This window comes from Tamandua tetradactyla, chromosome 8, assembly GCF_023851605.1.
Source record: "Tamandua tetradactyla isolate mTamTet1 chromosome 8, mTamTet1.pri, whole genome shotgun sequence".
Taxonomy (NCBI): Eukaryota; Metazoa; Chordata; class Mammalia; order Pilosa; family Myrmecophagidae; genus Tamandua; species Tamandua tetradactyla.
In genome coordinates this window covers 45711664-46288379 of record NC_135334.1, presented here as the reverse complement: position 1 = coordinate 46288379, position 576716 = coordinate 45711664, and the positions used below count along the sequence as shown (strand labels likewise).

Below are 576716 nucleotides of genomic sequence, written 5' to 3'. Positions count from 1 at the left end.
AATCAGCAAGGGAGAGTAGAGTGCCCTAGGCTAATTAACTATAGCTGTTACTGAGGAGAAGAAATGGTGACCAGAATCCAGAGAGCAGTGCAAGAAGACCTGTGGGCTTTGGTGGCATCTCAGTCAACCCATGGCTATCTGGTAGGCAGTGAGTCAAGAAGAAAGTATCTTGTTATAATTTCCTCCTGCTCTCTGATCTCCTGATAGTACCCACCATTCATTGAAACCCAAATGAAAGCCAGAAGTAGCTTTCCAGGTCACAGAATGAAATGGCAGAAGGCAGAGGGCAAATATAAGATAGTCAGCATGACACTGATTCTGGCATTCAGATTCTAGGAGAGCGTCCCTCTGCTGTATGTGTTCCCTTGTCTCACAATAAGGACAGGTGTTTGAGAAAGAAGTTAGGATAGGTGTTTGAGAAAGAAGTTAGGATAGCATTTTCCTTGGAAGACTCAGGTACTAATTATCAAAAGATTTTCTTCGATTTTAGTCTCTTAATAAGTCATAGCTGGATTTGAGTTAATTCCCTATTAAAAATTTCTAAGGAGACCCATTGTAGAAATGCAGACTTATAATCCTTAAATCATCATCTTACACACCAATTAATCAGAGTTAGCTCATATAATGCAACCAATTTGCCATTTCTGATTTATTTTATACGTTCTGTGAGGAATCAGGAAAGCGCTAAAGCAACCAAGAATTGGCACTAGAGATAGACCTAAAAGAACTCTTCTATTATTTGTAGCTCAGAAGTGTGCATGCTTGCTTTTTCTCTGAAGTTTTCCAATTCTACTAACTTGGATTTGTATGAGAGTTTATAGAATTAGACCAGCTATACCACATCTTTGCTTTCTTTTTTTTTAAGTCCAACTTCTGGAACATTTTCTGAAATAATTTATTTTCTAAACCTTTGATCATTTTGCCTGTTCTTCTTTGGACCATTTCCAGTTTCTCCACTTTCTTTTAAATAAAGCTTAACTATTATAAAGGGCTATTCTGGGAAATCATTACTTAGTAAAAAATTGTTAAAGCATTTAAATGTTTAATGATAGCTACATAAATGTTAAAAAATGGAATGTTTCTGTCTAATAATACGGATAGTAAATGAAATTATATCAGGTCAGAGCACAAAAACTTGAATGAGAGTCAAGCGTATCAAGACCCAAGAAAGAGATGCTTTGTTAAGAGGAACAGCCAAAAATAAGATTCTAAGGCAAGAGAATTTTCCTTGTAGCATCAATGATTTCTCTTCTAGGATGAGGACCTGAGTCCTTGGTTTAGGAAGTTAAGATACCAAAGTGGACAAAAATCTCAAAGGAGCCCAGATACTTCATTATTTTACAAAAAAAGAAGGAGAATTTCTGAGTCCACCTGAAAAAGTTTGTTACTGTTCATTGGGAGAAAGAAAGCTAACAAGTGAACAATGTATTTTATATGCAAGCACTGTTCTACCTGCCTTATATACTTATTCCATTTATTTTTAATCAATCATGAAAAGTAGAGTATTATTATCCCTTTTTCATTGACTAAGAGACTGACATAGATTTGAACCCGTCTTCTTCCTTGTAAAGCATAACTATTTTCCATTATAAGTTGCTAGGTAATTTTCTAATAAAAATTAATGTGGCTGGAAAGTCTTACCTGTTAGCCTACAGAATATTTTTGTTTGTTTTATAAGTGTACATTTTTGACAATCTGTTTGTGAATTTGTGAGTTAAAGATGCTCCATAGCTATAGAAAATAATATTCAAGGGTCATTATTTACTTGATTTATTGATTTTATGGCATTAAATACATCTCTTTGCAGATAAACAGAGGAGTAAGGATGTTTTTTAGTGAGAAGGGTTTGGGGAATTTCTGATACATGAGAATAAGAAGTTATGGAAAGAGGATTGAAAATGTTTAATTTCATTTATTTTAATAAGATTTATCTAATGATCAACATATGGTTAACTGTGTTTTATTCTAATTTTCTCCTCAAATGAAATGAAGACTGTTTGTACTATCGTTAACACAGATGACCTGAGAAGAAGATCATCTAATTTTTGGGTTTGAGCAAGCTGAATTTTAATTGGATAATGCCTTCTGACCTTCTAGTAATGGAGAGGCATAAGACTTATAGTGTGTTTCTTTGCTTTTGCATGTTTACTTCATATTTTCCTGAATTTTTAATATTCTATATAAGTTCCTTGTTTTATTACATGTTGTTGGTAGACCTGCTTAAAAAAGTCTTCTTCTACTTGTCATTCTGATGTCAACAACAGTAGAAGTTCCAACAATTTGTATTTATTGAGTGCATATGATATACCTGATTTCCTGCTAACCCTTAATTTTTAAAGTATCTCAATGATAAACTCAAGGGCACTTTATATACAAACATTAGTAAGAAGTAAAGTCTGGCAGCAAAAACCCAATTGTATAATGTAAGAGAAACATATACACATTTGATCTCATAGAAGTATATGGAAAACATGAAAAGAAAACACTAAAGGGATCTTGGCGTAACTATGTGAGTCAATTTGAATTTGTGGTGTATCCCAGAAAAAACATGTCCTTTGATCCTCATTCAATATCGTTGGGTGGGAGCTTTTTGATTGTTCCCATGGAGAGGTGACCCACCCAACTATGAGTGGTACCTTTTGATTAGATGGGTTCCATGGAGCTTTGTCTCTACCTATTCAAGGTGAGGTTGCTTACTGGAGCCCTTTAAGAGGGAAACATTCTGGAAAAAAATTTTAGAGTAAAGAGAGGCAAGAGGCACGAGAGCCCACAAAGCTAGAGACCTTTGGAGATGAGAAAAAAAAATGTGCCTGGGGGAGCTTCATGATACAGAAAGGGGGAGAGAAAACTAGCAGAGCTCGCCATGTGCCCTTCCAGCTGAGAAACCCTGAACTTCTTTGGCCTTTCTTGAGTGAAGGTAATTTCTTGTTGGTACTTTAACTTGGACATTTTCATAGCCTTGCTTTAATTTGGACATTTTTACAGCCTTAGAACTATAAACTTGCAACTTACTAAATTCCCTTTTTAAAAAGCCATTCTGTTTCTGGTATATCACATTCTGGCAGCTTGCAAACTAGAACACTGTGCTAGGGTTGGGTTAAATCTGTAGTTGTAAAACTGATGGTTGAGTTATGAGATTTCTGTCTGAGAAAATATGGGAATTTGTTGAACATGCGTTTATATGCAAGATTTTGAAAAACGTAAATTTTATTATTATTGTATTATAATGTGATTTGTGTGCAAGTTTTCTTACCCATTTACCCCTGTGTCCTGCGCTATGCATGCTTTGTCAATTTGTTGCCTTGGGCAGCAATCCCAAGATGTAATTTGAAGAAGCATCAGTGTAACACATTTGAATATCTCTGTGGCTGGGAAATACATACCTCTGCTGTAGCTTTGAACTTTTCTTGCGGCACTATGTGATCCTTAATAATCTGGTCTTCATATTTCTTTCCCACTTCTCCTGACTTGTATATTTTTATGATAAATAATTTTATAGCAACTTTGTCATAACTGGCTAGACATATTAAATTTTAAAAATTAAAAATATTTTCTGCCATTATTTTGTCATGGAAGAAATCTGAAATTATTGGAAGAAATAATAGTAAGTTATTTCTACAGACATTCAAACAAAGTTTAGTTAAATATCTAATTATGCTATATAATATTTTCATTATTCTTTGACCTATGTATTGTTTAGAAACGTGTTTAAAATTTCCAAAAGTGTGAACCTTTCTAGTTATATTTTTGTAATTGATTTTTAAATTATATGAAATATGATATATGATGTATTTATTCTTTGAAAATTTTGTGGCCAGATTTATGGTCTAGCACATAGTCTCTATCATAAATCTTCCAGATGTGCTTGAAAAAAAGGTGTACTTTCCAAATTTATTTTCTGTTGTTGCATATGATATTCTATATAAGTCTGTTAAATCAAACTTTTTGATTTGTTTAAAACTATATTTTTAGTGTTTTTGTCTGCTTCATCTATCATTTACTGAGGAATTTTCAGTTATTTCTCATATTTCTATCAATTTTTGCTTCATGTACATTAATTTCTTTTTATTATAGAAGTTTTGGGCTTACAGAATAAACACACATAAAATATGGATTCCCATACACCACCACACCATCAACACCTTACACTGGTGTGGAGCATTTGTTAAAATTGAACATAGCACTTTAAAAATAATTGTATTTTTTTTAAACAGTAGTTACTTTTATTACAATTGAGGAAAGATTATTAAAACTACTATTAACTATCATCCACAGTTTGCACTAGGTCTGTTTTTCTCCCATACACTGCCCTATTATTAAAACCTTATATTAATGCCATACATTTGTTATAATTCATGAAAGAACATTCTTGTACTAATAACTCTATTCCATAGTCTACTATAGGGTTTACTGTGTTTACGGCCCTATGCTTTAACTTTTTTTTTTTTTCCTCCTATTATTTGTTTATTTTTAATCCATATGTTTTACTCATCCATCCATAAGGTAGATGAAAGAAGCGTCAGACACAAGGTTTTCACGATGGCACAGTCACGTTGTGAAAGCTGTATCATTATACAGTCATGTTCAAGCAACATGGCTACTGGAACACAGCTCTGCATTTTTAGGCAGTTCCCTCCAGCCTCTCTGTTCAAGGTGTTAGCTGTTCAATGTGTAAGAATAACCTCCAGGATAACCTTTCGAGTCTGTTTGGAATCTCTCAGCCGTTGATACTTTGTCTCATTTCTCTCTTTCCCCTCTCGGTTGAGAAGTTTTTCAATCCCTTGGTGCCAAGTCCCAGCTCATTCTAGGATTTCTGTCCCACATTGCCACAAAGGTTCATACCCCTGGGAGTCATGTCCCACGTAGAGAGGGGGAGGGCAGTGAGTTTGCTTGTCGTGTTGATTGAGGGAGAGATGGCCCGACGCGTCTTGCCTACGTATCCTCAGCCTCCATGGCTTTACCTCTGAAGTTATTTTTCCTCCAGTGTGTCCGTTCTCTTAGCCCCCCAGTCCAAACTGGCAGGGGCTCTGTCTATACAGGTCCCACAGCACTGTCGTTGGCTTTCGATGCCGTAGCCTTGGATCATGCCCATCAGACATAAGGAATTTCCACAAATCCTTCCTGGAGAACTCCGTGTCCGGTCTTGGCTTTCTCTGAGATGATGGCTGACTGGTTCCATGTTTGGTTAAAACCTCATGTGGGGCACTGTTCTCTGGGTTCTCCCCTCCTGGAAGCCCAGAATTTTCCAGAGCCTCAGTTTCTGGTTTCTTTGTACCCAATAGTTCAGTTCTCATCTGATCTCTTTCCTGTCACATTCCCTGTAAGCTGCGAGGAGAAACCAGACTGCACTTTCCACATTGAATTTGCAGACCTCTTCTGCTAAATTTCCAAGTTCAATACTTTGAAAATCTGCCTTCCAGCCAAAGCCACTGGTCAATTTTACCAGATTATCTGCTGTTTTAAAACAAGGATTGCCTCCTTTGCAGTTTGCGGTAACACACATGCCTCCTTTCTGTCTAAGGCCTCATCACCGGTTTCTTCGGAGTCCACATTTCTACCAACAGTCTCTTCAAACATTCTAGGCCTTCTCTCTCAAGCGCTTCTGTTCTAGTTTGCTAGCTGCTGGAATGCAATATACCAGAAACAGAATGGCTTTTCAAAGGGGAATTGAATAAGTTGCTAGTTCACAGTTTGAAGGCCAAGAAAATGTTCCAGTTAAAACCAGTCAGTACACATGTCCAATCTAAGGCATCCAGGGAAAGATACCTTGGTTCAAGAAGGCTGATAGGTTCAGGATTTCTCTGTCAAGTAGGAAGGCACGTGGTGAACAGAGGCAAGGTTTCTCTCTCATCTGGAAAGGCACGTGGCAAACACAGCGTTAACTGTGAGCTTTGTCTCCTGGCCTCCTATTTGATGAAGCTCCCTGGGAGGCGTTTTCCTTCTTCATCTCCAAAGGTCGCTGGCTGGTGGACTCTCTGATTCTCCTAGCTATGTCATTCTCTGCTCTCAGGATCTCATGAGTTTCTCGCTTTATCTTTTAATTTTTGTTTGAGCAACATATGCAACCTAAAGTTTCCCCATATAACCACATTCACCTATGTAATTCAGCACTCTTAATTACACTCATAATAATATGCTACCATCACCACCATCTGTTTCCAAACTATTGCAATTAACCTAAATAGAAATTCTGTACTAATTAAGCATCAACTCACCATTCTGTGACCCCAATTTGTCCCCTGGTAACCAATATTCTAGATTCTAATTCTACAAGTTTGCTTATAATAATTAGGTCATATCAGTGAGATTATATAATATTTATCTTTTTGCATTGGGTTTATCACACTCAGCATAATATCATCAAGGGTCATCCATGTTGTCACGTGCATCACGACTTCATTCCTTTTTATGGCTGAATAATATTTCATTGTGTGTATATACCACATATATTTTGTTTATCCATTCATTAGCTGAAGGACACTTGGGTTGCTTCCATGTTTTGGCAATTGTGAATAATGCTGCTTTGAACATCAGTGTGCAAATATCTGTTCCAGTCTCTGCTTTCAGTTCTTCTGGGTCTATACCTAGTATGAAGGTTACTGGCTCATCTAGTGATTCTATGCTTAGCTTCCTGAGGAACTGCCAAAGTGTTTTCCATAGCCGCAACACCATATTACAATCCCACCAACAGTGAATGAGCTTATTTCTCCACATCCTCTCTAATACTTGTAGTTCTCTGTTTTTTTTTTTTTTGGTAGTAGCCATTCAACTGGGTGTGAAATGGTATCTCCTTGTGGTTTTGATTTCTCTAATAGCTAGTGATGTTGAGCATCTTTTTTTAGTCATTTGCATATCCTCCCTGGAGAAATGTCTATTCATGTCTTTTTACTCATTTTTAATAGGGTTATTTGTCTTTTTGTTGTTGCATTGTATATTTAATATATTTTGAAGCTGAATTTTCTGGTGTATCCATGTTTAGGATTGCTATATTTTTTTGTGGATCAAATCATTAACTTATGTATTGGCTTTTTATTCTTTGGACATGGTTTTGTATTATATCTGATAATACAAACCTTTTTTTGGTTAAAATTGAACAGGTATGTATTTCCAGCCTTATCACTTAAAATTTTTCTGCCTCTGTTAAGTTTTCAAAGTATGAATTAGAATATAACTAAAATATCTTAGTTATATGTATATGTGTATTTATATGTATAATATATTTGAATATAGTCTAAGTCTTGTTTTATGCATTTTCCCCTCCCCTTCTTAAAATTCTTTCTTTCTTTCTCTTTTCTTCTTTCTCTCCCCCCCCCCCATGTTTTATTTATTTATTTTTTGTTTTGGAGGCTCAGTTTTTCTTCTCTCTTTTCTTTCATCACATTACAACACTTTGCACACATATTTGGAAGTTATGCTCCTTTATTTACTTATTTAGCCTTTGGTAAATTCTGGAGTGAACCAATACTTTTACCCTCATCACAAGCAAAGCTTTGAAACACTTAGAACACTTGAACTCAGATCACTAGCATCCCAATATGTATGTTAAGTCCGTTACGTTTATTCTGTTCCCCCTTCACATATTAGACATTATTAATATTGTTTTATAATGGTTCAAGTTAGTTTGGATTTACTCCCATATTTATCAAGTCATTGCACTTTATTTCTTCTTGTATTCCAGACCTCATAAAGATTATTTGCTTTCTACTTGAATAACATCTTTTAGAATTTCTTTTAATGAATTCCTGTTGCTGACAAATTCCTTTAGTTTTTGTTTGTGTAAAAACGTCTTAGTTTTTCTTCATTCTTTAAATATAGTTTTACTTGGCATACATAGAATTCTTGCTGCAGATACATTTTCACTTAGCACATCAAAGGCATTTTTCATTGTCTTCTAGCTTTCATTGCTGATGTTGAAAAGTCAAGATACCTGCTGTGGATGATGTAATGCAGTGGTCACTGCTCACCCAGACTGGGGGGATAGCACCAGGTGGATAGTAGGTTATCAGTTTCCTCTGACTGGGACGCACTAGGAAAAGCCCTTCTGTGATCCTGTTTCCTTGGACTTTGATAGTGTTAGAGGACTCCATTCATCTAGTCAGCTTTTCTTTTACTCCATCAAGATCAGAGAGATAGGGCATGCTCACTAGTCAATAATCTTGCTTTGGGCCTCTGTTTTAGTTTCCCAGATGTGAAAATAAATATCATAAAATGATTTTTCTTAAACATGGGAATTTACTGGTTCATGGTGTTAAGGCTAGGAGAAATCTGAAATTAAGGCAAAGAGCAAGGGGATGCTTTCTTCCCAAAGACTGTCATTCTGGGGCTGGTTGCTGGGGATTCTTGGTCCTTGGCTTTCTGTCTCACGGCAGTGCATATGGTAGTGTCTGCTCCTTTTCTTCTGGCTTCTGTTGACTTACAGTTTCTGGTGGTTCCCTGTGGCTTTTCTCTCTTTGGCCTTCTCCATAAGGCCTCCAATAATAATATTAAGATCAATCTTGATTCATTTGGGCCAAATACTTTAACTGAATTAGCCCCACCAAAAGGCTCCATTTACAATAGGTTCATCCCACAGGAATGGGTTAAGATTAAGAACATGATTTTCTAGGGCACATAACTCCAAACCCACATACTTCTGTAATGTTAGCTCCCAGGGTCTCATCTTGCCCAGAGAAGAGAAAATGCCATTTCATGCCTTTCTACAGGAATGCCCAAAGAGCCTGAGATCTCACTTCCCTTTCCATAAGCAACTCATCTATTGGCCCAGAAACTCTTTGATTCTAGAGAGTTTGATGTTTCTGGAAGGCTGTCCCAAATTCAAACTGCCAGTTTTCTCGAATTCAGTACAATTTGAAGGATTGAAGGAGGATTTTAGAAGGGACTTATGATTTGTAGAGCTGCTTTTGAGCAAACAGAACTTAATTTAGGTAAAATAAAATAATAAATTCCTCTAGGCTGCTACTGCCTGTGAGCACAAGCAGAGCTTCCATAACTTCCAACTGGGATCCAGATTTTTTTTAACATATATTTTTGTGTGTTTCTTTATTCTGTAGGAGAATCTTCTCTGTGTTTCTGAAGTTTGAATTGGCACATAAAACCTATCAATAATCCTATATAAGATAATATAAGGATTATTTTAATGTCTGCAAAGTATTTGCTGAGGGGTGGTATAAATTATGGGTTTTGTTTGATTACTCAGAACTAGTTCCTTATGTATGACTCTGTTTCTTACTAGTTGAGTGATGTTATGCAAGTTTCCTTTAGCACAATGTTTTCATTTGTAAAGTGGAAATGATAATAATCTACCTCCCAGTGTCTTTATGAAGATTAAAAGAATAATAGTGCAGAATACACTATTCTTTTCCAGTAGATTGAAGTTATTTCTTTAAGGACACTGATATTTATGTAGCTCAAGCTCTCAGCATAGGCCTGGCACTAGTTAATGCTCAATGAATAAATGAGTGAATGAAAAAGTGTGCATATAACAATTGAGTAACAATATAAGCAGTATGTTTGCATCAAAAGAATGATATAGCTATTACTGTAACTGGTGTTAAAAGAAATGGGAGATTAGTGATGATTGGAATAGGTGGGAAATCTTGTGAAGAGATGAAATATGACAGGTTTTAAGGATTAATGAGGTCAGATAAGAACAGGGCATGAACTGAAGAACAGCATGTAAAAAATGAAGGCTTTGGAAATCACTGTGGTTGAACATAATGAAACATGATCTTGGAGGTGTTGGATTTTATTTTATATTCAGGAAAATGAAGGTTTTGAATGAAATGCTAACATATACTGTAAGAAAATCAATTTGAAGATATCTGTGGAATTTACTGGAAAAAGAATGGAAGTAGGGAGAAAATGAGGGTATTGGTGTAGTCTAGTAATCAGGTGGTAGAGCTTGGGCTAAGGTGGTTGTAGGTAGCATAAATTACTTCCGTGCTTCTTAAGGATTAATTATCTTCAAGAGTAGGGAGTTCTAAAAGAACACTGGGAATTGCTCAACATATATTTTAGACTGGGTTATTTCTAGCATTCCCTCTTATAGATATGATCAAACAAACATTCACAAACTTGGAGTTAATTCATCATCAAATATTTATTTCACATCTACTATGTTTCAAAGTTTTCTAGGCATCAGGAATGAAAACATGAATCAGATACATGAGTCCAGCTGTCATGGATATTATATTCTTCTGGAAAATGCAGAAGTAAACAGTAAATCCAAAAGCCAAAACATTAAAAACATAAAAACCATGACGTTAAGAAGGGTAATGTGATAGAACATGCCGGGAGATGGTGATATTTGGTAAGGTGTTCTTGGAAGGCTTCTTTGAGAATGTGACGTATTATTAACTGAGAGCTAAGTGAGTAGAAGTGGCTACCAAGCAGATATCTGGGGAAACAGAATTCTAGGTAGAGGGAAAAACAAATGGCCATATTCTGAGGTATAAATAAACTTGATATGTTTGAGGAGCTGAAAGAAGATTGGCAAAACTGGAGAAGAGTGAGAAAGGAAGATAGTGGTAGGAAATGAAGTTGGCGAGTTAGTGATTTTGCTGATTTGAGGCTGCTGTGTACCCCAGAAAAACCATTTCTTTTTCCTAATCCAGTCTTGTGAGGGCAGTCTTATTGTAGGGTGGGATCTTGTTGATTGTTTCCAAAGAGATGTGACCCACCCAACTGTGGGCGATGTGTCATCACCCATTCAAGGTGGGTTGCTTATTGAGGTCCTTTAAGAGGCAACCATTTTGAAAAAGGCTTCATTGCTTACACAGACAGACATTTGGAGATGCAGAAAAGAAAACGCCCTGAGGAAGCTATTTGAAATGAGAAGCTGGGAGTGAAAGCTAGCAGACATTACCATGTGGCTTCCCAGCTGATAGAGAAATACTGAATGTCATTTGCCCTGTCTTGAGTCAAGGTATCTTTCTTTGGTTGCCTTAGTTTGAATATTTTTATGGCCTTAGAATTGCAAGCTTGTACTTTAATAAATTTTCTTTATAATGGCCAACCATTTCTGGTATAATGCATTTCTGGCACCATTAACAAACATATTGTATAGGGTTTTATAACGCAGGGTAAAAAGTTTGGATTTTTTTTTTTGACACAATAAGAAAAAGTCTAAGTTTTAAGTTTGAGGTGTGCTGGGGAAGTCGCAGACACACCTGAAGGAAATCTTCCAGTCACTCCTCCCCCTCCCCTTTTTCTATTGTGTACAGATGTTTCACTGTTTCCATTCCGCAGTCTGGGGAAGACCTAAGTCTAATGGAAAGGCCTGATGTACCTTGAACCCAAAACTGGTAATAAGCAATTCCAACTGCTTATGAGGGTGAGAAATCTCAGTGGTAGGGCCTCTTCTTCCATGGGGTATGACAATAGCTCTCAAGGCAGTACAAGGTCTCTCCTCTTCTGCAGGAGGTGGGGCATGTGGAGCTGCCCTTCACTGATGCTGATCCAGGTAGTGGCCTCTCTGGGGACAGGCCACGATGGAACTCTGCCCCAACTCCTCTGAACCCATGTGCAGTATAAGGGATTTTTGTTGAGAATCTTTGTTGTGCCTGATCCTGTGTTCCCATAACACACTGTATAAGAACTCACACCACAGGTGACATGGTCAGGTTTATCTTATTAAAATTTCACTTTGGCTGGTGTGGGGAAAATGGACTGTAGGAGGAAAGAGAGAAAGCAGGGAGAGCAGTTGTCCTGCAGTTGTTTGGGGGAGAGCAGTGGTGATGTGTGCAGGGATAGTTGGAAAAAAGCAAAAAGTTTGGGATATATTTTGAAGGCAGAGTTTACAGGGCTTGCTGATTGATTGGATTGGTGATTTGAAGAAAAGGGAAGACTCAAGAATGACTATTAGATTTTTTATTTTTTTATTGTGAAAAATAACATATATACAAAAAGTAGTAAATTTCAAAATACACCCAAACACTTAGTTATAGATCATATTTCAGAGTTTGGTATGGGTTACAGCTCCACAATTTTAGGTTTTTACTTCCAGTTGTTCCGACACTGGAGCTAAAAGAAATATCAATATAATGATATTTAATTTAACTCATTTATTAAATCCTATCTACTATGTTATAACTCCACCTTCTCCTTTGATCTTTCTTCCAATCTTTAGGGGTATTTGAGCTATACCCATTTTAATTTTTTTTCATGTTGGAAAGGGATATTGATAATATGGGATGGGGGATGGAACTATCTGATGTTCTGGAGAGGCTGGCCTCTGCGTTTCAGGACTTTTCTGGCCTAGGAACCCATCTGGAGGTTATATGTTTCTGGAATGTTGCCCTAGTGCATGGAACCTCTTATAGAATCTCAGATAGAGCCCTCGGTATTCTTTAGGGTTGACAGGAATGGTTTTGGTTAGGGTTCGGCAAACCATGGTAAATAGCTGTACCTAGCTGAAGCTTGCATACAAATAACTTTAATAGCTTCTAACTTTGTTTGAACTCTTTCAGCCACTGATACTTTATTAGTTACAATTCTTTTCCCTGTTTTGGTCAGGAAGGCACTGTCAGTCCCATGGTGTCAGGGCTAAGGAGTCATATTCCACTTTGCCAGGGAGACTTTCATCCCTGGGTGTCATGTCCCTCCTAGTGGGGAGGGTAATGATTTTATTTGCAGAGTTGGGTTTAGAGAGAGAAAGTCCACATCTGAGCAACAAAAAAGTTCTCTGGAAGTAAATCTTAAGCATAACTATAGGTAGGCTTAGCGTCTCTGCTTCATTAATAAGCTTTACAAGAGCGAGCCTCAAGATTAAGGGCTTGGCCAATTGACTTGGGAGTCCCTAATGTTTGAGACAGAATCAGGGGTTTCCCCGATGGTAAAGTTTAATAGTTCCACATTTTTTCTCCTATTCTTCAAGGGACTTTGCCAATATTTTGAAATTATTTGCTTAACATACTCTAGGATATATCTGGGCATTACATTAAGCTATACAGGAATTAAAAGCCCTTATTCCCATTCTGGGCTCCCTGTGTTTGGGGTATTTAAATGACCTATCCAAACTAGTCGAGTTATGTGCTACAGAAAATTTAGGTTTTTCACACAGAAAACCTCTCTTTCTTTGGTCTTATAGAGTACATAAAGTTCTAAAACATAGACAATGTCTTCCTTACCCCGTATTCTGATTAACCTTAGTCCTGACTCGATTGGCTTCATTCATATATCTAATTGAAGCCTAATTCCTTTCTCTGCTTCTTTAGCAGTTGTTTTATGTGGAAATGCTAACCTTCAGAACTGCAGAACTCCTATTGTTAGCCTTAAGTGACACACAGGTACCCAAAGTTCCAGGGAAATACCAAGTTATACATATATAGCACAGCCTCTCAAAATCTAGACATAATAATTACAGCTCTGGACTAAATGTTACTGCTGTAAGAACTTACAAGCGAGGCCCCAAGTTTCTTCAAGTATTTTCTAAATGAGCCCATACAATATTTGCTCTTTTGTTTCTGGGTTATTTTATATCACGTAATGTCCCACAGGTTCATTTACTATGTTACATGCCTCACGACTTCATTCCTTTGTGTAGTGGCACATTTGATCATATGTATATACCATAGTTCACCATTCTGCTTCTCAGTGTCTCCTTCAGCACCTCCATCCAGTTGGCACCATGTAAAATGTCCACAGTCAACCGTCCATGTCTCACATTATCCTCACTTAGTGGTATAATCAACAACAGTCTCTATTTTAGACAGTTTTCATTGTTTCAAAGAGAAAAATAACCAATAAACACACTCTCACCAAATAGAGAATTCAAACCTCCCCTTAATTCTTGTCCTCACCACTCCCCCACCCCCATTATTTAACCCTGATATTACTGTGGTACTGTTGTCTTCCTGTTAAACATAGCCCATAGCATGCAATAGTAGTTTCCCCCCTATACCCCAATATAAACTCTTTGTACAAGAGTCATTACCTTTGAAGTAGTTCATGCAGGAACTTATTTATATTTGTAGTGTTAATTGTTGGGATACCTGGCTCTATACAACCTCTTTCAATCATGTTCCCCTTCAATATGGCAATATTACTTATAAACCCACTAATGAACTGCCTTCACTTCTATCCATACCCTTACATTCAAGTTCAACCTCATTAGCTAACCATTCCCCCATCTTTAGCTTCCTTGTATTTCTAGGTTCACTATATTATGTATTATAAGCCTCTGACTTTACCTTTACCGTGGTCATAAAAGCAAACTCATACAGGATCTATCTTTTTGTGTCTGGCTTATTTCACTCAGCATTATGGTCTCAAGGTGAAACCATTTTGTCATATGCATCAGAATGTGATTTCATCTTACTGCTACATAATATTCTATCATATATATATATATATATATATATATATATATATATATATATATATAAAACACCACATTTTATTTATCCACTCGTCTATTGATGGGCATTTGGATTGTTTCCATCTTTTGATGGTTGTGAATAATGTTGCTATGAACATTGGTGTAAATATCTGTTTGTGTCACTGCATTCAGCTCTTTTGGGTATATACTGAGTAGTGGTATTGCTGGGTCATAGGCAACTCAATATTTAGTTTTCTAAGAAACTGTTGAACTGTCCTCTATAGCATCTGTACCATTATACATTCCCATCAGCAATGCATAAGTGTCCCAGTTTCTCCACATGCCCTCCAACATTTGTAGTTTCCTGTTTGTTTAATAGCAACCATTCTTATAGTTGTGAGGTGGTATCTCATTGTAGTCTTGATCTGCATTTCCCTTATAACTAGAGAAAATGAGCATCTCTTCATGTGCTTTTTAGCCATCTGTATTTGCTTTACAGAAAAATGTCTAATTCATGTCTTTAGCCCATTTTATAATTGGGTTATTTGTTCTTCTAATGTTGAGTTATATGATTTCTTTATGTATACAAGATATCAAACCTTTATTCGATCCCTGATTTCCAAATATTTTCTCTCGTTGAGTTGACTGCCTCTTCATCTTTTTGACAGTCTTTTCAGGCTCAAAAACATTTGATTTTGAGGAGTTCCCGTTTATCTATTTTATCTTTCATTGATTGTGCTTTGGATATAAAGTTGAGAAAGCTACCTCCTATTACTAGGTCTTAAAGTGCTTCCTTATAGTTTCTTCTAAGAGTTTTATGCTACTGGTTCTTATATTTAGGTTTTTGATCCACTTTGAGTTAATTTTTGTATAGGATGTAAGGTAAGGGTACTCTTTCATTCTTTTGGCTATTGATGTCCAGTTCTCTTATGCCCCTTTATCAAAAAGACTATTTTGTCCCAGTTCAGTGGATTTGGGAGCATTGTTGAAGATCAATTGACCATAGATTTGCAAGTCTATTTCCACACTCTCAATTTGATTCCATTGGTCAATACTTCTATCTTTGTGAGAATACCATGCAGTTTTGACTACCGTGGCTTTATAATAAGCTCCAAAGTCAGGAAGTGTTAATCCTCCCACTTTGTTCTTTTTAAGGATATTTTTAGCTATTCCAGGTCTCTTTCCCTTCAAAATGAATTTGATAACTAGCTTTTCCAAGTCTTCAAACAAGGTTGTTGGAATTTTGATTGTTATTGCATTGAATCTTTAGATCAATTTGGGTAGAATTGACATCTTAACTACATTTAACCTTCCTGTCCATGAGCAGGGAATGCCTTTTCACCTATTTGGATCTTTGATTTCTTTTAGCAGTGTTATGTAGTTTTATTTGTATAGGTCCTTTATATCCATAGTTAAGTTTGTTCCTAAATACATGATTCTTTTAGTTGCTGTTTTGAATGAAATTTCTTCCTTAATTGTTCCCTCAATTAGGTCATTGCTTGTGGATAGAAACATTACTGATTTTTTGCACATTAGTCTTCTGTTCCATCACTTTGCTGAATTTGTTTATTAGCTCAAGATTTGTCACAGATTTCTCAGGATTTTCCAAGTAGAGTAGCATGTCATCTGCACTAATGAAAATTTTACTTCTTCCTTTCTCGTTTGGATGCCTTTAATTTCTTTTTCCTGACTGACTGCTCTAGCTAGAACTTCTAGCACAATGTTGACTAATAGTGTGACAGAGGGTATCCTTGTCTTGTTCCCGATCTTAGGAGAAAGGCTTTCAGTCTCTCTCCATTGAGTATGATGCTGGCTGTATATATTTTTCATATATGCCTTTTATCAGGTTGAGGAGGTTACCTTTGAGTCTTACCTTTTGAAGTGTTTTTATCAGAAAAGGTTGTTGAATTTTCTTGAATTATTTTTCAGCATCAATCGAAATGATCATGTGATTTTTCCCTTTCAATTTGTTAATGTGCTGTATTACATTGATTGATTTTCTTATGTTGAACCATCTTTGCATTCCTGGTATAAACTCCACTTGGTCGTGGTGTATAATTCTTTTAATGTGCTATTGGATTCTATTTCTAGTATTTTGTTGAGAAGTTTTGCATCTATATTCATTAAGGAGATTGGCCTGTAGTTCTCCTTTCCTATAGCGTCTTTACCCAGTTTTGGTATTAGAGTGATGTTGGCTTTATAAAATGAGTTAGGTAGTGTTACTTTGTCCTCAGTTCTTTTGAAGAATTTGAGCAGGAATGCTGCTAGTTCTTTTTGGAATGTTTGTTAAAATTCCCCTGTGAAGCCATCTGGCCCTGGGCTTTTCTTTATAGGAAGATTTTTGGTGACTGAATCTCCTTACTTGAGATGGGTTTGTTAAGATCTTCTCTTTCTTCTCAAGTCTGTGTAGCTTTTTGTGTGTTTCTAGGAATTTGTCCATTTCATCTATGTTGTCTAGTTTGTGGGGAATAGTTGTTCATAATATCTTCTTTTGAGGTTTTTTATTTCTTCAGGGTCCATGGGAATGACCTCCCCTCTCATTTCTGATTGTGTTTATTTGAATCCTCTCTCTCTTTTTTTTTTCTCTTTTTCCTTTGTCAGCCTAGTCAATTGTTTTTTTTCATTTCATTCTTTTTCCTTGTGAGTTTCTCATTATTGCAGCACCATTTGTTTAATTTTTTTGTTTGTTTGTTTTTGTTGGTTTCTTTGTTTGTTTTGGGAAGTGCATGGGCTGGGAGTTGAACCCTGGTCTCCTGCATTGGCAGGTGAGAATTTTACCACTGAACTACCCTCACATCCCTGCCTATTAGGTTTTTGATCTGAGTACGTGGGTAAATGGTTTTGCTACCTACTGAGATTAAAAATATGATGGGGTGAGATGGATTTGGGAAAGACAAGTCAAGAATTTTGTCTTAGAATTTAAGTTGCAGAAGCCTGGTAGAAAGCACATGGAAATGTTAAATGGACATATTTATGTATGAGCTTGAAAAGTAGAGGAGAGGTCACAGTTGCACATATTTGGAATTTTCAGCAAAGAGTTGATAATCAAAGTAATGGGGGTAAAGTGAGATTACCTAGGAAGACACAAAAGGTAGAGAAATGGGACTCTCCAAAGTTTACACATGACATAAGTAGAGGATAAACAAGAAAGTAAAACTGAGAAGTAATGGCCAGGAAAGTAGGAGGGAAATAGAATAGTATAGTGTCAAGAGAAGGCATTTCATGAAAGAATGAATGGTAAATTGTCCAAAAGGCTGCTGAGAGTTTGAGTAAAACTCAATGTTACTATTGGATTGGTAATGAGGAGATTGTATGTGACTTTAGAAGAAATTTTACATATTATAGAAGGGCTGGGATCCTGAGTCATATGTGATGAGAGAAGAATAGATGGTAATAAAGTGGAAATTATGGTAATAGTCACCAGTTTTCACATCTTATTCTAAAGGGAAGGGTTGCAGAAAAATGGGGCTTTTTGAGGTCTCACTTTCCTAGAATTTTCATAACTAAGTATCACAGGCTGGGTGGCCTGAAGCAGTAGAATTCTCTTGTCTTACAGTCCTGGAGGCAAGAAGTCTGAAAACAAGCTATCAGCAGAGCCATGCTTCCTTTAAGGTTTGTGCAGTAGACTCTTTTCCATGCTTCTTCTAGCTTCTGATGATTTGGCCACAATTCATGGTGTTCTCTGCCTTAATCTTCTCATGGCTTTCCTCTCTTTGTATTTAGTTATTTCCTCTCTATGTATTTTCACATGTCCAATTCTCCCTTTCTTATAAGGCCAACAGTCATATTGGACTAGGCCCAACCCTAATCCAATTTGGCTTCATTTTAACTAATATCTTCAAATATCGTATTTCCAAATAGGGTCATGTTCATGGAACTTAGAATTTGGACTTAAGCATATGTTAAAAATTTTTTTTTTATTTTAGTAACGTATATACAATCCAAAATGTATCATTTTAACTACTTTCAAGTATATAATCCAGTGGTATTAATTTATGGGGCAGGGGACACAATACATTCCATAGCAGGAGGTATTTTTTGTTTGTTTGCATTTAAAAAATTTTTTTCAAGTTGAGTGAGAGGGTTAATTGAAGGCAAGTTTTAAGAAAGTGAGAAGACATGGGATCTAAAGGACAACTGAAGGGGTTTTCTTGTGACTAGAGTGGGGCATTGTCTTCCTCTGAAATAGAAGTGACAGCTAAAAAGGAAGGGAACATGAGCAGCAGACTGGTAGATTTGGTGGGGAAAAATGGTGATGTTCTCGTGAGATTGCTTCTATTTCTTTCAGGGAGATGAGAGGCAAGTTGGAAAGGAAGATTGAGGGTAGGGGTGAAAGTTTGGGGATAGAAGAAAAGGAAGAGAAGGTATATATGTTAGAATCCCCTGCCCTTAAAAAGATCTATTTGTCAATAAATTCACAACCATTAACATGGTACTCTGAGGATTTTGGAATCTGAAGACCTGCTTTCCATTCCCTGTTGGACATTAAACTGTGTGACCTTGGAAAAGGGAACTTAATTTGTCTAATTTGTCAATTTTCTTTTCATAAAAAGGGAATAGGATTAAAATCTGACTCATGATATTATGAGAATTAAGTGAAATGGCATATAAGGAAAATGGTTCGTAAATCATATAATCCTATATAAATATACATATTAGTTGTGAAAATTGTTATCAGGATATCAAACATCATTACTGCTAGTTGTAGTATAGTATTATATGAATATTACACTATGTACTTAAAAAGAAGTTGTCCTCTGTTACCCAATGGAATTAATATAATTTTGAAAACCTTAAATAGATTTAATAGAATATTTCTTTCTTTGGTTCCTGTGCTGGTTTGATAGGATTGTGTGCCCTAGAAAAGCCGTGTTTTAATCCTGATCCATCTTGTGGAGGCAGCCACTTCTTTTAATCTCTATTCAGTATTGTAGTTTGGAAATTTGATTAGATTATCTCCACAGAGTTACGACGTACCCAGTTGTGGGTATTAACCTTTGAGAAGTGGGAGATGTGACTCCACCCATTCCAGGTGGGGCTTGATTAGTTTACTGAAATACTTTAAAAGAGGAAACATTTTGGAAAAAGCAAGAGACCCACGAGAACTGTGAGAACTTCGAGAGCCTATGCAGCCAGAGACCTTTTGCTCTGTTTTCTAGCTGCCAGAATGCAATACCAGAAACGGAATGGCTTTTAAAAAGGGGAATTTAATAAGTTGGTAGTTTATAGTTGTAAAGCCGTGGAAATATCCCAATTATAGCAAGTCTATAAAAAATGTCCAAATTAAGGAACCAAGAAGAGTATACCTTCACTCAAGAAAGACTGATGAAGTTCAAAGTTTCTCTCTCAACTGGAAAAGCATATGGTGAACCTGGCATCTGCTAGCTTTCTCTCTAGGCTTCTTGTTTCTTGACGCTTACCCAGGGGCATTTTCCTTCTTCATCTCCAAAGTTCTCTGGCTGTGTGGGGTCTGATAGTTCTAGTGGCTCTCTAGCTTTTTCCAAAATGCTTCCTCTTTTAAAGGATTCTGGTAAACTAATCAAGATCCACTTGGAATGGGTGGAATCACATCACCATCTAATCAAGGTTAATACCCTCAACTGGGTGAGTTCCATCTCTGTGGAGACAATCTGATCAAGTGTCCGACCTATAGTACTGACTAGGGATTAAAAGAAACGGCTGCCTCCACAAGATGGATCAGGATTAAAACGTGGTTTTTCTAGGGTACATATAACTTTCAAACCATCACATCTTTGGAGATGAAGAAGGCATGTGCCCCTGGGGGAATTTCATGAAACAAGAAGCCTGGAGAGAAAGCCAGCAGATGTCCCATATTTGCCATGTGCCTTTCCAGTTGAGAGAGAAACCCTGAATTTCACCGACCTTTCTTGAATGAAGGTAACTTCTTTCTGGTGTCTTAATTTGAACATTTTTATAGACTTGCTTTAATTGTGACATTTTCACAGCCTTAGAACCGTAAACTTGCAACTTTAAAGAAGGTCCCCCCTTTTAAAAGCTGTTCTGTTTCTGGCATATTGCATTCTGGCAGATTACAAACTAGAACAGTTCCCAAAGTGTGTATTGAAGAAAAAATTATTAAATTCTAAGATACCAAAGAATAAAATAAACATTTGTTTGTAATTTGTACATTATTTAAAATTTGGAAAAAACCAGACATCTGTATTATTATATTTAGTTTTACCATATTTAATATATTAATTATAATGATCATAATTACTAAATGTTGCAAAACTGAACTTGAGAGAAAACTATTCTTCTTCTAGTTATATATATTTCATCAAAATGAATCTTTATATTTTAATCCTGCTAACTTTTGTTTGTCTTTATAAAAAAAATAAAATGAATTTTATATTAATCAAATTATTTAAAATCCAACAGTTCATATTATTTAAAAATTGACATAGAATTCACCATGTTCAAAAACAGGTATCTTAAGAAGTCCTATAAAAATCTTTATTTATTTTTCCAACTCTCTCCGTGTGATATAGCCTAGGATTAGGAAGAGTAAAGTCTGGCAGCTCAGCAAAGTGAAATTTTCTTATTTATCTGCTGACTAGCTCCACTGTAGGATTCTTTATGGTACTTGCATTTGCTAAACTAGGACCTGAGGAGACCTCTTAAATAACAAGAAGGAAAAAGGGGTCTAGTGGCTAACGTACAATCCTGGCATTAGCACTTCTGGGATTCTCTCTACCTTTTTTATTGAATTATTTCACTGTCATAATCCCACTCTTTGTGTATAAAAAAGAAAATATGATTTCTTTTTTATACACATGTAATATTACATGCCTTGTAAATGTTCTAGGGCTTAATTATGGCTTGCAAACTTGTCTGAGCTCTCTGAAAAAGCGTGGGCATAATTATTCAAGGTGGGTCTTGATTAGTTTACTAGAGTCCTTTAAAAGGTAAATATTTTGGAGAAACCTCAGATGCAGACATGGATACAGTCATTGGAAATGCAGAAGCCCCAGGAGACATAGTTGCTTCAGAACTGACAGAAATCCTAGACACGGACACTTGGAGATTCAGGCCCAGCAGAGGCATCATGTGCCTTCCCATGAGATAGTAAGCAAGCCATAACCTGGAGAGAGCAAAGGGAAGCCAAAAGATGAAACCCAGCCCTAGAGAAGCAAAGTGAGGAACTCCCACAGGAAACAGAGGCTGAAAGCAATGGAGCCCAGGAGCAAGGGACAAGAAGATGCCAGCCAGGTGCCTTCCCAGCTGGCAGTGGTGTTCTAGATGGCATCAGCCTTTCTTGAGTACGGATAACCTTTTGTTGGTGCTTTAATTTGGACTTTTCATGGCCTTAGAACTGTAAACTTGCAACTTAATAAATTCCCTTTTTTTAAAAAGCCATTCCATTTCTGGTATATTACCTTCCAGCAGCTTTAGCAAACAAAAACCCCAGTTCAGCCATTTACCCTAATTAAGACATAGGATAATGGAATATTATGTAACTATTAAAAAGAATGGAGCGACTCTATACCAACTGAGTAAGAAGGATTTTGTTATACAGGAAAAGTGAAATGGAGAAAATTCCATATAATATGATTCAATTTTGTAAAGTACATGTAGAATCAAATAATCCAGGATACACAGAGGAGACAGAGGGTTGGGCAACAATTAAACAAGCAACCATTACAACAAGTTTAAGTCATTAAAGCAGGAATTGTATAGGTGCTGTATAATCTAGAATCAGAAAACATATTTTTTTCAAATTCTGACTTCAATTCTTACTTGACTTACTTGCCCATTATGATCTTTCATGCTGTTTTCAAATGTGAAGTTAGTATCATCACCTGGATGTCCTACAGGTGTTTCACATGTAAAAATAAGTTTATTTTCTTCTTGGGAAACAACAAACAGTAAACATGTGTTAAGCTAGTATTTCTAAGCACCTTCAAAATATCAGGACTTGTGGTACATGCTGGGTGATAGAAAAATAAAATTAAAAAAAAAAAAACAATGTCTTCTTTCCAGGAGTACATACTTGGATGAAAAAGGAGTGATACAATGCAGAAAATACATTAATATAGGTATGTGCAGAGGAGATCTAAAGAAAGACCCCCTAACTCAATTTCGCAGATTCAGGTGCCAGGCTGGTTTTACAGTATAAGTAGCAATGAGCTTTGTGAATCTTTGTGTTCTGATGGCTCATCAACTTCCTACTTTAAGAGCGTTTATCATGTGGTATTATTGCTAATTTACTTGTAGGAGGTACATATCTGTTATGTTCACAACTGCCTTCCCAGATGAAGTACCAGGGATACACTGTGCTAGGGAATGAGGTAAAGAGATGAAATAAACATGGTTCTTGTCCTCAAGAAAGTCAAAGACTTGTGGGCAACCAAGACATGTAAGGGAAAGATATCATCAAATGTCATAAAAAACTGAGACTCATTGGAGTATTCTTTTTTATTATAACAAATATTTATAAAGACTAAAATACAATTCTCCTGGGTTTTTGTCCACGGCTGCTCTGTAATGTTCCATTAGTGTCACTGGAGCAACACCCTAATACACTGGACTTGAGTGTGTCTTGAGAGCTAATGGGAGCCTCCGGATCCTGAAGGCAGGAACCAGGACCTCGATGACTAATGACTGAGCAATATGGGAAGAATTGACTCTATAGGACACTGGAATTCTTTAAGATGGCCATGGCTCAAACATATGGGGCAAAACCAACCACAAAATTATTATAAAGTCATGAACTTTCTTATTTATACTCTTATTTGTATTTCTCGGGGAATGAGGACAAGAATCACAACTTTTCACTGTCACATGCTTTGGAAACCATTCAAAAGGAGGCAATGCTTGATGGATGGCATCCTTAACTGCTCAGTGAAATCTTCTTAGAACTAATCTACCATCCTTCTCTGCTGAATAATGACCCCAGAGAGAAATAATCTTAACCATAGAGCTATAAACATTCAAAGTTGGTGGTATTTAAAGGTCATCCAGTTTAACCATTTACTTGAAACTTTAGTTCAGGTTTCTTATGATAGCATTTCAGGTCTTCCACAGACTGGCCCCAAAGCTCCATCCATGCACCTCATATCACTCTTCCACAAACCTTCTGCACCAGAAGACAGTCCACTAGACATGGTTCAATGGCTTGATTGGTATAACAGATTATCTTTAAGATGTCTTTCAAAACTTAAGAATGTTTTCAAGAACTGACTATCTCCATAACACACCTTAAAGCTTTCTCTGTTTTTGTTTTATATCTTCCATATTGCTGTACTGTATTGATAGATTTTTCTTCTTCTAATACCACTGCTTGCTACCCTTATCTATGCTAAATGCTTAGGTTGTACTTTGAAGTAAAATTGTTTAGGCAACCTGATTGTGATTCAAAGATCAGATGGAAGATAGGACTTCCTATTTTTAGTCATACCTTCCTTCTTCTGTTCATTGGATAGTTATTGAAACACAACATGCGTACCATTCTCAATGTCGTAGATATTGAGAATGTTGAGATGAACATGTCTGGCCAGTTCATCAACCTCATGGAGCTTAAATCCTAGTGGGGATATGAATGATTCATGAGCTTCTACACTAATTCTTTTGGAATAGTTATTAATAGACTAAAATAAATTTGCCTTGCTTTGGGTGTGTTTGAGTGGCTGAAATATATGTGACCAGGGATCATTCAGAAACACAATTTTTCAGTGGTTAAAAACTCAGATTCAGATATTGATCCCTGATGAGATATTAATTAAATGTATGACTTTGGGTAAATTACTTACCCTTTCTTAACTTTCTTTAGTATTTTATTATTTTTGTTGTGATTTCTTCTTTAACTCATTAGTTATTTAGAAGATTGTCTTTTAGATTTCAAACTAGTGAGGGATGTCCCACAGTTCATTTTCACATCAGTATTCAGCTCTAATCCCTCTTGATCTTAGGAAGACTGTTTATCTGAATGTCCCTGTAAAGTAATTTCTGGCATGTTCATGTGCATATAGAAGTTACCACATAATCTCATCACGTAACCACATCAGTAATGAACAGAGAATGCCATTTGGATTTATATTATCTGAAAATCTCACTTTCAAATATAGATAAGCATGTGTCTGCAATGAAATGCAATGTTTTCCTACATACATTATATGTTGAAATCTCCATCAGTCACTTGGCAGTATAAATGTAAATTTACTACTGCAAGAGAGAAATTGATGGTTGTGAAAGCTGCTAAATTTTTGCATAAACTCTGACTATTAAGGATATTGAAATAATATGAAAATTAGAGAAATGGTTAAATAACTTTAAGAAAAATGTTATACCCTTTTTGTTCACAAAATGTATATTGAATTTAAATTATACAAAACAGAAAAATAGAAAATAGTTTGCAATATCATCCTACTCTCAGTTGAAATATTTGGTGTTTGTGCTGGTTTGAAAGGAAGTATGCCCCTTAAGAAAAGCCATGTTTTACTATAAATCTCATTTCTTAAAGGTAGAATAATCCCTATTCAATACTGTATATTTGAAACTGTAATGAGATCATCTCCCTGGTTGATGTGATTTAGCTAAGAATGGTTGTTAAACTGGATTAGGGGATGACGTGTCTCCACCCATTTGAGTGGGTCTTGATTAGTTTCTGAAGTCCTATAAAAGAGGAAACATTTTGGAGAATGAGAGACTCAGAGAGAGCAGAGAACGCTGCAGCACCACGAAGCAGAGAGTCTACCAGCCAGCAACCTTTGGAGATGAAGAAGGAAAACGCCTCCTGGGGAGCTTCATGAAACAGGAAGCCAGGAGACAAAGCTAGCAGATGACACCATATTCGCCATGTGCCCTTCCAGCCGAGAGAGAAGCCCTGACTGTGTTCGCCATGTGCCATCTCACTTGAGAGAGAGACCCTGAACTTCATCGGCCTTCTTGAACCAAGGTATCTTTCCCTGGATGTCTTTGATTGGACATTTCTATAGACTTGTTATAATTGGGACATTTTCTTGGCCTTAGAACTGTTAACTAGCAACTCATTAAATTCCCCTTGTTAAAAGCCATTCCGTTTTTGGTATATTGCATTCCGGCAGCTAGCAAACTAGAACAGTGTTAAACAACATAACTTTTAAAAATTGCATTTACTTTTTAAGTTATTTGTGCTGGTTTGAAAAGATGTATGTCCCCTAGAAAAGCCATGGTTTTTTTTTTTTTTTTTTTTGATGGCCAGGCACTAGGAATAGAACCCGGGTCCCCGGCATTGGCAGGTAGTAACTCTGCCTGCTGAGCCACAGTGGCCCACCCTGAAAAGCCATGTTTTAATCTAAATCCCATTTTATAAAGGTAGAATAATCCCTATTCAATACCGTATGTTTGAAACTGTAATCAGATCATCTCCCTGGGGATATGATGTAATCAAGGGTAGTTGTTAACATGGATTAGGTGACGGCATGTCTCCACTCATTTGGGTGGGTCTTCATTAGTTTCTGAAGTCCTATAAAAGAGGAAACATTTTGGAGAATAAAAGATTCAGAGACAGCAGAGCAGAACAACATAGCCACAAGAAGCAGAGTCCACCAGCCAGTGACCTTTGGAGATGAAGAAGGAACCTGCCTCCCAGAGAGCTTCATGAAGCAGGAAGTCAGGAGAAGAAGCTACCAGATGATGCCGTGTTCGAAGAGGAGCCCTGACTGTGTTCTCCATGTGCCTTTCCAGATGAAAGAGAAACTCTGACTGTGTTCACCTTGTGCTTTCTCACCTGAGAGAGAAACCCTGAACTTCATCAGCCTTCTTGAACCAAGGCATCTTTCCCTGGATGCCTTTGATTGGACATTTCTATAGAATTGTTTTAATTGGAACATTTTCTTAGCCTTAGAACTGTAAACTAGCAACTCATTAAATTCCCCCTTTTAAAAGCCATTCTGTTTCTGGTATATTGCATTCCAGCAGCTAGCAAACTAGAACATTATTTTATATCAATTTATGTTACAATGATATACCTAAAGTCCAGTGGTCAATTTTCAGTTTTCATATTACACGAAATACTGCCATTTGGTGTGGTTGATTACTACTTCTTCCTTGAAATATTTCTTTGTTTGAATTTCAGAACTCTGCACTCTTGGAAATCCTCCTACTCCACGGTTACTCTTTTTCATTCTTCTTTGTAGATTATTCCTTATCTAATGGACCTTGAAATATTAGCATGCCCTGATTGAGTCTTTCGACCTTAATTTTTACTCTTCATCATGATGATTTCATTTTATCTCATGGTTTTAAGTACAATATAAACACTGATGACTTCCAAATTTATCTGTCTAACCTATAGCTACTTTGAGATCATATTCTATATCTAACTACCTCTTTGATATCTCCACTTGGATGTTTAAAATCCATCTAAAATATAATGTATTCAAAAGTGAGTTCTTAATATACTTCCCCTAAAACCTACTCTTCCTTTCATCTTTCCAATCTGTTTTCCTGATTCCTAGGAAAACGTTGCTCAGGCTGAAACAATTGATGCCAATATTGACTCCTACCTTTCTCTTTATACTCTGCTATTCATTCCATTAGCAAATTCTATAGTCTTTTATCTTCAAAGTATTTCTAGCATCTGATCACTTTTTTGCACCCCCTCCATTGATATCCCCAGGTCCTAAATTCTGGATTATTTCAATAGTTTCCTAACTGGTCTCCTTGTTTTTATCTTTGCCTCCCAAGTATCAATTTTCTTCCACTTCCAGAATGATTACTTGCATACATAAGTCAAGTAATATTACTTTTCTGTTCAGAACTTTCTACTGACTCCCCATTTCACCCATGGTAAAAGCCAAATCTCTTATAATTACCTATAAGGCTGAATGATCACCTCTCCCCACCAACCATTATCTCTCAAATTGAGTATACTGCTACATCTCTTTTTGTCCCAGTCCTATTGGGTTCCTGGATATTCTTGGATCGGAGTGAGCATGCTCCTACCTCAGAGTCTTTGTACTTGCTATTCCCTCCTAACAGAAAACTCTGTCCTTGAATAATGGGGAGACTTATTCCCTGTGGTAGCCAGCTTCTAAGATGGCTCCCAATGATCCCTGATGCTGGTATTCATGACTTTGGTTCAGCTCTCACATGGTATAAATCTGATTTTGGAAATTAATAGGATGCTGCATAAGTGACAAGGAGTGTTTACCCACAATAGACACTAAAGATTTTGCATCTTCTCCCTTGCTGTCTCTTGGATTACTCATCAGTTGTCATGTCATGAGGACACTGAGCAGCCTTATTCGGAAGTTAACATGGAAGGAATTGAGGCCTCTTGACAGCATTCAGCATCAACTCACCAGCTGCGTGAGCAGTCTTTGGAAGTATATTCTGTAGCTTCAGTCCATTGTTCAGATGTTTAAAATGTCCAGAAGGTTACAGTTGAGATGACAATTTGAAGTGCAACCTGAGAGGAGACCTGGTGAAAGAATCATCCCATTAATTTGCTCCCAAATTTCTGACTCTAAAAGTGTGTGAGATAATAAATGCTTATTGTTATTTTAAGTTGCTATTGGGTAACTTGTTATGCAGCAGTAGATAATTAATATATTCCCTCACATCCTTGAAATCTTTGTTCAGATAACTTCTCAGAAAGTCCTTATCTGACTTTTGTATTTAAATAGAAAGCCTCGCTGTGATTATTGTGTTTATTGTCCATTTGCCTACTAGAATATGAGCTCCACGAGAACAGGGATTTTTGTTATTTTTATTCACTTTTGATCACAGTGGGCATGGTGCCTGGAATATAGTAGGCGCTCAAGAAAGGTTTGAGTGACTGAATAAATGATGATGTAAAGAGTCTTTTTTTGAGATTTCTTCACTCTTCTGAGGATGAATTTTTTAATTAATAAATTATGCTAATTTTTTCTGAGAGAAAAAAGTACAAAATCATGCAGAACAAAGTTACAATAAATCATCTATCAAAATCTGGCTTAATAAAGTTTATGGAGATTATAAAACAAAGAAGAAATTGTTGGAGGAAAATGATGCACCCCAAAGTATCTCACTTCTTTACTGACCTCAGTTGAAAGAGAACTTCTATTAAGTATCACAATGTGAAGAACTGTGAAAGCAGAAGCAACCTAGCATCGATAGTGCTGAGAGGTTATTGTTCCTTCACTGTACTGTCAGACTTTTAAACAGTAATATCCAAGATTTTGACTTGTGTTATTAATTAAAATTTTAAAGTATAAATTAAGATTTATTTTTGTATCCAAGAAATCCATCCTCTGACAGTGATTTCTGGTTTCCTCCAACTCATTAAAATTTGTTGAGAATTCCTTTATGACCTAGCGTATAATTAACATTTTTGAATGTTTAAGTGTACTAGTAAAGAATGTGCATCTTTTTCATTATTTAGTGTAGGTTTTTAATCTTTCTCTATCTCAAATTCTACCAGATCCAATTTGTTAAATGTTTAGTGCTGTCTGTTGATTTGACAATGTTTTCTTTATTCCCACTTTTTACTCCTGCTATTTTTGATGTTATAGATATTTATTCCTGTTTCTTTAGCAGTTGGGCTGAACTTTTAAATTAATTTAAAAATGTATATATTTGAAATTAAGGAATCATTACATATTGTAAAATGTGTGATTCAGTTTGATGAGTTTGGGCAAACATATCACGGAAAAAACAATAACCCAATAAAAATTTAGAACATTTCCATCATTTGAGAAAGTTTCCTAATGTGCCTCTTCAGTCAATCACCTTCCACTTATGGAGAAAATTGTCTTTCTAATTTTCATTAATTTGCCCTTTTCTTGAAACTTCATATAAAGAGACTCACAATATGTTCTTCTTTGTGTCTGGTTTCTTTGTGAAACAATGTTTTTGATATTCATCTATATTCTTGTATATTTTGGCACTATGTTCTTTTTCTATTACTGTATATATTCCATTGTATGAATACATCACAATTTATTTATCCTTTTGCCTATTGATAGACATTCCTTTTTTTTCATTACATGAATAAACATTTTTGTACAAATCCTTCATGTACTTACATTTTCAATTTTTTTTGTAAAGACCTGGGAGTGGAATTGCTAGATCATAAAATGTACACATAATTTCATTGAATAAAGAAAAAAAAAACTCTGCTAAAAAGTTTTTCAAAGTGGCTGTACCATTTTATATTCCCACGAACTATAAATAAGACATCTGATTGTTTCACATCCCTTTGGCATTGTTGATCTTTTTAATGTTGGCCATTCTAAGTGGGTATGAAGTTGGTAAATCATGGTTTCAATTTATATCCCACTGCTAATCAATGATAGTAAACATCTTTTCATTTCTGTGTCCTTTTTTTATTTGTATATTTCATTTTTTGAAGTATCTTTCCAGTTATTTTACCAATTTTAAATTGGGTTGCTTTTTTATTGATATATATATTGTTAAATATATATATATATATAGTGAATATTTTTTCCAATCTGGTTTATTTTTTTCTAAACAATGTCTTTTCATGTGGTTATTCACATTTATAATGTATAGTTTATAGTTTTTAAATTTTAAGTTAATATTCTTTGGATTCTAGTTAGGAAATATTTGCCTACTCCCTTTTAGGTATTTTCACATTTTCTTCTAGAAGCTTTAGATTTTAGTTTTCACATTTATATCATAATCCATTTTGAGTTAATTTTTGTATATGGTATAAGGAAAAGAGTGAGGTTCATTTATTCCCATTTGTATAACCATTTGATCCAGTCCAATTACCAATGTTAAAAAGACTTTTCTTTCTTCATTTAATTGCTGTGGACCTCTGTCAAAAATCATTTGACTGTTTACATGGGGTAGGCAGTTAAGATACAGAAAGTCCAATTAAATTAAAGTTTCAGATTTACCACAAATAATTTTTAGTATAGGTAAATCTATTTAGCTTATGTTGCAAATACTGCATGGAGCATACTTATGCTAAATTTTTTCTGTTTATCTGAAATTTTAATTTCACTGGTCATCTGCATTTTTATTAGCTAAATCTGTCAATTATGCCTCTTATAGTGGTGCTATTTCTGGATTCTGTTCTGGTCGACTATCCTATTGTTTCTATACTTAGTACTGTACCATCTTAATTAATATGGCTTTATAGTAATTCTTTGACTCACTTAGTTCTTCTTTTTTCAGGATGCATTGACTATTCCAGGTCCTTTATTTATATTTCCATATAATTCTTTTGGGGGGCATGGGCAGACACTGGAATCGAACCCTGGTTTCCAGCATAGCAGGGGAGAAGTCTGCCACTTCGTCACCATTGCCAGGCCTATTTCCATATAATTTTTTGAAAGCTTTTCTTAATGAAAGAAGTTGTATTATTTACAGAAAAGTCATGCAAAAAATACAGAGTTCCTAAACAACCCCCATAATTAGCATCTTGCATTAGTGTGGTTCCATGTAAATTTTCATATAATCTAGCTGATTTCTATTTAAGAAAAAAGTCTGCTGGGATTTTGATTGGAATTGTGTTAAGTCAACAGTTCAACGTAGGGAAAAATGACATGTTTATAATATTGAGTCTTCTAAACAATGTGTTAAGTTATATCTCTGTATTTATTTAAGGTTTCCACAATTTCTCTCAGCAAATTTCTGTAGTTTTCTGTATAGAGGTCTTCTGTGCCTTTTGTTACATGTATTGCTAGGAGTTTTGTGTTTTTTCATGCTGCTAAAAATGTGTTAATTTAGAAATTTTCAATCTCCAATGCTTGTTGTTAGTATAGAAAAAATACAGTTGATTTTATAAATTGACCCTGTATGCCAAAGACTTGGCTGAATTCACATATTTGATCTAGTAGTTTTCGCTTATCAGAATCCAGTGGATTTTCTACATTTACATTTATTTGATTTGCAAATAAAGCCACTTGTGCTTTTTCTTTCTCAATCTTCATGCTTTTCATTGAAAACTTTTACTGTATTGCATTAGGATAGAACCTCCAATACAATGTTTGAATAGAAGTGCGTTTTTTGTGTGACCTTAGTAGCAATGTGTACAGAGTTTACAACTAAATTTGATGTTTGCTATAGATTTTTGTAATATATGGTCTGTTTCTTCTTGTTTTAGTTTTGGTAAGTTGTTTCAGAGAATTTGTCCATTTAATCAACATTGCAAAACTTATTAGATTTAAGTTGTTAATTGTACTTTATTAGTATCTTTGATAGTTAAGCTTATGTGTCAACTTGGCCAGGTTATGTTATCCAGATGTTTGGTCAAGCAAGCACCAGCCTGATTGTTACTATGAGGATATTTTATGGGTTTAAATCATTAGTAAGTTGATTGCATTTATGGCTGATTATATCTATAATCATCTGAGGAGATTGCCTTCAAACAATGAGAGACATTTCATCCAATCAGTTGAAGGTTTTAAAAGGAGAAGTGATTATTTCCGTAGTCAGAAGAAAGAGTTTCCATCTCTACTTCACCCAGCCAGCTTCTCCTGGGGAATTCATCGAAACCTTCATCAGAGTTGCCAGCTTACGACCTGCATTTCAGAATTTGGACTTGTGCATCCCCACAGTCGCATGAGAAAATTCTTATCAAAATATTTCCTGTCAATTCTGTTTCCCTATCAAACCCTGACTAATAAAGTATCATTTTAGCTGGTAGGATCTGTGTGGATGTCCCTTTTTAAAATTCTTGATATGGCTAATTTGTATTTCTTTTATGAGAATTGCCAGGGTATTTTTGTTTGCAAAAGCTTCTGGAATGTAATATACCAGAAACAGAATAGCTTTTTAAAAAGGGGAATTTATTAAGTCATCAGTTTATAGTTCTGAGGCCATGAAATGTCCAAATTAAGGCAAGGCTATAAAACATGTTCAAATTAAGGCATCTAGGGAAAGATAACTTGTCTCAAGAAGATTGATAATGTTCTGGGTTTCTCTTTCAACTGGAAAAACACATGGTAATGTCTGCTAGCTTTCTCTCCAGCCTTCTTCACTGGCTTCCCTGGGGCTCTGTCCATTCTGTTGGCTCTGTTGATTCTAAAGCTTTTTCCAAAATGGTTCCCCTTAAAGGGCTCCAATAAGCAACCCCAGCTTGAATGAGTGGAGACACATCTCCATGGAAACCATTTATTCAAAAGTTACCACCCACAATTGTGTGGGTCACATCTCCATGGAAATCAATATAAACAATCCCACCTAGCAATAGTGTATGAGGATTAAAGAACATGGCTTCTCTGGGGCATATAATGACTTCAAACCAGCATACAGGGATTTGTCAATTTTATTGATTTTGACAAAAAAGCCAAATTTTGGCTTTGCTGCTTTTTCTTTATGGCTTGTCTATTTTCTGTTTAATTGATATTTATTATGTTATTTGTGATTTTTAAATTTTCTTCTATTTTATTATCTTTAGTATTTTCCTTCTTCTATTTACCTTAGGTTACTTTGTTCTTTTTTCTTTTGTAGAAGCTCAGATAGAGCCCTTGATGATCTTTAAGATTAATAGGAATGGTGCTGATTATGGTTTGGCAAACCCTGGTAATTAGCAATATCTAGCTGAAGCTTGCATAAGATTAGCCTCCAGAATAACCTCTCAATTCTATTTGAACTCTTTTTTTTCCACAAATGCCTTATTTTGTTATATTTCTTTTCCCCTTTTTGGTCAGTAAGGCATTGATGATTCCATTGTAGGGAGCCAGGCTCATCCCTGGGATTCATGTCCCACGTTGACAGGGAGAGTTTCACGCCTTCTCCCTCACTTTTTTTTTTTTGCATGGGCAGGCACTGGGAATCGAACCTAGGTCTCTGGCATGGCAGGTGAGAATTCTGCCTGCTGAGTCACTGTTGCACCACCATCTCCCTCACTTTTGAAGTACAACGGCTGGATAAAGAATTCTTGGCTGAAAGTTTTTCTCTTTCAGAATCTTAAATATATCATACCACTGCCATCTTGCCTCGGTGGTATCTGGTGAGTAGTCTGAACTTAATCTTATATAGCTTCTCTTGTTTGTGGTGAATTGCTTTTCTCTTGTTGCTTTAGGACTTTTTGCTTTTCTTCAGCATTTCACAGTCTGAATAGTATGTGTCTTCAAGTGGGTCTAATTGTATTTATTCTATTTGGAGGTCCTTGGGCTTATTGGATTTGCATATTTATGTCTTTTATAAGGGTTGGGAAGTATTCCCCAACTATGTCCTCAACTAATATTCCTAGTCCTTTACTTTTCTCTTCTCCTTCTAGGATCCATTAATTCTTGTATTTGTGTCCTTCATATTGTTTATCATTTCCCTGAGATCCAATTCAAAATTTTCCATCTTTTTTGCTGTTTGTTATTTTGCACATTCAATTCAGTTGTCCTGACCTCTGATTTGCTTATTCTTTCTTCTGCATCTTCTAATCTGCTGTGTTGTGTATTTAGTGTATCTTTAATTTGATCTACTGTAGTCTTCATCTCCATAAGATCTGCTATTTTGTATTTATTCTTTAAATTCTTTATGTTCTTCTACTGTCTTCTTCTTGACATCCTTTATGTCTTTAGTCAACCCATTGAACTTATTTAGGAGATTTTTATGGACATGTTTGATTAGTTCCAAATTCTGTGTCTTCTCTGGTGTGTTAATTTGGTCATTTGACTGTTCCATATTTTCTTGCATCTTCATTTGCTTTGTAATTTTCTCCTGCCTTTGAGCCATTTGATTATCTTGATAAGGTTATTTTGAAAGTTGATCTCCTTTGCTTATCTAGGATTTTGTTGTTTGAGTTCATGTTGAAGGCCTCCTTTTGCATTTGGCTTGTTAGTAATTCCCCACCAAACCAAGGCCGAGAACTCATGCAGGTGGTGCAACTCCAATTAGAGATTTATTAAAAGCTAGGGAGAAAGGCAATTTCTCAGACTGCACTTTCCATGTCATCCCAGAGGGTACTCTTAAGCCATCTCTTCCCCTCAGACCCATCTCTCCTCTAGTAAGTCAGGGGGCTGGGCTAGGGCCCAACTAGGTGCAAAGCCAGTTAAGGCCTCAGTTCTCCGTGCATACTGAAATCTACCATCCCTAGGGCTGTGGGGTGGGCAAGGTGTACCTTGGTGGAGAATCTGCTTGTGGGCACAATTAGTCTAGTGATCCCCACACTCCTGTGTGGAATGACCTTGGGGCCATGGAACTGAGTTTTTCAACTACCCTCGTCCACATCCAACCTATGAGTGCCTGGCAATGCAGCAGGGCTAATTCCCAGGTCCCTGCCTCTTCCCCCAGGCATATTGTGAGTGCTCTGAGTCTATGAGTGCCTGACGGTGCAGCATGGCTAGCTCCCTTATCCCACCTCTCCACTCATGCTCACTATGAGTGCTCCAGGCCTCTGTGGGAAAGGATAGAAGCAGTGGTACCCTATGAGTTTCTTTCACTGGCCAATTTTCAGATCAACTCAGCTCTATGTCCCAGCGTCCTCCCATGGGGAGGGCCCCCCAGTCTCAGCCACAGTTAGGCTCCCCAAAACCAGCCTCGGCACTGTGCTCCACAAGGTCTCTGTTCGTAGGTATACCAAGTCTGCTGGCTTCTGGGTTCCCCACAAGAGCTCCTGGCTGTGGAGCTGAGAGGGAAGATCTCTCAAGCTGATACGGTGGTGGGAATGTGGGAGCATGGTGCTCCTTCAGCTCCCGCTCCAGCCGGTGTGTTGCATCCCGCCCCAGGTACAGATAAATTCACCCCATCTTCTCAATCATACTTTCTCTGTTTTTTATCCAGGTTCTCCTTATGTAATGTAAAATTACCTCTCTAGTCTCTTGTACCCTGGAACCACTATCTCAGTCATTTTTCCATCAGCCTATCCTATTCCATCTTCCCAGAAGTCCTACTTACTGCTTTTTTTTTGTTACATTTCAGGTCCATAGACATAATAATATTTTTGAGAATGGTTGCAAGTTATAATATTTTCTTTTATATTTGCTCTCTCTTTTTTTGTGGAATGGGCCGAATACTTACATATGTGTCCGTATCTGTATGAGTATATGTGGCTCACAGAATTTACTGTACATTAGTGGCTAGAACTTTTGTTTCTTTATCTATACAATGGGATAATAATGTATCCTTTATTTTATGTCTTAAATTATATAATGCATGCACAGTACTTGCTAAGATGTGTAGCATGTAAAAAGACTCAATAAATACTATGGAGCATCTTACCATGGATTAGAGTCACTCAGTTATTACAAAGTGGTAGATAACCAAGCCATCAGGAGACAGCAAATGCATCAGATCCTTCAAAGTGCATTTTATGCATCTGTTTTTGAGACAGTATCTTTCTGAAGGACGGTGAATATGTAGTGGGATTGGGTTGCTTTGGCCTATGAACATTTTTTTTTCCTGAAGGAATATTCATCGCTTGGACAGCCTTTTGGTGCAAAGAAGTGTTGTGAGACAATCCTTCATGAGTATCTTGAATTTCTGCATGTCTTGTAAAGAGAGCCACAAAATGCCCTTTGTTCTTTTTGGAGATGTCTGTGTAGTAAACAGCCTTGGAAGTTAGTGTCTTCCTCCAGAGCAAAGAGCAGACGTGCCAAGTGCTCATTATAAAAGATCCAAGTTCCTGGAGCTCAAGGTTTCTCTCCTGTAATGCAATCCAATGCATGTGCAGGTGTCATCTGTGTAAGGCATTGTCCATTGGGAATGGGGCTTATAGATCCAGCACAAAATATATGGATGCTCTCATATTTTTTATTGCTGGGAGCTGTAAACTGTCCTTGGTCTATGAATCAGGAGTTTCGTGTTTTCTGCCAGCATCCATGAAACTATGGTAGGTTAAATTGTTAACTTGCAAATAGGTAATAATTTGAGAGCCTTCACAGTCCTAACAGGTGATATTTTCATGGTAGGTGGATTGATCTCAACTGGCTCCTGCAGTTCCTTTTCCTGCTGATCAGTTTTGTATGCATTAAATGTGCTTCTCTGTAGTGTTCTCCACTGATGAAAGATACAGTTATGCTATTACTTCTGTCACTTGGAGGCATTTCAATGTTAGCCCCAGACTTTGGGTGAGTAAAGTCTCTGTTATAATATTGGTCACTGAGATTAGGTCTAGATTTCTCCTATCCCTTTATTTGCCTTGGTCACAGAAAGCATGACCAAATGAATAGCTGTCTGGGACCAGGAATGGCAGGGGAAGCCACCCCCCTCTAAAAGTTGGGGTTGAAGGTCAAGGTTGTTCTGGGGTTTCTCTGAAGAACAAGCACAGAAGCTGGCCTCAGTTTTGGCCTTCTGGGCAGCTTCCCACCAACAACCACCTGGACGTAAAGAGCTTGTTTGTGAACTTTGGCTGTTTTTTTTTCTTTTGTGTGTGGGTGTTTGCTGGTATGGCAGATCACTGAGGCTCCAGCATAGACTCACCCTTTGTTTCAGCCCTCTTGGGGAGCAGTGGCTTCTGGCCTCATATCAGCATCTACCAAGACTTAAAGACCTAATACACTTTTTTAATTGGTGGAGTTTCTTCTTTCTCTTTCTTTTGTTGTTTAGTCCAGTGAATCCCTGATGGTCCAGTGCAGATGCCAGCCTCAGTTTCTTTTAAAAGCAGCTCTTCTGGCCTTACACCAGCATTTACAGGGACATAAAGAGCCAGCACACCTCTCTCCCTCTCTTCATCTTTGTTGTTTTTCTCTCTCTTTATTATTATTATTTTTTGGTTCACTGGTTTTGTTCTTTCTCTGGTATTTTTGGGTTTGGTGAACCCCTGAGGGAGAAGAAGGGATGATGGACTAGGTTATGCCTTGGTTGCAGCAGTTTCTGACTTCCCACCAGCCTGTCACAGGAGACTTGGAGAGGCAATGCACTTCAATTTTTTTTTCTTTCTTTCCCCATGGGTGTTTTGGTTGTTAGTATTTTTTCTTCTTTGATTCCCACCCCCCTCTCTAAACATTTTCTTCTTTTCATTCTTTGTCTGGTTGACTGAAGAATGGCAGAACTAAATTTCCAGAGTAACAACATAGTACCAGTTCTCAACAAAAATTATAAAACATACAGGAGAAAGGAAAGTATGTCCCATTGTCCCAGTCATGGGTAAAAAGGTATTTGATGGAAAATATTCTGGAGGAAGTGCAGTTTCTGGAATTACTATTGAAGTATTTTAGAACATCTCTCATTAATAGGATCAGTGAATTAATCCTATTAAGATTAGTTAGTGGACAAAGAGCTAAAGGAAATCAGGAAAATAATATATGAACAAAATGAGAATTTCAGTAATGAGATAGCAATTATAAAGAAAAACTCAATGGAAACTACGGAACTCAAAAGCACAATAACCAAAGTGAAAAATTGAGTACAAACATTCCAGATCATATTGGAGGATATGGAAAAAAGGATGAAAAAAATGAACAGAGCCTTCACAACCTGTAGGACACCATAAAGGATATCAATATATGCATCATAGGAGTCCTGAAAGAGAAGAGAGATAAAAGTCCAGAAAACAGTATTTGAAGAAATAAAAATGAAATAGTTTTCATCTAAATTTGATGAAAGATATGAATATACAAAATCCAAGGTGCTCAATGAATACCAAGCAGTATGAACTCAAACAGATCTATACTGAAACACATTATAATCAAAATGTCTAATGCCAAGAACAAAGACAAAATTTTCAAAAGCAAGAAAGAAGCAATATGTCATACATAAGATTTACGTACAATATCTCTCTAGGAACCACGGAAGCCAGAAAGCAGTGTTACACATACTTAAAATTTTAAAAGAAAAAATAAATTACTTGGAAATAATATACTCAGCAAATCTGTCCTTCAAAAATTAGGGAAAATTACGATATTTCTTGACAAATGAAAATGGAAGGCATTCATTACATTAGACCTGCTTTACTGGAACTGCTAAAGGGAGTTCCTACAGGAGAAGAAAGTAGATGGTTTATCAGTGCTAAATGAAAAAATAAAGACCTTTGGTATAAGTAACATTGTGTGTCAATATAAATGTCTGTATTATTTATTTTTACATTTGTGATGCTATCCCTCATTTCTTATAAGGCTCAGATTGTGACTGCACAAAAAACCAAACATAAATCTTTGTTTCTGGGCAGACGATGCATAAAAGATGGTAATTTGTGACCAGAATAACATAAAAGGGAAGGACAGAGAGCTATAGATATAGTTTTATGTATGCTAATAAAGCCAAGTTGGAATCAATGAAAACTAAACTGTGATAGCTGTAAGATGTGAAATGTAATTACCTTGGTAATAATACAGAAAACATCTAAAAAGCCTTCACAAAAGTTAAGGATAAGTGATTCAAAATTGTTCATTATAAAAGAGCATATAGGGCGAGAAATGGGGCACACTGGCAAAATTCTCGCCTGCCATGCTGGAGACCAGGTTTCGATTCCCGGTGCCTGACCATGCCAAAAAAAAAAAAAGCATGTAAACAAAATGCAAGGCAGCAATGGAGGAAAAAAGGGCCGAAAAATAAATTTGATATACAAAAAGAATTACAAAAATGGCAGCAGTAAATTTTGCCTTATCAGTAATTCCTTAAATGTAAATGAATTAAACTCTCAAGCAAAAGGCAGGGAATAGTAGACTGGATGAAGAAACATGACCCAATAACATGCTGCTTATAAGATACCCATCTGAGATTTATAGATACAAATAGGTTGAAAGTGAAAGAATGGAAAAATATTTCAAGCTAAATATAGTGACCAAAGAGAGCTGGGGTGGCTATATTGATATAAGCTCACATAGACTTCAAGTCATAAACTGTTACAAGAGACAGTGACATTATATATTGATCAATGAGTCAATTTAACAAGAAGATTTTATAATTATATAATTATAAACTAAAAGCAGAGCACCAAAATATATGAAACAAACATTGACAGAATTGAAGGGACACGTATACAATTGTACAGTAATATTTGGAGATTTCAATACATCACTTTCAGTACTGGATAGATCATTTAAACAGAAGATCAGTAAGGAAGCAGAGGATGTGAACAGTATAAACCAAAAAGATCTAACAAATACATATAGAAAAAGTTTCTCCCAAACAGCAATTTTTTTCAAGTACATATATATGGTCATTTTCTAGGAGAGACCATATGTTAGGGCAAAAGAGAAATTTAAATATATTTAAAAATACTTAAATCATAAAAAGTAACCTCTCTGAACCACAATGGAATGAAACTGGAAATCACTAACAGAAGCAAAATTGGAAAATTTGCAAATATTTGGAAATTAATCAGCCACTCTAAACAACTAATTGGTAAGAAAAAACTAAAAGAGCAATTAGAAAAAAACCTAGACACAAATGAAAACAAAGATACAACATCTAAAAACTTAAGGGATACAGTGAAGGCAGTACTGACAAGAAAATTTATGTGTACCTATATTAAAAAATAATGATCTCAAATTAATATGCTAACTTTCAGGTTGAGAAACTAGGAAAAGATGAGCAAGGTAAACCCAAAGTTAGCTGAAGAAAGGATATATTTAAAATTAGAGCAGAGATCAGTGAAATAGAGAATAGAAAAACAACAGAAAGAATAAACAAAACAAAAATTTGGTTCTTTGAAAAAATGCAATAAAATTCGTACAACTTGAGCTAGACTAATGAAGAGAAGAAAAGATAAAAATAGCTAAACCAGAAGGAAGATGTGATATCACTACTGTTCTTACAGAAATAAAAAGGATTATAGGAGATTATTAGGCTATTATGAACAATTGGATACTAACTAGATAATCTAGAAGAAATGGAAAATTCTTAAAAATTTCTCAACTACCAAAATTGAATGAAAAGAAATAGAAAACATCAACAAACCTATAATAAGTACAGAGATTGAATTAATAATAAACCTTCCACCAAAGAAAAGTCCACCAGATAACTTCACTGATGAATTCTACCGAACATTTTTAAAAAGGAACTAATACCAGTCCTTCACAAACTCTTCCAAAGAATTCAAGAGGAGAGAACACTTCCTAATTCATTCTGTGAGGCGAGGACCTGGGAAAGACATCATGAGAAAAGAAAATTATCCCTTATAAATATAGATGCAAAAATCCTTTAAAATATTAGCAAACAGAATCTAACAGTGTATTAAAAAGATTATACACCAAGATCAAGTGGATTTCCTCCCAGGGATGCAAGAGTAGTTGAGCATACAAAAAACAACCAGTATAACATAGATTTGAGGAAGAGAAAGAAACCACATAATTTTATCAATAGATGCGGAAAAGGCGTTCCTCAATATCTAGCACTCTTTCTTGATAAAAGCATTCAGAAAAGTAGGAACAGAAGGGAACTTTCTCAACTTGATGTAGTCTATTTATGAAAAACCTACAATTAATGTCATAGTTAATGGTGAAAGACTTAAATCTTTCCCCTAAGAGCAGGAACATGTTGCAGATGCCCACTTTTATCACCGCTATTCAATATTATACTGTCAGTCCTTGCCAGATCGATTAGGCAAGAAAAAAATAAAGAAAAAGGTATCCAAATTGGAAAGGAAGAAGCAAAACCATCTCCTTTTGCAGATGACATGATCTTATATATAGAAAACCCCAAAGAATCCACAAGAAAACCATTAGAGTTAATAAGTGAATTCATCAAGGTTACAGGGTACAAGATTAACACACAGAAAACAATCCTGTTCCTATACACTAGCAATGAACGTTCTGAAAAGGAACTTAAAATATTTCTGTTAACAGTATCATCTAAAATAACAAAATATCTGGGGATAAATTCAAGTAAGGATATAAAAAGTGTACACTAAAAACTATAAAATTGCTGGAAGAAATTAAAGAAGAACTAAATAAATGGCATTTATTTTCATTGATTAGAAGAATAATATTATTAATATGTCATTCTTCTCCAAAGTAATATACAAATTAAATGCAATCACTATTAAAATTCTGGCAGAAATTTTTCAGAAATGGAAAAATCAATCTTCAAATTTATGTGAACTGCAAAGGGCCCGAAACAACCAAAACAGTCTTGAAAAAGAAATTTCAAATCATACTACAAAGTGACAGTAATCAAAAATAGTATGGCACTGGTACAAAGATAGATAAATAGATCAGTGCAGTAGAATGGAAAGTCCAGAAACAGACCTAACATCTATGGCCAGTTGATTTTTGACAAGGGTGCTAAGTACATGCATCAGGGAAAGAATGAGTTCTTCAACAAATAATGTTGAAAAACTGAATATCCACATGTAGAAGAATGAAATTTAATGTCTACCTCCTATCATATACAAAAATAAATCAAAATGGATCAAGGACCTGAATATAAGAGATAAAACTATAAGACTCTTAGAAAGAAACTTAGGGGCAAATCTTCATGACCTGGGATTCAGCAATGGATAATTGGATAAGACCCCCAAAGCACAAACAACAAAATAAAAAAAAATAGCTAAATTTGATTTCAACAAAACTAAAACCTTTTGTGCATAGAAGGAAATAGCCAACAATGTGGAAAGATAACCCACAGAATTGGAGAAAATAATTTCAAACCATATATTAGTAAAGGGTTTAAAACCCAGAATGTAAAATTTCTACAACTCAATAGCAAAAAAGACAAACAATCTAGTTTAAAAATGGGCAAAGGACTTGAATAGAGATTTCTCCGAAGACGATATACAAATGGCTAACAAACAAACAAAAAGATGTGCAACATCATTAGCCATTAGGGAAATTCTTATTAAAACTATAAATGATACACCATTTTATACCCACGAGAATGACTACTATTAAAAATGGAAAATAAGAAGTGTTGGAGAAGATGCAGAGAAATGGGGACTCTAGTGCATTGTTGGTGGGGATGCCTCTGTGGAAAGCCATATGATGGTTCTTCAAAAGTTAAATATGGAATTAACATTTGATCTAGCAATCCTACCTCTCTCTCTCTCTCTCTCTCTCTCTCTCATACACACACACATGCACACACACACCCACATACCAAAAAAGAGTAAAAACAGGGTTACAGAGTATTGTACACCAATGTTTAGAGCAGCATTATTCACAATAGCCAAAAGGTGAAACCAACCCAAGTGTACATCAACAAATGAATGGATCAACAAAATGTGGTACCTTCACACAATGGAATATTGTCTGGCTATTAGAAAAAATAAAGTTATGAGACATGCAACAACAAAGAACCTTACTAACATTATGTTTAGTGTAATGAGCAAAACACAGAAAGAGGAAAATTGTATGCTATTACCTATAAGCGGTGACTAGAAGTAGCAAATTCATAGAGAGAGAAAACAGATTAGAGGTTACTAGGGAAAGGGGAAAAGAAGGGAGGGGAGAAGGGGCAGGGTTTGCTATAAAAATAGCAAAACAAAACAACCTTGAGCTATCGTAGCCTGCTTCTGTTTCAGTCACAGCTTACAAAAAATGTTTTTTGGGGGTTTTACAACTCTAGAGGCTTGATATTAAAAAGAAAGACTCCCTCCCTATTTTTCATACTAAAATGTATTTAAAAAATCACAATAAAATTTGTGATGTAAGTTCCCAGATTTCCCTCTTGTGTGCTGCAGTTTCTTATTTGAAATGTTTGGTTGATATTATTTTTCTTCCCATTATTCAGTAATAATTTCACAGGAACATCACTTGTCAGTCCTGAGTGCTCTTTGCCGCCCCTCGGTCCAACACTGGCTCCTTGGTGGGGGTGCTTAGAAGACCCACGGCAGAAGCATGATACAGTGTTTCTTTTTTGTTTTCACTCTATTCACAGGATGATTGAATTTGTTTTACAAGCTGAAAGTGGAGCTGCCTCTGCAAGAAATTGTCTTAACCAAACAAATGTAGTCTGCAGTTTCCACACAACACGTTGTTTCACAATTATTGCATCTGGGGGTTTGAGAAAAATCACACATTCAGGCAGTATGAGATGAGTTTTACCAGACTAGCAGGAATTCAATATTGTGTAGAAAGTTAAGTTGGGCAAAGTACTGAGAAATGAAAAGTAAATAAGTGTAAGAGAAAAGTACATGGTAGAATAGGGAAGGGGAAATAAAAATAAGGGCAAATAAGACCTTGCAGGAAGAATTAAAAAGGATGAAATATCAACATGTCCTAACAATACAGATTCTCCTTAAGTCTGCAATTTTGGACACTGAGCACTGTCAGAATTCTGTATTCCAATGATAAAATGTATTTTAGTTTTGTTTTCCTGGGGTACTTTCTGTTTCTTTACAATAGAACCTTAGAAACATAATTTTAGGAGGAATTTACTTTAAGTTTACGTTTTTGCCTAAGCGGCGAAGGATCTCAAAGATGTTGATGCACTGGTCTGCTTTGCTGGGTCTGAAAGCGTCTCACAAAGCTGATAGGCTACACTTGACAGGAAATTGATGCTACAAAGATGCTGGCCCCCAAGGTAGAAGATAAATCCGCTACCCCTGTACATTTTCTTATCCTCATACTAAATGATAACTGGGGTACTCAGAGACAACTCTCCAGTCATTTTGCAAATTTTCTGAACAATGGCACACATATTTTGTACCTGTTCTTCTTTTTTTTTTTTTTTGATACTGGCAGAAGAATAAATGTTGGTTTGTCAGAAAAAAAAAAAAGTCTAAATAAGCACACTTTTCTGAAGCTCTTGCTGCATAATGATTATAAATATATATTTCAAATTTGATGACCTTGAAGAAATTCTTGGTCAGATTAAAAAAGGGGAGGAAGGTTGTCAAAGAAGAAGGCATTGAGGGAAGACTTACAGGCATCCTGGGAGGGGATTCATGGCCCTTCCTAATAAAGCTGTTATGTGGAGCCAAGAGAGAGCAACACTGCTGCATGTAACATTCCAGAAAGGAGCAAAGGAACGTTAATGTGATAAGAAAGTAGGAGAAAAATTGGAGGAAAATTAAATTATAGTAGAGTGTAAAGAATATATATAGTACATAAGAATCTCCATTCTTATCCAGTGTGGGCATTTTATGGTAATAGAACTACTTTTCCTTTTTGAAAAGGTGCTTTCTCTTTCCTGAAAGTAAATATGCATTTCAGAAACTATTTCAGAAATATTATCAAAATAGCAACAAAATATGACCCTAAACAGAATCCGACTGATGATGTGGAGATCTTGAGTTGACTCTGAGTGAGAGTTCACCTCTGAGAATCAGCAGTAACTGGGAAGGGCAGGTAGCTCTGCAAGTCAGCGCTGAATAGAACTGCAGAGCGATAGGAGATGTGGTAAGGCTAGAGCTGCAATAGGTAGGAGTGATGCTCTGCTGGTTACCCACTGTATAGTTTTAGACAAGCCCATTTACCTCTTTGAATCGCAATTTCAGCGTAAGTAAATGTGATAAGTATATTTCCTTTCCTATCTCTCAGGATTGCTGATCAGATCAATTTTTCATCATCAGGGACCACAGTTCATTGAGCCTAACACCTTTTTATTATCCCTTATCCCCTCCCTTTATCCTTTTTTCCTTCCTTATGCAGCATAATTTCCATGACCTCCCTTTCATATGCTCTCAACTCCTTTCCCCTTTTTGCTTCTTCAGATTTGCTTGGCGAGACCACCACCCTGGTTTACTCTCACTCTACATACTCTACACCTTCACTCATGAACTGAGTGTGGTGGGAAGAGCAATCATGCAGAATGATTTCATCTTAGATTTCTGACCTCTAAATTCAAGTAGGTCGTTAGTGCTTCTGTGATAAACATACTGGATTTTAAAAAGAAAACAAAATTTCTTTTTTCAAGTTGGATTTTGTGACGACTAAGATTATATTAACAGTATAAAATGGGTGGAACAGTGCTCTTACTTATCTACTTTCTACAATTTAGTCTAGGATAAGAATGATCTGTTTTATAATGTTTGGTAGAATTCATCTGTAAAACTCTCTGGGCCTAGTCTGAAGTATGTGTGTAGATTTTGCAATACCAATTCAATTTGAAAAATGATTATAGACTTAGTCATGTTTTTTACCTCTTGAACTCAGCTTTATAAGTGACTTTCTTTTTCAAAGTGATACATTTTCAATTGTATCTTCAATTTTGATGGCATAAAGTTGTGCATAGCATTCTTTTTTAAAAAATCTATTCTAGCTTAGGTGGGTCCCTTATTTCATTTCCAATGTTGTCCACTTTTGCCTGCTTTCTTAGTTTTCCTGGTCAATTTTGCAAGATTCATGTATTTTTTGCATATCTTCAAATATTCAATATTGATATTCCAATCTAATATAACTTTTAAAAGGCTTTTATTGTGAAATATGACATATACACAGAAAAGCAATACATTTCAAAGTACGTTTTAACAAGTAGTCATAGAACAGATTTCAAAGTTTGGTATAGGTTACAATTCTACAGTTTCAGGTTTTTCCTTCTAGCTGCTCCAAGAAACTGAAGACTAAAAGAAGTATCAACATAATGATTCAGCACTCATACGCATTTGTTACCATCTTCTCTGTTATAACTCCTCCTTCTCCTTTGATCCATCTACCAATCTTTAGGGATAATACCAATTCAGTATAACTTTTTTGAAATTAGTTTTTCATTTTATCTCTCTCATTTCATTCTTTATGTTATTCTGTTCTTTTCATAACTTAATATTTGACTCTTTAATTTTCAATCCTTCTTTTCACGTTTTTCTATCAACTGCGGTTCATGTATTCTGGATCTATGTTATTAAATGCATTATCTTTCTTGATAACTGTACTTGTTATCATTATGCTATGCCTTCTTTGTCCTTAAGAATTTGCTTTACAGTCTAGTTTTATCATATTAATATAGATTTCCACCTTTATATTTAAAGCGTTTTACTAGTATATATTTTTTCTATGCTATTAGCTTTTAATTTCTGTGGTCATATGTTTTAGGTTTATCTCATAATGTGGACTTTAAAAAATCTGAGCTAGTTCATTTACTTTCACTCTGCCAATAAATTTTAAAAGTTCTACCATTTTATTTATACTTTTTATTGTAGTTTCTCTGTCCTTTATTTCCTTATTCTTGTTTTTATAATTAATTGAGTTTTTAAATTACATTTTTCTTCATCCACTGATTATAAAGTTTATATTCTTTTTTACGTTTATATTCTTTATGATATATCATTGATTTCTCTAAAAATATGTTACTTAATGAAATCTAAAATTAATTGGCAAATCTACCTTCTTCCTAAATAATACCAGAATCTTATAATATGCCAGTTATATCCTTTCTTCTTACATGTAATTATAAATTCAGTGCATTAGTGCTACTTTATATTTTATTCCTAATTATGTGATCATAATAATTTATAGTTTTTTACACATTTAGTTTCATTTTAGATTTATCTACATATTTACTAATTACTTTATTCTTTTATCTCCTACATTCTCTCTGGCATCATTTTTCTGCTTATTGATATACAATCTTTAGAAATTGCTTTTGTAAGGTTAGGCTGGAAACTTGTTTTGGATTTGCCTTGTCCAAAAGTGCCTGTAGTTTACCTTCCTTCTTGAAAGAGAGCCTTCCTGGATACAACATTTTAGGTCTACCTTATATTCTCTTAGCTTTTTCTCATGGTTTTGTGGATGTCATTGTTTCTTTTGAAAAGACTGCTGTCAGATGAATTGTCATGCCTTTGTAGGAACGCTTTCTTTTTATTTTGGCTATTTTAAAGATCTTCTGTTTGTCTTTTGTGTTCTACATTCTACTACACATGTTTAGTTGTTGTCTTGCTGGTGGGTGGTTAGCTGATGGCTGGGGTTCAGCGGCTGTACTGAGTCACTTACACAGACACAGACACACAGCACATGACTCAGGAGACAACCCTCAGAGGAAAATGGAAGGCGTCTGCTTTATTCAGGAAGCGCACAGGCTTATATAGGCTGGGAAGCATGCAGGGACAAATGTCGGGCTGGGATTGGTGGTCGTTGTTGCTAGGGCAGAGGGCAGATTTCAGGTCAGCCATTTCGTGTTGCCTTGCATCAGGCACGGCAGCCATGTTAGCGACATTATATGATTTCTCCAACATTTAGTAAAATACATTGCTTCTATTTTTATTTATCCTTCTTTGGATCTCTTTCACACCCTGAGTCTGATGATTTTTACCTTTCATTTATTCTTAAAAAAATTCTCTACTATTTTCTTTTTAAATAGTACTTATTTTCAGTCTCTGTAGATAGAATTTACAGTAGAGCTTTTCTTTTCGTCTCTTAACATCTTAACATCTCTTGCATATGTTCCCTCTTTTTCTCTCTTTGCTGCTATATTCAGTAATTTCTTCATATCTGTTTTTCAATTCATTAATTCTTTCTTTAGCCATCTATATGCTGAGTTTAAATTTCAATTATGTTTTTCCATCTTTTAAAAATCTGCCCTAATGTTTATAACATTTGTTCCTTCCTCATGGTTTTAGTACCCTCTTCTATTTCTTTAAAAATAACTTTATGCATAATGATTTTATATTCTGTACCTAATCATTCTATGTGAGGCCAACAAAGGTTTAATTCTGCTGTTTGCTGTTTTCACTACTTTAGAATAAGGTGTGTTGTGTCCTCACGTGTTTTATAATTTTGGATTATGAGCTCTATCTTCCTTGGTTCTATCTGTGGCAATTATATAAAGACTGAATTTAAAGTTAATCTTCCAAAAGAGATTTTCTTTTGACTTTCTGAAGCAAGGATCTTGTTAAGCTAACTTTTCATTGCGGGGCTTCTTGTAACATGAAATTACAACACATGTGAACTCTCATCGCATTTCAGGAAAGGCCTGTGGTCACACCCACATCCAGCTGGGTCAGACAAGATTTCTTTCAACCCCCATTGTTGGAGGAGTATGTATTTTTCAAGGCCATTTTTCCATCGAATATGTATAATTTTGATGTTTTTGCTTGATAAGGGAGATCTAGAATCAAATTTTCCCACTCCACTTAGACCTAATGCCCTTATTTTCTGTCTCCTCCATCCCAGAAGTCAGCCAATGATTTTGAGATAACCACAGCTTTGTAGTAGCTTTAAATCTCTTGCAATTGTTCATTTTTATTATTTACTTAGTGTGGTAGTTAGGTTCAGGTGTCAGCTTGGCCAAATGATTGTGCCCAGTTGTTCTGTTGCCATGGACTTAAATCATCAGCATGTGAAATACATCTATGTCTGATTACATCTGGGGTCAGCTAAGGGGAGTGACTTTAATTTATTTAGTTGGAGGCTTAAAAGAAGGAGTCAGAAGAGAGGAAAGTAGTTTAGCACACCTTATCTCAGCGCTCAGAGCTAACAGAGACCCTGACGTTTGGAGGTGCAGGGAGGAAATTTCCTGGAGTAAACTGTTTGAACCCTGAAGCCAGGAGAGAGGGCCAGCGGATGTCACTGTGTGCCTTCCCATGTGACAGAGAAACCAGATGAAAGCCTTTTCTTTGAGAAATTGTAAATGTGTAACTTAATAAATCCCCTTTATAAATGCCAGTCCATCCAGAATGCAGTCATTCTGGCAGCCTTAGCAAACTAAAACACATATCTATATATATACCTATCTCTGAATGTATCTATTTATCAAATTTCATCTACCTCATCTATTCACTTATTTTGGTGTTTAAGGGTTTTCTTTATTTTTACTAGTTCAGCTTTATATTTAAAAGGATTTCTTACCTGAATTTGTTAAGTTTTTTGTACAGAGATATTTTCTCAGGGAATCTAATCCTCAGTATTACCCCAAATGGAAATATTTCTTAAACAGTTTGTCACATCATTTTTTTCTCTTTTCATACATAGCAATTATTTCTGTTGCATCCCATGATGAATCTTTCATATCTATCATTTATATTTGATTGTTTTTCTTCCCTTCTCCATCACCTTTGCCTTCCGTATGAGTGGCTTAACCTTGTTATCCATCTCAAGGTTAAGTTTCTACAGTGATTTTTCAGATTTCCTTTAGTTTGTTTTCTTAGTATTGCTGTTTGCCTTTTCCTCAAAGTTTGCATGTACTCTCCTCATCCATCTCCTGTTTTATGGAATCTGCATTTTGTTTTATGTTGTGGCTAAAAATATTTGTAGGTTGGCTCTTCTTGGGTCCTGTCATGCTTTACTTGAGCATCTTTTGAACCCTCCCTTTGGAATACAATCTGTAAGACAAGTTTATATTAATCATTTCATCATTGGCATGTGAGGAGGAGGAGGGTAGGAAGCTGGCAATATGAATCATTGCTGCTGCAGAACTCAGTTTTTGCAGGAATGTACTTCTTTTTATTAATTCATTTATTTTATCCTTTCTCTGAGCAAATTCTCTGCCAAAGCGGGCGACCTATACTATACGTTGAGAGGAAGCATTCTCTTTATTGTTCTCCTAAGTCGTAGTGTCCTGGACGTTTGGGAAAAATTCTGTTTAGGAAATACATGTGGTATATAGGTTACTTGTTTGGTGAATGTGAGAGATACTGCTAGTTGCTCACTCAGTAATTATGTAGCCATTCTTTCTTTCTAAAAGAACTTGGGCTCTCTTCGGAGTGGCAGTGGATCCAGACGAAGCACGTGATCTCCCATTCTCTCCTCCGGCTAGTGGTTGCCTAATGACATACTAGATTGAAATATATGCTGTATTGATTTTGTAAATAAAAAGTTGGTTATCAGCAACTTCTTATTGTTGGGCCTAATAGTTTTGGTCAAGAAGATGGAGGTACAAGTAATTAGATGGGAATTTTGTGAAGACTATTTTAAAGAAGCAATATTTTGCTGGTTTGCCTCTTTAACCTTTTGTCTTTTTCCATTTACTCTCATTCCTCCTATAATCTTAGACTGATGCCAGCCATTTTAACAGATCTTAAAATTAAAAAAATTGAAAGATATATCTTAAAGAGAGCAGGGTGGGAGGAATTAAAAAGGTCTAGATAATTCTCTTAAATGATTGTACCATCTCTGCAGAGCACACCCCTGGATAATTTGATACATGATAAACCTAAGTCTTATTTGATTAGGCCACTCCTCCCATGCCTTACTATTTTAATAACTGCTTTTGCTGATAATGGCCCATAGCTGAGTAAATGGCTGCAAATAGATTGAACTTTTCTAATTTATTTCTTGTGTACAGGTCCTCTCCCTTATTCTATTTCTCAGCTCTCCCTATTGAAAATTCTTTCTTGGACAGAAATGAACCCCTGACATTATTAGAAATATACCTGCTGAATGAGAAAGAACAAGGAAAAATTTCTTTTTTTATTCTCCCCTCTCCAGATACACTAAAACTTTTAAATATCTGATTAGTGGTGGGGAAAAGACTACAAGTGTAGCTACCTGTATCTCAAACCACTGCTTATTTAAATGAGAAGATATTTTAAAAGATTTTCAGATTTCCTCCATTTACTTCCAGACCTACTTCACTGCAGTGTTTGGATAGGGAGTTTTATGTTGGGGTCCTTTGCACCAAGCCTAATCTGGAGCCTGGCAGATGTGTTTGGAAATCTGTGGGTTGTGGAGTGCTTATAACTCATTCTGGTCCTGAATTTTAGGGCATGAAAATGGCTAATCTTTATTGCGTTCCTACCATGTGTCAGATACTGTTCTAATCATTGGACATGTATTAACTCATTCTATTCTTATGGAAGTAGGTAAGTTCTGTTATTAACAATCTCATTTTCCAAATGAGGCAACTGAGACAGTGGCAGGCTAAGTAATTTGCAAATATCACTTGGCTGGAATAGGGTAGAGCTGGGATGGAACTCTGGCAGTCAGATTTTAGAGTCTCTGCTCTCACCCATGACATCAGGGCTGCTGTTTCTGCCTCTGATAAATAGTTGTCTCCCTGGAGTATTGAACCATATACCAAAAGAAATAGTGGTGGGAGATAGAGGAGAGAAGCAAAGAGAAAAGTAAACAAATACAAACTATATTGGAGAAGAAAAGCCACTGTTGAAGAGGCTTCCTGAAAACAAATGAGAGGCTTTCCCTACCCTGATGGTTTCATTTTATCCTAATTTGAACTATTCACAGAAGTAAAATTTTCTTTTCTAGTATCTTTTGGTGGTTTCATGTAGGAATATGTGAACATTTTCTCTCCCACTGAGGTCCTTCCATAAAAAATCTGAAGCCCTTCTCCAAGGCTTGGTTTCATTGTTCCATGGAGCAGCTCGGTAAGTAGGAAACGTGATTCTCTGAAGCCAATGAGTCTTGAATATTATCTCTCTTCAGCTCTTTGCTACCTGTGTAATTGTGTGACGTTAAAAGTCACTTACTAATTTTGAGCCCTAGTCTCCTTGTTCATCAAATGGGGATATTAATTGTTAGCACCTTGTCTTATTCAGTCACTCATTTACACATTCAGTCAACAAATATCTATTGATCACTTGTCTTGTGCTGGTCACTGATCGGTAATATTTGGTAATGGGTAGATAATAAATAATATTTGTTTTCACACTCAATGAACTTAATGTCCAGTGGAAAACATAGGCAAGTAAGCAAATAATCACCATACATGTGATATGTGCAAAGATAGGTACAAATGCTGGTTTGTGGTAAGGTTCATAAAGCACCTGGCTCAGTAAAGGCACAAAGGAAATGTTGGTGCTCATTAATTTCTTCCATTCTCTCCCTTATTCTGAAGAAGTACCTATGCCTGTCTATTGCTTCCCTGCATACATGTATGAATTAAATGTGTGAGTAGACTGGGGTAGAGTGAAGGAAATTTTGAGGGCAATATTAAATTTGTAAATAACTTTTTTCAAAATGATTTACTAGTTGATTATCAGGATGACTGGAAAAGCTCTTTATCTCTAAATTGACAGAAACTACTGCTTCTGAGTGGTTCACGTTAGTAATTGCCTATAGAAATCATCTCTGTGAAGGACCATTTAATGAGATACTTATATTTACCTGCCACGCTGGCAGTGCTGAAACCACAGAAGACCAGATGCATCGAGTTTTGTAAGTCAATAGCAGCTCCAAATTTACCAGGGAATCGAGTGGTGGGATTGGGGTGAGTGGTTTGCTTATGTAGGGAAGGGGCCTGAAAAGGGTCTTCAAATTCACTCTACTGAAAATGCAACCTTTCATGACTTGAGGTATTTTTCAATAATTAGCATAGCTTAATATTGAATTTTTAGGATAACTGTCCTATTTAGAAGACAGTATAGGAAGGGTACAAACTATTACCATAGTTCAGTTTGTGCAATATCTTTAAACCAGTATCCTTTTAAAACTCTTTTAGTCAATGACTGCATGTTAGAGAGTTTCACTCTGTAATAAAATCTTTATCAAGATTTAATAATCATGAAGACAGAAATGTAAAGGTAGCTGGGGATTCTTCTATTAAATTGTATCGAAAACCCATGTGTGGTTACTCACAGATTTGGGATTTTATTTTATTGATTTAAGATAAAAATATAACTACTGAGTGACAAAGTTCATTATACAACATCTCAATTACTATTATAGTCTAATGATTGCTCAGAAAATTCAGGAAGCTGTAATCACACAAATATATCTGTTCATATAATTTATATGTCTATATTATTTTGTTTTCTTATTTAAGATATATATATATATATGTATAGCTGTAAGGGTGTGTGTACATCTGTATGTGCCTGTCACATATTACGTTATTTTTTATAGTTAAATTTCCTTTTAGAAAAATAGGAATAATCTTTCAGTGAAGATTCCATTCTCTCTTTTGAAGTTAGCTATGGAATTTCATATTCTGCTTTCCTTTGAGACCCATTTTATCCCTTAGAGCTCAAAAATGGAATTGTAATATAAAAGTATTAAACTTTCTTTGCTGGAGTTAGAAAATTGCACAGTGATATTCCCAGTAAACAGCCCCATAAAGTATGACTTGTTTTATGAGCAGAGATGTTCAAAGAACTTAAAGCCGACTCTTGAATTTTCTGGAAAATTTTTACTACTAAACATGCTTTGCTGCATTATTCTATTCTCAGTTGCAAATACTTGATAGTGAAGTTGGAGAAAAGGAACAAGTATTAACCCAAAGAACACACAAAATAAAGCAAAGTGGTTGGGTGTTCCAAGGCTAAACACTGAAAATGTAATTATAGCAGGTCAGATGGAGGGAGTTAGAGACTGGAGATATCCAAAAAGGAACCTGGCACTCGCCCCAGCCCCAGAGGAGGAGATTTCAGACTCTTTGCTGTTAAGAGTGTGATTGGAAACCTTTTGCTGTGTGAAATGACTTTTTTTCTAAATAGACTGTAGAGCTCATTATTTCTAATGCTGAATCGGAAGCTTGAGTTCAAAAGAGAAGATACAGACTCAACAAATTCAGATGTAATAAACTCAATATAATTACATAAAATCCTGAGAAAAACTCAAAGTAAAGAACAACTACTGTGGACCTAGTTACATGGCTATTAATATGCTTTGCCTATGGTAGCGCCATATGTTTTGTGCTATTGTAATGAATAGACCTGTAAAAGAAAAATAAACTTTTGTGTACCCTCGGTGTCGATTTAAATTTTTATTTTGGTGTTATTTACGTATGTACAAATATAAACTAGCTATAAACTTCTCAAAGATATGGCTCATATTTGACTTTGAAAACTCAAACAATATTACAAATGAAACAAAGCACAATTATAGGACAATTCAGTTGGAATCATATTAATTCAATTTGTCACATGAAGTTGACTTTCTGAATATAAATGGCAACTGAAGTGGGTATATGGGACTATGTGTTCTGTAGTAAGTTTACTAAATTCTGCATGTGTCCTCTTATTCCACTACTTTATTAAAACAGTGTCTCTATAGAGCTCTCAATGCCATTTGTTTATCCACTTGCCGTGGATTTATCTTCTACTCATGAATTTTCTTCAGTTATTTTTTTCATTAGATTGTAGCAATTACAGTAGCACTAAATGATGCTAAGTAAGTACAAGTATAGACATCAAGTTTGTGTGGCTGTGCTTGGTTATTAAAGTGTTGTCTAATGATCTAAAATAGCACCACTGTCCAATAGAACTTTCTTCCAAAATGGAAATGCTCCATATCTGCACTGTCTGTGGGATAGCCTCTAGCCACTACTAGGGGGTGGCTGTTGAGCATTTGAAGTATGGCTGGTGAGGACCTGAATGTTTAATTTAATTTAACTTAATTTGTATTTGGATGTAAATAAGCACGTTTGGCTAGTGGCTATAATATTGAAGTGTGCACGGTTAGAATATGTATATATTAATATTTCTTAGTTATCATCAAAATGAAAAATAAAGTAAGTTAAAATCTTGTAGAGAAACTTCAAATGCCTGAGAATATGTGGATTCTTGTTTGAGAATCAGTGCTGTGGGTCATCACTTGATCAGTTTTGCCCATAAATGTGTCCAGCTGTGTACATTCTTAGCTTAATGAGTACAGTTAGGCTATTTGGAAACTTTGAGAGTTACATGGAATGAATCTAGTGCACTTAAAAGGAATCATGAGAACAATGGTAATTGGAATTTTCAAGGAAAGGAACTTTGAGAGACAGGAAAAGTTGCTGCATCTTTAAACAGCTATGGAAAGCCATGAAGTGATAGACAAGTATAGTTCATCCTAAAGGAACAAAAGAGTTCAATGTCAAATAAGAGGTGTTTGAAAATGACAAAACATTTTGCGAGTCAATCTCTTTTCTGCCATAGAGCTATTTTCAGTCTTTCCCTGTTCTCAGCCCCTGAACTCGTCTGTGAGGTCAGCCTGGCCAGTCCCTATTGGGAGATATTTCAGTGACTCAGATGAAGGCTTAACAAGGCTAATTCCTTATGAGGTAACAAATCACTTCCTCCTTCTTCACTGAGTGCTTAACAGGTACAGGTGTGGCTCAAGGCATTGTAGGGGAGATCCAGAAGTAGATACAGAGTCCTTTCCTAAAAAGATTTATCATTTAGTAGGGAGATAAGATGTAAGCAATCTTTTGCTAGATGAAAACAATCATAGATTCAGGAAATCGTTTGCTGAGATCCAAATGTATTATAGGGTGGCTCGGTAGTTGAGCAGAGGGGAGACCTGGGTGGCAAGGATGCTAGGCTCAGTTACTGAGAAGACATGTATTCAGTGCTCACTATTTCATCATATCGCTCATGGCCCATAACTTTTTAAATTGTGCTTTTGAAGTGGCTGGCCCAGGTTAGGCACTTATGAACAGCAAGCAAATATTCTTTGGTGATAAATTGTGATGTGATAGAATCCAAGATATTTTCAGTTCATGTAAAAGAATTATGAAAAAGCATCAGAAACTAAAGAGAGGTTATAAAATACAAATACAGAAGGCAGAAAGCTGAGAGTTTCTACAAATATATGTGTCACAAGCATGCTTTCAGGTGGTGGAGAAATATTTTGCTATCAATATCAAGGTGGTAATATAAACATACGAGCAGAAAATATCTGGAGGGAACAAAGTATAATAATTATAGAGAGGAAATGAAGAAAGAAAAGGATGTGTTCTCATGGTAAACTAATGGGCTGCAAGTCAACAGTCTAAATGCCCACTCATAGAAAAGAATGTTATCTCCCACTGAATATGATTTTTATTATTATTTTCAGAACCACAGTGTTTATTACTAAATATTTAGAAAATATTTTCAAGGTGGTGGCAGCAAGGAAATTGCCAAGTTTATGATCCATTCTTTCCATCAGTGTTTCTCTGACAGTGGTTCCAAGCTAAGGCCTATGGGAAGGTGAGCTATGCACGCTCCACAGTGTGTCTTTAGCAATGAGCGGACATCCCTGATCCCTGTATATTTTTGACATATCTGAATGTGTTCAGACAGTTAATGACCAGTTCTAATCTCTGGTTTATAAAATCTCTTCAGAATAATGAGAATGGTATGAGAGAAGGCTGTGAAAGCCAAGTGCTGAATTAACACATTCTTCCTATTGAGAAGAATGAAGGGGGAGAAAACCGAGCATCTTATATATTGAATGCTTTGATAATTAGAATCTTGAAAGAAGACAACAGAAGAGAGATTCAAACATTAGTAACAATACTAAAATGCAGACAAATTAATGTATTCAGTTAAAACTGCAAACCCTCTGGGCTGGCACTAGACCTAACTTTATGCTTTTAACATTATCAGATACTTGACAGTTCAAGTTTTCCAAGGGGTAGATACCAAAATAGGAGTAGACATGCTGCTTTGGGGAAGCATGGCCTGGTGTAGATGCTGCTGCTGTGGATCTAAAGTGTGGTTGCTGGAGCCCTAGGTCAACCAGAGGCCTTGCTGCAGCATCTCTTGCAGAAGTTGTGTGTGAGGCACCTCCTTGGTTGATACAGGTAGCTGGCACTGGCTCAAAGCAAAATTGTCTTCTTTTTTTTTAAATAAAAGTTCTGTTTTACATATATAATCGGTAATTCACAATATCATCACATAGTTGAATATTCATCATCATGATAATTTCTTAGAACATTTGCATCAATTCAGAAAAAGAAATAAAAAAACAGAAAAAAATTCAAACATACCATACTCCTTACCCCTCCCTTTCATTGATCACTAGCATTTCAATCTACTAAATTTATTTTAACATTTGTTCCTCCTATTATTTATTTTTATTCCATATGTTTTACTCATCTGCTGATAAGGTAGATAAAAGGAGCATCAGACACAAGGTTTTCACAATCACACATTCACATTGTGAAAGCTATATCATTATACAATCATCTTTAAGAAACATGGCTACTGGAACACAGCTCTACATTTTCAGACAGTTTTCTTCAGTCTTTCCATTATGTCTTGACTAACAAGGTGATATCTATTTAATGCGTAAGAATAACCTCCAAGATAAACTCTCGACTCTGTTTGGAATCTCTCAGCCATTGACACTTTATTTTGTCTCATTTCACTCCTCCCCCTTTTGGTCGAGAGGGTTTTCTCAATCCCTTGATGCTGAGTCTCAGCTCATTCTAAGATTTCTGTCCCACGTTGCCAGGAAGGTCCACACCCCTCCACATAGACAGGGGGAGGGTGGCCAGTTTGCTTGCTGTGCTGGCTAGAGAGAGAGGCCACATCTTTGCAACAAAAGAGGTTCTCTTGGGGGTGACACTAAGGCCTAATTTTAAGTAGGCTTGACCTGTCATTTGTGGGGTTAAGTTTCGTATGAACAAACGCCAAGATTGGGGGCTCAGCCTATTGCTTTGGTTGTCCCCACTGCTTGTGAGAATATCAAGAATTCTCCACTTGGGGAAGCTGAATTTTCCCCCTTTCTTGCCATTCCAAGGGGACATTGCAAATGCTTTTTTACTGACTATTCAAATTACTCTGGGATTTTTAGGGGCATCACTCTGGACAAACCTACAAAATCTTATGCACTACTCAAGGTTCCATGTACTTATGGTGTTCAATTAAGCTGTCCACATAAGTTATATTAGGGACTGCACTAGTCAAAATAAAAATTTTGTACCAAATAAACATTTTTTTTTACTTTAGTCTCACAACTTAAAAATTTAAAATATTAATTACCCTCTATTTTCAACACCCTGCAGTAATAACATTCCTTTGTTCTTCCTCATGCAAAAACATTTTAAAATTTGTACATTTGGTCACTATCATTATACACTCTAGGCATTCCTAGATCATACCATCTCAGTCTTTATCGTCTATATTTCTTTCTGCTTTCATTTGTGCCCCCAGCTCTCCTCCCTCTATCATTCTCACATTCAGCTTCATTCAGTGTTCTAACATAATTGTATAACAGTTAGGTAGTATTGTGCTATCCATTTCTGCATTTTTATACTCAGTCCTGTTGTACCATTTGCATCCCTTCAGCTCCAGTTACCCAATTTCTTACCCTATTTCTATCTTCTGATGGTCTCTGTTGCCAATGAAATTCTCCAACTTTATTCACTAATGTTAGTTCATATCAGTGAGACCATACAGTATTTGTCCTTTTGTTTCTGGTTAATCTCAAATCAGCATATTGTCCTTAAGGTCCATCCATGCTGTTACATACTTTATAACTTTATTCTGTCTTATGGCTGCATAATATTCCATCATATGTATATACCACAGTTTGTTTAGCCACTCACTTTGATGGACGTTTTGGCTGTTTCCATCTCTTTGCAATTGTAAATAATGCTGCTATAAACATTGGTGTGCAAACGTCCATTTGCGCCCTTGCCCTCATGTCCTCTGAGTAGATACCTAACAATGGTATTGCCGGGTCATATGGCACTTCTATATTTAGCTTCCTGAGGAACTGCCAAACTGCCTTCCACAGTGGTTATACCACTTGACATTCCCACCAACAGTGGATAAGTGTGCCTCTTTCTTCGCATCCTCTCCAGCACTTTGTCATTTTCTGTTTTGTTGATAATGGCCATTCTGGTGGGTGTGAGATGATATCTCATTGTGGTTTTGATTTGCATTTCCCTAATAGCCAGGGAAGTTGAGCATCTTTTCATGTACCTTTTGGCCATTTGTATTTCCTTTTCTGAGAAGTGTCTGTTCAAGTCTTTTGCCCATTTTGTAATTGGATTGTCTGTCTTTTTGTTGTTGATTTGAACAATCTCTATATATATTCTGGATACTAGACCTTTATCTGATATATCGTTTCCAAATATTGTCTCCCATTGTGTAGGCTGTCTTTTTTACTTTCTTGATGAAGTTCTTTGATGCACAAAAGTGTTTAATTTTGAGGCGTTCACATTTATTTCTTTCTTCAATGCTCGTACTTTGGTTGTAAGGTCTAGGAAACCACCTCCCATTATAAGACTTATAAGATATTTCCCTACATTTTATTCTAACAGTGTTATGGCCTTAGATCTAATGTTTAGGTCTCTGATCCATTTTGAGTTAATTTTTTGTAGGGTGTGAGATATGGATCCTCTTTCATTCTTTTGCATATGGATATCCAGCTCTCTAGGCACCATTTATTGAAGAGACTGTTCTGTCTCAGGTGAGTTAGTTTGACCGCCTTATCAAAGATCAATTGTCCATAGATGAGAGGGTCTATATCTGAACACTCTATTCAATTCCATTTGTCAGTATTTCTATCTGTATGCCAGTACCAGGCTGTTTTCACCACTCAAAATTTTCTTCTTAATTCTTTGCTCTGAACTAAGAAATGTAATTTCCTTCAGTAAGGATTTGAGAAAATTGATCTCCAAATTTTCTCCATGTCTCATATCCAAACCTAGTCTTTAAAATGCCCCTACCCATTCTTTTCTCCTGGATTTTATGCACAGGTACTACAGACAGTCTCTTGGAGTAGATTTCAATATAAAGAAACATCTTCCCATAACATAATTGCTCTGAAATGGAATTAAGGCCTCTCTGTAGACAATATGATTTAATAAAGGGCCAAAAATACATCTTTCTGAAATAGTCTCACCTGGAAGAATATAATACAGAAAGAATCCCTAGAATCCATGGGGTATAAAGCCATAGGCAGCTGCCAAAAATTTGATCCCTGGGTGGCAAATTCAGGCTTTCGATATTTGGATGATCATTTCTGGTTGAGAATGAGCTACTTATCCATTGCTGCTTTGTGGCTTGTTTGTTATCCTGGGAGATAGCACATGCAGCAACATATCATTGATTTTGGGCAACCGGAGTAGTTGACAAAAGCTATTTGGATTGTAATGGATAAAACTGTTGGCAGGTGTGTGTCCTGAATAAATTAACACATTGATAATTACACACCTGGAACCCACACAGCAAAAATATGATGGTGACCTGCTGGAGTGGAGGCTGATCACTAGGGCTGTTTTGAATGTGTCTACGGATGGTTCCCACTTCCTAGTTCTGAATTCACTGGCAAAAATGTTGCGTCTCACAGACCAAGGCACTGGTCTAAATTGTAATGCTACTAAATTGTAATGCAACTCTTTTCCAACTCTGCATGAAATTGTATCTGAATTATACTTTCTACCACTCTGGATTGTTTGCCTGGTGTCTGCTATTTGGCATAAGAGGAAGCGGCAATGATTCTAACTCAAACTCAGAGGAATGGCTTTAGAAATTACTTCAGTATAATAAAAAAAAGTTTGGATAAAAGATTCTTCTTCATTGCAAAGGTATTCATTCATTGATTACACATTATTGAGGAACTGCTGTGTGCCCGAATCTATGGGAGATGTAGAATCATAGATAAATGTGTCCTCGGGCCTTTGAGAAATGTGGCTTGGGGACAATTATTCAAACAGCTAATTATCAGCTCTGGTAGTAGGTGACATAATCAAATGCTTTCTATTTCTTGGAGTGAATCATGACTAGTATGAGTCCAAGGTGATCATATTATACTTCTGCTTAAAATTCCTCAGTGGTTCATAGTTTTAAGGAAAAGTTGTAAATTTCTTTACCTAAAAACAGTATTAGCTAACATTTATTGTCTTACCAGGTGGAGGGTCCTATTCTATGTTTTGTAGATTAATTCACTTTAACATCACACAAATTTGATGTAGGTATTTGAGAGGCAAAGAATGTGAAGCATAGATTTTTCATATATTATATGAAGGTATTTTGGGTGATGAGGTACAAACATAGGGAGCCAGTCAACTGAGAATGCATGAGCCTGGGTGAGGAGAGCGGAGAATGAGGTCAGCAAAAGGGCCCTCTGTTACTTAACCTAGGCTCCTGCAAGGATCCGTGGAGCACAGGGGAGGGAAGAGCACATGTGGGTCCTGGGGTCTTGCTTTTATTGTGAGCCAGAGCAGGGTGCCTAGGATTTTCCTTCGTATACTAGGGATTGGAAGTTTCAAATTATGCAGCTGGAAAGGTAGAGAGCAAGAGCCATTTGGAGCAGCTGAGGTCAGATTCTTATGATCCAAACCATATGGAATACCTGCCCTGCTAGTAATTTATGTGGCCCAAAAGGGCAGAACTGGCAAGGAGCCAATAGGAGAAAAAGCAGCAGGGGCTTTTTGGAGAAGCTAGGGGCAGCCCTTATCGTCCAAACCAGAGAGAGGTGCAGGCCATGCTAATTGTGATTATGCCCAGGACAGGGCTAACTGGGGTGGTCACTTAGAAGGGAAATTTATGACTAGGCCTGCAGGGATGACGAGGCACAAGATATCATTTATTTTATGCCATTATAATAGAGAGATTACATATCTTTCCCAAGGTCAAACAGCTAGTAAATTATGGAGTTAGGATACAATCCAAACAGTTTAGCTTTACAACTGTAATTGTACCCATTATTCTATGCTGCCATATGATCGCAGTTCTTGTCAAGGATTACAGCTACAATAATTTCTCTCTTATACTTGCCGTACATTCCTCTAGACATACCAATTCCTTATAATGTTGTTTTGCATATTTCTGGGTTTACAAAATAATCTTGCATAAAATACAAGGCTCGCATGTACTACCCTGTGATTAACACCTTGCAGTGGTGCAGAATATTTGCTGAAAAAGATGAAAGCACATTTTTATAATTGTACTATTAATGAAGTCCACCATTTAACTTAGGGTTTACTGTTTGTGTAGTGCAGTTCCATGGATTTTTTTTAAAAAGTTTTGTTCTGTTAACTTATATACATCCCAACATTTCCCCTTTAACCACATTCAGATATATATTTCTGTGCTGTTAATTATGTCCACTAATGTTATGCTACCATTACCACCATCCATTAATCAAAATATTTCTACCATTTCAAATAGGAACGCCATACATTTTAAACCTTAACTTCCCATCCACTATCTCCATACTGTCCCCTGGTAATTTATGTTCCGGATTCTGACTCTATGAGTTTGTTTATTCTAATTATTTCATGTCAATGAGATCATACAAGTTTTGTCCTTTTGTGTCTGGCTTATTTCATTCAACATGATTCCTTCAAGGTTCATCCTTGTTGTATCAGAACTTCATTCCTTTTTAAAGCTGAATAATATCCCATTGTGTGTATTTACTGCATTTTGTTTATCCATACTTGGGTTGATGGACACTTGGGTGGCTTCCATTTTATTGACAATTTGAACATGCCACTACAGCACCAGTGTGCAAAAACCTGTCTGAATCCCTGGCTTTCAATTGTTTGGGGTATATACTTAGCAGTGCAATTGCCAGGTCAGATGGTAGTTCTATATTTTAGTTTTTGAGGAACTACAGAACTGTCCTCCATAGTGGCCGCACCATTTTACATTGCCACCAGAAATGAGTGAGTATTTCTATTTCTCTGCATCCTAACAGTTGTAATTTTCTGTTGCTTTCTTCTTTTTTTTATAGCAGCCATTTTAATTGGTATGAAATATTTCTAATTGTGGCTTTGATTTGCATTTCTTTGATGACTAATAATGATGAACATTTTTTCATGTGCTTTGTGGCAAAAATTTTTAGTTTTGATAACCTCTCACTTACCTATTGTTTCTTTTGTTGTTCTTTCTTTAGATGTAAAGTCTAAGAAACTATTGCCTAACACAAGATCATGAAGTTGCTTCCCTAGGTTTTCTTCTAGGAGTCTGATAGTTTTGGCTCTTATATTTAGGTCTTTGATCCATTTTGAGTTGATTTTTGTATAAAATATGAGGGTCTTTTGCTTAACCTTAATTCGGCAGGAGTTTACTTAGCTCATGTATTATGTCAGGCACTATTCAAGACAGTGGGGATTGTAAAGTTATAAAAATGACAGATGCAGTCATTGCCTTCATAAAAGTTCCAGACTGTTGGAACTTGAAAGCAAACAAAGAGATATTATAGTACAGAACAACCAATGGACATAAATAAAGAAGTTAAAGTATAGTATGATCATGAGAATTAAAAAGTCACAGAAAAGCACACATTGGGACACAATTTGAACTTGGAGGACTAGAGAAGGCTAAGGGTCTAAACAGCTGAATTCATCACATTTTCAACACCTTCCCTACCTGACTACACAGTCATCTATCTAGGTTCATTTTTTCTCTTCTTCTAGAAGCCAACATTTTCCCCAATATGATTAAGATGCCTTTTATTCATGCTTCCTTAAAGTTTGAACGTAAAACACTTTATTATGTTGCACTGCTATTGTTACTTATTGCCTATCTTTTCTTCCCACTAAAGTACAAACCCCTTGAGGAAATTGTTATGTGCTTATTTTTGTACCCATTTTATCTACTATGGTACTGATTTAGCATGCACAGTTCATAAACCTTTGTTAAGTCAACAAGGGAATGATTGAAGATGAGGTGAGAAGTGAAAACACAGCAATTCAAGGTGGGTCTTTTTTATATCTTGCTAATTATTTTAAGTTTTCTGATGATTAGACACCCTTAGAGAATTGGTAATAAAAATGATTTTTTATTCCTTTCCTATTGTGTGTGTGTGTCTGCAACTTTAAATCAAACTGGTTTGCTCGGTGGGCTAAAACATCATGTTGATGAGGCTGAGGAAATAAGTTTGGTCTTTGTATTGGCCAATTTGCTTTGTTCTCCTCTGAAGCCAGAGGTTGCCACATGCACCCTGGCCACCTGCCCTTTAGATGTATATACGTGTATATCTTTGGTTACAAGATGAATCAATGTGAAAGCATGTATGGATCATCCCAAATCCATTTCCATTCATGGGACCACAGCCTTCATGCAAACACTCTAGTGATGAGAAACCAGTAACTTCTTCATATACACTAGGTAGCATATTTCATACATAATGTCAGGTAGCTTTCCTCATACCATTATAATATGCTTAAAAATAAAATGATAGATAAGCCTCCATAGGGTTAACATAATACAATAATCCCATCAATGCCATCATAGCCTTAGAAAAGTTACTTTATTATATTATATACTTCCTGAATTGTTAAAATAATTTTGATTATATTGTTTTAAATAAAATGCTTTTGCTTGGCATTTAATTTTTATTGCCAATTCTCTAAGGATTTCTAATAATCTAGAATAATTTAAAAATAATAAGCAAAAGTGTATACAAGACCCTCTTTGAATTTGGTGCCTTTCCTTGACATATTTAGCTATAGTGAGTTGTAAAAGGCTTCTTTTTTTATTTGTTTCTTCTGTGAGTAACTTAACAGTAGAGCATAGCATTTACTTTCCATAATCTCAGATTAGATCCATAAAGTATTTTTTCTCTGAAAACAATTGATTTTGAAAGATACTCTCTATTTGTTGCAGATATAGCTTTTTTTATTTTTTTGAGGTGAAATTCACATAACATAACAATAACTATTTTACAGCGAATAAAAGTGCATTTTGTGCATTGACAATGTTGTGTAGCCACCACCTCTATCTAGTTCCAAAATATTATCATCATCTCAAAAGGAAAGATAAAGTTTTCAGATCACAAATATGGATACTTTTAATCTGGAAGGAGCAACAAAATTACTTAGGCTTAATACCTTGAAAAAAATATGACTACATTTAAATGACCTTCGTGGTTGCTTTGTAGAAAACTGTGAATTACATTAGGACTGAAAGCTAAAGACTTTCCTTTTGAATAATGCTAAGATTCCGATTTTATTTTATTAGTAACTTCTGGGGAACTAGAACTGTAGAAATATTTTACCTTATATTTTAAGGAACAGAGAGTGTTTTTTCATTGTCAAGTGCTGCTTTATCATTTATCAGACATTCTTAGTTCATTAGGTTGTAGTGATCCTGAGACTATTTTTGGTGACACATATAAAGTGTATGAAGATAAATGTATCCTTGTGCTGTATGTCAGATAAGCAAGTTGAAAAGATTCAATCAGAGATGTGACATGCCGTGATAGGCACAGACAGATCATTGATTTTCACTCACTGTGCATAAAACACAGTTGAATTTCAGGATTCTATTGAGAGGGTGCTTTAAATGGCCCCAATAAGTAGGTTACTCATGGTTCTAAGTATTTGAGCATGCTTATTCAAAAATAAATATCAGTCCTGATTTGAGGGGATATCCACATGGATGGAGAAGAAAAGAAAGGGGAGGAAAACCAATTGGTTTTTACTGAGTGTTCCCATCTCCTTTTTACCATCTTCACTATAAAGAATAACAGAATGGGAAATGTTTTCTGCTCTCCTGAAACTTACAATTTCTCTAACTTATAATAATTACAAAAGCAATAAATGATTAACTCATGCTTGTACTCATCTGCCTTTTCTCCTTAATTGAGTAGATAAAGAATTAGCTGCAAAAAGAAAGAAAAGAAAAAAATCTCCCAAAGGAGATATAGTCAGTGATTGGGATGCTATGTGGAAGTTCTTTGGGTGATGAGATGCAGACACAGATAGCTAGCCAGTATAGAATGCATGGAAGGACAGCTTCTTTGTAGATCAAAGGCTCTGGAATGGGAAAAGGGAGAAAGAGGGCAGCCAAGGGGCCTGGAGATTATTTAACCTAGTCTCTTTCTAAGGTCCTGGAGGGGTGGAGGGAGTAGAGGGAGAAGGAGCACAAAACGGCTCTTGCCTTTTTTGAGACCCATAGTGGCGGGTTAACACTTTCCTGTGGATACTGGGGAGTGTACATTTCAAACTCAACGACAAGAAAAGCAGTAGCAGCAGGAACCATTCAGAGAAACTGAGGGCAGTGCTTACCAGCCAAACCATATGTTGGTGCGTGCAGACTTGCTGGTTGTGGTTATGCCCAGGGCTGGGCTAACCTGGGGTGTCCAGGCAAAAGTGAACCAGGCAAAAATGATGAGGCACCAAATATAATTTCTTTTTTGTCATTAAAGTCAGCCTAAGAATGAAAGGTTTTCAAACTTGTCAAAAAATAGTGGAACTTTTTATTTTCCATTCATACAATGTGTTATGGTGAAGTCCAAAGTCAAACTATAATGACTGTAGTTGAAGCTGAGGTCAACATCCCAGCCTCAAGGCCCTGTGTTCTTGTGCATTTCAGTGGATACTGAGGCTCCTTCCTTCCTTCTTTAAGATCTAGTGCTCAGAGAAGCAACTTGAAGACACCTGTCTTAGATCATCGCTAAGATGCTTTTGTTGTTGTTGTTGTTGTTATTTTGTTTTTGTTCTACTAACATACGAGAAGATATACTTGATGTTAAAAGCACTTAGGGAAGGAAGTGCTGGTTTTTGGGAAGGATTCCGTGATAAATGAGACTGATCGAAAATTTCTATATGGCAGGTGGGAAAGAAAACCTGAATTGTGAGATCCAAAAGTGCTATAAACCTACACTGTATCTCATCTGAACTGTATATCGTTGGATCCATACTGACTCTACCTTCTCAGGTAGAGAAGTGTGCTAAGAAGTAATAAAGTAAAAAAAGAAATATGCTTATTCCCATTAGAGGATTTTAGCTTGGACCACACTAAGTTGTGTACCATGTATACTGAAAAAAATATTTGGAACAAGATCACATTAATGAAAGGATCCTAAGATCTTTTGCAATTATTATTTGATGTTTCCTTTAAAATTATTTTGTTAATGCTTGACAGTAAATTTGTGACATAAAAATTTATTTAAACACCAGCACTTCAGCACTTCTTTTAAATTATAAAAGAGTAAATGAAACATTATGAAAGTATACATTTACCCTCAATAGCTTTAAGTTATACATGTTTACATTTTTTTTTACATACAAATACATTCTTTTTATTTGTTTCTTTCTAGTTAGACGTTCTTGCTACACTGCATTTGACATTTTCTCTTATCTAGTGAATTGAGATGATAGTTTGTTTCCATATACTAAACATTTTTGGAGAATCTGGTAAAACGGAGGGAGAAAAAGGAAACTCAGATTTCCAGTATTAGATGCCTATAACAGAGCAAAAAATTAAAATAACAAAATTAATCATGTCACTTTAAATACCCTTGTTAATTTTTTATCAGGGAAAAATTTAGCTTATGGACTTTGTTTCTGTTTATAAAATATTCATGTGCCCTGACATTGAAAAATGAAATGAGATTAAATAACTGTTGTGTCTGGGGTAACACCACTCGAGAAGTTAAGTCTGAGTTGGGAAGATGATGACTGGGAGATAAGCTCCCCTATAGCATCAAGAAGGCTTTCTCGAATTTCAGAGAGATTTCTCTGCCTAAAAACCTTCCTTAATAATATAATAGAGCCTGTACTAATGGGCTACTTTAGATTTCCTATAATTAAACAAATCAGCTGAGTGCAGGACTAAATTTCCAGCTCTTTGCAGAAAGCTCTCCTTTGTAATTCAATGGATACATAATCCCTTTCATGTACTTGACAAGGTTTGTGCACTAGACCTTTTTTCCTCCTCAGAAATCCCTCACTCCCTAGTGTACACCAGGGATCCTTGCCTTCCAACAGCTCTACATGCCCAGGTTTCAGTCTCCTGGCTGCAGTTCTCACCCTGTGGCTAATTTCTTTTGGCCTTGCTGTGGCTGCCAGGGAAACAGGAGAGGATTGTATTGCTTGGGCAGTGATAGCCTTTTCTCTTTCAGCAACGGTATCTGGTTAGAGGGAGAGACGTCTCAGGGCTGAATGGTGTACAGTGTTAGGGGTAGGGAGAGCCATGTGAATCTATACTGCGAGCCAGTGAATCTACACCATCAAGAATTCCACACAAGTACATTTTAGTTGCAGACTGTACCCTTCTTCTATCCTCTTGATATTAATAGTTAATATGACTCATGAATTAAAGAGAGAATATTTCTTGAAAATTTTTACTTATTAATGCATTCATTTGATATTTTTCAAATGATCAAATATACTTTTGCTAATTTATTCTATCACTTTGAGATGCTGTCTATGTGAGATATAGAAGCAGCCTGGGTCATTGGCTTCCAGATCAGAGATTTGGTTTTCTGTCACTTAATACCCTGCTCACAACATACCCAGACCCACTTTAGACACAATAATCACTGTCCTAGGTGCTTGTTGACTGACTGACCTAGAGAATAGGTGGAGAGTTCTGTGCACATAAAGTTCAGTCCTAAAAACAGCAAATGAAACAGAGGCTCAAACAGCTAAAGAAAGAGGGAAATATCCTCTACTGGCTATTGCTGTCCGGTCATATCTGCCATTTCTTAGCCTCCCTCAATCCATTAAACCATCTTGAATTAGTTCAAAGAAAAATCACTGCTTCTTTGCTTATGTTGAGGCTGAAGCTCCCATTGTTAACTTTGTTCATTCTTCTTTATCCTTTAATCCAAAACATAAACCCATTGGTCTATATATAGTTACATAAAATTATCCACTTGTGGGATCCGTCGTTAACATCAGTAGTTGCAAGCTACTTTTTCAGCTTGCCGAAAAACTTAGTTAATCTCAAATGAAGCTAAAGTCACATTAGTTAACAAAGAACATGGAAACCTTTCTAACTCAAGGCTACATTGATAGTATACTGTTGATAAAGCAACCGCTCAAACCACAGATTTTCCGACTGTTTCTAGAAATTTTGCAAGGTTGGTCAAGCATTGCCTGTAGACTGAAAAGTCTGTAGGTAGACTTCCTAGTAGAAAGCTGATTTCAAGCCCTTAGTAATCCTGCTATACACAAGCTTTAGTTTATCAAAGTCATATCTTATTAAGTGGCTTGTTGATAACTAACCCACTTTTTCTTTTTTTAAAAACTGGAAGTCCATATAGATGTTTTACCATTCACCCAAAAGAACTGCAGTAAGAATGCTCATTTTTGGGGATGCATTTGTGATTCACCAAGACGCCCTCTCATGTGTCACTGGGGACTGTGGATCACTCTTTGAGTATCACTTATATCTATGTCTACTTTATATCCATGTCTTTCTACATTTGTCTCTTAAACAGCATCCAGGAAATACTATGATTATAACGTTTTTAAGAATTCCAGCTTTGGCTCATTATAGTTTAGTATTCGAAAGGAGATCATAAAATACCTAATATAAATGAGAATGTAGGATGTTAGAGTTAGGGAATAACCATGAAGATGAACAGAGAGAAAGGACATATAATTCTTAGCAGGTGAACTTCAAACCTCTGTCGATTAATGGAATAAATATCACAGCACTTTACCCTGATTTCAACTTCTACTTTTATGTCTCCTTAATCTTCTCTCTTTGAGAAGTCTCCCACTCTACTTCATTTCTATTACTGCTGGCATTATTTCTAGATTCTTAGACATGGTTTGTCTCTGAAAAATCTGCAAACTCTTTCTTTTGTCACTTTGCACAATGCTACCTCTGCACCATTATTGTATTAAGTGGCAATAGTGCCTCAGTAATGTTATTACTATTGGGGAAGTCATACTCCTGGAAGCACACATCAAATACGGAAACTTGATGAAAAACTACTGCATGTGTCATTGATTCTCAGCCCATGGAAAAAACTCTGATTTGGCCACAGGTTTAGTTAGCTTCTTTAGGAGCTGCCACTATCTCAGGAGCTAAGACAGTGGATAAGAGATCAGAGTTTCAAGGATTGAGTTAATGGAGGAGATATTGGGATGCCTGAGTGGGTACCAGGCATCTGGTGCTGAGCATTCTAAGGAATGCTACTTTGCTAGTGCTAGGGACTTGTCACGTGGCGTGTTCTGGGAGTGCTGAGAGATACTGAAGTTGCAGTTATCAATTGCTGTTGAAGAAGAATGCTGACAAAACTTGGAAGCAGGACTTGACTTCCTTCTCCTATTAAGCTTCCTTTCAATGTCCTTCCAGAGCCCATTGAAAGGACCTAATGAGAAATGATCTGGCAAGTGAACTGAGAATGGACTTTATTATAAACTCTTAGCCTCATCAAAGTACAGCAGGTTACAGAATGGTATGTATGAAACAGAAGATTATAGACTAATAACTGGCACAATTCACCCCATTTCAGTACTCAGCATCTATCCACACATTTTTAGCCATACTTCTACATACATGTAACAACCATTAGAACTTCTAGCTTCCACTTAATCAGTTGCAACTATTCTTTATGAATACAATGATGGTGCCATCCTTGGCTCAAAACAAAAGTCTCAATAGTCACTATCAATGTTTGATTAATGTTAGTTCCTCTGCTAATTCATGTTTTCACCTAAGTATTCTCTAACCAAAAAACTAAATTATAGTTAACTACCATCAATAGTTCTCATGAATGTATTAAGAAAAAAGAGAAAGAATGGAAAATAATTTAAATATATACTTAATAAGCAAGGACAAAAATATTCCTGTACTTCTCAAGTTCTGATTTATGTAACTGGTAATTGTCCTTCTATTACTATTTTAGAAACTATTTTGTTTCCTTTGACCTCAGGCCTCAGGGCAAAGGAATCCTGAGGTTAAATTTCTTTTCCTAGTAGGGGAAACCTAAAGTTTATTTCTGAAAGTTCTGAGTCCTTTGCAATTCTACCTTTAGGAAGAATATCTCAATTTCCAACAAACTTTACCTTTAGGCTTAGAAGTATTAAGGACCCATTAGAATCCCCTGTGTTCTAGACCTGGTCTTCTGCTTGTCCTTTATTTTGAAGAAATACTAGGGCATTCTCTAAAAGGCTGCATTCCTAGAAAGTGCAACAAAGTGGTGGATATTAGAATTGCCATGGGGTTTGTCTCCCACCCTTTGGAACACTTGTGTTTTGCTACTGCAGCTCTTGTATTTCCTGTTTCCTGCTTAGCAGTCCCAATCAGCATGGCTTTAATGGAGTGGAACAGTATGATGATCTGTGGGATATCAAGACTATCAAAATTCTTACAGATTATAGCAGAGTGTTCTCTGGATTGAATCAGAGAGCATAAAAGCAAAATTTAGCCCTGAGGCAATACAGTGAATATGTACTGCTGTAGCTGCCACATGAAAACAAACACTTTTGGCTTGTCCTGGGAAATTGAGATAAAGAAAAAAACATTTGTCAGGTTAATAGCTGAATATATCAGGGGCTGGGAGCGTTTTTTTTTTTTTTTTTTTTTTTTTTTTTTCCAGGAAATGCCATGTTTGAAAGAGCAGCTGAAATTGAGGTTGCCACCTGATTAAAATTAAAATAATCACAGCAATTCTACAAATTACAGTTATTTTCTGCATAGTCCAAACAGACAAACAAAAATGAGTTAGTGATAGGAATCATTCCTCTTACATATTTTAAGACTTTGATTGCATTTATTGTAACCATTTCTCCAGATATGACATTTTGTTTTTGGCTTGCTATTCCTGGATGGGAGAAATTTCCAAGCTTTTTGCTTGGTTCTTTCCATTATAATAGCCCTCACCCCACTCATCATGGAAATAGAGTAGGGATTCAGCCAGTTGCCAAGTATGTCTATTGAAATAATACATTTAGAAACTGAGAATGTGATGCACAATGGGTTGTAGAATTACTGTTCTCACTGTGAGACTTGAGCCAAAACTGTTTTTAATACCTGACCCCAGTAATTCTTCACTTTGCTGGTGGACCTCTCTTATGCTTCGGGTTCTAACAAATTAGTATGAACTCAGAGCCATGTTTCTTTCTTTTGTGGAAAGTCACTCTGAATAAAAGCTGTAAGTGCCTTCAGAGCAAGCTTGGCATGATATTTACAATATATTCTTGGGTGGCATTGCAGGATCTCCCTTGGAGGTATCCCACTAAGGTTGTGTAACTGGATGAGAAGCCATGGCTTTCCATTATAGTGCCCACCAGAACTAGAGTTTCTCTGACTGTATAACTCATGTAATGCTCTCATAAAATTCCCATCAATTTTCTTTTTGGGGATAATATGATCAATTAGCCACTAAAGGTACCTATAGGTTATAACCTCCTGATTGCCACTCTGACTCTATTTCCTATTGAGTTAATTGTGCCCTCCTTGCCTCTGGAGTTTAATGCTGATCCTGGGCTCTTGCCATTCTGAGATCCAATTATTCTCATTACAGTCAGGAAGCTGATTCAAATGGCTGCATCTCCCACTATCATCCCAATTCTCAAAGAATAGCTCACCACAGAGCTTTCCACTGGGTACAAAGCTTCCCTCAATAATGCGTTTCTCAATGCTTTGTCCTATAGTTCCTTTATAGAGGACAGAGTGGGATGTGAATGTTAAGGTTCGGCATGATAAATAAGCTCCAACATTGTGATCTTCTAAGTTTTTTATTCCATTTACATTAAATCAGAAAATGCTATCTTAACTTCCTCGAAGGTAGGTCACTGCTGAATCCATATTTCGATAAACTAATCAAGTAAACTGTTAAAGCTCAGCTGCTCCAAGGTTTAGAGTAATAGATTAATAGTCTCTGGAAAGTGGAATACACACACACACACACACACACACACACACACACACACATACACATATAGGCATACCTCAGAGATATTGCCAGTTTGGTTCCAAACCACTGAAATAAAGCAAATATCACAATATAGTGAGTCACATGAATTTTTTTTTGTTTCCTAGTGTGTATAAAAATTATGTCTGCACTATAGTCTGTTCAATAGTGTTATGTCTAAAAAACAATGTACATACATACACACGAAGTGAGCAAATACTGTTGGAAAAATGGTGCTGTTAAACTTGCATGATGCAGGGTTGCTACAAACTTTCAGTTTGTAAAATAAAAAACGCAGTATTTGGGACTGTGTGACAGTGTGACAGTGGCTCCTGTCATGTGGGAGACCCAGGTTTGATTCCTGGTGCCTGCCCCTGTAAAAAGAAAAAAAGCAATATCTACAAAGCGTAATAAAGCAAAGCACAATAAAATGAGGTACGCCTGTTGCCCTAATGTTGAACTGCCTTGGTTCAACACTGTTAGAATCCAGTTATACATAGATTTATAAAATATTTCTTCTCGATACACATTTTTAAAATCTTTCAAAGTTTAAGAATACAAGTGTGTTAGTTAGATTCAGTTGTCAACTTGGCCAGGTGAGCATACCTATTTCTGTTGCTGCAGACACAAACCAATGGTACGTGAATCTCATCTATTGCTAATTACATCTGCAGTCAGCTAGGAGGCGTGTCTGCTGCAATGAATGACGTTTGACTTAATTGGCTGGTGCTTAAATGAGAGAACGCAATGTAGCACAGCCTAGCAGCTTGGCATTCCTCATCTCAGCACTTGCAGCTCAGCCCGGGCCCTTGGAGATGGAGAAAGAAATCACCCCGGGGAAAGTTGTTGGAACCCAAGGGCCTGGAGAGAAGACCAGCAGAGACCATCCTGTGCCTTCCACGTAAGAAAGAACCTCAGTGGAAAGTTAGCTGCCTTTCCTCTGAAGAACCAACAAAATAAATCCCCTTTTATTAAAAGCCAATCCGTCTCTGGTGTGTTGCATTCTGGCAGCTAGCAAACCAGAACAGAGTTGGTACCGGAGAGTGGGGTGCTGCTGCAGTTTGCAAATGCCAGATCTGTTGGAACTGTGTTTTGGATGGCTAAGGGGAAGACTTTGGAGGAACTGTGAAGAGATTGATGGAGAAGTCCTGGAGGGCTTGAAGAGACTGTTGGTGTAAATGGAACCACTGCCAATTTTGGCAAAGGAGGACACAAAAGGGAAAGATTGGAGTTTGCAGAGTAAGAACCATGGAAGCTTGGGTCTGAAGCCAAGAAACCTGGGCCAGGAGAGTGGACCCACCCATATACATGGAGAGGGTGAGTTTACCCTGAAGGGCGAGGATGAATCTCCCCTCTCATTGTAGTGGAAGAGTTGCGCAACCTCAGGCCTTGGAGAAGGCAGAGCACGCTCCTTGGGGGACTGGGAGAGCCTGGCTGCCACCATGTGGAGGGGTTGAGCGTGTGCCCCAGAAATGGCAGAGAGCCCAGGGGTGGCCCTGATGCCTGGAGAGAGTGGAGCCCAGAGGTGGTCTCCTCGATGTTCCCCGAGGTTGATTTGGAAAGAGGCTGGCCACTGCATAGGCCCTTAGAAGGGGTGGGACTGCCACTTCCTATAGCTGAAGGATGAATGACTTTCAGACTTTGAAATCCCACGGCGCTTGCCCTGCAGGTTTTACATCTGTGTTTCTTCCAATTTCTCCCTATGGAAATGAAAATCTGTATCCTGTGAATATCCTCCTTTGCTTATTGGCACCAGTCTTGTTTTGAGATTCACAGGTCCACAGCAAGAGAATTTTTTTTTCATCTGTTTAAGGTGATGCTTGAAGTTGCCAAGTTGACAAGGGGTGGACAGTTAGATTCAGTTGTCAACTTGGCCAGGTGAGCATACCTATTTCTGTTGCTGCAGACACAAACCAATGGTACGTGAATCTCATCTATTGCTAATTACATCTGCAGTCGGCTAGGAGGCGTGTCTGCTGCAATGAATGACATTTGACTTAATTGGCTGGTGCTTAAATGAGAGAACGCAATGCAGCACAGCCTAGCAGCTTGGCATTCCTCATCTCAGCACTTGCAGCTCAGCCCAGGCCTTTGGAGATGTAGAAAGTCACCCCGGGGAAAGTTGTTGAAACCCAGGGGCCTGGAGAGAAGACCAGCAGAGACCATCCTGTGCCTTCCACGTAAGAAAGAACCTCAGTGGAAAGTTAGCTGCCTTTCCTCTGAAGAACCAACAAAATAAATCCCCTTTTATTAAAAGCCAATCCGTCTCTGGTGTATTGCATTCCGGCAGCTAGCAAACCAGAACAAGCTATAACTTTTTTTTCAGCTATGACTCTGCACTTATTTTTCTGTGTATGTTGAAGTCTAGTTATAGACTAGAGCATTGAATGAAGGGTAATGAGGTGTGGGCTTGAGAATTCTTTGCAAGCTAATTACCTCAGCTGAGGACATTACAGTATCTTCAAGAAAGGGAAAACCCATCTCCTTGGATTGGGGAAGATGGCCTGCTTACACTGGCAAGGAAGGTCTGGGAAATTTCAGGACCCAAGTATCTTAACTTCGTGTGAGAGCATTTAAATATTGAATATTTTCATATGAGATTCGTAAGGTGTGAATTCAAATTGTCATAATTCTGCAACCTGCACAATTAATTTGGGGTTTGATATTCAACATTATTGTCCTCTACTATAAGAAATAAGAGATTTTGTTACCTTTCCATAATTTGAGATGACTTTTTAAATTACCGAACTTATTTATTTTCTGTAAATTTTCCAGGACTGTCAGAAATAGCCAGAAATACTTGGGGTTCTTGTGGCCATCACTCTTCTGTTATAGTGCTCAAGTACAGTAGTACCCTGGACTCCCAAAGCTTTGCTTTCAGGAGAAACTGCATTGCAGGAACACACATGTGATCATTTAAGTAATCATGATGTCATTGCATGCCACAGATTACTAATGTTCTCTTTTATTTTGACAAGAAAGTCATGACTGCATTCAAGCTCAATAAAGGTAAGCGACCCAGTCTGACATTGCTGCCTTATTATTAAGTGCATATCAAGCAGAGACCAGTAAAGCCTTAAGAAACTACACAATCTGTTTCAGAAAAGGGAATTCAATACAGGGAATTTATTACACAGATATTGGAAGGCTAGGAGAGCAAAAGGAAGAAGACAAAACTAGTAACTGCAGGAACCAGCTATTATCACTTTGAGCTAAAGAAACAAAAGGAGGAGGTGGGGTTACCAGAATGTAGGAGCATGGAGGAGGGACAGTCTTGTGGCAGACTGGGGATTAGAAGTGGTTCCCTTTCCCTCTTTTCCATTCTCCCTCCAGTGCCGCCATTGTAGAACCTAACTCAAGTCAGCAGGGAAGTGTCTCTGTAAAGTGCAATTTGCAGATTCTAAACTCTAGGCCCTCAGGGTGGAATTCAGTAGGATGAACTTAGGGTTGAGAGACAATTGGCAAATAATCAGCAATAAACAAACTATGCTTTCTGAGCCTCCATTTCTTATACAGCCTACTATGATCCAGTCTGTAAGACTCAATTCACTCAAACATTCATTCCTGCTCAATCCCTTTTGCCTGATTCCCCCAGCTGGCACGAAGTGCCCCTCTCTTTTTGCTTCCACTGAAACTGGTACTAACAAACATTTTTCATTTAACTCTGCATGGTCTTTCCTTGTATATTTCTCCCTTTGATGTTGGCCATTCCTCCTCTTTCATCAAATACCCATTATTATGATGATGATGTTATCTTTATTTTTCTTATTAAAAGAGCTACTTCAAAAGAGTACCTAATAAATGTGTGTGCTACTTAATATACATTCTTAGTGATGTTTTATATTGATTATTTACATGTTAATGGGGGACAATGTTAGAATCAGACTAATTCTAAAATGGTAGAATTTTTTACATTCCATTATTTTTGCATGTGTGCTGATCTTTTTTATGTCTCTGATAGTGTGCCAAATAGGTAATATCTCAGTGGGGAAGTTTAGTTTACAGGGCCATAAAACAAATAGTGTAATCATATGAACTATTCAGGGTGATCTGCTAGGGGCTTAAAGTTCGATCTTGTAGCTTTAAATGAGCTATAATTATTGATACATAATCTTGTAGGGCTAAGTGGAAGTTTCTATTGCATTTGGTAGTTGAAACTAAGAGGGCACATGCCTGGTATAGATATTTTGAAACAGAATTAGTAACTCCCTCAGACAAAACCTGATTAGGTTTGATACCATGAAAGTTTAATAATAATCTGCTACAGTAGGCTTCTAAAAATAATGTAGAGTTTTGAAGTATACTGAGGGTGAAGACATTGGGAATTACCGGTGAAGGATTCTTACCGTATGTCTAGTACCAGCTTAACTCTGTGTATGGGGTATGGGTCTTCATTCAGTAAAGTTGTACTTGCTTTGGTGTGTCATCTCTGAATCATTAGTTAGTTCTAGTTTCTGTCTTCCTGTTTCACATCATCAGATCTGAAATCCCAGGGGACATGAATCTTCTCAGCCTAACATCACACACACACACACACACACACACACACACACACACACATTGTCTAAAGCCTGATTATAGGGTGTCTGGAATTGTTCCTGTTTGTTCCCCATCCAAGAGTTTTATCTCTCCAATTTATTTGAAAGCTTCTGAAGAAGAAGATTCTATCTTATACCTTTTTCTTTGTCCTACATCTAATGCAAAGCTGAGGTCACATTTGGTACCAGATATTTGTTGGATAAGTCATTGATAAACATACCTATCTTACTTCGTTACCAGTCTCTGTTTTAAGCACTGTTTAGAATTACTGGGGCTGGGCTGAGCTGGGCTGCAAAATGTTACTCAGTAACTTCCTTGTCCAACCTAAGGCAGAATCAAAATGGAAGTAGGAAGAACTTAATTTTCATATTCTAGATTAAGACAGAAAGCAGGAGATAGACACTAATTTTAGAAAAACTCTGTGGGTATTTGCATTCAGTTTGAGTAAACGTAATTTACGCTCAAACATTTCATTTATGGTATGCTTTGGATACATCAAAAGATGTATATTGAAAGATATTACAACAATATACATTTATTTATAAAGAAATGAGTTTGAATGTAACAGATGGTAAATTAAGTTCTAAAAATAAAGTAGATGGTTGTTAATGTTAGGCATTGTTTTTATTAAGACATTTAGAGTTTCTACACCTCATAAATCTTTGTCGGTGTTAAAATTCAGTGGCAAGGTGCTTATACATAAATATTTTAATTTAATTTTGTATAACCTTTAAAATAACATTACTTAAAAATAATCCATGCTCATCACAAAATAATTCAAAGAGTATAAAGGGCAAAGACTAAAAAAAAATATCCCTAAACTGCATAATTCAGAAAGCATCGCTACAAACATTTTGGTATCTATCCTTCCAGGTGCATCCACTTATGTAAGCATGTATGCAAATTTTACATAACACTTGCTAGATATGATATATTAATCTGCCTTATAAATTCAATAGATTATTATTGACCACTTTCTTTGTCAATAAAGTAGGTGGGTTTCATTGTATCTAATATTGGCATAATTTTTCAGTGTACTGAAGCATATTTGTAGTAATGGATATATAGGTTATTTCAAAAAAAAATTTGCAAGTATGCACTATGCTACAGAGAACACTTCTGTTCTCAAGTAATTTTTTTTCAATTTGTCCCAACATTAGTTGAGTTGCTGGAGTCACTATTTTTATTTGGAATGTCATGGCTTGCTCTTACCATTTAATTATTTGTGATAACTAGGAAGCATTCCTGCTGTCTCCCCACCATGACAACTCAGTTGTCCAAATGACCTTTACTGAATAAGTCACTTTGTAATTCTGCTTGGAATTTGATCTAGATCCCAGAAAAACCAAGGGGAGATTATGTTACAATACCGAGGCTTTCTATTTAAATAAAACATATTTATGTCGATTTATTCAGTGTTTTCCCAGTGTACTTTAACATTTAATGCTTTTCCTTGAGATAGTTCTATTTCTTGCTAAATTATCCCTAAGTATTTAAAATTTGTAGTTGCTATAATGAATAGGATCTTTCCTTTTTCTCTTAAGAACCTTAGATACAAGTAATGGATTAACCATAATCCTTGTTTATGACTCACGGTCCTCTTCAGTTAATACCTAGCCATCTCTTATCATGCTCACTTACTTGTTTAATAATATAGTTCATTTTGAAAATTTAATAGCTCACTATATAACCCTGTAACTCATAATTTATATCTATCTCTATGCCTCTCCCCATTTCATTGTCCTGCCTCCATACCTGCATTTATCATTTCTTTGACATTAAGAATTTTAAATTATATATTTATATATTTAATTGATTTTTTAGTTTTATTACATATCCATATAATATATTGCTTAGATTTTTTTCTCTTGTTGAATTTTTCAATAAAGATAATTATATTACATGTTGTTTTCAGGGATTTTCTCTAACATCAACATTATGTTATAAAAATCTATCCATGAGCCGTGAGATGGTGGCTCAGTGGCAGAATTCTTGCCTGCCATGCTAGAGACCCAGGTTCTCTTTCCAGTGCCCACCCATGTGAAAAAAAAATCTATCCATGTTATTGCATATAGCTGTATATTGTATAATATTCCATTGTGTGATTCTTGATGGACATTTGGTACAGTTAATTTTTGATGATACAAACGTTCTTGTACATGTTCTTTGGTATATATGTTGAAATTTCACTTGGGCATAATCCCAGTTCTCTGATTACTGAACTGTGGATATATGATGGTTCAAATTTATAAGATAATGGCAATTTATTTTCCAAATTACTTGTGTCTTTTTAAAGTTCTGCCAGCCATTTATAAATGATCCCATTGATTAAAGCCTCACTAGCACTTGATATTTTCAGACTTAATTTTTTGGCCAGTTGATCACATAGAATGCTATTTAATTGTGGCTTTTATTTGCATTTTTCTAATTGCTGGGAGGGCTGTGTTTATTATAATGTTTCTTTTTTCTGAAATGCCTATTAATTTTTAATTTTATATTGCATTTTTGAAATTATTCTGTTGACTTACAGAGGTTTCTTTCATGGGTTATTTGTGCTGCATATTTTCTTCCAGTTTGTATCTTGCTGTGATGGTTTAGAGCTGTATGTACCCCAGTAAAACATGTTATTAAACTTAACCCATTCCTGTGGGTGTGAACCAATTCTAAGTAGAACCGTTCGATGAAGTGACTTTAGTTAAGGTGTGTTCCATTTCAGTTAGATTGGGTCTTAGTCCTATTGCTGGAATCCTCTATAAGCAGAATAAAATCCAGACAGAGAGAAAGCCATGGGAAGCAAGTGGCGGAAATTTAGTGGAATCTAGAAACGAAGGGAGAGCCTAGGAGAGGCCACCATGCTCATTGCCATGGGACAGAGGAGCCCAGGACCAAGGACCACCAGCAGTCAGCCCCAGCATGTCGGTCTTTGGGAAGAAAGCATCACCTTGATGATGCTTTGGTTTTGGGTTTTGTCTTAGCCTTAAAATCAGGAGTCATTGCATTCCCATTGTTTAAGCCATTCCTTTGCCTGGTAGTTGCTTAATCAGTCTAGAAAATAAAACACCTGCCTATTTATAGCAAATTTATTGTGATATATTATATATTCACATACCATATAATCATCCAAAGTGTACAACCAGTTGTTCACAGTATTATATAGCTTTACATTCATCATAATAGATTTTTACGTTTTAATTGCTCCAAAAAAATAAAAATAAAAATAAAAGTAAAAATGAATATCCCAATATTCCATACTCTCCATGCCCCCCATATCATGTATTTATTTATTTGTCTTTGTTTTCTTATTCATCTCTCCATACACTGGATAAAGGGAGTGTTCACCACTTGTTTTTCATAATCACACAGTCATACCTAAAAGCCATATAGTGAAGAAATCATCTTCAAGAGTTAAGGCTCCTGGTTTACAGTTCAATAGTTTCAGGTTATTTCTCTCTAGATAGTCTATTACACCACAAACTGAAAAAGGATAGCTATATACTGCATAAGAATAAACTCCAGAATGACATTTTGGCTCTATTTGAAATTTTACAGCCACTTAAATTATATTTTCTTTCATTTCTTTCCCCTGTTTTGGTCAAGAAGGATTTCTCATTCCCTTGATGCCAGGACCAGGCTCATCCCTGGAGTCCTGTCCCACATTGCCAGGGAGATTTACATCCCTGGGTGTCATGTCCCACGTAGCAGGGAGGATAGTGAGGTCACCTGTGGAGTTGGCTTAGCGTGAGAGGCCACATCTGAGCAACAAAAGAAGTTCTCTACAGGTGACTCTTTGCATAATCATAAGTAGGCTTAGCTTCTCCTCTTTAAGAATAAGTTTCATAAGGGCAAGCCACAAGATCTATGGCCTTGCCATCAATCGGGCTGTCCCCGGTGATTGCAAGAATATCAGGTCTTCCCCAGGTGGGGAAGTTTAATATTTCCACATTTTCCCCCTGTCCCTGAAGGGGACTTTGCAAATACTTTTTTATTTTCTACCCAGATTACTCTGGGATATATTGGGGCATCACACTAACCTGTGCAAACCAACAGGATCTCACTCCCTATTCAAGGTTCCATGTAATTATGGTGTTCAAATAAATTAATCAATCAAGTTAAATTAGATAATGTGCTAACCAAAATATAAATTTTGCACCAAATAAACATCTCTCCCTTTGGTTTCACACAGAAGTTGAAGTTTTAAAATATGGACCATATCATCCTTTACCCTGTATTCTGATTTACCTTAGTCCTATCCAGATCAGGTTCATTCATATCTCTAGTCAAAGTCTGATTACTTTTTCAGTTATTTTAAACAATTGCTATATGGATAATACTGACTTTCATACCTTCAATGCTCTAACTCCGAGTCTTATGTGTCACATAAATTCCGAAAGTTTCAGGGAACGACCAGGTTATACACAAATGGCTCAGTATCTCAGAATTTAGAAATAACAGTTACAATTCCTGAATATATGTAATTGCTGTAAGAGCTTGCAATTTAGGACCCTTTACAGTAGGTCCCAACCTGATAACACATGCTCTCGGATTCCATTGTCAGAGTTTGTATATTGTGGTTATTCTGTATTTGTGAAGCTTTGCCATGTTTGTCTTTTCATTTCTGGCTTATTTCATTCAATGTGCTCTCCTCATGGTTCATGCACCTCATTGCATGCCTCATATCTTCATTCCATCTTGCAGCCCCTCAACAGTCCATTAATGTGTACACCAGAGTTCTTCCAGTCCTGAGATGACACATGCCTTTTGCTTTCTCTAAGAAGTCTTTTGATAAAGTAATATTCTCAGTTTTTGTATAGTTTAGTTTACCATTTTTTCTTTTTTGTTTTATTGTTTATTATTATTCACTGGTTTGAGAATAGAAAAATATTCTTGAGAATTTTTCTAGACAGTTTTAATGCTTTGCTTTGGATATTTATGTTCTTATATTATACATCTGAAAATGATAATTTTGTAATGCAAAGTAGAGATCAATTTTATTTTTCTCAATATTGATTAATCTTATGTTCTATTTGTTTGTTATTTCCTTCTCTCCTCGGTGCTATGCATGATGTCAGCACTGTCATATATTAAAAAAAAATGTATGTTTGGATCGGCTATAAGTGACTCTCATTATTTGATGAAGCAATTTTTACCATCTCCTTTTATTTATTAATTTTATTTATGAATTATTAATAATATTAATTTTATTTATGAATTATGAATTATCTTAATCCTTTTGCTATTACATACAATTTGAAATATAAATCTTTCAAGCTCTATAAGAAAATCAACTGGGTTTGCATTGAGTCCTATAGACAAATTTAAGTAAAAATGACATCTTTAAAATACTAAGTCTTTCTATTCATGCTTATCAGATATTTTATTTTTATTATTATCTACTTTTTAAAGTTTTTCTATATAAAGTTTTATAACTTTCTCCATGGAAAGCTTGAGTTTTTTGTTAGACTGTTTAAATTGATTTGTTAGATTTATTCCTAGGCTCTTGATTTTTTGATATAAAAATTTTGATTTAATTCGGCTTATGGATGGAAATATAAACAACATATTAGAAAACAGTTGCAATTATTATTTTTCCTTTCATGTTCTTATGTCTTTAATTTATTTTTCAAGTCCTAACTTCAACTGTCAAGGAACTTCAATATAACGTAGATTGAAAGTGGTAATGAGGGACATTCTTCTCTTGTACTTTATTTTAAAGGAAACGTGGTTTATATATCCCTATGTAAATTATAATTTCTTTGTGGGCATTCTCTAGCAGGGTGAGAATTTCTCCTTCATTCTTGATTTATTGAGTGTGTATATATAAAAAATTGTTTAATTTTTATCAAATGGTTTCTTTGTGTCTGATGATCATTTTTATTTTTACTTTTAATTTGTTAATATAGTAAATGGTGATTACAGATTTTCTAATGGTAAATCACTCATGTCCTCTTGGAATAAAATGAACTAAGCCATGTGCATTTTTCTTCTTATCTACTGCTATATTCCATTTTCTTTTTATATTAGGTTATAAATTTTTTCTTTTGAAATAATTTCAAACTTACAGGATAGTTGCAAAAATAATACAAAATCCATACGGAGAACTCCAACCACCCCCCAGATACCCAGATCCGCCAATGTTAACATTTTGCCATCACTGATGTATCATTCTGACATCTATCTATCTATCTATCATCTATCTATCTATCTATCTATCTATCTATCTATCTATCTATCTATCTATCTATCTATCTTCTGAACATTTGAAAGCAGGTTATACACATAATAATCTTTGAATAATTGTCATATTAATTTCCTAAGAACAAGGATTTTCACTTGTAGTACCTTATGTGCAATTATCAAGTTCAAAGAAATTTAACATTGATATAAAGCTTTCATTCTGGATTCCAGTTTTTCCTTATGTCCCAATAATGTCCTTTAGAGCCTTTTGTCCTCCATTCTTAGACCGCATCCATTATCATGTATTGCATTTAATTGTCATTATCTATGTAGTTTTATTTTGTTTGTGGAAACTTACGTAAAACACATCTTTCCATCCTAACCCTTCCCAAGCATACTCCACAAGTATCCATTGACAGAACTTTACTTTCATGCCAAAAAAAGCTCTACTCTAATTTTGCATAAAATCTGTTTTGTCTCTGCCCCCCACCCCTGGTAACCTGTACTCTACTTCTGTCTTTATGAGTTTGCATATTCTCTAATATTTTCTTCATGGCAACTTAAATTTAATATCTTAAATCTATAATAATCTTGTTGTCTTTGATACCAACTGTTCTGGTTTGAAAGGATATGTGTCCCCTAGAAAAGCCATGTTTTAATCCTAATCCCATTTAGTAAAGGCAGCCATTTCTTCTAATCCCTATTCAGCATTGCATGTTTGAAACTGTAGTTAGATCATCTCCCTGGAGATGTGATGTAATCGAGAGTGGTTGTTAACTGGTTTAGGTGACGACATGTCTCCACCTATTCGGGTGGATTTTGATTAGTTTCTGAAGTCCTATAAAAGAGGAAATATTTTGGAGAATAAGAGATTCACAGAGAGCAGAGAATGCTGCAGCACCACAAAGCAGAGAGTCCATGAGCCAGTGACCTTCGGAGACGAAGAAGGAAAACGCCTCCCGGGGAGCTTCATGAAACCGGAAGCCAGGAGAGAAAGCTAGCAGATAATGCTGTGTTCGCCATGTGCCCTTCCAGCCAAGAGAGAAACCCTGAACTTCATCGGCCTTTTTGAACCAAGGTATCTTTCACTGGATGGATGCCTTTGATTGGACATTTCTATAGACTGCTTTAATTGGGACATTTTCTTGGCCTTAGAACTGTAAACTAGAAACTTATTAAATTCCCCTTTTTAAAACCCATTCTGTTTCTGGTATATTGAATTCTGGCAGCTAGCAAACTAGAACACATGGTATTCCACACAGCATTGCTCCTGATCAAGGAAACCATTTCACAGCAAACGAAGGGTGGGAATGGGCACATGCTCATGGAAATCTCTGATCTTACATGTTCCCCATTATCCTGAAGCAACAGGATTGATAGAATGGTGGAATGGCCTTTTGAAGACTCAATTACAGCACCAACTAGATGGCAATACCATACAGGGCTGGGGCTGTGTTCCCCAGGAGGTTATGTGTGCCCTGAATCAGTGTCCACCCTATGGTGCTGTTTCTCCCATAGCCAGGATTCACAGGGCCAGGAATCAAAGGGTAGATATGGGAGTGCCATTACTCACTTTCACCACTAGTGATCCACTAGAAAAATTTTTGCTTCCTGAATGTGCACTTTAAGCTTTACTGGTCTACAGGTCTTCGTTCCAAAAGGAGGAATGTTCTTACCAGGAGGCACAACAATGATTGCATTGAACTGGAAGTTGAGATTACTACCTGGTCACTTTGGGTTTCTCATGCCTCTGAATCAACAGGCAAAGAAGGGGATGACTGTAGTGGTTGGAGTGATTGATCCTGACTATCAAAAGAAAATAGGACTGCAACTTCACAATGGAAGTAAATAAGAGTTTTCTGGAAATACAGGAGATCCCCCAGGACATCTCTAAGTACTACCTTGCCTTGTAATTAAAGTCAATGGAAAACTGCAACAACCCAACCCAGGCAGGATTACCAAAGGCCCAGAAACCTCAGGAATGAAGGTTTGATTTATCATTACATTTTATGCCTTTGCCCAACCAGGCAAAGAACCACAGCCAGCTGAGGTGCTTGCTGAGGGTAAAGGGAACATGAAATGGGTTGCAGAAGAACACAATGATAAATATTAACTATGACCACATGACCAGTTACAGAAACTAGGGCTACAATGGTATGGATATTTCTTCCTTGTTCTGTTCTGTTATGTTTGTACTTGTACATAAAGTACATATCTTTCTTTTCTTGTCTATCTTATTCCCTTATTATATGATGTAAGTTATATTGTTCATGTCATAGTACTTAAGTAATAGGATAACAAATTTAAGAGTGAATATTACTTAAGGACTTGTATGCTGTTCTGGAGAGATTTAGTGAATTTCCTGTTGTATGCAGGGCAGTTGAGTATTGTTAAGTGAGTGTGGTTTAAGGTGATGTGTATCGATGCCACATTGACAAGGGGGGGACTGTGATGGTTAGATTTATGTGTCAAGTTGGCCAGGTGATGGTGCCCAGCTGTTTAGTCAAGCAAACATTGCCCTGTCAGTGTGAGGACATTTTGTGGACTTAAATAATCAGTAAGTTGATTGTGTCTATGACATCTATAATCAATGGGAGAGCACCATCAGCAATGATAGACATTTAATCCAATCAGTTGAAGGCTTTAAAAGGAGAAGTAAGAAGAGAGAATTTTCATCTCTACTTCAATGAGCAAGACATCTATTGGAGTTGCCAGCCTGCAGCCTACCCTATGGAATTTGGACTCTTGCATCCCCAGGGTTGTATGAGACACTTTTATGCAATCTCATATTTACAGATATCTCCTGTTGGTTCTGCTTCCCTAGAAAACCCTGACTAATGTATCCTGTAATCCAGCTTCTAGGTTTTGCCCCAAAGAACTGAAAACAGGTATTTCACACAGATATTTGCACATTGATGCTTATAGCAGTGTTATCACAATTGCCAATAGTTGGAAACAATTGGAAGATTTTAGATGATAGAGCTCATCTAAATTCTGCTTGTTAAACCAAATAGTTCATTATAGTGACAGTTTCATCTCTTATGCCTGTTTTCTCCAATGAAATATTTACTCTCTAAATCTAGATTTAAACTCCCTCATGATACTTATAAATTAGGAATGCTATGTCTTTTTTTTGTTTGTTTCAGTAATTACTGACAAATGTTTGGAGAGAAGATCACAAGGAGTGAAGGAAAAATGCATAAGCTTAATAATATACTTGAAGTATATTATTGAAGTGAAGGACTATAGCAGCAGAATATTTTACTGCTTGTCATTACCCCTAGTGCCCACTTGGAAAATTTTTTCTTCTTGTAGCACAACTTTAGGCTGTGTGAGTTTAGAGACCTTTGTTCCCATCTGGGTATATATTTCCACTAGAGCACACTTGGTACACAGTAAGAGTCCTAATGAACTTTAAGCTATGGAAAGTTGGACCTGCCTCATCCAAGGCTATGCATCTTCCCACCAAGTATAACAAATATATTCACTTCTAACAGCATCAAATGATTTTGTCTGTTATGGAAGTTAATATAAATGGATTCATGCTATAGGTAATCTTTTCATGTCTGGCTTTTTTTCACTTAACAGTATGTTCATGAGATTCATTTATGTTCTTATGTTTAGTTGTATTTTATTCATTCTTATTGCTGTATACATTTTTGCTGATTTGTGACTATATCAAAATTTATCTACCATTCTATATTTGATATGCATTTCAATTTTTAAAAAAGTTTTGGCTATAGCATATAGTACAATGGTTACAATGGGCTTCTTGTGCCAAGAGATTAGCAGGCAAGGAAATAACTGACAGTTAAAATAGACCCTGATCATAGAAGGATGTGGAACTGATGTTACAAAATGGGCAGAGGGATTTGGGTGATTGAGGGGAGCACATTGGCATATGCTTCACCATTTTCTATTGTAAATGGATAAGTGCAGCAGGCACAGCCTCTAAAAGACAGTGACAAGGATTTAGACCCTAGAGGGTTCTGAGTCATAGTCACCCCATCTGCCATCTAGACTAGCAGAGGTGCCAGCCAAGGGTGAAGACTATCTAGAACTAGTGGTGAAAACAGGGGATGACAAATAGAAGTTCTGGTGATGCAGGCTATGGTTTGTTCCATGAATTGTCGTCCTCTTATACATGTCCCTAGAAAATGAGATGAACCATAATTATGATGGATCCAAGCAACACAAAGGGTGGACTCTAGTTGAATATTACAGTGTGCCACCCTTGATCCCCTACAAGATTTATTCTCCAGCTACTAGGAATGTTGGCTGCAGAGGACTCACAGCTACATCACTCCTCAGGAAGGGCCTTTGCCTAAAAGGACCTGCCTCATCCAAGGCTATGCACCCTCCCACCAAGTATAACAAATATATTCACTTCTAACAGCATCAAATAATTTTGTCTGTTATGGAACTTGATATAAATGGATTCATGCTATAGGTAATCATTTCATGTCTGGCTTTTTTCACTTAACAGTATGTTCATGAGATTCATTTATGTTCTTATGTTTAGTTGTATTTTATTCATTCTCATTGCTGTATACATTATTGATTTGTGACTATACCAAAATTTATCTACCATTCTATATTTGATATGCATTTCAGTTTTTTTTAAGTTTTGGCTATAGCATATAGTATAATTGTTAATATTCTTGTATATGTCTTCTGGTAAGCACAGGTTTACATTTCTATGATGATAGAACTAGGAGTAAATTTACTGTGTTATGAGGGCCTATATGCATTTAGTAGGAAACCCTGCCAAACAGTTTTCTGAGCAGATGTATACCGGTATTGTATTTTGGTATTAATTAATGTTCTCTGATAATTAATGAATTTGAACATCTTTTCTTGTGTTTATTGACTTTGGGAACTTTTCAAAATACAGATATTCAGGTCCCATTATAGACTTACAGCATCAGAATCTCTAGGGATATCACCCAGGAATCTCTATTTTTAAAAACTCTCAGGGTGATTCAGATACCACTAGTTGTCATCATTCAGAGAGTAACTGAGTACAGGTGCAATTTTAACTACCATAGTATGCTGGTTTGAAAGGATGTATGTCCCCTAAAAAGCTATGTTTCGATCTAAATCCCATTTCATAGAGGCAGAATAATCCCTATTCAATACTGTATATTTGAAACTGTAATCAGATCATCTCCCTGGATGATATGATTTAGTCAAGAGTTATTGTTAAACTGGATTAGGTGACGACATGTCTTCACCCATTTGGGTGGGTCTTGATTGGTTTACTGGAGTCCTATAGAAGAGGAAACATTTTGGAGAATGAAGAGATTCAGAGAGAGATTCAGAGAGAGCAGAGAAGAATGACATAGCCGCAAGAAGCAGAGTTCACCAGCCAGCAACCTTTGGAGATGAAGAAGGAAAATGCACCCCAGGGAGCTTCATGGAACTGGAAGCCAAGAGAGAAATTTAGCAGATGATGCCATGTTTGCCATGTGCCCTTCCAACTGAGAGAGAAGTCCTGACTGTGTTTGCCATGTGCCTTCTCACTTGAGAGAGAAACCCTGAACTTCATTGGCCTTCTTGAACCAAGGTATCTTTCCCTGGATGCCTTAGATTGGACATTTCTATAGACTTACTTTAATTGGGACATTTTCTTGGCCTTAGAACTGTAAACTAGCAACTCATTAAATTCCTCTTTTAAAAAGCCATTCTGTTTCTGCCCATTCCAGTAGCTAGCAAACTAGAACATGTAGGTAGACTAGTCAACATGTATGGTAGCTAAAACAAATCAACAGAAATATTCGATATTCCTTATCTGATATAGAAAATAGCTGGGTTTTTTTTTTAATACAATAATTATGTTGAATGCTTCTAACTATTACAATTACTCACATCTACTATGGACTGTAGAGACCCAGTATATTAAAAGCTATTATTGGAACTTTTGATTTGCTTCATGTTGGGAGACAAATCACCATGGGTCTCCCATATTTCTGTTGGTCTTATAAGCATAGGCATTGGCTTACTTTGTTCTGGACTAACTAAGAATGTTTGTATGGTGAATAGCTTTTGAGGGATATTGTCTCTTGCTGGAGCAAAGGGTAGGTTGTTCATTGTCTAGCATAATAAAGACATCTTTCTCTGTGGCAAAGATCAAGCAGGCTCACCCTCTGTCTAAAAGATTCAGGTTTTCTAAGCTTGGGATTCTTTTCCTATAATGCAATCTACTGTGTGTATAAGCATCAACTGTCTTTCTTTGTGTCAATCTATGGGAATGAGGTTCAAAAAACTATTAAATGCCCATATTCTGTCTAGTGCTAATTCTTTCAGTCATTATGTGCTTTGTTTCTGACCCAGGGGGCACTTGTCTTCTGCTACACCATCACTGAACCTCTTGTTAGTTTGCAAGTAAAGTGAGACTTAAGACCTTTCCCATTTATTAACATTGTATATTTCTTCAATTTAATGAAACTGTTAGGCATTTAGTAAATATTGATTGAGTCAATTAACTTTGATGAAACTTATAGATGAGTTTACAAAAATGTGTGAAGATTTTATCTTTTTGTTTTATTTTTAGAAAAAAAAGTACATAAAATGGTAGACTAAGAAATTGACCCAGTACACTTTCTCTATGGTGGAATAAAGGAAAAGACCTCATCATTTCATTTAGTTAACTTCTACTAATGTTTGAAACCCTACATAATTTATTCAATTTTAAATAATCTCCTATAGACAACAAATTTATGAATGCTTTAGAAATAATACACTTTATTTATTCAGTATAAATTCAGACTAAATATTATGAATGGGACTTCTGCATCATGGTGCCAAGGTCTAATGAGCTATAATTACAGGCCCTAAGATTTGTTTGAGGAGAATAGCTTATTGTACACCATTAAAGTGTTTTATATATGATGATGACTGACATAATCCATTATGAAATTTGAATACGCTTAATTGTTCAAGAAAAACTAATTGAAAATAATCCTTTAGATGTCAAAATATAGGAATTTATCATATGATCTGTCAGTTGATTGTACACTCATTGTGGCTCCTTAGTTATGATCAGGAAAATGCTATTTTTAGCATTATTCAAGATTAAGCCTTTATTCTCAATGTGTAGAAATAGAAATTCCATGTGAACTTTGGCATTAAAACAATGTAGAATTATCAGTGTGACCTAAGTGCTTTAGTAATTAAAATTGTGAAGCCAAAAATAGATATGAGGAATGATAACTAGGCTGTATTTCTGAATATTTGCACACAGCTTAATTATGTTTTGGAAAATTTCTTTAATTAATTTTCCATGTGTTATTTAGTAAAGGATATACCAATAATAATAGGTCTACTTTTAAAGAGTTTGTTTTACCTTAAACTACAGGTCATTGAGAGGCATAGGGTCAAAGGGAAAAAATCGGTAGGAAATAATGAACCCTGAGGCTAAATTAGCACAGAGAAATATATGTTTCTGTGCAGGTCCTAAAAGTGAGATGCAAATTTGGTTCTTCGATTTATCAGGCAAAACAAAGATGAGAATAAAATCACCTACAAGATTTAGAATAACCAAAAGTTAAAGCCTGTCAGTTTATTAGAGAAGTCTCACTTTTTTTTGTCTCTGATGTATGTAGAACTATCTCTGACAGAGCTATTTATTTAAATAGTCCAAAAACACACAGAAAAAGCACAACTTCAGTTGCAGAAATTCTTTAAGGGGCAGAAAAATGGTCTTGAACATTAGCATTGGTGTTCAATGTCAATTAGGAATTGATGAGGGAATAGATAGACTGCCTGTCCTTCAGACCATCATCCATAGATGTGTCTGGCAATCAGGCTATTGACATGGGTTAAATAGCAAATAATTCAGAGTTTTATTTTCTGGGAAGGATCTGGGTTCTAACTCTTCTGTATAGTCTTTTTTTAATATACTGTATATTGGGGTCATATTTCATTATTTTTCCATGTGAGTATCCCGTTATTGCAGCACCACTTGTTGAATTTTTGTTTGTTTTATTGATTTGTTTTTTGGGGGAAGTGCATGGACCAGGAATCAAACTTGGGTCTACTACATAGCAGGCGAGAATTCTACCACTAAACTACCCTTGCACCCCCTTGTATAGTCTTTTAAGGGGTTAAATATATGCTTTTGCAATTGGCTGGTAAAAAGTAGATTTAAAGTGTCTTTAAGAAAATGAAGGAGGCTAAAAGATATACTTTCCTGCATAGATGGTACCTCACTTCCTCATGGAGGAGGCATGAAGGTTTATGTATGGGCAGAGTCAAATGTAAACTATGAAGCTAACAAAATAACAGCACCCACAGTATTCTAGGTTATAGTATGTTTCTGAGATGTTATATTAGATGTTCCTTTTAGGGTTGAAAGGCTTCTTTTCCTTAGCATCTGATTCATTTGGATGAAGATATGTGAGTCTTAATAGTTTATTCTAGACTGTTATGGGATCCTGTTTCTCTGCTTTGTATTGAGTGGGGATAAGAACTTTTTTTTAAAAAGATTTTTCCATCTGCACAAGCGGTCATTTTGCTGTTTTTATTTCTGGACATTTTTGCTTTTGCTTTATGACTACCACTTCAAAAGTGATAGATTTATTTCCAAGTCATCCTATTTCATCTGCAAAGAAAAATTTCTTACTGCCTCCAGAGCTCTGTTGCCTTTTTCTTTTTTCCCTTAAATCCTTTTTTTATTCTTTATCATTACATCAACTTTAAAGTCCTGCATTGGACTTTAAACTTGTTTTATTGCTATTCGGATTAGAAACAACCCTTAAGAGCCTACTACTGCCAACTTTCCTGTGAATTCCTCCCCTCCTATAGGGAAGGAAAACTTAGAACAACTTCCTTCTCCAAATTCTGTCCAAGATTGAATGAATAGTAACATTTGCTTTTTCAGGATTTCCAGCGCTGAAAAGATTGCATATGTGATGGTTAGGTTCTGCCCAGTTGTCTGGTCCTGCAAGCACTTGTCTGACCATTGCTGCAAGGATATTTCATGGCTGGTTGATAAACTTGAAGGCTGGTATATTAAGTAATCAGTCAGCTGATTGCATCTGCGACTGATTACATCTGCGATCAACTAAGATGTTCCTCCCACAATGATATCATCCAATCAGCTGAAAGCTTATTTAAGTAGGAGAGAGACTATTTCACTGCTTCTCCAGCCAGCGAGCCTCGTGGAGTTCATCCAGACCCTTCATCGGAGCTGCCAGCTTCACAGCCTGCCCTACAGATTTTGGACTCTTCCATGCCCACAGTTGGGTGAGACACAATTGTGTCTTTATAAATCTCATATTTACAGGTCTCTCCTATTGGTTCTGTTTCTCTAGAGAACCCTCACTAACACAGCAGAGAAAGGTAAATTCAAGCCCCATAATTGTAATTTTTAATATTAATGGCCATATTACAATGAACAAATATATTGAATCAAAATCAACTAATATAAACTTCTAAACAAAATAATGTAGCTTGTAATTAGACTTCAGAATCCTCCACCAAGTTTTAAGACTCTTTAATTTCTCATATGTGTTGAATCTCCTATGACTGTTAACCACTTAGCAGACAAAGGCCATAAGAGCTCAGAAGTCTTTCCTGGTCTATTATTTAGCAAATCTGCTGAATTTGGCATGAGGAAACAAAGGATCCTATTTGCCTTCTTCGCCTTTTTGTCACGCCTCTTTAGGAAGAGTGTTGATCTGGATTTAGTTTGTTTCCAGGGCACTTGTCATGTATTTTTTTAATGGACTGAGGTCTTAAAGTTATATGTAAGTTATTATGAAATAACCATTCTTGATTATTCACTTACTTATGCTTGTCCCATTTGAGTGGGAATTTTTGAGAGAAGGCTCTAGGCTTTGTGGGGGAGGTGGATAACAGGCTTAGGGCTTGCTTTGGTCTGATGCTATTTATACTTAAGGAAAAGACTCTTTCTATATAGTCAGATGAAAGTATTGGCATTTTATAGTACATGGGTTACAATAGGGCAGGAGTTAAAATGATAAAACATTATCAGAAACATGTTATCTGATAAAATGCTTCTCTACCTTGCTTTGCTTCTTTTGTAGAGACTGCAGATTTTGTAAAGGAGAGATCAGATGGTTAAGGGAGAGTTCCAATAGTTCTAGGTACCTGCCCTTGATCATCTTAATAATATTCTTTAACAGTACATTATTATAATAAATTTTATTAGTTAATAATATGGATATGTGCTTCTGAGCAAAGTTCTTACTTATATCTGGATTGAAGTAAGAAAATGATTATTAATAAGATACGATTTCTCACATTGGTTGGTTATATTGGTCAAATTTCTAAGTAATTAATTGTCAAAAACAAAAATTGGACAAGAACTTAGATTGATTTTGTTCAGGTGATTACAATAAGGAGAAAATCCCAGCTCCTAAGATTAGAGTGTCTCAGTAGGGTGGCTTCTCCCTATGCTTTTGTTAGGGAGAAGTAAACAGGTTGCCAATGGTGTAATTTTTTTCTTTTTTTAGGCAAGGAAGGGAAGGAAGAAAAAGAGAAATAGAGAAAGCGAGGTAGAAAAAGGAAAAGAGAGGAAAGGAGAAGAGAGAGAAGAAGGGTGGGCGGAAGGGTGCAGGAGAGCGCTGCAGTCCACATCTGTCCCCCAAATCTTCAACCAGATCACTCTTCAGCACAATATCAGAGGAAGCTGCATTGATTTTCCATCCACAGCTCACCTGCGTCTTGGCTCACCTGTGTCTTGATGCTGTCGTCTTTACCAGATTGACAACATTGACATCATGCAGTATTCTTTTGTGTCTGGCTTATTTCACTGAAGATTATGTCCTCAAGGTTCATCATGTTGTCATATTCCTCAGTACCTCATTTCCTCTTATTGATGCATAATATTCCATGATATGTATGTATGAGTGTATATGACATTTTGTTTATCCCTGTCTGTTGATGGGTGCTTGTATTGCTTCCATCTTTTAGCTATTGTGAATAATGCTGCTATGAACACTGGTGTGCAAATATCTTTTCTTCTCACTTCTTTCAGCTTTTGTGAGTATATACCAAGTAGTAGTGTTGTTGGGCAACTCAATGAATAGTTTTCTGAGGAACCTCCGTATTATCTTTCATTGTTGCATATACAGTCCCATCAGCAGAAAATGTGTCCAAATTTCTCCACGTCCTCTCTAACATTTGTTGTTTTCTGTTTGTTCAATGACAGCCATTCTTACAGATATCTCATTGTAGTTTTAATTTGTATTTCTCTTATACCTAAAAAAGATGACCAACTCTTCATGTGCTTTTTAGCCATTTGTATTTGCTCTTCAGAAAAATGTTTACTCTTTTGTTAAGTTGTATAATTTCTTTATGTACATGGGATATCAAACCTTTATGGTTATGGCTTCCAATATACTTTTTTTCCTGTTGAATTGGCTGGCTCTTCACTTTTTTTGACAAAATCTTTTGAGGCACAGGACTTTTGATTCGAATGCACTCCCATTTATCTATTTTTCCCATCTTGCTTGTGCTTTGGGTATAAAGTTCAGGAAACTACCTCCTATTACTAGGTCTTGAAGATGTTTCTCTATATTTTCTTCCAAGATTTTTATGGTACTGGCTCTTATATTTAGGTCTTTGATCCATTTTGAGCTAATTTTCAAAAGGGGTATAAAATATGGGTCCTCTTTCATGGTTTTGACTATTGTTATCCAGTTTTCCCAAACCCATTTATTGAAAAGACTATTCTGTCCCTATTCAATAGATTTGGGAGTCTTGTTGAAGATCAGCTGACCATAAATTTATTGGTCAATCTCTGCACTCTTGATTTGGTTCCATTGATCATTACTTCTATCTTTGTGACAATAACATGCTGTTTTGACGACTGTGGTTTTGTAGTAAGCTTTAAAGTCAGAAAGTGTTAATCCTCCCACTTTACTTTCCCTTTATAGAATATCTTTAGCTATTCGAGGCTTCTTTCCCTTCCAAATGAATTTGACAACTAGCTTTTCACCAATGGTGTAATTTACATTTGAGCTACTTTTTCAGTAGGAAAAGTTTCTGTCAGGTATCTGAACAAGAAATGTTTTCCCATGTAGGTAGCTAGTTTCAGGGGAACAAGCATTTATAATCTTAGCTAATCCACCAATCATGGAACAAAATATGGGAAGTTGGAGAGTCTATACCTGGCCTCATCAGCAGGTAAGCCTAATGGGAAAAGGTCTCTGTATGCCCCTGTTGTTCAAGACAAACATTATTTCTCTTAGAGAAATCTTAGGGATTTAAAGAATCCTAAAAGGTACTTTCTTTAGGAACGCTGATCAAGTGTGAGAAACTGCTTATGGCACCGGCAGTGTGCTGGCCATCTTGTGGTCTGACGCCATCTTAGGTACTAACTCAAGTTAAGTTTCTGTCTCAAAGTTAAGTTTCTATTTCCTCACTTTTGCTCTGCCCTTCCCCGAAATCAGCTGACCAAACTTGGCTGATCTGCCTTTCCCAGCTTAGTCTCTGCTGATTGGTTGCTTAACTGCAGGGTAATGCCCAACCTCTGTTAGCACCCAATACAAGTCACTTCCCCTTTTTTGCTCTATAAATACCCTGGATTTGCCCTCAATAAACAACTTGATCAGAATCCTGTCTTGTCTCCATTCTCTGTATCTTTTGTCCCCCATTCTACCTCCCTCCCTCAGGTCCAGGTTCATCTGTCCCGCGGGTCGGGTCAGTCAAGGTTTGGTGATGTAATCCATAGAGTTAGCAGTTCCTTATTGGCATTGTTCTTGGGGAGTTACCTGTTGTGTTCTGATAGTTGCTCTGGAACTGATACAGTGTTTTAGAGAAAGTCATTTAATTTTGGCATACCTGTGAACAAGGAGAAAAATGATTATGGGGCACTGGATTAAGGAGTAAAACCCAGACTTCAAGGCAAGCAGCAACCAGTCTGATGGATTCTAAGAAATTGATGAAGACAAGTTGTTTTATCATGGCATGTTAATGTGGCGAGTTTCTTGGTTGGTATCTTTGATGTTCCTGTTTATATTATAGAGGTCAGAATTTTGGGAAACAAATGTGCAGCAGTCACTTCTGACCACAGCACTTATTTTCTCTTTGGATGCCAAGATTATATACAGTGCTGGTTGGTTGTGGAGCACATTATACATCAAGTCTCTTGAAGTTCTTGGGTGAGGAGGTCAATGTTTTTTGTCACACTGTCCGCAGTGATGGTTATCTCCTGTAGTGGAACATGAAAGATGTGAGAGAGTCATCTCACTTCTTTAATGTCTCATAACTGCAGCTGCTCTTGGCACAGCGGTGGTTCAAGTGTGCTTTGATGTAGCCATCAATCCTCCCAACCACTTAGCTTCCTTTGTAAGAATGTCTTCAGATCCCGGAGTGAAAGGAAGACCACAGTCTGTGTTTTGAAGTTAGATGCAGCATTTTGGGGAGAAATGGTAACTAGTTGACATTGAGGCTGATGATGAGGTATTAATGACAGAGAAGAATTTAAATAGCTTACATATATATATATATATATATGTAAGCTATTTATATATATATATGTAAGCTATTTATATATATATGTAAACTATATATATAAAATGAAGTTGAGTTAAAGATCTGATAAGGACTGATAAGATTGGCTAGCTAACATTTACCTATCTCGATTGCTGGGAGATACCAATCGGCTTGGTTTCCACAAATGAAATAGGTATCTTTTGGGAATTACTAAGGGAAATGGAAGTAATTTTTCTTCATAAGGTTGTCTTTTCTACAATATGGATGTAAGAGGAAATCCTGACTGCAACTTTACTATATGCAAAGTTTTATTGCAATCAGAAATCAGTACCCCATGGATAATTTATTTGATATAAGATTGTGTTTTCTATGGGAAACAACAAATAATTACAAGTTCTGTTGTCAGATTTGACAGAGTAAAAGGCATGCCAACAGAAACTGGATCAGAAAAAAGACTGTGAAATTGTGAGTGAAGCACATGTGACCTTTTCTAAAACTGGCCAAGACTGGATTTGGATCTTCATTTAATCCATATCAAAAGTCAGAAGAGTTTCATATTGTGTGTGGGAAAATGCTCAATTCATAGCTTATGGCAATTTTAAGGATGGTAAGAGGAATTTGGGGAAAGAAGGCTGAGCTAAGAGGAAAGAGGAACAAATCCAATGATTGTAAGAAAAAGTAAAAGGTTGAATAATTAGCTCAGTAAATGCTATCCAAAGGTTTTAGTGATCCTGAGAGTTAGTAGGTAGATGAGGAATAAGGAAAAAAGAAATGGAAGGGAGGGCAAAATGAAAGAGAAAGGGAAGGCATGGCTCAAAGAATATTTGAAACTAATGGGCAATAGAAAAATGAAAGGAGTTCCCAAAGAAGATATACAAATAACTGGTAAGCACTTGAAATGATGCTCAGCAAAATTAGCCATTAAGGAAATATAAACTAAGGCCATAATGAAATGCCATTTTACATCCTCTAGGATGGCTATAAAAAAAAAAAAGGATGGACTATAAGTATTGGCAAGAATGTGGAGAAATTGTAACCCTCATGCATTGGTGGTGGGAATATAAAATGGTGCAGCTGCTTTGCAAAACAGTTTGGCAACTTAACTTTTTTCCTCAAAAAGTTAAACATAGAGTCACTATGTCATCCAGCAAATAGCTAAACAAAATATGGTATATCCATGCAATGGAATATCATTCAATCATCAAAATGAATGAAGTACTGATATATCTTATGACATGGATAAACCTTGCAAACGTCATTGTTAATTGGAAACAGCAGACACAAAAGGGCACATATGGCATGATTATTTTTAAATGAAATGTCCATAATAGACAAATTTATAGAGACAGAAAGTACATTAGTGGTTGCTAATGAGAATGGGATTTCTTTTCATGGTGATGAAAATATTTTGGAATTAGATAGTTGTGATTCTTGCACAATCTTGTGAATATACTAGAACCACTGGATTATACCATTTAAATGGGTGAATTTTATGGTATGTGAATTATATCTTAATTAAAAAAAGGAATATGATGCTGTGTTTGGGTTCTCTAAAAAAACAGAACCAACAGGAGAGATCTGTAAATATGAGGTTTATAGAGGTATCTCATGCAACCATGGGAATGGAAGTGTCCAAAATCCATAGGGCAGGCTGTGAAGCTGGCAGCTCCAATGAAAGGTCTGGACGAATTCCACAGGGGAGGCTCGCTGGCTGAAGCAGCAGCGAAAGAGTCTCTCTTCTTTCTTAAAAACCTTCAACTGATTGAATTATATCATTGTGGGAGACATGCCTTGGTTGATCGCAAATGTAATCAGCCATGGATACAATCAGCTGACTGATGATTTAATATAGTAGTCTTCTGATTTATCAACTAGCCACGAAATATCCTTACAGCAACAGTCAGGCCAATGCTTGCCTGACCATACAATGAGGTATAATCACTTGGTCAAATTGACACCAGAACCTATAACCATCACAGATGCAAAAAGACACTAAAGATGTATATGGGGGAAAATAAATAGAGAAAACCTAGAAGATCTTCTTCCAACATCCTGGAGAAAGCTGATCAATTCATAATGTCATGTGCTTGGTCCAAAGCTCTTGAGAAAATGTTCTACCTCCTATTGTCATTTGTTTCTGGGAGCCCTTGAGAGAACTTCAGTTTAAGATGTCCTGTTGAGAAGGATTTTCACTCAGAGTAAAGTTTATATTTTTTCATGTTCAACATTAGTCCAAGGTGGTACTCCTTGTAGGTTTATAGCCAGTATTGATGGTTAGGAGGACCCTTCCACCTGGTCTCAAGATTGATCTTTCAGTGGTATCTGTTCCTGAAGAATGAGTCTCTGACCTTAACATCATGTAAAGTCTGTGATGGTATGTCTGGGAAAGACATTCCTGACCTGTTGGTGAAAAGTTTGAGTGTATTTAATAATATCATGGCAGTGTCTAAGGATATCATTTTGGATCAGAGAGGTCTTCTAAAGTCCAGATAGAGAAAAGGCTCCTCATTGACCTGTGGGTAATTATTTCCCAAGGGGATAATAATGTTGTATCAAGCAGGAGAGCTAAAATATTGTCAGGGCAAAAGGCAAACTTTGGACCAAGGAAGGTGGGGTTCCTCAGAGATTTTGCTAATTTGAGTTTGCGTGTTATTGACTCATTCTATTTTTGCAGAGTGTTGAGGGTGGCAAGGATCATATAGTTTTTATGAGAATGTAAGTACTCACTGAACATCTTGAATAACTTTGCTGCTGATGTGACTTCCTCTATTGTTAGAGAGGAGATAAAGGATTCACCAAGTCAGAAAAACTGTTTCTAGTTGCAGCTTAGCTACATGGGTGGAAGGAAAAAATTGGTGGGAAAGCTATGTTGTATAATCTTATGGAGGCTATGGACTAAATTTTAGGCAAGGGAATAAGGGGAGACCAAGTGGCCATTTGGGTTTCTCTAAAACCCATCTGAGTAGATAAAGCGTTCAACTTGTTTCCAGTTAGCTTTTCAGGTGCTGGCAGGTGTGCCTTAAATTCCTTAAGTAGAGTTTCTGTTGGTAAAGAAGGTTGAGCAGGGGGAAGTATGAGATGGTTGAGGAAGAGTTTTCTTTTGAAGTGGCTATCTTAACACATTTGTCAATCAAGTAGTTCCTTTGAGCTTCAAGGGTCTGGCTATGAGTGTGAGCTTTGATGTTGAGAACAGATAACTCTTTGGGCTGTACTAAGGTTTCTGATAGGTTAGCTACTTGTGGTCCGTTTTTGCTGGGTGCCCCTGCAGCTATCATAACCCTCTTTGTTTCCATAGCTTACCAGAATCATGCACAGCTCCAAAAGCTTATCTACTCTTTGTGGAAATGTTAGCTCTCATCTTGTGCTAGTAAGCAGCCTCTAGAGAGGGCTTCAAATTCAGCAACCTGGCCAATTTAACCTCAGGTAGGGATTTCAACTTAATGGGTTGTTGAAAATCTGTGATAGCATATCCTGCTTGAATTTCCCCGTTGGTATGCCTGAAGCAAGAATCAGGTACAAAGAAGGTGACAATGGGTCCTTTAGAGGAGTTTTGGAAAGGTCTAGGGTGAAGATTATAGACTGTGTCATGGTGATGCAGTCATGAGATTGCCCCTCAGATGGATGAGTGTATTTTAAGGCCTGTAAGTCCATTTGCTGCCTTAACAACTTTCAGCCTTACAGGGCTGCAAAGTAGTGAGTTCTGGTAGTGAGTTCTGCTGCTTTTACCTGATATATACCTCAACCAGCAGGAAAGGCTTTCCATATGCCTAGTTCCTCTCTCAGCTGGACCAGCTGCACTCCACTTGATTCTCAACCTAAAAGGGTTTGCTTTCCGTTAACCCGCAACATTATTCAAACAAGCTAATCATGTTATTTAGTGGAAATTTAGGGTCTCTGCACCTTCTGGACATGACAATCCCATCTCCCACAGGTACTGCTGGTTCCCTGTGCTTCTGAGTGCAATCCTTTTGTGGCTCCGCATGGTACGTGGTATTCTCCTCCCCTTGACTTTAAGTATATTTGATTAATAAACTGTTGTCAAACTCATCTGTTCAGTGTTGGGTGTCGTATGTCTGGCCATCTTCTACTGTTTTGGGGAGCAGATCCCCCCTTTACCAACAGGGTAAAGAGGAGGCAGGACAGTGGGAAGAAGAGCAGCCCGATTATGAGATTTTGTCAGTGATATAAGGATGAAGTAGGATTTCATAGAAACTGAGTTAGGAAGTATTGGGTGTTGGATGTTCTTAATTTGTCCTAGGGCCTGAACTGTGAGGTTCAGGTTGAGTAGATAACTTGGAATGAAGTAAATAATTAAATTATCCTGGACCAATGTGGTGACATCAGGAGCTGTGCACAAGAGAGGAATGCCTGAGCCCCTGGATCTAAGGTGGAGGTAAAATACTCAAATGATATTTGACTTCTGTTATGTTTTATAGTGAGGACAGCTAAAGCATGTCCTTCCATTTTGTGTATAAAAAGAGAAAAGGGTAGTGAGTAATTGGAGAATTCAAGAGTGAGAAAAAAAGGATAAGAGAGGAGTAGAGATTTTATAGGACACACATGAAAGGAAAGTTCTAATTAAGGGATTTGAGCTCAGACTCCTTAATCATAGCATAAAAAGGAAACGCAATAGTGGAAGAGTTGGGAATCCAGTTCTGGCAGTAGTCTGCTAGTCTGGTTAACAGTCTACCCTTGGAATTGTTTTTTTGGGCTCAGGCAGAGGGAAATTGATAATGGTGTTAATTTAACTAGGGGATAAAGTCTTCCCTTCAGGGGAGATATGCTTTAGGTAATGCATTTAAGGATGCATCATTGTATTTTGACTTTTGAGACCTTATGTCCCTTGTGGGCAAGAGCACAGAGTAAATGTATATACAAGTGAGCTGTCAAAACTGGATGAGCAGAGAAGTTTATTTTTGTAATGGATACAGACAGAGTTGCAGGAAAAGGTTAAATTTCTCATGTTTGCATGTTGGGTCCTAGAGAAATAAGTATGGACTTCGTAAATCCCTGAGGCATAACAGTCCATGTGAATTACTGCTTTTTTTCCATATTAAAGCAAAAAGATATTGTGAATTGGGGTATATTGAAAATAAATATATATTTTTAAAAGCAGAGCTTAAGTTGACGACTGTGAAGTGAATGATATTCAGTGGGCTGGAAGCCAGAATGGTGCTGTGGTTAGGAGCTTGGGAAAACCTGGACTTGACTATTTTATTTATTGCTTTCAAGCCTTGGACTAGCAGGTATCTTTTGCCATTAGTCTCCTTTACAGGGAAGATGGTGGTATTATAGGAACCAGGGCTTGGTGGTCTTGAATTATAGGTTGAAGGCCTTGGAGTGCTCCTGATTTAGAGGATATTGTGTTAATCTTGGGAGTGTCTATTTCCTCACTGAATGGTCCAGCCTCCCAGATACAGCCTATGTCAGTGAAGTGAACAACCCAAAGGGAGTCAGGTATCTTACATATTGTGGTTTTAGTTGAGAGTTTAAAGGAAGTTTGGGAGCTTTGACAGGAGCAGGAAAAGTGGGATGGTAAAAAAGAGTCATTAAAGGGCAAAGGTGTAAGGCATAGAGTTAGAGACTTCAAGGGTGAGGCCCTTGGTAGAAGGGGTGTTACTACTATTCCAGTTGGAAAACAAATCTCTTCCAGAAGGTTTACCAGTGTAGTGGAACTCAGTATAAATCTATAGTGGGTAGTGAGGGGTCCTGGTGAGACAGGAAGAAGTTTGGATAAAGGCAAGTCTTGTGATAGATTATCAAGTCCCACACAATATGATTTGTATACTATGAGGGAGGGAAAATAAGAGGCATTAATGGTGGAATATGTTGCTCCCATGTTCACTAGGATGACCTTATGTCCATTGATGGGATGATAATTTCCCCTTAAATATTGAGAGCTACTTGTGTATGCAAGAGGGAGGGTCCCTTAGAGGGAGGTCATAGGGAGACTGATTTTTAGACACATGTCCCCTTTTGCATTTTAAAGCCAAGCAATCCTGAGGTCAATGTCCTTTTCTTTGCAATATGTGCAAGTGTCCCCCCCACCCCCCCAACATTGTAGGGTTTTGGAGGGGGCAGATTGCCTGGGTTGTTTCCTTGGAATTGTTTAATTTGTAAAGCCATGATTTTGTGTTACATTAAACTGACTCTTTCTGAAGTGGAGTCTTTGTAGTGTTGAGTTAGTGTTTGTATTACAGAAAGAGGAACATTTTATCAATTTACACTGTTCTGGGTCATTGAAAATGAGATTGGAATAGTCCTTCCAAACATTTTCTAATATGTGTCTGTATTTAGAATTGGATTCATCCTCTTGTGTGCAATCTTGAATCTTCGGCCAATCAGTTTTTAAAAAAATATTTTTATTGAGAAATATCTACACATGTTATAGTCCAAATATATTATACAATCCATGGCTCACAGTATCATCACATAATTGTGTATTCTTTACCCTGATCATTTTTATAACATTTGCATACTCTAGAAAAAGAAATGAAATAAAGCAGAACTCATACATGCCATACCCCTTACCCCTCCCTCTCATTGATACACATTATTTCAATCAACCCAATTTTTACCCTTTATCTCCCCCTATTTATTTACTTTTTATCCTTCTTTTTTGTTTTACTTTTCTGTCTGCACCCTGAATAAAAGGAGCATCAGACACAAGGTTTTCACAATCATACAGTCACATTGTAAAAGTTATACTGTTACTCAGTCTTCTTAAAGAATCAAGGCTCCTGGAACATGGTTCAGCAGTTTCAGGTACCTCTAGCCACTCCAATATACTGTAACCTAAAAAGGGATATCTATGTAATGCATAAGAATAACCTCCAGTATAACTTCCTGACTCTGTTTGAAATCTCCCAGCCCCTGAGACTTTATTTTGTCTCATTTCTCTCTTCCTTCTTTTGGTCAAGTAGGCTTTCTCATTCCCATGATGCTGGGTCCTGGCTCATCCCCTGGAGTCAAGTCCACATTGCCAGGGAAATTTATACCCCTGGGAGTCATGTCCCAAGTAGGGGGGGAGGGCAGTGAGGTCACCTGCTGAGTTGGCTTAGAGTGAGAGGCTACATCTGAGCCACAAAAGAAGTTCTCTGGAGGTGACTCTTAGCCCTAATTTTAAGTAGACTCAGCCTTTTGCAGGAATAAGTTTCACAGGGGTGAACCTCAAGATAGAGGGCTCGGCCTACTGATTTGGTTGTCTCCATTGCTTTTAAGAATATCACAAATTCTCCAAATGGGGAGGTTGAATATTTCCTCCTTTCTCCTCAGTGCCCCAAGGGGACCTGACAAATACTTCTTTATTCACAGCCCAAATTACTCTGGGCATCACACTAACCTGGGCAAACCAACAAATTCTTACCCACTATTCAAGATTCCTTGTACTTATGGTGTTCAACTAAACTGACCAAACAAGTTAAATTAGGAGATGCACTACCCAAAACATAAATTTTGCACCAAATAAACATCTCTCCCTTTGGTCTCACACAGAAGTTGAAGTTTTAAAATATGGATGATATCATCCTTTACCCTGTATTCTGATCTACTTTTGTCCTGTCCAGATCTGCTTCATTCATATCTCTAGTCCAAGTCTGATCACTTTTTCAACTTTTTAAACAGTTCCTTTATAGGTTAGTGCTGACTTTCATAGATTCAGGGTTCTAACTCTGAGTCTCAGGTGTCATATAAATACCTGAAGTTTTTGGGAATGACCAGGTTATAAACAAACATCTCAAATATTTGAATTTAGAATCAACAGCTATACCTGAATATATGTGACTACTGTAAGAGTTTATAATATAAGACCCTTTACAATAGGCCCCAACCTGATAACCCATGCTCTCAACTTCAGGTCACTGAGTTTTTATATTAGCCCATATGAGTGAGGCATGATAATATTTTCTTTATGTTTCTGACATTTCATTCAACATATCCTCCTTAAGGTTAATTCACCTAGTTGCATACCACACATCTTCATTACTTCTTGCACCCTCTCAGTAGTCCACTGTATGTAAACACCATAATTCCCACCTCCCTTCCCCAGTCCTTGTACCCTTAGGCTGCCTCCATCCATTGTGAATCACATACACTGCTGTCATAAACATCAGGGTGCAAATGTCCAGTCCTGTCCCCACACTCAGTTCCTCCAGGTATATACTGAGCAATGGGGTTTCAGGATCATATGACAACTCCACTCCTAGCCTCCTGTGGAACTAACTCACTGCCCTCCAAGGAGCTGTACCTCTCGGTTTCCCTACCGACAATGAGTAGGCACATCTATTTTTCTGCATTTTCTTTTGCACTTATTTCTCTCTGTTCTTTTTTAAACAGTTTTAGTCACACATCATACAATCCAACCTAAGTGCAGAGACATGCATTCGCCACCATAATCTATTTGAAGACTCTTCCTTTTCTTCCATGAAGAATCCATACCCGCTTCCCATGCCCTCTACCTGTTGACAATTAGTTTTGGCATAATGCCTGTGTTGCATTCAGTGGAAGCATATTACAGTGTTATTGTTGACTGTAGACCCTAGCTTGCATTGACTGTACTTTTTCCCTTATACCATTTATTTTTAACACCCTGCAATACTGACATTCATTTATCTCCCTCATGCAAAAACATTTTTTCTTTGTATATTTAATATCACCATTAATATCCACTCGAGGCATTCCTAAATTATACCATTTCAGTCTTGATCCTCTATCTTCTGATTTCTTATGCCCCCAGCCATTCTTGCTCTATCATATTCATATTCAGCTTCATTCACAACTTATATTATTCTGCTATAACCAGGTAATATTGGGCTATCAATTTCTGAATTTTTACAATCCTTCTTGTTGCCAAATCCGTATTCCTTCAGCACCAGTTACCCAATCTCTACCCAATTTCTGTCTCCTGATAACCTGTGTTCTTCAATTCTCCAAATTTGTCATTAATGTTAGTGCATATTAGTGAGACCATATAGTATTTGTCCTTTTGTTTCTGGCTAATTTCACTCAGTATATTGTCCTTAAGGTCTATCCACATTGTTACATGCTTCATGACTTTATTCTGTCTTACAACTGCATAGTATTCCAATGTGAGTATATAAAACAGCTAGTTTAATCACTCATCCATTGATGGACAGTTGGACTGTTTCTATCTCTTGGCGATCATAGATAATGCTGCACTAAACATTGGTGTGCAAGTGTCTGTTTGTGTCTTTGTCCTCAGGTCTCTGAATATATGACTAGTAATGGGATTGCCAGATCATATGGCAGTTCTATCCTTAGCTTCCTGAGGAACCACCAAACTGCCTTCCAAAGTGGTTGTACCATTTACCATTCCCACCAGCAGTGGATAAGTGTGCTTTTTTTCCCACATCCTCTTTAGCACTTGTCGTTTTCTGTTTTTTTTTTTTTTCAAAATGGCCATTCTAGTGTCAGATGATATCTCATTGTGGTTTTGATTTGCATTTCCCTTATAGCCAGTGTATTAGTTAGGGTTCTCTAGAGAAACAGAATCAACAGGGAACACTTGTAAATATAAAATTTATGAAAGTGTCTCACGTGACCGGAGGAATGCAGAGTCCAAAATCCACAGGGCAGGCTGCGAAGCTGACGACTCCAATGGATGGCCTGGATGAACTCCACAGGAGAGGCTCACCAGCCAAAGCAGGAATGGAACCTGTCTCCTCTGAGTCCTCCTTAAAAGGCTTCCCATGATTGGATTTAGCATCACTAATTGCAGAAGACACTCCCCTTTGGCTGATTACAAATGGAATCAGCTGTGGATGTAGCTGACGTGATCATGACCTAATCCTATGAAATGTCCTCATTGCAACAGACAGGCCAGCGCTTGCCCAATCAGATGAACAGGTACCACAACTTGGCCAAGTTGACACCTGTCCCTAACCATGACAGCCAGTAAAGTTGAACATCTTTTCATATGCCTTATAACCATTTGTATTTCCTCTTTTGAGAGATGTCTGTTTATGTCTTTTGTCCATTTTTTAATTGGGTTGTTGTCTTTTTGTTGTTGAGTTGAAGAATCTCTTTATATATTCTTGATACTGACTCTTATCTGATATGTGGTTCCCAAATATTGTCTCCCATTGCATAGGCTGCCTTTTTACTTTCTTGACAAAGTTCTTTGATGTACAAAAGTGTTTAATTTTGAGGAATTTCCATTTATCTATTTCTTTTGTCAGTGCTTGTGCTTTGGCTGTAAAGTCTAGGAAGCTATCTCCTATTATAAGTTTTATGAGATATTTCCCTATATTTTCTTCTAAAATTTTTTTGATCTTAGTTCAAACATTTAGGCCTTTGATCCATTTTGAGTTAATTTTTGTATAGGGTATTAGATATGGATCCTCTTTCATTCTTTTGCATATGAATATCCAGTTTTCCATTCCCCATTTATTTAAGAAGGTGCTGTGTCCCAGGTGGTTTGACTTGGCTGACTTATCAAAGACCAGTTGTCTATAGATAAGAGGGTCTATATCTGAACACTCTATTCAATTGCATTGGTCAATATATCTATCTTTATGCCAGTACCATGCTGTTTTGACCACTGTAGCTTTGTAATATGCTTTTAAGTCACTTCATTTTTCTTTCTCAGGATATTTTTAGCTATTTGGGGTATGCTTCCCTTCCAAATAAATTTGGTTATTGGTTTTTATATTTATGTAAAGTAAGTTGTTGGGATTTTGATTGGTATGCATTGAATCTATAAATCAATTTGGGTAGAATTGACAACTTAATTATATTTAGTTTCCCAAATCCATGAACATGGTATTTCCTTCCATTTATTTAGGTCTTTCACGATTTCTTTTAGCAAGTTCTTGTAGTTTTCTGGGTATAGGTCTTTTGTATCCTTAGTTAAATTTATTTCTAAATATTTGATTCTTTTGATTGTTATTGTAATGGATTTTTCTTCTTGATTTCTCCCTCAGATTGTTCATTGCTAGTGTATAAAAAAACACTACTGATTTTTAGGAGTTGATCTTGTACCCTGACACTTTTAGATTTTTTTGGATTTTCAACATATAGTATCATATCTGCAAACAGTGAGAGTTTTACTTCGTCCTTTCCATTTTAATGCCTTTTATTTCTTTTTCTTGTGCAATTGCTCTGACTAGAACTGCCAGCACATTACTGAGTAACAATGGTGACAGTGACATCCTTGTCTTTTTCCTCCTCTTAGAAGGAAACTTTCAGTGTTTCCCCATTGAGGATGATGTTAGCAGTGGGTTTTTCATATAGTCCCTTTGTCATGGTGAGGAAGTTCCCTCCTATTCCTATCCTATGAAGTGTTTTCATCAACAAAGGATTTGAATTTTGTTAAATGCCTTTTCTTCATCAATAGAGATGATCATATGTTTTTTCTGTTTTGATTTGTTGATATGGTGTATTACATTAATTGATTTCCTTATGTTGAGCCATCCTTGCATACCTGGAATAAATCTCACTTGGTCATGGTGTATAATTTTTTTAATGTGACGCTGGATTTGATTTAGAAAGTATTTTGTTGAGGATTTTTGGATCTATATTCATTAGAGAGATTGGTCTGTCATTTTCTTTTCTTGTAATATCTTTGTCTGGCTTTGGTATTGGGGTGATGTTGGTTTCATAGAATGAGTTAGGTAGTTTTCCCTCCTCTTCAATTTTTTTTTAAAGAATCTGGGAAGGTTTTATGCTAATTCTTTCTGAATACTTGGTAGAATTCACATGTGAAGCCATCTGGTCCTGAACTTTTCTTTTTTGGGAGCTTCTTGATGACTGATTCAATCTCTTTACTTGTGATTGGTTTGTTGTGATCCTCTATTTTATTTTGAGTCAATGTTCATTGTTCATCCCTTTCTAGGAAGTTGTCCTTTTCATCTAAGTTGTCCAGTTTATAAGAATATAGTTGCTCATAGTAACCTATCATTACCTCCTTTATTTCTGTGGCGTCAGTTGTTGTTTCTCCTCTTCCATTTCTGATTTTATTTATTTGCATTTTCTCTCTCTCTCTCTCTCTCTCTTTTTTTTTTGTCAACCTAGCTAAATTCCCATTGATTTTATTTATTTTTCTAAAAGAACCAGCTTCTGGTTTTGTTGATTTTCTCAATTGTTTTCATGTCCTCAATTTCATTTATTTCTGCTTTAATCATCATTATTTCCTTTCTTTAGTTTGCTTTAGGGTTAGTTTGCTCTTCTTTCTCTAATTCTTCAAAGTGAACAGTTAATTCCTCTATTTTTGCTCTTTCTTCTTTTTTAATATAGGCATTAAGGCAATAAATTTCCCTCTTAGCACTACCTTTGCTACATCCCATAAATTTTGATATGTTGTATTGTCATTTTTATTTACCTCAAGATATTTGCTGATTTCTCTTGTAATTTTTTCCTTGACCCACTGGTTGTTAAAGAGTGTGTTATTTGTGAATTTTCTATCCCTCTGCCTGTTATTGATTTCCAATTTCATTCCATTATAATCTGAGAAAATGCTTTGCATGATTTCTGTCTTTTTAAATGTATTAAGACTTGCTTTGTGGCCCATTGTATGGTCTGTCCTTGAGAATGATCCATAAACACTTGAGTAAAATGTGTATCCTGCTGTTGTGGGGTGTAATGTTCTATAAATGTCCTTTAAGTCTAGTTCATTTATTTTATTATTCAAATTGTTGTTTCTTTATTGATCCTGTGTCTAGATGTTCTAACCATTGATGAGAGCAGGGAATTAAAGTTTCCAACTATTATGGTAGAGGTGTCTATTTCTCCTTTTAGTGTTTGACTCATCCACTTTACAGCACTCTGGCTCAGTGAATACATATCTATGATTGTTATGTCTTCTTGTTGAATTGTTCCTTTTATTAATACATAGTGTCTTTCTTTGTCTCTTTTAATTGTTTTACATTTGAAGTCTAATTTGTTGGATATTAGTATTGCTACTGCTCCTCTTTTCTGATTGTTGTTTGAATGAAATATCTTTTTCTAATCTTTCACTTTCAACCTATGTTTGTCCTTGGGTCTAAAATGAGTCTCCTGTAGACAGCGTATAGATACATATTGTTTTTAAATCCATTCTGCCAGTCTATGTCTTTTGATTGGGGAGTTTAATCCATTAACACTTAGTGTTATTACTGTATAGGCAATACTTTCTTCATCCATTTTGTCTTTTGGATTTTATGTCATATCTATTTTTTTTTCTCTTTTTACCCTTACTGAGTCTTCATTTCTATGCTCTTCTCCAGACCTCTCTCTTCTGCCTTTTCCTATCTTTCTGTAGTGCTCCCTTTTGCATTTCTCACAGTTCTGGTCTCTTGGTCACAAATTCTCTCAATAATTGTTTGTCTGAAAATATTTAAATCTCCCCCTCACTTTCAAGTGCAACATTGCTGGATAAAGAATTCTTGGTTGGCCGTTTTCTCTTTTTTATTTATTTATTTATTTATTTTTATTTATTTATTTATTTATTTATTTTATTAATTAAAAAAAGAATTAACAAAACAATTAGAAATCATTCCATTCTACATGTACAATCACTAATTCTTAATAACATCACATAGTTGCATATTCATCATTTCTTAGTACATTTGCATCGATTTAGAAAAAGAAATAAAAAGACAACAGAATAAGAATTAAAACATTAATAGAAAGAAAAAAAAAAACAAAAAACCTATACCTCACATGCAGCTTCATTCAGTGTTTTAACATAATTGCATTACAATTGGGTAGTATTGTGCTGTCCATTTCTGAGTTTTTATATCCAGTCCCGTTGTACAGTCTGTATCCCTTCAGCTCCAATTACCCCTTCTCTCTTTTTTTTTTTAATTAATGGAAAAAAAGAAATTAACCCAACATTTAGAAATCATACCATTCTACATATGCAATCAGTAATTCTTAACATCATCACATAGATGCATGATCATCATTTCTTAGTACATTTGCATCGGTTTAGAAAAACTAGCAACATATCCGAAAAAGATATAGAATGTTAATATAGAGACAAAAATAAAAGTAATAATAGTAAAGTCAAAACAAAACAAAACAAAACAAAACAAAAACCTATAGCTCAGATGCAGCTTCATTCAGTGTTTTAACAAGATTACTTTACAATTAGGTATTATTGTGTTGTCCATTTTTGAGTTTTTGTATCTAGTCCTGTTGCACAGTCTGTATCCCTTCAACTCCAATTGCCCATTATCTTACCCTGTTTCTACCTCCTGCTGGACTCTGTTACCAATGACATATTCCAAATTTATTCGCGAATGTCTGTTCACATCAGTGAGACCATACAGTATTTGTCCTTTAGTTTTTGGCTAGACTCACTCAGCATAATGTTCTCTAGGTCCATCCATGTTATTACATGCTTCATAAGTTTATCCTGTCTTAAAGCTGCATAGTATTCCATCGTATGTATATACCACAGTTTGTTTAGCCACTCTTCTGTTGATGGAGATTTCGGCTGTTTCCATCTTTTTGCAATTGTAAATAACGCTGCTATAAACATTGGTGTGAAATGTCCGTTTGTGTCTTTGCCCTTAAGTCCTTTGAGTATATTCCCAGCAATGGTATTTCTGGGTCGTATGGCAATTCTATATTCAGCTTTTTGAGGAACCGACAAACTGCCTTCCACAGTGGTTGCACCATTTGACATTCCCACCAACAGTGGATAAGTGTGCCTCTTTCTCCGCATCCTCTCCAGCACTTGTCATTTTCTGTTTTGTTGATAATGGCCATTCTGGTGGGTGTGAGATGATATCTCATTGTGGTTTTGATTTGCATTTCTCTAATGACCAGGGACATTGAGCATCTCTTCATGTGCCTTTTGGCCATTTGTATTTCCTCTTCTGAGAGTTGTCTGTTCAAGTCTTTTTCCCATTTTGTAATTGGGTTGGCTGTCTTTTTGTTGTTGAGATGAACAATCTCTTTATAAATTCTGGATACTAGACCTTTATCTGATATATCATTTCCAAATATTGTCTCCCATTGTGTAGGCTGTCTTTCTACTTTCTTGATGAAGTTCTTTGATGCACAAAAGTGTTTAATTTTGAGGAGCTCCATTTATTTATTTCCTTCTTCAGTGTTCTTGCTTTAGGTTTAAGGTCCATAAAATCACCTCCAGTTTTAAGATCCATAAGATATCTCCCAACATTTTCCTCTAACTGTTTTATGGTCTTAGACCTAATGTTTAGATCTTTGATCCATTTTGAGTTAACTTTTGTATAGGGTGTGAGAGATGGGTCTTCTTTCATTCTTTTGCATATGGATATCCAGTTCTCTAGGCACCATTTATTGAAGAGACTGCTCTGTCCCAGGTGAGTTGGCTTGACTACCTTATCAAAGATCAAATGTCCATAGATGAGAGGGTCTATATCTGAGCACTCTATTCGATTCCATTGGTCGATATATCTATCTTTATGCCAATACCATGCTGTTTTGACCACTGTGGCTTCATAATATGCCTTAAAGTCCGGCATCGCTAGACCTCCAGCTTCGTTTTTTTTCCTCAAGATGTTTTTAGCAATTCGGGACACCCTGCCCTTCCAGATAAATTTGCTTATAGGTTTTTCTATTTCTGAAAAATAAGTTGTCGGGATTTTGATTGGTATTGCATTGAATCTGTAAATCAATTTAGGTAGGATTGACATCTTAACTATATTTAGTCTTCCAATCCATGAACACGGTATGCCCTTCCATCTATTTAGGTCTTCTGTGATTTCTTTTAACAGTTTTTTGTAGTTTTCTTTATATAGGTTTTTTGTCTCTTTAGTTAAATTTATTCCTAGGTATTTTATTCTTTTAGTTGCGATTGTAAATGGGATTCGTTTCTTGATTTCCCCCTTAGCTTGTTCATTGCTAGTGTATAGAAATACTACAGATTTTTGAATGTTGATCTTGTAACCTGCTACTTTGCTGTACTCATTTATTAGCTCTAGTAGTTTCGTTGTGGATTTTTCCGGGTTTTCGACGTATAGTATCATATCGTCTGCAAACAGTGATAGTTTTACTTCTTCCTTTCCAATTTTGATGCCTTGTATTTCTTTTTCTTGTCTAATTGCTCTGGCTAGAACCTCCAACACAATGTTGAATAATAGTGGTGATAGTGGACATCCTTGTCTTGTTCCTGATCTTAGGGAGAAAGTTTTCAATTTTTCCCCATTGAGGATGATATTAGCTGTGGGTTTTTCATATATCCCCTCTATCATTTTAAGGAAGTTCCCTTGTATTCCTATCTTTTGAAGTGTTTTCAACAGGAAAGGATGTTGAATCTTGTCGAATGCCTTCTCTGCATCAATTGAGATGATCATGTGATTTTTCTGCTTTGATTTGTTGATATGGTGTATTACATTAATTGATTTTCTTATGTTGAACCATCCTTGCATACCTGGGATGAATCCTACTTGGTCATGATGTATAATTCTTTTAATGTGTTGTTGGATACGATTTGCTAGAATTTTATTGAGGATTTTTGCATCTATATTCATTAGAGAGATTGGTCTGTAGTTTTCTTTTTTTGTAATATCTTTGCCTGGTTTTGGTATGAGGGTGATGTTGGCTTCATAGAATGAATTAGGTAGTTTTCCCTCCACTTCGATTTTTTTGAAGAGTTTGAGGAGAATTGGTACTAATTCTTTCTGGAACGTTTGGTAGAATTCACATGTGAAGCCATCTGGTCCTGGACTTTTCTTTTTGGGAAGCTTTTGAATGACTAATTCAATTTCTTTACTTGTGATTGGTTTGTTGAGGTCATCTATGTTTTCTTGAGTCAAAGTTGGTTGTTCATGTCTTTCCAGGAACCCGTCCATTTCATCTAAATTGTTGTATTTATTAGCATAAAGTTGTTCATAGTATCCTGTAATTACCTCCTTTATTTCTGTGAGGTCAGTAGTTATGTCTCCTCTTCCATGTCTGATCTTATTTATTTGCATCCTCTCTCTTCTTCTTTTTGTCAATCTTGATAAGGGCCCATCAATCTTATTGATTTTCTCATAGAACCAACTTCTGGTCTTATTGATTTTCTCTATTATTTTCATGTTTTCAATTTCATTTATTTCTGCTCTGATCTTTGTTATTTCTTTCCTTTTGCTTGCTTTGGGATTAGTTTGCTGTTCTTTCTCCAGTTCTTCCAAGTGAACAGTTAATTCCTGCATTTTTGCCTTTTCTTCTTTTCTGATATAGGCATTTAGGGCAATAAATTTCCCTCTTAGCACTGCCTTTGCTGCATCCCATAAGTTTTGATATGTTGTGTTTTCATTTTATTCGCCTCGAGGTATTTACTAATTTCTCTTGCAATTTCTTCTTTGACCCACTCGTTGTTTAAGAGTGTGTTGTTGAGCCTCCACGTATTTGTGAATTTTCTGGCATTCCGCCTATTATTGATTTCCAACTTCATTCCTTTATGATCCGAGAAAGTGTTGTGTATAATTTCAATCTTTTTAAATTTGTTAAGACTTGCTTTGTGACCCAGCATATGGTCTATCTTTGAGAGTGATCCATGAGGACTTGAGAAAAAGGTGTATCCTGCTGTTCTGGGATTTAATGTCCTATAAATGTCTGTTAAGTCTAGCTCCTTTATAGTAATATTCAGATTCTCTATTTCTTTATTGATCCTCTGTCTAGATGTTCTGTCCATTGATGAGAGTGGGGAATTGAAGTCTCCAACTATTATGGTATTTGTGTCTATTTCCTTTTTCAGTGTTTGCAGTGTATTCCTCACGTATTTTGGGGCATTCTGGTTCGGTGTGTAAATATTTATGATTGTTATGTCTTCTTGTTTAATTGTTCCTTTTATTAGTATATAGTATCCTTCTTTGTCTCTTTTAACTGTTTTACATTTGAAGTCTAACTTGTTGGATATTAGTATAGCCACTCCTGCTATTTTCTGGTTGTTATTTGCATGAAATATCTTTTCCCAACCTTTCACTTTCAACCTATGTTTATCTTTGGGTCTAAGATGTGTTTCCTGTAGACAGCATATAGAAGGATCCTGTTTTTTAATCCATTCTGCCATTCTATTTCTTTTGATTGGGGAATTCAGTCCATTAACATTTAGTGTTATTACTGTTTGGGTAGTACTTTCCTCTACCATTTTGCCTTTTGTATTATATATATCATATCTGATTTTCCTTCTTTCTACACTCTTCTCCATACCTCTCTCTTCTGTCTTTTTGTATCTGACTCTAGTACTCCCTTTAGTATTTCTTGCAGAGCTGGTCTCTTGGTCACAAATTCTCTCAGTGAGTTTTTGTCTGAGAATGTTTTAATTTCTCCCTCATTTTTGAAGGATAATTTTGCTGGATATAGGAGTCTTGGTTGGCAGTTTTTCTCTTTTAGTAATTTAAATATATCATCCTACTGTCTTCTAGCCTCCATGGTTTCTGCTGAGAAATCTACACATAGTCTTATTGGGTTTCCCTTGTATGTGATGGATTGTTTTTCTCTTGCTGCTTTCAAGATCCTCTCTTTCTCTTTGACCTCTGACATTCTAACTAGTAAGTGTCTTGGAGAACGCCTATTTGGGTCTAATCTCTTTGGGGTGCGCTGCACTTCTTGGATCTGTAATTTTAGGTCTTTCATAAGAGTTGGGAAATTTTCAGTGATAATTTCTTCCAGTAGTTTTTCTCCTCCTTTTCCCTTCTCTTCTCCTTCTTGGACACCCACAACACGTATATTTGTGCGCTTCATATTGTCCTTGAGTTCCCTGATACCCTGTTCAAATTTTTCCATTCTTTTCTGGATAGTTTCTGTTTGTTTTTGGAATTCAGATGTTCCATCCTCCAAATCACTAATTCTATCTTCTGTCTCTTTGAATCTATCATTGTTGATATCCATTGTTTTTTCTATCTTTTCTACTTTGTCCTTCACTTCCATAAGTTCTGTGATTTGTTTTTTCAGTTTTTCTATTTCTTCTTTTTGTTGATCCCATGCCTTCTTCATGTCCTCCCTCAATTTATCGATTTCGTTTTTGAAGAGGTTTTCCATTTCTGTTCGTATATTCAGCATTAGTTGTCTCAGCTCCCGTATCTCATTTGAACTATTGGTTTGTTCCTTTGACTGGGCCATATTTTCAATTATTTGAGCGTGATCCGTTATCTTCTGTTGGCGTCTGCGCATTTAGACAGATTTCCCTGGGTATTGGATCCAAAAGTTTGGAAGATTTTTCTGTGAAATCTCTGGGTTCTGTTTTTCTTATCCTGCCCAGTAGGTGGTTCTCATGGCACACGTTTGTCTGCCGGTCCCACCAGTAAAAGGTGCTGTGGGACCTTTAACTTTGGAAAACTCTCGCCGTCCAGGAGGTTCGCTAGCTGAAGCAGCTTGGAAGGGTTCGAGCCGGCCCGGGGTCCGAATGCGGGGAGGGTTGCTGACCGCTGCAGCCCGGGCGACAAGTGTGGTGGGAGGACGCCAGCGGCAGCGGCCCGCCCGGGAGAGTGCACGTTCCCGGGGAGTCACGGGTTTGGAAGGGGCCTCCCCCACACGTCACCGTTCTCCGTGGCCTGGGGATTTGCGATCCAATTCTCTCAGTTGGTCCGGGGGGTCGCGCGTGGTGTGGGCGCCAGCCGCCGCGGTTTCAGGGGACCACCTCTCCAATTCTCCCAGCCGGCACGGGAAGGGGGAAGGGAGTGACTCCGGCCACTTGCCGCCCCACCCGGTGAAGCCCCCGCGCCTCAGCGATCTCACCCGAGCGGGTTCTCTCAGCCAGCCAGCCGTTCCAGGATGGGGTACGCTGTCTTTTTTATCTCTGTTGTGGCTTTGGGCGCTCTTCTGTATCGTTTCTACTCCCCTAGTAGCTGTCCTGGAGAAGAAACTAAGATCCGCGCGTCTTACTAAGCTGCCATCTTCTCCGGAAGTCCCGTTTTCTCTTTTAGAAACTTAAATATATCATACCATTGTCTTCTTGCCTCCATTGTTTCTACTGAGAAATCCACACATAGTCTTATTGGGCTTTCCTTGTATGTGATGGATTGCTTTCCTCTTTCTGCTTTCAAAATTCTCTCTCTGTTTGACATCTGACAATCTGATTAGTAAGTGTCTTGAAGTATGTTTATTTGGATCTGTTCTGTTTGGGGTACACTGCACTTCTTGGATCTGTAATTTTATGTTTTTCATAAGAGATGGGAAATTTTCAGTGATGATTTCTTCCATTAGTCTTTCTCCTGCTTTTCCCTTCTCTTCTCCCTCAGGGACACCCACACATGTATATTCATGTACTTTGTGTTGTCATTCATTTCCCTGAGACCCTGCTCATATTTTTCCATTTTTTTACCTATACTTTCTTTTGTGTATTGGATTTCATATGTCCCACCCTCGGCTTCACTAATCCTTTCTTCTGCCTCTTCAAGTCTATTGTTGTAGGTTTGCATTGTTTTTTTTTTTTTTTTTCCCTCTCTTCTACTGTGCCTTTCATTTCCATATGTTCTGTGATTTGTTTTTTCAAACTTTTGATTTGTTCTTTTTTTCACCTAGTGTCTTCTTTATATCCTCCCTCATCTCATTGATTTTTGATGAGATTTTCCATATCTGTTTGAATATCCCGAATTAGTTGTTTTAAGTCCTGTATTTCATTTGAATTGTTAGTTTGTTCCTTCTACTGGGTCATATCTTCAATTTTCCTATATGATTTGTAAATTTTTATGGCATCTAGACATTTGATTTCCTTAAATGGTTTATTCCGGAGGTTAATTTTATAGTCTTTTGTCTAGGATTTTCTTGTTGGATGGCTTTGTTCTCTGTGTGTTCTTTGACAGTCAGTTCAGCTTATTCTGGACCTCTAGCATAGCTACTGTTTAACTGATAAGAATTTTTCAGTTCTTGCTTTTCTGCTTCTTTCCCTACCTATATGGAGATTTTTTTTTTTTGAGGCAAGTCTCCTCAGATATTATAGATCCCAGTCAGATTTTCCCAGACCAGACTGACCCATGTCTCAGGAGAAAAGAGTAGCCAGCATCAAGTTTCCCTGGGGGTGAGGCCCAACAATTTGTCAGACTTTCCTAAGAAACCTCTAGACTCTGTGCTTTTCCTTTCCTGTCCAGCATGTGGTGCTTGTCTGCCCATGGCTTCCCCCCAATGTAAAGTCATGTGGTGCCTTTAATTTCAGCAGACTCTCCTTACTGGGGTATGGTTGAGACAGAAGTGAGGTTGTAACTTGGCATTAATTGCTTCAGTTTTTCAGTTCCTGGAGCCTGAATTCCATGAAGGAGGAATTCCACTTGAGCTGGGTTCCACCTTGCTCTTGGAAAATACACAAACTTTAGGGAGTTACCTCCTTTCACCTTACTAGTTACTTTGTCTCTCAGACAAGCTTATTCTGCCCTTGCCTGGGACACTGCTGGAGCCTGAGAAGGCTTCCAGTTCTATCTAATGAGCTGTTATGAATTAGAAAAAGCAAAAGCACAAAAAAGCCTTTTTCAGCATGGGACCTTCCTTTTTGGGTTTGTCAATCAAGAGCTTAAGTTGATATTTGGCTCTGTGTATCTCCAGGCTCTATGTTTCCCCTTCTCTTAGGGTCCAGTCCTTTTGCTGCATTTTGTGCTGTCTCACTCAAAAAACCTCTGTTTTTTTTTTCCATCAGCCCTGTCCCCTCTCTACTGGAGTAGAAACTTTTAGTACCTTTAGTACTTATTCCAGGTTTATCTGTGCTAGTCAGAATTTATCAATTAATTCTGCAATTGGAGCTTGGTTGAGCTAGGCTCTTGCTGCTAGTAAAGTCTGTTTCCTTTTTCCCTTGGGGAACCAGCCTGCCTCATGCCATGGGGGAGGGGCACTGGCCTGTGTGGTTTGGGGGACTTACAGTTCTGTGTAGGGTTTCAGCCAGTCCTCCTCATTGAGACTGGTGTATGCTGGGTATCTTGTAACAGATGTAGCTCCAGCTGTTGTTCTTTACTGTTCCTGGCTATTTGCTAGCTGTTCTGGAGAACAATCTAAATTCCACACCTCCCTAAGCTGCCATCTTGTCACCCCTGATTGGGAATGGATCTTAAAGATCACTCCCCTATAATTTTAGGCTGCATGCAAGGTTGCAGGTGTTCTGAATTTTTTGGTGGTCCCTAGTTCTTTTGAATAGTTGACCATTTGGCTTTTTAATATCAAAGTTACATGTCTGGGGCCTACTAGCAGATGAAGAGGGTGTGGTACACCAAATACCTTATGACAACCTATATGAACTTACTCCCTACTGATAATCCTATATCTTCTACTTTCTGTTTCTGCAGTCTTCCTTGCTTTTCTTTTAATTCTCAAGGTCTTTACATCTATTTTTCCCCTCTAAAGGAAATGCTTGTTATCCCAGATAGTCATATATATAGTTTACCTCCTCTTCCAATCTGTGTTAAAATATATTCTTAGAAAGATCTTACCTAGTTATTTCAAATTCAGCATTCCCCTGCCCTCACTCTTCCTCCCCTTCTCTGCTTTATATTTTTCTACACCCTTTAACAAATTTCAAATGTACAATATAGTTTTACTTATATATTTTATTCATTGTATGTTTCTTTCTACTAGGATGAAAGCTTCACGAGTACAGAGACTTTTGTCAGTTTTATTGATGGCTGAACCACCAGCAATTAGTAAAGCTCCTGCCATATGGTAAGCACTCAGTTAATGTTCGGTAAATGAATTAATGAATAAATGAATGAGCAAATGCTTGATTTGTGAAAAGTTTAATTTTACTGTCAGATCTGAAAGGTTTTGATTCGATTTAAAATCTCCATTTTAAATTCTCTATACTTATTTGCAAACGGGAGCATAGACCCTGCTTTCTCTCCTATGACTTGGTAGCAAAATACATTTATGTAGGTGACTATAGCATTTGTGAAGAGTAGGACTAAAATCAAACCTTGGTTAGGAAAAAATCACACACAAAATGACGTGGAGGAGCCAGACAGCTGCAAATTCTTAACTAAAGTAAATTTTGCTGCTATAAATTCTCTTATGGCACATTACTCGTTATGGATCACAAAGCACTCCTCCATCTCTAAGTCTGTGCATATTAAAGTATTAATTTGTATGAAACAAAAAAATAGTCAAATGTCAGTTTTGCTCAAATGAAAAATCTACCCAAACATGTTATTACTCTTAATGATTCTTTTTATGCTTTCTCTTTTCCATAACACCCACTTTAATATGGTAGTTACCAAGCATTTAATTGCTTAACTAATAATTTCTTTTTTTAAAAATAACGAATATTATAATGATGTTTTCAAGGATTTTTCATATCTCAAATATTCACATTATCTCTTCATATCATCAAAAACAAGAGAAACATAACTTCAGAGAGGAAAGTACAGTTGCAAAGCCAGAGATACCAGGGTTTGAATTCTGACCCTGCTATTTATTATGTGACTTTGGTAAAGGTACTTAAACTTTTTCAACTCGCTTGAATGTCAGCTCCACAAAGGCAAAGTCTTTTGTTAGAATTCATGAAAGAACATTTTAATAATTGTACTATTAACTATAATCCATCATTTACAACATTGTTCACTGTGTTTGTACCATTCTTTTGTTATATCTTCTATTTGTTTTATTCTGGTAACATATATACACCTGAAATTTCACCTTTTAGCCACATTCACATATATAATTCACTGCTGTTAATTACAGACATAATGCTGTGCAACCACTGTCACCATTTCCAAAACTTTAAAATTAACCTAGTAGACTTTCTGTACCAATCAAGTATTAACTACCCTTTCCCTACCCTCAACCCAGCTCCTGGTAACCTATATTCTAGATTCTATATCTATGAGATTGCTTAGTCTATTTAATGCCAGTGAGATCATATAATATTTTACCTTTTGTGTCTTGCTTATTCCGTGCAATTTGATGTCTTTAAGGATCATCCATGTTGTCACATGTATCAGGCTGAATAATATTCCGTTTTATGTATTTATCACATTTTATTTATTCATTCATCATTTGATGGACACTTGGGTTGCTTCCATCTTTTGGCAATTGTGAATAATGTTGCTATTAATATTGGTGTTTAAATAGCTTTTTGTGTCCCTGCCTTCACTTCTTTTGGATATAAACCTTGTAGAATGATTGCTGGGTTATATGGTAATTGTATAATTAGCTTTCTGAGGAACCCCCAAACTGTCCTCCACTGTGGGTTGCACCATTTTACATTGCCACCTGCAATGAATGAGTTTCTTATTTCTCTGCCTCTTTTTCAGTACTTGAATATTTCTGTTTTTTTTTTTTTTAAATAGCAGCCATTCTAGTGGGTGTGAAATGGTATCTCATTGTGGTTTGATTTGCATTCCCTGATGACTGATGATGTGCATCTTTATGTGTTCTTTCTGGCTATTTGTTTATCTTCTTTGGAGAGATGATTATTAAAGTCTTTCACCCATTTTTAAATTGGGTTGTGTTTTTATTAAGTTGAAGGATTTCTTTATATATTCTGGGTATTAATCCTGTATTGGATATGTGGTTTCCAAATATTTTCTCACATTGTTTAAGTTGTAATTTTACATTCATGATAAAGTCCTTTGAGAAGCAAAAGTTTTAATTTTGATGAGATGTCATCTATTTATTATTTCTTTTGTTGCTTGTGCTATGGGTGTAAAGTCTAAGAAACCACGTGATGTCTTGAAGATGCTTCCCTATGGTTTCTTCTATAATTTTGATAGTTCTAGACATTTTGAGTAGATTTTTGTCTATGCTATAAAATAGGGATCCTCCTTTTTTTATTTTTACAAATGGAGATCCAGTTTTCCTGGCACCATTTGTAAAAACTATTCTTTCCCAATTAAGTGGTCTTTGTCACCTTGTCAAAAATCAATCAACAAAAAATGTAAGGGTTGATTTCTGAGCTCTCTATTTGATTCCATTAATCTATATTTCTATCCTTGTGCCAGTTTCTTGCTTATATGGATTACTGTGGCTTTGTAATAAGTTTTAAGGTTGGGAAATTAGGGTCCTCCAACTTCATTTTTCTTTTTCAAAATGGCTTTAGCTAGTCATGTCTTCTTACCTTTTCATATAAACTTTATGATTGGCTTTTCCATTTCTGCAAAGTACATTGTTGAAATTTTGAATGGGATTGCATTGAATCTATAAATTGGATTGGGTAGTATTGACATCTTTACAATATTTAGGCTTCCAATCCATGAATACATAGTATCCATTCATTTAAGTCTTGTTTAATTTCTTTTAACAAGGTTTTGTAGTTTTCTTTGTAGAAGTCCTTTAATACACCTGGCTAGATTTGTTTCTAGATATTTTACTCTTTTAATTGCTATTGAATGGATGTTTTCTTTATTTCTTCTCATTATTCATTGTTGTGTATAGAAACACTGATGATTTTGGGGTATTAATTCACTTATCTCTAGGAATGTTATTGTGGATTTGACAGGATGTTATGTATCTAGGATCATATCATCTGCAAATAGGGAATGTTTTACTTCTTTCTTTCCTATTTAGATGCCCTTTTTCCCTTTTTCTTGCCTGTTAGGAACTTCCAGTTCAATACTGAATAACAGTGCTGACAGTAGGCATAATTGTCCTTTTCCTGATCTTGGAGGGAAAGCTCTTTTCTTTCACTGTTAAATGAGATTTTAGCAGTGGATTTTTAATATATGCCCTTTATCATGTTGGAGGATTTTCCTTCTATTTCCTAAATGTTTTTATCAAGAAAGTGTGCTGTATTCTGTTGAATGTCGTTTTTGCATCAATTGAAATAATCATGTGTTTTTATCCCTTTTGATCTGTTAGTGTGGTGTATGACATGAATTGATTTTTGCATTTTGCACCAATCTTGCATACCATCAATCATGGTATATAATTTTTTTAGTATGTTATTGAATTCAGGGTTTTTTTTTTTTGCATTTTTTGAGGATTTTTTGCATCTATATTAATAAAAGACATTGGTCTGTAGTTTTCTTTTTATGTAGTTATTTATCTGGCTTTGATATGAGGGTAATGGCCTCATAGAGTGAGTTAGGGGTGTTTCTTCAATTCAGTTTTTTTGAAAAGTTTGAGCAGAATTGGAATGATGTATTCTTGGAATGTTTAGTACAATTCCCCTGAGGAGCATGTTTTTGTGAGATGTTTTTTATTACTGATTCAGTCTTCTTACTAGTAATTTGTTTGTTGACATTTTCTATTTCTTCTTGAATCAATATAGTGGTTTGTGTATTTCTAAGAATTTGTTCATTTCATCTAGGCCATCTAACTTAATGGCATATGGTTGTTTATAGTATTCTCTTATAGTCCTTTTTATTCAGTGGGATTGGTAGCAATGTGCCCTTTTTCATTTCTGATCTTAGCTATTTGCATTCTCTCTCTCTTTTTTCTTTGTCATTGTAGCTAAAGGTTTGATTTTATTGATTCTCTGTTTTTAAAATGTTTGTTTCATTTATCTCAACTTTAATCTTTATTTCCTTCCCTTTGCTCACTTTAGGTTTAGTTTGCTCTTCTCTTTCTCAAATTTCTAGTTTTGAGGTTAGGCCTCTGATTTTGACATTTTGCTTCTTTTTTAATGTAAGCCTTTAGAGTTATAAAATTTCCTTTCAGCACTGTCTTTACTGCATCCCATAAATTTTTATATGTTGTATTTTCATTTTTATTGGCCTGAAGCTATCTCAATACTTCACATTTGATTTCCTCTTTAACTCACTGGTTGTTAAGAGGATGTTGTTTAATTTCCATGTATTTATGAATTTTCCATTTCTCCTTCTGTTATTGATTTCTAAGTTCATTCTGTTGTGCCTGTAAAATTTACACTGTATGATTTCAAATATTTTTGAATTTATTGAGACTTGTTTTATGACCCAACTTATGGTCTATTCTTGAGAATGATCAATGTGTATTTGAGAAGAATGTGTATTCTGTTTTCACTGGGTGCAGTGTTATATATATGTCTTTTAGATCTAGATGGTTTAGTGTATCATTTAAGTCCTGTAATTTCTTACTGATATTTTCATTAGAAGTTCTATACATTATTGAGAGTGGTGTGTTAAAGTCTCCTACTACTAATGTAGAACCATCAATTTCTTCCTTCAAGTCTGTCAGTATTTTTATTTGGGGGCTCTGCTGTTAGGGGCATATATATTTGCAATTGTTACATCATCTTGTTGAATTGTCCCATTCATCAGTGTATACTGACCATCTTTGTCCTTTGTAACTGTTTTTGACTTAAACTCTATTTTATCTGATATTGGTGTAGTCGTACCATCTCTCTTTTGGTTACTACTTGCATTGTATTTTTTCTCATCCTTACACAGTCAAACTATTTGTTTCTTTGACTTTAAGGTGATTTTCTTGCAGACATCATATAGTGGGGTCCTCCTTTTTTATCCATTTTGCCAATCTCTGCCATTTGACTAGAGAGTTTAATCCGTTTACATTTGAAGTCACTGCTGATAATGCAGAACTTTATTCTGTCATTTTGCTATTTAGCCTTTGTAAGTCTTATAGCTGTTTTGTCCCTGTCTTCAGTTAAAGCCTACTTTTATATTTATTTGTTTTTTTGTGTTGTACCATATTGAGTGCCCTCTCATTTTTATCAGGATATATTTTTTTCATCTGTCTTTCCCTGTGGTTACTATAGGGCTAAAATGTAGCATCCTAAATATATAGACATTATATTTGGTTTGATACCAACTTCACATCAATAGCTTGTACCCATACCCCTCTGTTCCTATTCCCTTCTGTGCCACCACCATTTTTTGGTACTGTTACCATTCATATCTTTGTACATTGTATGTCTACAAACCTAGATTTATCATTAATTTTTACTCATTTGCAAATTAGCAACTGTAGGAAGTAAGAAGTAGAGTTACATACCAAACAATATAATGTAGTAATATTAGCATTTATATTTACCCTTATAGTTACTATTTTCACAGGCATTTATTTCTTTATACTGCTTTGAACCACTGCCTAGTGCCCTAGTGTTCTTTCATTTTATTCTGAAGAACTCCCCTTAGCATTGCTTGGAGTGTAGGTCTAATTGAGATATATGCCCTCAGCTCTTGCTTATCTGAGAATGTCTTAATATCTTCCTCATTTTTGTAAAAGAGTTTCATTTGATGTAAAATTCTTGAATGACAGCTGTTTTTTTTTTTCCAGAACTTCAAGTATTTCAACTCATTGCATTCTTGTCCCCTTGGTTTCTGCTAAAAAATCAGAATAAAATTAAATGTGATTCCCTTGTATATAACCTGTTGCTTTTCTCTTGCAGCTTTCAGAACTTTCTCCTTGTCCTTTGCATTTGATAATATAATCAGTATATGATGGGGTGCATTTTACTTCATGTTAATCCTGTTTAGTCCTCTTGGATGTGCATATTCACATCTTTTGCAGTTTTGGAAGTTCTTTGTCATTATTTCTTTGACTATTCCTTCTGATCCTTTCCCTTTGTCCCAGATCATCTACGTCTATAATTTTTTGTATTCTTTTCATTGTCTCAGGCTCTTTTTACCTGGAGAGCAAATTTTGGGTGGAGGGTCACCTCAGAATGGATTTTCCAAGTCACTCATTCCCAGCCAAAACATGACCAAGGATTCATGAGGGGGCACAGACAAGCTCCAGAGAGTGAAGGGAAGGGATCAGGAAGGGCACCTAAAGCTTCTCTGACCATTCTCCAAAACTGAACTTTCCTGGCCTGCTCATTAAATGCAGCCTTTCAGCCAATTGTCCCCTGCAGCAATGAGGATGTACTGCATCTTTAAATCTCCGCAGCCTCTGCCCTTGTCTTGGAAGGGTTGAACCAATGGCTGTTACTGCCTTAATTAGGGGTGGGTTGGGACAATAGCTGCCCTTATAGCCAGGACCCAGCAATCAGAATTTGGTAATCAATAGCTATGATCAGTGATTGGCTGAGTCCACCCCTGTTCTTGGGGAAGAGAATTTCTTTGTCCCTCTCTGTAACCAGCAGCTAGCCAGGGTCTAGACCCTTGGCAAGCTGCCATGAGAGTGGAGGATGGGCGCCAGTAACCATGCAAGGAGAAAGTAATTTACATTTCTTTACTCTAATTTATCAGCCTCTTCCTCCAGTTCTTCCCTGGATGACGTACAGTATTCTTCTGACCTGTTTAATAGTTGTTTTGGTAGAAGGATTGAGACCTGTGGCTCCCTACTCTGTCATCTTCCCTAGAAGTTCTAAATCTAATTTTTTGTAGGACCAGAATAGTTGTTTTCCTTCACTCCTCTCTGATTTAGCAATACCTATCGAGTGTGTCATAGCTTTTACAGTATTTGTTGAGGGCTCTTTACATGAAAATAGAAAGCCAAAAAGTTTAGCTTTCTGAAATACCTAGTAGTTATTTCTAAACTGATTTATCTCTGTACCTGGGTAGTGTATTTTTAGTTACACTTGGTGTTTAGGTGTCCTCTTTTGAATCACAGAATGCATGTGTGGTGTATGTGTGTGTGTTTGTATCTGTGTGTGTGTTTGTTTTAGATTCACCATATACATAGCAGATCAAAGGGCAGTCTTATTTGTCAGAGCACCAGGTCTGTCTTGCTTCTCAAGTGGGCACTAGGGGACCTACAGAAGAATGCTGAGAGTAGCTGTGGTTTTTCAGTGCTTTACTAGGTTGCCATCTGCTATAGTTGGCAGAATCTGGGCCATTGCTCCAGAACAAAATATCCCCTTTTCCTCTGACTAAACAATTCTGAGTGTTTTGTGCCCAGCATTCTCTGTATTAGATTTTAGTTTCAGTTAACTGAGGACACATTTTCATTCTCATTCAGATGGGTATTCAGGAGGCTGATCTGTAATGTTCTCTGGTTTTCAACATGGCCAAGGCTGAATCTAAAGTGCTCAAATAATTTAGCCACGTACAATGAGTCCTGTAATACCCTTAGAGGCTAGGCCCCTAAGCAATCTGTTTTCAAAGGTATCAGTTGGTTGGCCTTGTAAAAGACTTGCTACTTTAGCACCTGAGTGATGTGTCCTTTCCAAAACTCAAATATCATCTCCTCTCAAACTGGATTTTCATTCCTAGGAAACGCCTCCGTTTTCTAGAAGTTCATCATTTCTGTCAGAGGCTGAGGGTATTTTACCGAAACATAGACTTAAAATATTAGATCTTGTCTGAGTTTACATTTAAGTTTGGGATATCACAATATTCATCTATCCAAGACTACTGCCTCATTGTCTTCAGGAAAATGTTTTTTCTTAGAAATTCAGGGCCTTATAAATGGGCCTTAAGGATCATCTTCTGTGATTTTTTTTTAGCTTTTCTGGAATTGTTAGATAAATTTAATTCTAACAAGCTATTCTTGTTCCCTCTTCTTTTCTGAACCTTCTGCCTCTCAATTTATATGTACTAGGGTGTTTTTAAACATTTGAAAAAATATTTTCAAACTGGATCTCAGTATGATCCACTGATTTTGTTTATTCTTCTTAGAAGTTAGAAGCAATTATGAGCATTACTCATGTATCTGTACGATTTTTACAGCAGGGTCTTGGCTATGGTTGAAAGTACAGTAGGCTCAAATTATAGGGGTTTTGATTAGTCTATGATGCAAATATGATCTGCAGGATTATTTTTGATAATCTGAGCTGAGTCTTAATACATAACAAATATAAACATCTCAATAATATTTGAGGTCTATGGAGGAAAATTAATTTATTAATCTATGTTTGTCCCTGAAAGCCCATTAGCTAATATGGTAAAAAAATCAGATCGTGATTTTATTTGACATACTTCTTTACTATATAGGTTTAGTAACAATTTGGGTTTGGAAGGAAGCTAGATTTATTAAGAAAGTAAGGGACTTTTTAGTTCTCAGAAGGATTATTGGTGCCTTGTTCCATCTGTTGCTTGATGCTACTGTTGAGGTTGGACATTTGTCATCATCTGAGCATGGATCCATTAGATGGGTTCAGAGACATTCCTTTATGTGATCCTCTCCATTGCCCGAAGACTGGGCTTATAGAATTTCATGGTTCTTAAGACTTTGATGCTTAATCACAAATAACTTTCAGTATCTGATACCTATCATAGAAATTCCATCATGGCAACTAAAAGCATGAAGGGCATAAGTATCTCCACTATTAATGGAAACTCCCAAGTGCCTTTCTCTCAGTGCAATTCACCCTTTCTCTCAGAGATTACATTTCCTTTTCTCTTTAAACACTTATAACCATGGTCTTTCTTTTCTCTCTGAGTAGGACTCTAGTTCTCAGACAACAGGGCAGATGTTTCTTCTCGGTAACTGGCAACTTCTGTTCCTAGGTATGCAAAAAAAAAAAAAATGAAAAATAGCCTCTGAAGGAGAAAATCTTGACTTTTAGGATATGAGAAGGGAAAATATCTCTCATTTTTGGCATCTTTTTCGGTGACAAGAACTGAAAATTCAATGAAGTTTCCCAAAAGAGTATGAATCCATTGAATTCATTTTCATGAAGGCAGCTAACAAGTCACTCCTCAAACCATTTTATCTCTAGCATTGTTCAGGGTACATGGTAGATATTAGTAAATACTGAGATAGAAGATTGAATCTTTCTTTGGATGGTTTTTATCTTCCATGCAGATAGATCCACAGTGAAGAAATGGAGGAGGAAGGTATGACTAGATACCCTACTGCTGACTACATCCACTCATTATGGATACATGAATGTCACAGAAAAGAATCCCTCTCTTTGTGGAACTTACATTGTGGTGGAGCAGTGGAGGGAGATAGATAAAATAAATAATTGAAATATATAGGATGACTGATGGTAGCAAGTTCTGTGGAGAAAACTAAAGCAAAGAAGACAGAAAGAAAATGTGAAGAAGGCAATTACAATTTTTAACGGAGTGAGTAGGAGTGCTTTCTTCAGTGGCAGGATGATATTTGAGCAAAGACCTGGAGTAAGTGAGGGAACGAGTCAGATGTGCAACTCCTAGGTATAGGGAAAAATAAATGGTGAGCCATGAGAAGAAGGATGCTTGCTTGTTTGAGAACTAGCAAAAAGGCCTACGCAACTGGAGTGGACTGACTGAGGAAGAGAGTGATTGGTGCCATAGTCAGAGCAGGGAGGAGGATTGGATTATAGGGGGCTTTGCAGCCCATTGGGAGGACTTTGGGTTTTTATTTTAATGGAATGGTGAGCTCTAATATGGTTTTGGGCAAAAGAGAGACATAGCCTATTTAACAGCATCTCTCATTGCTCGTTTGTTGAGGGTGAGAAGCAAGGCAGAGGCAGGAGGTTTTGAGGCTATTGAAATAATTCAAATGAGCTATGTTGGTGCCATTCACCTGGAATGTACATGGACAGGTAGTGAAATGTGGTGAAATCCTGGAACTATTTTGACGGTAGAGTCAATAGAAATCTAGAGCTTTAATGACCATGTTAATGGATTCATATTCTCTTTCTACTATGAGTATTGCATTCTTAATCAGTGTTTCCAGTGTATTTCTCAAAGAAAGCATAAGAAAGGAAGTAACTAATTGAGTTGGACCTGTGAATCAACTTGTTAAAAATGCCCATGTTAAACAGTTATATGATACCAAGTCAGTAATGGTTTTACTCAGGAAGAACGGAAAGTTAAATCTCTCACTAAATTCTTCGTTTACTGTACCATTTAGACTTCACTGTGTGTTTTACAACATCACAACAAAAGTATTAGCAGTAGATGAATACTTGTGGAACTGCAACACAGCATGAATGCTTCCTGATACCTGTTGGGTTATATACTGCCATATCCATAAAAGAACTCCAGCTAGCCCAGTCATTACTCTTGTGAATGAGAAAACACCTACTCTCCTTAAAATAATAATAAAGAACAGTGGGATACAAAGTCTCATTAGGAAGATAACATGCAGGACTTTGCTTTACTAATTTGCAGAAGAGAAAACATACTTCAGCAAAATTTGTCAGGGCAATGCCACATGGGGCTCTATCATGAGAAATTAATAAAGAATCAAAGAAAACCAGAAGGTTCCCATTTTTTGTAGATTCAGAGCTAGGCACTCATTTATTTTTGTAGTTTTCTCTTAATAGTCCAGTAGTTTCTGCCATGCAGCAATTTCATTAAAGCTTTGATCATACCAGTAATATAAACTCAAGCTTTCTGCAAAGGCTTCATTGCCCTAAAGAGTAAGTAATAGGCCAAATGGCTTTGAGTTTTTCTTGGATTCATCACAGCATAAGTAAAAATTAATTACCCCCACAGTTTCTGCAATGCTATAATATAAGGGTGTCAAAACTCATCTTTCTAAATGGCATTTTTAGATCACACTGGATATGGGGCTGGCTATAAATGTGATTTGTGGAAACCATTAATGAAGTATGAGACCTAATTGACTTCTCTTGGCTTTATGACAACATTAAAAAAAGTTCTGTACTAGTGATGATAATTCTTTGAGGTTCTCCATTTGGAAATCCATTGCTGTATATTTTTCCAGTGAGGCAATAATTAATGTTGTTTAGAATTTAAAATGCAGCTGTAGTTAAGGAACAATATGGTAGACATAACTACTTTGATTTCTTATCATTTTTACCATCATTATCTTTATCTGCGATGTGTGCCGAGCCCCTGCTGTTTTAGACCTGGTTGTGGAAATTGGGCATTAGGGATCAGGTATAGCAAATAACTGGTGCACATTGTTGTATAAGGGAGTGCATTTTTTATGGCCACTGCTAAATCTGATTTATAACAGAAACTTTAGTATTGGAAGGCCTGTGTTTTCCTTATAAATACAGGCAGCTTTGTGATGGGAGTTGAGCATCTAGGATGTAAGTGGAAGGAATTTAAGATTCTAAGAGAGATGCTTTGTTGTAACTTTGAGGTTATAAATATCTGAAAATAGACAAAATGTTTATAAATTGAATATGGTTTTGGATACTACACTAGGATCAAAATTCATGTCTAATAGTCCTCTCTCTTTTGATCATTTTTCTATGTGTATATCAAAAACTCTGCTAATCAAGGCATACAAATCAGTTTTTGGTAGAGATGAAAATGCAAAGCTGTATTTTGTAAAAGGAAAAAAAAAGTATGTGAAGATGGTAGCAAAATGTGGCAATGGGTTAAATCACAAAACAAACAGTGAAGTGGGGGGAATATTTGCTGGCTTTATTTGAGCTTCATTTCATCCCCACATTCCCATTTCTTGTGTTTTTCTTGGGCCTGTCAATAATAAGATTCCACCTTTCTCTGGTTGCAGAGTTATGCAGATTACCTGGTCTTGTCCAGTCTCCGTGGCAAATACTGATTGGCCAAGGGGACAGGATCATGACTTAAGAAGATGAGTTAATTTTATGTTATATTTATAATATAAAAATTACTAATTTTATATAGAAAATATACAGATTTAACAGTTTTATTATCTTCTACATGGAGGAATGTATTATCTTCCAAATGGAGGAAATGTCATTAGAGTAAAAACACTCCTAGATTATCTCTGTGCTCTCATTCATTTCTCCCCCGGGACAGGAGGAGCAATTTACTCAATCGAGAAGGTGGGCTGAAGACTTTGAGCATACGTGGCTCTTCCTCTTCTCTTCTCCTCTCTGTGGAGGACATCTGTTTTAGCTTGTTCTTGACCAGGTGGTACACTAAGAAGTAGAAGCCCTTTACTTGCCAGGAAAATGGCTACTGTTGCTTTGCTCTCCTGGGACACTGAGGTAACACTGCTTGTTTCAGGGGAACAGTAACAGGAAGACTGTTTGTATAAGAGCTAAAATCACCCTCTCTAGTTTATTTTATTAGTAATAAAGTTTATGTTTGATATCTGTCTGTCTGTATCCTGAGTCTGTCTTTCAACTAACTGCAAAGTCAGATGGGAAAAAGAAAGTGCATGCATAAATGATGCTGGAGATTCAGGTGGATGCAGAATTGGATAATTTAATGAGAGTATGTGTTGTCTCCCCTTAGTTTCTCTTTCTAAGTATGTGATAGTTTTATTTTAATAGATGAGTATATTCTCTAATTATATTTATAGGAAGTGTGTATTGATACTTGCCAACTAAAAGGTAGAATATAGTGACCAAACATTGGATTTTGTACGCTCAGATTTTCTTCCTGAGAAGAAATAATGGCATAATAAGTCCAATGGATCTGTCAGTCAATGCAGTATGCCCTCCCCCTCCACCTGGCATGGATCCTAGGCTTGGACAGTCATAGTATCCTATGCCTTTGACAATAGTGAGTAGTAAAAATGGGGGCCCCTGACCCACATAGACCAATCAGAGACCTTCCTTGGAATTGATCTATAGATTCAGGAATAATGATAATAATAATAATAAAACTTGTTTCTTTTTGTGAAGTTGGAATGTAGGTAATGAAAAGAAGAACTGCCAGTGACCATCCTCATTAGCTGCATAAACAACATTAATCTGTATTCAGAGCAAATAATTCCCACATACATAGAGAAGCAGAGTTTAGAGATGGAGAGAGAAAGAGTGACATTTTTTGAGCTCACGTTCCAAGATTTCTGGCATCTAGTCCATCCATGAATATCTCAATTGAATAACAAAGTGTTTTTTTTTATTGAGATAGTTTGAGTTGGGTACTTGTCACTTGCCAGTGATAGAGTTTAGTTGAATACAGAAGACTATAAATGATGAACTTAATACCCTGTAGTTGTAAGACTGGCTGGGAACATTTTATTGTTTCTGTTAATACAAACTTACTTGTGGGAAAAATGTAATGATGATGAAGAAAATACTACCGTAAATGATTTTATGTTATTTAGGTCAAGACAATTCCTAGACAATAGTGGAAATGGTATAGGAAAAGGTTTCTTTGATACCTTATATAGGTGGTAGTGGGAATGGTCCAGATTCTCAAGGAAAAGAAAAAAAAAAATGGTACTGAGAAATTTATGGATGGATGAAAAAGTATGTAAAGAGACACAGGACTATTGAAGGTTTTTGATGGGTATCCCTAAAAGGAAGGATCAGATTTTGGAAAAGCACCAGGAAGAGTCAACATAAGGGTTAAACTCAGAAAATATGTTGATTGGAATCCAAAAGGAGAAAAAATGGATCAGAAGTTTAAATAGCGGTTATGTCTATGGTGAGAAGAGGTTGGCCAATGAAGGAATGTTTAAGAAAATAAAGAGCCAAATTATGAGTACATTTGATACCTGAAATGTACTGATATAATACCAGCTTGACTTTTTTTGTGTGGCTAAAGTAAATGAGTGACACCTGTGTAAATCATCATGCCATGTTGTTTGAGCAATGAAAAACAACTGTTGCTCTAGGAGATCCATTTTCCATGCAATAATTTGAAAAATCTCTGTTAGTACTAGATAGTAATTTAGAAGAGTACATTAACTCACCTTCCTTGACTGGAGTGTGGTATTATTTAGCATAGCTGGTTTTGATGCATTGGTATTGGTAGTGAGTGACCACATCTGAAGTGCAAGCAATAATTATATCATGTATGTCTACCAAAATGTGTAATAAATCTTTGACAACAGACTGGATCTGAGTTTAGAATCTGACTTTAAGCTGTGTTGTCATATACAAGGTACTTTGAGACTTAAATCCGTAAAAAATGGAGTTAATAATACTTATTTCATCTGGATGTTTGGGAATTTAATGAGCTAATAGAGGTTATGGTGTTTGGTACTCTGAAAATGTTGATGATGATGATGATGATGATGATGATGATGACTATGTCAGAGTTAAAGTTCCAGAGAATATGATCCTATGCCCAGAATTTCAAATAATTAATATGTAAGGGGTTAGTTTCCTCACAATATACTTATTCTCTTCAGTGGACTCTAATTCCTACATTTTCTCCCCTTCATTTGGGTTTTCTCGTGCTCCCATTTATTCCCATAGAAATCTCTATCCCATTTCTTTAGAAAACGGTCATTCTACCCACAGGTGGAGGTTTACTGCCCTCAAATACCAACCCCTTTCCTTATTTTTCTTCTAAGGTCCAAATCATTCAATATAAATGATGCTTTTGAATTTCCACTCATCATCAGTGATGCCTACTGATTGCAGGACCTAAGAAATTCCAAAGTGAGCAATCATCTAATAGAGATGGAAAGTAGAAGGTCTGTCATTCTTCTCCCCTTTCAGGAAGCAGACAGATAAAGAGAATAGAAATTGAGCTGGTGAGAAGGGGAATGATTCAGAATGTAAATTTCTGCAAATGAAAGTGGGGGAGAATGTTTGAATGTCTACAGACACCACACTTTTCAACAGAGGAATTCTAGCTACCAAAGGTCAGTAAGATTGCTCATGCTTCATTTCATTTATTCTTTATAAGGTATTCTTTACATCTTTATTTAGTCAACTACATTTATGGAAACCCACCATGGTGAGGCACTGTGCTTCATATATGGGCTATAAAGACCAGCATGGCAGACATGGTCTCTTCTTTATGGAGTTTACAACTCATTGATCTTGGGGCACACCTTTGCTTAAACAATAGGGGACTATCAGTTTGTAGCTGGAAGACTGGCTTAAAGCCAAAATACAAACATTTTCCTATTCCCATTTCTCTCTTTTAAAACCCAGACATTCTGACCTTCATATATTTTGAAATTTTAAAACATTCCCTCTTTTATAACACAAGTATATCACTTCCAAACGATGGAGTTGTCATGGTGAAAGAATAGAAAAGATAGACGGTTAAATCTCAAATTGCTAATCTGCTGCTAATTTACTTTGAAATCTTGGGTAAATTTCTCCCTGAATTTATTTTCCCATCTCTAAAATGCCAAAAAGTATTGCTGAACAGTATTGCATTGGAAGTGGGAGGATTCCTAAATGATTATAAAGTATTTTGCAGATAGAAAATCATGTGTGTACCAGAGATGATAATACTGAGCCATTAATCCTCTTCATGTCAAGGAGAATGTTGCTATTTAGGGAGATGTTCTGTGAGGGGAAAAAGAGGAAGGAAAAATAGAATGGAAACAAGAGGAAAAAGCAGGCTTAGAAAGGAAAGCAGGAAAAAAAAAAAAAAGGCTGAGAAAAGCCTCCTTATCTAAAGTAAGACGGACTTACCCAAAGGTCAAATTTGTTGACTTTACTTCATTTAAAATAAAGTGTGGGGAAAAATATCTTATATGGACAAATTTAGTTTTAATTTATGTCAATTTTACCTGTGTTTTTCAATAAGGGTACTTGATATTTTATTTAAGCAACATTTAAACATTTAGCCAAAACTACTCTTTCAGACCAATTTATATGTATTCATAGAACAATTTTTTTGGGGTAACTGGCACTCTTCTGTTTCATTATCTGGAAAGGAAACTCCTGTCTAATGCCTCATTTACGATTCAGTGGAATCTTTCTTGCTTCGGTAATTTTCCTATTAAATTGCATCTATTAGTGCTAGTTCCTCATGCTAAAGGAAACCAATAAAATCACCCAAACTAATGAAGTTGTTTCCAACAGCAAGTTCTTCATTATGGGGGTACTTCTAATTACTGTTAAAATGAACTGGAACGGAATGTCTCCAGAATGGGGTGTCCCAGAGCTATAAACCAAAAACCATAAACAGCTGTGCAACTCATAATCTATTCATTTCACCTTTGCAATCACAACAGAACATCCACTAATTTTTAATTGTTGGTAGACCAGAAGAAGAATGGATTTGGAAACCAAATGGGAAATATTAATAAGGATTTCCTCATATTATTCTAACAATGGCATGCTGGTTATATTTTGTTTTGTAGCTAGGATTTATTTTCTTCATGTTATCATATTTGCTCGCACATTTGTGATCTTCTGCACTAATTGCCAAGCTTAGGCAGCACCTCAGTCAAGATTACATTAACAACAACAAAAAAAGATTATATTAACAAGAAAAGTGATGCAGCTTATGCAGCGGAAAACAGTGGTGGTGCTAGAGTAGCTTGTACAGGAGGATGGCTTTAGATCAGATCTAATTAAGGTATGCTTCCCTGTCCAATATAATTTTATGCCTAAAGCTGTACAAAGTTAAACATCTATCCAAATCTGAAAGAAGCCACACGGTACATAAACAAGAAAGAAGGCTGTTTTTGTTGAACCTAATTCATTCTCAACATGCATTTTGAAACAGAAACACGTGTTTCTTTAGTTGAGAAATTAAAATAGTTGTACAAATCCAACACACATAAGACAAAAAGTTAGGAAGCCTTAGTAATATTTCTTGAAACCAGAATAAAATTGATAATGCTTTTTAGTAACAGCACAAACATTTTTCTATCTTTTTTTTGTTGATGAAAGTCTGGTCATAATTTTATATTCCATAGAAAAAACAACTGAATATTGAAAGTATTTTTTATGGGAAGGTGTTATTAGGTTGGAAAAGGTTATATGTTGACTTTGAGTGGGAAAAAGGATAGAAAGCTCAGAAGGGAAAGTGGTGAGACTTATTGTCCAGTAACTGACTTAAAGGGTCAAAATTATCTATAATATCATGAACTTACCTCTATGGTTAGGTCATAAGATACTCTCCTACATCATGCTATTTGTATTCATTGCTAGGATTACTTAATTTTATGTTCAGGGTTACCTGCTTAAATTTTTGTTATTATGAAAATAATTTATAGACTCTTTGAGCAATTATGGCATGATTAGAATTCTTTATCCATTACACAGATACCTGTAAATTCACTTATCTCTTTATCTTTGAATTTTAGTTGCTGTTCTTTGAGGAAAACATGAAAACATGAATAGTTTTAAATAGAATCTCTGGGATCCAAATGCAGCAGCATAGGAAGGTGAATATTCAAGAATCCTTAGCAAAACCTACCACAAGAATAATAGGACTCCTAAATGGGTTCTTCTCCCTTAATATCGATGTCTTGTGAGTGAAATAGAAAGCGATGTATAAGTAGAAGCAATGCACTGGCTCACACACCATCTTGTATTTCCATGTCTCTTAAGTGGGAATCCCTCTGCCCAATTTATGTGCAAGAGGAGCTGTTGAATTATTTGGAATGTCTCAGTTTCTTTTTATAGACTATTGGTTGAAATGGCTTTGGTGTGAGTGAGTGTGTGTGTGTGTGTGTGTGTGTGTGTGTGTAGACATTGAATTAGGCCATGTGTAAAAATACTGCAAAGTTGAGAGTGACAGGTTAATTAAACACTTCAAAATGCTTACTTCTTTAAACTAAGATTGTGATATCACTTTGCCCATATGTTTGAAACTTGTGTAATCACAAAGCCAATAAAACCTTAAAACCTTTAAAGATTTTATAAGTCAGACTGTCTTTATTTCATAATTTCCTCTTATTCTTGAGCCACCATTATATTGAATTTAACTTCAACTTTCAGAAACATATAGAAACTGTAAAACTTCTATCATTAGATAATGTCATATTAAATTTTTTTCTTTGAGGAATTATTAATGACATTTTAATATATGGATATGCATATATATACTTTATTTTCCCTGTCGAAAAGGGAGGAACTCTATGACAAATTATCTAAACCTATCTATCTATCTATCTAGACATATGAGGCTGTACAAATACACATACATGTTTAGCCTGATTAAAATAAGTGAGGGACGAAGTGAGAGGGTAAAAGAGAGAATGAATTACAATAGATTAATAAATGAAGGGAAAACTAACTCTGATCTTATAGAAGAGCTGCTTTGTGCAAACTGCAGGCCTGAAGAGTTTCTACAAGATTTAATTTTGAAAGAGGTTTGGCACATATGAATATCTACCTGACGTAAGTGTACATTTACTTGCTTTCTAAATCAGTTACCCAAAATGTCAGACGATTTAAATGAGAAGTTTTGCAACAGTTTGTAAACACATATGTACTTGCATTAGGGTGAAAATCATGCCACCTCTTTGTGCTCTTCTGACATTTTGCTGACTGGGATTTTGTCATTATTTAGTATTACTATGGATGAACTATTTTTGAATTTTAGCTTACTATTCTTTCTATGTATCAGATTATTTGATGACTCATGAAAGTATATCAAATTAACATAATTTTCCCCCCAAATCAGAATATGTTAAAACAATGAATCTATCTAAGAAATGTAAGAGGAGTGATATTTTGTATAGAAGCCTCAAGACAATCCTATAATCTGTGCTTTATATGATATGGAAAAGGAACAATTTAATTCAGCAATCATTGGATATCTACAATCGTCATAGGTTCTGGAGACAAAAAATGAATAATATTATCTCCTCCTCTATACACTTCTATATGCTGGGTCCTGGGACCCATTTCTCTCTTTGTTAGAAATCCTATCTAGTTCCAGTGGATTTAAACTTCTGTGTCCATGGCTTTCACATTTGATCTCCATCTAATACTTCCCCCCAGAACCCCAAACCTGTGTGTACAACTTCCTAATTGAAATAACTATCTTGTCATTGAATAGATATCTTATAATTAACATGTTTCAAATAAAAATCTTGTTCAAAACTTAGCACAGGGCGGGCCACAGTGGCTCAGCAGGTAAGAATACTTGCCTGCCAAGCCCGAGGACCCGGGTTCGATTCCCGGTGCCTGACCATGTAAAAAAAAAAAAAAAAAAAAAAAAAACTTAGCACAAAATCTCTACTCAGTTTGACCCCACCAGTAAATGGCACCATCACCTGTCTAGGAGATAAATAAAACCCAATCTTTATTCTTTTTTTTCAGTCATAATTGTGGCTATCATTTATTGAACCAGGCACTATGTTAAGAATGATACATGTATCATCTCAATTTAATCATCAAATCACCCCTATTAGCCTTATTTTCAAGTAAAGAAACTGCTGTTCAGATAAACTAAAAGATCCACTCAACATCCCACAGCTGATAAGGGGTCAGAGCCAAGACGTGAACCCAACTCTGTTGCACTGCTCAGGGCTACTTTTCCCTTACTGACCCCAAGCAGTTTCCCACAGTCCCCTACCCCTAACAACACTCCACTGTTTCCCAGACACTCCTGCTCACTCTCTTCTACAAAGCCTAATCAACCTGCTCATGACTCATGCATTCACTTCTCCACAAAGTGCCAAGCTTTATTCTTGATCCCTTCTTTTCTTATGTTCCATATCCTGTCTTTCACTAATGCTATTGACTGTTTCTCCAAAGCATCCTCAAAATGCAGCTGCATCTTTTCATTTTGCACATGACCTCATTTGTCTAAGCCATGATTCTTCCTTACTAGATGACTGTAGTAGCTTCCTAAGTGTCTCCATTTTTCCTCTCTCATGCATTTCCAATCTATTCCTCTCTTAACAGACAGAATGATTTGTAAAAATATAAACCATGTCAAGTTACTGCCTCGGCTTCTCATAACATATGAGTAAAAACCAACCTCTTTGCCAGCTTCTCCCACCTCATGCCACACAGATTTCTCCACTGTTCCCTCTGCTCCAGCCACGTGGAACCTCTCACTTTTTCAAGCATGCCAAGTCCATTCCTTTAATTGGAACTTAGACAGTGATCACTGTTGCCTGATTCTGGAATTCCCATGTTCCATCTTTTGCATGGCTGACCCCTTATAATCATTCAGATTTCATGTTAGATGTCACCTCCTCAATGAAACAGTCCTCTATAACACAACTAAGGAGCCACCGTACCTACATTCTGTAGTTCTCTTAACATTATTCAGTTCTATTTTTACCCAGTATTTACCACTCTGGATATTTTCTTATCTGTTTGTTTATTTGTTGTCCTCTGCCTCCCTCCATTAAAGTATACATCCCTTTATTTTTGTTAAGGCCATCTTCTTTGGTCCTGTATTCTTTCAATTTTATTCTTTAAAGGCTTTACACAAAGGAGTGCTGTATGATTTGCATTTTAGAAGGATTATTCCTGTAGAATATTGGAAGAAGTCAAGAGTGAAGAAGGAAACAGGCTGTTGGGAAGCGAGTGAATTTCTTTATTGGTGAAATGATGAGAATCTGAAGCAGAGCAGTGGTGATGGTGGTGGAATAAGAAAAAAATTTGAATCATATTTAGCAATAAAATGTAGAATTTGGTAATAGCTTATATGTGAGGACAAGCTTAAGATAACTGCTTAGTGTTCTGTCTTGTCCAAGTGTTTTTGGTGCTACCAATAAAGCAGATGGGGTAAAATAAGAAAACACATTTGTGCAGGAATATATTGATACATTTTGGGCATGTTGATTTTGGGGTGTGCTTGGAATCTTTAGAATGAATGATATATTCATTTACTTGTCTCTATTCCTACAGCAATGCATTAGTTCAAGCCAATGTCATTGATTACATAGACTTCTATATAATCTTTTAAATGGATTCCCTGATTCGTAACTTGCTGACCTCCAGTTCCTTCTCTGCAGTAGGGCTTGGCAAATGAAAACCTGCAGGCCAAATCCAGCTGGTCACCTATCCTGGGAGTTAGTATGTCCTGGGAGTAAGAACAGTTTTGTTCAAGTTTTTTTTTTAATAGATGGAAAAAGTACGAGGAAGAGCAACATTTTTGACCAATGAAAATGATAGGAAATTCAAATTTCAGTGTCCACAAATTTATACATTGTCTATTGCTAGTTCTGTGCTATCATGGTAGAGTTGAGTAGTTGTGACAGATTATGTGGTCCACAAATCCTAAAATGTGTACTTTATGGCTCTTTACAGAAAATCTTTGCTGACCCACTCAGCAGAGAAAAATTAAAATGATCAAACATGTAAATCACTACCAACAACACAAATAAGAGCAAATACCCATCTGATCATCTTATGCCATATTTAAGGCTCTTTAACGACGCCTCATTGCTCTTAAACTGAGGTCCCAGACTCCAAACGCCTCACCTGATAGGCCAGAAAATGAGGTCTCTGGCATCACTCCAGCCTCATCCTGAATATTTCTCCCCCCTTGCTCTGCAAGATCTACTTGAATGTACCAAACTTCTCTCATTTTAGGATTGTCATACGTGCTGCTGCCTTTTCCTGGAATGCTATCGTACCACCCCTCCCCCAAGCATGCCTTATTTAACAAGTATTTAATATCTGCTATGTCTCAGACATCAAGAGCTAGGTATTGGGTTATGAACAGAATTGGCGAAGACTGCCTTCATTGCTATTCTACTTGGAGGAGGTAGACAATAAATAAATGGCTTTGGATATGCTAAATTAGAGCTCTCAGCTTAAAAGTAACTTCTTCAGTAAAGCCCTCCTTGATGCCCAGGCTTGCTTAATAGCCCTTATTATATGTTTTCCCTACATCCTGTAATTGTTCTATATACGACTTATCCATTATTATTTTGTATGATTATATAATTGATATTTACCACCATCACTAGACTTTAGGCTTATTGATGGTAGCAGCTGTTTATATTTTGATCATCCTGTATTTCTAGAATTTACTCCCATGCCCTCTTTCTGACAGATGTCCCTCTAGATCTTGCTCACAGATGCCACAGTTTCCATAAATAGAATACCTGCTGATGGCAAAGGCTGAAGCCAATTTCAGGCAACTCCCATTGCCTCAAGTCCAGCTTGCTATTTACTTCATAGCCCTCTCTGTAATTGATCATTTCAAAGAATATTTGTATTTTATCATCATAGCCTGGCCACGAGTAAGTTGCCAGGAAGTTTTTTGAATGGAAGTTCTCCAACTTTGTAGAAACTGTAAAATTGTCTGAATCAAAGGAAGTTATCAGAGTCTTTTGGGTTGGAAAATGTAGATCTCTATGCCATCTATGAAAGAAAATCTAACTGGTCAATGTGAAACAGGCAAGGATGATTTTATTCATAGCTTTCATAGAAGGAGGAGAGTAGAACTCAACTCCTTTGAAACAAAGGATAGCAAACTTTTTAAGGACTATGGGTGATTCGTGGAAAAGCATTGGAAGGTTGTAATGGGGTGTTGATTACTGGGTGAGTGATTTACTGAGGTTGTAATTGGAACCACCAGGTCCAGAAGGTTTTCCTTTGCAGTAATTAGGCCACCCAGAGTGGGAGGAAGGAAGAAAGAGATAAGGAACTACCTTAGTAGGAGCTTCTCAGGCACCTAGATAGCATAAGAGCAGGGGTGAGAGGGAGGTCAGGGACTTAGAGTCAGGGTGAAGCCTTTCTAAAGCTTAGTTAAGTCAAGGGTAAATTAAGACTGTCTGATAAGTCCCTCCTTTTGTTCAAGATGAATGATATTCTTTCATCACTGAACTATTCAGAGGAATCAGATCTGAGTAGATTGTAGAAGGGTTTAAGAAATAGTCTCTTGAAAACTCTCATTGGCATTGATCGTATAAAATCAGTTGAATAATCTGTTGGTGATAAATGTCATTGTTGTAGGTTTAGGCATTGAAAAGTGATATCCAAAAGGAAAAATATATATTAATATAAAAGGTGGTATTAATGTCTAAGAAGCTGGTGGATGAAAATTTTTCTATTATTTATTGAGTTTCTTGAAGCTAATATGTAGATGCTTTTGGTGATTGTTCTAGTTTGCAAGCTGCTAGAATGCAATATACCAGAAATGGAATGGCTTTTAAAAAGGGGAATTTATTAAATTGCAAGTTTACATGCATTTTCTAAGGCTGTGAAAATGTCCAAATTAAATTATTTGTTCAATCTAAGGCATCCAGGGAAAGATACCTGGGTTCAAGAAGGCCGATGATGTTCAAGTTTCTCTCTCAACTGGAGAGGCACATGGCGAACATGGCGATGTCTGCTAGCTTTCTCTCCAGGCTTCTTGTTACCTGAAGCTCCCCCAGGGGCTTTTTCCTTCTTCATCTCTAAAGGTCTCTGCCTGAGAGGGCTTTTGTAGCCCTGAAGCTTTTTCCAAATGGTTCCCTCTTAAAGGGCTCCAGTAAGCAACTCCACCTTGGATGCATGGAGACACATCTCCTTGGGAACAATCAAAAAGCTCCCACCCAGCAATATTGAATGAGAATTAAAGGACATGGCTTTTCTGGGGTCCATAACAATCAAATTGAACAATGATATTGTCACAGTAATGTTGCCTCTCATATAAGGGCATGCATGTCCTGACCATTTTACCAGATTTCTGCAGTGACTTAGACTGTGGCATGTCCAGGGAGAAATCCAGCCAACACGTTTTCTGCTGAGGAAATGATTCTTTTACAGTATATAGGGAGTCGTTGGTCCATAGTTTACCCTGCTTCTTTAGTTTCTGGGAAGAGCCAGCTTCAATACAACCTAGAGTCTAACTAAATATTTGGGCAGTCAGGTTTTAGTTTTCAGTGATAACTCAGGAGATGGGAGTAAAATTGGAAAATGTTAGTTTGGAGAGTTGTAGCCAGATATTGAAGGAAACTGTAAGAATTGAAAGTATGGTAACAGTAGACAATGAACAAGATGACAGGATCCAATTCAATTTACAGGTAAATATTGTTTACAGAGGTAGTGCAAAATAGCTCAAAGACAATAAATAGGACTAGAATCTGATAACCTGCAGGCATGTGCTATCATTTTCTATTGGAACACAAAATTTCTCTCTAAAGACACCCTTCTTTTGATCAAAGATAATCCCAAAGAAAGATTATTCTTGATTAAACCCAAGGCTAGTTTTATTAGGTTCAGCCTGATTATTTTCAGAGGTGCAACAAGATTGGTAATTCACCATATAGACCTTTTTTAAGTTTGCTTTGCTGGAAATTTTTACAAGGAATGTTAGATTGAACTTTTAATAGTCTCTAGAGGTGAAGAAGCCAAGCAAAGAACTTGCCACCAGATTATACATACAGTACCTATAACTTTGGGTGAATTCCTCTTTTCTTTAGGTCCCCCAAATATCATATAGTTCGTGGGCCTGCCAGATAGTGACCTTTACTCACCTATAAGGCAGGGGAATGCTATCAGCCAGATAACAGGCCTGTTTTTCCAAGAGAGCTTTATGAGCACTGGCTCCATAAAGTTAACCTTAATTCCTTAAGTGTCTGGTCATATCTGATTGAATGAGCAGTGGGGTAAGGGTTAAAGAAGTATGACAGGTAGTATTGTCTCTTATCATGCTCTAGGTCCTAATGATAAGATTAAAGTGCCAGGAACATGGTAGGTAGTTACAAACAGAGTATTTATTTTTATTATCACTGTAAGTATGAAAGTCCCCAAAACTGAATTTTATCCCCTCTGCCCCTGAAATTGGGGGTGGAGTGGGATGGATGGATTCAATTCAGTGAATATAAACAAATAAAAGTAGTTTTCTGTCTTCCTTTAAGTGAACCAATTTCATTGTTGTTCAAGAAGTCAGTCTTTGGGGAAAGGTTGAGTGATTTAATGCATTCAATTTTGAACTTGGGTTATGAAATTTGTTTTTACTTCCAACTCTAATACTTATCAGCTGACTGGAGTACTGCTGGTAGGCATTTGCTAAATAAGCAGTTTTCTTTCAGAAAATGCACATATTGCTTAGATTCAATCTATTAGTGAAAATGTTTGTTTCCATTGCATTTTTTTGTTTTATCTGAAAGTTTATTCTGACTCCAAACACTTCCAGTCAAGTAGCTTATTTTGATAGAGACTTTTTCAAAGGAACTAACAGCATTCATGAATAAAATAAGCAATAAAATAAAACTTCCTCTTGGACAAGATCTTACCTTATCAAAGCACGCATCTGATAAAACATTCTTGCACAAGGGTATATATATAATCTATCGTTTATCTGTCATCATCATCTATCTATATTATCTATCTATATCATCTATCTAATAGTCTATCTACACACACATGCACACATATATATGGCTACATTTATGTATGCATCTTTAATATTTTTCTATTTCATGTGACATAATCATCATCATTAATCAGCATTCATTAGATACTTGTTCTGCTCAGAACATGATTTTAGAAACTGGAGAATAAGTGCAGAGTTTTAGAAATGGCTTTTTCCTCATAGAACCACTTACTTCACTTTGAGTAAGATACTTGCTCTTTTTTTCTTACTCTTTAAAATTGCAATAAAATATTGGTTTCTTCATGCTTATGTGAAATTATCATGAACATTAATAAAAAATCACATTTAGATGGGAAACTGGAAGTGTCTCCTGGAGACAGTGATTATTTTCATGGACCATTCTAGCTCAAATTTCCATGATATAGCTTTAAATAAAAATTGTTAAGAAAGAATATATTGAATCATTATGATTTTCTTTTGGAGCCACTGTGAATTACTGTGGTTACTGAAGTGAACAAGGACACATTGATTGTCTTCTAGTAAAAAGAAAGATAAAAGCTGATATGACATGATTGATCTTAGGGTATAAAGGTTGGAGAAATTGTTAGGGAAGTCACAGACAGTGTTAAACAGCCATTGCCCAGACCTCCCTTCATTTTCTGGGGAAGTCACACACTAAGCAGCTATCCTCCAGACTCTATTTGACCTTTTGGACTCTTTATGGTGTGCAAGTAATAAAAAGGTCATTTGCTGAAAGTTTCTGTTGTGCCCTGAACCTGTGTTTCTATTACACAGTGTTGTAGCAATACACTCCACAGAAATGATTCTGTTTTATACCATTTTCTCGAAAGGACCTGGCTGTAGCAGAGCACATTATGTGTTAATCACATTATTTCCATAGAGAACTGTGGAATATTCATATACTGACGACTTTATTGTAAACACATGGTATTTAATGGTGCCAGAATATATTATTAGACTTATTTGAAGATATAAAACTTTGGAGAAGAGCTAAGTTGCATTTTAATGGAAAAAGAAGTGATTATCCATGCTGTGATGGGCTTACAAATCAAGGCAATTCTTTCCTGATACTTTTAGTCAAGAACCTTGAATGATACTGATTTAAAAATCAAAGTGATGTCTTAGACATATTGAACTATAATATAGATATATAGACGGAGATAATTTGTAATTATGATACCTTTATACAATGTTTGAAAAAATTAGGCAGATATTCGGTAGTTTCTTTTTTTTGTTGTTGTTGTTAACATGTTTGTAATAACTGCTTTAATGTACCTGAAAATTACAAGTCTGGATCATGTTAGGATTATTTACTAATTAAAAAAAATTTTTACAAACAAATATTCATTACCCCTCCATCCCTCCCTCCCTCTCCCAATGACCTCTGATCTGTTTTCTATCTCTGTGATTTGCTATTTCTTATAAGTGACATCAAACAATTTTTGTCCTTATGTCTTGATTATTTGAATGAGCATAATGTTTCTTTTTAAATGTTTTTATAAGAGAAATTGTAGGTTTACAGACTGAGCATGTATAACATACATATTGTCATATACCACCCTACCTCCAACTCCTTGCATTGATGTAAAACATTTGTTAAAATCGATGATAGTACTTTTTCATAATTATGCTAATTTTTAAGTGGTTGTCTTTGTTACAATTGATGAGAAATTACTAAATTAGCTCTATTAACTACAGTATATAGTTTACATTCAATACATTTTTTTCCCTATGCCACCCTATAATTGACATCTTGTCTTAGTATACATCTGTTATATTTCATGAGAGAACATTTTTATACTTGTATTCTTAACTATAGTCCATTATCTACAATTGGGTTCACTGGGTCATACAGTCCTATGCTTCATCTTTTAATTTTTATTCTAGTAACATACATAACCTGAAGTTTCCCTTTAGAAATGCATTCACCTATATATTTCAGTACTGTTAGATACACTTACAATAATGTGCTACCATTACCACCATCCATTTCCTAACCTTCACAATCAACCTAAATAGAAATTCTGTACAAATTAATCATCAACTCTCCATTCTCTAACCCCAGCCTATTCCCTGGTAACCCATATTCTAGATTCTAACTTTATGAGTTTCCTTATAATAATTAGTTCATATCAGAGATCATACAATATTTGTCCTATTGTGTCTGGCTTATTTCATTCAACATAATGTCCTCAAGGTACATCCACATTGTTGTATACATCAGGATTTCATTCCATTTTATGGCTGAATAATATTCCATTGCATGTATATACCACATTTTGCTTATCCATTCATCTATTGATGGATACTTGGGTTGTTTCCATCTTTTGGCAATTGTGGGTGGTGCTGCTGTGAACACTAGTGTGTAGATATCTATTTGAGTCCTTGCTTTCACTTCTTCTGGGTATATGCCTAGTAGCGGGAAGGGTCATGTGGCAGTTCTATACTTAGCTTCCTGAGGAACTGCTGAATTGTCTTCTACAGTGGCTGCACCATTTTATATTTCCACAAGTATTGAATGTGTCCTTACTTCTTCACATCCTCTCCAACACAGTTTTCCTTTTTTTTAAATTTATTAATAGCCATTCTAGTGGGTGTGAAATGGTATCTCATTGTGGTTTTGATTTACATTTCCCTATTAGCTAGTGATGTTGAGCATCTTTTATGTGCTTTCTAGCCATTTGTATATTCTCTTTGAGAAACTTCTATTCAAGTTTTTGCGCATTTTTAAATTGGGTCCCTTGTCTTTTATTGTTGAGTTGTAGGATTTCTTTTTATATTCTAGATATTAAACCCTTATCAGATATGTGGTTTCCAAATATTTCTCCCATTGAGTCGATTGTGTTTTAACTTTCTTGACAAAGTCTTCTGATGTGCAGAAGTTTTAAATTTTGATGATACCCTACATATCTATTTTTTCTTTCATTTTTTTTATTCTTTGGATAAAGTCTGAGAAGCTATTGCCTAACACCAGATCCTGATGATTTGAAGATGCTTCCCTGCATTTTCTTCTAGGAGTTTTATAGCCCTGGTTCTTATATTTAGTTCTTTGATTCTTTTTTTTTTGTATGCTGTATGTTGGGGTCACATTTCATTCTTTTTCCATGTGATTATCCCATTATTGCAAAAAATGTGTTGAATTTTTGTTTGTTTTTGTTGGTTTCTTTGTTTGTTTGGGAAGTGCATGGGCTGGGAATTGAACCCGGGTCTCCCACATGGCAGGTGAGAATTCTACCACTGAACTACCCTCACATCCCCGCTTTGATTCATTTTGAGTTAGTAATTGTATACGGTGTGTGGTACGGGTTACCCTTCATTCTTTTGCATATGGATATACAATTCTCATAGCACAATTTGTTGAAGAGGCTACTGCCTTGAAAAAATCAATTTGGTTATAGATGTGAGGGTCTATTTCTGAATTCTCAATTCAATTCCTTTTGTCACTATATCTGTCCTTGTGCCAATACCGTGCTATTTTGACCACTGTAGCTTTTGATACTTTTTTTCCCTCATGGGCAGGCACTGGGAATCAAACCTGAGTCTCCGGCATGGCAGGTGAGAATTCTGCCATGAGCCACCATCACACCATTCTGACCACTGTAGCTTTGTAACATATTGTTCTAGTTTGCTAGCTGCCAGAATGCAACACACCAGAGATGGATTGGCTTTCAATAAAAGGGGATTTATTTTATTAGTTCTTCAGAGGAAGGGCAGCTAACTTTCCACTGAGTTTCTTTCTTACGTGGGAAGGCACAGGATGGTCTCTGCTGGCCTTCTTTCCAGACCCCTGGGTTCCAACAACTTTCCCCGGGGTGACTTCTTTCTGCGTCTCCAAAGGCCTGGGCTGAGATGAGGTATGCTGAGCTGCTTAGGCTGTGCTGCATTGTGCTCTCTCATTTAAGCACTAGCCAATTAAGTCAAACGTCATTCATTGCAGCAAGCATGCCTCCTAGCTGACTGCAGATGTAATCAGCAGCAGATGAGGTTCACGTACCATTGGCTCAAGTCCACAGCAACAGAACTAGGTGCCTTCACCTGGCTAAGTTGACAACTGAATCTAACTACCACACATGTTTTAAGACAGAAAATGTGTGTCCTCCAACTTAGTTCTTTTTCAAGATGACTTGGGCTATTGAAACCCTTTACCTTTCCAAATAAATCTGATAATTGACTTTTCCATTTCTGTGATGAAGGCTGCTGAAATTTTCATTGAGACTGTGTGGTATCTGTAAATTAGTTTGAGTAGAATTGATATCTTTATGATATTTAGTCTCTCAGGCAATGAACATGGAATGTCCTTCCATTTATTTGGGTCTTCTTTGATTTCTTTTAGCAATGTTTTGTAGTTTTCTGTGTATAACCCCTTTATATCTGTTATTAAACTTATTCCTAGAAAGTGTTTTATCAGGTAAGGGTGCTGGATTTTGTCAGATGACTTTTCTGCCTCAATGGAGATGATCATGCGATTTGCCCCTTTGTTTTGTTAATATGGTATATTGCATTAATTGATTTTTTTACATTGAACTACCCTTACATTCTTAGGATAAAACCCATTTAGTCATGGTGTATAATTCTTTTAATGCACTGTTTGATTTGCTTTGCAAGCATTTTTTTGTGGATTTTTGCATCTATATTCCTAAGAGAAATTGGTCTGTAATTTTCTTGTAGCATCTTTATCTTGCTTTGGTGTTAGGGTGATATTGGGCTCATAGAATGAGTTAGGGAGTGTTCCCCTTTTCTTTAGTGTTTTGGAAGAATTTGAGGATTGATATTAGTTATTTTTGGAATGGTCAGTAGAATCCACCTGTGAAGACATCTGGTCCTGGGCTTTATTTGTTGGGAGGTTTTGTGACTGAATTAATTTCTTTATCTGTTATTCTTCTGTTAAGATTTTCTATTTCTTCTTGAGTCAATGTAGGTAGTTTTTGTATTCTAGGAATTTGTCCATTTCATTTAGATTATCTAATTAGTTGGGGTATAAGAGGTTCATAGTATCCTTATAGTATTTGTGGAATCACTAGTAATGTTCTCCCATTCATTTCTCATTTTAGTAATTTGTATCCTCCCTCTTTTTTCTTTGTCTACCTAATGTTTTGTTGATTTTACTGATCTTTTTAAAGAAACAACTTCTGCTTTTGTTGATTTTCTCTACTCTTTGTTTTTAATTTCATCAATCTCTTCTAATCTTTGTTATATACTTCCTTCTGCTTGCTTTGAGTTTAGTTTGCAGTTCTTATCCTATATCCTCCAGTTGTGATGTTAGGTCTCTGATGACCTAAGAAAGAAAAATATCTTTCTTCTTTTTAATGTAATAATTTATAGCTATAAATTTCCATTCCAGCACTGGCTTTGCTGCAACACAGCACTGGCTTTGCTGCAACACAGCACTTTCATATCTTCTGTTTTCATTTTAATTTGCCTCAAAGTAGATCCTAATTTCCCTTGTGATTTTTTTCTTGATCCATTACTTTTTTGAGTGCATTGATTAATTTCATTATATTTGTGACTTTTCCAGTTCTCCTTCTATTATTGATTTCTAGCTTCATTCCATTGTGGCCAGTGAAGATATGTTGTATGATTTTAGTATTTTCTAATATCTCTGCATCTTGACTAGAGAGTTGAATCCACCTATATTAAAAGTCACTACTGATAATACAGGACTTTCTTCTGCCATTTTGCCATTTTATCTTCGTAAATCTTATACCATTTTTGTGCTTCAATTATTCCATTAATGCCCACTTCCCTATCTGTTTGATTTTATTTGTATTACAGAATTATGAGTCTCTTCTTATTTCTTTATGTGTATTTTTTGTATGTGTGTATATATATACACACGGTTATATCAATATTATATATATATATAATATATATTGTGGTTACCATGGGGCTAAAATGTAACAACCTAAGTTAATAACAATCATGGTTCAAGTCTTTTTCCGGTATGGCCATCAATTCCGGTTTATTTGTCTTGTAATCTTTTTTTGCATACTGTTCATTTAAATATTTTTAAGTGTTAACTCTGGGATTTATTTCCTGCCTTTTATGTACTTTAAATTTGTATCCAATTAGCAATGTGAGTGCCAAGGACTAACAGAAACAGACGAATCAATGCAAAAAGCATCTTTCACAGTCCTTGCAAATGAACTCAGCTTTGGCTGGTGTTATCCTTCAGAGTTTAGACCTCCTATTAAGAAGGTTAGGCCAATTTGAAGTTCATGGCCTTCTCAGTCTTATATGAACCTTAGTAAAACCTGCTTTTTCTACTGGGCTTGTGCTTGTTAGTGACTATAGGGATTCCCCCATTTACAGGAATTCTAATATTCCCTTTACTCCTGATGAAATAGACTTTCAGCCCCTCCTGGGTATAGTCTATGACAATGCAAGTCATTCTTGCCCCAGGCTGCTGTGACTTAATTATTTCTTAAAATGCTTTAGCTGTGTGCAAGGTGTTTCTTTCTGAAGGATAAGTTCTTGGAGGGTGAGCTGGAGACAAATTTCCTCTTTCATTCTTTCATGCTTCTACCTGATAGGTTGACACTGAGTTACAGGGACATGTATAGGGGTAACTGCTCCCTCCAGAATAAGACCAGAGACTCACAGTGAGAGCATAGGCTGGGTCCACACATCACTGGGGAGTCAGGGGGAAGGACTAGCACAGATGTCACGAGCTTCACCTACCAGTTTCCACTTTTCAAGCTGAGTGTTCTTGATTTGTCACCCCCCCTCCCCCCCAGGTACTGCAATCCTTTAACTATTTTCTGGAGCTTTGAGGAAGATGGTTGCACTAATTTTTGGTAGTAGTTCATAGATTCTGTGGAAGAATGTAACCCTGGAGAATCTTATAACGCCATCTCCATTGTCTGGCTCTAGCCTTGTCACTCTTGATGGAAATGTCTCTTTACCCTTCCTTTCCCTCTTTCAATCATCATCTTGGTGCTTTGTAAAAGGCAACTGAAAATACTTCATCTGCCACAATTAGAATTCATTATTGACCCTCTTACGAGTTATTTTGTGAAGTTCTATGGATATTTAAAATATATCACATGGTTGATTCGGGCATTCTTATAACAATTGTTTAACCTGAGTTATGTAACTTGTGAATAAAATTTATAAACATAAAATTTAGGTTTGAAAGTTATACTACAAAGTTATGTGCTTCAATTGTATAGAAACTACACAAGGGCATAATTTTAGGCTCTAGCAGAGCTGGGAATTGAACTAGGGACCCATAATGACATGTTGTCTATTTAGAAATAGGTAGGTCAGTTAAAGGAAACGTCTCATTGGAAGATTTTTGTGTATTGAAGTAAAATGAACACATGTTTAAAAATCTCTGTACATGACAACTTTAAGTGCACAATATGTAGCAGGGGACAAATGCATACATTTATGTTACAAACATTCTGGTCAGTGTAGAGAATTTTCATCACCTTCAAAAATTTCCCAGTTCCCCATGGAAATCACTATTTTGACAGCTATCGCAATTGATTAGATTTGATTGCTCTAAAACTTTATGTAAATAAAATTGTATAGTAGGTAATCTTTTGTGTCAAATGAATTTGAGAATCAATCTTATTGCTGAGTTGTGGGGATATTTAATAATTTACCATAACCTTGTTGATGAACCTTTGAGAAGTTTGCAATTTTAGGTAGCATGGGATAAATACCCAGGAGTAGAAATGCTGGTGCATTAGGTATATATATACTTCTATAAGAAATTGCCAGTTTTCCAAAGCAGTGGTATCATTTTGCATTCTCACTAGCAATGAGATGAGACTCCAGGGGCTCCATGTCCTATCAACATTTAGTGTCGAGGCCCTTTTGCTTTTACTGTGGTAGTGATTATATCTGCTCAAAATTTTTGCCCATTTTAAAAATAGGGTTGTTTGTGTTTTTATTGTTGATTTGTAGACTTTCTGTGCATATTCCATCAGATATATGTATTGAAATATTTTCTCCATGTGTGAAGCTTCCTTTTTCACTTAATGCTGTCTTTTGATGAGCAGTACTTTTAATTTGCATGCGGTCAGATTTATAATGTTTTTAAATGGTTCAGCTTTTTTAAAAAATCAACCCTAAGAAATCTGTAGCTACCTATTTCATTAAGATATTTTCTTTTGGTATCTTTGTGAAACACTATAATCTAACTTTTGCATTTATGTCTATTGTTACATGGTATTGAATTGAAAAAGTCTTTCATGAATTGGTTTATTTTCTGAAAGAGTTTAAAATTATTTTTTTCCTTAAACAATTGATAGATCAACATCTCAAGTTAAATAGAAACTGAAATTTGTTAGAATTAGTGTTTCTTTTCAATACTTTTTTCATTATAACTTTAATATTTTTAATAGATATAGTTACTCAAGTTTTCATTTATTCTTGTGTCAATTTTTATAGTTGAACTTTTCTAAGAATTTTTCCATTTCTAAGTATTGGTAGAATATTTTTCACAGTTGTCCTTTAATATCCTTAATGTCTGCATATCTGTAATGTACTGTTATGAGTTCTTCAGTTATTATTTCATTATTTGTGTTTTCTCTCCTTTTTTTAGTTTTACTAAAGGTAATTTGGTTTTATTAATGTTTTCAAAGGAACAACTTTTGGTTTTTTTCTTTCTTTCATTATTTACTATTTCATTGACATTAATTTTTTCAGTTATCTACTTTGGGATGTATTTGTTCTTTTCCTCACTTCATAATGGAATCATATATTTCTCAATAATATGACAAATACACATTTTTAGCCTTTTGTGTTTTCTAAGATACATATATTAAGACTTTAAGTTTTCCTCTAAGTACTTCTCTAGATGTATATCAGGAATTTAATTTGTTGTCTTATCAACATCATTCAGTAGATTTGGATTAGGTAAATCTAATTTCCTTTGTGATATCTTTTATAATAATTTTTCTATTAAGTATTGTGGTTTTAAAAATTTTCTGGATATTTTGTTATTCTTTTCTAATTAATTATGTTGTGGTCAGATAATATTGCTATATATTTTCCATTTTTAAAAATTTATTGATTTCTGCTTTATAGTACAAGATATAGACTTTGTGAATATTCCATGTTCATTGTAAAGAATACATACTCTGTAGTTATTTGTTTTAGCATTCTATAAACGTTAATTAGGTAAATTTAGTTGGTAATGTGCTTATGAATCTTCTAATCCTCTGTTTTTAAAAATATTTTACTGACAAATCTTCACACACATATAGTCCATAAATGGCATATGTGCTGGTTTGAAAAGATGTACGTACCCTAGAACAGCCATGTTTTAATCCAAATCCATTTCATAAAGGTAGAATAATCCCTATTCAATACTATATATTTGAAACTGTAATCAGATTATCTCCCTGGAGATGTGATTTAATCAAGAGTGGTTGTTAAACTGGATTAGGTAGAGGCGTGTCTCCATCCATTTGGGTGGGTCTTGATTAGTTTCTGAAGTCCTATAAAAGAGGAAACAGTTTGGAGAATGAAGGAGATTCAGAGAGAGCAGAGAATGCCACAACATCTATGAAGCAGAGTCCACTAGCCAGCGAACTTTGGAGATGAAGAAGGAAAATGCCTCCCGGGGAACTTCATGAAACAGGAAGCCAGGAGAGAAAGCTAGCAGATGATGCTGTGCTCACCATGTGCCTTTCCAGCTGAGTGAGAAACCATGACTTTGTTCACCATGTGCCTTCTAACTTGAGAAGAAACCCTGAACTTCACTGGCCTTCTTGAACCAAGATATCTTTCCCTGGATGGATGCCTTTGATTGGATATTTCCATAGACTTGTTTTAATTGGGACATTTTCTAAGCCTTAGAACTGTAAACTAGCAACTTACTAAATTCCCTTTTTAAAAGTCATTCTGTTTCTGGTATACTGCATTCCAGCAGCTAGCAAACTAGAACAGTATACAATTGCAGGCTCATGATATCATCACATAATTGTGTATTTATCACCATGATCATTTTTAGAACATTTGCATCACTCCAAATAAAGAAATTAAAAATAGAAAAAACTCAAACATCCCATATCCCTTATTCCTCCCTCTCACTGACCACTAGTATTTCAATTTACTCAAATTTTTTTACCCCTTATCTCCCCTATTACTTATTTACTTTTTAGCCATATTTTTTTCACTCATCTGTCCATACCCTGCATAAAAGGAGCATCAAATACAAGGTTTTCACACTCACACAGTAACATTGTAAAAGCTATATTGTTATAGAATCATCTTCAAGAATCAAGGCTGCTGGAATACAGTGCAGCAGTTTCAGGTACTTCCCTCCAGCTACTCCAATACATCATAAACTAAAAAGGAATATCTATATAATGCATAAGAATAACCTCCAGGATAACCTCTCAATTCTGTATGAAATCTCTTAGCCACTGAAACTTTGTTTTGTCTCATTTCTCTCTTCTTCCTTTTGGTGAAGAAGACTTTCTCAATCCCCTCATGCCAGGTCCCGCTGAATCCCAGGATTTCTGTCCCACATTGCCACGGAGGTTTACATCCCTGGGAGTCATATCCCATGTAGCGGGGAGGGCAATGAGTTCACCTACTGAGTTGGCTTAGAGAAAGAGGCCACATCTGAACAACAAAAGACGTCCTCTGGGAGTGACTCTTAGGCATAATTATGCTGTCCTTTGCAAGAATAAGTTTCATAGGGGTGAACGCCAAGGTTGAGGGCTCAGCCTATAGATTTGGTTGTCCTCACTACTTGTAGAATATCAGAAATTCTCCAAATGGGGAAATTGAACATTTATTCCTTTCTCCCCAGACCCCCAAGGGAACTTTGCAAATATTCCTTTATCCACTGCCCAAATTACTCTGGGATGTATCCAGTCATCACACTAACCTGGACAAACCAATAAGATCTCATGCTCTATTCGAGATTCCACGTAATTGTTGTGTTCAATTAAACTGACCATATAAGTTAAGTTAGGTAAAGCACTACCCTAAATATAAATTTTGCACCATGAAACATCTCTTCCTTTGGTCTCACACAGAAGTTGAGGTTTTAAAATATGGACAATATCATCCTCTACCCTGTATTCTAATCTACTGCAGTCCTATCCAGATCAGCTTCATTCATATCTCTCATTGAAGTCTGATCCCTTTTTCAACTTTTTAAAGCAGTTCCTGTATGGGGTAGTGCTGACTTTCATAGCTACAGAGACTTCTAATCCTCTTGATTCTTTTTTGTATCTTCTGGCAAATGTTTGACAAAGACTATTAAAATCTGAAACTGAATTTGGCTTTATCTTTCTTTATTTTGGTCATAGCTTTCTTCATGTATTTTGAAGCTTTGTTATGTGTTGCACACACATTAGTATTATGTTAGATTTATTCTTTTATCGTTATGATCTGTCTTTTTTTAATACTGAAAATACTTTTTGTCTTTACATTTATTTTTTCTCATGTTAATATATACTTACCAGCTTTCTTAATATCTCATAGTTCTTTTTCCATATTTTTACTCTCCATCTGTGTCTTTGTATTCGAAGTGCAAGTTTTTATACAGCAAATAGTTTATTCTTGAATTTTTTATCCAGTCTACCTATCTCTGTATTTTAATTAGTGTGTTTAGTCCATTTACATTTAATTTAATATTGTTTTATTTGTTTGCATACTTGTATTTGTTTTATTTTTATGCCACTTCTCTTCCATTTTTTTCTCCTTCCTACCTTATTTTTTGTTAATAAATTCTATTATGGATTTTAATTTAATTCTCTATTGTATTTTAATATATAGCCTATACCTATTAGCATTATGTTTTTAGTAGTTTCCGTAAGGAGTATAATATGCACCCTTATTTTATCACCATCTATTTAGAGTTAATATTATACCTCTTCGTCTAAAATGTAAAAGCATTAGAATAGTATGAAAATATTTATCCCAACCACATCTTTTATGAAATGGTAATATGAAATGGTATAAAATTGTAATACAATTTATTTCTACATAGTAATGAATCCCGCAGTGAAATGTTAGTATTTTACTTTAAACAGTTAGTTGTATTTTAAAGGATTTAAGAAAAGAAAAAAAAATACTGTGTTTTAATTTATATACAGTTTTCGGTGCTCTCTTCTTCCCTTTAGATCTGAGTTTTCCCATCAGAGTTTCTTTCCTTCAACCTGAAGACCTGTGTTTAGAATTGCTTCTAGCATAGGTGACAAATTCTATCAGCTTTCATTTATTAACCGTAAAATATTCTCTTTAACTTTAACTTTTAAAGGATATTTTCACTGCATATAAATTTAATGCTTACAGTGTCTTTTTTTCTTTTACCACTTTAAGAGATATCATTAGTTTTATCTTGGCTTCCATTTTATTATTCTGGTGAGAACTTACATGCTATTCTTGTCACTGCTCTCCTGCTTGTAATGTATCTTCTCTCCCTACCTCCACCCCTACTCTGGCTGCTTTTATGATTTGTTCCATTTTTTCCCTTTGATTTTCAGCAGTTTGACTATAACCTGATTTTTAACTTATAGTATCTACCGACTGTTGTTTATTTCACCGAATTTGGAAAATTTTTGGCCATTATAACTTCAACATTTTTTCTGCTCCATTCACTCTCTTTTCTTTTGGGATTCTGATGCCAGATAGTTAAACCACTTTGTTTTGTTCATGCGTCACTGCAACTATACACTATTATTTTTATTAAACTTTGTTTTTACTCTTTCTGTTCTCCTAGTAAGCTGACTTCTATTCATCTGCCTTCTAATTTATTTAACTTTTCTTCTGCCATTTCCAATCTGCTATTAAGGACTTTCATTCTTTTTAAATTCAGGATTTTTCATTTTTGCACTACAGAGTTTTGTTTGGTCCTTTATTAGTGTGCTGGTCTGAATCTGTGGTGGACCCCAGAAAAGCCATGCCCTTTGATCTTCATTCAGTATTGCTGGGTGGGAGCATTTTGGTTGTTTCCATGAAGATATGACCCACCCTATTGTGGGTGGTAACTTTTGATTAGATGATTTCCATGGAGGTGTGTCTCCACCCACTGAAGGTGGAGTTGCTTGCTGGAATCCTTTAAAAGAGGAAACATTTGAGAGAATCCCTTTTTGGTAGAGCCACGAGAAAGCCAGCAGATGCCACCATGTTTGCCATGTGCCCTTCCAGCTGAGAGAGAAACGTTGAACATCATCGGCCTTCTTGAACCAAGGTATCTTTCCCCAGATGCCTTAAATTGGACATGTCTATAGACTTGTTTTAATTGGGACATTTTCTTGGCCTTAGAACTGTAAACTAGCAGCCTATTAAATCCCCTTTTTTAAAAGCCTTTCTGTTTCTGGTATATTGCATTCTGGCAGCTAGCAAACTAGAAGAATTAGTTTCCATTACTGAATTTCCCTTCTGTTCACTTATTAGGTCTATCTTGTCTTAGTCCTTTAATATGTTTAGAAATCTTTAAGTCCTTGTCTGCTAATTCCAACATCTGGATCATCATCTAGGGTTCTTTGTCTATGGATGCTGTTTCTTGATTATTGGTCATAGTTTTCTGCTTCCTAGAATGTCTACTTTTTTTTTTTTTTTTTTTTTTTTAGCATATGCTGGTCATTGTATGTGGAAATGTGTGTGAGTGTTTGTATTATGTTCCCTTCCTTTGAAAGTTACTGAGTTTTGTCAAGCAGTTAAAATTTCTAGTATATTGTTTTGCTCTCCAAAAGCTTGGTTTTATTCTTCATTAGGGAAGATATGTTCTGGTTTTATCATTAGTTTTTGCTTACAGCCCTTACCTCTAGGGCAGAATTTCTCAAACTTCTTAGTTCCAGGACCTCTTTACATTGTTAAAAATTATTAAGTAACCCCAAAGAGCTTTTGTTTATGTGGGTTAATTCTATCAATATTTAACTTATTATAAACTAAAGCAGATATTTTGAAGCACTTTTTACTAATTTATTTAAAAACTGGTAATACATGCATCGCATTTTAAGATAAATAACATGGACTATTGTTTTACAGTTATAAAAAATAACTGTTTTCCAAAACAAAAATTTAGTGAGAAAAGTGTTATTCTTTTTCTTTTTTATTTGTTTCCAAATTTCTTTAATATGTTTTAATGAAAGACAGCTATATTCTTATATCTGATTTTGCGTTCAATAGGTTAATTTGATTGTGTATGTGAAGAAAATCCAGCCCCATAACGATTTGTAGTTTGGAAAATGATGAGAATTTTAATAGCTTTTTCAGATAATTGCTGATATTCTTCTTTGATCTAACCTGAACTTGAGAAGCAGTAGTTTCTTAGAAGTTAGTTGTAAGTGCAATCCAGAACTGAATTAATAACCTTTTGGTTTTTGATAAATTAAAATCTATTGGTCTGTTTTGCAGTTTGAATGGATTTTGTAATATGTTTTGGCTATTTGGAAAACAGTGGTTCATGAGCTACGAAGATTTTTCAAATGTTGACATTTTATCATACAATAGTAGAAATTGCCATTCACCAATGTCATCATAAAAGTTGTTAAGTTGTGAAGTATTGGGAAGTTGTCATGCTCATGGAGACATACAGATTTTCCAAAATTATAATTTTGATTTGAAAGCTTAAATTTTATCCTTGGTGTCAGTTCTTTGTCTTGAAGAGACAGTTCTATTTTATTAATTTTTGAGAAAATGTCTATAAAATACCTGTTCTAGTTTGCAAGCTGCTGAATGCAGCACACCAGAGATGGATTGGCTTTTAATAAAAGGGGATTTATTTTGTTAGTTCTTCGGAGGAAAGGCAGCTAACTTTCCACTGAGGTTCCTCTTACGTGGGAAGGCACAGGATGGTCTCTGCTGGCCTTCTCTCTAGGCCTCTGGGTTCCAACATCTTTCCCCGGGGTAATTTCTTTCTGTGTCTCCAAAGGCCTGGGCTGAGCTGCAAGTGCTGAGATGAGGTATGCTGAGCTGCTTGGGCTGTGCTACGTTGTGCTCTCTCATTTAAGCACCAGCCAATTGTCATCATTCCTTGCAGCAGGCATGCCTCCTCGCCAACTGCAGATGTAATTAGCAACAGATGAGGTTCATGTACCATTGGCTCATGTTCACAGCAACAAAACTAGGTGCCTTCACGTGGCCAAGTTGACAACTGAATCTAATTACCACAATACCCAAATCTGAATAACCATCTTTCTGTAAATCATTCTTCCAAAGTAAAAATGGTGTCCTATAAAAAGCAAAAACCTAAAAAAGTAGTTTAAAAATTGTAACTCAAAGTATTGCACAAGTACTGTTTCTCAGACAACCATTGTATTTTAGTATGCAGCAGACATGCTTTACCCATATACAAAGAATATTAAAAACACATGTGTGCAAAGAGCCATATTTAATATATTAACAAATGTTCCTACTTCTTCAAGAACATTTAAAGCCTTACTAAAAAATATACAATAGTAATTATTATTTTTTATTATGAGTGTATGGCAGGCAAGAATACAATGACTCCTAGTAGGGTTTGGTACTGTGATTGTAGTTAATTTGTGAGAAATGTTAACCACCTTTTGTTCTGCACCCACTGTGCATATGTCAACACAGAGAAAAAGGCAATTACATTTTATTATCATTGTGAAAATAGCAATACTTTTGACTTTGTAGACTCCCTGGGAAAGCCTAAGTGACCTCCAGTGGTCTGCAAACCACACTTTGAGGGAAACAGCTTTTAGGGCATGATCCTAAGGAAGCATCTTTCTGGGGTCAATTGAATGCCTAGGATCTTCAGAGAGGCCGCTCCACTCTATCTGGATTTCTAACATATGCCAGTGCTGTGGGACTTACAGAATTTCTGTACAGCTTTGCAGTAGTAAGTGTCTGATTAGCTTCCCAGATTCTTGTTACATGCTTGTGCAGCTCAGCTCTTGGCCAATAACAGCATATGACAGTATTCCTTAAGTAGCCCAAGGTAAAAGGGAGATGGTGGTGGGGCTCATGTGTGTCTTTCTCTTCTCTCAAGTATCACTGTCCTGAGAGTCCCATGATTGAATGTCTGAAAATATTTGCCTTATATATTTTGTCCTGATTCATAGTTTTAAAATTTCTTTTTGTTTTGGTAGCATAATACCGTTAATCTGTCATGGCCAGAATCACAATCATTAATAATTTAAACAAGTGATCAAAGTGGGGAAGGGTATGTATTAAAGAAGTCATGTGACATAATTACTGATGCAGACATACACGCACACATACAGTGGAAAAGACACAAAATATACTTGTAGGAAGGAAACTGCAGATACATTTACTTGGCAGACACATTTCCAAGGTGTGTTTCCCAGTTCAATTATAAGTCTTTAGTAATGGAAATAAAAATTTATATGAACTCTACAACAATGAAGAAAAAAGTCTTTAAATATTGGTAAATGAGTGAAGCAGAACAAATATCTATCATGATCTAATATAAAAAAGAGCAACGCCAATGCCCAGTCGTAAATTTTCATGCTGTTGGCAAGCTAGGTAGTTGGCAATATTCCATTTTTAAATTCTAGTGACACTAGGCTTGCTACCAAAACTAAGAGTAATATAATGCAAATATGCAGGAGATAAGTAAGGAGAATTTTAATGGTATTTAAATGATTGTTGTTCTAACAGGCTTCAAGTGGTGAGTTGTTAATTACCTAATGGGAGCATGATAACTTAATATACTCTTTAGATCATGAGATCTGAATTTTAACAAGCAGTTTTCTCGCCTTTAAAATGGAGATACTAGCATCCCCACTGAAAATTCGATGTGAGTTAAAATAGGGTGCATGCAAAGTGGTATATGTAAAATGTGTGTATGGTATATTGTAGACACTTGGCAAATATTTCTGTGCACTTTCTGGTGCTAACTCCTTTAAAACTGTCCTTCTTGGTTTTACATGAATTCCTTCATGTGAGCTGCTTCTATGAGAGTCCTGATGGAAGTGTGTATAGGTATTATTAGATGTCATCATTCCCTGGTACCATGTTTGGGAAGAGCCAGGAACCAAGAAAAAAATGTATTGGTATAGTTTTAGAAAGATTATCAAGCCTAATATCTTTACAAAGCCACCCACTAACAATTTTTTTTTTATGATTTACTCACTCTCCATTGATGCAAAAAGTCATGAATAAATAGACCATATACATATATAATCACTATATTTTTCACATTGAGTTTAACATACACCGATTTCAATAGTAAGGAGGCCCCTCAGTTGGAAAGTGAATAAACTATGGCTCAGTTTAGGCTCAGATTAGGTGACATTTGGTCTCTTTGACAATAAATATAATAACAGAGACATCATTCTACCATATTAATGTAGATGCTAATCTGGAAAAAGCCTGCATTAGGAATAATTTTGTGTCAATTGCTTCTAAATTAGATCTATATATTTCTCCCTGTTTATTCTTAGTATATTTGCTCCCATTTAATTTAAATTTAGCATTTTTGTTTTCTTTTGCAAAATTCTTTGTAGGACTCTGAAATGCCCTCTTAAAATGTTGTTTTTCAAAGAGTCCAGATGGTACCAATAGTTATTTATTATTTTTAGCTTTCACTATTATTTATCACCCAATCTGTGACATTATAAATCTTATTCAGTGCTCAGAGTTGCTATAACAATTCAATGAAGAAATGCTTGTAATAAGAAGTTCAGAGGAATACAGCATATTATAGATGTAGAACTTCTTTCAGTTTTAATTAAAAGTCGGATGACTATGCTGTTCTTGTAATACGATTTTATGACTAATTGGATATAACTCTAATCTTTTGTGCCAATCTCCAATTCAATGAAAAATATTCAGGTGTATTTCCATAGAATTTGTTATAGCATGAATTGAAGCTTTTCCTTTCACCAATGTGAAACTGAAAATTCATCTGCAGAACTGCTTTTGCCAACTTAATAATTAAGATACTTCATCTAATTTTCACCTAAAGATTGGAGAGTTCTTTTTCACTGTGGGAGAATGCCTCAGACTGTGCTAGCTAAGAATTATCTGCCACATCATTTTTCTTTAATCAAGCACCAAAAGACATAGCAAATGCTCAATAAATTCCAAATTATTTTCCTGCTCTAGAATGCTCCTCAAACTCTTGTGTATCAGTTTAAGTGACTTTACCTTTCAAGCTTTTCTTTTCAAACACAACTAATCATTCTGTCCTTCCACTTTGTGCTTATATGTAATATAACATTTGTCATAGTGTATACAATTTACAATTTGTTTCTGTGTGTGTGTGTGTCTTTTTTTTTTTTTTTTGCATGGGCAGGCACCAGGAATAGAACCCGGGTCATCGGCATGGCAGGCGAGAACTCTGCCTGCTGAGCCACCATGGCCCGCCTTACAATTTGTTTTTGTTTCTTTCTGTGCAACGTGTTCCAAATGAGGATAAACGCTGTAATTTCTCTAGAAATCTTTATGTGTACAGTATCTAACAGAGTAGGTTGCATATATTATGTGATCAACCAATACCTTTATTTATTTATTTTCCCTCTTTCTCATCATCCCCCCCAGGGGGACTTTGCAAATATTTTTTCATTCACTGTTGAAATCACTGGGATTTATTGGGGTATCACTCTGGACAAACCTACAAAATCTCATGCCCCACTCAAGGTTCCATGTACTTGTAGTGTTCAGTTGCATTAGGAGATGCACTAATCAAAATATAAATTTTTTGCCAAATTAACATTTTTTGCTTTAGTCTCAAACATGAGTTAAAGTTTTAAAATATGAATTACCACCTATTTTCAACACCCTGCAATATGAACATTCCCTCATTCTTCCTTATGTACCCCCTCATGGAGGGGGTGTAACAGAGTTGGGGCTCCACCAGAACCAATACCCTTTGAATTAATTAAAAATTAATGCCTCTGAGAACTAAATACACATTAAGTCAAAGAGATCCAAACCTGGACACATAATGTTCAGAGTTTCTCCAAAATCAAGAAGAGAAACTTGAAACTAGCAGGAGAGAAGTGAGTCATGATGTATGTGGGGCCTTCAGTAAGATCAGCAGGTGATTTCTCTTTAAAAAAACACGGAGGGCTCAGTTCCCAGAGCCTGCCCATGCAAAAAAAAAACAGAAACAAAAACATGGAGACCAGAATACATCATTGGACTGCATGTTGTTGTGTATGTGGGTGTGCCATAAGCTTGCTCTATTGCCAGGACGTAGCCTTTTGATAGTCAACTAAAATTATTAATTTCATTTTCTTACTTTATCTACAAGAAAGTAATGAAACATTTATTTAAAAGTTTCTTAAAGTTAAAACATTATATGACAGAGTTCCAGTCATCTTGGATATCAATAAAAAAAGAAAACAGAGAGTTATATCAGCAGCAGAAATGGTGCATAAGACTCTGAAAATCCTCTCCTCGATAAAGGCAATGAGAAAACTGGAAAACAAATTGCCAAGATCAACACTTTCAGAACTCTGGAAATTAACCAAAGTCTTGCAACAATTTGGGGAACATTTATTCAAGGAAAATGCTGAGTAAGGATACTTATCTTTGTGGTTGTTTTAACTTATCTTATTCATTTCTCCCTGTCCCTATCTTGGTGATAGCCTTGAAAATTGATAGAAGCACAATCATTGTGGAAACCAGCAGACCAGGAGGCACTGGAGGGGGTGTAAAAGGCTTGGAGCTCCTCCAGAGCCCTGTTGCCAGCTTTCATTATTTGAACTGTTTGTTGGTTCCCTGGAAAATCCCACTAATATCTTGTTCTATTTGACCTAACTTAGAGTTTGCCTAGTGTGAGCAGCCTTTTTCCCAGGAAAAATATCAACGGCAATACATTTGGGGTACACAGTAAGGTGACTAAAAACTTAAAAGGAAAAGCTTGGGTTTAAGGTGTTCTTAGGGGCTTTTGAAAAGCTCTGAGATATTCTCGAGAAACTAAAAGGCCCTTCACATTAATAGAGCTGTGTACATGCCTCCGGGCTTGCACATGCTCAGCAAAGACCTGAAAAAGTCATGAACTCTCACCTCTGCCTGAATTTGAGCTTCTGCACAAGTAGGAAGAAAAGGCTGTGTCAGAATTGTAAACTGCTAGGCTGAGCATTGGAGATGTGCCTTGACAGGAACAGAACCCTTGGGCAAAGCCTGGAAACTTACTGACTCCAGGCATTTAAGGAAATTTATGTCCAGTCATTAGCTTACCACTAAGATAACTAAGCAGAGACATCAGTGAGTGCACACTACAAAAAATAGACTTTACAGAATAAGTTAAGAAAATCACTGAGCAAACAGACAGAAGCAAAACAACAGTAAACAGCAGCAACAACAAACCAGTAGGGGAGTAATCTCATTTGTAAAGTAACCACATTATTTTATTTAAAATGCCCAGTTTAAAGCAAAAAAAAAAAGGATTGGGCGTGCAAGAAAATATGACCCATCAGCAGGGGTAAAAATCAATCAATAGAAACTTTTCCAGAAGAAGCCCAGACATTGAATTTACTATGTAAAGACTTTAATTTAGCTATTTTAGATATGTTCATAGAACTAAAGGAAAATACATCTAAAGAATGAAAATATGAGAACAATATGACAAAACAGATAAATGATGCAGATATTATAAAAAAGAACCAAATATAAATGAACTAAGATCCAAATCAGGATACATAATAATCAAAGTTTCTCCAAAAACAAAGTGAGAAATTTGAGACTTTCAAGGGAGAAGAGTTTCATGAGGTACGTGGGGTCTTTAGTAATATCAACAGGTGATTTCTCTTTAAAAACCATGGATACCAGAATACGGCGGGATTGTACATTTGAAGTTATGAAAGAAAATCCTTGTCAAGGAAGAAGCCTTTATTCAGCAAAACTGAATGAAGGAAAATAAGGCATCCTCTCATAAAATGAATCTGAGAAGATTTATTGCTAATAAACCTGCTTAGTAGAAATACTAAAGAGACGCCTTTGGGCTGAAAGCAAAGGACTCTAGACCATAACTTTTATTTACATGATCAAATAAAGAGCATGCATATTACAAACACAATTTTCAATTTGTAACTCTTCTTTTTCTCCTATTTGATTAAAAAAGACACGTGCAAAAGAAATAATTATAAATCAGTGTTGATGGACATACACAATATAAAGATGTAATCTATATGACAGTAATAGCACAAAGGATGGCAATAGACCTATATATAGAGGCAAAGTTTGGTAAACTACTGAAATTGAGTTAGTATTAATTTAATAACATTGCTACAAGTTAAAGTGTTAATATTAATCCTCAGGGCAATGACTAGGAAAATAACTAAAAAAATATACTAAAAGAAACTACAAGGAATTAAAGGATTATGTGAGAAAATTTATATCCAGTACAAAAGAAGCCAGTAATGGAGAAGTAGAGGAACAAAAATATATGAGGGATATAGAAAATAAATAGAGAAATGGCAAATATAGACTAAATGTATTAGACATTAAATTAAATTTAAATGGATTATATACTTTAATCAAAGGCAAAGATTGGCTGTATAGGGATAAATAACCTTGACCAATTTTGGCATTGCCTTCTAAATTCATGTACCAATGATGCAAGAAATCCATGTTTGTGTCCTAATTTATCGAAGTTAGCTCTTAAAGGACTATAACAAAGTGTATACAAGAATGTTAAGCAATACTATTTGTACTAAAAAACCTAGAATCAATCCATTAATAGGATAATTTGTAAATAAATTCTGTATATCATGAAGTAGAATATTATGGAAAAGTAAAAAAGAATGAACAAAGTGATACAAAGCAAAATGGATAGATCATAGCAGTATATTAAGTGAAAAAAGAAAATCCCCTGTGGTTACATAAATCATGATACATTTTTTACATACTCACACAGACATATACACACACTCAGTCTAAGAATACATATAGTTGTTAATATATATAAGTTAAATCAAGAAATACTATCCAAGTTGAAAATACACCCACATATACTTTTTTGAAATACATATTGGTACAGTAATTTCACACACACACACACAAATCCAGAGAAGGTTGAATACAGGATTGAATAACGGAGGTTGTTTTTGGGTGAACAAAAACATAAGCATAAAATTGTGGTAGGGATAGCATGTTTAAATGTCATCATTCAGTTTTGAGCGTTTGTTTTGAATGAATTAGCAAATTATTAAAACAACTGAGTAAAAGTAGTTCATATATATGCCAATGATTGGAATATGTCATGAACCAAGGATTATGATTAAACCAATTCTGTGTACTTAAGTTATTATGTAATTTTAAGAGAGGGCCACAGAATTCCTTCTGAAAGAGAACTGTGTCTGGGAATACAGTTTACTAAGACTTTTTTATTATGGCCCATTTCTTAGAGATGACAAAGAGGTCAAGAGAGAACTACTCTTCTCAGCTCTAGCAATGATGTGGAATTGTGGGATGGTGGTAAATGAAGTAGGGATCAGATATATGAGTGGTAGTTTTGGGGACCTGGAATATTCATGAATGTCTTTAATCTTCCAATGAATAATAATTAATTTTCATAAACAAAAAATATGTGCATCACAATATTTTCTCTTGAAAGTTTTGTTTGTATATGTTGGCTTATTCAAGGGAAATTTGAAACCTTTTTATAGCTAAATTGTTTTTACTCCCTGAATGATTGTAGGATTTCCCCCCACTATATTTGTAGTTCTAAAAAAGGTAGATAACTTATTCTAATAAATGTCAAATTTTCATAAAAAACTACAGACATTAAGATGAAATGGTATGTTCACAGTGAAATACAAAAAAAGAACAGCAGAACAGAAAAAAGACCCTCCCAGAAACAGACTGCTGCCCTTATAGATACTTAATTTATGACAATTATTGGAATACAGAGCAATGTGGAAGGAAAAATTTCAATAAAAATTCTGGGATAATCAGATCTATATTTAGGCAAAAATGGAACTTGATTTCTATCTTCTGTCATGTAAACAGGAATTGCAATTATGAAAGGCAGAACACAAAGCTTTTAGAGGATGAAAGGAAAATATCTCTATGACTTTGTAGCAGGTAAGGATTTCTTAAACAGGACAGAAAAAGCATTACCTATGAGGACATTTGATGAAAAGAGAAGACAAATAAATAGGACTATAATAAAATTTGATAACTTCTGGTTACAAAATGTCACCACTGAGTAAAGAGGCAAATCATACAGTGAGAGAATACATTTGCAACATATATAACTGTCAAAGGACTCTTATCCAGGATCTCTATAAATCAATGAGAAAAAAGACTGATGCACCAGTAGAAAAATGGATATAAGAATGAACAGCCCAATTTACAGAGATGACATTCAAATAGCCAGTTGAAAATTTGTTCAACCTCAGTAGTAATCAGGGAAATGCAAATTAAATCCACAAAATGATACCAGGACACACCCACCAGAGTGGCTAAAATGAAAAAGACTGATGATAATAAATGTGGACAACAACAGGACTTCTCATGTACAGTTCTGACATTACCATAAATAAGTAAAACCACTTTAAATAGTTCCATATTAGCTACTAAAATTAATTATATGCATTTCTGGAAACCAGCAAGCCCATTTCTAGGTGTAAAACCAACAAAAATACTTGCGCATATGTACTAAAAGACGTACATAAGAATTGATGAATTATTATAAATACTTATTTATAAATTATTTGTAAATATAAATAAATATTATAAATTACTCCCCAAATTGGAAACAACACAAATGTCCTTGAACAGTAGAATTATTAAATATACGGTGGCATTTTAATGTAGTGAAATACTATACAGCAACGAAAGTAATGAACTATAGATGCAAGCTACAATATGAATTCCAAAGATATAATTTTTAAGAATTAGAAGAAAAAAAGCCTGGCATAACACATACTGTAAAAATACTAACCCATAGTATTGAAGACACATATTTTGCCAGAAAACTATAAAGAATAGCAGGGAGTTTATCACTATGAAATTCAAGATAGTAATTAAATTTGGAGGGGAGGAGACTTTTGTGAGTGTGAAGAGGCATGCTGAGGGCTTCTTAATGTTGTCAGTATCCCACATTTCTTGACTTGGGTGGGCCCATTGAGGTCATCATGGTGATTCAGTAATGTGAACATTTATATTTCATGTGTTTTTTGGTGTTATTTCACCTTTAAATGTGCTGTTTTGATTGTTTTTTAAAGAAAAATAGATAAAAAATTAACTTTCTAGGGTGAAGTTCTAGTGAAAGCATAGTGACTCCTCTTAATTTTCTAAATAAGAAATATGACTTGCAGAGAATTTTTACTACTGTGAAGTGAAAAATGACAGTCTTGAAGATATTATTAGATGTTTTATTTCATAAATTATTAATTTTTAATAATTAATAATTATTAATTATTAATTTATGGAGAAATAGAAAAGACTTTTCAAAACTTTTCCCCAAAATAAGATGTGTTTGTTAGTCATACAGAACTATAGCATGAGTGTTCTGGTTTACTAAAATTGCTGGAATGCAATCTACCAGAATGGAACAGTTTTTTAAAAGGGAATTTATTACATTACAAGTTTACAGTGCTAAAGTCATGAAAATTGTCCAAACTAAGGCATCCAGAGTAAGACACTTATCTCAAGAAAGGCTGATCTGGGAAGGCAAATGTGTGGCTGGCATCCTCTGGCCCTTTAGCTTCTGCTTTCAAACAGCTTCCCTAGGGGAGTTTTCTTTATGCACCTCCAAACATCTGGGGCTTGTGTTGGCTCTGATGGCTCTTGTCATTTCTGAAGCTTTTTTCAAAATAGTTCCCTCTTACAGGATTCCAGTAAGAGACCCACCTTGAATGGGTAGAGACACATGTCCATGGAAACCACTTAATCCAAAGGTCCCACCCACAATTGGGTGGGTCACATCTCCTTGGAAACACTTTAATCAAAAAGATCCCCAGCTTCAAACCAGCACTTATGAGTATGTAATCCTTCTATCTCTGAAACTGCTCATTTGTTGATGATGTGTGCAGCAATCCATACTATCTGTGGAAATGGCCAAAATTATTGTCATCTGTCTCCAAATTAATTTAGAGACTCACTCTTAGACAATCTGACTCCTAGTTTTTATGTTGCCAGATTTTAAGTGCGACATGAGGATATGATTTGCTGGCTTTCTTTGTTTTAATCTGCATTCTTTTATAAACTACACTATTTAGCTTGATGATATGGGGAATAACGAAAGCTACACATCATTAATATATCTGTAGATAGCTTTTAGAGGGTAGAGTATAGTTTTAAAAGGAATATAAAGTATATATAACTGTGGAGAGTTATGGATGTTCCACATTTGCTGAATTTGAGGCTAGATCTTCATTAACCAAGTGCTTTCACCATTTTGACGGAAAGGTACTTTTTCCTGAATTGATTGAAATAGGTGAGAAACTATTCCTTTCACTTTTTTTAGAAAGGTTTCAGATTTAAAAAAAATTCAAAGATAGTACAGAGTTCCCATATCCCAACAACTAGTTTCCCCTATTTTTAGTATATTACAATAGTATGCTAAATTTTTTAAAATTAATGACTATCGATACATTATTAAATAAAGTTCATGCCTTATTCAGTTTTCACAAATTTTTACTTTATGAACTTTTGCTTTTCTAGGAGCTCCTCCAAAATACCACATTACATTTAGTCATCATGTCTCCTTAGCCTTTCTTTGGCTTATCTTGCTTATGATGACCTTGACAGTAGTACCACTACTGTTTTCTTCTACTTTGTAAAATGCTTCTCAAATCAGATTTGTCTGATATTTTTCTCATTATCACATTGGGTTATGGATTTTTGGAGTAAGAGTAGAGAGGTAAAATGTCATTTCTATCACATCAAATCAAGGGTACATACTATCAACATGATTTGTTGCTGGTGATTATTTGACATCTGGCTGAGGTTGTATTTCTCCACTGAAAAGCTGTCTTTTTATCCTATCCATGCTTGGAAGGAAGTCATTGTGTGCATCACACCTCCTTGAGAGTGGAGAATTTGAATAAATTATTTGTAATAATTCTGCAAGTAGATTTGTCTTTTCTTCACCATTTATTTATTTATTTAATCATTTATTTATACCAGTATAGATTCATGGACAGTTCACATTGTAGGTGAAGTCAAAAGCCTTTGGCTATTTTCTCAGTTTTGTATATAGCCATATTCAATTCAACTTTAGTCCTTTGAAATCTAAACAACTTCAAATTACCTCTAATTTTACCTTCATCTAATAGCCACGGAGTCACATCCATTTGTCTAGACAGACTGAACTGTTTTCCATTTGTTCAGCTACATTTGTTGCTTCTTTGTATCTCCAAATCTCGGCCAGAAATAGTCTTCTGTGCTCACTCTATCTAGAAAACAAATTATTCATTCATCTTTCAAGATGAAGGCAAATGTGACAGTGTCTATGAACTTTTTAAAGAAATTTTATTGATAAAACCAAACAACATACAAATACGAACATTCTTAATGTATGAGCATTCCATACTAGTTGTGAATTAATGGCTCACAATATCTTCACATAGTTGTATATTCATCACTATGATCATGTCTATGGAATTTTTGCAACTTCCCCAACTGTTTAGTCCTTTCCTTCTTTTTATTCTGAAAATCTTTGCATATATTTCTTTTATAATACTTATTATATATTTATTGTACAGACTTTTGTAACTTTGCATCCCATTTGACTGTGAGTTTCACCAAAACAGGAACTAAGTCATTTTCTTCTATACAATGTCCCCACGGACAGAGAGAGCTCCCCCAGAATGCCTTAGGTATAACTCAAAAGAAATTTCTGGGTCAAATTTTATTCAAAAAATTCTTGATGGGCCCCTACTGAGCCCTAGCCTTGGGGAATATAGACATAAGTCCTTTCCTCAAAGGGCCCTCCAGGGTCAGAGAGATACATCCTAAAAGTTATCAGGTGCTATTTTTTTTTTTAAGTTAGTAAATGGTTAATAGTAGAAACTGTGTTATAGATTTGGCTGGACAGTGCTATGACCAAAGTTTCTCTTAAAGTTGTATGAAAAATAAAACAAACTAAAGAAGAGGGATTCTGTGAACCCTCTTGAAACACATATTTCTACCTCTGCTATATTCTTGTGAAGGAAATCTTAGGTGGAAATCACTTTGTAGTATACTGTATTCCTAATTAATCTTACTACAGTGGAGGCTATATAGTTAACTCCTGGTTATCGTTCTCTGAGCGTATTTCCTTATTTCTTTCAGGAACTAGAGACATAGTTAAGTTAATTTAAAATTGTGTCTTTACCACCTAGATTGCTGGAAGACTGTTTCAGAGGGTTGTTAGAAACCTCTATCTGCTAGGGTAACTGCAAACAGGACATGATGGTAACTTGTTCATGTTTGGTCAGATTGGTCAAATATTCTGTGCCAGCTTCTGGCTTGGATTTATTGATTTTTCACTGTTGATGGTTAATTTTCAGCTTTCTGGAATGCCCACAGTCTTTGATTTGCTCTTTTATGTGTCTTTCATATTATGTTAATTAGACCTCTCATTGTTTAGTTATTTTAGCTTCAGTTTGTGAAGGGGTAAATTGTTCTCTGTTACATTTCTGTGGTTTTGTGTAGGTCATGTTAGAATTACTAAATGAAATTTAAGAATCCTTGGTTTCTCTTTGTAAGACTGCAGGGCACATTCCTAATTATATACTAAAACTCTCAGAAAAGGTTTTGAAAGTAGGGAAAACAAATAGGAGGGCATTGCTGGTCTCTTTCCCAGAGTTCACCCATACTTACTGAAATGTTTGGTGACTGACTGGTGAAGACTGTCCCCTGGGCAGCCTGTCAGGCCGAGAGACTAATCAGCAGAGCGCGCTGACCCACACGTAGGTGACTCCCCCTTTATTTTCAACTTTAATTAAACTGGTTTTACTTTGCTCCTCTTTGGCACAGATGCCCAGAGAGCACATTACAGAATTATGAGTCAAGTTCTAGGTCTGTTGTGACTTGTAATGTTTTTGGTCTTAGAAATGCATTTCTCAGGATGTCTTGGGATAAAATGCTTTTCTGCAGAGCAACGAATCAGTCATTAATAGGTCACTGGGGGGCCCCAGGCAGAGGTGGAAATATCAACAAGCTCTTGTTGTAATACGAAATTTCCATTAGATTTCTGAATGCTAGGAGTCACTGTAATGAAATTAAAAAATAATTGAATTTGCATTCACATAAGGGGCTTGAGTTCTGATTTATCTACTTCCTGGCTGTGCAGTTTAAGACAAGGTTTCTTAACCATGTTTTCCATTATTGCTTCCCTAAGAAATCTTTTCAGACATGTTTTCCTAAGACTTGTTTTTCAGACATGTTCTATGAAATTTTAATAACACTGAACATACCGTATATATCTATTTATATACTGTATGTGTATCTGTGCTTTATTCATGAAAAGTAAACACATTATTTACTCTTTTTATTTAATGTGCAGCTAAGAACTACATAACATTTTTCAAATAAAAGGTAAATTAAAAGTAAAAAGCTATTAGCATTTAACTTTATAACTCTTTGCTGGGAAATGTTTAATGCTATTAATTTACTTATGATATTTGCAAATTATGTATGCAAATTACCAATTTATAGAAATACACGATAAAAATAGCAATGTAATCAAAATTTTGAAACTCATTTGAAGTGGCTACTTTTCCAGCAACATGAAACAATTGAAAACAAATTAATTTTTTACATTATTTTTAATAGACATAACTTTTTAACTTTTGCTTGATGTGAGAAAATTTTAAATTTTACTAGCTGCTTGACATTCATTTGAATATTGTCAGCAGTTTTTTCAGCACATGACCAAATTGATGTTTGGTTGAATAACTTTTGTAGAACAAAATAACACAATATGTCATATTTTAATTTAATTTTCAAAGCCCAGGTCACGCACAACAACAACGATATTTAAACGACATTCACAAGGCAGCCCATGGCAGTCAGTTGGCACATTCAGGCCACCCCGCATAATATGACTTTGAGACTGAGCAGTTAATCCAAAGTCCTGCAGTCAGATCCATCTGTTCACATAACTGTGTAGCACTGGTCTTATTTATGTTCTGTGCATCCTTCACGAGCTCAGTGTCATTGCTGCTCATGTGATAACTGAGACAACCCAATGAGAGAAATCAAATTAAATTCTCTCAATGAGGGATATAATATTTTATCAGGTAGGGCTGAGCTTTAGATGAAAACCATTGAAATCACCAAGATTTTTTTTCTCTACTCAAGGATCAATTATCATGGGCATGATAGCACTACCACCATGAGTACATGGTTTAGGCTGGGGTGTGGAAATTGAGAACCTTGAATTCCCCATGAGGAAAATAGGGAAGTTATCATCAATGTCAGGACTAAACGTGTGGAAGTACCTAATACCATAGTTGATTGTACTTGGTTGTCCACTTGGTTATATAGTTTATTTTAATTTCAACTAATATTTTGAGTACTAACCATACATCAGACATGGTAGATGATTGGGATATGAAGTGAAATAATATGAATAAGATTTGGTTTTTACCCTCAAAAAGTTTATAGCCTAAATAGGTAAACAGACATGTAGGCAGATGACTTTTAGTATAATGTAGCAAGTACAATGTTAGTCATGGCAAAGAGGAGAAATACTAGCTTAGTTTTCCCATGGATCAAGAACACATGGAAATGTCAGATAAATTTTAGATTAGCAGATGACTAAAGAATGAGTCTGGATGAGGCCTCAGTTATATAAGGCAGAGGGAGAACAATTCAAGTGAGGGGAACAGCATGTGTGATGAAAGCATGTTATCATGATAACTATGTTATCATTTGGCAGGAGAGAAAGCGGTTTTGAATGTCTGTGAAGTAGGATCAGAGGGCTAATGTTCTTAGAGATGATGTTGGGCTGTAATTGGAAGCCAAGTCACTGAGGGCCATCTGTGTGATATAATTTAGTCTTTATTCTATTGATCAGAGCTCCTGTAATCTGTAATAGCATTACTTGCTAGTTAAATTTCCCCCCAAAATATTTGAGTAAAATCGATGATGCAAAAAGGTGTGCTATGTTTGTACTCTGAATTCCCCTTGGTATATTTCTCTGTCCATGATAGTAGACACATCAGAGTTTGAGAAGTATGGCCTTAGGTTATGAGGAAGATGAATTTGAAGAGATGAGTGAAAACAACCAGGAGGCTACTAAAGTGGTTCATGTAAATGTGAAAGAGAGTTTGAAATAAGAAAGTGATAGAAAGAATGCAGCCGCATTCCAGGAATATTTTGAGGTGAAAGTAAAATTGGCTGATTACTAAATAATAAGATAGAAGAAGTGGACTAGGATGAATACAGAGCTTCTGATTGGCTGACTGTATAGAAAAATGTCATTGCTACAATATGGAAACAGAAAGGGTCTTTGAGTTTTAAGAATAAATATCAGACAGGAGACAGAATACACACCAGAAATGTGAACAGGGAAAATGTAAAGAATTGTCTTCCCCTGAAAGGTGGTCAACTACTAAAAGGAATTAAAGAAGAGTCTAGGAAGTAAAGAAGTAGCAAGCACAGAAAGCACTTAGTACCTCTAGGGCTGAGGAAGAGTGAATTTGAAGGGGCAAAGTATGTACAAGAGCCTTTCCCGAAAAAAGCTGAGAGTCACATCTCTTTGTGGAATGCTCTTCATGAAAAAACTGGAGGATGTGACCTGGATGTGGCACATGAGAGTGGCTGTCTTTATGTTCAGAGTAACTTCTCAGAGGCCATATGTTGGAACTGGTCTGTTGGGATGGAAGAGAAACTTGCTGGATTGTGTGGTCTGTAATCAGTCTGTGAGGGACACTGAGGGGAGGACAACTAGGCCCCCCACCCCACCCCATAGCAATCTGCTGGCAACTGCTTGCAAACAGCACACAAGTACCTGGAAGCAAAGACCCTTCTACCTGCTATGGCCATACAGTGTCCCACCAGTACCATCCACTGACAAAGACTTAAATTGATACAATAGGTAGAGAGGTAGAAGAAGAAGTCAGTGTAGTAGGACAATCAAAGTTGATAGGTTTCACAGAAGCCCAAAGAGTAGAATTTCAAAGAGAGAAGTTACCAGTAACAAAATCTAGCAGAAGCATCTAGCAAAAATAAGACACAAGGAAAGGAAATACGGACTCCTGACTGAATGCAGATTGGAATGAGATCAATCAAAATTTTAATTCAGAGATATATACCATTATTTGAAGAAGCTTGGCTGGAAAGAGAAGGGCAGGCATCTGAAGTGTGTGAGTGACAGCTGAAGTGTGAAAAGAAATACATAACTTTTAAGGTTTTTTTTTATTGTGAAATATAACATATATACAAAAAAAAAAAGAAAAAGCAATATTTTTCAAATTATATTTCAACAAGTAGTTACAGAACAGATTTCAGTGTTTATTATTGGTTACCATTCTACTATTTCAGATTTTTCTTTCAGATTCTCCAAAACACTAGAGGCTAGAAGAAATATCAGTACAGTGATTCAGCAGTTATACTCATTTGTTAAATCCTATTTTCTGTGTTATAATTCTTTTCCTTTAATTCTTCTCCCAATCTATAAGGGATCTTTAGGCAATGCCCATTCTGACTTTTTCGTGTTAAGAAGGTGTTTTGACACTAAGGAATAGAGAGATGTAATTAGCTGATAATCTTGGAGAAGCTGGTCCCTCTGGGTTTCAGGATTTATGTGGTCTAGGAGTCCTCTGGAAATTATAGGTTCCAGGAAAGCAAACTTTAGTGCATGAAACTTTCATGGTCTCAGTTCAAGCCCTAGGTGTTCTTAAGACTTAATAGAAGTGATGTCATCTGGGGTTTATCTAACTGAAGTTTATATAAAAGTAGCCTCCAGATTAGCCTCATGATTCTATTTGATCTCTCTTAGCTGCTGATACCTTATTTTATTACACTTCTTTGCCTGCTGTTGGTCAGAAAGGTGTTGATCCCATGGTGCCAGGGCCAGACTTAGACACAGGAGTCACAACCCACATTTCACCCCTGAATATTATGCCCCACATAGTGGAGAGGGCAGAGTTGGGATTAGAGAGAGAGAGGACATATCTGAGCAGCAAAAGAGGTTTCTGGGAAGCAACTCTTAGGCCTCATAATAGATCGTCCTAGCTTCTCCACCATGGAAATAAGTTTCATAAGGACAAGACTCAAAATCATGGGATTAGCCTATTTTCTTGGGAGTCCCCAATGATTGAGAGGGTAACTAAGGTTTCCCAGATGGGACAGTTTAAAAGTTCTATTTTTTTTTCCTTTGGACCCTCAAGGAACTCTACCAATACTTTGTTTGTTTGTTTAAACTTTTTTTTATTGTATAACATAACATATATACAAAGCAAAGAAAGAAAAAAACCAATAATTTTCAAAGCACTCTTTAACAAATAGTTACAGAACAGATCCCAGAGTTTGTTATAGGCTACCATTCCATCATCTCAAATTTTTCCTTCTGGCTGCTCCAGTACACTGGAGGCTAGAAGGAAAAAAAAAAAAAAATATATATATATATATATATCATCAAAATAGATTTTTTTTGTGTGAAAAAAATCACAAATATTCAAAAAATCAATACATTTCAAAGCATATTCCAACAATTAGTTTCTACCAATACTTTTTAATTATCAACCCATGATAGTCTGAGATGTATCTTGGTATTATATTAAGCTATACAGAATTACAAGGCCTCATTTCTGTTCTGGACTCCAGGAGGCTGGGTCGTTTAAATGAGCTATCCAGGCAGGTTGATTTAGATTGTGTGTTATAGAAAATTTAGTTTCTAGACATAATAAAGCCCTCTACCTTTGGTCTCATATAGTACTTGAAAGTTTAGAGTACATAAGCTATCATCTTTTACTCTGTATTCTGATTTACCTCAGTCCCAGCCAGATTGGCTTCATTTTCATTTCTAATTGAGGCCTGATCTCTTTTCCAGTTTTTTTTTTTAACTGTTACTGTATATAGCTATACTAAGTTTCAGGGCTGCAGCACTCCATTTTTGGGTCTCACAGAGTTACTGAAAGTTCCAGGGAAATACCTGCTAAAACACATATAGCTCAGTGTCTCAGAATCTAGAAATACACTTACAACTTCAGACTGAGGGTGGCTTCTATAAGGATATACTATCTAGGCTCCAATTTCCTTTATAAGTACTTTCTGAAAGCGACCTCAGCATAGATGTTCTTTTGTTTCTGACTTACTTTGCACAACACATTGTTTCAAAAGTTTATTCAGTTCGTTCTGTGCCTCTTGACGTCCTCCTTCATGTGGCTGCACCATATTCCACTGTATAAATGCATCACAGTTTGCCATTGTGCTTCTCATCATTATATCCTTCAGCTTCCTCCATCTATTGGGCATCATGGATAATGTTCAAAATAAACCATGTCTTACGGTATCCTTGCTTGGTTGTACTATCAGCAGCACTCTCAATTTTAGACAATTTTCATTGGTCCATAGAGAAAATAACCAATAAACACTGCCTCACCAAATACCAAACCCAAACTACCCCTTAACACTTGTTCCTCCCCCCGCCCCAATTATTTATCCCTGGTAGTACTGTGGTACTGTTGATGTCTTCCTGTTAACTATTGGCCATAACATGCAATTTTGGGTTTCCCCATATACCCCTCTACTATTGACTCTATCCAATATCAAACCTTTGAAATAGTTCATGCAAGAACTTGTTTATAGTTATAGATTTAATCAGTGGGACACATGGCCACCTTTCAATCATATTTAACTTCAATGCGGCAATGTTACTTATAACTGCACTGATTAGTTGCCATCATTTCTATCTGTTCCCTTGCATTTAAATTCAGTCTCATTAGGTAGCCTTTCCTCCATCCCTAGCTTCTGTGCACCTCTAGGTTTGCTATATACTACAGTGTAACCTCTGAGATTACCTTTACCAGGGTCATAATAGCAAAATCATTCAGTGCCTGTCCTTTTGCATCTGACTTATTTCACTCAGCAATATGTCGTCATGGTTTATCCATGTTGTTATATGCTTCAGGACCTCATTTCATCCTACTGCAGCATAATATTCCATCATATGTATAAGCCACATTTTTAAAAACCCATTTGTCTTGACACTTGGATTGTTTCCATCTTTTGGCAACTGTAGATTGTGCCACTATGAATATTGGTGTGCAAATGTCTGTTTGTGTCACTGCTTTCAGTTCTTCTGCATATATACCGAGTATTGGTTTTGCCAGATCATAGGGCAATGCAGTATTAGTTTTCTGAGGAATCACCAAAATGTTTTCCACAGCAGCTGCACCATTATACATTCCCACCAACAATGAATAAATGTTCCAATTTCTCCACATCCTCTCCAACATTTGTAGTTTTCTGTTTGTTTGATAGCCATTCTAATAGGTGTGAGCTGGTATCTCATTGTCATGTTGATTTGCATTTCCATTATAGCTAATGAAAATGACTATCTCTTTATGTGCTTTTTAACCATCTATATTTGCTCTTCAGAAAAGTGTCTATTTATATCCTCTGTCCATTTTATAATTGGGCTGTTTGTTCTTTTGTTGTTGAACTGTATAATTTCTTTATGTATGCAGAATACCGAGCCTTTATCTCATAGGTGTTTTCCAAACATTTTCTCCCATTTAGTTGGCTAGCTCTTCACCTTTGTGGCACAAAGCTTTTTGATCTTAAGGAGTTCCCATTTATCTATTTTTTTCTTTTGCTGCTTGTTTTGTAGGTGTAAAGTTTAAGAAGCTACCTCCTATGACTAGATCTTGAAGATGTTTCCCTGCATTTTCTTCTAGAGGTTTTATGGTATTGACTCTTTAAGTCTTTAATCCATTTTGAATAAATTTTGATTAGGGTGTAAGGTAGGGATCCTCTTTCATTCTTTTGGCTATTGATATCCATTTCTCCCACGTCCATTTGTTGAAAAACTATTCTGTCCCAATTCAGTGGATTGGAGGGCCTTATGAAAGAGCAATTGTCCATAGATTTGGTGGTCTATCTCCACACTCTTGATTCAATTCCATTGGTCAATACTTTTCTCTTTTTTTCCAGTATCATGTTGTTTTGACCATTGTGACTGAATGATAAGCTTTAACGTAAGGACATGTTAGTTCTCCTACTTCACTTTTCTTTTGTAGGATATCTTTAGCTATTCAGGGTCTCTTTCCCTTCCAAATAAATTTGATAACTAGCTTTTCCAAGTCTTCAAAGTAAGTTGTTCGGATTTGATTGGTATTGCATTGAATCTGTAGATCAATTTTGGTAGAATTAAGATAATGACATTCAGCCTTCCTAGCCATGGGCATAGAATGTCTTTCCATCTATTTAGGTCATTTTAAATTTCTTTTAGCAGTGTTTTGTAGTTTTCTGTGTACAAATCATCTTTGACATCCCTGGTTAGGCTTTTTCCTAGATACCTGATTCTTTGCTATTTCACTATTTTGAAGGGATTCTTTTCTTTAATTTGTCATCTCAGATAGGTCAATATTTGTGGATAGAAACATTACTGATTTTTTTAAGATTATTCTTGTATCCTACCATTTTGCTGAATTTTTTCATTAGCTCAAATAGCCTTGTCACAGATTTCTCAGAGTTTTCCATGTATAGGATCATGTCATCTGCCAATAATGAAAATTTTGCTTCTTCCTTTCCTATTTGGATGCCTATTATTTCTTTCTCCTGTTTAATCACTCCAGCTAGGTTTTCTAGTACAATGTTGAATAAAGTGATGATGGGTATCCTTTCTCATTCCCTAACTTAGGAGGAATTCCTTCAATCTCTCACCATTAAGTTATGGTGCTGGCTTTGGGTTTTTCATATATGCCCTTTATGATACTGAAGAAATTTCCTTCAATTGCTACCTTTTCAAGTGTTTCTTATCAGGAAAGGATGCTGAGTTTTGTTGAATGCTTTTCCAGCATCAATCAATATGATCATATAATTTTTCCCTTTCCAGTTGTTAATGAGCTGTATTATGTAGAATGATTTTCTTCTGTTGAACCATCCTTGCATTCCTGGTATAAATTCTACTTGGTTGTGTTATATAATGTGTCTTTTAATGTATCATTGGATTCGATTTCCTAGGATTTTCTTGAGAATTTTTACATCAATGTTCATTAGGGAGAATGGTCTGTAGTTTTCCGTTCTCACAGCATCTTTATCTGATTTTGGTGTTAGAGTGATGTTAGCTTAATAAAATGTGTCAGTGTTCCTTTTTTCTTAATTTTTTGGAAGAATTTGAGCAGAATTTCTGTGAAGCCATCTGGTTCTGGGCTTTTCTTTGTGGGGAGATTTTGATAACAGATTGAATCTCTTAATTTGTGATTCTTGTTTTCTTGAGGTCTTCTTTTTCTTTTTTGGGGGGGTTAGTGAATTTGTTCGTGTGTTTCTAGGAATTTGTCCATTTTGTCTAAGTTGTCTAGTTTATTGGCATTTAGTTGTTCATGGTATTCTCTTACGATTTTTTAAATTTCTTCAGGATATATGGTAATGATCCCCTTCTCATTTCTGATTTTGTTTATTTGCATCTTTTCTCACTTTTTGCTTTGTCAGTCTAGCTAGGGTCCATCAATTTTATTGATTTTCTGAAAGAACCAACTTGTGGTTTTTTCGATCCTTTCTATTGTTTTGTTTTTTGTTCTCTGGTTTATTTATTTCTGCTTTAATCTTTTTATTTGCCTTCCTTTATTTTCTTTGGGGTTAATTTGCTGTTCTTTCTCTAATTTCCCCAGGTGAGCAGTTAGGTCCTCAATTTTTGCTCATTCTAGTTTTTTAATATAGACATTTAAGGCAATACATTTTCCTCTCAGTACTGCCTTTGCTGCATCCCATAAGTTTTGCCATGTTGTATTCTCATTATCATTAGTTTCCATATATTTACCAATTTATCTTGCAATTTCTTCTTTGGCCCACTAATTATTTAAGATTCTGTGGTTTAATCTCTATATATTTATGAAAGCTCTGGTTCTTTGCTGATTATTAATTTCCAGCTACATTCTCTTGTGGTCAGAGAAAGTGTTTTGGATAATTTCAATATATTAAATTTATAAAGACTTATTTTGTGTTCCAGCATATGATCTATCCTGGAGAATGTTCCATATGCACTAGAGAAGAATGTATATCCTGGTGCTTTGGGGTGTAATGATCTATATATGTAATACGTCTAATTCATTTATCACATTGTTTATGTTCTCTATTTCCTTGTTGATCCTCTGTCTGGTTGTTCTGTATATAATGGAGAGCTATGTATTGATGTCTCCCACTATTATTGTTGAAACATCTATAGTTCCCTTCAGTTTTATCAACGCTTTCCTCATGTTATTTTAAGCTCCTTGATTGGGTGTATGATTGTTATTTCCTCTTGTGAATTGTCCTTTTTATTAATATGTAGTGTCCTTCTTTGTCTCTTATGATGTCTTTACATTTAAAATCTATTTTGTCTGATATTAATATAGTTACTCCTGTTTTCTTTTGATTACAGCTTGGATAGAAGATCTTTTCCCATCCTTCCACTTTCAATCTATTTGTGTCCCTGGGTCTAAGATGCCTCTCTTGTAAACAGCATATAGATGAATTATATTTTTCAATCCATTCTGCCAATCTATATTTTTTAATTGGTGAATTTAGTCCAATAACATTCAAAGTTATTACTGTAAAAGCCATTCTTGAATCTACCATCGTGTCCTTTTTTTTATTTGTCAGATCTATATATTTTTTAACCTCTTTCTCTTTTTTGTCCTTTAAATTACTCTTACTGGTATACTTCAATTCTGTGCCCACATCCACACTTCCCTCTTGTCTTTCTTTTCAGCTGATAGGTTTCCCTTTAGTATTCTTGTAGGGAAGTTCTCTTGTTGACTAGTTCTCTCAGTCTTTGTTGTCTTTGAAGATTTTAGTATCCCTCTTAATTTTTTTTTGCATGGACAGGCTCTTGGAATTGAACCTGGGTCTCTGGCATGGCAGGCGAGAACTCTGCCACTGAGCTACCACTGCCCGACCTCTTTCTCAATTTTGAAGGACAATTTGGTTGGATAGAATTCTTGGCTGGATAAAAGTCTTGGCTGGAAGCCTTTCTCAATCAGGATCTTAAACATATCATATTACTGCCTTTTTGCCTCCATGGTGCCTGTGAGTAGTCTAAAGTCAGTCTATGTGTTTTCCCTTGTGTGTAGTAGATCACTTTTCTTTGCTGCTTTCAGGACTTTCTGTTTCTCTTCAACATTTGCCAGATTGAGTAGTGTGTGTCTTGGAGTAGGCCTACTTGGATTATTCTATTTGGAGTTCATTGGGCATCTTTGATTAGTATATTTATGCTTTTAAAAGGGTTTGGAAGTTTACCCTGACTATGTCTTCACCTAAACTTCCCAACCCTTTATTCTTCTCTTTCTGGAACACCAGTGCTTCTTATATTTGTGCACCTTTTCTTATCCATCACTTTCCTAAGATCTTGTTCCATTTTTCCATTTATTCGTTTGTGTGCTGTAGTTCAATTGTTCTGTCTTCTAGCTCACTTACTCTTCCTTCTACTTCATTGAATCTGCTATCCTGTGTCTCTAGTATATTTCTAATTTGATCTGCTATATCTTACATCTCTGTAATTTCTGCCGTTTTTCTATTTAATTTTTTGAATTCTTCTTTATGTTCTTCCAATGTCTTCTTGATACCATTTATTTCTTTATAAATAGCCTTGAGTAGTTGTTCTGTTTTCTGTGTTTACTCCCGTGTTTTGATTTGGTTGCTTGGCTTAGCCATTTCTGCCTGGATCTTCATATACTTGGCAACATTCTCTTGTATTCAGGGCATTTGATTATCTTAATAAGGTTATTTTGCAAGTTGGTTTCCTTCATTCATATAAAGTTTTGTATATACTTGGTTTTGCATTGAAGGTTCCCTTTTGCACTTGTTTTGTCAGTAATTCCCCAAGAACTAGATCTCATGTAGGGGGTACAATTCTACTTGAGGGTCTATTAAAAAGCAGACAGGGTGCACAGGTAGTTCAGTGGCAGAATGCCTGTCCACCACAGGGGAGACCCAGACTCGATTCCTGGCACATGCACCAAAATATTAATAATAATAATAATAACAATGTAAAATTAATAAATTAAAAAAAAACACACCTCAGCAGTAGTAGGCCCCAAAGTCAGAAGGAGAAATGCCAACATATTGGGAATGAACTCAGACTGCTGCCCACAGAAGGGAGAGAAAATGTAAAAATAAATAAATAAATAAATAATCAATAAAATAAAAAAATATATAAAATATATATTTATAAATAAAAATAAAAGCATAATAATACTAATAATAACAAATATAGAAAAAATATTTTAAAAAATTTTAAAAACTTAGGTAGATAGGGAGTTTGCCAGACTGTACTTACTGCTTCTTTCCAGCAGATGGTGCTCCTGAGACACCTCTTCCCCCTCCTCTCAGGCCCACCCCTCCCAGAGTGCAGTGGCTGGCTGGGAAGATGGCATGCACAGTGAGGTGGAGGTAGAGGGCCGTTCCCAGTATGGGGCAGGATGGAGGAGCTGATTACAGCACCTGAGAGAGCAGCTGATCACATTGTCTTGTAGATCTGCTGTTCACCGTGCCAGATGGGACAGCTATTTGTGGTGTCCAATCTGGCAACTGCTCCCAGCACCCCAGAGTGCAGCTTTCCGCAGTGGACAGTGAGGCACACCTCTGGGGTCCCCATGAGTGGCCAGCTTCGGAGCATGCAGGGAGGTTTCCCCAGCCAGGAGCTAGGGCAGGCTGGAGTGGAGGGATGGTCAGTCCCTGTGCTACTGCCTGCCCCTGTTGGGGGCCACAGCTGATCAGACCTACCCTGCTCTCCCCATCCCAACCTCCCCATCTCTTTCCTCACTATGAAGTATTTAAGACCCTCTTCAATCACTCACCCCCTGGGACTAGAGTCTTGGTTGCTTTTTCCCCATCACCTCTCTTGTTCTACAGAGCAGGGATGAATCCAGCCTACCCTACTTCACCATCTTCCCAGAAGTCCAAAAGAGAGATACAATTTTTCCCTGGAAAAGCTTGAGTATGGTTTAGCCTGCAGATGTCTTTTGCTTGGTTTACATTACACTCTTTTTCTAAAACATGATCATAGATGTCTGAAGGGGGCCATGTATTCCCTATTATCTTTCATCCATTTCTGAAACTTTATAATACCATCTTGCTGCTGCAGGCATTTCAGAATGCTGACATTTTGGATGTATATTTCTTGAATTTGAATGAATGAACAAAAGGAGATTGCTAGTAACTCTTACAAAAAAGCAATTTATAGCATAATGGATGCAATGGACATTGGAATTAAAGGAGCTTTGAAACAGTTGACCTCTATGCCTTTATTTAATAGTTTTGAATCTCAAAGGCATATGACTTTCACAAGGTCACACAACCAATAAGTTGAAACAGGCATTGAGCTGCTCCACCATTAAAGCATCACTGTATCCCACATGGTTACCTCCATTTCCACCATGTTACTCTTTTCAGTACTAGTTTAAGAAATATGTGAGCTAAAGAGAAAGCTTATGAAAATTAAAGCTCTGATTTTTAGTATATAAACAGAGCATGATTTCATTGTTTTTATTTTTCAGCCACGTTTTTCCCCTACATTTTATGAAACATGTTAATACTCAGACTTGCAGATTGTCAACTCTGGTTTTTAAAGTCCACAGTATCACTGATTTTCTCCCTACCTTAGAGAATCTCTTGGCTTATGTCTTCTTTTAGCCTCTGGAAAGATCTGTTTAGTAGGAACTCTTTAGTCAGTGAAATTGCAACTCTATCCGACTAATAGAGGTGATGTAAGAATGAGTGAGATAATGTTAGTAAATTGCTTTGAAATCCTTAGATGCTAGTGGAAAGCAAAACAGAAACCTCAGATTCCCTCTTCCTTTTCAAGGAGTACATATTTCTCAGTGTTGCAGTTCATAGAAAACTAAGGGAATGTATTCTAGCTACAGAAAGGAGTGATAAAAGTTCAAACTGCTTTTACCATAATTTTACCAATTAGTGAACAACTGGTCTCTCTGATACATCTTGCTGACATCTAGTTTGGCCCTTTACTTGCCTCATTTTTCATACACAATACAGAGACAGTAGAGTTTAGCAGTCAAGAATAGATATCTACAGAAAAACAGATGTTGGCATGATACTGGGATCTCTCACTTGCAATCTGTCAAAACCAGGGCAAATTTAATCTCTGCGAAGCTTGGTTTCCTCCACTATAAAACTGAAATAAAATTACTTCAAATTACAATACCAGTTTAAAAAATCAATAGAAAATGCATATTAAGTGCTTATCAATTGTGCCTGGTGCTTCATAAGCATTTAACATATATTAACTGTTATTATTTCATAGTATCACTACTATGGCTAATAATAATGATAAAAATAGTAACAATAATAATGATAATAATATAGTCCTTATTATAGTCTCTATCCTCTATAAAACCTTCAGTGACTTCAGTCTGCTCACGGAAGTAAGTTAAAGCGCTAGGGTACAAATTCAAGATCATAAAACTATTTAGTTCCAGATTAAAATGGACACACACAAGTACACATATAAGTATGCTTTATATTATTTCTAGATTGGATCTCTCATCTTTCCCAAACAAGTCAAGTCCTATTTGTACCTTCGTATTCGTTGTTTATACTTTTCCTCCCCTTAAGTCTATTGCTATTTTAATGCAAACCTGAACTTCCATCAAGGCCTCTCTTATAAAATACAAAAGCAAAATAGCTGTTTTCACATTCATTATTGCATGGGTTCACTGTTTACAAGTTTGCCTTGTCTATTGAGTTGTAAGTCTTTAGGATCATGCACTATGGCATATTTTACCTGTACATCATACAGGCATTGTAACAAGGCTTTGCAAGTAGTGAAGATAACACAAAGTTAGTGAAAAGAATAAGTTCAATTCCTCTCTAGACCAAGGGTACAGTTCATCTCAGCATTACTGGCAATTTGCTGTTCTTTGTCACATTTCCTTAGTTGAATGTTTGGTTGATTGTCATTGCTCTGCATTCATCTATAGATTGGTTATCATTCATTGATTATGATTCTTCCTAATCAGGCTGAAGTTCATTAGTGGATGCAGTGTTGTGTGACTGTATGGCATGCTCACAGACCAGGAATGGTGGAAGCAGTCCACATGAGAGAGAGTAGGAAAGGGGCAGTGTGAAGTTGTGAAAGAGCCAAAGTGTGAGAGCCAGACTCCATGTTCAACTTTGACTTTTACTAGCTGTGTGACTGTGAATGCAACCTTCAGCCCCCCCTGAGCCTCTTATTTCTTACTTGCAAAAAGAGCAATTATTTTTAACTCTTAGGATTAAAAAAGGATTATGTAAGATAAAATGTGAAGCAACTTTTGCAGGTCTTGGAACTCAACACATTATACTCAATACTTGTTACCTATTTCTTCTTTAATTACTGAGAGGTGTCTAGCTATAGTTTATCACCAAAAGAATAGAACTTTGTCTACCTTATAGATAAGATATTCAAAGCATGCAGTGTTCTTATGAATATGGGTCACTTGATAATTGAAAATGACTAAATGCACAGACGATAAACAAGAACTAATAGTGAACACAAATGTCCATAAGGCACAAAAATAGCATTGAACAAGTACTCATTAATCTTGTAATAATGTCAATCACAGAACCAGAGGTGAGTAAGATTAAGGTGTCAACCTTGTGATATGATTCTTTTAATTTGTAAGTTCTTGGCTTTCAAGTGACACAAAATCAATTGACAGCTGTTTGATAGGCTAGGTAAACTGAATGTGGTGAGTCAGCTGAGCGCCTAGTGGCTAATGTCTTCAAAATAGCAGATGTGTTTGATGGGTCTGATTTTGTTGTCAGTTATTGTAGGCTATTGTAGCAATTTGATTTTAAAAGGGGGGGGCAAGGGAGTCCTAGTTATGAAAGAACACTGGTATGAGGGAAATTTTCTTCTTTCAACAACATTATGACAGTATTAAATTATAAAAAATATTAAATGCTATTAAAATACATATTTATATTACAAATAAACATAATGTACACTCTAAAATAGGTTATATCCTTTCTGTTATTATACATTTGGAATCCATAATACAATTTTTCTAATTCTTTCCCCCCCAACCCTTTCCAAGGACATGCCTTCTTAATTTTCGTAGTCTTTTTGACTATGCTGCTGATCAAATCATAGCTGGACAATTTCTCTTCCTTTCTAATCCATTCTAATTAAAGCAACAATTATCCTTTCTCTAAATTATATTAATCATATTGCTCCCTGCACAGGAAATCATTGTAGCTCCTAATTAGCTCTCGAATCTTTCAAACTCTTAAGCATCTGCCCTATGGCCTTCTATTCCTGTGACTCATTTTGCTGTTTTTATACCCTGGTTTGCTCCATTCAGACAGAATAAACCTCGCTCACTCGCACAACTAGCACACTTCTGTTTCTGAGATTTTAGAATGCTTGTTTCCACTTTTAAAAATGTATTCTTCTATCATACTAAGTTGTATCCCCATCCACCTTCAGAATTTTTCTTCAAATTCACTTTCTCTTTCATCCTTACTGATTAATTCTACTAGATTCTGACAAGTCCTGTCACTTTAGTGTTTCATCAGTTCTATAAGGCCGAAATATATTACATATAGTTAACATTTGACAGCTTGGCTTCATCCCAGATTCTCTTTTAGCACCTTGAACATTTACTAAAAAACCAAAACAAAACACAACTCCACAGTGTAGGTGTTTTTCATATAGTCATCAAAAATGAAAATGAGGCAGAGAGAGGTACAGTAATATGAAGTGGAAATTGGTAGTGATGGGGATGGATTCTGAAGCAAGTCATTTGGCCTCTGTGCAGACTCTTCCTCCCTTCCTCAACATACTATAGGAGTGCAATGTTAGTTTGCATTCATGTGTGTGTTTACTCTGCTGGAGGCTTTATAACTTGGTTGTATTTGCTCATGTAACTCCCATATTTGATGGGCAGACACCCACCAGTCTCATTGCTGGTTTGTGGTCCACAGAGTAAATTCTCAACACATCACTGCCTAACCCATTAGCTAATATTTTAGGAGGGTTTTGTTTTGTCTCATGAAACTTTAGACTAGGGCTTTAAGTTTTTCCTAATACTTAAGGAAGTAAAAAAGTCAGAACTTTTCAAAATTCTGAAGAAGGTCATGTTACTTAATCCGTTGAGTATATACTGCATGTCAGACAGTAGGTCAAACACTGGGATTAAGCAGGAAATAAGACCATCCTCATTTGAATGAAATAGCTATCTTGTAGGGGGAGATGGATAGTAAATTAAAAAGTTAGGTAATATTTGTTTAATCATAATCAAGTGATAGGAAAATATTTAATTATAATTTTGATGGCAATTTAATTATTATTTTCATAAGTGCTTTTAATGAGACATGAAGGGAATTATGGGATTGCAAGGTAAGGGGTTTAACTGAGTGTGGTAGGAACAGAAAAGCATTCATTGAGAGGACAGCATTTATGACTTAGAGGAAAATTAAAAAATTTTTTAATTTTTTAATTCACCTTGTCCCCAGGTGAAAGGGACAAGGAGTAACATTCTAGAAACAATAACAGCATGTGGAAAGGGCCTGAGAGAATTAGGAATTGGAAACTTGAGGAGCTAAAAAGGCCAGAATGATTGAATCACTGGGAGCAAGGATGAGTGGAGTGTGGGATGAGACTAGAGAGGAAGGAAGGGACCAGACAATGCCAGGCTTTGTGGACCAAGGCACTCACACTTGTGTTTAGCACTGTACAACCCCTTTTCTGTGTCCTTGTCTTCTTTCTGTGGTCTATCTCCCTCAGCCTTTGGTGTTTCCATAACTCTTCCTCTTTTCCCTCTCAACTCCAGCTTTCATGAAATGATCAAATAAACTCCTCCACCGGTGACTGAAGAGGCTTGGAGTATAATATTATACTCTAATACTGTGCATGGACCTTTGCTTTGTAATAAGAAGCAGAGCCTACATTTTGATTATGCCGAAGAAATTGATATCATTGGCATATAGAAATCAGCCATTTAGGTGTATGAGCAGTAGAGCTGCATTTTGCAGTGTTGCTGACTTTATAGCAGTAGATAGCCACTTACCTGCCATTTAGGCTTGGTAGTCACAAGAGGTAATGCATTCTCTCTCCTAAGTCTGTATCCTTCAGACACTTCATCTAAGTTTCTTGTCATTGTGAGGGTGAGGGGGGTGATGAAGAGAAAGAATCAGGTGGTGGCATGTGAAGGAGTCAAGTGAAGAATTATTAATGGTGAATGTGCACACGTGTGCTAATGGGAAAGGTAATTCCACTCCAATAAACTTGGTATGTAATTTTTCCGTTAGGTGGCCAGCCCTTCTACTCCACAAATAAATTCAAAACTTAAAAAAATCCTGGATTTTTCTATTTGTTTTTCACTTAAAGAAAATGCAGCATCTAGATCTTTCTTTACATATCATGAATCATGTGGTGCTTAGACCTGCCACTGACAGCCTTGATTAATAATATACTTAATTGCTTCCCCTTTCCTCCTCACAGCTGGCAGATGGAATGCTATAGATCTGTCTGAACCACATTGATGGTATTTATGCAGCAAACAAATGGTGTTACAGTCTGTGGATTTCTCCTCCTTGATCCAAATACCCTGAAGACAAAGCAGAACTCCCCAAAATTTATTCTTCTCTCCTCTTTTGTCTCTGCTGCCCTCTTCATTTTTTGCCAGCACACTTGAGATTTGAGCCCCTGTCTGAAGGTGAACTTGAGGATTGCATTTGTTTCTGTAAAGCCCACAAGATGGGTGACTTAGAAAATAGAAGCGTTGGGAGAAATATTTAGGATATGTACTTCTTACTTTGAGAAGAGAATTACTGGGCGTTGCTACTTTTTATTCTCTAGGCGCTTCCACGCAAGTTGTACCTACACCATCAGAGAAGCTATTTCTCAAGCATTCTCCAGGTTTCAAAATATCCGCTTGTAGGTTCTACAGCTCCCAATTCTATTTTTTTTGCTTTTCTAGTGTTTGCCTTTATCTTGGTTATTATCATTGTGTCCTCATTCACTAGTGCCCATTTGCCATTCAGTTCAGTTCAGTGGACTCTCAGTCTCTGGGGTTAGAACATTTGGGAAAAGGGGGTCTCTGTCCCTAGGTTCAGAGACAGAGGCAGAGGCAGATTTAATGATTTTAGAGGTGAAGCGGTGCTCTTCACAGGTAGCACCTGCTGAGGGAATTGTTTTCTTAGGAAGGTTTTAGTTGCACAAGTCCTACTAACCTGAAGTGACGTGGAGCAGATGGGTAGAGAAGCAGTGGGCACTGAGAGTTACCTTTCAGAGGTGGCATTTGCTGAGAAAAGGGTTTTATTTTGGGGATAAATAATGCTATTTAAAAGCATCATGAAAATAGGAAATTTTTGAATGAATAGATTTTTAGATTTTAGAAAATCAAATTTTCTAAATATAATTTAACATCAAAATGCTAAAAACGGGCGGGCCATGGTGGCTCAGTGGCAGAGTTCTCACCTGCCATGCGGGAGACCTGGGTTCGATTCCTGGTGCCTGCCCATGCAAAAAAAAAGGTAAAGACATTTTAAGATTTAAAACACTTGCTGCAGTATTGATTAGATAATGTATATTAACTGGTGGGCTAGACTAGTTAACATACCTTCTTAAACCACCTTTCCTCCGATTTTTCTTTTTTTTTCGTTCTTCTTTTGTTTCCTGGCTTCTGTTTTACCCAAATAGACTCTTGAAAGAATCAACTAATTTCACAAGACTTATTACAATTTTCAGCCACTTTGTTCCCAGCACTGTCTACGCCTACAACGCCCCTTCCTGGCCCCCAACTAGTGCCTTTTGCTCCCCCTCAGCAAAGACTTTCACTCTTTTTGCTTTTTTATTTTTATGTCCCTAAATAAGATGCTTATATGGCTCCATCTTGATTTTTCAATTAAGTTGTTTGACTTTCCACTACTGAAGATGGGGACAGCATCATTGTTTGTCATGCATCTTTGTCAGCCCGTTCTGCACACAAAGCAATCCTTTCCAGTCCCATTCTCCCAATGTAGTTGTGATAAATTTGGTCAGATCAATTCAGTATTTATACTATTTTGACTTTGTAAGGACTATTCATAGCTGAACTATGATGTTTTCTAGGATCAATTTCCCTGTATGTCCCATCTTTTTTCTTTTTCCCTTGAGAGTTAATAATTGCCTATTTTTTATAAAAATAAATTTTATTCACATCATTAATTCTGCTCCAAAGTCTGTGTCAATTGTCTAAATCTCTTCTCAACATGTTCAGATGAATTGGGAGCTTGTCAGTTTCAACTTCTTGAAAACACCTTTCTGAACTTTTTAAATTGCTGTCTGCCCTGACACCTCATGCACAGCAGCTGTTCTAGGAGAGCCTTTTGCAAGCATTCCAACCCTGTTTTGACGTTTCTTCTGGGCAACACCCCTATTTTTTCTATTCCATGTGTTCCTTTTGAATATTTTTCTCATATGTTTGAGGACACTCTCTAGTAGCTTTGAAGTGGGCCATGGGAGTTAAATTTTTCAAGATCTTGCCTGGCTGATGTATTTTTATTATCTTCATCTATTTATTATATAAAATTCAATGTTGGACATAATTTAACTTTAGTCTTTTGTATGCTTTGCTTCATTGTCTTTTGCTTTCCAGAGTGTTATGTTTGGATTCCTGATCCATTACCTGGCCATGAGGATGATAATGTTAGCAGTCAATCGCATAAGCTTCTAGCAAGGATTTAATACATCACTCCAAATTAAGTAGTGGAATATAGAAAACACTTATTAAATCTTAGATTTTAAAATGCAGTTGGGGGAAATGTATTAGTTGATTGATTTAGTGGTTTTCTCTGCTCCTTTTTATCTGTTCTCTCTTCTGCAGCTTCTATTATCCCTGAGAAGGAACTCTAAATTTCTTGTCTTATCTCTCCTAGTTTCCACTGCTGTTTTCTGTCTTTCTAGGAAATTTCCCTAACTTCAGCTTTCAATCCATCTTGGATTTTTCATTTTTGCAATGATATTTTAGTTTCCAAGACTTTGGTGTGTTTTCTAGCATCCTGTTCTTGGTTCATGGATGTGATATCTTAATTTTCTGAGGATGTTAATTATGACTTTATTTTTAAATTTGCTTCCTGTGAATAGTCTATTTTTCTACCAAAAGTAAACTTATCTTTGTTTATTTTGGGCTCTTTGAGTTAGAGCATTTTCCTGGCTATCAGGGATACTTACTTCTCTGCCCATACTTAAGAAAGGTATCCCGTGTCATCAACTATTGAATAGAAACCCTAGACTAATGGGTATCTTAAAATTAACAGTGTCTTTTTCATTCAAAACCTACATCTCCTTCAATCTTCTGCATCTCAGTAAATGACTTTAGTACCCATCCAGTGCTCAAGCTAAAACCTGAGAAGTTATCGTTGCTTCCTCTTTTTTTTTTTTTTCCCATTATCCATATGTAATCTCCTCACAGACCTGAGAGATTACGCAAATATAAAATGTCCCTCTTTCCTTCTTCCAGATGCTATGGCCATATAGCCTTTTCTTTCTTTCTTTGATTCATAACATTTTCAAGCTTGTTTCACCATAAGAGTATCTGCCCTTCGCTAGAATGGTCTTCTTGATTTTCAAATAAATGTCTCTTTTCTTCAGGTCTCAGTATAATTACAGCCCCCTAAGAGGAGTCTTCTCTGATGGCCCAACATAAAGTAATAACCCAGAGAACATTCACTTTTCTGTAAAAAGTAATTTTCATTGTCTGGTGTTTCTTAGTTTGTTTATTTTTCTATGATTTTTTTTTGTATTTTTGCTTATTATTTTCTCCCATTACTTAAGGTAAACTGTAGTGCAGTTATATTCCCAGTGGGTCATAAATATTTTATTTTTATTTTATTCAGTGAATATTTACTGATTAAAAAAATAACACAGGTAACAGAACTGTTTATTGAATGTGTTTGACATAGTAGAATGGGCCATTTTATTTTTGCCCAGTACTGACTCTGCAGACCCGTTCTATGAATTCCTAAGGGATTAAATCTCCATCAGGTTCAATAGCTTTTCCTTTTCCTTTGTTGAACTAAAGAATTAGACTAATTTTATATTACTACTATAAGCTCATCTAATGGGAAATGCTCTCCTGCCCCAGGGGGGCTTTATTCATTCTTGGAGACCTTGAGCCCAAAAAAGGACAAGGAAAGAAAGGCTTGGTGGATTTCCACACAATTCTCCCGTATTACACTCTTTCCTTCTCATCTCTTTCTGGTTATCTATTTTCTCCTGCTCCAAAGAAAGGTGACTATAGAGCATGTCATCCAAATTGGACACTATTTTTTCTTTTTTAATTACATGGGCAGACACCAGGAATCGAACCTGGGTCTCTGGTATGGAGGGCGAGAACTCTGCCACTGAGCTGGAATTGTACACTTTCGTTAAGAGAAAAGTGGCATTGTTAGTAATTATACCCACATGCCAGGCATACAACAGCCCTGAAACCTCATATCAGGCATATGGTTGTTCTTTTCCAGGGCCAGTGAGGAGAAGGTGAGGTAAAGAACAGAAGTGGTTTCAACTGGCAGGAACAATGGTCGCTTATTGCTAGAGCATTCAGTATGGTAGCTGCACACTTATTGTGTTTTACTCACACGGAGCATTTTCGAGGGTTTCTCAGAACAACCCACCCCCTTCGCTCCAGGGAATGATCTGTGAAATTGCGGTCCAGGCAATGCCCCCTTTGTCTGGCTGCTACATCTTCTGCATGAGAATCTGCATTCTTGGCTTCACCTCCAGCTTTTTTTCTGACAGAGGAGGGAAGCTCATTATGCTCAAGATGGCTCACCATCATCTCCCATCTGTGGGGACCACATATGGCCTAGTAAATATGGGCCTTGGGCTCTGCCATCAATGGATGGATACTTTGCAATTCCATGGCCTGATCTCTTTTTTCTGCCAGCTCTAACAGATCTCTTTACCTTTTAGGCGTCTTTGGTTACAAAAGTCAGGTACAACTTATGTACTTCCCCATGTTTCATAGCCCTAAGGAGCATATTTCTAGTTCTCTAAATATTTCTCCAAAGGACCTCTCATGAGGCTTGGTGTTGGCAAGCATTCCTTTTCCTGACCCAGCCCTACAGATACTCCCTCTCTAAAATATCCTTGCTGCAATTTACTTCCTTATCCTGAAGACTCTTTTACCTTCTCATTTACAGCCTTGGTGTTAGCAATGGGTTGTTGATACTGGCAGGACCAGCTCCATAATTGCTTAGGATCTATAGGGATGTAGCACCTTACTTTAGGATGTAGGGTATTAGGGTGGTGCACTTAGCTTCTAAGCATCAGCTTAAACTTCAAAATAGTAAGAAAAATTCGCATGCAACATTCTGATGCACCAATTTTTATCAAGAAGAATTCTTTATGTGCTTGGCACAGCATTGGATATTTTACCTGCAATTTCTCACTTAATCCTCACAATAACAGAGTTGAAAGTAAGAGTCATTTTACACATAAGGAAACTGAGGCCAAGAAATATTAGATAATAATAAAGAAATAAAATCATACAAATAATGAAAAGCAGAGCCTGGATTTAAATCCAGAGAAGTCTGCTTTCAGAGACTGTGGTCTTAATCACAGTACCCTCCTATGAGGGGGTAGGTAGAGTAAATAGGAAGCTGTCTGCCCCCTTCACTCCTTTCTTTCTTCCAAATCTTATCCAAACTGGTTTTTAGCATAATAAGATATCAAACAAATTTTAGGCAAGCTGATTGATACTGGCAAGAGAAAAAAGCATGTTTGTCATGTAGATAATCCAGTTTAAGGAATGTGAGGATCCAGGATGAAATGGGGTTTGCCAATTGAAATACAGGTGCTAATGGCTGGGTGAAGGCAGTACCCAGCAGGAGACAGAGGCTAAAAAAAAAAAAGAAAAAAGAAAAAGCAGGTCAGTTAAGGGGAAGAAGAAACATGTTTGCATCTTTCTCTGGACTCCAAGGTTTTCGGATGAACTCCAAGGGACGCGGGATTCTTTCTGATGATGAACTGAGACTTTAGAATTACTCAGGGGCAAAAAGGCAGAATTATGGATAGTGTAGAGAAGGAGAGCCAAGGTATTTATTGATTCAAATAAAAATAGAACAGAGGTGAAAAGAAGCATAGGTCCCATTGATTTTGGCTGCCTTTCTAATAGTGATCATGATTATCTTGTAAATTAAAGTATGCTATTCTTGAGTTTTTAGGGGTTTTCCATATTTTCAATTTTATTCCTTTAAAATCTTCATTAACACTTTGCTGGATTATTGTATTAATACTTTTTGAGCTCTCCAGTTCAGACTAGTTAGCTACAATAGAGTGGGGAATCAAACCTAATATTTTGCAAGGGAAGGTAACTAGTAGGAGTTAAGACATAATATTTTTCAGTAGGAAAAACGATACTCAATGATTTGCTAGTTACTATGAAAATCATGTTTGTTTTAATATTGAAAGAGTCCATCACCTATTCATTTATCAGTCCAATTAAGATAGTGAACCCATTTGGTTGTATTCTTTGCCATTGACCCCTTACTCCTACCATCCTTGATTAATATACAGATACTACACAAATCTAGCTAGACAATTTTGTGTGTGTAGGAGGACACAATGTAACACAGGTAAGTACAGGACCAATTTGAATTTGAGTAGTCTCATATGTTTCACATTATAGAATACATTCAGACTCCTGATTTAGATGCCCGAGTTTATTGCCTCCAATATATGAGCTGCTAATTACTGCTTTTTTCCCTAACAGTGATTTGTGTCTGCTGTATAGGATTGCCCTTATAAACCTGCTTGACCAAAATATTGCTGTTATGGTTGCTGTCTGGAGGTGAGCTTAGCTTGAGATCCACTGTGATACCTAGTTCTCAGAAACATACATCTGACATAAATAATTGCGTGGAAATGCAGTCTCTAAATGGAAAATAACTAGGAACATGTAGGGGGTGCTACTCTTTGGGTTTGCTGCATGCCTCCTGCACCGTGGGGCACCTGATCCTATTGCCTGTCTTTATACAGCTGGGGCAGACGCTTCCCTGGCCAGGCATCTAGCGTTAGCCCTGTCACTGCTCCCTAGGTGACACCTTTTCTCCTCTGTTTTGTAAAAGGAGGTCTTTTTCCTTTCCCAAGAGTGTGCCAATTATGTCCTAGTCATTGTTGCAGCCAAAGGCATATCAGTCTTAGTTTCTGTTAAATTCACTTTGAAATCCTGGTGTTTTGTTGCAAGGTCTTTCTGTTCTCTTCTCCTCGCCCACCCACCTTTAAAATTTCTTTCCTATTCTGTAATAGTCCAGAACACATCTTTTGATAGAAAGTGTCTGCACTTGACATCCTCGTCAGAGTGTTTTTCTTTATTTCTAATACTTTGTTGTATATGTCACTGTGATTGTACAATTGTGTCACAACATTTGTCACATTCTCACTTTTGAGGTTTGATATTTGTCCTATTAATGGCTCAGATACAAGATAACCTTTTATCAAACACTTTCAGACCTGAAAGAATTGCAAAGAATAGTGAAGAAGTTATTCCTATTATTTCTGAATTGTCCTGCATTTAATTTAAGAGACAGATTTCTCAAACCCATAGATTGCCCAGATTTTTATTAAAGCTGCCAATTTACTTGCAGTCTTTTCATGAATTGTTGTTTTTATGTCATGAAGAAATGGTTACAAAATATTTCAGTATTCTCTTTTGAATAAGCCATTAATAGGACAAATATCAGGAAGCTCTCCTGAGTTGAAAGACTGAACTTTATACTGTGAATGCCTGTTGTAGCAGAATTCTTTTCTAATCTGTTAGTATCTTGAATATGCATCTGTGAGCTATATGTGATGGTAAATGTATGTGTAAATATTAAAAATAAGAGTTGATGATATTTGGAGGAAAACAAAATTAAAGATTTTGTTCTTGTTCTACAGGTTTATATAAGTAAATTATATGGGGATAATCCACTGTTTTTTGGGTTTCCCAAACTGAACATCTTTTGGGTTTTTAAGGTAATGATTCTTCTTGATTCAGGTACGATTTTTTTTTTAATACCCTTTAGATCTTCTGAAAATGTCACAAGCTCAAATTGGAGCTCTTCCTTGTGGCCAGAACTTTCCATTTAAATGCAATCTCTAATGCCCTCTCTCTATTTATCTTATTTATATCTTAACTTTTCTTTCTTCAGAATCTAGACTAGTATCTTAAACTTTTTTTTTTTTTTGAAAGGACCTTGGCACTTCTCATTTCCAATCACTTGGTTTACAGAAAAAGACTTTGAAACCTAGATTGGGTTAGGGACAGGGTTAGGATAAGAGTCAGAGAGTGTATCTTTAAAACTTACCTTTCCCTCCTTCCATTTTAGTACATAAAATCTTTCTCTAGCACAGGAGGAAAGTCTTTTCATCCAGTTACTTAGGGGTGAAAAGTAACCATAGAAACAAAATATTATCTCAGAGTACCTTTACAGCAAGGAAAAGTGCACTTTTTTCCCTTGGTGTGAGTCAACAACTAGCATACATCATATAAATATACTTCTCTGTGCTCGAATCACTGCAAGTATGTTTCTTTCCTGCCTTTAGGAAGGATTTTTCTATTATGAAAAAAGGACAGACTGGTTTCCCTTGTTATTTTAGCGTGTTACGGCAATCAGTGTTTATTGGACTGATTAATTATGTCCCTGTTTGTTTTTCTTCAATTATTTGCTTTTACTTAGTGGGTAGATAATGAATTCCCGTTAGCAGAAGGGGGATAAAATCAGGAAGTAAAAAAGATTCGAAACCGAAACCCTGGCTCAGGATTTGCCACTTTGATAGGAAAGATCCCAGCTGTCATCAGGATGCTACCTACTCAACCGGTATTACCTTTCTTCACCTTTCTAGTATCAGTCCTGCTTGTTGAATTCCTGAAGTATATTTGCTGAGTGTTTGAACTTGCAATGAACTGCCTGCTCTAATAGGCTTCATCTTCCTTATAAGTTGATGTAACAAATATGTTTAAATATGTGATTAGCTGTTAGGGTTCTTGAAGAGTGATTTATAAGAGGGAGATAAATTTTTGGAATACAAATAGAAGGCTGTTAGGCTATTGACAGAAGGTTTGGAGATCACTATTAGAATTGCATGTGTAAGTGCTAGTCACTTTTTAATGAAACAGCGTATTTAAATAAGCAAGTCATTGGCTGCGTTTTTCTTGACATTTCATTATCCCATGAATTGTGTGTTCAATCTGGCCATCATGATATATACACTCGGTTACTAAACAGCAGATAAAAAAAATGATGCTGAATATTTCAAAGATTTCAGGAACTCAACCACTCAGCAGTTTTTATTATTATCGATCCCAGAATCTATTTCACAATGTGTCAGCAGCCAAATGCATTTTAGATAAACTTGATATATTAAATAGGATACCATTTTTTTTTAATCGAGATTTATATATTAAAGGCAATCAGTTGACAATCTTCTGTGGTCTACTTTGTGATTTGCCAAATTGGTTATGTCAATATCAAAGGAAATTGACCTTAATAACATTTGTATTTCAATGTTACTTGCCGATAGTTATTCAGTTATTTAATAGGATATGATGAAATACATGTTTGGAAATACTCTCAAGATTTAAAAACTTTCTGAAATTGTGAAGTTTTAGCAAATAACATTATTTTTATTTTATTGGGGACATTCAATAAACTATCACAAATGGATTAATCTTCCTCAGCTATGAATATGGTATTAGGACAAGATAGGATGAAAGTCTTAGTGACATTTACAACTTTTAATCACTTTAATTTTTCCTGTTTCTTATGAAGTGTATTATGGACTCTTATTCCTTGAGTTACAATCATGCTTTTTTAAGATGTGAAAGAGCACGGCTATCGGAGTCAGAAAAAATCTGGAATTGAATCACGATTTTGCTTCATTCACTATTTAATTTTCAGTATTACTTGCTCTATAGTTATCTTTTCTTACCTACTAATTGGGAATAACAGTATAAGCTTCCTGCTGTGGTTATGTGGATTAGATAAGAGAAAATATATAAAAATGGATTTGGCTTGGCACTTCAGAGAGACTCTCAAGCACAGTACTAGGCACTTTACATATGCCACCTTTAATCTTGAAACAAAAACAAATTTGTAATATTTATTAGACACTTACAAATGTCTTGTAGAGCAGTAAATGCCATTATATATAATAATGCATTTTTTTTTTTTTTACCAGCAACCTGTAAGTGACTGTGGTATTAGCTACATTTTACGGACAATGACACTTAAATAACATGTCCAAAGTCAGCATAATATAATTTCTTGATTCTACATCATTAATTATAAGAAGCATCATTATTTTATGTTAATACTATAAGGGAAAAATGCTGCCAGTTAAAATGTGACTTATGCTGTCGATTTCCAGAAGTATAAACATTTCAGTGATGTCAAAATGTAAAAAAAAATGCATCCTTTAAATTCTGACATAATAGTGTTGCTGTGCAAAAGTGAGCCCTTGTCCAATGCATGCTAGAGTCAATTAAGTGACACCAGGATTTTGAGAAGAGAAATTTATTTAGCAAAGGCTAGCCTTGTGAAGATAGAAGGACAGTTCCTCAAACCTGTCTCCCTGAACTGGAGAAATTTTCAGTGTTTTATAGCATTCAACTAAAGGCAGGTAGGTTTGGATGATGAGGTATGCGCAAACTGATTACATGCTTAGCTCATTTGAAGTTTACGGTTTAGGCTATCGCGCTTGTCATGCTCAGGCCAGCTCTGAATAGAACTGCCTTGGTCAGTTCTGAGCTGATTCATGTTTCTTCAGTAATGAACATCGAGGGGCTACACGCAGGAGTATCAGACTTCTGGGTTGCAAAACAATGATAAGGGAATATGCGCTGCGCCAGTTGTGAGTAATCTTATTACTGTCCAATTACAGGGTAAAGATTTATGTAGTTGTAAAATAGAGTATCATCATCAAAGAAACAAGTCATCGGGATTACAGTTCAGTGAGTTACAACAGTTTACAGATCATTGCTTCTGGCTGCATCACAATATATCAGAAAGTTAGAAAACACTTAGATAATCTTTCAGTCACTATAATTATATTTGTTAGTGCTCCATTACAATATGACATCCAGTAAGTGGAAAAACTAGGGTTGAGAACTCAGGCAGTCTCCCTGGAGCTTTCCTGCTTAGGCCCTCCACTGTACTTTCACGTACAGAGCAAGCGTTCAATAGATAAGAATTTCTTCATCAGCTCAATGCATAAGGTCAACAAATATGCCAATTATTGTACTTCTTTAATATATTTAATCCAGGCATTTGAAGCAGTGAGGAGGTGAAAGAATGGGGTGAGATGGAATTATGTGAAAGTATGTCTGACTCTCACTTTTTGATGAATGTCATTAGATGTTTACTGAACACAGACGCCTGGTGTGCATCCTAAAAATATTTGTAGAGGGAATGATCAGCTAATCAGTGATAAGTTGAATAAGCATACAAATTGTCATGTTTTCTTTTTCTTTCTGTTATTTTTTCTTTAATATCAATGTGTAAAATGAGAGAAAAAATTTTCTCACTAGATGTCAAAAAAAAAGAAGGAAAATAAGCATAAATGCCCCCAAACCCTGGATATCATTTCCTGAATTAAAGTAGCTCTCTGGAAATAAAAGGGTATTTCTACAACATAATAATATTTTTATGTGTGTATCTTGTACTTCATTTTATAGTGAGTTGTTAGAGATATTTCCCTTGAAACTTGTAACAGACAAGGATGTTTCTATCACCACTATTATTTACTATTGCTCAAAATGTTACTACCAGTGCACTGGGGTTATGAAACAAAAATTAAAACTACAATTATTGAAGAATAAGATATAAAATATCAACATTTAAGTATAATATTAAAACCTCCTTAAAAGCAAAAAGGGATGACTGAAAACTATTAGAACTATTAAGAGCTCATTAAACAAGCCAGATACAAAATACATATGCAAAACTCAATTTAGCAATTATTGTTTTAGATCTATAGAAAAATTCATGTTAGAGAGAATAAGAAAATTACGCAGTACCTGAAAAATATCTTTGCAAGTTCTGTGTACTCAAATTTTGTTGAAGAACATAAAAGAATAAGTGATATGGTGGAGAGATATATTTTGGACGATGGAAAGACTCAGTATTGTAAAAATGTTTATACTACCCCAAATAATTTAGAAGTTTAATGAAATTTCTAGGAAGATTAGCTACCAAAAAGATTTCTTTTTATGAACAGAGTAAGATAATTCTAAGGTTAAATTAGAAGAATAGAAAAATTTTAGAAAAAAATTAGAAGAAAAAAGAAATGGAGCTAGGTAGCATATTGTTATTAAATCATCTTATAAATTTTATTAAATCATATTATAAATATACAAAAATTATAAGAGTTGTACTAGCATAGGACTAGACATACAAATGATTAGAATGAAGTTTTAAAATCCAGAAATATAACTAAATACATATGGGAATTTAGTGTGTGAAAAAGGTGGCATTTTACAACAGTGCATGAATCAATGGATTATTTAATAATTGTCATCATAAAATATCCATATCCCTCACCTTACATATAAATAATCATATACAACAAAACTTGAATATTAAAAAATCACAGAACTATTTGAAGAAAACAGAATTATTTTGAATATTCCCAGAACTTGAAAAGGCTTAAGTCAGACATAGAAGCCAGAAGACAGGAAATAAAATATTGATAAATATGACCATTTAAATTTTTTCAAAAAAGAATTCCTCATTGCATAAAATACCATTAGCAAAGACAAAAAAAAAGTATGGGAGAATATATTTCATTTTATATCAGACAAAAGGCTTCACTCTCCTTAAAATCAAGAGGAATGATTTTTTTCAGCATGATTCAAATAGACATAGATATCACAATTAAGTGACAGAAAATGAAGTACAAATGGCTCCTTAAACAAATGAAACAATGCTTGACTACACACATAACATTAAAAATACAAGATAACATTTTTCACCAGTTCGCTTGACAAGTAACATAAACTCTGTGTGGATACTGAGTTGGTGACGATGTAGAGAATTAGAAAGCTTCATGTACTGCCTGGTGAGGATATTAACAGATGAAGTAAAATGAGGATAATTTAGCAATTTCTTTCAAAATAAAAGTGTAGCTACCTTTTGGATCAGCAATTCCACTGCAAGGTATCATTCCTTCAGGTGTACTTAGACACATGTTCGGGATTTTGATTGCAGCATTTTGTTGTAAGACCAAACGGCTATAAACAACTTGAACATCCATGAATAGGGGGCTGGTTGATAAAATAGAGTCCTAGATTGTCATAGAGAGTAGCATATGTATATATGTAGTGAAATAATGGGATTTCCACGATATATTAGGGTTATGAAAAAGGATGATGCCAATTATTGGGAAAGGTATTATACCATTTGTGTCTATAAAAATAAATATATTTGGAGGTAATATTTAGGAATGCATGGAGTATTTCTGGAGGATATACAAGCATCTGAGTACACCAAAAACCTCTGGGGCAGGGAACAAGGTGACCGGTAGACAGAGGTAGCCCTGTATAACGTTTGAATGATGAGAGAATATAGGTGTTGTAGACATGAACCTGTATTAACTATACATAGGCATGAACCTGTATTAACTAGTAAACAAATAGCAAATTAAATAAAGTTTTAAAAATCTCAAAATCAAAATTCTAAAATGTGATTTCTGTGCCTCTCTGAATTTTCCAAATTCTATGCAATGAACAGGAATTGTAGTGTTACAGTTTAGTGCTTTATAATATGGAGACTGGAGTCACACTGCCTGACTCACCACTTACTAGTTACGGGAAGTTGTTTAACTTCTCTAAGCTTTCAATAGCTCTGTTTCTAATGTGCTTCAATTGCTTGGTTTCATCACAGTCATCACATTATTATTTTATTAGCCTGTTAGCATTCTCCATCAGACTGTGATCTTTAAGAGGGCAGGGAGAGTGTCTGTCTTGTTCATTGATCAATCTGTAAAAGCTAAATTAGTGTCCAGTACAAAGTCAACAATCATTATATGTTTATTTGTTAGGATTGGAAAAAAATAAACCCTATATCAGGTTATTGAAAAAATACCTATACTTATTAAAACTGTGCAAAATAATATACACCTGATACAGATTATAGATTTGAAAATACATATTGAATGAATTAGAAAGCATTGGGAAAATTTAGATAAATGCAGTTTTTTTACTCATTAGGGTAAACTTAAATTTGGGGCTCTGTATAAATGATTCTTGGAAGCTGCCTAGACTTAAGGATGAAAGAAACTTAGGTAGGCAAAATTTTGAGGGATTTACTAGTTTGTAAAGTTATACCAGAGTACTTTATTTAAAGAAAGTCACACAAGCAAATAAATTGAAATACAAACTTCATACTGGAAAATCTATTCCTGTGCATGCTCTTGGTTTATTGAGTGACATAATAAATTGACTGTGATAATTTAACACTCGAATCATCTGAAATTTAGACATCACAAAATCAGTGTGCTATGAAATTATGGAATTGGTCACAAAAAAGCTGAAGCCAAAAATAGACTTCCAGTTAGGAGTTACTGATAATTGGAGCATGTGTTCCTTTGCTATAAAATAAGGCATTCCCCCCTTTCTTAGACTTCCGAATTCCTTAATAATGTAAATGAAGTAATGGACATAGCACCATATTTAATAGCCGGTACCCATGTTGCTTGCCTTCGCGATGTGGCATTTGGGATTAAATAGTTACCCTTGGATAGTACGATGACTCCAGAGATTTCTTTCCCTGAAGAGATTAAAAACTGCTGTCATCGAGGTGTGGGCACCACTACAGCCTTTTGAAGCACATTCCTTGGTGTGCTGGTTTGAAAGGAAGTATGCCCCCTAAGAAAAGCCATGTTTTAATATGGATCCCATTTCTTAAAGGTAAAATAGTCTCTATTCAATGTTGTGTATTTGGGACTGTGATGGGATCATCTCCCTGGTTGATGAGATTTAGTTAAGAACGGTTGTTAAACCGGATTAGGGGATGACATGTCTCCACCCATTTGAGTGGGTCTTGATTGGTTTACTGGAGTCCTATAAAAGAGGAAATATTTTGGAGACTCAGAGAGACTCAGAGAGAGCAGAGAATGCTGCAGCACCACAAAGCAGAGAGTCTACCAGCCAGCGACCTTTGGAGATGAAGAAGGAAGACACCTCCCGGGGAGCTTCATGAAACCAGAAGCCAGGAGAGTAAGCTAGCAGATGACGCCGTGTCTACCATGTGCCCTTCCAGCCGAGAGAGAAGCCCTGACCGTGTTCACCATGTGCCTTTCCAGATGAGAGAGAAACCCTGAACTTCATCGGCCTTCTTGAACCAAGGTATCTTTCCCCGGATGCCTTTGATTGGACATTTCTATAGACTTGTTTAATTGGGACATTTTCTCGGCCTTAGATCTGTAAACTAGCAACTCATTAAATTCCCCTTGTTAAAAGCCGTTCCGTTTCTGGTATATTGCATTCCGGAAGCTAGCAAACTAGAACACTTGGTCTCTTCTTTCCTGCTTCCAGATGTTACTCCCATTCTTTGCTTGTAAAGTCTGCCTTAGTTCTCACTCCTCAGTTTTGATCCTTTGTTTTTTCTATCATCCCTGTCCCTAACCAAGTACTCTAAGCCACTCATGGAGGACCTGGCACCTGCCTACATTTTTTTTTTTCTGCCTAAATTTTATTAAGGCACCTCTCTAACACTGAGTCTCTCCTGTATCTCTGGCATATTGCTTTGGATCCTTCTGAGTAGGGACAGATAGCCTTCCTTCCTTCTACAGCACCACCTGTTGAATACTTATTCAGTGTTATCTTGGACTCTTCCAGTCACTAGAAGCTCACTACTTCATAAAGCAGATCATTTTAGTTTTATCTGCTATTCTTATTACATAAAAAGGCTTCTACCATATTAACTTTTTTACTCAACAATATACATTTGAGATGCATCCATGTTGAAACCTGTATCTGTAGCTATTCATTTCCAATGATGAATAATAACTGAAGTATGTTCAGATATATGCTGGTTTGAAAGGATGTATGTACCCTAGAAATGCCATGTTTTAATCCTAATCCCATTTTGTAAAGGCAGCTGTTTCTTCTAATCCCTATTCAGTACTGTATGCTTGAAACTGTAATTAGATCATCTCCCTGGAGATGTGACTCAATCAAGCGTGGTTGTTAAACTGGATTAGGTGGAGGCATGTCTCCAACTATTTGGGTGGGTCTTGATTAGTTTACTGGAATCCTATAAAAGAGAATAAGAGAGAGAGAGACAGGAGATTCAGAGAGAGCAGAGAATGCTGCGACACCATGAAGCAGAGAGTTCACCAGCCAGCGCTTTGGAGATGAAGAAGGAAAATGCCTCCTGAGGAGCTTCATGAAACAGGAAGCCAGGAGAGAAAGTTAGCAGATGATGCCGTGTTCGCTACGTGCCCTTCCAGATGAGAAAGAAACCCTGACTGTGTTCGCCATGTGCCTTCTCACTTGAGATAGAAACCCTGAACTTCATCGGCCTTCTTGAGCCAAGGTATCTTTCCCTGGATGCCTTTGTTTGGACATTTCTATAGACAGGTTTTAATTGGGACATTTTCTTGGCCTTAGAACTGTAAACTAGCAACTTATTAAATTCCCCTTTTTAAAAGCTGTTCTGTTTCTGGTATATTGCATTCTGGCAGCTAGCAATTTAGAACAAGATACCACAATTTGTTTTACCTTTTTTTGTTTTTAGACTTTTATGTTCATGTGGTTTGTGTGTGTGTGTTTGTTTTTTGCTATGACTATGCAATGATGACATGAACATTTCTGTTCTTATTTGCTAGTGCACAGGTGCAAGAGTGCCATTTCAGAGTTACCAGACTATAATTAATTAAGGGAGAAAATGTCTTAAAATAGCAAGGTATCAGATAGCTATTGCTGTATAACTAAATACCATAAGAGATTAATGACTTAATGTTAGTCTTGTGTCGTTGGCTTGCCTGTTTTGCTGCTCTCTTCCAGGTTAAGTTTATCTCTGTCAGGTTTGGCTATCAGCTCCTGAGTTGGCTGAAATTGGTTGGACTAGGATGGCCTCATCTTAGAAAATTCAGGTCTGCTCCACCATGTGTCATGTCCTCCAGCAGACTAGTTTGGTTGTATTCTTATGCTTGTTCTCAGACACTGTCAGTCTTTAAAAGAGAAAGCAGAAACATGCAATGCCTCTTGAGGTCTAGGTTTGGAAAAGGCACACCCTCTGTCACATTCCTTTGGTCCAAGTTAATCTCAATCCAGCCAGATTGAAGGAGTAGATTCTTAGTAAAAGGAGCTGCAAAATCACATTGCAAAGTACTTGGGTACAGGGAGGGGCATGAATTCCATCATTTTTGTAATCAGCATACCACATCGAGCGTTTGAGAGGAAGCATTGCAGTGCGAGATCTCCTACCCTGCTGGCATTAGTGTAATTGATTCAATTACTTCGGAAATTGATTTTGCATTACCTTGCAAAATCCAGGATTCTGCTTTCTTGCTTCTTTCCCTAAGTTTTTCAGGGGCAGACCATCTAGGGAGGACATCTAGGAAAGCTGGTGATTGTTTCCTGCTGCATCTATGACTGTCTAACACTGTGATGCAGTTTTTAGGAAGTCAGTGTTTCCATGTGCCTAAGCCACATTCTCCAGTCCACGCATATCAGTAATAGAGCTGACATTTTGACCTCCATCTGCCTTAATCCTTATCTTCTTCTCTACTATTTTAGAAATAGGGCTGGAAAAAGCATTATTAATCGGGCTCACAGAGGCACATTATTTAATATATGTTTTGTCTAACACATAAACTTGTGTCCCACAGGATCATGCCTGTACAATTTACTGCAGTATTTCCAGCACTAGATCAGTGTCAAGGCACTCCATAAGTGAGTATTGGAATGACATGCTCAGTGAATGAATACAAGAACATTTTTCTTTTGAAAATACTAAGGATCCACACCATCAAAGTAAAACCCAACCTTGTTCTTTAGGTTGCTGAGATATTTTTGGCCCTGACCCATTTTATTTTTATACCATCCTGTAATCAGCACCTTTTGGCTCATGTTCACATGGTGTATATGCTCCTTTGCGCTGACTGTGACGCTGAATAATCACTACTCACTAGTAGGTATCACCTCTTTCCGATTGTCCTGTTATGGTGACCTCTATAAAGACAAAGGCAGCACAGTGAATTAGCAATCCTGCCTACTTAGCATCTCAGCAGTGGACAGTTGGTTTCAGGTTTTTGGCACCCCAGCATTTTTCTTTCATTATGATTCATATGATGGAATCCACTGAGAGCAAACACATTACCAAGGACATTTTAAAAATCACCTTTCCTAGAAAACTATAAGATAAAAATGAGGCTCTGTTTCTCTTAGAGGAGAGAAAAGCTGTACCAGGCAGCTGCTTCCAGAGGATATGGCTGGTTCAGGATGCTAGAGAAATACATATTTTTAAACTTTCTATTTTGCAAAATTTCAAACAAATACTAAAGTAGAAACAATAGTATAAAAACCCCATCATCCTGCTGAAACAGGATGGGAATATAATTTGAATGGTGGGACACTGAGACAGTGAAAAAGTCGAGGGTATAGGTTCTGATATTATAATGTCCCATCTTTCTTAGAATATGGTGGAAATAGAGTAATAAGAGCTCTGAGATCAGATTCGTAAGGAAAACAATAACTCTGCGTGATTGTACTGATTTTTATTCTCATTTGACCTCTGAGGAAACAGAAGCAAGGAGAGATTGATTAATTAGCACAAGATCACAGAGCTTGTAAAGAGGGGAGTGGGATTACACAGTCTCTGAGTCCTGAGCTCACAATTTCACCATCACATTCAGCCTACAGCTCTCTTTAGCACATCTGCTTCCATCCCATTACTTCTTACATATACCTATACATGGCCTCTTTTATGATGATAGAATCTTTGAAGTCCTTTTCCTTTTCCAAGCTCCCCCTTTCCTTTTTATCTTGTTTACTTTTCCAATGAAGAAAGCCATAATCCTTATTCTTTATGACCGTATCTGGATTGCCGTTCAGCCACACCGCTTAACAACTGTTATCTTTGAATGTCATTATTCTGCCCACAACATCTGTTTTTGATGTGATCCTTGTCCCTTCCTTCTTCCAAACTAACTTTTTCAAATTTTTTTTTTGCTTATCATCCCTATCATTATCCTTTAGCCTTCATGATGACCTTGAAAACTCTTCAGTCCCATAATTACATAAAATTCTTAACATTGGTTTTCTCTACTTCACATTTGGAAACTCACAGTCATAGCCTTGGAGGATAGATCAAACCTTAGTGATTTAGAATATATATTCTGAAGTTAGATAAAACTGAATTAGAAAATGTGGCTTACTGGCTGCTGGGCTTTTCAACAGTTGTCTTCTGTAAACCTGAGGTTATGTGTTACTTAGAGTATTTACATTATATAGTTGTTATTAGAATAAGTAAGAAATTTTCTGCTAAGTGTATAGCACAGAGTTTGGCCTGTTTTGTGAAGCTTTAGTAAAGTTGGCACTAAAGAGAATGTAAACACGTTTCAGTCCTTAGAATCACTACACTTTAAAAGCTATTATCATTTTTTTTATGACTACTTTTGCTGTTTTTTAATCTCTGATTTCTCCTGACTAACTTACTTGAAATGAGTAACTATATTCTATGTTCACTATGATGATTTTTTTCCTGGTAATTTTTCAGTTTATCATTCCTTTTGCATTTAACGGCCTCTCTCTACTTCAAGCCATTTTTTTTAAAGCCATTTCCATAATGTGCTTGCTAACAAGTACCATCGAATCTTTTGTACTCTTGACCTTCTATACCTAGAAAATCCTCAATCTCTACTCTCATCTTTCTTTTATCCTGCATTCATTAGCCTGTATCTATTGACCTATAACTCTTTGGAAAAATTCCTTTTTCTACTTATGAGGAATCTTTACATATTAATACTATTTAATTTCATCTGGTCTTTCACTAATGTCCAAAAATCATTTATTCATTTTAATTGATCCCAAATAAATTCCTTCAATGTTTCTATTTTTCTAAGACCTCAACCTCATTTTAGTGAAACTGTCAGTATATTGGATGGAGCACCATTCACCTCTATATGACTCTTATTTAAAGGCACATTCCTCCTCTTCTAACTTCCACGTCATTACTAAAATATTATATTTAGATCTTCACAGATGCTATGTGTCATTTTTCTATGTATGCATTTCTTGGAGCAAATATAACAATGGCAACTACTGGTTGAATCAAGAAGAAATTTGTGATTTTTGATTGAAAGGACTCATACTAGAACAGGAATATCACATATATCCCTATTGTTAGAATATGAGCTTCTGGTGATTGTAGGCAAGAATAGTTATTCTGTATCATTATCAATGGTCCTTTTTCTGATGGTCTTTTATTTGCACCTGACTACAGAGGCATTTATAGTTCCTTCCCCTCTCCCTCCCTTCATTCTTCCACTAGCATTTATTGATGCCCCTGCTATGGTGCTAGCTCCTATAGGATATAAATACATAAAATCTCTACTTTCAAGGATCTTACAAACATTATATGTCATTCTAATATTTACCACTATTATTCATCAATGTATTTCTTTCCTTTATCTGAAATCATGATCTGATATACCATCAATAATAATCCTGTCTCATTCTTCTCCTTTTTAGCAAAGAAGAGCTCTCATGGTCTGGCTTAGTCATTTCACAATTCTCAGCCAAAGAGCTTTTTCTTTTGTGTTGGAATTTAGAAGTCATGCTTTCTGAAATTTCTGAGTTGAGGATAAACTGAGTTAATTCCTAAACTTTGAAAATGAATGGTATAAACTAAATTTCAGCAATATTATCTGGATATCATTTAAACGTTATTTTCCCATCTTTAAATTTTGTTAAATATTAAATGGGGAGGAAAGAGAGGGGATTTTAATTCGCCTCAAGAGATAAACAAATCAGAGAATGGGGTGTTGTGAGATGTTCTTACAAGGTCACTTGCAGGAAAGCCCATTCTTTAGAGTACGCGGCTCTTTATTTATGGAACCAGTGAGCTGCTTCTAAAAGACTGACTGGAAAAAAAGTGCTCTTTCAAAGAAAACCCTGTCTTCTTCTTTGATTGGAAAGGAAGAAGCTTTAGCTTACCTTGGGACTTCCACATCTGCAGCTGAGACTTTCCTGAGTCTCTGATGAAAGGACAGACAGATGGAAGTTCTAACCTTTATAAAGGGTATAACACAAACAGTTGGGAATTTAATCAATTAAAAGATAGAGCCATTTACTCTGTGGTCTTTGTCCCTGAACAGGAGGCTCTTTAGCCTACAGGCTTGCAAAAATTGTTTTTACTGTGTTTCTTTTATTATTTTTAGGTCAAATCTAAAAATAAAAATAGAGAAGTCATTGCCCAAAATGTCAGTGGATTCTTGCCTGCAATTAGTACTGATATATAAGTAAGTTTTCAAGAAAAAGAAAATTATCCTTATAAGATAGCTTTATTTTGAAACCTAAAGACATTTTCTTAGCAATTTTTGTAAGTAAACAAAATTCCCTACAATAAAAATACATGTTTTGTAAAGTTCATTCCTTCTTTATATTTTAAAATATTAGAGGTTAAATCTGCTTTAATTGAAAATCTTTCAGCTCATGTTACCTTTTATAAGGTGCTACTGAAAAGAGTAAAATAATTAGTGTAAATTTATAATAGTTTTCTATTTCTAAGAAATATATTATGCAGAGTCACTCTTTCATCTCAATTACTTTAAGTGGTCCATTTTAAATTCCTACCCTCATAAGGACTTAAACAATAATTAACTAACAGAATAATGATATACCTGTAAAATGTCTAAATTATGGTTATAGTAATGGGAATGAAAACAGGTAATCAGAAGGAATAATGGACAGTGCCCCATGCCTGGGTCTGAGATGTATCCTGGGGAGAAGATTTAATATGATTGGAGGTGAAAATATTAAATTGTAAACACCACTTAAAGGACAAATCCCATCTGTTTTCCTACCCCTCCACACCTAGGACCTAGCACAGTGTTTTTATTTATTATTTCATATATAACAAATAAATATTTGTTGAGTAGATAAATGAGTAAATTGATGATCTGGAATTTTGTCATTTTGTTTTAATTTGATGGAATTCCTTAAAGTCTGCAATACAAGCATGGGACTGTCAGGGATCACAGCTCCATCCAGATTATTATGGTATTGGAAAAATAGCTCTGGACATATTTTTCCCAAGGACAAAGGCTTATTTCTTTAAGCACTTTTCCTGAAACCACCTACAGTTATTTTTATTTATACATGGAGAAGCCTGAAGTTTTTTGGAGAGCCTTTCTTTCAATCTACTCTGTAGATGTAACAAAATCTAAACACTAAATGTATCTTATGTATCTTTCTTTTTCACCATTCTCATTCCTGGAATATAACATATGCTCATTAAATGCTTTTTGAATCAAGGAGTGAATGGATTAGAGAATGTCGTGACCATAATTCAGACATTCACAGAAAGTTTTGCAGATGGAGGTAGCTATGTACACATTTTCCTACTTTTTAATTTTGTTCTTTGTGTACTGACAAATAAAAGTGGAAGAGGAATATTTTCATCTGTTATGGTTTTTGTCTTCTCTAGCTCCTTTATGTGCCTTTCTGATATTCCCATTTGTATGTTGTATTGCCACCTCAAATTCAACATCTCTTTTTTTTTTTACATGTGCAGGCACCGGGAAATGAACCCGGGTCCTCTGGCATGGCAGACAAGCATTCTTGCCTGCTGAGCCACTGTGGCCCGCCCTCAACATTTTTAAAGCAATTTTACTTTCTTCTTCTTCTTCTTCCCTAAAGTCCTCTCCTCTCTAACTTCCCTTTTAGTTAATAATGCCTTCATTTTTTAGGCACTATACTTCCAAAACTGGGAGCCAAATTTGACTACTGTTTCTTATTAAATTAATTGCCAAATTCTTTAATAAACTTCTCACATCCATCCTTTCCTTTCTGTTCCAATTTCTGCTAGTCTAGACACAATATTTTAAGCCTGGATAAATTGAAAGAGATTCATAATTGATCTCTCTGCCTCCTAGTTTAACATAAACTCACCCAGGCTGCAACAATGAGGCAGCTTCAATAACCCAGGTACTTTATTATGGTATTCATATGTCGTTGGTATTTAAGAGTATCTCAAATCTGACTTATCAACTTTCTCTGTGTGTCTCCAATTACTGCTCCAAAGGCGCTTTTAGCCACATTGAAACTTTACTCTATACTCTCTACTATGAACTTCTTCGACCTCAGAGCCAGGAACCACTTTCTCTCACGAATAATACTCCACCCTCATACTGCCACCCAATTAAGCAATTTAGTTGGGCTACTTGAAGTTTCATTATGGAAAATGAAATTAAATACTCTGTGAATGCAGCCACAATTTATTGTAACGCAATTTGAGCAAGAAGCAAATAACAAGGGAAATGACTAATACTTGAATAATTTGCTGCATATACAAATAGCACAATAATTGGCTCTGAGACTGGGGGAAAAGATCATAAAAATCTTTTAGAACACTCCTAATTGTGCCCCAAATTGAAAACTAAGAGTTTATGGCTGAAAAAAGAAGCATAATTCAAGAGTCTTGTCTTCTGTGGATAATGGACTTGGGAGGGAGTCAAACTCTGCCTGTATCAGCATTTTGCAGTATGATAAAGGATATTAAAAATGTATTTACTGAATTGCAACCTATTTCTAATATTTATAAAGGAAAAATATCTTATTCATCTCTTATTTACAAAGGAAATTCAGCAAAAGTTTTTAAAGTCTTTTCAGAAAGATCTGAATGTATATTCTCTGGATGTTCAGGAGTAAGTCATTTAAAATTCATTGTAGTTGTTCACTACCCCAATCAGAACCACTTCAATGAAAGAGTGTTTTGGAGGGATGTCTGATTTTGCCATGATTGTGCATCAAAGCCACAAATAAACTGTATCTACACAGAGGATCAAATTAAACTTGGAAATTGCTATATTTTCACAGAGCTAAATTAGTTCATTTAGACCATATTTGATTTGTATGCTTTTCATGAAGCATTTAGAGATGTCCCTATCGCTGACCCAATGCTAATTTCAAATCCAATTGCTTATGAAAAATCAGAACTAACACCAAGGTATATTTTTGCAACTATGCAACTCTATCAAGTGAAGCTAAATTCAAAAGCTAGACCAAATGGGGGTTGTTGAATGAATTCGAAGATGGAATCAAAAGTTTTTACTTATAAAGGGGAATAACCAAGTGGTAAAAAATGAGGGAAAATTTGTCATTTTTTAAAAAATAAAAGTTTCATCATTCAGAGTATTTAAAATGGAGCAACAACAACAACCAAAAGCAGAGTATTACTTTATACAAATGTAATCAATAGATTGAAAACAGGACTCAATAAAAGAATGATTCAGTTCCCCATTTTAGGACTTCTTTTGTGAACTTAAATATCCATATAACTGATACTTCTGCTATAATTTCCAAGCTAATAAATTATTTTCATTATAGTTTGTAAATGTCATCTGTGTTATAGGGTGTTGAGACAGGGGCTTGAAGAATTTAATTAGTTAGTCTAGGTTTCTCTAGAGTGGTCTACATTCATTGTTGTGACTTTTTCCTATTCATTGTCCAACCCATTGCAATTAGACAGCCCCTGTGAAACTACTGAAATGTCTTTTGCTAAGGGCCCTAATGATCTCATCTCACTTGAATATGTCCGCACTGCTAGAGATATTTGTCTATGCATTCCATATTGAAAGACTCTAAATGTTCTTTTCATGACCACATTTCTGATTTTGTTCCTATCTTTTCAACTACTCTTTTGGATCCCCTTTTCAATTCCATCTCCTGTAATTGAGCTTTAAATTCTGAACTTTCTCAGGGCTCAATCCAGCTTTACTTCTTTCCTAAATACCTTTACTCTCTTGGGAACTCTCTTCTGCTTCAGTGTTTGAAATGTCATCCTTTTGTCAAATGTGCTTTTCAACTTGAGGCTTCTCTTTTGAATTCCCTACCCACCCATATATTCAACTGTTTTTTCCCTACAATGTCTCAATGGTAGCTGAAATTCAACATGTCCAAAATAAAACTCATTACATTACTTTTAAAAATTGCTCTACCTCCAGTAAACACTGCTATCATCATTCCAGTTATGAAATCCAAAATTGGCACATTAATATCTATCACACCTGTTCTAGTTTGCTAACTGCCAGAATGCAATATACCTGAAATGGAATGGTTTTTACAAAGGGAATTTAATAAGTTCCAAGTTTACAGTTTTAAGGCCATGAAAATGTCCCAATTAAAGCAATTCTATAGAAATGTCCAATCTAAGGCATCCAGGGAAATAAACCTTGGTTCAAGAAGGCTGATGAAATTCAATGTTTCTCTCTTAGCTAGGAAAGCACACAGTGAGCAGGGCAATGTCTGCCAGCATCCTCTCCAGGACTTGCTTCATGAAGCTTCCCTGGGGACATTCTTCATTTCCAAAGGGCGCTCCCTGGTGGACTGTGGTTCTCTTGGCTTTGTGGCTCTGCTTGGCTCTGATGTAGCTTTCTTGTGATTCTCAGAAGAGGAATTCTCTCCAAAATATCTCCTTTTCTCTAGGATTCCAGTAAACTAATCAAGACCCATGTAGAATACGTGGAGACACATCTCCATCTAATCAAGTTTATTACCCACAATTGATTGAGCCACATCTCTGCGGAGATAATCTATTCAAATTTCCAACCTATAGTGCTAAATAGGGATTAGAAGAAACCATTGCTCCTGCAAGATTGATTAGAATTAAAACATGGCTTTTCTAGGGCACATAAATCTTATCAAACCAGCACATTCCAGCCTCTGGACCCTAAAAAAGACATGTTTTTCCCATATACAAAATATGTTCATTCCATCACAATATCAGAAATCCTTAAATCATTTCAGTAGCAGTACAAAAACAATACAAGGTCAAAACCAGTACAAAGTCTTATCAAAGTAAATTACAGGCATGGACAATCCTGAGGCAAATTTTTCTCCTCTGGTTCTGGACCTGTAAAACTCAGAACAAGTTATTTGCTGCCAATATACAAAGGAAAAACAGTCATAGGATACATAGACCCATTTCCATGGGGAGGAAGGAACACAGGGATCACAGGAGCCAAGCAGTTTTGAAAACCTGCAGGGCAAAGTTCATAAGAGTTCAGTCTGAGAGTTATTTATTTTGGGGGCTTTAAAAGATGGCAGTCCCACCCTTTATAAGGGCCTATGTAGTGTCCCCTCTCTCTTCGAATGCAACCTTAGGGGACATTGGGGAGACCACCTTTTCCTTGGCCCCCCCTCTCCTAGCACTGGGCTGCACCTGGGCTCTCTGCCAACTCCAGGGCACATGTTCAACCCCTCCATGTGGTGGCAGCCAGGCTCTCCCCAATCTCCAAGGAGTGTGCTGCACCCTCTCCAAGGCCTGAGGTGGGCCAACTCTTCCACTGCAATGAGGTGGAGGGCCCATCCTCTGCCTTCGGGGTACACTCACCCTCTCCACATGCTTGGGTGGGTCTGTTCTCCTAGCAGGAGGCTTCTTGAACTTCAGACCTCAGTCTCCATAATTCTGCCTCTGAAGTTATATTTTTCTCCAATGTGTCCCCTCTCTGTCGCTCTCAGTCCCAATTGGCAATGGTTCTCTTTATACAGATCACACAACACTCTCATTGGCTTTCTATGCAGTAGCCTTGGATCGCCCATCAGACATAAGGAGTTTCCACAGATCCTTCCTGGATAACTCCGTGTCCAATCCTGGCTTTCTCTGAAATGGCTGACTGGCTCCACATTTGGCCACATCCTCATGTGGGGCACCATTCTCTGGGGTCTCCTTTCCTAGAAGCCCAGAATTTTCTGGAACATCAATTTCTGTTTTTTTTTTTTTGTACCAATGAGCTCAGGTTTCAGCTTATCCTGTCCTGTCACATTTCACTATATGCTGCAAGGAGAAACCAGGCTGCGCTGTCCACATTTAATTTGGAAATCTCTTCTGCTAAATATCCAAGTTCATAGCTTTTAAAATCTGCCTCCAGCCAAAGCTACTAGTCAATTTTGCCAGATTATCTGCCATTTCAAAACAAGGATCACCTTCCTTCCAGTTTGCAATAACACGTGCTTCATTTCTGTCTAGGGCCTGGCCAGAGGCTTCCCTAGAGTTCACATTTCTACCAACATCTCTTCAAAGCATTCTACAATTTCTCTATCAAGCTCCTTACAATTCTTCCAGAATCTTTCCCTTATCCATTTAAAAACCTGTTCTAACATGTTCAGTATTTGCAAATCATAGCAACACCCCAATCCTCTGGTACCAAAATCTGTTCTAGTTTGCTAGCTGCCAGAATGTAATATACCTGAAACAGAAGGGCTTTTAAAAAGGGGAATTTAATAAGCTATAAATTTACAGATCTAAAGCCATGAAAATGTCCCAGTTAAAGCAAGTCTATAGAAATATCCAATCTAAGGCATCCAGGGAAAGATTCCTTGGTTCAAGAAGGCCTATGAAGTTCAGGGTTTCTCTCTCAGCTAGAAAAGTGCACGGTCAGCAGGATGATGTCTGCTAACTTCCTCTTCAGTCCTCTTGCTTCATGACGCTTTCTTGGGAGGATCCTTATTCATCTCCAAAGGTCGCTGGGTGGTAGACTCTGTGCTTCTCTCAGCCTTGTGGCTCTGCTTGGCCCTACTGTGGCTTTTTTATCATTCTCAAAAAAGGAACTCTCTCCAAAATGTTTCCTCTTTTATGGGATTCCAGCAAACTAATCAAGACCCATATAGAATGGGTGCAGATACATCTCTATCTAATCAAGTTTATTACCCACAACTGATTGAGTCACATCTCCGTGGAGATAGCCTAATCAAATTTCCAACCTAAATAGATACTAAATAGGGATTAGAAGAAACTGTTGCTCCCACAAGATTTATTAGGATTAAAACATGGCTTTTCTAGGGTACACAAATCTTCTCAAACCAGCACAACACCCTAATTGAGCAGCAAGCCAATTAGACTTGGATCTTAGGCTCTGATGACTCATCTTTCCTCATATATTTGAAATTTGCACTCTCTTGCCTGTTCAAGAGAACAGGCTAATCCTATGACCCTGTTAGTAACCATTCAATGGATTCTCCAGAACTCTTAGAATAATGCCACAAATACTTAACCTGCTTTACAAGGACTACTGCCCATCTCTTCAGCCTCATCTCCTACTGCACTTCCTCTTGCTCATGGTGTTCCAGCCACACTAACTTCCTCCTGCTTTTCCTACTTAACACACTGCTACTGACCGGAGCTTATAGACTCTTGTCTTCTATACTGTTACCTAACTTTCCCCACTTCCTAACCCCTCTCCTGCATCCTCCACCCTGCTTTGTTTCCTGATTACTCTCGATCATTCTATTGTTACTTACTCTGAGAAGCCCTCCGAGGATGTGCAGTTGCTGCTCTCATTTGGGCATTCCATGTTTCCTTTGAATGACTCATCAGAATTTTAATTTAAAATTCTCGATATTATTGGTTGTTTAATGTCCATCTCCATATCAAGTTCAAATTACTCAAAGGTAGGACAGTGCCTTTTTTTTTATTATTATTATATTAACTCCACTGCCTCAGTCAGTCTGGCAGATATTGAGGTCATGTAATGAATATTTGCTGAAGGAAATAATAAATGAATGCATAACTAGTCTTGGCCTGGGCCACCGTTAGACTTCATTTGGCAATGTGCTAATACAAGAATAATGTATGCATGAAGAAAGTGTAGCTGAAGTGATCAATTTAATGAATCTATTGTGCAGAATGAAAACCAGTCCTCTGAGGGAGTGGGATAGTTGCCTCCTTTATTTGATTTCCAACTTCAGCCTAAGAGGGGTCCAGGAGACAGCTTTCAGTTTATGAAATTTGTACTGTTGTTTTCCTGATGATATTTTTATGTCCTCAAATTGTATTTGATTAGTCTTAGGAAAGATTTATAAACATTGCATCATATTCTTTACAGTTCTGGACAGATGAAGTTTTACGCACAGCCAGGCCTTCTCTAGGAAGCTCATCACACTTCCCTCCATGGTGTTGTTTACGTTCTGAGTGTCCAGGAATATGCATGAAGACCCAGCAAGACATAGGAAATAGGAAAAGCAAAAGCTCCAAATCCATATGGAAGCACAGGATAAAGCAACATAATGGTGCCCAAATCTGAGAAACAGCAGCAGGAAGGAATCTGTGCTGGCCGAAGAAGCTCAGCATTGCCTAGCAGGCAAGAAGATGAGTTCCCACAATAAAAGTCCCTGCGGGTAGCACCTGCAAACACTGGTTCTTGAATAGACTTTGAATTTGGCTAGTGTGGGGGACACTGCTTTCTGGCTTGCTGGTGATACAATAACATCCCCATTTTCATTTCCAGGCATAGGAAATTGTACCTATTAAAAGTAGAAGTGTTCTGAGCTTTAAGTGTTATTTCTCAATTCTGAGAAGCTGTGCTATATGTGTATGACCTGGTATTTTCCTGGAACTTTGCATAGCTATGTGATCCCTAAGACTCAAAATTGGAGTTCTGCAGCTCTGAAAGTCAGCATTGCCACATAGAGCAAGTGAAAAAGAAGCCAGAAAAGAGATAAAGACTTCAATAAGAGATAAAGGGCAAAGCCAATCTGGTTGGGACTAAGGTAAATCAGAATACAGGGTAAAGGATGATGTTGTCTGTATTTTAGAATATAATCTATTACACGAGACCAAAGAAAGAGAGATTTTTATTTTGTCCAAAACCTAAGTTTTCTGTAGCACACAATCTAATTTGACCTGTCTAACCAGTTCAGTTAAACCACCTAAACACATGTAGCCTAGAACTGGGAATGAGGCCTCGTAATTCTGCATAGCTTAATGTAATACCTGGATACATCCTAGAGTATGCTGGGCAAATAATTAAAAACTATTGACAAAGTCCATTGAGGGACTGGAGAAAAAATATGGAACTATTAAGCATTACCACCAGGGAAATCCCTAATACTCTCTCAGACATTAGAGACTCCCAAGTTAATTGGTCAAGCCCTTGACCTTGAAGGCTTATGAAATTGATTTCTGTAATGAAGAAGATAAGTCTCCCTATAATTATGCTTAAGAGTTACTTCCAGAGAACCTGTTCTGTTGCTCAGATGTTGCCTCTCTCTCACTCTCTCTCTCTCTCTCAGCCAAATCTGCAAGAAAATCATTCTTCTCCCCACTAGTGGGTAATGACATCCAGGGGTGATAGTCCCTGGCAATGTGGGACATGACTCCCAGGAATGAGCCTTGCCCTAGCACTGTGGGATCAATAATGCCTACCTGACCAAAAGAGGGAAAAGAAATGTAACAAAATAAAGTATCAGTGGCATAGATATCTCAAACAGAGTTGAAAGGCTATTCTGGAGGTTACCCCTATGCAAGCTTCAGCTAGATATTGCTAATTACAGTGGTATGCCAAGCCCCAACTAACAATATTACTGTAAACCCTAAAGAATGCCCAGGGGTCTATCTGAGACTTCAAGTTTCACTCACTAAACTTATTTTTCAGAAACCTAAAACCTCATAGATCGTTCCTAGGGCAGATGAGCCCTGAAACCCAGAGTTACTGATCTCGCCAAGAGCATCAATCAGTTACATCCCCCTACCCCATAATGTTGTCACCTCTTTTCAACATGAAGAAGTTAGAATGGCCATTGCCCCAATGTCTCTAAAGATTGGGAGAAGGATGAAAGAAAAAGGAGGAGTCTTAACAGAGATGATAGGATTTAACAAATGAGTATGATTTCTGGTATTTCTTTTTAGTCTCCAATGTCTTAGAGCAGCTAGAAGAAAATACCCGAAATTGTGCAGTTGTAACCCATACCATACTTTGAAATTTGTTCTATGACTACCTTTTAAAATGTTCTTTGAAATTTATTCTTCTTGTATATATGTTTTATTACACAAGAGAAAATGTAAAGTAAAATAGAAGTGGAGCGAAAGTTGAGACAGCTCTTATTTCCTTCATGTTGTGGCCGCTAGCTGTCTTATACGCTCCCTATTCTGATATCTATACTTAATTCTTCTGCAAACTGAAGCTCAAATTCACTTCTTTTCCTTTCTTTAGAAGGAGAAAATTATAAAGCATAGACAGCCTGAGAAGAACTTATACTGTATTTAATAAACAACATTTTATTATTTTAATCTCCCAGATTTACTAGTCAGTTTCTTTAGCCTTTGTCCATAATCTCTATCTTACAATCATGTAGCTAACTTTGAACCCATCAGAATTCCTTCCATATTGTTAGATGTGGTACCAAGAATAAGACCCACATCTTTAGCATGGTTTGCCTACTGTTGTTGCACTGCAAATGTAACTTACCCATTTCTTCCTTCTCTATCACCACATACTGAATTCAGATACCACTGAATCTGGGGTTGCAGATTTACTTTGGATTCAACATGAGTGGTTTCAGATTTATGCCTCTCTGGATGAAAGGGTGTCACATTTAAGGTAAGACTCAACTTTCATCCACTTTGGGCCCATGTAGCCTTTTGCTTTACTTGTGTTCACATTGCCATTTTTCCTTCCCTTTAATTTGTGCACTTGGCTTTTCTTCCCAACGGTCCTTAGCCTAATTTAATTAGCTCTGTTTGTTTAAAAAACTGTCTCCACCTTCGTCTGATTGCTCTGAATTCTCATTAATAGTCCTTTGTGTTATTTTCTGCAAACATAAGAAACATGATTGGATTTCATTCCATTAGTTCAGTCATTGATGGGAATGCCAATGTTAATACCCTTGCTGATTGCGCCATATGAAATTCCTAGAATGAACTGAGACATTCTCTATTAAATATTCCTCTGAAACTAGTCTTCTCATGTTTTCATTTACTCCCTTAGAAACTTTTCCTTGTTTTAATTGCCCCTATAGCCCTCTATTTTAAATATCCTCCTCACTAGCATGCCTACATTCAATATTTTCTCTTCTGTGGTTCATGTTTTATCCTACTGGAGTTCTTTACAACACCCCCCCTTTTTTTTGTACTTAGGTAAACTTGTCTACTGAAGTATAACATATATGGAGAAGAGTGCATGAATCTTTTTTTATTAAAAAAATTAACAAATAAAACATTAAGCTATCATTCCATTCTACATATACAATCAGTAATTCTTAATATCATCACATAGTTACATATTCATCATTTCTTAGACCATTTGCATCGATTTAGAAAAAGAAATAAAAAGACAATGGAAAAAGAAATAAAATGATAATAGAGAAAAAAAAAAGATTATACATACCATACCCCTTACCCCTCGCTTTCATTTACCACTAGCATTTCAAACTAAATTTATTTTAACATTTGTTCCCCTATTATTTATTTTTATTCCATATATTCTACTCTTCTGTTGATATAGTAGTTAAAAGAAGCATCAGACACAGAGGTTTTCACATTCACAGAGTCTCATTGTGAAAGCTATATCATTGTTCAATCATCATCAAGAAACATAGCTACTGGAACACAGCTCTACATTTTCAGGCAGTTCCCTCCAGCCTCTCCACTACATCTTGAACAACAAGGTGATATCTACTTAATGCATAAGAATAACCTCCAGGATAACCTCTCGACTCTGGAATCTCTCAGCCATTGACACTTTGCCTCATTTTACTCTTCCCCTTTTTGGTTGAGAAGGTTCTCTCAGTCTCTTGATGTTAATTCTCAGCTCATTCTAGGGTTTTTCTCAGTCCTTTGATGCTGAGTCTCAGCTCATTCCAGGATCTTTGTCCCACGTTGCCAGGAAGGTCCACACACCTGGGAGTCATGTCCCACGCAGAGAGGGGGAGGGTGGTGAGACCGCTCATCATATTGGCTGGAGAGAGAGACCACATCTGAGCAACAAAAGAGGCTCTCTTGGGGATGACTCTTAGGCCTAAATTTTAAGTAGACTTGACCTAGCCTTTGTGGGGTTAAGTTTCATATGAACAAACCCCAAGACTGGGGGCTCAGCTTATAGCTTTGGTTGTCCACACTGCTTGTGAGGATATCAAGAATTCAACTTGGGGAAGTTGAATTTCTCCCCGCTCCCACCATTCCCCAAAGGAGGCGTGCAAATACTTTTCTGGTCACTGATCAAATCGCTCTGGGATTCATTGGGGCATCACTCTGGACAAACCAACACAATCTCATTTCCCACCTGAGACTCCAAGCGCTTATGACATTCAATTAAACCATCCACATGAGCTATACCAGGAAATGCTCTAGTCAAAACATAAATTTTGCAACAAATAAACATTTTTTGCTTTAGTCTCACACACAAGGCGACACTTTAAAGTATTAATTATCATCTATTTTCAGCACTCTGCAATAATGACACCCCTCCACTCTTCCTCATGCAAAAACATTCTCAAAATTTGTACATTGTACATTTCACTATTATTATACACTCTAGGCATTCCCAGACTACACCATCCCGATCTTCACCATCCATCCTTCTCTCTGACTCCATTCATGTCTCCAGCCCTCCTCCCTCCACCATCCCCACACGCAGCCTCATTGTGTTCCAACACAACTACATTACAGTTAGGCAGCACTGTGCCGTCCATCTCTGAGTCTTCACATTCAGTCCTGTTGCACAATCTGCATACCCCCAGCTCCAACCACCCAACATCTCACCCCATTTCCATCTCTTGATGGTCCCCGCCACCAAGGAAACACTCCAAGTTTATGCACTAATGTCAGTTCACATCAGTGAGACCACACAGTACCTGTCCTTCCATTTCTGACCAATCACATTCAGCACAATGTCCCCAAGGTCCATCCATGTTGCTACACACTTCACAACTTCATTCTGTCTTACAGCTGCACAACACTCCATCCTATGTAGATGTCAGTGTTTGTTTAGTCAACTCTCTGTTGATGAACATTTTGGCCGCCTCCCATCTCTTGGCAACTGCCAACAATGTTGCTATAAACATTGGTATGCAAATGTCCATCTGTGTCCCTGGCCTTGTGTCCTTTGAGTAGAGACAGCATATAGATGGGTCCTGTTTTTTAATCCATTCTGCCAGACTATGTCCTTTGATTGGAGAGTTTAATCCATTAACATTCAGTGTTTATTACTTCATGGGTAGTACTTTCTCCTACTATTTTGCCTTCTGGATTTTGTATGTCATATCTAATTTTCCTTCTTTTTACCTTTACTCATAGTCTTCCTTTCTACACTCTTCTCCACACCTCTCTCTTCTGTCTTCATATCTGTCTCTAGTGTTCCCTTTAGTATTTCTTGCAGAGCTGGTCTCTTGGTCACAAATTCTCTCAGTGATTTTTTGTCTGAAAATGTTTTAATTTCTCCCTCATTTTTGAAGGACAGTTTTGCTGGATATAGAATTCTTGGTTGGCAGTTTTTCTCTTTTAATAATTTAAATATATTATCCCACTGTCTTCTTGCCTCCATGGTTTCTGCTGTGAGATCTTTGCATAGTCTTACTGGGCTTCCCTTGTATGTGATTGATTGCTTTTCTCTTGCTGCTTTCAAGATCCTCTCTTTCTCTTTGACCTCCGACATTCTGATTATTAAATGTCTTGGAGTATATCTATTTGGATCTGTTCTCTTTGGGGTATGCTGCACTTCTTGGATCTGTAATTTTAAGTCTTTCATAAGAGTTGGGAATTTTCAGTGATAATTTCCTCCATTAGTTTTTCTCCTCCTTTTCCCTTCTCTTCTCCTTCTGGGACACCCACAACATGTATATTCATGCACTTCATATTGTCTTTCAATTCCCTGAGTCCCTGCTCATATTTTTCCATTTTTTTCCCTATAGTTTCTGTTTCTTGTTGGATTTCAGATGTTCCGTCCTCCAGTTTTGAAATCCTATGTTCTGTCTCTCAAAATCTACCATTGTAGGTTTCCATTGTTTTTTTCATCTCTTCTACTGTGTCTTTCATTCCCATAAATTCTGTGATTTGTTTTTTCAGACTTTCAGTTTCTTCTTTTTGTTCTTTCCTTGCCTTCTTTATATCCTCCCTCAATTCATTGATTTGGTTTTTGATGAGGTTTTCCATGTCTGTTCGTACATTCTGAATTAATTGTTTCAGCTCCTGTATGTCATTTGAATTGTTGGTTTGTTCCTTTGACTGGGCCATATCTTCAATTTTCCTGGTGTGATTTGTTATTTTTTGCTGTCGTCTAGGCATTTAATTACCTTAATTAGTTTATTCTGGAGATTGCTTTCACTTCTTTTATCTAGGGTTTACTTGCTGGATGAATTTGTTGTCTATCTGTTCTTTGACATTCAGTTCAGCTTTATCTGGACCTTTAGCTTAAGTTTTGTTTAACAGAGGAGAATTTTTCAGTTCTTGTTTTCTTGTTTCTTGCCCTGCTTGTGTGGTGCCTTCCCCCCAACACACACCCTTAGGAGGGTCTACTTAGATATTATATACCCCAGCCAGATTTTCCTAGAACAAACTGGCCTCCTATCAGGAGGAAAGAGTCACCTGTGTCAGTTTTCCATGAGGGTGAGACCCAGCAGGTTGGAAGACTTTCCTGTGAAGTCTCTGGACTCTGTTTTTCTTATCCTGCCCTGTGTGTGGCGCTTGTCTGACTGCAGGTCCCACCAGCATAAGATGATGCGGTACATTTAACTTTGGCAGACTCTCCCTGCTGGGGGTGTGGTGGAGACAGAGGAGAGGTTGTAGGCTGGTTTTAATGGCTTCAGATTACCAAGCCCTGGTGTCTGAATTCCTTGATGGAGGGATTCCACCTGAGTTGGGCTTCACCCCTCCCCTTGGGAAGGCACAGGCTCCAGACAAGCCCCCAATAGAGCTCACTTCTACCTATGCCTGGGGAAGTTGCAGCCTGAAAAGTCCTGCTGCTGTATCCAGAGGCAGTCAAACCTTTGTAAAACACAGCCACAAAAACCTCTGTTTCCTTCTTTTTTATTTTTTTTCCCCCTTTTGCTGTCAGTCCTGCCCCCTTGGTGCCGGGGCAAAAATGAGCAACCTCCGCTTTGATCAGGTTCACCTAAGCTGGGGGCCTATTTTTAGTAGTCAGAATTTGTTAATTAGTTCCACAATTGGCATTTGATTGTGCCCAGTCCCTGCTGCTGGTAAGTCCTTTCCTTTCCCCTCTGGGAAGCGGCCTGTGGGGGAGGGGTGCTGGCCGCCGCAGCTTTGGGAACTCACAGTTCGGGGGGTGCTCGCAGCCAGTCCAGCTGGTCCAGACTGGGGTACGCTATGTGTCTGGTCACTGACATGGCCTCAGGAGCTGTTCTGTACTGTTTCTGGTTATTTAGTAGTTGTTCTGGAGGACGAACTAAAACGCGCACGTTGTTAAGCCGCCATTTTGATCTGGAAGTCAAGTGCATGAATTTTATATGTATACAACTCAATCAAGTTTTATATAGCATATACACAAATAAGTATTATTTGTGATGGAAAATGAAACATTGTCACCAACCCAGAAGTCACCATATTCTTTCTCAGTCACTACCCCCAACTTAAGTAAATCAGCATTATTCTTTCAAATGTCATGGATTGCTTTTCTATTTTTGAACTTTGTATAAATGATGTTATACAGTATGAACACAATTGTGTCTGACTTTTCCCCTTCAACATTATGTTTGTGAGATCCATTTATGTTGTGCTGTGTAATCGAAGTTCATATATGTATATAAATATATTTTTGCACTATCTGTTACTTCCTGAAAAATACTGAATAGAAATGTTGGTAGAGGGCAACTTTGCCTCAATCCCGATCTCAGATTAAAATTTATAATAGCATTTCATCATTAAGGAAGATGTCTATAGAAGCCCTTTATCAGAATAATAATGGTTTTCATTGATCCCCAGTCTACAGTACTTATGACAATTTGGAAATGAATTTTATTAAATACATTTTCTATTGAGACTCTCTTTGATTTTTCTCTTGTTATATTATTGTTTATAACATTGATTGCATTTTAAATTTTAAACTTGAATTTGTGATAGAATTTTTAATGTATTTATATATTTAATTTGTCACTATATCAGAATTTTTATGTCATTATTCATAAGAAAGATTGGTTTGTAATTTTCTTATAATGTTTTCATATTTTGGTATCAAGATTATAAGGACCTCATAAAACAATTAGTGAAAATTTTCTTCCTTTTGCTATACCCTAGATTCATTTTCTTTCTTAAGCATTGTCATCTTTCACCAGTAAAGCTAAGTGGGAGTGTGGATTTATTTCCAAGAAGGTATTAAATTCTATGTTTAATGTTTTAGTGAATGTAAGACTAGATAGATATTTTTAAAAATCTTCTTGTATGGGTTTTGGGAAGTTAATTTTCTAATAATTTTCATATTTGGGTAAATATTAAAATTTGTTTTAGCACTTATATGTTTATGTTATCCCCATATTCACTTTTTATGTCTGAGAACTCTGTATTGGTTTCTTCCTTTTCATTCCTATAATGGTAATGTGTACTTTATTTCTTATATTTCTTGGTCAATCTTCCTAAGGGTATTATAAATTTTATTAGTGTTTCAAATAACTTTTGACTAAGTGGGTTTCCTTTATAGTATATTTATTCTCTTCCATTAATTTCTACTCTTATTTATTTCCTTTCTTGTACTTTTGTTTTGATTTAATTATTAACTCTTAAATTTTCAGCTATCTTTTGGCTTCAATATACATAATTAAGACTATAAATATCCCACAAAATAGATTTTACTGTCTTAAGCTTTTATATGTTATGTTTTCACTATCAGTAGTTCAGCTATTACATAATTTCCATTGAAAGGATTTTCTCATGTTTTATTATTGGAATATGTTATTCTTTAATTTCATTGTCAGAAAATATAATTTTAAATCCCTTGAGAATTTGTTGACAGTTCTTTTATGGCCAAGTATATGGTCAGTAAATATTGCATAAACACTTGATGAGAATAAGTATTTTGCAGTTGTTAGGTGCAGAATTCTATATATTTCACTTTGGTCAAGTATGATTATAGTTCTCAAATTTCCTATGTCCTCACTGATACTTAGCATGCATAAACAGTTTCTGAGAGAGGTGTGCTAAATTTTCCATTATGTTTGTTGGTTTGTTAATTTTTCCCCTTCATTATGTCAGTTTTTAAAATGTGTTTATAGGCTATATAATTAAATGCATGCAAATTTAGTTTTTTAAGATCTTCTTAATGGATTGACGCTTTAAAATTATGAAATATGCCTCTTTGTATCTAATGTTGCTTCTTGCTTTAAAGTCTACCTTCTCTGATATTAGTATAGATAAACCAGCTTTCTTTCCTTGATTTTTTTGTCATCGAATTTTCCATACTTTTGCTTTTACCCTTTCTGTGTTCTATAAGTAAGTCAGCATAAAAACAAAGAGATGGAGAAAGATATGCCATGCTAATACTAATGAAAATAAAGCTGGGATAGTTATATTAATTTCAGACAAAGGAGATTTAAAGGACATTATAATTATAAAGGATCAGTTCTCCAAGAAGACATGCCAATTTGAAAAGTTTATGCTCTTAACAAAAGAACAGCAAAATACAAGAGACAAAATCTGATAGAGGAGGGATGTTATCAACATAGCGATGTAAATGCTACTGAGATTCAGTGGAAAATAAAAGGACGATACTCACGTGTTCCGAACTCTGGAGAAAGCTATAGACTGGAGAAGGATCCTACAGACACTGGATTGAAGATAAAAATATCAGGTAGGAAACTTCTGTCCCAGTTCAGCCAGTCACCTCCCCTCCCCCTCATGCAGTTTCACACACCTTGGGAAGTGCATTGAGGTGGCGGCTGGGATGTGCCTGGCCTACCTCCCACCAGGAACACATGCTACAAAATCTTTCACGGCTGTCAAAGAGACAGATCCCCACCTATACCCAGACACAGAGACCCAAGCCCAGACACCCACAGAAGGACTTAAGCCATGGGGGATGGTGGAATACAAAAGGGCAGCAAGGAGGAATTGTACAAAATGGAGGACTAGGGAGAGGACTGCAAAATCTTTCCTAAAAGCAGCAAGCAGCCAGGCTAAGATTACCCAAATCAACTGTTTGGAGACTCAGGAGACAGGGGAAGACATTTCAAAGCACAGGTCAGTGAAGGATGAAGAGTCTGAGGAAACCTGTGCGGAGACTGTGTTTCCAGTCCTGAATCCTGGTCCCCTACCCCCACCCATGAGGGAAATGGCAGCAGGAGGCTGGATCTTTGCGTGGGGAATGGCTGCAGCCTAGGGCAACTGAAGGAATCAGCCACTGTGAGTAGTGGGGGACACAGCCCCACACTGAAACAGATTTTGTCCAGCAAAGTACAGGCGCAGGAATCCCACAGCATCAGCCCTGCCTGACTAGAGGTAGCCTGGGCTCTAGGAGATAAACAGCTTCTGAGGACAATTGAGTTACTGAAGACCTTCATCTGCTGGGCAGGCCAGAAAGTGCCAGGGAACTGCAGGGCTGCTCAGAACCTCTCCAGACCCTATCCTAGGCCCATTGGAGCTGGTCTACATGCCCTCTATGGGAACCCAGCCATGTTTTGGCTGAGAAGCATGGATGATCCAACTGTCAGACTGTGCCCAAATACAAACCCAGGTGTTGCTGGATGGTGAAAAGAAAATCACTCCTGACTGTTGGCTGGGGAAGTGGAAACTCTCCATCCTGTAGCCCTAGGCCTTTCCATGCAGGAGCCTGGGTCTTGCCAGACACATTGTGCCCTCAGACAGGGTATCACTCAATGTGTAGAGTGCCCATCCAATATGGATATCCCATCCATATACTGGATTCACCAGCTCCCAGCACACATGGAGAATACCAACCCTGACCGGATTGTTGCATGGTTATAGCCCGACCCAGCACCCTGCTGCAGTGAGTGGTGGGGTTGTGGGAAAGAGGGGGCCCAAGAGAGTCATCTGCTGGGAAGTCAGTGAAAGCACACTCTGGCAAACTGCTTTTTTGACCTTCAATGCAAACCCAACCAACTATAAAATCTTAGAAAAGAGAGGGAAATCAACTTTCAAAATAATCTTCTCAAATGCCTAGAAGCTAGCAGAAAATCACAAAGCACATGAAGATGCAAGAAGATAACGATGAAGCCAAATGGCCAAATTAAAAAAACATCAGAGACACAGAACTTGAATCAACTAATCAAAGATGTTCCTACAAATCTCCTAAATAACTTCAGTGAGCTGGCTAAAGAGATAAAGGATATCAAGAAGATGTTAGAAAAGCATAAAGAAGAATTTGAAAGAATAAATAGAAAAATAGGAGATCTTATAGAGATGAAAGATATGGTAGATCAAATTAAAAATATAATAGAGACACACAACAGCGGATATGAAGAGGCAGAAAAAGGGTAAGTGAACTAGAGGACAGGGCAATTGAATTCAAATGCAAAAAAAATCAAATGGCAAAAAAGATGGAAAAATTGGATCTCAGGGAAATGATGGACAATATGAAGAGCACAAATAAAAGAATCATTGGTGTCCCAGAAGAAGAAGAGAAGAGTAAAGGACTAGGAAGAGTATTTGAAGAGATAATTGGGGGAAAATTTCCAACCCTTATAAAAGACAAATATAAGAATCATTGGTGTCCCAGAAGGAGAAGAGAAGAGTAAAGGACTAGGAAGAGTATTTGAGGAGATGATTGGGGAAAATTTTCCAACTCTTATAAAAGACATAAATATGCAAATCAAGGAAGCCCAGTGAACTCCAAATAGAATAAATCCAAATAGACCCACCCCAAGACACATACTGATCAGACTGTCAAATGCTGAAGAGAAAGGAGAAAGTCCTGAAGGCAGCAAGAAGAAAGCGGTCTGCCATGTATAGAAGGGAAGCCACATAAGACTATTCAACAGGCACCATGAAGTCAGGAAGGCAGTGATATGATATATTTATGATTCTGAAGGAGAAAAATTGCTAGCCAAGAATTCTTTATTCTGAAAAGTAGTTCTTCAAAAGTAAAAGGGACTTTACAATTTCCATAGCCAAACATGCTGAGAGAATCTGTTAACAAAAAACTTACACTGCAAGAAATATTAAAAGAGTTCTGTTGGCTGATAAAAAAGACAAAAGAGACAGAGGTCTGGAGGAAGACACAGAATTGAAGAGTATCAGTAAGGGTAATTTAAAGGATAAAAAGAGATTAAGGAAAAAAATGAATCTGACAAATAAAAGCCAAAGAATAAGATGGTAGATTTAAGAGTTGCCTTAACATTAATAACTTTGAATGTTAATGGACTGGACTCTCCAATTAAAAGATACAGACTGGCAGAATGAATTAAAAAATATGATCCATCTATATGCTGTTTATAGGAGATTCATCTTAGACTCAAGGATACAAATAGATTGAAGGTGAAATGGTGGAAAAAGATATTCCATGCCAGCTGTATTAGTTAGGGTTCTATAGAGAAACAGAATCAACAGGGAACACTCGCAAATATAAAATTTATAAAAGTGTCTCATGTAACTGCCAGAATACAGAGTCCAAAATCCTCAGGGCAGGCTGTGAAGCTGACGATTCCAATGGAGGGTCTGGAAGAACTCCACAAGAGAGCCTCGCCAGCCGAAGCAGGAAGAAAGAGAGCCTGTCTCTTCTGAATCCTCCTTAAAAGGCTTGCAGTGATTAGATTGAGCATCACTCATTGCAGAAGACACTCCCCTTGGCTGATTACAAATAGAATCAGCTGTGGATGCAGCTGACGTGATCATGATTTACTTCTATGAAATGTCTTCATTGCAACAGACAGGACAGCACTTGCCCAACCAGACAAACAGGTACCAACACTTGGCCAAGTTGACACATGAACCTGACCATGACACCAGCTGTAACCCAAAGAAAGCAGGAGTATTATATTAATATCAGCCAAAATAGACTGTAAATGCAAAGATATCTAAGAGACAAACAAGGACACTACATATTAGTAGAAGGAAAAATTCACCAAGAAGAAATAACAATTATGAATTTTTATGTTCCCAATCAAGGAGCTCCAAAGTACATGACCAAACATTGACAAAACTGAAGGGAGCAATATATATTTTACAATAATAGTGGGAGACTTCAATACATCACTCTCTTCTATAGATGGAACAACCAGGTAGAGGACCAACAAGGAAATAGAGAATCTAAACAATTTGATAAACTAATTACATCCCCAAATACCAGGATACGCATTCTCTAGTGCTCATGTAACATTCTCCAGCATACATCCTATGATGAGGCACAAAACCAGTCTTAATAAATCTTAAAAAATTGAAATTATTCAAAGCCCTTTCTCTGACCACAATGGAACTAGGCTAGAAATCAGTAACTACCAAAGAACCAGATCTTTTCCAAATATGTGTAGGTTAAATAACACACTCTTAAACAAATCAGTGGGTAAAGAAGAATTGTAAGAGAAATCAATAGATATCTTGAGACAAATGAAAATCAGAATACAACATATCAAAACTTATGTTTTGATTATGAGATGCATCAAAGGCAATTCTGAGAGGGAAGTTTATTGCCCTACATGCCTATATTAAAAAAGAGGAAAGAGCAAAAATTGAGGATTTAACTGCTCACCTCAAGGAACTAGAGAAAGAACAGCAAACTAATCCTAAAGCAAATAGTAGAAGAGAAATAAAGGTCAAAGGAGAAATAAATGAATTGGAGAACAACAACAACAAAAAAAGAGAGAATCAATAAAATCAAAATTTGGTTCTTTGAGAAAAGCAATAAAATTAATTAAAGTATGCGACAACATGGATGGACCTTAAAGATATAATGCTGAGTGAAATAAGCTAGACACAGGATAGACACTGTATCATTTTCATTAATATAGGCCACCTCAAAAATGTAAACTCCGAGTCTCAAAATGTAGAATACAGGGGACCTAGAGACAGAAGCTAGAAAAGTGGGAAGCAGTTAACTAATGATGCACAGATTTGTAAACGAGGTTGATTTAAATGTTTGGGAATGGATAGAGTAAATGGTAGTTCATTATTGAGATTGTAAGTAATAATGTCTCTTCAAGATGAATATGATTGAAAGGGGTTGTCTAAAATCATGTATCTCACCAACTAATTCTACAAATATAAATACATTCTTGCATAAACTGCTTCAAATGTATGATACTTGTATGAAGAATAATAATAGAGTGGTATATTGAAAAATTACCTATTGCAGCTATGGACCATATTTAACTGCAATACTTTACTAGTATCACTCCAATTCTCAGGGTAAATAATTCTCAGGGTAAATAATTCTCAGGGTAAGGGATATGATGTCTTTGGGGTTTTCTCTTTTGTGTGGCTGTCTATATCTATTATTTTTCTCTCTGGATCAATGAATATTGTCAAAAATTGAGAGTGAGGTCATGGAGCCTAGAATAGGGAATGAGATTGGGTGATTATATAGAGTTTAAAGTGATACCAAGCATGCCAGAATATTTAAGGCAGATAATAATAATAATAATAATAATAATAATAATAATAATAATAATAAAGTATTTGCAAAGATCCTTGAGGAACTGGAGAAAAAATATGGAACTATTAACTTCCCCACCTGGGAAATTCCTGATATTCTCTCAAGCACTGGGGACTCCCAATTTAGTAAGCCAAGCCCTTGATCTTGAGTCTGACCCTTATGAAACTTATTTCTGTAATGACAAAGTTAAGCCTACTTATAAACATGCCTGAGTCACCACCCCCAGAGAACTTCCTTTGTTGTTCAGATGTGGCCTCTCTCTAAACCAAACTCTGCAAGTAAATTCACTACCCTCCCCGCTACATGGGAAAATGACTTTAAGGGATATAAATTTCCCTGGGAATGTGGAACATGACCTCCAGGGATGAGACTGGCCCTGGCAATATGGGATGGAGAATGCCTGCTTGACCATAAGGGGAAAAGAAATGTAACAAAATAAGGTTTCAGTGGTTAAAAGATTTCAAATAGAGTTGAGAGGTCATCCTGTAGGTTACTATTCTGCAAGCTTCAACCAGATATTACAGATTGACATGGTATGCCAAGCTCCAGTCAACAGTATTCCCGAAAACCCTAAAGAAAATCCACAGCTCTACTAAGACTCTATAAAATTTTTACCTATTAAGTTTATTTTTCAGAAACGTAAATCCTCCAGATTGTTCCTATACCTGATAAGCCCTGAAATTCAGAGACACTCGCCTCTCCCAGAACATCAAGCAGTTGCATTCCCCTTCCCCTAATGTCAATACCCCTTTTCAATGTGAAGAAATTAGAATGGTCATTGCCCAAATATCCCTGAAGATTGAGAGAATGATCAAATGCGAGGGAGAAGTTATAACAGAGAAGTTAGTATTTAACAAATGATTATCACTACTGAATCATTTTATAGATATTTCTTTTTTGTTTCTAGCCTAAGAACCAGAAGGAAATTCCTGGAATTATGGAACTGTAAGCAATACCATACTTTGAAATTTGCTCTGTAACTACTTGTTAAACTATACTGTGAAATATCACTTTCCTGTATATATGTTATATCTCACAATAAAAAGTTGTTCTCAAAACAGAACTGGGGGCAGGCCATAGTGGCTCAGCAGGCAAGAATGGTTGCCTGCCATGCCAGAGGACCCGGGTTTGATTCCCAGTGCCTGCCCATGTAAAAAAACAACAACAAAAAAACCAGAACTGATAGAACTGTAGGGAGAAATAGACAACTGCACAATGATAATTGGAGACTTCAATACTCTTTGTCAGTAATTGCTAGATTCAGTGGGCAGAAAATCAGTGAAGATGTAGTTGAGCTGGGATCCATATCTATCAACTTGATCTAATTGATATTTACATTTTACCCCACCTGATACCAATAGAATGCACATACTTCTCTAGCCATAAAATAATAGAGATAATAAAAAGTTATGTTACCAGTACTCAATGGAATTATACTAAAAATCAATAGCAGAAAGATAGCTGGAAAGTCCCTGAATATTTACAAAGTAAGCACACACCTCTAAATAACAAGAATCAAAGAAGTCTTAAGAGAAATGAAAATATATTTTAGATGAAATTAAAATGAAAATATAACTAATCAAGGTTGTGTAATGCAGCAAAATCTGTGCTTAGAAGGAAACTTATAGCATCAACTGTATATATCAGAATACAAAGAAAGATCTAAAATCAGTAACCTAAGATTCCACATTAGGGAACTGTAGAAAGGAGTGCAAATTAAGCCTAAAGCAAACAGAAGAAAAGAAATAATGTAAACAGTCATTGGGAGAAGCATAGCACCCATACACAACTATTCCAGCTGAAAAGTTTTCAGGGTAAATGTGAGCCATCACTTTGGTACATTGAGCCATGCTAAATTTTATTTTTTTGTGTGTTTATCCAAATATTTTTCTATGCTTGGCACTTCTATACAAACAGTAATCATTCTCTGCATATCTTTTTCTTAAAAACTAAGTGAACTGCATATATAATTTCTTCAGTGAACTGTGAGATTTGTATCACATATCTTTTCCTTTTCATTTTTCCTCCATTCAGATTCATCTTCACCCTTGAAATTCCATGATTTGTAAGATAGTGGTGGACACAGATCCACAAATAAATGATTGTGGGTCATGAGAACATGATGAATTAAGTACCAACTTGACCAGAGGGAATTGGGGAGTGTTTTATGGAGAGGGCACCCTTTTTCGTGATCTGGAATTACCATGCAGGCACTTGATGATGTTACTAGAGCAGTAATTGAGTAGAGTATAGCATAGGCAGAATGAATTGCAAATATGTGGGAAGGATGCAGGCGGATAGGTAAGTTAGGTTGATATTGTGAAGGACTTTGCATTTCATGCTAACAAGCTTAAGATTCCCCTAACAGATAATGAGGAAAACTGAAGGATTTTAGGAAAGGAGATGATGATTAGTTCAAGTTTTTGAGGGATCATTTTAGCTGTTGTAAAAAAGGTAAATTAAAGGAGATAAAGGCCAGGCAAATAAACCACTTAAGGACTTATTTTTGTTGCCAAAAAATTGGGAGTTAGTGGAAGAATAAATGGAAAGGTAATGAAAGAAGGAATTAATAAATACATTTTTGAAACAGGAGAACCAAAGTTGGATTTCAGGGACCACTGGAATTAGGTATCATCTGTGCACCTTGCTCTCATTTTTAGAGGTTTTATTCTCATACATTACATAGCTACATGCTCAATGAGTTGAATTTGCTGGCCAATGGCTATATCTTACATTGGGAATAAGGCTCTTCCTCAGTTCCAGGTAGGAAAATGCTAGGGAGAAATCTTACTGACCAGGCACAGATCAAATGTTCACCCCTGAATCATCATCTGGTGATAAAGGGAGATGGGGTGATGCAATAACAATCTGTACCAACCAGCACCATGTGAATGGTATGTGAATGAGTAGTAATTTCCAAAAGAAGATGCAGGGGTACTGGCCAGACACAATAATAGTAGTCAACAGAAGAGATTAGGTAGAATTACTTACATTTTCATGACTTTATGGAACTTGGAAGATTTAGTGGAAAATGATGAAGATTCTTTATCAACATCACTAAATTAGCAAGTTAGTAATTCCATAAAAATTTAAATGCCTCTTACATCTAAAGTCCTTTTTTGAGTTAAACAGCTAGAAATTTGAATTTAGGCATAAGGTTGCAGGTGTCCTTGTGGTGTTCCTTTTATCCTGGCCATCACTATTGGACTCAGAAATCTGAAATCTAGGCAAGAATCACTATTTATAGGCTACATCTTGGAAAACAAGCCTCTCTAATGTACCTAATTAACAGTCTCTCTTAAAGAGAAGAACCTTGTCAGATGGTAAGTGACCAGCCAGGTCTTCTCTTAAGAGTTATGAATGTGGAGTAAAAAGACATGGAAATGCTGGAGGATGAAATAAGAATGGAGTGGAGTATAGAGAGGGAATGCCACAATGAAAAACCTAAATGATATCAACATTGGAGTCTTTAGAATATGTTAAGTGGATCCCTGTTTCGGAGAGGTTGCTGAGATAATCATATCATCTGGGTGACTTGTTGCAGATTGCTACTCCTGGAAAGTAGACTCAAACAGAAATTAGCATGGAAGACATTTATTTGAGAGTGCTCTTTGAAATGTGGAACAGGGGCAGCCTGATTGAACAGTGGGAGAAGTTGATCTGTGATGCAATTGCAAGGACATCTTCCACCAACCCCATGGTGAGCTTTGGAACTGGGATACACCTACAGAATTGTCCCAGCATGGAGCAAGGGGACCAGGTCTTTGCACCTGCATGGTGATTAATCATTGAGTGAACACTGCCCCTAGAAGGAGGCATAACCATGGATCAGTCTATTTTCTTCAGCCAGAGATCTCCGAAGATTGCAGACAGCTGAGGGCCAGCTTCTAAGCAGGACTCACAGCAGCTGGGGGAATATATCCTTCCTTCCTGAAGGAGAACCTGGAGAATTCAGCACATGAAGGTATAAAAAAATTGCCTATTTTATGGCTTATTTTTAGGATTAAGTGGATTAATATGTGAATAACACTTAGAACAGTTCCTGGCACATAGTAAGCATTGTGGAAGTGTTTGCTGTTCTATTTTTTTTTTTTTTTTAATGATTGAATGGAGAGTATGCATAAGGCTCCATCAGGTTTGTTTTGACATGTGTATGGTAGTGTTTTAATCAAACGTTGTGCCTAACAGCACCCAAAGAGAGTAATATTTAGTGAATTGAAATGTTTCCTCTATTTCATTTGGAAAATGAATACACAGAAGAAAAAAAACAAATGCTACCCTAATGTGTTTGAATTACTCTTACTTTGGTTTTAAATCAGAGGAGTGACCTAAAGTGCTTTGAGCTCTGCTGTATCTGATCCACCATCCTGCGCTCAGTGCAGGTTGCTTCCATCGTTGTAGTCTAAGAGAGACATTGTTTAGCTTAACATTTTTTTTTTCACAGTTGGATTCCTCTCAATTTCAGCTTCTCTACACTGGTCTTATAGTTGTGGATTTGATTGGGCTCCAAATGCTGCTCTGGAATATGGTGGGAGGGTCAGACGTGAAGAGAGGCAGCGCTGTTGAGAGTGTGGGAGTAATTTGCACCCACCACGTTTTGCAATTCTTGAATCCAGGGCAGAAGCCTTGGCCAGATGGTCTCAAAGTTCAGATTCCTGTTTTTGTAGTTTTGAACTATAGCCCAAACAGAGCTAGCAATGCTCTCACGGAGGTGAATTTTCTTGGCTGGCTGGTATTGATTCAAATGTTTATCTTTCACCTAGAAATATCTCCTTTACTTCATGGAACTATATATTGATTGTAGAATCATGGTCAGCATCTATCTGTTTATACACACCCATTGCTAGATGGCACGATGGTAGTGGATGATAAAAGATAAAAGGCAGTGTTTTAGATATTGCTGACTCTTCATTGAAGTTCTCTTTCCTCTTAACTTTTGAGTTCTTTGAAGAAGGGAAATTAGTTTTAGAAGAGTGGCCATCGGTCTTGACTGGACATAGGAATTACCTGTGGAATTCTTTAAAAAAAAATAGAGGCAACTACACATACGTACTGAATAACTGTTTCTTCAGATGGGCTTTGGCATCTCTATTTTAAAATAGTACCACAGGTGAATCGGATGCGCAGCTAGAATTTAGGACATTGATTTTTGTTCTTTATGGTCTGCTTCTTGAAGGAAAAATGATGGTTACCACTTCTTCAGTGTCAGATACTTGTTAGTCACTTTCTCTGCAATATTCTAAACCTACAACCACCCTGTGGGTTATATTTTATTATTTCCACGTATGAGCTAAGTGAGGTTAAATAACTTGCCTAAGCTCAGTCTGTCTGACACCAGAGCCTGTATCCACTCCACAAGTTCATGCACTCAAAGATGCTTAGAATTCAAGAGAGTGTTCTAAGGCCCTCGAGTGAATTCTTAGACACATCACACCCATTTGCCAATGCTCAAACTACTAATCATCATAGCCCATAAGAGGGCTATTAACGTGTATAACTTCTTAATATTCCCATGACAAACGTAGCATAGTAAAAATGCACCAGAAAGGAGAAAAATAGTCTTTACTCTATTAATTTTTACTATCACATTTTAAGTCTGAAGCTGAGGAAATAATGTATTATTACCAGACACATTAAATAGTCCAGCAAGCAGATCAATAACAAAGTACAAAGACCACAAAGTCCTCTCTTAGCTCTGTCTTTTGGACATGTATCAAATTTATCACTGTCCCTTCTGGTCTTCTTGGTGTCAACTAAATTAGTCCTGTTCTCTGGGTTCATCTTCCACTGTGTTAGATTTTGCTTTTTTGGCTGTTCGAACGGCCTATTGCTAATACTGATGCCCCAGATGACAGATAATTCTAACCTGCTTTATGAACAAAATTCAGTATCAGTAGGTTTTCAGCATTAGGTTGCTTTTCGTACTTCCCGCATCATGATAGTGCTTTTCAATTAAAAATATATGCTCTCAAGGCAAGAAACTGTTAATAATTCCATCAATTACAATATATTAAACTACTGGAGATAGTTTTAAAGGCCAGTGGCTTCGTTCTGCTTGTTCCTCAGTAATCTTTGGATTCTTGTGTAATTGGATTTGGTAGAACTATGGCTAAGGAAAAAGAGAATGACACCAAATTTAGATTCCTTAGTCTAAAAATATGAGCAAGAGCTCTTTTTTTTAGCTGTAATCATCTGCCTAAAAATAAGGTCTATGGTAAAACACAGTGGCTTCTCAAGGCTTATCCATGTTCATAAGGAAGTGTACTGTTAATTCAAAGAATGGACAACTGTTATCTGCGTGAACAGTCCTTCTGAACTACTGATCAAATGTGTGCGTATCACTTTACATTTAAATAGAGGTATTTATGTGAAGCTGTAGTCTCATGCTTGAGGCTTTCATTGAAAGTTTGCATTGCAGCTGATTCAACACAGCTACTTTGAATATAAATGTGACCTGAAAACAGGTTGAGAAGTGGAGCCTGATTGGATGCAATTGAGTGCTTGGAATCAGAGGTGCTTCGGTTACTGAGAAAAACCAAACTGGTAGGAGCATGCAGTAAAATATGTATGTCATTTAAGGAGAACAGAGGCATAAACTGTCCCCTCAGCTAGAAAATGGCTACAATAATCAGGAAATAATTTGCAATCCCCAAAAGTTTGCTTCAACTCTCTCCTGTACATCAGGACCTCAGATATTAGCCTGCAGACAAAAGAAGCATTCTGGGAGTTCAGGATGCCCTCGTATTTCAGCATTCTTATGCTGATACATGTGTATCTCATTTGAATCCTGTCTTGTATTCCAAAGTGTCTATCAATACCATTTGACATATATTATTTTAATTGGTTACTAAATATAATTTATCTCCTCATTTATCAATGTATCAAAGTACCTAACATGCTTTCCTACCTTTGTATGCTTTTTTCCCTCTATCTGCAATGCTTTTTCTATACTTACTGAAAGCACTGCTCTTTGTACTTTGGACATGTCCCTTTTGTTTATATTGCTCTCAAAAAGATTTGAGAGTCATTGACTTCTTGATTCAACAAGAGCTTCATACTTATACAAATATCTTCTAGCAAATTATTAATAATTCTACATTTATCAGTTATTCTTATTATTTTCTTTGATTATTTAAAATAACTCAGAGTTTAAAACCCCTTTCTAAATTCGTGTGCTGGGAGCATTTTTATTGAATATCAATGATGGAATGACTAGGGTTTAGTGGATTGAATAAAAGGCAGCTTGATCTGGTGGGAAACACACCGTTTGTGAAAGAGGAATAGGGTTTTTTAATACCCACTGAGTGACCTTGGTTACTACTCTAACCTTTCTGATCTCATTTTATGCAACTACAAACTGAAGTATTCACTTGAACTAGATTTTTTTCAAACAGTTTCCTAACAGAGGAAGCCATTCCTCAACTAAGTGGAAAGATAATGCGTTCAACAGATACGAGAAATGCTGTGCTCGTTAAGGTAGGATGTTGAGGACCCCTGACAGCCTACTTTGCTGCCATTCCCTGAAACGGCACCTAAAACACATTTATAGAACATCATAGAAGCCATAGAAACCAATATTAAAGCAAACACACACAGACACGCGCGCGCACATGCACACACGCTCTCTCTTAGATACCCTCCAGAACTAATTTTCTAAGGATTTTTTTTTCAAACTGAAAGTGTGCATTCATAGAAATAAAACCTCCAGCCTTTGTGTTAAAGCCAAGGCATCATCCAGTCGTCTGTCTTTTAAAACTCTCCCCCCACCCCCCCACCAGGGTTCATTGATTGCCTGCTTTCTGCCTTGTTTTGTTTGTTCAGCAGTACAGATCTATACCTGCAGAAATGAGAGAACAGGACCCTTTGTGAAGGCAAAGCCACCTGAGAGTATAAAGAACAATTGCAGTTCAATGGTTCAAATGACGGCTACAGATAATGTTTAGGATGGAAGGGACAGTAGGTGATGATCCTATTGAATTTTGCTGTGAGATTGTATGCAGGAAGAGAGAAAAAAAAGCTTGTTAATCTTCCAATACTAGAGCAAAGATCTTTCTCCCCAAGTTTACATCCCCCCTCCCCCAACCTGGGCTCAGTTCATTAAGGAGGTTAGCTTAGTTTAGTTTTCACTGGCATTTGCTTTCAATTTACATAATTGAATTCTTGGCTGAACTCTGAGTCCTCAAATATGATTTGAGTTCAATTGCTACTTTTTAAACAGATCACAAATATAAAACAACAGACAATTTATAAAGAGAGTTAGTAGAGAGGTAAAGACAGTGTGTTTCTATTAAAAACAACAAGACAATAAAAGGAGGCTACCCTGAGCATGATTCAACCCAGGGGAACAAAATATCATTTTCTGGTGTTATGGTTCAGATGACGGTTGTAAAATTCCAGCACAAGGGTTGGCAGAATGAGATTTCCAGAAGTTTATGACCCAAAGACATTTAGTGATGTAGATTATATTGGAATGAACAAAATAAAGTCATTTTTAATTTTATTAAGTACCTTTTGATTAGGTGTTACCACAGTGGAATCTTACAAAATAGGTAGAAAATAGAAAAGGGCATCTTAAAATCACACATGTGTAAATTCTTAAATAAAATAGGCTACATATTATGCAAAAAGTACATTAGAAGCAGGGTGACATTAATTAATCATTCTTTAAAGAATCCATGCATCTTCTCTGGCCTGAAGGAACTCACTTGAGTCAGACACATATATTAAAAGTGACCCATTGTGATAAGTGGTATAATAAAAGTAATGCATCATTAGTGATGGTTTATAGTCCTATGAAGTTCCTACAGCTCTATTGTGTGCTGTCCATATACAGGATTCCCTGTAACTACCATCTTCCTGACATACTATCTCCTTCCCATGTGTGGAGAAATCGATCTTGTGTCTTTTGCCCGAGAACCCAAAAGGATAAATCCTGGAAGCCAGAATTTGAGCCTGTGTCCTATAATCAGACAATCAACTTTTCCTCAGAAAGGCCTTGTCCTTAGAGTGAGTGATACAGAGAAGAAGGAATGGATACAGTGTGGGGCAGGCTGCAATAGCAGCATGGGGTTCCCTCGTGGTAAGTAGCGGAGGTTGTTATGGCCCCAGTGCTGACAATGGTACACAGTACGCTGTACAGAGTTGGTGGATGGGATAATCTTTCTGCTGGCGAACCTCAGAGACATCTTAGTTCCTGAGCCTTCATCACGTCTGCCTTTGATTCCATGGGCGCTGTTTGCTTTGGACATCGAGAGTTAGTGCTGATTATCTTTTTCTTACCAGCACCTGTGACTGATAATTGCCTCTAAGATTTTTCAATTTTGTTTATACAGGGTCATGTGGATATGAATTAAATTCTCATTTTTAATAAAAATGACCAATTGTTTTACAAAATTGTTGATTCATTAACTCATTTATTCAATATGTATTTATCATCCACTTATGTGCCAGTCGTTTTATCAACTAACTAAACCAAGTTGAAAAGAAAAGCAAATGTATTTAGTGCTACTGGCTATATAAAATACTTCTGTGTAAGAAACTAATAATAAAATAATACTAATAATGCTGCTACCTTGACATAGTATGTAAACCACTCAGTTTTGAAATTCCAGGAGGCCATTGCTGTGGAGAATATTTGAAATTCCATCGTTGGCTAAGTCATGACACTTAGAATATCTGTGTAGTAGCAGAGATATTTAAAGGTCAGACTTGAATTGGAGATTCTTTTTCTGCCAAGACTTGGAACAAAATAAACCCCCTTGCAAGGAGGTAGGATATGTCAAAGAAGCACAGAACAAATCTGACTGTATGGGTAGCATTACTGGAATAGTGTGGCAGAATTGATATGCTTCAGAAATATTTCTTTGCAGAAAAGCAAATTTTTAATTTTAATGTTTATTTGGATATGTGTAATAGAAAAATTTAAAAATAATAGTAGTTAAATCTTTAAGTCACCATCCCAGCACAAATTAACATGGGTCTTGGGTAGTAACACTACAAAAGGGATCAGGAAATGAGACGGAAATAGGGCAATGGAAGCAACAGCTACACTGTTTAATAGGGTCAGAACAGGTAGATTTTCATAAGTCTGAATAATCACTCATTAGTATAAAAATATATAGTCATTAAAATTGTATATGTAGTTTTGTTTAGGTTTTAACTGTTTTAATTATTTATAAAAATAATTCATTCTATCAAGACGGATTCAATCATATTCATTTATCTCTTTATTGTTGGTATTTTTGTATATGCTGTATGGCAGGGTCACATTTCATTCTTTTTCCATGTGAGTATCCCGTTATTGCAGCACCATTTGTTGGATTTTTGTTTGTTTATTTGTTTGCTGGTTTGTTTGTTTTTGGGAAGTGCATGGGCCGGAAATCAAACCTGGGTTTCCTGCATGGCAGGTGAGAATTCTACCACTGAACTATCCTAGCACCCCCTTATTGTTGGTTTTAAGTCACTCTTGACTCCTTCCTTTCCTCAATCCAGTTAGTCTCTATTGATTTTTCTTCCTAGGTGTCAATCATACTCTTTCTCTCTATTCCCAATGCTAATACCTTGGTTTAGATCTTCATTATATTTTGCTTCATTTAAACTGGTTTTAAATGAAGTTTAAGACCTTTTAACTGGTTTTAAAACTCTGTGTTTCTGCCATATAGCAAATCCTTCCTACTCTAAAGTGAAGGCACTTTACAACCACCTTCACTAAAAACACAAATCTAGTTTTCAAATCTTTAAATTTGTTCAACATCACTCCATCATTTCAAGATAGAATTCCAATTTTTTGAGTGATGTGCAATCTGATTCACAAACTTCTCTTTGTTTATATTATCTCTTTTTCCTTCCCTGCAGGCACCTTTTGCTCCGCTAAAAGGGGTGTAGTTTCTTTACAAGATACCACAATTGTCTTGCTTCATGTTTTTTACATGTTATTTCCTGAACTTGAAATGGCCTTTCTCTATTTCTCTGCCTGCCTATAATCTCTTTATATTTAAAGATACAGCTTAAACATCACCTCCCATGTGAAATCTTCCAGTTGTGTTACGTACTTCTGTAGCAACCAGTGCATCTAGTAAACTGTATTGTTTTTTTTTAAATTATTATCTGCTTTTTTATCTCTCTCCCATGCTGCACTTTGAGTTCAAGGAACCAAGCTTTATTCATTTATGTATTTCCAGTGTCTAACATACGGTGGATGCTCAATAATATTTGTTGACCAAATTAATTCATTGGTGAATAAATGACAGAATGTTCACTTACATGAACCTATTTAAAATGTATAAAAAGCCCTGTGAGCCAAGTCTTCCATATTTTAATTATAACAATAATAACATTGTGAATGCATATTGAAAGCTTCTTATGCATTAAACATGTACTTTCATATATTACTCACCCAATCCTAATAGTAAACTTGTTATGTAAGGTACTTATTATTATTTCAATTTTCAGATGAGAAATTAGAATTTATCAAATTTAAGTAAACTTTTCTAAAGCCACAGACCTAGTTGGGGGAAAGATTATGAACTAAAATCTGAGCTTTCTGATTCTCAACCAACATTTTTCCCCAACGAAAAAGTTGCTTCGCAGTTCTGATGTAGTTTCAACTTAGTGCATTTTACAATTAGAAGATCGAAAGGCTCAGAATCTTCTAGAAATACCAGTGAGCCTTCTGGAGAGTACTGGCTTGCTCTTTAACACATGCGTATTGATTTCCTTCATTTTCATGCTCAACTTTCCCACTCATCTACCTGTGTTTCTTGAGATCTCTTCTCAAATTACTTGATCTGAAATCTATGTATCAGTATTTTCTTCAGAGAGAATCCATCTAATATGAGAGCTAGCCATGTAAATATTTGTGAGAAGACAATTCCAGGTTGCAGAGAAAGCGTGTGCTAAGGTTCATTGTGGTGTCCTGATTACTAATTTTTTTATGTAATCAAAATTATCAACATAAGATTTTCTTTTGTAATTTTTTTTATTAATTAAAAAAAATTAACAAAACATTTAGAAATCATTCCATTCTACATGTACAATCAGTAATTCTTAATATCATCACATAGTTGCATATTCATAATTTCTTAGTACGTTTGCATCGATTTAGAAAAAGAAATAAAAAGAAAACAGAATAAGAATTAAAACAATAATAGAGAGAAAAAAAACCTATACCTCACATGCAGCTTCATTCAATGTTTCAACATAATTGCATTACAATTAGGTAGTATTGTGCTGTCCATTTCTGAGTTTTTATATCCAGTCCTGTTGCACAGTTTGTATCCCTTCAGCTCCAATTACCCCTTCTCTCTTTTTTTTTTTAATTAACGGAAAAAAAGAAATTAACCCAACATTTAGAAATCATACCATTCTACATATGCAATCAGTAATTCTTAACATCATCACATAGATGCATGATCATAATTTCTTAGTACATTTGCATCGGTTTAGAAGAACTAGCAACACAACCGAAAAAGATATAGAATGTTAATATAGAGAAAAAAATAAAAGTAATAATAGTAAAAACAAAGCAAAACAAAACAAAACAAAAACCTATAGCTCAGATGCAGCTTCATTCAGTGTTTTAACATGATTACTTTACAATTAGGTATTATTGTGCTGTCTATTTTTGAGTTTTTGTATCTAGTCCTGTTGCACAGTCTGTATCCCTTCCGCTCCAATTGACCATTATCTTACCCTGTTTCTACCTCCTGCTGGACTCTGTTACCAATGACATATTCCACATTTATTCTCGAATGTCCGTTCACATCAGTGGGACCATACAGTATTTGTCCTTTAGTTTTTGGCTAGACTCACTCAGCATAATGTTCTCTAGGTCCATCCATGTTATTACATGCTTCATAAGTTTATCCTGTCTTAAAGCTGCATAATATTCCATCGTATGTATATACCACAGTTTGTTTAGCCACTCTTCTGTTGATGGAGATTTTGGCTATTTCCATCTCTTTGCAATTGTAAATAACGCTGCTATAAACATTGGTGTGCAAATCCGTTTGTGTCTTTGCCCTTAAGTCCTTTGAGTAGATTCCCAGCAATGGTATTGCTGGGTCGTATGGCAATTCTATATTCAGCTTTTTGAGGAACCGCCAAACTGCCTTCCACAGTGGTTGCACCATTTGACATTCCCACCAATAGTGGATAAGTGTGCCTCTTTCTCCGCATCCTCTCCAGCACTTGTCATTTTCTGTTTTGTTGATAATGGCCATTCTGGTGGGTGTGAGATGATATCTCATTGCGGTTTTGATTTGCATTTCTCTAATGGCCAGGGACATTGAGCATCTCTTCATGTGCCTTTTGGCCATTTGTATTTCCTCTTCTGATAGGTGTCTGTTCAAGTCTTTTTCCCATTTTGTAATTGGGTTGGCTGTCTTTTTGTTGTTGAGTTGAACAATCTCTTTATAAATTCTGGATACTAGACCTTTATCTGATATGTCATTTCCAAATATTGTCTCCCATTGTGTAGGCTGTCTTTCTACTTTCTTGATGAAGTTCTTTGATGCACAAAAGTGTTTAATTTTGAGGAGCTCCCATTTATTTCTTTCTTTCTTCAGTGTTCTTGCTTTAGGTTTAAGGTCTATAAAACCGCCTCCAGTTGTAAGATTCATAAGATATCTCCCAACATTTTCCTCTAACTGTTTTATGGTCTTAGACCTAATGTTTTGATCTTTGATCCATTTTAAGTTAACTTTTGTATAGGGTGTGAGATACGGGTTCTCTTTCATTCTTTTGCATATGGATATCCAGTTCTCTAGGCACCATTTATTGAAGAGACTGTTCTGTCCCAGGTGAGTTGGCTTGACTGCCTTATCAAAGATCAAATGTCCATAGATGAGAGGGTCTGTATCTGAGCACTCTATTCGATTCCATTGGTCGATATATCTATCTTTATGCCAATACCATGCTGTTTTGACCACTGTGGCTTCATAATATGCCTTAAAGTCCGGCAGCGTGAGACCTCCAGCTTCGTTTTTTTTCCTCAAGATACTTGTAGCAATTCGGGGCACCCTGCCCTTCCAGATAAATTTGCTTATTGGTTTTTCTATTTCTGAAAAATAAGTTGTCGGGATTTTGATTGGTATTGCATTGAATCTGTAAATCAATTTAGGTAGGATTGACATCTTAACTATATTTAGTCTTCCAATCCATGAACACGGTATGCCCTTCCATCTATTTAGGTCTTCTGTGATTTCTTTTAACAATTTTTTGTAGTTTTCTTTCTTTCTTTCTTTATTTTTTTTCCTCACCCAGGCTGCTAGGTAATGATCTGCCCATCACCGTCTGTAGTTTTCTTTATATAGGTTTTTTGTCTCTTTAGTTAAATTTATTCCTAGGTATTTTATTCTTTTAGTTGCAATTGTAAATGGGATTCGTTTCTTGATTTCCCCCTCCGCTTGTTCATTGCTAGTGTATAGAAATGCTACAGATTTTTGAATGTTGATCTTGTAACCTGCTACTTTGCTGTACTCATTTATTAGCTGTAGTAGTTTTGTTGTGGATTTTTCCGGGTTTTCAACGTATAGTATCATATCGTCTGCAAACAGTGATAGTTTTACTTCTTCCTTTCCAATTTTGATGCCTTGTATTTCTTTTTCTTGTCTAATTGCTCTGGCTAGAACCTCCAACACAATGTTGAATAATAGTGGTGATAGTGGACATCCTTGTCTTGTTCCTGATCTTAGGGGGAAAGTTTTCAATTTTTCCCCATTGAGGATGATATTAGCTGTGGGTTTTTCATATATTCCCTCTATCATTTTAAGGAAGTTCCCTTGTATTCCTATCTTTTGAAGTGTTTTCAACAGGAAAGGATGTTGAATCTTGTCAAATGCCTTCTCTGCATCAATTGAGATGATCATGTGGTTTTTCTGCTTTGATTTGTTGATATGGTGTATTAATTAATTGATTTTCTTATGTTGAACCATCCTTGCATACCTGGGATGAATCCTACTTGGTCATGTTGTATAATTCTTTTAATGTGTTGCTGGATTCGTTTTGCTAGAATTTTATTGAGGATTTTTGCATCTATATTCATTAGAGAGATTGGTCTGTAGTTTTCTTTTTTTGTAATATCTTTGCCTGGTTTTGGTATGAGGGTGATGTTGGCTTCATAGAATGAATTAGGTAGTTTTCCCTCCGCTTCGATTTTTTTGAAGAGTTTGAGGAGAGTTGGTACTAATTCTTTCTGGAATGCTTGGTAGAATTCACATGTGAAGCCATCTGGTCCTGGACTTTTCTTTTTAGGAAGCTTTTGAATGACTAATTCAATTTCTTTACTTGTGATTGGTTTGTTGAGGTCATCTATTTCTTCTTGAGTAAAAGTTGGTTGTTCATGTCTTTCCAGGAATCCGTCCATTTCATCTAAATTGTTGTATTTATTAGTGTAAAGTTGTTCATAGTATCCTGTTATTACCTCCTTTATTTCTGTGAGGTCAGTAGTTATGTCTCCTGTCCATTTCTGATCTTATTTATTTGTATCCTCTCTCTTCTTCTTTTTGTCAATCTTGATAGGGGCCCATCAATCTTATTGATTTTCTCATAGAACCAACTTCTGGTCTTATTGATTTTCTCTATTGTTTTCAATTTCATTTATTTCTGCTCTGATCTTTGTTATTTCTTTCCTTTTGCTTGCTTTGGGATTAGTTTGCTGTTCTTTCTCCAGTTCTTCCAAGTGAACAGTTAATTCCTGCATTTTTGCCTCTTCTTCTTTTCTGATATAGGCATTTAGGGCAATAAATTTCCCTCTTAGCACTGCCTTTGCTGCATCCCATAAGTTTTGATATGTTGTGTTTTCATTTTCATTTGCCTCGAGGTATTTACTAATTTCTCTTGCAATTTCTTCTTTGACCAACTCGTTGTTTAAGAGTGTGTTGTTGAGCCTCCACATATTTGTGAATTTTCTGGCACTCCGCCTATTATTGATTTCCAACTTCATTCCTTTATGATCCGAGAAAGTGTTGTGTATGATTTCAATCTTTTTAAATTTGTTAAGACTTGCTTTGTGACCCAGCATATGGTCTATCTTTGAGAACGATCCATGAGCACTTGAGAAAAAGGTGTATCCTGCTGTTGTGGGATGTAATGTCCTATAAATGTCTGTTAAGTCTAGCTCCTTTATAGTAATATTCAGATTCTCTATTTCTTTATTGATCCTCTGTCTAGATGTTCTGTCCATTGATGAGAGTGGGGAATTGAAGTCTCCAACTATTATGGTATTTGTGTCTATTTCCCTTTTCAGTGTTTGCAGTGTATTCCTCACGTATTTTGGGGCATTCTGGTTCGGTGCGTAAATATTTATGATTGTTATGTCTTCTTGTTTAATTGTTCCTTTTATTAGTATATAGTGTCCTTCTTTGTCTCTTTTAACTGTTTTACATTTGAAGTCTAACTTGTTGAATATTAGTATAGCCACTCCTGCTATTTTCTGGTTGTTATTTGCATGAAATATCTTTTCCCAACCTTTCACTTTCAATCTATGTTTATCTTTGGGTCCAAGATGTGTTTCCTGTAGACAGCATATAGAAGGATCCTGTTTTTTAATCCATTCTGCCAGTCTATGTCTTTTGATTGGGCAATTCAGACCATTAACATTAAGTGTTATTACTGTTTGGATAATATTTTCCTCTACCATTTTCCTTTTGTATTATATATATCATATCTGACTTTCCTTCTTTCTACACTCTTTTCCATACCTCTCTCTTCTGTCTTTTCATTTCTGACTCTAGTGCTTCCTTTAGTATTTCTTGCAGAGCTGGTCTCTTGGTCACAGATTCTCTCAGTGACTTTTTGTCTGAGAATGTTTTAGTTTCTCCCTCATTTTTGAAGGACAATTTGCTGGATATAGGAGTCTTGGTTGGCAGTTTTTCTCTTTTAGTAATTTAAATATATCATCCCACTGTCTTCTAGCCTCCATGGTTTCTGCTGAGAAATCTACACATAGTCTTATTGGGTTTCCCTTGTATGTGATGGATTTTTTTTCTCTTGCTGCTTTCAAGATCCTCTCTTTCTCTTTGACCTCTGACATTCTAACTAGTAAGTGTCTTGGAGAACGCCTATTTGGGTCTAATCTCTTTGGGGTGCACTGCACTTCTTGGATATGTAATTTTAGGTCTTTCATAAGAGTTGGGAAATTTTCAGTGATAATTTCTTTCATTAGTTTTTCTCCTCCTTTTCCCTTCTCTTCTCCTCTGGAACACCCACAACACGTATATTTGTGCGCTTCATATTGTCTTTGAGTTCCCTGATACCCTGTTCAAATTTTTCCATTCTTTCCCGATAGTTTCTGTTTGTTTTTGGAATTCAGATGTTCCATCCTCCAAATCACTAATTCTATCTTCTGTCTCTTTGAATCTATCATTGTAGGTATCCATTGTTTTTTCCATCTTTTCTACTTTGTCCTTCACTTCCATAAATTCTGTGATTTGTTTTTTCAGTTTTTCTATTTCTTCTTTATGTTCAGCCCATGTCTTCTTCATGTCCTCCCTCAATTTATCGATTTCGTTTTTGAAGAGGTTTTCCATTTCTGTTCGTATATTCAGCATTAGTTGTCTCAGCTCCTGTATCTCATTTGAACTATTGGTTTGTTCCTTTGACTGGGCCATATTTTCAACTTTTTGAGTGTGATCCGTTATCTTCTGCTGGCGTCTGCGCATTTAGACAGATTTCCCTGGGTGTTGGATCCAAAAGTTTGGAAGATTTTTCTGTGAAATCTCTGGGTTCTGTTTTTCTTATCCTGCCCAGTAGGTGGCGCTCGTGGCACACGTTTGTCTGCGAGTCCCACCAGTAAAAGGTGCTGTGGGTCCTTTAACTTTGGAAAACTCTCACCATCCGGGGGGTTCGCTAGCCGAAGCGGCTTGGAAGAGTGCCAGCTGGCCCGGGGTCCGAACACGGGGAGGGTCGCTGGCCGCCGCAGCCCGGGAAAGCGCCCGTCCGAATTTCCTAGTCGGCCCGGGGCGCCAAGCATGGCGGGAGGGCGCCAGCCGCAGTAGCCTGCCCGGGAGAGTGCACGTTTCCGGGGAGTCACGGGTTTGGAAGGGCCCCCCCCCCGTCACCGTTCTCCACGGCCTGGGGATTTCCGATCCAACTCTCTCAGTTGGTCCGGGGGGCTGCGCGTGGTGTGGGCGCCAGCCGCTGCGGTTTGAGGGGACCGCCTGCCCAATTCTCCCAGCCGGCCCAGGAAGGGGGAAGGGAGTGACTCCGGCCACTTGCCGCCCCACCCGGTGAAGCCCGTGCCCGTCGGTGATCTCACCAGAGCGGGTTCTCTCAGCCAGTCAGCCGTTCCAGGATGGGGTACGCTGTCTTTTTTATCTCTGTCGTGGCTTTGGGAGCTGTTCTGTGTCGTTTCTACTCCCCTAGTAGCTGTCCTGGAGGAGAAACTAAGATCCGCGCGTCTTACTAAGCCGCTATCTTCTCCAGAAGTCCCCTTCTTTTGTAATTTTTGAGCACGGTTTGGAATTCTTTCCTATTCTAACTTCATATTCTCCTGTTAACATTTTATGTTTTTTTAATTTATATTTAGTTCTTCAGTCCACCTGGAATTGTATTTAGTGTGAAGTAGATGACCAATTTCGTATTTTATCTAGGAGAGACTTGGTCTGGGAATTATTCATTGGATAGTCTATTCTTACCCTACTTACTTGCAATACTATTTGTCTCACTTATCACAGGTCATTGTCATATGTACATAGGTCTGTTTCTGGGTTCTCTGTGTAAGGGTCAACAAAATTTTTCTATACAGGGCCAAAGAGAAAATGTTTCAGGCTTTTGTGGGTCTTAGAGTCTCTTGTATCCTTCAAGAGTAGTGTTGTAGTGAGAAAGCTGTGGACAACGTAGAGATGAATATGTGTAGCTGTGTTACAAAAAAATCCTTATTTATATAAAAAAGGGGCCAGGCCAGATTTGGCCACAGTCTAGTTTGCTAAACCCTGCTCTATGGGGTTCAGTTTTTCTACTTGTCTATGTGCTAAAGCCAAATTGTTTTAGTTTTTAAAATAATTTTTAACATCTCCTAGGCCAAGACCTTCCTTGCCCAATTGTTTCTTCTCAAAATTGTCTTGTTACTCTCGGTTCATTGCATTTCCATGTATATTTTAAATCAGCTTTACAATTCTACAAGAACCTGGTTTGATTTAGTTTGGAATGATATTGATTAGTTGGGTAGAAATGACATGCTTATGAATTCAAATCTTCTTAGTATGATTATTATGTATTCTTTCCATTATTTGTCTTCTCAGGTGTATTTCAGTAAAAATGTAGTAATCTTCTATATAAGATGATGAACATTTTAGTTAATTTTTCCCTAATTAATTATTATTTTTAGTTAATAATTTATATTGTTCTAGCAAATTATATATTTAAAATTACATTTTATTTAGCTGGTGTATATAAATACCAGTAAGTTTTTGTATGTACTACTTATTTTCGTTTCCTTATTGCTCTGACAAAGTTCAATAAAAATGGTGATAGCGGATATCCTTGTCTTGTTCCTGATTTTAGAAAAGAATGTTTATGGCTCACTATTCAACATAATATTCTAGGTTTATGGTAAATATACTCCATCAGGTTCTGATTATTCTCTTCTATTTCTGGTTTCCTAGCATTTTTTTTTTTTATCTCAATAGTTTTCACTCATTTTTTTTTGTACCTTTTGAGATGATCATATGGTTTATAAGTTAAGGATTATATCCTTTTTAAAGTTCAGGGGTAGTCAAATTCAACTTGGAATTTTTAAAGCTAGATAGATCGGGGCTATTAATTTGCTTCCTATTTCTTTAATGCTCGATTTTCTGCAAGTTTCTTACCTTTGTTGCTACTCAGTTTTATCAGCTGTAAATTAGGGATAAAATTAAAACCTTCCTGTATTATTGAGTTGAATAAATTACTTTGCATATAAAAATCCCTAAGCCTTAGAACTTTCTTATTCAGTAAACATTAGTTCACTTTCCCTCATATTTTGTTCATGACTTATAAACCCCTAAAGTGAAAAGCTATTTAAAAAATTCTGATGGGCTTAATGATCAGCAAGTATTTATAATATTCCATTTTGTTAGGCAAATTCCAAAAAAGAGCTAAAGGACAACAGATGAATAAAAACAGCAAAAAGTATCTACTATACCCCTCGGCTATTTAATAAAACTGATCAGGATGCTACTGACATATAAACGAATCATATAAATGATAAAAGACTTCCAAGATAAGAAATCTTGAGAAACTTTACTATAAGGAAAGCTTAAATAAGCGTCAAACATATTTGACTTTGACATATAGTGCCAATAAAGAAAAGCTGTACAATCACTGCAGTACAGATGGATGGATTAGAAGAAAAATAACTCCTTGGACTTTCCTATTGGCCACCTGCTGTGTTTGAGTAATGAACAATAAAAGTATCCAGGAGTTTTATTTTCTGTTGCAAATAAAAATATGACTTTTCATTCTTTTTGTATTACTTAAAAGAAACATATTTTTAAGCATCATGTTCAATATTGATGTCTGCCTTTTATCTTATTGAAATGAGTAGGAATCACTTATAGTGGCTTATCAATTTTGATTAAGAAATTTCTTTTGCTTTTAGAATGGATATAATTTTAAGCAGACAGAGGAATTAGTTATCCTGATCCAAGGGAAAAAATCCTGCCTATATAGTAAAATCTATGTCTTTTCATTGTGCCTAACATCCCACACTGCTGACTTGTGTTTTCATCATGTTGAAAGTTCTAAGTTTAAGAGACACTTTCATTAGTCTACTTGTAGTTATTGAATAGATTATTTACAAGTTGTTTCTGAAATCCTCATCCTAAATTCTTTTGTCAGCATCTTTAAAAAAAATCACTATCAAGAAAAAAAAACTTTAATAAGCACACTTATATTCAAATCGCCTTTTTCTCTTTGCACAAATAAAGCATTTGTATTGAATCGTAACTAAGAGGCATTTAGGAAAAGCTGATTTGAACTCAGTGGTTCAGTTAATCAATATTCTATGGCTTTGTATTTCATTTCTCTTTTGGCCTCCTACTTGTAATATATAAAGTTGTGCTCAGAGAACAAGATTGTTTATAAATTCCACAGAATACCAGAGAACTACTAAGAACATTCTTTAAAAAGCATAACATGCTTTCTATTTTTCTTTTAAAAGGCAATGAATGTAGGGCGGGCCGCGGTGGCTCAGCGGGCAAAGTGCTTGCCTGCTATGCCGGAGGACCTCGGTTCGATTCCCGGCCCCAGCCCATGTAACAAAAACGGAGAAACAGAATACAATAAAAAAAAAACAAGAAAATGTTTAAAAAAAAAAAAAAAAAAAAAAAAGGCAATGAATGTAGACAATACAAACAGAAAACACATGAATCCATTTTCTTAGTTTGCCAAATAGCATATGTGTCTCATGCTTTGTAATTCCAAATTAATTTAGATCAGATTCTTATATTTTATAAACCACTGAACTGAATCTCTTTAAACTACTGTCAATTATTTCATGTGGACAAATTTGCTTAATGCTTACATTTTTCATTACTGTGTTAAAGGCATTTGACTGCACTTTGGTATCTTCTGCTGTCAAAGAAGCCAGAATGAAACATCATAAGTAAGATTGAATGGGTTTCCTATCATTACCTCTGCAAGGAACTCACTTTTTTATTTATATGATTGTTCTAATTATGGTGGAATTTTATGATAAGGAAAAATAAATTGTGCCCTAAGGTAATATTCCCATACTGATGCATTATAAAACATGTTAAAATTGGTCATTATGGACTATAATTCTTCATGCTTCAAATCCTGTTAGTATAAATTTTTGAATTATAAAAAATAGAGATCAATTTAGTCAGTGCTATTAAATGACAGTGCATTCAGACTGCAGCATTGTAAAATGAAAGCACAGTTCTCAGGTTTTGGTGTATTTGTATTCCTTTGTTTTAAATGAAAACATCTTTGCCCCCTGTAGGTATAAAAAACAGGTGATAATGGCAAAGAGATCTGAATCATTACAATGTGTAGGTTTGAAGGACACTTGAATTCATATTTCATAGGAAAAGAAACAGCTATTGTTCCTTTAATAAAAAGAGGCAAAGATTCTTTTAAAATTACTTATGGAATAATTAAAATAAAGCAAAATCTCAGGGCACAAAATGAGAGCTGGTCTTAAAACAGTTTCTAGAATAAAGCTTGGATTTTTCAACATGTTAATTTGTTTTTCTCCCAGATTTCTAATCAACTGTTTAACGGTATTGAATTCTCAGCATAAAATCTTTTGCTTGTGATATAATAGCTTGTGCTTGAAATGTCTTACCTTTTCCTTTTCACTAATGGTTACTCAGACCTAGCTTCACTCCTCCTCTTGAGATAGATCAAGCATTTGATCTTCTAGTATGCAAGACACAGTCATGTCAGTCTTCCTATTTAATCGACATGGCTTATAAAACATGCAAAGCTAGTGTGTGGCAGAGCTGGAACCAGAAAATCCACTTGTTTTGGTTCTACTTCCTTGGTCTTTTATTATTCTCCTTTTCCTTTTCCTTTTCTTGTACTGATAATATCATGCAGAACACTTACCAAGAGTTTCCCAAATTTAAATAAAGCCCTCAGTTTTGAAATAGAGAGGACATATTCTTTTAGGCAAAGCTAATTAAAAAACCCACAACCATCAGGCATAATCTGATAAAATATGAAAGCTATGTAGACGATCTCTCAAATATATGTCTACTTGAAACAAAAAGGTATAAAAATACGTTACCCTCTGAGTACTCTCCTATGACGTTAAATGTTAGAGGGGAAAAAAGGTACATAGAGCTGAGAAGGAAAAACATTATAACTCAAAATTTCTGAACTTTGTGTTCATGTAAGAAGTCTATAGAAAGGTGTTCCGTGTAGACAGGGCAAAACAAAAATCCGGTGGTTTTGTTGAACGTATATCAGAAAAGAGGTACCAGGACAATGAGTTTATGAACCAAAAGAATATAATTCTGTATTTAATTGATAAAATATTTTCTTGAAATTTGCAGTGTGACAAACTAAAGAAAATAGGATTTTAACTGCAGATTATGTCAACAAAGACTGGAAAGTAAGGGTTCACAAAATCATGGAAACCCCTTATTTTCTACAAAGGTATTAAAAATCGAATGGTTTGTAATTGCCTTTGATAATTTAATATGAAATGAGAATTGAAAAGCTTTGAATTTATAGCCCAATGGGTGAAACAATACGGACCTTGGAATTTCTCAGTCTAAGATTTGAATCCCTTTTTAAGTACTTTCAAATTCTGTAATCCTGTGCAGGTCAGGGTCCCTTCACTCATACCTATAAAATATGGATAATAATTCCTCTTTTAATGGATTATTTTATGGGTGTTGTAGATGAAGTTCCAGCATTGTCCTAGACACATTTAATTTAAGTGAAAACCCCTTCCCTATCTCCTTTACTTTATTCACATAAATCAAACGGTATCTTAGTGTGACTATGCAACTTACTCTTACATTACTGAAATATTTTTCCATGCATAATTTCTGATTATTGTGATAACATGAAAAAGTTATATACACGTTTTTTGTGACTCAGAAGATAATTTTAATAGGTTTGTTTAAAATTTAGTGTTTTTCTACAAATAATAATTTCACCTCTATTTTAGTTTAACATGTTTTGTCCAGAAATAATTTAATCATTTATAGTGTTATTTTTCTATTTTGCTATTAAACTCTTTGTTATTCTTAAACAGTGCATATTCATTATAGAAACTGAAGCTTTTCAGAGAGGGAAAAGGAAGATATTTCAAACAGCTTTTGGGATTTAATAAAGCACTCCAAAACTCTGTGGCTGTGAACCATCTCGGTCTTTCATCTGGGGTACCAAGACCTTTATAAGCAAAGTAAAACGGAAACGGAGAGGCGAAGAAGACCAGGCTTGGATTCTTGGTCCATGCACCCCCAAAACAAAAACAAAACCAAACAAGTCAAATGGAGAGGGAAGTCGTGGGGAGCAGCTAGAGGCTGGAAGTAGATAGAATGCAGAAGAGAGAGGAGACACGTGGGCTGGCTGACGAGACAGGAAAACCAAGGACCCAGGAGCGCCGGCTGGCAGCCCCAGAACCACTGTGTTTATGGAGAAAGCATGACCTTGCTGGCACCTGATTACAGACTTCTCCTAGCTTCAAAATTGAGGTAATACCTTCCATTCTTTAAGCCAACTCATTGTATGATATTTATTTTAGCAGCGAGGAAACGAAAACCGTGGCTTAAAGCAACACCCACTTCATTACATCTATTTTGTGGGAGGTTTAATAAAGAATATCCAGACGTCTTGAAACTACCACAAATAGAGAAATTATTCTAACTCCTCCTACTCGCGTATGTTCATTGTTATGTTTTCAGCATTACTTTTCCAAATAGGTATCTGTGATACATATTAGATAGATAGGAATCATTTTACAAAAATGAAATCATACTGTTCATGCTAGTTTGATTAAATGTATTAAATTTAATTGTTTGAAAGTGACCAAATGGGGGGAAAAACTGAAAGGAAACTGAAATAATTATTTAAATTCATATAAGTGCTTTTTCTATACTACAGATACTAATACCAAAAAGATTGTTCATATAAGAAATGAAATTAAAAGATTTAGCAAGCTAATAGTCTTTAATACCATTATTTTTTCAATATTATTTTAGTCTTCTATAATATCTACTGATTTACTTCTTTGGAACAAAAGTACGTTTGTGTTTTAACCTCTCTTAATATTTTCCTTCTCCCCTTTGTCTTCTGATTTGTCAGTACTTTATTATTCTTACATTGTCAATATTTACAATATGAACACTATATTATTTAATCACAGTTAAGAAATTATCAATTTTAGTTTTTTTTAACTTTTTTTTTTATTGGACAGTATAACATATATACAAAGCAAAGAAATAAAAAAGGAATAGTTCTCAAAGCACTCTTCAACAAGTAGTTACAGGACAAATCCCAGAGTTTGTCATGGGCTACCAAATGATCCTCTTAGATTTTTCCTTCTAGCTGCTCCAGAATATAGGAGGCTAGACAATTTAAATATTTTTTTTTATCATCACAATTGACTTTGTTTCTTTCTTTTTTTGTGAAAAATAGCATATATACAAAAAAGCAATAAATTTCAAAACACAGCACCACAATTAGTTGTAGAACATACTTCAGAGTTAGACGTGGGTTACAATTCCACAATTTTAGGTTTTTACTTCTAGCTGCTCTAAGATACCGGAGACTAATAGAGGTATCAATTTAATGATTCAGCATTCATATTTGTTTGTTAAATCCTGTCTTCTCTGTATCTCCACCATCACCTTTGATCTTTCCATCCCTCTCTTTAGGGGTGTTTGGGCTATGGCAATTCATTCATACTGGAAGGGTCTGTCACTAATATGGAGTAGGGAGATGGAACTATCTGATGTTCTGGAGAGGCTGGGTCCTCTAGGTTTCAGGACTTGTCTGGCCCAGGGATCCTTCTGGAGGTTGTAGGTTTCTGCAAAGTTACCCTCGTGCATGGAACCCTTGTGGAATCTTAATATTGCCCTAGGTGCTTCAATATCAGTTTTACATTCAAACGAATCTAATATTTTATCTAGGTCTCTGTATTCTTGACTTTTAAAATTTTATTTGTCTGTTGGTTGTCTAGAATTATCATGAAATAATATCTTTCAAAAGTGTTTCATGAGTAATGTATTCCCTCAGTTCTTTGAGTATTGATATTATATATTATTTTATTTAGATTTGATAGATAACTTGTCATGGTATAAAATTCTTGTGTCATAATTTTCCTCAGAATTTCTTAGACATTGTTCTTGTCCTGTGTTACTGTGAAAACATCTGATACCATCCTAATTTTCCCTCCTTACATGTTTTATTTTTCATTGAGGTAATGGGGAATCACTAGTATTGAATTTACCTGTTTCCTTTGATACTTATTTCTTTTTTATGTTGTGTGCCAGCCACATACCTTCTTATTTTTTAAAGCCAGCTTTTAGTGTCAATTCATTGGCTTCATGAAGATTTTTGCAGAAGTAATTTACAGATTCCTTTTGTTCTTGATGTCTCTAGCAATTCTCACCTTGCTCATTGTTAATGTGGATAGTTTTCTCTGATGATCATATCTATTTTCCCTTGAGAGAATTTAAGATATTTGGGGTGGTTCACAGTAAACCTCCTTAAGTCAGTGACTTTCTTTGTTGTGACCCAATGATAGTCACCAGGAGACTTAACACTAGCCGTCCCCAGACTCCCATAGCTCCTTTGGGGCTCTGAGTCCCAGTGTTCATACTCAGCAAAGTGTAAGAGGAGACTCCAATGAGACATCTTCTTTTAGAGAAGCTCACAGCCTGCTCTGGACCTAGGAAGTATCCTCAGTGTCATCCCTTGTTTAGATCCAGGTTTTATTATACTTGAAGAATTTATTGTCTGTGTTGAGGTTATAGTCTTCAGTTGCATTTTGTCCAGTTTGGGGAAAGGCTCACAAGACTCCAGTCAGTATTAGATGTCAGGAATATTCTAGACCTAATGAAAGAGTATTTTTAAAGCAAGAAATTCAAAATATTTGGCAGTTTGTGAAAGGAAATGAAGCGTAATTTTTCAAACTCCCTCTTGGCATTTATTGGGATAATATGTTTTCTTTTCTTATTTGACCTTTTGAAATGATTTCATGCCATTCTTTTGTATTATTAATATACTATAAGAAATTTGGCTAAAGCAACATTCTGAAAGCTTTGCTCCCCTAACTTATAATGAGTGCTTAAATTTGTACTATAATTGTCAAGTTAAGGTCCCTCAAGTTCACATCTTTCTCTAAGATGGCTGAACAGAACTCTTTAACTTTGAAATTTATAAAGACAACAAAAGGAATAGAGTCTACTCTCCTAAACACAGGCAATGTGTGTTTTCTCAGGTAGACATCTTATGAACCCATATGTGCTAATACACACATATTTAAATAATAAGCAGTAGGATTCTAACGTAACTTTGAATAGGTCTCCATTAAGATATTATGTGTATATATGTATGTGTATTTATTTACAATAAAGAAAACTGCAATCGATGTGGCTAGAGAACTGCTTCTGTTGTGGTCTGGTTAATACTTATCCTTGTGTTTTCTTGTTCTATTGATTTTCTTCTATGCCTTACATTGTCCTTGCTACTTATTTGCCTTCACTATGAGGAGGAAGGACAACTCATCTTATCTTTGGATTTGAATCTACGAAAGGCAATTTAATTTGAGCAAGTGCTGAAGTGTCTGAAGATCTCTGATTAGTATAATTCAAAAATAACATGTATATTGTTGGAATATTCAGTAGAAAGTTGGTTTGTTCATTTATGGCATTGGTGAATAAATTACATTTCCATTTATATGTAGTCTGCAGATTATATGAACAATTAAATTTTTTATAACAAACATAGCTTACAAAATGTGTGGTTATAACATCCTCTGCAAAATATTTGTAGCTCACAGTAGAATGTCCAGATTAATGTTTCTCAGTAAACAATGATTATGGTCACTGTATGATAATAAACAGCTTGTGTAGATACAGACTGAAATAATGCCTTTGCTTCACCTCACTAATCTTCGGTGATCCTGTGGTAACCCTAATATAATTATATTCTAACCTTCTCCGTCTTATTGAGAAGAGTAATAGTAAACATAGCATTTTGTATTCTAAAAGTATAACTGTCAACAAGATTCTTTCCTTCCAATGTATTTCAGTAAATACATGTTGCTTGCAGCTAGTTTAAAATTTTTGAAAATTTTTAACTAAGGCTTAATCATTTTTTATGTTTAGGTTTTAATTCCCTGAACATACATGGCCATTTAGTTATCAGGACACTTTTTATTTGTAGTCTCTGCTTCTAATCCTGATCAAAGATACTTTTAAGTATGGTGTATTGATTGATTAATTCATTAGAGGTTTGCTTTCACTATTCCCTTAAAATGTCTCTACACTTTTACTTAATAAAAGGAATTTCTTTGGCTATTTTCATCACATAGGCTTTGTCTTTTTCTTTTTTTACACTGATCTGACCTGAGCTTTAGTTATACTCTGATATTCTGCTCCTCTATTCCTCATTTCTTTTAGGGGAGGAGTATTTTTTAATACATTTTCATTTTAGACTAGTTTTTAATTTACAGAAAAGTTACAAACATAGTATAAAGATTTCCTGTATACTTCACATCCTTTTCCCTTATTGCTAATATCCTTTCATGATATGTTTGTCATAACTAATGATTGATTATTATCTAAAATTCATACTTTATTCGTATTTCCTTAGTTTTTACTAAATGCCCTTTTCCTGTCCCACGATCTCATGAAGGATGCCACATGACAATTAGTTGTCATATCTTCTTAGGCTCCTGTAGACTGACATTTGCTCAGACTTTGTTTTTCAAGTTCTTAATGGTTTTGAGGAATAATGCTCAGGCGTTTTGTAGAATTCCTCAAATTTGGCCTTTGTTTGATGTTTTTCCCATGATTAGACTGGGGTTATGCAACATTTCTTGTACTTTGGGTTGTCATGGAATACTGAATTACTTATTTTGTTGCTTAAATTGTTCCACCTTTGGCCATTGGGAGCACTTTCCATTGGCTCCTGTGTTTCTTTGACATTTTGTATCATTTGGGTTTTTGAATACTTTCTTACTTTCAGGCATTAAAAGATCTACAGGATCATCCTGTATATTCCTTGCCCTATCCTAGAATAAGCCAATTCTCCATGGAGGTATGACTCTTTCATTGGAGAATAGCATTAGTGAACATGATCTGTTTTTGAGCAGCTAGTTGCTACTGGAGCACCATTGCTTCTGACCCTCTCACCTGGCAGAGCAAGGAAATACATGTGTATAAAATAATCAATGTATATACCCATATTTAAAAATATTTTATTGTGTATCCATCTGTATCTATATAAAGCTAATTATGAGTTCATATGAATTAATGTCTCCAAATCTAATCCGGTGCTGTACAGATCATTCAAGCTGGTTACCCATGGTTGTCTGTAATCTTCCACTCAAGCAGTAAGAAACCTGATTTCCACCATCTCCCATCCATTACTTAACTGCTCAACTCAAGTGTATACATATAGCAAGATCAGAATTTTTAACCAGGATTGTTGCATCCATAGGAAATAACTTCACAACAGCTAGAGTAAAGTGCTTATATACAGCTCCTTTGTCTTCAGCTTTGCAGTTTCCACTCATTTCCAAAATTACTAGGTCACTACCAGCCCCCCCATTCCCTTTAGTGAAGTTGTTTCCTACATTTAGATTGTTTTGTCACATTCTTCGTTCCATCCTTGTTCCCTAAACTCTTACATTATTTTTTTAAATGCGTGCATTAAGAGTCACTCTTTCATAAAATTTTATGGATTTTGGCAAATGCACCATGTCAAATGTCACATTGCCACCATTAGAATATAATACACAAAGTTTAACTACCCTAAAATATCTCTTGTGTTTCATCTATTCAACCACTCCCTCCCTTATACCTTTAACAACTAATGATTTGTTTACCATCTCTATAATTTTTCCTTTTCCATAATGTCATATAATTAAAATCTTATAGTCTGTAGCCTTCTAAGATCGCCTTATTTCACTTATCAGTATGCATATAGGATTTATCTGTGTCTTTCCATAGCTTGATAGCTTATTTCTTTTTATTACTGAATAATATTCCAATATATGGATACACTAAAGTTGATCCATTTACTATTACTTGGTTGCCTCCAAATTTGCTCCATTATCAGTAAAACATTCACATGCTGCTTTTTATTTGGACATACATTTTCTAATCAGCTGGGTAATTACCTAGGAGCAGGATTGCTGGATTATATGGTAATACTATCTTTAGCTTTGTAAACAACTGACAAACTGTCTTCTAAAATGTCTGCATAATTTTGTTTCCCTTTCAGCAGTAAATGATAATTCACCTTGCTCATCTTGTTCCACATTCTCACCAGCATTTAGTGTTATCATTTTGGGGGTGATTTCGGGTGTATAGTGCTATTTCATTGTTGTTTTAATTTACAATTACCTAATGAAAAAGGTGATGAGCATCTTTTCATATGCTTTGTTTTTTCCCATATCCATACCTTCTTTAATGAGGAATCTGTTAAAATCTTTGGCCCATTTGTAGCTTAGATATTTTTCTTATTGTAGAGCTCTGAGTTCTTCATATATTTTAGATGCAAGTCCTTTAACAGACATGCATTTGCAAATGTTTTTGCCTTGTCTGTTACTTGTTTTAGTTTCCTATTGCTGCTGTAACAAATTACCTCAAACACAGTGGCTTATGCTACACAAATGTATTCCCTTGTAGCTCTGGAGGTCAAATTTCCTAAAATCAAGGTGTTGACAGGACTGCATTTCTCCTGGAAGTTCTAGAAGAGAATCCATTTCCTTCTCTTCTAGCTTCTAGAGGGTGCCTGTATTCATTGGGTCAGGCCCCTTTCTTCATCTTCAAACCCAGAAGAGTATCCATCTTCCAATTTCATACTCTTACTCTGACCCTGCTGTCTATCACTTGTAAGTCCTCTTATTTTTATATTGTGCCTACCTGGGAAATCCAGGTTATTCTCTCTAACTCAAAATCCTTAACTTAATCAAAAATCTTTCTTGCTTTCTTGTATTCACAGCAACCTGAGCTTAGGGTTGTGTACATTCTGGGGATGGAGGTTGTGATTCAGACAACCACACCTGTCTTTTGGTTCTCTTAACAGTGTATATATCAAAATAGAACTTTTAATTCTAGTAAACTTATCTTTTTTGTTTCATGGATTGTGATTTTTGAATTATATCCAAAACTTCATCTTCAAACCAGAGGTCTCCTAGATTCTTTCCTATGTTTCCTTCTATAAATTTTATAATTTTTTAACTTTACATTGTGTCCTGTGTTCATTGTGATTTATTTTTTTGTGTGTAAAGTATAAGTCTCTGTCAAAATTCATTAATTTGCATATGTTTTCATTTCCTTTGTTGGTCTAACAAATTAACACAAATTTAGTGGCTTGAAACATTGCAGATTTATTACCTTATCATCTGGAAATCAGAAGTACAAAATAAATTGGCAGGCTGACATTCCTTTTGAATGCTGTAGTTGACAGTATAGATCCTTGTTCTTTCCAGTTTTAGAGGCTACCTATACTCCTTGGCTTGTGGCCTCTTCCTTCATTATCAAAGTCATCATCGTAACATCTGCAAGTCTCTGATGTCATCATATCTTCTACTTTGACACACCCTCCCACCTTGCTAATTTAGGGACTCTGATTATATAGCCCCATCTGGATAAAACAGGGAAACCTCTCCATGTCAAGATTATAACTTAATCATACTGTAAAGTCCTATTTGCCATGTAAGTTAATATATTCTTAGGTTCTGGATATTAGAATATTGACACGTTTGGGGGTATTCATTATTTTGTTCACCACATAGGTGATTGTCCAATTATTCAAATGCCATTTGCTGAAAAGGCCACAAGTACTCCATGGAATTGCCTATACCTATTTATTTGTTTGTTTATTTAATTAGAGAAGTTGTGGGTTTACTGAAGAATCATGCATAAAATGCAGAATTCCCATGCAGCACCCTAACACCAATGCCTTGCATTGTTGTGGGATATTTGTTACAATTGATGATAGCACATTTTTATAATTGTACTATTCATTAAAATACATGGTTTAACTTAGGTTTTCCTGTTTGTGTAGTGTAGTTCTATGGATTGTTTTCTTAGAACATTTTATTGTTACCATATATACAATCTAACATTTCTCCTTTTAATTATATTTGGATAGATATGTTTCCTTGCTATTAATTGCATCCACAATGTTGTGCTGCCATCACCACCTTCCATTACCTAAACATTTCCATCATTCCAAATAGGAACCCTGTACATTTAAGCCTTAATTTCTCATTCACTGTCTCCACCTCATCCACGGGTAATCTGTATTCTAGATTCTTACTATATGCGTTTGCTTATTCTAAATGTTTCCAAACAGTGAGATCATACAGTATTTGTTCTTTTGTGTTCTGCCTTATTTCACTCAACATGATGTCTAGGATTTCATTCCTTTTTAAGGTTGAATAATATTTTATTGAATATATATACCATATTTTGTAGGAGCCAGGGTTAATGGAAAACCTACAGAATTTATTGGGAGCAACTGGCTTCAGAGTGGCATCGGCAGTAAACTGTGGAGACTGTTATCTGCTTAATTGGAGGACAATCTGAGAGGGAGAGAATGTTTGTTTTTTCTTAACCCCCAGGGTCATGTTAGCTATCTCTTGTATGTAGGGAGTAATATACTGAAAAGTAGGCACTCTGTTTTATCACGAAATGTATGCATGCTTTTAGTCACGTAAACCCTGCAGTATATAAGCAGAAACTAGTTAAGAATGAAGTTGGCTGTTGTTTGTTATGGCTAAGCTTCAGACCCCCTGATCCCGTCTGTCTTTCTCGTCATTCCTTAATATCCTTTGAGCTCTGCTTCATAGGAAGCAACAATATTTCATTTATCCATTCATCAGTTGATGAACACAGATTGCTTCTATCTTTTCGTAACTTTGAATAATGCCGCTATAATCATCCCTGTTTGAATATCTTTTTGAGTCCCTGCTTTCAATTCTTTTGAATATATACCTGGTAGTGGGATTGCTAGGTTGCATGGTAGTTCCGAACTTAGCTTTCTGAGGAACTGCCAAACTGTCTTTTACAGCAACTGCACTATTTTACATTGTCATCAGCCGAAAATGAGTGTTCCTATTTCTCCACATCCTCTCTAACATATTCCATTTCTTTGATACCTGCCATTCTAATGGCCGTGAAATGGTATCTTATTGTGGTTTTAATTTGCTTTTCCCTAATGGTTAATGATACTGAGCATCATTTCATGTGCTTTCTGACCATTTGTATATCTTTTTTTTCAAGAGATGTCTACTCAAGTTATTTGCCTGTTTTAGTTTGTTTGTTTGTTTGCATGGGCAGGCACCAGGAATTGGACCTGGGTCTCCAGCAATTTGCCTGTTTTTAAATTGTGTTTTCTATTTGCTGATGAGTGATTTCTTTATATATTCTGGATAATAGACCTTTATCCGATGTGTGGTTTTCAAATATTTTCTCCTATTGTATAGATTGTCATTTTACTTTCATGATAAAGTCCTTTGAGGTACAAGTTTTAAATTTTGATTATGTCTGATTTATCTATTATTTCTTCTGTTGCTTGTGTTTTGGGTGTAAAGTCCATGGAACCATAGTCTGACATGAGGTTCTGAAGATGCTTCATGTTTTCTTCTAGGAGTTTTCTAGTTGTGGTTCTTATATTGAGGACTTCTATCTATTTTGAGTTAATTATTGTATGTGGTGTGAGGTGTGGGTTCTCCTTCATTCTTTTCCATATGGATATCTAGTTTTCACAGTACCATTTTTGTAGAGAATATTCCTCCCCTATTGGTTAAATTTGGCATTCTTGTAAAAAAAATTGGCCACAGATGTGCAGATTTATTTTTAAACTCTGGATTTGATTCCATTGTTCTTTATGTTTATCCTTATGCCAATATCATGCTGTTTTGATTACTGTAACTTTGTAACAAATTTTAAAATAGTGAAGTGCGATTCCTTTAACATCGTTCTTTTTTTTTTAAAGAGGGTTTTGACTTTTTTGGATCCCTTACCTTTTTATATAAATTTGATGATTGGCTTTTTTAACACTGTCAAGAAAGTTGTTGGAATTTTGACTGGGATTCCATTGAACCTGTAAATTGCTTTGGATAGAATTGACATCTTTGCAATATTTAATCTTCCAATCCATGAACATGAAATGTCCTCCCATTTACCTAGGTATTCTTTCCTTTATCTTAACAATGTTTTCTTACTTTCCATGTATAAGTTCTTTGGATCTTTGGTTAGATTTATTCATAGATATTCTGTTCATTTAGTTACTACTGTAAATGAAACTTTTTTCTTGCCCTCCTTTTCAGTTTGTTCATCACAAGAGTATAGAAATGCTACTGGTTTTTGCATGTTAATCTTATATCCTGCCACTCTGCTGAATTTGTATATTAGCTTGGGCAGCCTCATGTTTTATTTTTCAGGGTTTTCCTTATAAAGGATTATATCATTTGCAAATAGGAAAAGTTTTGCTTTTTCCTTTACAATGTAGATGACTTTTATTTCTCTTTCTTAACTAATTGTGCTGACTAGGACTTCAGTACTGTACTTAAAATAGTGATGATACTGGGTATCCTTCTCTTGTTCCTGTTCTTTGAAGGAGCACTTTTAGTCTTTCACTATTAGGTATAATGTCAACTGAATTTTTCATATATACCCTTTATGATGTTGTGAACATTTCCCTTTATTCCTAGTGTTCTTAGTATTTATATCAAGAAAGTTTACAGAAATACCTTTTCTGCATCAATTTAATGATCATTTTTTAAAAGTTCCCTTTTCATTTCTGCTATTAATGTGGTATCTTACACAAATTGATTTTTTTTTTTTTTAATTTTGAACCACGCTTTCGTACCTGGGATAAATCCCTCTTGGTCATGATGTATAACTCTTTTAATATGCTGTTGAACTCAATTTGCTAGTGTTTTATTTTTTCAGGATTTTTCCACCTGTATTCATAGGGGGTATTAGTCTTTAATTTTCTTTTCCTATAGCATCTTTACTGGTTTTTGTATTAGAATGATGTTGGCCTTATAGAATGACTTAGAAAATATCCTTTCTTCTTGATTTTTTTTTTTTTTTTTTTTTTGCAAGAACTTGAGCAGGATTGGTGTTAATTCTTCCTGGAATGTTTGGTGAAATTCACCAGGGAAGCTATATGGTCTTGGGCTTTTCTTTTTCAGGAAGTGCAATCCACTTTTATCATACTAGGGCCTTTTAAATGCAGTGAGATTGTATGGGGAAGGGGGGCATTTTATGATCTTCTGATTATGTTTTACTTGTTCAGTGGAACTGTGTCTTGAAACTATGATTATCACTAATGTTTCTCTGGTGGTATATGTACGTATTTTTAAACTTCCTCCAATTCGTTTTCCTAGATTCATAAAGACTTGAGTCTTGAAATCTTATCTCCTGTTGGCTGTGTGTATTTCAACTCCTGAGTGGTTTAAGGAGGAATTCCCTTCCTCCAACTCTGGTAAGGTTACAGAATTGTGTTCTGGCAAAATCCTTTTCACTGAAGATTAGGACTATTCATGGGGAAGTCTCTCATCATATTTTACAATAGATTCCTTTCCTCTATTCCCTTGCCATGGCTAAGAGTGGATCTTCCTTGGCTCTTCACCATGAGAACTGGTTGGTTCCCAGAGGAAATGTTCCCCACAGTGTGGAAGTCCTCCTAAGGCTGTTGGTTCCAGGAGTTTCTCACTCTCATGCTAGTCCACACAGCCTTTTGAAATTTGCCAAAATTCTTATAAAAATACTTCTTCTAGTTTGTGTCTCTGGATACTTCTGGTCCAGGTAAGCAGATTTCTGTTGTTTAATCTCTCTTTATGTGCCTGTCTCTAAGCATTTTGCTTTGCTTTTGTCCTGCAACTTCTTTTCTCTTATGGGTACCCATGTCATTGATTTCCAGTTTTCCTAGATTTTCTTGTTTAAGGAGAGAATTCATGATTTTTATTCTTTTTACATGTTAGACCTGGAATTTATACTTTAAATTTGAATTGGCAGAAGTTTCCTCTGCAATTTTATGATTGTGACAAAAATTGCTTTTCCCTCTAGAGTTACACATTTCATGTAATTTTGTCAGTGACAACTTGGGTTTTTCATTTCTTTTTTTTATTTTTTACCATGTTTATCAGTGCTCGCTCATGAAGTACTGATGTAGTTTGGGTGATTGGACTGTTTGTGAGATGGATATTATATAAATTGGAAGATCAGGACATGTGACTTTAATCAAAGTCTATTTGTTTGACAGAAATCTAGATAATACTTGACTGAGATGTTTTCATTACTACACATCCTCTCTTTTTCTAAATATTGGACACATAATTGTATGCTATTCTATACTGCCTAATCTTGAGATTTCATGTCTTAAGTGAAGCTGAGCCACATAATGAAACCGATATTGCTGAGTAATTTTCAGTATCTTCCAGGTATTGTCATTATTTTTTACCCAGGCTTGTGTTTGTTTGTGTTCTCAGTTGGGGTTTGTTGTGATTTAAACTCTTCTTTTCTCTCCAATTTCTGCTTTTATTAATATCTCTTCTTTCCTTTCCTATGCCATATCTTCTGTGTACCCAAACACACTCATCCTACTTGGCATACTCTTCTTTTGCACTTGTCTTGGGTCTAAGTATTTACCTTTTCCTCTTCTCCACCTTTTTTTTTTTTTTGTGGTGAGCCCTCATTCACCTTCCAAACTGTTTCTCCTTTTTGGAAGCTTTCACTGATTCCTCTACACAAAGTTTATAACTCCTTCTAGCATTTTTCTAATGCTATACCTCCATCCTGAGCATCCCAGAACTTTATACTTCATGTCAACTGTTTGTTTAAATATTTCTCTCTCTTACATACACATACTCACACACATGCCTGCACGCACACATGCACAAACAGGAACTCCTTTCAGCAAGAATGATGACCTGTTCTTTGATTTTGTTTTTATCACTAGGGCTTAACATAGCATCTGGTGTGTTTGGGGGTTCAGTTCATATGTATAAAGCAGTAAGTGGTGAATTATTAAAATAATAATGAGTGTCATCTTGAAAACCATGACATCTTTTTACCTCTAAATAATTGTTCTTTTACAACTATACTTGAAACTTCATATGAACTCCTTTTTTTCAACTCCATTTTTTTAAAGTAATAAAAACATAGTGTTGAAGATTGAATCATGACTCCCACAAAAGATATGTTCAGGTCCTAACTTCTTGTGCTGTGGATGTGAGCCCATTCATAAATAGCACTTATTTCCTGTGAGTTTTTGTTAAGGTTCCCCCAAACTGAGTGAGTGCGGGGTTAATCTAATATGGCTGATGTCCTTATAAGTAAAGGAAATTGGACATGGAAGGGACAGCCACACTGAGGAGCTAAAAGTCAAAAGTCAACAGAACCCCAAGGAGGAAGGAGAGGACATCACATTTGACAGGAAGCCAGAAGGTTACTACCCAATGATGAAGTAAGCTTTCCACCCTCTGAAGCCATGAGCCACTGAATTTCCATTTTTTAAGCCAACCCGTTCTGCAGTATTTGTCATAGTAGCCAGGAAAATAAAAGGCATGCTATGTTTCTATGTTTTCTTTTCTTTTTTCTTTTTTGAATAGGAAGGCAGAAACTTTATTAAGTATACATTCCGAAGGGCATTGGGACAGTCTTGCAAGAGAAGAGGCAAGAGGCGAGAGGCAAGAGGCCCTGGTGCTGTGGGACAATCTGCTTTTATAGGTTTTTGTTCCTTTTGTAATTTTTATTAACTATTTTACTGCCCTTCCCTTTTTCCTCCTTCATTGATACCCGATCACAGTTCACTCAGGTGAGGTTGGTTGGCCCCAGGTGCTGTTTATTACTGTTCTTTTCAGAGAGATCTTTTTTTTTTTTAAGGCTGTCAAGACCATTTCCTGGCTTTTGCCCTTTGCTTATCAGCCAGCTCCTGCCCTTATTCTAACCCTGTCTCAACTTCCCCCTCAGAGAGTTCTAGCTCCTCTTAATTTTAAGGAAATTTGGGTTGATGGTCCAACTTCTATAGCTGCTTCAAGCTGTCAGTGGGTCACAGGCCCTACCTGTGGGAGCATAGCAGTCTCTTGCTGTTATGCTTTCATGTTTTCACATTCTTATTTTAGTATATAGGCTAAAAGAGTTCAGTTAGTTTGGACTGAATCTGGATTTGGAATCATAGGCTCTGGGCTCAAATTCCATTCCTATATCTGCTTCTCAAACTACATGAACTCGAATAGAGGTCATTTATATGTAAAATAATTACTTCACATACATTTGGCAGTCCTTGGACTGTTAGTGAATAAATAAACTTTTGTTCATTGCACTTAAATCATAGTTTATCAAAAATACCACTTGCAATGGAAGTGGAAATTCCTGGACAGCGCCTCAGTGCTGTGTGTTTGCTTTTGGCACTTGTACTCTTAAAATAACATTTTGAGAAACAAACAACAGATGTTGTAGAAATAAGAAATTGGATACTTGAGAGCTGATCTGGTTAATGCTTTTATTGATAGCATGGGTAGCAACTTCCATTTCTTGTATAACAAATTGTGCCAGACACTCTTTTAAGTAAGCACTTTAAAACATTTACTTATTTAATCCTCATACTTACATTTTGAAATACATGCTGGTATGATCCCCAGTTTACTGAGGAAGAAATTTAACAGCTATCTGAACTTACAGCAAATGGAGGAGGTAAATTATGAGCTAAGCAGACTACTATCAGCCTTCACTGAAAGATGGCTGCATAGAAATTCCCTTAGCTTAATTTTTAATGTATGCTCCTGCCTAAACTCTTCGAATGATATAATCCATCTCCCTCACCCACTCTCCACACACAGATGTGCAGAACGCAAATCTCTGTGCAGGGCTATGGACCAGAGATACTGAACAAAGAATTTTCTTCTCTGACAACTGTAAGGCAAATTTTTTCCCACTCTTGTCAGTGCACCCAAATGTGTCTAAATCAGTGGTCCTAAGATTGAGAACCTAACTGACCAAGAAATCCTTGGTGATGAAGCAATAGCTTTTAAAGACAGGCCTCTGTAAGTGACCATTTCCAGCCACCCATGACAGAATTTTTTGTTTTTCATTTCCAGCATAGAAAACATGAGTTCTTTGTCAAAAACTGCATCTGTCTGAAGTCCAGTCATAGTTATAAATGAAGGTGTCATGTCTCTGCCACTCAGCGTGTCTGTAAACAGTGAGACTTGTGTCGGGATTGTAACATTTATGATTCATTTGTCCTTAAGTGTATTAAAATGTTTGACATTCCTACATTAAACTGCAAAACACAAGAGGGTATTAAGTGGATAGTATAAAACTCTGCAATTCATCGCAGAGATGAGGGAATATACTATGTTATCTGATCATCCTTGAACCCAGTTTAGAGGCACTTATCTGATTTTTCATTTCTGATGAATAGAGATAGATACTCTTTAACTTCATATCCTGAAAGTGATGATGAATTGTTCTTGGAAGTCTTCTGATTGACACTTTCTTATACTTTACATTCTAATGTTTTAATATACCCAGTTGGAATGGCTTTTACTAAACAGACATTATAATGCTGTGGTTTTCCAATGGCCAAATAATTAGATTTGTGAAAAGGATCTGACTGTAAAGAATAGATATTTTTTTCTTATTAATAGCACCTTGGTTCTCTTTTTAAAAAAGTCTAAATGTTATTGATTTGGGGGATTAAATTCATGACAGGGCAGCATAATTCTTTACAAATGAATCCCTGCCTCTCCCAAGGGTGCCGAACACACTAATTGACAGAAAATCATTTAGTAGGAAAGGGAATGTTTAATATTGCCTTGGGGCATAGCTCAGGTTCTCACTTTAAAACATGCTCTTCCTGCTGGAAGGAATTGATAAAGGGATATCTGAAAAAGTAAAATATTCTGATGTCACTGAGCCTGGGATCAACAGAGATAAAAGTTGGTGAGAACAGATAAGGTCTGCTGGAGGTTTCCCCTGAGGGGGGTTTGTATTATTTTGGGGAAGTGGGAAGAAGTGAAAGGATTTTTCTGAATCTCTATAATCAGATTCAAATCTCGCCTTTGCACAGGTGAGTAGTAAATAGATATTTGATAAAGCAGTGCTTGTGGATGGACTTTCGGTCCTGCTGGACTCACACTAGTTCTCATCACATCAGAAATGGTGAAAATCGATGGGAAATGATGTCTGTTAAAGGTGAGGAGTGAGAACGAGTTCAGCAAAACAATAATTTAAAGTACCTTCAAAAGATATTTCTTAAAATATTGAGCGATCAATTGAGCCTTTGCTTTTGGAAAACATTGTGTTTGACTTAGCCTCGGTGCTGAGGGTAGGAGTCTCGGTGGCTGAGGTTGTCGAGGCAGCAGGGAGATGGCAGAGGGAAGGAAACCTCTCCAGAGGCTCTTCCTGCCTGGCGGTGGTCTCAGAGAGGCCGCAAGACTAAGATGAGAAGGAATGAGGGCTCAAAACTCAACTACCTGGTTCTTGTCTAATGCTGCCTTTTCCCTAGAATGTCTTAGGTGTGACTATGTTATGGTAAATTAAAATCCTTTATCTGCTCTTGAGAACTTCCTACTAGCTTATATTCCTTTAAATCTAATAATGTACATTAGCTACTTAATAGAAAACTGTACATATTTTAAGCTATTTCATGCCTTTGACTTAGAATTATCCTATCAGAACACTAAAAAGAGATTCTTTTAACTGTCGTTCCTCACCCGGTATAATAAGACCTGGGAGATTAATAACAGAGCAATTGGGGCGAAAATTATTCTCTCCTGTGCCATTGCATAATCTGCTTCTTTGAGGCTGATAGTGGGTAAGCTTAATAACGAATTTAATTCCTGGAAGAAGACCCTCACACTTACACACCCTTAAGAATTAATAGCCTTCTAAGAGAATATTTTTTTTCACAGGCTCATTTATTCTTTAAAAATCAGATGCAAAGAAATAGTTTTATTTTTCCTTTGGAAGCAACTTTGAATTCCTACAATAGGGCCACCTTTTTCTTTCGGCTATGGGCCTCCCTTTATCTATGGGCTTTATGATGTACTTCTGATTCCTGTCATAATCCTGCTATTTGCATTATTATCAACATCCTTAACAATAGCACTGTTTTTTGAGGGCCCCGTTTTATACATTCTCACATGTCAAAGCTCCTTTGATTGAATGGCATAAAGGTGGCTGCTTTAAATTTCTATATATTCTATAAATTTTACTCTGCTAACTAGTCTGGAGCATATAGAGAAGGTATGGTATCATCTCAGGCCTCAAGAAACCTAAAAAGAATGAGAAAAAAGTTTGCCTATTGTGCTCATAAATTATTTTGGAGGGCATAAAGATAACAAAGAATCATTCAAGGTGTTTTATAGGGTAACCACAAATTCTATTTTGCCTAGGATGTTCCTGGTGTAATTACATTCCCATTGGCTCCCCAAAGTGCTTTGATTTAGATTATTAGTCATCTATAGTTAAGAAAAAAATATGTTAAATTTAGGTCTATCAGTAACTTTTGACAGTAATTTTTTAAATGCAACTTATGGAAGTCAATTGTACACAAATCATAAAGAAAAACACAACTAGTCAATGTGGGTATTTATCCCCATAACAAGAATTAGAGCGTTATCAGCCCTCCAGAAGACTTCATACCATCTCCTATTCCTACTCTCTTCCGTCAAAGTAACCACTGTCCATACTTCTAAAGAGAGTGGGAATCTTTTTTTTTTATTGTGAATTATAACATATATACAAAAAAGCAATAAATTTCCAAGTACATTTTAATAAGTAGTTAAACAGACCTTAAAGTTTGGTCTGGGTTATTGTTCCATGATTTTTCATTTTTTCTCCTAGCTGCTCCAAAACACTGGAGACCAAAAGGAATATCAATATATTTGTGCTGGTTTGATAGGATGTATGTACCCTAGAAAAGCCATGTTTTAATCCTAATTCCATTTTGTAAGGCAGCTGTTTCTTCTAATCCCTTTTCAGTATTGTATGTTTGAAACTGTAATTAGATCATTTCCCTGGAGATGTGACTCAGTCAAGAGTGGTTGTTAAGCTGGATTAGGTAGAGATATGTCTCCACCCATTTGACTGGGTCTTGATTAGTTTACTGGAATCCTATAAAAGAGGAAACATTTTGGAGAGATTCTGAGAGAGCAGAGAATGACATAGCCACAAGAAGCAGAAAGTACACCAGCCAACGACCTTTTGGAGATGAAGAAGGAAAATGTCTCCTGGGGAGTTTCATGAAACAGGAAGCCAGGAGAGAAAGCTAGCAGACGATGCTGCGTTTGCCATTTGCCCTTCCAGCTGAGAGAGAAACCCTGACCATGTTCGCCATGTGCCTTTCCACTTGAGAGAGAAAGCCTGAACTTCATCGGCCTTCTTGAACCAAGGTATCTCTCCCTGGATGCCTTAGAAATTGGACATTTCTATAGGCTTGCTTTAATAGAACTGTAAACTAGCAACTTATTAAATTCCCCTTTTAAAAAGCCATTCCATTTCTGGTATATTGAATTCTGACAGGTAGCAAGCTAGAACAATATTGATTCAGCAGTCATATTCATTTGTTAAATCCTATCTTCTTTATTATACTCTTCCTTCTATATCTTTACTTTTTTTGTGAAAAATAACACACAAAAAAGCAATAAATCTCAAAGTACATTGCAGTATGTACAATATGCAAATGATTAACTGTAACATTTATATAAGGGAATGCTACATAGCGTGAAAAAGAACAAACTACTGATAGATGCAGAAATGGAGAAATCACAATAACATTGTGTTGATGGAAATAAAACAGATACAAAAGACTAAAAAAAAAAAGTACATTACAATAATTAGTTGTAGGACAGATTTCAGAGTTTGGTATGGGTTACAATTCCACAATTTTAGGTTTTCATTTCTAGCTGTTCTAAAGTACTGGAGACTAAAAGAAATATCAATATACTGATTCAGTACCCATAGAGAGTGGGAATCTTATGGAATTATTCTTTTGTGCTATTCGTCTCATACTTAACATTATGGTTGTGATATTCAACCATGTCATATGTGGAGCATTAGTTCATTCATTTTCTTTGCTGAATAGTATTCCATTATACACATGCCCCACAATTTTCTCATTCTATAGTCAATAAACTTTTGGTTCATTATCAGTTTGAGAATTAGAATGGGGGTTGGTAAAGAGCTCACTTAAGAATTGACTGTAATGATCTTCATTAACTATTCCAAACTTTTTGGGTATATGACTTTTTTCAAAAAGCTGTTTATAGCCATTATCTATTTATACTTGATCTTTCAATTTATGTTAAGGAAATATAACATAATTTTTAAATAAATTAAGCAATGACTTAGATAAATGTATATTATTAGCTATAACCATATACATTTGAAAAATAGTCATATATTCTGTGGACAGTACTTGGGACCCACAGCAATGCTCAACTTCTGCAATAACTCCACAGCCTGATGACCTGCATATAAGATGAGAAGTGATTCTGAGTGATGTCAAGATGGTGAAAGGATGCTGTAAGTGATACTTTCAAATATCAGTATGGCTTGGTGATAAATTAGTTATAAGGGATGATTATAAGTAGGTCCTATCAATGAAAAGTCTTATTTATTATGTACTCTAATAGGGAAACCCACCATTCTTTGAAAGCCATGTATGTAAAAAAACACATGGATAAAATGATAATGTTACATTTTTCTTTATTCTACTCTTTAGGAAAAATATCTTCATGTCTTTCTAACTATACAGATCTTTGGACTGATTGTTAAAGTCAGATTTGGGATTTAATTAGGAGTTAAATTTTTAAGATTTAGTCGAATTATAAAGATAATTACAAATAAAAGTAATAGTTCTCTCATAAAATCAGAAAAGGAAAGAGATTTATTAATTTGGTTTATTATTAGGCAAGACCATTATTGCTTAAAAGTTTATGCAATTAAGCAGGCTAAGTTAAAGTAATAAATTCTTCACTTAATTTGGTTTGAATCATTTGTGGTAACTGAATCTCTTTCCACTGATTTGGAATCCAATGGACCTATGCTGTAGTTTAGATTCCAATCTTGGGGAGAGTAAAATAGTGTGAGGTCAGACCTAGAGTCCATGATCTATGAGTTAAAGGGCTGGGTGATTGAGAGACTTCTTTAACTCCCTGGAGACTCAGTTTCTTCACCTGTAAAGTAGAAAAAAAATGCTTAATTTACAAGAATGGAACATTCAGGGATTAATGATAGGTAATATTTAGAAAAAATGTATAGCAAAGCATAATGGAGACTATAATAAAAAGCATCAGTTCTCAAGGTCAAAAATATCTCATTGGAAGGTCAAAGGATAAATCAAAGATGGCAGCAAGAGAAAATGCACACACAACTCAGAAAGAGAGTGAAGGAGGTAGATGGGCTGCTCTAAATTCCAAGTAAGGACCTCAGTACTCTAGTTCAGTTCCCACAGTACTGTGTCTACAGGTGACACCCTGTTCAATACCCCTCCCCCAGCATTGTGTTGGAACAGAGTGAACGTGGGGGTAAACATATATCTTGGAACATAGTAGGAACTCTGGTGAAAATTAGAGAAAAAAGATAAACCAGTGAAGTAGGGGATGGCAGGACAGGCAAATTGTTGCAACAAATTTGAGAGTGGCCTTTACTCTGCACCTGTGTAAAACCTTCTTCTGTGGCCAGGCAGAAGGCTGTACCAAAAATAAAATTCATTGCTTTAAATGTCTTGTTTCTTTGTATGTTTTTTCAGTAACCAAAGTGGAGATGTGTAAATGCTTCTGAAGGGATTCATGTGCTAATATAAATGGCTGCCATGCGGATTAAGAACCAAAATGTCTGCATATACATTCCTTATCATGGTGCTTGTATAGAGTCAGAATTCCCTGGTGTGAATTTATATTATGTTGGCGTGACTATGTTTCACAAATGCATGAAATGAGAAGCTATCTAAGAGCCCCTTCAGATATAAACTTCCATGATTCTGTGTATCATATGTTTAATGACTAAGAATTGCATCTGAGCAGGATAGAAAACTTTGGAAGAGAAAATGTTTTCACCCATTCCAATTCTTATACACATAATAGATTCAATTTACTGAGTAAAATTGTCATGGCCTAATAAAAAAGCATATGGATAATACGACTAGAAGTTATTCAAAATTAGAGAAACATGGAGTTGTCAGCTCACAAGGACAAAATAAAATAAAATAAAACAAAACAAAAAACTAAGTGAAAGGATGTGCTTCCATTTTATATCCATATGGGTTGCTAGCTGGTAGTTTGACCTGCTAGTTAGAATGTACTGCTTGTTGTTCCTTACAAGCATAGAGCTTTGCTTACATCCAAAACAAGAAGATATTTGTAAAAATGTATTTTTATTGCATTATGCACCTATCCACTTCTTTAGATTAAAATGTTCTTTGACAGATGGTATGTCATATTTGCTAATTAACTCATGTATTTTCTCTTTGGACATGTATTGAGTTCCTACTATGTGTAAGAAACCGGTCTAAGGCCTCGAGATACAGTAGTGAACAATGATAGGAGAGACCTTATATTCCAGCAGGGAAAGACCGACAATAAACAAATATATATCAAGTGATAATAAGATTTATAAAGAAAAATAAAACAGGATAAAGAAAGTAGAGACGAAAGGTATAATTGTACACGTCAGTCAGAAACATCTCTGTGATAAGTTGACATTTGAGCAGAGACCAAAATGAAATAAAATAGAAAGCAGTACAGATATCCTGGAGAAAGTTGTTCTAGGCAGAAGAAAACAGCAAATTCAAAGTTGTTAGCATCCTTGGTGTGTTTGAGGGACATCAGGGAAGCCAGTGTTCCTGGAGCAGAGTGAGCAAGGGAGAGGCGACAGAAGAGTAGGGCAGAGCGGCAGCAGGGTGCATACACGTGTGGCATTGCGGCACATAATAAGGGGATTGGACTTTTGCTCTGATAAGATAGGAGGACACTGGATTGTTTTGAGGTAAAGGAAGGTGTTTTGTTTTTTTAGGAACATTTTGGGTACTTTTGGAGAATAAAGTGTAACCGGGCAAGAACTGAAGTGGGAAACAAATAAGGAGATAACTGCAGAAAATATCTATGATTGCTTGGAACAAGACACTTTATCCTTTTCAATGCTTAGCAAGATTCCTTAAAGATCAACTTTCCTTTTTAAATATGCATTAAGTTAATGGATCATTGAATAAATAAAAGACATGTAACTGCACCAAAGGAGGTTTACGTTAAGTATATTTTACTTTATGGAAACACTGATTGATTCTATTCATTTGTGAATTTAAAAATGATATTCTTAGTTTTGTGGAAATAACAAGGCTGATTAAACAGCTGAATCTTTCATTTTAAAATATTTGTTTTGTGAAGTCATTTGAAGAAACTTCGTCTGAGTGACTTAATTATAAGGCAGTATGCGAGGAGCTTAGGATAAAATAGATAAATATGAAATATTCCCTGGCCTGAAGAAGTTTATAACAGCTGTCAAATTCAGAAAAGCCCTGTAGAAGATGTTGAAACCTGAATGGAGTCTTTTAGTTTTATTGGGTTTTATGCTGAATATACAACTGGATAAAAAACTATTCAGTATATGTGGATATCAGTAAATACCCGAGGTTAAGATTGCTCAAGAGGAGACTGTAATGGGAAAAGAAAAGTAGGCCAAGGGTCAAACCCTGGCAATTCTCAGGGTGTGCAATAAAAAGTAGGCACATAAAAGGGACATATGAAGAATGATCAGAAATGAGGAGAGTCAGATCAGAAAAACATCAAAGAAAAGCTAGGGATGGGAGGGTTTGAGAATGGGTGCTCAGTTTTGTCATACTATGAGGACTTCTCACATTATTAAAAAATATGCTCCAACTAGAATAAAGATTTAAATGCAAAACGTTAAAACACTCAGAAGAAAATACAGAAGAGTAGTTTTATGCTATTGAGGTAAAAAATATACCTTGAAACCTCAAATATAAAGGTGGGAAAACTGAAAAGTTAAACTGCATTAAAATGGAACACTTCTTTATAATGTAAGAATTGAAAGGTTCTCATTATGTTTAGCAGAATGGTAAATGAATTTTTCTGCCAGAACAAGTTTCAGTGAAATGGTAAGGAGTTAGATGATACTAGAGTAAACTTAAGTTAAGTGAAGTAGCTGAAAGAGAATACTTGAAGACTGAAAGGCCAATGACAAGACAGAAGTTAGAGGAGAGCACAGTCAAGGAGGGCTTACTTTATTAAACGGGGGCAAACTTGACCATATATGCAGACTAAGAGGAAGGGGTAGCAGACTCAATAATCTCAGGATGAGCAAATTTAAATACAGGGACTGTTACTTAATTGTAAAAGAAATGGAGTTCTGAAAAATGCTACAACATGGAGGAAACTTGAGGCCATCATGTTGAGTGAAATAAACCAGACACAAAAGGACAAATATTGTATGACTGCGCTGGTATGAAATTAATTAGAATATGCAAATTTTTAGAGTCAGAAACGAGAATAAAGGTTACCAGGGGTAGGGGTTTGGTAGGCAAAAGTTTGGGATACTGGAAACGTTTTAGTAATGGGTGGGTGAGTGGGGAAATGGTAGCACATTATGAATGTCATTAGCACCACTGAATTGTATACTTGAGAGTGGCTTAAATAATAAATTTTAGGTTTTACGTATGTTATCAGAATAGAACTGTACAACATAAAGAGTGAACCTTAGTGTAAACAACAAACTATAGTTTATAGTGAAATTATACCAGTAATATTTCATCAGTTGTAACAAAAGTACCACACTAATGCAAAATGTTAATAATAGGGAAAACTGTGTGTGTGGGAGGGGTTGTATATGGGAAGTTGGTACTTTCTGCCTGATTTTTCTGTAAACCTACCAGTGACACAATAAGAAAATGTCTAAAAAAAATAGAAATTGGGAGGAATAGCCTTTTCTTGAAGGACAATTTTGAAGAATTTGGAGATTGCTTAGCTCTTTCTAGAATCACCTGCTGTCTCATCTCAAAGAATGATGATTTCAGCCAGGGGGCATTGGAGACAGTATTTTGCTTTGGGTTCCCCCAGATGGAGATCTTAAGAACTTGAATGGAAGTTCTTTATTTGGGAGAATGATACTAGGCTTCATTATTAGGAAAAAAGGGCAATGTAATGGAGAGGAAGGAGATCCAGAAACAAGAGGTAGATTTTCAAGCCAGTGACTACTATGGGTAACTGGAGCTTAATTCCCTTGGGGAACTCCATGAGAGAATGTAGGAAAAGGCCCCAGAGTTATTCCAACCGAGGGACGAGGAAGCTGGGTTATTTAGCCCCCAAAGCGCTGGTCATCATGTGCTGAGCGCTTTGTCCCAGGCATTCACTCTCTGGCACCCCTGGCTGCCCTGTGCAGGCTGAGTGAGCCCCTAGTCAGAAATCCAGCCTTCTGGCAGGGTTGTAGGTGTCAGTGAGTCCCTGTAGATGGTAAATCCCAGGAGGATGCAGTTGAGGCCCTGGCAGCGCCAGCTCCAGGTGTGAAGTGGCAGAAAGAACCCTGCAATGCTGTGCTGGACTGAATACAGAGCACTGTTGTATGGCCTTAGGCACAGTGCTTCACCTTTCTGGATTATTCTAAGATAATGAGAGGGTTAGTTTACTGGTCTCTAAAGTATAGTCCAACTTTTTTTTTTTCTTCCTTTTTTAGCTTTTTCATAAGTTTCTTGATAATAAGTTTCTGAAAATTCTGATCCTTAGGCCGCTTTGCCTAAATGCTGTTTTCTCTTAAATGTAATTTAATCTCCTTTCTTCTACCCTACACTCATCCTTTAAATGTACAATCTCATTTGAACTTGTCAGTAAGAGATATATGCTACCACCTTGAGGTATTTACCAGGCTCACACCACACTGTCAAAGGCAGTTCCACCATCCTGAAATTAGAGGACTGTGCTCTGATTTATGGAGAAGAGTTGTGTTAAAGTGTTTGAATGGTTGGAACAAATAATTCAGCAGTTGAATACTTGGCTGCTTAAAGAGCATTTGAACCCCTGTAAACCTTGGATAAAAGTAAGAGTCAATCTTGCCTCTAATAGTCTCGCTATATACCACTGGCTGCCTTGGAGGGGCAGTGCTGTCTCATGTATCAGGCAGGAAACTGTCGGTTAGGAGATCTGAACTTTTCAAAAGCCTAAAGCAGATCACTTAACCTTTTTGTAGCTCAGTATCCCCATATAGAAAATGAAAGTAAATAGTAACTATATGAGGGGGATGTGGTAAGGACAACTGAAAAGATGCCAAGTAAAAAGTTTAAGTACTATAGTAAGAAAAGTGCACTATTACACTATGACTTTGTAGCTTATGCCCTGGTTGTTTTTAACTGACAAAGGCTGAATTTTAATGTTTGGACTATAGCCTCCAGAAAAGTGGTTCTCAGTGTGATGTCTCCAGAAATGTGGAAACAGCTGGAAGAAATATTCAAAGGAGTCAGAGAATTTCTAGGCGCAACAAGTGTAATCTACGGATTAAACGAATGTGCTTTTCGTTCATATGCACTCATACACATATACTTTTTGAAATCTATGTGGATACTATTGAGACTGAGAAAACTGTAATAAAAGAGATACTATATTAATGATAATTTAATTATGCATCTTTTCAATTTATGGCCAAGAAAATCACAGCTATGCTCACATTGGGGCAGACAAATTTTGTGGTATTAAGAAGGGGTAGTTATACATGAGAATCATAGCAGTAAAATTAGTTTTGCTCCCTAAATTAGTTACCAACATGTGAAGCATTTTTTGTTTTATTTAGGAAAGGAGACAATGGAAAATGGGCTGTATTAATGATCATTCCAAAAAGTTCTCATAGTACAACAAATTCCAAATTCTTATCGCACCTCAGATTCTGCTGGGGAAACTTTAAAAACTTGAGTTTACTCTGCCTGTCTCCAGGAAGTCTGATTTAATAGGTGTTGCATCCTAAATGATTCAGATGTGAACTAAGGTTTGGTAACTATTATATTAGACTGCTTATTTTTCAATTAATAAGTATTTATTTTCTTTTGAAAGCCATGAGGTTTGCAGAGGCAGCTTACTCCTTAATTTAAAAAGTGTATGCTCTACTTAGTGAAATAAAATGTATTTTAGTTTAACTTTGCTTATTTTAACTGAAGATTTATTCAGTACTTTCTAGCAGTAAAGCATTGTTATGCACTATGGCAAATAAACAGTTGGCTAATTCATCATGTTGGCATCAATGAACCCACAGGCATGTTCGAAAGAAAGTAATTTAATTAAGTCAGAGTGGAAGGTTGTGTGGAACAAATGCTGAATACGATTGACAATCGGTAGATCTAATCAGCTATATCCTCTTCCAAGAGCCCAGGCTGTAAGTATACTTGATAGGATAGAAGAAAAGAAGTTTTCTACAATTAAGTCCCAAGTCTGTCTGAATGTGAATACTAGGGCTTGGAAAAGGTAAGAATCATGGCTAATGTCTTTTTTTTTTTTTTTTTTTACACAAGAGCAGGAGAGTAGGGCCATTATTTTTGATAAAAAAGAAGTTACATCCTGTGTTTGGATATTAAGGGTGTTAGGGTGAAATGTGCTGCTGGTTAACTAAATGTTCTCCATGGCAATCTGTGAATAGAAACTGCTCCAGAATTTCTATGCAAGACGGGCTTTGGACTGGCAATAATGTTTGAAGGGAAGGGTTTATCTTAAAAGCAGCCATCAAGAACTGTGCTAGGCCTGAGAATGTATCCTACCTGCAAGTTAACAAGCTAGCCTGCTATGGGTTCGTGGAGCTAGAATATGACACAAAAGACCTGGTATAAGACTTCATTATTCCCTGTGCAGTCAGCTGCCTGAGATAACATGTTTGTGTAACCTCTCCTTGCCTTCCAAGTCCCATGGAGCTGTGAGGAGGGTGATGTGTATGTGGGATGTTTCATCACAGGTGAGTGCGGTTTGGCCCAACCGCTAAGCTATCGGGGACCCTCTACTCCTCAGCTTCTCACTGCTTGCTAGACGACACTGCCGCACGCAGAAAAGGGGCTCGAGCCGGGGGTCTGGGTCCAAGGGGCGCGCGCAGGAGACCTCGCTGCGGATCTAAAGGACTGGAGGCCGAGTCAATTAAGGCATGAAGCGAGGTAGCTTTATTGTTGGTAGACGCTTATGCCAGGGCCGCCAGTAGCTAAAGACCACGAGGCTTGACGAGCCCTGGATTATATACAGTTTGAAGAGAGGCGGAGTTAGGGCATGGCCTCCAGGGGAGGGTAGCCAATCACACAGGGAGGACGGATGAGTGACTGTGACCATAGAGATGCTGTTCCTGAGTGTACCCATAGCAGAGGATGTTGGGTAGGTGGAGGACTAAGGAGAAGGCCAATAGGGTTAGAGAGACAAGGCTGCATCATCACTAGTCGCTGGTGAGGCTTGTAATTCAGAGGCTTAGAAGAACCGGACGTGCCAAAATGGCGAGGGAGGGAGAGAAAGAGACTAAGCCACCAGGCCAAGAATAAAATTATGCCACAGGTGAGGAATCCCAAGTTTAGGGAACTCAGATCTTTTATAATGGACTGTAAGCAAACCTGGCTTTTGCCTCGAAGGGAGACATTCATTTTATTATACTGGAAAGTGAACAAAACTACGCTTTGCTTCAGAGGGAGACATACTGTCTGTTTTCCAAAATTATTCACTATACAAAGATACTTGAAAAGACAGTTTGGAACAAAGGTTGTCTGTGCATCTGCCTACAGTAAGAATAGAAACTCGAGGCCCATGGAGAATTGTCTTCCAACAGCTGCATTTTCTATAAAGCGTATTTTTCTTAGTCTATGTTTGCTTGAGGATGATTTTGAGGGGCTAATGGAAATTATGAATAGGAGACTAAAGTACCTCCAGCAACTGCTTGGCACTGACAATAGCTAAGTATATTTGTACAGTTGCATTTTATTAATTTTTATGTATTCAATTAGTCTTGAAGTATAGAATCTTAGTATTCGAAGCAGACTCAATTGTGTTTAATCTCTTTTAAGTCATCTTGGATATGTGGAAATCCAGCCTCTAATTAACTTCCTCTACAGCAGGAACTCCTTATTTTATGCATTTATTTTTGAGGTCCGATTTTGATCAGACAGTGTGCTAGGTGCTGGGCATGTCTGTGTATAGAAGAGATAGGTCTTTTCTTTTGTCAAGAATCACTCCCTTTAGAAGAGGAAAAGAGTAAGCACTGCTTCCAGTGAGATCATAGAGAAGGATATCCAGTTCAGTCTTATGTTTCAGCAAGCTTTATTTGGGAGAGGTAAATTTTCAATTGAGTATTGTAAGTTATATTTTATCTAGGTGACAGGAAGGAAGAATAACCTAAGAAGAGGAAATAATGTGTGCAGATAAATGTACAGAAGAAAGAGTGTGGTATATTTAGGGCATATTGAGCCATTCTGAATGACTGGCATAGAAAATGTGCATGGCTCAGGTTGGAAACTGATAAGCAGAATAGGCAGGTAACAGAATATATTGAGACTGTGTGTGCCATACTGATGAGTTTTAAAAATCTGTGGTTAGTTTTTTTTTTTTTTTAGAAGGATAGAGATGTAATCAGTTCTGAATTTTAGAAGGATTCATCTGATGACCTTGGGGAGAATTGGTTAGGGAGGTCTAAAGTTCAGATTAGAAGAACAGAACCAGGGAAAAAATTAGAAGACTGTTATAGTGTCAAAATCTAAATTAAGGGTGTGTCAATGGGAATGGGGAAGAGACAGGTAAACAGATGTTCAGGAAATAGAATCAATAGCATTTGGTGACTGATTCAGTGTTGAGAGTAAAAAAGAAAGTCTAGGATGACATTATTGTTTGTAACTGGGCAATCGTTCAAGAAAACAATCTTGGGGAAAGAAGAGGATTATATGCATGTGTTGGAGGAGTAGAGAGTTAATAAGTTCATTTTGGACCCATTGAGTTTATGATGGATTGAATTTAAATAAGGTCACTGCAGAGTGAGAGAAACAGATGGTCAAAAATGGAATCTTGAATAAACATCAACATTTAAGGGACAGCTTCAGTAGTTAGGAGTTACATATCAAAACACTTACATGTCCTGCATGGAAGACTATCATTTCTTCTAAAAACAAATATAAAACAAATAATTAAATATTTGAAATAGCACTTCATTTAAAATAATGATATACTTGAGGATATTGCATTATATGTAGATAATATGGTCAAAATATGCTCAACCTTGATAAAGCTGGAAAAGTCTTAAAAATGCTAGTAAAGGAAAAATGTGATTAATTGGTTTTTATACAGAAACCAATTAGAGAAGTGTTTACTTCTATGCCATGGCTCTGTTTAAAAAGTTGTGAACTTTGGAATTATAATGTGAAGTCATTGCTAGAAGGATATGATGGGAGAATTATTCTATTATATTTTATTGTGCTCTTTGGTACATTTTTTCAACTATGCTCATTTTAACCAGGTTTTCATTTAAACACTTTAAGTAAATGATAAAAGACAATTCCTGGATTTGCAGGGAGAATCATTGGCCTATTCAGAACATCCTATGTTAATGATATTCTTGGTCAATAAATTTATGATAAGATTCAAGTAATGGAATTTTAAAAGTATCTGTAACTTCCGTTTGCCAGTCCAATTAGCAAATTAAAAACAAAATTGATCTGGGAGCCTCGGAACAGCGGTTCCCCAAGCAGCAGCGACCGGAGCCGCTCCCACACACGTGGCTTCCCAGGCCAGCTGGGAGCATGGGAACAGCGGTTCCCCAAGCCGTGCGGCTGGCGACTGTAGCCCCTCCCACACACGTGGCTTCCTGGGCTGGCTGGGAGTTTCGGATCAGCAGTCCCCCAAGCCGTGGCGGCCGGCGCCCCTCCCCCACAGATGACTTCATGGAGGGAAAGGAAAGAGTCTCCAACAGTAGTAGAGACTGAGCCCAACCTAACACCAATAGTGGCATTAAGGAACAACTTCTGACTACTAAAAATAGGCCCTCAGCTCAGGTGAAACTGATCAAGGCGAAAGTCGCCGATTGGGCTAACTGAAAAAGAGGAAAGGGGGTGAAACAGAGCCTTCTGCGGCTGTTTTTGAGGAGGCTTCATTGCCTCTGGGCTCAGCGCTGGGATTACACAGGTTGCAACTTCCCCGAACGCAGAGGCAGGCTGCTTTCAGGGCTCTCTACCACCTGAACCTTCCCCGCGGGAGGGGTGAAATGCAACTCAGGTGGAATTCCTCTCTAAAGGAATTCAGATCCCAGGACTTCACAATTTGAAGGCATTAAAACCAACCTACAACCTTTCCTCTGTCTCCACCACACACCCAGCAGTGAGAGTCTTCCAAAGTTAAATGAGCCACAACATCTTTTGCTGATGGGACCTGCAGACAGACAAGCACCACATGCTGGGCAGGATGAGAAAAACAGAGCCCAGAGACTTCACAGGAAAGTCTTTCAACCTGCTGGGCCCCACACTCAGGGAAATCTGATTAAATGCCCAGACGCCAGCAAAAAATAACAAATCACAACAAGGAAAATTGAAGATATGGCCCAGTCAAAGGAACAAACCAATAGCTCAAATGAGATACAGGAGCTGAGACAACTAATTCTGAATATACGAACAGAAATGGAAAACCTCTTCAAAAACCAAATCAATAAATTGAGGGAGGACATGAAGAAGACATGGAATCAACAAAAAGAATAAGTGGAAAGTCTGAAAAACAAATCACAGAACTTATGGGAATGAAAGACACAGTAGAAGAGATGAAAAAAACAATGGAAACCTACAATGGTAGATTTAAAGAGACAGAGGCTAGAATTAGTGAACTGGAGGATGGAACATCTGAAATCCAAAAAGAAACAGAAACTATAGGGAAAAGAATGGAAAAATTTGAGCAGGGGCTCAGGGAATTGAATGATAATATGAAGCACACAAATATACGAGTTGTGGGTGTCCCAGGAGAAGAGAAGGGAAAAGGAGGAGAAAAACTAATGGAAGAAATTATCACTGAAAATTTCCCAACTCTTATGAAAGACCTAAAATTACAGATCCAAGAAGTGCAGCGCACCCCAAAGAGAATAGATCCAAATAGGTGTTCTCCAAGACACTTACTAGTTAGAATGTCAGAGGTCAAAGAGAAAGAGAGGATCTTGAAAGCAGCAAGAGAAAAACAATCTGTCACATACAAGGGAAACCCAATAAGACTATGTGTAGATTTCTCAGCAGAAACCATGGAGGCTAGAAGACAGTGGGATGATATATTTAAATTACTAAAAGAGAAAAACTGCCAACCAAGACTTCTATATCCAGCAAAATTGTCCTTCAAAAATGAGGGAGAAATTAAAACATTCTCAGACAAAAAGTCACTGAGAGAATTTGTGACCAAGAGACCACCTCTGCAAGAAATACTAAAGGGAGCACTAGAGTCAGATATGAAAAGACAGAAGAGAGAGGTATGGAGAAGAGTGTAGAAAGAAGGAAAATCAGATATGATATATATAATACAAAAGACAAAATGGTAGAAGAAAGTATTACCCAAACAGTAATAACACTAAAAGTTAATGGACTGAATTCCCCAATCAAAAGACATAGACTGGCAGAATGGATTAAAAAACAGGATCCTTCTATATGCTGTCTACAGGAAACACATCTTAGACCCAAAGATAAACATAGGTTGAAAGTGAAAGGTTGAGAAAAGATATTTCATGCAAATAACAACCAGAAAAGAGCAGGAGTAGCTATACTAATATCCAATAAATTAGACTTCAAATGTAAAACAGTTAAAAGAGACAAAGAAGGATACTATCTACTAATAAAAGGAACAATTAAACAAGAAGACATAACAATCATAAATATTTATGCACTGAACCAGAATGCCCCAAAATACGTGAGGAATACACTGCAATCACTGAAAAGGGAAATAGACACATCTACCATAATAGCTGGAGACTTCAATTCACCCTCTCATCAATGGACAGAACATCTAGACAGAGATCAATAAAGAAATAGAGAATTTGAATATTATAATAAATGCGCTAGACTTAACAGACATTTATAGGACATTACACCCCACAACAGCAGGATACGCCTTTTTCTCAAGAGCTCATGGATCATTCTCAAAGAGAGACCATATGCTGGGTCACAAAGCAAGTCTTAACAAACTTAAAAAGATTGAAATCATACACAGCACTTTCTAGGAATGAAGTTGGAAATCAATAATAGGCAGAGTGCCAGAAAATTCACAAATACATGGAGGCTCAACAACACACTCTTAAACAACCAGTGGGTCAAGGAAGAAATTGCAAGAGAAATTAGTAAATATCTCGAGGTGAATGAAAATGAAAACACAACATATAAAAACCTATGGGATGCAGCAAAGGCAGTGCTAAGAGGGAAATTTATAGACCTAAATGCCTATATCAAAAAAGAAGAAAGGGCAAAAATTCAGGAATTAACTGTCCACTTGGAAGAACTGGAGAAAGAACAGCAAACTAACCCGAAAGCAAGCAAAAGGAAAGAAATAACAAAGATTAGAGCAGAAATAAATGAAATTGAGAACATGAAAACAATAGAGAAAATCAATAAGACCAGAAGTTGGTTCTATGAGAAAATCAATAAGATTGATGGGCCCTTAGCAAGATTGACAAAAAGAAGAAGAGAGAGGATGCAAATAAATAAGATCAGAAATGGAAGAGGAGACATAACCACTGACCTCACAGAAATAAAGGAGGTAATAACAGGATACTATGAACAACTTTATGCTAATAAATAGAGCAATGTAGATGAAATAGACAAGCTCCTAGAAAGGCATGAACAACCAACTGTGACTCAAGAAGAAATAGATGATCTCAACAAACTAATCACAGGTAAAAAAAATTGAATCAGTCATTCAAAAGCTTCCCAAAAGAAAAGTCCAGGACCAGACGGCTTCATATGTGAATTCTACCAAACATTCCAGAAAGAATTAGTACCAACTCTCCTCAAACTCTTCAAAAAAATCGAAGCGGAGGGAAAGCTACCTAATTCATTCTATGAAGCCAACATCACCCTCATACCAAAACCAGGCAAAGATATTACAAAAAAAGAAAACTACAGACCAATCTCTCTAATGAATATAGATGCAAAAATCCCCAGCAAAATTCTAGCAAAATGAATCCAGAAACACATTAAAAGAATTATACATCATGACCAAGTAGGATTCATCCCAGGTATGCAAGGATGGTTCAACATAAGAAAATCAATTAATGTAATACACCATATCAACAAATCAAAGCAGAAAAATCAGATGATCATCTCAATTGATGCAGAGAAGGCATTTGACAAGATTCAACATCCTTTCCTGTTGAAAACACTTCAAAGGATAGGAATACAAGGGAACTTCCTTAAAATGATAGAGGGAATATATGAAAAACCCACAGCTAATATCATCCTCAATGGGGAAAAATCGGAAACTTTCCCCCTAAGATCGGAAACAAGACAAGGATGTCCATTATCACCACTATTATTCAACATCGTGTTGGAGGTTCTAGCCAGAGCAATTAGACAAGAAAAAGAAATACAAGGCATCAAAATTGGAAAGGAAGAAGTAAAACTATCACTGTTTGCAGACCATATGATACTATATGTCGAAAACCCAGAAAAATCCACAACAAAACTACTAGAGCTAATAAATGAGTACAGCAAAGTAGCAGGTTACAAGATCAATATTCAAAGATCTGTAGTGTTTCTATACAGTAGCAATGAACAAGCTGAGGGGGAAATCAAGAAGCAAATTCCGTTTACAATTGCAACTAAAATAATAAAATACCTAGGAATAAATTTAACTAAAGAGACAAAAGACCTATACAAAGAAAACTACAAAAAACTGTTAAAAGAAATCACAGAAGACCTAAATAGATGGAAGGGCATACCGTGTTCATGGATTGGAAGACTAAATATAGTTAAGATGTCAATCCTACCTAAATTGATTTACAGATTCAATGCAATACCAATCAAAATCCCGACAACTTATTTTTCGGAAATAGAAAAACCAATAAGCAAATTTATCTGAAAGGGCAGAGTGCCCCGAATTGCTAAAAGTATCTTGAGGAAAAAAAATGAAGCTGGAGGTCTCACGCTGCCGGACTTTAAGGCATATTATGAAGCCACAGTGGTCAAAACAGCATGGTATTGGCAGAAAGATAGATATATCGACCAATGGAATAGAATAGAGTGCTCAGATATAGACCCTCTCATCTATGGACCTTTGATCTTTGATAAGGCAGTCAAGCCAATTCACCTGGGACAGAACAGTCTCTTAAATAAATGGTGCCTAGAGAACTGAATATCCATATGTAAAAGAATGAAAGAGGACCTGCATCTCACACCTTATACAAAAGTTAACTCAAAATGGATCAAAGGTCTAAACATTAGGTCTAAGACCATAAAACAGTTAGAGGAAAAGGTAGGGAGATATCTGATGAATCTTACAATTGGAGGTGGTTTTATGAACCTTAAACCTAAAGCAAGAGCACTGAAGAAAGAAATAAATAAATGGGAGCTCCTCAAAATTAAACACTTTTGTGCATCAAAGAACTTCATCAAGAAATTAGAAAGACATCCTACACAATGGGAATCAATATTTGGAAACGACATATCAGATAAAGGTCTAGTATCCAGAATTTATAAAGAGATTGTTCAACTCAACAACAAAAAGACAGCCAACCCAATTACAAAATGGGAAAAAGACTTGAACCAACACCTCTCAGAAGAGGAAGTACAAATGGCCAAAAGGCACATGAAGAGATGCTCAATGTCCCTGGCCATTAGAGAAATGCAAATCAAAACTACAATGAGATATCATCTCACACCCACCAGAATGGCCATTATCAACAAAACAGAAAATGACAAGTGCTGGAGAGGACGCGGAGAAAGAGGCACACTTATCCACTATTGGTGGGAATGTCAAATGGTGCAACCACTGTGGAAGGCAGTTTGGCGGTTCCTCAAAAAACTGAATATAGAATTGCCATGCAACCCAGCAATACCATTGCTAGGTATCTACTCAAAGGACTTAAGGGCAAAGACACAGACAGATATTTGCACACCAATGTTTATAGCAGCGTTATTTACAATTGCAAAGAGATGGAAACAGCCAAAATATCCATCAACAGACGAGTGGCTAAACAAACTGTGGTATATACATACGATGGAATATTATTCAGCTTTAAGACAGAATAAACTTATGAAGCATGTAATAACATGGATGGACCTAGAGAACATTATGCTGAGTGAGTCTAGCCAAAAACTAAAGGACAAATACTGTATGGTCTCACTCATGTGAACCGACATTAGTGAATAAACTTGGAATATGTCATTGGTAACAAAGACCATCAGAAGTTAGAAATAGAGTAAGATAAAGGGTAATTGGAGGTGAAGGGATACAGACTGTGCAACAGGACTAGATACAAAAACTCAAAAATGGACAGCACAATACTACCTAATTGTAATGTAATTATGTTAAAACACTGAATGAAGATGCAACTGAGCTATAGTTTTTGTTTGTTTGTTTGTTGTTTTTTATATATTTTTTTTATTTTTATTTTTATTTTTCTCTATGTTATCATTTTATTTCTTTTTCTGTTGTCTTGCTATTTCTTTTTCTAAATCGATGCAAATGTACTAAGAAATGATGATCATACATCTATGTGATGATATTAAGAATTACTGATTGCATATGTAGAATGGAATGATTTCTAAATGTTGTTTTAGTTAATTTTTTTAATTAATAAAAAAAATTGAGAATAATCAGTACTTGTGTAGGTGTGGGAAATTTAACCCTCTCCCATATGGCTTATGGGTATATACAATCGTTCTGGAGGTTATTTAGGCAATGTGTTTCAAAAGACCAAATAAGTATATTACCTTTGATCTATAGCCTGTACTTCAAGCAAAAAACTCAGAAGTATTGGAAAACTACACGAAGTTTTACATATAAATTGTTCATTTTGAAATTGGACTTGAAGTAGGGAAAAACTCCAGACACCACACAAGAAAGCACCAGAGCCTCTGAGAAGTGGACAAGCTTTTTACTGCTGGTAGATTCAGAGGACAAAGTCTAAACCCCAAATATCCTTTGTCTCCAGATTTTATAGGAAAGCAAATAGGTGGGAGTTACTATGGGAATGCATAGGGACAGTACTATAAGCTCTGGCTTATAGCTGATTTCTTTTGCCTAGAGTATGTGTGGCAGGCACAGCAAATGCTTTGTTTCACTACCTCTTTCAGAAAGCATGTTTTTACACATTCTTGAGAGTACACAAGTTCATAAAGACAATTATAGTAAGGAAATACAGCAATAATACTGGGGCCACTCTTATGAGCTATCTCAGATCTGACTTAAAATATATCAGAAGGTGTTCAAATAAATTTTGATGTATCCATATTGGAGTACTATGCGACTATAAAAACAAGGATTATGTGTACTAATTTAAAGTATCTTAATAGATCATTAACTGGAGAAGAAAATAAGGTTTCAAAATGATGTGTAATCTGAATAGATGGGGACTGAGGCATCCTATTCTGAGTCCTGTGATCCAGAAGCCCAATAGGAAAGTCATAATTTAATTCTAAATACTTGGGAAAGTGGCACATTCTTTATTTTTATTTTTATTTTTTGTATGCTATATGGTGGTATCACATTTCATTATCTTTTCCATTTGAGTACCCCGTTATTGCAGCGCCATTTGTTGAATTTTGTTTGTTTGTTTAGGAAGTGCATGAACTGGGAATCAGACCTGGGTCTCCCTCATGGCACTACCCTTGCTCCCCTTGGACATTCTTAATTTACAACAATATATCTTTAATATCCCATCCATATTTCCCACTATACTCTGTGTGCTCTAATTGAGTGATATCTGGTTACTGGTACTGGATAATGCCAAGTTTCCTAGCTTCTTTCAACTCTAGCTTTATGTTTGGGCTAAGTCTGAAGCAAATCACCAGTGTTTGTCCTTGCAATCTTTCTTCTCCTTACTCATTTTGCTATTTCTGTTTCATAGACATTCAGATAAGACAGGAAATTTAGCATGTGTGGTATCAGAAACAGACTCCTTTCCATCAGTTTTGGAGGTGGGAGTATAGGATGGAGAATGAGTTATAAACATTCCCAAACTAATAAATGTAAATAACTTTATGTTATTTAAAAAAATTTGAATATATATATATTATATATAATCTGGAGAAACATACAATAAAATATTAAAAGTTGTTTTGCAGTAGGATTTCAATTATCTCTATGTATTACAGACTTTTCTATGCATTCTGAATTTTTTACTATAAGCAGATATGGCTATTACATACAACAGATTTATTTCAAAATTGTTTACTACAAATATGTCACTTATCATTTACTTTGAAATTGGCTTGGTTTTGCCTTTTTCAATGCTGAGGACTAATGCCAGATCACAAATATTAGATCAGCAGACCTGTGATAGCTTTCACTACTAAAATGGCCTCTGGAGTGCAAATACTTCACAATTTCATTATCAAAATTTTATAAAGTACATCTTTCCTACTAAAAATGTTTAACATCAGGAAGACACACAAGGTTCGTACATTCCTCAAAAGTTTATTTTTTAAGTTTAAATTAATTTTATCAAAAGGAAGGGGACTGCAGTGATCATTCTCAAGAAAAGATTAGGACAACAAACAAGTTTTTAAAGTACTCTCTTTCATACAGAATAAAAGGTGAATCCTCCCAAGTTCTCATTTTTTTAAAAATTTTTTTTTATTAATCAAAAAAAAGAAAAGAAATTAACACAACATTTAGAAATCATTCCATTCTACAAATGCACTCAGTAATTCTTAGTATCATCACATAGATGTATGATCATCATTTCTTAGTACATTTGCATCGATTTAGGAAAAGAACTAGCAAAACAGCAGAAAAAGATATAGAATGTTAATATAGAGAAGAGAATTAAAATAATAATACTAATAAAAAAATATATATATATATAAAAAGGAAAAAAAAACAAAAACAAAAGATACAAACAAACAAACAAACAAACAAAAAATTGTATTTCAGGTGCAGCTTCATTCAGTGTTCCAACATAGTTACATTACACTTAGGTATTATTGTACTGTCCATTTTTGAGTTTTTGTATCTAGTCCTGTTGCACAGTCTGTATCCCTTCAGCTCCAATTACCCATTATCTTACCCTGTTTCTAACTCCTGCTGGTCTCTGTTACCAATGATATATTCCAAGCTGATTCTCGAATGTCGGTTCACATCAGTGGGACCATACAGTATTTGTCCTTTAGTTTTTGGCTAGACTCACTCAGCATAATGTTCTCTAGGTCCATCCATGTTATTACATGCTTCATAAGTTTAGTCTGTCTTAAAGCTGCATAATATTCCATCGTAGGTATACGCCACAATTTGTTTAGCCACTCGTCTGTTGATGGACATTTTGGCTATTTCCATCTCTTTGCAATTGTAGATAATGCTGCTATAAACACTGGTGTGCAAATGTCCGTCTGTGTCTTTGCCCTTAAGTCCTTTGAGTAGATACCTAGCAGTGGTATTGCTGGGTCGTAATCCATTCTGCCATTCTATGTCTTTTGATTGGGGAATTCAGTCCATTAACTTTTAGTGTTATTACTGTTTGGATAATATTTTCCTCTACTATTTTGGCTTTTGTATTATATATATCATATCTGATTTTCCTTCTTTCTACACTTTACTCCATACCTCTCTCTTCTGTCTTTTCGTATCTGACTCTAGTGCTCCCTTTAGTATTTCTTGCAGAACTGGTCTCTTGGTCACAAATTCTCTCAGTGACTTTTTGTCTATAAATGTTTTAATTTCTCCTTCATTTTTGAAGGACAATTTTGCTGGATATAGAAGTCTTGGTTGGCAGTTTTTCTCTTTTAGTAATTTAAATATATCATCCCACTGTCTTCTAGCTTCCATGGTTTCTGCTGAGAAATCTACACATAGTCTTATTGGGTTTCCCTTGTATGTGACAGATTGTTTTTCTCTTGCTGCTTTCAAGATCCTCTCTTTCTCTTTGACCTCTGACATTCTAACTAGTAAGTGTCTTGGAGAACGCCTATTTGTGTCTATTCTCTTTGGGGTGCGCTGCACTTCTTGGATCTGCAAATTTAGGTCTTTCATAAGAGTTGGGAAATTTTCAGTGATAATTTCTTCCATTAGTTTTTCTCCTCCTTTTCCCTTCTCTTCTCCTTCTGGGACACCCACAACTCGTATATTTGTGTGCTTCATATTATCATTCAATTCCCTGAGCCCCTGCTCAAATTTTTCCATTCTTTTCCCTATAGTTTCTGTTTCTTTTTGGATTTCAGATGTTCCATCCTCCAGTTCACTAATTCTAGCCTCTGTCTCTTTAAATCTACCATTGTAGGTTTCCATTGTTTTTTTCATCTCTTCTACTGTGTCTTTCATTCCCATAAGTTCTGTGATTTGTTTTTTCAGACTTTCCACTTATTCTTTTTGTTGATCCCATGTCTTCTTCATTTCCTCCCTCAATTTATTGATTTGGTTTTTGAAGAGGTTTTCCATTTCTGTTAGTATATTCAGCATTAGTTGTCTTAGCTCCTGTATCTCATTTGAACTATTGGTTTGTTCCTTTGACTGGGCCATATCTTCAATTTTATGAGCGTCATTCATTATTTTCTGCTGGTGTCTGGGCATTTGATCAGATTTCCCTGGGTGTGGGACCCGGCTGGTTGAAAGGTTTTTCTGTGAAATCTCTGGGCTCTGTTTTTCTTTTCCTTCCCAGTAGGTGGCTCTGGTGTTGCTCGTCTGTCTGCGGGGCCCACCAGTAAAAGATGCTGTGGCTCCTTTAACTTGCCAATCCGAATCTCGCAGTCGGCCCGGAAACCGCGCGTGGAGGGGGGGGTCGCCGGCCGCGGCTTGGGGGACTGCCGGTCCAAATTGCCTAGCTGGCCCGAGACGCCAAGCATGGTGGGAGGGCCCCGCTATCCAACCTTCCCAGTCAGACCGGGGAGCCACGTGTGTGGAGGGGACCCCAGTCACCAGCCGCCCCGGCCGGGAAAACACGCACCCCTCGGGTATCTCACCGCAGTGGATTCTCCCTGCCCGTTCAGCCGTTCCAGAATGGGTTACGCTGTCTTTTTGGTCTCTGTCGTGGCTCCGGGAGCTGTTTTGTATTGTTTCTGTTTCTTTGATTGCTTTTCTGGAGGAGGAACTAAGACCCGTGCGTCTTACTAAGCCGCCATCTTCTCTGGAAGTCCTCCATCAGGATTTTTTTGTTGTTTTGGGTGCATGGTCTAGGAATAAAACTCAGGTCTCCTCTCTATGGGATTTGCTCTCACCTTCTCCTTGCACTGAAGTGAAAATCATTCACCCCCTGTGGCTGGCTTGTTGTGATAGAGTCCAAAGATTCCCAAGGTTTCTATTCATCAGCGTCCCTGGAACTGGCGAATCTTCAGAGCCATTGGCTGGACCCCTAATTAATGCTGAGCTTCCCCAAATCTCCAGATCTCTGAGCATGGGAGGGATTCTGACTTAGGGGCATCACTGCCCCCCCCACCATTTCTCGGTGGGTGACCTTGGGAGGTGGCCTCAGGGTTCTTGCTTTCTGTTTCCCAGGATCTTACAGATGCTTCGTCTGTACCATCTGGTCCACTTCACTGTCCCTTTGCCTCCTTTTCTTCATCGCACTCCATGTCCCTGACTACCATCAGCCTCGGTTTCTCTCTTATCAGATGGATGGTCACCCTGCCTGCTGGAGCCCTGAGAACAAGCCTCACTCTCCTCCCGGAGCTGGTCTTCAGACACTGGAGGACCGTGCCTCTCCGCTCTTCTTCTCCAGGCTGGAGACAGCAGGTTTCCAGTCAGGCCTCCCCGACCCTCTGGACCCACCCATGAGAGTCCCTCAAGACCCCTTAGTGACTTCCGTCGTTTTAGTCCAGGCCTTCCTCTGTTTGTCACAGTAGCCCTACTTCAGGAAACTTTCTCTCCCCATTCCTCCCAAATTCTCATTTTTAATGACACAAAATGTGGCAGCTTTTAAAAAAAATCAAATGACACAAATTTTGATGATCTGACTCATTTTATCTATGAATATTCTATTTGAAACATGCTGATGGAGAGCAGAGAGCAAGAGTAATGGAGATCTTTCACAAAGAGACTTACCCACTTATATATCTTGACCTTTTGCAGAATAAGATCTGAAATTTTACATTTCACCTGGAGATTTGAAGAATAACAAACATGCCATTTGAAGGTTATTCATTTCTGGGACTTAGATGTAAAAGCCTCTTTCAGGTCTAGGGGATTTAGCAATAGTTCAAGGTAATGATCCCATACCTGATTGTCTTATTTGAGGAGTAATGAAATGTCTTCGCAAATGGCACCTGAATGTACACACACTTTCACTGACACTGGGAATTTAGCTGGTGAGGCATTTCATAACGTTGTAGCCAAAGTTCCATGAAGTTCAGAATGAACCATGATTTCTCCTCATATTGACTACAGCTGGAACTTTAAGCTCATGCCTTGATGTCAAAAATGATACTATTTCTGAGATACATGAATGTGTTTTTCGCATTTCTTAGTTCATGGCCTTCTCTTTAGTCAGAGGCATGTTTTTAACTTGGTGGCAGATTGAAATTGTATTAGCAGGGATACCAAAATAATAGGAACAGCCAAAGATTAGGTTAGAAATATTAGGATCATTGGTATAAATCAGAGCTCCCTTCTGAATCACTGCTACCAGGAAAAAGTCAAGGCCTATGGAAAGCTGGGGATAGTGATCCTAACTGATTCAGGAGAAGAGTTCTAATTCCAGCACTACCATCAACTTGCTCTAGGGTTTTGAACAAGCACTGCAACTTATCTGAAGATTTTATAAATATCAGTATGTATATATATATATATATATATATATATATACATACAAATATATATATATATATATTTGCTTTTTTTTATTAATTAACGGAAAAAAAGAAATTAACCCAACATTTAGAAATCATACCATTCTACATATGCAATCAGTAATTCTTAACATCATCACATAGATGCATGATCATTGTTTCTTAGTACATTTGCATCGGTTTAGAGGAACTAGCAACACAACAGAAAAAGATATAGAATGTTAATATAGAGAAAAGAAATAAAAGTAATAATAATAGTAAAAAAAACAAAAAACAAAACAAAACAAAACAAAAAAAACCTATAGCTCAGATGCAGCTTCATTCAGTGTTTTAACATGATTACTTTACACTTAGGTATTATTGTGCTGTCCATTTTTGAGTTTTTGTATCTAGTCCTGTTGCACAGTCTGTATCCCTTCAGCTCCAATTACCCTTTATCTTACCCTGTTTCTAACTCCTGCTGGACTCTGTTACCAATGACATATTCCAAGTTTATTCTCGAATGTCCATTCACATCAGTGGGACCATACAGTATTTGTCCTTTAGTTTTTGGCTAGACTCACTCAGCATAATGTTCTCTAGGTCCATCCATGTTATTACATGCTTCATAGGTTTATCTTGTCTTAAAGCTGCATAATATTCCATCGTATGTATATACCACAGTTTGTTTAGCCATTCTTCTGTTGATGGACATTTTGGCTGTTTCCATCTCTTTGCAATTGTAAATAATGCTGCTATAAACGTTGTTGTGCAAATGTCCATTTGTGTCTTTGCCCTCAAGTCCTTTGAGTAGATACCTAGCAATGGTATTGCTGGGTCGTATGGCAATTCTATATTCAGCTTTTTGAGGAACCTCCAAACTGCCTTCCACAGTGGTTGCACCATTTGACATTCCCACCAACAGTGGATAAGTGTGCCTCTTATATATTTGCTTTTTTAAATGATTCTTAAAGTAGATACTGACAAGTATAGACTAGATAATATCTAAGCCCCTGGTTTGTAAAAGCTTTTTATTTTGAAACACTTTCCAAGTTACTGGAAAGCTGCAAAAATAATACAGAAATGGCTCATTCAACACAAATTAACTTCAGCCCAGATATCCACATTTATCAGTTATTAGCATTTTGCCACATTTGTTATTTCATTGTCTGCTATCTACCTATCTATCCATCCATCCATCCATCCATCCATCCATCCATCCATCCATCCATCCATCTCTCATCTTCTAAACATTTAAGAGCAGGTTGCATACATATATTCTAATTCTTACCACTTCCGGGCACCTCTTCTAAAAACAAAGACACCCTCTCTGGCTTCTCCTACTTCTGGGTTATATATCTGTGTCCAATTTCCTTTTCATAAGAATTTCAACTATAAAGGATTAGGGTCCACTTCCATTCAGCTTGGCCACACCTTCACTGATAATAGCATCTTCAAAGGTCCTATTTACAAATGGGTTCACGCCCACAAGAATGTGGATTAAGATTTGACCATATCTTTTGTGGAGTACAAAATTCAGTCCCCAAGACCTTCTCAGTCTTCTTTTCCTTTACCTTTCCTTCTCCTTAAGTTGGGAATGAAATTCTCTCACTTAGACATTCAACCCATGTTTCTTGAATGCCTGCTACATGGCAAATGTTTTTGAGATGCTGTATTTTCCTCTAGGAAACATGGGGGAGGAAATTTTTTTAGATATTTTTATTGTGAAATATAACATATATATAAAATTTCCAAGTACATTTTAACAAGTGGTTATTGAACAGATTTTAAAGTTGGTTTGGGTTATAGTTCTATATTTATTTATTTATTTATTTTTCTTCTAGCTGCTCCAAGACACTGGAGACCAGTGGAAATATCAGTATAATGATTCAGCAGTCATACCCGTTTGTTAAATCCTATCTTCTCTGTTGCACTCGTTCTTCTCTTTAAATAACATATATACATTAAAGCAATAAATTTCAGAGTACATCGCAACAATTTGTCGTAGAACAGATTTCAGAGTCTGGTATGGGTTACGATTCCATAATTTTAGATTTTTATTTCTAGCTGCCCTACAGTACTGGAGACTAAAAGAAATATCAGCATAATGATTCAGCACTCGTACTCACTTGTTAAACCCAACCTTCTCTGTATAACTCCACCATCACTTTTGATCTTTCTCCCACTCTTTAGGGCTATTTGGGCTTTGCTTGTTCTAACTTTTTCATGTTGATAGGGGCTGTGGGATAGGAAATTTTGGTGAGTAAAAACTGCCAGAGCCATGTCCATACTTTTGAAGACAAGAGACATATGCAATGAGGAATGACTTCCTTTTTTTCTTTATTAGGTGTTTTGCTATTACTATTATTATTAGTAGTAGTATTATTAATTCCTTTTTCTAAAATGCATACCTTTGAGATATCTTTTTTTTTATTAATTAACGGAAAAAAAAGAAATTAACCCAACATTTAGAAATCATACCATTCTACATATGCAATCAATAATTCTTAACATCATCACATAGATGCATGATCATCGTTTCTTAGTACATTTGCATTGATTTAGAAGAACTAGCAACACAACCGAAAAAGATATAGAATGTTAATATAGAGAAAAAAATAAAAGTAATAATAGTAAAATCAAACAAAACAAAACAAAACAAAACAAAAACCTATAGCTCGGATGCAGCTTCATTCAGTGTTTTAACATGATTACTTTACAATTAGGTATTATTGTGCTGTCCATTTTTGAGTTTTTGTATCTATATCTTTTTTGATAATTTTATGAGCACTCACTATGACGCCTAACCATGAAGTGGACGTATGAGGCTATATACAAACAACCGTCTTCTGCCTTACAGTTACTTACCTAATGGAAGACTCATTAGGTTAGATTTGAGCTGGGATAGCTGCAATTCCCTGCACTCTAACTGCATGTCCACTTTTTTTCACCCAGTAATGAAAACATGTATGCTATCAAGACTACCCATATAATCAGGGTAATATTGAATCTTCCATATTTATTTTGAAAAGTAAATTATTCAACCAATTATTTGTGAAATATCTGACTGCTGGTGGGTTGTACCACTGCACTTAAAACTATTAATTTAGACATATGGGAATTTCAAGACCTCAAATCTGGCATTTAATATGAAATTTGAAAATAAGAAATCTAATTTTACTTCCATGTCCTGCTATTTACTAATTATGCGCTCATGAGAAAAGCCCCAATCTATGTGTGCTTTAGTTTATTCGTAGATAATACAAATATTTCTATCCATTAAGAACAGTTGTAAAACTCAAATAAGTTCATGTATAATATAAGGAGGTTCACTGCACAAGTATTATTTATAGCTCTTGTTCTGTTGATGTCTGGTTAGATCATTCTTGCATTTATTTTTGGTCTTTTTAAAAGGCAGTTATTGCTTACTGCTTCCCGCTAATTACAATGAAACATTTTTTAAAAGGTGTGTGTTTTCTTTTCTGAATGGGCAGTTACCAGGAATTGAACCTGGATCTCCGGCATGGCACGCAGGAACTCTGTCTGCTGAGCCACTGTGTCACACCCCTAAAAGATGTTTTTTTGTTTTGTTTTGTTTTTTTGTCACTTATCAGATAGAAAATTGAAAATAGGCAAATTACATAATTTTTAATCCTGGGTTTGTTATAGCCCCTGGCTCCACATTTTCTGAAAATATCACCTCTCCTGTTGTGTTTTGGTGCAGAAGGATAGACAGTTTCCTAAAAACAAAATGATTTGTATGGCTGTATCTTGTTCATAGTGTATTTTCAGTATGACATCAATAAAATAGATTGGGTACCCACATGTAGAGGGCAAATTTAAAGCAAAACTTTATAATGGAGGTAAGTAAATATAATTGTTTATGGATTCTTCTACATAAAGTATTTAACTATTACTTATTCTTTGAATATTGAGGTGTTTATGGAGATTTGTAATCTAAGCATGGAAAATACTGAAAAATAACTGTTTCATTTACTTACATTAAGTTCTGTATTTTTACATAACCAAAACTTAAGAGATACTCTTTGTAGAATGTTTCTCAATGCGTTTAGAATACATACCTATTTAGAGTGAAATGCTTTAAAACTTTTTCCAGACCGGAACCTTAGACCAACTGAATCAAAATCTCTAGAGATTGAGCCCAGTAACTCATCCTCTTAACAGGCACCCGGGTTGGTTTTTATGGATCCTAGTATTTGTATGGGATTTGTCTTTTATCGAAGTACCTGCCAATTAGCTTCAGTCAATAGTCTACCAGGAAGCAAGTACGAAAACATAGATCAGTGGAGGATAAAAATTCTAATTAGGACTTAATAATGCTGAATCCTCTATTTCTAGTGGGAAAAATGATAGATAGTAAATTTGGGTCAAGGCTAAAACTTAACATTTGTTTCTGTTAATTATCAGTGGATTACTGATCATACCCTTTCTTTCCTGTTTCAAATAGTTCTTGAGCTCTAATTCAAGTACAGTCAAATGGCAGATGTTTTATAATTTTCATCATTATAAACTACTTCTTTAATAACTTTCTGACAGTATTTACTTTGCAGTGGCTTCACTGCTTCCTTTGGATGAAGTAGTATTACTTTCATTGGAAATGTGTTCTAAATATGGTTATCTTAGTCTTCATTGAGAAGAAAACTTCGTATTAAACATATTTGGAATATGTACAATGTGAAATGTATAGGGATACATTTTTCAGGAGGTGAATAAGGTATGGTCTTGACTCTCTGGGCAGTTAATAAAAATAAAGAATCTAGCCTTTGTCAAATATCGTTCAATTTCCTAATATTTGATGATCACAACTTTCTACTGCATTACATGGCAGTATGTGCTAATCAAAAAATCAGTGAGAGAATTTATGAGCCAATTTATATTCTGATGAATGAATTTCATATGTCAAATTCCTATATGTCTTACTTCTATTGAATGAGGACCAAAGTAGGACAAAGTCCTAGAGAGAGAATGGATTGTGCATTGCTTCTTAAGCAGTAAGGGAGATACTGCTTCATACTTTGTAACATAAATAGGAAGTAGAATGGAACATTTTATGGCCACTAGTATAGAAAAGATCAGTTTACCTTTGAAAAATCATATGGGTGCTTTATAATGATATTTGTGAAATTGCCTAACTGTAATTTTTCTTAATTCATCTGCTTCATGTACTTGTGTAAACACATTTGCTTTTGGTGTCATTTGATCTGACATTTACATTCTTTCCTGCATAGGAAATGATATCTAACACATATGGCCTGGTGATAAAAAATGGTTTCCTTACTTTTTCCTTTGGAGAACATCTAGCTGTCCAGATTTTAAACTTTTTGTGTTAAGCACTTGCTTATGTCATGGCTATTATTCACCATGGCTGCAACCCCGAATGTCATAAGGAATAATAAGGCATGACAACTGCTTGGTAGGACCTCAGTGCCATCATAGAGCACCCTTTCCATGGACCCTAGCTCTCATTAGGTTCCCTCGGTCCTCTGGTAGGTTACTGGGGCCACAAATATAATATACATTCAAACAAAGAAGTAGAACTGGGTTGAATCCTGTAAGGGAAATGTTAATAAAAATGAGAGTTTAGGAAAAAGGCGAGAGGAATCGACTTTCTAGGTTTCTCTTTGTTAATATCTTTTCAGTTTGGGAACAGACACCCTTAAGTTTGGAGTCAATGTTTTCTCAGAATCAAAACAGAACTTTTCGTAGTCACATATAGTTAGGGATGTTATTGATACATTAATGCAAGTGAGTTGGCAACTATGTCTTAATATCTGTGTATGTCCATCTCTATCATCTCTGTATCTTTTATGTATATTCATCTGTCTATCTGCGTGTTATTATTAGCATATACTAAAATAAATTGATAATATTTATCAATAATGTGGGGTAAGTTGTGGCTCACTAAGCATTAGCTGTTTTTATACAGTCTCAAGTAAAATTCCACTGTGATAACATTAGGGGTGTTTAACCTAGTAACTGTACTCAATATTTGCTCACAATCCGTTAGTGTTCAGAATGGACAGAACAAGCCGCCTCGAGAGCAGGGCTCTGGGCACGGCCATCCCTGTTTAGGTAGGGGACCCTTTCACTTGGAGAGATTCTAAGTAGCCTTATTTCTGGTGACTTCAATTATGTTTTCAATTCCATTCAAATAAATGTACTGCCCAAGCACATAACAACCTTTCTAAGTTTGGGAACATCAGTTAAAATTTCAGGTGAAACTAAATGCTCTCGAAATTTCTCTTCTCCAGATCACACCCCTCAACTCGTCCGAAGCTCATTTTTCTGCCTGCATCCCCATGTCACTTATTACTTAACATTTGTGCAATACTCTGTTCAGTGGTAGTAGATTCTGATTGTGTTTCTACATTTGTATACGTATATTTGCATTTCTGCTGGGTCTGTCCATCCCTCATTCATCTGCCAACCAGAGACCCTTGAGGGCACAAATCAAGTTTTCTATTTCTGTTTCTAGCTCCCTGGAGTGCCCTGAACTTGGTGAGAATTCAATCAAAGGCAAATGTTAACCAGGTATTAAATCCTTGCCTTTGACATGATGTAGCGCATAAGCTGGGAAGTGTGTAATTTATTGCTATTGTCATTTTAGTAAGTGGTTTGCTACTAAAGATGCAGAAAGGAATTCTGTGTCCTGTTTTACCGTTTTATAAGAGATTAAAATCCTGAGAATGATTTTTGCAGTGAATTAGCAGGGAATATGAATTGGCTTCACCAAATGTAATGGTGCTGAATAGTGAGTTAATTGAATAAAATCAGTAATTGCTAACTCACTGATTGATGGTTGGTTTTCCTGAATTGATTGGCAGGCTCATCAATTTTCTTAAAGTAGTCGCACTTTTTGTTTGGTGCCATATACCTACCATAGGCACCAAGGTGACACTGAAAAGTCCCTCTCATAATTTGAAAAAAATAATAGAAATAGTGTATCAGTAGCTTTATTTTGCATTTTTCCATCAAATACTTCAATTCACATTAACTGCTCTTAAAAAAAAAAACACAGGGAATGGTCTCATGATGTTCAGGTAGCTGTTAGATTAGGGATTCTTAAATTGGGAGTTATCCATGAGGGAATTTTAGGGAATCTGTGAACTCCATGAAATTGCATAAATAGTTTTGGATATGTGCGTATATCTGGGAAGGGAGTTTATGACTCTTAGTCAACATATAAGACAATAATCCCAAAAGCATTAACTGGAAATGCCTAGAAGTAAACATTAATATAGATGCTGCCAAAAAAATTAGTAGCTTAAATATTAGAAAACATATTTCTGAAATTCTGTGATTCTAGGAATTAAGGAAATGAGTATTTTGTCCCTGGTCTGATAAAACCCTTTATTGTGAAAATGTCTTCTGTAGTTTAGCCTCAGTACAAATTCACAGACAACTAGCCTCTCGAAGTTATTACCTTTGAAAAAGCTGAAATCAGTTGAATATACTGATGTTTTGATGCTGCAAGCCAAATGGATTTTTTTTCTCCCAAAGCAACTAAATGAACTCTGGTAACAGGAAAAGAAATCTGTAGGGTCCAAGTTGAAAGTGGCAGATTAGGATTTAACTGCCTAGCCACATTAACATCAGTGGGAATCAGGCAGTTAAATTGCTTGCACAGCATTGAAAATACTCCCCTGACAGTTAATACAGCTTTGTACTGGCAGGGTTTTCTCAAAGCTCCTGTGTCTATGGAAAGTTATCATTCAATCTCAGTTCCTTCAAGGAAGGTTTGCTCTCCTGACGCCTGGACCCCTATGCCTGTGGGTTTTTTTTTTATGACCGACAGCACCAGGTTCTCAGGAACTCTCCAGGGGTTGCAGAATAAGTATGAGCTTCATTGTTTATTTTTTGCTGAAGGCTGTCAAAGCTTTCCTTTTGATGTTTATAGAAGGTCTTTTGCAGTCAAGAATGTTGAAAGGTGACCAGGCTGCCTCACCACTTGCATCCCAACCCCAATGAGAAAAGAATTTGATATTTGCTGCAAATGAAATATTGGGGCGGGGGAGGGGAGGGCAGGGAACGTGCCTTTTTTAGAAGTCTTTGCCTATGAGCATGGCATCTGGAATACATGATGTGTGTTCGACACAAGGCACTTGTCTAAGAGAGGAGTTCATGTCAGGCTGGAATGAAAAAGTCTAATTCTCCCACATACCTATATGTCTGTGTTGATCCACAATTCCTGACCTGCATCCAACTGTCCCTGAGCAAGAATAGATGCATGTGAATTTCATCTCTTTGCTATTTGTCTAGTAAATGCAGTTGCTTTCACAAAAGTTTTTTTAATGAGATGTGTATGTGTGTTTAGGTATTTTTTCAGGGATTCAGAATTTTATTACTCGGTACCTATCCTAGAGATAATGTGAAATTCCTTACAAGAAGAACAGAAAGAAGCAATTCCAGATTTTTAAATAGTATATTAACACTGTTATTTTTGTTTGAAAGACAATCTGTTGTTATATTTTTTATTTTTTATTTTTTTACATGGGCAGGCACCGGAAATCGAACCCAGGTCTCCTAGCAGGCAAGAATTCTGCCTGTTGAGCCCGTTATATCTTTTTAAAAAACATTTTTATTGTGAAATATATCATATATTCAGAAAAGTGACAGATTTCAAAGTACATTTTAAGAGGTTATTATAGGGACAAACTTCAAAGTATGGTATGGATTAAAGTTCCACAATTTTAGATATTTCTTTCTAGCTTGTCTAATACACTGGAGACTAAAAGAAATATCAATATAATGATTCAGTAGTCATACTCATTTGTTAAATACTATCCTTTCTGTTATAACTCCTCCCTCTCATTTGATCCTTCTCTCAATTTTTAGGGGTATTTGGGCAATGACCATTCTAAATTCTTCATTTTGAGAAGGGGTATCGACATTATGGGGTAGAGGGATACAACTGGTTGGTTGGTGTGCTTTGAGAGACTGATAACTCTGGGTTTCAGGGCTTCTCTGGCTTAGGAATAATCTGCAGGTTTTAGGTTTCTGGAAAATAAACTGAGTAAAAGTATTAAAAGGTCTCAGATAGAGCCTTGGGTATTCTTTAGGATTTTCAGGAATGCTGTTGTTTGGGGCTTGGCATACCATGGTAATTTGCTGTATCTAGCTGAAGCTTATGTAAGAGTAACCTCCAAAGTAGCCTCTCTACTCTATTTGAAATCTCTTAGCCACTGCAACCTTATTTTGTTACATTTCTTTCCCCCCTTTTGCTTAGGAAGGCATTCTCAATTCCATGATGCCAGGGCCAGGCTCATCTCTGGGAGTCATGTCCCGCATTGCCAGGAGACTTTCATCCCTGGGAGTCATGTCCCATGTAGGGGGTGAGTAATGAGTTTATTTGCAGAGTTGGGCTTAGAGAGAGAAAAGCCACATCTGAGCAACAAAAAGAGTTCTCTATAAGTGACTCTAGGCATACTTATGGTTAAGCTTAGCTTCCCCTTTACAGAAATAAATTTCATTTGATTCAGCCTCAAGTCTGAGGGTTTGGGTAATTCACTTGAGAGTCCCTACTGCTTGAGAGAGAATCAGGAATTTCTCAGGAAGGGAAGTTTAATAGTTCCATATTTTTTCTCCAATCCTCAAGGGCTTTTCCAAATACTTTTTAATTATCTGCCCAATATACTCTGGAATATATCCAGATATTACATTAAGCTATACAGGATTACAAGGTCTCTTTCCTTAGTCTAGGCTTCATGTGTTTAGGTTGTTTAAATGAACTGGCCAGACAGGTTAAGTTAGATTGTGTGCTATGAAAAATTTTAAATTTTGGACCTAATAAACATTTCCTCCTTTGGTCTCACACAGAAGGTGAAATTTTGGAATATAGACACTATTGTCCTTTACCCTGTATTCTGATTTACCTTAGTGCCAAACTAAGCTTCATTCATAGCTCTAATTTATGTCTGATGTATTTTCAGTTAGTTTTTAAACTATGCTTTCCCATTAATTTAGTGAGTTTTCTAAAACTGTCAATAAAGTTTTCTTTTTGCAACCTTTGGTTCTTTATAGGTATAGTTTTGAACACTTGAATTATTTGGAGATAAAGTATTATTTTATTTTATTAGGCTAAAGTTGTTCCAATTTATTTTGTTAATTTGTTAATTATTTTAAAATATAGATATTTTTCAGGTGAATGCTAGGCTCTTGCCACTCCATCAGCAGTTAAGTTTGCAAATATGGGTAGCCCTGACTAGATGAAGAGCTTAGCAGTTAGGTATGTTGAAGCATAATCTACAAGACCTAGAAAAAGTTTGGAGTATGACCTTTAGTTTCCTAGATGGGATAACTCTGGCCTTGAGAAGTAAGCGACTTGCTGGAAGTTTCACAGTTGTGTAAGTGAGAGAAGAGGGGATGGAATTCTGGGAATCTTCATTAATACCAAAAAATGAAAATGTAATAAGAGAACAGAATAGCAAATTTGCAGCCATGTTCCCTCCATCTGCATCAACTTCACCTTAGGATGAGGAGCATCAAGCTCATGTCATTGGCAAAAACATGAAAAATATTGTTCAACAGCCTGAGACCCGTCACTATCAGAGAGTCAGGCTATATGATGTCTTAAGCCAAAATCAAAGAAGCAAGCATTTTCCAATATCTCAAAGGCTGGACCCCTTTTTACCATGTTACAATGTTTTCTCCAGTTCATTCCCAACTCTGTCTGCTTTGCAATTGTAAACACCACTACCTATGGCAGGTACATGTTTAGGAAAGACAGAAGAGATTATTTATATTCATTTTCTTCTGAGTCCTTGTTGCATCTCATGATCCATTTGTGCTATTTGTAATTGAGAATGAATCTCAGACAACACACTAGGTCATGCAAAAGTATTGCACTTGATTATTATTACACTTTGCTAAGTACCTATCTGAATCCACCTCCTGCCCAGCTGGTGGAAAAATTACCTGTAGGCATTTGGGTTTCTTCTTTCCTTCTGCTCATAGATTGTATCAAGGTTTCTGGATGTCTATCCACACAAATTTTGGGGAGGGTAGGGGTGAGGAGTGCATCAAACCTGGGTCTCCCTCATAGCAGGCGAGAATTCTACCACTGAACTACCCTTGCAGCCCCATCTGGACATCTTTAATTAATTAAATGCTTTCTGCTGACTTGCCCACTGTAGCTAATCCTATGCTGTTCCTTAACTTGGATGGTTCTACAGCTTTCACCCATAAAGAAAACAAAACCCAAAATTTGAAAGTAAAGAGAAAAAAAAAGGCTACTCAACCTTTATTGTCTTGCTTGGGCCTTGTCTATAAAGGTTTTCTGACACTTAAGAGGGAGTTATATTTATTTGAATTAGGATTTACTACTGAGTAGGGCCTTTTACAAAACTATAAAAATAGATGATATCTTATAAAATAAGCGATAAATGAAAATGTTTTATTGTGAAGAAATACAAATTATATTTACCTCATAAATAAGACAGTTCCAAAGGTATTTTTTCACTGTGCTGTAGAAAAGCATTAACCAGTTTTGTACTTTATTCTGGAATTCTGTACCTTTCTATTGACTATATATGCATATGTTTCTTTATTTTCCTTTGGACACATTTCATCATCCTGATGCTATCCTCATTAATGAGGTAAGATACAAACTCTGACACATGCTACCTAGGTATGATAATTATGTCTTAAATGTTTTAAAATTGTATATTGGTAACTCTACATTGATGGCATAAAATCTTTGATGATATTGAGGTCCCTTGCTTTACACCTGCCACCAGCCTGTCCCTCTGAATCTTGACCCCTCATCAGGTATTGTCAAAACATGGTGCTCTGAAGATTCTCTTTACTCTTGCATCATCACCCAAAGACTTCTCTTCCATTCTAGTGTGAAGTTGTCTCTTCCATTCTCCTTCTTTGCCCCCAAAGGTCTTTCCCCTCTTGACTTTATACACCCACAAATACAGACATACAAAGGTAATACCGTACACTTATGTATGTTTTATCTTGTCAAAAGACCTAAGGAAGTGCGAGCAATGGTTCTGTGGCAGAGTTCTCGCCTACCATGCCGGAGACCTGGGTTAGTTTCCCGGTGTCTGCCCATGTTAAAAAAAAAAACAAGGGATGTTTTTTATAAATCAAAGAAAGATTGAATTCAGTTTCTTATGCTTTCCTCTCACTCCACATATCTGAAGCAAGAATTTACAAAGCATGAAATGGGGCAGGCGTTAAGGGTTAATTATTTAATTTTATTTTACCTGTCCCGACACTGTAGTTTACAATAATCCCTTATATTGCTCAAGGTTTTTCAGTGTTCTTGTTCTTATTTTGCTTATTTTCCAGAATTATTTTAGAACAGAAGTTCAAGATAGAGTTCAGATCTTTTATACAGGTTTTGGTTTACATTGATGGCATTATATTATTATAGATTGTGCACTTTCAAATGATTGTGACAATGTAGTAAGGTAGTTGCCTAATTAAAGTCAAGGCCACAATGTTTCCACCCACAAACTGAAGGTCAGATTCTAATGTCATTTCAGCTCATGCAGTTTATGCTTCAGCATACCTAACCACTAAATTCTTCATCAAACAGGAATACCTGACATTTGAAACTTAAACTGCTGGTATAGTAGGCTAAGCCTTGAGCAAGACTGACAAATGACTATACACACACACGCGTGCGTGCACACACACACATACACACACACACACACACACACATATATATTTTTTTACGTGGGCAGGTATCAGGAACGTGGATCTCCAGCATGGCAGGCAAGAATTCTGCCATTGAACCACCACACACTGCCCAAATGACTATTTTTAAAACAGTTTTTTATTTCTAAAGGATCATTGGTCATTATATATTTTTATGTCCTAGTGAAGATGACCAAGGGATTTAATACTTGTTTGAAGATCCTTATCTTTGGTATTTGTAGCCTGTACTATTGCTGTAATTGAGAGAACGTGATGAAATATGAATGTGTCTTTCTTTTCCACCTGCTTTGCAAAACACTCTTGCCATCAGCAGGCAGAGACAGTATATTTCCTTAAGGAAAATTAGGATAGTTGTAGGACCGAGAAAGAAATAAATTTGATTTTTTACTTCCAAAATATCCTCCTCTTGAAGCACATAGCAAAGAGAATATTTTTAAAAGCGAAGCTTTGGGCATTCGACATGCCTTTCCCACTTCCTTTCTATCCCCCTTAACCTGCTCCATTTTATATTTTATCCATAGCACGTCTCATAATATAATTTATTTATTTGTTGTGTTCATTATGGAGATGAAAGAACAGGGGTCTTTTTGTTGTTGTTCTTTGATATATCCCAGATATGTACAATAGTGCCGGTTATACAGAAGGAAACTAATAAGCATTTGCTGAATGAATGGGAAGACTCTCAATTATCATAAGTCACTGAAATAAGTAGGGTTTAGACTTTATGCTATATGAACAGAAAAGGCAATGTTGGAAGATCTAGATTACTTCACTCCTTGGGAATTTTACTTCTGGGATTAGTCAGGGGCCCATACAGAGTTTGTGAGCTGGTTGGCCTGAGAGGAGGGGCACAGGGAAGGTGGACCACACAGAAAGCAGGAAGTGAGCTCTGCGACATCACCCAGCACAGTGTATTTCCAGGCTCAGGGACACATACTGTGTGGAGCCAATAACTGAAGACTAGTCTCAGTCATTGAAATAATTATGCAGTCCCCTGAATATCTTTTATTTTGTTCTCTGGTGAAAGATTTCCATTAGCAACACCCAGGAGAACTGAGTGTGTTTATGCCTCTAAATTTTGCTGAACCACATCTGAACTGCCTCTTACAGATGTGACTTTTCAGTGGCCTAGGATATGATAAAGGCCATCAGTGCAGAAAGTGAGGACTTTGTCATTCAGAGAGATGTTGATGGGCTGAAAGGAGAAATTGGGACTAGATAGAAGGGGAATCCACTGTTATACTGGTGACAACCATTTTTGAGCTTGTAAACATATTGGAAAGCCTTCAATAAGAATTACAGAATCTTATTTTTACTTTAATATTAAGTGCCAAAAACAAAAGGACAGCATGACCCAAGAAAGGATTATATATTTGACTGAGTTAGAATCTATAAAGTATGTAGTAGTTTCAAAACCTGCCTGCAAATTCTTTAACACTTTTCCTGTAAAAGGCCGAGTCTAATTCTTTCCTCCTTTAACATAAATTGGCTTTAGAGACTCACTTCTAATAGATGGGACAGGTGTGGAAAGGAGGCTGCATCACAGGATTTCTGAGGCTGGATCCTAAAGTGCAAGTGCCTTGGGAGTGCTGACCCTGCATTAAGATATCTGGTTACATTAAAGCCACCATGTTAGAGAGAACATGTGGAAAGACTATGAAGAGACAGAAAGAAGGTGCTCAAGGAGCTCTCTATCTGTTCCAGCCCTAAATGTTCATGTGTCCCCTACCAGGTTCCAGCCAGAGGAATGAAAATTCCTTTGATAAGACCCAGCCCCAGCCGCCACACGACTACCTCATGAGAGGTCCTACGCTAGAACCACCCAGCCATACTGCTATTTAATTCCTGCACCACAGAAACCATGAGAGATATAAAGAATTATTGTTGTCTTAAGCCACTCAGGTTTAGAGTAATTTGTATTGCTACCATAATAATTGGAAAAAGTGTCTCACAGAGATGTTGACTTCTTATTGTATGAAACTGGAGGAAAAATAGATGTTAATAATATAGTGTCCAGCACAAGAAGCCCATTGTAACAATCAAGGTTCAGTTTAGGGAAGCAGAACCACTATAAGTGATACATGTTAAGAGATTTATTAAACAATTGTGGGAGGAGCTAGAGAGGTGAAGGTCCAGATGGGGAGCAGAAAGATGAGAGCAGAGGGGCAGTGTTACAGCCTTGCTTCTGTGTAGTGAAAACCTCTGCATGTGCAAGAGCAAGCATCTTATGGGAGCCCAAGTTCTTTGTTGTTCAGCTCGACAAGCCAGAAATTGGGAAGAAAATCTAGACACAAAATGGAAGAGAGGAAAGTCAAAGTGTGTCTGGTTGGGCACTTCTGTGTCTGTCCCTCACAAGATTAGACCCTGATGTCTTCTGGAACATGATTCTCCCTTTGTCTCTCAAATCTCATGCAATTTCCTCTTTTGCTGAAATATAACCTGGAACCATATAGAGAAAGGGATTCTAGAAAACATAACTCCCAGCTTTGCTAAGTTGACAATAGAGTGATCCAGCACATCCATATCTACATATTATTTTATTTTGTGAACTCTATCTATACCTGCAAGACATTTCAATTGTTCCTCATACTTCTTGATTTGAATGTTATTTGCATAACTGTCAGTTGTATGGATGATTCTAAAAGAAGAGTTTTGCTTTTTCCTACTCATCAGTTAATTTTTAACTAAAAAAGAAATTCAGTATTTTAAAGAGACTATCTTTTTTTTTTTTTTTAAAAAAAAAAGGGTCTTTCTTTTATCAGAGAGGACCAGAGGTAAGGATAGCAGAGAATCAGTTCAAACAACACTGGGTAAGCAGCATGTCAAGGCCTTGCTATCATTTCATTTCTGGTCTCTTGACATTGGCTGAATAGATGGAGGATATGGTGTTCTTTCTTTTTTCTGAGAAGAAAGAAGAAAATACCATAGTTTATATTTGGAGCTTTCAAAATGGTCTAGGAAGATTTCTGATTAAATTCTCAATTAAGATCTCAGTCCCTTCTTCATTTCAGTTCATTTAAATACAATTTATTTCAATGCTACAAATATGTCCACAGCACTTGCTCTGTGCTAGACACTGTCCCAAGAACTGTGGATAGAATTGAATAAGAATGCAATGGTTTCTGCCTTCATGATGCTCTCATTCTATCAGTGTAACAGCAATCAATTATTAATTATAAATGAAGTGAGGTACAATAAATATTAATGTAAGAAATGCTCTAGTTGCTTCTTATGTTACCTAATCTTGCTAACACAAGGGTGATAGTTGAGACGTTTCTAGCTGCTGATAGAGTACATATGCTATCAGTGTTTAGCGTAGTTGCTGCAAGAAACACACGATCTCCTCTAATAACCAGTAGTGGTGACCACAGGAATATTTGCAAGTACAAGAGACACCCCCTGAGAATTTCCACATAAATAGTCATATTCTATATTCTGTTTCTCCTCGATAAAACCATCCTTTCTTCAAATGCGTGTGTTCAAGATAAATAAAAACATTTTGTGATTAATTATGTTTCCATAATACAATGCTTGCTCTCACATTACAGGAGTACGTTTAGGATATAACTGAATTTATGGGATAATTACTTCCTAGTAGCAGCAATGATATCAGTAAAATAATGCTAGAAAATGCCATCAGCTATCTGTAAGGGTATTTTAAAGCTCCTAAACCTCCCATTTCAGGAGGCTTGTATGAAAGTTCTTTTATAGTAGAATGATAGGTAACTACTTCCAAGACCAACTTTTCCATGTATTATTGTGAGAAACATGGATTTACCATCACACATATGTTAAATAATTTGAATTGATCCAAAGTTGTTTTCTGAAAATAGTCTATTCTGTCTCTAGGCAATAATGAAATTCATGCTCACAGTAATGCACCACTATGGTCAGCTTCTATATGGCCAAAACTACTAGTCAGGTTCTTTCATACTTTTAGGCATCTTTGCTTCCTATTCAACTAAAATATGAAATATCACCTTTATCACGTTTGTGACTGATATCTGAACTATATCCATCTCCTTCTATTAACCACACAGCATCAGTCATGGTGTGGTCAAAATCCACTGTAGGTTTTTAAGCAGAAATGAATTAATACAGATAATGGTTGCATAGATGATGGAGGGCCTGATTTGCTAAACTGGGGCTTGTGAGGCGATCCAGAGATTAGCAGCATCGAAATAGTAATACCCACTTCAGGGGTCTCCAAAGCCCAGACAAAGAAAGGAGATGGGGTTACCAGAGCCTAGGATTCAGGGGCCTCCAGTAGTGTGTTCCCATTTGGAGCTGGAACCATGGAGAAAGGCTGACAAGTACAGCTGAAGCCATGAAGGAGCCAAGGGAAAAATTTCAAATGCAAACCCGTGTGGTTGAAGTGAGGTGAGAATGGGGGAATATGATGGAAGGGTGGAGATGTGGCCATGGAGATGGTAGGGATCCTGGTTTCTTTCCCTTCATCTGATACCCAATACCAAGTATTTCTCACTGACTAAAGCCCTCTGGAAGCCAGATGACACAGGAGCTGGGAAAATGCAGACTACAGGGGTCAGCCCATTTCCTTCTCTCCTTCCCTCCCCTCGCCAGAGGAGTGACAGGAGACACAGGAGAGCAGGACAAAGGCAAAGGATAAATCTGTGGGTAAGAAGTCCAACCAATAGACACCTAGTTAAAACAATCATTATTTGAAAGTATAGTGTGAAGCAGTAGTTCCCAGGCCTAGATCACAGATACCTAAATCACAGTTGCTAAGGACATTATTAAATGTAACTTCTCAGGCTTCAACTTATACCAATAAAATCCTTGCTTTTAACAAGTGCTGCTGGTGCTTCTAGTATGCAACTAAGTTTTGGGAGCCACTAATACTTAAAGATACACCATAGCCTTTAATTCTTCTAAATCCATATTGTATCAGACTATCAGAACACTAAATAGTTTAGTTTTCCTTTTATTCTTCAAAATAAGCCATACATAATTACAATTTAGAGTATTGTGACTACTTCCTCTCCCAGTCCACTTCAAATGCTTATTTGTTCTTTTTAAATTGAGGACTGCTATATAAGGCTGCTAAAGAAAGCACTATCTGTTAGGTGGCTCAGTTTCATTTCTCCAGATTAACTGCTCTTCCTCCTCTTATTACTTGTCGAAAGCAATTACCTTATTTTTTCCCTCTTTTTTGCTTTGACAGTGAAGAAACTCAGTAGGAATTTTCACCCTAGGTATTCTCCAACTATTTCCTGTCTCATGCTTTTGTCTTGTTCTTTTACTGAGGTGGTAAGTGTGCTTATTTTTGTCTTTAGTATCTTCCCTTTATGGTAGTGTCCATTCTGCTTGAGCCTTTAATCTATTATATCCTGTCCCCCTTCGCTTCACAGGTGACCATGTGATTCAGGCTGAGCTGTTTAGACCTTATCCCTTGGGATAAGCCTTGTTATGCTGATAGCTAAAGTCAATCAATCAACCTACTTAAATATCAAAATACACAACAGTGGCAGCAGTAGCAACAACAGAAGTAAAACTCAAGGGACTTGGGGCTGTGCAACGGTGGCTCACTGGCAGAGTTCTCACCTGCTATGCCAGAGACCTGGGTTTGTTTCCTGGTGCCTGCCCATGCAGAAAAAAAAAAAAAAAAAAAAAAAGCAAGGGACATGACAGGCTAAGTTAGAATGTCCCTAGCCCCAATTCCAAATCTTCATTTCTGGGTAAGGACTTTGATGAGTTCAGCTTAGCTGACTTGCATTCTATAGCATATATGTCTATGGGATCTGGATCTCCACATTTGCCAGGAGTAGAAATCTTAATTTTCCCCCTTTTCTTGATGAAATCTTAATCTATCCCAATGACATACATAATTAACCCAGTTATTAAAATTTGTGTTCACTGGGTGAAGAGCCAGTGAGTTGTTTGATATGTTTGATGTAATCATTACTTCAGTCACTCTTCAAAGTTCAGGCTCTCTTTTCTCTGAACTCCCTGCCCTATCTTCCTCTGCCGTGGGCTTCACTCTTACCCTTGCTTGTAGGTCAGGCTGCAGAGAGGAAAAGAGTGTCCATTCCTGTGATGAGCAGTGGGTATGGGGAGAGATATCCCCACCTGCCCTTGGTTTGATCTGATAGATGTGGTTTTGGCATAGCCCTTTGTGCATGTTTCTTTTTGGTAGATTCATCCTGGCCCTGTCCACGAAAGGGAGAGAGGACAGCAGTGTCTCATTGTGGACTCTGTCGGCAACATATGCTTGTAACCTCTTCTCGGGGCTGTCGTTCCTCTGCTTGGTTCAGCAGCCAACTGGGCAGTACTATGGTTCTATGCTACCAGCAGATTGTTGGCCTTCAGAAATCACCAGAGGGGAAGCAGGTCTCATCATCTATATTCAAGTTTGCCCCGTATATCAGAAGGCATATATCTAACACTACTCCCCCACTGTAAAGCACTCTCCTATTCTCTTTTTTGTGTTTTGCCACATTAAAATCAGAAATTTAATTTAACCTCTAGAGAACCTAGACACATTTTGGGTACCTCATAGGAAAAACCGATCCCTCCTGAATTCTGTTGTTGGGAATATAATCACCTTGCTCTAAACAGTTGGTCTCTCAACTGCAACCCCTGCAGCATAGTGTGGGCATCTCTGGGAAGGTTGGGGCAGTGGAAGAATTGAATGAAAAAAAAATTGATTCTAACATCATTTAATACTTTCTTGTTAGGTAGTACTTCTGATTTGCCTCAATTTGTTTGCAGATAGACAATATTAATACAATTGACAACAAGTCAAAACAGAAACGAACATAGATTCATGCTCTGAAAAATGCTGTATTTCCTTTTCTATGATATGGATAGTGTTAAATTTAAATACGTCTTTCATATTTAAAGAAAATAAAAGGAACTTTGCAGTAGTTTTATCTGCTGTTTTTACTTTATATGTGCAGTGTAACTTTTGCTTTATTATGAGTTCAGTTCAGTGTCTTTGTGAACTGACCTGGGGATATCAGGACCATTTATAATATTACTTTTATGGAAAAATATATTCTTATTTATCGCCCTATATTTTTGGAATGAAATAGTATATAGGAAAGTAACTGCCATAATTTTTTATCCTTTATTATCTTTATAATTATAAGCTATTTTACTGTTTTTCTCCTAAAAGTATCAGTTGGTATTTTTGCCCTTTTAAAGAACATCCTTCTTTTGTAGGACTTTTTCAAATCTCTCAAGGTCATTTCAATTTTACTGCTATTCTAGGTCCTTTTTTGGAAAATTATTCTGCTTATTTATTTATTCACTGTGTACCCATTTCAACTTTGAACCTGGACCTTTCTTTATAATGTGAGTTTATTCTCTGGGACATAAAATGTTTAGAGTTGAAATCTGGCACATTAATCTCAATGTAATTTTTCTTTTATTTGTCCATTAACAATAACATTACTAGTAAAAATGATTAGTAGAAAAAGGCAGCCTTTGTTAGTTAGGATGTGGAGGCTGTTTGTGAAATCTATGCAACTGTGTGAAACTCCCTAGCTTGTAACTGCTATTATAAATCACAGGGTCATGTGGTTAATCTTCTGAATGCTTCAATAAAAACGATCCAACTTTGCAGCCTCCCACAGCTTTCAATTTCAGTCATATCTGAGTCCTGCCTATAAACTCAGGGTCAATAAATAGGTTAGAGATAAACAGAAGAGAAATTTTTGATTAAAAATAGTATGGAATGCTGAGGAAAGGTTAGCTAATTCAAGAAGAACTAAGTTTTGAGTCCTATGGATGATTTAGAGGCAGAACACCTACAGATTAGTGTGCTTAAGCCCTGCCAATGATGTCCACTTGAAAACCTGTATTGAATAGCTGTAGGTTACTCTTTGTAACTCAGCCTCCACTTCTAATGAGCACAACAGAGTATTTATTGACTTTCTAATACATTGGTTTTATTAAAGAGGGATCTGGTTGCAGTTTTATAAGTGGAGAGCTTCTGTTACAACTGCTACATTTCAATTCTGAGCACCACTTCTAAAGAGTTTTAGAAGTGCTTTCTAAAAGCCATTATTGTTTTCATTCAATTCTTTAGGTGCTATAATTTTTAAAAAATGCATATTAAAGACACACTGTAATGAAAAGTGTTCTTGAATAGAAAGAGCCCTGTTGCTTGGTTATTTTTCTGCTATTAATTAGGTCTGTGAGTTTGGGAAAATCATTTATTCTCTGTGAACCTAAATTCATCATATTGAAAGGAAAGAGGTTAGAGATCAGATAAAGAGGGCAGATTAAGCACACACATTTCTTTTCCTTTCTAGTTCAAATCATATTGAAATGATAGAGAAAATCTTTCTTTCTCTCTCTCTCTGCTTCTCCCTCTATCTGTCTATCCTTCTAGAATAAACAGTGAGGCCAGGAACTAGACAGGGTACCATTGACAGATCAGAACATTTAAAAAAATCCTGAAGATATTAATCAGGGGGGTTAGATTGATAGAGCAACCAGAACACAAAAAATAAGAACCATTTTTCTGGGTGAACTCTGGAAGATATTCCACTTTGAAGATATTTGATGTTGAATAGAACACACCTGGCACAAAATAACAAAAAGGTTGAATAATGTGATGGAGAAGATGTACTAGATAAATGCTGCCAAAAATAAGATATGAGAGTAATATTATAATCAGACAAAATAAAATTTCAAGACTAAATGCATTAAATGGGCAAAATTACATTATATAGTAATAAAAGTTTCAATTTCCCTAATATATGATGGGTATAAACATTTATGCAGTGAGAACATTGTCAAGGGAATGTATGAAACTGCCAAAACAGCTGTCATGATGTTACATTTCAACATACCTATCTCAGAAATTGATAGATTGAGTAAAAAAGGAAAAGCAAAGTAGTTAACTGTTGTGAAGATCACAATGTAGAGTTTAAGTAGATAGAAAATGTATTGAAATATTTGTGTATCTTCTCCTTGTACTTTCCCTTCCTTTCTTCATTGAAATTATCCAAATTCTTTTGTGAGTCATTCCCACAGGGGAAATTTGTGTCAATGGGCTAAAAGTAGAAGTTGTCAGCAAGATATTTCCCTTTCTGAGTTTTTCTTTATATAAATAAAAGCTGAACCATTAAAGAGAATTTGATAAGAGTCTGGGCTAGTAATATGGAGAAACTGGTGCTTTTGAAACATAGTGAAAGGAAAAGGAGAGACATACACATTAATGCAAACTGTTATAGCAATTTATACCAATGTTCAATTGATACCAGGCATCAATAAATTCTCAATAAATTGCCCAAAGTAAAAATTAAGATAACAATTGGATCCAGGTAGCAAGTCAATGTGGCTTCTGAACTGAAAATTTTTGAAATAGAAAACACTTAAAGAAAAGGACTAAATAAATAATAACACTGGAAGCAGAAAATATTCAATAAATATAGGAAGATTTTCTGAAGCCTAGCATGCAGAAACATCAGCTTGGAAGAGTTACAGCAGCCTCACAAAGCCCAGGAGAAGACTGCGACAGAGTCAGAGGCAGTTTCCAGAGGAGTTGTAAGTTTATAATAAAGGACCACATGAAGTGGGTAGTGTTCTTTGGACCATTATCTGTATAAATAACCAGGTAGCTAGAATCAGAGCAGCCAGGTTGCTTGGTTCCCCCTAATAACAAGGCTAGAATCCCTGAGAGAAGACAAATACAAGAGTTAAGCCTTACGATAACCCAGTTTACTGTCTGCATTCTAAGGAGGGGATGAGTGTCCTGTTGAGCTGAGAAGGGAGGAATCAGAATTCAGGGACGCTGGATTACTAGCTGAACTCTTCATGATGAAGTATGACAAAAGGCAGCTGAGCAGAGACGAGCTATAGAAACACATATAGGTGTAATTTGGGAGTTTGTGACTGAGAGTGGGGCAATATATGAGTGAGATCAGCTGAGAATAATTATATAGAAGCTGCTATGGAATTGAAAGAGAAGCAGAGATACTAGAGGTTGGGAAATGCTGGGCAAAAACCCAATTCCAAAATGTGGAACTTCTATCCTTCCCAGAGAAGAGAAATAGTTAATTCCTCATTAAAACCCTTGGCACTAAGGTGAAACCCCAGAAAAGCCAAGCTTCTGGGAAAGGACCACAAACAAGGGTAAGATTTTCTCTAGGTTTGCCCTAACAAAGTTTAAAATCAAGAAAATCCACAAAGGAGACAGAGTCTAGAAGAAATATTCTCTAAAATGAGGTGGACTTGGGAAACACGTTGGTCTTTGCACAGATTCTCACTAACAAAGCATAAAACCCAAACTGCATAAATTAGAGGTGATGAGTCAGTAATTGACTAGCCATCCCAAATAAGAGTGAAAACTCTTTAGATGAAGATAAATGAATTTACTGTCCCCTTCAAATCCACTATTCAATTTAAAAATATGAGATAAACAAAGAAAGAAAATGTAACCATATTCAAGAAATAAAGCAGTCAATAGAAACATAAGCTGAGATGGCTCATATGTTGGATTTACTAGTCAAAGATTTTAAAATAGTTATTATAATTATGTCCAAAGATTTAAAGAAAAATATGTCTAGGGAATTAACAGAATATGGTCCTAATTAGTGAACAGATAGACAACCTCAGCAGAGAAATGATAATTATTAAATGACATAATGGAATTTCTGGAATTGAAAAGTACAAAATCAGGTTAAAAATATCATTGGATAGGCTTAATAACAGATGGGACATGGCAGAAGTGAGGGCCAATTAATTTGAAGATTAATCAACAATATCAATTTCCCAATCAGGAAAACAGAGAGGAAAAGACAGAAGAAAACTGATTTTTCTGTTGTTGAGTGGAGTGTTCTAGAGATACAGTTATTTCTAGTTGGTTTAAAGTATTATTCAAGTGACCTATTTCCTTATTGATCTACATATTTGTTCTATTACTAAAATGGCATTGATGTGTCCAAGTGTGATTGCTGAATTTATCTTTTTCTTCCTTTAGTTCTGTCAGTTTTTGCTTTATGTAGTTTGGTGCTCTGCTCTTAGGTTCATATATATTTATAGTAGCTGTATTTTCCTGAAGTATTGATCATTTTATAATTATAAAATATTCCTCTTTAACTTTAGTAACATTTTTTGTTTTATAGTCTTTTTTATCTAAGCACTCCAGCTTCCTTGTTGCTTTTTTGCATATCTTTTTCTATTATTTCTGAAGTAAACTTTCAATCTATCTTTGAATTGTGTCTCCATAGACAGATAAAAGTTGTATCTTATTATTTTGGACTAATTTCTGCTTTTTGATTGGTTTGTTTAATACTTTTACATTTAAGGTTATTGTCAATATAATTGGATTTATATCTGCTACTTTAATTTTTGTTTTGTATGTTTTTCATTTCTCTTTTATTTTTCTACTCCCCTTTTACTGCTTGCTTTTGCATTAAATGGACATTTCTTAAGCTATTTCCTTAATGGTTGCTCTTGGGCTTAAAATATACATCTTACCTTTTCAGAAACATATTCATATTTATACTGAATTATTTCCAGTGAGATACAGAAATATTACTCCTGTATTGTTCTATTCCTGTTTCCCCTTTTATGTGATATTATCATTAGAATGCATATTATAACATATTGTAACAAGTGTTACAAGCCTGACAACACGTTGTTATAATTATTACTTTATATGATTTTATGTCTTTTTAGGAAGCCTAGAGAAGAGAGTGGAGCAAGTATATATTTATGTCTTTCCTGATATTAAATTTTATTTATTATTTTTGGCTATCTCTATTTTTCCCTTTGATTCAAGTTATCATCTGGAGTCATCTCCTCATTTTGCTTCCTGCAACCACCTTAGTGCTGTTATCGGCAACTATATTATATTTCCAAATGTTATAGGCACAGTGATAGATTGTATGCATATTGTTTTATAAAATTGCCACTTATATCACATCAGAGAAGAAGAAATTTGAATTTCTATTTTTTTACATAATACAATTACCTGTACCAGTTCTGTTTGCTATTTTGATGTTTACTGTCTTTGAGCACTTGCTTTAAATATTAACCAACTTTCTTCAATGTTTCTTTTAAGATGGACTTGCTGGCAAAAAAAAAAATTTGTCTTAGAGTGTTTTTATTTCACTCTGCTTTTGAAATATAGCTTTGCTGAGTGTAAGAATCTTGGTTAGCAGGTATTTTTTTCTTTGATCATTTTGACTATGCTATGTCCCCTGCCTTAGGGCCTCCACTGTTTCTGATTCAGCTATTAATCTCATTGTCCTCTCTTGTAAGTGCTGAGTCATTTTCACTCTTGTACTTTTAAAAATTTCTACTTGTCTTGATTTTTATCATTTTTACTATGATATATCTATTTGTGGCTCTCTTTTGTTTATCATACTTGTCCTTTTTTGAGCTTCTTGCATATGTAAGTTAATGTTTTTCAATAAATACGGGAAGTTTTCAACAATTATTTCTTTGAATATATTTTTTTTCTGTTCCTTTGGCTCCTCTTCTTCTATATTACCATTAAATGTGTGTCGGTGCACTTAATGGTTCCTCATAATTCTCTGAGACTTGTCATTTTTCTTCTGTTCTTTAGATTGTATAATTTTTGTTATACAAAGATTATGTCACTAATTGTGTGACATTTTTTTACCCTGTTCAAATCTGCTATTAAGTTGCTCTAGCAATGTTTTTCATTTCAGCTGTTTACTTTTCAACTCTAGATTTTCCACTTTCCCATATAATTTCCATCCCCTTATTAAAATACTCTATTTGCTATATCATTGTCAACATACCTTCTTCTTTAATCATGATTTCCTTTGGATCTGTGAGCATATTTATGATGACTACTTTGAAGTTTTTGCCTGTTGCTTCTCACATCAGGTCACTCTCACAGGCAGTTTATGTTACCTGTTTTTTTCTCCAGTGAATGAATCATAATTTCCTGTTTCTTTGCATGTCTTGTAATTTTTTTTTGTTAGAAACTGGATATTTAAAATAAAATATTGTATCATATCTGGGCATTGGTCTTCCTTCTCTGGGATTTGTTATTATTATTTGCTTGTCTACTTTTTAGAGAGTCTTGTGGGTTTTTTTTTAAATAAATGATCCTCCTTTTAATCTCCTCACCAGTGCAGAGCCTTTGATGGTGCACCTTAGAAAGTACAGCCTTGGGTATTCCCACTGTCACCTGGGGATAACAGTGATGTCTGCAGGGCTCACTTTGTCTCCCTCTCTGAACACATCCAATTGTTCAGCTCCAGTAATTGCAGCCGGTTGCTGTTTCATATTCAACAATACCTTGGGCAGAAATTGCTTCACTGACTAAATCCAGTTTGTTCTTCTTCAAAGAGATAATTCTGGATGTCATTGCTGTATGTTTATTCTGACCCCAGGAAGGCATTTACAAGTTGTCTCCTTCTCTGATTCTCTTTGGCAAACTAGCTACCCTACACTTTAGTCTGTTTCTCCGGTGAATCTATCAAGCTCCTCCACACTTACTTTCAGCACAAACATCTACAGTTTGTTTGTTTATTTAATTTTAATTTTAATTTTTTCTTAGCACAACTTTTACTGTTTTGAGACTACCTTTAGGCTTGAACTTTTTACATTATGTTGAAAATGAATGAAGTTCTTTATGGGAGAGATCCTCTGTTCTGAGACTTACTGTTTTCCCTGGGCAAAATCTGAGACACAGCTCTGGTACTAGAGGCTGGGATAAAGGCTCATTTCTCTATGAATGACACTGCTGCTTTGGAAGCTGAGTTCTCAGTGAATGGGAACCACAGTAGTCCCAGCTCTCTCTGGCTTTGTTCTCTCCTTGTGGAGTCCTCATCCCTTTACCCAGGACAGGGGAGATTGGTGCCCAAATATTCTCTTTGGTGCCACACTCAAGATAAATTTTCCATCTTAGAAATGAGGGCTGCTTGGAAGAAGGCAGCTCTATCATTATGCACCTGGAACTTAGCCTCAGCTAAGTTACAGGTAGCTGGGGTTGGGGTTGGGGCTGGATGGCAAATGCTGACTTCCTGCCCCTCCGAGGAAGATGGCACCATGTATGAAGATCTGGTTGGAGAGTGAGGCTGTGTTCTTGGTTATAACAATATGACCTGGGAGAGGGAAGGGAGGGTGCAGTTCCCAGTTGATCCTTGACAGACTCTTACATTTCTCACTGAGTTTTAGGTTTCTTGAATAATTGTTTCAATTTACTGTCTCCCTGTAAGGTTATTTATAGAGAATTTAAATGCTTGTTGTTTTTTTGTAATTTTCACCAGTGTTGCTGGAGGGTGGATCCACAGGGCTCCTCACACTGTCATGCCAAACTGGAACTCTATTAGAATTTTTCAAGTCAGAAATCACATTTAGTATATGAGTAGAGGACACATTTTAGCTATACTAAAAAATACATGTTGATAAAAGGCAGATGGTTGACAATCTAAGCTGGCCTCAGAGTAGAGTCATAGTCAAGACTTCTCTAAGGATTAAAATGCATTTGAGATTGCTTTTTAATAACCTAGTTGAAGAAGTAATGACCAAGTATATTGTCCCCTAACCTTCATCCTCAAATGAAAAATAAATTGGGGGCTTGTTAACCCCATTTAGTACATTAGAGGTTTTCTTCAATTCATGCATGATTTGTTGGGCTTTAAAAACAAACATGTCAATAGGGCCTTCCTTTAATCTTGTGCCACTGGTGCCTCTTTCCCAAAGGCCTCTACCCAGACTTGAGAGAAGAGGTAATTTCCAGGAAATACCATTTTGTCAAATCTCCAATGTCACAGCCCCAGTGCATCTCTGGGGCATAGCTCTGGATACCCTTTGGGTACCCCCAAACGATAAGAGATTAGTTTTCCTCAAAATTCTCATCTATAGACATTCTGGCACTTATCCATGATACATCTCTAGCTGGACCAGAATGGTCACTTTCTCTCCCAAGCTTTTGAGCATCACTTTCTTCTTGGTCTTTGAGCTCTCCTAGCTACATCTGCTTTTTCTTGCCCAAGAAGATTTTTATCTACTTGAACTCTGAGGGGATCTCCTGTTTCTCGGTTGTCTCCTGATTCTTCAGGAACAGAGACAAGAGAAAGCTGTCAGGTTGGGGTCAGGCCATATGTTTTAACTGTGGAGGAATAAGAATCCAAGCTTGACTTTTATATTTCTGCCTTCCCTACCCACAGGAAGAGGCTGCCTAAAGGGTTAAAGGCTTGTTCTCCCAAGCCTTTCTGTTGGACTAGATGGAACTCGTATCTCCTGGAGAAGAAGGTCCCCCAAATCTTGTCCAGCATTCTTTCTTGTAACTCATCCAGGGATGGATTCCTGCCTTCATGGTAAGTATCTTCTCCATGGCATCAGCTTCCATCTTCTCAGCTACTTACTCCTTTTAACCAAACCATCCCCTAAAATTGCCTAGATAAAAATTACCTTTGTATCCAGTAAAGAGGATTGGCTGATGGTAGGGCTAAATATAATTTCTTTCTAGGCAACAGCTTTAGCTTAGATCCTAGAAGATAACATTAGACTAACATAAGTTCCTTTAAGTAGAAGCCACGTTTGCAACTGTTGAGTCATTTGTGATACATGTGTGAGAGTAGATCAATGCAGGCTCTGGTATATATCATATGCAGAAATTGTTCTGGCAAATGATTGAAGGGTAATTAAAAACAGTTTGCATTCACTTGAGTAAACAGAAGAAGACATTTATGATCTTTGCCAGGACTAATTAATTCTCCATTGTTTTGCCATAATATAGTCTGAAGGGGCCTAGACTAGATGGTTAAGAAGAGCAAATACACTTATGATGTGTTAAAACATGCATGCTTCAGATGATGGGATACGTCCTACAAAGATTCATGGCTATATAATATCAGTGAAGCTTTTAGGGGTCTTGTGTTCTTGGGTATACCAGATATCCTTTTCAAAGTAAAGGAACAATTATTGCATATTCAACCTTCCACCACTAAGCAAGAAGCATAATGTACATTTGTCATCTTTGGGTTCTCGAGACAGCGTATTACTTGCTTGAGAATAATTCTTTGAGCCATACACTGGGTGATACCAAAATCTGTCAATTTTAAGTGGGATCAGGGCAGGAAAAGTGTCTTCATCAGTTCCAGACTTTATTACAAGCAATCTTGTCACTTGCTTCATACGACTTGACAAACCTCATGGTCTATTGGGAAAATGAATCATCTTGAGTTTATAGCAAGTTCTGTGGAGGACTCACACTGTAAAATCTGGGGTTCTGGAATAAGACCATGCTCTTTGCAGTGGAAAATTAAAAACCTTTTGATAAATCCATCATGACATGTAACTTGGGTCTAGTAGGGATGGAGTAACTGACTGTGCTTCCAAAACTCCCTATCATAAGTTAGGATTTGTGAACCCATCAGGTCTCAAATTCAGGAATGCCCAATAACAATCTGTTATAAGATAAAGAGGTATATTCAGATAAGACATAAATAGAACCACGGGCATAAGGAAGCTGAATGAGCAGGTGGTCCAAACCATATCCATTCTCTGCTTTTTATGGCTATTAGAAATGTGTCCCATATGACTAGCTGGCAGAGAAACTTGCAGACTTTCATTTATGAAAATGCCAATTTGATATTTGGACCCAGGTAGAAAATTGATACAGCTCTACAGCCCCACTCAGGCATAGCCCTGTAAGACAGCAATCTCTTAATGAGCAGAGCTTTGGTTGTATTTGGTCATCACGTGGTATGGAAAGAGAGGTGGCTAGAGTTGGAAATGTGGAATGATTTATAGAAAGTAATAAATGGCTTGGCTGCTTGGTCAGTGGCCTAGAAGGATAAAGGTTAGAATATCAGAGTCAGGGAGTTCTGCTCAGTTGTGGGGACCCAATTTGGCCCCAGGCCTCAAGAAGAGCAATCAGCCACTTGGTTTCATGTTGATATCACTGATGTCTTTCACCCTGGAAGGAGAAGAAATTAATTTTGACCAGAGTTGGCATTTATCTTGGTATTAATTTGCCTTTTCTGCCTATTGTAGTACAGCCATCATGACTATTTGAAGGCTTATAGAATGTTAGATCCACCAATATGTGATCCTTCTTCAAACCCAAGGAGATGTGGAAGTAAGTACATGGCCAAAGGAATGACTGGTTTAATCACCGTTGTATGGTGCTGTGGCCCAAAGAGGACACATAGGGAGGGTTAAAGAAGTGACCCCATTACCATAATTCCTCATAATTCACGTGTCAAATATGTGCTTACCATCTCCACAGTGGGCTCTGGAAGTTTGGTGGTTTGAGTGTCCCTGGAAGAATGATTTTAGTAGAGGACCAGGTACAAAAGAGGTGCTCATCAAGGTGAAATATATTGTCTCTAGAATAAAGCAGAAAATGAAAGGGTTTGAGGGACTAGTCTTTATTTTGTAAGTTTTCCTAAATAAAAGGGGCATATCAGATTCCTGGAGGAGCTGCTCTCAGAATTTATGCCATATATCACTTATATCTAAAATCTTGCTCTATATCTACATCCTTTGAAGAATGTCTCTAAAAGGGCATCCCAGCTCCAGAGTTCCCTGTTGCATTGGCTGAAGTAGTTGCTGAAACTATTGCAATTCAACCTCTTCTGTCCAATATTTTTTCCTGCGCTCACTCATAGTTACTAATCCCTAGAGCACCTGTAACATATTTCTTACACACAACGTTAGTTAATATATGCACCCTTTTAACAAGAATTTTTTTTTCAAAGACCCATGTTACAAAAATATTTGAACATGCTCCCAAGATACCTTTGCATATTTCATTGTAGCGTTGATTTCAATAGATAAAATTGGGAATATTTAAATGTCCATCAATTTGACAGGGTTTAAACAAGTTATGGAATATCCATATACCTGGATGCTATTTAGTCACGAAATGAAATGAAATATAAATGTATGAACCTGGGAAAAGTCTCAAAGACCCATTGTTAAATGAACAAAGGAAATCATATATATTTTAAAGTTTATTTAGTAGAGTAAGGTCATCAACGTGGTAATGTAAGCAGCTACTGTAAACCTCTCTTCAGAGAATCAGCAAAGAAAAGGACAATTCTCACTAGTTCAGAACTCTAGGGGGAAGGTATAGGATAAAGGGAAAAATATCAGGTAAGAAGCCTCCATCTGGACAAGTTAATCCTCTCACCTCTGCCTCACTGAGACACACACACCTCGGGAAGCACCCAGATGCAGCAATCGGGACCCATCCCACCTTTCACCAAGGCCACAGACCATAACATCTCTCATAGCAGTGAGAAAGACCCCCACCTACATCCAGACACAGAGACCCAAGCCAACAAGGACCCGCCACAGGACTCAAGCCATGGGGGAAGGTGGAATACAAAAGGGCAGCAAGGAGAAATTTCCAAAAGGGAGGATTAGGGAGAGAACTGCCAACATCTTCCCTAAAAGCAGCAAATAACCAGGAAGAAAATATGCAAATCAATAGGACCAGGGGTCCAGGGGTGGACATCTTAATGCTAAGATCAGCGAGGAACAAAAAGTCAGAAAATGTGGACAAAGACCGTGTCTCCAGCTCTGGGTCCTATTGCCCATCCCCATCCTTGAGGGGGACTAGCAGCAGGTAGCCTGGTCCTTGCCTGGGGGGAAGCTCCAGACTGGAGAACTGGGGGGAATCCTCTGCTGCAATTAAAGTGGAGGGCACAGCCCACATTAAACCAGATATAGGCCAGTGAAGTGAATGCACAGGAACCCTGCAGTTTCAGCCTGGCCTATTTGCAGTTTCAGCCTGGCCTTAATTTGAGGACCGCTAACTCACCAAACAGCACCATCTGCTGGGCAGGCCAGAAAGTGCAGAGGAATTGCAAGACTTTTCAGAGCCTCTCCACACCCTTGTCCCAGGCCCATTGGAGCTGATCTACACCCCCTGCATGGGAGCCTGGTCCTGTTTTGGCTGAGAAATATGGATAACCCAGCTGTCAAAGCAGTGTCCTAAAACAAATTCAGGTCTTGCTGGTCAGCAAAAAGTAGAGCACTACTAGGCTGGGCATTGGCTGATAAAGTTAGATCACTTCGTCTTCCAGCCCAAGGTCTTTCCATGCAGGACCCTGGGAATTACCAGATATATTATGTCCACAAGTAGGGGCTCAGTCAAATTGCACAGTGTCTACCCCCTACTCCTGGAGTTAATGGTTTCCAGTGCACATGGAGAATAGTGGTCTTGACTAGATTTTTGCCTGGCCAGCCCAGTGGGCTGCTGCAGCTGGGGAGAGGTGGAGTTGTAGGGAAGCAGTGGTCCAAGAGTGCCATCTCCTGGGAAGAGCAGGAAAATGCAAGCTGGCAAACTGCTATTTTGCCCAACCTGTAATAGACTTCTGAAAATGATTACACTTCTTGTGTGAGGCCCTGGCACTCTTTTGGCTGACCAACCAAGTGCCAAAGTAGACTTTCAATGCAAGCCAAAGCAACTAAAAATATTAGATGAGCGAGGGATATCAACTTTCAAATTAACCTTACCAAGATGATCAAATGTCAAGAAACCAACAAAAAAATCACAAAGCACATGAAGAAGCAAGAAGATATGGTCAGGCCAAATGACTAAATTCAAAAACTGGAGGAGACAAAGCATTTGGAACAACTAATCAAAGATGTTCGCACGAATTTCCTAAATAACTTCAGTGAGTTGTCTAAAGTGATAAGGGATCTTGAGAAGATACTAGAAAAGAATGAAGAAGAATCTGAAAGAAAATACAAAAATAGCAGATCTTACACATATAAAAGATACTGTAGATCAAATTAAAAATATACTAGAGACACAAAAGAAAATTCGAAGAGGCAGAAGAAATAGTAAGTGAACTAGTGGACAGGGTAACTGAGTTCAAATGCACAGAATAATAAATGGTGAAAAAGATGGAAATATTCATATTGGATCTTAGGTAACTGATTGACAACATGAAATTCACAAATACAAGAATCATTGGTGCCCCAGAAGGAGAGGAAAAGTTTGAAGGGCCAGAAAGGTTATTTGAGGAACTAATTGGGGAAAACATTCCAACCCTTATAAAAGACATAAATGTGCAAATTAAAGAAGCCCAATGAACTGCAAATAGAATAAATCCAAATAGACACATGCCAAGACACATACTAACCAGATTGGCAAATGCTGAAAGGAGGAAAAGAGAAGTAATTCACCAGATACAAGGGAAGCCACCTAAGATTAATTTCTGAGTACTCAGTGGACACCGTGGCGTTGAGAAGGCAGTAGTATAACATATTCATCTTATGAAAGAGAAAAAATGTCAGCTAAAAATTCTTTGTCCAGCAAATCTACTCTTTAAAAGTGAGGAAATGTTTAAATTTTTCACAGATAAACAAATGCTGAGAGAATTTGTTAACAAGAGACATATCCTGCAAGAATACTGTTGGCAGAAAAAAAAAAGGAGAGAGAGGTTTGGAGGAGGGCACAGAGTGGAACAGTATTTGTAAGGGTAACTGGATGGGAGGAGAGGATATATATATATATATATATATATATATATAGAGAGAGAGAGAGAGAGAGAGAGATACATTTGGCTGAATGCTTAAAAAAATATGATCCATCTATATACTGTTTAAAAGAGACTCATTTTCGACCCAGGGATATGAATAGGTTGAAAGTGAAAGGATGGAAAAAGATATTGTGCACAAGTAGTAACTTAAAGACAGCAGGGGTAGCTATACTAATGTCAGATGAAATAGACTTTAAATGCAATAATGTCATAAGAGACAAGGAGAACACTATATATTAATAAAAGGGACAATTAACCAAGAAGAAATAATAGTCACAAATATTTATGCACCCAATTGAGGATCTACAAAGTACACAAGGCAAACACTGGCAAAACTGAAGGGAGCAATAGATATTTCTACAATAATAGTGGGAGGCTTCAACACACCACTTTCCTCTAGAGATAGAGCCAATCAGAGGATCAATAAGGAAATAGAGAACTTAACCAATATGATAAATGAGTTAGATCTAACAGACATATGTTGATTGTTGCACCCCAAAACACCAGGATATACATTCTTCTCAAGTGCTCATGGAATGTTCTCTAGGATAGATCATACACTCAGGTACTGAACAGGTCTTAGTAATTTTTGAAAGATTGAAATTTTTCAAAGCACTTTCTCTGATCATAATGGAATGAAGTTTGAAGTCAATAACCACAGAAGAACCAGAACTTTCACAAATATATGGAGGTTTAACAGCACACTCTTAAATAATCAGTGTTTCAAAGTGGATATTGTAAGAGAAATCAGTAAATATCTGGAGACAAAGGAAAATGACAACAATATATAAAAATCTATGGGATGCGCCTTAGGTGGTACTGAGGGAAATTTATAGCTCTAACCACCTTCATTAAAAAGGAAGAAAGACCTATAGCCAATGACCTAACTAAACAACTTAAGAAAAGAGAGAAAGAGCAGTGAACTAACCCTAAAGCAAGTAGAAAAAAAAAAAGAAAGATTAAAATGGATATAAATGAATTTGAGAACAAAAAAATAATATAGGGAATCAGTGAAACTAAAAGTTGGTGCTTTGAAGGTAGGCCACAGTGGCTCAGCAGACAGAGTTCTTGCCTGCCATGCCAGAGACCCAGGTTCAATTCCTGGTGCCTGCCCATACAAAAAAAAAAAAAAAAAAAATTGAAAGTTGGTGCTTTGAATAGAACAACATGATTGAGAAACCCTTAGACTGGCAAAGTCAAAAGTGAGAAGATGCATATAAATAAAATTAGATATGAGAGGGAAGTCATTACTTCACCCCCTAAGAAGTAAAATAAAAAAAAAAAAATGAGCGAATACTATGAACAGACAATTGCCAACAAACTAGACATTAGATGAAATGTGCAATTTCTTGGAAATACATGAACAACCTATACTGACTGGAGGAGAAATAGAAGACCTGAACAAGCCTATCACAACTAAAGTGATTCAATCACTTATCAAAAACATTACTACACAGGAAAGTTCAGTGCCAAATGGCTTTACAGGGGAATTTCACCAAACATTTCAAAAAAGAACTAACACTGTTCCTGCTCAAATGTTTCCAAAAAACTGAAGCAAAGGGAACACTACATAACTCATTCTATGAAGCAAACATCACTCTAATATCAAAACCTGATAAAGGGTGGGCCGCGGTGGCTCAGCGGGCAAAGTGCTTGCCTGCTATGCCGGAGGACCTCGGTTCGATTCCCGGCCCCAGCCCATGTAACAAAAACGGAAAAACAAAATACAATAAAGCAAGAAAATGTTTCCCTTTCTTCCTTCCTTCCTTCCTTCTATCCTTCCTTCCTTCTCTCTGTCTTTCCTTTAAAAAAAAAAAAAAAAAAAAAAAAAAAAAAAAAACCTGATAAAGATAATACAGGAAAGTTAACTTACAGACTAATCTCGTTAAAGAATATAGATGCAAAAATTCTCAACAAAATACTTGCAAATCGAATCCCACAGCATATTAAAAGAATTATACAACATTACCAAGTGGTATTTATTCCAGGCAGACAAAGTTGTTCAACACAAGAAAATCAATGTAATACAACACATTAACAAATTGAAAGAGAAAAATCACATGATCTTCTTGATTTTTCTTGAATACAGAAAGAGCATTCATTCAAAATTCAGCATCCTTTCTTTATATAAACACTTCAAAAGGTAAGAATCAAATGAAGCTTCTACAATATGATGAAGGGTTTATATGAAAAACTTACAGCCAGCATATAATACTCAATGGTGAGAGACTGAAAGCCTTCCCTTTAATATTGGGATTGAGACAGAAATGCTCACTGCCACAACTGTTATTTGTGCTAGAATTCTAGCTTGAGCAATTAGGCAAGAAAAAGAAAAAAAGGCATCCACATTGGAAAGCAAGAAGTAAAACATTTATTGTTTGCAAAAGACATGATCCTGTATTTGGAAAACCCCAAGAAATCTGTAAAAAAACTACTTGAGCTAAAGAACAAATTCATTAAAGTGGCAAGATACAAGTTAATGTGCAAAAATCAGTATTGTGTCTATATGCTAGTAAAGACCTAACCAAGGAGACAAGTGTATTAATAAGTTCTCTAGAGAAACAGAACCAACAGAAGATATCTGTAAATATGATATTTATAAAGGTGTGTCATACAATCATGGGAATGAAAGAGTCCAAAATCTGTAGCACGCACTGTGAAGCTGGCAACTCTGATAAAAGGGTCTTGATGAACTCCATGGGAGAGGCTAGGTGGCTGAAGAAGCAGTGAAAAAGACTCCCTTCTCTCTCAAAAGTCTTCGATTGATTGCATTATTTAATCTGTGGGAGCCGTGCCCCTACCACACACCCCAGATAAAATTTAACTCAAAGGGGATCAAAGACTTAAATATTAGAAACAGTACCTTAGAACTCCTAGAAGAAAATATAGGAAAATATCTTCAAGACTTAGGAGGGGGCTTCTTAGATCTTATACTAAATGCAGAAGCATGAAAGAAAAAAAAAGATAAATAATAAATAGGAACTCCTTAAGACTGAACACTTCTATGCTTCAAAGGACTTTGTCAAAAAGATGAAGAGGCAGCCAATTCAATATTTGGTAACCATATATCTGATAAGCATTTGATATCTACTATATACAAAGAAATTCTACAATTCAACAATAAAAGGACACAGAACCCAATTATAAAATGGGCAAAAGACATGAATAGATGTTTTTCTGAAGAGGAAATGCAAATTGCTTACAAGAACATGAGTAAATGTTCATCTTCATTAGCTATTATGGAAGTGCAAATCAAAACCACGATCAGATATCATCTCCATTGATAAGAATGTTATTAAACATTAAACAAACAGGAAACTACAAATGTTGGAGAGGATGTGGAGAAATAGGATCACTTATTCACTGCTGGTGGGAATGTAAAATGGTACAACCATTGTAGAAGACATTTTGGCAGTTCCTCAGAAAACTAATTAATGAGTTTCCCTATGACCCAGCAATTCTGCTGCTCGGTATATACCCAGATCCGAAAGCAGAGACACAAATAGAAATTTGCACATTGAAGTTCTTAGTGGCGGTATTCACAATTGCCAAAAGATGGAAACAATCCAAGTGTCCATCAACAGATGAGTGAATAAACAAAATGTAGTATATACATATGATGGAATATTATGCAGCAGTAAGAAGGAATGAGGTCCGGAAGCATATAACAACATGGATGAACCGTGACAGCATACCACTGGGTGATATGAGCCAAATACAAAAGGACAGATATTGTATGATTTCACTAATATTAATTAATTAGAATATGTAAACTTAGGGTCTTAAAATGTATAATATAGGGGACCTAGAGATAGACGAAGCTAGACAAGGCAGAGAAGATACTGAATATGCACAGAATTGTTAACAAGATTGAACTAAAATGTTTGGGAATGATAGTGGTGATAGTAGCTCATTATTGGGATTATAAATAATAATGCCAAGTTGTAGGCAAATTTGATTGAAAGTAGTTATTTAAATCATATATATAAATAATTCTTGCATGAACTACTAAAATGTAAACAAAAGGATAATAGAGGGGAATATGGGTAAAAAAACATAACTACAACAAACTATGGACTAGAGTTAACAGTAATATTTTCATATTTTTTCATCAACAGTAACAAATTTACTACACTAATACTCTGGGTCAACATGGAAGGGTTATAAAGGTTATGGGAGGATTTGGGTTTTATTTTTTATTCTTATTTCTGTTCTTTAATAATGAAAATGTACAATTGATCATGTGGATGTATGCACATGTATGTGCTAATACTGTGAGCTCCTGATTATATACTTTGGATGGTTTGTGTGATGTGAGAATATGTCTATAAAATTGAAAAAAAGTATATTTAGCTAAATCCTATTGACATAATCCCTTTGGTTTTCTAGGTTACTTTTATTTACGTAAAACAGAGTGATGAAATTTCAGATGTCAAATTTGATAAAATATTCTGTGTTTTCAGAGGTAATATAAAGAAAGAAAGAAAGAAAGAAACAAACAAACAGACAGAAAGTAGTCACCCAGAAGAAACCAGAAATCGGTTATCAGAACTTTCATTGGCCACACTGTGTTTTAGAATCCTGTCTCAGTTTCCCAGAACTTCCATAAAAAAGTGTCACATACTGGGTAGCTTAAAACCACCAAAATTTATTATCTCACAGTTCTGGAGACCAGAAATCTGAGATAGGGTGTTAGTAGGACAATATTCCTTTGATATCTATAAGGCAAGAATCTGTTCCCCACCTCTCTCCTGTCTTCTGGCACATGAAGTTCTCCTCTCTGTATATCCATCCAAGTCTCACCTTCTTATAAGAATGCCAGTCATATTGGTGTACGGGCTTACACTGCTCCAGTATGGCCTCATTTGAACTTGCCTAATTCTATCGGTAGTGACTCTATTTCCAAATAGGGTCACATTCTGAGATTCTGGGAATTAAGATTTCAACGTATCTTTTTGTAGGCTACCAATTCAATCCATAACAAAGAACATGGAATTATAGTTTCACAATCTTGAGAAAAAAAATTATAGTCACAGAATTTTATACTCAGATAGTTTTTAAACACTTAAAGAATGGTTTTGTGATATGCCATTAAATTAGACGTAAACAATATATACAGTATGAGCAACACCGAATATATACATGTGCATATGTTGATGTATATATGTATGTCTAGAAGTCATTGTACTTATTTAACAGGAATGGTGGGACTCTGGGGGATTATCTTTCCTTTTAGAAATTTATTTCTCTTATATTTCCCACATTTTCTACAAAGTATATGTTCAAAAAAACCAAAAAGAAAAACACTCTAAGTCTGTTTCTTAGTGGCAATCTGACTACTTGTTTCAGACATGGGACAAATGGAGTTTCTGAAGCCACAGCTGAGTCACAGCTTTTATACCTGGGACTTGACATCCTTCCCTTTAAATCCACCTGATCAGGCGATGCTTATGGGCATTAACATTTAAAAACCATTGCCTGAGGTAAAAAACAAATAATTTTATTCATAATGGATTGACTTGAGGTTGGAGACCAGTATTTTCATTGAGTTTTCTTGCTGTTTGATCCAATAGTCAGAAGATTTTACCCTGTTTGCAAAGACTGAAAATATGAGTCTGAGATAGGACAAAGTCATCTCTCCGCTTGTTCCAGGGACAACAAAGGTAAATCAACTTTTCTACAGCATCACGATAATCTACACAGTTTGTGTTCTGATCTTAGCTGCAGAGAAAGAAAATGTACTCAGTTCACATTTCAGAGGAGGTGAAGCTATTATTTGCTATTTGTTTATTTTGTTATTTGGTAGATTTTTCTCATTGAATTTTGTAGACTCCTATGGTACATTTGCTCAGGCTGTTTGCATATAAATAAAATTCAATAATAATTTTTAAGGCCTTATCCCCTAAACTGGGAGAAAGAATGGTTGGTGCATGGGGAGCTGGAGCTGCAGATTTTTGGACCTTTGGTGTCCAAATAACTCTGGCCAACTGTTGCCACCATGTTGGCAATGGTCAGCTTGGGTAGAAGACAAAAGTTAATGTATGTCCCATTTTCAAAAATGCTTGTCTTAGGAAAATTTTTGATGTGATTTGCTCTTAACGGAAGTTTCACTTATGAGCTATTAGTTTTTCATTGTGAATGAGTTGTAAGATGGATTCAGGAATCCAGCTTTCTAGTCACTTAAAACTTTAAAATCTAATGGGCTGAAACATTTAATGCTACTCTTTTGCCTAGAGGGGATGAAAAAAAATCACTCAGGAACTTGTGAAGAAAATTTTTTTGACTTAATTAAAGACATATGAATTAAAACTCAGTTTTACTCATTAATGGTGCCTTTAAAACACATTTATTCATCTTCCTTTTTTAAGGAAAAATGAAGCAATTATAAATCATACCTTCCTTTAATATAAGGTGTGAGTAGGAATATTTTCATTCATAACCTGGGAGAATGTTGGTTAAAATAATTTGCATTTCAAATCATTAACATAAATAACATTGAACATCTTAAAGCCAGGATTGATCATAGGCTGACCTGTGATAAAAGGAAGTTATTTTTGTGTCCCCATTCTTGTCACCTTTCCATGGCTTTCATCTCCTTCAGTAGCTTTATTCCTATTCTGTGCCATCCCCTTAATTCCCATTTGTATTTACCACCAATTTCCAGAGACATGGTACACTTTGGCTTGGTGAGGTGAGTGATTTTCAAAATGATCTCTGGAGAGGAACAAAGCTTGGAAAAAATGTCATAGAACCATTGCAGGGCTGTTGAAGGTCTATTAATGAAAGGACCCTTATCATAACCTCCCTCCCTTTATTAAATCCAGTTATGCCTGTTTTACTATCTGGGTTTCTCCATGAGATTTTGTTTGATGAGAGGATTCCTCCAGAGCTACGATAATTACACTGAACAAAACAAAAATGAAAATAAAAACAACAACTTTACAAAGTCTGAGAAATACTGGTATATTGACAGGAAGATGGGTCATAGATGTGCATTTAATTCCCGACTCCAACAGTCATTACCTAAGCAACTTAACCTTTCTGAATTTATTTCTCCTTATCTGAAGGCCATGGGAATAATTTTTAAAAATTCTCACAAGACTGTTGTGAAAACTAAAAGAATCTTTGTCAAATAACTACCATGGTGCTTGGTACATATTAGCAATTTTAAAAGTATGTTAGTTTGGTCCTTTCTAAATTCCATTTCTACTTCACTGTATTTCTGTGATGCTTATTCTTTGTTAGGTGGACGTCACATGCAATCAATTGTTTGGGTATGAAGAGAGAAGCAAGAGCTTCCAAATAGTATAAGCGATAGGAATTTATGGGTTGCATAAAGCATATACAACTATCTACAGCTAAGGGCAAAATGCTACTCTTGAAAAGTGTAATCAATGTGATTTTCCTTCTAATTGTTCAATTTTGATCTGAGGGAGGCTTACCTCCAAAGATGACACCTTTGATCTGGATCCACAAAATAAGGCTGAAGAAAAACAACTCTCAGTTCTCCACTGCAGGGCAGGCCATGTTTATTTGTTGAGTTCAGAGCAAAAATGGCCTTCCAGTTTACAGAATGAAACAAAGCCTATTTAGACTCAAAACCAGCCATGATGTATCTAAGCAGCTTCCCCATCTGCGTCTCTCTTCCTTTTCCAGAGTGGTCCCACACATTGAATGGTGAGTGAGAGATTCCAGGACATGGGCTCATACCGTGTGTCTTGTTTTGTTCTTCATGGGTCAATGAGATAGCTTGGAACTTTCTTGAAACATGGATTTATTTAATCTAAAAGGATTATTCAACCCTTCTGGTCTTTCTCATTTTCACAGTGCTGTTTAGTTCTTATTAACTTGGAATAATTTTTACCCTACAAAGAGCTAGAATATTTAGAATTGTCTTTTTCCTCATTCCAGTTATCCTGGCAGTTAGATGGTGCAACCAGGAGAGTAAGGGATGTATTTTAAACACCATAACACCAACATATATTCTCCAGTCTGGCTGTTTCCACTTCTTAGTTCAATTTGATGTTAATGTATCTTTATTGCCTGTTGTACTCATTTTGTTAGGGAATAGAAACCAGTGCTTTTTTCTTCCTTTTCATTTTTATGTAACTGACAAACTTTTTAAGTTCACCTCAGTCATATTCTTTCTTTTCCTTTTGAAAGGACTACAACCATTTTTAATAAAACCAATGCTTTTTATGGATAGCTAATTAACACAAATTTAGTAAGTATTAAAGATTTACTGCTCTCCAGGGATATGAACAAAGTAAACTTTCCTCTACTTAATTATACAACATAATTTAAGGGTATTTGGGTGACTAGAAAAGTGACTAAACATGTATGTCTTTCCAGAGTTTGTTTAAATATATCATACCCTAGTTGTTGTTTCTGAGTTAATCACTGTTTACTTTTTATTTCTCTTATGCTATCTGGTTTCTGGATTTGTGAGAATTTTGATAATTGGATTTCAAATACCACACCCCGTCAAGATTCTTGGACATTACACACTATGAAAAAAATTGCGTAGAGGAACTATGCTTCTAAAACTTTAAATAATACCTTCATTTAAGTACCTGAATTTATTTAAAATCACTTGACAGAAATGCTATTACTTTCATTTTCCTTTAAGAAATCATCTATCATCATCATCATCTTGAAAAGCACCAATGTCCTTTTCTACAATTATTTTATGTTGAGGAAAATTTAGAATGTATTTAAATGACTTGTATGACAAGCATAAATAGAGTATACGTATGATTGTGTAGAAAGGATGTAACCCTAACAGTCTTAGAATGTGATTGATTGACTGATTGATTGATTGACTTCCATTTGCCCACCAACAGAAAAGTGTTTGTATGAATCCATCCACATTCTTCAGTTGGTTCCTGCGTTGACTTACAGAAAATTTGGACAGAGAGATATTGCTTGTCTGAAGGGTGCATTTTGCCTTGGTTTAAATCGCAGTCTACCATTTTCAATAGCTATTGAATGAAGAAGTTAGTTTCAGTCTTCTCATCTGTGGAATGAGAAAACAATGATGCTTCATAGGTTTGTTTTAAGGATTAAATGAGATAAGATTTATATATTGTATAATATAACGTCCACCACAAATAGATATTGTATAGATTTTTCTTTCTTTATCTCCTCTCTTATTTTAGGGCAGAGAATAGTCTGAATTTTTCAGTACTAGTCAACTATGGTTATGTACATTTTACCAGATTGAATTTTATCTTTCTTATTCTTAAAACTATGTGTGTATTTCCTAAAAGCATCAGACTTCCTTTTGTCCCAAAGTTAGAGTTTCTCCCTTGCTAAAAATTCTGATTGAAAAAGTTTCATGTGGTAGATGAATTAAGGTACATAAGAAAAAGAAGAGAGTGGCATTTTGTTACCATTTCTGTATTTTGATTCTGTGAAAGATTTCAACCAAGTAATAATATGATATATTTGGTAACAATCTGATAAGATTGTCCAATTCTTTTCATTTTCTTCTTCAGGCAAGTCTGTTGAAGAACTCCTAGGCAGTGGGCCCTAGTAAATTTCTTCATTACATTTTGTTACTGCTATATACAGTATTTTTTTTTGTTAATTAAAAAAAATTAACTAACACAACATTTAGAAATCATTCCATTCTACATATACAATCAGTAATTCTTAATATCATCACATAGATGTGTGATCATCATTTCTTAGTACATTTGCATCGATTTAGAAAAAGAAATAGCAAGACAACAGAAAAAGAAATAAAATGATAATATAGAGAAAAAATAAAAATAAAAAATACAAAATATATATATACATATAAAACTATAGCTCAGATGCAGCTTCATTCAGTGTTTTAACATAATTACATTGCAATTAGGTAGTATTGTGCTGTCCATTTTTTGAGTTTTTGTATCTAGTCCTGTTGCACTGTCTGTATCCCTTCAGCTCCAATTACCCATTATCTTACCCTATTTCTAACTCCTGATGTCTCTGTTACCAATGACATGTTCCAAGTTTATTCTCTAATGTCGGTTCACATCAGTGGGACCATACAGTATTTGTCCTTTAGTTTTTGGCTAGTCTCACTCAGCATAATGTTCTCTAGGTCCATCCATGTTATTACATGCTTTATAAGTTTATTCTGTCTTAAAGCTGCATAGTATTCCATCGTATGTATATACCACAGTTTGTTTAGCCACTCGTCTGTTGATGGACATTTTGGCTGTTTCCATCTCTTTGCAATTGTAAATAATGCTGCTATAAACATTGGTGTGCAAATGTCCATTTGTGTCTTTGCCCTTAAGTCCTTTGAGTAGATACCTAGCAATGGTATTGCTGGGTCGTATGGCAATTCTATATTCAGCTTTTTGAGGAACCGCCAAACTGCCTTCCACAGTGGTTGCACCATTTGACATTCCCACCAACAGTGGATAAGTGTGCCTCTTTCTCCACATCCTCTCCAGCACTTGTCATTTTCTGTTTTGTTGATAATGGCCATTCTGGTGGGTGTGAGATGATAGCTCATTGTGGTTTTGATTTGCATTATATACAGTATTTTGACAGATTCTTGTGAAAGAAAAAGCATTGCTTTTGTGATAGGTATGGTAAAGTAGCATAGTTCTGATTGTATTCCATGTGAAAAATAGCATCTGACTCCACTCTTTATACCTCTCATTGTTCCTCTCCAAGTTTGCATTAGATCTCCTCTTGTGTACCTCTTATGTCTGAGTATTTTTGTTCATGGCATTTGTCACAGTGTATTATCCTATGATTTACTTACTTTCTCTGCTAGTATAATATTATCCCCTTAATAGAAATAACCTGTGCTTTTTATCTTTGTATCCCTTGAATCAAGAACAATGGTAGGCTCAGAGAGGATGCTGCTAAATACATGTTTATTGATTCAATGAATGGTTTGCAATTCAGCAAAAACTCTAAGAGGGTAAAGTCATGCATGTTATTGGCTACTTTACTATTACACACATCTGCCAGCCCCTAGCTTTAAAGTTTCCATTTTCATCAATCAATTCCTCCTGGTTAATCATTTTGAGATGCAAAGATGACTAGAAAAAAACCTCATGCAGCTTACAATCAATATTTTCATGTATTCTCTGACTTTTTAATATTTTAGCTTTTGCTTGTGGACTTGGGCCAAAAAGGATAGATAGATAGATAGGTAATCATTTAAAGAAAGTATGATGTCATAAATTTGGCCATACTTGTGTTTCAAGGATTACTTTTTTTTTTTTTTAACCTTCAGAGGATGTGGTTCTTTTCATCCAGTATTTTATGAAGGTTAATGGTTGAATTAATGGTTCATTTATTCTGGCCTTACTCATTTTCACAGTGCTATTTAGTTCTTATTAACTTGGAATAAATTTTACCCTACAAAATGCTAGAATATTTAGAATTGTGCTTTTCCTCATTCCAGTTATCCTGGCAGTTAGATTGTGCAACCAGGAGAGTAAAGGGTGTATTTTAAACACCATAATACTAGCATATATTCTCCTAGCATATATACTAGCATATAACATAAAGTATATGATTGCCAAACCATACTCACAAGTATCTGAGCTCTTATCTAGTAGTAAAAGGATAGAAGCAATCAAATGGCTTTCGTTACTGGCAAAGCTGGGAGAAGTCCTGGATATTCCATGTGGCTTCCCCAGGTCTTCCCTCCTTCTTTTCCACATCATGGTCCAGAGTAAAAGCAAAGCTCTGTAAATGAGGTATATGTACATCACCTCACACAGTAGAAGCCTTTGGGTTAGGAAATGTCTCTACTTTATATACACATTATTACAGTGTTTACATGACATTTTTCAGGGGTATGTGCGTCATAATTTCACAGATTTTAGACTTTTTTTTTTTTACCATAACAAATCATAAACAGGGGCATCCTTCTAAGAGCACTTCATGGATGAACATAGTCCTGCAAACAAATAGTATGAATCTACTTACTAGAACGTAAGTAATCAGTATGTTTACAAAAAGATTAGACTAACTGAAATACCTCCCTTCTTTTCCCAGGAAAGTCCCTCCATCATTGGTAGAAAGCTGGGTCAGTTGCTTTAACCCCATAATTCTCAGCCTACCCCATGACCTTAGTCAATATCTCCTTGCCACTTATTGCTCATGCATCTTTTCACTAATATTTATCCTACATTTTTTGCAATATAAAATGCTAAAACTCTGACACCTACCAGGGACTTGAACTATTCAATGTAGGTAGATGTTCCCTCTGTGAAGTATGTTAATTGTGGACTTCTTCCTTCAGGAGTCTTCTTATTTTCTTTAACTAGATCAATTAACACTTTTTTTGTGTCACCATTCACAGTTATTTGGAACTTTTTATATATGTTGATAGTCAAGTTTAATTTTGCTCTTAACTTTTCTAAGGGTGAAGTATTTCCTGGCCAAATAGTTTCTATAAGTATTACCTCAATATGGAGCTTCTGCTCAGTTTTCCCAAATAGTCCCTTATACTAAAAGACATCATGTTCATAAGTCTGATTATCATTTAATTATATCAATGATCTTAAAAAACCTCTGTGAATTCATTTATTTGTAGCAGAAAGATTAAGGTATGTTTGACACATTAAACAGCAGTTAAAATTTGAAGTATCATTCTCCTTTTTTCTCCATTAGAACCAACCTTTCCCATGTATAACATATTCTAGGAACTGAGATGGTGGTAAAAGTCAATTTTGAATCCCATCGGGTTTGTGAGCAAAACCATATCCCAGATATCATGATACAAGTTTATATAGACATCAGACTCTAGATGCCAGTATGTAATGTTTTCTCCACCCCAACAGTACAACATGGACTATACATAGTTTACTATGTAGAAAACATATATATAAAGGTAGTGACAACTAGACTCATTTTTTTTGGTATTCATTACTTGTTCTGAGTTGTTCCACTGCTGAACAACTTTGGATTCAAGTTTATGCTGTTTCAATATAACTCATATCTGATATTTCTCCTCCTTAAATCAGAGATAATTGGCTAATTGTAGAAATTTAGCAATCTGTATCTTGGCCAAAATTCTGCTTTTAAGGCGGGCAGTCTCAAACTTTATAGCTGCACCTCTAGTTATTTTAATTCTTTTGTTTCTGACTGCCACCTGACCTATTTTTAACTCATGGCCTAATGGTTCTTTTCTATGTTTGCTCTTCAGACTGTAATGTCAAACATTTTTCCTTATTTCATTGATGATGACTAACAATTTTCCATTTGTAATCATATGAAATTTTGCTATTTAGGTGTTTCTTTGTTCCTTTATTTATTTGGGTCATTTCCATATAGATTCTTTTGCTGCTTTACAATCTAAAAATCTTTTTAAAAGTGTAATAGTATTTACATGTCTTCACATGTAGTGTTGTAGTGTGGGGATAACATTTTGTCTTCTGGTGGCTTCATCTAAACTTGCATCATGTGCATTAAATTGTGGCAGCCTTGTATCTGTAACTATACATTTTGATGCTATTTTATTAAAAATTGTGGAAAACAAGCCTCATAATATATAAAATGATTTCCCTGTTGTGTGACACATAGTTTTCTCAGTAACTATTTTCCTATTAAAAATAATGCTTAGCCATCAATTTCACTCTTAGGTATACACTGAAGATAAATGATATGGATCTCTATACTGAAAAATAGGAACAAAATTGTACATAGCACTTTCATTTATAATATCTAAAAATGGAAACAACCCAAATGCCCATAAGAGATTGGATAAATAGACGGTGGTATGGTAATTAAATTATTTACCATACATGGACGGTGGTGTGGTAATAAAATTATTACTATTCAAACAAACAATGCCTCCTACCATATATACCACATGGTGGGTTTGACAGATACAGTGTAAAGTAAAAGGAGTAGGAAAAACATTACATATTTTTCAAATTTATATAAAATTCAGGGATGGACAAAATTAATCTGTGGTGATGTAAGTGAGAATAGTGGTTGCCTGAGGTTGGGGCTAAGAATATTGGTGTTTTTGACATTCAAGGGACACAAGGGAGGCGACTGGGGTCATGGAGATGTTCTCGATCTTGATCTGGGGAGTGATTACTTGGGTACATATGTCAGTGAGAATTCATTGAACTATGTACTCAACATATGTATCCCTTGTGGTACATATATATATATTTATTACATCTCACCAAAAATTAAAATAATATAATGCAACTATAAAGTGGTTGCCCTCTTCTTTCTTGATAATTCCTTAACCTAATTTAAAAAAAAGAAATGAATTTTTAAAAAAAATATAGCTGCTTGCCAAGTTTGTCAGATCTTTTAAGGCCCAGTCCTTGATTTGAGTCCTTTCCATACAGATTTTCTTACTGCTTTACGATCTTTTTGAAAAATAAAAGCTACACTGTTGGTGGAGGCATAGATGGGCCTTTGGGTTATGATTTCCACTTGGTTTTAACACCAATGTATCCTGCCAAGTCCACAGAGTATTTCTGATCATGTACGGCTCACTTCCGTAACAGGTAAGCAGTGAGAGATACAAGCAGGTTGAAGACGTCTAATTGCCTGCACAGCTGATTGAATAGTAAAATCACTCTCAGCAGCAGGCACGAATGATGTTTCAGATGCTCCCACAGTTCTCAGTGAGAGGGTTTTATGTCTATACACATTCCTCTTTATTTTTTAATAATATATTTGTCAATCTTTAGAATCCAAGTCGTTATTTCAATCTGTGACGTTGAGTTGCTTGAGGTATTTCTGTGTCCTTGCCTATTATTTATACTAATTCTACGAATTTAATTGGCATGCTACCAGGAAGCACTGATTCATGTCATGATTATCTTACATTATCTTTTCAATTTTTTTTCTCTGCATTACCCAGATATCACTTTAAAGTTTTATAAATTGAGGCAATGTGATTTTGGAAGAAGCAGAGGGTGGGGAGTCAAGATATCTGAGTTCTATTACTGGTTCTATAATGAGGTTCAGAATCAGATGGTTGATAGACAAATTTCCTTTATTAGAATGAAAAATTTAAAAAGAGGTAGATCAAGTAGATTTGATTTTTTTGTTCCAATTCAGGTGAGTAAGTAAATAGTCTCCAAATTAAGATCAGTAGTACAGATTATTGTAACTAGAATGATGGAACACATACTGACTTTAGTTACACAATTAGTTTTAGCAGAGATCATGTGAAATGTTACTGATAAGAAATGTTCATATAAGACCCTTCATTTCATGGCCTTAATCTTGACACACAGACAGGAGTTACAGGGCCATCAGTCTCCTTCTGCAGTAGCTGGAGCTATTTCCAATGCTAATGTTAGTTCCCTTTCTAGGAAGTCTTCCCCTGTTTTATCTCTGACAACTTGAATATATCCATTGAAAAGAGGGGCGATGGTAGACAAAAAGGAACTTATAATTTAGAGGGAAGGGAAATATTTTTTCTTTGAATTAGATGCAGGTAATCTGAACATGGTAATTCATCTCTTTAAGATTAAGTACATTGAAACCAGACTCTTCTGAACAATTAACCTGTTCAGGGAAGAAAACTTTTGCTCAAAGATATTTGATGCCTTCACTCTCCATCTTGAAGATTAATGGGATTCTTGTCCATATGCATTAGTATTGAATAAAATGTCTGACACTACCTGGAATACATTCACAGAAAGCACAGCTAATATGGGAAAAGTACTATAAGATGACAGAATTCACTATTCTAAATGTGTCCCCAATGGAATTCAGAGGCACTAATATTACACACTGCACACCTTCTCTGCTAGGTACCTGCATAATCATAGTATTGGAATTGACATATTTGTCACAGACAATCATGTTGGAAACTTTCTGAAGCTATAAATAATGGCTAGAGCACCTATAATATTTTTCAGATGCAGAGCCATGGCACTTAATCTTGATGTAATTTATACTGGGTAAAGCCCAGGGGCATTCTGATAGAGTGCTAGTGCCTGCTTTATTGCATGCCACCCATAGCTCCCCAACTCCACAAAACTCTGAACTGTAGGAAACTTACAAAAAATATCTGGCCCAGTTCACTATCTTATAGATGGACAGTCCTAGTGAGATAATAATTTATACTTTTTAAAAAGATTTCCTGAGTGGTCGACTCCTGGGAAAGATGGTGGAGTATGGAGCGTCAGGATACCCTCCTCCTACATGACTACAAAATTGTCTGAAATAATGGTTCTAGGGTGCTGGAGGCGGGGGGAGCACTGTAGAGCATACATGAAAAGAAAGACAGGGAGACTGAGAAGCTTCAGGAAATAAATGGTGAGCAAAACTCTCTGTGGCAGTAGCTGGCACCCATCTTCCATCCTCTAGGCAAATGGCCTTAGATACTATCTGTGGCTGACTGCTCTGGACAAAAAGGGGCATGGAGGGGTTCCTACTTGGAAAAGTGGGGAGATGGCCATGGGTCAAACATGGTTTCTGATCATGGAACTTTGAAATGCTGGGTTCTGACTCTGAATCCTGACAGGGTTCCCTGCAGACATTGTTTCACCAGCAATCATTCCAGGGGTGGAGGCTGAGGGTTTGAAAAACACACTTTCTTTCTTAAGATGGCAGGGAATAGCTTGCAAAAAAAAAAAGTGTCATCTGCTGGACTGGTGAGGAATGCACAGCCTCAGGAAGCCAATAACAAAAAAAGACTTTTAGGCATCTTTCCTCAGGCCTATAGAACTGGTCTGCACCTCCTTTGTGGACTCCTGGCCCTGTTTTGATCAGTTAACGTACGCAAGTCTAAAGATTTAGAATAAGTTGAAGTAAGTGTCAAAGAAGAGATGTAACACAAAGTCAATCAACAATAAAATCCTAGGCAAGAAAGAGCAACTGATCAGAGTAAACTCATCAAGAAAATCATGTCTAGTTATCAGCAAAAAATTATAAGGAACAAGAAGATGTGGTACAGTCAAAGGAAAAAGTCAGAGGAGACAGGAGTTGGAACTAATCAAAGATGTCCAATATATCTCCTCAATTAATTTAAAAAGATGAAGGAAAATGTGGCTAAAGAAATAGCACATATTAAGATGACACTGGGTGAGCATAGAGAAGAATTTGGAAACATGCAAAGAAAAATAACAGAACTTACAGGAATGAAAGGCACAATAGAAGAGATTAAAAATAATCTAGAGGTATACAACAGCAAATCTGAACAGACAGAAGAAAGAATCAATGAACCAGAAGATAAGGCATCTGAAATCAGACAGGAGGACAGATAGAGACAAGAATGGAAAAAATTTAGCAGGTTCCCAGGGAATTGAATACCAGCATAAAACACACAAATATATGCATCATGGTGTACCAGAAGAAGAAAAGAAGGGAAAAGGGGCTGAAAATTCCCCAATTCTTATCAAAGACTTAAATATTCATGTCCAAGAAGCGCAATGCACTCCACACAGAGTAAATCCTAATAGAGCTACTCCAAGACACAATCTAATCAGAATGTTAAATGCCAGGGATGAAGAGAGAATTCTGAAAGCATCAAGAGAAAGGTGATTCACACATACAAGATTTGCTGAATAAGACCAAGTCCCAATTTCTCATCAGAAACCATGGAGGCAAGCAGGCAGTGGTGTGAAACATTTAAGACACTGAAAGAGAAAACCAGCAGCCAAGAATACTTTACTGGCAAAACTGTTCTTCAAAAATAAGGGAAAATTTAAAATACTCACATATAAACTGACACTGGGAGAGTTTGTTAATAAGAGACCTGCCCAATGAGAAATACTAAAGGGAGATTTGCAGGCTGAAAGGAAAAGACAGATGGAAAAGGCTTGGAGAAAAGTATAGAAGCGAAGATTATCAGTGAGAGTAAGGAAAAGGGTAAAAAAGAGAGACAAAAAAAGGATATTATATATAAAAGCCAAAGGATAGAATGATTGAAATAAGTACTGCCTCTACAGTAATAACACTGGAAGTTAACATATTGAAAGTTAATGGACTAAACTCCCCAATCAAAAGACTTGGATTGGTAGGCTGGATACAAAAATATGATGTATCTATAAGGTGCATACACAAAACTCACCTTAGATCCAAGGATACAAATAGGTTGAAAGTACCTAGAAAAGATGATCTGTACAAACAATAATAAGAAGTGTTGGGTTAGCTATATGAATATTGAACAAAATAGGCTTTAAATGAAAAAGTGTTATAAGATCAAGACACTATCCATTAATTAAAGGGGCAATCCACCAAGAAGAAATAATAAATATTTATGCACCTAACCAGGGTGCATAAATACATAAGGCAAACACAGGCAGAACTGAAGGTTGAAATAGACATCTCTACAGTAATAGCTGGACACTTCAGTACACCACTCTCATCATTAGATAGAACATCTAGACAAAGGATCAATAAGGAAACAAAGAATTTAAATAATGTGATTGATAAAGGAACTAGACCTAACAGACATATACAGAACATTATACCCCAGAACAGCAGGCTACACATTCTTCTCAAGTGCTTGTGGATCATTTTCCAGAATAGGCCACATGTTCAGTAAACTTTAAGATTGACATTATACAGATCACTTTCTCTGACTATATGAAATGAATCTGGAAGTAAAAAACAAATGGATAGGGCAGTGCAATGGAGGCTCAGTGGCAGAATTCTTACCTGCCATGCTGGAGACCTGGGTTCAATTCCTCAAGCCTGCCGATGCCAAAAAACAAACAAAAAAAGAAATGCCAAGAAATGAATGGATGACTGAAACACAATATATGCAAGTAGCACAACATACTTTAATAAGTGTATCAAACAAGAAAATGCAGGAGAAATCAGCAAACATCTTGAGAGGAATGAAAATGAGAATACAACATATCAAAACTTATGGGATGTAGCAAAGGCAATTCTGAGAGAGAAACTTTTGGCCTTAATTGCGTATATTAAAAAAGGGAAGATGGCGGCTTAGTAAGACGCGCGGATCTTAGTTTCTTCTCCAGGACACCTACTAGGGGAGTAGAAACGATACAGAAAGCGCCCAAAGCCACAACAGAGATAAAAAAGACAGCGTACCCCATCCTGGAACGGCTGGCTGGCTGAGAGAAGCAGCTCGGGTGAGATCGCCGAGGCGCGTGGGCCTTACCGGGCGGGGTGGCAAGCGGCTGGAGTTACTCCCTTCCCCCTTCCCGGGCCGGCTGGGAGAATTGGAGAGGTGGTCCCCTGAAACCAAGGCGACTGGCGCCCACACCACGCGCAGCCCCCGGACCAACTGAGAGAATTGGATCGGAAACCCCCAGGCCGCGGAGAACGGTGACCCCGTGACTCCCGGGGAACGTGCACTCTCTCGGGCGGGCCGCTGCCGCTGGCGCCCTCCCGCCACGCTTGTTGCCCAGGGCCGACTAGGAAATTCGGACGGGCTCTTTCCCTGGCTGCGGCGACCAGCAACCCTCCCTGTGTTCGGACCCCGGGCCGGCTCAAGCCGCTTCGGCTAGCGAACCCCCAGGACGGCGAGAGTTTTCCAAAGTTTAAGGTCCCACAGCACCTTTTACTGGTGGGACCCACAGACAAACGTGTGCCACAAGCGCCACCTACTGGGCAGGATAAGAAAAACAGAACCCAGAGATTTCACAGAAAAATATTACAACCTTGCTGGGTCCAACACCAAGAGAAATCTGAATAAATGCCCAGACGCCAGCAGCAGAAGATAACTGTCCACGCTCAAAAGATTGAGAATATGGCTCAGTCAAAGGAACAAACCAATAGCTCAAATGAGACACAAGAGCTGAGACAACTAATGCTGAATATACGAACAGAAATGGAAAACCTCTTCAAAAATGAAATCGATAAATTGAGGGAGGACATGAAGAGGACATGGGCTGAACATAAAGAAGAAATAGAAAAACTGAAAAAACAAATCGCAGAACTTATGGAAGTGAAGGATAAAGTAGCAAACATAGAAAAAATAATGGATAGCTACAATGATAGATTTAAAGAGACAGAAGATAGAATTAGTGATTTGGAGGATGGAACATCTGAATTCCAAAAAGAAACAGAAACTATAGGGAAAAGAATGGAAAAATTTGAACAGGGTATCAGGGAACTAAAGGACAATATGAACCGCACAAATATATGTGTTGTGGGTGTCCCAGAAGGAGAAGAGAAGGGAAAAGGAGGAGAAAAACTAATGGAAGAAATTTTCACTGAAAATTTCCCAACTCTTATGAAAGACCTAAAATTACAGATCCAAGATGTGCAGCGCACCCCAAAGAGATTAGACCCAAATAGGCGTTCTCCAAGACACTTACTAGTTAGAATGTCAGAGGTCAAAGAGAAAGAGAAGATCTTGAAAGCAGCAAGAGAAAAACAATCCATTACATACAAGGGAAACCCAATAAGACTTTGTGTAGATTTCTCAGCAGAAACCATGGAAGCTAGAAGACAGTGGGATGATATATTTAAAATACTAAAAGAGAAAAACTGCCAACCAAGACTCCTATATCCAGCAAAATTATCCTTCAAAAATGAGGGAGAAATTAAAACATTCTCAGACAAAAAGTCACTGAAAGAATTTGTGACCAAGAGACCAGCTCTGCAAGAAATACTAAAGGGAGCACTAGAGTCAGATACAAAAAGACAGAAGAGAGAGATATGGAAAAGAGTGTAGAAAGAAGGAAAATCAGATATGATATATATAATACAAAAGGCAAAATGTTAGAGGAAAATATTATCCAAACAGTAATAACACTAAATGTCAATGGACTGAATTCCCCAATCAAAAGACATAGATTGGCAGAATGGATTAAAAAACAGGATCCTTCGATATGCTGTCTACAGGAAACACATCTTAGACCCAAAGATAAACATAGGTTGAAAGTGAAAGGTTGGGAAAAGATATTTCATGCAAATAACAACCAGAAAAGAGCAGGAGTGGCTATACTAATATCCAACAAATTAGACTTCAAATGTAAAACAGTTAAAAGAGACAAAGAAGGACACTATATACTAATAAAAGGAACAATTAAACAAGAAGACATAACAATCATAAATATTTACGCACCGAATCAGAATGCCCCAAAATACGTGAGGAATATACTGCAAACACTGAAAAGGGAAATAGACTCATATACCATAATAGTTGGAGACTTCAACTCACCACTCTCATCAAGGGACAGAACATCTAGACAGAGGATCAACAAAGAAATAGAGAATCTGAATATTACTATAAATGAACTAGACTTAATAGACATTTATAGGACATTACATCCCACAACAGCAGGATACACCTTTTTCTCAAGTGCTCATGGATCATTCTCAAAGATAGACCATATGCTGGGTCACAAAGCAAGTCTCAACAAATTTAAAAAGATTGAAATCTTACACAACACTTTCTCGGACCATAAAGGAATGATGTTGGAAATCAATAATAGGCAGAGTGCCAGAAAATTCACAAATACGTGGAGGCTCAACAACACACTCCTAAACAACGAGTGGGTCAAAGAAGAAATTGCAAGAGAAATTAGCAAATACCTCGAGGCGAATGAAAATGAAAACACAACATATCAAAACTTATGGGACGCAGCAAAGGCAGTGCTAAGAGGGAAATTTATTGCTCTAAATGCCTATATCAGAAAAGAAGAAAAGGCAAAAATTCAGGAATTAACTATCCATTTGGAAGAACTGGAGAAAGAACAGCAAGCTAACCCCAAAGCAAGCAAAAGGAAAGAAATAACAAAGATTAGAGCACAAATAAATGAAATTGAAAACATGAAAACAATAGAGAAAATCAATAAGGCCAGAAGTTGGTTCTATGAGAAAATCAATAAGATTGATGGGCCCTTAGCAAGATTGACAAAAAGAAGAAGAGAGAGGATGCAAATAAATAAGATCAGAAATGGAAGAGGAGACATAACTACTGACCTCACAGAAATAAAGGAGGTAATAACAGGATACTATGAACAACTTTACGCTAATAAATACAACAATTTAGAGGAAATGGACGGGTTCCTGGAAAGACATGAACAACCATATTGACTCAAGAAGACATAGATGACCTCAACAAACCAATCACAAGTAAAGAAATTGAATTAGTCATTCAAAAGCTTCCTAAAAAGAAAAGTCCAGGACCAGACGGCTTCACATGTGAATTCTATCAAACATTCCAGAAAGAATTAGTACCAATTCTCTTCAAACTCTTCAAAAAAATCAAAGTGGAGGGAAAACTACCTAATTCATTCTATGAAGCCAACATCACCCTCATACCAAAACCAGGCAAAGATATTACAAAAAAAGAAAACTACAGACCAATCTCTCTAATGAATACAGATGCAAAAATCCTCAATAAAATTCTAGCAAATCGTATCCAACAACACATTAAAAGAATTATACATCATGACCAAGTAGGATTCATCCCAGGTATGCAAGGATGGTTCAACATAAGAAAATCAATTAATGTAATACACCATATCAACAAATCAAAGCAGAAAAATCACATGATCATCTCAATTGATACAGAGAAGGCATTCGACAAGATTCAACATCCTTTCCTGTTGAAAACACTTCAAAAGATAGGAATACAAGGGAACTTCCTTAAAATGATAGAGGGAATATATGAAAAACCCACAGCTAATATCATCCTCAATGGGGAAAAATTGAAAACTTTCCCCCTAAGATCAGGAACAAGACAAGGATGTCCACTATCACCACTATTATTCAACATTGTGTTGGAGGTTCTAGCCAGAGCAATTAGACAAGAAAAAGAAATACAAGGCATCAAAATTGGAAAGGAAGAAGTAAAACTATCACTGTTTGCAGACGATATGCTACTATACGTCGAAAACCCGGAAAAATCCACAACAAAACTACTAGAGCTAATAAATGAGTACAGCAAAGTAGCAGGTTACAAGATCAACATTCAAAAATCTGTAGCATTTCTATACACTAGTAATGAACAAGCTGAGGGGGAAATCAAGAAACGAATCCCATTTACAATTGCAACTAAAAGAATAAAATACCTAGGAATAAATTTAACTAAAGAGACAAAAAACCTATATAAAGAAAACTACAAAAAACTGCTAAAAGAAATCACAGAAGACCTAAATAGATGGAAGGGCATACCGTGTTCATGGATTGGAAGACTAAATATAGTTAAGATGTCAATCCTACCTAAATTGATTTACAGATTCAATGCAATACCAATCAAAATCCCAACAACTTATTTTTCAGAAATAGAAAAACCAATAAGCAAATTTATCTGGAAGGGCAGGGTGCCCCGAATTGCTAAAAACATCTTGAGGAAAAAAAACGAAGCTGGAGGTCTCGTGCTGCCTGACTTTAAGGCATATTATGAAGCCTCAGTGGTCAAAACAGCATGGTATTGGCATAAAGATAGATATATCGACCAATGGAATCGCATAGAGTGCTCAGATATAGACCCTCTCATCTATGGACATTTGATCTTTGATAAGGCAGTCAAGCCAACTCACCTGGGACAGAGCAGTCTCTTCAATAAATGGTGCCTAGAGAACTGGATATCCATATGCAAAAGAATGAAAGAAGACCCATCTCTCACACCCTATACAAAAGTTAACTCAAAATGGATCAAAGATCTAAACATTAGGTCTAAGACCATAAAACAGTTAGAGGAAAATGTTGGGAGATATCTTATGGATCTTACAACTGGAGGCGGTTTTATGGACCTTAAACCTAAAGCAAGAGCACTGAAGAAGGAAATAAATAAATGGGAACTCCTCAAAATTAAACACTTTTGTGCATCAAAGAACTTCATCAAGAAAGTAGAAAGACAGCCTTCACAATGGGAGACAATATTTGGAAATGATATATCAGATAAAGGTCTAGTATCCAGAATTTATAAAGAGATTGTTCATCTCAACAACAAAAAGACAGCCAACCCAATTACAAAATGGGAAAAAGACTTGAACAGACACCTCTCAGAAGAGGAAATACGGATGGCCAAGAGGCACATGAAGAGATGCTCAATGTCCCTGGCCATTAGAGAAATGCAAATCAAAACCACAATGAGATATCATCTCACACCCACCAGAATGGCCATTATCAACAAAACAGAAAATGACAAGTGCTGGAGAGGATGCGGAGAAAGAGGCACACTTATCCACTGTTGGTGGGAATGTCAAAGGGTGCAACCACTGTGGAAGGCAGTTTGGCGGTTCCTCAAAAAGCTGAATATAGAATTGCCATACGACCCAGCAATACCATTGCTAGGTATCTACTCAAAGGACTTAAGGGCAAAGACACAAACGGACATTTGCACACCAATGTTTATAGCAGCATTATTTACAATTGCAAAGAGATAAAAACAGCCAAAATCTCCATCAACAGAAGAGTGGCTAAACAAACTGTGGTATATACATACGATGGAATATTTTGCAGCTTTAAGACAAGATAAACTTATGAAGCATGTAATAACATGGATGGACCTAGAGAATATTATGCTGAGTGAATCCAGCCAAAAACTAAAGGACAAATACTGTATGGTCCCACTGATGTGAACGGACATTCGAGAATAAACTTGAAATATGTTATTGGTAACAGAGTTCAGCAGGAGTTAGAAACAGGGTAAGACAATGGGTAATTGAAGCTGAAGGGATACAGACTGTGCAACAGGACTAGATACAAAAACTCAAAAATGGACAGCACAATAATACCTAATTGTAAAGTAATCATGTTAAAACACTGAATGAAGCTGCATCTGAGCTATAGGTTTTTGTTTTGTTTTGTTTTGTTTTGTTTTGATTTTACTATTATTACTTTTATTTTTTCTCTATATTAACATTCTATATCTTTTTCGGTTATGTTGCTAGTTCTTCTAAACCAATGCAAATGTACTAAGAAATGATGATCATGCATCTATGTGATGATGTTAAGAATTAATGATTGCATGTGTAGAATGGTATGATCTCTAAATGTTGGGTTAATTTCTTTTTTTCCGTTAATTAAAAAAAAAAAAAAAGAGAAGGGATAATTGGAGATGAAGGGATACAGACTGTACAACGGGACTGGATATAAAAACTCAGAAATGGACAGCACAATACTACCCAATTGTAATGCAATTATGTTAAAACACTGAATGAAGCTGCATGTGAGGTATAGGTTTTTTGTTTTTGTTTTTTTTTGTTTTTTTTTCTTTCTATTATTGTTTTAATTCCTATTCTGTTGTCTTTTTATTTCTTTTTCTAAATCGATGCAAATGTACTAAGAAATGATGAATATGCAACTATGTGATGTTATTAAGAATTACTGATTGTACATGTAGATTGGAATGATTTCTAATTGTTTTGTTAATTCTTTTTTTAATTAATAAAAAAAAATGTCAAAAAAAAAAAAAAAAAAGAACTAAAACCAAAGATCTAACTGCACATGTGGGGAAACATTAAAAAGAACAGCAAACTAATCCCAAAGCAAGTAGAAGGAAAGAAATAAAGATTAGAGGAAAAGTAAATGAAATTGATAATTATAAAAATAGGATTGAGAAAGTCAAAAGTTGTTCATTTAAGATCAATAACATTGACAAACCTTAAGCTAGACTGACAAATAAAAAGAGAGAGAAGGTGCAAATAAATCAGAAATTAGAGGGGAACCTCACTACTCATACCACAGATATAGCAAGAATCGTAAGAGGATACTTTTAACAACTGTATGCTAACAACTTAGGAAATTTTGATGAAATCAACAAATTCCCAGAAACACACAAACAACTCACACTAAATTGAGAAGAAATAGATGACCTCAACATACCAATTACAGATAAAGCTATTGAATCAACCATAAAAACTCCTGACAAAGAAAATCCCAGGACTAGGTGGATTTTCAGCTGAATTCTATGAATCATTCCAAAAAGAATTAATACCAATCCTGCTCAGACACCTTCCAACAATTCAACAGGAGGAACACTACCTAATTCATTTTATGAAGCTACCATTACTCTATTACCAAAACCAGATAAAGATACTACAAGAAAAGAAAATTACAATCCAATTTCTCTAATGAATGTAGATGCAAAAATCCTCAAAACTTGCAAATTGAATCCAACAACACATCAAAAGAATTATACACCATGACCCAATGAGTTTTAACCCAAACATGCAAGGGCAGTGTCGTAGTGTGGAGTTGTTAGATAGTCCAGAAGACTGTGTTCTATTAATCCATTCCTGTGGGTGGAACATTTTTATAATGTTATTTCATTTGGGATATTACTCACCTAATTCAAAGTAGGTCTTAATAACCTCACTGGAGTCCTTTATATAAGTAAAACATATACAGAAACTAAAAGATAAAATTAAGAGAAGAGTGTCTTCTATTTCTTCTGGATTCCATTGACTTTCAGATTCTTCTCTTCTGCTGGGAAATTCATAGACATACTCAGTGGCCATTTCCAAGCCCTTACCTACCCTTGTCCATTTCTTTTTGTACAACTCTTTCAATATGTTTCCACTCCACAGTTGTGGTGCCTAGAGGAACAGCCTGTCAGTACTTTGAGCCCTAACCTGGGAACAAGCAGTTTCAGCAGCTTATCAGGGCTTGAACTCCGCACAACAGTTACTGGATGTTAGGTGATTACTCAGGAGCAGGACCCCTCTCCTGGAGATGTATAAATAGCCCTTGAGCAGCACGGCGGAAGTGTGAAGCTGACATCCATGGACCGTGACCCAAGAAAATGGCCTCCCCAGAGATGGGGTCCTTTTTTCTGTATACGTAATAAAGCGATAATTTGTTGAGAATCTCTGTTGACCCTGAGCCTGTCTCCCACCTGGTACCAAGAACAACTTGCTTCGCGTCCTCCATGTGGCTTTGTCTTCATTGAATCTCCAGTAATAGGATTAAGGCCCAACCTCACTCAGTTAGGTCACACCTTTTCTAAAAATAAGACCTTCGAAAGATCCTGTTTATAATGGGTTCAGACCTGCAAGAATGGATTAGGATTGAGAACATGTTCATAATTCAGCCTTCCATACCCTTTATACCAGATGCCATATACATATATATACATGTACAATTTTAACTATCCTTTACTTTATTTCAGTGAGGAAGATATTACTTTCTACCCTTATTTTACAGCTGAAAAAGCTGGCAAAACGACATCAATGGCCAATACTAGCACATATGCTGCAAAAAGCAGTATACTTAAATGGTTAAATGGTTAAAAGTATGATTTTTGAGGGAAGATTTAAACAAATTAAATCCAAGCTCTTCTATTTAATAGCCCTCTGATCTCAGCTAAAATATTTAATTTCTCTCTGTCTTAGTTTTCTTGGTAAGATGAAGATAATAATTATGTCTGCCTCAAGAGTTGTTTTGAGGATTACATGAATCCAAGTATACTGATTACAATACAATAGTGATTATAATTGTATGGTACTCATAATATATGCTCAATGAATGTTAAAGCTTCCCTCTTCTTTCACTGTATTAAGAATATTCTTTGTCCAAGCAGCATACTGAAAGGAGATATCCTCTATGTCTCTTGCCATTAGTGGACTGTATATTCCTCAAATATAGGAACACAGTTTAACTCATGCCAAGCACTTAGGAACATGGATGTTATGCACAACTTCACTCAGTTTATACATGAACAAGGCATGGTGCTTTGGTTCCAAGATGTCATGATAATCAGAAAATCACAGTCACTATAGTATAAATCAGTGTGCACCGTTCCAATAACCGGGTCACTCATGCCCTTTCCTGGTTCCTATGGAATTTTAGAAAATGAATTGTTCTATAACACCCACATTAGATTGTAGCATTTCTCTTATTGTTTTTTCCTTACTAAATGGAGACTTCTAAAAGATGTGCAAGGGCAGTGTTCCGGTCATCCTATCACCATTGATACTGTGATGTCTGGTTTAAAGATTGTATGTATATCGTGAGTTATGTTTTGTGTGTGTGTGTGTGTGTGTGTGTGTGTGCGTGCGTGCGTGCGCATGCTCGCATCCTCATGTGTAAGTGAGGTGGAAGGGGTGTCTCAACACTGCTGTGGCAGCGGATTGTAGTTAAACTGGTTTAGAGGCCTCAGGTCTACCCATTACTTACTGCTTGGCCTTGTGCTAAGCACTTGGCATGAGTTGGTTACAGATGTCAAGTTGAGCCATCATGCTCTTTAATCTCCCTCTCTGTAGCACTTTAGTAATTCTAATCCTCATCAGAAGCTATGGTAAATAATTATATGACTTTTACATGGATTTTCCCAGGAAAAATCATAAACTCAATTCTTAGGAATATACTATTGATGTATCCTGGAAGGAAGAGAAACTGATATGTGTTTCCAGTCAGGCTCCTGGCCTCAGGACACTGACCTACTGCAAGGAAGAAAAGGAAAATAGTTGGGTAAATGCTGGAGTTCTCCTGAAAGATAATCTGTTCTTGTTACATTCTCTGATTTATAGGAGCAGGACAAGTTTGTTTCATTGCACAACTCTGTTTAAAAGTAGACAAACCTTTATTGGCTCTCTTTCCCTTGGGAACAATGAAATTATCTAAAATTGAGAGTGTTGATGACCTGTTGACTTTGGACATTATTATGAGGCCCACTAAATAGAAGGGGCTGAAAGATGCACTGACTGAGAAGTAGATTGGCGAACAATGGTGTAAGCATATGATCGAACATGGTGCTGCTCCAAAAAGGAGTGAAGTTATAAGATATCCAATGATGTGAGTGAATCTGTGGGTCATTTGGTGAGGTGAAATAAGCCAGAAACAAAACAGCAAATATTGTATAATCTTATTTAGAAAATACTTCTAAGAAAACTGGGGCCTAGGTTATAGGCTCTTATAGCAGTCATATTTAGCCCAAAGTGGTAATTGTTATTTCTGGATTTTAAGGGGCTGTTTATAGATGTATAACCTAGTTTTTAGAGATAAGAATGAAGCCAACTGAGTTGGGATTAAGGTAATTCAGAATACATGGGTAAGGAAGTCATTGCTTATATTTTAGAACTTCACCTACTCTTGAAACCAAAGGAAAAATGTTTTATTAAGTCCAGAGCCTAAGTTTTCTATAGCACATAATCTAACTCAATAGTCTGGATAGATCATTTATTCTGGGGGCCCAGAATAAGAATGAGAACCTTTAATTCTTTATAGCTTAATGTAATGCCTAAATATGTCCCAGAGTATATTAAACAGATAATCAAAAGTATTGGCAAAGTCCCTTGAAGGATGGGATTAAAATTATGCAACTATTCAACCTTACCACCAGGGAAACCTTGGATACTGTGCCAAAAATTAGGGACACCCAAATCATTAGGCTAAGCCCTTGACCTTGAGGCTTGCTCTTGTGAAGCTTATGTATGTAGAAGAGAAGCTTAGCCTACCTGTAGGGATGCCTAAGAGTCACTACCAGAGGACCTCTTTTGTTGCTCAGATGTGGTCTTTCTCTCTGTAAGTTCAACTCTTACAAGTAAAATCATTGCCCTTCCCTTTCGTGGGACATGCCATCCAGGGATTAAAGTCTCCTTGGCAGTGTAGGAGATGACCCCCAGGGATGAGCCTGGCCCTGGCACCATGGGATCAACAATGCCATCCTGACCAAAAGGGGGGAAAGAAGTGTAACAAATAAGGTATCAGTGGCAGAGAGAATTCAAATAGAGTTGAGAGGCTACACTGGAGGTCACTTCAGTTAGGCATTACCACCTATCATCACTTGCCGAACCCCAACCAAAACCATTCCTGTCAATCCTAAAGAATACCTAGGGCATTACAGAAGATTCTACAAAGTTTCCATGCATTAGGGTAACTCTCCAAAACCTGCAAACTCCAGGTTGTTCCCTGGGTCACATAAGTCCTGAAATGTTGAGGGCCATCTCTTCCAGAGTATTGACTAGTTCCATTCCCCTTTCCCATGTTAATCACCACCCCCTTCCAACATGAAAAAGTTAGAATGGGCATAGCCCTAATACCCCTAAAGAGTGGGAGAAAGATCAAAGGTGATGGTGTTATACAGAGAAGGTCAGGTTTAACAAATGAGTATGAGTGCTGAATCAGTATATTGATATTTCTTTTTGTCTCTAGTACCTTAGAGCAGCTAGAAATAAAACCCTAAAATTGTAGAACTGTAACCCATACCAAACTCTGAAATCTGTTCTACAATCAATTGTTGCAATGTATTTTGAAATGTATTACTTTTATGTATATATATATTATTTAAAGAAGATGAATGTACTAGAGAAGATAGGATTTAACAAATGAGTATGACTGCTGAATCATTATATTGATACCTCTGTTGGTCTCCAGTATCTTGGAGCAATTGGAAGAAAAAAACGAAAAATCATGGAAGTGTAACCCATGCCAAACTTTAAAATCTGTTCTATAACTACTTGCTGAAGTTTACTTGGAAATTTATTGCTTTTTTGTATATGTTATAATTCACAATTTTAAAAATGCCAAAGTGCAAGCAGAACAAAACAGACAAACCCATTGTAAATGTGCATTTTTATGGGACCACTCCTCCTCTTCATAGACTTGGAAATGTAGTGCCCATATATTGCTAAAATAAAAGAAAATGTCAAGAAGGCATTCAGACATGAATTAGCATAATATGACGTAGAGGGTACTGAGATAAGACTATGTCTTCTATCTGTTTTTGTGCAATCTGTTTTGATTGTGTTTCTTTGCTACTGTTTTTGGTGGAAGCCTTCAATCTGAAAACAGGTAGGTTAAATGAGCTATTTTGATAATTGCCAATCTGTTCAGAGAACAAAGCTCTTTTAGTTACCTTATAAAAAGTAAAACTCATTTTCAGAAGGGCTTAGGTGAGAGTCTGTTTTCAAATATAGTGTCTTATAATCAGCAGATATCTATTGGAACTTACGATGTTTTAAATGAAAATGTTTTCTAAGATTTCTTAAAAAAAGAATGGCATTTTAATGGGAAGTTAGATTGCATGGCAATAGAAAAAATAGGTCACAAACGCAGAGATATCAACATATACCCTGATCCAAAAATGTGCTTGGAGAAACGAGGTGTCAGACATAAGTTTTCCTATTATTCAAGAATGGGTGTTACTCATAACTGAAAAGATTCTAGTGAGAGCTTACTTTTTTTCTTTTTGTATGCTGTAAGGCAGGGGTCACATTTCATTCTTTTTCTAAGTGAGTATCCCTTTATTGCAGCACCATTTGTTGAATTTTTGTCTCTTTGGCTTTTCATTTGTTTGTTTGGGAAGTGCATAGGCCAGGAAGTGAGAGCTTACTTTTTATCTTAAAAGCCTAAATAGTGTCTGTCAGCTGCATAGTCACTGGGTACAGGGATAAAAACATGGAGCTTTTATTAAAATAATAGCAGAAATAGTTCTTGACTTTAAAGGTTTTAAAGACAGGTAGTGAAGGCTTGGCAAGACACATGGAAAGTAAGAACTGAATTGAAAACCTCAGAAATTCAAAACTATTCATGAGACCACTCTTTCAGTTTGCTAAAACTGACAAAGTGCAATCTGCCAGAAATGGGTTGGCTTTTACAATGAGGATTTATTAACATACAAATTTCTAATTCTTAGGCCATGAAAATGTCCAAATTAAGGCATCAACAAGACCATAGCTTCTCTGTGGTGAGCTTGGGCTCCTGTCAAATAGCAAGGCCGGTGATGATGTCTGCTGGTCCTTCTCTTCTGGGGTTCACTGCTTCAGCTTCTGGCTTCTCTGACTATGGCTTCTTCTCTGTGAGCATCTCTTAATTTTATCTTGCAGCTTCTCTGGGGCTTTTCTGTGCTCTCTGGGCTTTTTCTGTGTGTCCTTTATCCTCTTATAAATGATTCCAGTAAGGAGATTAACACCCATGTATTGAATGTAATGGGTCACATCTCAATTAAATAACCTAACAGATGGTTCCACCCACAATATGTCTCCATTCTCAGGAATGTATTATAAAAACATGTCCTTTTTGGTGGTACATAACAACTTCAAACTAACATAACAACTTTTGAATTCCTAGGACTAAGGTACAGAAATAGAGCCATATAGTCTACTATCATAAATACATCTATTATTTTATGTGACACTAATTTTTTTATGGGATTATTTAACTCAGGTCTGGACCTATGTCATTAAAGGTAGTCTATGTCTTATTCATTTTCACATCTCTATACTTAGTGCAGTATTTATAATATAATAAATATAGTACATTTGAGTAGAAATCGATCCATGAAATGAGGTAATTGATTAAATCTAGGGTGTTACTTGTTTCCAGATCTGTTCTTTCTGATGGACTGTTTTCCTTGTTCAATTAAAAGCATATCTCTTCAGGACAGACAAGGATCCTCCTAAAACTTAGCTCTGTTTTGCATGACACCCTACGTTATAGGGGATCAGATCTTTGCCCCATCTTTCTCTTGAATACAGGTAATTCTTAATTTGCACTACAAAGCTACTATTCCTTTTTCTGCTTTGGAGTGAAGTCAGTTCATATTTCATGTTATATATTATTAACTTGCTGAAACCAGACATCTGTCTTATTTGTGTGCCCTCTATCGCACCTGGTGCCTCATAAATATGAGAAAGCATGTTAAATTGAATTGCATTTGATAATGATCACAAGGTTTGGAAAATAGAATGCTTTAGAACAGATTACAAGAACACAGATTGCTTATCTTAAGCAAAAGATTAAATACTATTATAAGAGTCTATAAATTGATAAAGGTTTTTATAACCGAGTGAGGGAAATGGGGGTGGAAGTCAAGTGGAGGAGTTACTGACTTCTCTTAGATATCTCATTATAGTTTTAAGTAGAAGGATCCAAGCCTTACTTACTTTCTATGCTTTCTGGTTATATGAGCAAGGTATTTTAGGGCAACTGTACCTTGTAGGCTCTATTAGGCCCCAAAGAAGTCTGCCTTCATTTCTACCTGTATTTATAATTGCAGTACTATTGTTTGGCATATAGTGTTATTTATTACATATATATATGGATAAAACATACATGTATATATATAAAAGATATATATATAACATATAATGTTATTTATAATGATTGTTCTTCTTTTTAACCCAGATTATACTTAGGAGACTTTAATTTTTACTGAACATATACAATGTTATATCAATCGTACATTATTCAACATATATTTATTGAGCACTTACTCTATGTCAACCATCAGCTATACACCAGAGATATAAAAATGAACAGAATGCAGGCCCTTCATTTATATGGCTTATAATCTGGTAGGGGATACTTAAATAAAACAAAATTGTATTACAATATAACATACAATGACTAAAATGGACCCATGAAATTCTTCAGAGCAAACAGATAGGAAATAAATGATTTGTCTATCCAATAGAATTGTTTTGACCACCTATGTAATTTAAATTTTTCTAGGAGCTTTGTTTCAGAAAATACAGAGAAGCAGGAAATAATTTAATAAAACATTTTCTTGGACCCACTGTAGCCCAAATATTATCATTTCAATTTGTAATAAATATAAAGTTATTAAAGATATAGTTCCCTTTATTTTGTTAATTAAGCCTTCAAAATTCAGAGTTCATTTTGTATTTCCAGTAGAGCCCAATTTGGATTAACTACATTTCATGTGTTCAGTCACATGTGGCTAATGGCTATTATATTAGACAACACAGATCCAGGAAATTTAAAGAGAGTTTTAGGATAATTTGGTTACCTCAATGTTCAGGAAGAGTTTTGGTGTCCCAGGCAAACATTCCTCAGGGTTTGGGGACAACCATGCTGCCACCCCATTTTTCTGAGGGAGTTGAGTGTGTGCCTCAGAAGTGGCAAGAGCCCAGGTATTGCCCTAATGCTTGGATAGGGTGGAGCCAAGAAAAGGTGGTCTCCTCAGTGTCCCCCAAGTTTGCAGCCTTCATCCCAGTGTTTGGAGAGAACAGGGCCACTGTGTAAGTACTTGGAAAGGGTGGAACTGCCACTCTATCAAGCCCTGAGGATGAATTACTCTCAGGCTTTGAAATCTAATGGAGTTTAGTTTGCCCTACTGGTTCTATGAAGTGTTTGAGTCCAGTGGCCCCTGTGTTTGTTTCCATTTCTTCCTATGGAAATTAGGAACATTTATCCTACATATCCTTCCTTTATATATTGAAAGCAGATAACTTGTTCTGAGGTCCAAAGCCAGAGGAGATTTTTGCCTTAGGGCTAATCATGCCTGTAACTGACTTCAATGAAATTTTGTACTGTTTCTGACTTTGTATTGTATTTATAGTGTTACTAAAATGGTTTAAGGCTTTTCTGTTATTGAGATGGAGTGAATGTGTTTGTGTGTGGAATTTTGAGGAAATTATTTGAAAAGAATGGCACAGTGCTTGGGGCTGTGCAAGAATGGGTTCCAGGGAGAGGTGGGAAGGGTGGGTGGTGGCTTGAGATCTGCCCTAGGGCGTTGGCATCTCAGGAAAATGACAGCTCTGAGGTGGGGGCTGTGAGCTCAACAATGAAGGGGCTGATATATATATATATATATACATATAAATATATATACATGTAACACATATATCCTGCATGCTGAAGAGGACACAAATGGGCCTGAAAGGGCTGTTACCATGACAACCACAGCTTATTGTGTCCTGTGTGGTTTTTGCGTCACCCCCAGAGCAGAATGTCCAGCTGCAGCTCTCAGGCATCTCCCCAAAAGTGACCTTTGTTCGGGATGGCCGGGGTTCCTACATATCCAGGTTCTCTGTCTTAGGCAAGTGTGGGGCTCCTGAGTGCTGGTTCTTGGCAAGTGGCTTCCCTTCCCTGACCCTATTATCCTTCTCCATGAGATAGGGTTGTGATTTGAGTGCATTTTTAATAAGAAGGTAGAGGATCTATATGCTGAAATCTACAAAAATCTAATGAACAGAATCAAGCAAGACATGCAGAAAATGGAGAAACAGAATGCATCCATGGATCAGAATTCACACCATCTTCCACAAACTGATGTATGCGGTGAAGTAGCTTGTCCAGTGGCACACTAGTGATCAGTGAAATTAAGCAAAATTTGATCCCAGGCAGTGACTCCAATATCTGTGTTCTTATTCACTATGCAAGTTCACTCTTCAGATGAAGCCTACCTGTGTACTCTATAGACCTAATGCTGCAATTAATATTCTGTACAAGAATTATCAAAGTTGTAAAATGGGCTAATAAACCAAAGTGTATTCCTAAAAATAAAACCTGACTAAAGACTAAACTAAATTTAGTCATAAATACAAATGTGATAAAGAGTTCATTACATTTTTAGATGGTAATCAATGCGATAGAAATAGTCTGTAATATTTTATTAACAAAGAGATGAACAAATTTAAAAAAAGATTCATTTCACCAGTTTCTATCAATTCCCTGAAAAGATAAGAAAAATTCACTCATGTTGCTTATAAGACGTATATAAAGCTAAAAAATATATAAGACATATATAAAGCTAAAAAAATGTCTGGAAGTAAAAGTGTGAAAAAGTCTTATTTTTTCTATACCAGAAAAAAATATTGATATTTTTAAGGCAAAAAGCATTAAAAAGGTATGAGAGTGGCAAACTTCATAATGCTCACCATTTAAATTCACCTGTACTGTGTAATATAGCTAAGAATTTATGTATTTAATTACATAGTCTCAAAATTTAAAGTAAAATTGACAGAACTAAAAGGGAAATAGAAAAATCCATGATCATAGTGGAAGATTTTGATGAGATTTTTCATCAGTTCCTCTGAGGAACTGACTGAAAAATGCAGACATGAGAGCTATAAGAAGATAGAAAATTTGAACATTGCATTTAATAGTCTTGACATAATTGTCCTACATAGAACTTTCACTCAACAGTTGTAGATACTCATTACTTCAAACTACACACAGAAGTTGTATTTAAATTGATTATATCCTGGGCCAGAAAGCAAATTTCAATAAAATGCAAATGATTTAAAATATAAAGAATATATTCTGTAACCACAGTGGGTTTAAGTTAGAAGTCAATAACAAAAAGATTATTTTAAATCCCTTTATCTTCAGAAAGGAATAAATACATATACGTATAACACATATATCAAAGAGGAAACAATGATTTAATTTATAAAAGAATTTTGAATTGAAATTTCAACATAAATCTTGTGGAATAAAGCTAAACTGTCCATGGAGAGGAATTCATATCATTACCAGTACATTTTAGAAAAAAGTTTAAAAATCCATGAAATAAACATGTATCAGAAGAAACTAGAATTATAACAGAAAATTAAATCAAAAGAAAAAACAATAACCAAAAAGAGAAAAATGTGTGAAAAGAAGAATCACAATAGAAATGTTCAAAAATGATAAAAGATGATTCTGAAGATCAGTAATATCAACAAACTGTCAAGACAAATGAGAAGGAGAGAGAAAGTGAAAGAGAGAGAAGAAAGAAGACAAACTACATACCAACAGGAATGAAAATGGCAAAATCACTACATCAGAAAGTTAAGGCTATATCATGTACAATTTTATACCAATAAATTTGAAAATGTAAGTGAAATAAAAAAATGCTGAAAAAATATATATTTTTAAAATTAACACAAGATACAGAAATTGTTATCCTTTACCTAGTAAATACATTTAATACATTGTTTAAAAGCTTCCCCTGGAATGTTGAGCATCGCATAGAAAAATTAAAGAATCTCAAGAAACTTTATAGGCGTCATGATATTCTGGCATATAATGAAAGCTGGTAATGCAGTGCCTCAAGTACATTGTAAAAGTTTAGAAAAATCCTTCCTCAACTAGCAACAGTTTCATTGTCTAGTTCAAATTCAGCCCTCTCCCATCACAAAACCAATCTTTACACCATAATGGAGAAGTAGGAGTGTTTCCAGGAGAATTTGAAGTTAAAGTCTGCCAAGGTGATTATCACCCCCGACTTGAAGATGTTTTCCTTAGCAATCTCAGTTAATACCTTGTTTTTGAAGGCTATTTACCTTTTTTTATATACTTGGATTAATGATCAGTAATGAACACACCTGTTGTTTCCATATACTGTAACACCCAATGCCAAGGGTATGCTTAGGTCCATGCATATGGAACTGATGTACATCTGACTTGGCATGTATCCATGCATTATACATAATACAGCAATGTTTTTAAGAATCCAATATGACAATATGGGAAGGAAAAAAGAGGGTTTCAGGCACAAGATGCAGGCTGAAACAATCAACATTAGATATTCTCTAATCACAAAAGGAGACTAAAAATAGTCTAAGATAAAGAACCAGTCATCAGATAGCATTAGAGAGATAAAGAACTACAGTCTGTTGGACAGTAAAGGCACTTCTGAGAGGAAGATAAGGGAGAAGAATATAGGCCACCTCTCTCAGGAAGTATGCACTGAAGGCAAACTTCTCTCCTTAGCCCAGAGGGCTTAGTATTGTATTTTAGTTATTTTGGAGTATTATGCTCATGCAAATTCTTAAATTTTTATGGGAAATCAAAAGGTCAAGAATTGCCAAGTCAGTTTTGATGATAAGTAACAATGTAAGAGATCTTGCCTAACGAACATATAAATTTATTCTAAAGCTGAAGTAAGACAGTATGGTATTGGCATAAGGATGGAATGTGAAACAATGGATCAGAATAGAGCCCCAAAGCATAAATTACACTTAGACATGACTGATATGAAGAAAGATAAACTTTTAAACAGATAGCATAATGGCAATTGATTGTCCAAATTGAATCATGCCAGAAAAAAATTGATATCAGTGAGTCGAAAGACTTACTACTATTAATATAAATAGTATGTAATTTTTAGAAATTGACATGGCATCATGATAGGGAGGTACTTTTTTTTTTTTTTATTAACGGAAAGAAAGAAAAAAAAAAGAAATTAACACAACATTTAGAAATCATACCGTTCTACATATACACTCAGTAATTCTTAACATCATCACATAGATGCATGATCATCATTTCTTAGTACATTTGCATCTGTTTAGAGGAACTAGAAACACAACAGAAAAAGATATAAAATGTTAATATAGAGAAAAGAAATAAAAGTAGTAATAATAGTAAAAAACAAAACAAAACAAAAAACCCTATAGCTCAGATGCAGCTTCATTCAGTGTTTTAACATGATTACTTTACAATTAGGTATTATTGTGCTGTCCATTTTTGAGTTTTTGTATCTAGTCCTGTTGCACAGTCTGTATCCCTTCCGCTCCAATTACCCATTATCTTACCCTGTTTCTAACTCCTGCTGGACTCTGTTACCAATGACATATTTCAAGTTTATTCTCGAATGTCCGTTCACATCAGTGGGACCATATAGTATTTGTCCTTTAGTTTTTGGCTGGACTCACTCAGCATAATATTCTCTAGGTCTATCCATGTTATTACATGCTTCATAAGTTTATCTTGTCTTAAAGCTGCATAATATTCCATCGTATGTATATACCACAGTTTGTTTAGCCATTCTTCTGTTGATGGACATTTTGGCTGTTTGCATCTCTTTGCAATTGTAAATAACGCTGCTATTTGCACATTGGTGTGCAAATGTCCGTTTGTGTCTTTGTCCTTAAGTCCTTTGGGTAGATACCTAGCAATGGTATTGCTGGGTCGTATGGCAATTCTATATTCAGCTTTTTGAGGAACTGCCAAACTGCCTTCCACAGTGGTTGCACCATTTGACATTCCCACCAACAGTGGATAAGTGTGCCTCTTTCTCCGCATCCTCTCCAGCACTTGTCATTTTCTGTTTTGTTGATAATGGCCATTCTGGTGGGTGTGAGATGATATCTCATTGTGGTTTTGATTTGCATTTCTCTAATGGCCAGGGACATTGAGCATCTCTTCATGTGCCTCTTGGCCATCCGTATTTCCTCTTCTGGTAGGTGTCTGTTCAAGTCTTTTTCCCATTTTGTAATTGGGTTGGCTGTCTTTTTGTTGTTGAGTTGAACAATCTCTTTATATATTCTGGATACTAGACCTTTATCTGATATGTCATTTCCAAATATTATCTCCCATTGTGTAGGCTGTCTTTCTACTTTCTTGATGAAGTTCTTTGATGCACAAAAGTGTTTAATTTTGAGGAGCTCCCATTTCTTTCTTTCTTTCTTCAGTGCTCTTGCTTTAGGTTTAAGGTCTCGCGATGCCGGACTTTAAGGCATATTATGAAGCCACAGTGGTCAAAACAGCATGGTATTGGCATAAAGATAGATATATCGACCAATGGAATCAAATAGAGTGCTCAGATATAGACCCTCTCATCTATGGACATTTGATCTTTGATAAGGCAGTCAAGCCAACTCACCTGGGACAGAACAGTCTCTTCAATAAATGGTGCCTAGAGAACTGGATATCCATATGTAAAAGAATGAAAGAAGACCCGCATCTCACACCTTATACAAAAGTTAACTCAAAATGGATCAAAGATCTAAACATTAGGTCTAAGACCATAAAACAGTTAGAGGAAAATGTAGGGAGATATCTTATGAATCTTACAACTGGAGGTGGTTTCATGGACCTTAAACCTAAAGGGAGGTACTTTTAAGAAAACTTAAAAAGCACAAACCATAAGATTAAAAATTTGATGAATAATACTACATCAAAAGTAATTTCTGTTCCTCAGAAGATGGTGTTAGAAGGTGATAGGACAAGCCAAAATTTGGAGCAGAGCTCTCCCATGAATATAATGAACATATTAGCATCTAGAATACACCTACACACCCATATAAGTGAATATATGTATTTATATACACACATAACACACACATTCACTTGCATGTTCTACAAAGGAGAAATAAAGATAAACCCTGATGAAAATAGATTGAAACATGAAACTTGAATGGATATTCTGTTGTGAGATGCCTAATAAACAACTAAAAATATTTTCAGTCTATTATTAATTTGGGAAATTGCAATGAGACACTAATTTTCATATACCTTGCTGGCAAAAAAATTAAAAGTCTGACTATAATAAGTTGACAAAGGCATAGGGCAAAGTAGAGAGTTTCCTATGCTCTTTCCTAGCCACTTAAGAACACAGTTTGCTGTCATCTAATAAAGTTAAAAGTATGCCTAGCATAGGATGCCATATAATTCCATTCATGGGCGTGTGAATAGAAAATTTTGCACATAGACATTAAGAAATGCAAAAGAAAGTTCATAATAACTTTGGGAAGGGGACAATACTTTAGGGGGAAAATGTCCATTAGCAGAAGATCGGTTGGAAATTTTGTGGTATAATTGTACAATGGACCATAACCAAGAAGTTCAAATAACTCTATTGCTGCACACACTAAAAATGCTATGCCTCAGAAACATATCATCTAAAAGAAAACTATTTGCAAAGAATATATAGAATAAGATAAAGTATACCATGTGCCAAGATAGGCAAATCTATATATTGATCATGTACGCATACACTCATACACCACAGGGGCATTCATTAAAACAATCAGGGAAGTGAGAAACTCAAAATTCAGGATAGCAGTTGTCTCTGTGAAGAGGGAAAGGATCCAACTGACAAGTTGCACATAGTGACTTTAAAACTTGTTGATAAGTTTAGTAAGTATGCAGCTGTTAATTTTGTTATTAATATTTATAGCTTACATATTTCTTTTACATATTCTTTTTACATGCGACATTAATAATGCAAGCATTTTGAGAGCTTAAAAGAGAGGAAGAAGAAAAAAAAAGAGAGAGGAAGATCACAGAAAGTTCATTCTGAGAGCAGGAGTGAATACTGAGCAGGCAGAGATCATTTTCAGATATTTAATAACACAAGGAGCCGTAATTCCCAGACTGTGTTCTCTTAGAATAGTAGGAAGTCACCACTAGCCACCATGGTGCCTTTACGCCAATTAGGCAGCTATAGCAGCGAGCCTGGGTGCATAGCTTGGCTGCATTCTACCCTCCTTTCACCCTCTCAACCAGGATTATTATTTTATTTACTGTGTGGCTAGTGAGGAGGGAAAAGTATGGATTCTCTAGCAGTCAAAGTAAGTAATCGCTTCAAAAACAAAGGGATAATCAATGACCATATACAGCACAGTAAGATGATTTCACAAGAAGCATATTCAGTGAAATAAAAGGGTCAATACTTAGCTGAGGTCAAAGAGGGAGTATAGGACTATCAAGTATAAATACTAGGAGTAATGAGCATGAGCAAAACAGTAGGCCATGTTCTAAAAAAGTTACAATTAAATACTTATGTTTGTAAGAGTATTCGTGTATGCAATGTACTCAATAAATACATACAGAATAAGCACAGGCATATATATCTTATATACATAATTATATATATCTGATAAAAAATCATATATAAGCAACACATGAAAGAAGTATATATGGCATTTATATTAGAAAATAAGTAATTTTAATAAGACTATCAAATTAAATGCACAAAGGAATTTTAGCATTCTAACTTTAGTTTAAAATACAATAATAAACAGCTATTTTTATGGTAAAAACTTCATATATACCCCCCAAATCTAGACTACCTCTTTGTTTAATACAATTTATCACTAAATGACCAGTGTTTCCTTATTGTTTTCATCTTTAGCATCATAAATCTCTTTAATCAGGAAGCATGTATGTGGCGTTTCATCTTTTATTTTCCCGCTCTGAGGTACTGTAGAAGGAGAAGTATTAATGAACTTATGTCCAGCCTTTTATTTTTGCTGTATGAGCAAATTATATTTTTTGTTTTAATTTGTTAATTAAATTTGTTGCTATATGAGCACAACCAAGTCATTCCAACCATCAGCCCAATCTCAGTTGAATATGGCAGTAGAAGTTACATCTAACCAAAGGGGGAAAAAAAACACGCAAAAAACTAGTCTTTTCTTTTAAAAATTTAATCCCCTCCCCCCAAAATTAGAAAAACTTAAACATGTTTACTACTGCATTGTGAGATATTTTGCAAACTGAAAATAAACCACTCAGAGAACATATTTGTGGTAAGTTGAATATTTTACCACAGCTTAGATGTGTTAATCTGCATCCCTGTGTGCGTGATCCCATTATAAATAGGACCTTTTGAAGATGTTATTTTTAATTAAGTTATGGTCTAATTGCATTAGGTTGAGTCTTAATCTAGATTACTGGAATCCTTTATAATTAGAAAAAATTCAGACTCAGAGAGAGAGAAAGCCATGGGAGGACCTGGAAGTCAAAAGTCAATGGAATCTGGAGAGAAAGAAGAAGAGATGGCCATTTGTTGGGAAAACCAAGGAACCCAAGGATTACTGACCAACTGGGACTCTACAGAGTTCCCAAATCTGGGAGGAAGCAGGCCTACCACCCTCTGAAACTATGAACCAATACATGCCTGCTGTTTAAGCCAAGACCAAAATACCAGTTTGTGGTATTTGCGATTGCAACCTAGCAAAACTGATATATCAGTAAAAATTTTCTTTTTTTAAAATATTTTCTTTGACATATTTTATAATTTGGGAAAATTGTAAAATTAGGATGCATATTCTTGAGACATGCCATTGGATCAATTCTACCCTGAATTAAATCTTTCAAACAAGCTCCAGATATTTTTTTTGTTTTTATTTTTGTTCTTCCTACCGGCTTCCAATTTAATAGAGCAGGGTAGGATTGTTTACGGTGTGATCAATTGACAAAATATTGTGAGATCTGTTTTATATTTGTAATTAAAGAATACCAAAGAGCTCTTATTCATTGTATACTGATGATTCCTAATCTATTACCAACCTTACCTGACTCATCATTAACAACATTTATTCTTTCTTAAATCATATATAGATTACTTTTCCTCCTAGCTGAAATCTCATATGATTTCCCCAGAGATGTTAGGAAGGTTTCTGGACTGTAAGCCATTTCTTTTCTGAAAAACAAGGGCTCACAACTGCAGTAACTTGGGTCAATAGGCTGTGTTTTCAGTGAAAGATCTATAACAATTCTGGTAAATTGGATTGAAGTGATAGATGAATTCTTTTGGCTAATTATTCCCAGGGATTTGCTCTCTAACCTTTACTATTCTTGTCCAGTTTCAGGGACTTAAAACTTAGCTCTTCCATAGTATCTTGAGGGCCCAGTGATGTGCATTTTACAGTTTTCTAAGCCCTTCCACGTAACTTGAATACTTTGCAGTATGTGTGCTAGAAAGAAAAGTGTATAGATTAGTGTGGGTAGAAATTAATTTCCAATTCTCTATTGGGAATTAACCTTATATCTCAAATGGAAACAGATTTACCATGTCTCTAGTATGACAAAGGGCCAGCATTCCACCTATTGGATATTCATAATTTTAGCAGGGCGAACGTTTCATATATGAAAGACAAATCTACCCTCAGCATGGGCAGTTCCCTTATTTTTTTTTCTTAATGCTGATCCAGATGCATCGCCACATGGATACTTGAAGTATATTCTCTAATAAGCTTAACTATCATAAGAGAATTTTAATAAAAATCCATGACTAGAATCTTGTATAAGTCAGTATTTGATTTCGTGTGTGGAACTGAAAAAAAAAAAAAAAAAGCCAAAACATTTTCTGGGAACTTTTGCTAGATTATGAGTTCATGACAGGTGTTCAATAAATGAATAAATGCAATTTGTTGTTGTTTTTACTGTTCTTGAATTTATTGAGTGCTAAGTAGTGAGCCTGGCTCTGGAAATACAAAATTGAGTAATACATGTGTCCTGCCCTTTAAGAGCTGAGCATCTATCTCATGGGGAAGGCAAACTCATAAATTACTAATTAAACAGAATGCCTTTACAGAGGATTGAGAAAAGTGCGAAGGAGGCCAGAGAAGGGAAAATTTAACCCTAAGGAGGGATGTTTGAAAAGCCTTCCCAGGCAGAATCAGAGCCTTTATTTTTTTCCATTGAAGCTCCTTGGAGAATTAGTTATTTCATACCTAAGGAATGTAACGTGCCAAAATTCACATTACAGTGTCCTTAATTTGGTCACTTTAAAAGGATGTTCACTATTTGGGAGATTTGCCAAAAGACAAATGACTATAGAGCTGCTCCCTTTGAAAATTTATGGTTACTCTGAAGCGTGTTTTAAGATTTTTTTTTCTTTCAACCTTCTTTCCCACTTTAACAATTTCAATTGTTTACGAAACTATTTTGAGTGCAAAATAGCACTTACTCATGTCTGCAAAGCACTAAACTCTTACGGCTTATCTCTCTAATTTGTTTTCTATTATTAGCTGGGCCAGTTACAGGGTGAGCATTTTTAGAACCATCTGGAATAGAATGAAACATTATGCTTTTGGATGAGTACATTTAGAACATTTTCTTTTCTTTGAAAAAGGCCAATGACTTTCATAATTGTGTAGAATTAGTGTTAAGAGCCTAATTTTAAGATTTGTTTACATGAGTTATGCCTCTGTTACAATAGAAAGGACAGGACCAACTTACATCTACCAAGTGAAGTTAATAAAACTGGAAACGGGCTTGTTTTGAACTGGTTAAGTTGCATTTTAAATCTGGGTTCCAGTGAAAGTCAGGTGAGACACAATGGGAAACTGAGGCCATGATGCATGGGCAAAGATGCTTTGTTACTTACAGGTCCCACATACAGAGGGCTGCCATAAGGGTCGATGAGAAGTGTGACAGGCTCAGGTGTCTCAACCAGTTGGTTGGGAACACACAGGCAGACCAAGTGGGACCTGCAGCCTTGTGCCTTTCCTGTGGTCCGATGGTGGAGGTTAGCATGTTTCCCGTGGGAGTCAAGGATGGTTAGTTTAAAGCAAAGATGCTCCTGAAAAGGTTTAGGGGCTGGGAGTCCAGGGGTGGTGGGGACAGTAACTTATCATTTGGGACCAGCTGTGGGTTTCAGGTGAGTGTGTGGGTGGTATGAAGATGTGGGTTTGGACTCTGGAGGAGTTTATGCCCCAGGGCTGGAAAACTGCTTATTAACAAGGCTAAAGGTCAGTGTTGAGGCAGGTGACTTAACCCAAGTGAGATGGGTGCTGAGGCAGCATGAAAAATCTTTGATTGTTATAACAATGCCTTAGGAGAATTTAAAAACACCCACAGTTAAATGAACAACAACCCAGCCGCACAGCCTTGGTGAGTGCTTTGAGCACTCACTATCTCTTAGAAGAAAATAAAAGGAAGCTATTTATATTTTGACTGACCTACATTGGGCTACCTAATAGCCTATAGTGCCATGACCTAATTGTGGGAAAGTTCATGGTGCCAAGAGAATTTAATTGCTCCTTTGGAAAGCATTGGCTTAGAGTTCCCAAGTGAAAAGGAAGTGGGTAAAAAAAGTGATATAGGAGCTAAAACCTGATTATTAATTTCAAACTGCTAAACTCCTATAAGCTTCTTTTCTTCTTTCCACTGATTTTATAATGGTCCACAATTTTCCTGTATGGGACTAGTAATTCTGCTTTGCTCACCTAATTTAAATAGTACCATTTGACATTTTGGGGTTATCTAATAATGGAGTCAGCCAGGCAATCAGCTTTAGTATTACGCATTTCTTGAGCATAAGGAAAAAAAAGAAATCTTAAAAGACAGGCTGGCTTGGTTTAATTTCATTGGATATTGGCATTTTTCAAAAGCAAAGCAGTATTAGTGATGCAAAGCAGGTTAAAAGATTGTTGGTTTGCTGAGAAGGAAAAATATATTTGTTTTCTACAAAGGACAATGCTGTTAAATAAAACGTCGACACGTGCAAAGCAGTGAAATTCCTCGTCTTTATGAGTCTCTTGATTTCTGAGTAATAGACTCATTAGGAGATGTGAGAAGTGTAAAAAGATTACAGATATTAAAATGGTTGATAAAAGAGTAAATAGCAGTGGGATCAAAAAGGAAAAAAAATGGGGGTGGTATTCTTGCTCTCTTCGGGGAGGGAAAAGGAAGGAGAGGAGTGAGTCTCAACACAGTTTAAATGGGGAATAGGGCATGTTCAGAAGGGCTGTGCAGTGACATTTAATGAAATTCTAAACTCTTCCTCCTCTCATTAAGTTGATTCATGGAGTCAGTAACGGGGGAATAACTGGCAAGTGCTACCTGCTGTGAAAATGACCACATGTTCCACATCCGTCAGTTTAACCTCTGGGAAAAAAAGGCCCTGGAAAATGCAGCCTCTTTCAGGTCTTCCTCACCTCCGTTTGTGCTAATATTACTGCTCTGAGCTCCTCTGTGCACTTAGCACCTGCATATTACCCTTGAGACCCGGGTACGTGCCACATAAATGTAGATGTTCTTGGTCAAAATCCTTCCAGGATCATTATTATTATTGCTGTTGCTATTATTATTATTAGAGCAGTCATAGGCTTATAGAAAAACCTTCAGAAAATATGGAGTTGCCATAACCCCTTCCATATTATTAACGCCTTGCATTAGGGTGGCACCTTGGTACGGCAGATGGAAGAATATTATTATAATTGTACTATTAACTTTAGTACATTCTTTCTTTGAGGGGTCACTATTTATGTTGTATAGTCCTATGTGGTTGTTTTTTTCATTTTTATTCCAGTAACATATATAATCTAAAATTGTTTTTAAACATTTGTTATTGACACAAAGTTGAATATAAGCTGCACTGACACAAGGACACATCACATCAACTTCCGTTTGGTGAAGTTGGAGGGGCAAGAAATTATTGATGGCAGAAGAAAACTTGTAAAAGCGAACTTTATGCTTATTTTATTTGGTTGCTTGATGAATACCTAAAATATGAGATTTAACGAAGTCAATATTAGGCCTCTGATATTAGTCCCCCCCTCACCTTTTATAAGTAAATTTAGCTATTTTCACCTACCTATATTTAAGCGGCAGCGTCCTCAGCAAATTACAAAGCTATGTGGTCTTTTCAGTGAAGTAACTGTGGATCCTAATCTCTTCCCTGGTTTTGCTGGCATTAGAAAGAAATAAGTAACTGTTCAGTTAACTGATTTATTTCCCCTGTTCAAGGCTGCTTGCAAGAACACTCTGGGTTGCCATGAAAAAAATATAATGACCCAAGGTCCCTGTCCAAAAGAATATGGGGATTTATTAGATTGAACAGAAAGGATTTTTCTCCCATCTGAGGAGCTTTTCTTGTTTCCCTGTGATATGACTTTTCAGGAGTAAATCTCTGCATAACTTTCCTTGATACTTTTATGACAATTTTGGAGAATACAGTTCAAACATAATTCAGAAGCAACAACATGCCTTGGATATCTCCAATTTTGTGGGTTTTGTGACAGTGAGGATTTGGAAGGTATCTTTGGGAGGAATTAAATAGCATTAAATTTGTGGGGAGGTCTGGCGGCGTGGACAATGACTCCTGGGGATGAGCCTGGCCCTGGCACTGTGGGATCAACAATGCCATCCTGACTAAAAGGGGAAAAGAAATGTAACAAATAAGCTATCAGTGGCTGTTAGAGTTCATATAAAGTTGAGAGGCTCCTCTGGAGGTCACTCCTATGCAAGCTTCAGTTAGCCATTGCTACCTACCATAGTTTGCCAATCCCTAATCAAAACCATTCCTGCCAACCCTAAAGAACATCTAGGGCATTATACGAGATTCTACAAAGGTTCCAGTGCACTAGGGTTACTTTCCAGGAACCAACAACTTCCACATTCAGATAAGTTCTGAAATGCAAAGGGGCCAGCCTCTCCAGAACAACAACTAGTTCCATCCCTCTATCCCATATTATCGATAGTACCTTCCTACATGAAAGAGTTAGAATGGCCATAGCCAAATGCCCCTAAAAAGTGGGAGAAAGATCAAAGGTGATGGTGGAGTTTTACAGAGAATGTTGGGTTTAACAAATGGGTATGATGACTGAATCATTATATTGATATTTCTTTTAGTCTCCAGTGTCTCAGAGCAGCTAGCAATAAAAAACAAATGTGGAATTGTAACCCATACAAAACTCTGAAATTTGTTCTACAACTAATTGTTGCAGTGTGCTTTGAAATTTCTTGCTTTTTTCTGTATATGTTATTTTTCACTCAAAAAGTTGATTGTGATGATAAATGCACAGCTATATGATGATACCATGAACCATTGATTGTGCACTTTGGGTGATTACATGGTATGTGAATATATAATATATATCAATTAAAAAAAGGCTACTATAGGGTGGGCCACTGTGGCTCAGCAGGCAGACTTCTCACCTGCCATGCCAGAGACCTGGGTTCAATTCTGGTGCTTGTGAAAAAAAAGGCTACTACAAAAGAATTTGTGGGGAAGTAGATCTGTCTGAAGTTACTCTCTTAGAATGGTCCAAGACAGCAAGGAAGATATGAAGTAAATATAGTCCCTATCGTTAAGGATACTCAGACTCACGTCTGTGATAGGGACAGGCAAGCTAAAGGCCAGAAGGACTAAAAGCAGCATCTCAGGATGGGTAGCAGAATAGTTATCCTAATTCAAACAGAATCTGTATTAATCAATGGATGTGCTACCTCAGACCTTAAATGATTAAAACAAAAATATTCATATCTCTCATATCATCTGTGGGTCAGGAATTAGGGTGGGCTAACTGCGTGGTGTGGTTCAGGGTCTCTCATGCAGTTGGAGTCAGGATGTCTGTTGCAGTCATATGATGGCTTTGCAGGGGCTGGAGGTTCCTCTTTGAAGGTCGCTTATCCATGCACAATACAAGGTAATGCTGGTGGTGTACAGGAGGCAGCATTTCTTTGCCATGCAGACCTCTCCAAAGGTGACATGGCAGCTGGCTTCCTCCAGGGCAGGTGATCTAAGAAGAGAGCAAGGCAGAAGTCACAAAAGCTAAATCTCATTTTTGAAGCTGAGTACTAATGAAATTACTTTCCCCATATTAAGTTTAGGAGTTGCTTCCTGGCAGGGGCAAAGGGCAAATCTGTGTCATAACAGGCAAGCAGAAGAGAAAATTCAACTTTCTGCCAAATGGTTTAGCCTATGTCTATATATTAACACTCACTTCTTTTCCTACGTTATCATATAAACTTACCTCCTCATTATCTACTCAAGGGAAAAATCAGTAGCACTGATAATCCAAAATCAATTAAAAATACATTATGTTCAGGAGGGGACATGGAGTAATTGCCATTTTAATTATGTCTGACCAAATTACAATTTGTTTGTGTTCTCTGAGAATACGTGTGAAAAGTGATGGCTTTATTGAGCCAGTAAAGACTTGGGAGGCTCAATTGAGTTTTAAAATTTCTTAGAAAACCTATGAAGATTTTAATTCCCATATAGTAGTCAAAATTTAATTCTCTCTGATTGTGATTAACTTATAGGTAGAATTTTAATATGCCTTATGTTTTTTTACATCTTCATGTTTTTTTCCCCATTGGTGATTATTTTATTTGGCCATAGATCAATTTTGAGTCATATTTATGAATATTAGAAAAAGAAGGAACTGGTAAATCATGATGAGAGAAGTGTAGTAAAGGTTTTGGAAATAAAATCTTTGGAGAGGTGAAGGATGCCAACAGAAAGTTACCCCCTTTAAAGCTGCCCTCCTGTATCTACGGTATTTAAGAGCTAAGTCCTGTCTCAGGGGATCTGCTAAGTTTTGCTCTGTTCCTATATATGACTCTGGGGAGCAGTTAAAAACTCCAAGTTTTAAACTCAGAAAAGCATTGCACATTTGTATGGAGGTTAATTCATTAATTTAATTCCTTAACCCAGTGTTTATGGGGCATCTGTGTGTGCAGGTAGCTGTTTCTATTTTTGGATTCTTCATATGAATATTAAACACAACAGAGTAAAAGCAATTTATAAAAGCATCTTTCTCAGGGGTGCAAGGGTAGTTCAGTGGTAGTTCAAATTCTCGCCAGCCATGTGGGAATCCGAGTTTGATTCCTGGTCCATGCACTTCCCCCTGAGAACAAATAAACAAACAAATTAAAAAAAATAGTGCTGCAACGACAGGGTACTCACCTGGAGAAGAATGAAATGTGGCCCCCACCAATACAGCATACAAAAAAAAAAAAAGCATCTTTCTCTTTTTAAAAATAAGAGGAGATAATAAATAAGATTTAATTATACATTGCCAATTACTGCTAATTGAGATATGTAGAACGTGTTTTCTCTTTATAATGAGTACTACATTTTATTTTTATAAAAATGGAATGTATTCCTGAGGCTTTTCGATTGACATTTGTATACTGGTTCTTCTCACTGTATTTTTCTCATAAGGTCTTAAATGTGCATTTTTCCACGCAGAGGATTTCAGAAGCCAATTACAGTGGAATTGGAGACTTTTCTGAACAAGTGGTTTCTCTACAAAGATATCTTCCCCCCCTAATATTCTGCCAAGATTCTTTTTAAATGTAGGCAAATATCTTCCTGACATTTAAATCACATGCACTCTATGTGATCCCAAGCTAAGTGGGGTGTGGAGTTCAGTGCTGAAACTGCTATTAATTTCTCTTAGAAGCAAATATCTTTCTTTTTAAATGATCCCAGAAATGAAAAAAATCCCCAGTTTTAAAATGACACCATCCTCCTCCTCATCCATCGCCAGTGCTCATTCTGATGGAGTGAGGCAGTCTTTATGAGATTATACCTGCCCTCTCTTCTCCTGTCTTCCTCCTGCACTCTTCCTTTCTCCCTCTCTCTCTCTCACTCTGTGCCTTTGTGAATTTTGCAGAGTGTAGCAAATATAAATGGCCATATCTACAAATGTGCATATGTACAAATGCTATTGATCTATTTACTACAACTTCTTATAAATATAATCAAGAAAGTACCTTAGGCATTGGATTTTTTTTCTGAAGCCATTTAAATGAAGAAGTCATTTTAATGATATGAATACTCCAATCGTGTTTTTTTGTTTTTTTTTTTAAATATTTGTGCTCTGGGCACAAATTTTTAAAATTCAATTTCTCCTCATCTGGTCAATAAATGATTTATCTCATAGTCTACAGAAAAAATGAGAATTGGACTCTTCTCTACATGAAAAGAATTGAATTATCTTCTGAAATCTTTGAAAATGTAAGTCTTGTGAAAAATCAGAAAATAAATAAATAATAATAAGCAGTTAGTTTTAAATTAGCAACCAGCTTAATATATTTTCAAATTAATTCTAATTTCCAAGAAGATTAATTCACTATTGATTTAGGAAAGAGATGGCAGGAAAGCTATAAAAATAATCATCCTTTCCCTTCCCCAGGACTAATTGTATCTTATGGTAAATGAATATATTTTGTGTTGAAATTTATTAGAATATTTTTCTCTTTCCTTGTTTCACAGCCTGAAAAACAAACAAACAAAAAGATTATAAGCTGTGAGAAATGAGACAAAATTTAGGCCTGTTAAAACTGGTAAAACTGTCTCTGATGAAATTCAGTTCCAAATAAAACATGACAAAATATCATAGATCAAATATATGGAGAATTAAGTGCATAGATATGGTCATTTTGGTGTTCCTTTATCAGAAAGATAAATGTAAAATAGACTGGAAATCATGCTTCTCTCTGGTGATCATTTTTTGCTGAAAATTGCTGGGTTCTTTCTTTAAGTAATTTGAAGTCTAAATCTCGTTATTTGGAAAACTTTTCTTAGACTTTTAAATTCATGAATGTGAGAAAAGTGGGAAGCTTCAAGTTTAGAAGCCTCCAGCATTCTCCCTCTCTGTGTTGTTTATGAATGCACTTACTCTATTTAAGACAGAAAATCACTGCAGTGCAGGCACACTACAACAGGTAGAAAAGAAACTTGGCTGAGGCTTCATTTTCTCAGAATGCCAATTACTCATTCTTCCATTCTGGGCACCAGAATCTTCTTTTCAGATATCAAACGTGTCTGCTCTATGTACAATCTATCCTTCCATTGTTCTGGGAATCTCGTATCTCTGTGCTCCAGCCATGCTGGATTCCTTTCTGGTCCCAGAATGTACCAGGAATGTTTTTGCCTCTGAGTCATTGTACTTGCTCTTTCCACTGGGAATTCTATTCCAATAGAAATCAACCTCGCTGATTTGTCCACATTCATCAAGTCTTTTTACAGATGTCTCAGTGTTCATGAAGATTTCCTTGACTTTTCAATGAAGTTTAAACATTTACCCTCCCTAGTACTCCTTATCTTTCTCCCTGCTTTAACTTTCCCCACTTCACATCTTCTTGTCTATCATAATATATATTTTTCTTACTCATTTATTACTTCTCTTTATTCATTAAAAAATGCAAGCTCTATGAGGGAAAAGATTTTCATCTATTTTGCTCATTGCCTTATTCCCAGGACTTAGAATAGGGCTTACAACAGAGAAGGGATCAAAAATATTTGTTGAATGTTATTGAATGAATAAATGTTAAAATATCTGAAGTGTTTGTTTATTTTACCACATTTTAAAAACAAACAATTTTTGTTTGACTGAAACATATTTTATGGTCAGAACAATTTTGTTTTTTCCTTGTAAGTTAACTTAAATATAAACGAGTTTCTTGAATGAGCAAGCAATTCCTCCTCTCTGAGGAGTTGGAGAAACCCATATCCAGGTGTAAATAAAGAAAATGCCTCTGTTTAGTCTGGTTTTTAGTCTGCTTTGTCTCCAATAGTTGTGGATTTTCTTTGATCTGTTTTGATACAGTTAGCAACTCTCACTTGAGTTTACACTGTACTGTTCCTTCCTCATATTAAGATATGTAATGCTAATTGCAGAGAATTCTCTCTCTGTGACTCAACCAGGTTACTTTAAATGTCTGCCTTGGCAAAGGCAAGATTGCTTAGTATCTTGATAAAAGGAAATCACCAGCACCAGCCTTCACCAAAATTCCCTTATTTGAATCTCGAAATGCCTGGCTTAGGCCACCCCACACATTATATCTTGGCTTGGTGCTTTCATTCTCCTTGAATGACCCTCTTTTTAACTTGCTTTCTATATGTGTCTCCACCTAGCCCAATCACTTAGAACTTCTGATTTATCTCAGTCACCAGCCTTGACTCTCTCCAGGCCATTGATTTAATTCTTCTCCCTTTGAAAATCCCTCTTGCTTTCCTTCCTTCAAATATTCTACCAGTGATTTTTAAACTAAAACCTTCTGGCTGGCTCCAGGTCCCAGGACATTTCTTCCAGATAAACACTCTAATGAGCAGCCTCTCCTACTCTGATTATTCAACCTTGTGGATGAGAATTATATATTCTCTTTTTCTGAAACTGTTTAAAGTTCAGACTTAAATTTAAAATCCTAATTGATTTTAATTATATAGCTCTATTTATGACTGTTTTAATTAAACACAAGTTAATTGCCATCACACAAACCATCTGCATCTTCTCATTGCTTACAAATTCTAACTCAACCATTGCTTCCTATCAATGTGTTTAGAGACCTAACCTGATTTCATAGCTACAACTTTCATGTAAGTTTCTATTCATTTTTTCTGCCCTTTCCTATTATACCTATACCTCACTACCTGTGAGGTATAGTACAGTGACAGGAGGTTGTTCCATAATCTTGGCTTTGTGGTGATGACACAGTTGGTTCCGTGTGGTTTATGATCTGCAAAACTATGGCATTGTTAAAGGAGCAATTGAAAGCCATGATTCTTTCACCATCACTCATGCTTTCTGACTAAGGCTCCTCAGATTAATGGTTTAACTATTTAATACTATTTTAAAGGTCACTTACCCATATGTCATTTGATATGCATTATCTACTAGGTGATCACCTCAGTTCATTCAGGAAAACTGGTTGTACCCACAGACATATCACTGAAGTTGAACCTTGAATCTGACTTTGAGAACACTTTACATGGGTCCTTCCCTTAAGCCTTGTAACTTCTAAAATTGTTGAGGGGAATAGAACTGCTTGCTGTACAAGGAGGTCCTGTAGATTGCCATTCTCTAAACTCAACTTCAATTTTAAAAGAATTTCTATTTTTAGATTAAATACACCTTAACTTATGACAACTTAAGTGAAAGCATGAGTAAATTGGCTTTGAAATAGAACTGAAACGTTCAGGAAAATTGAAATATTGAAAAGCATTTGAAGTCATAATAGAATTGCTATTACATCGAGTTTAATTTTAAAACATAGAAGCTAAAAATTGCAAAATATTGGAAAAGGGTCAAAAAGGCAAGCATAGCTAGCATACAGTATAAATGAGAACAGATATGACTCTTAATTTATTTATGATTCTCATAAGATTTCACAAAAGACTTTCTTAATAGGTCAGCTTGTGTCATGAAAATGGGTAGCTCACTTTGAATTTTTATGCCAATACTAAAAAATTACTGACTTCTCTTCTCTATATAGCAGAATATTATTGATGTATTTTTTGTGTTCCAGTATTAAGAATTTGGATTTCATCCTTTACTTAGGATAATTCATTTGCCATTTATTTTCGTTTCCAGATTTAATGAAGAGGAAAAAAAGTGAGACATTAACTTCAAAGGTTTTAAGATACAATCTTGAAAAGTTTTAATTTTCTGGTAGTATAAATGAATTTACTTTTCAGAACTCAATAAAATGTATAAGTAATGGTGACCCCCAAATCTTTAAAGTTACAAGCAGAGGGATAAACTAATGCTTGTGGCTATGTGCAAGAGAATATATGTAAAAGATTCATTTACTCCCTCACAGCCCCCAGTTCATGCAAATAAGAGAAAAGTTGACCAGAATTAGGTTTGGGTTTTCTAGACAAACGCACATTGAACATTGGAAGATTTTGATCTGGATTAATAAGGTATTTCATGTCTAACTTTCAGTGAATTCATATTGGCTCTTCAGTGGAAGATCTGTTAGTGAAAGATTGTTCTGTAGTCCATTGTTACCTTAAGACAAAGGTATAACAGAATAGAATTAAGACTAATAACTTTTAATCAAAGTGGATTGATATTTATATCACCATTTTATTTTTTCCTTTTGTTTACATGTTGCTCAGCTTACAATCAAATGAGGCAAATATTATTTTAGTCAATTTTCTATAAAGTCAAGTCTCAAACATTGGCAAGGCAAAGTCAGAGTACATCTTGCAAAGAAATGTGTAGAGCCTCTAATTTTAGTAACTTGTTCTGGATGTGTGTGTAAATGGATCTATCAGTTTTAGAAGACTGGCTGATCTCTGAAGTCATTGTATAATCAAAGCAAATTAGTTAGTTCAATCTATTAATGGAGTATAATGGAAAGTAATTTGTTTTCGTTGCTAAGTAATCTTAGATTAGAATTCAGACTGTTCCTTGCTGGCTTTATAGCCCTGGCCAAATTACTAAAACTCTCTGAGCTGCAATTTCATCATGTATAAAATGGAGATGATAATATATACCTTACAGCTATATTAGGACCGTTAAATGAGATAAAATATGTGAGAATGAACTATAGCAATGTTGGGCTATGAAACAGATGTTTAGTTTGTTTCTCTTTTGCTTTCTACTAGACTTCATTCCTTAGCACATACACACACACACACACACGCACACACATGCACACCTCTAGTTGTTTGAGTAAACTGGCCGCTTAAATGATTTTTGGTGAAGTTAGTTAAAATGTTTAAACTGGTTCTGTATGAGATCAAAATGCTCAGCAACTTTTTCTTAGTGTGGACCTTAATTGATTGTTAATTATTGTTAGCAAATATATTCAATATTGTTTAATATAGCAATACTATTATATAATTCTTTGTTAATTTATGCCCATAAACTGGTAGTTTTAAAACAACATCAATCAGTTGAATTCAGAAACGAGACTCCTGAAAAGAGGATAGAAGTTAGGATAGTTTAGTTTTTTTCTCTAATAATCATCAATCTCTAATTCTCAGGACATTTGTTTTTATATTTACTCTTAACAACTTTTATTTCTTGCTCACTCTACATTCTCTTTGTGGTAGGTTAAATAGTGTCTCCCCAAAATTCGTGTCCACCTGGGACCTTATAATGTGACCTTATTTTGAAAAAGGGTCTTTACATAATTACTGTAAGGATAGAGAGGAGATCATACTAAATCAGGGAGGGACCTAAATCCAGTGAGAGTGTCTTTCTAGGAAGATAGAAAAGGACATACAGTTAAGATGATGTGAAGATGGAGGAAGTGCTGTGTCTCAAGCCAACAAATACTAGAAGATACCAGAAGTTGAAGAGGCAAGGAAGCCTTTTCTCCTAGAACCTTCAGAAGTGTTGGTACCTTGATTTCAGAAATTTGGCCTCCAGACCTATGGAAGAATAATTTCTTTGGTTTTAAGCCACCAAGTTTGTGAGAACTTTTTACAGCAGCCCTGGAAATTAATATAGTCTACATAACCGTCGATCCAAAACATAAACTAATGGAGCCTCCAATATCTGGAACAACACTCTTCAAATGGCAAGAGACAACAGAGATTATGGGGGACATTTTTAAGAGCATATAGGCTCTTAAAGGTTTCTGCCCCAAAATAACGCATATAACTTCTGCTCCCTTTCCATTGACCAAAATAATTCATATTGCCTATTCCTAACTTAAAATAATGTAGAAATAAAATACTACTGTTTCTTGGGAGGAAGAAAATCATAATATTGGTTAATATCCCTCATGACTACCATGTACAGTCTTACAAAAATTCTGAGCAGCTATTTCCTTTGATATTTTGAAAAGGCTTATTGTACGTTTCAGTAAATCCAAAAAGTTCCCATGCTGCTCTGAATAGTCAGTCATAAATACAAGTTACAATAAAAAGTGTTAGCAATCCCTGCCCATAATAACTCCTATTTTGCTGTTTCTTATTTGGTTTTCAGGGTTATTGCTGTTATTTTGGTATTTTTGATTTTGGATATGAATATAATAAACGCTTAGGCTTAAGTTCAAACCCCACCACTCTGGCAGAGCCATTACAACTTTCTAACTCTTAGAACAACATTCCTAATGTTGTCTGTGAATAACATTCTTAAGCGCTTGTTGTTGATGATAATGGCAGTAGGACAGATGTTACTTAAAAGTGTTTTTGAAATATTCCTTTGCTTGAATTTTGCCTGGCTCAAGATATTGCTTTACATTTATGACATGGTAGATGCATGCATTATGGCTGATAGAGTATCTTGAGATTCTGAGTGTCATTAATCTTTACCTCTACTTGCATCCGTTGAGGTTGTTCCAGCACCCCAGGGAAATTGAGGCTTAACTGTTAGGTTCTGTTCTCTTGGTCATAAATATATCCTCATGACAGTTCGAAAATTCTTGACTCTTTTACTCTCCAGTTTTACTGGTATATAATAATAGTGATAATAATATCATTTCTGATAATGTTGATATTGATGATGGTGAAGATGATTTTGCTTTGACTTCCTTCTTTGATGGGACTGCAGACTCTAATGAGGTGTCAGCTGACATCAAGACCACTGCTCTCAGGAGTCTGGTTGTGATTCAGAAGCTCAATCTGGCTCTCAGACTCTCATTTTGAGATTCTCATCTCTTCCAGACTCATTTCCAGGGCTTTCTCCTTTCAGGTTAAAGGGAGATCAGAACCATGGAAAACCTTTGCACTCTTTCCAACCTTTTAATTTACGGAGCCCCAGCTAAGTAAAGGATTTTGCTGTTTGCTGTGTCCCATCCATAATTCGATGCCTCGTCCTCCAAATAATTTTTCTTTTGTTTTTTCCTTTTGAGTAGTGCCTTTTTAAATTTCTTTCTTGTAAGTCTGCCCATTATTCCCTATTCTCAATTAAAAGACATTAATGCCACCTTCTAGCACTCTCATTCAGTTGGGAACTATTTGCCATAGTTAATATAATTATTATTGTAAATAGTAGTTATCATTTCAGTTGGAAGAATGGAGTTAGAGTTTAATTTTTTCTCCTGTGTTATTTTTCATCATCTCAAAGCCATTTAGGGAGGGTGACTATGCACGTTTTTCTTACTCTGCCAACTTTCGTGGAAGCATCTTACCTATTTTATATTATATCCATTTAAATATTTGAAAATAATGTTATGACTACATTTTATGTGCCCATGTCACCATTTATGAAATCAACTATTCTGATTATTAATTTTTAAAGACTTTAAGCATCAAGAAATTGAAGGGGCTTACAAAGCAGAAATGATTTATAATTCATCAGGTTATCGTTTGATTAGACTAGCCATTAGTCTGCATGATGAGTCCATAAGTGGCAAGGGTCTAATTATGCCTTCCAATATAGAGGGGAGCATTATAGCAAGACATTTAGATCACAATGCCTAATCCATCTTTCTTCTGTTATTTCCTCCTTTAAAAAAAATGATTGCATGGATGGGTCTTTATTTCTTGTGGAAATAAAATCTAAAAAGAAAATCTTTTTGAATATAAAAGTTGAGACCTAATTATTTTCTCCTTCCACCCTCTGTACTAGTTTAAATTTTAAATTACCCATTTGTTTCACTGAATTAGCAACAGAATGATAACAAATAGTGGTTCATAAAAGTACTAAAATATTGATGATTATGGACCAGGTAATGGTAGGGGATGGGTATAGAGAAGGGAAGGCAAGTATTGTCCTCCAGCCCAATGGTCAGACACTTCTCAACAATCTGATGTACCTATTGCTTCCTTTAGTTAAAACAACAAACGAACAAAACAGCCAAAAAAAAAAAAAAAAGAAAGAAAGAAAGAAAGACAATATTCGATACTGCCTTAGATACGTGAGATAAGTAAAACTTCATAGTAAATACAGGGTAACTTGTATCTGGGGAAAATTTCTCTTTCACAGGGCTGTAGATGCCCTTGGGAATCTGGTCATCATTCTTTTCAGTATTAAGTACTTTGAGTCACATATTACAAAAAAAAAGCTAAACTAAAAAGCACAAACCCAAGAAAGACACATTCTTCATTTTCTAGCTGCAGAAATTCGCGATGGGATAAAATACAAAGAGTGGTTCATTGAATTATGAATGCATTTCTGAAGTAATATTTCTGGAAATGTAGGAAAACTTCATTGGTGAATATTGTACAATGAAAGGTAGAGCATTTAATTGCCTGTGATACAGGAAAGATGTATTTTCTTAGGGGCCTCTAAATGTTTTAAGATTGCCTCACAAGTTTTTATTCAGTGCATTTTGCATTTTTCTTAAGTATTAAAAAATAATAAGTGCTAGAAAATTTTACATGTGAACTTTTTTTATGTAAGAAAAAGGAGGGTATTTTATTCACATATTTGCTAGAAAGAGAATTCCTTTAAGGCAGAGATCGGTTTTATGTGGAAAATTCCTTGAGAAGCCCATTTATACTCAGTCCTCTAGGGCTTAGTGTAGACTGAGTAGTGCCAAGGTTTCAAAAGAGAGCATATGACTCTTGCATTGCAGAAAAATAAGATATGTGTGCATTTAAGAAATACAGTAAGAAAAAGGGTAATAAAAATGCAAGAAGTTAAATGGGCACATGAAGGCTGAAGAAAAAGTGAGTTATTTTTCCTTTTATATTTTGCTATAATCAGTGAACTATTTAAAGACCAAGGGAAGGAAACCACATTCTTTCAGGTCATTATGAAGTAACATGCAATCTAGAAAATGGATAGAATTTGGGGATATGATTCCTTTTTTATCCTTGTCCTTTGCCTGAATTTCCTATTTCACTCTTGAGGTAGGTTTACATTTTTAGAAACTGAAAAAAAACAAAAAAAATCCAGGTCTTTTTTCTAAAGTTCATATTCTTTCATTGTAAAATTGTTCCTCATGAAAGGAAATTTTTAATATCGTAAAGTTCAAAAAGAATTTAATCATAGTCAAATATACCATCAGTTGAATACCTTTCAGTATTTATTTTCTCTACCCATAGCTTTTACTTCAATTTTATGGGTTAGATACATCCTGAATTTTTCATTACATATTAGAATGGAATCTTTTCTCTTAACATTTTCATAACCATCATTTTTTATTGCTATGGATCATTCTATCAAATAATCATTCCCCATACTTGGACATTGACTGGTTTGCACTATTATTTTTAAAAAACAGTGTTTTTCTTGGATATTTTTGGATTACAGAGATGATAGGATTGGATTTAGTGGAACACTTGAGGGTATTACATAGATGATATGGTCTTTGGAGGTTGTCCTCATTGTTAAGAAAGAGGGAGAAGGTAATTAGTTAGGATACAGAGATATAAATATGTTTGTGTGTGTGTATGTGTATTTATTTATTCCATGAAGAGATAAGCCACCCAATTCTGCAAGCAAAATCATTACCTTTCCCCCAACGTGGAATATGACTTTCAAGGGTAAAAGTCTCCCTGGCCAGGTGGGACATGACTCCCAGGGATTAGGCTGGCCCTGGCACCGTGGGATTGACAACACCTTCCTGACCAAAAGGGGGAAACAAATGTAACAAAATAAGGTATCCGTGGCTAAAAGAGTTCAGATAGATTTAAGAGGCTATTCTGGAGGCTACTGTTATGCAAATTCAGCTGGATATTGCTAATTACCAGGGTTTGCCAAACCTCAACTATGCTAGTTTGAAGCTATTATGTACCCCATTCAATATTGCTGGATGGGATATTTTTATTATTTCCATGGAGATATGACCCACCCAGTTGTGGGTGTTAACTTTTGATTAGTTGGTTTTCATGGAGATGTGTTTCCACTGATTCAAGGTGGGGTTGCTTACTGGAGCCTTGTAAGAGGGAACTAGTTTGAAAAAATGCTTTACAGCCAGCAGAGCCCACACAGCCACACAGGTCTTTGGAGATGCATAAAAGAAAATGCTCCTTGGGGAGCCATTGAAGAAGTCCAGAGAGAAAGCTTGCAGGCCTTGCCATGTGCCTTTCCAGTTGAGAGAGAAACTCCAGATGTTGTCGGCCTTCTTGAGCCAAGGTATCTTTCCTTGGATGCCTTAGTTTGGACATTTTTATAGCCTTGCCTTAATTTGGACATTTTGATGGCCTTAGAACTGTGAACTTGCTACTTAATAAATTCCCTTTTTCAAAATCATTCCCATGTCTGATATATTGCATTCTGGAAGCTTACAAACTAAAACACCAACCAAAACCATTCCTGTCAACCATAAAGAATACCTAGGGCTTTGTCTGAGATTTTACAAAAGTTTCATGCATTAAGGTTTCCAGATACCTACAACCTCCATATGTGTTCCTAGGCCAGATAAGTCCTGAAATCCCAAGGGGCCAGCCTCTCCTTGAACATCAAACAAATCTATCCCTCTATCCCATGCTATTGACACCCCTTTCCAACATGCAGACATCAGAAAGTGCATAACCCAAATATCCATAAAGATTGCGAGATGGTAGAGTTATAACAGAGAAGATAGGATTTAACAAATGAGTATGACTGCTGAATGATTATGTTGATATTTCTTTCAGTTTCTAGTGCCTTGGAGCAACTAGAAAGAAAAATCTAGAATTGTGGAACTCTAGCCCATACCAAATTCTGAAATATGTTCTATAATTACATGTTACAATGTACTTAGAAATTTATTGCTTTTTTTGTATATAGGTTATATTTCACAATAAAAATATTAAGAAAGAGAGATAAGGTGCATAATTGTCACTGGTTTGTGCTTGTGATAAGGTGTACATGTGATGTGACTAGCAAAAGTTGCTTTAGGTTACTATCACTATTATTTTAATGTAAAAAGTGACTGTTAAATTGTCTTCACCGGATCATTCTCTGATAGCAGAACAAGTGACTCCTGTTATCACAACATAAATACAATGCCCGATGATGGTGTTAACAATTAGACAGCCCACATGGTTTACTGGAAGCTTTATTTTTGAACATGAATGTCTAGCTTATGTGGTGTCCAGATAGACAACTCAACATAGGTTCAGGAAAATATTGTAAGATTCTTTGAGGCAGATTAATTTGTATTCATGTATGTTATACCAAAATTCAAAATGTAGGAGTTACTTAAAACTGAGTCCCAGTATCAATAACTGTCATCATTGTGCACTAAGTTTTGCTTGTTCAGAGAGAATTACTTAAGGAACATTCTCAGAAATGAAATAACTATATAAGAAGTTATGAACCTTTTCAAATAGTTCCATCAGAGCAAAATGGTTTCCCAAAATGCAACTTGCATTATTGACAGGTTATTCATGAGCACATGTAGCACTTCACCTTCACTTGTTTGGAATTTTCATGTTAAGAAACCACAGTAAATTTTCATAAAGGGGGATATTCAATTGCTGTTTTATTTTCCAATTCGTTCATTAAAAGTGGTACCAAGCATTTCCAATGATTTTTAGTAATTATTTCCATGCTTGATTATATGATTTAATAATATAAAATATTTATTTTAGCTTAATTAATAAATTTACATAATTCAAACTTGTTTGGTATTGACCATGGTATTTGCACTGAATTTTTTTCAAAATTATTCAAAATTGCCTAATACATCATTGATCTGTTATGAGGAATATGTAATTTAACATATGTTTAGTACTCAAAACATATACACATGTACATATAGTTTAAATAATTTAAATCATAATTAAAATGAAGTCTTATTTCTTGCTTTATTATTGAATATCTGGTGGATTGAGAGCTCTTATTTCTCTCACTCTTTTTTCGTCAAAGTATTCTTGTCATTCTTAACTATTTTTCAAGATGATATATTTGGTTAAAGAAATATTAAGGAAAATAAGAGATCTAGTTACCAGTAGAATAAGTCCTAAAAATTTTCTGAAGGAAATTTTCCAAACAAACAGGATAGGATAAAGTCTTGGAACTTCTGAAAGGAAACACAAACAATGGAATAGGTTGTTTGGGGGTAAATATAATAGACCACCCTTTCCATTATGAGTTTACTGCAAAACTTATATGATAGATGAGGTAAAAATTATAAAATTTAGTATAGTCTTCAATTATGTAGGATAAATTCTTGAGGCAGTTTTATTTAAATGGTGAGAAGGGTAAAGGAACCTAAATGGAATTAAGGTTTTAGTATTTCACTTGAAGTGGCAAAATATTGACAGGAGTGAGCTATGATAAGTTATATGGGTATATTATAATACCTAAAGTAACCACTAAGTAAATTAAGTAAAATAACATACTTAACAACAATGTAAAGAAATAAGATAGAACATTGCAAAATATTCGTATAGCCCATTAGAAGCCAAGAGAAATAAAAGGATAAGAGTCAGAGGAAGTATACGGAAAACAAATAATAAAATGGCAGACACCAGTCCTATCATATAATATTAAAGGTAAATAGCCTAAATACATCAACTAAAACACAGAAGCTGCTGGATTTGATAAGAAAATTATTGCAACTATATGCTGTCTCCAGGAAGCTCTACTTCAAACACAATGACATAGGTAGGTTAAAAATAAAAGGATGGAAATAGATATATCATGCTAATATTAATTTTTAGAAAGCAGGAATGGCTATATTAATATTATATAAAGTAGACTTCAGAACACATATTGTTACTAAGGACAAAAATGGGTATTATATAATGATAAAATGAACATTTCATTAAGAAGATATAGTAATTATAAGTATGTACATACTATAACAACAGAGTTTCAAAATACTTAAATAAATAACTAATAGAAATGAATGGAAAATAAATGAATACATCATTATATTAGGGACTTAAATACACCAGTCTTATTACTAGATAAAGCTATTAGACAGAAATTAGTAAAGGTTTGGAGGGATTGAACATGCCATCAAGCTGTAAAAATTTACATTCATAGAACGCCCCACCCAACAGTGGCAGCATACATATTCTTTTAGAGGAAAGATCACAAATTGATGAACTAAGTTCCTACCTCAATTAGCCAAAAAAATTTAAAAGAATGAACAAACCATATGCAAAAAGAGCAAGGAAATTATAGAAATAAGAGCAGAAATTGATTAAATTGAAAAAAATTAAAACAGAAAAATCAGTAAAACCAAAAGCATGTTCATTGAAAAAAAAGGCAATATTCTTCGATCTGTAGCAAAACTGAAAAAGATAAAAATGGAGAAGACAAAAATGCCAATAGCAGAAATGAAACAAAGAATATCACTTTAGATTCTATAGCCATTGAAATGCTCATAAGGGCATAGTGTGATAAATTTAAACTGGTAAATTCCATAATATAGAAGAACTGGGACAAATTCTCAAGAACCACCAACTACTAAAACTCAACCAAGATGAAATAAACTGAATAGTCCTATAAACATCAAATAAATCCAACGTAAATAACATGGGCCCCCAAAATAAAAATCCACGTCCATATGGCCTCACTGGAGAATTGTAGCAATCCTCTAAACAATCAGTGTCAATTTTACAAAATCTCTTCCAGAGAGTGGAAGAGGAGGGAGCCACTCCCAACTAATTTTATGAAGCCAATATTGGCTTGATAACAAAACCAGTCAAAACACACACAAAAAAAACAAACCTTAATTTAACAGAGAAAATTTACTAATGACCTGCAGCTAAAATCATACTTAATGTAGAAAGACTGAATGCTTTTCTCCTATAATTGGGAACAAAACAAAAATGGTCACTCTTTTACTACTATTACTCAACATAAAATTGCAAGTTGTAACAATATTAATAAGGCAAGCAAACATAATAAAAGGTTTAGAGACTGCAAAAGAAGAATAAAACTGTTGTTTTCAAAGGACAAAATTGTTTACATAGAATAGCCTAGGGATTCTATAAAAAACTTGAAGAACTAAGAAGTAAGTTCAGCATGTTTATAGGATCTAAGATTAATGAAAAAATAAATGAATCACATTTTATATACCAAAATGAATGTGAAAATTAAAAAATTAAAAAATGCTATTTATAATCATTCCAAACAAAGTTAAATACTTGTGTGTATGCTTAACAAAGTCTGTAATCCTGATGCTGAAAATTACAAAATTTTGATGAAGGAAATGAAAGAAGACCAAAATATATGGAGCGACATAACCGATTTCATGGTATGGAAAACTCAATGTAGTAAAGATGACAATTCTTCAAAAAGTGGTTAATAAATTTAATGCAATTGCTTTTAAAATTCCAACAACACTGTTTTGGTAGACACAGAAAAATGTTTTCTCAAATTTATAGAAAGGAATAAGGACTTGAAAAGTGAAAATGAATCTTAACAAAGTAAAATGAAGTGAGAAGAATCACGCCTCCCAATATAATGTTAATGTAGCTTCTACAGTCAATTCAATGCTGTGTTTGTAGGATATACACGCAAATAAATGGAGCAAATAGTTAACCCAGAAATATGCGTAACTGATTTTTGAAAAAAGGTACAAAAGGAAATCAACAGAGGAAGGATATTCTTTTTAAGGAATGATGTTGGAGCTATTGTACATTTGTAGGCCAACAAAAAAGTCAGCCTATACCTTATACCTTGTATGAAAATTAACTTTAAATGCATCATAGACTTAAATCAAAAATGTAAACTTATAGAATTTTTAGAAAAAAATGATAGGAGAATATGGTTGGAAACTAGGGCTAGGCAAGGAGTTCTGAACATACAGAATGACCCTGAAAAGGAGAAGTTGTAAATTAGATCCAGTACATGTGAAAATGTTTGCTCTGCGAAGGACCCTTTAAAGAGGATGAAACATGAGCCGCAGACTTGGAGAATGTGTTTGCATGCCACAGTCTGACAAATGATTGCATCTAGAAAAAATAAAGAACTCTAAAAACTCAATAGTAAAAAACCAAACAACCAATCCAATTAGAAAATGGACAAAAGAAATGAACAGACTTTTCACTAAAGACAGATGGAAAATAAGTATGTGAAAAGCACATGTAAAGATGCCCAATTTCATTACCAGTAGGAAAATACAAATTAAAACCACAAAATGTCACTGCATATATATAAGAATGGTTGAAATAAAAAATAGCGGCAACAAGAAATGCTATTGAGGATTCAGAGAACCTAGATCACTCAAACATTGCTGATGAGAAAGTAAAATGGTCCAAGTACTTTGGAAAATAGTTTGTCAATTTTGTATGAAACTGAACATGCACTGACTATACAACCCAGTGATTGCAAATGTGGTCGCTTATCTCAGGAATCTAAAATTCATGTTCACACAAAAGCTCATACACAAGTGTTTATGGCAGCTTTATTTTTAATACTCCCGAAATGAAGACAACCCAGAGGTGTTTCAATAGATAAATGGTTAAAGAAACTGTGGTGTTCCCATACCGTGAGACTACTACTCAGCAATGAAATGAGAATGCAGTACTGTTACAGGCAATGAGTTGGATATATCTCCAGGGCATAATGCTGACAGAAATAATCAACCCTGAAAGGTGACATACTGTATGACTGCATGTATGTTAGGAAATCTTAGACTGACCAAATTATAGAAATGGAGAATAGGTTAGTGGTTGCGAGGGTTAAAAGGGAGGAGAGTGGCTAGGGAAGCGGGTGTGGTTAAAAAGAGGGAATCTAGTGATGGAGCCACTCCCTATTTTAACTGTGGTGGATTTATGCACCTACCCATGTGATAAAAATGAGTGCAGTTAAGTGCACATACACATGGAAATTAGTGCAAGTACAAGTGGAGAAATCTGAATAAGCTCTGTGGGTTATACTGATGTGAAAACTCTAGTTTTGCAAGATGTTATTATTGAAGGAAACCGGGTAAAGTGTACGTAGGATCTCTCTGGATGCAATTAGAGCAAAATAAAAAGTGTCAAAAAAGCTTGGTATAACATTTTAAAAATTAAGGAATTCTGATTAGGTTCCTGATTCATTCCTTAATTTTTAATCCTTCTTTCACTTTTTTTTGGGTGGGGAGGGGAGGTGTCTGATGTAGATCTTTAACCAGCATACCATTTGCATTTTCATCTAGTTTGGCTGCCATGACTTTACGATATGGGATTTAAATTTTACTGTGTTATTACTACTTCATGACCATAATTTAATACTTGTAGCTTTAAATCTGTCACTGTGTTTACGTTATTATTATTATGATGATGATGATGCATGTTTTAGAAGGTTACATTTTGTTTACCACCCCCTTTTTTTTTTTCTGGATGATAAAAAAATATAGTCAAGTTACCTTGGGTCAGTCAACTAGGTTATCACATCACCCTAGTTACATGGCTTGAGGTGATGAATTCTTATTCCCTTTTTAGAAACTAATGATCCAGGTATTTGCTGTGATTGCCTTTAGAGACTTTTTCTTTCTTTTTTTTTTTTTTTCCCTGAAATTGGTGAGCCTTTTTCATCATCAGATTGAGATTATTTTTGTTGTTGTTTTCAGGAATACTTTCTTCTATATGGGTTGATTATTGCTTCTAAGCCTCTGATTTGGTTTCTTCTTTTCTATGTTATGCCTCCCTGAGTGTCCCTCTCAAGCCTTTCATTATTTGTCATTTTTGTTTGTATTCTTAAAATCCTTGATCATTTCCTTTCCCCTTCCTACCCTCTGTTCCACCTCTCCCATTCTTCCTCTATCTCTCTCTCACTCAGCAAAAATACAATACAACATAAAAGCCTATTGGATCTACCTAAAAAGTTATTTTAATTTCAAATGCTGTTTTTCTTGAGAGCGAGTGCTCCTTCCTAACCCTAAATCACAATTATCCTTCTCCTGGTCTATCAATACAATAGCTTCCTAATTGTTCTTTTACTCTTGCCTACCTGCAGCCAGAAATATTTTTTAACGACAAATCAGACCACATTCTCTGTTGTTCAAAACTCCTTGCACTTTTCACCAATTAACACATATTTATTTGAATTCATTGGCTATAATATAAGCTTCATAAGCACATGGGCACTGTTTGCACACTGCTGTAATAGTGGTTGGTAAGTTGTAGGTGCTTAATAAATGTTGTTAATGAATGGGATGCATAAATTCTAGTTGTGTTTTTCAACTATGTCCTTTACAAAATAATCTCTAAAGTGGCACTGACATACCCTATGAGAAATCTCTTAGCACTTCCATTAATCTATTTTCACCTTACAGTAAGAGATAAAGTAAACTTTAAAAATAGTAGGGAAATTAACACTAGTGCCCTTATTTGGCCTGCATGCCAGGTGATCATAGGGTACACAGACTACCTGGAATATCTGAGAGAAGTTCAGGGTATCCCCAAAACAAGGCAGTGACTGCTGTGCTTTTATTTGCTATATTGCTTTCCATGTGTTTTGAAATGTTGTAATTTATAAGTACTAGTTAAACGGGTTTGCATATTATATTTCAAATTAAATAAAGTAATCCTTATGAAATACACAGGGCTTAAAATACTTGTAAAGAATCCATTTATTGAAGTTACTAATAGTGTAATCACCAGTGAAGAACACAGAGTGCTACAGTCAATTCTTCTTCTACATCTATTATGTCTAGATATATGATGTATAATGTATCACTTATTATCGACTCTTTATATGCCCCGTTACAGAAAACAAAATCTATGGATATCTAATAAGATATAAAAAGAATTTACCTCCAAGATTTGAAACTATCTAGAAGTTTAATGGAATTATGAATTTATATCTATTATTAGCGAGTTAACTTATACCAAAAGTCTTGACATATTGCCTAATTATAGTTTGTTAGCACTGTTATTAAAAAAGTATTTAAAAAAATATTTAAAACTTAAGCATACGGTCCAGAAGGAGCTAAATGTTTATATATTTTGAGACCTGAGGGGTCTCAAGCGAAGAGCCTAATGTGGGCTTCTTGTTTGAACATTGTGAATTAAGTCAAAATTTTCTCATTATCCTGTCAGGAATCTCTTAAAAGTAATTCACAGCATGAGAAATAGAAACACAAACTCTGCTTCAGTGGAAATAGAAGCTCTCTGAAATCCCAACGCCTCCCAAAATGGAAAATGTACCAGAAGGCCAAGGCAGTAGAGCAGGGGTTTAAGAAGAACCAGAGAGATTTCTATAGATGCACATTTGAGAAGCCAATGTGCATAATTTACAAATATGAGGGACACACCCTAAGCTTCAGAGCCCACATCTCTTGATTATACCATTGGTGCAGGCTGAGTGAGTTGGTGGTGGTAACCCCTCTGGCCTCCATTTGAATCTGAGCGGGAAAGGACACAGGGCTAATTCACCCCAACAAGTTGCGATTGAAGGAAATAGTCCATCTGTGAGATGAAAAGTATCAGTCAAGTTTCCATGCAGGAAATGAGAACTAATCTAAGTATTTTAATCAGAAAGATATTAATTCAGAGAAATAAGTACTTGTAAAAGCATCAGAAGGCTAGAGTGGCAAGCTCTAAACTGTGCCTTCGGGAATTACCCTCAGAACAACACAGACCTGACTTGCCAGGCAAGTTGGTGTCTATTCCATCAGTAAGGTGGAGAATCAGGGGACTGACACTGGATTTGCCAAACTTAAAAGCTCTACATCTATGAGCCAGATATCAGGATGATAGGAGCATACAGCTACCACTTCAACTTCCTGAAGGCTGGGATGAAGAATCCGGCTGCCACTGCAACTCCTGCGCTTCTTGACTGCCTTAGAGCTTGTGACCAGGCAGTGAAATAATGCCTCAAGCTGCCACTGCTGCTGCCACCGCTCCTTGACCTGTTTGTCAGCATAAAAGACCAAAACCATTAAGAAGATAGCCCCAATTCATTTCTGCCCTCCAACTCTTGCCTAAATGCATCCAACTGTCAGAAATATTTATATTAAATATTTAGGCTAAAAAAGTATAGTAAGGAATGTAGGGATTATAAATTTTACAACTGCAAACTCTACTGTCCAGTAACTTTACAACTGAATAGAAAAGAAAAGAAAAATACATATTTCAATACAGTACACTTCAGAGGAAGTGGAGGAGCCAGGGTTGGTTGATCTGCATTTGAGGTCACTTCTGAAATTCAGTATTTCAAAGGGAAAGGTAGCCTCAATCAATGTGCTGAAAGTGTGAGGCATGCCAAGAAGCATGGCATTTTAAATCTGCCACTCATTAACTATGGAACCATAAGTAAGTTACTTTGTCTGTGCCTTTTTTTTTCATCTTTAAAGTGGAAATAATAAGTAAAACAGTTTACTGGGTTTATTTGAGAATTCAATATAAAGGTGATAAATATGTCACTTTTAGTATTTCCACCCCAATTTGAAACTTAGCATTTATGTAGAGGGTGGGCAGATATAACATGTAGGCCAGACTCTCATTATATGTACAAAATACCACTTTTTCTGAATTTATGCTCTGTCCTAAATTCAAAGTCTTTGAATCAGTATCAACTCTTTAAAAATCTTATGTACTGTCAACAAATCTCTGAGTAGATTTTTCTATGTTCTTATTTATCTTAGAATTGACCAAGTGATTGCCTGAGTTGCAATACCTAACTTTAGTTGTAATAGTAGTACAGTAGCAACAGCAATAATAACTAACATTTATTAAATATATACTATGTGTCAGGTCTTAAGGTTATGCTCTCAATTCTAAATATATCATGTCACTGAGTATTCACAGAAACCTTGGAAGAGAGATATAATTAGTATCTGAGGCAGCACAGGATTAGTGACATTAGAAACAAGTCAGTGAGTGTCTAAAGTCACCATGTTACGAAGGGCTGAGTTGAATCTGAATCTAGGAATGTTTGAGTACAAAGTCCACATTGAATAAATCTTGTTAGTTTGGAATTTTCTTTCACATTCTACTATGATCCATTTCAAGTGATTTATTCCTTCATCAACTTGTTTCATATTTTTGCAATTTCTCTTGGCTTCCTATAAATTCATTTTCATTTTCTGGTTTTAATGTCCACAGGATATTTTCAGGTGTGACCAAAATTAGTTGCAATTACCTCATTTAAAAGTTAGCATCAAATATCTTAAAATTGAAATTAGAGACCCAAATTTTGAACTATTAGTTCAATTTGGCATTATCATAAAGCAAGTGATTTTCATTGGAAATATGAACAATCACATTAAAACAGAGCTTAATAGATTAAACTCTTATAGAAATATTCTGATTTATAATGTAAAGTCCTATAAACATATTAAACTACTTATATGCTATATTTAATTTTTCATAAAATGCCTTTCAAATGCTTGATAGGACAAACTTCTAATACCAATAAACAAAAATTTTATTAACTTAAATAATTCTTGTTAAGCTAACAAATTAATCAATTTTTTAATGAACCAGATTCTCTTAAATATCCTGAAATTCAGATTCTTTTATGTTTTCATCTTGAAATCACAAGTCTAAAATCAATTATGAATTTCAAAATTAAGCACCATTAATTTTATCATTTCCTTGCTTTTAACATCCAAGATATATACTGCTTTAAAAAATATTGTGAAGTGTATATGTCACTTTTTCTATATGCATTCTTTTGTAACTTGCATTTTCACTCAAAATTATGTTTTTAAATTCGATTTACGTAGATATTTGTAGGTATATCCCATTTACTTGCAAATGCCAAATTGTTTTCCAAGCTGCTTTTTGCCAATTTCACTTCCACCACTAATTGGTAGAATTTTTTCTCCTTATGCTTTCAGACATCTATTGTCAGACATTTCCATTTTTGACAACTTGGAGACTGGTAAATATATCATGCTGGTTTTACTCTTTAATTTTCCTATTAACTAATGAAATTGGATGCATTTTCAAATGTTATTTGGTCATTCATATTTTGTCTTTTATGCAATGCCCATTCTTGCCCTGTCCTGTGTCTTTTTCTTAGTTAATACTGAGATTTTGTATATTCTATGTACTTACTCAATGGCAATACTTTCTCTGGCTTATAGGTTGACCTGCATTCGGTGTCTGCTCCCCTCGTCTTCCCTCCTCACCTCTTCGCTTTCCTCTCTCTGTATTCTTGTCTATTTTTATGTCTCTTACTTAATTTCAATAGGTTTATGATCATTCTTGATAAGTCATAATTCTCATGATAGTATTTATCAAAATTTTATTGGCCATTAGCTTTCCTGTATAAAGTTTAGAATCAACTTATCAATTTTTACAAAGAACTTTTAAAAATATATTCTGGTATAGCTTGAATCTGTAGGTCATTTTGTGGTAATTGAGAATATTATGATGCTGTTTCTTCCTTTCATGATCACAGAATGTTTCTCCATTTATTTATCTCAACTTAATGTGTTTCAATAAAGTTTAAAATGTTTTTCTAGGAAGTTTGTCAATATTTTACTAGGCCTATTAATAAATATCATATAGATATATGTATTATATAAATCTTATGTTTTCTGAAATTATGTTATTTTAATGTCTCTGTATGTAAATCCAGTAGATATTTGTATATTGCTCTTATATTCTTGCCAAACTCTTTCATTAATCCTAATAATTAGACAGAATATTATATTATTATATATGTTAATACACAAGTCATATTTATAATCTTAATGTGGGTGCTCAACTTTCTGGTCTGTAAAGGACTTTCCATAAAATGTTGAACAATCTCTGTCTTGTTCCTTATTTTAAATGAAATGCTTCTATGATTTCACCACCAATTTGTTATTTTCTGAAAGCTTTTCATAAGCCTCCCTTTATGAGGATAAATCTTTTCTTCTAATCCTATTTTTCTAAAATATTTTGTCACAAATGGGTGTGGAATTTTTCTTATTAGTATTTTCAGGGGGAAATACTAGTCTCTGTATTATAATTTATCTTTGAATATTTCCTGTGGTATGAGTTATATACATTCATTCATTCTTCAGATCTACTTAAGTGCTACTTATGGTCACTAATATTTTCAAAGGAGATTGCATTGATTGTTATCCCCCACTGAAGCTGAAGTGGAGTTAGTTTGCCCTGTAGTTTCACTTTTGCAACTGGCATTGTTTTTCTAGTTCATGCTTCCATGAAATCTGTAGTTTCTTCAGAGATCCCAGCTTTAGCGGAGAGTGCAGTATGTGAGGACAGGAAGAGATTGTTCTCATGTTCATTTCCACAATAGTATTTGGGCTCATGGCCTAAAATCCAGTACTTTGGGCTTCTTTCAGTCCCTCAAATACTATTTTCCTGGCAGTATATGCAGTATATGTCCCCTCCAGGGACACAATAGATGTCTAGTTGGTTTAACACTCTGATTTAAGCTTATAGTGGATAAAATTTTGGGCTCTTGGAGATTCCCATATTTCTCGAAGATTCAATGATGCATTTAAAATATGATTGCTGTAATTGATTTGGCATTCTGTTTCTCTTTGTGGAAAAGTTCTGAGACAGAAATGGTAATTTGCAAGTTGACAATTTATAAATAGCATTCAGAGGTAGAAAGACCACATGATATCTGTGTCCCTTCTTCTTGAAGTAATCTCTAATCTTTTTGGTTGTTTTTTCTTGGAAAACCTCCATTTGGTTTGGTGGGGTGGCTTCTCTACTCCCAATCCAGGGAGACAAAGAGAAGTTCTCAGCTTGACCTGAACACCAATCCCCACTGTAGAATTACTGACTCGTTGGCAGACTTTAATATTCATGTAGAGAATGAATTTGACTCAGTAACACAGCCACTATCTCTCACTGATAGTGCACTTGATTTTTATCTCCTCTTCCAAAAAGATACCAAGTGACTAAGTGCCACATACTTGTCTACAGATGCTGACAGTTTGATGTCCCATGTAAATTAGATACTAGGCCCTGTGCTCATATTTTTTATACCTTTCTTTATTATCTGCATAATATTCATCAATAAATTGGTTATTGAATATAATTTGATGAACATTTACTGTTTGTCACATAGTAACAAATATTTTGCTGTAGATGAGAGAGTACTGGGTCCTTTTCCCAGCTTCTACAAACTCATGGGCTCCTACAGGAATACATTTTGGGAGTGATTATCACTTCATTAATTTGAATGAATTTAATTGTGAATGATGTTTAAAAAGTCTGATTTAAATATATTTAATTGATAATATATAGATTTTATTCAGCATTAGCAACTGTAATCTCTTCAATTTGGACAAATTCAGATTACTAGCCTTTTCCTTGACCATCAATCTAATTTTATACTGCTCTCCTCATTAATGGAGTTGTTTTAAAAAAAAGCTTCTTTAAATGGTGCCTACATCTTTCACTCCCTCTCTTTTTCGTTAAATAAAGTAAAATCAGTTCTTTATCTGTATTGACAATTAATTTAGTGAGTAGCAAAGATTTTCACAGAACCCAAGTTCTAGCATTAATTCTACTGATAACTAGTTGTATCTAACTTGGTGCAATTCACTTTCTTTTTCTGAACCATTGTTACCTCATTTTTAAAATATGCAAATTGGAATGTGTACCCTTAAGTGCCTTCCAGGTATAAAATTTTATGATTTTATGATGAAATCTTTCAATCTAATGAAACTCTGTAAATATGGGTCATCAAACTTCTTTATCTCTACCAGTGGCCTAGGATATTTCCCTCATTTCATATTATTGAATGACTTTCTTATTTGAATGAAAAGCATCTTTCTTCTGTAAGATAAATCTCATGGGCAAAGTAATTTTTTTTTCATTTTCTGTACCTATACTTCTCATTTTTTTAAAATTAGAAACAAATATATGTAAAAAATACCATTTTTTTAAAAATGGTAAAATATTGGTAAGAATAAGACGAATAAGTATATGGGGTATGTTTCACTAGATTGTGTATTTAGACTAAAATTTTAGAATTTAGGCTTTTAAGCAACAAGGAACTATATAGGTGCATAAAATATAGAGCACTGAAAACATTCAATCGTTATTATGGAATAATACTGGTTTTCCCAAATGATAGCACCCAAACAAAGTTGTTATTAAAATCAATAGCTAGTGCAAAGAGAATCAATAGCAACTTTATAACATCAAAAAGTGGTTGTCTTTAAAAAATGAACTGTAGCTTACATTATTAAAATGCATAAATGACTTAAACAAAAGGTGAATGCTACTCATGGCCTATTAGCACAGAGGCTGAGATGGCACAGATTTTTCACTTCCAGGGTGAAAAGATGAAAAACGAAATAAAAAAGAATACTTTTTTCATTTCTTTAAGGTTCTCATGGGAAAAACCCACTGTATGTTGTTTCCTGAGGAGGAAAAGCATAAATCATTTGAGAAAGCTGAAGATAGTCCTGAGAGGACAATGGCATTTCTTCTATTTTAAATCCAGAAAAACTGACAAAACAATAAGATGCAGAGCTGATTCTCTTGACATTGCTGACATGTATACTTGCTTTTCTTCTTGATTAGCTAATCAGTAGAATAAATATTCTGAGCTGAACTATGATCTAAAGCGTAAATAGCATTTTACTTCTATTTTTATGTTTTTACTAAATTTATTTCAGATTTGATTTAGGTTTCATTGTTGACTTGGGTTGAATCATTTTAGAAAATGGTTTCAGAAGTAGAGAAAGTTCTCAAACCAAGTTTTAAAGTTGGAAAGATGGGAATATTATCCAAGATTTTAACATGTAAACACCTGTTCTAGTTTGCTAGTTGCTGGAATGCAGTATACCAGAAACAGAATGGCTTTTAAAAGGGAAATTTAAGAAGTTGCTAGTTTAAGTTCTAAGGCCAAGAAAATGTCCCAGTTAAAACAAGTCTATAGAAATGTCCAATCTAACACATCCATTCAGGGAAAGATACCTTGGTTCAAGAAGGCTGATGAAGTACAGGATTTCTCTCTCAAGTGAGAAGGCACATGGTGAACATGGTCAGGGCTTCTCTCTCAGCTGGAAGGGCACATGGCGAACACGGCATCATCTGCTAGCTTTCTCTCCTGGCTTCCTGTTTCATGAAGCTCCCCAGGAGGCGTTTTCCTTCTTTATCTCCAAAGGTCGCTGGCTCATGGACTCTCTGCTTCGTGGTGCTGCAGCATTCTCTGCTCTCTCCGAATCTCCCTTTCTCCAAAATGTTTCCTCTTTTATAGGACTTCAGAAACTAATTAAGACCCACCCGAATAGGTGGACACACATTTCCCCTAATCCATCTTAACAACCACTCGTGATTGGGTTACATATCCAGGGAGATGATCTACTTACAGATTCAAACATACAATGTTGAATAGGGATTATTCTGCCATTTCGAAATGGGATTTTGATTAAAACATGGCTTTTCTAGGGTCCACACATCCTCTCAAAACAGCACAATGCCAAAAGAAGTAAACTTCCCAAAATGCCAATTTTTAGCACTTTTCTAATTATTTGCTTGCTGCACTTTAACGTTCTGGAAAGATCACATTGTTATAGTACTGACTACTGTACTACCAGAATTAAGTAAATTATTTATTCTTGGATTATTTTTATGAATAATCTATATTTTAAACCCTCTTGCTTTTTCATATCATAATTATATGTATAGTAATATTTTATATTGCTTTAACAACAGTTTTCTGAAAGTCTTTGAGATTTTTAGCTCTTAAAATGTGGGAATGCTGCTAGGTATTTTACCACTATAAATGAGGTTATATTAATACTTCCTGAATCAACGGAATAGAATTCTGAGGGTATTTCTGTTTGTGATAATTCAACGTTGTTCTACTAAAGAAAGGTAAAGTTGAAGTGAGTCTGAATGCACTTCATGAATGTATTTTATTTCCTGAATTTTGCCATTTTCCCTTTACCCTTAGAAAATAAGAATATAAAGTAATACTATTACTGTTATGTTTCAGGTAGTAATTATGTGTTGACTTAAAATGTACCATAAAACAAAGGTAACAGATGTAATGTACCTTGGCTAGACCTATTTTAATGTGTAGCATTACCTAATTCTGACTTTCATAGTCATATAGGTAGTTCACTGATACAGATTTCCCCAGTCTAATACACATGCAAATAGATCCCTCTAGCAGGCTCCTAGGAGGGAACAAGCCAATAAAAGACAACCTGTTTACTTCTTTTTAAATAGATTTAGGTGAAGGGACTAGTAAGAGGATCTTGTTTTTCTAAAATAGTAATTCTCACTCTAAAAAATGAGGACTTAAAAGAGTTTTTGTTTAAATCGATTATATCTCTTGATATTCACAATATTAAATAACTAAAATAGATAATTCCAATTTATGTACATTTATTAATTTATTTAAAACAATTAAAACTCCTTATATATTCATCTAAATAACATGTTTTTACAAAAACTTAACTAAATTTTATAAAACAAAAGCAGTTTTATACTTTTGCCAAACTATTTTACATCTGGCTTAATAGAACATAGCTGGATTCTCAACTCTGCTTCTATGTTTAATCTATTGTTTTATTCTATTTAAATTGAAGCATACAAAGAGAATATGGCCTCACAAGAATATCTAGTTGGTAATGATGATAGCGTTTTAATAGTCTTTTTAGATAATTTTGATATTTTTAAATGCGGCATCTATAACTATATTAATTAATATTTTACAAAAATATGTTATATGAAATTCATTTGGTTTGTCTTGCAATTTCAATGAATATTTTACCCATGTATGATTTTGAAACATCAGCTCTGTTCTTTGGGTAAACATTAGTTTGCAAAATTATATAAATTTCCAAATGATGAGATATTTCATTATACAATAAGAAAAAATCCCATTATGACTTCCACTTCTAGCTAAGATGGAGTAATGGGGTCACAATGTACTCTTCCACCCCAAACAACCAAAAACACAGGTAAAGTATATGAAACAATAAATGTCAAAACACTGGGCATCAGCAATGAAAGACAGAGACCCCTAAGAGAAGAGACTGTGTAAGCCTTTTAATTGTGTGGCTTCCTTCCTGGAGAGAGTTTTCAGGTGTTCTTCTTCAGTTGAGAAGATGGAGTTAAGAAACAATGAAGGTCAATGTGACTAGAGTTCCCAAAGCAGAGCACCAGAGTGGAGAGAGCTGCACAGGGAAAGTGCTCCAGAGATCTGCAGAGAATTTCCTCTTGCCTTGATTTGAGAACTGATTAGTGTATGAATGGGAAGAAACCATAGGGAATAGTTCTGTTTCTACCAGATACGATGGAAAACCTCAGAATTTACTCAGATGAGTATTTGGAAACATTTTGCCTCAATAATGGGGAAAATTAATCCTAGACTAGACACTCTTCTAGTGCCACCTGTCAGAGTTTAAAAGTGAGAATTCAAAACCATTTCCAGGTAACTAAACTGTATCTAAAAATAAATTTCAAGAATGTTTATGTTATTGCAAACATATTCAACAGATAAATTTCAACAAGGTAAATTTCCATTCATATGCAATTAAAGGAGTTCCATTCATATCCAATTAAAAATTATTAAGCATGCAAAGAAGCAGAAAAATAAAACATATCATGACTGAAAAAAACAATTAATGGTAACTGGCCCAGAAGTAATACAGATGATGGAATTTGTGTACAAAGGCATTAGAATGGTCGTGATAACTACGCCATATATTCATTAAGCTAGAGTAAAGAATGAGCATGCCACCCAGAGACACGGATGACACAGGAAAGATACAGATGACATATTAAAATTTTTAAGATGAACAGTAGCTTGAGATGAAAATTATACTGAATGGAATTGGCAGATTACACACTGCAGAGGACATGATTATAAACTTGAAGTCACAGAAATTGAAACTAATTAAAGTGAAACAGACAAAAAAAATGAAAAAAACCTACACTTACATTACACTTAATGGTGAACAACTGGTTCCTTTCCCCAAAAAACTGGAAGCAAGGATATTGTCTTTCATTATTCCTATCCAATTTTATATTAGGAGTCTTAGCTAGTACAAAATAAAATAAAATAAAATAAAACAAATGCATATTGTAAAGGAAGATAAAACTGTCTATTCTCAGATGACATGATTATCTATGTAGAAAATCCCTAAGCACCACCACCAGCACAAAAATTTCCTGGCACTAATAAGCAATTATAGCACAGTTGTACAATAGAGGTTACAATGCAAAACTCAATTGTCTTCCTATGTTTTGGCAATTAGTAATTCAGTTTGAAAAAAAAAATACCATTTATAACAGCACACAAAAATTGAAATGCTTGTAAATACAACAAACTATATGCAAGACATTTAGAGTGGAAACTACAAAACACTGATGAAAAAATCAAAGAAATCTAAATAAATGAAGAGATAATCCATGTTTCTAGCATGGAAGAGAAAATATTGTTAAAATGTTCAGTTATTAACAGCTTACTCTATAAATTCTATCCCAGTCAAAATCTCAGCAAGCAATTTTGTATTTCTTGGCAAAGTTATTATTAAGTTTATATAAAAAGGGAAAGTAGCCACACAATACTGAAGAGCAATGTTGGCAGACTCACACTACCCAATATCAAGGCTACAGTCCTCAAAAGAGTGTGATATTGTGAACAGAATAGACACTTAGATCCATAGAACAGAATAGAGAGGCCAGAAATAGATCCACTTTCTTTGACAGAGAAGAAAAGGCAAGTCAATGGAGAAAGGATAGTTTTTCCAGAAATGGTGCTGGAATAACTGAATATCTAGGCAAAAATAAAATAAACCTTGAAAGCGACCTTATGACTTATACAACAATGAACTCAAAATGTATCATAAATCTAAACTAAAAGCTAAAAACGTATCAAAGAAAACATAAGAGAAAACCTCGAAAACAAGGTCTAGGGTATGGGGATGCATTTTGAAATAAGGGGAAAATTTTCTTATGAGAGGAAAAAATGTAAATTTCAACTTATTAAAATTTTTTTCAAAATCTATATGGTAATGTCTGTTAAGGGAAAGGAGAAAAGTCACAACTGAGAGAAAATATTTGTAAAACATTTATCTGATAAATGGTTGTATCTAAAATATACAAAGATCTCTAAAAACTCAACAATAACAAAACAACCCAATTAAAAAGATCTGAAAATACACTTCAGCAATGAACATATGTAGTTGCTAAATAAGAATATGGATGTTCACCACAACTTGTGCTTAGAGAATTGCAAAATAAAACAAAAATGTGATACCACTATGGATATATTAGAATGACTAAAATCCAAAAGGAAAAAAAAAAAAACAGAGAAAAAAACTGGCTATGACAATTGCTTGAGAGGATGTGGAAACCAAGAAGTTTCCCATTCATTGCTGGTAGGGATGTAAAATGGCACAGCTAATTTGCAAGACTGTTTGGAAATTTCTTATAAAAATTACACATAGTCTTACTATATGATCCAGCAATTACATTTCTAGATGATTACTAAAATGAGTTGAGAACTTATGTCCCACATTAAAACCTACATTCGAATGTTTATAGCAGCTTAATTCAGAATCAACCAAAACTGAAAACAACCACAATGTTCTTTAATGGGTCAATTAATAAACAACTAATATATGTCCATATAGTAAAATATTATTGAGTTATAAATAGAAATGAGCTTTCAAAAACAAAAAAAAGATAAAGATGGATCTTATATATTGTTCAATGAAAGAATTCAGTCTGAAAAACCTACATCCATGCTATATGATCCCAATTATATGACATTTTGGAAAAGCCAAAACTATAGATGATAAACAGATCAATGGTGCTGGGGGTTCTGAGGATGGGGTGGAGTATTTGCTTAGTGAAGTACAGATGATTTTCTTTGGGTTGTGTTAATGTTAAATGTTCAAACATTAGGCATTTGTCAGAAGTCATAGAGCTTTACAGCACCAAGAGTAAACCTTAATGTATGCAAAAATCATTTAAGAAGTATTAAGTTCCCCCAACGGATGCAAAATTTGATGAAATCTAAATATTTTACAAATGTGTGAAACAATTTCATTGAAGGAGAAGGGTATAATGGTGCTGACCTAACTAATCTTGGAGATTTGTGTGGATTCTGTAAAAGCAAAAGGAACTGTATGCAAACACTGTACTCTAATTTACAAAGCTTTTCACACAGGGTACAGAAGTTAATATGTATATATATAATGGAGTTGAACAATCAAAGTAAATGATGATGGATGGTGGAAGCCAGGTCTCTCACTGTTGGAGTGAAAGGTTTCAGACAAGGAAGGGAAGGAGGCTAGAATGACCCATTGGTATTTGATTAGAGTTAGTGACATCAGTGCAAACTCATGTTTAGTTAATATAGATACAGAGGATTGCATAGAGAAATATTTAGAGAGATGTATATATCCATGTGTTAGTAAACAGACATACGTTTCTTTGCTCTGCTAACTGAGAGGGCCAAGAAGCAATGGCATCCCAGCAGCAACAAGTACACTGAATGGTCCAATTTTGGTTTCTAATACCATTCTCCATTAAAAGGAACCAATGCCCTTTGGAGAAATCCTAACATTAAGACTGGAGAGGAATCATACAAGATAAGCCTGTATCCTCTTGTAGTATCATGAAGTAAGCAAGTGCTTTGAGAAAACTCACATTGATGGAGATCTGTCAAAATGATACAGGAGGCAACTAAAAGAGCCCTCAATGACAAATGCTGGAACAATTAAGCAACACAGTAAATAAAGTAGTATTGAATTATAAAGTATAAAATAAACATCAATGAGCTCAAATGGATATAAATAAATGATTAAATAAATGAGGGAGAATAGGTAATCTATGCAGAAGAATTCTAAGTAAATTATGTAGAAACCCAATCTTTAAGTTTGAGTTGTGCATAGTGACTTTATTTCAAAGAATATAATATGGAAAGAGAAGAAAAAGAGTAACTTTATAGTAGACAAATCAGACTATGCACACTTAACATCAGTACTGGCAATGGTTACAAGCCATATTCATAATATGTACCCTTGATATTATATGATAAGAGTGGCACTTTCCCTTGTGGTCTTTCTCCCCAAATCACTGTATCCCAGACTAATCATGAGAAACATACCAGACAACCCCCAATTAAGGGACAGTCAACAAAGTACCTTATTATTAATCTTCACCACTCTCAAGGTCATCACAAACACGAAAAGTCTGAGACATGGTCATAGCCATTAGTAGCCTAAGGAGATATGACTAGTATATGTAATGCGATCCTATAAGTGAAAAGGAACATTATGTAAAAACTGAGAGAATCTGAATAATGTATGGACTTTGTTACTAGTAATTATCAATATTGCTTCATTGATTGTACAAATATACCAAACTAATATAAGGCATTAATAATAGATGAAGCTGGGTATGGGGTGTGTGGGAATGAACTCTCTATATTGTTTTTGCAATAATTCTGAAAATCTAAAACTGTTCAAATGTTTTTTAAAAATTAAAAGGTTTATCTAAAACAATTAACACCCATGATTTTCTGGCAAAAAATGATTCTTCAAATAAATTAACATCAATTATTCTTCAAAACGAATTCTAGAATATTTTCAATATAAACAAAAAACTTAAGTCTCTTTAAACTGGAACTTCCATCTTCTCCCCATCTTTTTTTTTTTGAATCTGAAGATTTAATTGAGATATACTCACATACCATATATTTCATACAAAGTATAAAGTGTCTCACAGTATCCTCACTTCATTGTGCCATCATCACGCTCAATTTAAAGCATTTTTCAATGTTTCAAAGAAAAAAGAGAGACACAAACAAAACCCAAGACAGCCCATATCCCTTATACTTCTCAATTATTTACCCCTAGTATTAGTGTGGTACACATGTTACTGTTGATGAAAGAATACTAAGGTATTACTGTTAAAGATCATACAATGCAATAAGTAATTTTCCCCATATACCACTCTACTATTAACTCTTCGTGCAAGTGTCATACATTTGGAGTAGTTCATACAAGAGCTTATTTATAGTTGTGGTGTTAACTGGTGACATACTTCACTTTAAACAACCACTTTTAATCAAATTCACCTAGAATACCACATTATTACTTATAATCCCAATAACAAACTGCCATTACCTCTATCCATTCCAAAACATTCAAGTTCAACCTCATTAACAATTCTGTACATATTAGATAACTGCTCCCCCTTCTCTAGCTTCTGTCTATCTCTAGATCCCCAATATTCTATATATTTAAGACACTAAGATTACATTCCCTAGGTATTCATATTAATGAAATCATACAATATCTGTCCTTTTGTGTCTGGCTTATTTCACTCAGCATTATGTCCTAAAAGTTCATCCATGTTGTCACATGCTTCAGGACCTCATTCCTTCTTACTGCTGTATAATATTCCATCATATGTATATACCACATTTTGCTTATCCACTTGTCTGTTGATGGACGCTTGGATTGTTTCCATCTTTTGGCAATTGTGAAAAATGCTGCTATGAACATCAGTGTACAAATGTCTGTTCGTGTCCCTGCTTTCAGATCTTTGAGGTATATATCGAGCAGTGGAATTTCTGGGTAGTAGGGCAATTCAATATTTATTTTTCTGAGGAACCACCAAACTGTCTTCCACAATGGCTGTACCATTTTACCTTCCCACCAACAGTGAATAAGTGTTCCTATTTCTCCACATCCTCTCCAACACTTGTAGTTTCCTGTTTGTTTAATAATGACCATTCTTATAGATGTGAGATGATATCTCAGTGTGGTTTTGATTTGCATTTCCCTAATAGTTAATGAAGATTAACATCTTTTCAGGTGTTATTTAGCTATTTGTATTTCCTCTTTAGTAGAAAAGTCTATTCATATCTTTTGCCCATTTTATAATTTGGTTGCTTGTCCTTTTGTTGTTGAGTTGTAGAATTTCCTTATATATACTGGTTACAAAATGCTTATCAGATATATGGCTTCCAAACATTTCTTTCTCATTGAGTTAGCTGCCTCTTCAGCTTTTTGATAAAGTCCTTTGAAGCACAGAAGTGTTCAATCTTGAATAGTTCTCAGGTATATATTTTTTTCTTTCACTGCTTATGCTTTGGGTGTAAGATAAGAAGCTACCTCCTATAACCAGGTCTTGAAGATGGTTCCCTGTATTTTTTTCTTGGAGTTTTATGGTACTGGCTCTTATATTTAGGTCTTTGATCCACTTTGAGTTAATTTTTATATAGGACATATGGTAGGGGTTCTCTTTCATTCCTTTGGATATGGATAGTCAGTTCTCCCAGACCCATTTATTGAAGAGACTATTTTGTCCCAGTTCAAATTTGGAGGTCTTGTCAAAAATCAATTGACCATTTATCTGAGAGCCTATTTCTGAATTCTCAGTTTGATTCCATTAATCAATATGTCTATATTTGTGCCAATACCATGCTGTTTTGACCATTGTGGCTTTATAATAAGCCTTATAGTTAGGAAGTATAAGTCCTTCCACTTTCTTCTTCTTTTTTAGGATGCTCTGGCTGTTAGAGGCCCCTTTCCCTTCCAAATAAATTTAATAACTAGATTTTCTATGTCTGCAAAATAGGCTGTTGGAATTTTGACTGCTATTGTTTAGAATCTGTAGATCAATTTAGACAGCATTGGTATCTTAACAACATTTAGTCTTCCTATCTATGAACACAGAATGTCCTTCCAACTTTTTAGGTCTTTGATTTTTTTTTTTTTTTTTTTTTTTGCAATGCTTTTTAGTTTTCTGTTTACAGTTTCTTTAGATCTCAGGTTAAGTTTATTCCTAAGTACTTGATTCTTTTAGGTGCTGTTATGAATGGACTTTTTTTCTTAAATGCTTCCTCAGTTAGGTCATTATTAATGTATGGAAACACTATGGGTTTTTGTGCATTTTTCTTGTATCCTACCAGTTTGTTCAATTTCTTTCTAAGTTCAAGTAGTCTTGTTATAGATTTCTCAGGATTTTCCAAACATACGATTATGTCATATGCAAATAATGAGAATTTTACTTCTTCCTCTCCAATTTGAATGCTTTTTATTTCTTTTTCTTGCCTAGTTATACCAGCTAGAACTCTGAGGACAATGTGAATGACAGAGGTGACAGAGGGCATCCTGGTCTCATTCCTGATCTTAGGGGGAAGCTTTCAGTCTCTCACCTTTGAGTTTAAAGCTGGCTGTAGCTTTTTCATACGTGCCTTTTGTCATAACGAGTAAGTTTTCTTTGATTCCTCTCTTTTAGTGTCTTTATTATGAAAAGATGCTGAATTTTGTTGAATCCCTTTTCAACATCAATGAATCATCATGTGATTTTCCCTTTTCAATTTGTTACTGTGTTGTATTACATTGATTTTCTGTCATTAAAATCAATGCCTGGAATAAACTCCATTTGTTCATGGCGTAAAATTCTTTTCATGTGACATCGGATTTGATTTGTAAGTATTTTGTTGAGAATTTTTGCATTTGTATTCATTAGGGAAATTGACCTGTTGTCTTCCTTTCTTGCGGTACTTTTATCAGTATCTTAAATATCTTAATTAGTATTTTGTATTATCTCTTTTTGGTATTAGAATGAGTTAGGTAGTGTTTCATGTATAATGCATTAGGTAGTGTTCCATTTTCTTCAATTTTTTTTGAAGCGTTTAGCAGGAATGTTGTTAGTTCTTTTTAGAATGTTTGGTAAAATTCACCTGTGAAGTCATCTGACTTTGTTTTTTCTTTGTAGGAAGCTTTTTAGTGATGATTGAATCTATTTATTAGTGATTGGTTTGCTGAGATTTTCTGTTTCTTCTTGAGTCAGTATAGGTTGTTTCTGTCCTTCTAGAAAATTTTCCATTTCATCTAAGTTGGCTAGTTTATTGGTGTACAGTTGTTCATAGTATTTTCTTAAGATCTTAAAAATTTCTTCTGGGTCCATGGTAATGATCTCCCCACCCCCTCCTGCTAATTACTGCTTTATTTGCATCTTCTCTCTTTTTAACTTTGTCAGTCTAGCTAAGGGTTTGTTAATCTTGTTGATTCTCTCAAATAACCAATTTTTGTTTCATTGATTCTATTTTTTGCTTCTCCAATTTATTTATTTCCACTTTAATCTTTGTTATTTCTTTTGTTCTACTTGCCTTAAGGTTAGTTTGCTGTGCTTTCTCTAGTTTCTTCAGTTGTTCAGTTGGGTCTTTGGTTTTTAGTTCTCTCTTCCTTTTAATGTAGACATTTGAGCTACAAATTTCCCTCTCAGCACCTCCTTCACTACACTCCATAGGTTTTGATATGTTGTATTCTCATTTACATTCATCTCCAGATATTTACTGATTTTTCTTGTAATTTCTTCTTTGATCACATTGTTTAGGAGTGCATTGATAACTCCATGTATTTGTAAAAATTCCAGTTCTTTGGTGGTTATTGATTTCCAACTTCATTCCATTATTGTCAGAGAAAGTGTTTTGAATAATTTCAATCTCTTTAATTATTAAGACCTGTTTTTTTGCCCCAGTATATGATCTATCCTGGAAAATGTTTCATAAGCACTTGAGAAAAATGTATATCCTGATGTTTTGGGGTGGAACAATCTATATATGTCTGTTAGGTGTAATTCACTTAACATATTTTTAGGTTCTCCATTTCCTTATTGGTCCCTTGCCTGGTTGTTCTATCTATAGAAGAGAATGGTTTATTGAGGTCTCCCGCTATTATTGTAGAAATGTCTATTACTCCATTTGGTTTTCCCAGTATTTGCCCCATGTACTTTGTAGCTCCTTGATTGAGGTACAAATATTTATGATTATTATTTCTTCTTGGTCAATTGTCCTTTTTATTGATATATAGTGTCTTTCCTTGTCTCTTATGATATCTTTGCATTTAAAGTCTATTTTTATTCTGATATTGGTATAGCTATCCCTCATTTCTTTTGGTTGCTACTTGTTTAGAATATCTTTTTCCATTCTTTCACCTCCAGTCTACTTATATCTCTCAGTTTAAGATAAGTCTCTAATTAACAGCATATAGATAGATCATATTTTTTTAACCCATTCTGCCAATCTGTGTCTTTTAACTGAGGAGTTTAATCCGTTAACATTCAAAATTATTACTGTAAAGACAGTTTTTGATTCAACCATCTACCCTTTAGTTTTTATTTGTCAGACCCGTTTTTCTCTCTTTTTCTCTCCTTTTATCCTTTAAGATACCCTTAATAATGCTCTTCCATTCTAATGCAATCCTTCAGACCGTCTTATTCTGTCTCACTTACTCAGCTGAAAGGACTTCCTTTAGTATTTCTTGCAGGGAAGGTCTCTTGTTAACAAATTCTCTCAGCATTTGAACATCTTTGAAAACTTTAAACTCACCTCTACTTTGAAAACTTTAAACTCACCTTTACTTTTGAAGAACAGCTTTGCTGGATAAAGAATTATTGGCCAGCAAATTTTCTCTCTCAGAAGATTAAATATATCATACCCCTGTCTTCTCCCCTCCATGGTGCCCATTGTGAAGTCGGCTTTTAGTCTTATGTGATTTCCCTTATAAGTGATAAATTGTTTTCTCTTGCTGCTTTCAGACTCTTCCCTTCTCTTCAGCATTTGACAGTCTGATCAGTTTATGTCTTAGAGTGGATCTATATGGAATTTTTTTCTATTTGTAGTTCATTGGGTTTCTTTGATTTGTTTATTTATATCTTTTATACGGGTTTGGGGGCTTTTCCCCAATTATCTCCTCAAATACTCTTCCTAGTCCTTTACTCTTCTCCTTCTTGGACGCCAATCATTCTTGTATTTGTGGCCTTCATTTTGTCAATCGTTTCCATGAAATCCAGTTAAAATTTTTTTATGTTTTTCACCATTTTTAAATTTTGTGTTCAAATTCATTTGCTTTGTCATCTGGTTCATTTATGCTTTCTTCTGCCTCTTCAAATCTGCTGTTGTGTATCTCTAGTATATTTTAAATTTGATGTACAGCATCTTTCAATTCTGTAAGATAAGCCATTTTTCTATTTATTATTTCAAATTCTTTATGCTCTTTTAGTGTCTCCTTGATATCCCTTATGTCTTTAGCTAACCCATTGAAGTAATTTAAGAGATTTGACCAAACATATTTGATTAGTTGTTCCAAATTCTGTACCTCTTCCAGCTTTTTAATTTGGTAATTTGGCTTGGCCGCATTTTCTTGTTTCTTTTGTGCTTTGTGATTTTTTTGTTGTTTTCTCAGCATTTGATGATCTGTTCAAGCTACTTTGAAAGTTGATTTCCCTCGCTTGCCTAAGTTTTATGGTTGCTTGGGTTTGCACTGAACGTCTCCTTTAGCAGTTGGTTGTTAGTAATTCCCAGCCAAACCAAGGCTGGGGCCTCAAGGAGGAGGTGCAACCTATTTTGAAGTCTGTTAAAGGCTGGGCAGAAAAGCAGTGTGCTAGAGTACATTTTCCTGGTCCTCCCAGCAGATGGCGCTCTTGGACCACCTCTTCCCCACATCCCTGCCTCTTCTGGACTGTGGCACCCCACTGGGCAGGGACCCTACCAGGCAACAATCCGACCAGTGCCACAGGACTCCCTTCGCGCTGGAAGTTGCCAGCTCTGCGGGTGGGGGAATGGACACTGTGCATCTTGGTCAAGACCCCATTTGTGGGCACAGTGTGTCTGGTGATTACCAGGCTCCTGAATTTGGAATGATCATGGGCTCCCAGACTGAGTTTCAACTCCCCCAGCTGGCAGCTGGCTCAGGAAAGCCCAGCTTTTTTTCTGCCCAGCAAGACCCAGGCTGCTGTGCCCCTGCTGGCTTCCAGAGTGGGCAGAGACTGCCTGGAACTGCAGTGCAGCTCCCTCCTTGTGGCCTCTCCACCCCTATATGCCTTGAGCACTGGAGGCCTCTGTGGAGAAATGAGGGAGGCTGCAAAACCCAGAGTGTCTCTCTTGCCAGCTAATTGTCAGGTCGGCTCTGCTCTGTGCCCCCCTCCTCCCGAGGGGAGGACCCTCTCGTGTCCCCCAAACCAGGCGTCCTCAGTGGCCTGCTTCAGGGATGGGGGTAGGTACTGTGCACCACAGCACGGCCTCTGTGTGGGGATGAGACTTGTCTGCTGGCTTCCGGGTTCCCAGGTGGGAACTCCAGGCTGTGGGGCTGAGAAGAATGATCTCCCCAGCTGGCCGCGGAAGCTAGAGTACGCGAGTGCGCGGCTCCTCTACCTCCTTATCCGGCCAGGGCGTAGCAGCCGGCCCTGGGTGTGGTAAGGATTGAGCACAGTCACCACGACGAATTCAGTCGTAGTTTCTCTGCCTTTTCATCCCGGTCCTCCCTGTGTAATGTAGAAGTCCCTCTCTGGTCATCCGTACCCTGGAACTGCTGTCCCAGTTGTTTTCTGCCTTTTCTCTGGTTGTTCCAGGTGGGAGCTGAGCTCTGCCTCTCCTATTCTGCCATCTTCCAGGAATTTCCTGGAAATCCTCCATCTTCTTCCCTTTTTGGAAAAACTTAATACCGCTCACCCTTCTCCAGTTTTCTGACTTCTCTCCCACTCTCCTCAATACTTTATCTCTGAAAGAGATTCAGTTAGAATGTTCCCTGCTGGGCCCCACCCAGCTTGAGCTGCAACTTCTCAGAAAATAGATGGAACGGTCAACTATTCAGGAAAAAATGTTCCCTGTCCCTTAGACTGATTGTATTCTAACACCAGCCAATTAAAGATGAAAGCAGGAAATGTTGACTTTGGTTGTATGAATGACCTAGGGATAAACAGAAAAATTAATAGGACAGACTGAACTATTTATTACCTGAGTTCAAGGTCTAGTTTTACCATACACCGGCAGTATGACCAAGGAAATAGTCATTTAGAGTCTCTCTGATTCCGTTTCAGTACCTGGAAAATGGAAAAAGTGACAGTACTTATCACAAAGGGCTGTTAGGAGAAGGCTGTGTGTTTATATAATAAAATACTTAAAACATGGTCTCATTAAAACAGTATATATTTCCCATTATTATTATTATTAAGATCACAGTTATGTAGCTAAGGCCACTTTTGGAGGTTTTCTTAAGGAAGCTAAGAGTTAAGCAAAAGAAATAGAAGTAGTCATGTTCCAAGGACAGTATTATATATCAAAGCCCAAAAGCATATGCCATTTTGGACAAAGTAGGGTAAGTGTAATAGGAATGTCACCTATGTATGGCTTTCTGTATGTCAGGCACTGCTCCAGATACTTTCCATTTGTTAACTCATTTAATCTTCTCAACAAACCTATGGGTTAGGTACTATTATTACTGTTGGGAGATAGTTCTCATTGGTTTGCTCCCATTTCCTGCACAGTCTCTCTGCGTGTAGCAGCTTTTGTTCAAGACTAACTTTTCAAGTATGTTAGTATGGCAAGCAGCCTGGGGAGCCCGAGATAATGTCTTCCTCCTAGGCTGAGGGTTTGTTCGCTTCCAGGAAATAGAAATATTGTCTGCATTTAAGGCAAACGTTTGGCAGTTGTACTAGCAACTCCTTTACGTGATTGGGGGTTTAATAAGCACTGATTCCCTTAGCTGTGGCATAGCCACTGTGTGTGTAGCATCCACCTGAACCCATCACTTGGCCATTCCCACCATATTTGGAAGCCAAGTGGAACCTTAGGGAGCATGGACTTCATGCTGTCTGCATTGCCATGAATAATAAAGCTGTTTGCCTCTGACTCAGAAGTCTCGGGTCTTCTGATGGTAGCTTTGCAAATGTAGCAAGTGACAGTCTGATTTGTTGGCTTGAAACAAATCCAAGACCTTTCATGGTTCTTGATAATTATCACCAAATCCATTTTTCCAGTTGAGAAAACTGCTTCATTGAGCATATGGGATCATCCAAAGTCACACAGAAAGTGGAGGAGTTAGATTTTGAACTTGGGAAGTCTGGTTCCAGAGACTGTACACTTAACCATTATGCTGTACTCCAACCTGACAATTCTGAAAAGTTCATGAAGTTGGTTACATAAATTAGAAATTGTATAAATATTTTATGCTAATGTGCAAAATTGCAAACTTTTCATTAAGACAGAAAATAAATGAAAAATATCTGTATCTTCTTAAATGAAATTCTACCAATATCATCACCAAATTATGTAATACCTCTCCTCCACCAAGATCTCTCTGCCCTGTATATTCCTGCGGGGAATCCTAGTTAGTTAATGTACCAAGAGACAGAAATGTGCAATCACTCTCAAAGGCAATCTGATTAATTTTGCTGAATGAGGTGTCTTTCTAGCCAAGGGTTATTTTTTAATGAGTAGTCACATGCTGTAACTCCCGGTCTGTTGAATCCTGGTGGCACTGCAAGAATATAGAATGGGCAACGAGAGTTGAATGCATTTGCTAAATCCAGATGGATCCCTAAATTATTTTCACCCATGTTGTGTTTTATTTCCCTTCTCCAAAGACAGTTTGTTCTACCTTTTCCACTCTGAAGATTTTTCTCTTTGGGATGGAAACAAATTTTATCCTTCTCTGTGCAACTTGTCAACATTCTTCCACCTGTCCAATCAGCAGTTTTCTCTTCTTTTTGAGCTTTCTCTGACTCTAACCTCCTAAACAAACAAACACAAATAATTCCCATTTGAATATTCTTTGATTCTTAAAAATTGTTAAATCCATTTTATTTATTTTTTTATTCCACCATGAAACTTTTCTTCACGCCAGAACTTTTTTTGTCCCTCATTCCATTAGTTGTACAATCTGGGCTTCTTGAAAAGATCATTTGAAAACCTGTTCTCTGGGTATGCACCTTCCCTCATTCTGCTCCCCTCAAGTCCAGGACGGCAGGTCCACATATACTCATAATGTTACCATCAGTTACCACCCTCCCCCGCCAAGCACTTATCACTCTGTTTTCACTGTCCGTGGTCTTGTCTGTATCCCCTTTAGATCATATGCCCCACAAGGGTAAGCACTTCTCTGCCAATTTTGTTTATATCTATAACCACAGCACCAGTGTCTGTCCTACATCAGTCACCTAAAATTCATTGAATGAACAAAGGAAACATTGTGTTTTATTCATATTCCTCAAGTGCTCCTTGATACAATTTACAATGTAATATTAATCACGTAGTCACAGTTGTTGTCAGAGCTTTCCAGTGCAATCCATCTTCCCTTCGGAACCTCATACAAAATATCATATCATCTCTCCCTTTTCTATGACGTTACGTAGCTGCTGTGCAGACTACTAGGGGACATATTTGACTCTATAGAACCTTTTATTCTCTATCAAATTCTAAAATGGAATGGCCCTTGTTGTTCAATGTTCTTTTCAGTTTCTGCTTTGACAGTTAGTTCTTTCTTGATGGTGTGAATGAGGATCAGAAGAGCTGCAATTCTTCATAAGTTCTCCTGTTTCTGGAGATGGTATTGCCAGCAAATAAAATGAAGCTTTATTGTATGACTAAGTGCTCCAGCTGGTTTCCAGATATTTAGTTGAAATCCCTATTCACCCCTCTCTGATCACTTGCAGTATTAATGTTATCATCTATTAAAGTCAGTATGAATTAAATGTGTAAGCAGTATAAGGGGTTCGGGGAGTGCGGAACAAGCAAGCCCCTTCTATAAAAGTTTAACTGCATACAGAGTATTTTGCAATACCTCTTAATTAATTTATTAATTAATAAAACGTATTTATTTAATACCTACTATAATGTAAACACTGTTCTTAGTGTTCGTGATTCAACAATCCAAGGATAGATAAAGGTTCAACTATTACGGATCTTACAACACAGTAAAGAAAGCAGAAAACAAATAAAATAATTTCAATAAATGATAAAAGGTTAAAAAAAAACAGGAGTAAAAGGAATGATTCAAATTAGGTAAAAGAGTGGTATATATTTCAGAAAAAGAAATTAATAAATCCTCTCTAAGTTCTTCAGCTAATATGAACTCCTAAATGCTATGGAAGAGCCAGACATGCAAATAGCCAAAGCACCTCCTTCTGCATCAATATAGTTTATTCTCTGCAGCTTTTTCTAACTACAAATCCATCTGGTCATAGTGCTTTCCTGCTTAAAACTTGCCAATGGTTTTTTGGTAAAAAGTCCAAATTCCTCAGTATGGTATTTATGATTCTTCTCCATTTTTGCCCTTCTTAACTCTCTAGCTAGTCACTTCTGTTTCCACTTTCTTCCTCATATTTCTTCTCTAGTTATAATAAAATTATTTGTTTTGAAGGCACCATATTCTCTCTCACTTGTCATGTTCTCTCTCTGCCTAGAACACTACATCTCTTCTTAAATTACTCAACCATTTTAATATTAATGAATACTGCAATTATTTCGAGAATTGGGTTCTTACGAACGAAAATGTTATACACAGTTCCTGTCTTAAGTTTAAGGTGGACTTTTTGGTTTTTAAAGCTGCCAGAATGCAATATACCAGAGATGGATTGCCTTTTACACTGGGAATGTATTAACTTATAATTTACAGTTCTTAGGCTCTGAAAATGTCCCAACTAAGGCTTCAACAGGATGATACCTGGACTCTGTAGATAGGGTGCTGGTATCTGGGATACCTCAGTCATGTGGGAAGGTACATGGCTGGTGTCTGCTGGTCTTTTCATTGCTTTCTGCTTCTGGTTCCAGCAGCTTCCTCTCTGGGGCCTCTCAGTTTTCCTTTGCCTTTTCTCTCTAAGCTCTCTCTGCTTTTTCTGTCCTTTATTCTCCCATGAAGGACTCCAGTAAAAGGCGTAAGACCCACCTTGAATGGACTGGGTCACATCTCTATGGGAATAATCTAAACAAAAGGCCACAATAGGTCCACACCAACAGGAATGGATTAAAAGAACATGGCCTTTTCTGGGGTACGTAAGAGCCTCAAACCAGCGCAATGGATGTAAGCACTCTCTGGAGTAAAATTTCTAGGTTCTGTTTTCTTTGGGGAAGACTATTTGCTCTAGCTTCAGCTTCAATTTCTCTAAAAGATACAATATGATTTATACTTTATATTTCTTCTGTACTTAATTTTAACAAGTTACACTTTAATAGGAGTGTATCTATTTTCATATATTTTCAGATGCACTAACATAAAGATGCTTATCTACTATAATATATTTACTTTTCAATTTTTAAATACTTATCCAACTACTTTAATGTTTTGGAAAATATGTTGAATTTTTAATTGTCCCTTTTTAAAATTATTTGTGGGTGAGGCTCCTTTCATTTTTGTTTACTTAATCCCAACAGAAGTATATTTATTATATATTATGCTTTACAAATAAAGAACATTTTGTCTTTTAGATCCTTCCTATTTTATGCTGTTTTCTATTTTATTAATTATTTCTCTTATCTTTTGTTATCTATTGATTTATTCTTTCTCTGGATTTGTTCTGCTGTTCTTTTTTTAATGTTTCACGAAAGATGATTAGCTCAATATATTTAGTTATTCCCTTTTTGGAACACAAACATTTAAGACTATATATTTTGCTCTAGATTTTGGTTTAACTGACTTACTACAAAGTTAGCTGTCAGATGATATTAAATTAAAAAATTAATTAAATATTTAACTCATCACTTCATCATGATAAACTGTCAAACGTGGCATTATTTCAAGTGAAAATGAGGTAAGGAAAAAAAAGTAGATTTTGAAAGTATTATTAATGAGTTTCCTTTAATGATACTAGAAAAGTAAAATTATAATCAATACTGTCTTCACATAAATAAAATATTTAAACCTAAAATTGTAAATTTTAATATACTTTAAAATTTTTAATAGTTTTCAACTACTTCAAACTTATCCACTAAAAATATGTTAAAATATATATATATAAGGGCAAACACTTTACATTTAGCCTAAGGCTCCAGTATAGCTTGCCAAGGTACGGGAAAGCCATTAGAAGATTCAGAGCAGAGTTTGGGACATTACTGCCCTTCTATTTCTCTATGAAGATTTTTCTTTTTAAGATAAAACACTATGTTTTATTTTATTTTTATCCTTCTCTTTATTCAACTTAAAGTGTGAAAACATATATGGATTTCCCATAGATTTCTCCTGATATCTTCTTGGGTACACACTGAATCACCTGATTCCATATATGTAAGTGGACAGCTCTTAAATATTCAATGCTCTTAGCTAAGGGAGATTTTCTAATAGCTTTTCATCTAATAGTTTCTCTGGTATAAGATGACATAAATAAAGACCATCATAACAACTATGCAAATATTTATTTTCATCCTCTAGGACTCTTCATACTTTCTGCCCATTTGTTTCTGAATATATTGGTATTTAGATGTTAAATGAAAGCTACCAATGAGGGTAGATGTGGACTCAAGAAAGTGACATGGGAGCTCCGGCAATAGAGATATGTCAGATCAGTGTTCTGCTTGATAAAGACCTTGAATTTTTGATCCAGGGTATGGTAAGGGAAAGATGAAGACTAGTTCCACTTTCATGGATGCAAATGGGCCAACCAACAGAAAAGAAAATGTCATGTATGTTTTCTTGGTGTTTACAACTTGAAGAAAGTAATGAGAGGTATTTAGAACTACAGCTTTCTGTCCCCCACAGAAGTTTTGAATACCTGGCAGAAACATTCTCAAAGTTCCAGAAAACAGTTAAAGGATGGTACTAACAGGGTGAGCAGTGAATCAAGAAAAAAGCTGTAAGTCATAAAATCTCCTGGTGCCAGGCTAGCCCTCCCATATCCCACAGGCTTGACATAGAGAAATATGTGCTTCCAGTACAGATCCCTGACCCAGTTTCAAGAGAGAGCAGAGTCAGAAGAGGAAATACAAATGGCCAAAAGGCACATAGACAAATGCTCAACTTCACTGGCTATTAGGGAAATGCAAATCAAAACCACAATGAGATATCTTCTGTCACCCACTAAAAAGTCCATTATCAAAAATAAATAAACAAACAAACAAACAGAAAGCAATAAGTGCTGGAGAGGATGTGGAGAAAGAGGCACACTTATCCACTGCTGGTGGGAATGTAAAATGGTACAACCACTCTGGAAGGCAATTTGTGGGTTACTTAGGATCATATGGCTAGGTATAGAATTGCCATATGATCCAGCAATCCATTACTAGGAATATATATTCAGAGAAATTGAAGGCAAGGACACAAACAGACATTTGCACACCAATTTTATAGCAACATTACTTACGATTGAGAAGAAATGGAAACAGCCCAAATATCCATTAATGGATAAGTGGCTAAACAAGTTATGGTATATACATACAATGGAATACTGTGCAGCTATAAGGCAGAATAAAGTCATGAAGTATGTAACAGCCTGCATGAAACTTGAGAACATTATGCTGAGTGAAATTAGCCAGAATCAAAAGGACAGATACTGTATGATCTCAATAATATGAGCTAACATTGATGAGTAAACTTTGAGAATTAAATTTAAGAACATAGATTATTAGGAAATAAGACAGAGGGAAGAGATTGGGCATTTGGTGCTGAAAGAATACAGAATGTGCAACAGGACTGATTGTAAAAATTCAGAAATGGATAGCACATACTACCTGATTCTAGCACAGTAATATAAGTACAATGAATGCAGCTGAATGTGAGTATGATTGAGGGAGAAGGGCTGGGGGCATGTATGAAACCAGAAGGAAAGATAAAGCCTGAGATGATATAATTTAGGAATGCCTAGAGTGGACAATGATGGTGATTAAATGTACAAATAAAAAACATTTTTACATGAGGGAGAAAAAATGAATGTCAACATTGCAAGGTGTTGAAAATGGATGGTATACAGGAAAAAGTACAATCAATGCAAGCTAGGGTCTATAGTCAACAATAACGTTGTAATATGCTTCCACTGAATGTAACCAAGGTATTATGCCAAAACTAAATGTCAGCAGGTGAGGGGCATGGGGGAAAATTCTTTGTAGAAGAAAAGGAAATATCTTCATATAGATTATGGTGGTGAAGGCATGTCTATATACTTGGGTTGGATTGTATGATGCGTGAATAAAACTATTTTAAAATGAAGAGAGAAACAAGTGCTAGAGAAAATGCAGAGAAGAGTTGTACCCATTGATGGTTGGTAGGGAAACTGAGAGGTAGCCCTTTGGAGGGCAATGTGGTGATTCCACAGAAGGCTAGGTGTGGGTTTGCCAGATGATCCTGAAACCCTGTTGCTTAGTATAAACCTGGAAGAATGAGTGTAGGGACACGAATTGACATTTTCACACTGGTGTTTATGGCAGCAGTGTCCATCATTCACAATGGGTTGAGGTGGCCTAAGAGTACAAAGACCAAGAAATGGAAGGGAGCTATGATGCTTACGTACAATGCACTACTGAGCCACTGCAAGAAAGAAAGAAGTTGTGAGACACGCAAACTTGGTGAATGAACTTTAACGGTTGTTGCTTAAATGAAATATCAGAAACAAAAAGACAAATATTATCATGCCCCACTCATACGGACTAACTATAATATAAAAACTCAGTGAACTGAAGTCAAGAGCATGGACTGTCAGGCTGGGGCCTATTGTAAAGTGTCCTAGATTGTAAACTCTTATAGCAGTCACATATATTCAGGAATTGTTAACTGTTATTTCTAAATTCTGAGATACTGAGCTGTTTGTATATAACCCGGTCATTCTCTGAAATTCCAGGTATTTATGTGACACCTGAGACTCAGAATTAGAGCTCTGAAGCTATGAAAGTCAGCAATACCCAAACAGGAATTGTTTAAAAAGTTGAAAAAGGGATCAGACTTCGACTAGAGATATGAATGAGCTGGTCTGGATAGGACTAAGGTAGAGCAGAATACAGGGTAAAGGATGATATTGTCCATATTTGAAAACTTCAGCTACTGTGTAAGGTCAAAGAGAGAGATGCTTATTTGATGCAAAATTTATATTTTGGGTAGTGCATTACCTAATTTAACTTGTATGGTCAGTTTAGTTAAACATCATAAGTATATGGAATCTTGACTAGGGCATGAGATTTTACTGGTTAGTCCAGGTTAGTGTGATGCCCTGCTATGTCCCAGAGTAATTTGGGCACTGAAAAAAGAAGTATTTGCAAAGTCCCCTTGGGGAACAGGGGAGAAAGAAGTAACTATTCAACTTCCTCATTTGGAGTTTCTAGTATTCTCATAAGCAGTGGAGACAACCAAATCAATAGGCCAAGCCCATGATCTTGGGGCCCACCCCTATGAAACTTATTCCTGCAAAGGATAGGCTAAGCCTACTCAAAATTATGCCTAAGAGTCACCCCCAGAGAACCTCTTTTGTTGCTCAGATGTGGCCTCTGTCTCTAAGCCAACTCAGCAGGTGAACTCACTGCCCTCTCCGCTACATGAGACATGACTCCCAGGGGTATAAATCTCCCTTTCAACCTGGGTCAGAAATCCTGGGATTTGCCAGGATCCAGAATCATGGGAAATTGAGAAAACCTTCTTGAGCAAAAGGGGGAAGAAAGAAATGAGACAAAATAAAGTTTCAATGGCTGAGAGATTTCAGAGTCAAGAGGTTATCCTGGAGGATATTCTTAAGCATTATATAGATATCCCTTTTTAGTTTATGGTGTGTTGGAGTGGCTGGAGGGAAGTTACCTGAACTGTTGAGCTGTGTTGCAGTAACCTTGATTCTTGAAGAAGATTGTACAATTATACAGCTTTAACAATATAACTGTGTGATGTGAAAACCTTGTGTCTGGTGCCCCTTTCATCCATGGTATGGACAGGTGAGTAAAAATTATGGATTAAAGATAATAGGGGGGATAAGGGATAAAATAAATTGGGTAAATGAAAACACTTCTGATCAATGTGAGGGAGGCATAAGGAGTATGGGATGTGTGAGTTTTTCTTTTTCTTTCTTTTTCTGGAGTGATCCAAATGTTCTAAAAATTTATCATGATGGGCAGTGCGACAGTGGCTCAGTGGCAGGATTCTCACCTCCCATGTTGGAGACCTTGGTTCGGTTCCTGGTGCCCGCCCATGTGAAAAAAAAAAAAGATTATTGTGGTGATGAATAGACAACTGATATTGTGAGCCATTGATTTTACACCATGTATGGATTGTATGTGTATGAAGATTTGTCAATAAAAATATTTAAAAAAAAAAGACAGAGTAACCCTCATACATATTCTGGGAGCATGAATATCTTATACAATTTGTCTGATGGTGGCCTGAAGGACGCACTCTCCCAGAATTTGCCCTGCATGTAGAAGGCGGCTCACTCAGCTATCCTAGAGTTTTGTGGAAGATCAGTCAAGTCATGCTGCTGGGGCATGGGATTGCTGACTACAGAATATGCACATGCCGCATGCTATGAGGAAACTATTTCCTACGGAGGAGGGACATTCAAAACGTTGTATGCAGCAAAATTCCTAAGGCCACCTGTGCATGCTCAAGACAACGTATTTGCTCAGAAAGGATCAGGGAGACTCACATACTTTGGCCTAGAGCTATTCTCTAAACTTATTGTATGGATAAGCCATGAAGGAGACCCTTGCACAGGCCACTCTTCAAAGACTTGAAAGGTATTTTCTTTTTTATTTTCCTTAGTTCTTGGCATTCAAGGAAAGTTGTGTCATGACACTAGCTGTATATAAGCTTAAATAGTACATACCTTGGAGTCTAATTCAGCCATAATACATTAAAATATCAAATATCCAGGTACTAACAAAAGGTTGAAAAATGTATACAGAGGTCAGGCCACGGTGGCTCAGCAGGTAGAGTTCTTGCCTGTCATGTTGGAGGCCCAGGTTCAATTCCCGGTGCCTGCCCATGCAGAAAAAAATATATATATAAAGAAACAGGAAGCTATAGCCCAGGCAAAGGGGAAGATTGAAACCATTAGTGAGAAGGACCAGATCTCAGACATTTCATAAAGACTTAAAAAAAGAGGTCCTAAATTTTCTCAAAGGGCTAATGGAAAATATGGACAAAGAACGACAGGAAATTTGAAAAATGATTGATGAATACAAAAAGAATGTGAATAGAGAGATGGAAATTATGAAAAGGAAGCAAAAAGAGATGAAAATCATAGTAATAGAAATTAAAAATTCCATAGATTGCTACAACAACAGTTTGGAGCTGTCAGAAAGAAAGAGTCAGAGAACTTGAAAATAAGACAATTGAACTTATTTTCTGAGGAAGGAAGGAAGACAGAATGAAGAAAAGAGAACAAAGCCTGAGAAACTGTTGGGACACCATCAAGCACACCAAGATACACACTATTCAGAAGGAGAAGAGGAAGGGGCGGGGAAAATATTCAAAGAAAGAATGGCTGAAAAGTTCCTAACTTTATCAATTATATCTATCTATCTGTCTGCCTGTCTGTCTATCTATCTATCTATCTATCTATCTATCTATCTATCTGTCTGTCTGTCTGTCTGTCTGTCTGTCTGTCTGTCTGTCCGTCCATCCATCCGTCCGTCCGTCCGTCCGTCCGTCTGTCTATCTGTCTATCTATCTGTCTGTCTGTCTGTCTGTCTGTCTGTCTGTCTGTCTATCTATCTATCTATCTATCTATCTATCTATCTATCTATCTATCTATCTATCCATCCATCCATCCATCTATCTTATCTATCTAACCTATCTTTCTACCTACCTACCTACCTACCTATCTATCTATCAACTGATTGAGTAAATGTGGCAAAATATTAAAACTGGTAGATCTTGGTATCTAGAGATGTAGGGATATATTGGAATTCTCTGTATGGGATTGATAATAGTTTTGAACCTGTCCTGGTCCTGTAAGTTTGAAAGCGTTTCAGTATACAGTTATCCCTTCTACATCACGACTTTTCCATCATGGTGTTGATATATTTCAGGTGGGCATAAGAAATTAAATTCGTATTTTGGGGGAATTTTGTGGAAGCTGCAGATGAGACACAAAGGCCAGGAGATGACACAGACAAAGTTTAGAAACTCAGAAATGCATAAACTATATCTATAATATTGTATAATATCAACATATTTTATCTTTTAACACCAATAAGGTATTGTAAACACCCCATGAAAGAAAAAGAAAAAAATCAGACTTCTCTTATACGAAGGGAGAGCCAAAAATTTTACTGTTTTACACAGATTTTCCACATTGTGGGGGCACTGTGCCCCTAACCCCTGTAATGTGGAAGGGATAACTGTAAAAAGTTTGAAAGTTGCTTTATCTATATATGAAGAAAGGAAATTATTACGTCTTATTTGTCATTGTATATCCAGCTTTTAGTAAAATATCTACCACAAACTAAACTCTTGAAAGAATAAATGCATCTAAAATAATACTTAATAATACTTGAAAGAATAAATGCATCTAAAATTTAGAAGGGAGCATAGAAGAGACAAGATTCTCTCCATCTCTTCTGATTTAGTCTGGGATTGGACATTTGTCTTGCTGAATAATTTAATAATGCATGCCCCTTTTAAATATTTTGAAAACTTTCTGATGCTATAGAAGCTTGAGCCATGTCAGCTTAACTAGTTTTATGGGGTTCTAGGGTGTATGTCTTTCAGAGGCAAATTTGTGGTTTGATTGAATATCATGGTGATTATCAAGCAAAGCTTAAATACTTGGGAAGTTGAACTTTTTCCAAAAATTTTTGCTTCATTTGCTCACACCTGTGTTCCACAATGACACTTGTGAAAATTATATTTTGACATGACTATATCCAAATAAGAATATTAGGCAAAATATTGCTTGCATCTTTAATAATATAACTTTGTGGATAATAAAGATTATGACAATTTTAAAGCTCTCAATAATTCATCCAGGGTATAGTCAATTGGAAATTAAATTTCAAAGTTGTAAAATTTCCATACCAAATGAAATTCCTACAATTCCTTCAATATTCATAAACTTAAATAAAGGAACAAGAAAAATCTTTACTTAGGAATAAGCAGAAGGATAACTATATATATATATATATATATATATATATATCTTTTTTTTTTTTTTTTTTTGGCACTGGCAGGCTCTGGGAACTGAACCCTGTTCTCCAGCATGGCAGGTGAGAATTCTGCCACTGAGCCACTTTTGCCCACCCATGGATAACCATATTTTTCTCTGAAGATGAGTAAACTTTTAATTTTTTTTAAATGAGGAGATCAAAATAGTTGGTTAAAGAGAAAGGTCCTGTCGTGAACAAGGTGACTTCCTATCATTAAAAGACATTAAGGCTAGTACTGTCATACATGAACAAATTTTGTACAAGCCATGAAATATACTCGACTATTTCATTTTATTCTATGTCATCGAAACTAGTCTTTAATTGATTGCAATACAGTTCAATTGAGCCAATAAAAGTATCATTGATTATAATCTCTATAGAACTGTGATGGCTACCATTTTTTACTGTATTGGCAGGCAAAATTGCATTTTCTCTTCGTCTCAGGTCACCTACCACCCAAATGAGCAATTGTTAATGGAATCAGATCATTAGCTCTTGCTGTACTGATTTCTAAGTCACTGCCTGAGTGTACATTTCAGTAAATAGAGAATATTCCAGGATGTTTTCTCTTGTACGTGAGGAAGAGATTTGGTGAGTTTTGATAAATGGCTCCACTCATTGGTTGAAGAATTACCTAACTGAAAATGCTGATCTTTGAATTGTGAAGACTAATGACTGAGAGCAAGGAGGCTATACTTGCCAAAGAAATAAGATAAAATCTGAATTATTTAAGATGAGACCAAAGTAATAGTATTATTAATGATCAGGTAGTAATAATAACCATTCAACAGAGTTAGGGAATTTTAAGAACCTACCTTGTGTCAGACAATATGTTGAATTGTTTACATGCATTAGCTTGTTTATCATTCATGACAATAATCTGAGGTAGTTATTATCGAAATTTCAAATGTAAAGATGAACAAACTGAGACTTAGAGACAATAACTCACTTCCCAAATGCCACACATGGGTAGAGCATTCCCTACTATTCTGACTGCTCAAGAGACCACATAATTTTTTCTTTGCTGGTGCGTGTGTGTGTGTGTGTGTGTGTGTGTGTGTGTGTGTGTGTGTGCTGTTTGCTTTTATTGCTCATGGAAGTTATTCTTCTCATTGCCAATGTCTCTTTCCTGGGCTGTGTGATGATTTAAAATGAACCAGATTGTGGTAGAGGCTTGGTGTTTTAATGGGAATGGCTGAATAAATGAATGAATAAGTGATCTGTGATTTTTCAACCAATAATGTAAATGTTGGATGATATTATCAGGTTCTTAAGTCAGAATAAGGCTAAAGAAAATATATATTCTGATGGTTCTTTCTCTTTTTCATTACTTCCTGGATACCTATTACATCATAACCTTAAGTGTACTTTGAAGTACACATTACGCTTTCATGTGTTCCTGAAAATTCATGGTCTATATAAATGTAGTATTTGTCATATAATGAAGAAATCATTTAGTGCATTCCTTTGTAGGGTAAAAAAATACTTTAGTTATATTTCTCATTCTTGTATCATATCTTTGATTTTAGTAAAATACAATCAGGTTTATATAACTGCATATATTCCCTTAGTGATTAAAGATGTGAAAGAAGCATTTGAGAATCGAAAATAAGTAAAATATAAATCATACAATTAATAATTAGTGTGCATACACACAATTACATGTCACTTTGTTATTACTTTTTAGAGCTCTAAATGTGTGTAAATTATTGCATGCAAATAAGCAAAAACACAAAATATGAGGTGTCATTGGATTAATAATATTTAGTTCCAAATGTGCGTCAATTTATCTCAGGATTCTTTGTAGAGGAATAGTTATCACAGGGGAAGCATATGTGTGCCTCTGTGTAGACAGGAAAAGGCGGTGAATGGCAGCAATAATATAGAAAAATCATTCGGTCCTAAACAGGAATTAGTTTAGTTTAGTTTTGTTTTTCCGTGACATACCTGGCCATGGATAGTACTCCATGGTAGGTAGAAAACATAAGAAAATAAAATTTGGACAAATGGAATTGTTAAAACACACACATAAAACAAAACAAAAACAAACAAACAAAAAAAACAAAGCAAAAACATGTATCATATTTTCTAGTTTGTTAGCTACCAGAATGCAATATACCAGAAATGGAATGGCTTTTAAAAAGGGGAATTTAAGAAGTCGCTAGTTTATAGTTCTAAGGCCAAGACAATGTCCCAGTTAAAGCAAGTCTATAGAAATGTCCAATCAAAGACAACCAGGAAAAGATACCTTGGTTCAAGAAGGCTGATGATATTCAGGGTTTCTCTCTCATCTGGAAAGGCACAGGGCGAACACAGTCACAGTTTCTCTCTTGGCTGGAAGGGCACATGGTGAGCAAGGAGTCGTCTGCTACTTTCTCTTCTGGCTTCCTCTTTCATGAAGCTCCCCGGGAGGTGTTTTTCTTCTGCATCTCCAAAGGTCACTGGCTGGTGGGCTCTGCTTCTCATGGCTGTGTCATTCCCACTCTTGACTAAATCATGTCATCCAGGGAGATGATCTGATTACAGTTTCAAACATGCAGTATTGAATAGGGATTATTCTACCTTTATGAAATGGGATTTTGATAAAACATGGCTTTTCTAGGGGGCATACATCCTTTTAATCCATCACACACATGTTCATATTACTTGAAGATACTTAATTTGACAAAATATTCAGTATAGTGTTCTTTCAAAGAGAAAATTACTGTTTATTTCAATTAATTATTTTACCTCAAGCGAATTCCTTGTCTCTTGGCCTACCTCTCTCCCTCTGCTTCACTGTCCTTTGTTCTACCTGATATTCTGGAGAAAAAGCTTTTCTCCCCAAGACCCTGTCCTTATTTTTGACGACACCCTTTGCTTGCAACTATATAAATAGGCAAACAGACATCAAACTGGAGTCCCATGTGCCATGGGAGTGGGTGGGTGGGTGCAAGTAGGTCAGACGTGTCACCTCAGATGGCTGCAGGAAGCCCAGGAGATACAGTTACAAGAGAAAAGTTATGTTCAATACAACCAGAGGCCTGAAAAGGAAAAGATCTGGCCAGGTACAGAATGAAAATTCGTGCAAAAACAGTGTGTGTAATAAAGGACTGACTTTATGAGGAGGCACTATTAGAATTCAGAGCACATCTACTAGGAAACATTTTTATTGACACTTGGCAGTTGTGAACCAGATGCCTCTGAATTAAATAAGCCTTTGCATTTATCCTTTAGGAGTATGTTGGGTCTGGAAGAGGTAGAGTGTCTATTCATTCATGGATTCATTCATTCTTGCAGCAAATATTTATTGAACATTTAACATCTACTTAGTAAAATACATAAAATGTGGAGCCTGACCTTAAGGGATTCTGTCTAGCTGAAGAACTAAGACATGCATGCACCAAAGTTAAATATTAATTTAAAACAATGTGTCATGAACTCTGGAATTGTTGGCATTGGAAATGCACCTCAGAGGTGCTCCATTCTAGTGATTTTCCTGATATATTCTCAGTTTCAATGAGGATTAAAACTGTGGCAAGAGGAAGGTCAACCTCATCTACTGGTCCTCATTCTCCTATTTTATAGAGAAGATGAGTTGGGATTAGTATAGCAAGGACATGTGCCATAATTGAATATATGAGGCCAGAAATAAGTAAATGCCTATGTGTGGTAAAGGTAACATATGCTGTTTGGATTCGGAGGAGAGAGATATTTGATTAATACACATCCACAACCAATGCACTTCCGAAACAGTTTTGGTAGCTGTATTCCACAAGTAGATTTCCCACGTTAAGGATGATATAATTAAAATATTTAATTTTAGAATAGTTAGTAGGTATTTTTCAGTCATCAATGACTCAGGAGAGTGTTTTTACAAGGCCGACCTCATTTCAGTATTAGGCTAAGTAATACGCAAGTAGGAAGGTAAACTTGTAACACAAAGGTCATATGATTAACATCAAAACTAAAAACAGATGACTTTTGGGTGAAGCATATCTCCCTTAGCAAGGACTATTAAGAAGCAGTCTTATTTTATTTTCATTGAATTTTCAAGACTAATATTCTCTATATGTTTAATATAATTAAAGTGGATGCATAAGGCAAAATGACCAAACTACAGAGAATTTTATATCCTCAAACCATTTTTATACGGAGTTCATAAACTCATTTAGTAAAAAACAAAAGTTGAGAAACATTATAACATAGTGTTTTAATACATGGTTTACTGAAATATTGAATTGTTTAAACTTGGCTTTCGTTGCTCATGAGTAGTAAGGCAAGTTGCTTAATGTGCGTGAACTTCTGTTGCTGCATGTGAAATATAGGGATTACTGTGGCATCTGTTTTTCAGAATTTTATGTGGATAAAATGATATGTGTAGAAAGCGCTTAGCTCAGTCCCAAGCACCTAATAAATCCTGAAGAGATGATAGTGATTAATAAAAAGCATCATATATGTGTGAGGCACCATGCTGAGTATTGTGGAAAAAGAGATGAACTAAAAATTCTCAGGCTAATGGAGGTAGATATGTATGTTAAATTATTACTTTTAAAATATAAGTTTAGGAAAAACTGAGACTACTCATGAATTTATTTCTGAGTGGTATTGGTGGCAGTATTGGTAAGGGTTGTTGGGGGAAAATGTCCTTTAAACTGAAATAAAAAGGAATGATATATAGGGCCAACATTTACTTTTTCAGTTTTCCAATATTTTTCAATTGATTAAATGAAAAATATGATGTTATGGACCAGGTGCTATGAGCAACCTGAGAGGAACCCTGTGGAGAGATGCAGGGTGACCTGTAAATGGTTAGAGTAATCTGTTCTTGAATAAAAGGTTGAACAGCTCTGGTAACTGTTTTCTGACTGAGATCCCCTAGAAGTGGTCCACATCTTCCTGGAACTTGAATCTAGGCCAATTTAAGATTGCATGCGGACTCTCAGGGTCGTCAGATACCGCTACTGAAAAGATGTAATCCTATCCTTATTACGACTGCCAGATTAGATAGGTACTTTTTTCTTCATCATGGGTTCCCTTGGACTCTCAGGTGTGGCTATGTGGAATCATCTCAGAAACTAGGAATCATGCACACCTGATTTGCTTTTTATTAACTTCACGAAATTTAGTTCAATTTGCTGTGAGTTCATTAACAGAGAAGAACTCTGTCTTATTCTTAGGTTTGGTTCCATTGTTTAGCAAAGTGCTTGGCAAACAAATGCACTCAGTAAATATCTCTGGAATGAAATTCAGTTATTATATTTAACAGACAGCTATTAAGCGTCTCCTTAATAGTCCCAATGTAAAGGGGCTGGAGATTAAAAAAGAATGAAAGAGGATACGATTTCTGCCCTCAAGGAGCTTATAATTATTTATGGAGGCAGACATATAAATTAGAAATATATGAAAGGCAGAATGTGATATGTCTTCATTAATGGAAAGGATGAGGGGTGACAAGATAGAATGCATTAATTTGCTGGATAAGAAAATATTTCCCAAGGGAAATTTGAGATATGACTTAAAGAATGAATGGAATTTGGATTGATAGAGTAGTAGGGAAGGTTGAGAAAACTATACAAGGAAAGACAGAATTTTGGAAATATTTGTCAAAAGCCAAGTATATGGAGGGTAGAGTTTGTAGCAGAACATAAGACTGGAAAGGTAGTTTTGAATTAGATTGTGGAAAATCTAGAATACCTTGCTAAAGATTTTGGAAATTTTCTGTAGGTATTGGGAGACATTAATGGTTTTAGAGGATGAGGGAGACATCACTTTACCTCACATTTTAGCAAGATAAATAAGCAATAAGACAGATATGTTGGAGAGATACAGAATGGGTGATCTAGTGCAATAATGCAGAAAATATAATTTAGATAATATTTTCTGTAAAAGAGAATAAAAAATCAGTGAACAGAAATGAGAACTCTTTCTATGGCAGAAATAGTGCTCGATAGCTACAGTATTTTCAGGGAAGAGGCACTAAATATGACCTTGAAATTTTTAGCTTGGGTGACTTGAAAGATTATCATTGCAATTAGTAAAGATAAGGAACAAAGAAATAATAAAACAGTTAATAGTCATATAGAGCCTACTATGAGTTCAGTGTTTAAGCCTTATGATAAACTTATGAGGCACATATGCTTTTCTTATCCCCACTTTCCAAAAGAGAAAACTAAGGACCAGGGAGGTGAAGTAACTTACCCTTCAGAGCTAGGACTCAAATCCGAGAAGTCGCATGCCTGGATCATGTTTGTTAACTACTAGGTTACTCTGTTTCCTGAAAAGAAAAAGGGACAGGTAGCCTGGGTCAAAGAAGAGATGTTCTTTTAAGATGTTGCGTTTGCAGTGTTGTCTGGGCATCAATGAGGGAAAGTCTAGCAAGTATCTGATGGCAATTTGAGTCTCAAATTTAAGAGGATGATTAGAAATGAGCCCATCAATAGTGTCATCTCTGAAAACTAAGGAAAGGGGCATATTAAAAATGAACCAGAACTGCAAAGTACTGTTTTAGTTGCTCTGAACTTTTGAAAAATATGTGATGGCCTTTTCTGATTGCTAGTAGATGAGATACACTTTTTGGGGGTGGGTGCATAGTATGGGAAACAAACTGAAATACATTTTTATAAAGCCAAATAATATTTTCTCTTCTGTTCCTATAATTTGGTTTAAAAATAGCAGTGAAAATATGGGATTTAGTCTAGTAGGTAAAGAATTTTTTAATTTGATTATAGCAATTCTACTGCCCCAGATAAAATTGTATCTGAATATAAAATTCCCTCTTAACTCTATTTGGCCTTTCTCCTATATAGCAATCTCAAACTGAATTCTCTCCCATAGTGTCTCCATCTCTTTGGCATATTGCTATCCAGTGCTATGAAAAGATAGGCACTTCAAGAGAAAGCACATTAGTTAAGCATCAATTGCAACTTAATGGGCCAAGGTATTTGAATGATATTTTCAATGACATTATAAATCTTTGCTTTAGACTATTGAGGGAATATGCTAAACCTCACTGAAAATCTCTGATGTAGACTTTGCTATCAATAATCATTTTATAGAGGAGCCAATTGAAAAGCTAGATATATTTTTGAGCACAAATAGTCCAGAATGAAAGTAGAAATATAATAATGTAATGGGCTCAATATTGGGATACACGCCAACTGTTGTGTAAAAGATATGACTGACAAATGGAAAGAGGGAAGGAGAGAATTAGAATGAATATGAACACATGAATCACAAATGATGTGTTATTTTTCTGTATTCTTTACTGGATGCTCACATTATTCCATCTTCAATCAAGTGAGTAGCAGGTGACATTTTTATGTGACTGAAAGAGAAGGCGAAATCAGCCAAGCAGATAATAGCTAGCTGTAAGACTGGATAGTCTTATCCAGAGATGGCAATCTGTGCCCACGTAACTGGGTTTAAACACGATACACTAAGCTCCTTTCTCCTCTCAGCTACAGTATACAGATACCAACATTAACAAGTGCAAATAGGGCTGGCAGAAGAGATGATTCAAAGAGGCTTTGGTAGGGTTGTAAATTCAGAATTCTTCTTTCATGATATATATTCAAAATAGCACACAGTCTTGAAATACTAAGTTTAAGACAAAAAAATTTAAGAGAAAAAATTCTTGGAAATAGAAATTGAGTAACTAAAATTCCAAATGGAGGTTAGTGATTAGTAGAAAATGCTTCATAAGAGAATTAATTGCTTATTAAATACTGATAGAAAAGATAAAAAGACTCTAAATGTTTGAAGTAGGGGAAAATAGAACTGCATGATTATTTCGCCCCGCTTTGTAGTTACATTAATTCATTTAACATGTATTAATTAAGCACCTACTATACATACACGAGGCACTGTATTAGCAGTAAAAGAAAAAAAAAAAGAATAAAATTTCTGCCCACAAGGAGCTTATGTTCTAGAGAAGGCATGGGAGGAGGGTACAGAGAGACATGAACTAAATCAAAGCAGTAATTAAAATATAAGGTATGGTAGATGGTGCAGTGTGCTATGGAGAAAAACAATGCAGGGGAAGGAGTGATAATGATGGAGAGTGGCCTACAATTTTAAATTAAGTGATTGAGTAATCTTCACTATAAGAGAAACATTGCAGCAAAGATCTAGAGTAGGCAAGGGAATGAGTCATGTTGACATCTGGGAAAACAGCATTTTAAGTGCAGAGAAAAGCCTATGCAAAGCATAGGGCAGGCATAGGCCTGGCATATTTGAGGAGTAGCAAGGACAGTATGGCTAGAGCAGGTTGAAGGGCAGGGAGAATAGTTAAAAATGAGATTAGGGAACTAAGGGTAAGGGAGAGCCCCTGTTACATTCTGTTGGCCGCCTTAAATAATTTGCTTTTAATTTGAGTAACACAGGAAGCCATGCTTCTATATTGAAAATAGATTGCTAGGGGACAAGGCCAACAGCAAGGAGATAAAATTTTAGGGTTACTGAATCAATCCAGATGAGAGACAATGCTGGCTTGGACAAGGGTGTTAATGTGAAGGTGGTAAGGAATGAGAAGCCTCGATATATTTGGAATAGGGTGTCGATGGATTAGATGTGGGTTGTGGGTATAAAGAACTGCTTTTCATCAGAATACCTCAAAAGCTGGTTTCACATTTACTTGGGTGGGGAAAATTATAGTAGATGAAAGTTGCAAGAGGGATATCAGGTTTATGTTTTTGGACATGTTAAGTTTGAGTTGTACATTAGACCCTCAAGTGAAGATATTTACATGTGCATTTTGGACACATATTACTGGAGATAAGGGAAGAACTCTGAACCCAATATATACATTTGAAAAGTGTCATCATTAGCTGTTATTTAAACCATAAGATTGGGTAAGATAACATGAGAGTGAGTGTAGAGAAAGAAGAGAAATGGTCCAAGGACTTAGCTCTGGAGAATTCTGATATTAAAAGTTAAGGGGGGGTGGACAATGGTGGCTTAGTGGCAGAGTTCTCGCCTGCCATGCCAGAAACCTGGGTTTGGTTCCTGGTGCCTGCCCATGTAAAAAGAAAAAAAAAAGAAAACGGAAATGTTAAGGGAGATGAGAAACAACAAGCAAAAGGACATATAAGAAAAAAATCCTGGGGAGAAAAATTGGGAGAGTATAAAATTCAGGCAGAAAGTTTTCTTTTTCCCCAAGAAAGAGTGATCAGTGGTATCAAATGTTGCTGATAGATCAGTGTGATGGTTTGAAGCTGTGTGTACTCCAAAAATCATGGTCTTAAAGGTAATCCATTACTGTGGATATAGACCTAATGTGGGTCATTTCAGTTAAGGTATGCCCCAGGTTGGTCTTAATTTTCTTACTGAAGTATATTATAAGAGGATGAAATAGAAAGAACAGAAGCTGAAGGAGAAGAGCACATACAGATGCTCAAAAAGAACAGACGTGGCAGCCAGAAGCTGAAAGCAACAAAACCCAGGAGGAAAAGACCAGCAGACTCTGCCATGTGCCTTGCCACGTGACAGAGGCCAAGCTCATCAGATTGCCCATTGGAGCCTTGACTTAGACATTTTCACAGCCTCAGAACTGTCAGCCTGCCAACTGATGAATCCTCATTGTTAAAGCCAGTCCATTTCTGGTAAAGTTGCATGTCAGCAGCCTTAGCAGACTAAAACAGTGAAATAAAATGAAAGCTGAGATTTAAATTTGGGATTAAGCAGCTCAAAGACGACTGATGACCTGGAGCAAGAGAAATTTCAGGAAGAGATAACAGACAAAGGTCTAACTTTGTTGGGTTCAAGAAAAAACAAGAAGGGCCAAATTGAGAGAAAATAAGTATATAAAATGTTTCAAGGGCTTTTGTTGCATGGGATCTCAAATAATGGGGAGTTAGTTGGAGAATAAATGAAATATGAACAGGGTTATCTTTTGCATGTGTATACATGTGTGGGGAAGGGTGAAGAGAGTACAGTTTGTGTGATGGTGGAACTGATCGGGAGAAAGGAAGAGGAGAAGATGATAGAGGAGAGTGAGGGAAAATTTGGGAGGAGTGGTGAGAAGGGACAGAGTTCAAATTAGCTGGAGCATTCATAATAGCATTGGGGGAAGGCAGAGACAAGGCAGAGTAGGGAACAGATGCAGGAAAAGTTGGGTAGATACAGTGTTAAGAATGTGTGGAAGTGATTTGAAACAAAATCATCAATTTAGAGTGAGGATGGGGAAGGAGGATTTGAGGCAAGAGGTATGAAATAGTTTTTCTAGGAACTAGCAAAACGACTGGACTAAAGAAATAGAGTACAATTCCTGGAAATCACTAGGTTAATGGTCTTTCTCTTAATAGTGATGGGTTTTAAGAGGTATTAGAACATGGGTGTGTTTTCTTCTTGCTATATTAGCTGAGGAGATATTCTGGTGCATTATGAATAGGTAAATTATCTGCAATAGGACATTTGTCAAGAAAGTAAAAAGAATGAGAGAATGTCAAAGAAATTGATGGTATGTGCAGTGAAGTGATTATAATAGTGGGCAAAGCTGGTAAAGAAGAGAAATTAATCTGGAATGGTACTGGATCAATGGACAACAGATTCCAGGAGTTGGATATATCAGAAGGTCTGAGCTGGAACCATAAGAATGGTGGTAAGAAAATGAAATGATTGAAATTGATATTATGGAGGAATTGTAGTGATAGCCAATAAAATACCTAGGCTTAGCAAATGGCCATCACTGTGAGTGTCTGAGTTATGGTGGAGAAGAAGTTCATTGGAGAAGAGGAAGCCAAATGTTTTGTACAAACTGTTTTTTTTTATACAAACAAACAAAAGACAACTCAATAGCTTTATCTAGAGAAGCTTTATTTCCATCTCTCAGAGTTCGGAGTGTGTCAACAAAGGGGAAAGAGGAGATGTAATTCAGAACCCCAGATTTCATTCATATAGTAGCTTCAGAGAACTCACTGGATTCTTTGTGTGTGGTCTCAGAGTAGAGAAATAAGAATGCAGAATTTTTTGAGACGCTTTAGAAACCAGGTCTGGAGGTGGCAAACATCACTCAGTCACACGCCATGGGTCCAGCAGTCAGTCTCTTGGGGCCACCTAACTGCAAGGGGCTGGGAAATGTGCTATAACAATGTGCCCAGGTAAAGGAGAAGAAACACAGAAAGTGGTGAGCACACTCATTCTCTGCACAAAGGATCCAAATGGCCAGAATAGTAGAATGTTCTTCAAGATGGAAAATGAAGGCACCAAAATTATGACAGAAGTAGTATTAGAGAAAATGACAATAAGTTGGGCTTTAAAATCTTCCAGGCATGAGAAAGTGAGAACCCAGGGTGTATAGATAAGTACGTTGAAGAGGAGCGGTGGGTATTAAGATCTTGTGATATAATATTCAGTTTGTGGATTTTAGGGGGATGGATTAAAAATGGTCTAAAATCGGCAACGAAGAGTTCATTTAACTCCCATCTATAGAACTGGAGTGTAGACATCCTCCCCTTGAGAAGGCTGACAAAGCAAAGTTCTCTGGGGAAGTGGGGGCAGAATGGGGTTTCTTTTACTGCAATAGGACAAATAAATTATTATCAAAAAATAATAAGTTGAGTTTATAGAGGATTTTTCTGATGACTTGAGAATGATTCCACAGGACACAGAGGGAAGAGTTTAAGAACTGGGTGTATGGGAGATGGTTTTTTTTAAAAAAGGAAATATAATGACCTGTGTTGGTATTAGAATGTGAGTGATAAGGAACAATTTTGGAGATGTGAGCTTGTTTTCTTTTTTAAGGTGACTAATGAAAATAGGGACAGAGGCATACTGAAATGAATGTTAATGGTTTCAAAGCAAACTATGTGGTGGTCAGGCTAAGGTATTGGAGGTTAGGAGGGCTAAAGATCTCCCCAGGATGACATGGAATTATGGCACCCATATTTGACTTTTGCTAAAGTGAGTTCAGAGACTTGGAGGATATGCGGTGGGGCAAGGGGAACAGTCTCACTCTAATTACAGAGAGCTCCAGCAAGCCCTTTTACTCTTGCCCCAATAGAGGTGAGGATGCATTTTTAACCAGTCTACTTGTCAAGTATATTAGGTTATTGATAGTCACCTACCCACCTGTTTGCTTTAGTAGATTCTAAACTTGGAGTACGGTATGTGTATGATAATTTTATTAAATGTTCAACTAGCCAAAGGTACTAATGTTTGTATATGTCTTAAATGTAAGTGTAGTTACAAAGGAATAAATTTGATGTTAGCTGTTTGCACGGAGCAGTTATATGCAGAGAAATTTTGTGTCCTATATAGCTATTTATGCTCACACTAGAGAATTCACTACTGGTGATCTGTTGTTGGTTGCTACCCCTGAGGTACCCAATTCAGTAAAAGAAAGCTATTATTTGGAGATAATGAACCAATAAGAAGGAGATGGCATAAGGCAAAGAAATAGAAAGTTAAAAAGGGGGCCATTAAAGCAGAGACGGATTCTCAATCAAAGGTTATCCAACAAGAAACTTGTCTCAGAACTTGTAAGGCACAGCTGAGAGAGGGTTTTGAATAAAAATTAAAGGCTCTTTTACCTTTTTGGAGGATTGTTCACTTTTGGACTTGGAGAATCCGTGGCTTTCAATGCTCATTTTATCTTTATAGGTTAATCAGTAGGGAGGGATGTGTCATGCTGGCAGATCATGTCTGTCTGATATGTTCTATCAAAGCTTTGAACTTGTAGCTGGCAGTAGAGAAATGTCACATAGTGCTTCCAGGATAAAGAACTCAACTCCTGTACTAAATCTTGAGGGAACCTAACTACTACTAAGCCCAGATTAATAAAATGTGATTCCTTTTTAAGATAGATGGTAATTTACAGAAGTCATAGAAATTGTGTCGTTTTCATTATTGTACTCTTAAGGTTTAGTGTAAGCCCAAACAAATAGAAAGCACAAAAAGAAAAAGAAAAAAAAAAACAGTGAATGAGTGAATATGATACACCTGCGCAATGCACAGAGTAAAGGCAAAGCTCATGGTGCGATGCACATAAACTACAATATAAACGGTGCCGCTAAGGAGTTGTGTACCTTGGAAAATGTATGCTTTCCTTAATATCTGAATGATCCCCGTGTCATCTAACAGTCATTAGGCTCTTACTGCGTGCTATGCATTGTTCTAAGTACTTTTTTTTTTTTTAAGCCAGGCCCACAAGCATTTCTTGAGTGCCCACTCCATGGAGGAACAGCACTGGGCTTGTGGGATAGACGTGGGATAGAGCAGCGGATAAAACCGGCAGAACCCTGTCCAGCAAGGGAAAGTTCTAAAGAGGGAGACTCACAGGGACGCAGTGTTTCAGTCAGTGCTAAGTGTACACCGGGGAAACTAAGGCAGGGGGCCCTTCCGAGCAGGCAGGGTGTCAGCAGATGGCACGGCCAGGACCGGGGGTGGAGGCGGGGCCGGGGCCCTGCATGGGGCAGGTCACGGCCACCCTGCGGACACCAGAGACCTGGGCCCCGGGGTAGGGACCAGCGCCTGCCCCACACCTGCCTGCCCCACACCTACCTCCAAGCACCACTCCTTCTCGGGGGCTCAAAGCACCCCAGGGAAGACCCTCCGACTAAGCATGGGCATCAGGGAGCACCCTGATTGAGCTAATTTATTGGCTCATGGTTTTGAGGTTAAGAGAAATCCAAAATGGCGGCATCAGCAAGATGATGCTTTGTCCCCAAGACTGACATTCTGGTCTGGCAGCCAACAATGCTCGAGGTTCCTTAACTTTTCCATAACATGGTGGTGATCTTGCTTTCTCTTCTGGTTTCTGTTGACTTCTGGCTTCTTCTCCTCCATCTGGCTTCTTTTCATATAGTCTCTGGTAGTAAGATTAAGGCTCAACCTCCTACATCTGGGCCATACCTTAACTAAAACTAACACCTGCAAAAGGTTCCATTTACAATTGGTTCATACTCAGAGGAATGAATTAAGATTAAGAACATGTTTTCCTGAGGCACACCATTCAACCTATCACAGGTATCTATAGATTCCTCTATGACAGTAATTAGATTTATGAAGATAATACCCATTCTGGCACTGATGCATTCGCTTGTCTTCAGAGTATCTGTGTTCTAGTTTAGGGGACATAATTTAAACGATTAAAAGTGTAAGTCAAATTTTACAAAGGACAGTAGTGTAGAAAATGGGAAAGATAATCCTTTAGAGTTTAGAGCAGCTATAGCAGTGCTTTCCAAAGAGATGTAGTATGAATTTGGCTTTGGATGATTATTTGCAGTTTGGTGAGATAAGGGGAATGTTAACAGAGCTCCAGGTGGAAGGAGCAGCTTGAGCAATGTTAGAGTGGGAAGTAAGAGACCTTCAACTGATCAAAGAACCATGTAGGAATTACATCCCAGGACATTTTCCTCAATATTTTGGTGGCTTTTAGGCTATATTTTTGTTTTGTTTTTTTTTAAGGCTATATTTTTATTTGGGCAGAGGGAGCTATCAAATCCTCACCTTTCCTGGTGGCTACACTGCCAGATGTTCTCATCTAGATTGAGGTCTTAATTGGAAGAAGATGGGATAATAAGTTTTCAAAGGTAATGGACTTGAAAGAATAAAAACATAAAAGCCATAGACCATTTTTCTTTCATGAGAATGCTAATCAAGGAGGCCAAGCTCTTTGTGAAATTGCCTGCCACGCATCCCCTTCTAGGTCTCAGAGAAGATGTGGCTGTATTTTCCATAGAACTTCTATAAGGATGCAAAAGAGAAAACATTATCTATCCTTGGTTTCCTTCTGGGGTACTGCTCCACCAGGTGTCTAATTGCATTTAGCTGCTTCTTTGTTCCATATGAATAATTAAACATTTCTGAGGCTCAAAATAAGTTAGGGTCTTTGTCTTTCTCTATAAATGAGGAAATTAAAATGGAACATATTTAGAAAAAAAATTTTCTGTAGTTTTATTTTTAGAGTTTTAGATTTTTCCTTTCAGGAGTATAGTGGAGAATTTAATTTGAACCCTTAAGTTTCTTCTGCATTATAATTTAAACTAATAATAGTTAACACCTCCCTTTGCATTTCTATAGCATCTATTACAATGGTACCTAATGTTATTAATATTTAAGAAGGAACCATTTAGTTTTACGTATGAGACAAATTGAAAATTTTAGCATTAATTGAACACTGCTGTTAGTGACACCTTTGAGAATTCACGGTGAAGCTGAATTATATTGCTTCACTAGAGACAACAAACTAAAAGTACAGTGGTGGGAATAATCTCAGTTTGCAGCACTTTGTCGAGTTTAGTAATATAATAAATTACATTTCACTTGGAACATTAAAACCTAAAGCATCCAGACGTTTGAGTGCAAGTACCATCAGTTCAGTAGTATGAGAAGCACAAAAGTAAAGCTTAATCTAGCAAAGCAGCTGCTCCTCAAATAAACCCATTAAACGAAAGAAAGCACTTACATATAGAGGTGTTGTCTTCTTTGAACACAACAAAACTTAAGTGTAGGGTGGGCCATGGTGGCTCAGCAGGCAGAGTTCTCGCCTGCCATGCTGGAGACCTGGGTTCAATTCCTGGTGCCTGTCTATGCAAATATAAAAATAATAATAATTCAAATAAAAAAATAATAATCCAAATGTATCTGCTCTTTCGTTACAGAAAAAAAAATGCATTAAACCTAGTTTGGTATATTCCAAATTTTTAAGGCTTATGTCTAGGTTGTTTCTATTATCTTGGAACTCAGACATAATATATATATATATATTATGTATATATATATGTATATGTGTATGTATTTCTTTATTTTTCTTTAACTTAAGTTCCTTAAGGTCCCTATTCTTTGGATGTAAATAAATAAATAAAATATCAATTTTTTTATTGAGATGTATCTTTGTTCTGTGAAGATTTATATATGTTAAGGATTCTGCATGGTGGGTGATCACTTCGTCCTGTTCCTAAACTTTGCTAAGAAACTTTAAAAATTTCTGCACTCACAAAAATCTTAGTATTTCTGCATAAGTGTCTTCAGAATCCTCTGCCACTTCCAGGTGATCCTGGGTCAATTTACTCTTTCTCCTCTCTTCTGGGAACTGGGGGACTGATCAAATGCATCACACTGCCATCTCTGGGGTCTTCCTTCCTCTCTGGGATCCTGACATGAGGTGTGATTCCCCCACTTTTCTTTTAGCCTCTCCTTTTATGAAATTAGGGGCTTCGGCCATCCCTCACTCCACTGTGGCTTTGCAGGAGAGAGTCCCATAGTAGTAGGGGTTGCTCCTTTTTCAACCCTAGTTCTTCAAAAGTCTCCCCGTTCTTTTCCACCTCTCCTCTCGACCTTCAACACGAGAATACTTTCTGGTATAGCAGTGGGTCTGTCCTTTTTTCCATGCGTTTTTCCATGCCCTTACTCAGAAGCTAGAGATTAACTCTTTCATTGTCTTTGATCTGTTACTGTGCATCAGTGAACATGTAATTCCCTAGCTAACAGAAGAGCAAAGGATACAAGGAACAAAACTTATGCACAATCATAGAAGTAAGTGTTTTAAGGTGGATAACTTTAACAGATTTTACTTCCATACTAAGTGCAGAGAAATTCCTAGGCCAGTCTTATCAGCTCTTCTCCATATTTTGGACTTGTTCTAATGTGGCCATAACATAAGATTTCATTTTAGTTTTTAAACAACATGCTAGAGTTTAGCCAGTTAGGACTGGGAATTAACGTTTTAATCATCAGTTGGGATTCTTAAGTCATATATTCAAGTTTTTATTATGCAACTATTATGGTTAGGGGACAGTTCAGAGAGAAACCTTTACAAAATGCTTAGAATTTTGAAAAATTGGTCCTCTATAAAAGGCTAAAGTAATTTAAGTTTTGGAGGATAAAGGAAGAATACCTGGAAATATTTAGTTATAGATTTGCTTTTCTAGAGGGTTTTGAATTGGAGACATTCTCTTTCCACTGAGAAGAGATATATGTCTAGATTGCAATACACCAGGAGGGAATGAAGTTATACATGAAAAAAGATATTTTGGATTGAAGAGGAGAGACATTGAACAGTCTCCTGTGATAGTTTATTTTTCTGGTACCTGAAACTCTACTCAAAAACAAGTAATACCAGCAACATGATCACATTGATCAACTATTAGTTCTGTATAATTTTTTCCCATCATTTCTCTAATTTTGGGCCAATATACTCATATATAATTATCTACAGGTTGTAAAAGGATTTTTTTCTATAGATCAAGAATGGCAACCTCTTATATTTGTTTTGCTATAAGAGTCAAGCTTTATAATGAACAATACATGTTTCATAAATGGTTATTGCACTTGGTGCCTTAGAGATGTCTGTGAGAAAATGTGTAGAAGTATTTCTTGTCTGGCTCATATGAGCTTTTTCTTTAAAGGCTAGTATGGAAAACTTGTAAAATCCTTTTTAAGAATGCAAAGTTATGAAAAATTATAAATGGGTTGGCTGAAAGTTTAGAACAGTCTTATAAGTGCTGTGGGACAATTTAAATGCGAAATGATTTTTTTTCCTCAATCAAAAGATCTGTTGGCTTAAATGAGCAGCAAGGGAAAAAAAGTGAGTAGTAAAGAGGAATAATTTTATACTGCTCTAAATAGTGATTTAGTTATAAGGTACTGGCAGTAACACCAGAAGACATGAGTCGATGTTTTTGGGTAATGAAAAAGAAAAGTTGAAACACTTTTTTCTCTTCTGCTTTGGTTTTGTGCTGGAGCTTAAAAATTATGGATTAAAGGAAGTTTGCTGGTTATGGGAAGATGTAGGCCATGTGTCTCTTCCTCAGATGCACAACTGATTTTAATGTGATTATTGTTAAATCATTTGATTTCTTCTGACTGACTTCACTGTTCTATAAAATGGATAGTTTAAAAACAGCCAAAGCTTAGATAATGGCTAAATAAAGCACTACAATCACTACCCTTTCTGAATTCAACAAAAAAGCATGGTAAAGTGAAAGAGGGGGTATGGAATTTGGTGTAGTCAAAAGACCATTGGAGGGGGTGACATTTTCAACATGGTGCTATACACAGCTGCTGTAAACCTCTCCCTAGAGAGTCAATGTAAAAAAAGAGACAACTCTGAATAGTTTAAAACTCTGGAGGAACATATAGACTGCAAAAGGACCCTACAAATCCAAAATGAAGAGAGAGACATATCAGGTAGGAAACAGGCCGGTCCTTTCTGTTCCCCCCTTGGTTTCACACAGTGTGGGAAGGGCACAGAAACAGCAGATAGGATCCCTCCTACTGGGGACACAGGATATAAATTCTCTAGCAGGAGGGAGAGAGACACCCACCAATTAGAGACCTGGGGGACAGGGAGGACATTTCAAGGCCCAGGTCAGTGAGGGTCAAAGAGTCTGAGAAAACACAGACCGAGACTGAGTTTCCAGTTCTGGGTCTGAAAGCACTTACCACATCCCTGAGGGAAACAGCAGTGGGCAGCCTGGTCTTTGTCTGGAGTTTGGTTGAAAATTGGGTCAGCTTGGGGAGTCCTCTGCCATGGGTAAAGGGGGGACAAAACCCCATATTGAGCCAAATTTTGGTTGGCAAAGTAAGGGCACAGGAACACCAGTTCCAGCCTCACGCAGTCAGATGCAGCCTTGGCTCTGAAGGCAAAAACTTCTGAAAATGATTAAGTTATTGAACAGCATCATCTGGCGGGCTGACTGGAAAGTTCAAGGGAATTTTAGGGCTTTGCAGAGACTCTCCAGCACGTATGTCGAACTCACAGGGTGTCCATACAGAAGAACTTGACAGCTTGAAAACACAAATAGCAGAACTTCTATTGTGAGCTCCTCCATTGTGAAAGGCACAATAGAAGAGATGAAAAACAGAATGGAGACATACAACAGCAGGTTTGAAGAGGCAGAAAAAAGGATTAGTGAACTATAAGACAGGACATCTGAAATTTTACACACAAAAGAACAGTTAGAAAAAAATGGAAAAAAAATGAGCAGAGTGTTAGGGAACTTAATGGCAACATGAAGCACACAAATATTTTTGTGATGGGTGTCCCAGAAAAGAAGGAAAAAGGGGCAGAAATATTAATGGAGGAAATAATTAATGAAAACTTCCTAACTGTTTATGAAAGACATAAAATCACACATCCAAGAAGTACAGTGTGCCCAAAACTGAATAGATCCAAATAGACGTACACCAAGAAAATTACTAATTAGATTGTCAAATGTCAAAGACAGAGAGAATTCTGAAAGCAGAAAAAGAAAAGTGATCCATTACATACAAGGGGTGCTTCATAAGACTAAGTGTGGCTCTCTCAGCTGAAATCATGGAGGCAAGAAGGCAGTAATAAAATATATTTAAGATACTGAAAGAGAAAAATTGCCAACCAAGAATTCTATATGTGGCAAAATTATCCTTCAAAAATGAGGGAGGGCGGGCCACGGTGGCTCAGCAGGCAAGAATGCTTGCCTGCCACGCCAGAGGACCTGGGTTCGATTCCTGGTGCCTGCCCATGTAAAAAAAAAAAATGAGGGAGAGAGTTCATGGGTGGTTCGGTGGTGGAATGCTCACCTGACATGTGGGAGACCCAGGTTTGATTCCTAGACCATGCCTCCCCCCCCACACACACACACAAAAATGAGGGATAATTTAAAATATTTACAGATAAACAGACACAGAGAGTTCATGAACAAGAGACCTGCTCTACAAGAAATGCTAAAACAAGCAGTACAGTACATAGGAAAAGACAGGAGAGGTTTGGACAAGAGCATAGAAATGAGTGAGTAGTGATGGTAGCTATAGGGTTAAAAGGGAGAAAAAAGCTGAGATATGATGGGTAGGATAAGAAACACTGATTGAATAAAATGCTGCCTTTTCAATAATAACATTGAATATTAATGGATTAAACTCCCCAATCAAGGGACATAACTTGGCAGAATGGATTAAAAAAACAGGATCCATTTTTATGCTATCTATGGGAGACTTAAAATCTAAGAACAAATGCAAGGCGAAAATGAAAGATTGGGAAAAGATATTTCATGCAAACAACAACCAGAAAAGAGTGGAGGTTGCTGTACAAATATCAGATTAGATTTCAAATTTAAAACCATGAAAGAGACAAGGAAGGACACTTGTAATAATAAAATCTATTAATTTATGTTAATAAATCTACAATCTATCAAGAAGACATACAATCATAACTATCTATGCACTGAGCCAGAGTGCCCCAAAATACATGAAGCAAACACGACAACGCTGAAGGGAGAAATAGACACCTTTAAGTAATGGTTGGAGACTTCGATACACACCTCTTATCAATGATAGAATATCTAATCTAGACAGAGAATCAATAAGGAAACAGATGTTTTGAATAGTCTGATAAGTGAGCTAGACTTAACAGACAACAGAACATTGTACCCATTAACAGCAGCATATACATTTCTCAATTGTTCATGGATCGTTCTCCAGGAATAGACCACATGTTGGATCACAAAACAGTTCTCAGTAAATTTAAAAATTATTAAAAAAACACATTTTTTCAGATCATAATGGTATGACGTTGGAAATCAATAACAGGTGATAGGCTGGAAAATTCACAAATATGTGAAGGCTAAACAACACACTCCTTAATCAGTGGCTCGAGGAAGAAATTACAAGAGAAATCACTAAATATCTTGAAACAAATGAAAATGAGAACACAATATGCAGCAAAGTCAGTGCTAAGAAGGAAATTTATTGCCCTCAATACCTATATTATAAAAAAACAAAGAGCAGAAATTGAGGAATTAACTGCTCATCGGGAGGAACTAGAGAAAGCACAGCAAATTAATGCCAAAGCAAAAAGAAGAAAATAAATAAAGATAAAAGCAGAAATAAATGAAAGTGAGAACAGGAAAATAATGGAAAGAATAAATAAAACCAGGAGCTGGGTCTTTGAGAGAGTTGATAAAGTTGATGGACACTTAGCTAGGCAGAAAAGTAAAAAAAGAGAGAGGATATAAATAAATAAAATCAGAAATGTGAGGGGTTTACATAACTACTGACCCCACAGAAATAAAGGAGATAATGAGAGGATGCTATGAATAACTAAAAGCTAACAAACTAGACAACTTGGATGAAATGGACAACTTACTAGAAAAGTAGGAACAACTGACATTGATTACAGAAAAAAATGGAAGACCTGAACAAACCAATTAAAGAGATTGAATTAGTCATCAAAAAACTCCTTAAAAATAAAAGTCCAGAACCGGAAGGTTTCACATACAAATTCTGCCAATCATTCAGGAAAGAGTTAATACCAATCCTGCTCAAACTCTTCAAAAAATTGAAGAGAAGGGAAAGCTACTGAACTCATTCTATGAAGCCAATATCACCCTAATATCAAACCCAGGCAAAGATACTACAAGAAAAGAAAATTACAAAATTCAGCGTGCTTTCTTAATGAAAACACTTCAATAGATGAGAAGGAAACTTCCTCAATATGATAAAGGGAATATATGAAAAACCCACAGCTAACATCATACCCAATGGGGAAAGACGAGTGAATAAACAAACTGTGGTATGTACATACAATGGAATATTACACAGCTGTAAGACAAAATAAAGTCATGAAGCACGCTACAATGTTGATGAAACTTGAGGACATTATGTTGAGTGAAATAAGACAGAAATACATACTGTACAGTCTCAATAATATGAGCCAACTACAGTGAGCAAATTCTGTGAGTTAAAGTTGAGAACACAGGTTATCAGAAGATAGAAAGAGGTTAGCATTTGGGCACTTGATATTGCAGGAGCAGAGAATGTTCAACAGGATTGATTGTAAAGATCCAGAAATGGATAACACAATACTGTGATGCTTGTACAATATTGTAAGTATAATGAACAAAGCTGAAGGTGAGTATGGTTAAAAGAAGGAGATTAGGGGTAAATCTGACACCAGAAGAAAAAAATGGAGGGAAAAACTAGGACTGCATAGTAAAACCTAGAGTGGACAGTGATGGTAGTTAAATATACAAATATAATCAAGTTTTTACTTGAGGGAGAACAATTGAAGGTTACCATTATAAGGTGTTAAAAATGAGATGGCATATGGAAAAAATAAAATTAATGCAAACTAGGGTCTATGGTTGACAATAACATTGTTATGTTCTTTCACTGTTAACAAAGGAAATATATGAAAGCTAAATGTCAATAATGATGGGATAAAATGGAGAGGTATGGGATTCTTGCTTCTCTTTTTTTTCACCCCTTTATTACACTTGGAAAAATTGAAAATAGGGACATAAATAGACCAGCAGTGTTTATGGCAACATTATTCATGATTTGCAATGGGTGGAGGTGGCCTAAGTGTACATTGACAAATGAATGGATGGGTGAAATGCGGTGTATTCTTACAATGGAATATTGAGTGGTTACAGAAAGGAATTAAGTTGTGTGGCATGCAGCTAGGAGACTGAATTTGAAGGCATTATGTTGAGTGAATTAAGCCAGAAATAAATTGACAATTAATGTTTGGTCTCATTAATATAAACCAACTATAATGGGCAAACTCTGAGAATTGAATTCTAATGCATAGGTTATCAGGGGATAGAAAGTGGGCAGAGATTGGCCAATTGATGATGAAGGAGAACAGAATGCTTAATAAGGCTTGTTGTAAAAGTTACTAGATTGTAAACTCTTACGGTAGTCACGTCTCCCTGAGTTTTAAGTGTTAATTCAAAATTCTGAGATGCTGTGCTCTTTGTAGTTCCTTGGAATATTGGGTATGTAGGGACCCCTGAAACTCAGAGTTAGTGTTATGCAGCTCTGGAAGTCAGCATTACTCCATTCAACAACTGTTAAAGAAGTTGAAAAAGAGTTCAGACTCCAATTAGAGATATGAATGAAATGGACCTGGTTAGGATGAAGGTACATCATTATACGGGGAAAAGGATGATATTGTCTGCATTTTAAATTTCAACTTCTGTGTGAAACCAAAGAAGGAGATGTTTACTTGGTCCAAAATTTAAATTTTCTATAGCACACTATCTAATTTAACCTCTCTGGCTGGTCAGTTTCCTTGAAACGTCGAATTACATGAATAGGGAATATCTTATTATTCTGTACAGTTTAATGTAATACCTGGATACATTCCAGAGTATTTTGGGCAGAAAATAAAAATGTGCTTTCAAAGTCACCTTGAAGTACTGAAGAAAAAATATGGAACTATTATAATTCCCCACCTGAGGATATTCATTCAGGCATTAAGGACTCCCATGTTAGTAAACCAAACCCTAGATCTTGAGGCCTGCCCTTATGAAATTTGTTTCTGCAGTGGCAAAGCTAGGAATGCATGTAATTTTGCCTCTTTTGTTGCTCAGATAGGGCTCTGAGTTTCTAAGCCAATTCTGCAAATAAATTCCTACCTTCCCCCTCTACATGGGATATACCTTCCAGGGGTGTAAGTCTGACCCTGGCAATGTGGGGTATGACTGCCAGGGATGAGCTTGGCCCTGGCATTGTGGGATTGAGAATGCCTTCTTGATCAAAAGGGGGAATAGAAATGGAACAAAATAGTTTCAGTGGCTAAGAGATTTCAAGTAGAGTCAGGTGGTCATTTTGGAGACTACTTTTATGCAAGCTTTAGCCAGATATTTCAAACTACCACAATATGCTATGCCCCAACCAACAGTATTTCTGAAAACCCTACAAAGTGTCTTGGGCTCTATTTAAGTCCCTATAAAAGTTTTTCTTAGTAAATTTATTTTTTCAGAAAATTGAGGCCTCCAGACTGATCTTATGCCAGATAAGTCCTGAAACTCAGAGATACCCATCTCTCCAAGTGCAACAGCCTGTTTCATTCCTCTACTCAATAAGGTCCACACCGCTTTCCAGCATGAAAAAATTAAAATGGTCATTGCCCAACTATCCCTGAAGATGAGAGAAAGATCAGATGAGAGGGAGGAGGTATAACTGAGAAATAAGTTTTTAACAAATGACTGTGACTATAACTCATGTGGATATTTATTTTCAGTGTCTTCTATTTTAGTATAGACGGAAGGAAATACCTGAAGTTGTTGAACTGTAATCCAGTAGCTCTGATCTTTGATAATGATTGTATCACTATATTGAGAAAAAAAAATTCAGTTGCCCATGTTTATATGGATCTACTTCTGGATGCTTTGTTTTGTTCCATTGATATATATATATCAGTGGAATATATGAATATGTATATCTGCCAATACCACACTGTCTTAGTTAATTTGCCTCTATTGTAAGTCTTAAAATTGGGTAGAGTGCAATACTAGTGGTCAATAAGAAGGAGGGCTAAAGGGTATGGGATGAATGGGGTTTCTTTTTTCTTTTTATTCCTTTTTCTGGAGTAATGCAAATGTTCTAAAAATGATCATGGTGATGAATACACAAGTATGTGATGATACTGTGAATAATTGATTGTATAGCTTGGATGGATTGTATGGTGTGTGAAGATAAATCAATAAAATTACAGAAGAAAACAAAAATCAAATACAAACAGAAAAGACCATTGGATTTTGCAGCCGTGTGGTTTTAATGAAGTATGATCTTATCCCTCTCTCAGTCTGAAATTTGAGACTTGAATCTCAGAAGGTTGTTGTGAAGAATAAAAAGACAACATATGTAAACCACCTACTAATTTATAGAGGCTCAGTGGGTATCAATTGTACAATGCAGAATGCGAATGTAGGAAGCATCCACCCATTTCTAAATGGCAAGGATTTCCTTATTTTTAAAGTATAATCTAGTGCTCTTTGGTAAATATGAAAGGTGAAATTTATGAAAATCCATACTTTTGTTATGATTATTTTAGCTTTCTGAATTTCCTAGTAAAACCTTTCACAATCGACATAGAAAAAACTCTCACTGAGTTTTATCATTCAATACACATGCAACATCAAAAAGTGAATGTACCACATTATTGGAACACTTGACCATTTTCTTAAAATATAAATACATGTGCTTGGGTACCTCTGTAATTTTATATAATGTTACATAAACTCCTTAATGGTTTATATCATGTTTAAATACATTAAGGTTTGGAAAATCATTCCCCCCCACCAGAAAAAAAAAAAGAAAATTCTTCAAACTGAAGAAGTATGTTTTAAGGGGCTTAAAATACTCTTACACTTTATCTGAATAATGATAATTGCAAAAAATCTATCTTAAGAAAATCACATGAAATAGAGAAAAATATTTATGCCCCAGTTTTTTTTTGTGCAACATCATTTAGAAAAATGAAACTTTGGAAAGAAGCATATATATATATATATATATATATATATATATATATATATATATATATGCTTATGTATGTATGTATAAAATAGGGTACTAATGGGGGGATTCAGTTACAGCAATCTTTAATATCTTTTCTTGGAGGACCTAGGCTACAGATAGTGAAGTTATGTTTAATATTAAAATAAATGATATTAAGTTGTGCTATGAAATTCCATGAAGTACACAGGATCCCACTCCTGTGCTCCCCCACCCATAGGAACCTAAACTCAATCTCTTACCATTTGTATCTCCTATTTGACGATATAGCAGCGTATTAGTTTTGGTAATTTCTGCACCACACTGTTCCTGTTGCAGTTATTTTCTCATGCCTTCCTGATGTTTGCATTTCCCTCTCCCATATTCCCCTTTTCCTCTTCCCTATACCCAATTCCTTCTCTTTCAGGCCCCCTAGCACTTATTCATTGAGAATGACTGAGCAGGCAGGTTTCCAGGCAGGAAAACCTGCCCTGAGCCCGGAACACCAGAATGATCACTGAATTGGTCATCTGAACTTGTACTTTTTTTTGAGGGAAGGGAACAGAACCATTACACCGGATGGAGATATCTAAATTAGAAAAGTCCTGGTACACACAGGGGCAGGGTCATCATACCTAAAATAGATTTGGTTCTTTGGGGGGAGGGAATTGTTCTTCACTGTTCTGATGTCGAGCAAACTCTAGCAGTTTCTTTTGCCTCTTTCTTCTCTGTACTCATTCTACCCAGGAAGATGAGGGCTTTTTGTTGGTGCCTGTGGTTAATTTTGAAAGAATGAGCTTGGCCTGTGAGGTCTGCTTTTCATTTCCTTCTCTGTGAGGCCACCTGCTGGCCGAGAGCCTGGGTCCTCACTGCTCTGGACCCTTCCCTTGGCTGGTTCAGAGCTTTTGTGACTGCGTGATTCAGTCTAAATGCAGGATCCAATTAGCCAGTCCATTTTGCTCTCACATTGAACTAGGTACAACCACCACACCTTTTTTTTTTTATCAGTGTGAAAGGGGGAGGTTTTCACGGCCATTTATGTTATTCCTTGCTATATTTCTTGTTTAGTTTAGGAGAAATAAGTGGGAAAGAGCAATGCTATTTCTTTACCTTCTGAACTCCAGCAGTTCTATGTCTTTGGATTTTTATACTATCCTAAGAATAGCTGAATCATTACATGTGTATGATTTTATTTGATAATTATCTTATTATATATCTGTCTATACCTTAATGATAGGGAAAATATTTATTCATTTTCCTATTCATGGTACCTGGCACACTCTAGACAGGTTCTCAATAAATTGTTATTTCAAGAATAAGCAAATGTAAGCCTACAGTCTATATGCCAAGGGTTTTGTCATATACAGCCAAGAAAAGAAGTTTCCATAATTAGAAAATATCTAACATAATGTGGCGTAGATATAGGACATTTGGCATTAAATCTATCATTTACTTCCTATAAAATATTTCAAAATAGGGTTTATTATTCTCATTCTATGAATAAGAAAAGTATGTTTAAAGAGTTATGCAACTATCCGAGTGTTATTCATCTGATAAATGATGGAGAGTACATGATTTTAGTCCAGGATTCTGTCTGCAAAGCCTGAGAATTTTTTTTCCTTTGCCACCCTGAGAGGACAATGTCTCTTCTCAGGTATAGGCATGGTAATTCCCTTTGGATATGTTACATGCAAATCAATATTAGTTCCCCTGTTAATTTTGAAGGAGATTTTTTCATTATGTTGATGGGCAAGGATGAGTTACATAGGGTGCCCGGGTGCCTCATTATTTGCAGAAGAGCGTCATGTAATAGAAAATGTAAAAGCCAGAGATTGCACTAGAAAATTTTTGATATTTAAATACATAGAAAATGTCATTTCTAACTTTTCTCTATTGAAAACAAAATGCATTAAGAGGGAATGATGCCAGATTATCTCAAGGGAGAGAAGTGAATCAACTTGATTATCCTTGAGGAGTCCATGGAAAGAGTGAAAGTTCCGGGCCCCACATCCTTATATCTTTACCACCCATAATTTCTCTCTTACATCAACATTGTACAATGTCCCCACGTAGTAAAGATCTAAACCTGACTTTACAAGATTTGATTAAATGCAACCAATCTGTGTATTTTCTAATATATTTATTATTCCTTTAGGCATCAATGTGTAAGTCAGTGCCTAAAATATCCTTTCCATAAAGATTTTGCAACTTAACAAGTAATGCTAATGTCAGATCAAATTAGTGCTTAAAAGAGACCCAAGTACTTCTGTGGAAATTTAGAAAAATATATCGTATTTTTAATTAGGAATTGGGAAAGACTGAGGAAGTGTAATTTTGATCTAAATTAAAAGAGGTATAAAATGTTGCTAGTCAGTAGTGTAAAGGCTGTTCATGAGCATAAGAAAGTCATGGGGGCAAAAAAGGTTGATCCTATTTAGGATGTAAGAGTGGAGCAGCATGGCTGAACCAGGATTTTTCTGCAGCAGAGAGAAGGGAAGAGTCTGTAAGGGTAATCTGGAGGAAAATTATAGAGCTATAGAATACCATGCTAAAGCGCATAGCAATTTCATCTGAAGCATGCAATAGGTCAAGCTTTTCCCAGAATAAGTTCCGGTGTTCTAATTCTTGGAGCTCTCAATATGTACTGAATGAATTGAGTACTTTTAGATTAACTAGCGTTAAATGGTCCCTTTATTAGAAGAACTTCTCAAAATCTTTATTAATGTTATGTTTATTGGGGATCCCTAATTTGTATTGTTTCCCAAAATTACTATTATGTGTTATTTCCCAATCTTATTAGCTATGAAACGTTTTATTTGTGGTGCATGATATGAGAATGGTATTCTATGGAACATCCTTTGGAAACTATTGCTTAAAAAGTAAAGTCAAAGGTCTCAGATATCAATAAAGGCAGTTAAGGTCACTTCTTGTGACTCCTTAAATGACCTGTACCTAAACCTACAGGCACATGTTTGTGCACATACGCACGCACGCACACGCACACACACACACATATTTGATTTTTAAAAATGCATTTCACTGTTAGTGCTGTGACATCTTTTTTGGAATATAGAGTGTAGCATATTATTTCCTGAATAATAAATGCACTAGATTTATATGATTGTCAGATTTAAAGCCAAACATGAGAAGGGGAGACAGAAATGATGCTGGGGAAGCTGGCACAAAAAAAGCCAAGGAGCACTGGGCATCTCTCCATGAGATTCTTTTGTGAGGGCACTAGTATCTCGTCATGGTGATTTAATCCTTTTTCTTTCAGGACAAAGTTTAGCTATCCAGCTTTTAGAGATGTACTTCTTACCCTATTGTGACTTCAGTTTAAAAATTGTTGACTCAGCTTAAGTCCCCTAAACTTTGGGTAAAATTTTTACAACTTACTCTTGACTCCCAGCAATTCCACTCTCAGACTGCAGGCTGTGTTACCCATATGACTTCCTGTTTTAAAGCCAAACATGGCTCTGGGCTCTGTGTATTCACATCAGCCGGATTGTCTATGATGCTCACACCTCCAGACACTGTATCTGAGTGGGGTCGTGGTGAAACCACCCTGGGTGGACCCTCTCTGAGACAAATTAAGGGGAAAAAATGCTGTGTTAAATACTCCTGGGGAAACTTCGGAGGGGCCATTACGACATCCTGCAATACCACATCATGGGCCCCCTGTAACACCTCCCCCAGGAAACGGAGAATGTATAGAGACGGTGCCCTTTGTTTGTCAAAAATAACAATTGCATTGATTCTTGAGGGAAGTGATAATAAAATTTTGTGGAAATTACATTAGTCATATTCCCTCTGTTGAAATGATAGAAAAACAACTCAAAAACAAATAATGATAACAATAATATAAAATAAGGAATATCAAGAAGAATGTATGGGCTCACATTCCTCGGAAGACCAGATAGCAGAAGTCTAGGGGAAGAAACAATATTATTCTCTCTCTTTTTCTCTTTGCGGACTCCTTCCTCCCTCTCTCAGCCATTTTTTCCCTGTGCCTGCCTTATCTCTCAAGCAGGCTGGCAGCAGCCCCAGACTCCTATTTTCCTAGTCGAGCAGCTCCTGAATAAATAGTCTTCCCTAGAATTGCAATATCCTGGGGTGGTGCCAAGATGACATCTGTAGCAACCAAACCATATATATCAGGCTCCCAGCCAAAGAGGTGTCTATTACAAGAGAAAATAGGGAAGCAATGCTGGAAAAAGAGTCCAAATTATTACATCCCCCAAATACCCTCCCTTTTTTTTCTATAGATTAATTCAAGCATAACTGCCCCTAACATAACTGTTCCACATAAACCCCAAAATGCTCTAACAACCTTCCCTGCAAAGCCAATTGATGTACTGGTCCTGCGTTCAGCTCCAGATCCAAGATCTATGGGTGGTGCACATTCCAATCAGTCTTGTCTGAATGTGGCTTTACACACTCCACAGTCTGTGCCTAAATGATAAATTTAAACTAATTCCAAGACCTTCCATATTTTATGGGATGGAAATCAGGCTAACCATAGTAATAACTCTTATTTAGAAATTGAAAAAAAGAAATAGAAGGATGGCATCAATTTCTGTTCCAGTTATCTATTGCTGCTTTAAAAACCACCCCCCAAAACTTAGTGGCTTAAAACAACCATTTTATTATCTTTCATGGTTCTGTGGGCTGCTCTGACTTGCATCTGGCTCTATCTGCCTCCTGTGACAAATACCCTAGAATGGATGGACTTAAATAACAGGACTTTATTGGCCCACTGTTTTGAGGCAAGGAGAAGTCCAAAACTGAGGCATTAGCAATATGCTTTCCAAAGTCTGTAACATTTTGGTGCTGGCTGTGAGTAGTCCTTCGAGTTCCTTGGTTTGCATCCTTGACTCCCATCACGTGGGGATGTTCTCTTCTTTCTCTTCTGGGTTTTCACTGAGTTCTTAACTTCTGGTTTTACCCAGTGGCTTTCTCTGGCCATGTCTGAATTCTTTCTGCTTATAAAGGACTACAATAGTGATTTCAATTGAACCAAAACTAAATTAAAAATAACATCTTCAAGGGATCCTATTTATAATGGGTTCACACCCACAATAGTACAGATTAAGATTAAGCACATATATAAATTGGGGTATACCATTCAATTTACCTTAGATTGTTTAGCTCCCACCTGTTTTCGTTTTCTGCTTGCAATGTGATAGCGGCTGGGACCGGTGTTGTCTGGGCGCTAGGCTTGTATGCTAGGACAGCTGGGCTATCTCCCTTCCATGTAGTGGGGGGCTCTCCTTTCCACATGGTCTCTTCATGGTTTATCTCCACATTGTCTCTGGGATCTCTCCAGTAGAATAGATGGAACTCTAACATGGTGACTCAGGAATATCTAGAAGCTTCTTCCAGCCTTCTTAAAGCTTAGGCTCAGAACTTTCACAGCATCACTTCCTCTGCCTTCCCCTAGTTAAACCTAGTCAAAGGGCTAGCCTCTCTTCATTATGGCAGGGACTGCACAAAGGCATGGACACTGAGAGAAAGGGTTTACTGGGGGACATGCTTTGGAGATTGACCACCACAATATAACCCCTCTCTGTAGCATATCACACATTTTTCTTGATAGAAACAACAAGGATTTATTTTCCCAACAGTAGAGTTAGTCCTTGGTCTGCCACTCCTTGTTCCAAGGCCAGTCTCCTGGGAGAATATCTATATTCTCTTGTCCACCTGACCTTGCTTTGGTGGTCTTAGAAACAAATTTCTCTTTTCAGGAATTCCATCACCTTAAAAGTCCACTCAATGTTGGGGTCATCATGGAGGCCTAGGGAAGACACCTTTACTGATCCATTAAAGGTCCTATGTTTTTCTGGGATTGATCATAGTCAATAGTTGACTAATTTATTTTCTGATCATATTCTCCAGCAACCAAGACAGAGATCTTTTCAAAGAACCGCCACTGAAACTGGATATTTCTTGCAGCTTTTATGTTTTGACAGTAGAGGCCTCAGGGCTTTATCCTGTCCCTCAGTTTCTAAGATGAGGAAGCATAACCGATCAGTCTCTGTCACCAGGCTGCATTCTAGATGAAGGAGCAAATTACTTCTCCTGGACGGCAAAATTTTTGTGAGATGCCTGGCAGGTCAAACCTATTTCTTTGGGCCTCCTTGATTCCAATTTTTATTAAGTTTCTTGCCTCCTGTTTTTTTGCATATACTAACTTTACCACAGGACAAAGAAAAAAATTTGTTTTTGCATGGGTAGGCACCAGGACTTGAACCGGGGTCTCTGGCATGACAGGCAATTATTCTACCTGCTGAGCCATCGTGGCCCACCCAAGACAAAGAAATTTTACTTCACAGTTTTGCAAGTTTGCGATTATCAGAATATCAGTAGTGTTGGATTACTGGCTGTAGGCAAGAAATGTTTTCTTAAAGTTCTATTTTTATTTTAACGTTAAATCAGTCCAGCAGCTGCTTTCCTTCTTACAGAATTTACTGAATTCTGTAAAAAGTAGCAAGCATGTTGACCACAACATATATTTCTACCAGCTCTCTTAAACATACTGCTTTGCTTTGTACATGTTCTCAGGTGACATGTTAACCAGAAGCTTTCTAATCTCATAATAAAGGTTTTCGATCACTCAGCTTGCTTGGAGGTAAGGGAACTCTATTAATCTATACCAAAGTATGCAGTGTCTTCTTTGTTATGACCTTATTCATTTGTCATCTGCCTAGTGGGATTGCATATTAATTGTTCAAGACAGATGGACACCTGGGAAGGGCACAGTTTCTATCAGTAAGCTTCCCCACATGTGGAAGCCTAAATCCCTCCTGTTCTATTTCAAAGGTTATTTCTTCCTTCCTCAAGAAGGTGACACCTTCTTTTTGTCAATTATTTTTCATCCCTGTTCTGTAAACATTTGAAAGCCATTTATGGTCATTTTTTTAGCTCAATTCATTTTTTCCAAAGAATTCCATTTTGTGAAAAGAATAGACATGTCAAATATCCCTGGGAAAACAGAAATTAAATCACTTTAGGTATCAAATACTTCTGTTTCTTCTTACCATGAAAAATCTTTATAAGGAACAACAATAATAGTAGTAGCTATGTCATGCAGAGAGACTTATTTCAGAATAGTCCTTTATCATTGGACACATAACGTGAGAGCCATCAAAACAGCAGTTGGCACGTGCTAGCAACAACATATCACTATCTAACATTTTCTTCAAAGCCAGCACATCTTTAAAAAATAAATGAATTCCAAGGGGCAAATATATTTTTGCCTTTTTTTCTCTTGAGCACTTGTGCCTTCTCTAATAGCAAAGAGAAAGTAAATTTTTGTCTACTTATTTGCTTTATTGTATCTCTCTTTTTACATGTATCTTCTGGGTTTGAAATAATATTCTGTGATCTCCTAGTAAAGGTTTACTGTACAAACATTATTTCTGGTCAAGAAACTCAAGCAAATACCAATGAGGATTCATGTTGGGAAAAAGCATTGAAAAATAAAGGGTTCCAATTTCTATTTCACCTCCTTCATTCAAGGAGATATCGTGCTTTTTGAGATCAAGGAGTCATGTCTTATTTGATTTTGAAACACTTTTGCTTAGCATAGTGCTAGCACATAAAAAACAAATATTTTTGGTCAAATTTCATTTTTGAACATAACAAAAGCATATATTTTAAATAAGAATTTAAAGGAAAAAGTATTTATATTTAAACTGGGAATATTTTCTACACATTAAGGATTAACATTGATGGAAGCTATTTTATGTTTTATCATGATTAATAGATCATATTAAAATTTATGATGTGAAAAAAAAATTCATGATATGGGAGCCAGTTCTATTTCACAATTCCCAGTGTTGTAAAGTAGCAATGTGGAAGAAGCCATGGAAGTTAATGTATAAGGATCCCATACTACAGAAATGAATTTTCATTATTCCCAGAAGGTTTTCATCAGATTACAGGCTTTATAAACTGATTTGATATTGCCTCTTGGAAAAAACAAACAAAAAGATAGCAATTTATGAAAAGTCTATTATTTTGTAAATTGTGTGATTCATGATCTGTTATGTACAAAAAAGATTATTGGTGATCTTGTTAATATCCAGATAGTGCCTGCAAATCTAAAAGTCATCATCTGGGGAAAATTATTTTTTCCTTATTAATTTTGCAATATAGAAATCATTATACCCTTACAGATTTAAGAATCTGCTGTCAAATGTCTTTCTTTCACACAGAGCTCTTTGCTATTTAATTGTACATTTCTCCTTGAGGCTACACTGAAAGCTGTTTTGGTAATATGTAGAGAGAGTATCTGAGGGGAGGAGGATGGAACCATACTAAGTATGTGCTCAAGTCAGTATTTCACAATAATCTTATAAAAATATTGTAGATCAATAAACAAAACTTGTAAAATGGTAAATGTTCAAATTCCATGTGATTAAATTGGGTGAATCAAAATACCAGATGCTATTTTGGTCTTATGCAGTGCTAAAAGTCTGTTATTGTTACTGACACATACAACAGCTGCAAGGATAATTTTTATATTCATTATATTTACTCTGTTACTGGGAGAATTAGAAGCCCCTGAAGAACATCTTAAAAGCTTTTATTGCTCTATAAAAGACTCTGTCACTTTAAACTCTATTAGTTGGGCTCTTTGGATTAGTAATGGCATTCTTTAAAAGAGGCACTAGGCAGTCAAGTTTAGGAGTCTCAGTGCAGCTTTTGACAGGCAGTGGTGTATATCAGCCAATTCTCGGAGAGAAGACTTTATGTATAAAGGTCAATAAAGTTATTGGATACTAACATGGGGCAGAGGGGTTTTAATTCCTATTTTCAGATCAGTATAACTCATTTTTTCTACTTAAGAATTTCCACAAGTCTCAAATGCAAAGCAAAACAAAACATAATGTGGTTTAAATCAATTGAGAACCAAGCTTTTGTCTTCATATTAACAAAGCTGTTATGAACCCAGAAGCATTGTGGGAGGAGAGAACCCAACCACTGTATACTTTCTTCATTCAGGAAGCCTAATTACTAGATGGGGAGGGAGAAAACTCATGGAGCAGTTAAATATGACAAGTTAAGACATTTGATTGAACTCAAAATAGTTCCTTGTATGAATTCTGAATGAAAGATAATAGATATCAATAATAGTAGTTAGGGAAGATCATGCAAAGAAGGTCTTGATCCATGAATTATGTAGAGTCCCATATTTCCCATTATATCAAGTTGTTTTTAATTATATAAGCTCTTTATGAAATAAACAGAAATGTGGTCTATAATAATGATTCTCACTTGGGGCAGTACATTCTTAGATGGACACAACTTCATCATTGTCCCTAATCCCATTGTATCTATCAGGGTACTTAGTATTCATTCGGTACTGTGATGACAACTTGGGTAGGCTAGAGTGCCCAGTTATTCAACTAAATGCAAATCTAGGTGTTGCTATAAAGGAATTGTGTAGATATTAATATCTACAATCAGTTGATTGTAATTAAAGGCTATCTATAATAATCTGGGTTGACCTGATCTAATAAATTCCACCTGTGGTCTGTAGTTTTGGCTCCTGCCCAAGAGTTACCACCTTGCCCTTCACGAAAACCTGTCCTACAGGCTGCCTATATATTCTCCACAATCATGTAAGACAATTTTTGCCATATATTACAACATGCATCCTACTGCTCTGTTTCTCTTGTGAAACCCTGACCGATGCAGATCTTGGTATTAAAAATGGTTCTAGAGGAATAGAAGCTTGAGGATAAGTTTTTGGAATCGGTTTTGGATTTTCTGAATTGGTACTCTAATCTGATTAGATTGAGAGGCACCATTAACTCTATTTCTAGTGGTAAAGAGGCCACTAATAGTCCATGACATGATATAGTAGTACACATATGCAAAATATCATTAGTGGATACAAATACTTATAAAAGGCAAGTTTCTGGGTGACCATGTATTCAATATCTTAGAATATTTTTGTCAAAGTAATGAATATAATGAGATCGGCTCATTGCTTCTAATTGCACTGGAGAAAGTAGAGAAAGAATATGATGAGCTCAGTGTTCAAATTCCCAGCATAGGAACTGCTCGAATACCCTAAAAGTTTTTATGCCTGTCTTGAAAGAAATCCTTATCTTACACAGTCAGTGTTGAAATTTCTTATCCTATTTGTGGCTGAAAACACAGACTCAAATCCCATGCTCATGGTTAGGTGGGAATATTGATAAGAAAGGAATGGGATCCTAAAAAAATGGTATGGGGCATATGGGAAGATCCTGATGAGGCTGGGGACAGTGGATCCATAAATTTTGCTGAGCCTTTGACACTAGGAACAGTCCTTCCACCTCCGTATGAACCTGTTAACCCTGTTTTGATGGATGAACATGAACTAAGTGACCTTCCCTGAAGTAGTTGACTTAGAAGACATGACTTATTCTCCTCAAACCCACCTCTACTATCCATTTTTTATTCTAAACCTATAACAAGATCAAAGTTCAAGCAGGTCTTGAAAGGTGGAGTACAAAGTGTGACCATGTGAGGCTATGCTGCATTTCAAAAGAAGTACATGAGGGCGGGCCGCGGTGGCTTAGCGGGCAAGAGTGCTTGCCTGCCATGCCGGAGGACCCCGGTTCGATTCCCGGCCCCAGCCCATGTAAAAAACAAATAAACAAAAACAAAATATAATAAAACAAGAAAATGTTTAAAGATGTTTCCCTTTCTTCCTTCCTTCCTTCCATCCTTCCTTCCTTCTCTCTGTCTTTCCTTCCCTTCCTCCCTCTCTCAAAAAAAAAAAAAAAAAAAAAAAAAAAAAAGAAGTACATGAATTTTCCAAATTATACTGATAGAATGTATAAAAATGGATATTAAAGGTGTGGGGTAATGTGAAAGGGATGTGAAGTTGAATCAGGCTGCTTTGATTCACATGGCCCTCTAAGCAGTGATTCTGGATTCAGTACTATAACTCCAGGGCTTAGAAATGGCTCTAACAATTTGGTAGGTTGGTTGAATGAAACCTGGACCAATAGATGATGATCTCCCTTAAATGAAACAGAAATGTAGAACTTCCTTGGTATAATATAAATGATGATTTCCAAGGTTTAGGGAGATTGGAATGTTACAGTTGGTTCATAAGTCTTGATAAGCTCCAGGGGATGTATCTGCCAGCACAACTGTAAGAAATCAATTCATGAGAAAAGTCCAATAATCCTTGAACAAATTTGTGATTGCTCTTCTCTGTAGATCAGGCATTATAGTGGGAACTCCTGCCACTGTACTGGCATGTTTGAATGCAATGGAGATAATTGAAACCTGAGGTAGCAGGGGCCAAATGGCAGCACTGAATCTCCACAGACAAAGTGGGTATAGTTATAGTAATGGACAGCAGAGTTAAAATGATAATCAGAATTGTCTGATGTGCAGAGAACTGTGGCACTGGCTAGTTGACCATGTATCTCCATGTGCCAGTTTGAAATTATTGAGTACCCCAGAAAAGCCATGTTTTAATCCTGATCCCACCTTATTGCTTAGGGTGAGAAACTTTGGATTGTTTACATGGAGATATGACACACCCAGTGGTGGGTGTGACATTTGGATTAGATGGAGATGTCATTCCACCCATTCAGGGTGGGCCTTGATTAATTTACTGGGGTCCCTTGAAAGGGGAAATATTTTAGAGACAGCTTAGAGCCAACACAAGACCCAGATATTGGAGATGCAGAAAGAAAATACGCTCAGAGAAGCTGTTTGAAACGAGAAGCCAAAGAACCAGCAGACATCAGCCGCGTGTCTTCTGATCTGACTGAGGTGTTCTAGACCCACCGGCCTTTCTAAAGTCAAGGTATCTTTCCCTGGATGCCTTAGTTTGGGCGTATTTATGGCTTTAGAACTGTAAGCTTGTAACAATAAATTCCCTCTTTAAAAGCCATTCCATTTATGGCCTATCACATTATGGCAGCTTTAGCAAACCAAAACACCCCAGAAGAAAAATAGGCAGTCAACTAAATTCTTACTTGACATATATAAGTGAAAGAGTTCTAAGTTAAGTGAACAGAAGTCTAACTTGAATCTAACTTGATTTATAATCAAGTGGATAGGATGACCCATTCTGTGGATACCATTTGATATCTTTCTCCAACTATTCCTGTCATTGGCCGATGGGCTAATGGTCATGCCATGGTGGTAGGGATGTAGGTTATGCATGAGACTGGCAACATGCACTTCCACTCACCAAGGCCAACTTGGCTACAGCCACTGCTGAGTGCCCAGTCTTCCAGAAGGAGAGACCAACACTCAGTTCCTGACATGGTACCATTCCCTGAGATGATCATCCTGCTACCTAGTGATAGGTTTATTACATTGGACCACTTCCATCTTAGAAGGGGCAGAATTTTGTTCTTATGCAAATAGAAACATACTCTGGATACAGAATTGTCTTCCTTGCATGCAGTGCCTCTGCCAAAATTACAAAATTACCATCTGTGGACTTACAGAATGCCTTATCCATGCCCTGGTATTCCACACAACATTGCTTTGGACTGAGGAACCCTCTTCAGAGCAAATGAAGTACAGGAATGGATGCATGCTCATGGAAGTCACTGATCTTACCATGTTCCCCATCACTTTGAAGCTAGTCAGATTAATAGAATAGTGGAATTTCTTTGGAAGACTCAATTAAAGCACCATCTGGGTGACAATACTTTGTAGGTCTGGGGCAATGTTCTCTAGGAAGCTAAATATTCTCTAAATCTGCATCCAATAGGTGGTGCCGTTTTTCCATATATTCTTCCGAGATTTTCAGATCCAGGAATCAAGGGGTGGAAATGGGATTAGCTCCACTCAACTGTTACCCTTAGTGATCTTCTAATAAAATTTTTGCTTCCTGTCCCCATGAACATATGTTCTGATAGTCTAGAAACCTTAATTCCACAGGGAGGAATGTTTCTATCAGGAGAGATGATGATTCCACTGCACTGGAAGTTAAGATTGCCACCTGGCAGCTTTGAGCCCCTCATATTGCTGTACCAATAGGCAAAGAAGAGAGTTACTGTAATGGGTGGGATTATTGAACCTGATTACTGACAGCAAATTAGACTGTTACCTCACAATGGAGGAAAAGAAGAGTATATATGGAATACAGGAGATCCCTTGAGGAGTTTCTTAATACTTCCATGCCCTGTGGTTAAAGTCAATGTAAAAGTTCAGAGCTCTAATTCCAGGAAGGCTACTAATGGCCCAGACCCTCATGAATGAAAGTTTTGTTCATCCTGCAAAGCAAAGAACCATGACCAGCAGAAGTGTTTGCTGAGGGCAAAGGTAATATGGAATGCATGGTGGAAAAGATAGTTATAAATATCAGCTATGACCACATGTTCAATTGCTGAAATGAACACTTTGTTATATTTCTCCCTTATTCTGTCATGAATGTGCATATGTGTATACACACATATATCTATCTGTATATATATGTGTGTGTGTATACATATATTGGTATGTGTATATATATGTAAATATATATATATATATATATATATATATCTTTGCTATCTTCTTTTATTGTCCTATTACATCCATAAACTGCATTAACTTTATATCATAGTATTTATAAGGAATCAAGGAGATGAAGAAAAATGAACATCATTCAAGGGCTTTGTATCCTCTTCTAGGGAGAAGATTAACACATTTTTAGTTGTATGCAGGATAGTTGTATCATGTTGGGTGGAACTTTGATTTTGCTATTTTCTTTATTTAGGATTGATTATGGTTTAAGGAGAGATATTTGGGTTCCAAGTTGGCAAGGGGTGGACTGTGATAGTTTTATGTGTCCACTTGACTAGGCTATGGTATCCAGTTGCTTAGTCCAACACTCGCCCCAGATGTTGCTGTGGGGGTATTTTGCAAATGCAATTAGCATGTACAATCAGTCGAATTTAGGTAAAGGAGATAACCTGCCATGATATTGGTGGGCCTTGTCCAATCAGTTGAAGGCCTGAAGAGCCAAAATCTGAGGTTTTCAACGGAAGAAGAAATTCTGCTTTTGGATTACAGCTTTATCTGTTGCCCAAGAATTTCATCCTGCCTCTCTGACAGCCTGCCTTATAGATTTTTGACTTGCATGGCCAATCCCCACAATCACGCAGTCATGTGAGTCTAGTCCCTGCTATGCGAATATGCACAAGCATACACACACATCTTACTAGTTCTGTTTCCTTGTTGGAATACTGACAAGTATGTATACTTTCTAGATATTGACTGTATGGATATTTAAATAGATTGATAACTTAATGGAAAAATAAATAATTGCACATACTAATTTTAGTCAATAGCTATTATCACCCTTAGACATAGGGGATAAATGACAATGAATATAATAAGAATAAATGACAATGATATGTAAATTCATGAGGACACGGCAAAAAATGGTGTGGAAGAGATTGAGATGACTCAAAAATCTTGCAAAATAAACCTTTAGCTGAATTAAATAGGCTTTCTCATTTATAAATTCAGAATTAAATATTTTCATAAACTCCAATTCAGAAATGAAAGACTGTGCTTTTATTTTGTTGGTGAGAAAGGTCAGAGTATAGTCCTGAATCATGCTAAGCAACACTTAATTACTAACTTTATTACTAAGTTATACCATCTAATCCATGATCCTGCTTCCTTGGTTTGTTTTCTAACAGTCAAACTAATCTCAAATCTAGCCAAGCCAGAAACATTTTTTTCATTTCATTTTAATTTTATCCACCATAGAATGTATCTGAGTCTGCAATATTAATTGGCATGCCAGATTTTTTTAGTGAATACATTTTTACATTGTCCTATATCCAAACAAGAAAATTCTGATTTTTTATTTAAGTGCATCAGAATCTTAGAAGACCTCTTCTATGCTATTTTACATTACTGTAACTTTATGTTAAGTGATTATGTTTGTTTTTCCCAGGTATGCAAGTGCCCAAAACTTCCCATTCCTGTATCTTCTCCTACTGTTACAGTCACTGGGGAAGAAAAATAAAAGACATAAATCTGAATCATCTACTTCATAAGATGCAAAATAAGCTATGCCTTTACTTGGGCTTTATTTTATATTACCTATTTCAAAAGCATAATATTCACAGCCCTTTTGTTAATGTTAGCCACTCCTGTGGAAAGAAACTGCCCAATTCAATAAAAAAGATTATTTTGCCATGGTTTAGTGTATCTGAGTGACTTATCATCAGTTTTTTTCTCTACTCAGAACACAATTTTCTTTGAATGTGCTTCAATGTTGAGTGTCTTTGAAGTGGAAAAAAAGACTTTTTCCCCTCTATTAGGTATACACAGAAATGCAAACGTCTTGAATTTGAATAGTTTTTTGCATGATTTGAATCTTTAAAGATCCACTCATGTTTACTGAACATTTTAAAGCTTCTTTTTTTTTTAACTGAGTATATTTATATTTAAGACAAAAGAGTATTTGAAGAATTCACAGAATCTTCTGTACATGACAAATTTTGCAATTCTTTAATAAGAAAGGTAAACTGGAAATTTCACAACATATTTGGGTCTAAAAGATCCCTTGAATCATAGTATTAGGAAAGCACACCAAGTTCCACAGAAACCATTGAATTTAACACTCCTATTTCAGGACTCTAAGCCATTATCACTGATACAGTTTGATTTGGGGAGTTTAACCATTATCCTAACAGACATTTCATAGATTGCTTTCTTATGAAGGAGTCTTCTGCCGTTGTTAGTAGAGAAAGGAAGCAGAAGTGCCTTACTGACAGGACAAAAATCTCTGAGAAAATGGGCATATTTTTTCCAAAGTGAGCTAAATTGTTTCTGCAGTATAGAATTCGTTGTTATTCCACACTACTTACCCATAAGCAAGTCTTTCGAAGGACAACAGGTCCACTTCTAACAGAAAAAAAAGGAAAGGAACATTAATGATATTGCAGTAGGCAGACTTCTAAGCAGAAGGCCTAGAGCTAAGTGTTCCTGCCCACTTGTGTACCTGCCTTTCCTAGCCCCTTCCCCTTGAGTGTAGCCCTGTGAATACGATGGGGGTAGTCACTCCTGAGATTAGGTTCTATTATAGAACAAAGGTGATGGGCTAGCCACTCCCGTGATTATGTTAGGTTACATAAGACTGTGTAGTCACATAATTGATTGAGATTCCACTGCTTGTTTTAAAGAAGTGAGGTGCCATGTTGTGAGAGGGCCATGTGTCCTGGACATGAGGATTCATCTAGGAGCTGAGAGTGATCACCAGCCAACAGCCCGCAAGAAAATGATAACCTCAGTCCTATAACCACAAGGAACTGAATTTGCTCTTCAAGCCGAATGAGCTTGGAAGAGAACTCTGAGCCTCAAATGAGATGGCAAACCTGGCCGACACCTTGATCGCAGCCCTCTCAGACCTTATGCAGAAGACTCAGATAACATGGACTCTGTGAGTTCATGAATATATGCTGGTTTAAGCTGCTAAGCCAAGGTGATTTTTGATGCAGCAATAAAAAGACTAATATGAATAGTTTCCATAACTCTGACCCATAAATTTGGGTCTTAAAACATCTGTCTGAGATGATATCTATGGACATTGGCCACTAAAATTATCTACGGTTTCAGGAAATAAATGAGTGCCATGGTCTATTGATGAACAATGAAAACTTCACAAAGTTGGGTTTATTCCTACAATTAGCAGGCAAGAATCTTGGGATCACTGGCAATCAGGTAATTTCAGGTTTCTTTCCTTCCTTCTTTTGTCCCTTCTGTTCTTTTTCCCACAGCCTTTGTTGTACTGCTAGGGGCTGTGGGCTGTTGGATAATTTCCATTTTAGTTCATTATCAGCATTAAAATGTTTGACATCTCCAATTATCTGGTCATTTGGACCCTGAGGAAATAGGATGTATAATAGGTTTATTTGATAATTATATATTTGGAGAGTAAAGGTGTAGGGCAAGGGAATTTTGATAGGGCTGGAGACCAGATGGGATGTAAAATTAAGATGACCTGAATTTCAAGGAATGTTATTAAGACAATGAGATTGACTGAACAAAAATAAAATAAAGCAATGTCTTTGCTGCTTTGTTTATAAATAACACTAAATTTGGATGGGATTTTTCATCTGTTAGCTGTCTATTCAATGCCTGGTACCTAGAATTGTGCCTGCCATCTATAAGATGCTAATATATATTTATTGAAAGTACAAAATGTTACATATTAAAGAACCTTGATTTTTCTTTATTCCCTGAACTTATGAATCTATTATTTAGAATGAGGGGTACCTAGAATGTGAAGCTAGAATTATTGGCATATTTAATTATTTGCTATTTACAAAACCACTTCAGATAAAGGGACATAAGACAGGAGTGGTATATATTTAAATGTCTGTATGTGTACTTAGAAAGGCTTAAGAAATTCCCTTCTCTCCTGGTATTCAAATTATTGTATAACAAGATAATATTGGGTGTTTGCATGTTACTGTAACCTAAAGGGGACATTAAAAGAAAGGAATGCAAGTCATTAAAAAACTTCTTATTGTATAATTCTGCCAGGGATGGTTGTATTTGTTCTGTCACAAATTTGGCCTTAGTATTAAGTCATAGGAAAAATGCTACTACAAAAATTAAATAATAAACAACAGGCGGATTTGAAGAAGAATGAGGGCAATTGTTTTTGACAAGATGTTTAATATATTACCAAAACTAATTAACTTCAGCTGGAAGCAAACAAAATTTCAAACTGTGAGCTAAATTTTAGGAATAGCATTTTTTCCTATGACTTAATACTAAGGCCAAATTTGTGACAGAACAAATACAACCATCCCTGACAGAATTATACAATAAGAAGTTTTTTTTAATAACTTGCATTCCTTTCTTTTAATGTCCCCTTTAGGTTACAGTGGGTTATCTATTTGGAAATGACTAGAAGTTAGCAAGTGAGTCATGGCTTTTTATAATGCCAAGAATGAAAATATAGTAACCTGGTGAAACAGCATATTAGCTCTCCATTTGCTAGCTTGGTTGGTCCATTTGTAATTATGAAGCTGTCTTTTGGTTCCCTGGGGAAAGGGAAAAAGAGTCTACTACTATGCCATATTTAAATTATCACCATTAGTAGGAAACAATGAGATATTGTTGTTGCCATTTTGCATTAATATAAATGTGTCCATTTAAAAATAAACCTTTGTAGTTACATATTTGTATTGCTACAACAGAATCTTAATAGTGCTTGCTGCCATTATGAATAAGTGATGAATATTTGAAAAGCCTAAGAAAATAAATGATAGTTCTTTTGCATGTATTTGTATAAATGCATGATAAGGTGCAAGTCAGTGTGCTAGGAACTTTGGATAAAATGGTAAAAGCAAGTTATGCATACTTTTCTCCCTGGGAAAAATTAGCTTCTAGTGGGGAGAGAGATAAATAAGTAAGAAGTGGCAAAACCCAGAGCAGTTGGTAAGTGAAATACAATGTTAAGTAGTTACATGGAAAGGACACCCAAAAAAGTTCAAGGAATGCTTTGAAAACTTCCTAGATGAAGGGGGGTATAAACTGATATTCAGAAAGTGATGGAACTTAGCCAGGCTCAGAGAATGAGAGAGGGGTAGAGTTTCTGGCATGGTTAACCAAAATATTTTATAGTGTTTTTAAAAAAATGGGCTGAACTTAAAAAAAAATAGTTTGAAATGGTTAACAATGCCTAAACATTAGGGAATGATTTGAATATAGCTCAAGAATCAGAGAACAATAATAAACACAATTTAAAAATGTTACAGCATATAAGAATATAATTTGGGAAATGGCAATGCCCATCATTTATTTAGTAATTTTGCTTTGCAAAAAAACAAGGCAGACATACCTCTCCTCTGTTTTTATGAAAATCTAGAAACTGACAGAGAAAATATATAAGGAATTTTATGCAGAAAAATAAATATATAGGTCAAGAAAGGACTCACTTGCTCTATAAACCTAGTTTAATAAAGTATTTGATTACAATTATGATAAAAATGAACCAAGAAGGGGCTATAATAAATTTCATGTTATATTATTTCCTTGGCACAGAATGAGCCAATGGATTTCAGATATTTTATTCTAAAAGAAACAGAATAAAGTTTTAATGTGCAAAGAAAGGATAGACATATGAGATAACTAGAGATGCTATATACACCTCATGTTATTGTCATGTTATTTCATTAAATTTACCTCAGTAGGCCAACGACAAACTCTCTCAGAGTGAAGTTGACAATTTAGACTGGTCTAAAATAATATAAAGCATTTTTTCCTTAACGAAGAAAGATGAAGAATTGTTCCTGATAAAGTATTATCTATTCACTTTAGTGTATCTAGAAATGTATAAATGGAAACTGAATGTACAATATTATGATATTATAAAAAAAATCACTTTTATTCAGCATCTCATAGTATAGTTTTACACATCCCATATTATTTAAAACTTGAAACATCTCCTGGTTCCTGCTTATTTTCTTGCACTTGCCCAGACAATGATAGTAATGATATAACTAACATTTACTAGGGGGTTCATTGTAAGCACTATAAAATAGATAACCTTTAATGCTTGTAACCACTCATGGAGAAGGAATTATTATCTTCTTTTGGCATATTAGGGAGTTAATAAATTATACCATTTTTTTTTCTTTTCAGAGTTGGGAATCAGCTGAGTATAGACACGAGACAGATAGTCAAAGGTAAAATAATTTGCTTCTGAAAATGACTTTTAGACAAAATGACTTTAAATCTGCTGACAAGATCTGCTGATAAATCTGTTGATAAGAACTGGTTAACACTTCACACTGGATTACACAGCCCAGGATTATCCCACTGGCAGTCCTAGACAGCTCCCTGCCTACCCTGGGTCCCACCTCGAATGGCTAGCACTGTGCATGCTCTCTGTAGCCCAGCAGAGCTCTAGGAGAATTCAGAGGGAGGTGAGCCATAGATGCCTATTTTAGGTCTTTCAAGTTTAGTAAAAATCACTCTTACCACCCTGAGAAGTCAGAGAGAGGTCAGGAAGTTACTAATTGGAACTTCCTTGTCATGGAAACATGAGGTCTTTGGCAAAGAGAAGGTATCAGTAGTAGGGAGAAAAAAAGACATCTACTCCTAATCCTGAGAACCTGTGAATGTGTCATGTTACATGACAAGGGGGAATTAAGGTTACAGATGGAATTAAATTTGCAATAAGAGGACAATGCAGTCCTACAGCAGGAAGTAACATCTTCCAGTTTTTTCCTTGTGGGTTTCTTGTTTGCTTCTGATTTCTGGCAGTTTAATTCCAGCAATACTTCCTCACCTCACTGTCATAGTTCTCTCCAGTAGCAGATGCAGAACTCAGTTTGTGATTTTTCCAGTATGGGCATAACTACCCTTATCATGTACTTTCTCCCCATATTGACACACTTTGGCAGTGCCCCCTCCTTAGAAGTCCGAGTCCCAGCGTTAGGTCCCTTCCTTTAAGTCTCTAATTAAAACAAACAAACAAACAAAACTACAAACGTTTTGTATTGTGAAATATAACGTATACAAAAAGTAAAAAAAATTATTTAAAAAGAAGCAATAATTTTCAGAGTACATTTTAACAAGTAGTTACAGTGCAGATTTCAAAATTTGGTATGGGTTACCATCCCACAACTTCAGGTTTTACCATCTAACTGCTCCAAGACACCAGAGGCCGAAAGAAACATCAGTATAGTGATTCAGCAGTCATACTCATGAGTTAACAAAGTCTCCAATTTTCTTAATTCTAACCTTTTGCTTCATTCCCTCAGACTTAGAAATAGTAGCTGTATCCTGCAGTTGCTACCTTCATAATACCTTAGAGTTCTCATTTTATTCCCAGTTAATGACTGCTCCAACTGAATTCCCTCTGATTAAATAGTTTCTGTTTCCTGACTGGAACCTGAATGATGATAGTTACATCCTTATAATGTTCAAGCCTCAAAAGAGGTGAGAGCAACTCTCTCTCTATATTAGGCATCATCGATGGCATTTTGGGGTTTAAAACACTTAGATTTATTGTCATTCACCTAAATGTTTCCATTACCATTCTGACTTGCACATGAGAGATCTGGCAATGTCATTAAATTCAAATTACTTTATAATTCTCTAATTCCTGGCATTGGTCTCTATGTGGGTCTTATTGTTACCTCAGTCCAGTGGCTATAAGAGATAAGGTATTCTTTTAGAGTTATCTAAGAAGACAACTTTTTACCTAGCTGAGATTGTGAACTATAGTAGGGAGAAAGAAAGAGGTAAAAGCCAAGAATTTAAGGCCTTGATCTCTAATTTTCTTTCTTTATGCTACCCAGTTCAATCAGCAGCAGCCAGTTCACCTCACAATCTCTGAATTCCTCACTGATATCACATTGTTCATTTGCAGCAGCCATTTGAACTTAAAGTCCCACTGAGTAATATGAAACAACATGCTTCTTATCACATGCTATGGGCCACCTGCAATCCATTTTTCACTGGCAATGAAGTAATCTCTCCCTTCACATCCAACTAGTTCATGTAATCCAAAATTCCCATCTTGAAGGTCATTTCCTGAAACCACTTCAAAATCTATATATTTTATTAGTTAAACTTTATTGTGAGAAACCAAGCCACTCTAAGCATTCAAGTGTAAAATGATTTAATATCAATATTTTTATTCAAGATCTAGGGTTTTATTTTTGTCGACACGTGGGCATCCTTCACGTAGGAACTCTGAGAAGAATATTAATTTCCTATATTTGCTAATAGACCTTCCCTGGTAATATTAGCTCAACACATGCATTATAAATTCCAACAACCATCAATAAGTCATACTAAAACCTAAGAACTTTTTAAAGTTTGCAGATTTTATGTTTGCTTGGTCTTATTTTATTTTCCTTTCCATTTGTTTTGCATGGGTTACAGGCAGGATAAGTCATTTCTTTGTCCCCTACATTTGAGTTTCGCAGTTAAGTATATCAATCTGGCTCCAAACATATTGAATGTCACACTGGCCTTGTGACATAACGAAAGATTTGAAACCTCCTTGTACCTCAGTTTCCTCTCATTTTAATAGTGAAAACACATACCTATTTGCAAGTTTGCCATGAGGATTAAATAAACCAAAGCATTTATAGATTTTAGAACAGTTTGACATGTAATGAGATTCAATAAGTATTAGTTATCAAAATGAGGGAATTATTTTTTATACATTTTCATATTTGTTTGCTGCTTTGAATGCGCCCATCTTTCAGAGAAATGGTGGGAGGATGCAGGAAGGCTTGCACTGGTGCGCTTGTCTCCCGATCCTTCCTCTCTGCCATCATGGGAAGCCTGGCTGCTTTTCAGTGATGTAACCCCTGAGAGGCTGCTCTCCTTTGTGAGAGTCTCCTTATTTGCCTGTCAGTGAGACATGGGATTGATTATAGGAGAGGAGGGTAGATTCATGTGCCTGAGGCTCCCTGTAGCTCACTGGAGAATTCAGAGAATCCCGAAGTCTCGGGGTCATTTCTGTGAACTACAGATAGGTGGCCTCCATGGGTAAACAGACACTGGCCTGCAGGGGGGGTGAGGAGGTTGCTGTGCATAGAGATTTTGTAGCCAAAAGGGAAAAAAAGTTAAGAATTCATGATCAGATACCAGCTTAATGCTAATTAGGATCTGAAGTATCTCATGGGACATCAGTTTCAGGACCAAAAAGGCCAGACCTGACAGCTTAAACACAGTGCTCAGAAACACGGCACTAGAGCCTACATGTAAGGGTATCATCTTCTTTGGCTGCTGTCCTATCCGTCCTTCCCAGCCTCCATGAGACCTATTTAGATAACAGTTCCCTATCAGAGGTCACCATGTTGGGCCCAGTAGGTGGGAGAATTAAATCTGAAAACCTGAGTATTTACCTAAAATCTGAAATCATTTAAGAGAGTTTTTAAAACTAAAAGAAATTAGAATGCACAACTATATCATGATACTAGGAGCCATTGACTTTATACTTTAGATGGATTGTATGGTGTGTGACTTTATCTCAATAAAATTGCATTTATAAAAAGAGAAAAAACCCGAGAATGTAAATGGTTTGAAATCTTTTTTTTTTAAGTTAAATTTTATATATTACTGTGTAGCAGGGTAAGGGCTTGTGAAAACCTGAGATCAGTTATAAAAAGAAAAAAAGTTATGTTTCTCTGCACATCTGCGTTTTAGTGTTAATAAATGTGTGACTATCATATGCTATATTAGATCTGTTATTTCATTATAAATCAAAAGATTTTACTTTACTGCTGTTTATGTGAACTGAAATTATGTGTAGGAAGACAATGTTCCCCCAAATGCAAAGAGGATAAGCCCCAAAGTATAGGGGATATTTATCACAGAGTGCATCGACTATATATTTTAAAATAACTACAAATATTCAAAATAATAAAGCCAAATAGAATCAGTCATGCATTTATTGTAAGAAAATGACTGAATCATTCCCTTGAGGCATGATACTTTGTAGGACATTTTTTGATGAATCTAAGCTTTGTAAGAAAAGCCAGAATTCCACTGTCGTCAACAGAGTCTCACTGTAGCCCTCCACAACCTTCAACTTTACTTTATTCATGTTTGCGCTTTTTTTGGATCTTAAAATAGACTTTGGTTAAGCCAGCTGTTCAAGAAACTGAGAGGAGAAAAAAGCAAGCTCAGGAAAGCACAGTGTCTGTCTTAGATTTTGCATAGTTGCTATACTAATCAATATCACAGTAATTAAAATCACCCATGATTAATGGGTTGGCATTTTTATAAGGCTTTGTTGTCTGCAAAAGCATTTCACAATCTATTTTGTCTAAGTGCCCACTAGGAGCAAACCCCAAATCACCAGGTTACCTTTTGTCCTTAATTTCCATCTGAACTATTCCTGTCTATAGTGGAATGTGTTGCCTTAGCATGCAACTGTAGTTTTCTCCTCTCTGGTGCTCAGGAAAAAGCCTTTTTTTTTGCTCTAAAGCCAGGAATGGAGCTCAGAGTAAGAAATTACCACTTATTTTGCCTGACTATTCATTGAATTCACCTCCTCTCTGCACAGAGCCCCCTGGGGCATCAGGACTTTGACAGACCAAATGTATAATGTTTGCTACCCTAAGGCTGTGCCTATTTCCATTATTGCTCTCTGTGAGATGGAGTAGTCAAAGCTATTACTCTTCTCTTGTCTAATCAACCCTAGGCTGGTTCCGTAAATCTTGAGTTCTAATCCTGGCATTTAGATTAATGTAATAATGAAAAATGGACATTTTAACTACACTCACACAAATAGCTTACATTATAGGATGGCAATTTCCTTAAGAAGGTAGTAAAATAAGCTTTTACTTGCAGCTATTTAATTGGATCAAAAGTCTGAAAATAAGTATTCCTGGGATATTAGGTTGTGTTTCTGATACATCCTTATATTGCATGAATTTCAATAAGGTTTTTTGCGCTTACACATGATGAGGGAAAAAAATGTTTGCCCAAAAGCTTCTGAAGTCTTTTTGAGGATTGACAATGATACTTCATAACAATATACTTGGTAAAGAATATAAATTTGTAATTCTAGATACAGTGCTTCTAAATTTTAATTCAATTCTTTGTCTGCAAATGATTTGCACATTTTTTCCCAGACCACATGTACTTCTCCCTTTAGAATGCCTTGAAATCTTCATGAAGACAACAGAAATAATGTGAAGATGCTATAACCCTGAGAGCTTTATTGCCTTGATTTTTGATAATTTACTATTGAAATTTTATTGTTTACGTACAGTACGATGAAGTGTGAGCTATTGTGAATCTGAATGAACCTATATTTCTTATACCTCTTTACTCAACAAAGTATGCAGACACTCTGTTAGAATAACAGCTGTTAAACTCCCTGATGGCTGTTGTATTCTGGCTCCATGAAAATGACACTGAAACAGCGTGATGAGATAAAGCTAGTAAGGGTAATTATTAACTTGACAGAGTTTTAGTAGCATCTCTAAGTGGCAAGGGCAGATCAGGATGGTTAGCAGGTTTGGGAGTCTAGTATTAAGTGGATTTTTCAAGTGGGGCTTCATTAGAATTGGGTAAGGATCAGGATATAAATCTGAGGACTGGTAGACACAGCAAGGTGGGAGTTTCAAGTCAAGAGTTCAAACAGTTGGAATTCTGGGGAGTAAAAAATTCTTTGATGTTATCCATTGAAAAGTTATTTGCAGCTTTTATCTTCCTGGGCAAGAATAACTTGGAACAGAAAAGACATGTAAGTGAACATAGTTCAATTGTAAAGTTGCATCATGTTAACTGTAAGCTATATGGATAAACATGACCAAAAAACCTCCCAAAAACAAAAGTCCCACCATGAATATAGTTAATTTAGAAATAAGATTAAATGATATTCAGGATAAAGAGCAAGAAACAACAATTTGGACTATTCATCTAAACTGGATAACAGACGTTACAGCTAGCATATGGAAATTTGAAGTGTTTTCAATTATCACTTTTACCACTTTCTCAATGAAGTTAGAAATTTAGAAAATTTTCATTCCATTTAGTAACATTTATCTTTCGAATTCTGTCTGCATTTCAGTTCCATATATTTTAAGTACTACTTTCAGCATAGCTTCTCAGCTTCTTGGCCCTATGCCACATGAGTTAGAAAATACCTGATGGGAAATGTGGCATAGAGCAGTTCAATGCATTTGACTTCTTTCTGAGATCCAGGCAAAATCAAAATCAAAATCAAAATCTATCCTCAGAATAGATTGTTTCCCTCCCCAATCCCTCCAGATTCTAACCTTCATGAAAGCTAATTTTCTTCTGTATTGCCAGTGCTATCACAGTATTCGGCTCATGGAAAGTGGCCCACAATATTTGTTGAATGACTAAATCCACTCTTCAGGTGCCTGTCATTAAAGCAAATTCCAGAAATGAAATAGTAATATAAATTTTCTCGGGGGGATTGCAATTTTCCATAAACTAGTTTGTGTGTTCTGTGTTGCATATCCCAAGAGGTACAGCCGGTAGATTGGGCTTAATTAAGCCTGTCAGTGAATTCCATTCACTGAGCAACTGTAGTTACTCTGAGAATTAACACGTGGCCCTATTCAGATCCTTGACTGGCTGGTGTCTTAGTTAAAGTTGTTTTTTTCTCATGTCTCTGAACCTGGAGAATGCCAGGCAGGATCTGTGCTAGAGAGCTTGTCACTATGCAGGGCTAAACCCTTCTGAAAATGAAAGTAACACAGAGAACAGAGCTAACTGCCAAATATGGCCTGGATCCTCCAGTTGTTTTGTTAAACCCTGAATCTAGCCATGCTCAAAGGAATTTTCTTTCTATAAAAGAGAATACTAATTTTAATGCTCAAGTCAGTTTTGATGGTAATTTTTTTGAGGATAAAATGCTTTATCCTCAAGAATACTTTAAAAAATATCTAGGGTAAATGAGGGTCACAATAAGTCTGTTTCCTTTTTAATTCTTTCCTTATTGCCCTCATTTACCATGCTTATATTTCTTCAGTATTAAAGTATCCAAATTACCACACAGACAACAAACACAACATAAAATGTCATTTGTATTGGGAGTTACATAATTAGATACAACTTGAAGTCCACTTTTTCCTAATGACTTATTTACATGAAGGAAACTGAAGATCAGGGAATAACTTGCTAATGGACATAAACATAGATGAGACTGACCTGGAAACTGAACCTGTGTCTTCTCCCTTGTTGACTGAGGGTCCTTTCCACTTTATCACATCAATTCTTAGTTTCTGTATTTTGTACTTCATATATTTTGATAAGAATTCTTTGTTTTCCAGGCTTATTTTTTTCATAAGCAACTCCCAGCCCTTCACCATGGGAAAATATTAAATTGTGATCTTTTTTCCAAGATAATCTAACACCAAAGATTTAGTAATCATCTATTGTGTTCCTGTACTTTTTCATGCACTGTAAGTAAATGTAAAACATTCCCAGTTATGTCATGGAGTCATTCTAATAGGAAAACTAACATATAATAACGAAGAAAGAAAAACAACTACATTATGAGGTAGGTCTTTATGAAGTAATGTAGGTACCAACCCAATGTTTGCCTCCGAGAGTATCTCCTTTTAAATTCTTGGATTTGTTCCTTTGGTCAAGGCAAAGTGACCACAGCCAGTTGTATTCAGTTGTCCCAGCTTCTCCTTCATGGCTCATTGACCCAACAGTGTTCATCAGAGCCAAGCTTGGCCAATTATATTATCTCTCAGGAATTTGAGCCCAGGGACACTGAGATTTTTGACTGCCACATGTCACAGATAGGCCTCCAAAATCAAGTGTAATTGAAGTCCATATTAGTTCAGAAGAGTCTGCTGTTCCTCTGGCTGCTTGTTGAAGTATTGACATACTCGCTTTTCAAGGAGAATTTGTCTCAGGACCTAGTTGGACATGAAAACTGCCATAACTGACTCTTTGAGTTAAAATTTGGGACATACGACTTCAACATAAGGGCATTTCCTTTTGCAACCCACTAAACCAAAGGTTTTAAATTGCCTACTGTTTGATTGACTAAGATATTATATCACTTGGCTAAACTGAGCACTCAGAGGTAGGTATCTCACATTCAAGTTGATTTTGAGGAGAGACAGAACTTTATAACCCATGGGAAGAGGGTTCAGATTCAGAGCCCGCTGAAGTAATTGATAGGAAAAATTGTTCAAGAGTTGCTGCATAGAAATATCCATTTTAGATTCTCTTCTGTGTTTTTGATGTCTTGAATGTATTTATTTTCACCTGAAAAGTAAGGGCCATTAGTTGCTTTCATTTTTAGAAATCTCTAAAGATGGTAATTGACCAAACTGATGTGCAGGGGAAATGTTTGCATTTGATGTTAAAATTTGTCCCAAAACTCCTTTGCCACTGAGAAGATGCTTAATCGGGAAAGTAATTCAGTGCATAGTCTAAATTCACTTCAGAGTCAAAATTTAGTATAAAGTTGTCAGTGGTCTAAAAACCAACAATGGGTAGAAAGTTACTCTACAATCTTTATGCTACAAGTATGTAAAAGAGTCAAGAAGCAATTGACAGGAAAAGAATGCAGATCTGCATAGAGAAAGAGAAGATGGGACAGATTTTCAAAGAGAAGCAGAGACAAGATTAAATTAGAGAAGAAAGGGGTTGTCTCTTTACTAAATTTAGATGTAATTCCTTCATGGGATTCTGTTCTTTATTTTTTGATATTTGATACCTATGGGACCAAAACCATTGTCTTTTTAAATTGGTTTCTACTCTTTACAATTAAATTACCCCTTTCGGTAGAAATTCATAGGAAAAAATTTAACCGCCAAATATTGTACAGAGCTGTGAATTGGTGTTTAGGAGTCCCATGAATATTCTGAGTAAAAAGAAACATAATGAGTAAACATACTAATATTCAGCAAATGTGGAATGTATAGCAGGTTCCAGGACCACTTTTACAGTTACATGGGCATTTTGAAGTCCTTGAGAAACTCAAAAGGAGGACAAACAAAAAACAAAGAATAAAAAAAAAAACTAGTCTGAGTCAAGCAATTTAAACAATTTCATGTAGGCCATGAAACTCCATTGGGTAGTATGGGAGGTGGGACTGTTGTTATCTCCAGACTAAGCTTCAAAGTAGATCATGTAGATAAGGTTTTTGAAGAGAACAGAAAAATAAATGAACAAAAGCTCTCTTCTAAGGAACCTTTCATGTTGTTTTTTTTCCCCCGTATTTAGCTACAGTCTAATAAAGTAACAGCTGTCAAATGAAAAAAGAAATCCAACTTCAGTGAGGACAGACTTTATTGAGTATTGTTGCAAGGTGGGAAAGGGATTATTGCAATAGGAAGAATTCTCTCCCCATAAGATTTTGTCAAAGGGTTTTTCTTTTATAGAGAGGAAAAAAAAGAAGCTGAAAAGAACCAGGTGTGGGGAAAGGGGGAAATGGGATGAAAGGGGATCATGATCAGATGGTAGATCAGATCAGTGTTGTACTCTGAGGCCGGCCTTTGCTCCAGGAGGCATCCCTCAGCTGGAGCTGTATGCTCACTAACATTGAGGGTGGGCTAGTTGGAGCCCAGTGGAAAGGAAAGAAAACTAACCAAAGGTTTGATTAACCACACTTTATTCTTTGCTCCAATTGATCAGCAGGGACAAACAGTTCAGCTTAACATTTGTAGAGTTTATGTCTGGCATGGTCATAGGTAAACAGAGGGCTTCTGTTTGTCTTATTTAAGTAAAATGAGGCAAGGTGGTTTTTGTAGTAAACTGTTTTCTGGAATATAATGGTGGTGGTGGGGATGATTTCTTAACCTTCACTTAACTTTCACTCCCGAATCACAGGGTAGTTAGATTCAGTTGTCAACTTGGCCAGGTGAAGGTACCTAGTTCTGTTGCTGTGGACATGAGCCAATGGTACGTGAACCTCATCTTCTGCTGATGACATCTGCAGTCGACTAGGAGGCGTGCCTGCTGCAATGAATGATGTTTGATTTAAATGGCTCATGCTTAAATGAGAGAGTTCAACGTAGCACAGCCCAAGCAGCTCAGCATACCTCATCTCAGCACTCACAGCTCAGCCTAGGCCTTTGGAGATGCAGAAGGAAATTACCCCAGGGAAAGTTGTTGGAACCCAGAGGCCTGGAGAGAAGGTCAGCAGAGATCGCCCCGTGCCTTCCCACATAAGAAAGAACCTCAGTTGAAAGTTAGCTGCCTTTCCCCAGAAGAACTAATGAAATAAATCCCCTTTTATTGAACAATCCATCTCTGGAGTGTTGCATTCCAGCAGCTAGCAAACTAGAACACAGGGTAAAGTTCAACATTGTCACAGCCTACTTTGCTTGACTGGAATTTTAGAATTATGATCAGGAAAAATGGGAAAAGTAGGGCTTGTCTCTACAGTTTTTGCCATTAGCTTGGAAATATCTGCCCTGGAACACCCCCTCCTTTTCAGTATCCATCTCATGTGACAGTCAGCTCAATGTCTTGGCATTTTAATAATCTCCTGTACCTGCCCCCCACGGGCATCACTATTCTGGTGAACATGTAAATTGTATTAATCCTCCATAGTAATGACAAAAATTAAAGCAAAAACTTCAACACAATGACATTTCAGTGTATTTCACGTAACTGCTTAAACGATAAGGAATAGCAAAGTAACACTGTAATTCTGGTGGAAAATAGTGACAAACTATTGACCAGGACTATTTTGACATTAGATTCCTACTTAAGTAGAGAATCAAGAATAGTACTCCTTTGAACTGCAAGCCACTTCATCAGAATTAGAGAACTATATTTAAAACAGCAGCTTATGTAGAACAATGAGAAAAAGGATTTCAGCATATAGTAAAAAATACTATTAAAAACATGAAAAAATGTGAAAAGTTTTGGTACAGCAGACTGTAAAGGAACTCAAAATAGTGAAACCACTTTGTCTTGGCATGATGTACTTTTTATAGTTTTGCCCTTAGAGTGACTTTAAGATAGTAATTTTAAGACCAACCTGGAAAGGATGTGAAAGATAGATAGGAAAAAAAGCCAGAAGCCAGAAGTAGTCTCAGATGGCTGGTCTAGATCTGAGTTCCTGTGGGAATTTAGGACTACTTGAAGATGTTATTTTAGTTATGATGTGGCCAACTAAATGAGGTTGGACTTTAATGCAGATTACCAGAGTCCTGTATGAGCAGAAAAAACTCAGACATAGAGAAGGAAAGCTGTGAAGAAGCTGGGAGGCAGATATCAACCACATGTGGAAGAGAAAGGAGGGGACCTCACCCTATGACATGTGGCAGAAAAACAAGTTAAAAAAAAAAGAAAAAAAAACCCAAGTATCCCCAGAAGGCTGCACCAGAATGTTGCAGACTTTGGGGAGAAAGCATCACCTCCCTGGGGCCTCAGTTTTGGATACCCCCTAGCCACAAAGCTGTGAGTAGGTAAGTTTCTGTTGTTTAAGCCAACACATTGTATGGTATTTGTCATTTGTCATGATAGCCTAGCAAACTGAGACAATGGTTCTGGGGAATTTGGAAGAAGTTGTGGAAATATATAGGAAACGATAAAATTCAGAGCATAAGGAAAAAGGTGATTTTAAAGAATAATATCTATTTCTCTGAGTCGTAATTATTATAGTTATTAGTTATTACTTCCCCATAACTCTAGCTTTCTCTGGATATTTCTGCCTGCTGAAACTCCTCTGGTTCTTTGTTGCTGCCTCCCGAGGGGAAAAAATTATGCAGTAGCTAAAAGTCTTTTTCAGCATGTTGTAGGACAAGAATAAGCAGTCTGTGAAGGCAGTTTGGCATGATAGGACATATTCCAATAATTTTTCTTCAATCATCTGCCTAATGAGATGGAAAACATGTTTTCCTTCTACGTCTGTCCTCTTTACTCTCAATTTTCTCTTAGGGTAAACTAAAGTTTAGGGACTTTAAGGATTGATTGAATTATGTTCCTTAAGATTCATGATAACTGGATACCCCAAAAGGAGAAAGTGAGATTATTTTTTAACTCTAAGAACTGACAGTTTGCATGGACAGTTTTTCATGTAGTATACAAGTGCCTGATTTATGAAGTTCTTGCATTGTTATTTAAATTCTTAAAGGGGTGACTTATCTAAATGAATACAGTCCTGCATCCAAGGAAGGCCAACTATGTAACTCAGGTTGCAAATGTGTTACAATATAAAAAGCACTTCTCTCTACAAATGTACTATGACATTTCTCCCTGTGCAAATTATCATTTCTGACTTTCAGTCTATAAAATGAGAATATATTCACATTTCTTAATTAGCACTTTCCTTGATGCTATTTTGAATTTTAAGGACCCTGAATTCCATAATTCTCATTAAGTATTCATATAAGAATTAGACAAGTAAATAATACTTTATATTCAATTTCATTTGAAAAAAAATGTGCGTATTCTTATTAGGGAACTCTGATATTTTGACAGCTATTACATTATGATATAGTTCTTTACTTTTTCTAAAATCATTTCCTTACTCTGTGTGTGTATGTGATAAGCAGCATGTAATTTACACTGACATTATTGACACCACATATTTTTTAACTTATTAATTTTGAGATAGTTGTTGATTCATATGCATATGTAAGAAATAAGAAAGATATCATATAGCTCTCGCTCAGTTTTGCTCACCATTCCTAAGTTCAGGCAACTACTGATATGTTTATATTTCTATAATTTTGTCATTTCAAGAATATTTTATAAATGGAAACTTTCAGAATGTAATCTTTAGGATGACTTTCTTTTACTCAGCATAATATTTTGGAAATTTATCTAGGTTGATACAATAATTTGTTCCCTTGTGTTTTAATTTGTAAGCTGCTGGAGTGCAAGATACCAGAAATGGAATGGCTTTTTAAAAAAGGGAATATATTAAGTTGCAAGTTTACAGTTTTAAGGCCATGAAAATGTCCAAATTAAGCTGTGGCTATAAAAATGTCCACACTAAGGCATCCAAGGAAAGATACCTTGGTTCAAGAAGGTCAATGATGTTTGGGGTTTCTCTCTCAACTGGAAAGGTATAATGTCTGCTAGCTTTCTCTCCAAGCTTCTTTAATGGTTTCCCCAGGAGTGTTTTCTTTATGTATTTTGAAAGGTCTCTGGCTGTGTGGGTTCTGAGTTTTTTCCAAAATGCTTCCCTCTTAAAGGACTCCAGTAAGCAACCCCACCTTCAATGAGTGTAAACACATCTCCGTGGAAACCTTCTGATCAAAGTTACCACCCACAATTGGGTGGGTCACATTTCCATGGAAACAATGAAAAAGATCCTACCTAGCAACATTGAATGAGAATTAAAGGACATGGATTTTCAGGGGTACACAACAGATTCAGACTGGTACATTCTACCCTTTGGACACCAAAAAAACATGTTCTTTCCAAATGTAAAATACGTTAATTCCATCACATTATCACAAAGTCTTATACTATCTCCGTAACAATATGAATACAATACAAAGTCAAACATTACAAAATCTCAACAAAGTCAGCTACTGGTATGGTCTGTCTTAAGGCAAAGCTCTCCTCTGGCTGTGGATGTAAAACTCATCAAGTTAACTGCTGCCAATATACAAAGGAGGGACAGTCATAGGATATATATTTCCATTTCCATAGGGAGGAATTGGAAGGATCACAGGGGTCACCAGAACCAAACAATTTCGAAGACCTGCAGGGCAAGCACCATTAGATTTCAAAGTCTGAGAGTCATTTGTCCTTGGGGCTTTAGAAAGTGTCAGTGCCACCTTTTCCAAGGGTCTAGGCAGTGTGGCCCAGCTCCCTCGAAATGCAACCTTAGGGGACAAGGGAAGATCACCTTTTTCTTGGTTCCACCCTCTCTGTACATTGGGGCTGCACCTCAGCTTTCTGCCATCTCCAGGGCACATGCTCAATCCCTCCAGAAGAATGTGGTAGCAGCTAGGCTCTCCCCAATCTGCAAGGAACATGCTCCACACTGTCCAAGGTCTGGGGCGCAACTCTTCTAGAACATTGGGGTGGAAGGCCCTCTGCCTTTGGGGCAAACTCACCTTCTCCACGTGCATGGGTGGGTCTGCTCTCCTTGCCCGAGTTTCCTGGATTCAGACCTTAGCTACCATGGTTCTGCGTCTGAAGTTATTTTTCCTCCAACTTGTCCCTTTTCTGTCCCTTTTAGTCCAGACTGGCAGTGATTCTGTTTATACAGACCCCACAACACTCTTGTGGTTTTCTATGTAGTACACTGGGATCATGCCCATCAGACAAAAGGACTTTCCACAGATCCTTCCTGGATAATTCCATCCCCAATCCTGGCTTTTCTGAAATGACTGACAGGTTTCATGTTCTGTTAAATCCTCATGTAAGGACTATTCTTTGGGGTCTTCCTTTCTGGAAACCCAGAATTTTCCAGACCATCAATTTCTGTTTTTTTTGTATATTGGTAGCAGTTAATTTGATGAGTTTTACATCCACAGTCAGAGGAGAGTTTTGCCTTAAGACAGACAATACCAGTAGTTAACTTTGTTGAGATTTTGTAATGTTTGCCTTTGTATTGTACTCATATTGTTACTGAGATGGTATAAGACTTTGTGATATTGTGATGGAATTAATGTATTTTGCATTTGGAAAGAACATGTCTTTTTGGTGTCCAAAGGGTGGTTCAATTTCCAACTTATCTCTTTCATGTCACATTTTACTATAAGCTTCAAGCAAAAGCCAGGTGTCTTTTCTACATTTAGTTTGGAAATTTCTCAGCTGAGTATCCTGAGTCATTGCCTTTAAATTCTAACTTCCATCCAATAGCAGTACTCAATTTGGTCACATTATTTGCCATTTTAAAACAAGACTAGTCTTTCTTCCAGTTTACAATGACACATTCCTTATTTCTGTCCAAAACCTCATAAGAGAAATCTCTGGAGTCCACATTTCTAACAGTCTCTTCAAAGCACTGTAGGCCTTCTCTATCAAGCACCTCACAATTCTTCCAGAATCTTCCCCTTATCCATTTAAAAAAACATTCCAACAAATTTGTATTTGCAAATCACAGCCCCCCACTTCTCTGGCACCAAAATCCATTTTTGTTCGTAAAAGCTGCCCAAAGCAGTATATCAGAAAGAGAATGACTTTTTAAAAAAAGGGAATATATTAAGTTGTGAGTTTATAGTTTAAGGCTGTGAAAAAGTCCAAATTATGGCAAGGCTATAAAAATGTCCAAACTAAAGCATCCAGAGAAAGATACCTTGGCTCAAGAAGGCTGATGATGCTTGGGATTCTCTTTTTGCTGGAAAGGTACATGGTGATGTCTGCCTGCTAGCTTTCTCTCCAGGCTTCTTCAACAGCTTTCCTGGGGTGTTTTATTTAAGCATCTCCAGAGATTTCTGACTGTGTGAGCTTTGTCAACACTGAGCTTTTGGGTGGGTCACATTTCCATAGCAACAATAAAAAATGATCCCACCCAGCGATATTAAACGAGGATTCAAAGACATGGCTTTTCTTGGTACATGACAGATTTGAACCGGCATATTTAGAGTATTTAGAGTAGTATTCCATGCTATGTGTCTTAATTTTCTAGGGCTGCCATAACAAACTACCACAAACTAGGTAGCTCAAAGAAACAGGAATTTGGCTCACTGTTTTGGAGATGAGAAGTCTGAAATCAAGATATTGTCACAGTCATGCTTCCTTCTAAATCTATAGGGAAGAATCTGAGCCATGCCTCTCTCCTGCTTCTGGTGGTAGGCTGCTGGCAATTTAAGGTGTTCACTCATTCAGTCATCAGTTTTCTCTCCTCTATATCTGTGTCCAAATTTTCTTTTCTTATAAGAATACCAGTTGTGGTTGTTAGGTTCAGGTGTCAACTTGGCCAGGTGATGATGCCCCATTCTGTTTCTGTGGACTTAAATCATCAGTGTGTGAAATTCATCTATGGCTGATTACATTTGCAGTTGGCTAAGGGGAGTACTTTCCAGAGTGAGTGAGGTTTAATTTAATTAGCTGTAGGCTTAAGAGAGGTCAGAAGAGAGCTTAGCAGCTCAGCATTCCTCATCTCAGCATTTCCAGCTCAGCCCAGATATTTGGAGATTCAGAAAGGCATCACCCTGGGGAAAGCCATTGGAACCCAGAAGCCAAGAGAGAAGCCAGAGAAACACAGATGAAAGCTAGTTGCCTTTCCTCTAAAGAACTATAAATTTTTAACTAAAAAAATCCCTTTATTAAAAGGTGATCCATCTCTGTTGTATTGTATTCAGGAAGCTTCAGCAAACTAAAACACCTGTCATGTTGGACTGAGTGTCCACCCTGTTCCAGAATGATCTCATGTTAACTTGCTTAATTCCATTTGTAATGAGCCCATTTCCAAATAAAATCTGAAGTTCTGTGGATGAGAACTTAAGTGAGTCTTTTTGTGGGATATAATTCAATCCATAACAGTTTGTGAGTTTAACCAAACAAACTGGAGAACATGGGTATTGTTTCTAAGTGTGCAAGTTTGGCTGTTGTATCAGTTAAGTTCTCCAGAGAAATAGCACCAGCAGGATGTGTGTGTGTATCTTTAAACAATGGTCTATGTGATTGTGGAGACTGGCAAGTACAAAATCCATAGAGGAAGGCCAGCACGTTGGAAACTCAACCAAGAGTAGATATAGTTGCTTTGAGGGAGAATTTCTTTTTCTCTCTCTCTGAAAACCTCAGTTCTTTGCTCTTAGTACCTTCAGCTGATTCAGTAAGTAATATCACTGAGGATAACCTCCTTCATTTATGTGCAACTGATTGTGGATGCTAATCACAGCTACAAAATACCTTCACAGCAACATCTAGGCCAACGTTTTACCTAAAAATTTCCACCATAGCCTAGCCTAGTAGATGTATAAAATTACCTCCACAGCTATTTAAAGCTTCTGTGAACATTCACATACAGGTTTTTCTCAAACTAAGCCTTTGTTTCTCTTAGGTAAATGTGCAAGAATAAATTCCTGAGTCACTGGTAAACAAGCACATGTATATTTTTGTAAGAAATTGCCAAACTCTTTTTAAGAGTAATTCATTCATTTTTCATTGCCATTAGCAATGTATGATTGATCCGGTTTTTCCACTTCCTTGCCAGAATTTGGTATTGTTACTATGTTTTATTCTGGCAATCCTGAGAGATGTATTGTTTTAGGTTGCCAAAGCTGCCAGAATGCAACACACCAGAAATGGACTGGCTTTTAATAAAAGGGGGTTTATTTAGTTAAAAATGTCTAGTTCTTCAGAGAAAAGGCAGCTAACTTTCTTCCGAGGTTCTCTCTTACACAGAAAGACACAGAACAATCTCTGCTGGCCCTCTCTCCAGGTTTCTGGGTTCCAACAGCTTTCCCTGGAGTGATTGCTTTCTGCATCAGCCAAAGGCCTGGTCTGAGCTGCGATTACTGAGATGAGGTATGCTGAGCTGCTTGGGCTGTGCTGTGTTGACCTCTCTCATTTAATCATCCATCTGATTAAATCAAACATCATTCATTGCAGCAGGCACTCCCCCTAGCCGACCACAGATGTAATCAGTGACAGATGAGCTTCACATGCCATTGGCTCATGTCCACAGCAACAGAACTAGGCACCTTCACCTAGCCAAGTTGATACCGGAACCTAACTACCACATGTATAGTAGTTTCTCATTGTAGCTTTTATTTGGATTTCCCTAATGGTTAGTAACAATAAAACCTTATTTCATGTGCTTAGTTGCCATCTCTATATGCTCTTCAGTGAAATGTCTGTTCATGTCCTTTATCCAGTTTCTAATTGGACATTTTGTGTTTTCATTTTGAGTTTTGGAAGATCTGTATGTATTCTAGACACAATTATTTGTTGGTGATATTGCTTGCAAATATTTTCTACCAGTCTGTAACTTGTATTTTAATCCTTTTTAAAAACCCTTTCACAAAGCGATCATTTTGCCATTTGAAGTTGTTCAATTTACTAATTTTTCTTTTATGAATCATGCTTTAGTTGTCAAGTCTAAGAATTTTGATTAGCTCTAGATTCCAAAGATTATTTCATATATTCTTTTCAAAAAATGTTATAATTTATATTTTATATATGTATATTACCTATTTTGAGGTAATTTTTATATAAGATGTGAAGTTTGGGTTGATGTATATTTTTTCTTTTCTTTTCTTTTCTTTTTTCTCTCATGAATACCATTTACTTCAGCACCATTTGTTGAAAAGTCTCTCCTCTCTCCATTGACTTGTTTTTGAATCTTTGCCAAAAATCATTTGCCTAGGTGTGCATGGGTGGTTCAGTGGTAGAATGCTCACTTCCCATACGGGAGACCCTGGTTCAAATCCCGGACCATGCACCCTCCCCAAAAAATCAGTTGGACAATTTCTGGGTTATTTAGTGTGTTCCATTGATCTATGTCTCTCCCTCCACCAGTGAAATACAGTTTTGATTGCTGTAGTTATGTAGTAAACCTCAAATCAAGTATAATGATTTCTTATACATTATTTTCTTTCAAGGTTGTTTTAGCTATCCTAAATCGGATATCCTAAATATTTACAAATAAATTTTAGAGTAAGTTTGTGTGAGTCTACAAATAATGTTGGCAAAATTTGAAAAGAATTATATTAGCATTATAGCTCAATTTGGAGAGAACTGATATCTTTATTATCTGAGCTTTCCAAACCATTAACATGGTATAGCTCTCCATTATATAGGTTTTGATTTCTTTCATCACTATTTGCAATTGTCAGGATACAAATACTGTGTATGTTGTTAAGGTGTACTAAAGTATTTCATGTTCTTTGGAGTGACTGGAATTGCTATTGTTATTTTAACTTCGGTTTCCACAAATTCATTGTTAGTATGTGTTCTGGTTTGTAAGCTGCCAGAATGCGGTATACCAGAAATGGAACTGCTTGTTAAAAGGGGAATTTAATAAGTTGCAAGTTTATAGTTCTAAGCCGTGTGGATGTCCAAATTAAAGCAATTCTATAAAAATGTCCAAATAAAGGCATCAACAAGCAATTGCCTTCACTCAAGAAAGGCCAATGAGGTTCAAGCTTTCTCTCTCAGCTGGAAAGACACATGGCAAACATAGTGACATCTGCTAGTTTTCTCTCCAGGCCTCTTGTTTCATGAAGTTTCCCTTTGGGCATATTCCTTTTTCATCTCCAAAGGTCTGGCTGTGTGGGTTATAGTGGTTCTTGTGGCTCTGTCAATCCAAAATGTTTCCTCTTTTAAAAGATTCCAGTAAACTAATCAAGACCTACCTGGGTGGGTGGAGTCACATCTCCCTTTAATCAAAGATGCCCATTACTGGGTGCGCCATATCTCTGTGGAGATAATATAATCAAGTTTCCACTCTATAGTGCTGAATAGGGATTAAAAGAAAGAGCTGCCTCCCCAAGATGGATAAGGATTAAAACATGGCTTTTCTGGGGAACATAATCCTTTCAAACCAGCACAGTATGTGATTGATATTTCTATTGGTCTTTGTCCCATGACCTTGCTGTAGTTATTTATTAGTTCTCAGAGGTTTTTGTGTTTTATTTTTGGTAGATTCCTTGAGATTTTCCAAGTATATAATTTATGTTATCTCCGCAAGATAACAGTTTTACTTATTCCTTTTCGATCTGTATTTTTTTCTTGCCCAACTGCTGTGACTGGAACATCTAATACCATGTTATATGAGAATGGTGAGAGAAGACATTTTTGCCTTATTCCCAGTCTTAGGAGGAAAACATTAAGTGTAACATTAACTATAGTTTTTATGCATGTGCCTTAAAATGTTGAGGAACTTCCCCTCTATTACTAGTTTGCTGAGGAATATTTTGATCAAATGATTGTTTTTGCATCTTATGGTTCTTTTTTTTTTTATATCTTATGATTCTTTTTACAGCCTGTTGGCCTGATGGGATATATTGACTGATTTTTGAATATTGGACCAGACATGCGTATATGGAATAAATTCATTTAATCATGGTAGGTTTTATGCATTATTAGGTTATCCTTTCTATTCATTATTAGATTCAGTTTGCTCATATTTTATTGAGGATTTTGGCATTTAGGTTCATGAGAGACACTGGTCTGTTGTGTGTGTGTGTGTGTATGTGTGTGTGTGTACATGCACATGACTGTCTTTTCTCTCGGTTTGAGGGTGATGCAGGCCTCACACAATGAGTCAGAAAGTATTACAACTTCTGTTTTCTGGAACATATTATGTAAAATTGGTTTTCATTCTTCTTAAATATTTGGTAGCATTCTCTAGTAATTGTCTTGACCTAGAGATTTTTCTTTTTTAGGAGCTAAAGTACAAATTTAACTTCCATAATTGTTATAGGACTATTCAGAATGTTTATTTCATATAGGTTGAGTTTTAATAATTTGAGGTTTTTGAGGAATTGTGCCATTTGATATACATTGTCAAATTTATAGGCACAGAGTTATTTGTAATATTATCTTTTTATGTCTACTTTGTCTAATGATATTGCCAATTTTCTTCATATTAGTAATTTTTATCTTATATCTTTTATCCTTGTCAGGCTTTCTAGAAGTTTAGCAATTAACTTTTTGTTTCATTAATTTTCTGTATTATTTTCAACCTCATTGGTTTCTATTTTTATTTTTATTATGTCCATCCTTCCCTTGTTTTGTGTTTATTTTGCTTTTGTGTTCTTAAGGTCTTTTCTTTTCTAATGTAATACTTTAATTCTATAATTTTCCCTTTCAGCACTGCTTGATATGTATCTGTGTTAGATTCAGTTGTCAAGTTGGCCAGGTGAGCATACCTAGTCTTGTTGCTGCAGACATAAGCCAGCGGTACGTGAACCTCATCTGTTGCCAATTACATCTGCAGTCAGCTAGGAGGCGTGTCTGCTGTAATGAGTGACGTTTGACTTAATTGGCTGGTGCTTAAATGAGAGAATGCAATGTAGCACAGCCTAGCAGCTGGGCATTCCTCATCTCAGCACTTGCAGCTCAGCCCAGGCCTTTGGAGATGTAGAAAGTCACCCCGGGGAAAGTTGTTGAAACCCAGGGGCCTGGAGAGAAGACCAGCAGAGACCATCCTGTGCCTTCCACGTAAGAAAGAACCTCAGTGGAAAGTTAGCTGCCTTTCCTCTGAAGAACCAACAAAATAAATCCCCTTTTATTAAAAGCCAATTGGTCTCTGGTGTGTTGCATTCCGGCAGCTAGCAAACTAGAACAGTATCCTATATATTCTGGTGTTGTAGCTTCATTTTTATTTAGTTCTATACATTCTTAAGTCTCCTTTGAGATTTACTATTTGATTCAATTATTATTTAGAACCGTGATGTTTAATTTCCAAGTATTTGGAGATTTTCTTATTCTTTTTTTCAATTTTTTTCTCTGTAGATGACTCCACTATGGTCAGAGAACATATTCTGTATGATTTCAATTCTTTTTCATTTGTTGAGGCTTGCTTTATGGCCTAGGACATGGTCTATCCTAATGAATGTTACATGACTTCTTTAAAAAAATTTTTTGAACATTTTGCTATTGTTAGATGGAGTATTCTACATATCTCAGTTAGATCTTCTTTGTTGATTATTTTTTCAATTCTAAGTCTATGCTGATTTTCTGTTGAGTGCTTTTATCAGTGGGCAAATGTGGAGTGCTGACATTTCCCATCACAATTTTGTGATACTCCTTTCAGTATTTGTTAATTTTACATTAGTACTAATTTCCATGCTATTAAATTTATTTATTTAGGTATTTATAAATTAAATTAAAATTATTAATTTCCCATTTTAAGGCTCTATTGTGTGGTGTCTACACATTTAGTATCTTAATGTTCTCATTGTGGATTGATCCTTTAATAGTTGATCATTTAATTATTTAATGCCACTTTTTGTCCCTAGTAATATTTTTTTTTTTTTGAAATCTACTTTGTCTGGTATAAATATAGTCAATTTTGTATTTTTGCTGTTGTTGTTTGGATTAAAATTTGTGTTGATTTTTTTTTTTTTACCATTTTACTTTCAATCTGTTTATGCCATTGAATTTGAAGTGAGCATTTTGTAGGCAATATAGAGTTGGGTAATGTTTTCCATTTACTTTACCAGCCTCTGTCTTTTAATTGGTATATTTAATCATCTACCTATGAGATAAATATTGCTATGTTAGGACTTAATCTTACATTTTTTTTATTTTTGATTTTTCTCTCAATTCTGTTTCTTTTTTCTTTCTTTTCAGAGGTTTCTTGAATATTTCTTTAGGATTCCATCTTGTCTTATTTATACTTTTTTTGAATACATCACTGTGTATATTTTTCTTGGTGGTTGTTCTATGTATTATAATATGCGTATCAACTATATAACAATGCATTATTTTTAGTTTTGTATGTCTGTATTTTATATTAGCTATTCATTTTATTTCAAGAATAATGAGGGAGTTTTGAAATATTTTTCTTTTCTTATGAAGAGCCTTAGTTCTGACTGTTTGAGAGACAATTTGTTACAAATGTAAATATGAGTTTAAATGCTTATATTTTATTTTTTGTGGTCAAACTGTTCAAAATGATGGTCAGTAGTGCCATTGTACATTTAATTACTGATGGTAGGAAAATATTATTGCTATTAAGCATATATTTCATAGGTTCTAATATTTATGTTTCAGTGATTATCTGAAAATGTCCCATTCAATATCATCTGCAGGTAAAATGCTCCAAAATAAAATATTTACCTGCATTTTACCTGCAGATGATATTGAATAATGAATGGGATATTTTCAGATATTTACTGAAATTAAATATTAGAACATATGAAATATATACTTAATAGCAATAATATTTTCCTACCATCAGTGATTAAATGTACAATGGCACTACTGACCATCATTTTGAACAGTTTGACCACGAATTAACTAAAATAATAAAAATGAAGACTTAACATTGTTTTTATCTCTCTCCCCTAACAAACTTAAAATGTAATTGTAGCACTAGCTGATGTGGCATTTTATAAGCAATTTAGAATAACTGAAAGGAGGACGTTTTTCATTGTTGACAATTTTAGCTATCACAAAAAAAAATGTCTTTAAAGAGATGATAAAAAGACAAGGGAAGGTAATGAAAAAGGCAAGAAACTGGGTCATTTGGGAAAAAAATCAAGTGAAATTAGATGTAACTTGCATCTAGAACAGTCTTGGTTTTGTCTAGACCCACCTCTGGCCAATCAAAGGCTATTATTCATACATATTTTGCTATTTTCTAGCATAATGTGAGAAGAAATTGTGAGTACAGCAGAGTAAAGGAGGGCTTGGAATCAGTTAACTAGCTAACCCATTTGAACCTCAGTTTTCTCATGTTTAAAAATGATGATATTAATAGATATCTTACACTTGTTTTCCCATGAGAATTTGTTGTAAAATTACATGTAAAATTATAGCTGCATCGTTACCTAGAGAATTCCCTCAGGAACAATATCAGCAAATTGAGTGCTTAGGCTTTCAAGAGAATACCATCTACTCACAAGGCATAGACATTACTGAAATTTCTATAATTTTCCTAAGGCTCAGAGAAGGGAAAACTTTGAGAAATGAATAAAATAAAATTTGAAAGATTGGCAAGCTCTGAAAAGGAAGGTGATGGGAAAAGAAATGCCAATCAGCATGGCCTGCTCACCCTGTGGTCCTCCTTATGGAGCTCAGGAGAGGAACTGAAGGGAAAGAGAAGGCATTGCTCGCATATGTATGTGGAGAGGAGTTTTGAAATCATTGATGTTGTATGTGAATTCTATGGCTAGAAGCTGATGAGAGCTGTTTAAGTAAAAGTGTTGACCCATAGACAGTCAGTCGGTGGAGGCTAAAGTAACCATCACAACTCAAAACTTCCTCTGTATAACAAAATTGGCACTTATTTGAACTAATGTATGATATTCATGAAAAACTGGACCTCTGAGCTCATCTGAACTTGCCTGTGAGTTATGACAGTACAGCCCGAAATACTGCCTGGCCTTGTAAATGTAAATACAGAAGCAACCATGTGGCTATTGACAGGTAAGCATGTGTCAGCAGAGCATTTGGTAATGGATGTGATGCAGCACATACGGCGGGGATGTGCAGCTGTGTGCGCAGGTGATACATTCTCACCAACACGATATTTTACCACTTAGCTCTCAGGAGGTAATGAGGGTATTGATAGGTATATGCCTACGGTTCCAGAAAGTATAGATTCTCCAAATAAGGGGATGTTTTGTGGAATAGGGTTTATTTACATTTTATCACAAGGTCATGATAAAAAAAAAGTTGAGTAAATCTTCCAGCATCAAACCTACAAAAATATTCATCAGTAGCAGATCAGGAAGTTCCACTGGGTCTTGTTTCATTCATTGACTCTTTTTTTTTTTTTTTTTTTTTATTAACGGAAAGAAAAAAAAAAAGAAATTAACACAACATTTAGAAATCATACCATTCTACATATGCACTCAGTAATTCTTAACATCATCACATAGATGCATGATCATTGTTTCTTAGTACATTTGCATCGGTTTAGAGGAACTAACAACACAACAGAAAAAGATATAAAATGTTAATATAAAGAAAAGAAATAAAAGTAGTAATAATAGTAAAAAACAACAACAACAAACAAACCAACAAGCAAACAAAAACAAAAAAACCCTATAGCTCAGATGCAGCTTCATTCAGTATTTTAACATGATTATTTTACAATTAGGTATTATTGTGCTGTCCATTTTTGAGTTTTTGTATCTAGTCCTGTTGCACAGTCTGTATCCCTTCAGCTTCAATTACCCATTGTCTTACCCTGTTTCTAACTCCTGCTGAACTCTGTTACCAATGACATATTTCAAGTTTATTCTCGAATGTCCGTTCACATCAGTGGGACCATACAGTATTTGTCCTTTAGTTTTTGGCTGGATTCACTCAGCATAATATTCTCTAGGTCCATCCATGTTATTACATGGTTCATAAGTTTATCTTGTCTTAAAGCTGCATAATATTCCATCGTATGTATATACCACAGTTTGTTTAGCCACTCATCTGTTGATGGACATTTTGGCTGTTTCCATCTCTTTGCAATTGTAAATAACGCTGCTATAAACATTGGTGTGCAAATGTCCGTTTGTGTCTTTGCCCTCAAGTCCTTTGAGTAGATACCTAGCAATGGTATTGCTGGGTCGTATGGCAATTCTATATTCAGCTTTTTGAGGAACCGCCAAACTGCCTTCCACAGTGGTTGCACCCTTTGACATTCCCACCAACAGTGGATAAGTGTGCCTCTTTCTACGCATCCTCTCCAGCACTTGTCTTTTTCTGTTTTGTTGATAATGGCCATTCTGGTGGGTGTGAGATGATATCTCATTGTGGTTTTGATTTGCATTTCTCTAATGGCCAGGGACATTGAGCATCTCTTCATGTGCCTCTTGGCCGTCCGTATTTCTTTTTCTGGTAGGTGTCTGTTTAAGTCTTTTTCCCATTTTGTAATTGGGTTGGCTGTCTTTTTGTTGTTGAGTTGAACAATCTCTTTATAAATTCTGGATACTAGACCTTTATCTGATATGTCGTTTCCAAATATTGTCTCCCATTGTGTAGGCTGTCTTTCTACTTTCTTGATGAAGTTCTTTGATGCACAAAAGTGTTTAATTTTGAGGAGCTCACATTTATTTATTTCCTTCTTCAGTGTTCTTGCTTTAGGTTTAAGGTCCATAAAACCGCCTCCAGTTGTAAGATCCATAAGATATCTCCCAACATTTTCCTCTAACTGTTTTATGGTCTTAGACCTAATGTTTAGATCTTTGATCCATTTTGAGTTAACTTTTGTATAGGGTGTGAGAGATGGGTCTTCTTTCATTCTTTTGCATATGGATATCCAGTTCTCTAGGCACCATTTATTGAAGAGACTGTTCTGTCCCAGGTGAGTTGGCTTGACTGCCTTATCAAAGATCAAATGTCCATAGATGAGAGGGTCTATATCTGAGCACTCTATTCGATTCCATTGGTCGATATATCTATCTTTATGCCAATACCATGCTGTTTTGACCACTGTGGCTTCATAATATGCCTTAAAGTCAGGCAGCGCGAGACCTCCAGCTTCGTTTTTTTTCCTCAAGATGTTTTTAGCGATTCGGGGCACCCTGCCCTTCCAGATAAATTTGCTTATTGGTTTTTCTATTTCTGAAAAATAAGTTGTTGGGATTTTGATTGGTATTGCATTGAATCTGTAAATCAATTTAGGTAGGATTGACATCTTGACTATATTTAGTCTTCCAATCCATGAACACGGTATGCCCTTCCATCTATTTAGGTCTTCTGTGATTTCTTTTAACAGTTTTTTGTAGTTTTCTTTATATAGTTTTTTTTGTCTCTTTGGTTAAATTTATTCCTAGGTATTTTATTCTTTTAGTTGCGATTGTAAATGGGATTCGTTTCTTGATTTCCGCCTCAGCTTGTTCATTACTAGTGTATAGAAAAGCTACAGATTTTTGAATGTTGATCTTGTAGCCTGCTACTTTGCTGTACTCATTTATTAGCTCTAGTAATTTTGTTGTGGATTTTTCTGGGTTTTCTACATATAGTATCATATCGTCTGCAAACAGTGATAGTTTTACTTCTTCCTTTCCAATTTTGATGCCTTGTATTTCTTTTTCTTGCCTAATTGCTCTGGCTAGAACTTCCAACACAATGTTGAATAATAGTGGTGATAGTGGACATCCTTGTCTTGTTCCTGATCTTAGGGGGAAAGTTTTCAATTTTTCCCCATTGAGGATGATATTAGCTGTGGGTTTTTCATATATTCCCTCTATCATTTTAAGGAAGTTCCCTTGTATTCCTATCTTTTGAAGTGTTTTCAGCAGGAGAGGATGTTGAATCTTGTCAAATGCCTTCTCTGGATCAATTGAGATGATCATGTGATTTTTCTGCTTTGATTTGTTGATATGGTGTATTACATTAATTGATTTTCTTATGTTGAACCATCCTTGCATACCTGGGATGAATCCTACTTGGTCATGATGTATAATTCTTTTAATGTGTTGTTGGGTATGATTTGCTAGAATTTTATTGAGAATTTTTGCATCTGTATTCATTAGAGAGATTGGTCTGTAGTTTTCTTTTTTTGTAATATCTTTGCCTGGTTTTGGTATGAGGGTGATGTTGGCTTCATAGAATGAATTAGGTAGTTTTCCCTCCACTTCGATTATGTTGAACAGTTTGAGGAGAGTAGGTACTAATTCTTTCTGGAATGTTTGATAGAATTCACATGTGAAGCCGTCTGGTCCTGGACTTTTCTTTTTAGGGAGCTTTTGAATAACTAATTCAATCTCTTTACTTGTGATTGGTTTGTTGAGGTCGTCTATTTCTTCTTGAGTCAAAGTTGGTTGTTCATGTCTTTCCAGGAACCTGTCCATTTCTTCTAAATTGTTGTATTTATTAGCGTAAAGTTGTTCATAGTATCCTGTTATTACCTCCTTTATTTCTGTGAGGTCAGTAGTTATGTCTCCTCTTTCATTTCTAATCTTATTTATTTGCATCCTCTCTCTTCTTCTTTTTGTCAATCTTGCTAAGGGCCCATCAATCTTGTTGATTTTCTCATAGAACCAACTTCTGGTCTTATTGATTTTCTCTATTGTTTTCATGTTCTCAATTTCATTTATTTCTGCTCTAATCTTTGTTATTTCTTTCCTTTTGCTTGCTTTGGGATTAGTTTGCTGTTCTTTCTCCAGTTCTTCCAAGTGGACAGTTAATTCCTGCATTTTTGCCTTTTCTTCTTTTCTGATAAAGGCATTTAGGGCAATAAATTTCCCTCTTAGCACTGCCTTTGCTGCGTCCCATAAGTTTTGATATGTTGTGTCTTCATTTTCATTTGCCTCTAGGTATTTACTAATTTCTCTTGCAATTTCTTCTTTGACCCACTTGTTGTTTAAGAGTGTGTTGTTGAGCCTCCATGTATTTATGAATTTTCTGGCACTCCGCCTATTATTGATTTCCAACTTCATTCCTTTATGATCCGAGAAAGTGTTGTGCATGATTTCAATATTTTTAAATTTGTTAAGACTTGCTTTGTGACCCAGCATATGGTCTATCTTTGAGAATGATCCATGAGCACTTGAAAAAAAAGGTGTATCCTGCTGTTGTGGGATGTAATGTCCTATAAATGTCTGTTAAGTCAAGCTCATTTATAGTAATATTCAGGTTCTCTATTTCTTTATTGATCCTCTGTGTAGATGTTCTGTCCATTGATGAGAGTGGGGAATTGAAGTCTCCAACTATTATGGTATATGTGTCTATTTCCCTTTTCAGTGTTTGCAGTGTATTCCTCACGTATTTTGGGGCATTCTGGTTCGGTGCGTAAATATTTATGATTGTTATGTCTTCTTGCTTAATTGTTCCTTTTAATAGTATATAGTGTCCTTCTTTGTCTCTTTTAACTGTTTTACATTTGAAGTCTAACTTGTTGGATATTAGTATAGCCACTCCTGCTCTTTTCTGGTTGTTATTTGCATGAAATATCTTTTCCCAACCTTTCACTTTCAACCTATATTTATCTTTGGGTCTAAGATGTGTTTCCTGTAGACAGCATATAGAAGGATCCTGTTTTTTAATCCATTCTGCCAGTCTATGTCTTTTAATTGGGGAATTCAGTCCATTGACATTTAGAGTTATTACTGTTTGGATAATATTTTCCTCTAACATTTTGCCTTTTGTATTATATATATCATATCTGACTTTCTTTCTTTCTACACTTTTCTCCATGTCTCTCTCTTCTGTCTTTTTGGTTCTGACTCTAGTGCTTCCTTTAGTATTTCTTGCAGAGCTGGTCTCTTGGTCACAAATTCTCTTAGTGACTTTTTGTCTGAGAATGTTTTAATTTCTCCCTCATTTTTGAAGGACAATTTTGCTGGATATAGGAGTCTTGGCTGGCAGTTTTTCTCTTTTAGTAACTTAAATATATCATCCCACTGTCTTCTAGCTTCCATGGTTTCTGCTGAGAAATCTACACATAGTCTTATTGGGTTTCCCTTGTATGTGACGGATTGTTTTTCTCTCGCTGCTTTCAAGATCCTCTCTTTCTCTTTGACCTCTGACATTCTAACTAGTAAGTGTCTTGGGGAATGCCTATTTGTGTCTAATCTCTTTGGGGTGCGCTGCACTTCTTGGATCTGTAATTTTAGGTCTTTCATAAGAGTTGGGAAATTTTCAGTGATAATTTCTTCCATTAGTTTTTCTCCTCCTTTTCCCTTCTCTTCTCCTTCTGGGATACCCACTACACGTATATTTGTACAGTTCACATTGTCCTTGAGTTCCCTGATACCTTGTTCAAATTTTTCCATTCTTTTCCAGATAGTTTCTGTTTCTTTTTGGAATTCAGATGTTTCATCCTCCAAATCACTAATTCTATCTTCTGTTTCTTTAAATCTGTCGTTGTAGGTATCCATTGTTTTTTCCATCTTTTCTACTTTATCTTTCACTTCCATAAGTTCTGTGATTTGTTTTTTCAGTTTTTCTATTTCTTCTTTATGTTCAGCCCATGTCTTCTTCATGTCCTCCCTCAATTTATCGATTTCGTTTTTGAAGAGGTTTTCCATTTCTGTTCGTATATTCAGCATTAGTTGGTTTCAGCTCCTGTATCTCATTTGAACTATTGGTTTCTTCGTTTGACTGGGCCATATGTTCAATTTTCTGAGCGTGATCCATTATCTTCTGCTGGCGTCTGGGCATTTAGTCAGATTTCCCTGGATGTTCTACCCCACAGGTTGAAAGATTTTTCTGTGCAATCTCTGGGTTCTGTTTTTCTTATCCTGCCCAGTAGGTGGCGCTCGTGGCACACGTTTGTCTACGGGTTCCACCAGTGAAAGTTGTTGTGGATCCTTTAACTCTGGAAAATTCTCGCCGTAGGGGAGGTTCGGCAGCCGAAGCGTCTTGGAAGAATGCCAGCCGGCCTGGGGTTCCAAATGCGGGGAGGGTCGCCAGCCACCGCAGCACGGGAGAGCGTCCGGCCGAATTAGCTAGTCGGCCCGGGGCACCAAGCGTGGCGGGAGGGCGCCAGCTGTCGCAGCCCGGGAGAGTGCACTATTCCCAGCTGACGGGGGAGTCACGTGTTTGGAAGGGATCCCCCGGTCACTGTTCTCCGCAGTCTGGGAATTTCCGACCCAACTATCTCAGTTGTTCCGGGGGGCCTCGTGTGGTGGGGGCACCAGCTGCCGCGGCCTAAGGGGACCGCCTGTCCAATTCTACCAGCTGGCCTGGGAAGGTGGAAGGGAGGGACTCCGGTCGCTTGCCGTCCCACCCAGGAAAGCCCGTGCCCCTTGGTGATCTCACCGGAGCTGGTTCTCCCAGATAGTCAGCCGTTCCAGGATGGGGTACGCCATCCCTTTGCTCTCCCTCATGGCTCCGGGAGCTGCTCTGTATTATCTCCACTCCCCCAGTAGCTGTTCTGGAGGAGGAAAGGTGAGGGCGGCAAGGCTGTAGAGGCTGGTGGTGGAGGAGCCGGTGAAGGCGGGGGAAGAGGGCACCGTGGTGGTTGGAGAGCGGCCGGAGGGGGAGGAGGGGGGAGAAGGAGGGCGGGCGGGTCGGCCTGTAGAGGGGAGAAGGAGGGCGGGCGGGTCGGCTGCTGCGGGGCGTGGGCGCCGCGCGGCGGGCCGGCGGAGAAAGACATTCATTGACTCTTATTTTGATCCCTAAGTCATATAATGTGGTAGGGAAATACCTTTAATATAGCCAATATTTTCATAGGCAAGTAGTATTTGTTTTTGACATATTATTTTTGGGTAGTTATTAGTAAAGTCATAATTCTGCAACTCTGCCATATTTTTAAAGTTGATCAAGAATGCTGCTATTACATTACTAAAGAGTAAATGGTTTGCATAGCTATAATCTACATTGACCTATGTAAGCACTTACAATTTTTCCAATAATACTTGCAGTTTATTGAAAGCTGTATGATAAATGGTCTCTATGTATTACCTCACTGTCTCTTCCCAATAGCCTGACAGGAGAGATTCAAATGCTGATTAGGCGCAGGGGCTTCAAGTCAGACTGTTTGACTTCACATTTTGGCTTCACTAGTTCTGTGACTTTGGACATTATTTAATGTCTTTATTCCTCAGTTTCCAAATCTTTAAAATGTGAATAACATATGCATCAATGTAATGGAGTCACTGTGTATGTTAAATGAAATTTGACACACAGAAAACACTCACCAAACTGCTTGACACATAATAAATACTCAGTTTAAGTTTTACTTTCCTTTAACTCAAGATGTGAGTGAATAAATTTTGAAGTGGCAGGTGCTAGTGATAGGTCACATTAAAATACAATAGGGTTTGAACCATACATAGAACAATAGGGTTTACAACATAAACACTATACTTTAGAATACAATTTAATGCATTTAATACAATGTGCATGACAAACACATGCACAGACAACCGTGATTCAGTAATAATAAGTACTGAGTAAGGCAAGGAAGAACCAGGAAGGACTCCTTTCTCTAAACTCTCTCTTGGCCAGTCTTTTCCTCTCATCCTTATGTACAATCTGTGGCATATCCTGTAAATTTTACCTTCCAAATAAATCCAGAATCTGACTTCTTCAATCCTCCTTGGCTAGTACTGTACCCTCTGGCCTGGGATATGACAGCAAGCTCCCAACTGACCTCCTGGCTTCTGCTCTTGATCTTCCCTTCGCTCGGTCACTCCAAATTTGTTCCCTGCCCAGCAGCCCAAATTTCAAAAGAACAGGTCGTTTTTCTGTTCAACATTCTCTGATGGATTCTATTCAGTCTATATTTCACAGTTCAGATAAATTGGCCTTCTTGTGATCTCTCCAATTCTCCGTTCTTGCTCCCCGCTCAGAACTCCCGTGTTTGCTGTTCTGTTTTACTGGACCCCTTCCTATGAAGCCAGCAACATTGCTTCCTTCTTGTCTTCAGATTTCTACTCAAATGCCACTCTGTCAACACGGACTCCTCCGATTCCCCTGTACAAGACAGTGCTCCCAGAATTCATCTTCTTCCTTTTTAGTGAGCACGCTTGGAACTATTTAATGTATTTTATGTTTATGAGCTTGTTTGACCATTGTCTCTTTTCAAAAGGCTATAAATTCCATAAGAACAAGGGCTTTAATTTGAGCACTGTCTATCTCTAGCATCTACAGCTGTGTCTAACTAATAATAGACAAAAATAAAAACTTGGTGAAAACATAAATCAATTTTACACAGCTCTGATCACATCCATATGTATTAATTTATTTCTATTATTCAATTATGCTACATTCTTACAGTGTTATTTTAACTGGAGCTATAGACCAAAAGGATTTAATAACACACTTATAAAACACACTTATAAAATCCAAAAACATTTGAGTCAACTGGTGTTCTATGAAAGAAGTTATTCTGATTTTAATCTCCAAACCTCCCTATATAGCACTTTGGTTCACAGGCGATTGCACTAGTGTTTCAGTAGTTTCTTGGTTCTTATAGTTTCAGATTTTCCTTGCAGGGAACTTGCACAAAGCCATTTTAAAACAAATAATTTCTTATTTTAATGTAAGAACATCTCTGACCTCTCTAAGAATCACAGCTTGATTCTTCCTGCTGCTTCTGCTTCCATTGTCAGTGTTGTCTTCTTCAAGGTATTTGATGAACCCTGTGTTTACATACGTCGCTTTAAACTTTGAACCAGTGTGAGCTAAATTACATGGTACCCGAATCAGCTTTCTCATGTGTTTACTATTCTGAATTTACTGCCATGTGCCATCATCTTCAATAACCTGATTTTTTTCAAGGCATAATCTATGTCTGCTACCATAGTGGAAAAACTTGTACAAGATACATTGTGCAGTTCATGTTTCATATGTGAATGAAATCATAGGAATTAGTGAATATGTAAACTAGTAAGCGAGCATATTAAGGAGGATTAATGAATAATTCCTGAGTTTATTGGTGGAAAGAGCCATTGCATAATGCAGACTCATAAAATTTCAGGGAGATGACATTTGGAGAACATTTGATAACATTTGAATTTTGAGTAGTGGGGAACATATATGAGGGAGAAAATGAAAAGGTGTAACAGATAAAGGAAACAACAAAAAGTACATGTTTGGAGATTATGGATAATGGTATTAACCATTATTGTCCCACTCTCACCCACACTGTATGATTATCATTTAAGTGTTCCAGAAAAGCCAGGTTTATTTTCCTAATCCAATCTTATGGGGGCAGACCTATTGTTCCACGTGGGCCCTTATGATAAGGTGGTTTCCATGGAGTTGTAGTTCCACCTATTCAAGGTGGGTCTTAATCCACTTACGAGTCCTTTAAGAGGGAACCATTTTAGTGAATGCTCAGAGATGACACACACAAAGATCTTTGGAGATGCAGAAGGAAAACGCCCTGGGGAAACTGTTTCAAACTAGAAGCTAAAGGATGCAGACCCCAGGCATAGGCCTTCACAGCTGACAGAGGTGTTCTGGGTGCCATTGGCCTTTCTTGAGTCAAGATACCTCCTTTGGATGCCGTAGTTTGGACATTTTTATAGCTTTAGAACTGTATACTTGTAACTTAATAAATTCCCTTAATGAAAGCCAACCCATTTGTGGTATATTGCGTTCCAGCAGCATTAACATACTAAAACACCCATATAAATACAGATCCAGTTAAGATACATATTTTTCTATATGTTATTCAAACAGATTGCTTTTTTTCCTACTGGTATCAAAAAATGACAGACCAGCTAAAGGTGAGAAATGGAAGCACTGTTAATATTGATCAGAGGAAAATAATGAACAATATCTTCTACAACCAGGTATAGGAAGGGAAGAAGGAATAAGGTAAATGCATTTTTTCTAATGTCCTTTCAGATATTGTTCATTTAGTTGCTTTTACTGCCCTCCAGTTGCTTTTGCACTAATTTTTGTTTTTATCAAGGAGTTAAATTTACATAGAATATTTCATTAATCTCTGCTTAATACATGTAACTGTGTGGAAAGCAGTATACTCTGATTTTAAAATGATCACATACAGAATATTTAGTATGTAAAAAAGGAACAAGGATTGGGAAAAAGATTAAATCATTTCAATAAACTTGCTGAGATGCAGCTACAATTTAGTTTAAATAAAAATAGAATAACAAATTCTGAAAAGCCCCAAATAGGAGAAAATGGAAAGGATTCTCCAGCAAATAAGAAGAGTGTCAAATCAGTGTGGGAGTTACTATAAAAGAACTCCCCATAGTTTGAAATCCACTACAATTCTATATTGGAAGAGACAAACAGGATTCTAGAGAAATACAGTGTAAATCAAAGAGATGATCTTATTGTATATAAAGTAGTTAGACTTCGCCTGGTGTGCCATAAAATACAGTGTACATGATACCTCAGGAAAGATGTAATTGTCTGTAAAGGTATTATACAAGGTAGACTGACAGGGTCCTAAAATGCCTGTGTGAGTATTTATAATGGTCAAGGGAGGAATCTCTGCTGATGCACAGGACATATTTCAATTTTACTTAGGAATTAATTGACTTGAGTCCAACTAGTCATGTTTCTTTCATCTTGATATGGCAGCTAGTTTCTCAAGAGTTGAGTTTTATTTTCCTTCCTTTTCTTTCTCTTTCTTGTTTTAAGTCAGTGATAAAAAGTGTTTGGTTTGGAACCTCCCATCAAGACTCTTTTTAAGGAACCTACCTTTGTTGTATCAACCTTTACAGCCCTTTGGCTGATTTTTGCTGTGAATACACCTAGGCGCTCAATGAATCAGCCTATTATCTTGCAGGTCCTTCTGTAATCTGCCTACTTTAATCCAAATCCAATCCCAAACAAAAGACTCATAAGCATAAAAAAAATGTGTGGTGGGTTGTGAGGGTGTTAATATGGAACAATTTTAGTAGTAATAAAATCAGTTCATAATGGAATAGAACACATTGCAATAAATCTTGGATAGATTTAAAGCACCATCATTTGTCTTGATTTCATTAAACCACCTTACCTAATGCAAATACAGCCAAGTAATTTACATGTTAACTCCCCATTCTATCCCTGAATTCTTCCTGATAACTGCAATTAACTCTGGTCCATAAAACTTTTGTGTTCAAATATTTCAGAAATGGATAAGACTCTTATATCATTGAGTGGTTATGGAGAATTTTCTGATTGCTTTCATTCACTGAGGTTCCATCTCATTTTGTAGGCCTACAATTCTTGTCCAAGGCTGAGGTAGAAGTTTTAAAAGAAAAGTGATTTTCAAATGGCTGCATCAGACTAAGGGTGACAGTGACCATGTGCAATCATTCTTTGGGAGTACTCAGCCCTGAGAGAAAGCACTCAGTCATGTAAATGCTTTAGGAGGCCGAGTTCCATAAATAACACTTTATGGGTCAATCAGGATGGCACACACAAGCTTGCACTAAAGTCCTGGGAAAAAATTCATTTTACTGTTAACATGTATTGGGCAATGGAGCAGAGTGTTCTTTACTAGGCCTTTCTTGGGAGTAAATAGCCCACTTTGAAGAAGAAAAGAGTGAGTGTTGATACAAGTCATCTTTTTGCTTTTTATTGTTTTGTTTTTGTGGAGAGAGAGAAGTTGAAGCAGAAAGTATAGAGTTCCAATATAACCCCCCACACACTTTACATTATTAACACTTTACATTAATGTGTTCCCTTTGTTTCAGTTGATGAAACAATATTATAATTATAACATTTACTATAGTCTATAGTGTACATGAACTTTCACTATTTGTATTTTATAGTCCTTTGGTGTTTCTTTTAAATTTTATTCTAGGAATATATATGCATACAACCTAAATTTTCCCCTTCTAATCATATTGATATACATAATTCAGTGATGGTAATTACATTCATAATGCTGTGCTACAATTACTACCATGCATTACCAAAACTTTAGCATTTTACCCCAAATGGAAAATCTATACCAGCTGAGCTTCAGTTCCCCATTTCCTACCCCCATACCTGACTCTGGTAACCTGTATTGTAGTTTCTGACTCTATGAAATGCGAGTGTTCAAACTTCATTCTTCTTTTTCAGTATGGTTTTGGCTATTCAGGACCCTTTACCCTTACGTATAAACTTGATGACTGGTTTTTCCATTTCTGCAAAGAAGGCCTTTAGAGTTTTTTATTGGGATTGCAGTGAATCTCTAAGTCACTTTGGGTACAATTTACATCTTAATAACAACAACAACAACAACAAAAACAATAGATAGAATCAACAAGACCAAAAGTTTTTATTTGAAAAAATCAATAAAATTGACAAATCTATGGCTAGACTGACAAAAAAGAGAAAGGATACAAATAACAAAAGTCAGAGATGAAAAGGAGAACAATACTACCTAATCCACTGAAATAAAAAGTACCATGAGAGGATGCTATGGACAATTATATGCCAACAGTTTAGGTAACCTAAATGGAATGGACAAATTCTTAGAAAGAAACAAACTATTTACTCTGTCTCAAGAAGCAATTGATGATCTCAACAAACCATTTACTAGTTGAGAGATTGAGTCAGTAATCAAAAACATCCCAACAAATAAAGTTCAGGACAAAATGCCTTCATAGGGGAATTTTACCAAACATCTGGAGAAGTAACTCCAGTTCTGCCCAAACTTAAAAATTGAAGATGAGGTAACACTTCTCACCTCCTGCTTTAAACAAAATTCCACTCGAAGTGGACCACAGACCTAAATATAAGAATCAGAACTCCTTGAAGAAAATGCTTGGAGTCACCTTGTACCAGGCAGTGGTTTCTTAGACTTTACATACAAAACCAAAGCAACAAATGAAAAAACTAGATAAATGGGACCTCATCAAAATTAAATGTTTCGTGTTTCAAAGGTCTGTGTCATGAAAATACAGCACAGTCTATACACTGAGAGAAAATATTTTGAAGCCACATATCCAATAAATCTCTAATATACAGAATATATAAGGAAATCCTTCAATTTAGCGACAAAAGACAAACAACCCAATTAAACAATGGGCAAGACTTGTATAAACATTTCTCCTAAGAAGATATACAAATGTCCAGAAAGCACAGGAAAAGATGCTCATCATCATGAGCCATCAGGGAAATGCAAATAAAAACCACAATGGGATACCATTTCATACCCATTAGAATGGCTGTTATTTTTTTTAAAAAAGGAAAATTACAATGTTGGAGAGGATATGGAGAAATAGGAACACTCATTCATTGCTGATGGCAAGGTAAAATGTTGCATACATGGTGGAAGACAGTTTGGTGGTTCCTCAGAAAATTATCATATGATCTGGCAATACTGCTATTAGGTATACACCTAAAAAATGAAAGCAGGGACTCGAACAGATATTTGCACACTGATGTTCATAGTGACATTATACAATTATCAAAACATGGAAGTAACCCATGTCCATCATTTGTGCTGCCAGACCCATCTTCAAAACTCCAGAAAATATAAAATTCCCAGTTTTACAAGAATTTGAATGTCCCTTATGAAATGGACTTTCTTCCCCTTCTGAGTGTCTTATTGTATGAATTAAAGCAGGGAATACTTTGTCGATGGCTGATTTCACATAATTGTTTCTTATACTGCTTCAACTACCTGCAGGCTACTCTTGCCTGAAGAGGAAATTCTGGGATGGTGAGCCTGAGGTGAGTTTCCTGGATCAGTCAGGCTGCTGCCTGAGGGATTGACACTGACCCATAGCACCCCAGTATGTGCATAGAGGTTACATTGTTCCCCCTGTAACAGGGCCGGAGATGCATATTAGGAGCACAGATTTGCCTCACACCACGTCAAAATGAGGATTTAGAAGGGGCTAGCAAGGGCACTACGAGTTTATCCTACCATTTTAAAGCTGTGTGTTCTTCATTTGGCACCTGCGCAGTATTGCAACACTTAACTCTTTTCTGGAGTTTTGAAGATGGGTCTGGAAGCACAAATGATCTGTGGAGGAGTAGAATCCTGGAGTGTCTTATACTGCCATCTTGGTTCTTATATCATCTGCATTTCCTTTCAGCTTCTATCCATAGTTATGTCTTCTGATGAATGGTTACATATTAATCTTCATATTGACTGAAAAACATAATTACTTCCTATGGTAGGAAGAATAATAACCCTCCAGAGATGTCTATTCCTAATCCCCAGATGATGGTTAGGTTCTGATGTCAACTTGGCCAAATGATGATGCCCAGTTGTCTGGTCAAGCAAGCACTGGCCTGACCTTTGCTTCAGGGATATTTCGTGGTTGGCTGATTAAATCATCAGTCAGTTGACTCCATCTGTGACTGATTACATCTGTGATCAACTAAGGCAAGTCTCCCACAATGAGATAATTCAATCAGTTGGAGGTTTTTAAGGAAGAACAGAGACTCTTTCATTCTTTTCTTCAGTCAGTGAGCTTCTCCTATGGAGTTTGTTCAGACCCTCCAAACAAGCCACCAGCTTCACAGCCTGACCTACAGATTTTAGGTTCTTATATTCCCATGGTTACATGAGATACTTTTATAAATCTTGTATTTACAGACAACTCCTGCTGGTTCTGTTCTCTAGAGAACCCTAACACATATGGCAAAGACTAATTAAATCTGCAGATGGAAATAAGATTGCTACCTACAGAAGTTAAGATGGAACATTATCCTGTATTATTCAGGAGGTTCCATATAATTACAAGGATCATTAAAAGTGGAAGAGTGTATTAGAAGAGAAAGTGAGAGAGATGGCCATGTGAAAAGCATCCAGTCCAATGTTGCTGGCTTTGGAGAGGAAAGAAGAGGCCAAAAGTGGGTACCTCTAGGAGCTGGAAAAACAGATTCTCCCCTAGAACCACCAGAAAGGAAATTGCCCTGAAAGTGCCTTGATCTCAGCCCAGTGAGATCTGTTTTGCAGTTTTAACTTAACAGAGACAAAACATAATAAATTTGCATTTCTAAGTCACTAAGTCTGTGGTAAATTATTACAGTCACAGTAGGAAATGAAAACACCTTCTCACTTCATTTCTTTGGTTGAATAATCTCTTTCAGCTGGAATTTAATGGACAATTATCTTGTTATATGACTCATCCACCTACCTTTCAGCTGGAGGGTCCTTTTGGAATGTTCATTCTTTTCTTCAAAACTCAATATAACAGAAATGTCAAATAAGCATAACCTGTAGTGGGTTTAAAATTTGTGTCAGAGTCCTAAAACGCAGCTATTAATGTTATTATATTTTTCCAACATGTGAATAGTTCTTCCTAACTTATTTTATGCAAGATACTGTTCTAAATCCATTACACATAAGCTTATTTAATTGATTTAAGTTCTACTTCCATGAAACTTTCCTAGTTCTCTCCATCAGAATTATCTGCTTTTTCATTTATTTAGTTATTTGTCTGATATAGTGCTTTTCCCATTTGACTTTATATTTTTGGGATAAATTTAGTCTCCATATACCCATATATACTGTTTATAACAACACCATGCAGAGAAAAAAATGAACACATTGGTCAAAAGATGCTTAGTTTCATGTGTAAAATCTAGATCCCAAGTCTTAGTAGCTTACAATTGAAAAGGTTTATTTCTCATTCCTGCTGAATGTCCCTTGTGGGAACATTGCCCATGCTTGTTACAGGAGGAATAGTGTACATGGATAATCAGTTCACATGATGGGTCTAAAAACTGCTGCCTTAAAATGGCACATACTACATCTACTAAAATTTCATTGATCAAAAGAAAGTCACCTGACCAATCCTGCAATCAATAGGGCAAAGAAATATAATTCTACATTTAGGATGGGAAGAAAATATTTAGAAAAAATTATCAAATCTTCCACAATGAACTAGGTTCCTCAAAAGACTAAATAAGGTGTGAATGTCTCTGAGCATGTGTTAGAAATATGGTGTATTTGGGTAGCCTGATGATGGAAGAAACAGTGAGCCAAAGATCAATATCATTGAGAGGTACTTGCTGTGTGACACTGATGTATCTGTGTATGGGGAATAGGTTAAGAGGTGGGACGTTTACCTTAAGAGACAAATAATCAGAGTTAGAATTTTTAGCAGATTTTGTGTATGATTTTTTATGAAGAGACAGTTGTTTAAAGGGGAATGTAGGAGGATGTCTGGTGAATTGTCTGTAAACCCATAGTGTTGCCCCTTTAAAAAAAATCAGCAGTAAAGAGCCACATTATCTTTCAAGGCCTCTGGAGTTACACTATTGTTTCTTTTAATGTGTGCCCTGTGGATACTGGGCCAAAAATGGGACCAACATATTAGTTTATTTACTTAACTTTGCCATTAAATTGTGAATACTGGAAGGTCGGGGAAAAAAGAAAGTGATTATAATAATTGTACAATATGAAATAAAAATGGCAGAATAGATCCTAATAAAGCAGTCATTATATATAAAAAGATAAACTAGCTGAATAAAAAATAAGGACCCAGTATTTAAATGTATTTTTGAGATATGCAAGAAGGAAAAGGCATAGATAAATGAAAATAGAAGAATGGAAAAGAAATATCAAGCAAAATGTGAACCAAATATGAAAAAAAGAAAGTTGAAGTCCCCATATGCTACAATAACACAAGGCATTTGGGGAATCAGCTAGGTCCCTGGTGTCCTGTGTTGAATCGTGTGCCCTCCCCCACCCCCCCAAATTCATGTCTATCCAAAGCCTCACAATGTGACCTAATTTGGAAATGGGGTCTTTATAGATGTAATTAGTTAAGGTGAGATTGGGAAATAGGATGAGTTTTAAATCCAACCTGACCCATACCCTTATAAGAAGAGAGAAATTATGTCACAAAGATAGAGACAGAGAGGGAAAATTATTACATGAAGATGGAGGCAGAGACTGGAGTTACAGGACACAGCCAAGGAATCCATGGAGCTACCAGACACTGGAATAGGGAAGGAGAGATCCTGCCCTAGAGGCTTCAGAGAATGCATAGTCTTGCCAACATATTCATTGTCTCCAGATTATCAGAGAATGAATTTCTGTTGTTCTAAACTGGTTTATGTTAAGTTACTATGGCAACTCTAGGAAACCACTGCACCTGGTTTTGTTGGAGAATAGGAAGGTAAGGAGTAGAATGGATCTCTATTTTGATCCTGGAAGGATTAAGATGTTAACTAGTGTCATGGTCAGGTTCATGTGTCAACTTGGCCAAGTGGTGGTACCTGTTTGTCTGGTTGGGCAAGTGCCGGCCTGTCTGTTGCAATGAGGACATTTCATGGAATTAGATCATGATTACATCAGCTATATCCACAGCTGATTCCATTTGTAATCAGCCAAGGGGAGTGTCTTCTGCAATGAGTGATGTTTACTCTAATCACTGGAAGCATTTTAAGGAGGATTCAGAAGAGACAGACTATCTTCCTGCTTCAGCTGGCAAACCTCTCCTGTGGAGTTCATCCAGACCCTCCATTGGAATCATCAGCTTCACAACCTGCCCTGTGGATTTTGGACTCTACGTTCTCATGGTCACATGAGACACTTTATAAATTTTATATTTGTGAGTGTTCCCTGTTGATTCTGTTTCTCTAGAGAACCCCAACTAATACAACTGGTATTATAGTCCAACATAATGAACATATCTCTTTCCCCAAGCCCAGGTCCTTGAGATTGTGCTCTAACATTGATTTTTCACAAATCATGCACATAGTTATTTAATTCTTATCTAATATTTTACTTGATTTTAAGAACACATTGTTACAAGTTGTATCATATGGGAGGTAGAATTTTAATCCATTTTATTTGTAGTTTCAAAAGGGTATTCATAAATGGATACCTTCCACTTGTCAAAAGCATGATTAATGTAACATTAAAAGTTAAACATGTCAAAAGGCTTCTGTTATAAGACAGGAAACCCTAATGAATGAGAATCCAAGGAAATATTCCACAATCAACCTGCTGTCAATAATTTGCAAAAGTGTCAATTTAATCCCATCAAACCGAGAGAGCATTTGGTTCCAGATAGGAAATTAATGGCCAAAGTCCATTCATAGAAGTTTATTTAATTCAAAGATAACATCTGTGCTGGTTTGAAACTGTCCTTTACCCCAGAAAAGCCATGTTATTTAATCCTCATTCAGTATTGCTGGGTGGGATCTTTTTTATTGTTTCCATAGTGATGTGGCCCACCCAATTGTGGTAACTTTTGATTAGTTGGTTTCCATGGAAATGTGTCTCTACCTATTCAAGTTGGGGTTACTTACTGGAGCCCTTCAAGAGTGAACCATTTTGGAAAAAAGCCTTAGTGCTGACAAAATCCACACAGCCAGAGATATTTGGAGATACAGAAAGAAAAAGCCGCTGAAGAAGCCTTATGAAATAAGGAGAGAAAGCTAGCAGATGTCACCATGTGCCTTCCCAGCTGAGAGAGAAACCCTCAGTGTCATCAATCCTTTCTTTGGAGTTAAGGTAACTTTTTCTGGATGTCTTAATTTGTACATTTCTATAGCCTTAGAACTATAAACTTGGAAGTTAATAAATTCCCTTTTAAAAAGCCGTTCCATTTCTGGTTTATTGTATTCTGGCAGCCTTAGCAAACTAAAACAACATCTGAAGAAAGCATAAAATTGGCAGATATGTAAATATTACAAATCAGTAAAGCATGGTTATATTTCTTGACCTAAGTAATAGCATTTGCTTTTGGCCAGTTAATGTTTTGTTTGTTTTTTAATTGTTCTGAGCAAATTGTATTCTTTATTATCACAAAGAATTAGTTCAATGAATCAAATATTACATCTAAGAAAGAGAGTTTTTAAATGATTTAGATAAAACACATTGATTACTTAAAAAGATAATAATTGCATGTGCAAGAAATGTAATTTTGAGGTTTGTGGATCTACTAAAAACCCTTTGGATGTTAAAGGATTTTGAACTCAATATTTATGCAAAATTCTGAATATATGTTCATGTCCATTTTTCTGTGGAGAGCATTTCTAGATTTCATCCAATTCCCTAAGGGATATGGGATCCAAAAGAATATTGGAATTAAGTGTGACTTGTAGTAGGAAATGGAAAGGCCTTGGACAATAAAAGAATGGTGAAACCCTCAGGCTAAGAGCACAGACATAATAAAACTGAGATGTATTTTGTCTGGAACATTATGTTTAGGGTTGGAAATTTAAAAAATAAAATCCTAACAAGTTTAATAGTAAACTTAGGATAGTACGCATAATGGAGTCATGGAAGTCATCTATGCAAGGGTATGGTGGGAAGGAAAATTATTTTTCTCAATCCTATGCAAGAGGAATGGACTATGGAGACATGAATTTGAATTAATTACTGAGTTCTCTGCTGAAGGCAATAGGGACATGAAGGATGGTGGTTAAAAATGGTAATAGGAAGGAAGAAATAACTACTATAGGAAGAATTCAGAGACTGAAATTTGAATCAAAATTCAGAGATGGAGAGTTGAGTGCTGGCATATGGTAGAAAATGCTTAGAATTAATGCAGAATACTAGTAGAATAAAAAATTAAATAGATTAAGAACCCAATGACAGTTGTTGTACATATTGGCAATGAGATACATTGCTTGGTTTCCAGTAGTCCAAAGCAAGTGTAGCAGCAACACAGCAACAGAAACCAAGAACAAAAACAACCTAAAAGTTGAAGGACTATTCTAGAAGTAGACATACTCCATAAGTCCAGGATTTGTAGTACTTATTGGTTTGAAACTTGTTGGTAAGGAAAGTGATTATATTCTTCCATTTTTCTATTATGTCTAACTTGAACAGTTGAGGTCTCCTTCCTACTCTGTATTCCTCTAATTATCGGGAAGATGTAGGTGTCAAGAAGGTAAATTTAAAAAGAAAATTGCCATGTAACAATTGAAAAAGAAATAGTAAGTACATGCTCCATAATTGTGCTTCCTCTTTTCCATTCTGCATGTTAAAGTTGGAGATATACCTGTAAAGAAGGTGGCTAATACCAGCCATTGTAATGCAGTATTCGCATTTACCTTATCCAAATAATTATTTCTTCAAGGTGTTTTCCCATTATTTGCATTTATGAGAAGCATTGAAAATTATTCTAAGCCTGGTTTGTGAATTTTTTCCTTGCTTAGAGAATGGCATTCTGAGGAGAAAGCAATTTTCTTGAACTTTAAACCCTTCTGAATAACTATCTCCTTGCATCTCAAAAAAACACCAAGATCGTGTTGCAAGTTTCTTTACTTCCAAAAATGTTTTATTTTTATATAAAGATTGGCTTCTATCAAATTCATACAGACACAAAGTACAAAGACCTTTATGTTTTTCAATTACATTGATTCTAAAACAGCTCGGTGAGAACACTTTTCAGCATAACAACGATGCTCTGAATTCTATGCTAACAGTTTGCTTTTCTTTTTTCGGGGGTCTCATCATCACTGCTTGCTCGCAAGGACTTAGAATAATACTACGAGTGAAAGTCAGAACAGAAATATCCTTGACTTATTCACAAGTGGCAATGAAATAATCTGTTCACAGTGAGGAAGTCCAAGGAAAGGACAATAAATAGATGTCAGAGCAGGGGTTGCCTTTTGTCCTTCAAGGATCTTTCTGTTCAGAACTGCACATCTTCACATAACAGAATTTGATAAAAGAAGAAAAGAATTGTATGTGTTTTTATTTGAAACAGTTAGGTTGTCTAGTTTAAGAAAACAGAAGGCTAAATTGTAATTTGTAAAGTTAAGAGAACTAAGTCTATATAGATATTAATATGTGCCAGTAATTTTATAGTCAGTGTCTCTCCAAACAACTTATGTTTGTGTAAAATGGGGATAAAACTAGGACCTATTTCCGGGTGGTGCAATGGTGGCTCAGTGGCAGAGTTCTCGCCTGCCATGCCAGAGACCTGGGTTGGCATTCCCGGAGCCTGCCCATGGGGGAAAAAAGGGCCTACTTCAGAGGGTTAATGTGATAATTAAGATAATGTTCTTAGAATCTTACTATGCCTGGCACATAGTAAATGCTCAATAGTGTTACTTATTGGTTTCCTTTTATTATAATTTAATATTTTGAACATTTTATTTGGAAAATATTTCAACCTGCAAACACTCATCTTTTCATACAGATTCTCCTAATGTTAACATTTTACTCCTATTGAGTAAGTTGAATAAACTATAACTTTTTTCTTTCATATACCCCAGTGTATCTCATAAAAACAGGGATATTATCTTATATAACCACAGAATAGTTATAAAATATAGTACATTTAATATTGATCCAATATTTTAATCTAATCTAGTGTCTTTATTTCATTTCTTACTTTAATAATTCTCCTCTTTTAAAGCATATTTTTTTTACACCAGGGAAGAATCTAGGTATTGTATTAAGTTGTCATGTCTATTTAGTATTTTTACATGTACAACATTGCCACAGCCTTTCTTTCCATGTTAAAACATTGACGTTTTAGAAGAATACTGTTATCTCTTTCTTATATCTAATAAAATATAATAAATTGTGTTATCCTGTTGTTTCCCAATGACTAGATTCATATTATATATTTTTAGTTATCATAACATACAGGTGATGTCTCCTCAGAAAACCACATCTGAAAGCACATGGTGTTCATCTGCCCCGTTAGTGATATTAATTTTGAATTCCCAGGCAAGATGATATCTGATTGCGCCAATGTGTGATATGCTGTTTTCCCCTTTGTAACTATAATGTACAATTTGTGAGTAACACTTTAAGATGTGCAAAATATTCTATTGCTCATCAAAATTTCCCTTTAAACTTATCGTACATCAGTAATGTTGACTTGCTAGACCTTGGCTATGATAGTTACAAAATGATAAATTTCCAATTCCAGTACCTGTTCCACCTTTACTAGCTACAACTTGCCATTCTATTGTAAGCAAGAGTCCCTCCTCCTATGTATGTACATATGCTAAATGTTTTTTTTACTTCTTTATCTACTAACTGGTTTTATGGAATATTGGGTCCCTATTCTTCAATTGTCTTAAATTTATTATAATACATAATTATTTTGGTGCACAGATTATCTCAGATAATCCCAGTGGGCCACGTTTGAGCTACTACCTTTGTCCTTGTGACACATGCCAATATTTCATTTTATTTTTTTGAGAGAGAGTCATAAAATAACAAAAGTAAATTGGATTGACCATATAATTAAAAGTTCATACCCTGATCCTTCTGAGAGTAAAGGAGGGCTGGTAAAATATTTAGAAAAATATTTATATCATTTTAATATTTAGTGACCCCCAATTTTTTTAAATCAATAGACATAAAATAAATCTGTTCAGAAACTATTTTTTGAAAATATATTTCTAAAATATCAAAACAGCATAAATCCTGACATTGTAACAAATGAAAAAAAATCTTTAAATTGATTATTTAAACATTGAAATAATATAAGCAGTATATTTGCATACTTTATTATTTCTATAGAACATGGTTTAACCTGATATTTTTATTTTATATTTTACAAAAATTACTTGCATCATTCTTATGGCATCACATGGTTAATAAATTTGGATTTGTTTGCACCTTCAGTTGACACCTTTTTGTACACCACAGTGCATATAATCAAGAAAACAGTCTCTTCAGTGAGCTCTGAGAAAATTTTAATTATAATTATTTTTATTGAAATATATAATTCTTTTGCTGAAATGTACAATTCTTTATATTGAAATGTATAAGCTCTTACTGAAATGTGTAGATCATATGATCAAAATATTTCACACGTATTTTCTTTGTCCTCATCTAGAGTAACTTTCCTAAAGGACAAAACTCTTGAAATATATCATCACTATCTATGGTTCTTTCTTTAAGCATTTTACTAAGTGTAGATGCTTCAAAGTAAAATAGTTCTCTATTTCATTCCATTTTTGTGCAGAACATAAAGGAAATAGTCCAAAGCCTGCTGATGAAATTGAACTGTGATTTGCTTAGTTCCTCCCTTGTTTTTTTATTTTTATTTATTTTTATTTTTTTTATTTTTTATATGGGCAGGCACGGGAATCGAACCCGGGTCATCTGGCATGGCAGGCAAGCATTCTTGCCTGCTGAGCTACTGTGGCCCGCCCCTCCCTTGGTTTTGCTGGATATTGGCTGTAAAGAAAATATACTTGAATATTATTTAGTATGCATTTAATACATATCAAGTAGTAATAATTATATAAAGCAATTCATCAAAATGAATTCTTGATAGTTAGTCTACCTGATTCCAGACCTCTATACTCTGTTTCGCATATATGCCTTTATGAGATTAGCATAGTTTAGCAGATGTTTGCAATATTAGGTGTTATTAATTTCTCAGGGTCATTTTAGGTATTTATCTAGGTCTTAGACCATCTGAATAGCATGTATTAACAGTCATTCTTCCCAGTTCAGAATCAGTCTTATCTGGGTGTTACTTGGGGAAATTTAAATATTCACATATCTAAGAGAAAAAAAAATGCCCACAAAGAAAGCACACTTGCTCGGGGATGGTAAGAAAGAGAAAATAGCATTTATGGAGGACATATTATAAGACAGAGACCATGCTAAATGCTGGTACTAGTAGATGAAAATAGGTATTTAAAATTCTTGGGAATTGGGTGGTGCAATGGTGGCTTAGTGGCAGAATTCTCACCTGCCATCACAGAGACCCAGGTTCGATTCCTTGGTGCCTGCAGATGCAAAAAAAATAATTCTTGGGAATCAGGTACGGAATGAAAAAAGATCACTGAATGTAGACATAATAAGAGGTTAATCGATTTAATTGAGAAGTATAAAATGATTTAATTAAACATAATCCAGTATATAAATAAAAATATTCAAGAACAAAAATGTCTTTGAGGGTATCTTTAGAAGATTATGGGTGGGCCTTATAACTGATATTGTTTTTCTCTTTGGGAGAATACACTAAAGGCTGCTATTATATCCATCAAATCAACCATATATTCTATCCTTATTATAGGTGCTATTGAGACTTGATAAACTGCTATGATAGCTATCATTAGAAGAATAAAAATTACCTGTTGCTAGAAGGCAAACAGTATTTATGCTGTAGCTTTATTTTCTATTTTACCATTTCCTAAATATTTTTGTAGGTATTTGAATGGAATGATATTAGATAGGACAAGGTTATTCTGTCATGGCATTGAGGCAGCAAGACTCTTTAAATTTCATTCCCTCAGATGGTAGGTAATATAATAGTCTAGAAACATAAACAGTAGTTTATAGGACGGAGTAGTTTTGGTTTTCAAAACTGATGAGAACAATTAAACATTGATAACATGAAAACTCATGTAGTTAAAAGCATGAGAGAGCTGCAGAAGCAATTGGAGCTATGAGAGCTAATATTTACAAGAATGTATAGCTGTGACAGTGAGCATATAATTCTTAGGTTTGTTTGTATGTTTTTTCTACTTAGGAGCATTTAATAATTTGAGATATAGCTAAGAAGCCGAAATAAAGATTTGTGCTAGAGAAAGGCCTACTTCTGGGAGGAAATGTCAACAAAGTTTTAGTGATCTCTCAATACTGGAATAACAAAAATTGCAAACTTTAGTTTCCTTATACACAAGGCTTCTATGCCCCTAACAATATCTGCTGAAATCAGAAGCTATCTGTGTGCAAGGAAGGTTGCAAAATTAGGCCAAAAGCATATGAAGAGCAGAGAAGATTTTTCCCACATTAAGGAGATACAGTTCTGTCAGGGAAGTGTTTACATTAAAGAGAAGGCCCAAGCCGTAGGAAAAAGGTGGACTAGGGGTAGGTTAATCGTTTAAAACACCTCAATGCAAGCTTTATTTCAGCACCATTCCTTATTAGATTAAGGTGATCAACTCCCCACTCTATTAGTATAGCACAAACAGGTAAATTGTCTCTCATTGATGATAACATTTTCAAACCTTTATGTGATTTTATAGTGTTTCTGGAAAACAATTTAAAAAATATAAGAACTATCAAGAGAAAAGTCCATATGACTAGAAAATGATGATTGAAATACAGACCATAGAAATAGATACACAGGTAATCTAGATATTGAGGCTGACAAGAATATTAAATAATTATGATTAATATATCCAAGGAAATTATAGACAGAATAGATGAAAACATGAAGAACTTTGATATAGTATAGGAATCTATGATAAATAATGCATAAACTTACAAATGAAGAAATACAATAAAATAATGACTGAATCCATGAGATTAACAGTATATTAAATAAAATAAAATACAGAAATAGGAAGTTATATGATAGAAAACAGAAAACATTCCAACTGTATCATAAAGGGTAAAAGAATGAAAAATCCAGAAAAAAGAAACCCACATTCCAATATAATTAATAATTTAAGTTCCAAAAGAAAGAGAGAAGAAAAGGATAGAAATAATGTAGTGGCCAATAATTGTTCTAAACTAAAAAAAAACAAAAAACAAAAAAAACTCTATCCACATATGTAGGAAACTCTATTAATCCCCCAGCAGGATTAAAATAAGAAAACCATACCTAAACTCACCATTTTATAACAATTACAACAGAAATCAAAAGCAAAATATTAAAAGAAGACAATAGAAACAAAGAGCAGCTGTAATATTGACAAATGGCATTTTAAAAAAGCTAAAATAAAAATTAAAACAAAGGAAATCAAACAAAGAAAAAAATCAGTTTAGAATTCTATAGGCAGAAAAAATTATTCAAATTTGAAGAGGAAAAAACATTTTCAGATAAGCAAAAAACTGCAAGTTTTATTGCCAGCAGATCACTTTTAAAAGAAGCAAAAAAGGGAGTTATTCAGACATAAAAATAATCAAGATATCCAGGCCAAAACTTGGAAATTCAGGAAGGAATGAAGAACAATTTAGATTTTCATAAATATGGCAATGTTGGTTGTATAAAGCAACAGTTATGTATTGTTGGTTTTAAAATATGTGCAGAATTAAAATACACAACAATAATGCAAAGGATGGAAGGATTAAATATAGTTAAAGTGTTCCAAATGTAATAGAAATAAAGTTCTAAGATGAAAATAATGATTTGTATTACATAAGTTCAATGTAATGTGTAGGAATCTCTAGGATGATCACCATGAAACTATTTCTAGAATTATTACAAAAGGGAAATAAAATAATAAAATATTTGTGGAAAGGAAAGTATCTAGGAAGGAAAGAAGAAATCATCATTATTTTTAGTTAATGATATGCACATTAAAATAAAAAAATCTGTAAAATAAACTAGTAGAATTAATACATAATTGCTGCTTTCGTAATCAACATATCAAAATAAACTGCATTTCAGTACTCCAGCAAAAAAACTTTGAAAATAAAATTTGAAAAAATCGATAATATTTGCATTAGTATAAAAATATTAGGTAGCTCTGATTAAATCCAATGAGAATTTTGCAGGATTTCCACATTGAACTACAAAATGTTAATGAGATAAATTTAAAAAACTAAGTAGGAAGGATAGACCATGTTAATGTATAGAAGATAATTTTCCTCAGATTGATATATTGTTTCAATTCCATTTGAATTTAAAAATTTACGAATTATATTTGTGGATGTGAGTGTGTGTGTGTGTAAAATTCTAATCTGATTCTAAATATTATTCAGAAGTGCAAAAGGCCAAGGAGGAAATGTTCAAATATTTACACTCCTAATACCAGTTCTTTATATTATAAAGGTATAAAAGTTAATACTGTAGTATTTGTGTAAGATGTGACAAATATACTAATTAAACAAATATTTTTAAAAAGGTCAGAAATATAACCAGGGTCACCTGATTTATGAAACAAGCACCACTATTATTCAGTGAGTAAACTATTTTTAATGAATATTGCTCCATCAATAAGATGCTATACATATAAAACATTAAAAGAATGTTGATTCTGTCTCACTCCGAAACAACTTGCTGATGGTTTGTAAACACAAATGTGAAAACTGAAAATAATGATTTCAGAAGAAAACAAACTTTCTCCATGGCATTAGGATAAGAAAATTATTTATTAAAAGAAAAATAAAAAGCATTAACCATAGGAAAGAGCACAATTGATAAAATAGTGAATATTAAAGTGAAACAGTTCTGCTTAGCAGAGGATATCAGTATGAAAATGAAAATAAATGCTAAAAATGCAAGAATATATTTGATATATACTGCTTATGTATATCACACACGTATTTATCAAATTACTGATACACAGACTACATAAAAATTCCCATAAATGTATTAGAAAATGGCAGACAACCCAACAGAAGAAAGAGAAAAAAATACAATCAAATACTTAAAAACTTTTAATTTTGAAATAATTCTAGACATTGACCAGTTGTAAAAAAATAGTACAGAGAGTTCCCATATACCCTCCATACAGCTTCAAACCAATTTTCACATTTGTGGTAGATCTAGATGCAGCAATTTTTACTGTGGTGTTCTAATAGTTATTTTCTGTTCTATTCTTTCTTCTACATATGCTATTTGAGATGTCCTTTCTCTTCCATTAGTTACTGATTCAATTATTTTTTCATATCAGCAGAGGCTCATAGACGTTTATTTTATTCTATGGATCATACTTCAGTGCTACCATTATTTGTTTTATTGTCCAAATTGTTCAGATTTGGACATTGGGACCTCTTTCAGGTTGGGTCCTGTGTCCTTTCTACATGTTCCCATCCTTTTTAAACAGTTCCTTACTTTCTGTCTCCACAGCATGCTCCAGGCTCATCTTACATTTCCCGGCTCAGCTCTGGAATCAACCTCTTCTTCCAGGAGTACTAACTGGTTCCTTTTATTGAAAGATAGTATTTAGAAATGAAGATCTCAATGATAAGTTTTGTCATTGCAACTGGGGTGCCACATCTTCTAAACACTCAGTCTAAATATATGTACACATTGTATATGCTAACTACACATACATACACAACTCTAACTCTATATTACCAATCTGTGTGTGTGAGTGTGTATGAAACAGTAAGTTTATATTGTGGCCTCTGACTACAGTTTAACATCAAAGTGTTCATTTTATCCTCCCCTTGTGCTAGTCATAACTTCTTTTTCCAACAATTAGAATCCTGGTTCATATTATGTATAGCATATTTACTTCTTTGTGCAACCTTAATATATAAAGGAGTTTCAGAAATGTTGACCCATCCTCTGTGAGTAGAAAATTTTCTGCCTGTAATACAATTATATTGTATTGTCTTTAGTCTTATATTACCCATTCAAAATATCAGATACGGTTTTCAAAGAAAAGTTAGCTTCTTTCCCACCCCATTCAGGAAGATTATATCGTTCACTTGTTCCTAATCTTAGAGGGGAAGCTTCAGTCATTCTCCATTGAGTGTGATATTAGCTGTGGGTTAGATGATCATTTGGTTTTTCCTCTTGAATTTGTTGATGTGATGTGTTACATTGGTTGATTTTCTTGTGTTGAACAATCCTTGCATACCTGGGAGAAAATCCAGTTGGTCACAGTGTATAATTCTTTAAATGTGCTGATGAATTTGATTTACTAATATTTTGTTGAGTATTTTTACATCAATGTTCATCAAATAGATTGGCAGGTAAAGGATTCTTTTAGTATCTTTGCCTGGATTTGGTATTAGTTTGATGTTGGCTTCATAGAATGAGCGCCATAGTTTTCCCTCCGAGTCAATTTTCTTTAAGAGTTTGGGCAGAATTACTCAATAATCACTTTCTTAAGTGATTGTTAGAACTCACATGTGAAGTCTCTGGTCCTGGACTTTTCTTTTTTTGGGTGTTTTTTTTTTTGATGACTGAGTCAGTCCCTTCTGATTGTTTTTTTTTTTTTAGGTTGTCTGTTTCTTCTGGAGTCAGTGTTAGTTGTTCATGCTTTATGAGGAAGTTGTTGATTTCATCAAGGTTGTCTAATTTGTTAGCATATAGTTGTTCATAGTACCGCCTCATTATCTCCTTTATTTCTACAAGATCAGTAGTTATGATTGTCCCTTTCATTTCTGATTTTATTTACATCTGCTCTTTTTCTGGCTACCTAAGGGTCCATCAATCTTATTGACTTTCTCAAAGAATCTACTTGTGGTTTTATTAATTCTCACTATCATTCTTTTTTCTGGTATGATCTTTGTTATTTCTTTATTTCTTTATAGTTTGGGGTTAGCTTGCTGTTTTTTTTCTAGTTCCTCCAGATGATCAGTTAATTCCTTGATTTTTGTGCTATCTTTTTATTTTAATATAGATGTTTAGGGCAATGAATTTTCCTCTCTGCAATGCCTCTGCTGCATCCTGTGAATTTTGATATGTTGTGTTCTCATTTTCATTTGCCTCCAGATATTTACTTATCTTTCTTTTAATTTCTTCCTTGAGCCACTAATTGTTTAAGCATATGTTGTTTAGCCTCCATATATTTATGAACTTTCCAGTTTTCCCCCTGTTATTAATTTCCAGTTTCTTTACATTATGATCTAGAAAGTGCTTTGTGTAATTTTGATCTTTTAAATTTATTGAGACATCCTTTGTGCCCAACCTATGGTTTATCCTGGAGAATGATGCTTGAGCACCTCAGAAGAATGTATATCCATTCTCATGTTGTTGGGTGCAGTGTTCTATAAATGTCTTTTAAGTCTAGTTCATTTATTGTCTTATTCAAGACCTCTGTTTCCTTTCTTGATCTTCTATCTAGATGTTCTGTCCTTTGATGAGAATGGTGTGCTGAAATCTCCAATTATTATTGTAAAAGTGTCTACTTTTCCCTTCAGTGTTAGAAGAGTTTGCCGTATGGATTTTGGAGCACTCTTTTGGCTCAGAGCATAGATACTTACAATTGTTAAGTCTTCCTGATGAATTGTTCCTCTTATTAATACACAGTGTCTTTCTTTGTCTCTTTTAATTGTTTTACATTTGAAGTCTAATTTGTCTGATATTATTATAGCTACCCCCACTCTTTTCTGGTTGTTGTCTGCATGGAATATCTTTTTCCAATTTTTCACTTTCAACCTGTATTTGTCCTTGAGCCTTAAATGAGTTTCTTGTTGACAGCTTATAGATAGATCCTGTTTTCTTTTAACCTGTTCTGCAATGATCATTTATTGTTATTACCATAAAGCCTGTACTTTCTTCTGCCATTTTTCTTTTAGATTTTATCTGTCATATCTTATTTTTCTCTTTTGACTTTATCAGTTACCCTTCCTGCTAATCTTCATTTCTTCTTCAAACCTATCTCTCCTGTTTTTTCCTATCTGCCTTTACTGCTCCCTTTTTTATTTCTTGTAGAGCAGGTCTCTTGTTCATGAACTCTCTCAGTATCTATCTGTAAATATTTTAAATTCTCCCTCATTTTTGAAGGACAGTTTTACTCGATATAGAATTCTTGGTTGGCAGTTTTTCTCTTTTAGTATCTTAAATATATCATCCCACTGCTTTCTCACTTCCATGGTTTCTGATGAGAGATCTGCACTGTGTCTTATCGAGCTTCCCTTTTATATGATGGATTGCCTTCCTGCTTACCTCTTTCTGATTTAAGATTCTTTGACATTAGACAATCTGATTAATAAGGTATATTTGGGGTATGCCTCACTTCTTGGACCTATAGTTTTATGTCTTTCATAACAGTTGGGAAATTCATTATTTCCTCCATTATTCTTTCTGCCTCTTTTCCCTTCTTTTCTTTTTTTTGGGGGACACCCATAACATGTAAATTTATGTGCTTCATGTTGCTATTCATTTCCATGAGACCCTGGTCAAATTTTTCTAGTTTTTCCATATCTGTTCTTTTATGTATAGAATTTTAGATATACTGTGTTATAGTTCACTAATGCTTTCTTCTGTCTCTTCAGATCTGCTACTGTATGTCTCCATTTTGTTTTTCATCTCTTCTATTGTGCCTTTCATTACCAAAAGTTCTTCAAATTTACAGGCTTTCAAGTTTTGCTGTATGAATACCCTGTGTCTTCTTCATATTCTTCATGTGTTTTTCCATATTTTCCTTCAACTCGTTGAATTGATTTAGAAGATCTGTTTTGACATCCTTAATTAGTTGTCTCAATTCCTGCATCTCAGTTGAGTTGTTAGTTTGTTCCTTTGGTTGGGCCATATCTTCGTTCTTGATGGTGTGAGTCATGATTTTTTGCTGGTATTAAAGCATTTGGTTTTCTTGCTTAGTTTATTCTAGAGGTCTTTTATCTATTTTGCCTAAGGTTTTCCTGTTGTTTGGATTTGTTCTCTATCTTTTCATCTCTCTCACCTGCTCGTTGTCAGATTGGTCCTGTCCCCCAGTCTCCTCCAACAGCCTGCTTCTGGGGTGGGAGTAGGCTCTGGGTACGATAGAAAGTCTCTATTGGGTGAAACAAGTCTGCTGTCACCCAGTGGTGCTCTGTTTTCCCCTGTGCTGCAAGACTTGGGTTTGTATTAGGGCACTGCTTCAACAGTTGGGTTGTCCATTTTTCTCAGCCAAAATATGAGCAGGTTCTTGTGCAGTGTGTCTAGACTGCTCCAGTCAGCCTGAAATAATTGTCTATTATTTTTAACAATTAATTGTCTGAAATAATTGTCTGAAATAATTGTCTGGGTAGTCTCTGAAGAAGCCCTTCACATTCTCTTGCACATTCTATTCTTCACAACAGATAGTGCTGTTCAGTAACATAGCAGTCCTCAGAACTGTGTGCCTCTGGAGCACGTGCTGCACCTCAGTAGACCAGGCTAACTGCAGAGTTCCTGTTCCCTCTCTGCCAGCCAAAATCTGGCTCAACATGAATCTGGTCCCCCACTTTATTTGTGGCAGAGTACACCACCATCTTTGTTGTTCTTTAGCCTTCCCCCAGCAGGGATCAGGTCTCTTGCTGCCATTTCTCTCACAGATGGGGAAGGACTTTGAGACCCAAGGTTGGAAACACAGCTTCTGTCCATGTTTTCTTGGACTCTGTCTCTCATTTACCTGGGCTTTGAAATGCTCTCCCCTGCCCCCAGGTCTCCAAACGGTAAGGGTCAGTCCCACTGCTGTGAGAGAATATGTATTCTCTGTCCCCATTCCCATGTTGTGAGACCACGTGAGGGGAAGGGGAGAGGACTGGCCAATCTGGAATGGAAATTTCCTATCTAATAATCTTCTACTTCTTCAATTCAAGTATTTGTAGGGTCCCTTTCCAGTCCACCTCCAGATTTCTGAACAATTCAGAATTGTTATTTTTGATTTTCAATAGCTGTTTATGTCACCATGTTGGTGCCATCACTCTGTTGACATTACTTGTTAGCCTCTAGTGTATTAGGACAGCTGTGATACACCTTCTACAGAAATGGTCTGCCCAGAAGGTGCCTTTTCATTGCCACTCCATGCCAACCACCTGCACTGGCTCCATCTGGAGAACATTTGGTGCAGCCTGGACATGGCGGAGTCACCGCAAGCACAGACGCTACTACTGCCAAGGCTCAGACCCATCTCTGTGCAGTAGCAGCAGGGCCTCCTCCCATACCTTTCCAGTTCCCTCATATCAGGCCCAACCCAGTGTCTGAGCCTCTGCTCCCAAGTATCCAACCAAGAGCACACCTTTTCTATTAATTTTGACAAAAGTGTGGAATCATGTATTCACCATCACAGCCTTGGTAAAGAGTTTCATACACCTCAAATGGCTTGGCTTTGCCCCTTTGTGATCAAATTAGAAAAAAAAAATGCATCTAATATTTCTGTATTTTGTTGCATGAACCACTAGTTCATTTCATGCTTTTCCTGAATGGTATTCCATTGTATGGCTGTGCCAGAGTTTTGCTTATCATCCCATCTATTGAAAGATATCTGAGTTGTTTCCCATTTTGTTTTATGATTTTGAATGTAGCTTCTATAAGCATATATTTATTTTTATTTTTATTTTCTTTGAGTAAGTACCGAGGAGTGGAGTTGATGGATGCTGCTGCTATTGTATGCTTACATTTATAATAAATTGCATAACTCTTTTCCACAGTGAATGTACCACTTCCTATCAGCAAAGTATGAGAGCTCCCTCAAACTGCATTCTCACCAGCACTTGCCATTGTTAGTTTTATTTTTTATTGCCTTAATTCTGAGACATGTGTGGCAGTATTCCATTGTGGTTTTAATTTGCAGTTCTCTAAAGACTAAGAATGCTGAGCTTATGCACATTTGTCATCTGCATATCTTCTTTCATGAATTGTCTGTTTGGATATTTTGCCCACCCTCTCCCCCGTTTTTTTTTTTTTTTTTTTTTTTTTTTTTTTGCTGTCTTGTTCAGTTTTGAGGATTCTTGATATGTACTGAATAAACATCCTTTGACAGAAATGTAATCTGCAAATATTTTGTAGCAGTCTGCAGATCATTTTTCCAGTCTCTTAATAATGTCTTGAAGAACAAAATTTAAAAATTTTGATAAAGTCCAAGTTATCTATTTTTCTTTTATGGCTTGTGCACTCAATACTAAAATCTTTTTACCTAACACAAGATTGTGAAGACTCTCTCCCACAATTTATTTTCAATAATTTTACCCCTAAAGTTTTTCATTTATCTATGATTGATTCTGAGTTTATTGTATAAGATGTGAGATACAGGTTGGATTTCAATATTTTGCATTTTTGCATTAATATTTGTTGAAAACACTATTCTTTTTCCATTGAATTATCTATGCACCTTTGTCAAAATAAATTGACTATGTGTGATTTTATGTCTGGACCCTATCCTATTCCATTATATATATATATATATATGTTTCTGTTTTCACCAACATTCCATTTTATTAAGACAACAAAATCTTTGGGCCACTGCAACATTTGTACACAATATTTCTTTTATCTGGAACATTCTTGGGACTCTCTTTTCCTAGCTAAATCATGCTCTTTTTTTAGTTTGAAGATTAAATACTATTCCTATCAGTCTGTCTTCTCTGTAAGCTCTAGAGACTTTTCCTATCTACCATCACACAGTAATTCCAGAATCCAGTGGAAAGTCTGGTGCTTTGTACGGGCCTGATGAAACTTTTGAATAAATAATAAATAATAACTCATCTTTTCTGAGTTTCCAATATCTAGAATATTCTATGACAGCAATTTTAATAATTACACACAGCTTTGATAGACAGAAAATAACACATCATTAGAAAGTAAGTCTTTCCAAAGAACACAAGACATGATAAATTATTAACTAGTAAAGGAATTTTTATATGAAAAAATAAGAAGTGAAGAGTCTCTTCAGTGAAGGAAGCTAAAGTTCTAACTCGATAACTGTTGTGCGGCTCTTGAAAAATACCATATCTATTCTGGACTTTAAAAAAATCATATAAAAATAAAGAACTCAGAAAAAAGGCTTTATTCAGCACCTTGCCTGTCTGAAAAATTTTAGAATCAAGAAGAGGGCTAAAGTGGATTGTGTGGATTTAGCTTTGTAGCTATTATTTAGTGCCTGGTAATTTTGCAAGGGATTATTTTCTGTCATGTGAAAATTCTTAAAATAAAATAGGGAGCTGCCCAGTGGGGAGATAATTACTAGGTTCAGCTAATAAGTAATACAATTAGCATGCTTACATGTTTTGTTTATTTGGGAATATAATTTTATTAATCAAATATAAGCCATAATGGTGGCTACCTGGTGATATGTGAATGCATACACCATGCTAAATAGTAATTTGAAGTCTCTTGGCTTGTAAAACTGTCAGGTAGAAGTTTCATGATGAGTTTGCAGGAATACACTCAAAACGGAAACATCAGCTCATTAATGAAAGAGTTTGAGAGTAGTTGGCTTCAACTCTGTTGAAGGTCAAAGAGAAAGGGTGGAAAGCCCAGCAGTGTTATCCCAAACCACCATTACTAGTAGGAGGATGTGATCAGTGTCAGTTAATCTTGCACAGCCAGGAGAAAACAATTATATATGGCTATCAAAAGAAATATCTTAAATCTAAGACTGCACTGGTTCCAAGTGGCAAATGTCACTGCCTTAAGGGTGAGGATAATTTGCATGGACTCTTTCGATTACCAGCAGGATTTCATTTTAAATGATGCTGAAGTTACTTTTAGAGTATGACTACATGAATATTAAATTTCTCACATTTTATTTTTAGAACTTATAAAGCAAGGAAAAATCATTTTCTCTTCTCTATTTAGTATCATTTATTCTGCTAGGATTCCAAGCTGACACCATCTAGTGTATGTTACTAGGGAGAAGGATTTTAAGATGAACAATGAAGGCACAGTTGTAATAATAATAGCTATTATTTATCTATCACTTAACTGTGCCAGGTATTCTTGTAAGGCCTTTAAATATATAATTGCATCTCTGAAAATTCTATAAATTTTGGTCCTCAGCCATCCTTAAAGCTAGGTGTGGTCTTATACCAAATTCTTGTCCATGAAATATGAGAGGAAGGGTTGTGTGTTACACCTGGGACTTTATAGAAGCTGGTATGAATTCTACTCAGGAGGTTTCCCCTTTTTCCAACAGAAATTCCAAGGATAAGCCTCTAGGAGATAATATAACTACATGTTGGAAGGAAGAAGTTTCCTGAATCATCACAATAAGAATATAACTTCAGTCCCTCCCTGGATTACTATGTGAGTGAAAAGTGAACTGTTATTGTGTTTGAGCTCTTATATATTTAGGTCTACTTGATATGGAATTTCAGACTACAATAATTACTACAAAAAAGGCACTATTATATTTCCATTTTACCACAGAGGAACCTGATTCATAGAGATTTTGAAGTAATTACTCAATTGCTAATTAGGGGAACCAGCTTTTGAGTTCATATAATCTTACTCCAAGGCCTGTTGTTTTACTACTTTGCTATGCCACCATCTGCAATTATGAGTGGTGTCTGGTGATGTGATTTGCAAGGTTTAGTGCAACTTGAGGTGATCTAGAGTAGCAGAAAGAAGGGCAGTAAGCATATTGTATAGAAACTGGTGGACTGACCAGTTGCTGCCTTTTGAAGCTCTCCTTGTTGACATTGAAGGGCAATTCATAGATAAGAAGTAGCAGTCCATGAACAATGAAATTGGCCACCAAGGGGAGGACTTCAAACTAGACCTGATAAATAAGTAAGAAGTTGCTTTTTATTTTCCTCTCTCTACTCCTCTCTGCCTTGATGTACTATAGGAGCTAGCCACCAAAAAGGAGGAATGGAGAGGTTAGTAGAAAGACCTCTAATGCTCCTCTATTTCTAGAGTCGCATACCACTCTACCTGGGGGAAAGGAGCAGAAGAACTTTGAGTTCATATTAAGTGTTTCCCTTCATGTTGACAATAAGACACAGTTTTAGATATTGAACTCAGTCCATCCCATTAACCAAACATGAAAGCAAATCCATGAAATATGAGTTATCCTTAAGGAAAATTTAATATAGTACAGATTACAGCAGGGCTTGAGAAAACGACAACATCCATGGCAACTAAAAAAAATTTTTGTTTATATTCCAATTAAAATGACTAACTGACCATCTTGGTTTCTCTCGGAATGTACCTATTTTAGCACTGAATTCCTGTATTTGGGAAATCTCTCAGTCCAGGCAAGCCAGGATGGCTGGTAACCCTGATTCCAGTGGATTGACATTTCTTACTAAGCTATTTACATATGTTTTTCAGCTTTAAAACAGACTCATTTCTTTCTGCTTTGCCTCCTTCTTCTCTCCCAACTTCCTCCTTCATGTTTTCCTACCCAGAACCTAGAATCAATCAATCAGAGGCATTAGAAGTTCACTGAACATGCTGCCGTGACTTAATGCATTGCATATTTATTTTGATGCTTCCTCCCCCTAAAATGTCCCACTCCAACATGTTGCTGATATGCTAATACTGTTTCATCTTTCAAAGCTTAGCTTAGAAATCACTTTCTCTATGAAAGCTTTCCAGGTCTCTTCAATCCCAGTTAGGACTGATAGCTCTTTCCTTTGCACCTGCCGAGTCTTTCATTGCAGTACACGTGACCTGTCTTTGGCCTTTGATCTCACATATCTAGAACCTGATCATCCAGTGTTTCTCAAATGGGAATCTGGGGTCTTAATCCTGGTATATAAAAATGATTTTTTTAAAAATAGTCTATTTTCATTTTTGAAAAAATGATGTAAAGTATTTTCACTAATTATAAGAACTGACTTCCCTTTTGCTTTGATAATTTGTAATTGAAATATATATGCACAGAATAAAAATTTAATTTCTGTGGTGAATTTTTGTAAAATGTATCTTATGACCTACTTCACTGGTATATTGGATTTCTTTTTGTTTTAGAAAGAATCTGTAAGTCACTTGCATGAACTAGAATTCTGAATGTGATCATAGTGTTACTTTTACTTCTTTATAATTTTGGATGGAGCTGACATTTGCCTACTTCTTAACAAGAATTTGTCTGAGTATTATTTTTCCCTCAACTGTTATAGAGGAAATATACCCTGAAATAGTCTAGTTGCAAGTTGGACAAGTCATTTAATCTCAAGTGATTCAGCTTCATTACCTTTCATTGAAGGTGCTAGGACAGATGGGCTTTAAAGTTCAATCATGCTCTAAATAGGTTGCTACAAACAGTGAACCCATAAGCCTACTTGCTTGAGTAGGATTGGGAGTTCACTAGAATAAAGATCTCACATCTGCTTGATGCCAAGGAAAAGATTTCATAGATAAAATTATGATGAGAATTTAAAATTCCACAGGAATGTTTGTCCTGGGACTAGGGAGAAAAGAGGAAATTCCAAGTGATTATAAATAATTCCAAATAAATGAGTTAAGCAATAATTTACAAAGAATATAATAATTATTTACAAATATTTGAATTGTGTAAATGCTAGGGGTCATTAGTGATGCATGGGGGCATATACATAAAGGAAACAGGTTAAACATAAGGAACATAATTTTTTAGTATTCAGAATCAGTTTTATATGAAGAATGATGATAATTTAATGTGATAAGAGATGGGTCTTTCGAGAAAAGGCCCATTATATTAAAAGCAACAATGGTATGTCTTGGATATACTGAGGGAATTGTATGCAGATACAAATTTGAATTTTCTTTTCAATTTTTAACTTTGTTGACCATATGCTGAGAGTTAATTGAGAGTTTTCTCTTACCTGTTTTTTTTTTTTTTTTTTTTTTTACTTTATTAGACTCCTGTAATAACTTTGCAAGATATGGAAAATGAAGTCAAACAAGCAAGCAATAAACTTTCTCTAGTGCAAATAACAACTATATGGACTGTCCTGAGCAATGTTATTTTCTGGCAATTTTTGGTAATATTGAGCAGCAAAACAACCTGCTACTCATAATGCTTGGAATTCAGTTCAAAATGAATACTTTTCCTAAGCCAGTAATTTGTTCTTTACAATATTTTTAAAATAATCTTAGTTTATTTTATTCTTAGAAGCTTGCTGTTCACTATTGCCATTTTTTTTCTATGACAACTGTGAAGAATTATGATGAGTCTGAGATTTTACTCTTCTTGCTAGCTAATAATTAGCTCATATAATTAAAAGTTTTTTTGCCAAAATCCATAAAATTCTTTGGACCAAAGAAACAGGCCTTTACTACTCACAACCTAAGATCAGTATGAAATTAATATTCATTTCATATCCCCTTGTTTCCCAAGCCCCACAGGGGTCAGGTGGAAAAGCCCAGGTACATTTTCAGCTGGAAAATGCCAAGCCTAGGAAACCCAAATCTTTTTTAATGGGCAGTAAACAAACTGCTGAACTTCGTCCTTGAGAGTAGAATTATCCTTATGACACTGGACTGTAAAATGAAAACAGAAACTAACAAACCCCAAACCCTTGCCCTCTGCTTGGAAGGAGACATTACCTTCCAGGGCTGCCCAATACACACACACTTTTTAATAGAGTCCGGCACAAGGACTCTTCACTAGATGTACCGAAAGGTGGCAAACCCATTATTGTAGTTTCCTAGGGCTTCTGTAACAAAGTACCACAAACTACTCAGCTCAAAGCAACAGAAATGTATTTTCTGACCTTATAGAGGCTAGAAATCCAGAATCAGGTGTTGGCAGGGCCACGTTTTCTCTGAAACCTGTAGAGGAGAATTTTCCCTTGCCTCTTCCTAACTTCTGGTAGTTACTGGCAATCTGTGTGGTCTTTGGAACGTAGCAGCATAACTTCAATTTCTGACTCTATGTTTTCATGAACTTCTTTGTGTCTGTCTGCTCTCTCCTTTCTCCTTCTTTTTTTTTTTTTTTTTTTTTTTTAAAGTATTTTTTTATTTTATTATTTTTTGTTTGTTTGTTTGTTTCTTACATGGGCTGGGGCCGGGAATCGAACCGGGGTCCTCCGGCATGGCAGGCAAGCACTCTTGCCCGCTGAGCCACCGCGGCCCGCCCTCCTTTCTCCTTCTTATAAGTACACCAGTTTTATTGAATTAGGACGCAGTCTAATCCAGTTTGGCCTCATTTTAAATAATCATATCTCTGAATACCCTATTTCCAAGTATAGTCGTATTCATGGGACACAGGTTAGGTCTCGATTTTTTTTTTTTTTTAATTTTTGGCGGGGGGCACAATTCAACCCATAACATCCTGTAAAATAGTTTCCCAATACCAACATACAAAGGTAGCTCAACTAAAAAAATGGAATTTCTTTCTTCTTTTTTTTTTACAAAACTGCTTTCAAATAATATGAAATAAAAGCTGTATAATACCACAGAGAATTCCATTTTCCTGCTTTCCAAGTTCCAGTGAGGATTATCAAGATATCTTTGCAAAAGAAAGACCCCACTATAAAAGAATAACTTCTTGTTTGTTTTGTATACCAAATGACGAAATCATTGATGTTAGTGGTATTTAAACTTGCTTTAACAAAATATTTAGCTCATGAATTAGGACATAGATTAATGAAGCCATTTCTCTAGCATACTGTTTTAAAGCTAAACATATAGACTATGAAAGCTGAGAGGTATACATGGTGGTACATCCACATTATAGAATATGGTCACTAATGATATTTAATGACTCATAAAAAATGATCATGAATTATTATGTTAATGCACTACATATTACAATTATATAATAAATCTAAGTCCATATCTGCAGGCACACAAACATACAAGGTTAGGAGAACATACACCACTAATTTAAAGTGAGTACTTTTAAGTGATAGTATTATAAGTAACATTTATTTCTTTCTCTAAATGTACAGTGTATACATTATTACTTGTATAAACATAAACAATGCAACTATTTTAAAAACAAGCTGAAAAAGACCACAAATTCTGTTCACTCCATCTCTTTTATTTTATGGTTGAGGGAATTAATGTGAACTGGCCTGGCCATGGTTGCAGAGAATATTCAGGTCACAGATACAGTGATTCCAACCCTTTTAGTTCCTGACTCAGGGACTTTTCAATTAGTACTCTCATATTCTTCTATTGTATTCTGTTGTATCTATGTCCTAAGGACATTTCCTGTTTCTCTTGGGAGTTAACTTTTACTCACAGATTGAAAGCGCTTTGAAATGTGAACCTTTATAAGTTTGATAGTAAATCTGTGGAAGTGGAAGGATACACTGTGTGGTGCTGCAGAGTAGCCCAGACACCTCAGGCAGGTGGAGATCAGAACTTGGAAGGTCTGTGAATGGAGCTTCCAAGGCACCTGAGGAGGTCGGAATAGAGAGGACAAAAAAGACAGATTTAAGAACTGGCTTCACAATAGATAGCAGATGGGAATCTTAAAGGGTGCTGATTCAAGTTGGGAAATTGATAGACTAGAAATAATGGATTTAATTTGGGACAACATAAAAGTCAGTTAAAATTGCAGTGATGGCAGGATGGGAGAGGCTTTTTAAGAAGAGCTCCTTTTAAGAATCACTGGGGAACAGAATAGCCAAAAGGCTGTAGAAAAAAAAATTCTTCTGCTTTTCATCAAACCATAGACTCACAGATACAATTTTAAGGTGATTTAGGGGTATATGAATTATTGAAAATCCTGCTTAAAATAGAAAAAACGAGCCAAATATGGATGGGTTGAACCAGAAGCTAATTTGTGTCAATTTGTATACCTTCATAAATTATATAGATTTCAAATAAGTTCCATAGAAATGTTAATTTGTTCTTTAAAACAACAGATAAATATTTTCAAACATAAAGGAATCATGAAAACATAGTACAATATATGTATATATTCAGCAGCCAGATTTAACAATTAGAAATATTTTGACATATTTGCTTGCTGTTTATGTTATTCTTAACTGCTTGCAATAAGTTTCATATATCTAGAGACTTTACTTCTAAGTATTTTATCATTTATTAAGAATAATACAGCTAAGAAAATTAACAACAATACCACTAACCAAATACATCCCCTCTATAACTTTTTTAAGCAAAAAGCTGAAAGAATATTATAATAAACAATCACACAGTCTTTGACAAAATTCCAAAAGTTTACAATTTGTCACATTTACTTTCCTATTGACACATACTCATATGTATGTATATTTATTTTTTTGCAAATTTATTTCAGATATTCTGACCCTTAATAAACTGAAGAGCTAATAATCGCAGAACTTCATTATGATTGCAGGTACCTTATCTTTTTACATATTTTTAATGACAACTGCACAGAAATAGTTTTGATATAAAATTTCTTGAATGTCTTGATAGGCAACTTTTCTTGAATTTCTCATAAAACACACTTTGCCTACATTTTACTAAATCTATAGTAAAAGAATTAATGTTCAAAATGAACAGGCTAGCACATATCAGAGTAGAACTGTAACATGTATTGGAGTATAAGACAGTACCTATGGCTGATACAAAGTGTCCTTTGTAGCATTATTTCCAAATATGCTTGAGAAATTATACCTAATCTGACCTTCCCCAGAGCCAAAGCTGGGGCCAGCACGTCCTCATCAGCAGAGCTGTTTATCAGGCTCTGACTTGTGGACCACTAATGGGTTCAGAACACTCACTGACCTTGCTCCTGACTCTTTATGTTTATTGATTGTATTATGGACTTTCTAGTCCTCTTAGGCCTTTGGGTCTCATGAAACTAGATTAGCACATCAGTTTTCCCTCAGACCTTTTCTTCCAGATTGGCATGTGAATATTTTGTTAAAGTCAGCTGTTAGCTGTTAGCTGCCTTTAAAGGGGACAAAACTGAAATGAGTGCATCCAGAAAATAAGGGTAATTTCACTGTTGTGCTAATGGAGTATGAATAGGGAATGGCAAAATGAAGGTGGCAGGGATAGAAAAGAAATGAGAGGATCTTGAGAAACCACTTGCTATCTTTTCAAAGACAGCAAGGGTACGGACTTGAGTTAAAACAAATAAGACAATTTGGAGTCTAAATAGGAGAGGTAAAAAGGAGATAAGGAGAAAGGATGTGATAAAAGATACTCTCCAGAGGGGAGGGACTGAGGGATTCAGTATCCGTGGATATTGGGTAGTCAATAGATATCTGATTGCAAAGAAGAGAGAGAAGAATATTTGATTTACATTTGGCATCAAGGCCCTCGCTCTGTATTATTGAACACTTGTATGTAGCTTTACTTCTGTCAGAGCTTGATATGAGCAGATTATAAATATGGGTTCTAATGGGACTTTTTAAAAAATTTTGGAATATCTCGCCATATGAAATAGATGAGAGGTAGGGGTGGGAATCTGTTTTGGTGAACTTGGTTTGTTTTTCCAATTTTTTTTTTTTTTTTTTTATATTCCGCTGCCTACTGGATCCCTCCATATACCACTGATATTGGAGGAGTTGCAAGTTGGAAATAGGGTCTGGACTCAATGTATTTGCTGCTGTCTCCGAGTTGACATTTATTTATTATAAATGACCTTGTGCCTAAATTTTCATTCCTGTAAGTTTATTTGCCTATGTGAACATTAACTTATTGAAGGCAGTAAATAAATAGTATACACCTTAATCTTTGCATTATGCCCAGAATATTTAAAAAATGTTTCTAAAAGAATAAATTACAATACATTAAGTGGCTACCATATACAGCTGAAATATGGAAATGTGGTGAATCCCCATTTTGAAAGTACTACTGTAGCCCTTTGCACTTCATCTTCACCTATTTTTCTAGTGTCATGTCCTAGTATTTCCCACCACCACCCCACAATTCTCCCTGTATTCTCTAACACTGAACTATTTGCCATCCGGCAATATGCAGTGGCTTTTCTTGCTTCTATGAAATCCCCTTTGCACTATTTTTACTCTGAAATTTTCTGCCACCCCAAAATTTACTTATCTATGAAGGCCCCACAGATGTCCAGTCCATTGTAAATCCTTCATTGACACTCAATCAGGAAAATTCATTTCTCTCTCATAGGCGTACCCAAATGCCTGTAGATACTATTGCACTTAGATTATAGATAAATTAGTTGTTTAATGTATATTTCATATACTGGGTGAGGGATATCATTCATTCTCTGTATTTTAATCATAATTTTATCTTGTGTCCATGTTGCCGTACCTGACACTTAATTGAGAAATGTCAATCATAACTTCACTTCTGTCTCACCTTCTTCCAGTGATATCTAGCATTTCCTCTAGAATTTAGAGGAGAGGAAAGTTGTTTGAGAAGTGGAACAGGTATGTGCTTCCTTCAAATTATTACTCTGATGTCTTTGACCTTGTCATAACCTTCCCTTTAATTTATGGTGGACTATAGCTCCAAAATCATCATTTGCTGTCTTTAACAATACGACTATATATATATATATATATATATATATATATATATATATATATATATAAATAAATACACTTGCTGTCTTTAACAATAGGACATAATGAATGTCTGAACTATAAGCAACCCGAAGAGTGAGTGCCTTCCTTAAGTTTCAGGGTTTATTTAAATACCAGTCTTCAGAGAGTGGCACAAAGGAACTTGACCTGTACTAGTGGCAACTGTAACAAGCTGTAATTGATCCTGAAATTGTTATCTAGCTTCAAGGACATGGATCTCATATTTTATCTGTAGTTTTACTTTAGTTATTCTCATTGATATGTGCCTTGGCTATGTGAGTACTAATTTGTATATTTTTGTATAAAATAAATGCACATGAACAAAACTTACATTGAGAAATGTACATGTCAAGTATTATAGAATATTTGTGTTGTTTCTTCAACACATGCTTATGCCATTTGCATTGCCCATGTGGAAAAACAAATTAAAATCAGAAAATTTGTTTGTAAACAAAACTTAGATTAAATGGATTTAGGGCTGATCATTAGTACATCAATATTCCAATGATCTCTTTCCTACTCTAAAGACATTTTATGATATTTTATTGGATTTTTTAACCTTTCATTGCCCAAGGTTTGGGATTTCTGGTGGGAATGCTAATGTAAAATAAATTAATCATAATGATGCGACTTCAGACATTTAGGAGCCAAAAGGTTAATCAAGCAGTTTATAGGGACCTTACCCATCACAGTGACAAGAAGGATTGATGATTTCCTTCCTTCCTCCTAGAACCCTGATTTTGATTGATTTTTTTTTCAAACTCAGTCATTAACTGTATGTTAAAGAATTAAAGCATTGCTATTTGTTGTTTTTATAAGAAAGGTCTAGTAGCACTAAACAATAACATTTCTCTATGGAAGCTAGGATTTATCTCTGGAAGAGACCAGCATATTAGTAGCACTTTGTTTCATCCTTTAAGATTATTTGTCTATGGTATACATAGATAAACAACAACAACAATAACATCCAAGAATCAATACCATATCAGACAAGCTCTTATCTCTCACCACTGGGTTTTATATACTCCCATTCCCATAAAAAATTACAGCAATATAGTTTTTCTAGTATTTGTCTTACAGTGTTCTAAGTTATATAGGAGCAAGCAAAGATTTTCTAATTATTTTTTTAATGAGCACATAAAAGCTTTTCAATTAGATTATGTATTGTCTCATGTCTTACCATGCCCAGTGGGGCTATCCTGGCTTCTAAGTGGGACAGGATGCTGACACAATTCCTAAGGAAATGTATTTTACAGTTCTTGGAAGTGTGCAAACACAAAATCCATAAAAGCTTTATGTAGAACCCGGAAGGATACACCCCTATGATGGAACATCCCAATTAATATAAATTTTTATCAGTTTTATCTTCCCTCTCATCATCTAAAATAGATCATCCTACAATTTCCACCTTAGACTTGAAGCCTTATTAATAATTTTTTCTCCTTTGTCTCATTTGACTAATGATCAACTGAGTCACAATGAAGCAAATGGATTTTCCAAAAATCTCATGGAAGATCCAGGAATATATTTCATCTCTTCTGTTACTCAAATGAGTATTTTTCAAGCATCGCTTTACCTCAGGGTCGCCTTAAAGGTTATGGTCTTGGAACCATATGACTGTCTCCTTTTCTCGTCATACCTAAAGTATCTAGGGACAGAAAGGCAGTCAACATAGTGTCTCAGAGCATGGCCTCCATCCAGACTACCTAGGTTTTAATATTGGCTCTTGGAAAAACACTGATTCAGATTCCTTTCTGTAAAATAAAGATGTTAATACTTTTTACTATCTCATAGTATTTTCATTAGGATTAAATGAATAAATACATGTAAAACGTTTAAAACTGAGCCTAGAACATAGCACTATATAATTATTGGGAAAATATGGGTTTACTGAACACCCATTCATGTCTTTTGGGGGTTATTTTACTGAAGGAGTTCTACAACTCTGTCTAATCCATCTCAGCCAGTGACTACCTACCTGGTCTGGTCAATTTTTGCATATCTCATTTGGAAGGGTGCTTCTCTTTTTTGGTTTTTGCTTCACATGTGACCTTTTCAAGGTGACCTTCTGTGAACTATTGATCATTCCCAGAACAGGCTTAGTTCTTTACTACCATGGCCCTGGATTAAATAGAATTGCCCTCCAGGTGTGATTCTTTTGAAACTTTGTGTTTCAGTTGTGTATTCACAGTTTCCTCATTTCATCACATATCCGGAAGTTGAGCCCAAAAACAAAATAGTAAAAAACATTTCATTTCACACTTTGTTGTTCTAATTGGGATATTGCAATTTCCTTTGTTACTGGTAGATGGCAGCTGTATGCTACAGGTAAGAAAGAAAGAAGAATGAGTCCAATTGACTCTTGATCATGGATCGATGAGTAGGTTACTATAATGAAAGACCAAAGTGCAGGACTTTCAGCTAGCTCAGCAAGAGTCCAGTATTGAAGCAGGTAATAATGAAAAGACAAGGAGGCCTGTGCTACTGTCTAGATTTCACATGATATATTCCAAAAATGTTATGGATTTAAACTTGATTTTATGACTTGTATCTTTCATCTAGTGTCTGCAAGTCCTTGAAAGGAGCCTTCTGAGCTTCACTTAGGTGGTCTATAAAATGATGATGATAAGATCTTTTTCATAAGGTTTTGGGTAAGAGCAAATTGTTATTGCTGTCAAGTGTTGCTTTTAATCTTTTTCAACAAGGGTCCTTGTTCTGGGGAGAGAATTAATTCTTATCTGTCAAGGTAGAAATGTGACCCCAAATAGAGAAGACAAAAACAAAATGCCAACAAAATTTCCCTGTATTACCTTGAAAATGTATCCCTTCTACTCCATAGTGTTACTAGATTTGTAAAAATATAAAAGCAAAGTTTTCACTTACTTCACATTAAGCAAATTTCTAAATTTATATAGTAATATATAAAATTCTTGGGCACTGTGTCTTATATATAACAAGAATTCCAGTTCTTTATTTTGAGGATTAATAATTTGCAAAGGCTAGAGACTTTGCAAGCCTGATATTTCGTTATCGCAATGCCCTTTTGAGGTTCTGTCAGCTCTTTGATTCAAACTTGAAGAAAACAGTCTTAGTAATTTTAAAGAATTTGCCTAAGGTTTCATAACTTGCAAATTGAAAAGTGAGAATTTGAACTCAAAACTTAATTTAACTGTGTCACAAATGAATTGTCACTTAAGGAAAGTCACTTAATGTCTCTGAATTTAGGATGGTTAACCGGTCACTTTGAGAATTTGCCTTGCATGGAAGATTATAAAATGCTGCTCTATGTAGAAATTTATATAAAATATAGTACTCTGATCTTTTTAACAATAAGATACTCCCTACAGTTTTATCATTACTGGTAAAAGAAGTTACCTATTGGCCAACGTCCCAAATCATAGAACAAAGAACGGTTAAGTACTCCTACATTCTAAACAGAGTTTCTGGGTTCTTCTTTATAGTTGGTGGCCAATCTGATCTTTTGAGCTACAACACCAATATTCTTTTATATTCTTTAAGTAGAGACTGCAAATGAAGGGAGTTCTGAAAGAGTGGCTCAGAAGTGTAGAGGGAAAGTTCTTTGCCTGTTTTCTTCCTTTCCCAAGCAAATGGAGTATCTTGTAGAGATCAGTGGTGCTTGTCAGGAAGAGAAACTGAAAATACATTGTCTGGCTGGATGCTTGCTGAGGTTGAGAAACTCAGGACGTAATTTAGTAAAAGAGTTCTTCACGTATCCTGGGAACAAAATGGAACATATAACAGAGGGCACAGATAAAAATACAGATTAGCGTCTTTATTGCTTGAAGAGTTTTGGAGCTAGAAACTGACTGGAGTGATTTGAGCACATCAGATAGCATGCTATATGCCAAAGTAAGGATTTTTATTTCATTCAGTGAAGACAGAGAGCTACAGAAGGTTTATTGTTTTGTTTTCCAGAGAGAGGTGGCATGGTTTAGCGTGAGATCACTTTGGCCACTGCATGCAGATGAGGCTATCAGGTAGAGTAGAAGCACATGCCTTCAGGTAACATTGCAATGAATGGTGTGGCTTCATCTCTAGTAGTAGCAGGGCAAATTCTCTTTCTCTTGACATCTTTTACCCTTCCCTTTGGAATAAGATGAAAATAATCCTACGTTTTAGATTAAAGTAGATCATTCTAAAGGATGGATAATTAATAGATATAACAGAGTTGGGGTAGGAAAATGAACTACTCTTGTTCCTAATGGGTAAGATGCTTTTGACTTGAGGGACCTTGATAATGCATATAACTTCCTTCACTCTCTACCAAGAGAAGAGCAGGCATTTGTAATAATCCTTAGTATTCCATGCTTGCTGTCAGGGATAGGGAGAGACCTATGGCTATCCTAAGCAATCTAATAATTTTGCCCTTCCAATTTGAACACATAATCTTTAAATACTTGCTTGGAACAGGATGAGAACTCTGTGAGGAAAGCATAGAAGATAAAGGTACTTTTGGCACCTCTCCAATACTCAGTTTTGGTGCCAAAATTATATCCCCAGTGCAGGAAAACAAAAGCCTATAGTTTGAGAAGAACACTTTTCCTAGAAGAAGGTTTAGCCAATGCAAATTGCTTTGCTAGCAGGTCACTTACTGGTCTCATTTCCTACCCTAAGTGGCTACTGAATTATTCTTCCCAGCAATGTAGTGTATGCTATTCTTAATACCTCTTTTCCCCTCACACCTTGATGTTTCTGGTTGCTATTTTCAGGCTCCTTACAGGTTGATATTTACAGAACTCTTTAATCTAGTTCTTCTAGTAGGATGATGGCTTTTGGATATTTACTTAATATTTCCTTGCTTAAGAAAGATAAACCTGGAATCATTTGGCCAACTGATAAAAATAGACTCTGATGATCCAAGTCTTCAATGAGAGGGTTGGACTGTGGAAAGTTAGCCCTTTGGGCATTTTCAAGAGCTTTGCAAAAACTAGTACAAATCTCAGTTATGTTTGAGCATTTTGAATCAACAATAGGAATTTTACAAGCAAAACCAAGATTTAAAGCAAACAATTCACAAAATCTACCATAAATCAGTAACAGCGGCATGAAGGCGATTTTTATGAATGAAGAAATCATGTTATTTGGTGTTCAGTATATGCTATATATAGGAGACTAAGCAAATGATTTAGAGGTAGAGAAATTAAACATTGAGGTACAGTTGAAAACCCACCACACCATTCTCCTCATTTGAGACCTCGTGCCAATTTTAAAATAGTACAGGCATTAAAGAAGCAAAGGAGGGGCTGACAAATTAGTCTCTAATATGTGAGGAGAATGAAAGAGCTGAACAAGGAGGGAGATCATTAATCTTTGAATTTGTCTGCAAGTCACCTCTGCAGGAGGTGGTAACTCAGACAGGAAGTGAGAAGTCTGGATAACCTCACAAAAAAATTTGCTAATGCAGAAACCAATGGAGCAAGGAATGTCACATCATCCATCACTGACTGTCTGGGTATTACTGAATTTTATGGAGAAAGCTTTGTCTTTCCTTTAATATACCTAGCCTTTATACAGAGGAAAACATAGCTTTGCCGTTTTACTCCCTGGATGAAACAATTTACCTAATGTCTCTCAAAATAGAGAAAAAGGCGTATTATTGCCACGTGCCTTAGGTTATGCAGATGTGGCTAGGCTCCTAACTCCATCACTTAATGTGTGGAAAAGTTACCTAACTTTACTCAGCCTCAGTTTTCTCATCTGTTTAATTAGGATAAAATATGTGTTAACATTGATGTTTTGAGGATTAAATGAGATAATATTTATAAGGTACTCAGTATAGTGAATGAATGCTGTCGGTTAAAATCCATAGGCTCTTGCCCAGCCATGCTTCTATCTTTGCTGGTTAAGAACACTTGGAATCACAAAATTAAAGAAGAGAAAGTAGATAGTTTGAACATGACATTTTTGGCTTTAATTTTGCTTACTCAAGGCATCCTTCCTATTCAGTGGTTATCAACTTCTAGGAAATAGTAAAATTACCTGGGGAGCTCACAGAAAATACTGATTCCTGGCTCTTTCTCAGACCAATTAAACATGAAGCCCCAGGTGACTCTATTGTGCAAAAATGTTTAAAAATCCCCACTTAAACTCACCAGGACTGATTTCTGCTCAGCATTTGAAGACTCTGAATTTCAACAAAGCAAGTGTCTTTCTTGTGATGGGTGCACTCTCAGCATGGTTGAGAGCTTGAGCAGAACAATTAAAATTTCAGAGATTAAATATTTAACTATTTCTGAAGAGCAAATGCATGCATTGCTTCTGTGGCTTATGCTATGTGCCACTGTAATGGTAAATCCTGGTTATCCTTCTTCTTTGCTCGTTGTTTTTAGAAATATTAATGATCACACACTAATTACAAACATTTAGTCAATGAGGTAGACAAACATGTAAGCACATGGTCATAGATCAGGGAAAAAGGTGTTCTCAGATGCCGGCACAAGGAAGGGTCATCTAAGCCAGTGTAGTAGCTTCTTAGAGGAGATTAAGCTCAAATTAATCTGTTAACTTAATTATTTTTTAAAGTTTTGGCAGGCTGTAGTGGTAGAGCAATCTAAAAGACAAACATAAAGTCCTTGACATCATGGAAATCCACAGTTTGGCAATGCTGAATGATGTATGAACTTCGTTAAAAAGTAAGATAGAGAATTCTAAGTAGAAAGAGCAACGTGTAGACAAGCACAGAGATGCTAATAGATAGCATTTAAAGCGGAGAGAGTACAACCAAATGGGGAAAGCAAGTCTAAAGGGGAGATTAGCTTTCCCTGCTAATCTGTGGGTTTTAAATTTAATCCTAGAGACGTGATCCTGTAAATCACCAAGATCTTTATTTCTGAGCAAAAGAGGTAAGTAGATATTTTAGGAGATGATCAGTAAATTAGGTCAGACAGGGTACATGCATAAACTAAGACAATGACTGTAGGGTTGGTGATGATGAAGACTGATGTAAGAGATTCTCAGAAGTTAAAATACAAAGGATTTGATAAAATCCTGAAACTGATGAGTGAACCAGTGAATGAATAACTCTTAGGTTTCTGTTGAGGACATCTGAGTTGTGGTTTGCCATTAATGAACCCAAAACTAGGAACTGTATTGAGGCAGTTGGTTAATTGAGTGTAAGATGCCTGGGGGGCCATAAAGATGTTATATTATTAGACATTAGCTATTGTGTTTAGAGAGAGATGTGTGGTCTAGGAATTTAAGAAATGATACTGATTTCTTAAAACTATTTCTCTTTGTTAGATATATAAATATGATTTGGCAATATTCACTAATTACACTAATCCAGATACTGTCCTGTATTCCACATGCAAAGGCTCTGAGCTCTAAAAACGTTCATTTACAGACAACACCATATAACTATGTGCCAAACATTAAACATGTAAACTGCAGATGGATATTGTCAGTTCCTGAAAAATCTTAAATTATACATGTCCATTGGCTTTCCTAATTATCAAACACGAGTACTTTATTCTGGCTTCACATGAAACTCTTGATGATGCCAACTCTCCTTATTTTAACTTTGCAGTTTTCCTAGAGTGGGATTGAACTCCTGTTCCTCTAAGAACCAAGTTGGTTTAATAATTATCTGGATGCTTCTTTTCTTTCCTTTAGGGGTTTCTTCCATTATTATCATAAATTAATTTGTTGAGATAATAAAAAAGACCCTCAGAGTCATACCAGGGAATTGTTATTTCTCATTAGCATAGATGATAGCTCCATGTTCTTGTTTTTTGCCTATTCTGGGCAGGCATTGGAATGAAAAAATTATTAATACAGAAGAATTAAATGTGGCTACCACCACTCATTAGGAAAAACTAAATGGATACGTTGACATTGGACCCTGCTTACCTTTCCATAGGGTAAATCCATAGGTTGAGTTACTCTTCACTTTCACAAACACAGAACTGTTGGGAATAGTGTGCGAATACTTAGGTAGATCTCGTTTATGAGTGTGTGTGTCTGTGCCAGTATGTATCATTGACATAGTGATACTGATTTCCTATTGACTTCATTTATTGATTATATGTTATCTGCCCAACCAATTATTTCTGCTCAGTGAGAAAGATGGTATCCATAATAACGTGAAGGCCTTTTTCTATGTCTTTTTGTGCACTATAGATGTTCAATATATTTGTTGATAAGGAGAAATGTCTGCAACATGTGCAACTGTTATTGTTAGTTGCATATCCTCTTTGACTCTGTGTTGAGACCAGGATTTAATTAAGCATTTTGTCAAAATTCTTTGAAGTTGTAAAGCTCTTTCAAAAAAAAAAAGTTAGTGCAAATATCAGAAATTTCACGGAGACTGGTGATACCTCCGAATATGTTTATTGTTTCTTTACTGGAAAGCAGTTTTAATAAAAATGCAGATAACTTGTGCATTCCATGGTCAAAAATCATGTAAGTTGTACTAAAAGATAATAAATGTGCTATTTTTCTCTTTTTTTGCATGTGTTATTTTTAGAGATTCCAGGTTAATTGAGGTTCATGGCAAAAACCGAGGAAGGTCTGGTACCAGTCTATAAAGAATCCCCTGCAATGACATTTACACTGGTAAATTAACTATGAATGAAGGTGTGCTGTGTAGATTTTCATGTTCAAAAACCTGATTTTAGATGCTTACCGAGAGTAGGTGTGAGTGAATGCATGATTGTAAGCACTGTCAACTAAGGAAGCTCAGGGAATTTTCAGCTTCTATAAATTGTCTTCTTAACTTGAGAATCGTAAATGGAATTTAGTGGGCCTTAACTGCTCTGAAACAGTGTATATTTCTGGAGAGGGTAGTCAAAGTCTCAAGGGGAACTGTGTAAAAAAAATAAATTGATCAGGTTAGAAATAGAAAAGCCGAGGAAACTGGACTACCTCAGTCAAGGATCTCCATTCTAGGCAGAAGCCTGAGAATGTTCATTTTATTTCTCAGGTTGCCTCTTCATTGCTGCTACTCTCTCATTCCTTCTTTCTCAATCTTTCTTTTTCTTAAAAAAATAACATTCTGATTCACACCATTTTGTCCTAACAGCATGTAATACAGTTGATTTTATTTTCTCTTTTAAATAGTCATATTCTAATTACCCAGATCTGAGATTACTTCCAGATTATCTTGATGGTTATTTTGAATGTTTCTAAAAATTTTAGTCTATTTATAAATTATTTTAGTTTAGTGAAACAGATGATTTACTATATCTATTATATTCCAATTTCATTATTTTAAATGTAAGATAATTTTGTTTCTGAGTACCCTGATGCATCTCAGTGTTGTTATTTGTAATAAAATCTGTTCTTGCCACACGGATGATACTTCTCCATTTTACATAAAACGAATTATGATACTGTAACAGGGAATTTATAGCAGTTGTACTAATACAAAGATTAATATTTTCAAACTGAATTACATTTTTGTTTGGCCCTAGATGGGGATGTCATGATTGATTTCTTTATATTGAAAATAAAATTAGGAAAAATGTAAGGAATTACAGAGTACATCATCTATAATCTAATTTGGAACTTTTTTATTGGTAATTTATAGATGCTGTTCTGAGAACAAGCCACCTTCATGCATTTTGTTCTGATATATCTTTGGTGAGATTAGCCATATTTAAAATTTTATTAATCATTGATAATGTTCCATCAGCAGCTATACATTCTATTTATTCTTGCAGTATATATCCATGGCTCAGAACCAGAAGTCATTTAACAAACCTGGAAAAATATTATTCTTATAAAAATTCAAGCAATCTTTGATACATCATAGTTTCATATATGACCTAGCAAGATTTCTGAAATCAATATGTCAGAGGTATCTGCAGTTTTAATACTAAATTGAATAAGAGCATATCTAGATAGCAATGGGGAGGATATTTTACCTTGTCCTGATTATAGATGTGATCAGAATACATTGTTTGTACTTACAGCATTAATCATTGTCATCCTCTGTATTTATGTTTGGCACACATTTTTATGAGACTAAAAACTCTTAAAGGACTTTGTCAGTGTATTCATATCTTTACAGCACTGAGCAAAATTTTATCATATAGCTGCTACTCTTTCAGTAGGTATTGAATGGAATAAAGTTGATTGCAACTTTCATACAGGGCTATCCTTTCTCATGCCATGAAGATTGGGTAAAACTAGAAAACTTTTTAGAGTTTTAATTTCACAGTTGTGCATTTCTTAGAAGGTAATATATGACAATGGCTAAGAAGCACAGAGGACTAGGTTAAACCACTGACTCTCACAAACTTCCTATGATATTGGAAAAATTAGGGAAGACTCCTGAGTTTAAATATCTTTAACATGGGCACAACGAAGATGGGATAGCTCTTCATAGGCTGAAGTCTTTATCAGCTTTATTTATTTCCTCTGAGGTCTTTATCAGTTTAACATACTTTCTAGTGCCCTCAAGGATTACCTGTCTACAAAAGAGACACTCAAAGTTACTCATAATTGCCTTTTAATATGAGTTAACTTTATCATTGCATCTTTTGGTAGATTTCACAGATGAAAAGAAATTTCCTGTTTACATTTACAAAGTCAAGTTTACATATTAAATTCCAGCTTATTCCTCACAAGAGGAAGGACCAGGCAGGAGATCTGCCTGGGCATAGTAACCATGATAATCACCATATTTCCTCCTTCCTGTAACATCTTGGGAAAAAGACAGCCTGCTGGTGCCTAGAGTCTGCACACACCATTTAGGAGATATACGTATGTGGTAATAAAGGTGCATGCTGGCTTTCACCTTCACGATTGTCCTAATAAAACAATACCTCCTAAGACTATTTTAAGAATTGAATGATATAATATGTGTAAAGCATTTTGCATGGTGCCTGTTATGAGTAAATGACTAACAATGGTATTTAATGTGCTTATATTTCATAAAAATAATACCTAATCATGAAACTCTTTCTTGATGACAGTTTATTCTGTTGGTAGTGGTAATAATGCTATTAAAAATAATAGTTAAGATTAGGGTACTTATTATATGCAATGCACAAAATAAGAGGGACATATATTGAAGAATTCAGGATTACCTAGGGACTCACACGTCTAGACTATTTATATTGATTTATATAAATTGATCTTTCTCCTTTTTGTCCGAGGGATGCAAAAACATTGCTTGAAAGAGCCAAATATTTACACAATGGGGACAACTGAAAAAACTAATAGTTAAACTTTACATCCTCAGGATATACCAAGGCTCAGAAGCTAAAAAAGTGTTTGGTTAGCATCCCTCAAGAGTTTCTTGCTAATGAGTGAACATTACTTCAATCCTGTGAGCACAGAAAGATGGTACTGCCATAGACTTTAGGAATTGTCTTATGACCTTTAAAGAGTCAGACCTTGGATCTGAAATACACACATCAACTACTATTCAATCTATTTGTAGTTGTGTTAAAACCAGCAATAGCTAGCTTAGTTTAAAAACAAAGAGCAGAAGACTGATGTCTCGTCCTTGTTCAGAAATCACAGCTTTTAACCGAGCTTTTTGAAGAAACTATATTATAAAGGTGAGATTCAACTCTGACCAAACTCAAGGTAATTAAAAGGTCAGTGGGAGAAGTCTTATTGCCCAGGACCCTAGATATTGAAATTTTATTGGCATCAGGTTTAGCGTTCACTCAAAGGGGATGGGATTATGAGAGGGTGAGACTCATTGGCAGTCATTATAGAATTGTGAATTGTGCCTACAGCAGCCAAAATATCCTTCACTGTAAGGCAGGGATCAAAAACTACATCCTCTCCAGGCAAAAACACATTTATGTAAATAAAGTTTTATTGCTCAGGTATTGTCTATAGCTGCTTTCATGCTACAATGGCATAGTTGAGTAATTGCAGTAATCTAAAATATTTACGATCTTGCTCTTCAAAGAAAGAGTTTGCCAGCCCATGGTCTAGAGTCTTATAACAAATTTAGTGGCAGTTAACTATATATAGCTTATGTTTTCCTTGTTTAAAATAACAGCAGCAAACCTAACAGTCTAGGATAGTGCTTCCTTTAGTATCTATACACCATTAATTGAATTGCTACCCCTCTCTTTCTCATCATTTTGAATCCCAGTACTGTTTTCTTTTACATTCCAGCTGATGGGAGTTGTTTCATTGTGGCTGACTTGTGTTTAACTTTCTTTAGAATCTTGATAACTCTGATAGCCAATAAATGTTTGCATTCATAGAAGAGAATGAGCAATACCCTGGATAATTATACCTCAAGCCTTTAGAGAAGCCCCCTCACATTTCTCATGAGTATTAAACCAAGATCTAAAGAATAAGTCCTGGACACTTGTCCCTTACATGGTATGTTGATGTTTACTGTTATGTGTGACAAAATTAGCCCCTGGGCTGACTCCCTGTTTCTACTATAAAACTTGGCATACAAAGTCTTTAGAAATTGTAACCAGGCTCGCATAGAGTAGCAGGAAGATAAATGGTCCATATGTAGGAAATACTCTATTCATGTTTGACAAGCTTAAAACTGTATCAAAAACAGCTAAAGAAGTTAGGATTAATTTAGATAAATTGGCTTCTCAAAAAGACATTTGAATTTCAGCCTTTTGCCCCAGTGCACCTATGTTGAGTGGTTTTATGGTGTCTGAATTGTTATCAAATCCAGCATGCCATGGTTAAAAGAAAATCAGCCAGCCAGACAATGTCACAGGAATAAAAAGATATCGTCAAGTTGTAGTACACAAAAGCAGCACCATACAGTATTTTAGCCTACAGATTTTGAAACTGATGTAGTCTTAAGTGCCAATTTCTATTCTTAGGTACTTGGGCTTTTGTCATGGATCTATAACATCACCAAAATGATCTGGGAAATTAGTGCAAAAATGAGCAAAGCTTAATGCACTGCTGGAAAACCTTATCTTAGGAAAGGGAGTTAGAGAGTCTTCTGGCAGGGGAAGGATTGCTTGTCCTGGTTAAATTCTGGACATCTCGGAATAGATTAAGAGGAATTGTTCAAGGACTGCCAATTATTTCTTTTGTTCATCATCTTATCCCCTTCATTCATGCCTAGAGACTTAAATTCTGTTGTGTATCTGCTCACTCAAAATCTCATACAGGAAATGATTCTATAACCTAAAGCGTTCAAAGAACACTTCACACAGAAACTGCAAGCATAGATTCTGAATTGCAAGGATTCTGAATTGCATAGACTTGGTCTTGGCCAATAAAGGAAAGGTTTCTTTTGACAAAAAGGAAGGATTACCAAGGGTTTTGATTTCTGCAACCAGATGGGACTTGCAATCCTAATATGTCAAAGAATAAGAAATTTTAATCCCAAACCATCCATTTTACTTTCTGTAACTGAAAGAGTAGAATATATTTTCACAGACATGGTTACTGTCAGGCCATTAACCTGTGAAAACTGAGAATGTTTACTTTTTTTCTAACTGAGCACTGGCTTTTCCTATCCCCATCACATTCCTACTATTATGTCTACTTTCAAACTGACCATCTTGTTACAGTGGAAAATAAAGTTTTATTCTTTTTTACTCTTGTTTTTGGTGGTCACATTTAAGATTCCAGAAACTTTTTATGTACCCTTGCTCTTTTTAGCAAAAGTCTACAGATCCTGAAATCATTGCTCAAATATAGGCCCCTGTGCAGGTGTTTCTCATAACAGTATGAGAATCACAACTCCATCATTGTATTTAACATATTGCAGTATTATATGCCATTTCCAATTTTCCTTTCTAGGTTTTGAGCTCATCAAGTAAATGAAGAATGTCTTATTCATTTTTATTTCCCTATCACCTTATACAGAGCCTGACATTAAGTAGACTTTTGATAAACATAGCATGACAAAAGTGGTTAAAACACAGGATTTTCTTTTTTCTTTTGCATGATCAGGCACCAGGAATCGAACCTGGGTCTCTGGCATGGCAGGCAAGAACTCTGCCACTGTGCCACCATTGCCCACCCAAAACATGGGTTTTTTAATCAGTCAGATCTGTGTTCCAGTCCTGGCTTCAAAATATATAAGCTGTAAGATCTTGACCAGTGCCTTTATATCTTCAAATCTCAGTTTGATGAACTCTGAATTGGAGAAAATAATTGCATTCACATCTGTAATGAGTTGCGGCACAAAGGGCAATCTGCACAGCTCCTGACATGATAAACACTCAGTATGTTAGCTGTTTATAATATTGTAATGAGTTAAATTCATTAATTGTGAAGTATAGCAAATTACTTGCCATCCACTTCAAGCATATTTTATGTTCTAACTGTGAAATATTTTGTATGACATGGGTTAATCAGATGGAGGGCATAAAAATCCTTAACCCATATGGTTTAAAGATTTCTTCATGATGCATGGATGGTGATACCAGTATTTATGAACTCTAATAATATATAGAAAGTGTAAAACTACAGTATCACATCATAATAGTAGTAAAAATTTTCAGTAGAGTTTAATTTGGTTCTAGGCATATTCAGTTTCTATTTTGATTCCTTAGAGTCCTGTATCTCATTCTACTCTTTTGATCTGGACTTCCGAAAATGGTTAATACTCTCCTTCTCTCCCTCTGCCCACTTCTCTCTCTCTCTCACTTATCTCTCTCTTTCTGTCTATCCCCACCTCTCTCTCTCTTTTCCATTTCCCCTTTCAATAAGAACAATTTATATACGTCTGAGGATAATAGTGCTCATAATATGAAACTGCATAAGAGTAAATTTTGCACATTTGCTGAAAAGTGGAATAAGACTCATCATCTGGTGCTTTCTGATTTCTCCTTGCCCAGGAAAAATGTCTGAATATGTGAGTAGTGGGACTCAGAGGTATTTCAATGCGGTATGCATAAATGAAGACAAACAGCAGGATCTACTCTGAAAGGCTATAGATTCTATGACTTGCTTCTCCTCGGGTGGCTAAAAGTGAAAAGTTGTCTGGTGTCACTAATATTATATCTGTGTTTGATGATTCCTTTGGTCATTTCAATTTTCGTGGAGTGTGGAGAACAATTGTTATTGAATTTTCAAGCCCTTTGGCAATAGATTTTAGTTGCAGCCATGCATAGAAATATGCATTAAGCATATTACAGGTTCATAGAAGTCTATCTTAGTTGATCTGAAGATAAGATAAAATATAAGCCTTGCTGCTATGGCTCCAAGTCCTTCTTAAATGCTTACAATATGAGGGCAGAGGATTTATTACATTTTGGGGTAATGATCTGTTATGGGTTATTGTTGATCATTTTAATTCTAAAGTGAAAAATGTACAGCAATTCAAAAGATTTGTTTTCCCTTACATCTCATTTGTAACTCTCCTATTTGTTATATAGAATTTCAATATTTATTTATGATACATGCTGCCACAGATACTACAGCACTGAAATAGGATTCTTTGGATAAAGTTTTCTTTTCCCTCCTTTAATGAGAGTTTTAAAATATTTATGAGGAGCAGTGCATATAATATACTATTTTGAGTGTGTACCAGCTGTTCTCACACTGAGTACTTATAAATACATATTTTTAGTCCGTATCCAAACACTTTGTTGCATCTGGTAAAAATTAAGAAGCTAATTTGGGAGGTTGCTTTAGAGAAGAAAGAGGTAGATGGGCGTGGAATTGGGTTTAATGTGTAACATTCAGTGATCCCTACAATTTATTCTGTTGACATTCTCCATTAAATAAGCAAGACTTGCAAATGCTAAAATTACTTTCAGTTTGATGGTTGTGTGATTTTTCGTTCCATTTAACTATATAGAAATTTAAAGTTTATTAAGTGTTTTCACAGATCTCATATAATATCCATGATGACCTGAGAATTATTTAGGTCTGGTATATCTCTAGTAAGTGGCTGCCCTTCTCTACCAAGTCTTCTGTACACCACACTAGTTCTACTTACCCTTCACTTATCAAATCATTAATTCAGGAATAACTGATTGAGGGTCTAATATTTAATTATCACTAGAACTGGAAGAAATTTAAATCATATTCACTTCAGGTTCCAAAGGTTCTCAGATGCCTGGATTAGATTGTTCTCATGTTGGGTTCTCAGTGAATCATGTAAGGCAGTTAGATAAAGAGCTGATCTCCCTGGGAGAAAATCGAGGTAACGCTGGGTTTGATAATACAATACCAAATGCACAATATGCGAAAGAAAAAATTTATATGTTGCACTTTATTCCAAGTTTTTCTAAAAGTCTGCTTTAAGAAAGACATTGCTAAGAATGAAAAGTCAAGCCACAGCTTGAGAGAAAATATTTTCAAAACACACATCTGCTGAAGGACTGGTATTCAAAATATACAAATAACTCTTAAAACTCAACAATAAAAAGAAACAAATGTTCAAAAGATCTTAACAAACACCTCACTAAAGAAGATATAAGATAGAAAATAAGCATATTAAAATGTATTTAACATGATATGTCATTAGGAAAGTACAAATTGATACAACAGACAAATACCGCTATACAGCTATTAGAGTGACTAAAAGTGAAAATGCTGACAACACTGAAGGCTGATAGGGATGTTGAACAAGAAGAATTCTCATGAATTGTTTTTGGAAATGCAAAATGATAGCACCTTTGGAAGAAAATCTGGCAGGTTATTAAAAAGTTTAACATAGGTTTACTGTACAATACAGTAATCACACTCCCAGATATTTACACAAATGCGCTAAAAACTTATGTCCACATAAAGCCTGCATATGAATGTTTCTGGAAGCTTTATTCATAATTATCAAAAATTCGTAAGCAAACAAGATGCCCTTAAATAGGTAAGTGAATAAACACACTGATATAATCCATACATAGAAGTGTTATTCAACAATTCAAAGAAATGATCTATTAAGCTACAAAAGACTTAGAGGAACCTTAAAGGCATTTTGTGAAGTAAAAGAAGCCAGTCTAAAAATGCTACCTACTCTGTGTTTCCAACTAAATAACATTCTGGAAAAGACAAAACTATAGAAACAATAAAAAAATCAGTGGTTTCCAGGGGCTTGTGCAACACTGAAGATTTTTTAAGGCAGCAAAACTATTCTGTATGGTGCTATAATGGCTATATGACACCATAGATTTGTAAAAAAAAACCATTGACTTTTACAGCACAAAGAGTTACCCTTAATGCATGCAAATTAAAAAGCAAATCAAAACTTCCTGACAGCAGATGGTGAGAGCTTGGTTGAAAAACAAGTGAAAACTGTTGGAGTGGGTGGTTACAGATAATAAAATGGAAGAAAGCTAAAATGACCCATCTGGTAATGATGCAACAGAGTTGGAGACGTCAATATGAGCTCATGTTTAGTATAGCTAAACCATAGGAGTGAGTGTGTGTGCACATGAGTGTACAAATTAGTATACACACATTTATTTCCTTGCTCTGTCAGCTGCTCTTTCACAATAGTAATGAGAATAAATAGTATCCAAACATTGGTTTCTAATGTCATTCTCTAATAATAGGAATCACGGGTCTTTGAAGAAATGGCTAACTCTAGGACTGCAGCAGGGAATATACAAAATGAACCTGGAGCATCTTGCAGTGCCAGGAAGTCAGGAAGTGTTCAAACTAATCAACAACTGAAACAAAACAAACAAAGAAACAAAAACCTAAAATAAAAAAACAAAGCAGAAAAATCTTTCCACAATGGTTGGAGTATGTCAAAGTCTGTCATAGGGACACAGGAACCAATGAAAAAGTTTCCAATGGCCAAACCTGGAACAAGATGATAATTACAATAAATGAAATGGTATTGAACTCATAACACAAAGTAGAAAATAAATATCCATGAGTCCATACCAATGTATAAATAATTGAATAAATAAATAAATAGGAGAAGAATAGGCAAACCTCCTGTATAGTAAAATCCAAATAATTCATATAGATACTCAACCCTCAGCGAGGCAGAGCATAACTCTCCCCACCTTCATTGTGGGCATACATTATGTCTGCAATCCAAACAGTACAGTTTGGAAAGGAGGGAAATAACTTTACAGTGGAGAAACCAGACAAACAGACTAAGATTGTGATCAAGGTCAAATGGTGTTCAAGGTCAACATCAAAAGTGATAAGCCACTTGATAAGGTGTGATGAAAATGGCACTTTACTTCTGTGGTCTTCCTTTCAAAAAAGCCCATTAACCCAATTAATCATGAGGAAACTATTTAATCATGAGGAAGCACAAATCCCATGTGGCATTTAAAGTCACAAAAGTAGATGAGATAACCCAAAAAGTAAGTATAGATGGAGAGGAGTAATGCAAGGACTGAATCCTGAGATTTCATCATTTAAAGGTTAATATGAGGAGTTAACAAGAGTGACAGAGAAAGAACAGCCTGACAGGTATGGAGAAAACTAAGCCAAGTATTTCAACAAGAGAAGGATCAGTGGAGTTAAGTGATTATCAGTAGATCAAGCAAGGGAAAAATGGTAGTTTGACAATAGTAACAATAGTATAAATCATGAGGATAATAGCTTATATTTGAATTGTACATTACAGTTCACTCACTGTTTTTATTTTCATGGCAACTCTAGGTTGCATTCATTGTTATCCTTGTATGAGTTCTCTGAGGAAACTGGCAGGTGAAATTACTTTCCACAAATTATTCTGCTATCAAATGGAAGAGTCCAGGCTTTAAAAAGTTCACATGGCTTAACTCAAGTGAGAGAACATTTTTTTCTAAGATATTTTAAACTTCATGATTGGTCCTCAATAAGTTTTTGGTTTTGGTTTTGTTTTCAATTTTCTTTATTGTTTAGAAACTATCATTCTTTTAGCAATAACTACACCAAATGATGCCAAAACACAAATGAAATTATTTAGTTAATATGCCAATTGTCTATTCATCAGTAAGTTTGGTGCAAGCGAAACAAAAGAGTAAGAATTCAACTCTTTGAGGAAATTACACTAGAGTAGACGAGACAGATAAATATGTGGACTATAATAGGAGTAATTGGAAAGGATTATGGGAACACCAAGGGGAAATAACTAACTTGGCTTGAGTGATTGGACTGAAAGGCACATTGTAGGATAAAGTCAAGATGATTGAAAACAGAAGGATAAATATACTGTTCTCACTTAGAGCACACTGGGCTCTTCCAGCCTTGAAGTAGTTATGACTGCTCACATATCCATCACAGGATTTATCTGTGCACCAAAACACACCAAGGTCAAGACAACAAGGAAACATCACATCCAACCAAGAATCAGCATTGATGGATGTCTTAATTATCTGTCTCCTGATAAATGAGTAGTTTAGCCATTCCCAGGAGATACTTTGTAGTCTCCAAGCTGACAACGACTTAGTTAAGTGGGATATTACAGCCATGATCTGATAAGATAAAAGCATTCCAAAAACTACAAGGCATCAGTGGTTTATCCTTAGCTAGCTGTTCTGCAGGCTTGCTAGCATACTTGTGACATAAGATAGCCGGCTTAAGAACAGATGCCAGTGCTATCTGTTTGAATATGCTTTCAAAGACAGACATATTATCATTTCTGCAGCAGATGTTTTGCTAGATAAGTTCAGCAGGGAGGACTGACTAATTGAATGCCCAGTTTAAAACATGCACACACACATACATACCTGCACACATGACTATAGTTAGAAGGCAAAGTGAAGGCTGATGGCTTTTAAAACACATTCAAAAGACAGACATGCCAGTTAGTGTTCAATAAGAAGGCAAATACATTGTCTAGAAATTGATAAATGCTTGTGTAATGACTCAGGGTGGCCTCCTTTCAATTGGATCTTGGCCATTAGCCTGGATAGGAAAACCTCAGTGGAACTCACTACATTAGCTCTGTACTGGCTCCCCTGTCTGCCTGCAAAATTTTGACTTTACTGAGAATCCCATCCCTACTCCATTTGTTTGGTAAGTGGGACAGGATGAGGAGAGGGCAAGAATCATAGTAATTCTTTAGACAACTGGACAACATTCATATCTTGGCTACAAACTTTATTAACTGTAATTTAATGTACTTAACTTTCTTATCAGTAAAACGGGTTTGATGATGTTATCTATCTTGCGGACTTCTTGAAAAGACTGAATTAAAAATAATTAATGCCTGTAAACCACTTAGCAGAGTGATTGGTACTGAAGAATCAATAGCTAATTTTATTATTAGCTGCTGTTGGCTCCAGTCTCAATTCTATTTCTTTCATGAAGTTTGCTTCATCTCTGCTATCTCTGTTCTCTGGGTTCATGGTTTAAGAATTTATTATTGACAATTATTCGAAGAAGGAGCCATTGAAAATACAAATTTACAAAAAGTAATGAGAAATAACATGGTCTGAAATCTCATTACCCAGGAATAATCACTATTAGAAAGATTGGTGGATGTTTTACAGAGTTTTCCTGACACAATTGCATAAGTAAGAACACAAATAAAATATAAATGCATGTATTACAGAAATACTGTATAAAACTATATTTGTTGGTTTTAAATGCCCTTTTCCCCTTAAAATACATAATAAACATTTTCCAGTGAGTACACATAGATCCCCCTGTCATTTTAAATTGCTTTATAATATTACATTGGGGAACAAGTCATAATTTATAGCTTGTTCTCTGCTGTGGGTTATTTAGGTAATTCCCTTTATTGGATATTATAAGCAGTGCTTCAGTGGACATTTTGTTCTAAATTATATGTTTGCTTAATTAATTCCTTAGTATAACTTTCTAAATGTTAAATTGCTGAAAGTTTGTGGGGCCTTTGATAGTGATTGTTTCCAAAAGTGCATGAAAATGCTTGTTTCTTAAGGGGCTTGCCAGCACCAAATATTTAAAAATCTTTGCCTATCTCATGGTGGGGGTATAATATCTCTTTTTTTTTTATTTATACTCAGTCAAGTACTAGTACAATGTAATATTAATAAAAGAAAATTATTAGAATTGTACTATTTGCTAAGTCCATGATTTACATGAGGGTTCACTGTATTGTACAATGTTATGGTTTTAAATAAAATTTATTCTAATGACATAGATACAGCCTAAAGTTTCCCTTTTAGCCACATTCAAATATATAACTCAGTGCTTTATGTTCACTGTGTTGTCCTACCATCACCACCATCCGTTATCAAAACTTTTCCATTGATCCAGATAGAAACTCTGTAAAGCTTAAAGTATTTTTTGAGTGCATATTAAGTGTTGGTACTGTTCTTGATAATCAAAATACATTACTGAAAAGAATATGGAAAAATACTATCTTAGAATGTCTATTCTAGTGATGGGTATGTGGTAGGGGAAGGCAATAAAGGATAAATAAATCAATTATATACTATGTTAGAAATTGACAAATGCTGGGGATAAAAACCAGATAAAATTGAGGATGTCCAAATTTAAAATTTCATATTAATATTTTCCTGGTTTACATATTGCCCTTTCTTTGGAAAGAAGTTTTAATGTCACCATAGTGGCATCTATCAGTGTCCCATAATTTTGCCTGCTTATTCCATGTGGACCAGTGCCTGCTAAGCACTCTCATTATTCCCTATTATTTTCCCTATCTAATTTTGAGTAGGCAACCATGATAAGCATGTATCCACAGTTTTCAAATTACTAATGGCTGTTTTTGCAAAATTTGCATGTGATGGTGTGGAATATGAAATGCATTTTCCCCTGGAAACTCTATATATTTTAATGTCTAACCACCACCCTCCTCAACAATCCATTAAAAAATGTCTGAAAGTCCTTGCTCTAGTATCCAGCTGGAGATGGAGTTTGACTGCGAAGGTCTGAGACAGCTGCTTGGCTTTTTTTTTTTTTCTTGGCATGGGCAGGCATCGGGAATTGAACCCAGGTGCCTGGCATAGCTGGCAAGAACTTGGCCACTGTGCCACCATTGCCCGCCCCTAGGCAAATTTTTAAAGATAGTTCCCAGAAAGAGTTGCTGAATTTCACTGGCACTGTTCCTGTGATGTTTCAGGGTAATACATATACCAATTCATTTGTGGATTTTGGATTCTCACCCTTTTGCTCCACCTATTTGCTTCTTGAAGCCAACTGCAAATATAGGACTCTCAGTTGGAAAGCATGTGGATGCTCAAGGCAAAATATACTTGCTCTAGCTCCAAAACTGGAGCCATCTTCAATCTGTCTTTATTGGATTAATTAAGGAAATAATGGCCAAGTTTCAAGAAGAACTTACTCTTTTTTCTCTATCATCATCTGATGAGACACACAGGTAGACTTACTAACCTATATTGAGAAACTCATGGAAGGTGTCTCATATAAATTCAAAGAACTGGGCAAACCACAAGAATAAAACAGTCAGTAAAATTACTGTGGTTTGAAGTAGAGTTGTATTGCCTTCCCATTAGCAATTTCAGCAAAGGGCTCTGCAGACAGGATGGTTCTTTTAGACCTCTCAGAAAGAACTGAAGGAGAGATGATGGACCTGGATATCTTCAACCTGTCTCATGTGGAGTTCAGCAAAGATTTGTCTGTTTCTACTCATTCCAAGGTGGTGATTCTCACAGTCAACTCTTTGGGTAGTTCTCAGTCCTACCTTAATGTGGTACAGAGCAGTGTGGATATGTTCAGACCCCTTATTCCAGCTGTGGGACATTATAAGCATCACTGTGTCCTGCTCGTTGCAGCTCAGCCAGTAGACATCATGACTTATGTGACTTGGAAATTGAGTTCACTTCCTGAAAATTGAATGATTGGAATGGGATGTAATCTGGATTCACAGAGATTACAATATATTATTAAAAATGTTTTGAGGGCTGGTTATGGTGGCTCAGCAGGAAGAGTTCTCACCTGCCATGCCGGAGACCCGGGTTTGATTCCCGGTGCCTGACCATGCCCAAAAAAAAAAAAGAAAAAAAATTGTTTTGAGGCATGAAATTTCAGGAAAAGAAGTATGGGTTGTTGGTGAGCAAGGAGAAGACAAAGTGACCACATAGAGTGGCCAAGAAGAAGCAGTAGTCATAATTCTCAGGTGCAGCTATCCAACAGAGTCATGGAACTGATAAGGTAAAAGGTCAAAGATCCCAGTTTGACTATCAGTTGCTGACCTGGTTGACAGTATTATAACCAATAAAAAGAAAGTGTGTTCTGTATCAATATGAGTGAAGGGATATTATGATATAAATAGTGAAGTGTTCTTAACTTTGCCTTGCATTCTTGGAATCAGTGGGGTTATATGAAGTTATTAAAACCACAGTGAAAGAAGGTACAGTGAGTGAGAAGCTCCAAACCAGCACACGATCAATCCATAGTCTGCAACAACAGTTAGAATGTGACTCTAAAGTGCACGTTTACCAAAAAGAAAAGGTCATCTGATTTTGCCAATGAATTTAGGGTTGAGAACTTCTGCGTCTTATTACTTATCCTTGCAAACTGCTTGGTTAAGGTAGATGGTTCCTTGGTTAGGTTCGTAATTTGAGTTCTTTTGGGAATTAGGTAAGGAGAGAAAAAAAAAAACAGAATTGATTTTCATTGGTGTTCTTATGCGATCTATACCATTCTTTAAAACTAATGCAGTGATAAACATTCTGAAATGTGCACTATTTTAAGTTGTATATAATAAACTAAAAGCGCATTCAGTGCTTTGAAAATATTTTGTAAGTGATACCTTTAAGAATTTTTTTTAACTTTTTTATTTTTAAATATATATGCAGAACAATAAATTTCAAACTACATTTTAACAAGTGGTTGTAGAACAGATTTCAGAGTTTGGTGTGGGTTATAGTTCTACAATTTTGGGATTTTCATTCTGCTGCTCAAATACACTGGAACTAAAAGGAAGTATCAATATGACTCGGTAGCCATACTCGTTTGTTGAATCCTGACTTCTCTGTTATGACTCCTCATTTTCCGTTAAGGGATGCATTTGTCAAAGAAAATTATTCTTTGACTTTAGTAATAAACATGATAAGTCAAAGGCCCAGTATGGATTTTTTCAATCTGTGCTAGGTGTACATTCAGAGGTAGAACTTAAGATACAGTATTAAGGGTGGGCCATGGTGGCTCAGCAGGTAAGAGTGCTTGTCTGCCATGCCTGAGGACCTGGGTTCAATTCCTGGTGCCTGCCCATGTAAAAAAAAAAAAATATATATATACAGTATTAATAATTTTTCTGTAAAATGTATTTATAGTAATGGTAAAGCATTTTATTTTTATTCCTCAAATTAATTAGTTACCAAAAATAGAGAAGAATTTTACATGAAGCTTAAAATAGTGAAAGGGAAAGTAAAACTTTTTGACATGAAAACAAAGTATACTTGATTTCCAGTGAGACTGCCCTTTCTGAAATTTTCTATAACCTCTTTTGGGCTATATAACACCTCTGATATCTCACAAGCTAACTGTGATATTAATAGAACTGTAGAGAAGCATATATTTTAAATGGAAATAGATTGTAAATGAAAGCTAAGCAGTTTACTTCAGAGCAAAAGTATAAGGTTTTTCGTAGAAAATATTGGTCTTGGGGAGGGGCTGAATGGAGTATGGTTCTGAGTAGGTCCTTTAAACACTCCTGAAGAAACTAGAGTATATATCCTTTGGTGATAGGTCAATAGCAGTATCTTCATAAGTGAAAGTTAACATATTATTGCTAGTATGATATAAAACTAATAGTAACATCTAACATTAATATTACTTATATATTAGGTAGTGTTTTAGTTATATGAATCCTCATAATAATGCAATGAGATAAGGAGTATTATCAACATCATTTTATAGAGGAAGAAATTGAGGTTTAATGGCCAAGGTCTCATGGCTATTAAGTATCTCTACTTTTTCAAGGCACTAGAGAGGGGAAAAGGCCTAATAACCAAAATAGTCATCACAAGACCCTAAAGCTGGGGTTCTGTATACTATGAAAGGATTGTTTCCATTCTCATGTAGGGGCCTACATTTTTTTTTTCAAACATGATTTTTAAAAAGATTGGTTCCATGGCTTCCCACATCTGCCCTCAGCAAATAGCAGAGGAACTGGGGGGTACGCACTGAGGTAGGCATTTATTTACTTAGCCATGCAAACAGTATTGAGAGCCTACTGGACACCAGACACCATAGTAGACACTGTGTATGCAATGGAGAGCCAACCTGGACAAGTTTTGTGGTGTAACAGTCTACTATGGGAGGCACAGTAATTAAATAGTTTAGCAAATAAATGTACAAGAGCAAATGTAATAAGAATTGCAAAGAGGTCTAAGATGCCTTGAGAGATAGGTTAGGGAGACAGGAGCCAGACGGTTTACAAGGGCAGACATTTCCTTGATAGGGAAGAAACAGTTAAACCAATGCTAATGCAACATCATAATGGATGCTTATAGTTATGAGCTTAAATACTAAATAAAAGGTTGTATTCAGTAGCATATGTTTAAGAAAGTAGAGAAGTACTCAATATGCTTAAAAAGATTTCCATCAGAATTGGCTAGGATAAAAATCTTGGACATTTGAAGAATATGAAGAAATAAGTATGAGTTAAATGTAATTCCATTACAGAGGTAGGTCATTTTGATGTTACTCTAACAATGTATCCTTTTGGATGAAATAGGGAGGTAAAACTGAAAAAAAATATTTCTTGTATTTATAAACTAGCCATTTCTAATATCTGTTGATGCTCTTGAACAATAACATCCTATCCACATGGTATTGTATAATAGGTAAATTACCTAGAGTTCACTAAATTAATTACAAAAAGAACACATCAATTGCTCCAAATACTGTGTTAGAATCTCAGTATTCAAAGTTGAGTAATATATAGTCTTTGCCCTCCAGAAGCCCATGGGAGTATAGTCAGTCCTCATGATTTATCGATTTCATATTTGCAAATTCACCTGCTTGCTAAGATTTATTTGTAACTCCCAAGTCAATATTGGTGGCATTTTCAGAATCATTCACAGACATGGGCAGAGTGGAAAAAATTTGAATCTTTAGACACACACATTCCTTGCTAAAGATCAATGAGGCAACACTCTGCCTTCTTGTTTCAGCTCTCATACTATAAACAGTTGTTCTTTTTTTGGTATATTTAGTGCCATGTTTTTCACATTTTTGTGTTTTTTTAATTGGTGTTTTTGCACTTTAGAATAATACCCAAGTATAGTGCTGAAGTGCTGTCTAGTGTTCCTAAGTACAAGAAAGCTGTGATGTGCCTTCTGGAGAAAATATGTATGTTAGATAAGATTAATACAGGCATGAGTGGGTTTAATGTTAATGAATCAACAATGCATATTAAATAAGGTGTCTTTAAACCGAAATACAATTTTAAAAAGTTATATTTTGATCAAGTGACAAAAATCTTGAGACCACAGACTCCCTGTATTTCCTCTTGGAGCAATGGTTCAGTATTCATTAATTCAAAGCAGCAACTTTGTAGAGTATAACAAAGTGTGAACAATGAGAATCAGCTGTAATTCTCTCTACCAAATATTTCTTTCAGTGTTGAATATTAGTAATCATGTTGTAAGTTCCATGTATAAATGAAGAAACTGTATCGTGACTACCACTCCTACTATGGTTTGGTGATAATTTGGTATTTATAATGCTTCAGTAACTTTTTTTTGCATTTTTCCAAAATCATACAATACCATTTCTTATCATGATTTTTAGTGGAAGTTTGATTAAAATGCTTCTTTGATAAATTGTGGATGATAAATATATTATTTTCCTATTTACATTGTAATTTTCTTTAAATTTGAAGACTCATGAATAAAAGTTTGGATTTGAATTAAAAAGTGACCAAATTTGTTTGAATAGCTCTAATCTATTCAATTAGATCCTAATGGATAATTGAATAAATACAAATAATATACTGTGATTAAGATAAAATCTGTGGTTTTGTATTACCTAACATGTGAGATAAAATAATCCATGCATATCAAAATGTTTCCAAGAACTGAAGGATTTGACTCTACAGATTGGTCCAGAATTCAATCCAGAGGGAACACATATGTGCTCTCTCTCTCTCATACACACACACACACACACACACACACACACCACAAATATATCTTTATGCATGTGCATATTTGTGCCAGTGTAAAAGTGGTATATACCCCAGAAAAGCCTTGTTTTAATCCTGATCCACTTTTGTGGGAGCAGTTGTTCCTTTTAATCCTGATTTGGTACTGTAGGTTGGAAATGCAATTAGATTATCTCCACAGAGATGTGTGATCTTTTGATTCCATGGAGATGTGACTCCCCCCATTCCAGGTGGGTCTTGATTAATTTGCTGGAGTCCTTTAAAAGAGGACACATTTTGTAGAGAATAAAAAATGACAGAGCCAACAGAAACGTCAGAGCAGAGCTGACACAGATGCCGATGCTTGGAGAACAGATACACAGATATCTGGAGATGCTTGGAACCCAGCAGACGTTGCCATGAGATGTTAAGCAAGCCGGAATCTGGAAAGAGCCAAGGGATGCCAAGAGATGAAGGCCAGCCCTGGAGAAGTAAAGTGAGGAACCCCCACAGGAACAGAGGCTGAAAGCAATGGAGCCCAGGAACAAGGGACCAGCAGATGCCAGCCACATGACTACCCAGCTGACAGGTGCTCCTGACCCATTGGTCTTCCTGGAATTAATGTATCTCTTCTTGGATGCCTTAGTTTGGACATTTTTATAGATTTAGGACTGCAGCCTTGTAGCTTATTAAATTCCCCTTTTTAAAAACTATTCCAGTTCTGGTATATTGCATTCCGGAAGCTTGCAAACTGACACAGTAGACATTGAATATTTATGTTAAATATGTATTGTCAATATATATGGCACTGTGGTCTGCCTTCTAAATCTTCTAAACACTTTTTAAAATTTCTAAACACTGAGGGTAAATAGAAAAAAATTTCAAGGAAAAACAAAATGGCTTATAAAATAAGAAGAATTAAAAATGTCACATTCTTCTCAAGAACAAACAGAGCTAGAGGAAAATACCTCAAAATTCTGAAGGAAAATGATTAATATACCAATATTTTATTCCTGTTGAAACTACCACTTAATTTTGAAGAAAGTATAAAAATTTCAGTGACAGGCAAAGATTTAAAATATATGTACCTTATACTATTAATTAAGACGCTTCTGGAGATGGACACTGTCTAAAGAAAAATTAAAGCAGAAAGGAGGAAGACACCAATGCCAGGAAACTGTGGCTCTGCCAAAGAAGATTCTCAGAATGGCAGCTCTGCAGCAGTCTGGGAGGGAAACTGGCATAGAATGAGCAGGAATGGTCCTTTGGGAAGGAGCTCTCCAAGAAAATAATAGCATTTGTAAGACTTTATGATATATTTGAACTGTTAGAAAATTATATTTGTGGGGACAGATTGATACCTATAGGTACATATTATATGTATGTGTCTTCCAAAGTATAAATCAAATATAAAGATTTTTGTATTTCAGGTTGTAAACATTACATATCCTGCCCCACCCCCAAAATTCCAAATACTTTGGTGACCATTGTTTGATGTCAAAAAGTGGCTTCAGAAAAAAAAAAGAGGCTTCATTTGTATATATTGTACTTTTTCAAAATGGTAATTATTGAGTTACTTCAAATAAATTGTTCTTGTTTACTAGCTGCCAGAATGCAATATACCAGAAATGGAATGGCTTTTAAAAAGAGGAATTAAATAAGTTGCTAAGGCTGAGAAATTTTTTTTTGTTCCTGATTAAAACAAGTCAATAGAAATATCCAATCAAAGGCATCCAAGGAAAGATACCTTCGTTCAAGTAGGCCAATGAAGTTCAGGGTTTCTCTCTCAAGTGGAAGGGCACATGGCGAACACAGTCAGGGTTCCTCTCTCAGCTGGAAGGGCACATGGTGAACATGGTGTCATCTGCTAGCTTTCTCTCCTGGCTTCCTGTCTGATGAAGCTCCACAGGAGGCATTTTCCTTCTTCATCTCCAAAGGTCGCTGGCTTGTGGACTCTCTGCTTTGTGGTGCTACAGCATTCTCTGCACTCTCTGAATCTCCTTCAATCTCCAAAATTGTTCCTCTTATACAGTCCAGAAATTTATCAAGACCCACCCAAATAGATGGAGACATGTAATCACCTAATCCAGCTTAACAACCACTCTTGATTAAATCACATCTCCAGGGAGATAATCTGATTACAGTTTCAAACATACAGTATTAAGTAGGGATTATTCTGCCTTTATGAAATGGGATTTTGATTAAAACATGGCTTTTCTAGGGTCCATACATCCTTTCAAACCAGCACATAAATTCTTAGGTGTTGTTCTAGTTTGCTAGCTGCTGGAATGCAATATACCAGAAACAGAATGACTTTTCATAGGGGGAATTTATTAAGTTGTAAGTCCACAGTTCTAAAGCCATGAAAATGTCCCAACTAAAGCAAGGGTTTAGAAATGTCCAATCTAAGGCATCCAGGGAAAGAAACCTTGATTCCAGAAGGCCAATTACGTTCAGGGTTTCTTTCTCAACTCATAAAGCACATGGCATACATGGTGGCATCTGCTAGCTTTCTCTCCAGGCTTCTTGTTTCATGAACTCCAGGGGGCATTTTCCTTTTTCATCTCCAAAGGTTTCTGGGACTGTAGACTCTGTTAGCTCTTTCCAAAATGGTTCCCTCTTAAAGGACTCCAGTAAGCAACCCCCTTGAATGAGTGGAGACACACCTCCATGGGAACCATCCAATCAAAAGTCACCACCCACAATTGGGTGGGTCACATCTCCATAGAAACAATAAAAAAAGTTCCCACCCAGCAATAGTGAATGAGGATTAAAGGACATGGCTTTTCTGGGGTGCACAAATTCAAATCAGCACAGGTGTTATAATAATAGAGTTTACTACATATGAACCTGAGTAAAATAATAACTATATAAGGAGGGTATGCATGTTTTAAAATGATATATACACAAGACTGAATTAATTGCCAAAGGGAGACCAGTACCTGAAAAGTGCTTTTCTAAAAAAAAATGAATCTTTCAACAGCCCCTCCTCAACAATGGAGATGGTGTGGCAAAGCCTGGGAAGCCACCCACAGGACATCTAGAGGGTGGGTCCCCTGATGGCTAGGCTTCTCCATGGTCTCTTCCTATTTTCTCATTTATTAAAATAAGCTTCATGCCTCACTTTTATCATGAAGGAAAATTGTTGGGTTTTTGTTTTTTTTTTTCAGAGCTAACATATACTTCTTTTAGTGGTTATGTTATCAATCAATACTCAATAAATACTTTTGGAATAAACAATTCCCACATAATTTATCACATGCAATTTCTTGGCAGGTAAAAAATAAATATTTATTTCTTCACAGGTAATGCTGTGATGGGGACATTAAAATGGGTGGCGGATCAATGTACAAAAAGAATAAATGCTGTTTGGGGACCTTTCAATGTTCAGGTTATCTAAATAGTTAAATAGATGCAAATGTGTTGATGGTAAGATGAATGAATTCTGTTTTCATCATGATCTAGGCCACTGATCTCTTTAAAAATATGCTATAGAATCTCAGGAAGAATAAGTCAGAAGTTATGCCTAATAACAACAATCTACTTTTCTGGCCAAGCACCTTATTTTGTTTTTATTTTACTTCATTTCTACAAAGACATACATTTGTTTTTGCCACAATAAGTTTTATCATGTTATGAGGAGAGACTTTTCCATTTGCTTTCCCTTTTGTTCCCTTCTATACTTGATATTATAAGTTTTTTTCTTAATGATTTTTGTTCTATACCTTTGATGTGATTGAACAACTTGGAATATCTCTCTTCCAGCCAATCTCTCTCTCTCTCACTCACACACACACACACTCCAAATATCTTTGCTTTGAATTCAATATCTTCCCTACATTGTGAGATCTGCCGTATTAACAACTTTTATTCATAATTGTTTTATATTACATTGGCATTTGTTTTCATTAATTTGACAGAAACCTCATTAGCAGAGACTCATTAGCATTTTGTCATGGAAAATGGTTTCTCCATTTTATATTAAGACAATAATATGAGATAACAAATGAGTACTTGAAATAGGAATGCAACAGACCCAACTCAGTGAGTAGGAGGGGCTGTTGATGTTCTTATCTGCCTTTGCTCCATGAGAAGTGGTAACAGCACCAGCAATTCAATGCTATAATTGTGTATTTGATAATGTATTTTTTTTTCACTATTTTGAGAGGGACCTATCTTGAACCCTAATAGTTTGTTCCTGGACATGACAAGAGCATGAAAAAGGATATTTGCACATAGGCACTAAAGCTAATTAAGCCTTCAAAAAGGTTGCAGCTATTCCTCCTGGAGAGTTAACAAAAATAGGTATTGAAATGTATTTCCCCCGTTCCGTATTGTGCTGGTTTGAATCTGTTGTGTACCTCAGAAAAGCCATGCCCTTTAATCCTCATTCAATATTATTGGGTGGGATCTTTTCTATTATTTCCATGGAGATGACCCACCCAATTGTGGGTGGTAACTTATGGTTAGATGGTTTCCGTGGAGCTGTGTCACCACCCATTCAAGGTCGGGTTGCTTACTGGAGCCTTTAAGAGGGTACCATTTTGGAGAAAGCTTTAGAGCCGACCTCTAAAGCATTAGAGCCCATAGTGCCAGAGACCTTTGCAGGTACATAAAGTAAACGACCCTGGGGAATCCTTGAAGAAGCCTAGAGAGAAAACTAGCAGATTTTGCCTCATGCCTTTCCAGCTGAGAGAGAAACCCCGAGCATCATCGACCTTCTTGAGCCAAGGTATCTTTCCCTGGATGCCTTTGACTGGACATTTTTATAGACTTGCCTTAATTGGACATTTTCACAGTCTTAGAACTATAATTTTGCAACTTAATAAATTCCTTTTAAAAGTCATTCTGTTTCTGATTATTGCATCCCAGTAGCTTAACAAGCTAAAACATGTTTTTGCTAGAACAATGATGTCAGGAGGAGAACCAAAGGAAAAATAGCTCTGTGCTTAGGGAATAGTTCCAAGTTTCATCAACAAAATTTTACCATTACTAAAAGGCATATTGATGTGAATTACTTAAATAATTATCCCATGTCTTCAGAAGGGAAACTGTATTTTAAAAACTCAAAAGAAAAGAGAATAAGCAAACTGAATTTAAAAGAGGAAAGGTATAATAGAGGCATAAATCCAGAAAAAGGAAGTAAAATGGTTTAAAAATTTGGAGGCAGATACATTTAGATTAAAATCCCATTTTGGCCTCTCAATTCCAGCATGGCTTTGGTCAAGCCTTCTGCATCCCTATTTTTCCATTTATAAAATACTGATAGTATTAGCATTGTCTTAGAGTTATTGTAAGAATTAAATGAAATTGTAAATGTAACATCTACTATAAAAAGTTGCTAAATAAATGATATTTTTTACAATTTCTTTATGATCTTCCCAATTGCTAAATCAAAGCATTCTAAGGCATAAATGTTCCCTAGAGATCAGTCCTATGCTCCAAAATCCATTTAGATGATTTATTCTTTTTTGATAATATATTGATTATCAATTATCTACTAGGAAAGAACTATAATTTTCAGATTACTTTCTAATAGTTAAGATAATTTAGAATTACAGTTGAACTCCAACTGTATTTTAAGATGTTGCTTTAAGGACATTTTCTTCTCAAAATTCATGGTTAATGTAAATACATAAAAGCAAATGTCCTCCAAATATGGCTCTTCCCTTAATCTCACATTATAGACAAGATAAGTGGTAATTTAAACTTAGCATATATAAAAAGAGAGGGAACTTGAG

At 36.0% G+C, this 576716-nt stretch overlaps 2 long non-coding RNA genes and 1 pseudogene across 5 annotated transcripts; all 3 read left to right on the top strand.

The window, feature by feature from the left end:
• Window positions 1-104499: 104499 nt before the first annotated feature.
• On the top strand, window positions 104500-218777 carry LOC143644328 (uncharacterized). Its single transcript, XR_013156621.1, has 4 exons — window positions 104500-104612; window positions 118813-118896; window positions 195488-195565; window positions 217807-218777. It is a non-coding gene; the product is annotated as an uncharacterized LOC143644328 (long non-coding RNA).
• A 17024-nt stretch (window positions 218778-235801) lies between these two features.
• Window positions 235802-541918, top strand: LOC143643368 (uncharacterized). Of its 4 annotated transcripts, XR_013156240.1 has the most exons (6): window positions 283139-283423; window positions 307025-307130; window positions 325599-325748; window positions 336506-336595; window positions 535856-535965; window positions 541859-541918. It is a non-coding gene; the product is annotated as an uncharacterized LOC143643368 (long non-coding RNA). The 4 variants fall into 4 exon arrangements; XR_013156241.1 differs by lacking the exons at window positions 283139-283423; window positions 307025-307130 and adding an exon at window positions 235802-236209; XR_013156238.1 differs by lacking the exon at window positions 307025-307130 and having other exon boundaries at window positions 283140-283423.
• An 18900-nt stretch (window positions 541919-560818) lies between these two features.
• Window positions 560819-566965, top strand: LOC143643861 (ubiquitin-conjugating enzyme E2 variant 3-like; annotated as a pseudogene).
• The last annotated feature ends 9751 nt before the right edge of the window (window positions 566966-576716 follow it).